This window comes from Leuresthes tenuis, unplaced genomic scaffold (assembly GCF_036924035.1).
Source record: "Leuresthes tenuis unplaced genomic scaffold, fLeuTen1.0.hap1 SCAF_7, whole genome shotgun sequence".
Classification (NCBI taxonomy): Eukaryota; Metazoa; Chordata; class Actinopteri; order Atheriniformes; family Atherinopsidae; genus Leuresthes; species Leuresthes tenuis.
In genome coordinates, this window is record NW_027325361.1 from 16,510,783 (window position 1) to 17,064,564 (window position 553,782).

Consider the following 553,782-nt stretch of genomic DNA (forward strand, 5'->3'; position numbering starts at 1 on the left):
TATCGAAGTGTTTGACTTTTCAGAAATCCCCATCCACTTTTCCAGCTGGTTGATAAAACGGACGGAGGTGGTGAAAAGCAAAATTAAGTTATTAAAACACGTAGCTTCCTTAAAACTAATGATGTAAAGTTCTACTTATGTAGCTATCACTTCAGTTATCTCGCTTTTTTTCTCCCTTTTTTTTAAAAGTTTGTTTCCATCTGCCTGTATTATATATATTGCATTTGGTAATATGAAACGCTGTTGCTGCATTTGACCTCTCCGTCATTATGTCTGCTCAAAAGATTTTGTGGCAAAGTGCTGGACCAACTCAGTTCCTCTTCAAATGTTGCAAGCTGTGCTGTCACATTGTATGAATATGCTGGAAATAAATGTTATTTAAAAAAAAACCCCGCATGGTTCTTACTTCCTCTTTCGCTGACAGAAGACAACACCGTCAGAAACTAAAGGGACGTGTTTTAACCTCCTCAAATTGACAGAATCTGGCGGATCATAAAAATAATGGTGACACTGAGCTTTTACAATAAACCACCTGCTCATTGTAGTCGTCGTTTGTGTCTGTTTTGCTCAGTGAAATTGAATGCTGCAGAAAAACTGGGATGCGACACAATGAATGAAAGACCAAACATTTTATTACATGGGAAGCAGCAGAATGCTGCCTGCACGCCTGCCTCGAACCTTCAATGAAACATCCCCACTGCACGTTTCACGTTTCAGATTCAGCTCCAAAACCTTTGACCAAAGAAACGTCCTGAGTGCTTTGGTCCCGAGAATATTACATTTTTAGCACAGACTTGGAAAGTATTTGTTCTCCATTTTTCCCGCCTGCTGTTTCTTAGGATTATGACAAGAGCGACTGTGACGCACAGCATTGAGACGCAGAGATGATCCGTTCATTGGAAATTTGTACTATTTCTTAAGCAACGAGCAGGGCGTGTGCACTGATACACGCCGATGGCATCCTGAAGTTTGTACTCTCATTAACTCTTCAAAGGTTACATAAAAATGAAGCAACGGCTCACACGACAAGACTTTTGACGACTGTAAAGTAAGTGTTGATAGAATAAGAATAAATGTAACTAAAAAACAACCATACATAAACACAAAGGGAGAATGAGCCGTAAAGCACATTATAGTTCATTATATATTATCATAATAAAGAGATAAAGAAATAGACCAGTGAAAGAGAGTTTTTTTCCTGAATATATTATTGTTGCTCAGTGTAACACAAACGGAAATGTTGGCTGAAAACGAGTAGAATTGGACGTATATCAAGAATGTTGGGAAGCTTTGGCGTTTCTAAAGAAAGCTGTAAACCGTTCCTCAGTTATGCCTCCTACAAACTTTACATTTCACTCGGGTGGACACCGTGTAGTTTCGCCGCTGCTACGTCTGGACACAGCTGATCCCCCCGGGTGGCGCCTCTGGCAGCGCTTTCTCCACCCACCCACGGACCTCACTGCCTCCTCAGAAAGCTGACGTTTTCTAAAGAACAGTGGCGCCACCTTCCGGTCATCACATGTCAGCATCAGGTGATTTCACAGCCGCAGGTGCAAACAGCAGCCACCTGATTGTTGCCTGACTGTTTTCCTCTGAGTGCAGTCGACTGAGCTGTGCTCTCAGCAAAACGATGCACGTCCTTCGCGTATTTAACACTGTTACGTTCAGGGGGTGATCACCTGTCTCTGTCCTCCGCTGAAAATCCATTTCAGGCCACTGATAAAGAGACAACAGAGGAAAGAAAATGCAGATTCATTGTAGATAGTTGTCTGATTCGATTGAATCTTAGAAAAAAAAAAGAGAGAGACTAATAAAGTGGGAGGGCCACGCTGATTCTGTCATCATCAAGCGGATATATCGTGACTTCAAATACACCAGTAAAACCTGATCAATCAAACCGTCCACGCTGATGTGGACCCAGCTGAGTTGTGGAAAAGCGTCGCCGATTCGCCCCAGATCAACGCCGCTGTGTGACACAGACAAGCACCACTAGATGGGAGTCGTGTCTAAGAAATGACAAGAGAGGCATCTGTAAATATGCCTCTCAATACACAGCCAACAACGGAACCCTTACAGCACGCTTTTATAAGCAATTTCCAAAAAAGGTAAGCATAATAACACTATATATATAACCATTCTGGACTGTCATCTATACAAGAATATATTTCATGTAAAAAAACACCTTTGTTTATGCATTTATTAACTTTGTAATCACAAGGCTTTTGTCTTTTGAACCACAGTTTTGTGTGTTTGTGTATGTGTGTGCAACCATATCCAAATATTACAAGACCGAAGTACGGGACTCATTTTACATGGAACAGTCCTATAGCATCCCCTGCTGGCCACTTGCGTGCAAAGCGCTTAATGGAATAGTCTTTTCTGTCTTTTCTGTCCTTGTGTGCTCAGAAAGTAGCAGACACTAGCACCCAACAACCCTGTCTGGCTATCATTCCATATGTTCACATTGACTCGTAATTCACGGATTTGTAGGCAGTTTTTGCCGCAGTGCACCACATTTAAAAGACAGAAGATGTTCGTTCCAAGGCCCCAATGAGTGGAGATCCATTACAAACTGGGGTGGTCCGTTTTAGAATTATGGACTGAAACAGCCAGCTTAATAAGCACGTTGCTACACTGAATGTGCAACAATATATATTGTGCTTCTTTTTCTGTCTTTACAAATGAATAATTAGACAAAAGCAGATGAATAGCCACAGGCTTCCAGAGCGGTGCAGAGGGAGGGAGACAGAGGGAAATTCATTTAGGTTATTACTCCATACATAAAACCCATTTTCATTTTCAGAGACGCTGTTTAGCTTACTGTCAGGGAAAGAAAAACAGATAACGACTAAACAAACCGACACTGAGACAAAAACAATTGTGCTCATTGTGGGTTGAATTTAGCGTCTTGACTCACACAGCTCAGTAAACTCACAGCAAAACAGATAAACAAAATTACAATTAAAGTTTTGTTCTGCTAAAGAATCCACTCCAATTTTTTATAGCTTTGCCAGCTCACCAGCAATGTCTCATTAATGGGCTGCCAGAGACTGGAAAAGAAAAGAAATGAACTAAACTAAAAAAACACCTTGCAGTTACATTATTATCACAACAAAACATATAGATTAGTTTTAGTCCACCACTTTTGTCTTTTCAAACAAAAGCCCAAAGTTCAGCTCTACCAGTCCAACTGAACTGGATAGAACTGAACTTTTTTTTTTACATGATCATAGGTCACATGGGCTCAGGACTGACTGCAGTGTAGAGCAGATTTGTTAAGCAGATTGTGTCAATGTCTTAAAATTTTTTATAAAGTGTATATATATATATATATATATATATATATATATATATAGCAATATAATTACTGTAATTCAAAGTGCCCCCTCATATTTTTGTCTTTGGAGCCTCCAGCAACACCTTAAGGCCCCATTTCACCATTTAAGTTACTGAACTATATTTACAAATGTCTGTGACAGAATGGAACAACTTGTGATGAATGGTACTTGGGATTCAGTCTGTTAACTGGCTCAAAGTTACATTTATTATTGCAAAGTGATGGTGATTCTTTTTTATGATATTGGCACTAAAGAAAGAAATTATGCCTAATTAGCTGTTATTAACTGTTCCTGTTTGCAATGTACACTGTATGAATATATTGACTTTCAATGGATTATTATCTTGTTGATAAACAGGTAAAATTTTAAACTGATAAACACAATTTAAACAAATGATGAACTTAAAAAAAAAAAAAAATCAACTTTAAGACACCCTCTGCTAATAACTATGCACAGCCTGCCTGGATCTGGTTTTGATGCCAGAACATGTAAAAATTGTCCAACATTCATCCCCAATTGGCCAGCCCGAGTGAGCTAAGTAAGATAAATCGATATATTCTTCACTTCTAAACATGATACAGAAGAAGACGATGTGTGGAACCAAGCTGGGCTCAGAGATGCTCACTTTGTCCCAGAGGAGCTCCTCCTGTGGCCCATGATTCTCAGACTGGTGATTGGGACCTCCAGGAAGAAGTGAGATCATTTCAGAGGATCACCAGATTGTTGAGAAGAAAAATGAATAGAATACTTTACACGTTTTGTACCAGTGATATAATCTGAGTTTGAATTGATTTTATTGTGCTTTTGTGAGATGTCATTGGGTACAGTAACAGGTCTCTGATAGAGGAGGCGTCACGACCGGCAACCTGATTATTTTTGGGGTTCCTGACTTGAAAAGGTTGTGTACCATGGCCCTAATAGGTCTTCAGTCTGTAAAATGGTTAAAAATTAGTGCCATAAAAAGTTAACAACTATACAAAAAGACAATCAGCAGCTGCCTTCTGTGAACTGTGAGTACACAGATGACCTGTGCTGATTATCTGCAGTATGCTGGTTAAATCCAATGCATTTTGAACCACAAATGCCACCGGCTACTTCTGTCTTCTGTCATTATCTGCTAATTGCACATCACGAGATGACGACATCTCCAAAACGGAACAAACAAGTAACCATGCAATCGACCTCTTGAAGGAAAAAGTGAAACTGCATTCATCACTTTTATTTTCTTTAATTACAACATTGTTATAGTAGTAAGTGTGAGCAGTGAAACTGGAGAGCGTGATTGTGGTGGGTGCTGTGTGCATGTGGTTTGCAAGGAGCTTACAGAGAGACTTTGTATGAATTTTTAGGGATAAATGGACATCAAGCTGTGCCAACACAGCATGAGCACTCCTAATCTCCTCAAGTGCAGAGTGTCAGTTAACACTGCTGGGTCAGATAAGGTGTGCTGGAGTGTGACAGAGTGCATGTGTGAGAGCATTTAGTTAGGTAGGATTTCCGTTTGCATGTGGTGTGAGTGTGAGTTTGGTTATGTATGTATTCTGGGATAAAATTTTAGGGGAGGTGCAGTGTGTCTTTCTTGTTAAGCAGGCTCTAAACCTTTCCCAAACTTCAAAACACTTTCAAACACAGTCGAGTTTCCATCCTCTCTGAGGCAAATACACTAGGTTGCATTTAATTCCCAAGGATTTTCCCAAACCAGATGCTACTTACTGTACTTCATCCCAACCTTCACACCAAGCTTTAACCCATTCCTCATCCATAAATTTAACAATTTATTCGGGCAGAAATGGAGGCAGGTCCCTGTGAACAAATGTATGGTCACCAGCTCACTTGACAACATTAATATAGTTAAACAAAGTAAAGTGTATCATGACATAAATGTTCAACGTAAGCACACACACTGACACTCATAAAGATGATTGGGTCGAGAAAAGGCACCTAAGAGTACCTTAGCTGTGAAGGATAACCCAAATGGGGCATTAAGAACCAATGAATCCTTATTTAGGAGGTCATGTATCAGCTGAAGCCTGCTGCTGATGCGCCGCTGTGCGCAAAACACAAACCTCTCACGTGAACATCTAATAATGAAACTAAGCATCTCTCAAACAGGAACTTAATCAGAAACACACCCAGCGATGAGGCTATAAATAATCTGTCTACTGCAGATTATGAATTTTTCTTTCTAAATCATCTCAGAAGACCTAGCATTTATTGCACAAAGCCATGGACATCAGAATGACTGCACATGCTTTTAAAAGGAGTAAAGGATTAGTTTTGAAAGTACTTTTCATTGCGTAACATACCGTATGAATGTGCTGTGTTGTATCCAGCAGTTTATCAGCGGTTTATTCATTGTTTCAATTTAATTAGCTCTACCTACAGTACCTATCTGGGATTTCAGGCACATTAAAAAAACATTTGCAAGTACTTGACCGACAGGTCTTTCAATGTGATTGCTGAAACTGAAAACACACACACTTGTTGTTCCTTTCTCCCACAATCCCATATATGATATACACATAGTGTGCCATATGCGATATGCTAATAAATTCTGAACACACGTTAAAATGATGCCAACCTCTCCCAGAGCCCCCATTCTCGCTGTTCCTCATCAATGCTTTCTGCTGAAACGTACAATTCGCAATATGCAGTTAATGAGTTGTTGAAAGCTGAGAATGAATCCCATTCTTGCCATAATTGTGTAAGGGTTCCCGAGGGGGCATGTGTGTGTGTGTCTGTGAGGGTGCACGCCTGAAAGTGTTTGCATGTGTTCTCCAGCATATATGTGTGTCTTTGTTTGTGTGTATGAGTGAGTTGGGTGCCCATGTGTGCACGTGCATACGCACTTGTGTGAGTCAGTTTGTGTGTTCTTGTCACTGAAAACAGAAGCGTCTTTAATCTTCATTTGATGACTCTCACTTAGAGCAGGGAGGCTGGAGACGCTGTAAGAGAGAAAGAAGAAAGGAAGAAAAAATGGAAGTAAAACAAGATGAAAGGAAAGAAGAAACAAAGTCAAGGGAGAGCTCTTGATGGAGAGGAAGAAGATGTTGAGGAGGAGATATCGCCAGGAACAGAGCCAGAGAGGGAAGAGCTGTTTTCATGCAGACCTACTTCTGTCAATCTGTTGAATGTCGGCAGAAATTTAGTGAAGAACTGCTGAAATCCACACATGCTCCAGTAATACTTGGCAAACAGCTACAACAAATGTGACAAGATAAAAAGGAAAAAAATGACATTAAAACTGTGAGGTTCTAGTGTAGGAGTAGCGATCAAACATTTCTTGTGTCCCTAATTTTTGCATTTTGAGGAAGTGCAGCACCCACTGATTAGTCACAGCACGAGAAACACACCCCGTGCTCTCCAGACCTCTCGAGGTATGGACTCAACATCAGCACGCCCCTCAGGAAACCTTCTGCTGCTCCAAACTGAGCACACTCTGACCGCAGTCTTCTGCTGGTGAGACACTGACTGCTTGAAAATTCTTCACATAGCTAAATGTTCCTTTCTGACACCCTGTAGGGTCTTACAAAAACTCAGAAGCAAAAAATGAAATATTCCTTTAAAAAGAAATCCTTTAAGACATCTAAGGTGAGGTCTTCATTTACTGGATGTGTTTGCCATCAGTTCTTGGAGATGCTCCATCAGATCAAGATTTGTAGAGTTTGGAGTCAAAGTCAACACATTGAATGCTTTGTCAGGTTCCTTGAACCATCAATTTCCCTTGACTCTAATACTGTTGCCATGAAGGGGCGAAAGTAGTCGCAGACAGTATTTAGGTTGTACGTGTCAAAGTAACATTGACACGAAGGCCAGGACACAAAGTTTCCAATTAAATACACACATGCACCCCATCATAGATGTGATGTCAAAGGGAACATGATTCAGCATCAGTCATTGCCCGATTCTGATGTACAACTGACTTGTAAATTCTGTCTGTTGTGGACAGTTAGCATGTATGCAGCTCCATTTGCAGAGAGTTACAAGACCATGTGTTCTGTTACCTTTTATGCACCTGAAATTTTGAAGATGGTATGACCCAGTTGTATACTTGTGACAGTTTCAGATCTCATGGTTGCCCAGTTGACCAGTTTCCAACACATCAGAGCGTAACGGTTGTTCACTTTCTGCTCAATCTGTGCACATCCTGACAGCTATTCACTTGTTTTACCTGCGTCTTCTGGTTAAGTTGTGAGCAATTGGTGTACATGTACATATACACAGACTTAAATGGTCCCTGTATCAGTGTCAGTCACTATGCTTCATTCTGAATTACTTTGGACACAAGCACACTCACACACACACTCATGAGTCATAGAGTCAAAGTCTTAAATTAGCATATCATTTCATTCAGGTTTCTTTAACTGAAGACAGTAGATGTGAAGGTTAACAGCACTGTTGGAACAACTTGGAGAAGTTCACTCTCCACGAGGTGAGAGAATCAAGTGTTGTGCAGCTCAGAGGGGACCAATAAGTGAAGCACAAATTACTTTTCAACCTGCAACACCCACTCAGTGTCAGACCAGTGAGATCAGAATGAGTCTTGAAGATTGCACTATTTTTAACAGAGACCAGGGGTTTAGAAACATGAAGAGGCACTTATGATAAACAGAACGTAGGAGCACAGCACAGGAGAGGACTCCATGCACTAGTTTGTGATTGATCTGTATGTGTCATTAACTGACTGTAAGGCTGCAGCTTGGATCATATGAACTACAGCTAGTTCTACTCCAGAAGCGTATTATAGAATCAGACGACTACTGCGTGAACTGCAGTGAATGTACATGTTCTGTCCCTTCAGGACTGTTATGGCTTGGTGATCCTTCCAAACTTTTAGTTTCTTTCTTACTTTGGTTTATCACCAAAATTCCTCAATAATGATGGTGTCCCAGACTGTCGGTATAGAAAATGGATGGATGGATGATGGTGTCCCATTAGTGTAAGCCACAGCATTTTGTTTGACACTGGAGCTGTGGTATGTTGAGATCATTTTTGTAATGTCAGCGTGTATTGGCCAGGTTCATTCTCTCCTATCAGAAACAGCTGATCATTTATGTGAATGATCAGATATTTCTGATCTGTTTCTATAGACGTGAATAAAATGAAAGAACCGATTTAAATCTGAGATTAAAATACACCGATGGAAACCGGTGGAACTTCAAAGATCGGCTGTTGTGGCGCCATTCTTAAGGTCTTTGCAGTCAATGACAATCAGGACATTTAATCCTCCTGCTAATTGAAAATGCCTCAAAGTTCCAAACTGGAATGAATTAATAAAATCGCACGGCTCTGTTCTTCAACATTTTTTGTCCAGATTTAAAATATATTGAGTACACTGCTTGGTAAACATAAACCTGCTATTACATGGTTTGTACTTCTTAGGTAGCTGTGCAATGATATTGTGATGCTGGATGGAAAATCTTGCTTTCCTGCAACATGTGTTTATCCACATTAAATTGAGTGTTTTTTTAGGTTGAAAACAAACTTAAAATGGGCAAAATGAAAAGAAGAGGTCACCCATATAGTCACATCAGCATAGAGCCAGAGAGGAAGAGTGATGAATTATGTTGTTCTGGTCTGTGGATCTCTGTAAATTGAACTAAGAAAAGTGAGGATAGCAGGAAACGTGTGAGAGATGAAGAGGAGAAAAAGAGGGAAACTGGGTCAGGCAGGAGAGTGGAGAGGTGGGCTGCGGAGAGGTCTGGACTCAAAAAGCATTACTGACATTCCCTTCCCTCCTCTGAGCCTCCCCCTGTAGTGTCCACCCCCAGCCTCTGACCAGCAATTACACCTCTCCAAATTATGATCTATACCGGCGGACTGAACCTGACCACGGATGGAGATAGATGGAGATAGATTGAACTCTATCTCCTTCTTCTTCCCTGTTTTTCTCCTTCTCTTTCACACTCTCCTCTCTTTCTCTGCCGATGGTGACAGATGGCATGGGGCCCCCGGCCTTGGCCCCTGCAGATTGATTATTGATCAGGAGGACAGAGATGGATCGAGGGATGGAGAAGACACAGAGGAGCGGTGGGGTGAGGGTTGTGGAGTTGAAGCAGAGGTGGAAAAGTGGGAGGATTTCAAGGAATTTATGTTTTAAGAGAAGGGCTTAAAAGATGGCAGGTTGGAGAGAGGAAGAGGAGAGGAGAGGAGGGAGGAGGATGTGTCTCCGGCAAAGGTTTTCTTCAGCTCTAGCGTCACCTTGAGAGGGAGCTCTTGACTAAGCTCCAGGTTTATGGCCAAAAATCGAAGGTTTTGTAAGATTTACATGTTATAGCTTACTTTTTTTTGTTGCTGACTCTCTTTAAATAGATTTTAATCACAGACACGTGTGAACGCACTGCATTACTAAAATGTAAACCTTATATGAATGAAGAAAAGTCCCATATGTGGGGTGCTGGTCGCATGCAGAGCCACAGGATTCATTGTTGAGACAAAGAATTATTTCTGTTATTCCGAAAAACTTGTAAGTCAAGCTCAAAATATCTTCATCTACTTTTTATCTGTGAGTGTAGGATAGTTTTATATATATATATGAGTACCTGCCCTTGTGTTTGTGGGATGAGTGTTTGTGAGTGTGGCGCGAAGGTGAAGCTGTCTCTCCTTGCCAGACAGATGGCTATCAGCGAGGCTCCTGAGAGTGAGTGCTGCTTTACAGCAGAGCCAGGAGGTTAAGCTGCAATCTCCACTGTCTCTCCCACCTCTCATTTTCCCCCTCAGTCGCTGTACCTTTCATCTTTTCAGTGTGTGTTTATGTGTGCATGCTCATTTACTCCCTTTGCACTTGTACTTGTGAGTATCGGTGCGTTTGATAAAGGAACAGAAGGAGCCTGTTGGCCGGTGAGCGTGAGTGTGTTAAAGGCAGATACTGGAGGAAATAAATGACATGCAGGCTGCTGCCCAGCTCAGGGTTTACACTGGGTGCTATCGCTGATGGCTATTCCTGACTGTGTGTCCTCCAAAAGTCATTAATTAACTTTAAAAGAGAGAGAGAGGGGGGGATCTCAGTATTATTTTGCTGTGCTTTTTTTTTCTGCTTCTCTACTGACATTCCACATTTCTTCCATATGTACTCCGGCCCGCAGGCAGAGTGGGAGTAGTGTCCCAGGAGGAAGCATCTTGGTGGGCATCAGGCAGTGGGAGGACTGGATGGATGTAGGATAGTGGTCTCATGGATGAGTTTGTCCTCGAGGGCTTTATTTAGGCACTTACAGCCTGAAGCAAAATCGCTAAATTAAGAAAAGTGTTTGCCTATTTTTCTGTTAGAGGTTTTGGTTATGAAATACATGCTGTATAAAGTATTATGAAGAAGGTGGTGAGGAAATCTGAGTCTTGCTTTTGCAATTCTGTGAAATTTACCTAGAAATGTTATTCTTTTATCAATTTGAAAGGAAGTACGTTTTAGAAAATCATTACTTTTGGTTTCCTGGCGTTCACATTTATTAAGTTTATGTTCTCATACAACTCTCACAGTGTTGGTCTTGGTCTTAGCTGAGTTTTTTGCACATTTTAAATTAAGAGACATGACATTTTGAGTCATGAGCAACTTCTTCCTGGTTAACTATTTGTTTATGATCCAATCCAGATTGAATTTTTCTTTGTACCTCATGATTACTTAATACTTAATTTATAAAGGAATGGGTGAGGAATTAATCAAATCAATTATCTACATAACTGACAAATTGCCTCAAAGTATTTCTGTAAACAGCTCCATGAAGGAAGGACAGACATCAGAAGCAGGTTACAACCCAAAACTCTGAAAACTAATAAAAAGTGGAGATGGAGAAAAAAAAAAGCAGGCAATGGAAAGGAAAGCAGACAAAGTCTGAGGCTCACCCAAAATGACATGTGAATAAACTTACAAGAAATCCAAGAAAAACAAAGAACAAAAATTAAATGTCAGGATAAACATGGATAAACGCACACAAATGGCAAGAGAGCTTGGCTATGAAGACTATGAAAGTACAAGACAATCCTACGAGTAACAATGAAAACAGTGGATAAGGGTGAACCATTGGACAGCATTCTTCATTCATAACTCACCAAGCTCTGATTAGTCCATGAATATCAGTGTATCACTCATACTCTTTAACACTGTGTGTCGCTTCACATAAAGAAAATACTTATAAGATGATAATGAAATAATGAGGACTTTAAAAGTGACTAATCAGTGCAATTTATCCCTGTTTATGGGGCACAGACAATAACTATTATTCACTCAAGTACGGTAATTAGTAAAGAATGATCCATTATTAGTTTTGCAGTGTTCATCAGTCAGTTCAGAGTTAATTAAGAACAGTTCATGAGTAAAGTGTTCAGTATTGCCGACTCACAGATTCACTCCTGAAGACTCTCTCAGTGTGTTCTCAGTAACAAACGAAGGTCTACCTTCCTCTATTGGTAATGATTGGGGAGGCTGATAATCAAGTGGTTTCTTGCTTACTTGTTTATTCATTTACCAATCTTTAGTTATCTGGTGTAATTTGATATACAGTTACTTCTTAACTAACAGTTGCGTAGCAGTTCCTCATTCTCTGAACTTGTTCCCTGCTTATGCTTTGTCTCGTCTTGTAAAAAGTTTTCTTTGTAACATAATGCAGAATTAAGCAACTAAAGAGACAGGTACTTCTACAAATGACTTAGAATGTCGTTCTGTGTCTGATAGATGTGTAAAGAAAAACTCTTTGCACACAAGTTCACATAATCAAGTTCTGCAAAAGCTAATAAATGTGATTTCTGTTCACAGCTTGTTTCTACTGCCCCTGAGGGGCCAGAAAGCCAGTTTAAGCTGATTTAGAAATGCTGAACTGACAAGACAAAGCTATTGCCGGGTTTAGAAAGACACAGCAATCATGCTCTTTGCCTCAACTTTCCCTTTGGCTTTAAATGTCATATCAACATAAATGTAACATACAAGTCATTAACGGCAATGTGTAATGTGAGCTTACTGTTGATGAAAGTGTACATCTGAATTATAGTAATATTAGTTCATAACTGTTGGACTTATCCACAACACATGAAACGCAGGCTTACAGGCAAGTTCTTGACAATTTAGCCAAAGTGTGTAATACACCCGGATGTTTACTAAGTTGGTGTTCAGTGTTAAAAGGCTGCTTTCAGCCACATTACACTTGCACATCTCAAGAATTAGATGTGTGGCAGTGGGGTTAATGAAGTTTCTCTCTGCTATGCTGCAGAGGAGAATTATCTAGTGAAGCAGGAGATGGCTGGCTTTCTAAGTGTCAACTAACAGTGGGGGGTTACTCTTTAAACGACAAGATGTAGCTGGTTATATTTCGCTGTATTGTGCTGCTGTCTCACCAGTATTTGGTGAAAATGTAATTAGTCCCGTCAGAAAATGAGAAGAAACAAGTGAGCGTACAAACACTTTTACATCAACAGTGAGGGGACAGTTTCTCCCTTAATGTAGCTATATACACCCATACAAACAAACCCATAAAAGCAGAGGAATAACTGAGCTGGGCAGCTAATAAAATGTTCATCATCCTTCAGATCACAGCTGGAGGTGTGTAAATTTTCCCAAAGTCAATGAGGCAAGCAAATTGGGATTAGAAAGTAAACACATAAAAGCAATATGAAATATAGATGACACACATATCCGTATCTATAGACTCTCTGGCGAGAGCACGGACAGCTGCGTGTTTATCGGCTAACCGGTGGCCCATACTAGAAAGGAGGATTAGGGGCTTAGCGAGATAACTTTAGGTTCAACTCTGGGTTTTTAGCATCACAAAGTCAGTTTTTGGGTGGATCATTTTATGCTGTAAACCCAATCTGCTCTGAAGCAGGGGGAACTCTCCAGGATGCAGGATCTTTATTTGTCCGAGAATACAATCACTTTAATATGTCTTTTGAAATTACCTCCAGCCACTGATGTGTTTGTTGTTTTCATGAGTTGTTTTAAGCGTTTTATCTCTCCTTAAGAAAGGGTCTATCCATTTCCTTTTCATGTCATCAATCTATTTAAGTACCTGTCTTCAGGGACATTTAAGTGGAAATAAACTCTGAGAGAGTGGAACGTAAAAGAATTTATAACAATAATTATCCAACACGGTAACTCTAACAACATAGTTTGTTTTTTTAATCCTAGCCAAGAACTGTTGGGGCCTTAACCTAACCTGACAAAGTGAAAGTGAAAGATTGGTCTCAAACTCACATCAAATGATTCAATTGCCTTTGATGTAAGCTCACCATGCCTCTTTCCTCCGTATGCAAAATCTTTCATGTCTCAGGGTCACATGACAGTCAGTGTATCACAGCACCAGCACCAAAGTGCAGTTGAGCATCAGAGAAGATGACAAAACAGTAGTTTTTGTCACGGTGAGAAGGAAAACATTGTGCAGGTAGAGCACACTGTTTTGCATGTGGAGAAAGGGGACCATCATGTCGGGAATGCTGTATGTTGCCAGTGCCTGTCATGGTAACTTTGTTACCTTATATCACGATCAGCTAAAAAGTCAGTCAGACCAGTAGAATCTGATGGATGGAGAGATGGATGGGAAAAGGAGAAAAATTGAATCACAATAAGGAATGGTATCTGGACAAACCAAGCAAGATAAACAACACAGGTTTATGCTCGACTAAATTACTGACCCTGATACACAACCCTTTCTCATATTGTAAACAATATATCAGAAATGAGTGGATGCGCTCGTGTTTTCAGCTAACAAATCTCAGCAGCTTGTGACCTGTTTCGGTTTCAACATCTGCTGGTTCACAGGCCAGTTTGGAGTTGCCTAATAATGCCACCCAAAAATGACAAACGCCCCAAAGCGTTCAGCCTTTTCTTGGCAAGTGTTTTTGTTTCTTTTAACAATAGTAGGTTTCATGTGTCACATCACTGGTAAAAATGGATTTGCTATCATTTTCTTTTAAACTTGCAGTGGGCAGATAAGGTTACAATTTGGTTATGTTGAGAAGAATTTAAGGCTAGTGTGATGCCCATTATTGCTCGATCACATTAATGTTTGTTTGTGTTTTTTTTCGGTGTGTGTGTGTGTGTGTGGGGGGTTATACCTACATATTTTAATGAAAATGTGTTTAACTTTCTTCCTGGAAAAAGCTGTTAATAATCTGATTTCTATCCTTGATTTGTTTCTTAAAGCGATATGCAGTGCACCGTCAGAGACATGTGGGCGGGGCAAGCCAGGTCTCCCTCTCTGACAATTTCCACCTGTTCTCAGGTGAGTTTGGTGCCCCATATGCACAATTATGCAACAATTACCGCAGCACGCAGAGAGCCGCCATGGCCAAGTTGACAGCTGTATTAGCAACATGCCGGGTAGGTGTACCTCTACAAGATGTTGTATTTGTGTTTGACAACTAAAATGTAAAGAAAACAAAAAAAACCAAACATGCCGGGTAGGTATCCTAACATGTTAAGTTCGGCAACTTAACGTTGCGTTGTTACCTTAATCTCTCTTCATCCATATTTGAAATAGTACGTTTGAGTATGTTACATTGACAGTGTGCAGTAGGTTTTTATTTGTTCGGCTGCAACATGGTTTACATTATCTCTCTCGGGAGTGTTGCAGATTTACTCAAATGCAGTGCTGAAGCACAGGTGATGCTATGCTACGTCATTCTGTGCATTTCATGTGCACTTCCTATGCAGAGATGTATGCAATCTTAAAGAAATAAGGTGTTCGAAGGGATTTCAGTACATGACTTGATCACGATTGTGTCGATTTGTCATAATTATATGTAATATTGGTACTGGAAACTATCACTATGATAAAAGTGCAGTAGAGCCACTGTATTGGGAAAAGGGGAGCAATGCATTTGGTATTAAGCAAATGATTTTGATCAGTTATGGCGGAATGCTCAAGACATTGCAAGCCAAGTCTCTGTTTGATAATTTTTTTTTTCCTGTTCTCAAGAAACCTCTATAATTAATAACCGGGGTCAGAGACTGTAGCCAGTTACCATTAGGTGTGACGAAAAATAAGTTCCTTAACCATAACATACAGGTTTGTGCATAGGCGACTCAGTGGGATCCCCACCTGGCTTGCCAACAAAACCATGACACCCAATTACCCCAAAATTCAAACTTTGTGTGACATCCACTTCACAGACTCAATTGGATAGATGGACGACTTTTTAACACAGTCTTGTTTGTATGTGTACGTGTAAGTGCATGTACAAAAAAAGCAGAGAAGACACAAATTTCTCTACACATGCAAGTTTTCTTCCTCTAACTGCCTCTTTAAGGGAGAGAAGTGCTTTCTCACTTTATACATGTGTAAAAAGAAATAAAAAATCTGGGGGTGGGGGCACACACTCCTTTGCAAATACGCACTCCTGCACACAGTGCAAACCTACAGAGCGACTGTAGAGTTTAAATACAAAGCTCAGAGCATCCATTAGAAAAGGGAAAAAAAAAAAGAATCAATCTCGCCCACTAGCTCATCATTCAACACACCTAACAAAACAGATGATCCCTTCAATAAAAGTGATTTTGTTTTGGCAAACCAAGGACTCAGATTTATATTTCTTTGCGTGCTATCATTTGTAAGCGTCAGGAGTTAAGAACAAACAAGCTAGATTTGCTGAGAGGCATTATGTTGTAAGAGTAGGTGTAGGAACCTATTTGTTAGAAGGATATTCTTTGGACAGACAACTGACATGGTCTGCCAGAACAAAACAACTCTGGATGCTGCTGTTGCAACTGATCTGCCCCAACTCACATCAGCACAAAAGCAATTTGTCTGTGTTGCTCAATGCCTAAGAGGCATGTTATTCTTGGTAAACACGGGTCTCTATTTAAAATGAAGTGTTGATGTAAATTCTGATACTTTTTCTGCTGTTTTTTTATGATATTTTGCCTAAAACACTGTAAAAATGTTAACAGTGACTAATATCCCTCTTGGAAAATATGCAGCTAATGACAGCTCCATCCTCTCAGACTGTCTTTGTTTCCTTTCACTTTCTTTTTTTGCTTCAATAGAGAGGACAGTTGTGAAATGGGAGGTGTAGCTGCATCTCTGAATAAGAATTTAGGAGGAGCTCAGTGTTGTCTGTAAGGCTGATGAAAAATGGGAAAAGAAAGACCGATGGACTGACGAAAAGGGCAAACAGAATAGAAGAGAGGGTGCAAAAATAAATAGTGAATAATGTATTTTGCTGGTCTCCTAATTCTTTGCTGTCTAATACCAGCCTAAATCCCTCAACTTCTCGTAAAAACTTCGACAATTTCGCAGTCGAGTAATCTTCCGATTTAATAACCTTAAGCTTCCCTAGTTCCATAAATCTGACGTTCTTACGCCTTTCCTTCCCAACCTCCCCCTCCTTCCCTTCGTGCTCCCTCCTTCCTCCCTCATTCCAAGCCTCTGTGCATTTTATCTCCATAATGGCACAAAGCGGAGCGAGCTGCCTCGGTGGGGGAGATAAGGGAAATTCCTGCCCGTATTTTAATAGCTTCGCTCAGCTATCTCTTCCTACCAACTCCTCAGGAGCTGCCAGCCAGCGCACTCACCTTGGACACAGCACCCAGAGGAGAATCCTACCGAAAGGCATGGCTGCTGAATGCCTCCTGTGTTGTGTATGTGTGTGTATATGACAGAGATTGTTCACATTTGTGTGCTTGAGTGTTAGTGAATGCATGCTGGAATATTTGTATATTGCATTTGTGTCAATAAATGCATCTGAATGTGCACCTATCTATGCAATATTGTGCGTTGACAGGCAGGCTGCAGATGTTACAGCTGATTCAAAATGAAACACATTTGATTTAGTTGGGACACAAACATCATGGGTGAGTATTAAAAACTACGATGCGAGTTCAAACTTGTACACAACGCTTTGCTAACGATACTCAAACATGTTATCTGCCAACTATGTGCACGCTCCAAACCAATCTGAGAATTTTTTTCAGTCAAGTAGAAGTGCTGCCAGTTTTATCACTTTAGAAATGCGTGTCCTCTCAGCATTTTTTAGTTGTGGGTCATTAGGTTGGTGCAGTGTTTTAAAAGCCTGTATTTTCCACTTATTGCATATTTATGGCCTGGACCTCACCACTCAATGAAAGAATCACATTGATCACAAGCCCCCTAGTGCATTAGATTTGTGCAAATAAAAGACTGCCATCTGTCCAAATATGTTCCCACAAGTCATTTATAATTGTGATTAAAAAATATCTGAACTCTAGGGGTTGTGAAAGCAGCTACATTTGAAGTGAAAAATGGCATAATCCATAAAGGTGACAGTCGTTATAAAAGAATGTATGTCAGCCTTAATCAAGATTGTTTCGTAACCCAAACCAAGTACTTTTGATTTCTTATTAAAACTGATGCTATTATATGAAAGTGTTTTAGTAAATACATCCAACCGTCCATTATCTTCCTCTTATTCACCACCAACTTATTCGGTTGCGGGGCAACAGGTCCAGGAGGGAAACCCAGACATCCCTCTCACCAGCAATACTCTCTAGCTTCTCCTGGGAATCTCGTGGCATTCCCAGGCCAGAGGAGATGTATAAGCCCTCCAGGGAGTTCTGGATCTCCCAACAGAGCATGCCCGATGGCATCCTAATCAGATACCCGAACCACTTCAGCTGACTCCTTTTGATGTAGAGGAGTAGCAGCTCTTCTCCAAGTTCCTGCTGGATGTGCAAGCTTCTCACTCTGTCTCTGAGGCTGAGCCCAGTCACACTACAAAGGAAACTCATTTCAGCCACTTGTATCCGTGATCTCATTCTTCAGCAACTACCCAAACCTATGACAACAGGTGTGGGTTGGAACAAAGCTGGAACAATAAATCTAAAGCTTTGCCTTTTGGCTCAGCTCCTTCTTTACCACAACTGATCAGAGCAGCACCCTCATTACTGCTGACAAACCCTAATCCGTCTGTCCGTATCCCACTCCCAGCTTTCCATCTCTCGCGAACAAGATCCCAAGACACTTAAACTCCCCCACTTGAGGAAGAACCAATCCACCCTTAATGGTTGAGAACGGTGGTCTCAGACTGGGAGAGGCAGATTTTCTTACTGGCCACTTAACACTGCTGTGAACTGCTCCAGTGTGAGTGTCATGAGGCGCATTCGGACAGAAGTTCTAAGAACTGTCCACCTCGAATTTAGTTATAAGAACTGCCCTTTCCCAGGGGAACTGTTTTATTTTGCATTCGCACATAAGTCGGGGACCTTGGTCGGGACTGATGTGACGCAACCGTCTGCGACAGTGATGTGTTGCTGTAGCACCGCACTCAACAACAAAACCTGCGAAAAGTAAGGAGAGAAGAAAACAAAACAACACCACCTAACATGGAGAGTGAGGAGGCCACCATGTTTATGGTCTGTATGACAGTAATATTAATCATGGACGATCACATCAGGCGTCTAAGATCGAGGCTGGAAGAGCACACAACGAGAGTCAGGTGACGAAGAATCGAGCAGCAGGCGATGCTCCTTTGTTTCATGAAGGAAAGAAGGAGAGCAGAGCGGCGCAGACAAAGGAGACGACGTGCAAGTTTAACTTATTAAACATGCACTGGTTGTGTCCGTGTCGTATGAGTAAATATTTCAGACAAGGGGCATAGCTACCAGCCATCAAACACCTATGTCATATGTGTTCCTATGGAACCCAGAAAAGACCCTAACTCAGAGAAGGAGCTAAAATGGTTATAGGAACTGAGGGCCGTGGTCCCGAGTTCCTGTATGTCAAAATGCGCGAAAAAAACGGCCCTATTCCTGAAAAGGTTATAGGAACTGCGAAAGGTTCCTACAGTGGGAATGCGCCTATGACTTAATGAGCCCAACAGAACCACATAATTTGCAAAGAGACTTCCAAACCCTTCTCTCCCTGACTACGCAGGAGCCTGCCCATTAAACACCACAAGCAGGATCAGTGACATGTAAATGGAGATATTTGACAACTTTTATTTTGCAGTACAAGGTGTGTCTAATGTAACATGTTTTCTCTCTCTCTGAATAATTTGGTTGAAATTGGGTTAAAATCTTGTGCTGCAGATTTGCCAAAATTTCCTTGGGAGTCCTGGTTATTAACGTGCCTATTTTTGGTACGTCACAGTCCTTGTTTATTTCAAGGGTTATGGTGTAGACAGCTAAAGGTCGAATCTGATGGACACGTTTGGTCACCTTGGACAAAGGTACAGGAAGAAGGGAATTTTAATTCTTAGCTTATGCTTCAAAGTCGTCTTTAAATACTCTTAAGAGTTTCTCAATATCGTCACTTAGGTTTCAGATGATGTTGCTCTCAGCTTCCACAGATGACCAATTTTCTAAATGCTGATGGACCAAAAATTACCAATGCTTTGGCTCTGAAGATGAAGATTTGTGTTGATTGCATGCTGGTTGGTTTACAGTTACCTTGAGCCAGCTAGAGCTGGGATGGACTGACAACAAACAATTTCACGACAAAAAGCAGGAAGTTCCAAAAACCGTAAACCATGAATAGGAAAAGAAGCACAGGTGAAAAGCACAGACAATGGCTGTACTGGACAATCTTGATTTTCTTGGTTTCACTCCATCACAAATCAAACCTTCGTCCACTCTCTCTTCTGCCTTTTCTGCAGCAAAGCTTGGGGACCAACAACAGCATAAATTCAACTAAGAGCAGCTAACAATTCAGAGCGTTCCACATATTTATGAGGCTGTTGCCAAATGGCAGTAGAGGGCAATGACATGTAGATTTGCGAGGGGCCAGTGGAGAGAATACAGAGATGTATGTTAAACCTTCAACAGCCACCAGTGTGCAGTGTGGCAAGTAAAGTATCCCTCAATGACTACACACTTGCAGTTATAATTGTCTTTGAGTGTCCGGCCAACCCAAAAGCACTAGGGAGTAATGCAATTTTAGACTCAAGGACAGATACAGCAATGTTATTTTTGTTGGTCTTATGGCTCGAGTCTGGAAGAAGATAAAGAGTATTTTCTCCCCAAAGAAAGTGCCACTAATGGCATTGTTACCTCCAGGGGCCACTTGCATTAAAACTAGCCCCTGTTTGAAGTTGAGGAACTCAATTCAGTTTAATCTCCTGCTCTGATAAAACAAATCATCAGAGACAAAACTGTGTTTTCCACTTTAGATACTACAGCTGATGTTATTTTGAGGAGTGCCCCACAGCTGTTGGGAAAGAACTGCCAAATGAGACTGAGGACTTGAGCCGAACAGCTGACCTTTGTGGGAATCTAACCTGCAACTACGGATACATACTATCCATTATAAATAAAGACCCGATTCAAAGTTTTCCACTGAATCTACAAAAGTGGTTGCAAAAGCAACTATCGGACAGTGTAGCTTTATGTCCTGTAGGTGATATGGATTGTACTTACCTGTAGTAATTAACACTTCAAAGGGGGATTTAAAATTTGCATTGCACTGTCGGGAAAATCCTATTACATTGTTTTGATGTGTGCCTGCCAAAATGTGCTCAACAAACAAAAGCCCACATGTTCTAATGACTTTTAATCCTTCTGATTCAATAAACATCAAGGTGTTTATGAATATTAGTGTCCTCTGTCCCAAAAAATATCCTGACATAAATATTCCTGACAGCAACTGCTGGATGTTTTGGAGGTAATAAGTAATTAATTATTAAAGACAATTATATAAATAGAGATAATGGGGAAGTGGAACAGGCTCAATCTCATCACAACAGGTAATGTGGGCTGTCGCATTTTGATAGGCTGCTTGCCAGTGAAGCAGAGTGGCAGAGTGTGGCGCTCACACACTGTGATGACTCTGTAGCCCAGGCTGAGATGCTGTGGGACTCGAGGGTGTGTGTCGAGGACTGTAAAAAGAGTGTGTTTTTGCTGTACAGTGTCTGTCTGTTTATGTATCTATGATATGTGGGTGTTGAAGTGAAACACTCACCCACACACACACACCTCAATGTAGTTTTTCTGTATTCATGGGAGTAAGTGGTAGAAGCTACATATTGTTATTAATGTGATGTTTATGTCCTTGTTTTGAACAGTCTGTTTTCATTCCAGTCCAACTTAAAAGACCTTCATATTTAAATTCAACACTTAGTTTTTCTCTCAGAAATACAGAGAGCTGGAGAGCTGGAGGGATATCTAGAGAATCACAGAAACTGAAGAAACAAACACAGATTTAGTCGCAATTGGGTAGCCAGATCATCACTTTACACACACACATGCATACTCGAGCACACACTCTGCAAGACATGTTTATATCCTCACTTTAAGTAGAAGGATAAAGCAGTTTTTTGACTAGCTTTTTCCAAGTATTATGTAATTTTTGGTGATTGGGACTGCTGGAGAATGGAAAAACAAAGAAGTGAAAAGAAAACATGGGAATCTGGGTTGGGATTAAATGCTGACTCTCTAGTTCTCAGCACCCAAAAATAAATGCATCTCCCTCCCCCTTCCGGTTTGGCAATGTGCTCTGGCAGTTTTGGGGTAGAAAGGATTTGCCTGTAAGTGACTCAGCTTTTATGTAATAGACATTTGCAGCTTTCCAGAGAGGCATCTGTGGAGATACACCATAATCAAGATTGGAGTCCGGAAGCTCCACATACTCCATCTCCTGAAAATTGTGTCAGGAAAAAGGTCCCGATGAGTGGGAGAGGTGGAGTGGAAGAATGAATGGAAATAGCCAACATTTCGAAGGGAAAAACTGGCCAGGATATCATGCAGTGGCTGCAGGCTTAATCTATGTTAGACAGTGGTCTTCCAATTTTTCTAGCCTCAAGTTTAGTCAGCAGTGCTGCTCCAAACTAAAGTGGTGGCATCTACAGTGAATACATGTATATAATCTATCTTTGTGCAACCCACTTTGTGTAGGACATGATCTGTGGCCCATTTAAACAACAAGCCGCTCCAGCAACAACAGGTAAAGAGTATAAATGGCAAATTTGAAACTAAATAATCAACAACAAGCAACAAATAAGTCTTTCTGTACCAGTCAAAGCATTGTGAGCACTTAATTTATGAAGTTTTGTCATACTATAGCCTACCTGTCTGCATGAACATTCACTGGCTTAATAAAAAAAAAGAAAAGAAAAGAAAAACAACTTGATTTCTCTGCATAATGTTTGCATTCTACTTACGTCCTTTCCTGAGTTTTGATGCTACTGTCGTTATGTAACAAACAAATATTTTTCACCTACGCTGCTGCACTTGTGGCAGTCTGCAGCAGTTGCTCTGGACATATTGTGTCTTTCTTTCCATCTTCTCATTTGAGATTCTAAAATTAGTTCTTTTCTGACAGACTGATTTTTAAAAACTTTTTTCTGTGATGGTTTTCAAGTAGTTCAGGAGCAGTGTGTTCAGGGAAGCAGCTTCCTTTATACTAGAGTATAATGTTGCCTTTCCTTTTTTTTTTTATAAAAATGAAGGAATTATATGTTTTTCTACAAACACCCTGGGGCCAGCATGCAGATGTTCATGCCTTTTCCTACAGGAGATTGTACTTTTTAAATCAGCAAACAAGCCTTTCTTTGGGGAATAGAGGACTGATGTTGGACAAAGCTGGTGGATCTTCACCTGGGAAATTTGTTTGCATCCAGCCTGACTTTAGCTTCACATGAGACACTAGACTTCTATTCTCTTTTTAGTTCTTTATCAGATTACAAAAATTTCATGCTCTTCTTTTCTTCTCATCTCTTTTGCTTTGGCAACAAAGGTGGTTAGCTTTAGGCAAGAGAACAAATTGGTTAAGATTGGGAAAAGATCCCCCTTTTATCTGCATAGTCTTCAGATTAAAAACTGGAAAACTTTAAATGAAAAAGGAAAGAACCATAACAACAATTTTCAGTTGTCATTTATAGATGTAAACAGTAAGGATGCAATTGCCAGTTAAATCTAATATAAAGAGTAAATAAAATAAATAATCTAAATAAAGAGTTTGTGCCTTTTGTTCCAAAATAACAGAAAATGCTTTTATCACTAGTTTTATTCTTCTGCTATTCTCAATTTGTGTGAGATCATCTGCAGCTTCATTCAGCATGCTGAAGTTCTTAGGTAGCTATTAACAAATTGTCACCTTACATGGTAATTCTCTGTATGATTGCCTGTGTGTGGTATCGCCCTATTGTTTGCACCGTACCACCATTGTAAACCCCGCCCCCACTGGTCTTACAACAGTGTTATAACATCATTGACTTGTTTGGTTTTTCAGATTGTTTTGAGGAGAAGCAGGATATGCGTCAAACAACTGTCGTCTTTGTAAATCAGTTAAAAAGAATTCTATCCACCACATTTTACAACTGGCTATATGCTCGGAATGTTTGTAGACTTGTGAGGAAGGATGTTCTCTTCGAGCTTTTTACAATTTTCAAAAGTATTCAACAAAAAGTCAATTTTCCACAAAATTGAACCTTTTCTTGTTTATTTCAGTCTTGAAGTGGTTGCAAAGAAAGAGGAGAAAAAAAAACAGCTTTAGAGTCCGTTGTCAAATGCATTACTTGGCTTGCAAACTATGCTTTGTGTTTCTGCTGTTTTTGTGGCACTCGTGTTTGATGGTCCAGCTACAGAAAACAGTCAAGAAAGCTGTTAATTGAGTGTGCTTTCAGAGTCAGTCCAGTGCAGATAGCATCACATACGTTTTTGGTAACTGTAGTTGTTGCTCTTGCTAATGTTTGTGTTCCTTTTGTCTTAAGTCTAAATTAACTATATTTCCAAACTGTAGAGAAGCTTTGATATAATCCATCAGCCGTCAAAATACTACTGGAATTGACTTGTGTTTGAAAATGATATTTTATTTTGTTATGTTTCGTATGACGCCTGACATGAATGTACATAGATTGAACTCCAGAATCCCTCCGACTTGTGTAAATTTTGTATCCAGATACAAATCATAGTGAGAGCTTTTACCAATCTTTGGCTCATTGCTGACAGGAACTAAAACTAACCAAGAATGACCACCGTATAACAAGTCTTATAACAAGTATGAACAATCGTCTGATTGTCTATGGTATTTTTTAATCTCCTCTCTTGCAACCAGAAAAAAAAAGGCAATTTGTGAAACTACCAACAACTACCAAAACACTTCCTACTGCAACTTAACACAGCAATTAAGACACCAAACATAACCCCATAAGCCATAGGAGGGTATTAGCTGTTGCCAACTGTTCTACAACTGAACAGTAGGAATTGTTGAGTCGTGATATTTTATGGCACATTTAAGTACTTTTTAACTTCATTCCTCCATCCGTCTGTCCATCCATTTTCTATACCAGCTCCATTCTATTGCGTCATGGAGGTGGCTGAAGCCTATTGTAGCTGCCATCGGGTGAGAAGCATGGCACACCCTGGGAAGTTGGCCAGTCCACCACAGGGCCATCGTAGAGACAAATGAGAAACAACCATGAATGTTCAAACTCCTACAGTCAATTTGTATTCTGCTATAAGCCTGATATGCTCGTTTTTGGACTGTTGGAACAAGCCAGAGTTGGAGAAATTATGTAATTTAGCACCTTTTCGCTGCACCATACTTGCAGTATAAAAGAATGGTGTAGGGATGAAATATACTTTTGATAGGAATACCTTTCTTTGAAAGTCAGTTTCATGACAAATGGAGAATTTGTGTTCCTGCTCATCTTGTTCATAACAGATGAACTGACAGCGGTGCTTTCAGTAACCAGTTAGGGGAGCTCCACTTCAGAGAGTTTCAGATCTGGTCAGAGATTCAGTTCAGTTTCATATCTATACCTTGAATACAGTAAATGTAATTGCAACTTGATTGTCCCTTAAAGGACCGGCAGCATTGAAATGTGTTATAGTGTATAAATATAACAAGACAAGATGCAAAATATGCATTTCTCTGATGTTTAGGGTACATATCTGAAAATAAGCCTTTTGTTTTGCAACATAACATGAAGGACACAGTCCAGTCCTCATGACAGTCACGTTAGCGTGGCCTGCGACCTGCCATGCTAAATAAGATGGATGGCCTGAGGAGAGGTGGGAAAAGAATACATATGAAAGCTTATTGTGCACATATGGTCCATTAAGCACTTTCCTGCTTGTTTTTATGGCTGGTTTAATCTTTTTTAATCTGTCAGAAAATCAATTTGTTCACGTCGCTGCCAGGTTGCAGAGTGGAGCACTCCATCACACATCCACAGACCTTGCCTGTCTGAGCTAGGCATTGTGTGGATGCTAGTCATCAGAAACTGCTATACAGAGATAAATGAATGCACTGATTAAAAGATAGGGGAGAAAAAGATGGAAAGGGACTGAAAAAGTAGGATTCAAGCAAGTTTATGTGAAAGCAGATGGAAAGATATATTGATAGACAACGGGCAGAGACAGTGTTTGTTAATGACACAGAAAATAGGTCTGTAAAAGAACTACAACACAAAGAAGAAATAGAATCATTCAAGTACGTTCATGCAAGTTTTAAATGACAATTCTGTTTTACAAGGCATTATGTTTCACTTGTTTAAGTTTTATCACGGGACTTTTTGTCTTTCCATCCAACTGTGTTCAAGACGTGTATATTTATATCTATATAGATATATAGCTATATCTATATAGATATTTTTATATGCTTTTAGTCTTGATGAAATATCTGTGAAAATTGGAGATGCAAATTTCAGTGAGATAAACGGAAAAAGAAAAGGAAATAGACTGGGCTTCATATTTAAAACCCATCTGTGAGGCACTGATTATCCTGCGTTCAGCAAAAAGCCAAATAAGTCCTGTAATTCCTCCAAAGGGCCGGGATGCTAAAAGAGCTAATTTGACAGAACAAGTATAAGAGAGAAAAAGTATTTTCTGTAATAATCTGTGGATTTACTGAGAGAAAAGGAGGATACCTGGGATAAAGCAGGGGTTTGGCTGAATCCATTACACCAGTGCTATGGGATTATTAACACAGCGAGAAGTCACTGGGGCTGATAAATACCCATATGAAGACATTGCAGGGGCAGTGAAATGTGTCATTTCCACTCCCGACAGCATGGAAATGAAGAAAAACCATTAAAACTGCATGTATTTGTCAGCTTAGGAAAAAGAAAAGTCTGTATCTCGGTAAAAGTATGTTTTTTTTTTTTCTGACAGGAATGCCATTTTCCTGTTGAGCTGCCTGTAAAAGGAATATGCCTTATTAGCCTCTGCGACACAAAGCATTATTTGGTTATGCAGTGAAGCCTAAAACAGCGTCTGCATTTAAAACTGCTTCGTCCCTCCATCATCTGAGTGATTACCTCTGTCAGGCCTTCAATAGAGCAGCCAACACACAAAATCAGGCAGACACAGGTACACACATTTTACAAATTACATGTGCACACAGAGCATTGAACACCTGTCTCTTAAAACGCCTGAGAGCTCTTATCCTGCTTCTCTGCCACACCTCAATGTGCAGTAATTCAGGAAAAGGGCCCTTTTAAGATTCTTGGCCATAAAAGAGAGGCACAGTCAGAACCATTAAATCGTTGCTGTGGGTGTTGGGATGGATCTGCAGCTCAGTGCAAGGAAACATTCCTAGACCATTAGCATAACACTCAGATTTGTAGATAACAGGAAAGGAGTCGCCTCTGTGAATGTGTATTATGCTGTGTGATGCAAATTAAGTAAATTAAAGAGGCTTAGGTTATGTTTATGCATTTAAAAAGGTTAAAAAGACACTTTACAGAAGTTATTCCTGAGATGGATAGAAGAGCTGAAATAACACAGAATCATTAATGGGCTTTGTGTAAAGGTAGAAAGCAGCTGGCATGTAGGCCCTGACTGGCTGTTTTCCTCCATGAACATGACAAAACTCAGGAGGACACAAATTCAAGCCAGCTTTGCGTAACCCTTACTTAATTAAAACACATAAAAAGATGAAATAACAAAAGCAAAGAACCAGAGAATATGCTCCTTTACTTGGAACCCTTTCCAAGGACTTTCACTAAATATTAATTTTAGAGCAGACAGTTACTTGTATCAGGGAGAATGGGGATGTTCATAAACAGCCTCCTCCAAGATCAGAGGCAGGAAGATGATGGACAGAAACAGAAGTGGAGGGACACTGAGAGAAAATCATGACTTTCTTACTAAGGCAGAAATGGAAAATTGAGACAAGAAATAGTTAATATAGTTATAGAGGATTTCATACAAACATGTCCCAGATGTAGAGCTGCCTATAGAGGAAAACTAATTCACTGCTGGAGAAACCTGAGCTAAACTACTGCTGGTTTTCGGCGAGATTCTGCATTGTACACACTGTAGACTTCTGATGAAGTAAAGCTCAGCTCAGACCCCTGATGCCTCCGCCATTTAACTTTTAACGTGAGTTCCATCTGACAGCTTTCAAAATTTGAAATGATAAATTACTAGTTGCATTAACAAGGGCATCATTGTGGCCTTAGTATAATGACTAAAATGAGCGAAACCATAGTAATTTGATTCTTGCATGATTGTTTGTCTTTGTGATGGACTGGCAACTTGTCCCTTTCTTGCCCAATGGCAGCCGGGATAGACTCCAGCCTCCCCATGTCCCTGAATTGTATTAAGCAGGATGGAAGGATGGAAATTAGATTTGAAAATTTCTGTCATTTTGATAACTTGAAAAGTTCCCCATTGCTTTTCAGCATGTTGTTGTATGACTTCACATCAGAGCTTCATTGGACTGTATTTTAATGGTAAGACACAATGAAGAATTAAAAAGCAAGAGTGCTTCAGGTGAGAGGGAAACTACGCTCAAAGCAGTGCTATCATTACCTGTCACATGGAAGAGATTGTTCCTTTGAAAAAAAGAGCACTACTCCACATGATTTATGCCTATTTGCACCCTCATATTCCTCCAGTCCATCCTTTTTTTTGTTACTTTTTTCTCTCGTCTGCTTCCTCAAGGCATGCATCTATTCACATGTCAGTTCCTCCATCCACAGTCCTTCTACTGAGTTGTTCAAGAATACAAATGAAATCCTTATGCACTCTTGACTGATATTAAAAGCCCTCATTCAAATTGAGGCTCATGAAAGTTACTTCCACCGAGGAGGTGTCAGGTTCCAGTGTCTGTTAGCATGCAGACAGTACAGTCATCTTAGTCCTCGTTGCCAAAGTAACCTGACCTGTCAGAAGGTGGGGTAAACAAAATAAAGGAGATAACGCAGGTCGATTGTAACCCTCTTATATAAGTACAAGCATCAAGTCTGAAGTTTGATGAGCATTGAGAAGGTAAAATGAAATATCTGGTTGAGTGTCCTTTAGAAGAAGGAGAGCCAAAGCTAAAGCTTTTTCACTTTTATTTCTGAGTATTTACTATTGGATTAGCCATTAGTGCGAGTGTTCATGCTGTATGATTGATAATATATTAAACTCACCCCTCAATGCATTTCTGAAACAGCTGACTGTGACTTTAAGATGAGGTGTGTTTGAGAGACTGATGAATCAGCGTTGCATTCAGCAGTCAAGCAGATGTTGTTCCCTGACTGTTGCAGAGAAATGCCTACGGTGTCGTGCACGGGACATTTGGCACCCTGATGTCTGTCATTATTCATTGTGAAAGGGCTTCCAATAACAAGGGCAGGCAGGGGGCATTTTTTGAGCACATTATCTAGAGAAATGCGTACATAATGCATGGTGCTGACATGGGGCGCACAATGCACAAAGTGGCCCCTGCTCAGCATGATCTTGCCTCGATAGCAGAACCGAGGCACTGAAAAGAGCGTGAGTGAAAGTCCTTGGAAAGAGAAAGTGTTTCGATGCTGACATTGGCCTGTGGGTTGTGGATGTCATGAACTCTAAAAGTTGAGAGGATCTATATTATTGCTTAGTGTGGCCTCGCAGAGAAAAATATAGAAGCATGTGAAACAAACAGCAGTACAAAGGGGGGGGGGGGGGGGGGGGGTACTCTTTAGATAAACGTTTAATGACTGAGAAGGTTTCTGCCAGTGTTGTCTTCACAGCTGTACTCTGTAGGAGAAGCACCAAGCATTCACTGTAAAGTCTGGAGGAATAACTTCCTTTATCCTCATACTTCTTCCATACAATATCTGAGAATAAACATAAGTGAAAGATGGATTAGTGTCAGAGATCTTTGACCGTCAAAAGGGATAATAGTTTCACTCAAGTGCTTGACCTGAAAGATGAGATTAAAAAAAGGGAAGAAATTGAGAGAAATCCTAACTTATCATCCTTTATCATCCTAACTTTGCATTTAATGATATGAAAAGTTTGTTCTTATCAAGAAAATGAAATGGACATGATAGAAAGTCTTGCTTTCAGTCGAATTTTTCAAGCATTTGAGATAGGAACTATGGCTGTGTTAATCTTATAGAAGCAGATACTCTGAAGTAAATGTCCCTGAAGAATGCTTTTATGTTGTGGAGGAAAATATGTGGATTCAGGAGACTTGTGATACAGTTTGGAATGTGGCCAAAGACCCAAAACTGCTTCAGAACTGTTTCACTCACAGTTAGATTTTTATCTTAGACCCTTATCTAACCGCATGTTATCCATATTATTCCTGTTTTTCTATCCTGCATCCTAACCATAACTCGGACAGGCTTATGAAGATTTTGCTCAGCTAGGGTTGCTTCTGCTGTAAATAAAAGATGGACCTTGCCAGCGGGATATCTACTGCTGCTTTGTTTTGAAGCCTAGGGACACTTGGCACCAGGGACACTACCTGCACCCAGTGGGTATCAGCCACAGAAATAAAACCATGAAACAAAGTGGCCACATCCTTAACAACTTGGAACTTTTGATTGTCATACAAATGAAATGGGGACCTATAAAATGTGATGTCGAACATAAATATTTAAAAAAACAGACATAGTATGGATTTGCCCCATGATTTTTCCATACTTATAATCTGCTTCTAAGCCAAAACTCTACCCCAGCTTTTGTTTTGTATGGTTATGTATTATTTTTCTTTAATTTCAACATTCAATTTATCTTAAAGAATATGAAAATTATTGTTGTCTGAGCTGAGTTTCATAATCTCTTTCTTACCTCATTCAGTTCTACTCAATTTAGTTCATTTATATAGTGCTAATCAGACAAACAGGAATTGTCCAAAGGCACTTTAGAGGGAGAGAGTAAACAAGTCTAGTACAGTCCAATTATATTTAGTCTAATTCAATCCAATTATAATCCAATTTAGTCCATTTCATTATATTTGTATTCCTATTATGCCAATTCATTAAAAGTTCTTAGCATGCAGAATGATGGGTGACAGTGGAGAGAAAAAGCTCTGATTTAACAGGAGACCTCCAGCAGAATCAAACTCAGGAAGGGAAGTCATCTGCCTCGACCACTTGAGAGGTGAGAGGACAGGTGACAGAGACAAACAAACGCAGAGAAACCCAGGCCAATGCATGCCTTGTTTGATGTTTTTCTCACTAGTTTAATTTGATTTGTTGATATACATCCACTGGCAACCTGTCCATAGTGTACCCCGCCTCGCGCCCAATGAGCACTGGGATAGGCTCCAGAGCTTGTTTATTAAGAACTTTATATTTGAATAAATGAATCATTGTTAGGATTTTTCAGGGAGACAATGAAGAGAAGCCAAAATGGTCTAGACATGAGCTCTCCTGCTAGTTCTCATAACTTCAAGGTTCCTCTTGGTAGATGTGGTAGCCAAAGTTATGACGCCTTTGTCCTCCATAGGCATTCAGGTCCAAAGACAGCAGAGTTCAGAGTTTTTCAGGCCTTCGTGTGATTAAGAAGTGCTTGTTATTTAACCAACCGATTGGTTTAATTTGGTTTCATCGATAGCCATATCTAAGTGTCATCTGCATCTGGGCTGTCTTGAGCTGCAGTACTCTCTTCATCAAACTCTTCCTTCTGCAGAGCCATCTGGAAAAATTTGCCTACACCTTGTGTGGACTTAAAAGATTTCTATAGGTTCTGTGGATTACGGAGTTTTTCCAACTTTTCTGCCTGGAGCAAAGCTTTAATCTGAAAGCCCTCACAGAGCAATAAAAGTTTTTCTTCCATCCAGCTTAGCTATGACAGATGGTTTTACCATAAACTGGATGTAAATCTAAATCATGAGTGCATTTACTGTTGGTACATTTTACTTAATTGGTTAGACGTTTCAGCATCACTGAGTCCAAGACGAGGGAGTGCAGTCTCGACTTGCCCTCCTCCACAGACCATCTCCGAACTCCCCCTCACAACTGGGTTTTGCAGAAATACGTGAAACGACCTCTGTAACACTGCTTTAGAGGGTGGTGGAATGTATCATCTTCGTTAAGTTTACTAAATGTTTTGCTCAAGTATGCTTTAGCATCTAACCGATTATGCCTCTTAGATATGTATTAAGACCAAAGCTGACATTTTTCAACCTTCACAGCCAAATTGACGAAACTATTTACCACGCTAAACTTCAGCTTACCGGACTGAAATCCTTAAAAAAAACATACACTTGAGTAACATGCATTTGTATGCTTTTAGAATGTCAACACCAGAGAGAAACCATCCATCCTGAGGCGTTGATATTTTGAGAAGGCTAACAGTTGCGTGAGTCTGTGGTCAGCGTTTTGTCTGAGTTCACCTCTTTAGCATAACTACACATAGTCCAAAGTATACATTATCTGTTGTTGAAGTAATTATATGGATTTAGAAAGGTCAGAAAAAAAGGTTTTCTAGCTTTCACTCTAACTCTAAGGCCTTCTGTCCTGGTACATTTAAAGTTATGCATGCTAAGCTAAATGTAGCTTAGTGGAGCCCTAGAGGACAAGGTTTGACATTGATGACTTTGTTAAAGGGAACATATGTTTGAACAGATCGCCCCCTCTATAAATATAAGCTGCATTCAATCCCCATGGCCTGAAGGCTGGCGGCAATGTACGTCTGCATGACATTATACAGAAAGAGCATGAGGGAGGTTCCTGAGCGCATGAGGGAGCAGAGACAGAATGGGGAGAGAGGACGTTGTGTTTCAACATTTTGAAAAACTATTATTCAGTATGTTCGATACACTTTTAGCTTCATTTGACTTTTTGTTTAATTTGACTTTGTGCTTTTCCCAATCCTTACTTGTTTTAAAACGAGCTGATATTTTAAAAGACAAAATGTACACACTCGCATACCCACAAAGTTTTGTCAGAATAGCTATGTCTATGGAGAGAAAATTATGGAGAGAAAATCGACTCAAAACATCTGTGCGTGCCTAGCGCTTGACTTGTGAGTGCGAACTATCTGATTTGTGGTATTACTTGATTTGTGCGTGCGTAGAACTTGACTTGTATGTGCGTACTATCTGATTTGTGCGTACTACTTGATTTGTGTGTATGTATTCACAATTCGTTACAAATTTAGAGGCAACTACATATCGAGGGAAATAACGCTTGACTCGGTTGAAAATCCAGATGACCCAGTTTTCCACCAGTACTTAAATGCACCATGCACGGACGAATCTGTGAGGCTTCCTCGGAGGCGTGAAAACAGTCTCAAAACCCTTCATGCTGATCTAAAGCTTTGTGCGTGTGTATCAGGCGATTCGTGCGTGCGTATTTAACGATTTGTGTGTGTAGGAGACTTTTTGAATTCCTAATGATCGTTTTGTCCGTAACTTCGAGCAAGTTACACACGCACAAATCAAGTAGTACGCACAAATCAGGTAGTGCGCACACACAAATCAAGAACTACGCACAAATCAAGTACTACGCACAAATCAGATAGTACGCACACACAAGTGAAGTGCTACGCACGCACAGCTGTTTTGAGTCAATTTTCTCTCCATATATGTCCCTCAGGTTCCTCTGTCGTAAGTCATTTTTAATTAGGAACCTTATCGAATAGAATAGAATAGAATAGAATAGAAATAGAATAGAAAAATACTTTATTCATCCCCCAGTGGGGGGAATTCAACGGTAATAAATGGATACAATTGAACTGTTCAATTTGAAATTCAAATTAGTCATGTAGCTCAAAAAATTGACGAATATCAAAAGTTGCTTTAAAAGCATAATTGATCATTGATTTCAACGGTAATAAATGGGTACAATTGAACTGTTCAGTTCCCCTTGGCATATTTTCAAAAATATGTTCTTTGTGATAAATGTTTACCGTACTTCAGCTATCAATGATCACAGATCCTAGAAGAGCATAGAAAACCTACGAGTGATTAACAGCTTTTTGACAGCTGGGCTGCACGCATGCACACAACTGCAAAAAATAGCTATGCAACGGTGTGACAGAGACAAAAGTGAAACACATTCTTGTGCACATACACTATTCACACACAAACACGCTGCTTCCTTCAGCAGGCGATTATGAAATACTTCAGTCAGCACCATGCTTTTCTTGGGAGTGTAGTGTTGGTTTGTGGGTAAGTGAAGACCATTTTGCAGTTTGAGCAGATGGTGAGCATTGAAGTGCTTGTTGACAGGTAGCCTATAGGTTGTTGTCTGAGCTGGTGTTATCACACACGAAGTGAGACACACTCTCAAAAATAAGTAAATAAATAAATAACACACACACACACACACACCTATATGCACAAACTGCAGCAGGTTTAAGCTCTAATTGGTACCCAGAAGGGTTTAATGGAGAGAAACAGATAGAGAGGGGAGATACTGATATGAAAGAGGAAATCGGCATCAAAAAAACAGACCAGCTGGTCAACTACCTCCAAAGCAGTGAAGGAAAGAATCTACATTCAATGATGAATTTAATTGATATGAAAAATGGAGTCAATTTAATGAAGTAAACAAACATGTGAATTGCTGTGTGAAGTACTGGTTTGAACCCCTGAGGAATTATGACAACAGCAACAACAGAAGCCTTGTTATGGAAGACATCTGTCATGGAATCACAGATCTGCTGTATCTGTCTGTTGTTCTGTCACACATAGCCACAAAGTGGCGACTCACATATTCATTCTTAATTTGTGACATCCCTGGTAATATTTGGATGTGTTTGTGACAGTGTGTTACTGGGAGAGTGTAAAGGGATCGCTCTTTTTGTGCCTCTTCATTGAAGCTAACGGTAACTACTTCTTCTACCTCTTCTGCAGCCAAAGAGGACACGAGTACTTCCTTACTCAGTGACGTGATAGTGGATCACACTTTTTAAGCTTTTTTTGAAAGCTTGCAATGATTTTCAAATATTTTCAACCTTATATTGCATTTCCAGGAAAATAGTAGAATTACAACATGGCAAATGTCGAAACTAAGTAAGTAAATTATATTTTTGATGAGGTGAAAGTTGAGACGTTTTTAATGTGTTAGAGCCATTTTTCTTCATGGTTATCTAAAAAGTTATTACTTATCACAAGTGACTGCATAATTAGATTTCTGATCCACAATCCATTCCAGTCAATGCTGGGAATATACCAACTCAGGAGGAAGAAATCATTCTATAAGCTATTATTAGTGCGTCTTATCTGTGTATTGTAGCTGATAACTTGTTACGTCTTTATTTCTACTTCCGAGACAAAGAACATTGTGAACAACATTTAGACAAAAGGTAATCTACAACTTGGACCCATCTAACACTTATTGGCTAATTATGAGTGATTTAATCCCTTCTGCCTGGATTTATTCCTCGTTATACTAAATAAACAGCAACATCATAATGTCATTACCCTCAATGCCACCTTCTTAACAGGGGAGTCTTGGCTATTGGAATAACAATGCATTTATTTTGAGTATTGTTGTGTTTGAAAGATTTTTTATCAGGTTATGAATTTAAAGCTTTTTGTGATTAATCTGTGATTAATCTTAATGGACCACACAGAAACATGCAATTAGTTGTGGCAAAGAAGGAAGGAAGACCGATTGCTGTAGTTACTAAAAGTTAAATGTTTTCCAATTATTACATAGCATAAGAATACAGTGGCTCAACAATTTGTGGACTCATGCTTTATTTTTAATTTCCATTCCACCAGTTGTAGTCCAAAAATACAGAGCAGAGATTGGCAGAAACTCAGCCCGACTTGAAGTTGCATGGCAGAGTATGGAGAATACACACTCAATGGTAGACGATAACGAACTGGAAATGGGCTTTTGGGAAGGTGGTGGGAGAAATTATTAAAGACCGTCGTTTCCCACTGTTGCTGTTCACACAAGCACATCGCAGTGGGAGGCTTTCTGCTCCCTTTCTGCAAGGGGTAGGATGTGGGGGAATGGATGTTTCGAGCGTGGTGGGCAGCACATAATAAAGAAATGATGCTTTGGAAATCGCTTTTATTAGAATAGAAGATGAGGCTCCTTATTATGTTGGTGTCAGTGCTGGATATATCTGTACATAACCACAATAGCAGTTAGTGAGTGAAAATCAGCTTACAGGTCAATAGAAAGAACCAACTCTCACCAGCACGCACACACACACACACACACTGACTCTCATAGCGGCCGTAAATGAAAAATTTGCTGACACATTCATACATAGTCTCACCCGCTGATTTTTCAGACATTTTACTAGGGGGTAGGGTGGAAAATCTCTGCAGGAAGTCTGGATTCACATATGCCAACACATCACTAGAATGTTTCAGGACTGTGTGTGTGTGTGTGTGTGTGTGGAAACTACACTGAGCTGTAATATCTGGGTCTGCAGTAATGAAACTACACTTATTTAAAAGATATTCCACAAAAAAGCGCATTAAAATGAATATGTTCTCATCATGTTGTTACATATGCATGGTGGTGTGGTGTTGAGCACCATCGCCTCACAACAAGAGGGTTCCAGGTTTGATTCCCGGCTGGGGCCTTTCTGTGTGCAGGCCGGATGTTCTCCCCGTGTATGCGTGGGTTCTCTGGCTTCCTCCCATCATCTGAAAATATAAATGTGAGGTTGATTAGATAGAAAATGGATGGATGGGTGTTGTTACATGGAAGATATATACTATATTAAATCATATTAGCATTATGGGATATAATATAAAATATGACATCATCAAGGTTTAAATGAAAAGCCACAAAAATAAATGTATTGTTGCCACAGGGTGCTTACACAGACCCTTTTGTCATCTGTTTACATGAATAACAGCCAGCATGACTGTGTGAAAATAATCATAATAAGTGTCGCTCTGAATGTTGCCGCTGCAAGAAATTGTGGTATGAATTATCCCCTTTTTGTCATCAAGGGTGGTCTGGCATTTCTATGTGAAAGGAAATGATTAAGGAAGCACTGAAACTTCTTTCAATAGTACTTAGAACATTCAAGGTGCTGCTGTTATGGCAGCCACTTAGATACCTCCGGGTAATTTAATTTGGAAGTGTTTATGGTCAGCATAGATAAAATCCACATATATATTGTATGTTGAGAAATTTTATGCCTATATTTTGAACTGCAACCTTTCACAGTCTGGTGAACTATTTGCCATCTTTTACCCCCCAGAGAATGAAATGTTTTTCTGCTGTTTCTTTTTTTGTTTGTTTCTGGTATCAAATTCTAATGATGAGAACAAAAAACAATTGATCCTTAAGTATGCTAGCTTCATTACAAATCACTGCACCCTGTTTTTTAGACTTTTTGACAAAGGGCTAAACATCTTACTACACGGTGGTAACCAGCGATTGTCTCTGCAGAACAAACTGATATTTTGGCATTATTTCTACACTGATTAACCCAATATTTTATGTTTTGTACAGATTAATTTGTTTGAATAAATTCACGATATACAGTCATAAAATACAAAGTGTTAGACTCATCAACACCACAGCATGAGGTGTTAGCGACAGGTCCACCTGCTCCTCTGTCAACAGCTCTGACTGACGTGTCTGACAACAATCAACATTTTCTCTGTTGCCTGTCTGCTTTGCATTGAGCCAGTCTCACAGGTATTAAACTGTTGGAGATCTATGTTGCTTTCATCCCAGTCTCTTTGACCTTTGTCAGGATATTTCAATGTGTCTTTTTGCATAACTATACATGTATGAATGCATGGAAAAAAATTTAGCTTTGCGCAGGTTTGCGTGTGTGTGTGCTTGTGTGCGTGGGTGGTGAAAGTCTCACAATCCAAGCAGTGGTCGCAGCTCAAACGGTGCATGGAGAGACTTCATCTGTGTAAAAGGCCACGGGGGGCAGCGTTAAGTGTCCTGGAGGGTCTCCAAGGTCATTTTATTCACACTCACACAGCAGCACATGTTCACATGCACAATCACACACACAAACACACACCCATAAATTCAGAAATGAGTGTGTGTCCTGGAGGGACTGCGGGGTCGTTACCCTACTAATGGGGCCATATGGTCACAAAACAAACACAAACTGTTCTTGCTCTTTGCCTGTAATAAGGTCATGAAGATGCTGGTCTCATTCTAATGGAGAAACCAGCCGAAAAAAAAAAATGTGCCAGAGGATGTGGACTGAACTCAAAGGGAGGAGGGTCAATAATCTGCAGCACTGATTCTCCAGTGTAACGGCAATAAGGAAATTTCATAAACATTAGTTGTAAATTTCAGTGCTAATCAGTACATGCTCATTTGATAATTCTAACATCTTTGTAGTGATATATAGAAAGTACTTTAGGACTACTTGGTATTTTCTAATCTAATATTATGTAATATTAAACTTGGCTTATGGAGATCACCGACTGCAACAGTCTGCAAAAATGGCTACTCTGATGTCCCCTTGCTGGTTTGCACAGATTTCAAATGCTAAGGAACAAATTAGTGAATCATTTGTTAAGTTACCACTGTGCCATATATTTCCCAAGTGTGACACATTCACTATGTTCACACTTGAAAAGTAACCAGATAACCTAACCATAAAGAATAGTTGATTTTTTTAGCTTAAACCAAGGAAGCAGAGAGGGCTTTTATGCACAGGAGATGGGAAGAGTTTGGATGGAAACTGAAGGAAAAGTGATCAATTCAACATGCATCAGGGGTAATTATCTTTCTTAAGTTGTGAACCAGAAAGTCAGGGAGGGAAGTAATAATATTTCATCAAGTTCTTTAGCCTCTCATCCTGAAGAACAGTGTATAGTTACACCACCAAGCAAGCATATTTCTGTTATCTAATCACAATGGAATGTCATCCAAAAGGAGCACAGAATCTCATGCAATGTCTGCTTTGTGAGAGCAGGACCTGCAGTACGTTTTGTACAGTTTGGCAAATGTATTTTGGTTTATTGTGGCAGTGGTTGTTGTTTGGTCTATTTGCAAGGCCTATGTGTGTTTTTCATGTCTTTTCACAGAGTAGTTTGACCAATTGTCTTGTATTCCAGTGCTCAATGGTTTGCGTTGCTGTATGTTAAGATGCTCAGTGGAGTTGATATTTAAGGTTCTGACTTCTGAAGCTGGGCTGCAGTAGCTGTCGTACAAAGGAGAATTTAACTGTAACAAAACTTCTTCTGCAGCAGTTTCAGATGCTTTACAGTTGTATCTGAAATAAGCGAAGAAGGTAAGTTAACAAGCAAATAAAAAAAAGAAAGTACAGGACATAAAAACAAGAGTTCAGATGAACCATCAACCATATAGCTAATACAAACGCAACAGGGTTGTCTTGATGCCAAGCAACAGTACAGTATTAATTTTATTGATGAAGTCAGTGAACCTGCTAAATAAACAATGCCAGGCTCCACCTGCTGGCAAACATTTTCTCTTCTATTCATGATGTTTACGCCTCCCGAGTTGGAAATGCCAGATATGTGATCATTTCACATGTAAGTATAGCTGAACTCACTGAACAGACAACTTTACGATACTAGAATGGGGATTTTTGTTAGATAAGGCTGCAGTCATAAAATCAGGATTCCATTAAAGCAGAGAAACAGTCTGAAAGGGCTTTAAGCAACTGCAAGATGGCATGAAGGCTTAATGAGCTGCTTTTCAGTTATAATCTCTGATGCGTTTCGCCTTTTGACAAAAGAAACTGAAAAATGTGTGAACGAGGGCAGCCTTATTGGGAATTCAGCTGTATTGACATAGACTTTATTGTTTTTACAAAAAAAAAAGCAAAACGATGAAACTGTGCAGAGCGCCAAGGCCCATCTGAGTCTAATTGAGCGTACGCATGCTGAGCGATTCAAACCCCAATCACATTAACTGGGTGTGTTTGGTTTTGAAAAGCTTGATTTCATGCAATTTTGAGTGGACTTCATTTTTTCTTGGTTGGAGATTGAAAACTCTGACTTCTGAGTTGCCTCAACATGAGAGCAGACTGCCAATCAGTCAGTACTTACTCTATAGTGGCTCAGATAGTGAGTTTAACATTTTATAGTGCTGTGTAAATGTATGGTAAAATTGTATATACCACATATACACACACCCACACACACATGTATGTATGTGTATGTGTATATATATATATAGATAATGTATATATATATATAGATAGATAATGTATGTATATATAAAGTTAAAGTTTCTCAAAATGCATTGTGAAAAGTGAACATGAAGTCAGCAAATATATAGAATGATATGCTGCACTGTATCCCTGCAGCTCTACTTGAGCTAAACCAAGACGCATACATGAGCCGTCATACCAAAATCATGGGATAATTGCAATATAACGTCTACAGAGCTGAAAATCACAACACAGTGGCTCAAGGCATTTAGTAATAATTTGTTGAGGGGTAAAAAGCCTAAATACGCTTGGTGAATCACAGAAACACATCCTGGAATTGACCTGGTGAGTTATGTGACAGCAGTGGCACCAAAAGACTGACTTGAAAGTGTCCTTTCACAATGATGAAAGCACTATATAGTATTTTATGTACAACCCCTGAGTTGTCATTGGGGATCAGTGAATGGGTGATGGATGTTGGACGCAATGAAAGACTGGGAAATTAGAGAGAAACAACATAAACTACTGATCGTTTTATGAGCTGCAGAAAGTGGACTTTCTGCTGACTGAGTTATTTAAACTGAATGCTTTTTTGTAACTCTTGCACCCACATGCTCTCATTGGCTGGTGTCTACAATCCTACTGTCCAAAGTCTGCGGCACGTGAAATATTCTGTATGTAGTAAATTAAGAAGAAATGGGGGAATCACTAAAAGAGATATGTGGCTTTGGAGAGAAATCTGATAAGTAGACTAACGCGCTCACTTCTTCTCGGGGGTCTTATGACATGGAGATTATTTTGGTATAAATCTATTGTTTTCTCTTTTTGATTGTTTCACTGTATTCACGAGTCTGCAGTTGGTCTCTGTACACATTCTTGTCTTTTTCCCTGCACTGTCAGTCTGTGCTTGTTGTCCTACTCTGTTTTTCTTCCACATACTTTTTTCAATCTTTTGGATACCCTGTTTCTGTTTTTGGATCATCCAACCATTCCTGACACATAACAGATAACATAAGTGAGTGATGAATTCACCTGTATTTTCTGTGACACTTGATCAAAAACCGCTCACGATTTTGTCATGGGGATCATTCTTTAGGTTTGGGCTTGGACAAACAAAAACTGCAAGTCTGGAGCTTTGCCAGTCAGGGAGGGTTTGATAACAGGATGTGGCATTTATCCAGCATTTGGACCCATACTCTGGAATCAAGGACAAGTTGTCTTTCCTTACTTTGATTTTTGTGAGTCACTACAATTTCTACAGCACTTGTACCCCTGTGGGCCTGAGTGAACAGGTTTGTGACATGGGTAGATGCTTACTTGGGCAAACTCCCACACAACTGAGGGAGTTCAGTGAAAAACTGAGGTTTCCATTTTAGAATTTGAAAAAGGCCATTAGAACTGAGAACTGCAACCCTGAGTTTAATAGGGTTAAACCAGTTTTAATCATCATAATCACCTCGGGTAAATATTCCAAAAGCAGATACCTTTTTTCTTTTGGCTGTCCTTTAATCATGAGAAAACTGGTTCAATCCCCATCTTTCCAATTTACAGGTTGAAGCGTCTTTGGCAAGATATTGAATCCCACGTTGCTCTCCATTCTGTTATTTGTAAGTCGCTTTGGATAAATCTGTTAATCTGAATTAGATAGACTAAATGTAAATCATGTTGTTATGTGATTTAGGAATTTTTCATTTTCTAAATACAAAGCAGTCTTCCAAATACCTACTACAACATTTTGTTCAACATAAGCATTAAATTTGTTAATATACATCCACTTTTGCATGTCTTCCTCTAAAGAAAATAAAGTCATTAAAAAATCAAAGCACTCTGCAGGAATTTCATTGGTCTGGACAACCGTGATCTCTGAGCCCTTAAATGGCACCTCATCGGGGCTTGGAGAAAGAATTTTGAGTGTCATTCACAACTGCCACATGAAGCCTTCCTTTGCAAAAAGAAGCCCTATCATAACCTTGTACAGAGGCAGTTACAACTTCTCTGGGTTGATAGGTATCTGGCAAGAGTCAGTTTTTTTTTTTTTTTAACAAATGGACATCAAATGCTCTGGACCAAAAATGGGAAAGAATGATAATATTCAGATTGTTATTAGCAACAAGTGAAAAAGTCAGAGACTGTGATGGTATGGGGTCGTATCAGTGCCTATGGTAAAAGTAACACTACTGTGACTGTAGAATGATGAAGAAAAATACATTGAGATTTTAGAGCAACATTTGATGCATCCATGGAGTCATTTTTCAACAAGACAAAGCAAAACTACATTCTTTCACATTACAAAGGCGTGGCTCTGGGTGCTGGTTTTGGGTTGTCCTGCCTGAGTAGTGAGTTGTCACCAACAGCGAGTGTGTGGAGAACTTTCCAATCTGACAACATGTATTGGTGTAGACCTTAAACCTTTAATGTTCTGTTCTACCTCATGCCTCGAGCGGTTACCTGCCAGTTGGAAGGTCAGTGGCTTGATCTGGCTTCCCCAGACTACATGTCAAAATGTCTTTGGACAAGACACAAAACACGTTGTTGCTACTAACGTGTCTGTCAGTGTATGTATATAGTGATGGAAAGAAAAAGCACTGCTTAGCATGTGGCACTATGGACTAAGAAGTGCTTTATAAGTGTGTGTATGAAGACAGAATGTGGCTTCTAGTGTAAAAGCCCTTTGAGAGATCAACTACACTAGAAAAGTGTCGTATGAATATTTACCATTACCATATCACCATTTTTTTCTATTTTTGGTAGAGCATTTTTCACATCCATACTGTATCTTATTAAATATTTGTGGAAGTAAGTCTGCATGAGCTATCTCTACCACTCGGTTTACTGATGTAAGGCTGAGAGTGATTTCATGTTAGACCATTTATTTTTTTCAAATTTTGATACTTTTGCTACGTAGTGACATTTCAACCGTTAAAAAAAGGGAAAATGATAAAAATTTATACTTATTCTGCTTTCCAAAGTAAATGGGGAAAAGGCAGAGACATTTTTCCATTGCTTTTTTTCTCAGACTTTAATGGGTCAAGACTTAATAACATTTGTTATCCATAAATGTGTTTTGATTGTGTGAGAAGGAATAGCAACAAAATCCAAAAAAGTTTTTTTTTATTTTGGGTTGTAAATCCCCTGTATCCCTTGAAAGATTGTATTGTCTAATGCCTCAGTCTGCTCCGAGTGTAGATTTCTCATTAAGAGGAATATCTGAAATAAATTACAAATATAAGTGAACAGAATTAGACAGCCAAGTGAATTATTCAAAAACATTCAATCAAAATAAATCTGTTGGTTGTTGTGGGAGATGTGAGAGAATAAAGTGGTAACTATTTGGTACTGGTAAAAGTGGTCTTCCTTGTCCCGGGGAGTAGCGATTATGGTGTCTCTGTCGGGCATTCTTTACTTATGTGACGTTAACTTTTGTGAGGGATTTTTCAGGTGGAAAATAGGTCATACTTTCTGTGATGTACAATATATTCCTTACATTTAAGAGTAAATTGCTCACTTAATACAGGTTAACACAGCTCATTTTAAAAAAGATTTTAGTCTAATGGTTTTCGTACACCTCAACTTTGTGCTGCTTTTACAGATCAGTGCCTTCAACTGGCTTCTAAATTAGGACAGACTCCTTTTGCCTTCTCCTGCTTTCATGAGGATTATCCACATTATTAGTTATTAATGATTATGAAATCTTGATTCATTTGGAGAGTAAATGAGCAGATGTCTGGAATTAGATATGACGCACCTGACCACTTGGTGGGGTTGTTAGTCCAGCAATCTTGTGCCAGGTGAAAGGGCAACATGGAGTTTGTGGATTTTGCCCAGAACAAGCAGTTTTAATGCAGAGAGAAAATTGTATTGAAAGAATCTCAACTGTTTCTAAAGTGCACATGTAAAACTATGTAATCACACGGCTTCTGCTCTTCATCACTGCAGGGAGTCTCCAGCAGTGAGCCACAGCTGCAGAAAGCTGATTTTCCCTGTTGAATTATTTTGTTATTGCAAATCCCCTGACATGACAGCCAGATGACATCAGTTCATGTATATTAAGGCTTCTGCATCAAAGAAACAACGGTGATTACCTCTCAGGAATAATTATTTAACAGCACTTGATACCATCTGTTTCTCAAAAACAAGGCGAGAACGTCCAGAAAGGACACATGAATACATTTAATATCAGTCATGGAGATTAGTAGTGATTAATGAGAGGTGACAGTAGATAATCATATCAATATTACTCTATTCATATTCAGATTTTGTGCTGTTCCAGCCCAGAAAAACAAAGTGACTAATCCTAATCATGTCATAGGCAGACTTTAATGGGTGCATTAGGATTGATATACCCCTGGGGTGAATGGGTTATTGCTCATACAGCAGAATCATCTGCATGGACAATTAAATCAGATAACATAACAAGTTCATTTAAGAGACTTCTACATAATGCAGCCATAAAGAAAATGGTCAAATACATGGTAATTGCAACAAATTTAAGAGTTTGAGCAAGAATACGTTAAAGGGATTATGAAAGTGGTGTCTCTGTCTGGAGCAGGAGGAGCATAGAGCTGTGCTCCTTTTGAGACATTTAATCCATTTAGATTAAATACACTTTATTCACAGGAGATATGAGAGTGAGGTGTTTGATTCTGTAAGGCATGCTTTGCATAAATAAAATGTATGGCCGTTCAGTATTTTCATCCCCCTGTTTTCTTTAATTAATCTATTATTAAGAGGCTGTGTATTAACACTTTTTTAGAAGATATCAGTGGTCAGGGTGGGTGGGTTTCTAGTTATAGAGCTGTAAAGATGGGGCTACTCTAATTTTGCAATTTGAAAGGACTTTCTGAAATCCTACATGTGTAATTTCTTTAAGCAGTCACTACTCTACCGGGAATCAACAGAACAAAGTACTTTGTAGAATACTTGAATAAACTATAATGCCCAGGTTTGCCACAATGGAGAAATCTGTGTCCTGTCATTTATGTGTCATATATATATATATAGAAAGACTTTAAACTATGCCATGTTTGCATACATTTACCTTCACACACGTGTTCTCACACTCGCAAAGATAATCCCTGGGTTTCAGGAAACTCTTTCCTGTTGGAAAACTGTATCCCTTCAAGATCAGGCTGTGAGCCTAAAGAGGATCCCAGTGTGTGTGTGTGTGTGTGTGTGCGTGTGTGGGTGTGTGTGTGTGTGCGGGGGAAGAGAGAGGCGACTGATGTAGAGAAAAGGTGAAATGTCTGTTTATCAAAAGGAAGAGTAAATGTTGAAATGCACTTCTGGCATGCGCACATGTGATGCTGCTGCTGTTTCACGGCAGATTAAAGCCTCCTGTGGTCAATTTGCTCTCCCTAATGTCAGATCCCCTCCAAAGACTTGAATCACTCGTAGCCTAGCAACCGTGGCCACAGCTAAGGGAAGCGCAGCCATGCATGCAAAATTCCACCTGCCAAGGTGCGTGTGCGATACATTCTGTGTAAGCGTTCTATTGTATGATTCTCTCGTGTCTTGTGTGCTTTCCTATGTCTTTCAATTATACTGATGCAGGAATGACATGACTGACCATGCTAGGTGTTTCCCATATGGTCATGCATGTCCGAACAAAATCGACTTCTGTTTTTCCCATTAGTTGTCTTTTATTTTCAAATTTCTTAACTCAATACAACAGTGATCTCTTCCTCAAAATTAGATTCCATTCTCTATCACTCAATATCCACATGTTATATGGCTCTCAGGGGACACCAGCTTGGTGGCTCTGCAGCAGCAAATGTTCTCTGGTGTCCACGGTTAAGGTTTTAACTTTCCAGGACCGAGTCTGACTTATAGATTGGACCGCATGATAGCTTCAGGCAAAAATGGGGATATATATATTCCCCAGATAACACAATGAATCGAAGATGAGAGTAAGAGAGTGGGAGATTCAGCACCACTACAACATACCAGCTGGTCACCCACTTTGATATAAAGCAGATGGGATGTCTTTTTTCATGTACGATTTGCTCAAACACTGGAGACTTGGTGTAAATCTCTTTTTCATTATCGAGAAACACAAGAAAAGAAAAGTAAATAAACCCATGCATGTTAGATAACAAAAGCAGATGAGGGCCCTCATTTACAAAAATGTCTGATTGCTACATGATCTTAGTCTTATAATCATTCCTGACAGTGTGCTTAAGTTCAGTTCTTAAAGAGCAAAACATAAAGAAATAATATAAAGAAAATAATTTTCTAAAACAGGTTTTGAGTATTCAGTCTTGAATCAGCTAAAACTGACTGCACCTGCTTGGCAGTATCCCCTCATACAATGCCAGAACAAACTGGGGTTTAGTCGGAAATAGCCATGGACCAAAAGAGAAAAGCAAGCTTTTGGCAGCCATGATCACAGTGATGATAGAGGAGATTGAAGCCTGGCAAAATGTATTATTCTGTGGAATAAATAGTGGATTGACAAACAAAGCCAAACACACAGCTTGGGAGTGTGTCACTGCTGCAGTGAATGAGATGAGGCAGAGAGCTGAGTCTGATATTGAAAAAGAGATGGTGACGACTTCTCTTAAATTTGACACACTATTTATGGAACATCCCGATCTGTTTTTTGTTAAAAGTACCTTGTATTTGTCAGTTAGTATTTTTCATACATGACATTAACAATTCCTCTGACATTATTCATAAAGTGCAAGCATAGTTCGCAACATCACATCTATAAACTGTCTGTCACTGCCATTAGAGCACATTAATGGGTCTAAACGTTTGTGTTTCGACCACAAACGGAAAGCTCGGAAACTTGCAGGATGGATTCTCTTTTGATACATTCAGCCTCCTTGAAAGGTAACCTCTAAGTAGGTGCTTGTAAAACTTTAGTTTGAGGTAGAAATGATCTTCTCTCTAAGCAAAATTGAGACTTGGCATAATTTTCCTGGTGAACACGTGGGGGTACTTCAGCTTGGGGTGCATATGTGCCTTAGCCTGTTGGTAAACTTTCCATGAGCTTCCTGGGAAATGTGAGAGGAATATTTATTAGTTGATGATGTGAAATATTAATGAATTAACAGGGTTGTATGTATAACTATTCTTTTTTTTTTCCAATTATAGTTATATACCATATATTGTAACACCCGCCATAACTCCGTCTTTCTGCCTCACCTCACTCAATGCAGCAGTGACATCCTCCCAAAATGTGTGTTTAACTTTGTTTGTAAATCCACTATTTGGCACACAGAGAAGCACATGTTCCCAGGCTTCAATATCCTCTACCACCTCTGTTATATTGCAAGCCAAAAAAGCTTTCTCTGCTTTTCCCTTTTGGTCCATATCTATTCCCGACTAAAATCTCATTTATGCCAATATTATGAGAATAAACTGTGAAGCAGGTGCCAGTAAGTGCAGTTAGTATAACAACCACAATTATGTAAGTTACAAATAGGACTCATGAAAACTGCTTAAACAAGTGTTGATTTATTGTCAGCATCTTTTCTTCATGAAACCTAACTCTTTTGCTGACCCTGCACCAAACAACTGATTTCACTGTTGCAGACAGATTCCAGTTCGATCATAAGCCTTTTGCCAGTAGTGGGTCAGTCGCATCCTTTCGATCTTATGGTATAAACTGGTTGTAAAATTTAGTCTCAGTGGTCTGTGATTAGTTGTTTTCTCATCTTGATGTTCTGATTTAAAAAATAAAAATGATAATCCAGCTGAATATTATATTAAGTCTGTAGTCCTGTGACATTCATATAATGAAATTCAGTGTCATGGATGGTCTCTACAGTCACTAAATGTGTTACTTCCAGCCCCACAAGCAAGCAGCATTGTTGGTGAGTAAACATGGAAGGGACTCTGGGGGGATGCAAAAGTCTTAAGAATGACTTGTCATCCTCTCTTTTTTTTTTTAACAAGACACACTTATTGTTGAAGGTATGGCCCAAACATGGCTCTTTTTCTGATCCATTTTAAAATATGAAATCCATCTTTACCATCACAAAATGTCTAGATGTGATCTAATAAAGAGATAATCTAACTAGCTAAAAGACTTAAATAGGCTAAATGATCATTTCAGCCGTGGGTCAGTTGTTTTTCTACTGAGGTTTGGGGTTTCGGCTAGATTAGGAAAATTAAGTCTGATGAAATACGCTGGTCCACCCAGACACCTTATGTTCGAGTCTTGGCTGTGGCCCACTGAGCCTACAGTGAAAGCAGGAAGTCTGCTTCAGTTATATTAACTCAAAATCTCTCCATGTTACATATTTATGCAGGGTTTCGGATGTTTTTATTTGTGTCTTAAAACATAGCTGCTGTGAAAATAATGGGAGATTAATGTTTCATTCCCCTGATTTAACTGCTTTCTTGTCCCAATCTGAGTTTGTGGCAAGTTGTTATTACAACAAGTAACAACCATTCCTGCAGTACAACATGCTCACACACTCTTCCCCTGCAGCTCTTCGTGTTTTTACAAATTGGCACCTTGTGATCATGGGTCTATTTTATAAATGAGGCCCTATGTATATGAGTATAAGAAAATGCAGCAAAAAAATCAAGAAAAACAAAACAAGAATACCCAAGGAATGGGGTACAGATTAAAGATTAAAGCTGCTTTTCTGTGGGGAACGGCTACTGAATCTGCTGCTGTTTTTTTTCAAACCTTGTCCATATCAATAAGTAATTAAGGCTCATATCAAATATGGCTTCATAATCATGTTTATTCTTTGACTAAAACATGTCTAAACTGAAACAAAACCTTTCTATTTGTTCAGCATTTTATGTAGAAAAACACTGTCAGCTTGTGTCAACACGGTTACCCTTCTGCAGTTATTTTGTATTTTAGTGAAGGGTTGTGCCAGGGAGAAAAACTTACCATTTGAAAAGAGTATTTTCAGGATTAATCTGTTAATTGAGCAGAATCTGTGACCAGGGTAACATCTGAATGTTGTGACAGGAGAAAAGAGAGACAAAGCCGCAGGTCGAGAGACATGAGCCAGCAGCAGCAGCAGCAGCAGCAGCTCTAGATTACATTAGCAAGGCATGAGGCAGCGAGAAGGTCAGTGAATCAGATACCGGTTCAATATAGCAGCACAGCTCTGAGAGCAGGAGCTGAGCTGAGCTGGTCGGCTATCCAGGCAGATTGCTGAGGAAGCCTTGTCTTTGCGAATGTGTTTCAGGAGTTTGGCCATGCTGGGAATGGACAGAAGAGCTGACTGCTGAAAATGGCAGCACGGTCAGTTCATCTGTGTGGGAGGAGGAACTGGGTTGCTGAGTAGATATGTATCAACAATACAGAAGACGAGCAGCTTCAGTAAGCTGTTTTCTGTCATGTCTGTGTTTTACATAAGACAAATCGCACCTGCATACTATATGTCAACAAAAGATATGGATGTTTGCAGGCTTTTGCTTGTCTTGTAAGATGCTCGTGACTTTCCTATGAGCATCTCAAAGTTGATAGATTACTACATCAGAGCAAAGGGATATTTACAGTAGATCCTGCATTTTTTGCAAGTTTTCTTTTATTTATGTTTTTTTTATATTTATTTATTTCTTTGCTGCTCTACAACTTCTGAAAATCAATTACAACCGCTGAGCAGCGTTGTCAGTGAATCTGAATTTTGAGTGGCTATTAGGTCTCTCATAGATCATATTTACTTAGATATGGTCGCTCTAACTTTTAATGGCTGGCACTTACAGTAGATGAGTAGTTCAGCACTCTTAGCCCATTATACTGTTAGTGGACACACAGTGCAATCAGGAGGGTCAAAGATTTTAGTGTGCTCCATCAGTGAAGTGCGCCACTCGGTTGGATTCTAATTGACCTCCTGTAAAAGGAGTGGACAAGCTAGACCTCTCCCAGTGAAAAGTAATAACCACTAATTGCCGAATCGGCCAGTAGAGGAAACCATATTAGATTATGGTCCTTTTTACCAACAGATGTCCAAATCAATCACAGATAAATACATTTACAAGAAAGCATAAATTTAAATGAGCTTAGATTAAAAGAAATGCTTGCATAAATGGCACAGCACAAATACAACAAAATGTATGTCCATGGAAATAAAACATGGGGCTTCTAATTTCAACACAATGGCATTTTAGAGAGGCTGTATCTTGTAATTGAAATATTATTGGTCTGAAACGTTAACCAGAATAAATTCATTCAAGGAGTATGCATGCAACATAAGAATATAACAAAAACCCTAACCTGAATCTGCACACAGAAAGGTATGGCTCTACAGAGAGCCAGAAGATATGTAGTGCATTTAAATTCTGAGCTGTATGAGGACTATGAGTCTAACATACAATGTTTCAAGTAATATTTGTGGCTCTTTGAAAGGTATGCTCTGTGCAGCCTTGCTTTACAAGCTGCATATATAACCTGGAAGCCCTGTCTGTGTTGAACCTTAAACTGTAGCTTCAAACCCAGAAAAGATGTGGTTGATGTCCCTTATCCAGTGGTCACAAGAGTAGAGATTGCTTTATCTTTTGAGAGTTAATAGACAAGCACAAACTATTCACATGGAAACACATTTGCCACTGAAAGTGTTGCTTACAGTGTTGGAAATCTCTTGCATCATAAAAAGTGAGAGCAATGCAAAGAGTGTGCAATGTATGTGAAATTCGGGATATGTGACATTTAAAATGAACGACCTGAAGATATTGTGACTGAGATTACTAGCTGTCATGAAAAACAAAGCCCTCGGGAAATCACGAAACATCTAAATGTCTCAGGATTTGCATTTTCAGATCTGTAGGGCTGTGTGACAAATATATTAGTAAAAACATTTTACTGGCAAGTTTTGTCTCATGTTAAAGCACGATTTTTTTTTTCTTTTTTTGTGACAGCCACCACGTGATTTTTAAAAGTAAGATATGTCAGCCGGAGGTTTCTTTCCATCTCGCAACATTTTTGTTTTATTTGCAGCTGTGGCCAGACTTTTTACCCCTCAAGCTTTAAAAAGTCTTCTATTGTGTTAGTCCAATGAAAAACTGGACTTTGTCAATGCATGTAAACATGTTAGTCCAACAAAATATTTCTCAAATCCAGATTAACACACCTAGTTAATGTGGTTAGAGTTAAAATCACCCAGCATGTAAACGCTCAGCTAGACTAAAGTGGGTCGAGGTGCTTTTGTACTGTATGCACTTCCACCTTTGTTCATCTTATTGAAAAAAACAAACCATAAAACATAGGTGTATGTTACTACAGTCAATTTCAGAATGACTTTATTCATTCATTTAATACTACCTTGTTGACATCAAAAGATTCATGTTGTGTTTATATTAACCATGATCAAGGTGGGCCTATGCTCCATATGCAAGTATGTAAATTAGATTTTTTGTAGTTGTTAGGATGATTGGACATTTTACCTGTCATTAAAACATATTTATCTATTGTGTTGTTCACCTGTAAGTATACAGATTACCTTCATTCACATTCTGCTCTCATAAACTTTTGCTGTGAGCCCTTTTCCTTTTATCTTGTAGAAAATATCACTGAAATGTATCATCTTGAGCTTTCTGCTTCTGAAAGCTTTTGACAACATTTTTGAAAGGACAAATCCTTGTCTGCACTGGATCAAATTTGCAAACTTTCTTTCTTTCGACAGAGTTGATACGAATTCACATGTGAACATGTACAGCTTTGTTTGTTTTGACTGCATGGACGAATGTATCTTTGATTGTACTTGGGACTTAAGAGACAAAGGATGTGGTATACACATCTGTCAGTCCATATTTACCCAATAAACATAGCTCTGAGGAAAAAGGAATACATTATTCAAGAGGATAGTGCTGTGAAGGATGATGAAGATTTTTGTGGAGGGCAGTGAAACGCCTTGAGAGAGAAGGTTATGGATGTTCATTTTATGGATTTTTTTTCATGAATAAGGTTCATGATTTCAATTATGAAATGACTGAAACGTGAGAGGCTAACAATGGGACCTTATTTGGACATACAAGTAGTTTTTAACATCCATGTCAAGGAAGCCTCTGTGGAGAAACCTAGAGAGAAAAAAAGGAGTTGTGCTGAAATATTCAGTGGCAGATGAAACTGAGAAATAAGCCTCGAAGGAACTGAGATAATTGTTTTAATCGTCCAAGCCAAAAATCTAATAGGAAGAACTTGATAAACCTTTGACAAATCATTTAAAAAACAATACATACATATTTGCCAGGAAGATATCAGCATGGATGGTGGCAAAATAATGAACCACATGCACAATTCTAGCTTTGAAGTGAGGATTAAACTTGGCCAGCAATGCACTGTACATAAAAATAACTTTAGAGAAAGTGTTGAAAAAGTGCAAAATTTTTATTTGTACCTGCAATCCATTTGATGGCGGTTTCAATTATGGTTGGAAGTGTGAGTGCATTATGTGTACTGTTTGGATACACAAGAGACTTTGTCAACATTTTATTTCACTGAATGCTGCAGTTGGTTTAGCTTCCTTTCCTCCAGCAGTTTTTGACATTTGCTGCCATTTCAGGTCAGCTCTACTAGAATCACAAACTGCTGTTGTTCTGCTCCATAACAGCATGCTTTGACACACTGTGTTCTGTACATATTGAAGTTTTTGCCGGTTCACACTCGATCCCTGAATACTTGTCACCGAGGCTCTGCTTAAAACAGCAATAGCATGCATCTCAGGTCACTTTACTCTTGGTTTTAAAGTGGGTCTTCACATGTGTGAGTGACCAAATGGGATTTGATTCGACTTCTCTGTTCTAAATTCAAATAAAGACGTTGAAGTTTTCCAGACCAAATGTGTTGTCTTAAATGTTCAGGAAGCAGCTATTGCACTTTTACAATCCAGAAATTAGATGATCCAGAAGTATCAATAATATCTTAGTTTCCGTCATGATAAAAGTTGATTAAATTCTCTAAATTATAAGGAAAGGAGCTTCAGAGCTTCTTTAATTCTCTCCTTTAGCATAGGAAAAGCATCCTTTCTTAACGGAAAGGGGCAACACTGCTCTACAATTACTTGTGGCCACAACATTCAAAGCTTGATTATTTATGTATTATGATTGTTGTCAACTTGGGTTCATGATGTAGGATGATATAGATTACCAAATGTTATTTCCCTTTCGTGAGAATGTCACCCACCCCCATGCGGGATTTGTTATGGTATTGATCTTAATCTCACTCAAAGGCCAGAGGTTGAAAGCACAGCATTCTCCTAAATCCTTATGAATTACTTCAACCAACGTTCTTTGACCTCATTGTGCTTTCCGTCGAGTCATGGAAATGTGTTTAGGAAAAGGCATTAGAAGTCATTTTTTGACCATTCAACCTAGTCCGGAAATTTAGTTCTAGCAGAGGAAGTAAACTGAGGGATCCTCCGATGGTGTAATCTGTTTCTACGTTTGTTGCTACATCTTACAGCTGCAAGATGGTTAGTTACTCAGAGCCACCTGGTGATTCCTCTTTGTGAGAATTTCCGGATATTGTCAGATTTATTGTCGACATCATTACTGTGATTGGATGTAAACTGTCCTGCTCCAAGTGCAATCTATAACTTGAGTTGTTCCATGAGATTATTTGTTCCATATAGACTTTCAGCTTCAGCAAAGGTATGTTAATAATTTGTTGCACTTATTTAGATATGTATTTTGAATACTTTAATCTTGAGTGATACTATAATTTAATTTACATAGGGTCACACTGTCTGTGACCCTCTTGGCAAGAAAGCAGATAAAGCAAACAGTTATCTCACTCATAAACACAAGAACCCATAGTCACCCATGACTGAAAAAAAAATATGGACCTCTTATAATGTGACACATGCCAATAGCTTAAATAAAAAACTACTCAACTGATGCTGCAACTGTCGCTCTGAACTACCAAACAAGCAGCTACTGGGATCTGAGATGAAAGCCACATTAGCTCCAATGAGAAAAAGTGTCTTAAGAGTTTTCAAGGCAAGTGTCTCAGCAATTGTTCGGTTTGTGTTTGTGTGTGTGTATGTGTGTGTGTGTGTGTCGGTGCCTGCCTGCTGATAGGGGCATGTGGCAGACGTTGTCATTGTTTGTGTGTGAATGTGTATTTGGCGTGCCGGACCACGGTTGGAAAGCGGAGCGAGAATCCTTGAAGCTGTTGGAAGGAGATGATTGGCTTCAGAACACGGTGGCCCCTTTGTGACAGATGGTTGGGTGCTGGGCTTGCAGAGCTAAAATCACCCACTCACACATATGTGGAGTCCCACAAGCCTGCATACACACATGCACACACACACACACACACACATTCAGGAGGACATTAAAAATTCCCACACATACACCAACATACATGTTTTTATGTGAAAGCATGTACAAAGAGAGTGTGCTGTCTCTCTCTCTCTCTCTCTCTCTCTCTCTCTCTCTCTCTCTCTCTGTCTCTCTCTATATATATATATGGTTTTAACAACAGGGAAGCCAAACATGCATAATGGACATTAACGAAAGCTTTCAATTTTATAAGCATGGAATAATGAAACTCAAAAAAAGGAGGCAAATAAATAGACACACAGCTTGACAGTAAGACAAATGCACAGACAAATATTCAGGCAGACGGATGTAAATTTGGAAAATGGCATGAAAACAATATGTGCTCTAACCAGTGCCAGTGTTTTGGTTTTACTGGGGGTTTACAGTCTTGGTTTGAACACAATAAAGCTTTGCTGTGTGTCTCTCTGAACAAACAGGAGGGGATCTGGTGCCTGCTGTTTCTGCTAGCCAATACTGCTCTCACTGTCACTGCCACCATCATCACAGCCATCAGTGTCGCAGCAACAAATAACACCACTCTGCTTGCCGTAGAGGTGCATACTGCTAGCAATGCCAAAGCCAAACATCCAGCCAGTGCTGATGAGACGGTGAGTGACAGGGCAACCCCAGGTAGCTTATGGGGAAATGGATATGTTCATGTAATCCAGAGCTGTGAAAATCTGAAGTGTGATGGTTTAGAAACAATAAGAACAACAAAAAAGAAGATAAGGGTGATGATAATTCAGCCACTGGATTGGTTTCTATCCATAACCGAGTAGTTTTGAATAATGACCTTAACTATGTGATGTTATTGCCTAAATCCAACCATGAAAAGACCAAACTCTGTTGCAACGTGTTGTCTTAACAAGTTACTAAAGCAACCAGCAAAATGGCGTTTATGAAGGCAGATGTCACATGTTTGTCTTGGACACATGCTATGAACGTATCGATAAATTGTAAGCCCTGTGTGTGACACACCATCCAACCCTACCAATCGGGATTTTGTGTGCGTGCTTAAGGAAAGACTTGGGAATGACTTGTGCTTTGTAAACATTCATATAATCGTATGTCTATCTTACAACATGAGGAGGATACTCTCTCATGGGTCATATTTAAAGCTATTGGAGGCAGATGACACTGATAAAACTAACATCTATTACAGCATGAGTCATCAAACTGGACTGAAAAAGCACTCTAAAGTCTGCACAGAGGCAATGGATTGGGCCAGTAAATTATACATGGATCATAGCTGGATCAGATCAATAGTTTCCAGTTGTTTTTCTTTGTGCAATATTCCTCTTTATACACTTGTGTCAACTTTACTGTCAGCAAGCTTTCTATCAAGTGTTTTAATCCATTTGCAAGTCACTAACTGTGCTGACGACAAAATTTCTCCCCTTGATTCAGAGGAGTGTGTCATCATCTAATCTTTGCAGACACAGCCGTCGGCAGTGTTATCACAGCCATCATTGTTACTAAAGAGAAACAATTCTGTACTGCCAGATCAATCAACAAACTTTATGGAAACTGTGGCGCTGTTTTTGCACACTCCCAGTAACTACAATCATCATTACTGGTGTGGAGTCTGGTGTAATTCTAACTTCAACAATCACAGACATCTTTGTTTTAAAAGCTGCTTGTCGTTGTCAGGGATCATGCTGTTAAAAGGATGCTGGGATTTCCATCTCCAGTTTTCACATCCACTCGAGCTTTTCTAAGGCCAAATCCCACAGATGAACATGAGAGCCCATCCACTGCAGCTATGGTCTGTAGTGAGCTGGTAGTGTCTAGTTACTGGGTATAAAGGGAGAGAACATGTCAAGGATGTCATTACTTCTTCTGCTATCTGTACTGGGAGTTTGCTTTATTGGAAAACCACGCTGTGACTGGAGAATGCCCTCATGATGACAAGAACCTACCAAGATGAAGTGCCCTTGAAAAAGACATTGAATCCCTGCCAGCTCCAGGCAGCAGGAGTGCTGCTGTGAACTGTGAATCTGTTCCCTGAGTTCCCTCTGGAGGAGAATAAGTGAAAAGAGAATTTTCCGCCTGATGTTATCGTGGAAATAAAACAAAAATGATGAAAAGCTCAAATGTAATTAAGAATAGTATTTTATTTCAAATTGTTGTAGACACTCAAATACACTAAACCGAGAGACACAACACTTGATGTGGACTGTTCTTTATGTGTGCGCACAGTGTAAAAAAGTAACAAGGCAGAAAACATTCTAAGTTCTGAATGCCCCATGATTTACAAATGCCGTTATCTGTTTATGATTCATACTCTTTTACCTCAGTCTTTTGATCAAAAGAACTGTTTGGTTGAGTCTTTATCATTGTAAGGGTCACTTTGTATAAGGGAGCAGGGCTGATGCATCATACCAAACGGAGACAAACTCAGATGTTCCCATGAGACCATGTACATTATTTACATGCCATCTGCTGGTCCAGTCCTGTCCTGTTTGCCTCAGCTGCATGATGTACAAAACAGCTTATTTGATTTGACATTGCTGGTTATCACATGCTAATGAGGAGAGTCAGTAAGGATAATCTAAAATATGACGATATTCACACTAGTATGCAGACCTCCATTTGTTATATTCTAGGATGTCTGTTTATGTCTGTGCAATTGTTTAAGAGTGTATTGGATGAAAAATTGATACTGTCCATTTTATCATGGCACTTCAATTATCAGGACCCATTATGAGACATGAGAGTTCGTGTGCAGTAATTGCTGGTTATTAGGTCATAATGATGCAGCTGTTAGCTAGTTAGGGCTTCATAAATATGCCCTTTCTTCCCTCTGTCACTTACTTATCTTCAGATGTTACTGAAAGAGCATGCATACCGTGCAACATTTGTAAGTCGCTTTGGATAAAAGCCTCTGCTAAATACATAAACATAAACATAAACAAACATTAACTTTAAGACAATCAGCAATTACCCTCCTGTATTACACAGCTCAAGGATATAGAATATCTATGTTCGGTGACATTAAATCCCTATATAGAGTTTCTATAGTTATGGCATGCCTTAATCTCAATAAATTATGTGACTTGGCCTACTTAAAATTTCCCAACATGTTATTATGATGGGGGTCAGATTGCAGTTCAAGGTCAACATGCAAACAAACATTGTCAAAACATTAAGAACACTAGTTTGTAGGCTTTAATTTCAGGAAAGATTTTAATCAATACCCCAAATGGTAGTTAAATATCAGTAAAATTTAGTCTTTATTTTTGTGACTATGTACCATGAAAAAATCCCTTACTCAAAAAGCCATGATTTAATACAAAAGAAACCTAGGAAACCATTGCCATCACCCCTGGTTTAACTCGTGAGAGCAAGTAATTGGTTATCAAGAGGATCCAAAATTAGTAACTCCGTTTTAGCTGTGGTTAGCATAGTTAAGTTGATGGATCATGTGGTATTTGATTTCTGCCAGGAGTGAGACTCTTCTGTTGTTTTGCTGCTCTCCTTCTGTTTTATATGTAAGTCCACTCTTTGTTCCAGAACCTCCTGATCTACACAGTAGATCTACACAAGCACGGTATTCCTCATTCTTTCTTTAGAAAAGCAAATACATTTTTAAGGATTTATTCAATACTTAGAGAAAGACTTGAAAGAACAACAGAGGCTATTGCTATTTAGACATTAAGAGATAAACACCAACATTACAATACCTTCGAATAATTGATCTGAAAATAACTTTTTAATTAATGCTGAACTTTTACTAGACGTTAGGTGGTCTTCTATGGAACATTGCACTGGAGCTGAGAAAAAAAGCTGTGAGCTGCAGTCACTCTGCTCAACCTCAGGTGAAGCCTCTAAAGAGAAAACAATGCACACGAGTATCTCTTGAGGCATTTCCTATCACAGCACTTTCTGCAAGTGGTTCGGACATTGCTCAGCATCTTAATATAGCATTTCATCGCAACAAAGCCATGACACACAAGGTACGTCAGAACATGGTGACAGATTGTGTGTCCATGAAAATGTTGCCTCTGAGCAAGAACAGTATGATCCCATGGCACGTGGAATAATACAATGAAATTAAAAGACTTCACAGGAGAGCAGATTGCAAGTAGAGCCTTCAGGGAGTGAAACTTCCAGAATGAGATCCAGAGCTATATTAGACCCCGGTGAGCATCAGCTGCTCTCCAAGGAAGTACCAACACAGACAATATCTTTCACACATTTCAGCTAAAATGAGAACTTGTTACGTGGACAAATACGTATCTGCCAGTGCATCTTTTAGCAGGCTTAACAAAGCATCAAACAAAAAATATTTTCAGTTAGTGGTGGGAATTACTGAGTTGTGACTTGCTGCATTGAGGTGGCATTGCTAACAAAACAGATTGGATTTGTATGAAAGACGTGGCACCCAAGAACTTAATCAAAACAGCACATGCTTATACATTGTATAATTGTACATTATACATTTAATTTCACCAAGAAGATATTATACTTACAAATGTATTTATTGAGAAGAACTTTTCAGTGTTACATATATATGTGTGTGGCTAAAGTCACCATTTCTAGAAATGAACCAATTTCTTCTCAAATACCACTCTTTGGTAGAAATATTTCTTCTTACATTACCTACTTTCTCATGAGATTTTTCTATACAGTTCCCTGGTGTAATTTGGGGTTTATTGATCCATCAATGTTTTTATGCCATAATTTCCCAGATACAATAAATGATTTTGTGTGAGTTACAGACCTCATTCAGTCTGATTAGCATCGACAGCGGTTTTCTGAAGTTCAGACATTAACAGATCCTTATACTACAACTGTGGTTCCCATCCACGCCTGACTGTCAGCTCACTGATAGAAAACACCTGACAATAATTGAATTGAAATATTGAATAATATAATTTGCTTAAAAATACTTGTATATATTCGTACATTTCTATTACGAATACATTATTTTTGTCTAATTTGTTTAATCCAACCTGGTCTCACAGCCAAAGTAAATCAAAAATAAAGTAACTAAATATTATGTATGTCAAGCTCTTCAGCTTGGCACTCATGTGTTGCCCCACTGTGAAACTCATCTGGACTCCAGTTGTGGACTTTCTTGTCTGACAAATTTAATAAACACTTGCTTTGAGCCAATGTCACAAAATGCAGTGGGACGGTAATCATTTTGATATCCAGTGGCATGAAAAAACAGAGAAATTCATGTCTGTGAAATCCTATCAATAGATTAAGATTTTGTGCTTGGTTCATGTTTTGCCATGAAATTGTTTTGTCCAACAGCTTCACTTTATCTGTGATTAGGACTTATGCTGAAATCTGATGCTATTTATGCAGAGATATTGAACCTTCTAAAAGGTTTTCAAACTTTGAAACACCACAGCAAGCTGCAGTTATCACATGGAGATACAATACCCTTAATCGCACTGGAAGATGCTTAAAACGCCAACATGATGAACATTATATGCTGCACAGTAACACATTAACTGAACTTCATGATTAAATAGACATTCCAATCAGTCTGATCAAAATGTTAATGCTGAAGCAGAAAATGAAGTGGACCACATTCATCAGCGCAGTTAATAAGCGACTTGCAGTGAAGATGTGTCTCTTTTGATTAGACGGCGTGAAATCTGTAACGCGGACAAAAGGGTTGAGGAGAGGTATCCCATTAATGTCAGGGCGTGATCCAAGGAGAGCTAGAGGGCAACATTGCTTCCCCACTACACAAATTTAGCTGCAAAAGATTTGTCAAAGACAAGTAGCTCCTTATGAAATAATATGCTTCCGACTGTGAGGCTCATGCTTGTCATTTGGCAGAGCTGCCTTCTACATCACAGCACGGCAGGATGCTGACATTCACACCATGGAGTAAGTGTGATCAGCTCTCACCCAGGCAGATGAAAAGTGGTTTATATAGAAACTGAGAAGCAGTTTCATATGGTTGCACCTGGTGATAAAATATGGTGAGAACTGAGCCATATTAAATCCAACAACTCCCTGTAACGAGAGCACTTTCACTTCCTTTGCAATTTAAACATCTTGTTTGCATCAGATATTTTCAGTCACGCTGTATTTTGTTTTATCCGCCTCAAAGTAAGAGTAGAATAGAACTGTTGAAACTATTGAACTATTGAAACAGCAAGGCCTTTATACTCCAATAAGTCATTTCAAAGGGAATTTAAAAGCACTTGCAGATTCATGCTGTCCCCATTGACTTTGGCCTTGGTGAGAGCTTAGGATCATTAAGTTCCTAACAAAAGAGGGAAGACGACCAGCTGGACTTATCACAGTCTATCAACCATGATCTCCCTTACAACTGCTGGGATCTTGATTATAAATATATAAAACTCAGCTTCTGTCCCTGGACATTACTGAAAGCATCACTGTCAGGGAGAAAATGTGGATAGTTCTGGTATTCATTTCTGTTTATTATCAAGCTGTTGCTTTGATATAGTTTTGATCTGGGATTAAAACACAAGTTGTTCTGTGAACTGCTATTTTTCTTTATTTAAAAAGAAATTATGAAAACTTAGGTCCAGGTCGATGGTTTGTCAGCATTGTTTTCTTCTCCTTTTTTTGAAAAAAATCCTGAAGGTGCTGATCTCTGTGAGGTAAACGTTTCCGACGACAAAGCCAATATTTTCAATCACTTCTACTTTCTGCTACCCTGTAAATAATCCTTATTATCTTTTAGCAATTGCAGATTGTGTCAACGGCAATGGGAAATTTAGTGTCTTTGCCCAAGAACGTTTTGACATGTGCATGTACTGGAAATCAAACCGCCAACCTTTCAGTTGGAAGACAGTCAGTCCAAATCCAAATCAGTGTCTGGGATATGTTTGACAGTTTAAAGCAGGCCTCATAGTCAACATTGTACATGTGCCCTTTACGTGCTCCTGGCCGTATGTTTGTGGGTGACAGCTGAGAATTGCCTTTTTAGGGACAAACTTGATGTAATTTGATGTAACTCCAAGATGTCAGAATTTTCAGGGGTCCTTTAAAATCTGTGCTACGGTGTGTTGGTCTTGGCAGAATGAGAAGAACGAGGAGCGTGTTAGATGGTGGAGGCCAAAATGTTTTGGCTCAACAGGGCAGGTTTGCATTTGGGTCCTCAATACTAACTCTGCTGGCAGCTGTTTTTAGCTTTTATGCCTGCAACTACACAAAACTAAATTAAATAACTAGATGAGGATAGAGATAACAAGCTTTAACCCATTAAGACCTGAGCTGCTGTCTCAACATAGTAGGCGGTGCACTCATTTGTTGCGGGGGGTTTTAAATCACAATGAGAAAGTGGTTAAAGTAAGTAAAGCATACTCAAACAAAACTGAGAGCTGGTCTGGGACTCTTTGGGGGAAAAGACTAGCTTCTGGTATTTTCAGAATCACCCAAAGTGTGGCTAGAACTGTGTAACAGACATCAAGCATTTAATTAAGATTTTTGTATCTTATTCTTTTTATTTTGTATCTTATTGCAGTCTTGAAAGTTTTAATCTTAGTGAAACAGATTAGAAGACTTAGAAGTTTTTCCTGTTGGGTCTTTAGGAGCAAAATCAGGCCAAAAATTCAATGACTAGCACATTTGGACAGTATTTTCTGATCCAATAGAAGGAGCACTGTGGCGCACAGGCGATACAGGGGGTGTGTTATCTCTGTATTGAAGCTACACTCAATTCCTCCCCTTTTGTCCCACAGCTCCTCCTCAGAGGGTTGACCAAGATCAGTGGTGCCTTTTATGGCCGCTGTTATCACCTTATAGTGGTGACCATCCCTCAGCAGCTTAAAGGTCACACTGAAAGCATATTAAACGTTATTTACTGTTGCACTTGTTGTGAGGTAAAACTAATGTTACATCACTGCACCATCTTGAGAGACATAAAAGATTAATGGCAACAACTCATTGCTTTCAAGGAACATTCTCTTTAGAAAGTGTTTAGTTAGTTTCTAAATATTGGAAAATCCGAATTTAGAATTCGTATGAGTTCATGATGACGCCAAAGCCTGTCACTACCCATGTTTGTGACGGATTAATATTAATATTATTTTCTGTCAGGTGATCAACGCATAAAATCTTTAACATACAAATCTCAAAACATCATTATACCCACTAAAATTGACGGCCCGTTCAAATTGAGGAGTTGATAATGAGAAATAAACAACCGATGCAGATGTGTAAATTAGTTTTCAGTAACGTGTGAAGTGTGAATAATCTCAACATTTCAGTCTCAATGACAAGAAACATCCAAGCTCTTAACACCTCATTTTATTGTCCCAACATTCAAAAGTACAAATAATTCAAACACAACAGTTTTATGAAAAAGAAAAAACAAACATTTACAGCAAGATTTTTATTTTGTTTCCAGTTTCAGAAATGACCTAAACTAGCAAGGATAACATGAAGTCATTCATCGCAGTAATTGGATTAATAATAAGAATAAGAATACTAAGAATAATAGCAATAATAATCATAATAATCATCATTGATAATTGTTAAGTAATAACATAAGCAGGAGAGAGTAGAGAGAGAGCCGCGGTCATGGGGCCCTGTGAGCATTTTTTCGTCTTTTTTGTCTTTAAAGATTTCGTTTATAGATTTTTCTGATAGTAAACAAACACGTCTCAGGAGGAAAATGAAAACTGACAAGAAGAGCCGAGTTCCTCTGTTCACGTTCCCTCCTCCACTACTGGCTGCGTTGTTCCTACTGGCAGGCTGCCACTATAAGGCGCTACAGGGGATGGTGTGAGCCATAGGGGTCGGGCATAGAGCAAGGTGACGCAGCCCCATGTTTCAAACACCCTGACATGCACACACATTCACACACAAAAACACATTTTGAACAATCGCTCCCGCCATCTCGATCACACGTTCGTCTGTGCACATGCACTCAGGGAGACACATGTATACGTTTATGTATATGTGCACTAAAAATATCCAAATGCACCAACAGTTAACATATGATTACACTGCACATACACTCATGGAAGTACTCCACGCTAAAAAATATATGTGAACATACACGCACACAAATACATAAAGGAACATGCATACAAACGTGCGCACATGCACGCCCCCAAACACACACACACACACACACACGTGCATACAGGGTTTAGGCGGAACACAGGCACACATCGAAATAGTTTAAAAGTCATACAGTGTAGGAAATTCACACATCAGAACATTCTACTGGGGTCGTTGCATAATTCAAGCTCCCGACGGCAGCAGGGAGCATGAAGGGGTCTGGTTGGTTTGTTGCTGTTTGTGACGTTAGAACACTTTAGAACACTGCGATTGGATGGCGCAGATGATGATTGGAAAATGGTGATGATATTAGATGACCTGGCTTGTCAGATGCGTGAGGTGTGAGAGAGAAGGATGTACCATATGAGCGTGTTTCGAATACTCTCCACACACCTCCTTCAGGTTTTCAAGACAACGAACAAAGAAATCCAAATCCTTATATGTATACTTCTGGAACCATTCCCTTACCTTTCACCTTTCAAAATATATAGTATATATCATGTTAGAGTATATAAAATATAGAATCGGCACAATCCCCTCTATACCTCCAGAGTACTTCTTATATATATATAGCAACAGCTGCTGTAAATAGCAGTTTGTGTGCAATGGTAACAACGTTTTTTTTAAAAGATCGGTTGGTATGTCATTTGAAAACGTGATGAATATTCTCAAAAATAAGTTTTGACTCTTAAGTGATTTTGATCGATTTAGTCCAGTGCAATGAATGACCCTCAAACGACAATTTCAAAATTGATCTGCCCAAGCCTCCAAGAGCTGAATGTTGAATAAAATGTTTGCTGAAAACTAAAAAGCTATGCTTTCAGACCCACATTTTTGCATAAGGTTTCATCACAAAGCGGTAGTAAGTGGAGGGAGGGTGTGGACGGAGTGGCTTTTTAAGAACTACACAAACTTATCACAGGTTATATTGAACCAGAACGACTGTTTATAACATTCTATTAAGACTAAACTTTATTGAAAAAGATCTAAAGATTTAATTTTTAACAAGACAAGAAAAAAGCAATAGCAAATTTAACTATTAACTAGGTTATGCATAGCGAGTAACTGTTTCTAGTAATACGGGAAGAGCGTCCCCCAACCCTCCAGACATTTTTTTCAGTTTTCTTGACTTTTAGATTTTTTTATATTGTAATTTTGATATATTGGTACAAAGCACAAACGTACTAAAAGTTCTCTCAGTGCAGTGGACTACTGGAAGAGCCTCTCCACTAGTCGCTTTGTTCCCTTTTGCTCAGAAACGCCCCCCTCCCTGTACCAGAATCACGCAAATACACAGACAATGAAACAAATAAATACATAAATACACAGATAAATTAAGCAATTAATAAATATATAATAAATACAAATAAATACAAAAATAAATAGTTTAAAAAATAGATAAGTAAATAAACTGTCAAACAAATACAGTTATATTCTAAGCTTTTGTTCGGTTTCTTTTGCCGCGGTAGTTAACTGAAAGTTAATCCAATTTTTTTTCTCCACAAGCAACATGACAACAATTGAACAGTTTCCTCACAAGTTTTTCTAAGTAACTGAACCACCACCATAATAAATTGTCATATGAAAAAGACAAGCTCAAACAAAAGAACAGTGACAACTCAGATAGTACAGTAGATATTGTAAAACAAATGTAGACTATATATATATTTATATATATCATCTATTTGTACACAGCAAATAAAGACACAGTTGTCATAGATCCTTTTCAAGGAAACAAATATCTAGACTAACGGAACTAGCTAATCATCATTAAGTTTTGACAAACGTTTCACGCTCAGCGAGTAACCTAAAAGTCAGCAAGCCAAACAAAACAAACAAACAAACAAACAAACAAACCAAAAGGAAATAAATAAAACTTTGTTCAGTGATTCTTACAAGGCCCCAAATTCATTACATCTGGTGATTCAGCAAAGAAGTAGTCTCACCAGATCTCTGGGCCAACATTAAACAAATATTAAACAAAGAACAGCAGCTCAATTCAATGCCAACATCGAAGTATTTTTTTTTCTTTAAACAACACATAGAACAACAAACTTGGATATTTAAGATATGTGAATAATGTAGTATAGCACCTACTGTTGATCGCTAAAAGGAAGTTCTTTTCAAATTTAAGTTCACAAACGCAGAGCAAAGGAAATGATATAGATAATGTATAGTATGCTCTCTAAATGGATAGATGTGTATATATCTATTTACTGATATCCCATATCGACTGATGACAAAAACAAGAAAACAAGTGGACAAAGGGTCTTCTTGCTTTGGGCTCTGGACTATAAGGTTGGTTAGGCCTTGGAGAGACCCCTCTCCCTTCCCTTTTGGGTATCGCTGTTGAATAATTACGCACTAGTACACATGTGAAAAATTACCAAAATCACCTGCCTCAGCTTGCATCCCTTTTCACAAAACCTTCCATCTACAAAATCTCTACCAACTTGGATTCCCCAAAAAACAAACAACCTTTGATCCTATAAAGTACCACTGCAGAACGACAAGACAAGGTGGTGCCCCCTCCCACCCGCCCCGGCCCCCCCAGTTAGCCAGTCAAAATATTTTTTCTCTTTTTTTTCAAATCCAGATTCTTGTAAAAATTCTTCAATAATTATTATTTTAATTATCATTTATAAAAATAGATATTTCTATTTATTTTTATCTTTTTCTAAACGCATTTTTTCCAAGCAAAGAGATCTTCTCTTTGGCAACAGTGTTCTTTTTTTTTTTTCTTAAATTACTGAACGTGTCATCAGGAAAGCTAACCCATCCCCTCCCTCGTCCCGTATCCCTGAAACCCAGTGAGGAAAAACATTATGTTTTGTTTGCGATTACAAAACAAAAACAATGTTAGAAATTCCTTTTTTTTTTTTTTTTCTACATCTGAGTAACTGGGATTGTGTGTTCCCATGTATAATCGATAAGGGGAAGTTTTAAAACACACACACAGACAAAAAAAAAAGAAAAAAAAATGAATGAATGATTTACCAATTTAAAAAAAGAGCCCCCTCCCTTTCGCTGACCGGGAGGTTAATAATACTAACGACAGTGGATCCGGATTTACAAAAGAAAATCAAATCCTGAATCAAAACAGAGAAAAGGTTCCAATCTAAAAAGGACATTCCCTTCTCTGAAATAAGGAGATACAGGGATTTGCTACTGTTTACACAGAAGAGAAAAATCATTATAACAACCACAACAAACAGAAAGAATATACAATAAAGAGAAGCCTGCATTATCACAGGAGCTTCCAAAAACTTGTGAACATTTTCATCATTTCATTTTTGTAATACTTAGGCAACATTGGCTTATAGGTCCAAAGTTATAATATAAGCCATTTCTAGTTCAATTTGTTTGATGGTTTGTTGGCTGCTTTGTGTTCCGGTTGGAGTTTGAGTTTGCTGTGTTTGATGGCTGTAGTAGTGTGGTGGTGGTAGTGACTGAAGGGGCTAAGGGACGAGTGGAGGTGGGGGGTGGGGGCAATTTTGGAGCAGACAAAGTCGCGGGGCAACTGCTTCTACCTGTCAAAGTTCAGGACTTGTGTGTCTTATTAGTCTTGAAGGAGACTTGCAAGACACGGTCGCCCAACCTGTAGCCGTTGAGACTGGCGATGGCCATGGCGGCCTCGTCGTAATTCGTCATGGTGACGAAGCCGAAGCCTTTGCACTTGTTGGTGTTGAAGTCACGGATCACCTTGACATTGTTGACTGCACCGAACGGCCCAAACAGCTGCCAGAGCACACTCTCGTCTGAATCCGGGGACAGGTTGTAGACAAAGATGCACCAACCGGTGCCCGTGTGCCCAGGGATGTTCATCCCAACAAGGCTGGTCATGCTGTCAATGGTGATGGGAGAAAACCTGACAGAGAAGGCAGAATGAGGGGGGGAGGGAGAGAAAACGGCGAGTGTTAACCGAACAGGTTCAGGCATGTTATGTACATAAATCCACTGCATCTAAGAACATGAAATGGCCGTAAACTAGTGATAAATCTGACTTTTTCATTACAGAATTCCCCTTCAAACTAAAAAAAAAAGGTGGCACTGTTGCTCACCTACATAGTCTGCCAACTGACTAATCAAACATGAAGACACTGATCTCCAAACCGAACCTCACTAATTCAGATAAATCAGAATGTACTGTGTATGCGCAATGTTAATGCCTAAATGCACAAATTTGTAGTGTGTCTGCAAAGCTGCCTCTAAATCCTCCCAGAGCTCCTCAGCTCTGAAAGGTCTCCTGTCAGGACTTACGACAGTGCTGCCTGCTCTGAGCTACGCCTCTGCTGAAGAAGATGCAGATGAAGGTTCTCTCTTTGTGTCCTCGAGTGGCTCCTTTCTCTGCTAAATTGTAGGAAGTTGTTGAACAAAACTGTTGCTAGAATTTCATCAAAGATCATGCACCAGCCTGCTAAATCTGTCCTCATTCGCCTCATAATCTTCTCCTTTTTCTTCTGATGCAAGAGATTTGAATCCTCAGTTGACTTCACTTAATTGCCTTTCCGCTCAAAGGAAAAGGAAAGGGGGGAAAAAAAAGTCCCACCACTTTTAAATAAAAGGTAAATGAGATAAAAAGGTTCATTTCTTATGCCACCTCTCTCCTTGAAACTACTATGGGCATTATTGGGAGTACTTTAATTGAGATTTCCGCTTAGCTGCAGCTGTCTCAGAGAAGGCTGCTTTCTTAAGGAAAAGGAGGGAGGGAATGGGGAGAAAACTAAATGGAAAATGGAAGCACTTTACAGCCCAGTGGCATTAAGGTACAAAGTGTATTCCTCCCCCTCCTGCAGGGCGTTCTGGTTTGATCTATTCCAGAGCTCGTGGCACTGATCGATAGCGCTGCTTGCTGCTTAGGGCCTCAAGCCTTCTCTCTCTAGTGACTATATATGGTCGGCAATTGCTACGACCTTCCTGCATGACTTTGGTCATGCAGAGTCTGCCTCTGGCCTTTGTGGTTGTTTTGAATTCTAATACAGTCTTCCAGGGGGGTTGACTCATTGACTGTGCAAGCTTTGAGCCTCAAGTGGAGTTTTATGATGTGTTAGATATCGTAGATGTATAAGATAAACACATTATATCAGTATCAATCTCTCTGCATGATTCAGATGAGATGAAAAACATCTTAATTATAAATCTATAATAATGAAATGCATCCCATTTGTTTTATTTTCCCCACAGGACTCTGTAACAGCAGACTATTTTGCAATAGGAAATGACTTGGCCTCAATCTGTTGTTGAGGTTATTTTAATATTTTCTCCAAGATAAACAAAAGTTGGAAGATGTGAGGTTCCTGAGTGTGTGGGGGGTGACAGCTCGAAGGTTAGCTAACACCGTAGCTGTGAGGATGTCGAAATGAGTGAGCCTGCATGCCCGAGAGAGTGTGTGCGCGCGGGTAAAAACGTGTATTCAAGTGTACCCATCAGAGCGGGACCAAAAACACAAACCACTGTTACAGACAAGACTAGAGGTTGCATAGCAACAGTGTAGCTGACCAGATATCTATTCTGTCCTTTCTGGAGCTCAACCATTTCCAGGTTTCTTCTTTTTTTCTTTCAAATATTAATCGCATTGAAAAACACTTCTAAGGAAAGCTCAATTAAACTGTTTTCACTTTTAGAAAATCACGCTAAGACTCAACGTGAGGCAAAAGTACTCGCTAACGGACAATGCTGTAAATACAACATTGCATATTTATCAATACTGTGTTATTCTTTAATAAGGTTTTTAAAGGATGTTGGACAAAAATCACAGTTTTTAGGAGAACTTGTCAAGAGAACATTGCTTGAGCTAAAACATTGAGTTGCTCAGCTGACTGATTGATGGTGTCCCCTGTGCTTTCAACATGCAAGAGCCCACCGTCAGACGCCATCTATCACCATAGTGGCTGCAGTTTTGAGTTGCGCAACACCTATGGTAGCGAGACAGCAAAATAAAAAATGGAGGCAAAAGGAAGGAAATTGAGAAGAGCAAAGCTTGAGCTGTCTGCAGTGAAACAGCAGGTCCTGTTTCCAGCAGGGATCCAGGTTCATCCAAACTTATCTCGCTTCCTTATCTGTTTAAGCACTGCCAAGATATTAAGCGTATATATGCAGTTTTGTCATGCCTTACACTGTGAAAATATAGATCACACAAACAACTGTTTACATACAAAATGGTTGTCCTAGAAAGTGTTCAATTTAAATGATTAAGAGAGGACCTCCAGAAAATCACAATGAGTAATTACAGATTTGTTCTTTATAGCAGACTGTTCCCAAACAGCCGTATAGTGACAAGGTAGGAGAACCTGAATCCCATAGAAAATAATAAATAAAAGCACACACCGAGAAATTAGAAATCTTACACCAGAGAACAAAATCCGTTCAGTACACAGAAACAACCCAAACCAATCCAAACAACAACAGCACTTGTCATAATCAAAACAAAGCAAATTCATCACCACTGAAAACAAAGACTGTTTTTTAACACCTTAAGTGGTTGGGAGGGTTTGAAAGCCAACTCAAGCTGACGAGAAAAAAAAAACAAATTAAAGAACCAATAATGAAGTCGACCTTAAACAAACTGTCAAACTCAAAGTGACTGCAAAAAATACAAACATAAACTAAAGAAGAAAAAAAAAAAGAACTTAAAAAAAGGATACTGAAAAATTATTGAGTCAACATGGACATCTGGCATTGGGTGAAGTTTTTAATTACCTCTTTACGCCATAGGCCATATTAAGCAAATTGTCCAGCCTGTAAAGAGAAGGAGGGTTCTGGGGTTAATGGCGGGCAGATGGTCACTCAATGGAACTAATGTTAAGTCCCTATAGGAACTGCATGGTCCTGCTCACTCAAGAACAAACAAACCCATCTACAGTTGGTCCATTACACTGAGGAGCCCCACCAGAAAATGCTATCATAAGTTAATGAATCTACAGTACAATCAGTATGGTCTGCACTTGCTTGGTTGCTCCCTGAGCTATATGTCATATGCTCTAGCATACCACCCTGCGCTTGCTATTGCCAGAGCAGTGTTTCATGAACACTGACACTACTGTAGGTGCAACCAGTTTTACAGTTATAAAATACTGCAGACTGGTCACACTTCAGCGTTTCAGTTACATACGGAGCACTAATGGCCGGCAGGGTGTGAGCATAGCATTGTACCAGGCTTTACTAGCATGGCAGTCCAGCCACAATGCTACACAACTATAAATCATTATTTTATGTGCAGAAAATTGCATGTGGTTATCCATACAATTTACGCCACCACACTGATGGTTTATGATAAATGAACATTTCTTTTCATAATCTATGGTCTTTAATTTTGGTGTTAACTCAACTGAGAGAACACCTGAGATGACAGGAAATGATCCAGAGTTCTGTCAGTGTAATGGTTTGGAATTTGAATGATGGTGAGTGAGAGAAGTGATGATGATTAGTGGGTTTTCTATGTGGTGGGACAACAAAAACACAACTGAATGTTAAACTAGCCATGAAATCGTGAACGCCTGTCTTTGTGGATGAGGTCAACCTGTTAAGTGCTAACGGGTCAGTTGGAACGGCTGAGTGGTAGTCAGAGGGTGTCCTCTGTCTAAAAGGGTTAGCTTTTGGGAGATGTTCTGGTTTCAGAATAATTTCAGCCTGCGAGCTGCAGCCATTGCAGTCAGCCAGGGTAAATTTGTGTCTGTGTGTTGGGCCTCAGAAACCTGTGGGCTGTATTAAATGTTGGCCCTCATGGATGAATGCAGTCTGCTTGGTGACTCAATGACCTTCATTCCTCACTTGGGTCTGGCCTGTCTCATGTCTTATTAACTCCTCTGGCCTAATGGACAGAGGCCACGGCTTATTGAGCAACAGCTGGCCAGCGACACCTCGTTCCTCTTGAAAATACGACAAACTCTCTGACTTTAACTCAACTACCAGGGCTCTTTGTCCCTTGCAGTCGAAGAGCCTTTGCTTTCTTAGTAACACACTCATACATCTTCACTGGGTTTTTCCAAACCACCAACCAATCACAACTGGGTCCACCAGAAAGAATGGAGCAGCCATGACCAGGTAGACATTCCGAGACGACACAGTCTGTCATCTAATCTTTGAGCTTGCATTGAATTGGCTGCAGTGACAACCAACAGAACAAGTGATCTGACAAACTGAAAAGTATGGATCTACATACTGAGAGCACAGTGTCTATTCTACTCTAAAAAAGCCTATATTGTTTATTTGATATTTGCACAACTTGATTATTATTTAATTGAATTTAAGGGGTACATTTTGCAAGCTTGCAATAAATGACTTGTAAAACACTAATATTCATAATGCCATTTGTATTACTCATTTTGAATTAAAAAGCTGTGGTAACAAATTAGTAATCTAATTAGGGGCTATTTAACATTAGAATGTTCCGTTATTGAAATAAAGTACCTCATAAATAAGAAATCCGGCAGAAATCTATATCTTATGAAGCAGAACTGAGATGTATCGTTATCCCTCAAGTTTTAAAGTAGTCTTTCGACACTGGCTCATGAGTTACCTCGGTACATCAAATGAGTCTGAAATGTATTGTTTAAAATGTGTTAAAATAAGACTTTTAAGTTTACATGAAATTTCTGAGTAATTCACCGTCCAACTTGTAATTTTATCTGGGATCAGACTGTGCAGACTCTCACTTAAAACTACCAAGAAGTATAAAAGCAGCCCGAAAACAATGAACTCTAGTGGAGAGAAGGATCTTTGGAATCATTAAAACAGTAATTAGCCCATTACGTGGGCAGGGAACACAGAGTCTGTTTTGTGGGTAAATGAGTCAATTGGAGAGGAAGCTCATAGGAGAGGCTCTCCAGGCCCGGGAGCATCAAGACATCTGCCGGCCGCTGGGCCATCGGGCCACAACAAAACCTGCTGCTCACACTCTCTCCCTGCCTTCCTCTATCACATGTACAAACGCACACTGATGCAAGCTCACCACGCAAACACTCTGCCAGCTCTTCTCACTGCCTCTCCAAGCCCTGTATAAACAATAGGCCTTTGTGCTTTCCATCAATGCACACTAATGGAGGAATGGGCGCTTTTTCTTTTCTTTTTTTTTTTTTAAACAAAAATCTGTGCAATTAAAATTGGCTCCTGCCCTGGAATATAATAAGGCTAATTTGCTAATTACTACCATTAGTTAACAACTGAGGATAGGAAACAAGCCAGGATCCAGGGTTTGGTGTATTGTGCTCAGGTTGATTATTTTTGCTGTCTTGGAGAGGGACCATAGAAGCACATGATACAATAACTTGAGTTACAGCAGGCACATTTAGTCACATAGGATATATGTACTTATAATTGCAGTATATTGTACTCTGGTCTGCACAGAGCTTATTATTATTTCTTCTTCTTTTTTTTTTTTTTTAAGGGGGAGTGACTTTAAAAGTAGAATATACTAGTTATGTGAAACAAGTATTACATTAAGACTACATTCATTAATGGTTTATCAGATGTATCTTAACATTGAAACATACTAATGTTGCTGTATGTAAAGTATGTCTTTATATAGGTGTCTTTATACATATGTGTGTCTAACTTTAAAAGGAGAAATGGAAAAAAGGGAGATGAATGGAGCAAAGCACTCGGAGGTTGTGCTAAATAAAATGCTACATTCAGGCAAAAACTTCTTTTGCAATGTTGCCCTTTAAAAATTTGGTAGAAAAAAAAAGGGGGAAGTAGTGCACATCAAGCACATTTATAACTTCTAAAGTGTTGAGGTTTCAGTAAGGGGCTTGGGAGCAGAGAGCAGGAGCACAGGGACACAGCGAGGAAGTGTCCTGTGGTTGTGAGTTGTGATGAGAAGCGACAGCTCTCCTGCAGAGCCTGTAAATTGGCTTGGCGTATCACAGACACACAGCCACGCTACATCGCTCAGGTGTCACACCAGGGATGCCGCTCCAGAAGAAAAATACCTTCCAAGCTCTGACTTTGATGGAGAGTAAACAGCACGACTGGCTTAGTGTTATTGAAAGAGAGAGTAAATTACATAAGCACATATTTTGTCTCCCATTCTGAAAAAATCTTGTTGGATCTGATGATGAAGTATAATATACAAGCACCTGCTTCTCACATAGTTTGGTAGATCATGAAATGAACATATGTCACGGACACCATAACTATCTTAAGGTGTCGAGTGACATTTAAGATAAAAAAGGGGCCGCTTGTGTCATCACTGAGAGACAGGAAATGACTGTGTAGGATGCCATATATACAGTACATCAACTTTCAACTGTATATATAATGTTCAGTGATGGCTTGCAGTCAACCTGCGCAAAAAACATCTGTTAGAAATGAAGACAGCATGAAATGTCATTCAGTTGGACTGAAACATTGTTAAGGACATTAAATGATGTCATCCTGGATTTCAGAGACTTGTGCAGGTTTAACAGTAGATTCTGTATTTGAAATAAGAAAATTGTATATTTATATTAGCGATGTACTTTTTCCAATTATCAGTATGACCATGTCTGGATTTTGGCTGTAAAATAAATATCTTTTCTTTTTTTTTTTTTTGCTCAGACCTCCCAGAGAATATACTGAGAACTATTTACATGATGGCAGTGAGATGAAATGAGGGGACATGCATAGTTGTGGACGACAGAACCCCACAGTCTCTTATGAACAGTTCCTCTCTTATCTGGGCAGACCCACCCAGAGCACTCACTGGTTTATTTGACACCTGCACCAGGTGCAGAGCTCACAGCTGCTGTTCAAACAGAGGACGTATTTGGCAAAAATGGCTGTTCACAGGAGAAAAAGGTGCCTCTCTGTTGTAACACAGACAATGCGATGAGTCATGGTCTCTGTGTGTAGGCGTTACATCCTCTGTTTGAACGATCTATAAATTGCATTTGGTGCAAATGTTTTCCAAATCAGGCCTGTTGTTTAGAGCAGACATGTTGACCGAGAATAATTGCTATGAAGTTTGAAACTAATCAACTGTATTCATATTTTTTTTACCACTCGACATAACATTTCATATTTCCCACAAGTTCGCAATATGATACGATGCACATCCTACTTCAGTTTGTTACATATTCTAGTAAAAATGCATTAGCTTTCCAATATTATTACACAAGCTAATCAAATTAAAGAGGAAATATCCAATCTTTATTGCAGGTGGCAGAAATGACTCCAGTTTTTCTGTTATTCGCATTGTGTTACCACTTTTTGCTTCATTTTCTAACTTTAAAATATGTGTGGAAAAGAGGTGAAAATGAGGAGGAGCCACTGGTTCCAAACATCATATAATCCTCTCTGAATTCCCTTTTAATTTTTACTCTGAATTATGTCGTCAGTGTCAATCAACAAGGAAACCTAGGAGGCTTCGAGTTAAGGGTTAGGGTTAGTTGCTAAGGAGCATTAAAAATGTTTCTTTATGCATTTAGGAACAAAATACAGGAACTTTAGACATGCACAAAACATAAGCACTTTCAGTAATTACTAACAAAGAGCTTCATGGGAACCGTCCTTACAGCTGATTTTTGTTTGTGTAGTCAGGTTTGGGATTTCCATTTAAACTAAGTCTAATGCAACTGTTGTAGAATAACAGCTGAATCAACAAGAAAAGTCTCTCCATACTTAGAATTGCTGCAATAGTAATTTGAAATTGTTATGGGCTAAAAGAGGCAGACTGAGAAAAATGATTACTTTCAGAACCAGGGCTCCATAAGAGGGCTCCTCATTTCACAACTTTGGAACAAAAATGAAGCTGCTTAGCCTGGCTGTTCAAAGACACTGTCAACAAGACTGCTTTCAAAACTACTGAACAGTGGACCTTTCGAAACCGCTTTTTCTGGGAATTTTGGTGGGTTCAAAGACATCATGAGAAGAGTGGTGAGCGCCTCCGATGTTTGGAAACTTTGTTTTACACACACACCTTTACAATAATATGTGATTTACATCTGCTGTGACTGCACTGCCTCAAGCCTTTACCAGACCTGTCCTGTCACTTCCATTTCCTGCTGCCGTACTCACCTGAACCTCTGAGCCTGGTGGTGAAGGGGGCCTGGGTATCGGCGATTGGGAGACTGGTAGAGTTGTGACAGAAGGGCTTGGCTGGTCTTCTGGCTGGGGTTGTTGGCAAACTTGACCGTGATGGGCTCGGCCGCACCTGATGGCTTTTGGCCATTCAGGCCCTTGATGGCCTCTTCAGCCTCTATCCTCTTATCAAAGCGGATGAAGCCCACACCTCGGGAGCCACCTGCGGGGCCAGCAAATCACAAACAAACAGGAGCCCCTTTTACTTTACAGGTTTTAGAGAGGATTTTTACTGTCTACATATTTATTTTTCACAATTTTTTTTTTTTTACAATAGCTGCAAAAACTGGTCTCCCAAGGGGGAAGACATCGAGGCTCCTTTCACGCAGTTGTTGGCTGTAAAGGAGCTAATTTAGATTGTTTTAATATTTTACCAAAGCAAATTGAAGTAGAAAAATACATGATGAGACAGAAAAGAGACAAAGGACAAAAGACATATAGTTAAAGACAAATTCCTCAGTTTAAAGACACATAGTCCATTATTTCCTCATGCTCGCTGCAGTCAAAGTGTCCCCACACTCTTCTTCCATTGTTCTCAGTGACATTTGAGCCGTTTCCTTGGAGACATTTTTTTGACTGCCACCTAAGAGGAACATTTAGAAGTGCGCTTCCTAGGAGGTCCTTTATTGGTGTCCGTGAACGCTTGGTGTGTGTTATTGACTGTATATGTATGTATGCGTGTGCACATGTGTACATGCACACTGGTATCCGTTAATGAATGCTGCGCCTCGTTTTAATGAGGCTGCCTGGATGGCCCAGAGGATGCTCGCTCAGTGACAGCAGCACTCTGCCGAAGAGACTATTTACATAATACTGTGTGCACACAGGCATGTCTGTGTGACTGAGGCTGAATAAAAGAGAGGCACTAAGAAAGAAGGGAATGCTGTGTTTGAGCATCATTGTGTGCAAGCTCTTTTCTCACACTTAAAAAGCCCTCCTTATTGTTATTCCACATTTTTGTACGTGCCATCTTCTACCCAGTTCTTTCTTACATACTCTTCCTGTTGGCTTGTCTCATGATACTCGCTTCACTGAATTCTTATTCAGAGAAACACCTTGACCATCTCTTCCCCTCTTTTGTTCTCTTTCTCAGCGGGACACAGGCACCACAAGGTTATTTACTTTCCAACTAAGCTGCATGATTAAAAAAAAATAATACACCCTTTGAAAGCAATCATTAATTGCCAAAATATCATCTTCTGATAAGTCTTGTTGTAAATGTAATAATTGGCTTCTGACACTCTATAGCCAGTTTTTAGTTAGTCCTCTCTGAGTTTCTGTAAAAACAGAGATGTGCAACATATAGCCTTAACTAATGAGGAACCATGACATCTTTATATGTAAAAAGCTTGTTTTTTTTTGTCCATTTCTAATGTTTACAAGGAAAATATTGTTAAGATAACAAAATTGAATCTTTTCCCTTGAACTAGGGGGTCTTTTTAAAACATCAACATGAAACTAGTTTTATGTTAAACTAGTTTAGTTCTATGTTGTTAGTTTTAAAAATACTGTTCACAATGCAGCAGTTTTTCCCTTTTTTTCTCTAAATACTAAATAGCTCATTTACACTTTTTCATAAATTTTCTCAAATTTTCTCGCCTCTTTCAAAGACTCTGCTGGGAGCAGTTACTTCACTGTCAAGACTGCAAAAGGCCCTCAATTACTGAAATTGTGGTGATCAGTATCCTCATGTAGCAGCACCACAGCAGAATTAGAAGGTGCTAAACTAATTTGCTGTATTTATTACTTCTCTTCTCTTGCATAATTTGTTTGTTTATACAAAAAGAAAAGCATCAATCTCATGGTATTTTAGGTGATAAATTACAAAGGATTTGTCCATGTGCAGTATCTGAGGTAAAATCAGGGGCACTGCTGTGTCTCTGAAGCAGTTTTGGAGCTATAACCATTAAGTGTTATTGGCAATGAAGATTTTTAGCTTATTAGATTAAGCATTAAAACTTCACTAGCACCATGCTTCAGCTTGATATTTGGAATCAGCCGAATTTTACAACAGTCTACTGCTGAACGACACTTGGAACCAAGAGCCTTGGTCAAGAGCATCTCAGTGGTAGTTATGGGAGTGGAGAGCACTGCTCACTCACTTGCTGCACCGCAACGAGAGAGGAGAAGAGAGGACTCTATTTCGTCCTTTAATCCTCACACTTGTTTGGCCTTGAGCTCTTCCTAAGCTGGTTTTTGCTGGAGGGTCTCCAGACAAACGCTTGGCATACAGATGAAGGCCAGGAACAAACACACACACACATGCACACACACTTCTGTGGCGACTTGAAGAGGTGCTATTAAGAGTGAAGTGTGGAAAGAGGACTAGTCCACGACGATCTGAAGTAGTGGGTGAGCGGAACCTTCTTTGTGAAACTGCTCTCTTTTAGACAGCAAATGATGTAAATGTATTCTTCACCTAAAAATAATTCATGCAGGTTTCTAAAGTTGAGGTTATTTCTCCTCACAATACAGATTTTCAAAACACAGGAAGTGGAATGGGGAGAGATTGAGACTTAAAATGAATAAATAATTGGTCTATTTTTAGTAGTATGAGGTGGGTTGATATGATATGATAAGATCAACAGAGGAGCGCTATTATGGAGCTTAGGATCACTGAGTGCTACATCACAAGTTTTACTGCTGTTATTAATTGTGAGCCTATTCAACTGTGTGGAGGGGAACAAGAGTTTGAGCCTTTTTTAAAGTTCCCTTAAAAAGATCAAAATTACCTGGGAGGTTTTGGACTGTTTTGCTTTTGTGTAGTTTGTCTGCAAGTTTCCTAAGTTTACCATAACTTTCTGTAGCTTTAATGAAGTGTACATTTTCAGGGGATATTTTGATGTGGATTAATGCACATCATGCACCAGCTGTTTTCTAAGATAAAAAACAAGAGAATATGTGGACAAACGGTCCAGTCTTATTCCACAATTGTTGCTCACACTACCACTTCACAGCAGGAGATTTTGTGCAGGAGAAACACCATCACAGCTGGAAATGCTGCAGACACAGCTGCAGACAGGTGTCTCTGGCACGGATGAGGCAAAAATGTGATGCAAAAAGTACATTCTGGGAATTACTTCTTTTTTTTTTTTTTTGTCATAAAAAGCGGGGAAAAACGTCTTGATAATCATTGTTGTGTTGATGTCAATACCACGTGAATTTAAACATATCCACAATAGTAAAAAATGAAAAATGACAAACAGGTCAGTAAAAAGGAAAATGAAGCAGCGACGCTCACAAGCAAGCACTCTCACTCAACTCAGTCAGTGTCAGCAAATGCTACAAATGATTCGCTGTGACGTTCGCATGTAACTCTAGATGTAGAGATTCTTACTAGGGATGGAAAATCTGATGCCAGCTGGAAAATCTCCACAAGAAGTTTTGCTCTTTGGCTCTACCTTCAGTTGTGGGATATAACACCTGTCATACAAACAAATCTGCGTGCGAGCCCTCCACATGTACTCGAGTAGTTGAAGCCCACAAAAAAGTAGAAAAGCAGAATGGTGTGGGTGCGGGAACCAAAGATGTAAACGGTTGTATCTCAGCCTCTGGGTGCTCCAGAGCAGTTTCATGTTAAACTGAAATACAAAAATCAACGTGCTTCAAAATGAGTCTGACACATGTAGCTTTAAGGTTAACAAGCTACACAAGAGTTGTTGTTTTTTTTTTTAAGTAAAGACCTTCAAATATCTTTCTACAATAAATTGATGATATATTCACTTAACTGGTTTAAATTTAAAAAAATACAGCAGTGTACTGTTCTGTACTTGTTTTGAATTACAATTCTGTCATGCCAGATTAATGTAATAAACCTTGAAAAGGGGTTTGTTTTTCCCATTTTAAAAAATGCAAGAAAAACAAACTTCCAATCTATGAAGCAAGCTGCCATTCTAAGAAGTCCAACCAAATGACTGTCCTTTCAACCAGCCCCAGAAGCCTGGTCCTACTTATCAAGCACCAGCCAGCCATACAGGCGACATTAGAGCACAATGTACTTACTAAGGTACAGCAATCTGTCTTTCTCACTCACTCTCTCCCCTTCTCACTCTCTTTTTCTGTCCCCCCTCTTCTCCACAGTAATCAACAGAGGCTTATATAACTCTCTACCTGTGCTTATCTCTCTCTAACACACACCGACAGGCACATTGGCTGCCTTACTAATAACACGCCGCCTCAGTCTGGGGCAGGGAAACACAAGGAGAGAGGATGGGGGATGAGATGTAAGTGCTGGGGGTGGGGATGAGTAAGACTGAAAAGAAGGAGAGAAAGGGAAAAAGTGAAGATGGGAAGTAAGGAAGGAAAAGACAAAAGGAGAGAGGGTGATAGAGGAGAATGTTAAGAGGTGACAGTAAAAGGATGATGATGAAAGGAAACCGTGCTATTCTTGCTTGCTCCTTCCCAAACAAAGCCATGCTTTCTCTAAAACCCACTATCATTTCTCCAAACATTGACTGACTGACAAAGAGAAATGACTGCTCCTCTGAGAGCCCAGAAAAAAAGAGAGGTGAGAAAACTGGTTGCCGGGTAATGAAACACGCACATTTTCTGACTTTCTCAAACACACACACAGAATTTCATCCTTCTAGTGAATTGTATTCTTGTAAGCAGGCCCATACAGGCACGTAGACAGCCACACACATTAATGCAGGCATATAGAGAATAAGCAAATTCTTTTTCTTTTGGCATTCTGCTACTTCATCACACCCTTTTATCTTTTACTTAAGGAGCTGCAGCGTGCCAACTGTATCAAATGATTAGTCTTGCCCTTCTAAAGGATTTATAATATGGAAGAGGGAGAAAGAACTCCTCTTCCTGTTGGCTTCTAATGAGAAGCAGAAGAAAATGCAATGTCCTTGTTTTAAGTAACGTTAGTGTGCCTGAGTACAGATGGCATTTGAAAAAGCAGCGAGAGGAGAGGCAAAGAGACTTTGAAGCGTGGAGGTGCCCTGTGCTTTAGCCTCTGTCAGAGCAAAGCTCCAACCATCTGTCTGGTGTGTGCGTACGCATGTACTGACGTGCGTAGCTGTACGTGGTTTTTGTGTGCATGTGTGTCGGCTATCACATAGGCAGAATGCACACTGAAGATTACAGGAAAAAAAGTAAGGGCAGAAAGATATGGGATGATATTATGATTCATGCCATCTAGAGGAAGCACCTCTCCGCTCGTTTTACCTTGACCGTTTTGTTCTCGAGTCTGCGGCAGATAGAGAACAGCGATACAGAATGGTGTCATTATTCAAGTCAAGAGAGGAGAGTACAAAGTAACTGTATGCTGGAGGGGCAATTGTCTTTAAGAAAATATTTTATAGCCGAAATCTACAAGTACAGAACACTGTCAGAAGTTTTTTTTTTAAACAAAAGGAAACTTTTGCATCTATTCTAATCCCTCATTTACCCATACGACTCTGAGCCAATTAGGCCACTTTTATGCCTTTATATAAGTTTAGTCATTGTTAATGTAAGCTGTACAACTGAAGGTTGTAAATCATGCTGACATTATGCTGAAAAAAGAGTATTATATATATATATATATATATTATAAAGAAGAGATGTTACCATTTATCAGCAATATAATAAAAAAGGTGGTGCTTTTCTTACCTGAGTGGCTGTTTAGCTCAGTAAATTGTGAGAAGCACAAATAAGCTGAAGTTTACCTCCCAAATGGGCAGTTTCAGTTTATATTGCCAATCCTAATGAAATCTGGGGTAAATGCAAACATTAAATCAAAGTCTTTGACAAAGCTTAGACTAAATATACAGCTAAATCTTCTACATTTTAATTTTTTTTTTAAATGTAGCCCAATTTTTGCCAAGACATCTATGGACCATTTATACATATTTTCCAACCGAAAGAAACACTCCATGAGAAATCAGACAGTAGAGCCATGCAGGAGGCCTCCAGGGCTTCATTTTCATGGCACCAGAGGGACCATAATAAGAAATGCAATAATGTGGCATTTCTCCAACATCGGGAGGCCTATTGTTTTGATATTTCTGTACACAGGGCAAAAATGTTAAGCTCCATGTTACACAGAGCTGGAAGGTTAAATTCTATTCATTGCAGCATCACCAGTAGGGAACCAACCAAAAAACTAATTCCAAATCCCAAATTAATTCTAATTAAAATCCACACTACAAGGTCTATACTGAAGTTTTGTTGATGGCTTCTGATTCACAATTCCTTTGGTTTATAGCACAGCTCTCACTTCAAATGACCAAAACGTTCCAGCTATCTGAAGGCAGCAGGACTGTACATTCAGTCTGGAGCTTTCAAACATCAAAGTGTTCGCACACATGTACGTACCATATCTCTATCATGTGCAACCAACTTCAGGCTGCAGTAAAATAAAGACACAAGTCTATGATCATGTGTTCAAAGGCTCAGGGAAGGAAACTGACCCCAAAACTAAATAGACTAGGACTCAACCCATGCCAAGAAGGACAAAATCAAGGGGAGATTTTTGACTCCGATTTTTATTTCAAGTCTTCGTCATCTAAAGAAATTAGGTCGTTTCTCTCCCTGAGCAACACAGAGACTACTTCAAATTTTTAAAACTAGAGTACAATAAATCTAAAATCGATGACACCTATTTTAATTTCTTAACAATGGATAAGGAACTTTACAGCCTACACTTGACTACCTCTCAGATGAGCTCTTATTTTATAAGTCCCAGCAGATCGTTTGGGTCTTCACCTTAAACTGTAGAACAAAAACATGTAATAATGCTGCTTTCAGCCAGTCTGCTCCAAACAGCAGCAGCAGCCATGTGAGAGGAGCTAAAAATAGTGTCTTATGACTTCAAGGTTTTAGTATTATTAGTTTTTGTGGCTTATCATCTTTAAACTTTAAGTTTTATTTTACATTCAATTTTATTGGTATTGAACTGCTCATAATTATTTTCTGGTTTATTTATTAGCCCTGTACTATTTTACAGCAATCAAACAATTTTGTGCAATATGTCAAATTTATTTCCAACTGATGATTTTAGCTGATCATCTTTTTATCGGTTTAAATACCTACATTTTATTGTATTCAATAAATTCTTCAAGTGTATTAATCTAGATGATTCTTTATATCTGTTTCTTATGGTCGACATTTACTTTTAAGGCACACTGATTTTCACACTATTTGACACATATTATACAAATAAAGATTTGTTGATTGATTGACTGTTAGAAACACATTTGATATGAAAGTGGTCGGTTCTTACCTCCTGGCGACAAGTTGAACCAATTAAAGTCTGAACACAAATCTTGAGACACGTAAATTGATGTCACTGATTGTTCTTATCCAGTTCTGCTTTTATCTCTCCTGCCCTGTCTCCTTTTTCATCTAAAAATACCACATGGAAGGGACTAAAGCTGTGTGCTTTCTGACTTTCATTCCAAGCTATGCAGCAAAAGTAATGTTAGTGTTACAACTAAAACAGCTATGGCTAAAGTCATGTTATCCTATTCTATTTAGTCTTTTAACTGTTTGGTGGAAACATTTGACATGACAAGTAGACTTGGACCATACATCTACGATGATAATTTCAGCTCTAAACGGCACATTGCATGCTGATGAAAGCATATTTGTAATTCTACGTGTTTGTGCATTAAATAACTCGTATAATGTGACTCCTTGTCTCGGACAAGCTCCTACATACTTTAAGGCAATAAGCAATAATGAAGTAAATGAACAGCTTTCAGACATGGATGATTATTGTTTGCCACATTTTAAGATACAACGGCACAACCAAAATAACTTCGGGCAGAGTGCGAAATGTTCATAAAGAAAGAATGCAACAACTTAAACATATTCAAATCTTTTTTTCAATTGTATGTACAATTTCTGGCCCAAAAAAACATGTCACCACTTTAACGAAGCAAACAGATAAAAGCCTCGCATTGGGAAAGTACTGCTATGACTAATGTGTTTCAGCTGGCAAAAAGTTATTTGGTTTACATCAACCTAACAAATGAACTGAGTTGAAACGACAGAAATTGGGCTAACAGCGGTCAAACCTTTATGTAATTAACCAATGTTTCATTAAAACTTGTCAGGATAGTTGTGATTACTCATCTGCAGGGATGAAATGTGGTTAGAAGAAAATCTAAATGGTTATGATCAGCAAACAATTAAACATTTGGAGAAATCAATTAGAAGAAAATCAACATCAGAACTCACTATGTGCAATGTCTAATCGGGAATGTAAGAGCAATTCCGCACACAACATGAAGGGAACTCAAGGTATCAGGAATAAACAGCTGTGTAGCCTTAAATTCCTGCCACAGCATTTCCTGATTGCCTAACAGCTCATCTGCTTCCCTGAAAAGTTTAAGTTTATGCCATGAGAAAAACTTGCATGGCCTTAATAGTGCATGGGGCATGACTCCCAACTTTTTTTTTCGTGCAATGAGTTGGGATCTATGGATATGCCAGTGAACGTAACCCTCAGTTCCATCTTCAAACTCTGTAAAACTCACTCTGTATCCTGGGCTTTTTACATAAGATGCAGCAGCCGCACTTAGTTAATTGTCAGCAACACATCGAAGATGTCAAAATATCACTCATCCCTAGAGAAAATGTGTGTCAAGCCTGACGTGGTGTGCAGGCACCTCCCCAGGCAAAGCCTGTTTCCCCGTAGGCTTTTTGAGCGATTGCTGTAAACTGTGTGTACAGACACAGTGAGTTTTCACTGTGTATTTTATTTTTATTTGCATTTTTTCAATCGATTCAATGCCAATGGGATGCAGAAAACAAATAGAAAAGCAACTTTTCTTTTGAAAATCAGTAATAGTAGTAATCACCATCGTGAGTTATATGACAGGATGAATGCTTGTCACTTGTTTCCATGGGAATCTTTCTCACTAAAACCTTCTGTCCCACATTAGGCTATGTGGCATCAGCCTTTTCACAGTCAATTCTTAAACACACTCAGCAGCAATTAAGTTTCACATTAGAGCTGTTGTTTACAAAAGTCATACTTGTGGATCAATGGTATTTGCAGTCATTGATCAGGTAAGCATTGACCTCTGTGTGAACACAGGTCTGGGAGCACGGACAAGGGATAGCCACCTATTGATTCAAAGCTGTCTCTAACATTATGTCTGTTTCAAATTGAGGATTGCCTAAACCAGCTGTAAGAGCACAAAATCACATTCTGGCTGCCTTCCCTGAAGGTTAGAGGGAGAGACAGGGAGGGAACCTGGCACTTTCTGCACTGATAAAGAGAAAGAATATGCTTATCCATTCAGAAGCAATCAATATGCAGAGGAAGGGAGGGAGGAGGGTGAGGATGAGATGGAGAGATACCCTTGTCAAGTCAATGCTATGTTCACTCCCTGAGTCTCTGGGGCAATTTGGCGGTTTTAGTAGATTTTGTTTCAGCTGCCTCTGACCGTAAATGATGCCAACAGTCATGTTTTTTAAGTTGCTTCTTGTGTTCACGACCAGAAGAGTGACTGCAGGGTGCATCCTGTTGATGAAGAGGTCATTTAGAGAACAGACTCCATGTTCCCAATTTAGCAGAGCAGGAGCTGTGGATCATCAGCCCATCTGCCAATGGTCACTGGAGAACATCCATTACTTCAACAAATTTCCAAAACACTGCTGTCAGTATGTATTTCTGTCTGTGCATCAATCCACTCTAAAGTCTATTCAGTTCAAATATTCAATGCGATTCAAATCAGCCCACAGGTTGGTAGGAAAAGTCAATCACAGAGGGAATCTGATTTTAGACACCGATTATATCTGTTATTCAATAAATACTGGGGACATGACCCCGGGAGACGGAAGTTTTAAGAACATTCCTTTTCACTTTTACAACATGGTCACTGTGACAATGCAGGTATAAGCTCAGTTTGTTGACGTCTCCAAATGAGTGTGATACAGAGCACAAACTTACTTTGACTCCTACTTTCTCTCTCTCTTTCGGTCTCTTCTTCTATTTTTTGTTCTGTGCAAGGAGTCGCAGGAGAGTATTAATTTGCAGCCCATTTCTGTCTTAATGGTAGTGAGTGTGTGGGTGGGTGTGTTTCTTCTGTCTGTACAGTATCAGAGAGAAGAAAAAGATGAGTCAATGATACCAGCACACTACTCTCAGGGCCGCTCTAAAGTCCTCCATGTTTTTAATCACCCGCAACTCTAACATCTAATTAATCATTAACATTTCTCCTGCTGATCCTCAGCCCTCTGGGGGCACCTTGCAGAACATCCCTCTCTCACATTATCTTTGTTTGTGTGTGTGCATATACAGCATGTGTGTGTGTTTCAGTTCTGAGGCAGGTGGCCAGGGTAGTCGTTAGGATAGCAATTAGTGTGGATGAGGGTGTTAGTGGGCTGAAAAACATCTCCTGCACTATGTCTATACTGACCGATATACCTATTTGGTCAAGTTGTGTTTCTGCTTCCTGTCTTCTACATGATACAGGGATAAAAAATAAAAACAGGTTTTCCAAACATTATGAGTTTGGAAGCAGTCAGATATGCTGTTCGGTTTAACTCAGTTTCTCTAGTGTTGTTGTCATTGAGAGAAACTATGTCCAACTATTTTCACTGGACCAAAAAATTACACAGGTTACTACTGGAAATTGGCTTTAGCTTGTTTTTTAAATGAAATAGTTGCCCCTAATTGAAGAATTTCTTGTCCTTTCTCGATGTATTCTTCCTGTTCCCAGACAATAAATTTGACAAAATGGTGAGAAGTAATTACAGCAGGTTTGTAGCGTACACTCCAGTATCTGCTTGTTGTGAGTAAAGCAATGCCATTGCGTGGACAGTTACCAGAATTCAGGAAAAAGATTTTAGTGGCTCTGATGTCTTTTTTAATGAGACATGTTAAAGTGACAGCTTTAAATCACAGGATAAGAAAGGAACCTGCATGAAAGACATCATCTATGTCTTCAGTTAAATATTTCTGGTGGGTGTGTTGCTGTGTTTCATCTGGACATGTGATTCTTCACCTCGAAAATGACCTTGTGCCAGTCAAGAAAGAGCACAATTGAATTGCTGAGGGTCTTGTGTGTCATACGTGTTGTGACTGCCTGAAAACCTTGCCTTGCTCTAACTAGAACTGCCTCTGGTGAGCCTGAGCTATAAGCTAAAAATCTGAGATGTTAATGTAGCTGTGAAACAGAGAGGCAGGAGGTTAGCCCATGTCATCTAAATGTAGCTGGACGGAGAATCTTTTCCACCTTTACCATCAGCTTCCATCCTCCTTAGCTCTTTGTTCACATCCTGCCTCTCCTCATTTCCTCTTCTCTGCTCGTCTACGCCCTCTCTTACTCTTTATTTCCCTTTTGTCTCCTCTTTCCCTCTCTCTTCCTCTGCTCAGTGTGTACAGACAGTCGTGCACTTCACTGCCAGCGGTGATTTATACTGCTTAGGCAAATGAGTGTGGCTTACGGCATGTTGCTCCTTCTCTGCTTCATCAGTACACATTGCACATAATGCTGGAGCAGGTTGAAGCCTTCAGGCACATACACAACCACTGAAATTGATCTAAGAGACGTGCTGGAGGGGTTCTTCTGCAATACAATGGGCTGATGCGATTCATTTCTGTGTTTTGGATGTAGTGGAATGTGTAATTGAGCATGTAAATTTTTCAGCTTTGTGCCTCTTGTGTAATGATTGTTTTTTCAATGGCAAAATTGCCTGTTTGGGTCACTCAGTGACTCGTTAGGTAATGCTTAGAAAGCACTAGAGTTGAAAGACATGAGTGAAATCAATATTTTTTCCAAAACTGGCAGACATCTTGACACGCATGTGAAAAAATAAATGGAATAAATTATTTTGAAGGGAGAGTTCACTCCCAAATATATGTATTTTTCTTCCTCTGGTGGGACATGTTGAGTTTTGGAAATAACAGCTGTAAGGATGAATGGATGGCAATCAGCCTAAAAAACATTTGAAAAAGCAATGTTATTCAAGAAGATTCTTAAAAAAATATGACCAGTTTTATGTAGTTTCATTTATCTGTTTTTCTATCATATTAAAACCATCAGCTGTATGACTGAGCAAATAAAAGCACACAAATGAGGTCTGCACTGGAGAGCAACTGGAAGTAAACTTTCATGTCCTCTGGGCTAATTGTTACGTGTTAACTTATCTCCGCAAGCTAGCCAAGTTGACTCAAAGAACACAAACAAAAGATTGCTTTGAATGGATGGACTGAGAGCAGAGACCAAAGTGCTCAGTGCTATTCAAAAGAAGGCCAACAACATTCCAGTCAATATTTACAAAAGTTGGGAACTCAAACTCAAAATTGCACTATAGGTCAGAGGAAGTATTTATGTTTGATTTAGTGGTGCACTTTCTCTTTAACTTCACTCATATGCACTGCCGTCAGACAAACCTTCAGTCATACTGAATAAGTTCTGCATATTTCAATTAACAATGATTTCACTTAATTCCTGAAAATTACAGTGTAATGGATGATCATATCATCATAATTCAATTTCACAGACACTTAAATGTTAGAGTAGTAATGGGAAAACAGGTTTTCTGCTCTGCTATCTATGAATTTTTCTGGATTGATTAAAGTATTTCACATATAAGAATATTTACAGTTGTCCAGTAATGTCTGCTCTTTGTTTTGTCGAATTATTAGCATAAAGTACTGTGTCTTGGATGCAGACTCTGTCAGCATCTGTAATTACACCTGCTTTTCTTTATTAATTTTTTATGGAAGTGCAGCAAGCAAATTAATTAATTTTTCTCTTAGCCAGCCTCATTTTTTTTCTCAACACTCTGAAACAGCCATGCTAATCACAGAAAGCACAGCAACTTTGGCTCAAATGGGAAGAGGCATCTTCGGGAAATTCTATTATTGTGTGAACATTACAGATTGACTGGTATGACCTCAACATGACACTTAGAATCTGCAGCCAGAGGGTTTTTAATTCAATTTTCCCAACGAAAAATATTAATGAGGTAATTTATATTACCATATCAATCCAAGTTTTTTACAGCTTTATTTAAACTGTACCTCCTGTTAATCATGACCAAATGAAAAATGTGACAAACTGTGCCACAAACGCATCTCAAAAATATAGCATGAAAGGTTACTTATGTTTAAAAAGAAGACAATAACCCTTTGAAAGTGATGACAGACTGTTTTTAAATTAAAAACAGAATACAGAGTTATAATGACCCAATTTGATGTGCATCTGACTTATTACATGTTACAGTGTCAAAGTGTCAGGATAAAGGAGACCCTGCCCCATGGATACCTGTGACCTGGTCGACGAGGATGCGGGAGGTGATGATGCGGCCATACTGGGAAAAGAGCTGCTCCAGCTCCTTCTGGGTCATAGTCTTGGGCAGGCCGCTCACGTACAGATTGGCGTCACGAATGGAGGCTGAGCTGGGTCGTGCATAAGACACCTGGGAGGGTAAAATAAATAGTCTTAGAGCTTGAACACATAAATCAAGGTTCCAGTCCTTATCAAGCATTAAAATCAGAGGTGGCTAGAATCTAAAGAGATCATAGTGTTACAACGCTTTCATGTGTGTATGTTGTAGATGAGAAAGGGCGTGGATCATTAGATCCATAGGGAGGAAAATGAGACTGTATTTTTCTTCCTTGCCATGGGGATTACTGTTAGGAAAAGATTTAGTTGTTTCGAACACTAGAGAGATAACACCTTGTGCCTCATCCAGTTGCTTGCTCAGGGACACTAAGAAAAACTTCCCCATGAGTGGAAACCACAGGTGTTTCACTTTCAAAAGACAGCTCAGGATTGGGACAATAGAGCCACTTAATATTCTCAGTGAAAGCCTGGCTTCATGATAAAGGCGAGAGGTTTATTTTCTTCTTCTTGGATTTCAAGATGTCTTTCCCCTCGACTATCAAGTCAACATAACAGCAATCAACTTCCAAAGAAATCAGCCAGTCATTTATTCCTCTACTTAAAGATTCAACAATGTTTTCTAATGTAGCAAATGGCAGTAACTGATTATGCTTTGCAGCTCCCCTCAGTTACTCTTAACTACAGAACTTCTACGAAATCTTCATCTGTTGACACAATCTTTTTGGCAGTGAAAATTTGTAAATCCCTTTAGCATTGCTGCTGACTGAAGCAGCTTTTTCTTCCAGTACTCTCATGACCTCTGACAAGTGGAGACCCAAGTCATCGAACAAGGTTAAAATCAAACAAATACAGTGCGTATGCAGTTGTATCCTTGAGCAATGGCATGGAAATCCCACTTGTGAGACAACAGGATTGGGAACAGCTGGCTTTCCCCATGTCTCACTTTTCTTTCACACATTTTCCTCTTCAGCCTATCTGCTCGGCTCCTTCGTCTTCCTCTCTGTAGCTCTCTCCCTTTTCGCTGCCGGGCAATTTTCCGTCTGCTTCCTTCCTGCATGCTGCCTCACTAAACCTTTCCAGAGTCTGCCTCTTTTTTGCTCCTCTTTTCTTCACTGTACAGCTCTCCCTCATTTTCTCTCCTTGTCAGCCAACTCCAGATGTCTAATCCATCAACACCTCCTCAAGCTGTGAGCGGTATTGTGTACAAGTGTGGTGCATGTGTGAAACAGGAGTGTGTGCTTGTGTGCAGGAAAAGTTAGAAAAACTTAGTGCGAAGATTAAAATAATCACAAGCGCACACTGGATAAATGTGTCTTAGACTGTGTGCATACGTGTCACTGTGAGCTTCTCGCACCTTTGGCATGCTGCTTCCCCTCACACCTCAGTTGGAAGGCAGCATCGCAGCCATTGCTGACAAAATCGAAGGTGTCACGGTGGAGGAAACCGCAGCAGCGAAAACCGAGTAAGAGACACTTCAGAGAGACATTTCGCCCCGAGAGAATGTGAATCTCTGGGCCAAGTGTAGTGGCAGAACGTAGGAATGGTGTGACACGAAAGAACGGCAAGCTTAATTTTAGAATTACTGCACTGCCTTTTAATTTACCTTGTTACCTTTAGGCTTTTCAGTCTGTTGTGGAGAGAGAAAGCAAGGAAAGAAAGTAGTGGGAGGAGAGACATGAAGTGTGAAAGAGTGATAGTGTCAGACAGAGATGCAGCGTTGTCTTCTATCATTACGAACCGCTTTTAACTCAGGAACAACTTGAGGCTATCTCTTGTGTCATGAAAGTGTAAAAGCGAAAATCCGTGAACCCAGAATGCTACACTGTGTGAACAACCTTAAGCCTTTTCCATCTTTAAACAACAACTAAAAATGCCTGTTTTCATTTGGTATTCCATGTAGGCAGCCGAACACCCATCTACAGTTAAAAATTCTGTTCTGTAGTATTCTTGAAATGTGTGCATTGTAACTCTTAATCTCTAAGCTCTCTTCAAATATCCTGGCCACAAGATGGCATTTGCATGCTTCAGAATAGGCCCACTGATTACGGCTAAAATAGGGAGAGTATTGCTCGAGCTACTTTGAAAAATTACTATCAAAGACCAAGCACAAAAACAATTTAAATTAGTCTAATTTAGAAGAGATAACGTGTTTTTCTAATTAAGTAATAAATCAGAAAGTAAACAGATATGATGCTGTTTGGAAGATACCGTGTGGCATCAGTAAACACTCGCAGTATTTTTTGGCTTATCCAAACACTTCTAATCTTAGCTCAGCTGTGGTGCAATTGTAGGTTCTATTAATGACACACACAAAAATACACATGGACCTACCGTCGATAACAAACACATTAAACCATTATGGATATCGTGTTAGATAAACAGCAATGTTAGACCAGGGGGAGAATACAGTGCTGAATCAAGGCCAAGGCAGACAGTTTATGCTGTCTAGGGACTGCAGGGATTCTCTGTGGGATTCCCCGCTCGGCATCAGGCTAATCCCACCCTATTAGATTACATTAGACTGGACTAGATCAGATTAAATCAGATGACAGAAAGCGAGAATCCAGGGACTGCCACTGAGCAACAGCCCGGCTTAACAGCAACAACACATCTGCAGCGCAGAGCAGATAGGATGACAACAGTGTATATGAGCTGGGAAAATCAGATCAGCAGTGAGATTAATAAATTGTTCGAAAACATTTGCAAAAACAAGTTGATGTAAGGTTTCATTTTTAGTCTTCTAAAGCGTCTGAATGAAGAGTAGTGCAGTGTGGGCACAGATGTATCCATTTTACCTCTGTAACAACCACAATTAAGCCTGACAATTAGTCATGCCATTTAAAACGCAATAACAGAACACTCAATTATTTTGGAAAATGGGATGATTGACATGTTTCTTCTCTTTCAGTCGGTGATATCTATATAATTTCACCTTTAAATTTTGACATTTAGAAAAGTCATTAGCATATCAACCATAGTCACAAGCGCTTTAATGTGTCTTTTCCATTCAGATGGTCTTTTTATTTCTGCAGCTCATGCATGTTAATCCAATCTCGCCCTTTAGCACAATCCACAACAGCATTACTATCTAAAAAGGCTCTTGGACAAAAGAAAGCAGCCTTATAATTTAACATGACCTCCATAACTTTCTGAAATACATGACTCGATTTTTTATTTCTTTTTGCAGTGACTGTTTTCTGATTTCCAGCTATTTATTTGATGTGTGTAGAAATGAATATGGTGTTGATTACCTTGATTGTTTTGGTCTGAAGTCTGAGTCCATTTAACGTGTTGATGGCTTTCTCTGCATCCTTTGGGTCGATGTAGTTGACAAAGCCGTAGCCCAGACTCTGCCCTGAAATGCAAGAAAGAAAGAAAAACGATTTGAAAGTGTTACTTTTATTCAGTATTCTTTTCATTTAGTATGATACTGAACTTGAGATAGTAACAAATTTCACCTTGACTGATAATTCAACTCTTATATATTTACTCACAAATTGTAGACAGTCTGTGGGAAATCTCAACCACTCACTAATGACTTTATGACATTTGTTTGATCTAGTGTGCCCCCTAAAATATAGTCCTTACTCCAAAGTATATTCACTGAAGTTTGTCTGACGCCGACACATTCGGCGACATTCCGCTGCTTCATATAGACAAATTCACTGTGCAGACGTTGTCTTTATGTCACTTGAATGATGCCACAGCTATAAAAACAGGATAGCCTTAATGGGCTGAAAGATTTGTGAATGATATCAACTTATCAATTTGGCTGTATTAATATACAGTTACAATCTACTGTTTTCACAAAAAAGACAAAAGGGCGCCTAGAACCAACTGATTTTAGTTGAGTGAAGGATGTGTTAATCAGGGTTTGACAAACTCAGTTTCTTACAGTTTCAGTCAAACTAACATGTTTACATGCATTTTAAAAAGTATCAATCGGACTGACACATGGATTTTATTTGTTAGTTTTATGCTGTGTTGGGGGATTTTTGTCAACCAGGTGTCAAGCGAAGCTTTCTTTGTTGTTGCGAACTGTAACTCACAGGAAATGTTATAACAGGTACAAACAACATATTCGTTAATTTCTTAGCAGCTGCGAATGAAAAGAAAAAAAAAATACCACCCCCATTGCCTTCTAAGCTCAGAGTGCTTTAGATAGCAGATTCCCTATGAGAGTGAAGCAGGCCTGACATCTCCCAGTGTTTCCCCAGTGGATCAAACCTTTCAACAGGCTTAGGACTTTAAGCGGACGCCCCCAGCCATCAGGGCCTTCTGTCAACAAACAGCCCCTATCCTCTACTGCCACACACAAGCACAAAGAATTTCAGGCAGTTTTAGAAGAGCAGCATACAAATATTCACGCTAATGAGAGCAGACAGCGGTTAGTCAGAGACAAAGTGAATCACAAAATATGGAGAGTGGCTGTTTCACAAAATAAATACATTTGGGCTATGGATATCCCAACACAGAGCAGCTCAGAAGCAAGCAGGGGAAGAGCCAGGAGGGGACTTGTCGTCCTAACATCAAACAGCTGATAATTTTTGCTTCTTCTCTTTTCTCCTCCCTCTTCTCCTCTGGATTAACAGTGGATTATCAGGCACTCTATTGTTAATTAAAAACCTGCCATCCCGGAGAGACTACTGCTATTTATAACAAGCCATTCTCTCCTTACTCTTCTCTTCCTCTCTGACTCTCAACTGACATCAGGTGTTAAGTTTGGCAGTTAAAAATAACTCTTAAAGCTAATTTTGTGGCTCCTTTTTTTTATTAAATAGTACACCAACACACACAAGAGACTGAATAATGAAGAGGCAGAGAACATGTAGCAAAAGTATTTTACTGAATAAATTAAAACTTGAATTTAACATTAGCTTGCCAATAAAGCAAAATGGTCCGTAAACAGCATTACAAATAACCTAGCAGTGTTCCTAATGGTAACTGTTCTGTTCATCTATTCAATTTAATTCCAGATGAGCACAGCTGAGTGCCTGGTATTTGTAATGCTCCTCTAACGCATTTTCTACTTCTCTAATTCATACTTCCCACTTTCCCAGGACCTTCCTCATCCCCTTCCTCATCTTCAACAAGAAATATGTGGTTCAACAAGCACGGCCAAGAGAAGGCTCTGGCAAGAGCACTCATGCATGGGCACCAAGATGGACCAGTGCTTATTGCTACTGACACACTCATCAAACATGGAGCTATCCAGTCAGCTAAATGAGGCTAAACTGGCAACCGTGGACACTGTTCATGTTTAAGGGGCAGTTATAGTGTAGGGTCTGCCTAAGTATTTGTGTGTGTGTGTGTGTGTGTGTGTGTGTGTGTGTGTGTGTGTGAGGACACACATGTGAATCACCATAGAATTACAGTCTCAAAACAAACATAAAACTGTATTTAATTTGATTACAGCTCTGATGAATGTGGTACCCATCAGCTGCTGTATGTAAATTATAATTTGTGAATGTGCACTTTAATTGGATGTGTATGTTCTATACATGGGGATCCTAGGCTCATATTTGCATATTTTTGAGACCCCACTCATATCTTCACTCCTTCTTTGGCAAGTCTAACAGCCTCTAGGGCTGGAAGGAAGAGGCTGAGAGTGGGACTCGCTGGCTGGCGTCATTCCCTAGGTGAGCAGAAGATGAGGGTAGATGGAGGGAGACATCTGCCTACAGCATAAGAGAAGCTACAGGAGGGGATTCCACCCACCATCTCCGGCCTGTTGCAGAGCAGCTAACAGCAGGGAGCTATCGGCAGACTGCCACAGATGGGTGGGAGATGCCACACCAACGCACCACACTGGCAGATGTACACACATGCATGTAAACACAACCGCTCAATCACAGTGGCACAAATGGACCAGCACAAGCGGTAGGCTAAGGTATATCTTCCCAGCAGGGCAGTGAGAGTGTTGTTGCAGATGCAAGAACTGAAAAGACGAAGACTTTTTAAAACTTTTGTCATATGTACTGTATACAAACACAATCACACACGTTAAGGCAATGCCGTAAGTAGTTCCAAGTCTGTAACTTACACTCTACATATGCAGATACAACCGGCAGTGCGGTTGGCTTCAGCCTATCACAGCACCTCCTGACTCTTCCTCAATACTCCCTTGCAAGCCCTGCATGCTGTTTGAATTTGAATCACATCATCACAGCACAGTTCCAGTTCCAACACACCACGGTTAAGCACAACGGTGATGCGGTTTAAAGTGGCTCAGTACCACTTAACTTAGCATGCTATCTTACTGGAATGAAAGGTAGGCTACATCCCTTTAAAATAGCTAGATTATAAGAAGAGCAGAGAAGCAAAATCTTTTTCTGAAAAAATCCTCTTTAATTGTAACCCTCATCAAAAGTTGTTTTACTGCTAAAAAATAATATCACAGCTGCTAAAATTGAACATAAGTTAAAGAAAACCTGCTGGACAACTAAAAGTTATTCTAAAGGAAACTGTAAAGCAGGCCTTAAGCAGACCTACAATCTAACTTTATCAGACTGTATTATTTAATCTTTAAAGAAAGCAGTAAAGCAGTAAGCCTGGCAAAAATATAAGAACCTTATAGAGACAGACTGCGCACTGACAATCACAGAAAAATCAAGCACTGTATCTTAGTCAATGTGGAGAGCCTATTAAAAGAGCTTTATAAATAGCCTCTGATGGGGTTGCAGCTAACAGAAAAATAAGTTTTGTGCTGATCAATTAGCTAAGTAAAAACATTAACGCATTTCACACATTCACAAAGTTATTCCCCTCTTTTGATTTGTCAGCTGCTTCGAGGGTGTCTCTCAAGGAAGTTCTACAGCAGCCCTGTCAACGAACGCAAATATTTGGTGGCAATAAAAAGTGGGTTCTAAATAAAAACATTATGTAAATCTAATAATGACAGAGGTCCTCAAATGGAACAGGTGAAGTATATAATCTAAGAATGTAGGCTGATAATGATATGCATTTACCACATAACCGCTACCGTTGCGGCGCTTTATCATAGAATTCCACATGTCCACCTTTCCTAAAGGACTAACCACAAGAGGTGGGGGAGTGAAAAGGTGGGTGCTAATTTAAACCCACCTCCACTCTTTTGGTATACCTTTTGTGCAATCGGACATAAATTGTATAGGGAGGTAGGCATGTTTTTCAGTGGTAAAATCACAGCTATTTCAAGTGAGTCGCTCTTTGGTGTGTTGGCGAGGAGTTATGACTAAGCCATTATTTGTTTCCCGAGGAGCAGCAGGTTGCCCAATGTGTGAGATGAGAAAATGAGTGTACCTCGAGCTGGTGTCCTACCTGCTGGCACCAATATGTAATTTCATCTTTCCTTTCTCCCTTCTACGTGCGCACACACACATATGTGTAAGAGGATGAAAGAATACATTGACACTAACATACCTCTGCGAGATTACATAGATATTTATGTTGGGCACAAACAAAAACAAAGCAGATGTATGCATGACAATGCTGTATTTACGGGTCTGCAGTCAAGTTACATAAAAACATTCATATGACACTGCGAGGTGCACAGTATGGTACACAATCGTATGCTGTAAGATACACAAATAAGACACTCCAGTGCTTATTGCCTGTCATTATTTTGTGCCTTTTGTTGTATTATGTGACTAAGAGCCCTGTACTGCAGACATGAAAGCATCTTCATCTCCTGCCATCATCAGGCAGGGCACACATAACACACTATACTCTTTGATCTAAAGCGTTAGCTACCAAATGAAACGCATAGCTGGAGGAACATTCTATTTTACTGTCTACCTTGCTGTAATCTGTTGTTCCCAATGTTCCTTCCTCCTAATATTCTTCGCAATTGTGTTGCTATTAATCAAAAAGTTCATTTGAACTGCTGACACTGTTGTCAAAACAGGTATTATAGTGTTGCAGCAGAAGCAATTTGTAGTGCCATCTTATTTAATTTCTATTCAAAATGACTCACTATTTTATCTGCTGTTTCTGTGTAGTTTTTATATTTCCATAAAAATAAGAAATCTGTACAGCACATACTGCCCAAAGAGAAAAAAAAATCCCAGCACGAATTTGAAGCAATCTAACAAAATAAATAAAAGAATCTGATAAAAATTTTATATATAAAAAGCGACCTATCTATTTCCATTTCCTATTGCTACCCGACATGCCGTCAGCAGCCAAGTATTTCTGTCATTCAGGAGTCATTGGAGGACACGTAAATAAAAACTGGTGAGTGGGAGCTGCTGTATGTGGCGATCATCAGAACTATTAGCAAGCGATGCTAAACCACAATGAGAGGACAAGCTGCCTCTCCCCTGAAACCATATCCTCAATATAAAATTTAGTGTCATTTTAGGATTAGGGAAAAAAACATTTGAATTTGCCAACATAATGCATCACATTCACCGATTCCATCCTCTCAGATCTTCTGATTTATTGCTCCATGCTGCTGCAGCAACTTGAACAAGTGCTATTTTTAATCGACTGGTGCCCCTCAATGTGTGAAAAGGTGCCCTGTCATCGGATTCATGTCAAACTTCACTTTACTTACCTCAAAGACTCTCACCCCATGCAAAACGGGGAGAGGGTTTGTAAAAAGATAAACACAAAGAACTAAAGACTACAGTGACTTAAATACAAACAGTACAGTAAGAGCATATCGTGTGGCATGTATTGAGCCCATTTGAATAACTAAATTCATAAACAGAGCTACATCCCCCCACACACATGTATCTACAGTACTGTAGATCCCTCTCCCACTCACTCATTCAACACATCTTTCCCTCCTGGGTTGCCAAGGTAGCAGCCACTGTTGCAGTCAGGAGGCTCCCACTCTCAGTTCCCAAGGCCCTGCTTCCACCAACACACACACACACGCACTTTCCCACGTAGGGGCTTGGGGACAAATGCACACACATAAACCACCCCCTCATGGTGGCTCCCTGCGCCTTGGGGCCAGTGGACTGCAGCCCGCAGTGTGTGGGCTTGTTAGTTAGTGATGTCTCTGAGGAACAGGAGGCAAGCTGACAGAAGGAGAAACCCCCTTTGAGTTATGGTTAACCCTGTTATGTCAGGATTGTGGAACCCGCCGCGCTGAATCGGCTTGGACCCCTTGTAAGAGTGCAACCCCTCAGAGTGAAAACCCGTCTCTCCCCTTCCCATGCCCCTATCCCACCGTCTGGCTCTCCCCGCCTGCCTTGGTAAACCGCATTCAAGAGTGGAAGGTTGGAGGGTGAGGAGCCAGCCTGGAGGCACACTCAGCCTCTGGATCTTAGGCTGGCACAGGGGACAGTCACAAGCCCCTGTGTTTTTTGTAAAGGCCACTCAGAGTGAAATGAGAAGGGACAGAGGCTGTCTGACATGAGGGTCATGAGAGGACCGGTGCAGCCAAGCAAGCTCAGGATAGCCAGTTCTGGGACCTAAGCAACGAAGGAGAGAAAATCAAACGAGAGAAAATACTAAGAGAAAGGGACAGGATATTCTCAGGACCTGGGAGTCTTAAACTTTAATGTGTATCTGCCTGCTTGTGTATGCACCTCTGAGCCTGGCAGCTCTCCTAATACCTGGCTTTGGAGATGTCAAATCTGCTACCTTCAGCCTTCAGCCCATTTTAGGTTTAGATAAATGCAGTCTCTATGTGAACACCACACCAAATCTCATACAGCGAGATTTCAGAAAGGATTTCAGAATTTACTGATTTATCATCACACAAAACAATAATACATGTGGGTATTTTCGAAGTTGTAAATGTCTGTCATCATAAGACAAACTGAGCAATGATCGAAAGTTTTGTTCCCATCATTATAGTGATGTGTGAAAATAACTGTGCTTGCATTATGAAGTATGAAAAGAATCAGCTTTTCTTCCGAGCGTGCTGTCAATAAATATTTCATTTGCCTAAAAGAGATCTGAGTAGACTGTGCCTGATGTGGTGAATATTTGATTTGCTTCTTGTTAGACTAGCAGACCTTGTGCCGGAGGAAAGCACCACCCAACTTAGCTTACAGATCATGGCTATCCACATCTTTTTTGGCGATTAATTGGGCAGACTTGGTGTTCCATAACAGAAACTGAATGAGAAATAAACTAATGGAAGGCTTCCGTGTGCATATTCAGCAAAAACCAAGATCACCTAAATCCAGGTATTTCTTTTAAACTATAGTACATTATATAGAAAACTGTGTATTGGTCCTCAAGTAAAAACTTGCTTAACAGCACGATTTCATAGAGTATTGAATCTATTATCTGTCAGAGGTGTTCCAGCTTGAACTACTCCACATCTGACATCACAGTCCATCAATTTTTCATAGCCAACATCTGCTTGGCTTGCTACATTGTCACTATGATTTGCATCAGTCTCCCAGATTCCAGGCATTAAACCAACACATGGAGGATGACTACAGCGGTGTGCTCAAAAGACTTCAATCTGTGTGCTTTGGGATGATGTCTTGTTTTAGAAGTAAGAATTGCTTTAGCTGTATAAACATAAGAAAAGCAGTCCACATTATTAAAAGGTGAGCTTGAGGATTTAAAGGATCATTAGAGAACGTTGCTCCCCCTACAGTTACAGTGCCATAAAAACAAAACTCCCTCTGAACCCTGTCCATGCACAGCTATGCACATGAATTTGTTGCCTTGCTTTAGAAGGTGACAAGAAAACACCTATAGAAGCTACAAAAAAATGTCAAGAGTAGGGCACATTTTTATATACTATGATAGACAGTGTGTGACAGATTTTTGTCTTTTTGTCACAAGAAGACAAAAAGACTGGCTGCAAAGAACATTTCAATAAGCTGTAAACTTCCAAGACTTTGTAAGGCAGATATGATAATAAGGTTATAACTTACATTTCAACCTCTGATGAATAACATAACATGGACAGACATGTTGCTGTTGTAATGTTGTGTATTTCCTATTAATCATGACACAGAGTGCAAAAGTAAATGGAGTACATAAACATCTTTACTTTTATTATAGGAATTAAAAGCAGCTTCAATCTCCTCTGATTTACAGCCTACACAGAGCTGAGAAATTATCATATTATTTCATGATTATAAACCTGCATGTCGACAACTTTTCTGACAGAAAAGCAAAGCAAATGTGACAGAACAAGAGAGCTAATCAGATATTATTTACTAATAGCAACAAAAAACTAAGTCTGCATCTGTCTGTCATCCTGTTTTTTTCCCTCTGAGCTCTCTCCAGCAGTAAAATCTAATCTCATGTTTGTTTTTCGTCCTGTGTCTTGCTTGCATGCTTTATCTCTTCTTCACTTCCTCTCATAGTGTTATCTTATGTCTCGTTGCTGCATCTGCCACTTTTTGACAGTTTTTTTACAAAATTTTTGATTATAACAGTGTCTATTTTTGTCTAATTGGTGGTTGCCGGACAAAAAACTGCAAATCAAAACGTTGTCAGGCAGAAAACCAAAGTTCTGAAGTATAGTAACTCAGCCTTCAGGCGCTCCAGGATAGATTCAGGCCCGGGAATGAGCATAATAAAGGTTTGTATACTTCGAAATGAGTCAGAACCACACGGTTTTAAGGTTAAAAACTTTTCTTGTGTTGCTTTAATGCTGAGTGAGTTGGATGCTAAAGCCTTGAAAATGCTATTACACAAGCAGCCAGAAAGGGGCTATCGACATTTTTTTCAATGAACAAGTAAATATCTGATCCAGCTCAATAGTGTAATGAGACTGAGGTTTTGGCTATTGTTTGAAACAACACAATATGGGAATGCAAAAAGGGGTTGACTGTAAAATTCAACCCCTCCCAAATGCAATCAATTGTTGTTTCAGCATGAAAAGCTATTTTCTTCTCCATATCATTATGAAAACAAATGCATTCAATTCTCCAGCAAAAAAAAATGCTGCTGATGCAGAATAATGATCCCGTGAAATGACTTACTGACAAGGATCAGTCAATTTCCATTTCTGTTTGCATGGACTTATATAGATGTTCAGGAGTGCTGATTCAGAATATTGCAAGGCCCACATAGGTTTCTCCTGGCTCTCAGAAAAGCCTTGTGTGATTTTACTGATTTCTAAAGAAGACATTCAAACTGAGCTCTCAGACTCATTTTTTCCCCTTAAGTTAACTTTTCCTTCCATTTCAAAAGCGACAGAAAAAAACACGAACACAAGGTGATGTAAGTGGTCATATTTATAGCTTAGGGAGTCTCATTGTGGCTGTGATGTAAGCTTTTTTTGACATATAAAATTAAGAGAAGAGATTAGCAAGCTATAACAGAATACACACTTAATTGAGACAAGAAAACTCATAGGAAATCTGTTTTTCAATTCTACAGAGGAAGACAAGAATTTCACAGGTGGAAGCCCAGGGCTTGTGTGTAGGTGTGAGTTGCAGTGATGTGCATGTAAGCTAGCTTTAAATAATAAATTAACCTGCATCTCTCCGGTGTGTTGAGAGAGCACCAGGCAGAGGTAGTGGTGCAAGCAGGCAAGAAGGTAGCGAGCAGGCAGGCATGTGGGGAGCAAGAAAGACACCCAGAGGTGGCTTTTCTACCAGCTGAAGTCAGCTAAGGTGACAGACGGAGCTGAAGTGTCCACGCCTGCCCGCACTCGCCTGAGTCTCACGCCATCCTGTCGTCATAGGAGCTGACAGGAGCAAGTCCGCAGGAAGCGGCTAGGATGCCGGGGACCTGTCAGTCTTGCATACCTCTGAGAGGTTTAAGTGCTCACACATTGTCAGCACGTTAGTCAATATGCAAACACTGGTGGGAAAGAGAGATGCAAGCAAACAAATGCTTATGAATGTTTGCTTCAAGTGCATTTGTTTGCACTTGATAACATACAGCCGATAGAGCATGAAACAGACAGTGAAGTCATTTGAGGAATATTTCAGTCTTGTAAAGATAAAATATTGAAAATACTATCACTACAAGTGCATTTATGAATACATTTCCAAATTCATATATCCCTACTCTCATTTTTCTTACAGAGTAAGGAAAAAGAGTGAATAAAATCAGAGCATCAGAGTGAATAAAATCTTACAGAATCCCATAACGCTTTGAAATTTCAACAGAGCCAAAATAATCTTCTCTTCCATAAATCCTAAGTAACTCTTGATTAAAATCTCAACATGTAAGAAGATGATCTTCCTCCCAACAATTTCAAGATATTTACAAAAGACAAGGTAGAGCAGAGTTGTATTTATCAGCCTTGAAAAAGTGAATTCTCCTCTTTTTCCACCTTCCCTACAAACCTGGCTTAGTCAGCTAATGATTCAGATGACTGTTAGAGAGCATGAAGCCACTTGGCATTACCTGCTGGAGGAAATCTGTGCTTTGTTAGCCTGAAAGTTTGCACAGGAAAATTGCACCCATGGGAGAGCAAAAGAGGCACTGCAGGGGAAAATGGAGGGAGGATATATTTATAACTTTTTGCGCTGACGCTAAGTCATCAGACAGACCTTGTAGTGCAGAGAAGTATCCTAAATGGTTAGAAAGGCAACATACAAAGAATTCTACAACTTCCAATCCCCATTTAGGGCCTGAGCAGGTTTACAGCAATTCTGTTCATTTTAAAACTCTCTCCAAATATCTGTTGCTGCCTTGGTTCCTCTCTGCTGTTTGGCCAACTATACTTAAGGGGGAAATCAGGTGAAGAGAGGGCATGGTGATAGTGATGATCATAGCATGTGGTATACCGGTGCTATTTTTGTACACACCATCCACCATTATCCTGGTGTATCTGACTCTCTGGCTCCATTTTGTGGCCCATTACAGCAGAAGAGGAAGATGGTCCTAAAGAGGAATCACAGAGCAGCAGAAATAAACTTCAAAGAGAAAGAACGTGGAGGGAGGCTGCAAAGGCTGGGCCAGCGGCCATCTCTGGTTAACAGTCAAATGGTCATTTCTATGGGCTTTTTAGTTGCAGAGAGAATCAAATTCGATGATCGTGCTTACATATGTATCTGTGTATGTATGTGTTTACACTCTTCCCTGAGCCTGACCGCCTGCTATCCCACACTGGCTTGGCGATCTCAACTGCCTGTCTGTCTGCCTGGTGCTCTTTAATGAGATTATCAGGAGAAGAGTGTCAGTAAGTAGGATCTAAAATGAAAGCCATTATGGAGCATTATCACAGAGCTGCACCTCCCCAACCCCCCTGATCCATCTGCTGCATGGCCACCCACACAGCCACTACGCCCAGATTACAGCCGTGATTAGCACCGCAAAGTGCTGCTTAATTTAAACACCTCTGGAGAACATGTGGCACTTTGCTGCATTGCTGAGTCGCCACGCTTGAACGCACACAGAGGGCAAAGACGGATCTCTCCAAGCAGACACCGCGTACAGCAAATCCTCTCAAAACTTTTGGATAGTCTGGAATGATGCCGAACTGTAAGGCTTTTGTCAAAGTCTGAACAGTTCGTGTCATATTAAATCCTTACACGTGTGTCTGCAAATTCAGTGCACAGCATATGACATGAATGCCGCTCTTCACCTACCTTTGATCTCACAGTGTGTGATGAGAGATGTAGACTGTTTGCTTTGAAATGCCTGTTTTTCTTAACAATTACTACTTTAGCTCCAGCTTTTTGACAGTAAAAACAAATATGAAAAAAGAGTACACAAAGTCAATGAAAACTTGAGAAATGTTCAAATATGTGCCTTGTTGATAATTTACAATTGTGAAAAGAAAGCATTTTCCATTCTGACTCAGCCTCAAGTTCAGCCTCAGAAGAGATCACATTAGGATCAAGCCCATGAAACTGTCAGAATCAATGTTGTGCATGAAAGCATAAAAATGAGCCTGCTCGTGAGTGGCGTGCACATTTTCTGTGAATTTTGAACTGAACCGGGAAGATTTTAAGTGACGAATGTGAAGCTCTCTTTCGTAGTATTGAACAACATTTTTGTCCAAAATGAACATGCCATGTCAGTCATAGGAAAAAAAAGACAATATATATACAGCTAAAGCAACTGAAATTAAGAGAATTACAGAATGTGTAGTTTCTGATGTGCAGAATTACGCAGCAACATTCCCACAGCAAATCACATAGAAACTGGCAAAAAGTTGCGTAATAGAACAGGTGTCAGAAGACAGCTATTGAGGAGTGAAAAAAGAGTGAGGCCTGCTAGCTGAATCTGAAGGATGTCATAGGTGACTTTGGAAAACAGAAAACTGGGGGAGAGCACCTGTAATGTTTGTTCTTCCTTTGTTTTGTCCATGGTGCAGACAGACACGTGCTCAACAACTCTGTCCTCCCCTGTGTCGTATGCTGTCACCAAGTATGATTTAATCTGAGGTGATTTTTGTCACACCACTGATGGTCTTTTTTATTCTTTTAGACATAATGTTTCTGCTTGTTTCCAAAGTGACTTTTTTTTCACTTGTTCACTTGTTCAAAATACCTTTAGTGTGATGCTAACTGTGGGACTGAAGCGTTTTTCTCACTGGGCCTCAATTGGCTAAAATGCTTTCGTCAGTGTGCAAAATGTCGGTTAATCCAATCATTTTTGTCATCGCTGTCTGATTTTGAGTATCTTAATGGTTGGCAATAAAATCAATCAGAGCACAGATGCGCTTGCATCTGCTTGGATGGTTGTGCTGCCCACGTTCCAACACTTCCAAGCACTCCATGACACTATGTAACATGCAACAGGGACAAGTCAGAGAAGGTCATAAAAAAAGCAAGAAATGAATGTGCACTTGTTCCTTTTGAGACTGTCAACTTAGTTAAGAACGAACATTAACGAGTTAAATTTTTATCTATTTCAGCTGAACTTTGAACTAGTTCTTGTGAAATATAAACAACACTGGCCAAAATACAAAAGAAAATCTTTCCCTGCTCAGGTGGACTTCAGTACACCTAATCACCCTGTTTTACATTTTCCTACAGAGAAATCGCTTGTGAGTAGGTTGTAACAATTAATATTGTAGCTAATAATAGCCTTCAAGATTAACTGAATTCATCTCAAATTATATGGTGTATTAACATGTATGATTAGCAAAGAAATACACAGTACACCCCGGGGTAAGACAAGCTGTGTTCAAATTGTCCATATTTTCACTCGCTCACTCTATAGTATTCATTACATAGAGGACTCAGTACTCAAAACCGTGATGCAGTTTTGACACTACTTTAATTAATCGGCTCTATACAATTAAGTACCGTGCATTCACAGTTACGTGTCTCATAAACAAGAAATCTGGCAGGACAGATTCACAGCAAATCTGAGGTCAGGCTGTCGAAGGTTGTCATTTTAGGTCGCGAACATGTTGTAATTATGTAACGTCTCTCTCCACAACAGTAACATAAAACTTTATGACACATATGTAGTATATGAGCACTAATAATTATTTACCTTTTTACTGTATCCAGCCAGACAAAAATTGACAGCAGCTGTATGTATATAATAGTCTCCAGTATATTAATAATGAATTAACATTACAGACAAAAGGCGACAAAATCTTTCAGAAGATAACTATTAACTATTTTAGAACCACGGAGGGCCCACGGTTGCTCGCATCCAAGTATTGTCAAATTGTGAACTGCATTACAAGCTTAATAGCCTTAACATGTTCAGTATTTAGACCGAGCAACTCAGAGGGGAAAAAAACAGTGAGAAAAATCACTATATAGTGAATGAGTGGAAAATTGGAACACAGCCACAATCTCCATGTCATACCTGTGATTTTATCGCGAACCAGTTTGCAGGACTCAATCTCGCCGATGCTGCCGAACAGGCTGCGGAACTCCTCCTGGGTCATGTTCTGAGGCAGGTAGTTCACAATGAGGTTTGTCTTGCTGTCGTCATTTGTTGGGCCTGTCTGCATGGGCGAGGGGCAGCCACGGTTGTTGGTGGTTGGGCCGTTAGCTGTGTTGCCTCCCCCGCTGGGGCCGTTTGTCACTGGAGCCTCCATGTTACTGATGATCTGGAGATGGACAAAGAGGAAGAAAAAGTAGAGGCGAGGAGAGGCACGGTGGACAGAGAGGGCAGGGAAGAAGACAGAGAGAGATGGCCTTCATTAGGCAAAGCTTCTCTAAAGCAAACAAAACAGTTTTTTGAATCACTTTTCTAAAAAACATTAGTTTTTAGGTCATCAACAGTGTCGATCAATATGGCCTTTAAAAGGTCACTGCCAAACACTGCAAAAACACACATTTTAAATCTTATAAAACAAATTCGCACAAGAAAAGATGTGATCCTCTTTGAGATGCCTAGTAGTGCCAAGCTGCCTAGAAGTACCTTGTTGACATGGATGAGTACAGTCACGTGTAAAATGGATTTTTAGGCATAATATATCTAGATATAATATTTTTCTGTGGAAAAAAAACACATACCTGCTGTGAGAGACTAGTGGTGTCTGCTTTAGCAGAAACAACAACTTTTATGCAGTTTGCAAAGTTGTGCTAACACTTCAAATTCCCCCACAACATTATATATTTATATATCACAACCTCCATTTCCTCTTTTTGAACAATTACTGGTGGAATATTCTATTACACTGAGGATCATTATCTCGTAGACAGTTCATTTTTAACTTTTAAACCAGTGGTCTCACATTATTTTTAAGCATGCTTTGCAGAAATCATAGCCGAGTCAATGACAGTTTACATCCCAAACTATATTATTTTAACTGTGCTTCACAGTTTGGGTAAAAATCTTCCACTGAGGTTGCATTAAACCGTCTAGAATACATTATTTCAAATGGGAGGCATTTCTTACTGTCTAATGTTGGTTTTAGAAACCGAAGGCTTCTTCCTGGCACGCCTACCATGCAGGTCAAACATAAGTAATTTCTATCCAATTATGAACTAATGCACTGATGCTAATGAAAACTTTGGGGCTGTTCAAAACTTTTACTCTTGTTTTGAATTTGCTGTCCGAGACTGGCTGCTCTACAAAATCTATGCCTCTTGGAGGTGACTCAATTCAAAACATTTTTTTTCTAAAGGCTTTTCCAAAGTTTTGTTGATGGTGGCATGGCGACGCCTCACTTTGGGAAAACACCAGGTCCTAGAAACCAGGAGTTTAACTAAAACAGGTTCCATCACATACAACCATAGGCAGAAGTAATCATTAGCAAGTAATCTGGGGCTGATCTGATTAGAATTTTATAGATTCAATAATGTGTTTTTGTGTTTAACTAAATCAAATCAAATTACTTAAAAAGTCAGTGCTACCAGTCATTAGTTTTAAACTACTGCCTTCATAATTAGGTTGTGTTTCCAAGAGGAACAAATGTTTTCTTGGTCATATGTGTAACAAAAAGGCCAAAAATGTACACAGTATGTGTTAGACAAGCATTTTAACACACCACACAACTGTAATCATGGACCTGCCTATAAATCCTGCCATTACAATGTATAGGGTTAATTACTTTATTAAGGTAGTAAAGCTATTTAACTAATTTAATTCCTATAATATCTTAAAAGTACTGAGAGTAGTCCTTAGAGATTACTTTAAATAGCAGAGCTTAAGCTTGTGAGCAATCATGATCCAACTGAACTGTTAAATTAAACTAAACACAAAGTGAACACAGTGTACACAATACATTCAACATTTCTAAACATTTAGAAATACAACAGACACAGAGAGGATGAACAGCAAAGTATTCATGGCGACAGTAAGGCCTCTGTCAATAGTATCATGATAGCTGCTGAGGTTTGTGGGAGAACACAGCAACACGGGCAGCCCTTTAGCTACCAACTGACTGCTGATGCTGCTGCTGTGACAGTGGGAAGTTTGCCTTTTTATGTGCGCTTTTCAAGAGCATCTCGGGAACAAAGTGCTGAAAGAGTAACCATGAGCTCAGTGTAGAAAACCGTGGAAAAATAGGTGAAAAGGAATGAGAGACGGAGAAGGTCGAAAGCCTTTTGCTTCTCCACCAGAGCACCCTGATGTTTATTTTGTGCAAATGCTGATTCTGAGTGAAATTTATTCTATTGATAAATCAATATGTAAAGGGAGCTCATTTAGACATTTGCATAGCAAATATTTATTTGATGAAATGAGAGACGTGTTTAGTGCAAGTGTGTGAATGTATGTGTTGTTCGGGGTTGGTGGATCAGCGTTTTGCCAGGGGAAAGAGTCGAAACAACTGATCTCCATCCTCATATGATGAGAGGGTGATGAACCAGAAACAGAATGAAGACCCTGTTAACCAGAAAGATATTAAATTCTGTGGTCCCTGTACGTACTGAACTGTTTTACTTTTAGTAGCAGTGGTGACGGTGATGCATGAAGAGTCATGAAAAATGAATCAAGAAAAAAATTGTCGGTCCATTTGAGCAGTTTCCTTTAATATTGAGCACGTAAATGACCTAACAAGATGACACCCAAAGTAAGATCCAAACATTATTTTATCTGATTTAATCACATTGGTAAATCTTTCATTTTGTCGCTCATATCTCTCCTTTCTCCTGTTCAACCATTCAGCTTTCAGTCTATTTTTAACTATTCGTAAGTACATGCAGACAAGCTGCACTTGGAAGCGGGGCTGGTTTTTAGCAAAGTAGAAACGACACACGAGTCCTATTTCGCTCTATTTCTGGATTATCAAAAGAACAGGCCGGTGTTCTAATAATATAGCTCAAAGCTGAATTTAAAAATTTCCCAGTTAGTCCGGAAATAGTTGAACAAATTTAGACTTTTACAACGTGTGTATTTCATGACTTTAATCACCCTACTTTTATCTATCTACATGTGATGATAAATGGAACAATAGAGAGCTTTGTTGCTACCAAATAACCATGAATATGCCAATCACTGGGGATACTTCATAAATGTGCACATAACATATGATATAAATATTCTGACCCTGGTAGGTAAAGTGACTTAAAACGGATCCAAAATATAATTTTTTTTGTTTTGTTATTAACAAGCCAGCCTAAAAAAGGCAAAACCTTCAATGAAACAGCTTGTGGTACTCATTTAAGTGTGTCAAACTGTGATTATCTTCTTCCCCTAATAACAATATGAGCAATGTTAAACGATAGCATACATGGAGTTAAAACATCCATCTTTTTCCTGATTTTACCTTAAAATTTAGGCTGCAATTCTAACTTGTCTTGTTTCCCTCCACTTTAGAGTTTTGGCGTAGCACCGAAAAAATGTGAGTCTTGAATCTGCTTCTTCTCATCTTAAACACGCATGCAAGCGCACACATCCATTCATTCACAGTCTGTGGCATCTGCAGTGAGTAGACGAGCGCACACTCAAAGGCTCGCGCATACAGAGAGAGAACAATGGCTCAAGCCCACAGCAGAAAACAAACAGACAGGGAGATGTCTAAAAGCTCTCAAGATGAGAGCTGCATGCAAATTGTTCTTTTGACAGTATCCTTCCCTGCTCACTCACCGCTCCACCACAACAGAGATACCGAGACAGACTGAGAAAGACGAGGGGAGAGCGAATAGGGAGGATAGAATAGCATCTACTGTAGCCATAACAGAGCTGATTGGAGAGGGCCTTATTAAATCTGTTTACATTCCCTGCTGAGCTCCATTCTGTCAGAGAGACTTTCAACTCCATGGGATGTATTCTGAGGAGTTTTTACACCAAAATGGCTGCCTCTAATTAACAGGGACCTGCCGAGTCTCAGTTGCCAATTATATTCCTCTCCTTGTCCCTGCCCACCAGCATTCGTGCTGCTCAGCGGTCCACTTCATGTTGGTTTGTGAACACTCTGGCTGTCCCTTTTCTCCTGCTGTGTAGCCTGGCGCTGAGGACAGAACTCACTACATGTCCTGCTGACTGGATACAACACATAGCCCCTTTTTGGCTCTTAGCATTGAGAGTTATAACTCAACTTTTGAAGAGCCAGCACAGGCTTGTGGTTAAAAGTAAAACATGTTAAAAGTTTGCAGTTTCTTGAGCCATATAATATAAATGTGGGAGGATGTAAGATGAAATTTCTAAAATCATTCTTAAAACTAGCATCTACAGAACCATAAAATTGATTTGTGTAAAACAGTGAGGCTGCAGTTATAGTTTAGTTAAAGTTTTAAAGGAAAGTGCATGGGAGAGACCTATTACTTAAAAGTTTTAAAGGGTACTTGAGTGCTCAATATCGAAGATAAAGAGTAATTAAAAGGAGGGTAGCAGTGAGCAGCTTGGGGAAGTTTTTGAGTGTCTTTGCAGAAGTAGATGTGCAATAAAGATGCCCACAGTTGGAACTCTGCAATAGATTTGTGTTGGATGAACTCTGAAAACTAAAGCATAAACATGTATATGGAAATAGAAACAAATCCTAGACAGATGAGTGCAGACTTTTTATTGAAAGCCTTAAATATATGTACACATCAGCAACTGAAGATGCTTTTCACTCATGTTTGCACAGCCTCAGCACCTACTCCTCCCGCTGCCCTCCGTCTAGGGCCCCATCCATCAGTCTGTGCTTCAATTCCAACTGTCTCAGTCAGCAGCATCACCAACCAGTACGTTTTTGTGTAAACACAGGACAATATCAGATCATATTACTTCATGGTTGTGTAAAATGGCTGGGCCATCCATTCGGCAGCAGTAGTCTCCTTACCATCTTTGGCTGTGTCAGCAATCCCTTCTCTGCCCAGCCCTGGAGCTGTGGGAGCTCTGCCTGACGCCACTGTGTCTCTGTCGACCCCTATGGAGCGGAGCACAGGGAGGGAGGGACGTACAGCCCGCCGTCAACATCATACACTCACTTTGCAAGGTTAGGGTTGTGGTGGGATTTGGGGAGTGGAGAGAATGAGGGTGTTTGGGAAAATGGCAGCTCACTAAAAAAACACAGTTACACCTTTGCAGTCACCACCAGTCAAAATAAAACAAAGACAGGTGGCTCTGGAGTTCTGTTTTCTTTGATATAACTGGTTAAGATGGGTAGTTTTTCCATGGGAAATTATATTTTTTTTGGCTGTGGAAGTTATAAAGGGGCATATGAAGATGTCGCTTTAATTTTAGCACCTCCTTACTTAAATAAAATGACAACTGCACATTTGTTGAAGCTGGCAGATTGGTGTGGTGACTGCAATGACTTTGGCAAGGTTTATAATGAGGGTTTCCCTCATGCTCTCTGTGGGTAAACAAGCCTCTGGTTGAAGAGACAGAAATGCTACAAATGAGCAGGAAGTCTGTTCGCTGGCTCTCTAGAGCAGGAGGCTTAAATGCCTGCAGCTATCTACGGATGCTACAGCAGCCAATTTAGCAGGAGGGGAGGAAGAGAGGAGGTATGACCTCTGCCTTCATTTACTCCTTCAGAGAGATGAGGAGCGGGAGTGAGAGATCAGTTGGGAGGTGGAATAAAAGGCAAGGCCTGAATAATGGGGAAGACACTTTCAATTGTTCAAAGAAAAGGAGAGGCAGAGGTGGGAGAGAAGAGACAGAGTCTGTACATGTTCTGTTGTCAATGTGTCTTGTAAAGTAAGGCAGGAATGCATAATGGAGGTCTAAATGAGAGTGAACTGTCAGCTTGAAAGAGAAAAAGAAGATATTGAGAAGCAGAGAGGTCAAGGTAGAAAGAAAGACAAGCCTTACAGTTTCTTTCTGTTGACAAGTAATGGTACATATTAAGATATGTTTGAGAAGATCATATAGAAAAATCAGTTCAGCCACCTTTTGTTTTAGTATGGTGAGAATCAAAGCATTACTGCTGAATAGTGTTTGGGGAAAACATAAATCTGAGTGGAAATCACAAACAAGCGCTATGATTTCAACTTAACTTTCAATATTTTCTTGCTTTTACCAATGCCAAAGTCAGTAAGATGTCTGTAAAACTATTTGGAAGAGATGTGGGCAGTGCCATGGGCAGCTAAAATGCCCAGACTAGTCTGAATTTAAAGCCACCAATTCCAGTAGAGTATCGGGTATCAACATTCATCTAAATTAAGGGGGACACCTTAGTAGTATTAATGGTCTGAATATGAAAAGATTTGTCCCATCCATTAAATGTAAAGTCGAAAAGCTCCCCTGAAAAAAAGAAATGTTAGGCAGAGGTGAAACATCAAAAATCATTTTTCACCCATTCTGCAAAGCCGTCACTTTGCATATTATGTCAGTGTGGAAGAGGATGGTGTGCCGCAGCAAGCAGGCAGTGCAGTGTTTTCATAGCATGTACAAATGTGGTGATAAAAATGTAAGAAGCAGCAAGCAGATGTATATTATGTCTCATTGTCAACATCTAACGCGGTGCAAGGGAGCAAAATGGCAGCAAAATGAATCTTACATTTCTTAAAAGTGACTTTTAGTCTTTGCATATTATTTTGGAAACAGTTTGTTGCTCAGCGTGCGGTGCTCAACCATTTGATAAAACAAACACAGAATCAGGTGCCACACACACACACACACATACATACGGTTTAATCTTTTTTTTCATATCCTCGCTGTCCTTGCGTTTATCACATGAACACACACATGTGCGTCTTTTGATAAAATCTCAAATAACACTGGAATAAGGGAGCAGTGCAATTACATTCACCAACCATTGAGATGAAAAACCGCTCATGGATACATTTTCAATTATTCAGGGAATACATCTCAGTCAGCTCTCGGATGCTGGGAAAAGTTATTATATAATCAATACACTCTATAACACCATTAATATTTGATGCCACAAAAGTGCTTCCTGTCTCCTTGGGCTCCCGGCCAGTGGTATCTGGGCACTGCAGTCAAAACAGGACGAGCATTAAACGCCTTACAGTGAGGAAGGGGAGTATACATTTGCTTTCCTCTAATGTTGGAAGGTACAAAAGACACTGACATAAGATTGACTACATCTGCATTAATGGTTATCTAATTTTTTTCTTTTCTCAGCAGCCATGCTGTACATCACCTGCAGCAGAATTTTACAGTAAATGTATGTGATTAAGAGATTTTGTCATCCTTTCCAGCACTTTCATCTGTGTCAATCCTCTTCTGCTTTTAGCCAATAAAACTACCACTTTATTATTGCTGGTCTGCTTCAAGCTTCCATCCCCCTTTTCTTCTTACAGAGCTTAGACAATCAATTTACCCTGACATGGCCAGGATACATGGAGAGCTGTAGAGACTGCGGAGTAGACAGTGTGCTGCAGAATCACTCCACTGATAGACACACTGCCTGGCAGCTACAAAATGGAGCCAGCACGCAATCATCCGACTTGTCGGACTTTGCCTCACCATCTTGTTTTACTTATTTGTGGTTTCCTTCTGCTTGTTTTATTTTTTTGTTGTTGTTTAAAGGATGGATGAGGTAAGATAACCTCAAGAAAACATTACCTGATCCTGCATTTATCGTTACCTGCCGAGATATTGATAATCCATGTGCCCCCCTTCTTGCTACCACAAAGCAGCTCAAACTCTCCTTCAGTCCAACAAAGTGAACCTGAATTGGAGTTCCTAGCAAACCTACTGAGACACACAGAGATTAATACAACTTTACTATCTCAGCCTCTTGGCCAGTGAAGTTCCATGTAATGCTCTCTGCGCCATTGATTTTTATTTTTCTCTCTCTTCTCCCTTTCTTCCTGGCCGTCTCCCTCTCACCATCGCTCCACCTCCACGAGCCTCTTCCGAGCTCTGAGATGTCCTGCAGGTCAGACGGATGCTGGGCCGGATCAATCAGGAAAAGTAATCTGGGACGCCTCATGCACGCAAGTAGATACGCAGACACATCACAGATCCTCACCGACACACACACCCACACACACACACCCTTCCTCTGATGCACTCTGGCCTGCCTGCCTCCAGTCTCATCGATCTGCATCTACTTTACCAAATGGATTCTTCTCTTCTTCTATCCTCCTCCACCTCTTTTCTCTCTGTGTGACTCAGACTAATAAATGTTCCAGACCGTGTGAGACGTGTATGTAAGCAATTTTTCATTTAACTTTGGCTTGACTTTTTTCTCCCCCCTCTCTTCTTTCTGTTTTGTGATGTTTCAGTCTTTCAGTGAGAGATCGATGCAGCTTTCCCACACATCCTTCGCAGCTTCTGGGTAATCAGCATATGCTTGTGTAAGGTTAAGAGGTCAGGAGATGACAGGATGGGGCTAATTTCAGAGGGGTTTGCCAAATAGGATCTTTATAATCATGAGATTTGGATTTAACTGAAAATTGTATAACTGCTTGTTAATAGTATTATTTTCAGATATAAGATGTATGATATTCAATTTGATTTTTTTTCTTAAAGGGAAAGTGTCTGATCTAAAAAAAAAAAAAAGCATTTAAATGTTCAAAATGGATGAAAATGATACATGTTATGTAACTTATTCTCCTATTATTATTTATTCAGCCCAATTGTTTTTGTGTAAAAACTTTTCACAAAACTTTTTCTATGATGCTTTGTGTGCAGTCAAAATACAGAACATCCTCCAAGTACAATGACCTGCAGTGCTCTATGCGTACAGTAAAGAGTCACATTCTCTCTGTCACACACACAGAAACACACGCCACAGTCGCCTTTGCTCAGCCAAACTGTAGGCGGAAATGGAGCCATTTGTCCACTGGCTGAATCCCAACTCTGCACCAACGCATGCAGAAAATTGGTGAGCATCTTGACTCTAGAGATGACACTTCAATTTGTGCAGCTCCAGTGACCGGTGCTCTGCAGCTCCTCCCTAGTGGGGGTGTGAGATCAGCTGGACACCTGCCTAGCTGTTTGGCTGAAGGCTGGAGCACAGGGGACTGGGCCTTGGAATTGAAGGCCTGGCCTTGCCTGTCAGCCTAAGTCCCTGTCCCTTTGCCCCAGCCCTGGCCTCTTCGGTCCTCATCACAGTTCCTCTGGTTTCACTCCAGTGCCAGTAACAGTCCCTGTCTCTCTGCCCCTGACCCCTATTTCTCAATCCAACTGTCAGCTGCAAGGCAATACGCTGCCATCTCTTTCCTCCAACGACATCAAATCCCCATCAACAGCTTGCCAGCCTTTGTTTCACTTCTAGCCACTGCAGCTCGCACCTCGACTTCCAGCTCAGTCAAATCAGAAATATGTCTCAGCTGTGCTTCGCTGTCTGTCCTGCTATAATCCTTGGGTGTGACGAATGGGAGCGATCAGTCGAGGCACTTTGATAGGACATTTTGGTGGATTAAAGAGACTAAATCATTGTCTCATTCTCTGCATTTTCATTCTTAATGTGGTTCAGGTTTTCAGCAGGGCTTATATCTCTGCAGAATATGAGGATTTTTTCCCAAAAATAATAATCTTGTTTGTGTCGATAAGATGACTACTATTATGACAATTATGACCACAGATGTATCACTCATGTTGTCTTCCATTATCACAACACAAAAGACCAATGATTCAAATTTAGGTTTACCTAAATCAACAAACTATAAGGCACACAGCGTGATGAGACAAAACTGCACCACTGTGGGTTGCATTTCAGGCTATGGCTTGCACTTTTTGTCCGGTGCGCATTTCTGTGTTGAGCTGAAGTTGCTTTTAGCTGGGCTGTGACAGAGGCTAGAGGATGAAAAAAAAAAGCACAGCTAGGCTTGGAGAATGAGGCAAGCTGGTCCAACTGAGTCAGCACCATGTGTCATGAGCGAGGACACCGCTTCCAGGAGTAGGGTAAATGTGGCTGCACACCTGTGCAGGCAACCAGCCATAATAGTGAAGCTCCTGCCTATCTTTAGCAAAATACACTAAGACACACTGGTGCATACTGTACATAGAGAAAAATATGCAACCATGCACAAATGAGTTCAAGTCCACAACTCAATTGTATACTTATTACTGTGCACACCTGCATGTGTTGGGTCAGAAATTGGCAATTCAGCAGTGTTATGCTATTACAAATACCTCTGAATAACGCCCATGAAACTACGCATGTTGGCTAGCTGGCTAAAGAAACCTTCCCAACAGCAGGAGAAGCAAAATAAGGAACTTGAAGAACCCCTGACTGAATTCAATTTTCAGCATAACTCACGGCAGGATCTCTAATTAAAATTGTTTTAAGGCTGGAAGTGGTAACATAGGCTTTGTTGAACAGGTATTTAAAAAGCCATAAACAGCCTGCAGGTATACTATACGAACAAAACCTTACGCAACAGGATTTCCACAGAAAACAAGAGAGAGGTAGGAACACTTGCCTGACTGCTAAACAGAGGCAGAGCTCTACCTAATCTAATCACTGTTTTCCCCATCGGCTGCATCTTGGACACAGCCTGCTTGTTTTGTGTGTGCATGCGTGTCTGCCTTGTAGCAAAGGCAAAGAGCTAAATCACATAGACACCAAGTGACCGTTGTACTGGAGAATTCATTTCACAGCCTTGGGTACTGTGTGAGTGTATGTCAGTGTGTGTACGCATGTGTCTGTTTAATCTGGTTATTGATTTGCCTCTGAACCGGAGCTCATATAATCAAATAGCTGCAAGGAAAAAGGACAGCCGTCCGTCATCTGTCTAAATGACTTAACAGTTTGATGAAGGCAATGGATAACTCAAATCTACATGTAGCTGTAGGGGAGCCAAATACATTGCTGATCAAGCAACAAGTTTGAACTTTTTATCCATCATCTAGCAAAAAACTTTGCAATTGTCTTTTGCTAAATTGATTAAACATCAAATTATTTACGCCGTACCTTCAGGGCATCTTGCCTTTTCTGGCCCTTGGTATAGATATAATCCATATTATCATATTATTATCTATCTATCATTAATCCCTGCTTATACAGTTTTTTTTCTCATTTTTGAAAATATTCCTCTCTTTAATATGCAATGTGTGATTCCAACAGCTTACTGTTTCAGTTACATTCCAAATGCTTTAAAGTTGTCTTGTAGTAGTCATTACATAGTCAATATGGAGTTTGACTTTCATACATGTGATTTCACCACTCTCATATCAAGTTAGACAGAGATTAGATTTTCACCGAAAGATGGCTTCTATAGCAGCAAGAGGGGAGCGAGACACAAAAGCCCACGGTACATTGTATACCAGCACAGCTAACAGCCAAGCCCTGCGGCACACCAGCTAAACCATTAAGTGTGGTGTGCATTCAAATGAGCAGATAAATCCCCCCCCCACTGTTGTATAGTGCAGAGTAATTGAAAATGCCCACAGGAGGCTATCTCTTTTCATATACTGTGGCGCATGCCATGGAGACAACATAGAAAAGGTGGTGGTGGTTGATTGCTAAGAAAAATTCTGCAATGTTCTTTGAGTCTGACAGCATGTGCAGGAGAGCATTACATCTATCAGATATCACAACTCTCTCCACTGTTCCCCTTTTCTCATTCTCGTTCTTTTCTCTCTACCCCAATATCAACTTGACAGGTGCTGATCATGCCTGCCTTTCAACCCTTATCAAGGTTGAAAAGCACTGCATATCACTTTTCCTGCATTTCCACCTGGTCTTATTGTGTAGGAAGGAAAGCATTTTTCACTCTTGGATGGGAATATGCATTGACTGTGATAATCCATGTCCCTTTCAGGGTAAACATAACCATCATCCAAAGTACCTGTTGTCTGATAACTGCAACTGGGACTTAGCAGAGGAACTATCTCCGGTCTCATGTGTATAAAATCAAAAAGACAAGCCAAACATTTGACTGACAAACGAAAATAGTCACGTACTGAATTACCTATCCTCTCTGTGTGCATTTTCTGTATCTATGAGGAGACACAGTAGAGTTTACTTTTGAATTGCGGCTGCTCAAGCATTATAATCAAAAGTCAAAGAACATGAATAAATAGTCTATTGGTACTCATTCATGATGTGCCATGAAATTGTTGCCTTTGCCTATTGCTGGGTCAGTCACTTTTTCCCTGTGTTGAAATGACTCAGACCTTAATTTCTGAGGCAAAGCTCATTATCTTTAACATGTCAGATGGTTTGTTTCATTGAACCATCTGGAAAGGGCCTTTTCAAAGAACACTTGACTGGATGAAGCATCTGTCTATCAATGTCACAAATGAACTGAAACAAACTGTTAAAAGCCTGAACCTGTAAATGAATAGTAGTCGCAGTTGTTGATTTTCATCCCACCGTAAACCTGCGTAGCTACCTGCATACAACACTGATTACGGCAAATCTTAAAACTTTTGACCTGCAGACACAAACTGCTAGATAAAAACCAACGTGTCAGTCAAATGAATTTCCCAAACTAGGAGCCAAGTAAATTGGATTCTCTTTTAACTGTGATCTTGCAAATCTGCAGGGGAATCCATCCAGCTAACAAAAGTCTGTTCTACTATATTTCATCAGAAGGCTTGGCTCGCATGTCTTCAGAGAGATGATGGATGCATGTAACTACAATCCCTGCAGTTTAGTGATTAATCAGTTACTGTTTTGTACCTCCATTTGTCCAACATGGCCGTTACATAAACCGTGCGTCTGAGTTCATTCACTGAAGCTGTAGTTTAAAAAACTAAATAAATACACCTCTGAAACGTCAGTCAATCAACAGATAACGTAAGATGAGTGATGCTGAAGGAGGTTGGAGTTGGATGGATACTTGCGTCACAGTTTTATTTGCACACCTACTGCTTAATGACGCTCTGTTTAGTTTGAAAGCCCAAATGTGTCTATTACCAACCACAGTGGTACCATTTTGTAGCATGTTCAATTGCATGTTCAATCTATAATTTAGCCTGCAACAGGAACATATGAATGTTTAATATATCACAGACAGCGGAGCCTGTCGAAAGCATGACCTTGAAACGTCCTTTAAACATCAAACAGCGACAGCACTGGGGCCAGTTAAGCTGCAGAAGCCAAACAACAGGCAACATGCTCACACTCTTGCTAGTACGCATAAACGCAGCCTGTCTGCCTGCTGATGCTCTCCACTGCTTTCTGTTCTCTTTTTTCCTGGGATGCAAAATGCAGATGAGACGAGTGAGCGGCTTGTGCACAGTCTCAGGAGAAACTGCCAGTCAAATCCAAACATCTGTATGAATACCAAAACACACAGTATAGGGTGGGGGGATGAGAAGCAGAGAGGGGGAAAAGAGGGGTAAGCGACAGATAGAAGATGAGGGAAAGAGTGGATCGAGAAGAGTGAGCAGTAAAGTAGCTAGGAAAGCCAGTGTTCCTCTCTCGTTCCGTATTTTTGACTGAACAAAGAGCTACACACACATGAATACCTCTTTCCTTCCACTGTATTTTCCATCGGGATATTTATTCTGAAAAGCAGCAATGCACAACAAGGGCTCGGTCCTGTGTTTGCTAGTGGGCTGAGGCGCTAACACTCCCCAGCTGATTATGTGTCTGTCTGTAGCAGTTTGAGCTGCTGCCAAAGGAATTAGGTCTAGTATTTGTGAATGCTGCTCCCCTTACAGCAGAATGCCTCGCCATGCCTCTCGGATTTCTAGCTTTTTAAAAACAGAGAGGGAGAAAAAACATTTTAAATAAATGAAGAAAATCACTGTGGAAGCCTATTAAATTTTTAACATAACCATTTTGTGAATCTTCATGTGTGTTTAGGCTTGACACAAAAGGAATATTTAAAAACCAAAGCATGCTAATTGGGACAGAGATTGTTACAGCAGCTTCTTATTCAAACAGGCTTTTAGCTCATTAAATGCTCCCATCCGGCTTTTGTTTAAAGAAAAGTGGAAAAGACATTTAAAGAAAAAATCCTGGGCAATATCTATACTGACACTGCACAACCAAAACACTGATAGACATAAAGCTCTCACAAAAAATGTACTGAAACAGCAGGAAAACCTCTTGCCTCCAGTATAAATGCACAAACAAATATCTCAATAGCTCTTTTGTGTTATTCTATGCTCACAAATAAAATCTGTATGTTCTGACATGTTTCTGCATGTTTTACATGTTTTTTTAATTTTTCATTCAACCGTCCCTCCTTTTCAGTTTAAATGTTATTGTGGATCAACAGTGTATTTAGATAGAACCATCACTCTTTTAAATGTCATGTTTTTTCACACTGTCGATTTTAAACACCACCGCACAGGACTTCCTCCTCCAGATTACATATGTAATCCAACTAAATGGACTTAAAGTCACACTTATCATCATCGCCACTATCTTTTAATCCACTTTAAACCTCTTTGCAGTCTCTGGCAAAAGTTGTTCCAGCGAATGTGAATTTATATATGACTGATTCATAACTGTATGTGTCAGCCCCAGCTGTGTTGTACTAGTTAACTGTCATTTACATAAAGTTATACGTAAGGAAGACTTTAACAATACAGTAAAAACTACATGTAGACACACAGCACACACAACAGACCAATCGCACGCAGAATGTGGCCATTTAACAATTCTCATAATCACTGGGCACTGCATACCTGCGCTTATCAAGAAAATAACAATTGGGAATAAAATCACTTTAGTATCAACACAGCTGTCACTTTGCCCTCCTCATACAAAGCACAAGATTGCTAAAGGCCCTTTACTGAACAAGTGTTTACCACTTGTCCTTGTCTAAAGTGCACTTTATGAAAGTCATTATGGCATATTCACTGCTTGCTGAGGATCTGGAAACACCCTGCCATACAAAGCGAACACCAGACATTATTCACCTCCACAATTTTCTGCTGCTCAGTTCAATGACAAACCATCAAGTTAGCTATACAAAAATCCTTCTAAAAGTAAATACGACAAATAAGTGTACAAGGCCAAGGAGAACAGTTTAAAGGTTCTGGGTGATTTACCTCCCTTTGACAGCTTGCTAGATTTATTGGAAGAGGCTTCAAATGGTGAAGATGTTTTAGTAAATTTTAAATAAAATTGTGTTACTAAAACAAAAGAGAGAACAGTTTTTTTTCAGGTTAAAGAACTAAAGTACTGTTGAGAGACCCTTGACATAGTCATTTTAATTTCACGATTATTAATGATAACTTATGACAGTTTAAAGTAAAGTAGAAGTAAGCCATATGGAGCTAATGTTTTGGCATATGGACAGTATAGGAAAGAATGTAGTAATGTAACCTTTTAATCAGCCTCTTAGTTAACCATGTCAGTATGCATCTGGACTCACATCAGCAAGTCCTCTGACACACACACACACACACCCTCATGCTCGAATAAACTGTGCCTTACAAAAACGCAGACATACAAAGTATAGCACAAGCGCTCACGTAACTTAACTAATTTGTTCACCTGTACCGTTCTGTTACTTTGGATATCATTTTTCTATCTCAGCTCATCATCGTCTCCCCTTTCTTCCTTGTCTTCTCTAAGCTGCCTTTACTGTTACTTGAACCTATGCTGGTCTTAAAACTAGACACAAAAGAATCTGCACTCTATTCTCATGTTTCTTTGATCTTCAGTTACGTTTAAATCACTCAGCACATGGTTGGTGCATTGTAGCTAAAACACCCCACCCTATTAGCACTGATGTGTAACCTTGGAGCACAGTGTTCTGCCAGAGGGTAAAAGACTCACTCCATGATTCTGTGTACTATAGATATATATATATATGTAAATAACATATACATATATTTATATAGACTGAATGTATACACATATGTGTGTGTGTGTGTGTGTGTGTGTGTGCGCGCATAAAATGATGACCTGCTTCTAGATCAGGTCCCCCACTGTTTCTCATCAGGAGGCTTCACGGTGCACACTAATCTAATACCTCAAATGCTAATGAGAACTCAACTCAACAGTTGTAACCCTCCCTCTTTCACTGTTCCTTTTCATTCTGCTGCTACTCAATTTCTTTCAAACTCTGCACATATAGTAAACACAATGTAGAGTGCTTCTCTGGTCACGCCTGTCTTTTTACATCATCAGTTATATATCCCCGCAAGGCTTTCACACTTATGCTGACACGAGGCTTCAGCCCTCAGTGGTCAGAGCGACAGGGTTGTGAAGCAGCAAGAACGACCGGCCACATCATCAGACAGAGGGGTTATCTTCTTTAAAATGAACATGTGATGATATCTGATTCTAAGCAGCCAGTATAGATGAAGAAAATGTACTTGCTGACAAAAAAAAACCTCTTCCACTCCTCCTAATGCAAATACAAGAAGTGAGTCAAGAAAACATTATGAAAAAAGATTGCATTGAGAATGCAATTAATAGAGCAAAATCTAGTCACAATGGTATTAGCGATGAAATACAACTTTGCCTTACTGTCTATCACAGGTGGAAGTGATAGGAGGATAAAACGACTGGTGGTTTTATTGGTCAACCTTTCACGCTGTCACTTGGATGTGATGGATGAAGGGATAATGTTAGAGTGAGTCTCAGGATGAGCAGGATGAGCAAAGCAGAACACTTTGACAGCTTAACATTACAGCTCTCACGGTGACACATCCCAGTGAGCATATACACACACCATGACATATCAGTAAGAGAAATAACACTCAAGAATAAGATAATGCACTGCACTGAAAACCTATTGTAACCCAGGGATGTGCACAGTTCCGACATATTTACTTTTGTCACCCCTGGCAACACACATGGACAACACACTTTGTACACAAGTGGCCTGTTTAGTGCCACGTCTTACTCATGTAACTTACATCTGATAGTTTGCATACTTTCCCTAACATGTTGCAACACATTCAGCGCCAACAATGTGGAATCTGACTCTGTTTCAGAATTATGAACAGGTGAATATTTGAGGGATATATAAAGGCAGGAAAACGGGGGGACACTTACATTCCTAGCTTCAACATAAGATAGGTGCTGTTCCCCAGTCCTTTCTTACCTCTACTCCTGCCGTCACACATCTCCTATTAGCATGATATCTGACTTTGTCCCTGTCTTCCTCGTTTCTCAGTCTGCCCACACACCTTCAGCCCAACCCCCTCACCCCCCTTGCTGTGACCCTCTCCATTGTAAGATGGAACTTAACATTCGGCACATAAAATAGTTCAACAGCATCACTGCATTGCATGTGAAAGAAGGGTATAATACGTACTGACTGAGGGTGACAAGACATCTACAACTACAGTCTGCTCTAGCCCCCGAAGAATGCTCAAAATGAAACAGAGTATAGTAGCAGGCTGCCTGTAGCATTTCTTACCATCTTAAACCCATTCCACTCCATTTGGGAGATGCCGGCCGTTGTCTCACGTTCCCTCACTCCTCACACAACAGCTACACCAGCGCCTCAGAAAAGAAACACCCCTACTCAGTATAACTCTCTCCCTGTCTCAGTCTTCTCTGATGCTGCCTCTTTATTCTTTTCTCCCCCTCTTTATCCTGTGTCTTAGAGTAGAGAGCTGCGCATTAGATGTGTATGGAGCAAAACATCGCCTTCTTCCACAGATGCTGTGAGGAGAATGATGAGTCTGGATGAGAGTGCTGGGCTGCAGCAAGTCTGTCTCTCTTTTTCTCTCTCTCTCTGTCCTACCGCCCACCCTCCTTGCTCCCCCCCACCCCACTCCCCTCCTCCTCGCATCCACCGCCCAGTCTCCTCCTCAGCTGGAAGGTCAGAGCCCGCCCACCAACCCCACAGCTCTCCTTTAGAGTCTGTGATTGGCTTCTTGGCTTGCCTGTCAGCCTTGGCTTCACCTCCCCTCCCTCGGCGTTAACACCTTCGCTCTCTAGCTGGCTTCGAGCCCTCGTCGGCACACGCCAACCTCTGCCTGCTTTGGCAGAGAAAAGGCTCTCTGAATCCCAGCAAAGCAATCAATCGCTGCTGAAGTCTGCGCTTGAGCGAGCTGGGCAGAGCAGCGCGGAGCAGAGTGATTGCAGCCTCAGGCGTTATGGTAATAGGATGCCTGCGCAGCAGTGTATATAAATGAGCGATTACCGTGTGCATGTTAAACCCTCTGTACATTACATGACTGTGTATACAGACTATATCTCTACCGCCTTTACTCCTTGTCTCTCTCAAACGGACACAGAAATGTTTAAATACACAAAAGATACTTGGTTGAACAAAATAACGAAATCATTACAAAATTACAACCATCAAGGAGTAGAAAACTGCATAACTGATTTAGATACTAATCAAAACAATCCGTCGGAATTTAACGCTAAACCAGTGGTTGCGTCCACCCCGACAAGTTGTTGTTTCCTGAACAAAATTAAAAAACAATGTGGCACATAGGTATCTGTCCAATAAGGCGGCGCCTTTAAAAGAAGCATAGATAACTCATCTAAATATTTATATATATATATATACATATCGAAATTCAAATTAAATGAATCGCTGTCAGTATGCAATAAAGGAAACGCGACAGATCGGTATAGGTCCTTATGTCTCTCTGCTGCGGTACGCTCCGGAAAAAAACACTGTAAACAGGGCAGAAGGCACAATAAGTGACTAACAAGTAAAAAAAAAAGAAACCTTTATCTCAAGACGTTTCGCCTACTCACCATGACCATTATTGTGTCAGACTGTTGGTTGTACGGAGCGTAAAAGGCGCTCTCGGGCAGAAAAAAATGGAATTAACAACAACAACAACAAAAAAATCAACAAAAAAAAAAAGCCAGTGAAGTCAACGTGGAGAATCAGCGGCGTGTTGGAGAGGATGAATGAGCCGAGGAGGCGATGTAGTAAGAATCAAAAAACTAAAACGAGCCAAGGCGTGGGTGTGGAAGACCTGCAGCCCTGTCCCGCGCTACAGACGTAAAGGCACTCGCCTTCAGTAAAACCTTGAACAAACACAGCGGCAAAGGAAGGATTCCACTCAAAATAAAGGATTCCGAGCAAACACTCTCTACCTTTCCTTTCCCCAAAAGCCAATTACGGAATGTCCTGCCGCCTCACGCGCGACCTCTCATTGGCTGAGCAGGTGAGGACGGGGCGGTGCGCTCGCGGATGAGAGTGGAGCAGGCAGTCTCGTTGTGGTCCACGACGTGGGTAGTAGGGAAGGATCATATGGGGAGGTAGATGCGAGAGAGCAGTTCAAATGATTTTATATTCGTGCGTGCATGCAATTATCTGTCCGCCAACTGATAATAATTATGCATGAGATCAGCACTCTAGGCTTTTAGTTTATGGGCGCGTGCCTCCACGTCCCTTCTTTGTCATTAAACTGGGGAAGAGGTTATGTGCATTATTGCTGCTGTGTATGAGAGTTTGCCCAATGTTGTTAAGCCATGTAGCCCTCTCCACCTCAGCTGAACAGCAGCTCTCCATTATTCTTTAGCCACAACAAAAACCCACCATAGGACAGGTGCTTAGTAGCTCCCCCTATCCAAAAAGTATGAATATCACTAAAAGCGGTTCCTTGCATATTCATGCATACGTTGCATACATGCGTCATAAGTAGCAGGATGGCCAATCTTACATTTTTCTGATAGAATGCTGCTGTGAAATTTGTACTAACTGATGCTGCGACTAGCGCTGATGAATTATGATAATATGTAATTCACTACAGTTTATTTAAGATGAATATTTTGCAAAGTGAATTCTCAATGTCCAGTTGCAAACTTGCCCCATGTTTATATGATCCACCTGGCTCCCATCTTAGGAAGACAAGAAGAGGGAGCTCTTGCCTCCTTTTACACAGTTTACTGACAGGCAGAAGTACTTGGGTGGACCTTCACACTTACATTTACACACACACACACACACACACATATACTCTCAGAATGCACATACCTGACACATAATTTTGCATTTACAAGCCTGCACATTGATGTACTCACTGTCTCATGGTGATACATTCAGGCATCCGTGCTGTACATATAAACATCTCTTTTTTTATATTACTGGTTATATCCTCATGCTGCCTGAAGATCCAAACGGCATCAGTTTAGATATTATTATAATGGTTTACTTTTTTCCCCCTCCCACCAATAAGAGGCTGTCAGCAGGTCTGTTTTATTTCAGCTAACCCTCAGCTATGTGAGGCCTGGCTGGGCTAATGTAACCTAACTAGTGGACATCCCCTAAGCTTAGAGAGATTCATCCTCCCCCTCTCAGCTCAAGATGCATCTAGATTGGAGTATCATATCTAAAAAGTCAAAAGTGCCAAAGAAAATAGACGTGGAACTCCTGGTTGGGGTTGTGTTTATAGATTTGATCAAAAATAGTCATTACTAAAATGTGATCTTTACTCTCAAACAGAGCTGAAACAAAGAATAATTGAGAAGTTGATTAAATGCATGCACACAAATAATTTGCTGCATTTCTGCGGTATGTTAGACTATTGGTCATACAAACCAAAATATCCATTTATTAATTAATTGACAGTAACAACCATAATGATGAAAAATAAACATTAGGTGAATCAGTAATAAAATAATTGTTGGCTGCAGTCTAACTGACATGTTAACTCTGTAAAAGTTTGAGCTTTACAGCAAACAGATACTGAAGTCTCAAGATAAACCATCTACTGCAAACCACATCACTAAATAATGCCCTCTGTAACTCACTGAAGACTCTACTGTGTAAACATCATCTACAGAAATCCCCCAATGTGAACTGTGCACACACAATACAAATCTTGCACATACAGTATACATAGCCTACTCTAAACCTAAAATTGGGTTGCATACAATTTTACAACTGTGAGGGTTGAGTTTTAGCCGTACACTCAACAGAAGGTACATAAATGAGCTCCCAAATGATCACGAAGGAGGAAGTGGAGAAAAAAGGCAGGTTCTGGAGAACAAAAAGGCAGCACTGAACCACAGTTCCTCAGATTTTCTGTTTCCTCCCTCTGACCTCTCCACCTGTCTGCTTAGCTACCGCTAGCTAACTAGCCAAACAGAACCATGTGCCCAACAAACTGAGTCTCCTTACTATGACCTCAATTAGGACTTAGTAGCTTATGTGCACACACACACAAACACACACACACGGGGAAAAAGGGGCTGAAGAAGCTTACTATTGTTTCAGATAGAATAAAAATATGCTGGCATCTGCAGTCTAGAGGTTTGTATCAAATGTACAGTATGTAACAAAACAGAGAGAGTAATTTATAATGAAACAATGAAAATAAATTAAAACAGAAGTGCGTCTTTGTCTTTTTTCCCTTGTCGTGTGCTTCTTTATATTTTGTGCCTGAGCAGAGGGAGGCAAAATTTACAGCTGAATGGTACCGGCAACAAACCCTCAGTCTTCCATTCATCTTTTATCCCCCGGCTCTGACCTTTAAGGTTCAATAAAGGCTTTGGGTTGGACCCAGGAAGAGATACTCTCCATCCCACAGAGTCTAATAAGCCCGACCAGACCAGGTTTTTATTGTTGCTTTTCAATTCCCACCAGTAAAGAGTAGAGCGTTGGTAGTGACTTACTCACAAATCAAGTTTTATCTTTTTATTTTTTTGGGGGGTCCTTTTTGAATCTTTGTGCTCTGCCTTTACAGTAACATAAAGTGGGCGATCTTTTTGGTATGTCATAATGGACAGTGTTTTTCAGGGTTTTTTTTTTGTCTCCCTGTAATATAATCCAAATAACATTTTCTCCAAATGAGAATGTGATTTGAAAGTGAAAATAGCCTCTCACAGTTGTCTTGCATTGCATGTCATTTCACTAGATTGCTCCATGGGACGGTGATTTCAGAAAGCGATGACAATGACTACCACTGCTCAGTAAATTAGCTATAAACACATCTGTTCTTTCTAGTGTGTTATGTTAGTGGGTGTAATTGTGATATACAGACACAAAGATGGACCCATGTTGCTGCTAAGTGCGAATACACACTGTGCACTATATTGTTGTGTATAAGCAGAGGGAGGGAGTAGTTCAGCTATTCAATTAAAAGTATCCATGTTGACATTCTTAACAGGATGAATGTCAGCAGTGCTGCAGTATGGATTTGGTCTCTCTCTTATTATGAACACATCAAAAGCAATACAGAAATGAAAAAAATGTCAAACAAAATTATTAGAGGTGCAACTCTTTTACTGGCATTTCCACTTTGTTAGACTGGGAGGAAAAAGTGCACAGCGCTGATTGGATGCATTATTTGGCCTAAGCAATGATGACTGATGCTAAATAGTTCTTTAGGGAGGTAAATTATATTTCTTTGCTCTTGCATCGTTTTGAAATTTTAAAAGCTTTTGTGGCTATAACCCAGGAAGGCCAGCCACACTGTCAGCAATGTGAAACCCCATCTCACTTATTGGCTCTGGCTCATATCCATAAACACACACAAACAAACAAGCCAAACTAATAGCAAACATACACAGTCACATGCATGCAGAGACATACAGTACATACCAGTCAAAAAACACACAGAATGCTTTAATTCATGTGTCACACTCTGACACTTGTGATGGCTACAGAGGTGGAGCAGGACCACAGAAGTGTGTTTAGTGCTCACAACTTGCTAAAAAGCAGAGAGTTGTGTAATTGTCACAAACTCCTTCTGCACACCTTGTCTCTGCTATTACTTGAAATATTTGATTGTTGGTGTTGAATCTGTGCATTTGATCTGGGGATGCTCTGGTTGTAGCCGCCACATGCTGTTCTGATAACGAGTTTTAAAGAGCATATGCAGAATCGCATATGCAGTATAACAGGTTTGGTTTCAAAATGCAGAGTGCAGAAAGTGATAATTGTGGGTGCTTTCGGTTTGAGTCTTGTTAACTGTCAGAGGCAGTGTTTCAACGCCTGTCTTATGTTTCACTCTGCATAATAAGGCTTCTATTTAAAGGAGGAAAAGTGAGGATGCTCGCTGAGGTGTTACCTCTGTACGCTGAAAGGAAATACCTCGATTATTAACAATGGGAGGAGAACTTTTTTGTTCAGAAGGAAAGCTCATCTTTTTAAGTGCAAGTGGGAAAATTAATGCGAACAAGGACTCGAAGCGCCATCATCTCACAGTAAGGTAACACTGTCATTGCCGAAAAAACATTATTTCAATAATTTCAACAAAAATGACCCTACTTACTAAGTGTGGATAATTTCAACACAAAATATCACCTAATTCTCGCGGCTGAAGCAGTAAAACAGCCTAACGCCTTTGATAACACAGTATTCTGCTTTGCTTTACTCGACCTCTTTTTGATTTGCCCTTGAAGGATAGATTTAGTTGGTCTATTGAAGTTCTGGCAGAAGTAGCATCTTGCTGCGCTACTCAGACTGATGACTGCCCTTCTCCTGGCAGGTGTCCACCCTCTGCCGGTAACAATCAGCAAATGAGAATTGTAGCCTTCAACATGTCTGTATCCCTCAAGGACGACAAAGTCAGCATCACTGAGCCCCAGACACCAAACAGCTGTGGACATGATAACATGTGGCTGTCTCTGGATAACAATGGCTGGTTTGGACTCAGCTGACTTTTGTAAATGGCATATACAGTGCGGATGATTTCTGGTAATTTCATGGTCAGAAATATATGGTACACCTGCTTTTCCCCTGTTTAGTCAAACTGCCTTTCTTTCCTTTGTCTTCACAAGTAAGGCTCTTTGTGTTTTGTGTTTGTCACAAAAGCTGCTCCCGAAAGAAAAAAAAATGATGTCCAAGACCGACAGAAAGACAACGGCACCAAATTCAAACCACTGAGGGCAGATGATGTTGAAATATTTTGGGAGACGGTCGAGCTCGTAGCCAGTCAGACTGTAGGGCACAAACTCCACAAATGGTGAAAATTAATCAACTTGCTGTGACATAAACATCAAGCACATCTCTTACATTCAAGCTCCTAATGGTCTCTTTACCCTGAATATATGTCCTGTGTTCCAACAAAATCGTTTTAGCTCAGGGCCTTGAGATCATTGTTCCTGGTTGAGAAAGAAAAAGCTGACATTTCACTTTGGATGATCTATTCACTATGAAAAACAACTGACAACTAAATCCTACACTGGCCTGTCACATTACAAGTAATATGAATGGCATATGTTGCTTGAATATAGACTATATTTAAAGTTTATTTGGTAATAGCTAATCTGGTTGATGCTTTCCTCATACATCCTCTTTTCTCAGTGTCACCGGGCATGATACACAGCTTAACCCCTGCCTATGTCACTCTCCCTGGTGGAAACTCCACAGATCAGAAATGAATTCTCCATGCTGATCCCAGAACAAGGCTCCGCTGCATTTGTCACAGCCACTTTCTTCAGCTTTAACTCAAAGCTGTTTGGTATGGCTGGAGCTTTGCAGACTGCAGAGATGTGACAGGGGGTTGTTGAAAAGGCACAGACTTGAACACACTGTCTCTGTATCTGCGGAATAGAAAGCGAACACTTCTTCAGTCGCCATGTAGACTCTGCACATAAACTGTATTGCTTTTGTAAATTGAATACTGAAGACTTACTTTAGAAAACTGCTTTTTGATATTTTGATTAGTTAGATTTTGTATTAGTTGCAACAACAAAAAGGCATAGGGAAACATAGCATACTGAATGCACAGACATTTCAAATTTAACCACAATACTTTTGCTCCTATCAAACAAGCACATTCTTGTTTTGTTTTTTTAAAGCAACAGATAGTGGTGATAATAGTCTTTGATAACTTTGAGGATGTAGCCCAACACAAATGAGGGAGGATTTGTGTAGGAGCCCAGGAAGGCTTAGCTATGCATTCATTGTTGATTCTGGCATGTGTATTGGCACTGAGAGTGTACTCTCTACAGGACTCTGGTGGATTAGTGTCCATTTGGACAACAGAGTGGTCCACAGCTTGGGGTGACATTCAACTTCAGGGGACCAGCAGCTCTCACACTGATCATAAAGTTTAGCCTTGCTGCTATTTGTTGATAATACATTGTAAAGGCATTTGTTATATTTGTAGTATAAGACGGAAAAATGGACAACAAACTGTTTTATATTCTATTGATTCTATTGACGTGTTGTCTTGTAGTCTGAACAGGGGGTGTGAAATGAAGCGGTGACCATGCTACAGTGTGGTGGGTCAGTGGATCGGGAGGGGGGAGTTACTGGTGGGCTTCGGGGCTGTGAGGATGGCAGCCCGTGTTGCGTTTGATCCCGGTCGGGGTACATCCATGCTCACAGGGTGACTGCTGCGGTCCATCTGGTGCAGGCTTTAATCACAACCACCCCCACTTATAAACACGCTCACTGCAATAACAGAAAAGAGAGCTCCGCATTTGAGGTCCCTTCGACTGATGTTCACTATCAGACCTCTTTATTTATATAATTTATCTTTGTTATCTCCTCAGTCATGCATTTCTTTGCAGAAATTAGCCTTATTTTTCTCTCTTACAGACTCTGCTGCTCAGACCTCAGGTGGAAAAACGTTAGGCCTGCTCTTCGTCACGGCATTTCAAACCTCATCAAAAATCTCACACTATCAGATCTGCATAAATGACTGGACTGTGGCTTTTGATAAGGGATAACCTTTGAGAAATTAGACACATCCAGAGTTCTTTACATGACTGGCCATCGCCATCGGCGCTGTGGACCAAACCATGCCCACGCTACACGAATCCATCTCTGAAAATGTCACTTCATGCTTGAAGTGAAGCAAGTGTGTAATGCACAAGAAAAACCTCCGTTGGGTTTCAGCTTTAATGCCTAAATGCTCAGAGACATGTTTCGCTTATTTTGCGCTGTTGAGACATTCGGTCCATTAAAGTGGGAAAAAGTCACAGAAGAAAACAAACACTCTAGAAATAGTTTTCCACTGTGAAGATAGCTGGACATTTTGGAGAAATATTTTGAGTGAATGAACAAATCTGAACATTAAGTCAAGACAAGAAATCATAATATGAGATGAATAAACATACATATTTACAATACTTATAACAAAGAAAAAAATCCCGTATGGTGTATGTATTTATTGCTGTAAATCTGTTCACTTAAAATTCTTGTCGCTAATGCTGCTTGTTAGAATATAGTCATTACTTCTTGAAGTGAAAGGTTGGCAGATTACGATGTTGCTTTTTGAGCTCTGTAGGGAAACTGCCAAGTGTTACCCCTCTAGTATTTTAATCATGTTTCCAATAAATCTTGATTAGCTTTGCGTGTAATAAACTATTAACAGAGGAGAAAATTCTTACGGTAAAGCAACTCAATTAGCTGAATGTACAGGTACACACTCCATCCAGGTACAATTCTTGTTCAGGTGGACCCAGTGGGGAGGTGCAGCCACTTCAATGGTCACTCTGCCTTTGCACTAATGCACGAGTCAGCCATACATCATTTATTTATGGTGACAGCAGATACTTTGGCTCATCCCCGGTAATTAGCGAATCAATAAAAAAAAAAAAAAAAAAAGCGCACCAGCTTTGAAACTATCAATTCTGAGATGAGACGAAATAGTGTTGTTCATCAACATGCCGGGATCCCAGACGCGGACAATTACTCAGGTATTGGCAGTGTTTGTCAGCTCAGCATCAACAGGCGCTGAGCTGTCAACGAAAAACGTCGCTGCTCTTAAAATGACCGCCACACATCGTCTGGTCAGTGTCTCTAACCCACAAAATGGGAATCTGTTTTGAAGAAGAAGAAAAAAAAAAGAACACTCCATTTTCCATTTGTCAGAAGATTGTGTTTGCAATATTAATTTTTGTCCATTGTGATGGAAGGGACGGAGCAGAAGCCATCCAAGTGAGATTATCACAGACCGAGGCAGGTCAGTAAAGGGCTTGCATGGGCTAATACCTCCTTTGTCAAGGTTTATAAGGCAGACATAAATCCACATTGCATTTTGATATTGCTGTCAATTTGATAATTAATTCAGTGAGGCTGAATGAACCAGCTACCTCCATTTGATACCTCAAATCTGTCTTCAGGGGAGGCAAAATGTTAATCTGAAATTACATCAAAACAGTAGCTGAGAAATATTTCTATTTTTTCACGTTAATGTTTTGCAATAACAAAATACCTCGCCAGATTTGCACACACAATCCTTCTTTTTTTTCCTCCTGCTCCCCAGACGTGTCTGTTTCATTATTCTCTCGGTATTTATCTTCCTTAAGCCAAATGAAATAACTGCAGCTGGATGTGAAAACATTGTCCTGGAGAGAAAACAAATTCGTCTCTGAAATTAAATGTTTTATATTTCCAAGCAAAAGCACAGCCCTGGGATTTTTTTAAAGAAGTTAAATGAGCAGCAGGAAGTGAGATTATTATTTTTTTTTTTTCAACCTATTAAACTGTACAAATGTAGACTGGAGGTAAATCCCTACAACAATTCACAGGCCCACTATGGATGTTTAATCCACTGCTACATAAACCGTGATAATTATGACTTAGTTATGATAATCTGTGTATTGAAAGACTTGTCAATCAGCATTAGACGAACTGCAGATTGAAATCTGCTTTCACTTTTGGTGGTGGGTGTGACCCTTTAAATTTGGATAACAGGTTTTACTCTTCTTTAGTCGCTCAGTTTTTGATGATTACAGAGACGTTTGTTGTAGTTGATTTTTTTCACAAACGTGAGTAGACATTCGGTTCCACAAGGACTTTCCTCGGAAAACTGGATCCTGGGTGCGGAAACTGGGGATGCTGTTTCAAGAGTATTAAAAAAAAAATAGAATACTCAATTTGGTAATAATACTATGGTAATATAATGCAACGGATGCTGTGAACGGGGTAAATTTCCTTGATGTACTAAACTGATGAGTTGGAGACAAAGAGACAGGCAAATATGAGAAAAAGTACACTTAGCTTGCAGCGTTTGTGTACTGTATGTGTGATCTGGTAAAAAGTGTGAGTGTGTGGGTTTGGGTGTGGATGTGCATGAGCCTGCAGACACCTGCTCCATTCTGCAGTGATGGCTCCCAGCGGGACACAGGCTCAGCTGCTGATCACTAGGCCCTCCCTGCAGCACTGGTGGCCAGCGCATCCCCCCCCCCCCCCACACACACACAGTCACACTCCTCCAACAAATCTGAACCCTTCAGGCCCCCCTTGCAGTGCATCTCTCTGTGTTCCTTGTAACTGACACGCCACATGCGCTCATATCAACTGTATACATGACATAATGTGCATGTACAAGCTGCACAGTCTGTGTTCACGTGGCGCTTAATGTAAATTCTGTGATGTCGTGCGGCCATAACTCGCTCTACTGTAGCTTAAGAAATGCTATAGGGGAGGCATGGTCGAGCAGTCTTTTTTTTTTTTTTAAATTCTTTTCACCAAACCCTATAGCTGTGAAGCTTTGCTGAACAGCACCGCATCAAACCCTCATATAATGTGCTACTGTGTGCCCTAATAGAAGTGAAAGATATATTTTCTACTTTTGTGCTTTTACCTTTCAGCCTTAAGACAGCGAATTTAAAATATTTAGCAGATCGCTTTACCATTCAAAACATTACACAATAGCCACATTGGTTTTTGCCGGCCCAGTGTTAATCAACCACCATTGTACTTGTGGCGTGATTATCATTTTTGATTCCGCAATTTGCACATATCTCCATCTCAGTGTTTCTCTGTGTATGAGCTTCTTTCTCTCTTTTCAGTGGCGCCGTTCAGTCTGCTGCACCTGTTTGTGCCTCAGTGACAGCGGGGTTGTGGAGCATAAATGAACTAATTTCCTGGATATAGAGAACACTGCAATCAAGGAAAGGGGAAATGCAGTGAGCGGCAGATGGAAGGAGCTAATTATTGTTATGAAATAGAGATGACCTCTAACTATCTCCTGGCTGCTTATATACTGTGGCGGCACACGTTTGCCAGCTTCTATGCCACCCCCACCCCAACGCACCCTCTATGGGTTTTGTTGTTGCGGTTAAGATGAATTAACTTAAGGCAGGTTTGAAACGCAACCCTCTCTCGTTTTGAATGTTGAAACAGAAAAGATTGGAGTTGACAAACAAAGCCTCGTGTCACATGGAGAACGGCAGCTGCCTGCAGTGGGTAATCAGTGAAGCTTTCTCCAAATTAACAGCATTCAGCTCTAAAGCACGGTGCACAGGGTTGTTTTTAGATGAAGGCTTTTATTTAGATGTGGGCTTCTCAGAGACAGAAAACTAGAATCATTTCCAATTTATGCGCTGTCGAGAAGGTTAACCTCTGTCTTAAATGGCGATCCTGTATATCCAAACGCTGTTAAGTGATACCACAGATGCTCATTGAGAACACAGGATTTTTAGTGATAATTTCATGAATCATACGCTTCTCCGTGTGCCTGGGTTTTAAACGCTTAGTTCTTTGAATGCCCTTTTGAATGCACTGCTCCACGGCCTTAAATGCAGGATGCACAACTGAGAACGTGCACACAAGCTAGCAGGCACAGATGTGTTGTATGTAACACAGTCACACACAGAAATGTTTAAAAAAATAAATGAAAAATTATATATACTGTTCCAAGGAGCAAGTAATGGTTAAACTTTGTTGTATGACATGGAGGATAAAACTATATATTTGTCATAATCATTTAATTAAATGGTTGACCAAAGAAATTGCACAATACGGTGTCTTAATCTATAAAGCATACTATGGATTGATAGATCAAATATCTATTTTTATATAAATGAACTCACTCCTATGCAGCAATATTTACAATTTGCCGTAGCAGAGTATTTCCTTTTGATAGCACCAGCTTAAAAAAAAAAAATGCAATGCTGCTTTTGAAGCTTTACAAACCAAAGCCACCAGAATCTTCCAGCACATTTATCTAATGTATGCAAATGATCTCGCTGTGCTTAATGAAGGCACCATTAATCACTTTAACGATGGTCTTTTTTAACCAGGGTAATCATGCACGCACACACACACGCGCACACACCCACACACACACACTGTCAAGCATATGCTCTTACACACATGCTCATGCCCTCATGCACAGACAAATATGCACACTTCTTCACCTGCAAAGTATCGATGACAAAAGTGCTAAATCCTAAAAAGGAACCATTATTAAGCCATTTTGCCAGAAATTAAACTACGAACGATGAGCACCTCATAGTCACTCACTTATTGATAACAATGTTCTGAATGAATTCTATCCTTACTTTTTCTACTCTATATTTAATTCAAATCCTTTACTGCCACACTCAACGCAACGTGAAGCTAGTCTTCCGTTCATGAAGCTCCACCCTGGAAACCAGTGGCTGAGCAATCACCTGAAAATCCCATTTAATAACCTGTTCAAACAATTCATTGAAATATGTTAACATGTCAATTGTACCAGTGTTATAAATTCAGCTTATTAGTTCCACTCTTCTCAACAGATAATTTATGGTCCAGCGGCTTTATACAAACAGCTGATTACGCTGCTGTGGATTTAAATGGGCAGCGGACAACACAGCTCTTTGTGTCCTCTGTGGCATCAGCAAAACACTGGACCGATGTCTTTGAACTCGAGGAAGAATTCAAAGCAAATACAGAACAAAAAAAAAAACATTTTTGAAGCCCCGGCTCCTCGCGGACGTATTCCACCGCTTATCCTCGCCATACATTTGCATACAGTTGGCACAAACCCCTGGGTACAGTCAGCAGCATGACAGTGGGTTATGAAGGCTTCCGGGAGACTCAGGGGTGTGGATCTGAGCCAGTTTGAAGGGGAGCCGAACCAATAAAGAGCCCACAGCAGATTAGACACCCACAGCTTCATGTCGCTTTAATGCGGCGAGTCAGGGATTTCTAACAACCCTTTTGCCTAAACGCTCTGGGCTTTCTCATACCCCTTTTTCTCTCTCATTCCCCTTTCCCTCAAGTAATCTTTACTATGTAAATTGCAGAGTAATGTTGACTCCTGTGGAAAATGTCTATCTACAGTGTTCCTGCTTCCTCTGCCACTGTAGCAAGACTTAGAATATGTTGATTGGAATTTAATTGACATGAGCGTTAAGAGCAAATGTTTTTTTCTTTTCTTTAAATGAATCGTTTTTCACAAATCGACGTCTCTCAAAGGGGATTCAGTCATTTTCAAGGTTGATATGTAAAGTTTTTAAATAGAGGTATAAGTAAATGTACTGCCACTGGATGTCTAAGCATTTTCAAAGGAATTTAATTCACCGTGATCATCAAGAAGGACGTATTTCAATAAAATAAAACAAATACTGCAGATTCTCATTGAATTTGAAAATTTCACAAACATTTTACCCACTCACACACAATCACACAAGCATGCACACGCAAACACTTCAAATTCCCTTGATAACAGTCTGGCAGAGGCTAAAGACAGAGTAGGCGTCCTTAATTGAACAAACATAACAATGTAAATATTTCCTAATGCTATCCACTGGGGATACAGGCAGAATCCCACAATTGATTTGCTCTCTTTCAGCCCTTTTGCTCTTTTCCTTAACGCACACAACACATCGTTTTCATTCAAACTAACTCACCACTACCATCTATTTCCCCCCGTTTCATTTCTTGGAATAATGTTCATTAAAGGATTGGAGATACATCATCTGTCTATCCTCTTACCAGGGGTGACCTGTAGCCCATCTGGGCGGGCGATGACAGGAGATCCCTGGGAAATAGCGGCGAGTGCGTCTCGGGGACGGAGCCCACGCCACTGGCTGCTAGTCCCGAGAGCTGCCCGTACCTCGCCATCATCTTGAGATGCTGCTCACAGAACACACGCGCTCACACACAGACACGGGAGGAGAAGGGAGGAGAGAGACAGAGAAGGAAGAAAAAAAGGGGAGAAGGGAAGGGGGGTGAGAGAAGGAGAGCAGATAAGAGCAGGTAGGAAGGACGGTGGGAATGGTAAAGGACAGAGGAGGGAGTGGGGGGGGGGGGGCATGAAGAAAGAGGGAGGTAGAGGGGGATTACAGAACACTTTGCTCTCACACAAATGCATGTGTGAACATGCAAGCGTACACACTCACACTTGCACTCATACTATACTTGCACAGGAAGGCAAATATACAATTTTAGCCCCAGGTGCGCAATTTCACAAGCAAGCCTATGTTGGATGGGTTTGATGGCTACCTCGATTTTGTTGCAATACTGGGATGTAAAGTCTAAGCACTGGCTCTCCATTTATGATTACAAGGCAGGATGAGTGAGAGAAGCGTAGCGGTCCCCTTTTCTGTAGCAACCAGCGTGCAGGGGAAATATAATAAACAGCTGCCGTTATCAATCATCCCCTCTGTCTTCTGGCTACGAGCACACAGAGGCGTACAGACACGCACGGACACACGGCAACACACATGACAGAATGGTTGGCAGCAGACATACATACACAGGTGAGGTGTGGACAAAAAAAAAGAGAGAAAAAAAGCAAATCCAGATATCTTTACCTCATTGCTCAACAAAGCAGCGTTGAGTGTTCGGCTTATTTCGAACATGTTCAGAGTCGGTGCTTTTTTCGTTCTGTCCTTTTATTTTTAGATTCTCTTCAGTTTCTTTTCGCTCTCCCTTTTTTTTTCTTTCTACGGTTGGGAGTCAGTCGCTCAGTCCCAGGAACACAGAAAAAAACAACCAAAGGAGAAAAAAAAAAAAATCAAATCAATTGAAAAAAGAAGAGGATAAAAAAAAAAAAATCCTCTTTAATTTCTGGTTTTGGAGTTGTGTATTTTTCAGTCCTCTATCTTTTCTTTCGCTCCCCTGTCTGCTGATGCACTTCTGCTGGCTGTGGCTGTTAGTGGAGGCGTTTGTGCCCAGGGTCTCCGCACACGTCTGAGGAGTCAATATGCCGTCTTTTAAAATCTCCCCAGAGTCAGCACATTAAAACAGGCGGTCGGTGGGTCAGGCTGGCGGGCTGACTGGCTCCCTTATCTGTCCCCCACACACTGGCTCACACAATACGCTCCGATCCTCACACTGCTCGCTAGCAGATTAGCCTGTCCCAAAACATAGCACTTAGTTTAAACTCCCCTCCCTTTTGCTCTTTTTCTCTCTCTCACTCTCTCTGTATCGCTCCCTCTGGTTTGCTCCCTCCCTCTCTCACGCCATCTCTCTCTGCATCATCTTCCCTCGTTGCTCAGGCATTCAGGCAGCTACAGTTCACTGTGCCACCACAAGGTGGGAAGACTAGCAGCAGCATCACCACATCACTTGCTTTCCGTGCCTCTCCAATCGTTTAGATTTTCCTCTTCTCTCCTTCTTTTTGGGTGTGTTTTTTTGTAACATATGGGTGCACATTGTAAAGGCACATTTACACTTTAAGCAGCTTTCACGCTCAGAGGAAACATACAGCCAGGATTAATCAATAAGTTAGGAGGCAAGAAGGCTAACATTGTTTGATAAAATTAGAAATAAGCTTTTTGGAAAAGAAGCATTTAACACTTCGCTTAAGGATATAAACTAAAGTACAGGAATATAACAAACCCTGCACACTCTCAAGGGACCCAAAGAGAGTGTGAATTAAGGAGCACCTCTCCGTAACAAAGGGAGAAAAAGAGGGTTGGGCTGCTGTGAGCATCAAGGTCAGGTGGCTGTCCTTTTCCTCAGCAGGGTGTGGCACAGAGATGACGAAGCAGCCAGTCACAGGCATGGCAGGAGATCCCAACTCTTGAACAAACAAGCCAGAGAGAAAAAAAAAAGAAAAAAGAAAAAAGGATTATGGAAATATGAAGCCAGAATGATTCACTCTATTCTCGGACTCAGCCGGTAACACCAAACACAGAGTGATGACTCACAGGATACTGTATCTGCACCTGCACTAATGTAAAAAAAGAAGCATTAATGTTTTTTTTTAAATTGAGTGTTTTAGGGAAAATATGTAGAAGCATATTTTAGAGTTTTGGGTGAAGCTGTTAAAAATAGTTCACTCATCAAATGTTAGTGCTGTCGTTCTTGCGGCTAAATGAATATGGTAAAGGATTTAGACCCAGTACTTTAAATGTGCTTTTTCACTGCCTTTGATCAGAGTTGGGGGGGGTGCGGTCAGTTAATAGCAGCCTATTGACACTGCACCATCTGTTTAGGTGGACGCTGTCCAGCACAGCGTGGAGAGGGGGAGGAGAGGAAGGATGGGGAGACCAAGAATGTGACAGATAAAGGGAGAAGAGTGGGAGATGATGAATGAACGAGAGGATCAGCAATGGTAAGCTGCAAAGTAGAGTGTTAAAAGAATTCCTATTTTAACCAATGTTTTTTGTGTCTACAGGGAAAGGAGACATATGCAGAGAGTCACACTGATTAGGAATGTGGCACATAACATTGTTTACACATTTTAAATTCACACATTTTCCTTTTTTTTTTTTTTTTACCACTTTCATCTGTCAAAAGATTTCTGAGGATATCATTACAAACATGACTGTGCTCCAGTTCCACCTTTTTTTTTCCATTAGAAAAGGACTGCTGTAGCCACATCCCTGTTCCGTAAAATCCTGTGGTCTCTGGGGGCGTTTGGTCTGGCACATCCCTGGGGGGGAGCTGTCAGTTGAATCATCCAGAGTGAGGGCTGATTCCTCAGTCAGCTGCCTCTCAAGCCTGCCTCTCTGACCCAGCCTCACTCCCCTGAGCTCCCTGATTGCTGTCACCATAGTGATTCTCTGTGTACTGCTGGCTGGTCTTTGCACCCCTATTGAGTCCCACCCTGCCTCTCACAACAGTCTGTCTCCAACTCTGTGCCCCTCGTCTCCCTTGTTTTGATTTTTGCATGACTTGTTTCTACATTGATGATGGACTTTATGTGTGGAAGTCCTCACCTGCTCCAGATAAAAAAAAAAAAAAAAGGGTTTCCCTGTACTTGCTGGAAAACAAATACAAATACACAGATTTGCTCGTCTGGAAACTACTCACACACATTCACACACATTCTTTGTCTTTCTTTTTTTTTGTCCCTCACTCAGTTGTGGTTCCGGCACTACAAGCACTGATTTAATTGATCATTTTAAAGTTCAGAAGAAAAAGTGTCTTTCTGAAACAATGAAAAGCAAGGCCTGAAAATACCTTTGCTGTGCCGAAGCCCTTTTCCCCTGTGGGGAAAATCCTGTTCAGCACAGGATTTTGATGAGGTGGTGTGTCTTCCAGTCACCTGCAACCCAAGCTGAGAATAGCCCCGGTGTATTTCTTGAAGTTCCCGTTGACTGTTTTTAACTATGACAGGTACACAAGAAAACACAATCAAATGTGTCAAAAAAAATCACAGAAGTCCAATGTGTTTTTATAAAAATGTAAAAATGTGCCCTTCTGAGACATTGTTAACATTTCAGAGAACATGGCATGTGGAATGTAGTTCTCTTTCAGATTATTTTGTTTTCCAGTCACGGATGGGTTCATTAAATCTGCTATCTGCAGATCCCGTGACAAGAAACTAACAGGGTGTAACTTGGGTTGAGGGAAGAGTTATCGATTCTATTTTTCAACTTCTTCAGATATTTTTAAGGAAGACCCACTGATGTTTTATGAAGATGTAAAATATCATGCTTAAAAAAAAAGTGAGATTTCCCAAATTATATCAACGTGGTACAAAATGCGTATAAATGGAGACATTTTATATCGTCTCACAGCGTAAGCTGTAATATCACTGCTCTGTGCATCATTTCATATATGGACTTAGAAAATGTACATTGTTAAAGAATCTGAAGTAAGTTTGTTCATGAAGTCATGTTTATATCCGATATCTGAAGAGTTCCAACTCAAAAAGAGACTCGAGGATCATCAGTCCCGCAGTCCCCCTTTTTGATAGGAGCTGAAAAACAAGGGGACATGTAGTGTAACTAATTCATTCTTCTCATGCTCCATAATTCACTTTCAATCTCTCTCTTGAAAATGAATGATTGTACCACCATGGATCTCTTTAGCTGGCATAGCGTTAAAGGAATGACATAGCATGGAGGACGGCTATTCAATTTTCAATTTTAACAAAATATTACACAGCTGCTCTGTATTCTCTTCCTGTCATCTGAGAAATAATCATTTCGACCTATCTACTTTGTGTTCTGTTGATACTTGCCGTCACATACAGATCACACAGAAAAAAAAAAACATTGCCCTCTCTCTGGTCTTATTCATTTGATCCTGTTGCACACAGCTTATAACCTGAAAATTAGCAGGAACCTGTACGCCTCTTGCTCCAGGAGCTGTGCGGCTGCTCATTTGATGTACTTAATCAGGTGCAGCCTTTGTAATGGGAAAGGAATAGGGCCAGGCTTGATTGGCCCTGATGACATCTCTGCTCCAGTTGTCTAGAAAATCTTCAGCTTTAATCAATCTGCTGTATAATTCGGAATCTCTGAATGCTGATTACAATGATTGGCGTTTTTCTCTGAGAAAAAAACAACAACAAATTAATCGGGTTTATTGCAGGTATAACTGCAATAAAACTGAATTATGTGCGGTACACAGACTGCAGTTGAAAGACATAATATTGGAGGCCCTTTTGGCGTCGCCCTAGTGTAGGGGGACGTTTGTGAAATGATTCAGACGTTATCAAAACTATATCTTAAATTTGAGCCCCTGTGACGGCTTTTAATAACCTCGCAGGAAAAATCAGTTGCGCAATTCAGTTGCGCCTGTAGTTTTTCTTTACAGATCATGTATATATCAAACGCATAGTCTTTAACCAGCCATATTAAATGGTTGACACACTTTGGTATATTTCCAAAAAACGAAGTCCGACTGTACCCCTGAATTACACTCAAATGACTCGTACGTAGCTGCTGCCAGCGTAGCTTACTGAAAGCTCACTGATGGTGATCGAGTCTCTTCCTCTTCCTCCCGCGCCGTTGCCGTGACAACCCACAGAGAGCGTCGGCTGCTTTGAAACAGATGGAGAGGAAGATGGAGGAGAACACTGTTAGAGACGTCGAGGCTGGTGTGTAAATATGAGCTTTACCTGGCTTCCCTCTCGTTGCTACAAGCAGAAGGAAGGGCATGCTACCCTGCTACCTGTCAAATAATTAGTGCATGTTATTTAGCGTGCAGCGCGTCTTTATACTGGTGCTGGCGTTAAGTGTGCAAACCGCTTAGCTAGCAGGTACAAGAATGTAAACACGAGTCATATCTTTTGGAGCTTTGAGCTAGCGTTGCAGCTTCCGGTGTTAGTTCTCCACACGAAGCATGCAAGCTATTTATCTAACGCGCGGGGAGCCTTCTGATGAGTGCGTGCATGTTAACGTTAACCACCTCGCCGTATACTTGAGCAGCATCACTGGCTAAGAATATGTGTTAGCTAGCTGTGCTATCACAAGCCGTTAGTGTCCCACGCTCTCAGTTAGCTGCTGTCGGTTCGTAATGTTGCTCTTAAACATTTTAAACTAAAGCCATAGTACACAACAACTGTCAGTGTATGGTGGGCAATACTACTCAGAAAAAAAGGCGCATCATGTCTTTTGGTCCTCTCTCTCTCTGTCTGTCTCTCTCTGTCTCTCTCTCCCTCTCCCGTGTTTTATATCCCATTGTGTGTGTTGTACTAACCAATTCCCAGGCACTGTAAGTGAAGTCGATTATTATATGAAGTCCATCGCGTGACCCCCCCCCCCTCTCATGACTGACACCTGTGACTACGGGTGAAGGAGAGGGGCAGAAGGCACAGGCTCGAGGAAAGGTCCTTCAGAATAGCAAATCACGCGTTTTTGCTTTAGATAGAGATAGAGATTTTTTTTCTCCATCCTACTCACAGGTACAAGTGCAGAGGTGCAGATGCTTATATTGAGAGGGGCACTCTCCATTTCTTTCAGTCAAATATTTAGTTGAAAATAATTGCAAGTTTCTCTCATTATTCTTTGCAGATATGCTCGACTGACCTAAAATCCAGACTTTTGAAATTTGATTAAAGTAAATGAAAAATACTTCATTAATCCCAAAAGTAAATGATGAATTAATTAACGTATAAGATAATTAATTGTAACTGCAGGGTCACTCTAGAACTGTACATCATGAGAAATTCTCTTTAATTGAAATAGGCACAGGGCTGCATGGCGGTGTGATGGTTAGCACCTCTGCCTCACACCAAGAGGGTTCCTGGTTTGAATTCCAGCTGGGATGTTCTCCCTGTGCATGCTCGGGTTCTTTCCAGGTACTCCGGCTTCCTCCTACCACCCAAAAACATGCATGGTTAGGTTAATTGGTGTCTTTAAATTGACCCTGGTGCAGGGATTGCTTGTCTCTGTGTGGCCCTGTGATGGATTGACAGTGAGGCTCCAGCTCCCTGCGCCACCGTGAATTGGATTATGTGTGTATAGAAACTGAATGGATGGAATTAGACACAGGTGGACTCCATCTAACTTGTAGAAGCATCTCAAAGACTATTGATAGCAATAACATGCATCAGAATATCATAACAAAGACTTTGAATACTGACACAAACGTATAACTGCTAATGTAATGGAAAAAAATATCGAAATGTCAAAGCAGTTCGGATTTGTTGATGTGGTTAGATGTCCAAATGCTTCAGTGCAAATGCATGTGCAAACAAACAAAAAAATGGCTCATAAGAATAATTTGAGTGATAATAACGTTTACCCTTAGGTTAACTAAACTCACCCTCAAAAATATGATACTTTTATAAGGCTTAACTCACTTGATCTAAACCTGTGTTCTACTGAATCGGAGAGTGATTCATGGGAAAGCAGGAGATTTTTTTTTCAATTTTTTATTATTTTTTTTCAACACAATGTAATGCAACACCTGCGGTGGAGTTAAACACGTCTTAATCCCATGCGTTGCACTTGTTTTTCAGGCAGTGAAACTGGAGGAGAGGATGCCTTGGTGGGAAATGTGAATAAACTGATGGTCAGCCCACCGGGATACTCAGGAGCTCCACGAAAGGGACACCTGGTTTTTGATGCTTGTTTTGAGAGTGGTGAGTCGAAAAAGATGTATCACACGTGGCCCTCGGTGTTTCACATAGCTTGACCTTTTTTGGACTGTGGGTGTGGGGTGAATGTAGGTTGGGTCGAGGGTGATGCCTGATTGTGTTCTCCTTTGGCCAAAGAAACACGGAACATGTCCACGTTAACTGGGATGCTTGCACGGATGTGGATTCACACATATGCTTCTGCGTTTGACATTGCAGCTGCTCATTATCTTTGAACATATACCCATCTGAATTGTGCATTGCGCTGTGCACTTAATTCAGTGAGACACATTCAATCTTTTAACTTTGACTTTTTTGTTATGACAGAACTGTGTAATTCACTTTGCATGTTTTCTTTTTGTGAGCCATATTTTATACACAAATGATCCTGAATAACCTTGCCGTGGTGTTTATGCCGCTATAGAAGTGAATAAATCAAGTATGCCTTTAAAAGGTGACCGATAGGTTGCCATCTATTTTGTCGAAGCTCATCATAAAGTAAGTAATAGTCCTGAGTCCCTTGGTTTGCTTTCTGGAAAGTGGAAGGCACGAACAGACGAGATAAAGAGTGTTTTCACCGTTGACAGTATCTGTCAGTTAGACCCTCACCATACTCGAGCATCTAATAAGGCTGACTAAATCAGTGAATCAGCAGGTTCCTCTGTGGCCGAATCTCTGTGTGGAGATTAGGTTCACATGGCACTCGGATTTCATATTTTTCTACAGAGAAGCCCATTTTAGTTTCTTCAAACTGTGATGAACTTTAACTTTGCCCCGTTTTCTCTCTGATGTCTGGCCTCGGTGCCTTCGCTCGATTGTCTGACGCACTTTTCAACAAGCCAGAATTCAGATCACACACAAATAAGTTAGAATTTTGTATGGTATTTGCATTAGATCCTTCAGTTAATTACTGTTTCTTTCGCAAGATGGAAACCAAATAACATATGAGCATTTGAGAGCTAAGACTAAGGAGATTAAAGGAAATGCTAAAAGTTAATCCACAGTTTTGCCAGCTGAAAAAAAGGCATTTGAAGGTCAGTGCCCGTATATTGCAGCAGTGCGTAGAGAACTAAATATGTTACATACGGAGAGTTGTGCTGACATATCAGTGTGGTTATTGCCCTTTTTATAAATTTGCCGCTTTCCCAGATGACATGGCCAGAGGAGCAGAGACATTGATTAATGGGCACTGAGCTCCCACACTGAGATCAGCTAACATATGAGTATCCCTGGCTCCGGATATATCTCCTGAATGATTTATGGAATTGATATTAATCTCTTTCCAATAAATGCATTACCAAAGTTGGAATTGAGCATGAATTGATATTTGTCGGCTAATGTCAAAGTAATGCCCTAACTGTTGTTGTTTAGACAGCGCTGGTTTCACCCACATAACCAGAATCTATTCATTTGTGTAGCACTTTTCTCTCACCATGGTAGAAGACATTCAATGTTTCAGGTGTTTGCATTTCGCAGCATTTATCTACGATACGCACTACTTACACAATACAAGTGGCACTCTTACAGGAAGTTGTACTGTTGCCTATGATATTAAAATCGTCACCTGATACTTAATTAAATAAGAATCTGAAATTCTGACCAAAAACATTCTCTGGATTAAAAACTATAATTCTGTGCCATCGAAAATAGCCGCTCTTAAATAGCGGCACTTTTTTTTTTTTAGTTTATCTTAGATCATTTTTTTTTTTATTAGTCTTTTATTGGATTAAATGTCTGGGCTCGACTTGATAGGACAGCACGCACGCTGACTCTTACCAGGGCTTGTAAGATGAGCTGCTGTTTTTCACGTATTCTATCTGAAATTTGTGATATCCGTGACAGGAAGGGAATTGGAGACGAGCGTGTAAGATCCCGCCACGCGTGCGTTTCTCAAAGCTATCGAATGGGGCTTTCCTGACAGCCACCGTCTGTTTTACTCTTCCCAGAATGAATATCTGAAACATGCGACTTCAAACTGACGTTTTTATTAGAAATTTAAATGGACCTATAACTCGCGGTCTTGTGTGTGACTCTAGCTCCAATTTGCATCCCATGTACATGTTCATAAAGCCCAGGTTTTATTTTGTTGTTTTGTTATAGCACAGAATATGCAATACAATACAATCTAATTGGTTTATTAAAATAGACACTGCTTATATAAGCTGTTTGCCAAAGGTATAAAACCTAATTTACATTTAGATAAGGCCTAATTCACTTTGTTGCCAGCCCTATGCTGATCAAGTCAATGATGGCCCACAGATTTACATACAGTAGATGTCTCAGCCGTCAGGTCCTCCACAACAGTATCACTCTAAGCCGGTAAAAGCCTTTTTCCAACACTATGTCACAGAAAATGTGACCACTGTGGCCTCGGCCTCGGCTTTGCAGTGTTCAGCAACATCACTTCAACATCATGCCCATTTTCTAACCGACTGACGACCAATATGGCTATTTTTGATTATACCAATAAGCCAGTAGAATCTCACTTCTTGAGATCATCTTTGTATGCTATGTAGGACAGTAGAGAATAGAGGATTATGCTAATCTGTAAACATTTAGCTCTGGCCTATTGTTGTGTTTTGTGTCAAGAGGCAGAGATTCGTGAAAGCGATAAAAGCAGCATAATTATTTTTTTCGAGTCAAATCCAAATGACATTTTTATCTTGTCTTGTCACACTTGTTTCATAACACACTCCAACTGTTAAGATTTGAAGCTAAGCCCCAAAATCTTTTTATGACTGCATCCTCACAATGCTGCTGACTAAAGTACCATCTGCCTCCACAAAGGATGACACCGACAGTGGCAGCGTTTTTTTTTTTTTTTTTTTTACTGCACCTCTGGACTGTACACCAGATGTAATTAAGCAGTCATTGATTCATCAGGGCGCTCTCTGCTGACAATGACTTGCTCGGTCAAAGAAAGTCCCCTGGGGTGACAAGTGTGTAATGGGGTCCATTGATAAGCACGACTCTTAGATTCATCTGGCTTCACAGTCAATTCACTCAATACAATCCAGATTGTATAGCAGACTTGAGAACAGATTTGACCTGCTGCCATTTCTGACTGTCAGGCACAAAACAGTCGAGACCAACTGAGTCTTGGAGGCTGAAATCATATTTATTTGCTCCGATTAGTTAACCTGGTTTGTGTCATCACTTTTCCCACCCAATATGTGCTTGAAAAAAGGATTAAACGAGAGATGTGTCACCATGGCATTTGGTGCTGAGTAGCCATTTTCACCAGCTTGTGAATGTCACACCAGCATAAGAACTGTAGGGAATAAGACCGACTTCTGTCACACTCCTGTCCAACAGTTGTTTTAAACAGCTGTTTGATTTGGTTTGTTTATTTCAGGTGGGAATTTTTAAGCTGAAGGATGACGCTGTTTCATTCGTAATCAAAAGTAGGAAAATACCCATAAACACTTTCCCCAGAGTAATGTTTCCAGTACCGACAGCATTCCAGGCCCAGTGAAGCCTGTCGAGCAGTTCATGGATTTGCTCCTCAGATTTTAAAGAGAAAGAACAGTTAAAGAACTGTTTTCACAATTTTTTTGCGACAAAAAATTAAAATAATGATTGAACGGGTGAATGAATGAACAGAGGTTTTATAGACACCTTGCCAACAATAATCACTTCACATACTGTGACAGTAAAAAACTCAAAAGGAACAGAGAGGAAAGGTTATTTCTGCCCGTCCTTTAACAACCAAAGAATCACAGAGTAAAAGTTAAAATATGATACTTTCAGCATGGCTGCCTTCTTTCATCTGCGTAACATCACAAAAATAAGAAGCAAGACCTCTTTAAAGGAGCCTTTCCTAATTATTGATACATTTTAATGTGCCTGTGATTTATCTGTTTTAATATACCGTTGTGTTTTTCTTTATACACTTGCAACTATTTATTAACTAACTCATTGATTCATTTATTTTCTACCTCTTGCTTTTATTGCCGTTTTAGTTCCTGTCATGAATGATCTTGATTTTGCTTTTATCTCGAAAAAAAGCACTTTTGGCTACACTTTTCCCAGACACTGGAAAATAGAATCAAAGATAAGACACAATATCGGTTAAACTGCACAGTTAGAATCAGAGAGCATTGGAGAATTGCTTTGGAAGACAGGAAGAATTAAAGTAGTGGAGAAGAAGAAAATGATTTTGAGCATTGGGGGATGGGGTGGCTGGTGGTCTGAAGCTGGTACAGCGAGAATGCAGTCAGCTTGTCAGAAGATATTTATGTACTTTAGAGTGCCCCATGAATCAGGATAGTTGAGTTTCTATTGATTAAAGAAGAGGGCAACGTTTTTACAATCAAGCCAGATGCTCAGAATGAGTGGCTCGGAGAGGCCTGAGCCTGCTGCGATATGCAGCTCTCTGCATCACCATATCTCTACTCTCTGATGGATCAGTCCAGAAGGAGTGGCTGCCCAGGGATAAAAATGCAGATTTCTTTCTAAAGAGCTTTTTTTAATTATCATAAGTATAATTTATGTATTCTGTGGCACTTGTCTCCCCACACCTAAACAGACTGACTGGTCTTGTGCGCTGTGCATTCAAATGATCTTTGGATGGTTGGATTTTTGACTTTTTTATCGCTCTCTGACCTTAGAATGCTCTGTCTTATGGGCTTCCTGAAAGAGGATCCACTTGTGTGAGCGGGAGGGAGCACTCCTGACATCTGATGTATTGAGAGGCACTCCCAGTCTCTCCGTCTCTCTTACGTGTCCTTGGCAGCGCACAAGTTTTACCGCTCGGATCCATGAATTGACTCTCCAGTTTTCCCTTTTAGCAGTTTTCTCTCCTCTCTTTATTTTTAAAGTCAGGATTAGAGTATGGAGATGAATAGGCATTGCCTTGGGACCCTTTGCGAGACCATTGCTCCTGATTTATGCTATGTATGGCCATTTGTTTCCATAAGAGATTACTCTTTATTGTTATTATGTTCTTTTTATTATCCTCATATTCCATCTTTGACTTTCTCCAGGCATGTATTGTCAGTTTTATTTCTCTTTTCTTGCTGTTTCATGTGATGTGATTTCGGGGTGTCTTATATTGCCTGGACCCAGAGGGTAAGCTTAAGATGCATAAGGTGTCCTAAAAGCATCTATAATGAATTATCTCTCTCTATATATATACATTGAGTGGGCATTCCGGTTGCCTTCTGTTGTGGGGAATCTTGATTCGGAACATGATCTGCTTTTCAGAGGAATCATACATATAGTTTGATTTGATAAAAGACTTTCCTTTTTTTTTCAAGTAAACACATTATTTGGCACAGCTGAATGCACTACGCAGCAAGTGAGCATTTAGGTATAACTGTTAGAATAGCAGTGGACTGATGAACATCACAGGAAACACACAGTGGACATAAAAAGCACAACTTTCGGTCAGAACTGAGTGAAAACAGGATGCGCGGGTTCGAGAGTTGGTGCTTTAGTCTTTAACTGAAGGGACAGGCTTTGTGTCCATGCAGCCACATGTTTCGCTACATGAGATCATGTAAAACGGTGAGGACCGTTCTGTTTCAGATTGTGGATAACGATTCTTCCCCAAAAGGTCATCACACAATTCCTTGGGCCTCTTATATATTGAGACATGGATCATATGACTTCTTCTTACTGCTCAAATCATTGTTGTTTTTTGACAAAATGTACAGCAGTCGTAAAAAACCAAACAAAAAGCCCCCTTACACTATCTGCTCAACAGCATAAAGCAGACAGTTGTTTACTTTTGGAGGAGGATGACAGTTAGACTTGAATTCATCAGGTGTATGAACACATGACCCCAAGTTGATGCTGATTGGTTTGCCGTAAAAAGTGTGTTTTGCCATGGAAACTGAGGAGTGATTCAATATCAGCCCAAATGCATGAAATGCAGAGTGATAATCTTGTCTGACATTCAGGCCGGTTGCATATGGTCACGTCTAATCATCGAGTGAACACATTGGTTCAGTTGTGCTGGTCAGAGATGGCAGGAAGTAGTACAAACAACCTCAGTGTTTTGGAAGTTAATTGTTGATGGCTTTGATATGGGTTACACATAGAAGACCCAATCAGCGCCTCGTCTTTTCAAAATGTCACTAAATGCTAGCAGCAGCAAGCTGTTTGGGAAATTTTGATTTATGAAAGGATTTGATTATCAACAGTGTACACGGTGTGGCTGTGAGATTTGTAAAGGTTGAAGGGGAAGAAATTTCAGATACTTGATATTTTGGGAAATGGCCTGCCTCGAACACAAAAACTCACATTGTTGTTACTTCATCTGTACCGGGGGATGTGGTGTGACTCAAAAAAGGTTTAACTTTGTTGTTTTTCAACATCAGCTCAAGGCTGTTTTTGCCCTCTAAATGTACTTTGGTAGCATTGCTACTCGTTGGCTTAGGGTTCGCCTGGAGCATTGTAATACAAGTATGTCATAAGTGAACATTAGTGCCACCAGATTTCTACGCTGCACGAGTGGTGCTCGCACAAAGCTCCAGCTCCAGTGATTCATCCGGTAATTTATTTCCTAGCAATTCCTGACACCGTAAACACAGTTTCAGAGCAGACGTCTCATTTTTCTTCTGAGGCAAGATTGTGCAGTTTGGCAAAATGGGGAGGATTTGTAATGCTTTACCAGTTCGTGTTTTTTTTGCAGGCCGCCTGTGTTTATTCTGCTGATTTATTTAGAAGACGTCTCTCTGAGATCAGCCTCATAGATGTGTCTGGGTTTGTTTGATAACACAAATGCACGTACAAAATATACTTACACGTTGAAGGGTGAAATACTGACAGGAACAGTATTCTGAGGGAATGCGTGTCGGTTGCAATCCAGACAATGATTGTATGTGTAGGTCTACTACACCGAATAGACAGCATGAAAATTCTCTCCCGGGGGCCAAATTTCTGCCACAGTTATTTCAAATAAGGCACAACTCACATGGTCAAATATATACCGTTGGCCTTTCATTTGTAGTCATTCATTGTGACCACAACAGTTAAATTTAGTCAAATAAGTAGGTTTGACAAACAGTTCAACAAACAGTTGCTTATTTACACATCTAAAAGACTCTGCATGCTTTTTTCATTCATAAAGACTTGTGTCGTTGGTCACCTGATGAATCCTTTTTAAATGTAATCACTTTTTGCTTGCAGCTTAATAAATGCTCCCAGTTCACCAGCGACAGGTCCTGTGCACCTTCATGCAACACCTGTCTGTGCTCATGTGCTGGGTATCATTAGAGATATGAATTCAGGATTCTTTGCTCATTAAGTCCGAATTGCTTCCATAGCGTTGGGAGATAATTATAAATTTGCATTTTAATGTTTGTACATTAAAAAACAACCACTAGGACCCACAGTATATACGTTGTTGGGCATATTCTGTTATCCGAGACAGAACTTCTCTGGTTTTTGGGATGCAAGATTTTTGGAAAAAATGAAGCTCTGAAATGTGTTTTAACTGCCGGTTATTTCTGTTGCTGCGATAATGCTTCAGTTCGTGAGGCATGTTTCATGCTACTCCTGTTGTGACCGCAGCCTTAAAGGCATAGCTAGGATGCAAAAATGTTATCGCTGAAGTCACTCAAGTTAGAAATCTGCATCGCAAATGTGGCATCATCTGGAAACCTCCTACAGAGACGGAGGAACTTCACCTCAAAATAAACTCCTTGTTCTCCTCTTTTTTTTTTGATGAATTATGACTAAATTGAATTACCAAATTATGTCTCATAATCTCCCATATCCGATGGTATGAAAAGGGATTAGCTTTTTATTGGAAGGATTTGCTTTTATGGTATATTTAAGAATGAAAGCAACTATATTTGCACTTTGAGACTTTGTCACGTGTACAATACCTATTCATTGCTTCACAACTTAACTTTTCTTTAGATCACAATGGTTGGCAGCAGGTCTGGCTGAGTGATTGTTAAAAAGAAAATCATTGATCTTCTTCCAAGCTTTTGAAAGGTATTAATCTCTGATTTTTTTTTCTTTTTTTGGGTTGGGTTTTTCTTTATTTTTTTCTCTTTAACAGTAACCACACTTAGTGGGATTCCTAACTTGAAAGGCTTGTGCACAATTAAAGATTTTTTTGGTCCAAGTACCTTACTGTGGAAGAAAAAAAAACCCCCCTTGTGTTCTCTTGAAAGATAAGATGTAAGCGCTTGGCAGAAAGTTTGGACGTGTTTGACCAATAAATGTTATTTTCGTCATATTTTGAGCGACCGTTTTTCCTGCCTATGAGCTTGTTTCTGTCAGTATTGGTTATTGGCAAGTGATTTCTTGCCTCTCTTGTTTTACTTCTTTTTTTTTTTTTTGCATCGACTCCCTGTGTTTCTGAACTCATTACAGAGCAATCAGCCCCAGGCGTTGAAGTGTGCACCCAGAGGGAGCAATAACTGTAAATAAACACTACTGCAGGCTCTCCGATAGCATGTAACCAAGATGATAACAGCTCTTCTTAGCAGGCCTGTTGACCTTCTCCTTGCCTTAGGCTTTCGAAGGACTCCGCAGCTCCTTGTGCTTTTATCTCAAAACTCCACTCCACCACTGGAGCTGCTACTGAGGATGAGAGGCGAGGAAAGTGCGAGTAATTCCAAGAGAAGAAAAAAAAAAAAAAAGAGAGAAATTGGGTGGAGAACACTACTTGGGAGAGGAAGACACAGACATAGAACAACAAAGAGCTGACCTGAGCAGTTGTGCCTCTGCCACTGCAGCCTCCTCATCTCTCTCTCCTCAGTCTTTGTAGGGCTCAACATAATTAACTTGTTAAAAGATAGCATGAAATTGGAACAGACTTGTGTTTACTCAGTGGTCACAAACACACAGTACACCCCAAAAAGCAAAAGAAAGCGAAAAGGCAGGGGGATGGTGACAGACAGTTGGGTACACACAAAGTAGGTGATAAAGAGGGTGAGAGAACAGGATGACAGTGCCCGAATTCTGATAAAAACATCATTCAACGAGCTAACCTATCACTTTTGGCTTTACAAACAGATGAAAGTAAAGATTGCAATTCCTCACGGTCCACTTCCGAGTACTAGAGCAGAGTATCTGACAGTAGCATGTCCAGAGCTGTGGTGCTGTAGTCCTGTCTGGATGAGATTGATAACACAATTAAGCCATCTCACTATGAATGCATCACTATGACCCATTACTACACCAACTGCTTCAGATGAAGCGTACGACTCTGGCTCTAGGGCCTTTTGGAAGGCAAAAAAATACAATTATAAAAGGCTAGCTGGAAAATGCGTTCTCTTTAGAGTGCGCAGGCAGGCCTGTACATCATCAGATATGTGCGGGCTGCCTGCATATCTCACTGCTGTCCTCGGGCCCAGCTTTCTTCATCTATATTGAAACAAGAAGCTCACTGGAGCATAGACAGATTCATAACAGTTCGATTTTTTTCCCCCTTATTGTCCCCCTGTTATTGTCTGCTCTTATCCCTGTTTTGTGGTATATTCAGATCATTTTCACAACTGTTTCTACTTAAAGTCCTCAAATGCACATGGTGTGTGTGTGTGTGGCTTCGAAAGGACTTGAGTCAAATAGATTTTGGATATTTTTTAAAGTGCAAGCCTAATAGCTAGATCGTGATTTGAAAGAATTCAGGTTAAAATCAGGTTGCTCGGGGGTTTCGGTGAAAGATTCTCGCTGCTAATTCCACAGGATGAGTGTAAGCTGTTAAAAAAGCTCCAGATAAACTTTGTTTGTGGCGCTTTCGTGTTTGTTTGAAGGTAGCAGATTTGTTGCTTCATTGACAGAAGTATTGTCTTTCTCGACTTGCTATCTGGTTTCTTGTGACCTTTTCTATGCTCCCCAGCTCTTACCCTTAGCTTCTCATATGATTTTTACATCAGTCACCTAATTTAACTGCGAGGAAAGCTTCTTCAAAGGGAGTGCTTACGCCTCCCGTATCGCTAAGTAATTGCTTTTCTAACAAAACAGAAGCACGTGATGCATTTCACTCACTATCTCAACCAACCCTGCGGTGCCTATTTGAGGAAGTGGGTTTTCCATTCTTCGAGACGACTTATCAAGAATTTGGTAAGTTTTCCCTTTTTGCCTTTATGGATGCATTTCCGCCCTGATCCATACCAGGATGTGGTATTTGAGCCTTTTGGTGAGAGAAAATTCACTGAAGGAATGGCATGTGTTGCAGTGTTTAACATTTTCATTGATTAAAACTTTATTAAACCCAAAAAAACAGGGGAATATTGTTATAAAATAAAGATTCAACGATAGTTATTAGTAATTTGACATTATAGAGTGTATGCTGTGGGTAGGGAATGACTTCTTGTACTATTTTCTTTTTGCAGCAGAGCTGTGGAAGCCTCATTCTGGACACACTTTTTGGTTGTTTAGGGGGATCTGTTGAAATAAGTACAACATGATACATCTAAAAAAAATAAGAAAAAAGGATTTTCTGTGCTTTCGTAACCTTATAATTAGCAATTTATCCTTGCATCATTTTACGCCCCCGGAGTGTTTCCTGCTCACTTTGAAGAGAAGTGAGAGAAGGTGTGGGCATTGTTCAGGTAGTAGCAAACAGTTAAAAAGTTAAAAAAAAGTCAGAGCCCCTCTTTTGATATGAGATAAAGTGCAATTTGGTATACCTGTTCGGTAGTTAGATTTTTTAAACTTGGAGGTGACCTCTTTAATCTTGCCTACAGATGTTGTGATAAGGCATCAGGGGAGAAGGCGTGCTTTGAGAAGTCATGAGGCGGGAGATTGATGTTGCCTCTGTGAATATTTGCCTTCAGACAAAAAAGTGAAAGGCAGAGTAAACTCAGACGTTTAGCTGCAGGACTAAACTGAACCCCCTTCACTACGGCTGTCGCTGCTGCTGGCTGGAATCAATTCTATCTTTATCAGTCTCCCGCTTCTGTGTCCAGGAATCCTCCTCACACCGCAGAGCAGCCGGGGGGAAAACTGATGTGTTTTCCAATAATGAAATGGAACACAGAAAAAAATAAGTTTAAAAAGCTGCCTGGCTGGTGTCCCTCAGCAGTACAGACTCCTTTGTATTGTCTAGTTTTTAAACACAGCTTTATGGTCTTGTCACTGCCAGCAAAATAATTTGAATGCATTATCTTGTGTGTGCATGTACATGCACGTATGTGGGTGTATGTGGATTGTTGGTTTTGGTTCAGTTTTGTCACAGTTCAGACCAGCTATTTGAAATTTAGCCCAGTTGTCATGATCTTGACCTGCTCATTATCAAAGTAGATCTCAAATGCAGGTTCTCGACTTTGGCCTCCGAGTCTGATAAGTGAAGCCAGTGAGGAAGTGCCTGAAACTGCAATACATCCAGCAACCTTTGTGCAAAGCATTAAATAAGTGAAATGAAGTGAGCATGTTTTGTCATTATGGTGTCGTAAGCTGAATTCAATCCTTCTCATACGTTTGCTGGTGCTCCCTTTGATAAATATTCAATAATCAAATGGATATTAGGACTCAAAGAGGATAGAACCTCAATTTCAAGTCGGGACACATGTTGGGTCAAATGTAATTAATAACAGATCGCATTGTTTTGCAAATCTCATAAACCATTTTTTTTTCTATTTATGATAGAACATAAAAAGCACATAAGTTGTTGAAAGTGAGACATTTGACTAACTCATGAAAAATCTGAACTCATTTTAAATTTGATGGCAGCCAAAAAAAACCCCAAAAGAACCGAAGTTGAGACAGAGACAACAGAAGAATGGGAAAGTGAGTGAAACTAAAAAGAAACAGCATTTTTGGTTAGTTGGCACCAGATCAGTACCATGATCAGGCATGAAAAGAGTCCCTTAAAGGGGCAGAGTCTCTCAGAAGTGAGGATGGATTGAGGTCCAGCAATCTGCAAAAAGTCTGCTTCCACAGACTGTGGAGCAGTTTCAGAAATATGTTCCTCAATATGAATTTGTGAAGTCTTTATATATTACAACATGTACAATACAAAGTCAAAATTCCATGTTCATGACCCTCAAATGCTCAGGCGGCACTGCGTTAAAAACAGACACGATTCTGCGATGGAAATCACTACATGGGCTCAGGAAGACTTCCAGAAATAAAATGTAGGTTAAAGCTTTTTCATGCAAAGAAGAAGTCATATATAAACAAAGCTTGTTTTATATGGAATGGAAAACTGTTACGTGGTCAGACACGTCGACCTCTTTTAGGAAATCATGGTCACTGCTTCCTCAGGACCAAAGAAGAGAGGGACCATCTGGACTGTTGTCAGCACTCATTTTAAAGGCCAGGGGTTCATCAGTGGCAAATCAAATGTTTCATGCATCATAAAATGCAAAATGTAACAAAGAGGACCCAGAACTGTTGAGCAGATGGAATCCTATACCAGACAAGAATGGTACAACATTCCTCACCCAAAGATCCAACAACTGGTCCCCTCCGTTCCCAGTTATTGACAGACTGTTGTTAAAAGAAAAAGGGACACATGGCCCTGTACCAACTTATTTGAGACATGTTCTGTAACCACACATTTTCTACACAATTATGATTTGTCATTTATAATTCAAAGGGTTTGACAAAAATATTTCTTTGAAGATTCAGGAAATTGCCATTGCCATTTATCCCCAGCCTCCGTCATTTTCATTGGCTCAAAAGTGACTGAGCCATTACAAAAAAATCAGTTTCTTTACTGGAAAAAGCTCCTAGGTTGTTTTTGCAGCTTTTCCTGGTACAAAATGCAACAATGCATTGTTTTAACATTGTTTTACTATCCTCTTTGTATTGAATATAGATTTTTTTTTTGCCTAAGTAAAATACTGTAAGCCAGGATGTGAAAGGTTAGATCATTTTACTGAAACACTTATTTACCTTTGTGTCCATCTGTTCTGCGGTTCTCATCGTTTTGTGTTGCTTCCCCAAGGGGAGTTTTCTGTAGTCATCCCCTTGGAATCTGTTCCATGAGCTTACGTGGAAGAGAACTCATGTGATTAAACATATGTGTAAATTATGAAATTGACTGGATTTAGGACATTATAGCCAACGCATCTTCCAGGAAGTGCTTGAACTGCCCATTACTATTCTAATGGCTGGCCATGTGAGTGAGTTCCACCTCAGGCACTAAGCAGACAGGCCCGCTGCTGCTGTACGATGATCCATCTGCATGGCAGAAACCATCCATCCAGTGGATAGCTACAGGCTGCAGGCCGGCCCATTGTGTGGGCTGAGCACTGTGACTGCTCCCTCTTGTACCTCCGTAATGGGATTACATTAGCCAGGTTCTTCTGCTCCCTCTCCAGCCCTCTTTTCCTCTCTATTACAGGCACACACACACACACACACACACACACAAAGAAACAGTCATAGTCTGGGACTCGATGTGTGAATGACTGACTGTCCACTTGGCCAACTCATGTTTGAACCCTCTGTACATGCCGATGGCCCTGTGTAATGATGCAGGTTTCATACTCATTTTACCGACACTTTCCTTCGGTAGCAACAAATATTACAAATAGTGTTTGGTGATTTCCACCTCGGAACAGTTTCTGTTTTGCCATCGTTGTTCAATTGTTTCCATTGGTGTGTGAGAGCAACAGAGGGGGGAGGATAATCAGAAACAGGCAGATACGTTTAGAGAGAGACAGAAGGTTTTTGTTCAGGGTTCTCCTCAAGGAGAGCCTGTCATGTGTAAAATCTTGTTCAGAACTAGCAATTGTGCTTTGTTGGGCTGCGGCAGCACGGCTAAGCTGTTCGTTGAAAACCAATTTGTTAATGTCTAAACGCTGCACTAGTTTTCCCTCAAGGGCAAAGATTGATATTCAACCTAACCTGCCAAGACACCACTGAAGAAGAATACGGAGAGAGATGATACTCTAGAGGAATTAGGCAAAGAGTCTCAACCACGAGACGCTGTGTCTTTTTTGCTCCTCCTCAACACTCTCAGTGTGCAGTTCATTAGCTTCACTTAACGATCTGTGTTCTGTGAAGAAACTTGAATATTTCTTGACAAATATTGCGTCCTGTGAATGTCTTTTAAGCATCATACAAATTCAAAATAGATTATCTCTACCGTGTACAGTTTATCATTAATGCTTTCCATGGCCGTTTCAGACAAATCAGCCAGCCGTTAATGTTACTTAAATACTAAATGATATGGGATTGATTAAAAGGGTCAGGCTACCAGACTGCCAATCCGTTTGAATCTGGAGGTAGCCACCATAAAATTAAAACGGGGATCAATGGTGTGTCATATCCCTGCTGCTCTGCAGGCTGAACATGTAATTCTAACCTTGAGGCCGCCGCCATCTCTCATGTCAGGCCTTCCAGCATCAGGCTCAATGACGCAGCCGCCCATGGCTACTGTCTGTTGCTATCCATGCTGCAGCATCAACAAGCAAGAACAGACCAATAGTTCGATCTCAAACTTATACATCTTTTCCACCAAAGTTTTCGCCATACATGCATGTATGTCAGGTTTTTGGTGGCTTCCACTGGTTTAGAGTGTTAGTGTGAGGTTCTGTAGGTGTTTGAAGTAGAGATTCAAGGGAACAATGAAAGGCTGATCAATATTTTTGGCAAGCGTACATCTGTCAGAAGCTTGTGAGGTGGATGTAGGGGAGCTTTACTAACCCTGCAGATACTTGTGTAGAACCAGCTTCACTGGTGCGTTCAAAAGCGGGACCTATGCTGTCAGTACTGACTCGTAATGATGGTAACAACGTGCAGTTTGAAGCTCTGACTTCACAAGCCTCAGGTATTATTTGTACTGTTGTGTTGTAGATGACGGTCTACAAGGTGACAAACGAAAAATCCGCGACATTTACAAAGAAAATCGTTCACGAGTGCGTGGTTTTCAGTTTCTCCGTGCATATATCTTGCAGCCATTCAATACTCCAAATAAGACACATGAATTTCTTCAGAGAGTGATTGTGTATCTGTCGTTGACTTGCTATAATGAAGGTATGAAAGATGATCGGCTCACTCATCTGTTTCCTGTGTTTGTCAGTCTTCTTTCGACCGCAGCTGGAATCTGGTACAGTGCAGCATCTGTTTTTGGTTTCGATTCAGTCAACAATTCAATAATAATACTACATAAAGAAAGTAATGCAGGTAAATGTTGTCTTAACGATAGATGAGTGAAGGATGAGCTCAAATTTTTCAAGATCTAACAGTTTATTTTATTGGCTGCGTTTTTTTTCAGCATGTATATTGGCTTTGTTTTTGAATGTGCTCATTACAGTTGTGTCTGACTGAAGACCAAAAATTGCAAGTCGGGACAAACGATTAGATGAAGTACAAAAGGTGCTTCCTAATCAAAATTTTCTTAAGGCTTGTGAATTGCGGTTGTTGTAAACCAAAATAGAACTTCATTAAGTTTCAGTCTAACCTGCTATAGAGGTCAATATTTCCAGGCAACTGGTAGTTTTCTGCAGTCCTATGCAGTGTGAACTAATTATTGCACTTTCATGGAGAGTTTTTGTGGAGCAGAGTGGAGTGGGTGAGTGTCTGTGTGCGCTACAAGCTGATTTGTGGATTAGCTTTATGATGGCAGAAGGAGAGGGATCTGCTTTGACAGTGTGGTAGTTAGCCCATCTGTTTGTAATCAGTTGTGTGTCCGTATGCGGGTCCTTCTGGTATGGTAGTACCTGCGACCAGGTGGTCAACAGTACCCTGATGCAGAGTTTTGTGGAAGGCTAAGCCTTGTGGTCTGCTCAGTTTGCCAGCAGACCTGGCTCCTGAGCATCTGCTTGTTTTATACCAAACATTAAAAATTGCCCAGCATTCACTCAACGTAAACTGTTATATAATCGTTTTCACTCGCAGCTCCAATGAGAAGGCTAACACACGTTTCTCATCTGCTCACTTTGCAAAGACGAAGACAACGGAAAAAGGAAAGTATAACTCTAAGGTTTTCTGAATCAGGACATAAAAATCATCTGGTTCTTACCAGGCAATGATGTAAAAACAAAAACAACTTCAAATAAACAACAGCATATGGCATATTGTACATAAAGTTATTTATTTAACAAGAACGAAGCCAAAATGCAGAAGAACACTCCCAGTGAACAACAAGAACACACCATGCTTCAGCGGCTTGTATAACCCACTTGTTGCAGCAATAACTTAAATTCGTTGTTTTCTGTATGACGTTAACAGTCTCTCACATTTTTCTGGAGGAAAACTCTCTTCTTTACAGTATAGCTTCAGCTCATTGAGGTTTGCAGACATTCATTAATGCACTGCTCTCTCAGGGTCCCACCGCATTATTTCAGTCAGGTTGTGGTCTGGACTTTGACTGGACCATTGCAGCACCTTGATTTTTAGTCATTCTGCTGTAGATTTGCTGCTGTGTTTGCTGTCATTGTCCCGTTGCACCACCCAGTTTCAGCCGAGATTTAGATTTGACTCAAGAATACTTTGATATACGGAGGACTCCATTATCAAATAAGATCCACAGGCCCTGTGGCTGAAAAACAAGCCCAAATCATCAGCCCTCCACCACCATGCTTGACAGTTGGTATGAGGTCTTTGTGTTGATGTGCTGTGCATTATGACCAAATATCTTAAATTGAGTGTCATTTAAGATGCTAACTGAGGCATGTGGAGTCAGATGTAGCTCTTGGATTGTTTTTTGCAGTTTCTCTGTCAATGGGGTGAACTTCCTGGGACATTCACCCCATTCAACCAACTGCTGAATGTTTTCCACCTCTGAATCGTTTTTTTTTATGTTGAACCATTGGACTCCAAACAGTTTGTGAATGATGCTATAACCCTTCCTTGAGTGATGAACAGAAACAGTTGCTTGTCTAAGATCATTGCTGACATCTTTCTTTCTTTTGTGGGATTGTGTTAACACACCTGAACCTCTGCTTTAAAGAGGCGAACGTATTTACTGATGATGAGAAAATCAAGTGCGCTGGATGAGCAGCACCTGACACTACTTACCCTTTAAAGAGTAAAGATGTACTTTATAACTAACCCATAATTTATTTCTCTTTCTTTCTATATCACCATGCATTCTCCTTTCCACATTGATGTTGTTTAGTTTTGAGAGACTCACCAGTGTTGAAAGGTGTGCAGAAGCATAGCGTGATAAGCTGCTGCTATGTCAGCGATGCATCATTAGTAAACACTTGACTGTGATGTATTGATTTAACGTTTGTCTTTGATAGCGGATCCTCATTGCAAAGTGAGTCATGTCATTACGGCAGCCTTTCTAAAATGTTTTGAGCCCACTGACTGACAGCGATACAGAGGAAATTAACAATGACGATCCCGTGTTGTGAATTTCTCCGCCTTTCATCATGTAACCTGTTTAACCTTGTCTGCAGGGAACCTGGGCCGCGTTGACTACATCAGTGATTTTGAGTTTGACCTCTTCATTCGACCTGACACCTGCAACCCGCGCTTCAGAGTCTGGTTCAACTTCACTGTGGAGAATGTCCGGGAGACACAGGTTGGCATGTGTTTTTTGTATGGTGATACCAGTCTTTTATGTTTTAGTTAACAAACGCTGGCTGACTTTTTTACTACTTTTTAGAAATTGGACATTTACTTTAATATAACGAGGTGAAAAGTTATCTTTCTGTCTTATCGACTAGTGATGAGTCACGTGACTACAATTTTATACAAGAGTGATGCATACTCATCACTGGTTTGTACCCTAATTGTGAAAACACAACAGCTAAACACAGCTGTGTGAAAACATAGGTCTGAAGAAGGGTTTTCTTAGTCCTTCAGAATTGTCTGTCTTCCAGCATAGATACCATCTCAAAGATCAGTGGACTTTTACCAAAGTCTTAAAAGTAAAGAGAATCAAATTAGACAAATTACACAAAGACGTTACACTTAGTCATTCCTGCACTGAGAAAAAGATTCAATTTGTCATATCTGTCAGTGGTGAGATAAAGTGAACATCTAAGATTAGCAGGCGATTTGACGATTGTATTAGAATCAGATGTTTTAATTACAGTGGATTTCAATTAAGTGTGAGTTTGGCTCCCTGTAAACATGGATCTAGCGAAATCTGAGCTTCACAATACATGTCTCTGGAAGTGTATGATGGCAAGTACGAAGACAAAAATTTGATCATAATCAGGCTGGAAGAGGTCACCATCACATCACCAACTCTATAGAGTCTGGACTCATTGTTAACCTCTCCAGAAGTGGGCGACCAACAAACATCACTCCAAGAGAAAGGTGTGTAGCGATCTGCAATGAACCCAGGGTGACATTTCTAAGCAGCAACACGCAGTGGCTAACGCTGATGTTCGTTAGTACACTACCAAGAAAACACAGTGTGACAATGGTGTACAGAGCGGGGCTGCAAAAAGAAATCCCCTGCCCCCCAAAAAATAACATTACTGCCCATCTAAATCCCAATGACCAGCAAGAATGCTTTTGGAACACTGTTGGTTGTGTGAATGGGACCAAAATAGAGCTTTTTGGTTTAAAGGAGAAGCGTTATCTTTGGAGAAAGAAAAATACTGCATTCCAGTATCAGAACCTTATTATATTTTGAGGTATAGTGGAAGTGGTGGTGGTGTCATGGTTCAGGCCTGTTTTGCTGAATTTGGGCTAGAACAGCTTGCTATCGCTGATGGCACAATTAATTCTTTATTATGCTTGTGAATTTCTAAGAAGAATGTCAGCATCTGCCCACAAACCGAATCTCCACAGATAGCGCGTCAGGCAGCAGGACAACAGCCTAAACACACAAGCTGTTCCACCAAAGACTTGTTAAAGAGGTAAAGTTAATGTTTTGCAATGGCAAAGTTATTTTTTGTTATCTTAGAAATAATTCAATGGGATACCAGTCTGTGTGTTTCCAGCGGGACACGGATTGTGAACAGTGTGCTGAGTTTCTTTAAAGCTACTGAATTTCAACAAGGTTTTGATGAACATAAGATGTTGCTGGAATATTACAGTTTCATAACGTAGCTGGTCTACAACTCCAGCACAGACTTTACTGCTTTGTCTTTCACTAAAACTCTGTGCTTGTAAAATTTGTGCCCGATCACCACAGAAGTTATTCCGAGCCAGCGATTGGTGACAGAGGTGGTCACATGCCCCAGAGTTGAACTATATGTAGTTTCCATCATTTGAGGATAACATTGCTTTATAAAGAGAGGGTAAGGCTGACAATATTGGCATTTAAGTTTGACTGCTGCTCTGTAATTTGTGTGCAGCACAGCAACACTTGTCAGATTTAGAAATAGTGAGAGATAAAGTATATAGAGAGAGAAACAGTCAGAGGAAGATAGAGAGATGGAATGAGAGAGAGGTTGACAAAAATGAGAATGAAAAACGAGTAAATAGAAAGCGACAGAGAGTAAAGAAGAAAAAGGAAGACGAAGGACAGAAAAACATCAAGGAAGAATCCACTGTGTGCTGTCGTTGCTGCCTTCCTGTTGAGTGTCCAGCCCAGCCTATCTGAGGCTATCAGGCCTATCAGCCCATCTCCCTGCAGTGCTGTAGTCAGCACTAATCACATTTTATGGCACTGAGATGAATGGGAGACCTCGGCCTGGAGCCGGATCGATCCCAGGGCCAGATAGACCAGCACCAGCAGGCTGCAGCCGAGACTGACAGGATATTTGCTGTAGAGGCAAAATGACTGAAAAAGTGTGAGAGAGACAAAGAATGTGACAAAGTAGAGGGACCACGATAATGGCTAAAGATTTTTAAATATCAGGTATATGAATATGGCACGCGGGTCACAAAGATAGGTGCAGTGGCAACAACTATTTCCACTTCTGTTTTCTCTGCATAGGGCCAAGCTTATTGTTCAGAGGGAGCTGTTTCTTATCTGTCCAATTTCCTTCTTCAGAAAGGTCTTGTGTGAATTTAATCTACTCCACTATAAGGTGTTGTAGTTACGTGCTGCCTGTGCATTTTACAGAGGTGTGTTTACAATATACGTCTGTACAGACACTGTGATTACATCGTGTTTGTGTCTACAACGATCGGAATTCCAATAAATCTTTAGTTTACACAGAAATAGACATCATATTTTGATATGAAACTAAGAATAAAGCATAAAAATGACAGAGACAAAGAATAATTGCTTGAGAGAATAAACCAACAAAGTGTAGCTACAGTATGGGGGGTGGGGGCTGTGCTATAGAGATATCAGTGGGTTCCAGGGAAGAACTGGGCTGTTGGAGTGTTTCATCCAGCTAAGCCTTGCTAACTCTCAGCCTGAGCCAGGGGAATGGGGAACAGTAAAAGCCCGTGATATTCGAAGTGAGATGGCCATTTTGAAGGAATGTAAGCTGGTGAAACAGATTTGGTCTGCCTCAATCAGCTTAGCTGCTTTGTGGAAATTGGCTTCACCGTAGCGCCAGTGATGATGGATGGCTGGATGGCTGGACGGATGTCTCTTTTTTGTACGTCCTTCCTTTTTTGCGATTATCGAACCACTCACGTTTCTCAGAAAGCAAAGACTAATTCTGGTTTAGTTGGTCGGCATGACTGGGACAATGTAACCATTTGGGCTTTTGCTTGGTTTTGTCAGTTTTTTTTCTCTCTATGGGAAAATATTTGACAAAAAAGCCCTTATGTAGACTAAAAGAGAATTATATGACGTATGACTTCATTGTGAACACACTTTGTGGGCCAATCCACTTTGCTTTTATTTTTCATAGTGAACAGTTATGGTACAAATATAGGTAGGAAGAATGTCGTTGATTTTGTTTACCCCAAAATGCTGTGGAGCCTTAAAACGACTTAAAAGCCTTAAAACATCACTAGAGAAGTTTGTGAACCCTAAACCTTCATGCTTCTGGCTCATTTTGAAGTACACCAATGTTTGTTATGTGCATTCCCGGGCCGGAAACTGCCTCATAGTACCTAGAGGGCTGGGATACCGCATTTTGGTGGCTTTTGGTGGCACATATGTTCAGTGGTGTTATCTCCTACAGCTGTAAGGACAACCAAAGAGCAACTAACTAACTAATGAAGAAAAGATCACTTTCAATTATGTCTTATGACCCTGTAGAAATGTGAAGAGGTGTATCCTGGTCATTTTACATCATTCCACATCGCAAGATACACATTAATGTCGAGAAAATCACATAAAGGAAAAAGAGATATCATACCTCATTTCCCCTAAAAAAAAAAAACTGCATGATCAAAAAATTTTGCATCCCATGTCCAAACTGAAGTAAATTTCAAGTTTCATCCGCCACTGTTTCATGCCAGCCTCTGCCCATGATCAGAAACCAGTGGGTGAATTGATATGACACCCCATTGAGTAAGCTGACATGCCTTTCCATTCTGCTTAAGGGGTGTGCTCAGTGTCAGGTTCCGTGAAGGGCACGGCTGTGAGCTATTATCATAGGAGCCTTTTGGGAGCCATTCATAGAAGACAGGCAGTAAAACCTTGCACCAAGTGCCTTCAAGTCCTCCAACTGCTGCAGGGGTGATTTGTAAGCCTCACTTGTTAAGAGAAAGCACAGTGTAGGGCAATTACTCTCCATAATCAGGGAAAAAAATGAACAGAAAAAGAGTAGACTGTGTGTTACAAAGAATCCCTGAAGTGCCATCATTGCCTTACTTTTCCTGACATTGCTCACCTATACATGTTAGTAAATTATTTGACACGAATCGTAAAAACAGAAATGTTATTGAATCATAGAAACATGATTGAACCTTTCTTGGTTATTAAAGTTGGTGTTATTTTCCTGCAGCAGCGGCTTTCCACAGAATGTGCTTTGGAATTGCCATCAGTGACTCAGTGATAGGCAAATTTGAGACATATGGACACCATTTTTGCAGTTCTTCTTTAATTTGATCGTATTCACATCCTCATTGGTGGAAACATTTTGGAGTCTAAGATGTAATTTTACTGACAAACTTTGCATTGTTAATGTTTTTTCTCTGGAATTATTTGTAGGTAATCGCTGCACGTAAGCTTTAAACCTACGTACATCACTACAAAAGCAAGTTCCTCCTTTATAATGCTTAGTTCTGTCTAAAGCAAATGAAAATGGATCTCAATCTGGTAAAGATCAGGTGACTGAAATGGCTTCCTCTTCCCGCGTTGCTTTAGCAGTATATCTCCTGGGTCATTGTCCATCTCTACTGAGAAGCTCCATCCAATCAACTTTGCAGCGTCTGGCTGAATGTGAGCAGACAGTAATTCCCCTTACCCTGAAGAATTCCTTGAACTGCTTCTGTTTTCTGGCACATCATCAATGAACACAAGTGACCCAGCGCTAATGGAAGCCATGTATGTCCATGCCTTCACACTGCCTCCACATGCTTTACAGATGATGTTATATCCTGTGCATCAGAGCCATTACAAACCCTCTAGGTTTTTTTTTTTTTCTGTGCAAAAAACTATGGCTAATGGACGCGCTATCTGTCTGTTGTTTTCTTTCCACAAGTTTCAATTGTTGCATTGAACGCTTCTTTGAGCACATGTTGTTGGTTCAAAAGAGCAGCTTTTCAATGCACATGCCACACTTCAGACCTTCCACTTGCTTAAATCATGAGGAAATAATGAAGGATAAGTGTACATGTGTTGTCCATTGTCCTGCTGCTTTTAGTAGGTCTTTACCTGCCTGCCACCCAGCTCTGTCTTGCAAAATCAACAGTTTATGGTCAGCCGTATCAGTGGGTCATTTTGACACGCTCAATTCCTTAATTTGCCCCGAATAACTGTTATATTCTGGTTAAGATATAATAATGTGTTTCCCCTTACCTTATGTTTACTGGTTTAGGCCAGTGGTTAAACTAAGGAGTTACTAAACTAAGATTTCTAGCTTCAGAAGTTAAGGATAAACTTTGAATATGTAATTGGTCATTTTAAGTCAATCGTAAGGATAATACTTAAAGGTGTTTGGACATCTTTTTATATAAGGAACCCTCAGACTAAAGTGTTTTCTGTATCAGCCCCTGTACTTTCAGCCCATATTTATTCTGTGTTCAGTATCGTGCTCTGTATTCCTTAACTTTTAACTGGAATATGTTTTTTGTAAAAAGATCAAATATTTCATGTCGGTCATTGGGTTTAAAAATGCCTTTACACATCCTTTACAATGTGTCATTTTCTAATTGTGAAATGTACTTATCAGCTTGAAGCCACATCATTAAAAAGGTTTAAAATGAAGGGGGAGGAATGAGAAACAGCGAAAAACACCACGAGATGAAGAGATAGTGCTGCTAGAGCAGCTTAATGGATGTGAAGCATAATGATTGCTTTCTCTATACAGAAGGGACAGAAGCAGGAAGAGATGTTATAGGAGGAGCAGCAGCACTAGTGCATTTACGAGAAATTTCATGGCCAATATATTTCCCTCTCGCTCTGAATAGAACTTTTAGCTGGCAGTTTTGGGAAGTCAGCTGCTGGTTGTAGTGTTCAGCGTCAGTGTGAGCCTTAACAACAGAGGTTGTTATCTAAGCTCGCTGCCCCATCGGCTCTGGACAATGCTCTGGTTTAGAAGGCCTGTCTCCGGCGTTTCTGTTGTACATCACTGCGTTAGACTTTACGTTAGCTACTTCCTGTCTTCGCAGGCTCACACAAGGGTTTACGAACCCTCCACCTCAGCCGTGTCAGTTCAACTGCTGTCTCATCCCATCTCGTCCTCTGTGCTTCTTCTGTCGCTCTGCCGTCATGTCTGAGTTGTGATGTCCTCCAGTGAAAGAGGAACAAGAAGACAGACAAGTCTCCAGTGAGTTCCACTGGATGAACATGAGCTAATTATTGCTGGCGTAGCGTAGCTTAAGACACGCACTGCCGACAACTGGTTGGTGGCAGTTGCTTGTGGCAGGGCCACACTGAATCTTCTTATGGGAAAAAACAGCTCTGGGATTAGACTCAGACTCATTAATGTGTTTGTCATCAGGTTTTTTTTGTTCTCCTGAAGCTTTGTTTAATTTTTGATATCCTCTGTATTACTTTTTTCTCCTCCTTTCCTCTGTAGCATATGGCATACGGTAGATGTATCCATTGCGTGTCACCTTCTTCATCTTTGTAACTCAGTTTTTAAGCCTCCCCTCCTTACACTCATTCAAAGAGATCATTTCACTCCAGACACATGCTACATAGGCCTGGAAACTACAATCCTTGTTTCAGAAATGATTGAAATACTAGTGTTTTTTATTTATATACTAGTGGTTTTATATATATATATATATATATAAGACATGAGTCAGTTGTGTCAGGGAGGGTTGGGCATCGTAAGTAACCTTGTTCTGTTAAGGCATGCTTCCTTAATGTTGAAGCAGATCCTCTCCAGATCACTGTGGAGAGACATAGACGATGGGAAATGACAAAAGTACAGAATGAATTTTCAAATTGTCTCCCTGATAGCAAAATGAGTTTTTCCTGGGTTATCTCCGCTGACATAAAGTTCCTTATAAAAATTCATTCCCTTTTTTTTTTGGCTTGATTTACTTTAAAAAAGAAAGGGAGGTGCAGAGCTTAAGGGCATGTTTTGATATAAAACAGACTTTTTGTAAGGCATTTAGGCTCTGTTTATTCAGACAGTAGAGACTCACGCATAGCTCTCTTATCTCACAGTTTCCAAAGACTTATAAAAAAACAATAATGCTCTGCTGAGTATGTATGCTTCATACTGTCACACTATTCTGTTACAGCTTTTTTTGAGAAAATAAACAAAGAGATTGTTGGGCATTTGCAAACATCGTGATATTGAAGCTGTAGATATAACAAAATACGACCCGAGTTTTAGTTTATGTGCGATACGTCATGCAGCACTTTTAGATTGTATAGCTGGCACGGAAACATCGGTAAGGCACGGAGTGAAAAGTAAAGTACTGACATAAAGTGTTGGCAAACTTTTGATGCTTTGTGTTTTAGTGGCTTCAGGTGCATAGTGACCGTGGCGGGCACAAAGGGAAAAACCACGCAGGATTAGAAAAAAAAGCAGAAGAACGTGCTCCGGCCTTTCTTTGTAAAATTACATTGTGCTGTGACCGACCGAAATACTGGACAAGCGCAAGAAAAAGGAAACACTCATCATTATTTAGGAGAATCACATTCTCCTGGTAAAACGCTGTTCCTTAAGCCGTACACCTGAATGAAGATGCACACGCTTGTCCCCGTTTCTCGTCTTTCTCACAGAACTGGCTGAAATAAGATAAATGCTTGAAGGTATCTGAGTGTCATATATTCTAACAGCCGACAGTTTTTTTTTTTTTTAAACATACGTATGAACATACATGCAGCATTTCTTAAAATGTATACACCCTGAAGTAAAAGCCCAAAGAACCTTGGAGTGTAAAATGTGTTTTTTGACTGGTGTGATTTAGTTTTGATGACTCCGTGTCAGATGAAATGTGATATTCCGAATTGTATCTCCACTAGTGTGGAATTGTGTAAAGATCGGAAACCATCGTGTCATCTTTCCTTTAAAGTGAGCAGTTCATATTCTAAAGTATGCCACAGGTGCCCTCTGCCACCAAACTAGCCTACAAGGGACAAACCAAACGCCGGCTCTAAAGGAGGCTTTTAGCTTGTTTTTCCGACACGCTCGGAAATGGAGGGTGAAATGGGGAATATTCGGTTGATTGCAGTTTTCTGTTCATGTCACTAGAAGTTACTCTCTGGACCTTTGAGGCTGCAGTTTGATCGTTTCAAAATTCGAGTGATGCTTTTGGAGTCTGAAACGTGTGCACTCAGAGGACGGTGCTTTATGTGGAGGATTGTCAAACTTTTGCTCTGATGTATAATTGCCTTTTTAATCATTTGTGAGGTGGCTGTTACATCTAATGAGACCAACTGCATTTGTTATTGAATTGCGGCTTTTTGGCCAAGGTAACGATTGAATGAAAAGAGAGGTAATTTGCGGGGGAAAAGGCATGCTGATTTCAACATTCAATATCACAGTGCACTATGAACTGGGGGTTTCATGAGACACGATAAGACGTGAGAAGTTTCTTTTGTGCTCCGCTGGCCACATTATATGAGCCGATGACTTAGAGGCTGGTGGTGGTAGGGGGCCAACGGGCCTTTTTTAAGTCCTTGAGTGGAAGGAGCAGAGTTCTGAGGCACAGCTTGGCAGAAAAAGAAATGAACAAGGGCAACGACTGTGGGAAGAAAATAAGGGAGAAAGAGAGAGAAAGAAAGAAAAAGCGTGAGGTGCTGTGCCTCTTGAGAGATTCATACTTCTTTAGATTGTGAAATAATGTTTGATAGTATAGTATATGAATATATTTTTCCAAAATTTCCGATCTGTTATTCTGATGTAGCTAAACGCCGTAATGATAAGCTCTATTCATCTCAAGTCAAAAAGTGATGAAAGAAATAAGTGTAACAAGCTAGCTTTAGGAAACGAGAACTAGGAAGGAGTGAGAAAGTGGTAACCAGGGGTGCTGCGGTTCCAGCAGGAGGCTTTTTATGGCGACTCGGTAAGGGCCTCGTGGAGCTGCTGTGCATCTGCATGAAATGATGAGCCTGGTGTCAGGACATGGATCATCCTTTTACACAGAGTAATGAATACAGATTGCACACCGGATAGAGAGGCTCTGCAATCTGCTGCACCACAAATGAAACAACTGCCGTTCTAATCAAATAGTCTTTTCATGCCAGCGCAGCCTTCAACTTGGGCTAAATTCAATTCCAGATTCACAGATTTGTGGGTTGGGGGCTGGGGAGGCACAGGAGGCAAGGGGGAGTTATAAATGTTGTAATTAGAGTATTGTTTAATGTGTACGTGTGTAGACGTGCATGATGTGTGTGTATGTTGGTGCGTGTGTGTGTGTGTGTGTGTGTGTGTGTGTGGGGGTGTTTCTGGCTTCATGTTGTTGTTAACCACTTGCTTATTTTAGATAGCAGTTTGAGGACCGGGGCCCAATCACAGCAAACACGTACGCACACTCGTGCACAAATGTGCACATTTAGCTAATTATGCCAACTGGTGGCTTGGGAGAACACGTTCTCTGTATTCTGTATTTAGGGAACAGCGAGGAGCTTTGAAGGAGAGCTGCAGTGCCTCTTTGATGCTGCTTTTGTTTTTTTGTTTGTGTGGTTTAATAATTTAATCAAGCCAAACGTCCTCCTTCTCTCTGTAACTGTCTGTTGGTGGAGGCTAATTACTCGGCAGATTGTTCTCCTGGTGCTAGAGATGAGAGTTTAGATCTGGAGGGGGGGGAGGGGACACTGATGGCTGTAATTTAACAGTGTGCTGATGGGCTAAGCTGTCTGTAGACTGCTGCTTTATTGTGTATAGCGACTGCTGACGACTTACTATTAAAATATGCACCTTCTGAGGTGAATGCCTGCAGAGTCGTACAACAGATTATCTTGTTCTTCCATTTGCTACTTGTTTGTCAGTCCACCCTTCCATCCACCTGTTAGTCTGACTGACAATAGAGTGGGAAAGTGTATCTCCTTCATGTCACGTTCACAGGAAGCAAATAGGAGGAGAATTAGGGATTTGATGAGAGGAGAGGTAGCAGGTACCATTAACTGTCAAGCTTGTTAATATCTGATTCATTGCTACGTAGATTAAGACCAACTTCTTTATGTTTCTATTTCCTATGCTGCAGTCACCTTCTGCGTTTCTGGAATTGTTTTACTGTTTTACTACTAGCCTATGCATGCAGTTTTTTGTTGCTTTCTATTTAAACAATGGTACTGAAATTAAAAGCTGCAAAGCAATGGTATCTAGAATAATGCGGCCGCCTCTCGTCTCCAGTTGCCTGATCTTGCAGTACGTGAGTTTTGGTGAGCAGGTGCACGGTACCACTGTACCAACAGGTTTTGGTAGCGTGAGAAATTCGCACACGTAGCCCATTTTGACAGAAACCAGAACATTCGATCAATTTGCAAAGCGTGTCCTACGGGATAAAACTGCTACCTGTATCTCTGGAACACTGACTCCTGACGTCTTCTTTTTGTTGTTTGCCTACTTTTTGTTCATGTCCGCTGTTTCAATAAGTGAAAATGTGCGTATTTGTATATCGTTTTGTATGATATTACTAACCTTGTAGGTTGACATCCTCGTTTGTCATGACATGACATTTTTTCCCAGCGTAACAGTTATTCCGAAACAAAATCCAACAACGAGACACTTTATATTCAGCGGTAGTAAATTTGTAGTCTAAACCTGTAGAATGCTGCTTTAGTGTGGTACTTTCTTTTCTTTTTCAAGGAACATTTACTGTTTTACCTTTCAGTCGTTACTTTAATGCACTGGATGTATCGTTATTTACTACTGCTCGTTTTTTTTTTTCTACTGCTTAGAAATAACTGGGTTTTATTTTTGACTGCGTTAAGAGGAGAAGCCAGAAAGTGATGCTGCAGCATTTTGGAGGAGACACTTTCAGACTGTGCTCACACTCCATGGGGTAAGGTCAGGTCAGTTACAGTTGGGCTAATTTACTCTATGTGGCTGTCAGTTACACGAGGTGGGGGTTTAGCTGCTGGTGGCATGCTGGCCCAAAGACCATGCTGTGAGGAGAGACATTTATAGTCAATCTAGTGGCAGGCGTGCACATTCTCAGTCTCTAATACGCAGATACAGTATGATATAATGTGTTTGCCTTGCTGCAAGAGAACAGCCTTGTGCCTGTGTGCGTTTATGTGTGTATTTGATATGCTGTAGCTCATGCAGAGGTCTATTTCCTGGCAGCACATGGGGTAGGTTGTGTCAGCTCTGTGCACCACCATGAATCAAGACTGTGGTCGCTTTATATGTTCTGTCCGGTTTTGGTGCCTGCGGGTATATATAATCCGAAGTCAAATGTCAATAAAACAAAACAGTGATTATTCAGCTTGGTTGGCCCAAGCATGCGTGTGTTCTGTGTGAGTGCGTCAGAGCCCCCCGAGGGACACAACTTCCTGTTCTAAGATGACTTGGTCGCATCTGCCTTGAATGTTTCATGTCTCACTGGTGGTAATCTGCCATGGGTGAGCACACCAGCACAAACGGACACATACATTAATTTTATTAGTTTCACCGTGGACATCCAATCAACATTTCTGCCATCATGCAATGTGGAACAGCACTCGCTCTGCATTTAGATGTCAGCTCAAAGGTGGACAAGCGCTAAATTACTAAATTAAAGAAAAAACTGGAGTTACTTTTTCTTATATAGATGTCCATGTGGGTATAGCTTAGAATGATTTCTTGTAAATTGCATTTTTTTTTTTAGTTAATATAATGTAGTGGGACACATGTTTGAATCCAACTGAAAGAAGAATTCCACTATAAAATGTGCCATGTTTTACCAGTGCAGGGTTGATCTTAAGTGGGATGAAAACACGGTCCTGGATGTTGGAATTTATATAGTAAAAAGCACAGCTTGGCTCTGCTTTCAAAGAGGACTCTCACTGTCATGAATTTTAAGCAAAGTAAACTTTAAAGGGATTCTCGCTATAGCCTAACTCAGACTGGGGATCACGGTGTGATAGAGACACATGTGCCGCTTTGTTCACGCTGCATGTGTGATATCTCCACCGTGGCAGCAGCTCTGCAAGACAGTGTTGTGTTTGAGAGTAAACAGATGTTGTTTGTCTTTCTGATGCCGTGATTTAGCATCTCCGGGGATGCGGTGGACCTGTGCTTTCCCTGTGAGCTCACAAAGAGGTTCAAGATGGAAATAGTTGAAACAGATGAACACTGTTTCACAACAAAAGTGAGGTGAGGGTTTCTTTCACGCAGCAGTGCTCGTGGACAACACGGCGTGCTGTTTTTTATCGCAAAAAAAACCCCACTGGGTTCAATCGATGGTCTTTTCTCTCTGGTGGGATTTATTGTAAAAACCCCCTTTTTTCAGATTTCAGCTCTGATTCTGGAATCTAATTGATGTACTATACTCAGAACATAACTACAGATAGAACTTTAGAGCAATGATTTGCAAGTCATTTCAGGTGATATAAACCTAACTTAAAGTCTTAGTAGTAGGGGTATAGTAGATGGGATATTTGTTTGAGGATAATCCCAGCCAAAGCATCCAGTAATGTGTCAAGATTTTGTATGAAGAAGTTGATTTCTTTCTCTCTCTTATTTTTCCTTATTTCTTTTTTTTTAACGCATTGGGGATGCCTGTACAGATGATATCTAGAGAGGTACATAACAAGAAACACAGTGTTCCTCTCCGCTCTAATTGTCCTGTCATTGTTAGCTAGCATAGGACTAGGACGTTCTATGTGTGCTGTCAAATCCTGAATCCCCAAGGAAAAGCTTGTCTCTGTGGCTACTGGATCTGGCAACCACGCATACATCAGTACACTCGAATGAAAAGCCTGAAATGTCAAGGACCAAGGGAATGAGGGGAGAAACTGAATGGGGGAAAGACAGATAAAAAAGACGGAGAGGAGTGGAAGTTGGGTGCATAATGAGCAGTTGGAATGTGAGAGTTGCTGAATTTATCAGACTGCTTGAGCTCGTACAAAGTTGGTAGAATGCTTTTCATGTGACAAATGTGTAATTAAGAATGATTTTACCCCCCACCCACTCTCTCCCCAACCCTCTCCACACATAGAAACCCACACGCACTTATAAACAAACAGCTCTTGATGGACTAGAGGTGGGTGGGAGAAACAAAGCATTTTTTCCGCTTTCCTGTCACCACGTATGTGTGTGTGTGTGTGTTTTGATAGAGTGACTGCATACACGTGTGAGAGTGAGATGAGATTGAGGCTTTAATTACAGTCCTATTAGAATACCACCAGCCCTCTTTGCTCAATGATGCTGAGTGATGGGATGGGATGTTTTCATTTTGGCATCTAGCCTTTTTGTCTTTAAGATTTGACACCATACTTTTCATCCAGAACATGTGGATTTTAAAGACAGCTCCTTTATTTTCAGCCCACACATAGCGAGATATTTGTTTTGACTTCTCATTTTATCAGTGGCAGCAGATATGTTTGATCACTTGCTTTGAAAAGCCTTTTTTTTAGTTTAATCCACTGCAATTTGGCAAGGTTCAGTTTGCATTTGTATAGATTTACCAAAAAACGGTGAAGGGGTGTGTACCAATGTAACTTTTCATCTGGATAATTTAGAATGTCTTCCCGGACAAATGACAGATGTCCCAAAACAACACGTTTATGCTCAAAAGACAACGCCCCCTAGTGGCTGTAGGTACTATGTTTGAAGCAAGGGATGAAGTGAGGTGATTATGCGTATATACGATCGTTTAATCAGTTTAGCTTACTATAAACAGTTACATATTTATAAATGTCTTCTACTATATCAATTCAGAATTATTTAATCATATTTAATATTTAAGTGTTCTTTAATCATGTACAGATTTTTGATTTTATTGAAAAAATGTGGTCTGAACTGAAAGTGAAATATATTTTTCTCGACCCATTTTCCATTTATGAAAAGTGATAATGCCTTCAGAATGATCTGTAACAATATCTAACACAGATGAAATATGTTCCCCCAAATCTCATGACAGCCTTGAGCAGAATTTTCATAGATGTCAAATTTGTTTTTATCGGTGTATTTCCAATATCACAAATCAGTGAAAATGCTCAAAGAGCTTTGTAAAAATACCTGGAGGAGATAAAATCACTAAGTTAAGCTTGATCTGAAGTTGCTATTTTATGTACAGCTTTATCTCTCTCATAAAAGGCACCTTTACGCCAAATTAGACCTGAAAACCTTGAGGGCTGCAAACCAAGAGGGTTTCCTCTATACTAAGACTTTTCACCAAAGAAAATTGCGTTACATCAGGGGCTGGTTTCCTTGAAAAATACTGTAGCTGTCACATTATATCTCAGTTATGTTGCTACCACAGCGGTTCTTTCTAGCGAAAAGAGAAATGACAAAACAGCCTTATTAGTTCAGAACCTATAATTTACCGCCCCTTGGTTTTGTGTCGTTTATTTTATTTTTATGTACGTGTCAACAATAATGCAAATCTACGTCGTCTGGAATCTCTAATGCCTAGACAAATCAGCAAGATTGTAGGTTATAAATTTGGTTTAATTCTAAGTGTTTAATACTGCTTCCACTTTATTTCCTGACCTACATCACTGAAAGATGTCGTGGAAGTTATTATCCTCACCTCAGGCTTATTTCATCTATGTTTTACTTCAACCAACGTGGCTACAGTTTAATGGTGCACATGCACAAAGGTTGTCCAAGCTGGCACTGGACAAAAACCCACAAACGGAAGAAGTCAACTGGAGTGCAGATATTTCAGTTTGTGGACAATTTTTGTTTTTTCTTAATCTTTTTTCTTGTGCTGTATTCTTAATTATTCGTGTTTTCGTGGTAAATATTTAAACTTATTGGCATTCTATTAATCACACTGGGGATTAGTGACTTTGTTGTAAAATGTCTTTGATTTACAAATTAAATTAAATACTTTGCAGCGTGGAAAGTAGTCAAATTTTACTTTTGTCTGAGTTAGGATTATGTTAATTATCTGCAGAGATCATAGCACTTTAATTCAAACACCTAAGCACTTAATACCTAAAATGTTTTCTCTGAAATCGAGTTTGTAAAATGTTACTTAAATACACTAAATTGAATTTGTTTTGAAAATATTAGTTGCTAATTACCAGAGATGTGTTTCATTTTCTTTTCTGTAAACGTTTGCTGTTGCACTTTAATAAGATGAATTATTGCTCCTCTGATGCTCAATAAATTGGCGGAATAACTGGTGGAACAGTGTTACCAAGTCATGAGTAGCTGCATTACCGTTAATACATGTCCAGTGAGCTTGATATAACAGTTGCAGCTGCAACAATGACAGCTTAAGTTTTAAAAGTGGTCAAAAAAAGAATGAAAAGCACTTATCACCCGAACACACAATGGGATAGGTGCATGAAGGACATTTTTTAGTGCTGGGAAACAGGTGTCATAAGTCACGACCAGCTTGCATTGTGTAGGGACACAGAGAGATGACCTGTTTTATCACTTTGGACCTCTGACCATGTCGAAAATTTCAATCTTTAGATGTAATTTTCGTATATTTTTTTTCCCTCCTAGGCCGTATCTGTTTAAGATTGTCTTTGATGTTTTGTACTATAAAGGACTACAGTAATTAACCACAGACCTTCAAACCTGTTAGGTAGCAAATGGCAATATTACTGATATTCAGTGGCATAGTGACTTAAGTATTCAAATGATTGTCTGTATCTGATGAAGAGAAGTAGACACACTGTATGAATGTAGGTGTGTACGTGCGAGTGTTTGTGGGTGAGCGGATTCCACTGCAGAACCCCGGCTGTCCGTCATCAACCCAAATGCATTAACCTCGGCCTCAGTGCCTGCAGGGCCCACCACTTCCATTTCTCTGCAACAAATACAGGTCCTGGCCCAGGGCAGCCTGGCAGCAAGCATAGTTAATGACTTATTTACTGTTTAATGGCTGTATACCACACCACCACAACAATTAATGAGAAAAAAGCACATTCACAAACAGTGGGGGGGAGCAGGTGGTAGAGGTTATTTTCTCCTTCTAACTTTATCTGAGCTCTGCCTTCTGCTCTGCACTGATAAACTCTCACACACTTTGCTGTGAGACAGACAGGCTGACAGCTGTGAGGACAGCTACTTTTACAGACTGGGAGAAGAAAATGCATACCTTTGGGATTGACCTTATTTTAAGAAAAATATATCTATTCTATCCCTTTCTGTTCAGTTCCGGTCACGCGTCTTTTTTAATCTCCAAATTATGTTCAGTTTCTTTTTTTTACCTGGTTGATCTTCTCTCCGCCTTTCCCTCATTCCTCTGTTCTTTTCGGTCTTGCTCTCCCCAGCCCTCTTTAGCCTTGTGAATACCATCGCTCAAGCACTGAGATGTTGCAGGCACTTTGTTGCTGACCATGGTGCTGAAAGCCTCCTGCCTTCCAATTGCCAGAGTGTTCATTTCATGGTTCATATACCCCGTTCTCCATTTGTCAGAGTGCCATTAGCCCCAACGCTTATTTCTTTAACCCCTTCCCATACAAATAATAACAAATCAAATACGCATTTGTTTTACCTCACAGCCACAGCACTCTTTTCACTGTCTGGCTTTCAATTAAGGTGAACAGAACATGTTGCATGGAGTTTTTATGATTCTGTTCTCTCAGTCTGTGCTGCAGCATTGTTTTCAATGGCCACATTGCATTCCACCTTGAACTTATTATCCTCCTGTAAGTGGTTTGGCAGTCGTTAAAGAAAATACATGTGACACAATGCACTGTGCTGTATTTAAGTCTTCCCTCTTGTGAACACACTTGTTCAGTCATTTCCTGTACTAAACCAGCACAGTCATCACAGCATATGCATGCTTGTGCGCTGTCTCCATCTGGCCACTTTGGGTCTCCACTCGCGCCAAGAATCCCCTCCACATAGCTGTTTAAAGAAGAAAACTGTGATGTTAAAGAGTCTTGACGACATGCCATTAAGCATTTGATGATCCTTTCTCATGGGGCTGTGCTCTTTCATATGTGAAAGTAGCATGACACTCTTTGACTTATCTTGTGGCAGCATTTTCATGTAAGTTTCATCCTCTGCTTCATATATTTGTGCTTTCAGTTATACCGAGGGTATATATTTGTTTCCTGTTGGTGTATATTTAGGACTGTTGTATCTGTACATAAAATGCTTGAAAGAACACTATCATCTACAGTATGTAAATACAGATATAAAAATCATTGTGTAGTTTCCTCCTCAGCTAGCTAATACAATTACAATTTTCTTCTTCCATTTCATCCCCTTGGATGTCCTTTCATTTTGAGGGCCGCCTAGTTTGGTTCCAAATTGTCCTTCATGCCAAGCTGGATTTGTGAGCAGTGCTATGCCAGTCGCTAAGTAAATGTGTTTTTCAATCTATCTGCTCCCCAACCCTCCCACTCTTGTCCCTCTGACTCAGGACTCCCTCAGTCCCTTGTGTTTTTAGAACAATCTCTGTGTTGTCTCATCTCCTGCCTGCCTTCATCCATTCCTACCTGGCTGCCCATTGCTCCAGCCATCATCCCTCCTAGGTCTCGATAAATAACCTCACACCTCTCTGGCCCTCAGCTCTACTGGTTGTTGCAGGAGCGCATTTGTTAAAATATCACCTGCTGTAGAGGGGAAATTGATACTGCTTCATTGTGCTCTGGGCAATAGAATTGAGTGTTGAGTTAAAATGCCACAACATAGGCAGTTGTAAGAAAGTTCACAATCTCAAGAAGAAGAAAAAAATGTCTTTGGTTCTTTGTATTATGTTTTAAAGGACAGCCATAACTGCTTTTGTATCGACAAGCTAAAGTAAAAGATGTTAAGTCATTTAGGGCTCTCATATTCCCACAAGCTGGAGAGGCAGAGATGCAGTTAATACTGACATCAGCTTAGTTATACAGTGAAACTTGAAATTACTTGCATTATAAGGTTTATCTTTGCTGGAAATGACATAAACAGTTGATCAAAGAGAGTACGGCACTCTTTAGCTGCGTTGATTACACGTACACACATACATGCATGCAGTAAAATACATATGTGTGTGTGTGTGTGTATTCGTAGCTATTATAGTGTGTACGATTTCTGAGTAAAACATCAGGCAGTCTGCGGAAAAACAAAAAACTTTGCCTTAATCAGCATAGGAACTTCCAACAAGATAATTATCTAGAGAATACAGCCAAACTGGCAAACAAATGGTTAACAGTATCACCATTAAGGAGTCCAGAATCTGTTGATTGTTTTAAAACAATAGTGATGGTAGAAAGGCTTCCAATCTCAAAGATCTGGAGATCGTTGCAGAATATGAGAATGCCAGTGAATACATGCAAACATCATTCTAGCTTTCATAAGAGCCATTTGATCACCGAAAAAGGTTACAAACATGATCATCCATGTTTAGGAGCGGAAAAAAACAAACAAAAAACAAACCAACTTTTTTTTCCCAACAAATTTTCCAACAAATTTTGCCACTAGATAATAACTCTTTAGACCGCTGTTTGGTCTCTTTTTTTTTGTTCTCCTTCCTGTCTCCAAAAACAAGCCAATGTTCAGATGATACATCCCCAGGTGACCCGATTAAAGGAAGAAGCAAAAGTTCCTTTCTGAAATCTGCTGTTATCCAGATGGTACCATTAGTGATTTAGCCAGTGCATTTCTCCCCTCTTATAATTGACTCCATAGGCTATTAGGCAGGTTGGCACTAGGCTAGGTCCACTGCAGCACACTCCAGATGTTCTCTTTACGTGTTTGTGTGTGTGTATGTCTTTGTGTAACCTGTGCGTGTCTGAAGGGAGAGAGTTTGGCTGTTGTTGTGGGCGCTTGTGGTAGGTCCAGGGCTGCCTACAGATGGACACAGGGCTGGGCTGGTTCTGGGAATAAGTCACATTCAATTATATCAACATCTCTATCAGTCTGTCTGTTTGCAGTCTCTCCATCTCTCCATTGTCCTGTCTCTCTTTCTTTTCTTGCCTTGGGGGAAGAAAGATTAAAGTGTTCTGTTTTCTGTGCAAGATCTTTGTCTCTGCTTTTTGGGTTTATCTGAGGATTAAATTATCTCTCATCCGTTATCTGTCTTTTTAGTGTGTGCAAGCAGAGTGATGTTTGGCAGACTGTTTTAAGTTCAGTTTTTATTATTTAATTGGGAATAACGTGGGAAAAATGTAGCACCAAACTGGCTGTCCGTAGTCTTTTGTAGCAGTAGTGGTTCAAAATCCTGACAGATTTGATCCTTTAAGCAATCAATGAATGTGGCCATATTTACAGTTGTAGATCAACTTACCAACAAGCCATTAATGGCTTCTTCAAGTTTCACCTTATCACAACTACAGCACAGCACAGCTTTCCACCACATGAAAGCTTTTTTTTAAGTGTATGAAAAGGCTTTTTTTATGTTCTATATTACATTACAGAATGAACTTTTTGTAATCCTTTTACAGCTAAAAAAAGAGCTAAGAACCTATTAATTATTCATCGCCCCGTGGCTGGTTGTAAGAAAAGATGCTCTTTCCATCAGCTATTAGTAAACAAATCAATGCACAAGGCTGAGCTTCTTGTCATTTCAGAGCCATCTGCCCTTTACCATGACTTTCAGGTGAAGGCCAAAAAAAGGACCAACATGCACACGAGTTCTGTGTGTGAGGGAAAGTGAAACTTTGTGTCAGGGATGGTGGGGGTTCATCAAGTTATGGAGTTTGGAAAGCATATGCCTGAATCTTAAATGCACAATTTGATCCCTCTGTGAGAATAGCACTTCATTTACACATGACATCAATCTAATTTGCAAGAACAGTTGTAGTTACATTAGTACTCCAACAGGGTTGGTTCAACACATTATGCCTCTGTGAGCAGACGCTCACAAATTTGTCACGAACCACCCAACAATAGGTATTTGATGTGATCAAAGAGCGCAGTTTGAAGCCCCTAATCCAATTTCTTTGGCAAGATACATTGTAATTTGGTATCATCATAATTACGAACTGAATTGTTAACTGTCTGTAAAGAAATTGAATTAGCCAGAAGAAGAGGACTAATATGATTGGGAACGGGAGAAATCAATACAGCACTGGTCGCCATCTCAACGTTGACCTGAATCCTGCCTGAATGTAGATCTTTGGGGGATTCAGCTTAATTCAATCTGGTGGAGCTAACATTCTCCCTGTCCCCTCAACATGGCTGACAACAGCTCTGTCTTGATTTAGACTGCTGGGTAGGAGCCCTGCTGGGGGAAGAAGAGCTCTGAGGAAAAAAGGTGCCGCAGCCTGATTTTTATCCATCTGATTGCATAAAATACTTGTAAACATGCAAGCCGCCATGCAGTGCCTCAATCTAACTGCGTCGCCCATTTGACAGAGATGATGCTGTTATACTGTATGTATAGTTCTAGAAAACGAACCCCCCTGAGACATCTCCCTGGCGAGCACTACGCACTTCATCACCACATATGACAAACAGCCCTTCCATACATCCTCAGCTGTGTTGACAAATGATTCCACTATAGAGAGATTCTCGTCCTCATGGGTGCAGCTCACCCGTGATAGCTCCACCCTGACAGAGCAAGCTGTCTAAGGAGAGATGGTGAATGCGGCAACTGCAGCCACCACCAGTTGTTCACGCTGATGGATGATGCCAGAAAAACTGAAGTGCAGATTTGGAGTTGTGTGTAGAGATTGGGACTGAAAAATTATTCTAAGTGAACTTACTCCAGGATCATTAGCCTTTTATCGATATATTTCATACTTGCATGTTATACGCAGCATGTTTGTCTTACTCTGTATTCTCGTTTCTCCTCTTCCTTTGTTTTTAAGCTCAATAAGCTGATATGAACCTGTTGGGTATACAGATCTGTTGAGTAAAAAAAAACCAAAACATGCTTTTCAACTGTCTTTGTTTAAAGGAAATGGCTTTTGTTTTGTTGTTCTATTGACTGCCTTATATTCCACTATGTTCTACAGCTCTCTTCATGAGTCCTGATAAAACCTTGATAGCTAGCTAGAGATGCGCTCCTAGTATTGGAAACGGTTTCTTACCATCATTTAATCTTTACAGATAAGATGAAAAAGCCCTAGCTTGCACTGCACGTTGGTAATCAGAGCTGCGAGGAAAGAGCTCTTCTGATGCCAAGGAGAGCCCAATGTCAAGAAAATCAATACATCTTCCCCCTCCCCAAAATCAAAGCTTTCTTTTCTCCTCCCTGCACGGTTTACTCTGATAAAAGCCATTTGTGTTGTTTCAAATCAAAGCAAGAGGAGCCGATGTCAAAGAAGTGCAGAATGCTTCATTATATTGTGGGTTTTTTTTTGTGTAAGTGATAAAATTCAGCAATTCTATCCAGGCTCCATGACACAAACACATCTGGATTCTGTAATGCCAGACCATTCCCTCAGTTGGGGAGTGTCCTTTGTTTGAGTGAATCCAATTTGATTGGGCGTATTGTGTTGTTTGTGAGGGAAGCTCGTAAAGGTTATACAGTCCAGTGAAAGGCTATCTCATTCACCAGCAACAGAGGAGCATGTCTCCGGAGTCAGGCAGAGAATGGGCTCAGGAAACAAATGGCTCTTCCTGTCTTGTTATTGGGGATGCACTGATTAGGTGGGTGAAGGAATGCTGAGGGATGATTACAAGGGTGTCTTCTAACAGACTTCCTTGTGATGATCATCAATTATCGTTATGCATACTTATCGTTTTCCTTTCGACATTGTAACCAGCTCCTCTGCCTTCAGCTACATCACCTGCTGCGCCCTGATTCACAGGGCTCCGTCTGTCTGGACACCTACTTAATTCCCATAGGATACTGCAGATCTTTCTCCACTAAAGTGTATATATTTCTGTGTGTTTGTGAGCAGAGGAAAATCATTGCTAGCCTGGGAGAAGGGGAAAAAGCTATTCAACAGGGACGCCCACGGTGGCAAAGCCATTTCCAATAATGTCCTCTTTCTGCTACAACAATTGTGTTTAACCCCAATGGCTTCAGCTGGCCACTATTTGTCATCCCACTGCTTCCTCCCTCACCTCCCTTCGATGCCTTCGCGTATGGAGACAATTGCAGTGAAAGTAGGGTTCATAACTGCATGACACATGCATTGTCTGACTCACACTGCTGTTCCTGTTTGAGGAAACAACAGAAAAAAGTGGTCAAACCTTCTGCTCTTTAGTACAGTATAGCCTTTTTGACCTGGTTTTATGTTATTTCAAGTATTTAGGGTAACCTTGATAAGATCATTTTTCATATGGAAGATCTGCTTTTCGCAAACAGTAGCCAGATTTTACTTTTGACATGCCATTGAAACGGAAAACTCAAACATATATCGTGTGTGTTTTTGCACATTGTAGTGGTTGCTCTCGTGTTTAAGTGCAAATGAAAATTTAAGTCCTGTCGCCTGTTTCTCCCTCTGCATTTCTTTTATTCGTCCATCACAACTCCCGCGCACCTTCCTGTAATCTCTCATCCACCCCCACTCTCCATGTCCCTGGGCTGGCGAGATGTGTGTGGAGGTGATTTATCTCTTGCACTCACTGAGGTCCCTTTGCAGTGACACACACACACACACACACACACACACACACACACACACACACACACGCAAACACACGCATTGACATGTACACAGACATATGAAAAACTCTTAGGTAAAGCTGTGGCCGTAATACATTTTAATTACAGTTTTAGTCAGAAGTGATTAAGATTTTATATCTAGAGGGACAGCTCAATACCCATCGCCCCACACGCATGTCTTCAGACATCAACACAAAACCTGACACGCAGACACGGGGCAGCAGTTTTCGTCTCCATCTTCTATTTTAGTGATGGGGTGATGCTTTTTTTTTCTGTAGTTTATTTTATTGTTTAAGAAGCAATTAGTTCATGGCTAAAGAGTTTCAAGACATGCCGTTTTTAAAGTCGTGTATCTGGGCTGTGGTAAGTTTAAAAAACACTGAAAAAAGGGGCCTGATCACTGTTCAGTGGACATTGTATGAAAAATCAGGCACAGTCAGATGGATAAAAACATGTTCATCTCGATGAAGACTAACTTTTGTGTCAGGGACTGCAGTACGTCCTGGTCACATTATAACATGGTCACATTATATGTCATGAAATGGGCATTGTGCATTTTGAATTTTGTATTGTTCATTTTTTGTGACACCCAGTGCAGCTTTCAAAGTAATCTGCATACACATGTCTGACGTGGTGGGTTTTGTGTTTCCATGCTGTGTAGTTAGGGTGGGTTAGTGATAATGTTGGACTTCTGGAGTTTTTAAACGTGCAAAGGCCGTCCAAACACCTCTTTTTTTATTCTTGAAACAGCCAACCAAAACACGGATCGGCATAATGACAAATTATGACCTTGTTTCTGCAAAATCAGATAAAAACATAAACGAACAAGACTGAGAATATGAGGAAACTATTGTTGACATTGTTTGGGGGTTTGTGTTTTAAAATATGATGCGCTGTCACCTCTTACTACAACTTGGTAAATTAATTCAAAGGCTAGTATCGCAAGGAGAAGTTTCCCCCTCTTATTTGGCACATTGTGGGGGGGGGGCCTTGAATAGGATATATGGGATTTAAAGGAACCGTGGTGGGAAGGAGGAGACTGTGCAAAAAGGATGAGAAGGTGATTTGTGCAGAAACAGATAGGCTTTGCACTGTAAGCTGAGTTGAGGAGCAGATTTGGAAGCTGTAAGACTGTTGTGTTGTCATGGAGCACTGACAGGGGGCGGCAAGCTGAAAGTGCACTGAGGAATGCAAAAAGAAGTGCGTGCGAGTGCATGGGTATTCTGTGTGGGTGTGTTTTGTGTGCTTGCGCATGCTAGAGTGTGTACGTATGGCACAGATGGAAAGACTTCTCAGGGATTACTGTGTAACTGGAAGAGGAGAGGTGGTAATTGCGTTTTAATTACAGTGTTGATGGTTTTGGGCCCTGCCAGATGGAGGGTTCTTTAGGTATAAGCACAATATAAATCAGCCCACTGGAAAATAAATCAGCCCATAGGTGACTGGTTACCCACTAAACCGAGTCTCTAACCTTGTTTCAAGTCACTGGTAATAATGATTAGTTTCAGCCAGTTAGTGCCCGACCCTCACACAGCACTCTGTGCCTGTCTTTGTTTCCTGTAGGGATTCTTTTGTTACTACCATTCCAACAGTTTTTGTAAATGTAGCAGGACTCGAAAGTCTTTGAAGAATGTTTCTATTATTTAGCGAATACACATAATGAGCCAAAACATTGTCAATTTTTGTGCATACCTCAAAGTACATTAAAAAAGACATATTTAAGCAAAGGAGGCAGCATATTCACACTTAAAATGCAGTTTATCAAATTTTTCTTTCATAGCGCTATTTTTCAGAACAGGCATAAACAGAGACCACCCTGTTTGTATGGACACGGCTTTAGGTTGCAGCAGATAATGTGTTTCCTCTATCAGGCCATGCTGGTGTGGATAGTGCCTTTCTCTTATTCAGCCACCCCTGCAGTCCAGAGAGCTGTAGACTCGCTCACAGCTTCTGCTCATATTTACCAATTTGGAGACTTTGTTGCTAGATTTAAAAAAGTTTTTGAACAACCTGCAGTTGCTTTCTTATGAACAGTTGTCAGAAGAACACCAGAGCACGAGGACGTTCTCTCTGATGATTTTGCATCGGATCCCAACAGTTTTAGGCCGATTTTCTCAGATGACTTTGCAGTTTAAAGGTCAGCGACTGCTGGTCAACGTGTAAGTCCTAATGGGCTGCACTTTTGTCACTATTTCAGATTGATTCTGTTGTCTGATGTCAGAAAGCATTAATGAGACGTGCTTTATTTGAAATGGGCCTTTGTAAAATGCAACACACGAGAGCACAGAGTCGGTGAGAAGCAAACAAATGGAGAACTCAAATACCCAGTGTTATGTAATATTATTATAGTTTTGTTATAATTTTCTAAGAAAATATGGATATCTAGATTATGTATTTCTATTCAGTCTTATGCTAGCAATATATAAATTTTGGTCCACAACACACACAATTGTCCCATTTTACATCTCTGTTGAGGCAAAAACTTCAAACCTCTGAAATTAACAGTAAAGGTTAAAGTTTGAATTAGAGTGAGATTTTTTCAGTCGTTGTAATGAAAATCACGTGTGACTTGGGATCCTTTTTTAACAGGGAATCTGTCAAATCTGATCTCCAGAATAAACAAGACACACATGATACTCTTGAGCTATATGATGTGTGCTGTGTTGTGCCTTTTGTATTCACACATCATTGCAGATGTTTATCATGACATAAACAAGGAACACTTATGAAGAACTCAATTATGAAGAAGAAATCATGCTCATTGAGGTAGTGAAATGTAACAAAACCATCTCTAAATCAGATTTACTCCATCATTCCTTTGTCAGGCACAGAGGAAATTCAAGTCTTATACAGTCCCGTGCTAAAGTCTTGAGCCACCCCGTTTTTCCTTATGTTTTGCCTTAAAATCATCCAAACCTTCTTGTAATCCTTTAAAGTGGTCTTGATAATATTTCTCCAGGCTTCCTGAAGGTCTTTCATAGTTTTTCTTTGGACACTGGCTTCTTTTTCACTCATTTGCAGTCCAATCCTTTCATCTGAGCATTTTCTTTTATTCATATTTGTTTGTTAAAGCACTTGGCACTGACCTCTGGGTCATTCCAGCATAGAAAAGGCAGCTAACTCCAGGGTGAACCAGTGTTGTGTCTACATATAACAGACAACTTAGTAAGGAAACCAATATGAAATGGAATCTTTTGGCTGTTTCTTACTAGCAGCCTGTTGCAAAGACGCATCATTTGTTGCCATTTCTTTGGTATAAAAAGTAACAAAAATAAAGCATTTTTACAGACATTAGATTGTATTTTTGCACCAGCAAAAGGATTTCTAAAGATCTCAGCAACGCGTGCAGAATGTCCTCAAAAAAATTTGAGGAAATTGGACAAGAGGAGGACAAAAGAAGAGGTGACAGGCCTAAAGAACTGGGTACAACAGACGGGAAGTAATCCAGAAAAGACCTGACACGGGACCTGAGATCCAGTTTGACAAAGCCCCTTCAGAAATGGTCCTAATGGAAGGGTGGCTGCCAAGGACCAATTCTTAAAGAAGGGGACTGGGGAGAAAAGGATGAATGCCTAATTTCACAAGAACTGGACTGAAAATTAGTGACAACAGATCGTATGGAGTGATGAATCTTCCCCAGAGCCCAGACCTCAGCATTATTGAAGCAGTGTGATATAATTTTGACAGCGAATGGAACAAAAAGGCAGCCAATGTCCAAAGAAGAGCTTTGAAATGTCCTCCAAGAAGCCCGGAGAACTATTCCTGAAGACTACCGTAAATTCCGGCCTATAAGCCGCTACTTTTTTCCCAGGCTTTGAGCACCGCGGCTTATAATACGGTGCTGCTAATATACAGTATGCTTTTTTTCCTTTTTTTGTCATGCCTCCATCATGCCTCGTAACATTAGACCAATAAAATTAACGAATAGTTTCGTTATTGTAAATCGGTCATTTGTACTCGCCCTCACCCAACGAAGAAACTGAAGTGAGTGACGAAGTTCTGAGGCTGTTCAATTCCGATGCTGAAGAAGATGACTTTGATGGTTTTAGTGCGCAGGAGGAAGATGAAGAAGGCGATCAATGACTTTTCCTGGTAGGCTACTGCCTTTTTTTTTTTTTTTACCAGTATTTGTGCGTTACCGACAGGTATTTAAGTTAAAACCATCGGTGTTACAGACACTGTTTGGGAAAAAGCATTTGCAGTATGTGTTTGTTAATGTTACCGTACACATTTAATTATAAGTTTAAAAATCCTCACGTGTAACATCTTTCTGTGTAAATATCTCATATTACAATGTGGACACCCACGCTTTATAATCCGGTGCGGCCTATACACGTACAAAATGGATTTTCTTTCAAAAATTAGAAGGTGCGACTTATATTCAGGCACGCTCTATATTCTGGAATTTACGGTACTTAAAGTAGTAATGCTTGTGTACTGTATTTTTTTATGTGTGCACATGTTTATGTTTTCTAGTTTCTGTTTCCCTTGCAATATATAAGAATAAATAAATAAATAAGAAGAATATATAAGAAAATAGGGGCTGGTACAAGACTTTTGCACAGTGTTGTACATGGCTGCAGTTCGACTGTATCAGCCGCTATAGACCTAACTCGAACCACCAATACTGTCAGTCAGTCCCTCCTACTTTGTCCCAGACTAAGATTGAATGGACCCTTCATAATTCTACCCTAGAGTGGTCAACCAACAGAGATCATTCTTAGAGCAAGGTGTGCAAGAGTCTGCAAAGCCACAAAGGAATCCTGGATAGCGTCTAAGGAACTGAGCGCCTTTCACATATTACTCAGGAGGACACTGACACAACAAAAAGTTAAAGTAACCTTGTGTGGTTTGTTTTCTGCTCTTCTGTGCATCTTAATATTTCAGTCTTCACATATTTTTTACCTCTGTTCTGGGTTCAGTGAATCACTCAGTAAACTGTGCTGTTACTGTCACTTGTGATTTTAGCCCTTCTGTATGAAACGGTGTTCCTTTTATATATTATATTTCTAGAAAACTCGGTGTGTACGTTCCCGTGGTGCTGGGAAGGCGATTTGCTTTCACTTGTATACCAGCGACTTTATGAGACTGACCTTTGGCAACTTGCTCATTGAGATCGGTGTGCCAGTCCTGAGCTAAAGATCTCACCTTCTCTGCTTAATGAACCAAGCAAAGCTGCAATCTGAAAGCTAGCGTCAGCAATTTTAGAAGTCATTCTTGCTGTCAGGGTCATTTGTTTTTATAATTTTGACTTTTCATTATAAAGTCACACTGCATTATTTATTATTGAGTAATAGTACAAGCATATTACAGTCATCTACAAACCTGAATCAGCAGTAATGTAAAAGATAAATTGAGAAATGTACTACTAACGCAGGGTTTCATGGACCACAACTGAAAAAACATACAAAATATAGCATCTCTGTCAGATTTAAACCCTTCTGCAATGGGAAAAATATAAAAAAAAAATGCATCAAAAATAGTTAACACTTAAGAATTTTCACATTGGAACATTGGGCGAAGAGTTTGAGGTCAGGCGAAAGTAGAAGCTGAAAATTTAAGCCAACTTTGGTTCTCCCGATCAAGGTGAGTCCCCCAGCTGTGAGCTTTGTGACAAGATGACCCTTGCAGGGCTGTGAATCTGACACGACCGACAGCCCCGTGGCTTTTTGACCCGTGGCTGTTTCTCACTTCGTCTCGCCCGCTCCTCCTTTCCCTCTCTGTCTGGTTGTTTTTCTGTTCCACTTTCTGTCGTTTTCTCCCTCCTGTTTCCTTTGCTCTGTGCAAACTGTCTGAAGGAGATAAGGCAGGTCAGATAAGCTGACTTCCGTCAAAATGCTTCCCCTGTGTATGCAGACCTGCACCCCAGAGGAGAAAATATATTTGCAAATGGCATGCTCACACGCCTGGTCCAGGTATGATAGCGTTCTAATGAATTTATGACAAAATGGAGGAAAACGCCAGCTGTTGTTGCTTTTTTGGACAAAAACTGAGAATTGCAACAATGCCCAGACAAGGAGTATTTGAGGTGGTTGTTGGTCTGGGACGCGTTGAAATGGTTTTGCCAGTTCATCCAGCACAGATGTCACAATTCTGTTTATTCAGTTAGCTCCAAAAAAAAGAAAAAAAAAGCAATTTCAATCTCTAAGCAGGGTTTATCTGAGCTCTTCCAACTATTTGCTTACGCATTAAACCTGCAACTTCTTTTAACCTTTTTATTGACATTGCTCAGAAGCACCTATGGTGCTCGGTCAGTGCATGTGCGTGCATCTGCATTCATATGACAGGTAGCAGTAGGTTTGCAGGATTGACTGTGCTGCTACGTGAGTGATTTTAATAGATTTACCAATTAGAAATAATTCATCTCTATCTAGCCGTCAGCTAGAATACCTGGTGGTGTAATATTTTTGAGCACATGTCAGTCTTCCGCTTCACCCCGATGTGGAAACCATTTTGGGTAATTTGCAGGGAAATGACCTGCTTTTCTTGCAGTACAACCGAAGCGGCACGATTTTTAAAAAAAAAACCACAATGACGCTGCAGACAAAATGTTCCCGGACTTAAACCCTCTGACTTTTTCCAAGACTTAGAAAAGCCAGTAATGAACTGGCGCAGAATTGTTTGACCCACATGTGCAGCCATTCTTTCCTGACAGAGAGTTACAGTTATTGTTACAGGAGGCTGTTCAGACACGAAAATGAAACAGACTGAGGGTGAGCAGAGATTACCACATCTCTAAACTTACCTCTCAGGATGTTTGATCCCATTTTCAACTCCTTTGTCTTGTACGCAGCCAGTTTAGGGGATTAGACGTCTTTCACTCATGTGGAATAGTGAAGACCGACCAGATAGTAATAAAAGCATGAAAACTCTGTCCATCAATATTCACTCATTTTCACTTTGGAGGCATTTTTTACTCTATACTTTTTAAAATTCCCTTGTAGAGTAGGGTGTTTTGATGATTTATCTCATCATTCAGGGCGTCTGCTTATTTAGTGAGATTAATACTGATGGTGTAACACTAGCAGTTCTGGAAATCCTCTCGAAGAAGGTCCTTTTTTCAGAGTCATTCAGTTATAAACCAATAAGGTTAAACATATCCACCATGACACCCTGCATCCCACTTTTGTTCACTTACAAAATTGTTGATTTTAGAGCAAAATCTTTGATGTTGTTTTGATAATCAGAAGAAGAAAAAAAGATCTCGAGGACATGCATGTGGCCAAAGGCAAACGATTTTTAAAGCTTGAATAACTTATAGACATGTCATAAATGGGATGGCCCAAATTGGAAGTGATGAGGAGCATATTGTGTATTTTTTATAGTAGCTGTTCACACTTACTCTCTAATCTGTTTGTTGAGCTTATTAAAGGAACAGCCAAAACACTTCCTGCTATGTTTTGTCCTGCTTTTGTTCAGTACAGTTCCTTTGCTACATATAAAACCATATCCATAACCATATCCAGCCGGCAGGAGCTTTGAGTCACAGCAGCATTCAATGTGAGTAAAATGGCATCGTGCAGACATGTTAGTATTTGAGATTATACAAAACGATTGCCTCTTGTGTGCACAGGCTCTTTCCTTTTTCCTCTCTTGACTTCTTTTTGTCACTTTCTGTGTTCTACACGCCACCCGCCACGCACGCACGCACGCCTCTGTGTGAGTACACCCGCGCACAAAGAATACACTTGCATCCGTTGTCTCTGATGTGCCAATGGTTGTTGATAATGAGAATCCTACAGGATGGGAAAGTCCGGGGAGACCGAGTGACGGCCCACTTTAAACACTGCAGACTCCGTCTTCGTATTCCGTCCTAGGAGACACAGAGGATGAAAGGAGAACGGGAAGGAGAGTAAAGACAGGCTCTATCGCACATAGACACGTACACTTTATATACACAAATACACTCAAACATGTTAAAACAACAGTCGGAATCATGTAGAGCAAAGTAGAGTAGTATGCTTCTCAAGGTTATAATATTGTATAACTAAATAGAATTTACGTGCGCATGTATGTGTTTGAATAGATTATTAAGAGCACATTCATGTGAAATGTATGTATTTGGACATTATATTCATCATTTTGATTGTGTGTGTGTGTGTGTGTACACCTGTCTGGATGTGTCTGATCACTGATGAGGTCCCACTGAGGAAGAGGATAATTTCATGCCATTTACTCCCGTGTCTTGATGTCATAGTTATCCACGTGTTTTCCCAAGCGCTCGCAAGGCCCTGTAACATAAGCAGAAATATTTCTCACAGGTTTGATGAAGTACCTTGTAACACAGAGGACAAACAGAACTCATTTCCTGTCACTGCCTTTGGACCTCATCTCTATTCTCATTTCCTCCCTTTACTCAGAATACAATAAAGCCACTTCATGATGTATCCAGAGAGGCGTGTTGCTTAATGCGTTTCGCTCACAGAGGGCGGGACTCGTCGAGGCTTCAACAAGACAAGCAAATCGGTGACAGCAGAATTTTTATTGACGGCAGGATTGTTTGAAGCAGATGCTGATTTGTATATGTAGTGCGGTGTGCGTAGCCTGGATGAGGGCCAAAGTGCGTAGCTTCATGCAAAAGATTGAACTCGTGTGGGTCAGTTACGCATTTCCCTTTTTTCATATTTTTTGATTTTTAGTTAACTCAAATATTGAAACAAGTTACCCTCCCATTTTACAGGGATTAGGTATCCCTTTTCTTATAGATAAGAGGGAGATAAGTGGTTCTTCTGACTGAGGGGCGTCGGGTGCCGCTTTGATGGTTAGATGACACTGTCTCTTGCTCCACAAAATAAAAGAGGTACATTGATGGCTGGTAACACTTGTCCTTGTATTGTGTGAACTTTCTTTCTGCTTCCCTTACATCTATATATATGTTTTCAGTCTGACAGAATATTTAACAAGATCTCAAGTTTGAATTCCATTCTCAACTCTCTCCGTCTCAACACTTTTACATTAGTGGATTCACTGCTAACAGAATAGTTTGTCAGTGGGTACATTTGCGAATCTTGGTGTCATTCCTCTATTCATTTAGTCTAATTTGTGGTTCTTAATATATATAGTGTATGTATATATATATATATATATATATATATATATATATGGGAGATGAGTGAATACTTTGGCAATATAGTGTATGTACGTAGGTGCCAAGTGAGTGCTTTTCAAAAGAGTTTATGAAGCTCAAAATGCAGATAAGTTGTTTAACTTTCATGCAATTAGCGGCAGCCAAAGCCTTCTCTTCGTTAGACTTCCTAAGACAAGGGAGATGGGTTAACGTAAGATGATTGGCCGATTGATGTTTTCCTCAGTTTTAAGTCATTTTCCCAGAGCGAGGTGTGCAGTCTGAAGTAATAATCCTGCCCAAATGGAAAACATGGGTTGGTCATAATCCAGCTGCCTCTCTGTTCCCTTCGTGTCTTCGTTAAACAATCTACCATGTTAATGAAGCGCTAATCTGCTCAGCTCTTTACACAAAGCATCTGCATGTCTCCTAGAGGCTGAACAGGTACACAAAGCAGTGCTCTTTTCTTTGTTTGCTTGTTGCGCTAAGAGAAGAGAGACGAGAGAGAAAAGACACTCAAATGCACAGGAAAGGCCTCAAAGTAGCTGTAATCACAAACCAAATAGGACATTAACTACCGCCCTAGTTTTTTTTAATTATGAAGTAACTACTTTCTGACATTTATAGTGTGCAAGCTCGCTCAAAGACCTGCAGCCTTGCCTGTGTTTGGCGTTTTAGTATTTCAGGACAGGTTGTAAATTCTGATAGCACTGCCAGGTTTTTAATAGAACATTCTATCTATCAAGAGCTTTTCCAATCATGTTCCTGAAGCAACACATACATTTCATATTAGGCTGCTGTGCAGCATAATCTGTGGCATTAGCCGTCTAACTATATTAATCCATTTGCACTTTCCCCTGTTGATTAGAGCGCATGTGAAATGTGACGGTGGTTGGCTGGTATAGGGCAGCAGTTGCCTGAGGTGGCAGCAGGAATGTGAGGTTTCATACCCAGCTATGTCCACATTGAAATCATGATTTATTACCCTCATACCACACACACACACACACATTCACAAATAAACACACAATGTCTGGCATTTAGGAGCACACACCAAAACATCAATGGCTACAATAGGATATGACACCAGTAACTGTGCAGCACATGAATCCATACAGTCAGGGAAAATGCGAGCTGTCACATGTGGGCATTTGTGTGCGCGCCATAATTAATCACAATCTGAATCTGAAGAAAACCTTTGATTTTAAACTGGATGTCTAAAGAAATGGTCTGCATCTGTATCAGCAGTACATGTTCACGAATGCGCCATTGTCGCCAGAAAAATGGAATGTGGCTGATAAGAGAGCAGCGAGATCGGAGCAGAGAGATCAGAAATCCCATACAGTTGAGAGCACTAGTCCATTGCAAGTGTGGCAGAGGTCACAGTCAATTTCAAAGGGAGCAACTCTTGTATATTAGAGTTTGGAGAGATGGGAGACCCTTATGCTCTCTATCATAAAGGGCCTGTGCCAGAGCAGGGCCAGATGTGATCAACATGGACCTTGTGGAAATCCCCACTGAGCTGAACTGTCTTATTGAGCTGCTGTAAGGACAATAGCAGCAGAACATGCAGACAGAGGCCCGGTGTTAATCATGATTTCCAATCCCATCGGATTCGCTTTCATAAACCTACTATAGAAAAAGAAAAAACACTTTATCCGAACCGCAAACCAAAACACTTGGCGTTGGTCCCTTTAGTGAAACATAAATCCTCCTGAACTCTCACAGTCAATTGATTCTGTCTACATATGACTTTTTCTCCGTCCAAACCATCTTTAATAAGATGTAGGAGTGCTATATTGTTATTGTCAAACTGTGTTTTTCTCTTTTAAAATCACTGAAGCACAGTGATCACAAATGCACTGTGATGTCTGCACAACAGCTCCCTACAGAGATCAGTGTAGTTGAGGATTGATTTCTAAACTTTACTAGCCACGATGATCAAGAAATATTCTCCCAGTATGGCTCTTTTTACTTTGTGTTTTGAATAATATCTGAGGTTTATTGGCAAAAGCAGTGTACTTTGTAGCTATGCAGTTGATGCTTAGTATTGTCAGATGGATTCACTGTTTGCTTTGATCTCATAAGGGATTGTATTTTTTTAATCAATGATAGGAAAACAGAATAACACTCACAGCATCATTAAACACAGCTGAATGTGGGACATTTTCCCATCAAAAACTACTCAACTTACACGGTTTTAATAGAGTGTCAAAGTTTACAGATATATTTCTTAAAGCTCTTTGTTTTTCTGAGAGCTTTTTGATACTGGCTGCTGTTAAGCTTAGCAGCCCAGCCAACTTCTCCTGTCTCTTGCATTCTTACATAAGTAGCTCACATGTCTTATTTAGCAACCCATTAGGTAATAATTGACAGAAATAAGTGCGTAGCTGAGCACATGTCTGGCCTTCAATTAATCGCTGTTTGCTCATCAGTAAGCTGATGACTTTTTCCAAAAGAAACACAGATTAATAGAAAAATTTGCTTGTTATAACCTCAAAACTATCCAACACAGTATCTCCTCCTTCTCCTCTCTGTCCTCCTTCTTCTTTGCTTTAACCACCACCTGTCTACGATCAGCCCTCCCTCTGTAACCTCATAGTATTTTTTGTTTACCCTTTAAAACCATATCCACTGTTAACAAGTGCTGGAGAATCACCTGAGTAGCTGAGTGGATACTTGACACTTGTGGGAGCAGGTGTTTCACATTGTGATGACCGCAAACCTAAATCCAAAGCCACCATATCTCACAGTAGTGAGTGTGCTATCTAGCTGTCAGTCAGCACTGTGGTACAGGCAGGCTCGCAGTCAGTGGTAATTGATGTAAGTAGAGTTGACATCCTGGGCAGAGCGCTTCAGGTTGGTCTCTGACTGGGACCACGCAGCCCATCATTGCCTGTTATTAAGCAGCTTGTTCTTTGCTGCACTCACTCAGTGGGGAACAGTCCATCTCCGGGTGTTTACATATGAATGTGTGTAAGAGAAGGGGTGTGGTGTGGTTGGCATGCACTCTGCATGTCAGTGTTTTAGCATATGATTTTATACGAAACAATAGCCTGAATCACAAAGGCTGAAAAGTTTATGAAATTAACTGGTAAGAATTCAGCGCAGTCAGCAGTCCTTATTTGAAATCTTGAGTCAAAGCTGCTTTTCTTCTAAATGAATCAATAGTCTCTATCTGCTGCATTCTTACAATATTTGCAACTTGACCAGCGCCAACCATCAGTTAAGTATAACAATGTCACACATAATAAAACTTCCTCAGAGTTCAGGCTTGATTGGATCCATCTGCAGTGTGTGTCTCTGCTTTTCTGACTGGCTTGTTGGCCAGTTGGCCCACTTATTAGCTGACTTGATATTGTTGGCTTGTGTGCTTTTTGCTGCACTGTGAATGTCCTGATAAAGCTATCTGTGTTCTGCAATGTGCTGGGACATCTGCCCTCTGCCGAGTCTGTGTTGATTTGCAGCAGCTGCGACTGCACTTTAACTACTTTCATTTCAATTTGTAAAACAGCTCCGGGCCCACAGAGGAAAGAATTCTGCCTCCGAATGGTTGCATATGTGCCGGTCTTGGACTTGCTGTGAGGTTGTTACAATTGTGTCAGTGTCAAACGTGAGCCAAAAATTTTGTAATTAAAAACAATGAAAGGATTTGTTCTAAGTTTTTCACATCACAGAAAAATGTTTAGTTAACAACTGGCCAAACAGCATTAAGCTGATGAAAGGTATCACCAATTAAGATAATCACTAAAAAGATAAAATATGCTTTCGCAATCATAAGAAAATGAGCAGAGTTCTGCTCTGAGACTCCAGCAGTGTGTCCATTGAAGACCCTGATTGTCAAATATCAGATTAGTTAAACCACATTATGGGCCAAAGATTAGCAGAGTTAGATTTTTAACTATAATGTTAATAACCACCTCACAAGCTTCACTCATTTTTTTCTGTGCAATTTAAGGAAACAGCCCAACTTCATCAAATTCTGGCATCCAGGAAAGGCACATTTCTGTGATGATGGCAGAACAGTTAGCTATCCAATTTTTGAGATACAAGACTAGATTGCATAGTTGACTAGTTTAAGGGTAATGCATATTAGTAGGCCTATTTATAGAGTTTGGGTTGACTTTTGCTCACCTTAGATACTCAATTCCACTACATCAAAAACCCCTGATTTTACACCTGCTGTTAAATCTTTTAACATGGTTAAAGCAAGTGAAGTAAGGCAAATTCAGATATTTGCATGGAAACACATGCAGACTTTAAAGTTTTACATTCCATGTTTTTTTAGGATGGATTTACATTTACAATCTTAATGTTTTGAAGTTAATCTAGATTTTGGTTGTACCGTACATTTTGCATCAGTAAACTATCTTTTTCCAGATAGTTAAATGTAATGTATTTTAAAATTAATTTTGAATCTGAAACTTCCAGCAACTTCCAGCTTTCTTACAGTTCATCTGGTGCAGACAAATTCTTATTTGCTGAATGTCCTCATTGAAATACATGGCGTTCAAATGTGTCTCTCTTATATAGATATGTATGTATATATATCTATTTCCATTCAATGATATAGAATTTTTCTATGCCTGTGGTGACACTATAGCACAGGCTAGCAAATAGAGCTGTCCATGGTTCTGAGCTTCCAGTCTTTCTTTTCTGTGAAAGGCTTCCCTAAATTGCTTTCCACTCTCATCATAGATCACCATCATGACCTTTAAATATTAACACAGGCTTTCCTATACAGTGGGAAAGCCCAGGATTCCTATTTGAATATTGATGAAGGGTAATTATGTGATTCGATATTTGATTGGTGCTCTGTCTGCAGAACTCCCTCTTGTATCGGGGAGGGGCTACATGAACCTTGCATAACAAGTATTTGTTCATGAGGTTTGTAGCAGCAGGTTGGATAAGTCACATAATGCACTTGGATTATGTTTAAGAACCACCGTGTTCAGACTTGATCTTGAACAGAATCTGCACTTTGAGCTGTCCATGGTGCTGAAATGATCATAGCTCGTCTACTTAGGGAATGGTGAGCACCCCCTGATGAATATTGTGATGGTCTTTCCCATTGTAAATCACGGCACACGCAGTGAATATTAATGTTGGCACCTTGATTAGCTTGAGGAAATATTCATAGCTGTTGCAGTGCTCTGAGGCACCCCAAAGAGTCAATGAATAATGTGATCTGCTCCTAACACCTGTCCACATGTTTCCTCTATTTATGTGATGAGATTAGAGAACTATCATGTTCTGTGTTGCCTAAATCTGCACTGTCCATGCGTTAAGAATAAGTCATAGGTTTTACACTCAAGGAATATACCAAAAATATTGTGTTTTAAAGAGCATGTGCACCCACATCCACTAACATGGACATTTACACAAACTGTGCATCTGGTGCCGACAGATTCAGTGGCTCATCTGGGCTTGGTGGAGTGTGAAGAGCCACCTTTCGTTCTCTCTTTCTGACGCAGGCTGGTGTGGTCGGGGTCTTGGCTGCGGATCCCAGATGCTGCTCCAAATCCTGTCAGTCAGCCCCTGCTGTCCTCCATGGTTGAGAGAGGCAGGACAGCAGAGCAGATTTCTCTGTGTTTTTCTACACTGGTGAAGGCTGCGTCTGCCAACACACATCAGCACAGCAGCACCTGAAGGCAGTTGACTCCCTTTTCATTACTGCAAGCTGAACAGCTTGATTTGAGAAGGATATGTTTTGTGTGAGCCTGGGTTTGCATGATTGGATAACAGGATGTTATCAAAGGTGACAAATTCAGAGAGATGATCTATGATTATGCAGATTTTATAAAAAGGGAACATGCTGCAATCGTAGCTAATAGTCTAACAAACTGCAGAAGTTTAATCGTGCTATGCATTTATTGTTTTGCAAAGGCTTTTAAACTGACAATAAATGGGGAGAATAGACAGAATAAATGTGTTTGATTACACTTAAAGATTATGTTTAATGGTTATCTTTTTTTGAGTTCTCTTCAGTTTCCGTCGTCTTAATAATGTTCTCATATGATTAAAACCACTGAGACATGAAAATTGAGAAATGGGGATTGTTTCTTTATTAGCATGGATATTGGCAACTGGCCTGCAACTGCATTTTTTTTTGTACACAGACAATTTTGGTTCTTCTATTGCCTAATTATTATCCATCTCCACAGGATGCCTGGAGATAGAATTCAGGACACTCCATCATGCATTTCTCTCTATTTCCAGCTGTCAATCCTTTTTGTTTTGCATACTGACAGTTTCTCTCTGTCAAACTCTCTCTAGTTTCTTCATTTTTCTCCCATACTCGTTCTTGTCCTGCCTGACACTCCAAGAAAATCAACTGATAGCCAACAAAAGGCGGCAGGGGGGAGACTCCTTTAAATGGCACCTCTGTGGTCTTTATTCTCGCTTTCACTCTCTTCATGGCTTTTCTCCTCAATGTCCTTTCGATCCATAATTGGAAATTTCCTCTGCTTAGCCCTGTCGGAGTGAGGGACAATGTGGCATCCATGTTCTGTGGAGCATGGTCGAAAGAAATGGAGCATTGTCTCATGTAGGCGAGGCAAGCATGGTCTGGGGACTTATCTAAATTGAATATCTGCCTTGTTTTTTAGATTTATAATAAGAGTGGCACACTGAACATGGGAGTCTTTCGCACCACTGACAACCCTGCTCTCTTTGAAAAGTTGACAGATAACATGGAATAGAATATATGAAAGCACATGCTCTGTGGGAATATTCTCAGCAAACAGCACGTTATAATGGAAAACATAGTTCCTACCCAAATATGTAGAATGGTTTCTAAAAATTGAGTTGGACTATCCAGGTAGATATTAGTAGCTTTGAAATCCCCACCAGCATCTTAAGCTTTTGACCCTTTGTGTAAATGTTGAAATTTTCCAGGCAGGAGACTTTTTTTTTCATTTCACCATTTTGCAGTTAATCGAGACAAACTTTCTCTCCACTTTTGAGAAATATGTCTACCTCAGTGATGCAATACTTCCACCAGTATTTTTTTTAACAGCCACTTGTTATTTGTGGTATTTTCTGGGCCATTCATCTCTCATACTTCCCATACCCCACCAAAGACACAATGACACTGCAGTACTAATAGCGCTTTTTCTTGATCTTGTTTTGGCTGACTGCTTCATCCTCCAGTCGGTATGATAGCGCAGCACAGATCGTTATTAAATTGGCTCGTTCCTTTAACCTTGGCTTCTGATCATGTCTTCTTTTAGAGGATATTAAAGTTGGTTGCGAAAGCAGTTGAGATATGAGAAGAATGGCCCCTGCTAGCTGTTAGAGCTGTTACTGTGTCAGACTTTTATTTTTTCTCATGTCCTGCTGATAAACACATTGTGGTAATTTGTTTTCTTTTTGCCTATCACAGCGTCACCCTGGAGAAAGAAAGTTTCTTATGAAACGTTATTTAATCTCTACTGCCCTCTTGTTCTTTGAAAGAAAAGTAGAGGTTTAGCTGCGATGTAAATGTCGATGCAAAGAAAACATGTCAGTCCAGGACAGGGGCGAGGTTATAATGAGCAGTCAGATGATCTTAAGGAGAATACTAAGCAATGGTGATAACAGACAGGATGACAGGCCGGCACAGACCCTGCCACTCAGGAGACTGGGGGAGAGGCCAGGGAAGTTTATATCACTGTCAGTGCCCTCGGTGTCTCTCTCAGCATGCGTTTGTCTCTCATGTCTCCCTCTAACTGAAACATCACTTCCTGTTGTTGTTTTGTCCCAGAAATGTCTGATGTTCCATGTTTCTGGTGTTCTATATCTGATGTAGCTGAGAATGAGCGACCTGAGCACAGTTTCCTTTCAAATTCATTTGATGTTTCTGTAGCGTGAAAAGCCGAGTAGATTCCATCCACAAGCATGGTCTAAGTTAATTACTTTTCTTTCTGTTAGTTTGAACCATTTACTGGATTGTTTCATTTTATTTACCCTTTTATGCCTGCTCTATTAGTCTTCCTTTGCTCAACACAATACAGACTAGTGAAAGATAAATGCACGAAACGTGCTCACGTGACTTCTTGTTAATGGCGTTGCTAATTAACACTAGCTGGAGTGGAGAAGGTGAGGAGCCCTGGCTTGAAATAGACGTGCCAGGTCTTGCAAGTTTCTCCTTTTTTTTTCCAGTGCTTTAGTACACTTAAACACACTGGCCTGTCGTGTGTGTAATCTGTTTTCATTTCACCAGATGACGGAAACTATGGTTGACGTTTCAGAACCTTTTGTTCTGCTGCAGTACTCAGTATCATCTATCTGTGTGTCAGGAGAACACGAGTATCAGCTCTTATATCTCTGACGGTAAACTAATATGATAGAGCAGAGCCAAACAGAGTGAAGCACAGCAAGTCTATATTTAGGGCACTTTGGTTCCCGTGACCATGGCTCTTAGATCCACTATGGCCTCGTGTAGCATTCACTTTTTTTCAGCCTCTGGAGGTACAGGAACTCACTGTTACCCTTTAGAAAAAGCGTTGAACTGATGGATACTGCATTTCAATGAGAGGCAGACACTCTTGTTCCTGCCTTTATTTAATGAAACACAGTAAGAGAGCTGATTCTGTAAGCTCCTGTATACATTTCTGTCAGGTGGACTGGCTTTGCTCATTTTGTTTTGCTGTCTGCCATTAATTTTATATAACTCCTTGCCCTGTTGAATAATTCAGCTCGTTAAACCCTTTTTTATTCATTCACTCTCCTTTCACCTGAGAGTGAGTTTCTTCTTACTTGGCTGTTTTTAAGTATCTGATTTTCAATGTGAAATCTGAGGCTTTTTTTTTACATTAAGTGATGATATGAATATATAGTATACCGTTACGCATCTTTGAGTGTGTGTATGCTTGTACTCTCCTATAGGCTTGTCCTTCACTTTAGTTCCCTTTGTTTTCTAGTATCTGCCAAACAGCCCTCTGTGAAGGTCATCAATGGAATTGGAAAGTGCTCTTTGCAGAGTCAAACAGATGCAGGGTACAGATAATGCATTGTTTATCTAATCTTGTATCAGTGCCGTGACGAAGTACAAACAAAGTCGTCACACAATCAGATGAGGGCTCAGAAGCTTTTTACACTGTCAAGGACTTGATATATCTGCCCTGGAAGCTGTTTGCCAGGTCACATTTTGGAAACTGCAGCAAGTGCTCGTGTTAGGAGCTCCTGGTCTTTAAAGGAACTTTGGACATATTTGGCTACAGATCTTAAAACACATATTCTCCGACACACAATTCTTCTGCTCTCCCTTTCTCCTCTGCTCTCTCGGCCTAAGCTATCTCTGATTCCCCCGCTTGTTAAGCAAATGAGAGATCCAGAAATTGACTGCGATTTTCCCTGCTTGCTGAGGCCCCTGAGTGATTGTGTGCTAGTCTGCTGGAGCAGAAGCCCAGGCACTCTGTGGGCTGAATAATGATGGCAGCACATTGACTGAGGTCTTAAATTAAGGGTACTTATCTTAATTGTACATCTGAAATAATGTTTTATTTACAACAAAGGGAAGGTGCTGAAGAAATGAAATGGTCTGCGCTACACGATTGCTGGCTGTCTCTCTTGCTCTCTTCCTCTGTGGTTGGTTAAGCTCTGCTTGCCGCAGTATACATTTCTGATGAGCCTCTCATGGCTTTGATCTGGCACGTGAAGGTCATGGTAACATTATGACTCTCGTTCAGGGATCTTGGGTTCTCATTACCTGTCATAGATTGGGAAAACTAATCCAAGGCTGCTTCCTTTAGTTGTTGGTTTTTGTTTTTTGATGCATTGATATTATTATCATCGTCACGTACTTCACCTCAAAAACAGACAACAACAAGTCAACCAACATTCTTGTGTCAGGGTAAATGTACAAATTGCTTTTAGTGGGATATCCTATGTTCTCAATAGTTTGCATGACCTTTTTCAAAATTTCTGTCACTGTCAATAGTTGAGGCATGAAAACCAAAAGGCTTTACAATGAAGATTAAACAATGTTTTCCACATTTTGCACATAATTAGTGTCTTTCATTATTTTTCAGGTTAAAAATACCCAGAAAGAGCACTAAGCAACAATTGGCCACCTAAATAGATTTGATCACCTGTATAACTTTTACCAAGGTTTCAGACCTTGATTAGCTTGCTAGAGCTATGGCTTCTCCACGCTCATTGTTAGAAAAGGCCAGGTGATTTCAATTTCATAGCTTAATAAATACTGTTACCGCTCTACTTGGCCCAGCAATCAGCAGTTATGGTCTCCTCTTTCTAGCACTGATAATTAAAATAATTGATGCCTACAGAGCTGGGGGAAAAAAACTAAAAGAAGACCAAGAAAACTGCAATACCAAGAAAAGTTTCTTAAATAACAGCTTGTAGAATTTCAATACAGACCAATCAAATCCCCATTTGATTATAAAAGACGTCAGGAGTTAGCTCAGGGATTGTGGTGCTCACATATGACCTTTGTGGAAGAGCTGTGACAAGAAAAAAAGTTTTCCGTGTTCATGAATATCTAAAAAATCCTGATGTATTTTGGAAACAAGTCCTGTAAGCTGATTGTTTGGCCCTGTTGAGAGTATATATGGAAAAAGATAACATTTTATAGAAAGGCCATTTATCCAACTGAGGAGCACAGGGATGGATTGATGATGCTTTGGGCCTGTGTTGCAGTCACTTGTACAAAATTGAACTGAAAAATAGAAGAGACGTGCATTAAAATCCCAATTTTTTCCAGAGAAGCAAGCTAAAGGTTGGCCTTGGCCCTCATGGTGTCCTAAACTGAACATCGTCAGAAATCTGTGAACACAGCCTTAAAAGAGCAGTGCATACAAGACTGTCCAAAAATCTCAAAGTACAAGAAGCCTTTTACAGGAGTGAAAGAAAATCCTTAAACTTAAAGACGATTGAAGAAAAGTGTCATGTTAAACTTTATGTTTTTAACTTTAGGTCACATTGGGCCCACTTAGCTATTCGTGGAAGCAAACATTTAGCCGCTCAGACTTTTGCATGCTGCTGTTAAATTGTTACTTTTGCGTGTCTCAGATAGGCCTTTTAAACAACCTACTGCTACAAAGCAAGCTGCTTAGCAAGTCAACAGCAACATGACAATGCAACACCTGATTAGCTCAGACTCCAAAGGAGAAGCTCACGCAGAGAAGGGTTTGTATGTGTGAGAGCGAGAGACCGAGCACTAAAAACAGAAAGTACAGTAGCTCTCAGAAACTTGATTACAACGATGAGGTTTTTCCCACAGCATTAATCAGTCGCATTGTTAGAGCAATTGCCATGATTGGCTTCCCATCAGAGTGATTATGCTAATCTCAACCAACCAAATGTCACGTCCAGCCTCCAGGCACGCCTCTCCTCCTACCCCAAAGGCAATGCGCTCGGCATGATTGAGATAGGTGATTTTTGACAGGGCACTGGCATACCTTCTTCTGATCACTTCAGTGATTACATGAAATTACTAGTTCTGAAGAAGAACGTCGGCAGATAGCATTTAGCCAGCGGGTTTGAGACAGACAGAGGGAGGATGGAGGGAGGGGGGATTGATTGAGATTTCCAGCAATTACGCTTCATTCTTTGTGCAATATGGGACCATTTCGGATTTTTGCATTGAGTCTCACTATAGGCTGGGTGGTGAGTTTGAGCAAGACCATTGACATTTTAGCAACTTCATGGGAACATCGGGGGTTTGTATGAAATGATTTGGGAGCTCATTCCAACTTTGAGACCTTATGAGACCAAAATGGAGTGCAGGGAATGCTGCTACATGGCAACACACAGTAATAATAGAAGAGTCAGTGAGGGGACGTGCAGTGGAGTTGTGCAGCTATGACCTGGGACAATTACACCTCCTGAGAACATGCTTAGTTTTTAACATAGAGAACATTCTCTGTTTTTACATGCATGTAAGGTTGAAAGTAGGTCCAGTGTATTCACTCTGAATACGTAAGTCTTCGTGACTTGAGCACATGTGTCTTTGAATGTTCATATGCGCTTATGGATATGTGTGGGTACTTTTGCGTGAGTGAATGGCTCCTCTCCAGTCATGTGTGCCATCTGCTGCCTCTGCAGGAGGTGCCACCCAGGGCTGATGTTGTTGATGCATCATCACACCCTGCTCCATCACCTGTCCCACGCTATTACCACACAACGCACTGACTAATGAACCTGATGGATACACTTTCTCCTGTGCGTTCCTCTGTGTGTGTGGGGCTCAGGGTGGATGTGTGGATTTCAAAGTGCATAACTGGTGTCATAGCCGCTATGTGTGAAGGGCTCATTTATCATTATTAATTGTTCATAGCAACATGGGTCATCACAATTAAATGTCAGCAGTGTTTTTTTCTTTCTTTTTTTTATGGGAAGTGTTTTTCTCTTTGTTATCCGTCTCTGTCTATATCCAACAGAACAATTAGAAATGGCTATAGCCATTGTCTCCTTTTATATGACAACGTATCCACCACAGGGAGTGTATATCATATATAACTGATGGCTTCGCTGTCACTAACATTTAGTTCTGAGTACTCAAATCCTTCATCTGACTTGAAGATCAATGTTGGACACTGTCTGCGTGCTGTCAGTCAAACTGGAGGCTTTTCTGTGCAAGTGCTGCCTTGTAGAGCAACCACCCAGTGTCTTCCCATAGCCAATTTTGTTGCCAAATGTCCTTCTTGTGCCTTTCCTCACAACCTACCCTCATTTTCCAAAGTTATTCTCTCCAATTGTCGACCATCTGTTTAAGTCTCTAGGTTTAGCTTTTAGATATTCTTACATGTTCTCTTGCACATTTACGACCCCCCCCCCCCCCCCCCCCACACACACACACACACACACACACACACACACTCTCCTTCTTCCCTTTCTTTTCCTTTCCATTCCAAGCGGGAGTGTAGCCTACAGTTTTGAAGCCAGTCACAGTGTTTAATCAGTGACCCTCTCGCATCATGACTTCAGCCATGTATGCGCTTGTCATTAAAAGCAACTCTGAAAAGCTCTACAAGGGGCATTTTTGGCTTCAGTAAGATTTAAATCCCAACCCCAGGGCCACTCAGCAGACACTCATTGCTCCAGAGTGCTTAACACCAGAAAGTTAGTTCCAAACCACTTATTCTAATTAACCTCAAACAAGTCCAGTGTTAATGTTGCAGAGATGCTCACTTTTTTGTGGTTGGGTGGGCAAAGGACTTAGTCTGTGCATGTTTATGAGTGTGTGTGTGTGTGTGTGTAAGGTGCACATGCATCCTTTCAGGCATAAATGTCATTAGCAGCTTAACACATTCTCTCTCTCATTGCCCTGCTCTTTGTCCATCTCTGCATATGTCGTTTACTTGTTCTCTATTCATACCATAATGGCACCTTACATGCTAACAGCCCACAGCAAGTGGTTGAATCATGGGTCATTTCTAAGATTCCACTTGAATATTTCTCTACACTTTTGTCAGCTCAGCCATAAAATTTGACACTTTGGGCCATTGGTGCTAATTTACATCCAAACATAGAAAACACACACATGCTTCTGTTCACAAACACACCCACATAACACACATAGACCATCTTAATGACACAACTGTTCCCTTTGTCTTCTCTGCTTCAGTCTAGTGAGAGACGTACCTTTGAGAAGGTAATGCGAACGTCCAAAGCACGACTAAAAAAAAAGAACGTGTTACTCGCCTCTGTTGTGTTTTTCCTCGCACCTCGAACCACACCCAACTCATGTGAGTGTGCGGGAGGACATTTATGACTGGCTGCAGCACGGTGAGAATTTAAACCACGGGATGACAGAAAAAACCTGACCGTCAGGGCCTGTTATGGAGCTCTCTAGTGAACCTATAATGCAGAGAAAGTTGTAAACAACTTTAAAAAAAAACCCCCATCAGAACAAGGCAGTTGTTACAAAGGTAAAGGGTAAAAAAAGAAAAAGGAGTGATTTCCTCCATCTCGATTGTTCTGTTTCCCATTTTGTCCATCTACGCACTGTGCTTCTTCTTCCCTTTATGTAATGTGGATTTGAACGGTGCACATGGACTGCTATTGTGTCTCTGGATTTTTATTTGTTTTTTTGGATCAATAGTGAGGATCAGAGAAGGAAATGCTTTATTGTTTTGCTTTCCTTTCTTCCTTTTCCAGCATTTTCCTCTTTTCTGTCAACTGATATTCAGTATGCTGCTGTCCAGTAACTTACAGTCACACAATCTCCTCCACCTCAATGTTGCTGCCTTCAGCACTATCCAGCCCGGGACGTTTCCTGGCAGCCATAGCGCTGGATCACTGCCTCACATCATCAGGACTTCCTGCACCCCACATGATGTTCATCATCATATCAAGCACAGAAATCTCCAACAGATAAATGTAAGATACGTGCTTTGCTTAGGGTGGAGGATCAGGAGGGCTGGGAGGGTTGGCAAAGTGGGAGGAAGGATATAATTATTACTGATAAATATCGATCCTCCATCTCTGCCCCTCTGTTTGCCCTCCTCACCCTCCCCGCCCCTCCCTGCCTATTGAGTTACTGGTCTGCAGTGCCTAAGTAATTTGTAATGGGCATTCACTGTGGCAGTGCAGAAATTCTATTTTGTGATGGCCAGCTAATGTGATCATGATCATTTTAAGCTGTTTTTTTTTGGAGCTCTGAAATTACATCTGTTCCTCAGAGTGCTCTCTCTCACTCTTTGTCTTCCTCACTTTCTCCCTTGCTCTCTCTCGGTCCCTCTCCGACTGATGTGATTAAATGGGTAAACTGTGCCGGCTGTTTGGGCTTCCTTCCTGTATGACACCAAGTCACCCACACACTCACGCAGTAACCTTGATGCGGCTGGCTTGTCCCGCGTGTCTGCTGCTTCTGCTAAGTCTCCCATCTTTCAGCCAATATCTCAGCCTCACTTTGTCACACGGGTTGGAAGAAAGTAGCGAACTCAAACTCTACCGTCGTGCAGCAACGAGGATGGATTGCTGCGCATAAAGCAAACATTAAAAAATAGCATGATTTCAATGTTTTTGTTATTCTTCTTTTTGCAAAAGTTTGATTTGACCTAAATCTGTTGTTTTCCCCACTCCTTTTTTTACCTGATTCACTGAAGATAGCCGGTGACAGATGATGAGAGACAAATGCTTAATTCTGTCACCTGCCATTTTTTGTGCAGTGCTTTTCCTTTTCCAAAGTGTTTCCATCAGCAGCAACTTCCCAGATTGTTCCGAAAAACAAGCAAAATCACGTATCAGGCTGGTATTTGATATCAAACTTTGATCTTTTACTTTTCTTTCCGATGATCTTGATCATGATCAGGTTTGGTCATACAAGACATTTGTATGACCAAACTTGTTAGTTAGTTAGTCAGCGGGTCAGTTAGTTCCTTTTTTAGCACTTTCAGGACTCGTATCCACCGACACCAAAGGATGTCTTCTGTGTATATGAAATGCTCTCTCGGGAATGAGAACAGGCCGGAGTTTCTTATCTTTGGGTTCTTTGTAAACTGGAGCATACTTTCTCTTCACAATACTTATGAGTCATTGTCTAGTTCAACAGCGCACTACTTACTTATCTCAACTGTTTTATGCCAGTCAACTGCATGGTAGCAGGCTAAGCCTTTTCTCCACTGAACTCTCGTACTCAGCCCTCCAGTAAATGCACTTGCTCTTGTCAACTTTCTTTATCCACAAGAGTGGATGTGAGCAACAGTTGTTGTTGCTGGCTGGATTTGTGTATTTTCAATATTTCTTTTTGGAAATACGGACATTAACATCAATTGAGCCCGAAACAGTTGATCTGTAATTTTTATTTCACTTTATGAGAATTAAATGAAAAAGATAGACTTGTTTTTGTAGACTTTGGGGAATGAATTCATTGGGATTAATTACAATGCAATGAGAAAAGATTTAAATCTTATTGTATCCACAGGTTCCATAATCCTCGGTTCAACTGGGAGATGTTTCGAATTGTAATGAATAAGTTTGTCTGTGGATCCATAACCAGAGGAAAAAAAAAAGAAAAGGCCATATTGATACACAGACATAAATGGCTTGGATAGTTAGTAACCGGCCTCATAAGAAGACTGTTTAAACAAACGTCCACTTACAGCTCACGCTTCTCTTTGCCTGTGGCTGAGCACAGCAGCCCAGCCCAGTGCTGTCAGGAAACTGTGCTGTCGTCAGGAAACATATTTATTTCCTTTTTGCCAGTCTGTCTGCCAATCCCCACGGAGCTGTTTAGTGTGAAGGCAGAGATTTGACAGAGTGGAGACAGAGAGAGGGAGACTGAGGGCTTTTGCACATTTATGTGTTAAAATCAAAGTGCTTTGTGTGAATTGAGGGGTGTGTTTTCCATGTGTTCGAAGCTTTGTGCTCATGTGTGTGTCTGTACATGAGTGTGCTATAGCATGGCAGTGATAGTTGGCAGCAGGTCTGTGTCTTGCTGTGCGGTGGCTCTGGGGTGCAGCTCACACGAGGAGTTGAGGGAGGCAGGGGAGGAGGGTGTGGGGGATGGTGACAGCCAAACGCTCGCCCTTGGGCTCCCCAGCCACCTCACTGCTGAGGATGCTACGTATGTGTGTGGGTGTGTGTAAGAGAGACTGAGAAAGTGGGTGCACACACGCACACGTCTGTGTGTCTCTAAACGCTCAGATTCTGCTGATCCAGCAGCCTCCCCTCGCTCCCTCCTCCTCCCTCCCTTCCCTCCACTCCCCTGCTCTTTATGGCAAAGCACGCAGGTCACCTTCTCAGTTGCTGAATTTAATACTCAGCTGAAGAGAGGCAGGAAAAAAGGGAGTAAAGGACTGGCAGGAGAGTGAATGGTGGAATTTTTCCTCCTTTCAGAGTGAATTTGTGAGACCATTTCAGAGACAGATTGTCAGGGCCTACATAGAGCAAAACATATGAGCATCTGCCTGAGTGGGTAACTCTTCCACAGTACAAATATACACGCAGACACACACACACACACACACACACACACACAGGCACATGGTGCACTGAGACTCTGGTGGTTGATTAGCAGTCGGGTCACCTTTCTCCAGCTGTGAGTGTGGTTCATTTAGATGAGAGTGATAAAACGGGGAACACACTATAGCCGCGGGCACACAGCAGATAGCAGTGGCGGCCACCGCACAGCCAACACATCACTGGCTGCTCAACACTGCACACTTTCTACGCCACCAGAAGTCTCTTATTGTCCTCAATGGAAACTGAGAAAAACCGGTTTGCTACCAGGTCTTTGTGTCATTTAAGAGGATAAGCTGTACGTTTTCGGACAGGAAGCCTTTTCATCAAGCTCTTTAGCTCTTTTTTTTATAAAGTAACAAGTATGATCGGAACACTTAGGACAAAGCAGTAGTGGGAAGTTTTTGTGAAACTAAGAAAAAATAAGAAGATACGTTGAACCCCTTTTTTTTTATTGTGAGTTTGTCTTTCAGGAAGTACAGTACTTATTGAATCTCTTTGCTTGTATACGTTTCTTTCTGTGAAAAAACACATTGTTTTATGAAATGATGTGACTGATGCAATATTTTACTAAATTGTGAAGTTTCTGAATTTCATGAAACATTACTTACGGCCCACAAATATATTTATAAAGTGATAGACTGAGGTTAGTCCTTCAGCTCCTTAGGACTCCTGCCACATGGGGGCATGCCTTGTCTGATGTGTGGCCCAGCTACTCACTACTGTAGGGATGTGAAGATGTTCAGGATTGAGCCCATATACCTTTATGTGTGTCTGTATGTGTGGTAGGGGTTCCGTTGGAGATGAAACCTCTTGTCTTCACCTGGCTGGCAGAGTGCCTCCTGTTCAATCTCAGCTCTGTCAGACTTACTTACCTTCCACCACTAACAACAGATGTCTGGCTAGCAAAACTGCACCTTCGGTTGTTGTACGTGCCCTTCGGTATCACACAGAGACACATTCGCAGAGCTGGTTGTGTTAGCTGTCTGTCAGTCAACATCAGTAGCTAGCACCTTTATTACAGCAGGCAATAAGTCAGCGTAGGAATGTGAACCGAGGAAGATTTTGATGGAGTCAGACATGGAGGACGAAATAACCCTCACAAGAAAACAGTGGAGCAAACGGCTGACGTGGAGCTTTATTTGTCTTTAAGACATTTATGAATGGCTGCAGTACATCAAATTAATTATTAAGAGCTTGTAAGATGCTTGAATCACATTATTAGTGTTTCCTCTGCTATCACTCGAGCATCTGTTGTTGTGTTTTCGTTTAATTGCGAAGAGGATTCAAACTGAGATTTGGAAATGTTTTGCTTCTATGAAAATATTCTTCAAGTCATTTTCCAAGTGGTGTAAAGCGAATAAAGTGGCGGTGGGTAAGGTGGCGCGATTAGCTACATTACTCATGGCTTCATTTCACAGAGTCATATTCACTAAATAACAAAAGTTCTGGGTTTTTTTTAGTGGGGGTTGCCATGTGAGAGGGAAATGGAGACAGGCCTATAAGATTTGTTTTTCTCTATTATTTCTATTGGTCCTGTGAAAAAAATGTTGGCTAATTTAGAAGGTATTCCTCAAGAGTACTTCCAGTTTTTTTTATATATATATTTTGGCCATTTCACCCTTCTCAAATGCACAGCTTCAAAATGCTGATGGAGGCACAAAAAGTGTAAGCGGCCCTTTCTTGTTGTGACTGCAGCGTAAGCTGTTACCTCTGCCATGAAGTCTCTCCTGAGCTTCGCCAGTCAGCAACAACATTCAGAGATGAAAGCCGCGGCCCGTGAAGACATTTAGACATTACCAAATAAAGGGAAGGTTAGGTTATACTGAACAGATCACCATTCTGTGTTAACTTCGTAAAAAGACTGTATTTGTGGGAACTAAATGTGGCAGCACAACAAACCTGTTGCACCAGCTGTTGTGCCTCCTCCCAGCGGCAGAGGTTTTCTCCTCCATTTAACAGATATGGTCATGAATTTGACTGAGTTTGTCAGGTCTAAAAAAAACAAGTGATCTCGATTAGGAACCACGAGCTGTGAGGTGGATGTAGCATTCTTTCAGCCATTTCTATCAGTTGAAAATCAGTGGCAACAAGTCGTATGAATCCTCCCCAGAATCTGGACCCCAGCATTATCGAAGCAGTGTGGGGGTCATCTTGACAGAGAACGGAACGAAGAGCAGCCAGCATACAAAGAAGAGCTTTCAAGAAGCCTGGATAACTATTCCTGAAAGAAATGACAAGACAGCTTGTCTAAGAGGGTTCAGGCTGTGTTGAAGAATAAAGGTGGTCACGCCAAATATTGATTTTTACGCTAGTTAGTTATAAAGTAAGGGGCTCAAGACCTGCACAGCACTGGAAATATATCCATCATTCATTACAGGAACAAATTGCATTGTTCTTTTAGCCTAATCTGACAATATTTGAGTTCCCGTTCTTGAAGGGCACGCTGTTTGTAAAACTTATTGTAGCCCACCAAGTGTTGTTCTTTAGTACCGTGTTCATTTTTATGCTGGGATTCCATGTGGCGCTTTTTAACTGGTAGGTGCTGAATCATGTTTGTGACCCCTTTCCAGATGTCAGCTGCTTTGATGGCGCCTGGTTCCTTCTGTGGAAAACTGTTGTTGTCCACCCTCACTGCTTTTAGTCATTTAGCATTAGTGTAAAGTGCTTTGAGCGGTCAGCTAGACTTGAAAAGCGCTTTATGAGTACAGTTCATTTACCGTCTCTCATGTGATGTAATTGTAGTGCTTTTGTTCTCCTTAAATGGGTCATTGTCGGTGGGTCAACCCTGTGGTCTGTTACATAATTCTGGACTTAACTGTCCGACTCTGTGTGTGTTTTAAGATTTAAGGCCACCGTGAAAAAGTCTTGCTTTAATGGGCAATGTTCGACTGAGCGTGAGCACACTCAGCATTATCTGAAATTGAGGTTTGATGCAGATGAAGATGACGAGGCTGAAAAATTCTACACTGAGCTCTGTCTGTGATGTAAGACTTCAACAACAGCGGCCTTTGACCAGTTGGTCATCTCAGATACACAAATACGTGTTCTGAAGCACTGAAGAACGCATATTTTTCACAACTCGCCCTCTTCAAATTGGTGTCACGTACAAGCCAGTCATAAAGAAAGTTGAGACTTATTTGAGATGTGTCTAATATACATTATTAAGTTTATCTTTTTGTTCAGACGTAGTTGAAGTCATTGTGCTGAAGTTGCCAGTAGAGAACATAAAAAGGCACCTTTTTATTGAGTGAATGTGGCGAAGATCTTTTATTCGATGTGAATCTGATATCCCAAAACTGCCGTTAACAGTAAACGGTGCATGTTTCTTTTTTAGCCAAATAACCACTGGCTAAAAAGACCAAAACATACATGCACACACATACTCGTACATAAACACGTGCGCACACTCAAAATCCCTGACCCTGCCTATGTGTCAAGCACACACTCGCACATAAATCATCACAGTAGCATAGGGTAAGCAGTAAAACATCAATAGCTCCCCCTGTGGCAACTTAAAAGCTGCTGCTGTTTTACTGTCTTTTATCCTTGGAGCAACAGTGCGGTGGAGCGGCACTGTTCTTCTCTATTAACTAATAAAATGATAAAAAGAAAAGAAAAATGCCTGCTTGTATTTATTTCTTTCTTTCTTCTTTCATAAACTTCACCCTGCACTGTCCTGATTCAGATGGGATCGACACTGCATTGATTCATCTGGGCTCAGTGCTGATCATTACAGCTTGACTTCCTCTTAGAGACGACACACACTGTCAGACACTACCTTTGTGTAGCCCCCCCACCCCCCCCTGACTGTTTGATTTATGAGCCTGCTTGGCTGACTGTTGTGAGGTTCTTTCTTCACCACTCCACTAATTAATCCTGCATTATTTTTCGGACAGACAGCTATCCCTTTAAATGGATCCAAACTGCTCTGTGTTTCACAGCTAACTTCACCAGGGGCAGAATGTATCGGTCCATCTAATGCTTCGTTCTTTGTGTTCTCCTCTGTCCGTCCCTTGTCACCCCTCGTTCCTCCGTGGTAACTCTGATTAATACTGAGCAGCTTTATTTTTTCACAACCCTAAGTCATTTCTTTTTTTGTGTTCTTTTTTTTCTCCAAAAGAGCTGTTTTGGTGAAATTGAATGCAAATAATAACAGAATTATCACCAGTGAAACTACACAAATCCTCAGTGGCACATCGTCATTGGATACGGGGTGAATGGGAGGTGATACCAAATGATTATGTGTAATTAAAGTCTGTGAACATGAGCCGCGTGAGCGTCTGCGTAGACATTTGCAATTGAATTCTGAGATGGTGCTTCAGAGACAACCAAATATATATGACACTCATTTCCCTTTTAAACCATTCATTTCTCTGTGTTAACATGTCCATTAACCCGGTCGGGAAAAAAATCATTAATTTTTCTTCTGAGAGCACATTAGTCATCAAGTCAATTATCGCCGCTGTCTGTTGGTGCTGCATCATCGTGGACACGGGCTCTGAGACGGGCCCCTCCGTCATTGGACAGGAAGCCTGATACGTCAGCACACGCGGTCAACATGAACCAAACAGACATGTGAGTCCACACCGATGTGCACGTACACACACACGAAAAACAGCAACCCGTACACACATTGCGACACGTACAAGTGCACACATGCATGTGAATGTGCTCATGCACACACTGGCAAACACAGCTTTGTTCTGTCACCAGGCTTATCAAGACTTTCATTATGCTTCACAATGCTGGGTAATTAGGTGTCCTCTGCTCCGTCTGCCTTTCCAGCTAACGGTAGAGAAATAGACCTGTCACTATTTGGCCACTCGAAGATTCAACAAATGCTAAGCAGTAATGGCTTGCTTTGTATCCTGTAATGCATTGCATTGACAGCGGGGACACTTGAAAAAAGGAGACTCTGGCATTTTTTTATTTTTTTTTTTACGCTCTCCTTCTCTTGCTCTCTTTCTTTTGACTTCTGCTTCGAGCGGCTGGAGGAAAGTTTGTCATCGCAGATTTGGGATACTGGTTTAGAATTTTCCCTTTTTTTCCCTTTGTTTTTCCATCCTCAAAATGACTCTGTTTTAATGAAAAGAATAAAACTAGTTTGCGGACTCTGAAAAACAAAGTGAGAGTCCGTCAGAGGAGACACCAGAGGAAAAATGAGGAAACACACAGGCATGAAAATGTGAGAAAAATATAACAGATAAGGATGGAGGCGAATGAAGGAGAACGGAGACAAGTGAAAGGGAGTTTGTGGCCTGTGGTTAATCCCTGTTTTACTGATCTGGCAGTTACATGGCAGCCGAGACCAGCATGCTGCCAGGACCAAGCCTCTAGTCGCCTTCCCTAACCCTCAATCTTCATCTAAAACAATTATTTATGCCATATCTGACCCCTTTATTCCAGTTCAGGGATGCTGGGGCAGCTGATCTGGAGCCCATCCCGGCATATACTGGGCAGAAGGCAGACCAGTCGGTCGCATGGCCAACACGCAGCTTTTCCTTCAGCTCTGTTCTCGTGCATGCGATTAAGCTGCCGAAATAACTCTTCACACAATACACTCTCATTAACATTAACAGCAGTCAAGGACAGTGCATAGACATGGCGGTAGAATGTATGTGAATCTGTCAGGAGAGAATGGAGGATTTGCAGTTAAGTAGTCGGTGCGTAAATTGACTGGTTATGACTTGCATCAGGGACCTCATTTACCGACAGCAATACTGCATGATAGTGTGGGGTCATACTGAACTGTCATGGACCAATGATCTATTTCTCTACCTGTCAACCCCTCAGAGAGACTGAGACCAGAGAGAGTAGCCTTACCTTACCCTCATCTCTCCTTCTCTCTGTCCCACCCTCTCTTTCTGCCTCTCTTTCCCTACAGTCTGCAAGCTCCTCAGCAGCGAATGTTATGACAAGAAAGTTGTGCCTCACTTTTTTAAAGAAATCATTATATTCAGTGCTATGTGATGAATTATGAATTTATGAACCGGGGTGATGAATGCATTTGAATTATGAATTTAGCATAATAGCAAAATGTAATATGTTGTCAAACCCTCCAAATCGAATGAGAAATCGTTTCATCTGTTACTCCCAACCGGTGCGTCGAGCATTTTCTGCTCCGGCGTCAAGCTGGATGTTATGAGTTGTTTGTGGCTTCCGCAGATATCACATACCAGTGTCAAGTGAGTGAATCAGAATAAGTACTATCTTAAGATCAGGACTGGACAAAGTTAGCCTCCGACTTTTTTTTTTGTATTTGAATCCTATTTCAAAATCTATTTCGAAGACGTCAACTGTTTCCGTTTGACATCGCAATCTCATTTGCTTTTGCAAGTCTTTTTCCTCAACTTGATCAGCAGATTGGGTTTGTTGATTTGTCATGATCACTTGACTTGTCAAGATTTAGTAGAAAAAACCTTATGATGCAGTTAAAGCAGAAGAGAAGCTAGTAAGAGAACTTGGATTTGGGTATGTTACACAATAACACAATAGATTAGGTAAAAAAAAAAAAACAACCTTAGAGTGAATAGTTAACAAATACTTTGCATTTGTAGCGTCCGACAGCACGACACTCTGCTTCGACAGGATTAAACATTTGAGCAAAAAACATGCAGAAACCTGCAATTATATGACTCAAATGGGAAGAAATACTTCTGACTTTATGGAGGAACTATACATCCATACCCAAATCATCCACAGAATTCAAACCACTTGTCTAACTGGGAAACAGCTCTAATTGCTTAAGGCATGAACGTGGGACCCTCTGGGAGTGTCTGGCGCCGGCGGATGTTGGTGTGGTGTTGGGGTGGTGGGTTCTGTAGATCAGACTTGTTGTGGCGCATCCCATTGATGCTCCATTGGATTGATACCTGGGGAGTTTGGAGGATGAGTCAGTGCCTTGGGCTCTGTTCTGTGTTCTTGGAGCCATTCCTGAGTGAAGGGGCACATCGTCCTTCTGGGCAATGCCACTGAGTATCCAGATGTCCCTTTCGGAAAAGATGATTAAGATGAACTGTGAACAAAGGGACTGAAGTTTACGGAATTAAGAGAATTACATTTTTTTAAACAAAATCCTCAGAAGCATACCAAGAGGATTAAGTCTGTATGGGCAGATTTAAGCTGCAAGGAATCACAGATTTGATATCAGCGCTTTCTTCACCCGGATGCAGACAAAAACGAATAAATAAAACATCCAGAAAATTGGAGGAAATTTTAAAAAAAAATCTCACACAGCCTGAACAATTAAAGTAAAAAAAAAAAGAAAAAAGGTTTTATTGTTAAAATCAGTGGCCATCCTATATGAATGGAGAGTCTGTTTTGATGAGTCACATTGTGAGAAGTTTAAACAATACATTGTCATCAAACTAAGAAGATTTGTGCGAGGATGTCTACGTTCAGCTCCCTTCCATTTCTTTATTCTTACTCAGAGAAAATGCTGTTGTGTCTGAAATTTTTGGGCTCAGTCTTCTATGAGTATTGTGTAAAGGCTTGACGACTATCCCAGCCTGAATATTCCTTAGAAATTACTATTAATTGCTAAATATATTCAACAAGGCTGATTTTTTTTCTCCAGTTTCACAGTTTGTCACTTTTTGTCCGCCTGCATGCCGGATTTAATTCATGTAGCTAATTTCGTTACAGATTCCATTAATGGTTGTTCAAAGGCTTCCATCACTTGAGTTTAGTTCCATCATAGACTGAGCGGGCAGTTCGAAAGCACTGAGGCCTCTGCCGGCTGGATAAATAGGGCTGCTCTGTAGTAGATAATGGCTGAGTCACATATTATATTTATCCAACTCAATAAAGCAGGAGCAGGCAGGCAGATTACTCTGCCCTGAGTCAAGGAGATAATGATATCTGGCTGCTAGCTGTTCCAGAACAAGCTCCAGACAAACCAGCAGGCAAGGAGACTGACAGCAAGTGCTGCTAAAGGAGTTGTCCATGGATGCTGTTAGCCTGAGTCGACTGTGGCCTTCCTAAAGCCACGACTGCTTGTGTCAGCCCTTTGCTGTGCTGTGAATGTCACCTTCCTTCTTACCTCGCACCTACAGTATACTTTGGTTTCACTTTTGAAGATTAGGCTGTGTGGAGACTGTATATCTCAACATTCTGCAGTGCACAGAAAATAAAAGAACATTCATTTGTTGACCGTGGGCATGTTGTGGTGCAGTGTTGTTTGATGAAATTTTGGTGTTTGAGCTGGACCGTCGGCAGGGGTTGATGTGGATCTCATAAATGCTGCTCTTCCACAGACAAAACTTTGACTTTTTTACTGCAGTTTATAGGAGGGGACAATCCAGTCAGGAAAATGGAAGGAAGTGTAAGCAAAGTCTTGTTTTTCAGCATGGAATAATCACTCGTGCTCTTGTGATTATTTTAAGAAGTCTTAGTGAACGAAAGCTCAAAAGGAGGCCTGATTTGCAACAAGGCAGCACAAAATACCCTCAGAGGTACAAGCCCTGAAAATACAGCTCACTCAGCCAGAGAGAGACACTTGAAGATCACTTTGTTTCACTTTGTCACCCGCACGTCTCTCCTTGGTCATAAAACTCTCCATTTACTCAGCTCTGTCCCAGAGTCCACTCCAATTCCTACCTCTTTGAATGTGACAGTGATAATGATGGATCATCACAAGAGCTGAGAATTCCTCAGGATAATCCTTCACAGACAAAACATTGTGACATACTGGCATCTTTCTGTGTTGTTGTTTAAAGACTCTCTAGAAGCTATGGTTTGTTTTTGCACAGATGTTTGACTTTCTAAGTTTATATTAATCAAGGCTTTATAAAGACATGATTCGAGTATCTTGGGTTTGGAGTCAGTGGTCTCTGCCCCCGCTGTCTCGGCTCTCTCCTCTGCTCTTCTGTGATTGCTATAAAAATGTCTGTGTGATTACACGAGCTCTGATTAGGATGCTGCCGCCGAACAATGTAACAGGGCAATGTACTCGGCTTCAAACGAGCATTATCACTGACCATTCCTGTCACTTGTCCTATTTCCAAGACTAAACAGTCAAGTGAATGTTGTGTGGATGGGTAAGAAAGTGAATACGACCAAAATAAGCTTGGTCCGGTATATGTTCTACCCACTGAATTTTTAACAGAAAGAGTTGAGCAAACTGAAGACCTGGGTCACACGAAAGGCATTTTTATTCGCTAGCATAATAATCTGTGCAGAATATGTTCGTCCAAATAGGAAATTGTGTTAATTCGTTGCATGGAAATGGCCCAAAAAAAAAAAATGGCTTAGTGTATACGGTGTTGAACGGTTTGTAGTTGCGTTACTGCTGGAGTTACTTTGATGTCATGTCTGGGCAGAAGGTTTGCGTGGCATAATTGTTTTTTATGGGCTGTCTCTGCATTCCTTTTCGCTGACTGCTTCATTCCTCTCGAGTGAAATAAAAACATGAACTGTGTTAGACTCCATAATGACATTTGCACAATGAGATTTTGCTGCTGTGAGATTAGGAAAACAATGCTGCATGAAAAGCCCAAACAAACACGCATCTTACTGTTGATGCTAAGCCCAGGACAGCAGCTCAATGCAGTTATGTAAAGAAATGCTCATCTTTGGTTGTTGTGTTTTAACTGAACCTAAACCCCTGAAAAATAGTTACATTTGTGCATTTGAATGCATTCTTCTGAATTGTTTACCTAAATTGCATAACGGGGCAACAGACACTGTCTCTTCACTTACACAGAAAGCAAGAAGGCCTTAAAGGTTAGATTTTTAAGTAGCCAATGCTCTGTCGGAAAGATTTCAACCTCAATTTCCAAAGAAAAACTTGGGATGCTGTGTGAAATATGAACAAGACAAAAAGCAATCATTCGCAAACCTCAGAAGATAAGTATTGGTATATTTAAATCACAACGGAACATAGAAAATATACAAAATGTTAAAAGTGAGATCTTTTTACTCTGTCATGAAATGTATTTCATTTTGAATTTGACGGCAGCAACATATCTCAGAAAAAGCTGGACTGTGCCATGTTTACCTCCTCCCTCCTCTTTTAACAGCAGTCGGTAAACCTCTGGAAACTGGGGACACCAATTTTTGGACCTTAGGGAGAAGAATGTTGTTCCAATCTTACCTGTGTCACGTTTTGAGTTATGTTTTGTCTTGTTTTCAGGTTTCTTGGTTAATTTCTGGTCATGTTTTTTTCCCCTTTCACTTAGTTTCTCTCAAGTCACCTGTTTTCGTTCACAGCTGCACTCCATCACCAATCACCTCCCCACAATATTTAGTTTCCAGGTTTCTCTCAGTCATAGCAGAATCCTCACCTCACTTCCCATGGTCCAAGTCTCGTTTGCTCACACTTTGTCAGGTCAGGTTTTGCCTCACAGTCTCGTCTCGTTTTCAGTTAACCATAGTCTTGTCTTGTTTTGTTTTATTTCCACAGTTAAGATTTTTGATACCCGGCTCAGCCGCGCTTTTTGTTCTTGCCTTGCTTTTTTGGTAATAAATCTTGTTTTTCTTGAGAGTTCTGCATCTGGGTCCTCCCTTCACACCACGTTCTGACAGAAGGATTCTGCCAGACATGAACCCAGCGGAACTACAAGCTCTCCAGAGCCGACTCGCGGCCTTGGCCGACTGCTTGCCCATGCTGTTGTAATAGTCTAACATAAACATGCTAATAATCACAACTTAAACATAGTTAAAAAAGAAGAAAACTTCAAAGGTTACATAGCCGAGTTATATCGAATGGAAAGAGGGACACGGGGAGCGGCCGAATCTCCTGGAAGATGAAGTTCTGGATGGAAGACATCTGTAATGAGACAATGACAGTCGAGAGAAAGAGAGAAGCCCCATGATGAGTGATGGCCCAGCACAATGAGGATAGAGGACAAAAAGGAGAAATGGTAAAGAGGGAGAGAGATAGGAAAGAAAGAAACAGAGACAGGATAAGGAAACTGCTTGGATGCACAAGTGCTTCAGGGACAACAAACATGGTTAGGGAGATGCACTGGTTTTCTCAAAGTTTACAGTTATCTTGTTGGCAGAACGATATGTACAATACTTGGGCTACACAGTATACACACACAGATACACGCACACATATGTACAAGCTAAAGACTTTTCTCTCATGTAAGTATTTCAGCTCCATCAGTAGTTAGCTAACACTTGCTAACCTTAACCTGCTTCATAAGTTGACTTCTGAGGCTGTTTCCAGTCCTTTGATTGGTTGCTGATAGACACATGTTCGAAGGATTATTAAAAACATTGCTGTCTGCAAAATATGTCTTTTCAGCTTTAGTTGTTTTTGGTTGCTATGCAAACAGGAAGTAGACTGAATTGGGGACTGGAAGAAAAAAAAGATGCAATTTCAAGCATTTCAAGCTTCCCATGGCAGGACTTTGATGCACCAAACACTTACTGTTATTGATTATTCTTGTCATTGCAATCAAAATTAAAGCCACAGTTGGAAAAATTGGCAACTATTGTTGCCAGTAGCGTATCTCCATCAGCTGAATGTAGCATTAGTTCGTGCCATAAAGTCGAGTTTGGCCTATATCTCAGTATATCTGCTGATGTCAGCACCAGCCCACATTGGCTGATTGTTCAGCTTTTACTCATTTCCATTGGCAAATATCACCCCGCACGCTTTATTCAAACCACTTTAGTCTGCCTACCTTTGCTGGGTTAGAGCTGCATCTCATCAAGCTGCTTTGTAGCAGAGTTTCCCCTCCTGCTCCTCCTGGTCATACTTAAATATATTCATATTGTCTGACTTACTCAGTTTTATGACTTTTTGATGCTTGAGGTCCTAGAACAGCACCATACCAATAAATATGCATGTGTACAGATTGTTGTTACCCTGTAACCTTTCTTGCCTAATCTAGAGATACAGCTCAAACTACTCATGCTGCTGAGCAGTTTACCACCTATAGTACTGCAGCGAGAAGTATCTTTAATGAAACTACTATAGCTGATAGTACCACTGGGTCACGAATGTGCCACTACACAAAAACAACTTTTAGCACAATTGCAAGTTTTACCATAACTACTGTATAACTACTAATAAAGCACTACGGCTGTTATGACAGTACTGCTTCAGGTGCTACTATTTGTTGGGCACGTAGTACACGATGGCCACAAACCGGGTAGCTTAACAGGACCCTATGAAAGGAAAACAAGGAGGATCAGTGATAAAAATGACCAGTCAACGGAGACGTCTAAAAAATCTACTTATCAAGTGAGTGAGTTATAAGCGGTTGTGAGCACATATGACAGTTCAGGCTTGTGCTCGTCACATCCCTGTGCTCATGGATCTGCATTGATACACATGGAACAGAAATGCGACCTCAGATGGATCCATTTCTGTTCGTGGACCCTGTCCCATACTGCAGAAAAGCCTACCCATTGTTCTGTGCAGCCAATTGCTTTTTATATTCATTTCGATTTTGTGACCATGTGCAGTGATATAAGTCACTCCCTTTCTTGTGACGCCATCTTGAATTCCCTTTACTGACCACTTGCATGTGAGCATTCTGAAATTCATTGTGGACCCGGATCACAAAGTCCAGAGTCAAACGTATCCAACCAAACAGCATTTTTCATAAGAACAGCATGCACTTTCTAATGCTGTCCCAGAATACACATCTCTGTTTGATATTTAGAAGTCTGTCGAGTGTGAATTTGTCCCCCAGGGTCACACAATTTCAAATCAACTTCTACTAAGAGACCTGAAGAGGTTTAAGTGAGAATATGCAAACAACCTGATCCCTGAAAATACTTGGTTTAGTTTTTGCAATATTTACTCCTCCCTTACGTACCAAATTTGACTCCCTCCAACATCTTCCTCTTCCACAAAAGTTTAGCATTTGCTCTTCTAGGGCAGCACAGGGATGCAAAAAATACTTATGGCTTTCAGATTTGGAGAAATCCCCTGGCCTTAGGACATTAAAAAATCTCAAACCAATATATCGTGCCAATTACCCTTTCAGTTTGATAAGAACATAGGAGCAGGGAATGTTCTGAGTTTTCACAGCAATTAGGAAGACCTCTAATTCATTGACATGAGAATTGTTGTCTATTTTTTAGCAGGCGCATGCTGGAAACATGCTGCCGAGTGATATCAACTATATTTTGATATAGTTCTTATTTAACGACTTTGTACACTACAATCTTTCCGTGTTATCTGTTTGGGAATGTTTCTATTAAGGTTTGCTGTAATGGAAATTCATGGAAAGTCATTCTTCAGTCTTCTTTATTGCCTCTATTGATCTTTTTCTACCTATATTGAAATTAAACGTCCATCACCGTCATTTGTAACAGCGGCTGCTGCCTCCGGTGAATGTTTTCTGGTTAAAAACAGAAACCTGTCCAATTAGACAACTTGCCCAGATTTGGGTTAAATGGTATGGTGAAGGTGAAAGTCTTGTAGACATCTAATTTAAGCTCTAGATGTTGATTAAATCTTGAAATTTAGCTGAGATTTCACATGTCAATAAGAATCTGTTCTAGGCTCATGGGACTTTAACTCGGGATGCGCGGTTCATGCTTTTTGCAACCCATTGAATTACACAGCCATGTGGCTATATAGTCTTTATTTCACCAGCAGTCTGTCTAAGGAACATTTTAGATCCCTAAATAATGGCAAACTATTCAATTGTGTTCTACATGTCTTTCTGTTGAATCCATTTAATCTGCCAGTGAAATGAGAATTTGGAAAACTGTCTTCATAATATCCAATATTGTTGCTGTTTAAACTCACAGCTGAAGAAAGCGATTGTGTGTTTTTGAGAAGTTGATGTTTTGACAGCATTTTACTTAAAAGTGGACAAAATCAGCCATGTAGCTACGAGACGGACGACCACTCCGATTATCGGTTTGTATTGAAATTATTGAAATTGTGAGCTGTAATTGTGCATAGCATAGCTGCTTAGCTCCATATGATATTTCATATGACACATTAACTGCACTGATAGAAGGGTCCACGAATCAAACAGTTTTCAAGCAAAAGTCAGCATTGAAATCTAGGTTGTTTCTCTCTATGACTTCATCGTGAATTTCCAGATTTCAGTTGTGCGCTTATATTTTTACAGATGGTTGTGTGACATATAAATCCAGTAATTATGACTACACTGTTTGGGCTAAAACTGGTCTAGGATTAGCCTAAAGGTATTCAGGACTACGCGAGGGCCACAACTAGATGAGGTGACTAAATCATGTCATGTGCTCGGTGGGAATAAAACCTCTCTTATTTTGCCTTTTAGAAGACCTCGCAGTTTCTCCCAGAGGAATCCCCAGTAGCTCTCAATGGTCCTTTCCTTTTAATTCAATTTCAGATATGTTCCTTCCCCTGGGAAGCTCACTGAACCCTCTCTCGGTGTATTTTAAAAGGGGGTGAGTGGGGGATGCAACGACTCAAAGTTGTCTGAGATGCCACTGAGCACACTTGCTTGTCTTGTCTTCCACCCCGTCTTTATCTACCAGCAAACAGACCAGTTCTCAGCCTAACTGTCTTTTGCAGTGAGTCATTCACTCACTCCGACTCTCATTTGCTCTCTTTCTCTTTTGACTTTCACTTAGCTCACAGCAGATGGCTATTAGGTCTGAGCATACTCCTCCCCTCCTCTCAAACCCATTTCCCCTTCCTTCAATGTTTGTGCTAAGTGGAGACCTTGCACACTCTTGCCAGTTCATCTGCTTCATTGCGGTCCTCCTAGACTCCTTTTAAAGGGGCTTTCATTTAATCATTTCTTTAGAAATTTTTTTTATTTTTTTTTTCTAGGGTAGTACGAGGTCACAGATCACATCAGAGCTGCTTTCCAACTCAGTGACCATTTAATCAAGCCGAGGTCCATTTCTCAGCCGCTCTTTTCAGACCACCTTTTCTTCCTGGGGCTCAGGGGTGAAGTCTGTGGCCGCAGTCCTCAGAATCCCATTCCTACTGAGGCTTTAGTGGGGACTGGGTAACTTACACCAATTCCTAGGGATTTAGAGCTTCACTGGGTGTTCTGTATAGCCCAGCAAACTCTCCTGAAATACCTGACATGCCCCTGACCCAAGCAGACACAGTTTGATACCAAAAAAAGGTTCAATAGGACTTTAAGTATTGTAAGTGCTCAAGATAGAAGTTGATTGATGTACTGTATTCTGCAAAAGTTTCAGGTACTAAAATGAGTTGCTTACATTCATTAATATGTCATTTAGTAAGTCAGTAGTTAGTAGGACGTCATAGCACAGATAGTTTTCCTTTATCAGGAAAACTACACAAATCAGTAATTGGTGTGAGAAACACTTTGCATTTAGAACAGCTCCAATTCAAACAAGTAAACTTAAGGCTCAGTATCTCATAACATATTAGAAAATTTTTCATTTTTACTTTGTCACAAGTCCTTATTTTGATTGTTCTGGTCATTTTGGACCAGCCTAATGCCTCTCCGATGTTGTTGTTTGAAACAATTAAGACCATTTAATTTAATTCAGTTCTTTTCATATAGTGCCAGTTGGTTAGAAATATCATCTCAGGGCATTTTGAATAAAGAGAGAAAAAAAGATAACTTCTTTACATCGCTGTATATTGATTGTAAAGTACAGAGCCAATTCAAGACTAAACAGTCGAGCAATCCTGAATGCTCCCTCGCTGAGGCTGCTGTGAGCTGTGACAACTTTTCTATCAACAGACGTCTGCTGTCCGTTCAATCCGCCTTCATAGATTTGATTTTGTTGGCATTCCAAGCATTGGGTTGTGTCTCACTACTTTGTGTCAAACTCCATCAGATAGTCATGGATCATTTCAGAAAAAAAGCCATTTCTCTCAGTCTCTCTCAATGCAAAGTTTTATAGAACTTCCCGGAAAAAGGCCATAAACCACAGTTGAGGTGTGTGTGATAATCAGGCCACAGGTTCTAGGGCTTGAGCAGCCGATGCTGATGCTCTGTGATTGGATAAGTCCACTTTTCAGCTGTTTTTTTTTTGGGGGGGGGGGGGGGGGACATCGGGGAACACAGCGAGCGAAAGACCAGGATGACCACCAAGGCTGTTATCCGTGAAAGGTTCCAAACCCAGAGTCTGTGATGATATAGGGTTGCATCAGTGCCCACGGTAACAAGGATTCCCATTTGTGTAGATTGGAATTTTGGGGAGACACGTACAACTCGCAAGGTGATGTTTTATCCTTGTTGTTTCAGCAGGACAACGTCAGACCTCATTTGACAACAGTGTGTCTTCATGGACACATAAGGAAGGGTGATAAACCACTGTGGTGAACACGCCTTTCTTGCCAAAATGTTTCGATCTCACAGTTTGCAGATGTTTCTCTTTCATCATTTCTATGACACATCAGACAAACTTTGTTAAGCGCTTCTATATGCCCCAAGTCTTTTGATAACTGTCTCAACCACTGTTGGAACTCACGGGGGTCAAGTCTCACTCAAGCAGCGCCTCGCAAAAAATATTCCACTTGCTGAAAATCCTCAGTAAATGTGTAGCCCGTGCCTTAATCTTGTAATTCATTAATGAACTATATGAAGATTCATTCGTTCATTTCTGAAGTGTATTTGGTTTTTTAGCTATGCACCGTGTGCTTTATTATTTAGTTTATCTGCCATGTGTGCTGCTGGTGCTTTATTGATCTGTTTTGCTGCTAATCGATGATGGGTGTGGTGCTATCCATGCTTATCAGGGTGTAATCAGTCAACTGAAAAAATACTATCACTTTTTGTTACGCACGACGTTCCAAAAGTTAGTTCACGCATTAATTCCATCACCCTTTTAATAGATTTTGGACTCATTTCTTGCCTCTCTTTTTCTTTATTCCCTCCTCTGTGTCATGGAGTGATGATGCATCTCTCTGTAGAAATAACCATACTTCTGTTCCCCTGAACCATTAGAGGGCTCAAGCCATTGTTCATCTTTTTTCTTTTTCATGGCCTCTCAATCATAAGGAGCCGACATTACCTTAATGCTCCTGTTGCCACTGTAACAGCTTTGGATTTAACACCTCCTCATCTACTGCAGTTCTTCCTTTAACACCCGGTTGCTCTCAATCTTCTCATGTTCTTTTCTTATGGCCACTGTCTCACAGGTTTTTTCTTTGTTGTTCTTATCTAGTTGCAGTGGTGTGTCCCAGTAGGACTCGGGGACTTTCAAGCCATTATGAGCACAGTTGTTGCAGTACTCTATTTCAGCCACTTGACTATGTGTTGACTAAACTGAGTTTTGTCTGCTGTTGTAGACCTTTGCCTCTATGTCTCTGGTGCTTTGATTCTGTTCTTGCGATGCTGCAGTCAGAGGCTGTGTGCTGTTTATCAGCCCAGTCTTTTCTGACCAGTGGTCGGGTTGTTTTTTATGTCAGCCACTTCCTCTGTCTGGTGATGATACAGCTGTGGATGTAATTTTGTTTTTGCTCTGGCAAATTTAGGACAGATTGTGAGAATATATAATGATTTGTCATTTATAGACTCAATGTTAGATGTCTCTTTTGGTAATAAAGACCGGTTCTTGTATATAGAGGTTAGTCCCTAGGTTTACCACCCACTTGACATTGGTGTTGTATGATGCCACTCGATCTCCTATATGCCCTTCCAGTATCACTCAGTCTCAGCTCTTTTTCGGGTTTGTCCTTGTGGTGTTGTTCCAGTGCACCTGGAAGCACGCTGGTGTTGGATCTTAAGGGACCAGATCAGTTATTCTCTATGTATTTGCTTTGCTGATGTGTCTCTGCAGCCTGGCACGCAGAGTTTTGAGTTTTCATTTGGCAGTCTCCAGAGCTTCACTTATGGACATCTTGGGCTTCTCATCCATTCAGGATAAGAAGTGGATGTCACTTGAGTTTTCCCTCTGAGGATTGTTGTTCTTAGCTTTCAAGGTTGTCCGCGGAGGATGATCTGTACATGTATTTTCAAGTGTGTCTCCAGTATTTCTGGAAGGGTTCAGAGGGCTTACATATCACATATATTACAGTGCTGTCCAACATGTTGGTCTATAGTTTCATATAGACCTCGGTTAGGTTTACATCTGGTGATGACAAAAGCAATACAGTATGACTGACATCATATTCATACGGTTGAAAGCATTCATTGACTTCTCATGTCATTTGGATGGGAGCATTGTCATCAGGTCCCATCAGGGTAGAAACATTTTCTCAATCCTATGAAAAAGCACATTGAAAGAAAAAGTCCCTTTAGAGTCACTCACTTTGGCATTCATCAGACGTCATCTTCAAAATCGACAGTCTCTAACAGTGAGATTTCATTTGAACAAAAGAATAATTGGTAATAGGTGTGATGATAGTGATGGTGTTAAACTTGCAGATGTTTCTGTCTTGGTCTGTAGATGGCAACGTGTACTGAACAAGTCTGTAAAATGATGCTCTGCAGATGATCAGATGTATAATTAGTCTGATGAGTATTATAGATAACGATGATCACTATTTTGGGCAGTTAGCAGCTGCAATGAGCAGGTTATCTATTTTCATGAGGTGCGCCACGTTTAATGTAGATAGTAACATGTAACTCTGGCATATTGTACACATTTGTAGAGTTGTTGGTATTCTGCTGGGGCATCTGTCATTCACTGCATTTACACTGAATGTAGTTTCTCAGCACTTTGTGTTCATCCGCCAAGGCTGTCGGGTGAGTGCCCTCTCTCATTCTCAACACTGACCTGTGACATCACTTCCTGCTGATACAGCATGGCTGCCAGAGATGAGCCTCTGTGCCCTGAAGCCTCCATCCTCTCTTAGTCATGTAGCTGCTGTGAAAACAGACACATGCACACACACTCTCACGCAGCCTTTGACCTCTGTTTTGTTCTGTTTTAGCAAGCCTTCAAATTAGTCTGAATGTGTTATACCAGAGCGTGTTTGAGTGAAAGCCTGTGGCAGCAGTGCAGAGAGGGGAGACTGAGAATATGGGCTGCCAGTTGTGCTGGACTCTCATTAACCTCCCCACCTCCTCTCCTCATCAAGTCTCCTTCATCAGCTCATCCAGGCCTGAAGTGACACATGTGCCTCTGGAGTGTCAGTAGCGATAAAGATGCCGCCACTTTACTGTTTTAATTGGAACTTCTGCTGTTGATGTGTGAACAGCTGTAGGACGGAGAAGGGCAGATCTATCATCCCTGCCCTCCACAGACCGCCTGAGGTCAAATGGCAGCAGTTACTGTGCAGGAAAACCCCCAAAGCTCCTGTTTATGTATGATTTTATACCTGCACTCCTTCCTCTGCACTGCCACATCTACATATTCATGTCTGGTAGTGAAATGAGTAGGTGAAAAGAGAGCACAGGTATAGGAGTAAGGAGCTGGGGTGACTGAGTGAAATGACCAGCAAGGATGTATTTATAGACCCATTGTGGGGGGTTCACACAGTCAGACTAGTTGACGCTGACATATGCACACTCACACAGTCACACGATGATATACACTTGTGTGAATCCTTTACTCTCCCTGCAGACACAAATCCATTATTCATTTCAAAATGACTCATTTTTCGCCCTGTGGCGCCTGGCAGTAGTGTGGCGTCTGACTGAGGGGGGTGCTTTTTCTAATTAATGCAGATTGTGCAAGACAACAAAAATAACATATTTACTCTGATGCCTAATATTGCAGGAGTGCAGGCGTGAAACAGCGCTAATGGCAAAATCTGTTTTTTGACCTAATATTGACCTACAAACTCAGGGCTACAGTGAGTTTCTTCAGGAAAAGCGATCATCTAGAATTTCCTCGCTCAGTGTTTTACACATCTCTTCTTTGATGTTTCGATATTTTTTAAAATTTCTTTTTGTTTTTTTTTTACGATGTAAATGAATTTAGAAACATAAGTGTATGTAATTCTCTTAGACCTGAAGCCGTGTGCCCTGCTTATTCTGCATCTTAAGTCCCCAAAGCCTTGTAATTCGGCTCAAGTAAAGACGTAATTGGTAAAAAGCATGGGATGACGATCTCAGGCTTTCCTTTTGAGACATGATTCAGATTTAATAAGCCTGCCAAAATGTCATTGAAAGCATTATACATTTTTTTGCACATCGACAAAGACCATAGACTATTGAGTAGACTGTCCATGAGTGGAGATCACATACGTAGATGGATGAACATCCATGCATACATTGTACAACCAAAACAGGCGGACACAGACTCACACATGCTCACAGGTATCATTACTATGAGGAGACCAACATCTAAGTGGAACCAGTTGTCTTATTCAAAATTTGATAAGGTGATACACAGCACTGCTTTGCATGCTATTAGATGTCAATCTAAATAACATTTACATGTAATTTACGTTTATTACATTTTTTTGAAGAGTGGTGTCACCACGAGCATATTAAAGCTGATATTTATTCTGCTAGCCAGCGTGATCCCATTGCAGGATTTGCAAATTAATGCAAATGCAGGTTTCCTCCCCAGACAGCTTTTGAAAGGTAGTGGTTTGAAGAAATGGTTACGAAATTTGCAGATAGAGTGTATTATTTGTTGGAATTATGTCTTTTGGTCAATAAAACTGAATTGAAGTAGATATGGATCAGCATCGTGACAGACTGGTGACATGTCCAGGGTGTTCTAAGCCTCTTGCCCAATGGCCTATCCTAGCAGCCGTTGGGCAAGAGGCTGCTGGGATAGAAAAGTGGGTATAGAAAATTGGTGGATGGACACATATAGATCCTTTCTGTGTGACTCAAGTTATATCAGATTTGAATCTGCATCTCCTGCACACGGGGTGCTTAAGAAGTTGAGCACACCCGTTGGTAGTTTCTATGCTCTTTCAGTTTGTCCAGATGATTTTCTTCCTACAGTCTGGGGACATGATGTTAACTGAAAATCATAACTTAGTTGTAGGCGTGTCGGTGTTCATGGTTGTCTCCGTGTGATTGCTCTGTGATGGACATATGACTTGTCCAGGGTGTCCCCAAAGTTAGCTGGTGGTTCCACCACCGCTGACCCTGACCAGAGTAATGCGGCTATAGATAATGGATGGCTACACGTTTTTCTCTGACCTTGGTTTTGTGCCATTCCTCTCATGAGATATGGGGTATTTTTCAATCCAATATCACAAGGGTTGTAGTTCAAGTGATTTGCTGCAGGTTGACTTTGTTTTTTGCTTGATGAAATATTGTTCATAACGACCCGTTGCCTTCCACAGACTGCAGAGGATCGTCTCTCCATCGTTGGCTTTCTTCTTCGCCTTCGCAGCAGAAGAGATTTTCTTTTCAATTGAAATTTATTTAGGGTCTCAGACTTGGAAAATCCTGTCTCCTCAATTAGTGCAAACAAGAATAATAATGACACCGTTTAATTGCATTAACATAATGCCTTTGAACGATCATTACCAAAAATGGTGGCGATAATAAAGCAATTACTATTTTGAGACAGCAATTAGCCTGGCACCTTTCTCCGATGCCATAATTACGAACAGCAAGAGGAATGTGGATGGATGTATGTGTTGCAAGTTTTTGAAGGAGCTGGAAGCAATGGAGAAGATGAAGATGGGGAAGATAGGCTGTCAGAGAGCAAGCGTATCACCCTGAATACGCAATTCCCCTCTGACACATCCACAATAACCCTCGAGAGGAGCAATTGCTTCTCTCTGTCCACACACAAATTTCAATGTTGTTTTGCGCACATCTCTCCATTATGAAAGATTTTTTTGGTAACAGAGGGGATGTTGAAATTGAGGGAGTGAGATGGAAGGAACGACGCAGGCATGGATGGAAGAAGGGAGGGAAGAATGAGAAAGAGAGATTGGTTTTCATGCCTGGTAGTCAGCGAGCCTGTAAATCTCCCAGGAGCGTAGTGGAAGACAGCAGAAGGTTGATAGTCATCCATCACTCCTGACAACCCCGACGCTCTGGAAGGGCCTGACAGCACAGCCCTGCCTGAGAGAAAGAGGTTGGTGTGGGGGGGGTGGCTGCACACCAGAAGAAAGATAAAAAAAATAAAAAATGGGATGCTGACTACAGAACGAGCAAATTAACTCTTCCAGGTTTAAAGCGGAGGCAAAGGGGAAGAAGAAGGTGAGAAGATAAATGTGAGGAGTTAAGGGAAGAGGAGAAGTGCGGCAGTTGTTTTTTTACGGCTGCTCTGTTACACCCTCACCGAGTGTGTGTGGCAGCGGCAGTTAAGCTGCTGAGGGAGTGGAGCTGGACAAGCTGGAACTAGCTCCATCCTCACGGCTTATAGCCCATATCTTAAAAAGTGCTAAATTATTTTGCTTTGGGGGTTTTTATTTGTAAAGTGAGCTTATACCATTTATTATATTCTGTTCTACATATGTTTATACACTTGTTCAAATTCACATGTTCATGGCTGCGATGGGAGGCGTTGGCAGCGTGTTAATAATTGGGTGTACGTTGCTGCATGTTCAGAGAACACAGGGTCTTATTACGAGGGAGCGGACCAAACGTCCTGTCAATTAAACAGACATAAAGTCTCCGCATATCTGACAGTCTGTGGCTATCGGACCATGAAGCATTCTACACATATTGACTCCAAAATGAACACTCACATTCACACGCACACACAGCGAGGATGTGTTATGCTGTTATAGTGCCACAGTCTGTCTATAGCATGTGCAGCATGTGGCTTGGTAATTAAACCAGAGTAATAAAGATTCTTTAGAGTTAGACCGATGTTTATCTCTCGGCTCTCATATTAAGGGCATTGTGTGGGCTCTAAAGTATCAATTTGTTTCTACTGGGTTCATGTTTTTTTCATTTCTCTTGTTTCTGTTTGCATACATGGTTGTGGTTGTATGTGTGTGGCTTTGTGTGTGACCTCCATCAGCATCTAGAGGTTATTGGCCACTGCTGTCACTCTGTAAAGAGAAGCCCTAATTAAAGAAGTTCCAGTTATACGTCGTCTTACAATGGAAGTCGGAGATAGCCTTTCAACTCAGTGCCCAATACAGAAACTTCCTCCTCCTATGGTTGAATAAAAGAATCTGATACAAAAAGCCATGAATGCCTAAACCAAACAAAAGCTCTTTAAAAGACTGTCACCATGCTATCTGATATCTCCTGGAACAGCACTGCTTTGAATAAATCTTTTTCACTGAAGGAGGCAGAAGGAAATTAAAAGCTGACATTTAAAAGGCTGCTGCGAGGACTTGTGGCCTCCAGGATCAATACTAAGGTAACTCACAACTTCCCTTGCATATTAGCTCACTTTTCCACAGGGCATTGTAGACTAAATACAAACAAACCAAAGCTACTTTTGGAATATTACTGTTGTTTTGTCAGTTTAACTCTGCGTGCGTGTGTAAGAGAGCTGACTGAGAAGGGTATAAGGTGGTAAGATGTAGTCTCTCTCTCTCTTTCTCTCTGTGTTTGTGTGTTTGTGCACCTCTGATGTGCTCAAAGGCTCTCATCTTCCTCCTCCTCCTTGTGTCAGCACCTTGAATTGACATTGTTCAGTGGAGGCTGAAAGTCTCTTCAACAGCATCTGACTGAGACGGGAAAAAAAGTGAAAGAGGCAAGGTAAAAGAGAACAGGAATAGTAAGGTGGGTTGTGTGTGTCCGGGGGTGGGGGTGGGGGTACTTTAACCAACTTCAGTGACATTTGGTTGTACTGGGTGACATTGTCAGCATGCAACTTTGTGAACAGTCCGTCAAATAATGTATAGCAGTCTTATTCAAGGTCATGCATGTTCTCCCGGAGGAGTCATGTGTGTCCCCTTTTCTCCCTGACACACAAACACGTGTCCTGCCCTACACATACGGGACCCTGACCTCTGTCCTCTCCCACTATGACTCCAAGTCTTCCTCTGGGTTGCACTGTCAAAATGTTATTCCCACCTATTGCTGCCGTGTAACCTTCCTCACTGTCACCACACTTTACAGGAGCTTAGCCACAGCTGAGCTGCTTTGCCAGAGTGGGACTTCCTCACAATACCACCCCTGGGAGCCACCGCAGACCCAGCGAAAAGGCCTCTTGCTCCTCTATGAATGCTGAGAAAAAAGCAGCAGCACATTATTTAGATTAGACGGGGCTAATTTGAGAATTATTATCCAAATCTCGTATGTATTGAGCTGAAAGGGCACCTACATTAGTGTACCAGTACGTGGGCCTCGTTAGTCTGAAAGAGAAACTTCAGCTTTGGGCTTGGCTCTCATAACTTCAATGATGGTTTCTCGTGGTTGTGCTAACAGCACCTCAATAGCGAGCCCTCAGTTTGCATTGAAACAAAAACTAATAAGATATAGATAAGATAGCATCTGGGTTCAGAAAACACTAGATGAACAGGCATGTATTCAGGATGGCTGTTGGGCCACCCCGAATGGCTTAGCAAACTACTTTCTTTGGAAGGAAAACCGTAATTAATAACACATCCATTATTGTTTATGAATTTAACAGTAAAACTGCTTATGTGACAACCATAGAAGTATAAACAGTCAAAGTTAGATTGGTAAGTGGTTGTGTAAACTGTGTCCGCTCTTCTAAATGATTTAGTTTTTCTTCTAATCTTTTATCCCTCTACTTTGTTTCACCGTTAGCAGGCATGTGACCACATTTCATTAAATTACTATCGTATGATGTAGGGGTGTAAAAAATGTAACAATTTGAATCGGAGCCAGACTTTAGTCCTAAAGAACAAAGTACACCGGTTACTTGGATCACTTGACTGTATACATTTTGCTACAAACCGGTCAATGGTCACATAGTGCATTTGTATCTGGTTGACTAAGGTTTTGCCGCAGATCTTATACAGAGGCAAGAATGCAGACCCTTAATGTGATGTCACAGAACATAGGGTACAAGATAGTTCCACAACGAGCTGACAACAATTATGTTAAGATCCTGGACAACAAATTAGAATATTATAATCTGCTGTGTAAAGCCATTTTATACCAGTTTACTGCAGTTCAAGTTAGGGCTTTGTTAGACCATCATATATCTGTTCTGTGTGTATATGGGCTTTGTTGACAACAGTAAAGAACAGTCATTCGGGTTTGCTGTATAGGGTTTTACATCTGAATTTCTGTACATTTCGTTGAGTTGGACAATGTGCTGTTGAGGGTGTCAGTTAGTCCCAGCACCTTAGGTAATGGCTGCGATGTCAGTGATCAGACGGATCAAAGACAACAAGAGAGGAACAGGCAGAGCTGCCGGCAGCTATCTGCCTGCCTATCTCTGATGACTACAGACTAGGCTCACAGATCTGCTGGCTTGTGTTAAGCTGTGATGAAATCACAGTGTAGCTAAGTTGAATCAGCGAACCTCAATTTGGTGTGTTGATGCCTAATCTTGTCTTATTTTTGTAGCTTTGATCAGACTAGTAGACAATATATATGTGTAATGTTGAGGGAATAAGAATGTTTTAATGGTTTAAAGTGCAAAATGAAAATAACTATTTTGATCCAATGAGATTCCTGGAGTAGATTTTGTGTATTTCTCATTAATCATCAGTGAAATGGATTTTTTCCAAAATTGCATAATGATAATCTTCCATTATTTGAAGCCCTCCTGGAGATACCACACACGCACACACACAGTACACCATAATGTACACTTACATCGTCTGTAATACAGATTTATATGAAATCTTGTAGAAGATTAATTAAGTTTTGGTTTCTAAGTCTTTCACGCTTGATGCTTGCAGTAGTTGCAGGTATTTATCAGCATCCGTTCTGATCAGCATAAAGCAGAACACGACATCCGTTGAGCTCAGGGTTCCCAAAGTGGGCGCAGTTAATTTTTTCTGTGCTGAAACACACATTCCCTGCAGTGGACTTTGCAACCTGCAAGACGGTTGGCAGCTCGCTCTTAGTTTCATTGGGTGGGACTGCAGTCTGCGGTCAAATCAAAAACATTTAACGTGTTTAATTATCTCAGAAAGTCGCTCTTATCAAAAACTGTGGTCCAACTGAGTCCGTTGGACACAGTGTGACACCATCCCTTGTTGTAGCATCAGGGAATAGTGGTAGTTACTGGACCATTTCTGAATACGTCATAGCCTTCAGCATGCTGAGGATAAAAATGTTACTACTGGAAATGGGAAAGGAGGCATAATTTGAGTTAATTATCCTAAAAGCATTTATTTTGGGTTGTTTTAGAACTTAATCTGTTCAGTGACAGCTTCCTTTTTCCTCCCCTAGCCGTCTGTGCCCAAAGAACAAAGTGCTCATGCAGAGGTCTTGGCCTACACAATTAGAGTTTACACATTTAGTTTCTTTAATATTTTATCAGGATTTCTTCCGAGAAGCAACGGTGTCTGGCCACAAGCTGGATCGATGGAGATCAAAGGACGATCTTTGGTCCTGCAATCCTATCCTGAAGGGACTCCAGCAAGGTTATTTCAGCGTCAGGTCCTGTGGCCAGCAAGTCTGATTAAAAGTAGACAAAGAGGTTTGGGTTACAAATGAGCGGTTTGGACAACCACCCTGAAATATTTTGAATGAGATTCCAGTTTACCCTTTAGCACTTTGTACAACTTTTTTCCCCAAACAAAACAGCAACATTTAAGCTATTTTGCTCTCTTTTTTTGTCTTTGGATTTGCAAAGAAGGAATTCTTGAGTCACTGCTTTTGATCAACTACCTCATTAAGTCCCTCTAGATTAATTTTAGTTTGTCTGATGCTGTGAGAGAGTGAAAGTAATATTTTTTGCACCATTAACGTTGATTTAAGGTTCGCTTATTGTAATCCAAAGGAGGTTAAGCTGGTGTATGTACAGCAGAATACAGCAAAAATATAGACCGCATACAGCCTTCTTTCCAAATATGTGAATGTTTCTTGTCATTAAAGTGTCTCAGTTGCAACTGTCATTTGCTGAAAAGTTCATCTTCTACTTACATCCAGCATTTAAGGACACCTGTTGTCATCTGCATTGTGTGTCTGGGTGCTGTCAGTGAGTGTGGGTGAATGCTGCGACACCGCAGAGACACCTGTTCCAGTGTGCCATTTATCAGACATGGGGACGGCACAGGGTTTTGACATGCTCCGTCGACATGACAGCTCAGACAGCATGGATGTTAATCTCCTCTAACTGCTCCCAGCCTAATTAAATCTTCCAGGGTAGCGCACATGTGCAGACACATGCGCACACATTCACATATGTTGACTCTTAAACTGGTCCTGGTTGTGCGTTATTTATTTTTTTTAACGATCTGGAGAATTAGCCCCCACAGCGGTTTGTTTGATTTTAATGGCGTGAAATTCTGAATTTAGCACGCTGGCGTGCGTGTGTGTGTGTGTGTGTGAGAGAGAGAATTAAGTTTATGTGTCAACTATAATCACAAACAACAACTATTTTACTCATTTTAGAATTAGCTCAGAACGTTTATAGATGCACATACTAACTAAACCATGCAGGACTGTCTGTCAACTTCAGTTCAATGGAGATCCCCTTATGAACAACAGTTCTGTCATGCAGGCGCATGCTTGTGTCAGTGGTGAAGTACAGGCTCCCGAGTATGTGTGGGCATCTGACTTACTGACTTGTGCTGCTCCTGGAGGGCTGCTTTGGTCATTATTGATATGAGCTGGTTGCACTTGTGTTTGCAGATCAACACAGTTTTCTATTTGTCACCTTCAGAACTGGATGCCACTGTAAGTGTTGCTCATGGTTTGTGGAGTTAGTAAATCTGTCCCCTTTTGTGTCTGTAATCGTCTTTGTTCGTTGATTTGTGTCGAAAAGAAAAAAACCCTGAAATTAAGTTGGTTCTATCTTTGAATTAGTGTCACATCTTTGTGTTATGTTTGTTATCAGAGAACAAACCTGGTACTGTAACTGATTAAAAGCTTCTGAAAACAAGCGCTTACTAAATCAAGCTCAATAGAAGGTGCAGTGAAAGGGGAACGACAGTCCTCAAGCATGTCTGATGTAACCACAGAAGAATAATGTTTGTTGGTAAATGGTCAAGGGCTTTCCTGCCTCGCTTTTAAGCCTCTCAAAATTCTCAGGATTGTTCTTAATCTGTTTAGCTTCAATTAAATCAGAGAGCCACAGAGGGAGACGCCATGTGCTTCCCTATCGGTCCACCTTTTTTTTGTCTTCCATGTCTCTCTGCAGCCAGTTGAACTCCATTTACTTTCTGTTCCTTCCCTTAGGAACTTTCCCCCCCAACTCTTGTTTATCTCTGTTTTGCAATTATTTTCCTGTCTTTTTGTCTCTCTGTGTGTTCCTGTCTCTACATCGCTACAACACCTTTTTCTCTGCTTGACTGTCTCTCACCCTTGTTTTGTGTATCATTGTGCCTGTGATTCAGCCTTCTTTTTGCCTGTGACTCCGTCATCTGTCAAGTCTCAGCTCCCTTCGAGTTAAACAGGCCGAACAAATAGATTACAAACAGTGGGTAGAGTGAATCTAAGGGGGAAGACAATCTAAATTTGTTGTGGATAACGAATGAGGAAAGAGGCTGTGCAGTCATAGAAAGCCAGTAGAGTCAGAGTAAGGCTGCATTTGCCTGAGGGGAAAAGGCTGAAAAGTAGCTCTCGCAACAGATGTGCGGGGCAGTAAAGTGTAATTGAAATGCCAGCAGCAATGGTCTTATCTCCCTGCTACAGGAGCCTGCTGCCAGTCTCAACATCAGTTAGATGTCATTTTACCTAAGTCTGAATCAGCCTGCCACAATCCGCAATCCCTATTCGTCTGATGCTAGGCAGGAGAAAAAGGCAGAAATGGATGAGGGGGGAGGGGGAGGAGAAAGAAAAGGTGGGAGAGGAGGATGGGGAGTCTGTAATAGGATTTCAGTAGCACCCAGTTAACTTCCACCACCTGGACTTAGTTGGTAATTTGATATGCCCCATCAATAGGATTCATTTACCCCACCGCAGTATTACCATTGCCATTCATTTGACTTTTTTGAAATATATATATATTGATTCATTTCTCTCTCCACATTTTTGCACTCATCCTGATCCTAATCACACATGGAGGTGGGAGGGAGGATGGAGGGATGAGCTGTTCCAGAATATTCTAGCTATAGAGGTTGTTGCACCAGAGGGGGTGGAAAGCCAGACACCATGGCTGTCCTCTGCGCTCCAGGCAAGACTTAATGTTTTTGACCAGGCAGCATCCCTATGGGGAAAACCATAATGTCCTCCCAGATTAGAGGCTGGCGCTCCTCTGAGCTGCTGCCTTTTATCGGGAACTTTGTTACCACAACATGGGATTGTCTGCAGGACATTAAAGCTGCCTTATTTCCAAAGTGTAATCTTAATGTGACATGATTTGGCGAGTTGTCGGTTGTACTCGGGGTGGTAGTGACAACCTCTCTCCAGCGTCTTTCACAGCTCACCGTTTATATATTTCTTTGCCACTTCCATGTGACACGAGAGGGAAATGATTGGGAAAAATGTCACACTGGCTAAATTGTAATTACTGCAACCACATAAAGGGAGCCCCGTGATGTCCTTATGTAAACAAACTTCGTCCTGCACAAATAATTCTGAATTAATTTTCAAGTATATTTGGACTTGCAGGGTATTTTGAATCCACATTTGCTAGCTTGGCAGTGATCTTCTATCTACTTCTGTTGTCTTCGCATGCTTATACAAAACATTGCTCCGAGTTGTCAGAATTTTAACAGTTTTTTTTGTGTTATGTTTGTCTTTCAGAGGGTCATTTTCAACGTAGTCAACTTCTCGAAGACAAAGAGCTTGTACAGAGATGGTATGTCTCCTGTAGTGAAGTCTACCAGCAGGCCAAAATGGTAAGTGGGCAGCAACATTATCACACCTTGAATTCTTTTACATCTATGCTATATGATGTTTTTTTTTTTGTATGTGACATTATTGTCAATAGAATACTGAAACTGAAGTGACTCCAACTTCAAAGCACTTTTCGTATCTACCCAGCAGTCGACACACATGTTCACTAACCCAAAAACACACACACACACACACACGCACACACACGCGTGTCCGGAGTGGATGCATCTGGATGCATTAGCATGTGATCCATTGGTTGCAAGTATGATGGCTGTCTGATGTAATAACGCCTGACTGATGGATGCAGGAATGTGTGTGTGTGTGTGTGTGTGTGTGTGCGAATAAATAGGTGTGGCAGGAAGGGAAAGCGGATGGTGCAGTGAGGTTGGGCGCGGCGTCTACCAAGCAGGCTGTTGTATCCAGCGGGGCGGAGAACAGGCTAGCGTGATGAAGTGTTGCCGTCCAAGAGGAGCTCTGACATCTGTCATCAGTTGATTGAGGGCATCGGCAGAAACGGCAGGCATCTGCCACCCTGAGCTGCATGCGTCTGCTAGCATAGTGCCTGCACCAACCGCACCGTAGCATGCAGGTCGCTGGCTAATGGGAGGAGACAATGGGCATGACACCGTAAACAGGATAGATGAACTGCTGTCTACATTATAGCACAGTCCAATGTGATGCAGCGCAACTTAACCCCCTTGCCTCTCTGTTTTCATTCCTTGTGGGTTTAGTTGCAGCTGTCACAGTTGTGCATGCAGCAGTATGACTGTTTCACTGTTTCAGAGCCAGTTGTCGTGTTTCAACAACCATTTAGTTAGAGTGAAGCACGCAAGTGCTTTCTTTGAAATTGGTCTCATTCATCAGGTGAATGCAGTTACAGTGTTTGATAAGTTGAGTAGACATTACTATAGAATTAAAAAAAAAGTAATATCCCTTTTTCATGTGTGACAAGAGCTAGAATACTGGTGATTTTACTTCTTTGCAAGGTAATCAGTGTCAGAAATTGTGGAAAAAAATGCCATATTTTGAGCAGTCTTGAGTTCTAATTTAATGTAATCTTGAATGCATAAACTCTTAATCTGCACAGGAGGCTTCTTGAGACATTAGTTCCTTGTGTTCCTCGTACATGTTTATGTTTCAATAAGCGGTAAAGTAGCTTAGGCCTCACTCCATTTCCACCCCTCTGAGCAACATGTCTGAGAGGCATCGCGTCTCACGCACTTGCGAAGCCATTTTCAACTGTCTAGAGCTTTTAAGACTGCAGCTGACATTGCTTGTGTCCCCACAAAGTGGTCAAGATGCTTTTAACAGAACCTCCTCTATTTGACTTTCCATGAGCACAACAAAGCACAGACAGCTCCTAAAGTAGCAATCTTCTTTTTGACAGTTACAGATATGGAATAAATAAAAAAGGCAGAGTTAAGAGCATCGCCTGTCTGGTCCAAACTCGCCCAGGACAGCATGAAGAAAGCAAGAAGAGTGAGGAAGAGACGTAGAGACACACGGAGAGGAAGGAGGAAAAAAAAACACACAACTACAAGACAGAGATTACTGAGACAGGTAGACAGGACAGGAAGGAGAGAACGAGTGAGAGTGAGCAGAAAAGATTGCTCCCCACCGCCCACCACCCCATGTCTGTATTTATCAAAAGAATCGTCAGTTTTAGCTCAGGAGTTGAAGCCTTTATCTCCCTGTGCAGGTGCTTTACGTCCTGGGGCTCCGGCATCTTTTGGTGCTGGAGGCTGCAGAGCCTGGCTGGTCTCGGCAAAGCCGGGCATCTCAGAGACAGACAGCTAGCAGATTACTGTCCAGCAGGACATTCACTGCTACAGGTGGATGGATTCATCCTTTATCCTTCTCTTAGTCCCTTTTCTCACTCCATGACTCCTCCAGCCAGTAGACACCAGGGCTGACTGAAGCCAGGATCCTCTGTATCATTTTGGCATTTAAACACTGCTACGGATGACGTGTGTGATAGCTAAAAAAAGTTGCTTTCGGAAATTTGCGACAAATTAGCAAGGGACTTATTGTGAGCGGACAGCTGATTATATCTTATTGTTTTTGCTCAGGAAGAGCAAAATGAACCGTCCCTCGTGGAGGAGCAGTAGAATATAAGCAAAGCAGTTTCTTTGCACAAACAACGGTATCATTATCATTCATTTTAACTACCAAAAATATCAATTTGTGCTTGAAATTGGGAATTGACTTAACGTTCAAAGTGAAAAAGAGTGTGAGAGTTTGTGAGTCAGAGGAAGGAGAGCAAACCATATTTTCTCGTACTAGTCTGTCGAACACAACAGCCCCCTTGGTGCCAGTAGGTGCCAACCAAACTCCCTGCGGTCTGCTAGTTGTTACACTGCTAGAGCAAAGAATTGCTCAGTATCCTTATTTTCCGAGATAAGCTAATTAGAAAGTCAGCGAGCGTGATGTAATGCACCACTTGGAGGCCTGAATGCTGTGGGGTGGGGTAATGGCCAGCACAGTGGCTGACTGACTGACTGACTGCATCAACCAGCAGATACTTCATGCCACTTCATTACTGTGATAAAACATGCTGTTTTCCAACATGAGAACTCCAAATATCATGTTTTGCTCAGTTAACAGTCCAACCTCCGTTGGATCACTTTACAGTTACGTTGATGATCCTGAAGCCTTTGTTTTTTTCTGAGGGAGCATTCAAATTGTAGTGAGTCAAATTTAAAATTTCTCCCAGCAAAAATATCTACGGAGACGAGAAAAGTAATCATGAAAACACATTTTGCATTCATGTTCTTCTGTTATTGCTAATTCAGCCTCACAATCTCATAGAAACGTCCTCACATCATTTCTAGCTTGCTAGATCTGTAATGTATGTTGGGAACGTTATGATGTGTGGTGTCTCTTTTAATTAACTTCCCACTTCTTCGTCAGTCAGTAGGTGTGTGGATAAAAATAGCTACACCTCTAACTGAGCTAACAAATGAACAGTCAGAGTTGGAGGAAATTGGTTGCCAAACATTGCTTCCAAAGTTAGAACCAGCCAACCTTGATCAAGGGTAAATGTTTTTCTTTTTTCTTCCTCTTTTTCTTTTTTTTTTTTTTTTTTATCGGAGGCAACAAATAAAACAGATGACTGCTTTCCAAGCAGTTGTGCTCAGCTGCAAGTCTGACACATAGACATACAGTCAGTCAGTCGGGGAGATTTTGCTTTTCTACCGAAATCCCTCCTGTAAGCGGGTGATGCAACAGCAAAGTGAATTTTCTTTTGGAGGTGTCTGCCTCTCAGTTGAGGTGCATGTTTGCAGTAATTGTTCTGTCAATCAGCTACGCTCCGTCCTAGTTGTTTCCCTTGCCACCTGTTAAGTCCTGGCAGAGGGTAAGGGGTGAGGAGAGGTGAGACAGAGGGCGAGGGAGAGAGGGAGGAAACCTCCACTGCTCTGTGTGTATCTCCTTGCTCACCTTTAGTTGTATTTGCTGTGTTATCTCCTGAAGTCTCACAGCCTGCATGCTGTCCTCTCACTTTTTTTTTTCTTTTTTTACTTACTTCACCCTATTCTATAATAATTGGCCTGCTGCCGCCCCTTTTTTTGCAAGTTGACACAAAAGCTTGACGCCGCCTTTGGTTTTTGGCAACTTTCCTTCAACTTAAAAATGTGCAAATGAACCAAATCTGAAGTGTTGTGCTGTTGTGCACCAGAAGTGAGTTTAAAGAGAAAGCAAGGAAAGCTGTGAAGTGATAATACTCCATGGGTCTGTGACTAGAAATGAAACCCTTTAGGTACAAATATCCACATGTTGCTTTGTTAAAGTCTAAATACACAAATTACATTTTTGAGAAACTCTACTGTACTGTACTGTAAGGTTTTACTACACCTGCTTACATTTCTTACTAATTGTACCTGCAGCATGAAGGTAATTGCACTAGCCGGCCTCATAAAGACGCATCTTATCCAGTACCACACACACCTCCCCTCATGTAACTGCTGCAGTACTGAGCAGGGCCATTTGGGTCTGAGCACAGGCAGTGTGTGTGAGCGCTGAGGGAGATGCTTCCTCTTTGGAGGACACAGTGTCAGGCAGCAAACTGAAGACGGACAGAATGTAAAGGTTGTACGATAACTACAGCAGACCTTGCTGACTCCTCCTAAGGTTCAGCACTCTCCTTGTTCCTCTGCCCGCCTGCTGCTGAACCGCTTGCGCAATTAACCACGTGCCATGCCTTTTAATAATAGACATTTTAATTGTCGACAAATGAAGAGTGATGTAAAATAGTTAATAGCTTGTGCTAATTAATAGGGGAATTGAACGCTCGTTAATTAAGGGCAAACAGGACAAGGACCGGCTTAGGTAATTTGCGCAATAAAACCGAGACTAACGGCTGATTTCTAAACAGAGCTGCTTTCTGAAAAGATCAAGTGAGCCCCCATTTGCTGTCTGAAAACACTTGTGGCCTCTCATCCTCTGACCAGTGTCAGATAGACACACATGCGTAACATAAGTATACACAGAGGAAATATAAACAGGGATGCTTTGGTTTCCTGAATACGACTCCCCATAGGTATGATGTAACAATACAAATCCTAACTATATAGTGCTCTCAGGACATAATAACAGACATTATTAGCCACCAGTGTCTCTGTGGTATGATACAGTGTCTCATTTGCTTCTTTTGTATTAAAACGCAGAGTGTTAAAATAAATAAGATTCCTGCCATGCTGATAATTTATGCAAACAGCAATTTGTTTGAATATAAAGTATGTTGGTGTTCTGCCTCATTCATTTTGCAATTTTCGCTAATCTCCCTTTGGTCATACTTAGAAATGAGCCATGGCTTTTCACATCCAGAGACCAGAGACGCTGTAGTGTCCTTTCACTTCAGCGTTTCTCAATTTCAAAGCTTAACTTCAATGTTCTTCTGTAGCATCATTTTTATTACACCTCCAAGGTGCCTGAGGCCTCTATCTCAGAAAGGCTGCATGAGATAATGTAAAACAGAGACCATGTTCGGCGCTGCCTCTCTCCTCCCACACCCATTATAGAGTGGGAACTGTAGCAATCATTTGACAGTCCAAAGAGTTTTTCATATAAGGTCCTTAGATAAAAAAAAAATGTTATATATGCTGTTCCCTCTCTGTCAACACTGTCTATGATAAGGGAAATGGACAAGATCTTTTAATAAAAACGAGCCAGACAAGTATGTGAGAGACACGCACTTAATTATCCTTCACCGGCTTGTCCGCTAAGAGGAAATGGACTGATTTTTGAATCTGAGTTATATATTGAAAGGGAAGAAAAGGCAAACCGATTTACTGTTTGGTGACTGTCACCCAAATCTGAAGAGGTGTTGATGTCTCTCCCCCTCCTCCACCCAGTTTAAAGACTAAAACAAGGAAATTGTTCTCTTTTTTTTTATTATCAGTTTTTACTTTTCTATTCCATTTTGGGGTCTTTGTATTTTCTGGTAGGACAAGCTGGAAGACAGAGAGGGGAAGGAGAGAAGCTCCATCCAGAGCAATCAACAGCTCGTGCGGCTTCCTTGTTCCCAGAAGCTCATTAGCATGCTGCCAGAGGTAGTGAAAGAGGATTATGTGAGGGAAATAATACGACAAAATGTAGCAAATAGATTAATAATCTTTTGGATGATAAGGATGTGTGTGAGAGTTTTTGTATTTCTGTTGGTGTGCACAATGGCACATGTGCACAGATTCCCGAGGAAGCGTGAGTGTATTATGACACAGAGCCAACCTGCCTCTCACTCTCCATTCAACCCACAAAATGACTTACCTGGACAGTTTTATGTTTGCCTGGAGGAGAATTAAAAAGCCACTTCATTGCCTCTTTTACAGGCAGGGTACGCATGTCAGCGCAGCCCTCCCTGAAAGCGCTCTAATCTAAATGCTTTTGTCAAGGGAGATTTGGTAGATTGCAGTAGGCAGAGGTACAAATTGGTTGTGTCATCTTATAATGAACTAGGTGAGGCGTTGCAGTTTTTCTGCAGCCAAAAGCGCCCTGATTACCGTACTGTAAGTCACTGCCTATAGGGTTGCAGGCAAAAGACCTCACCTTCACCCCACCTTGTTCAGGAAGCCTGATCTCATAAACACTGCTAAATGTTTTGTCATTGTAAGCCCAGTGTGACATCAAACCTATTCCGCAACAACTGGGCCTCGAGTTATTTTATACACATGCGGTGTGTTTTTGAGCTGGATTTACATTGAATGTATAGCAGCATGATATGCAGAATTCTTTGAGATGTTTTTTGGTGTTGATGTATGGCTGCAGGCTGTTTGAAGCCTACAGAGTGTGCTCAGCACAATGACACATCGACCCCTTGACTCCCAACTAAAGGATTATGGGTACCTCAGCAATTCATTGGAGCCATGCTTTCAGGCGTTTAAGGGACGTATTTGGTCACTTTTTAATGTAGGGCTGGTCCATATCTGCACTTAAGTTGTATGTGTGTGTGTGTGTGTGTGTGTGTGCGTGTGTGTGTGTGTGTGTGTGAACCTGTGGAGTCAGAAATCCTGGAGCCCACTGTATTGGCGATGAAAATCTCACTGGACATCCAACTTATTGGTAGAAAGGGATTTTTCAGGACCAAGACTTGGTTTTCAGGGTTAGGTTTGAGTAGGTTTAAGTCAAAGGTTAGGGTTAATTATTCCGTTGTTGCGGTTGGGTTAAGAGAAAGGGACTAGAGAATGTCTTGTGTCAATGGAGACTCCCCAGGGTCCATATGAATTAGATGTGTGTGTGTGTGTGAGAATTCAAATGGCTCTGCAAAGTCAACACTACTTTGCTTTTGTTGATACATCAACTCTCTCTGTGCAGATAGATTTGAGAATGAGCAAATACGCTATGCAATCTCTATTAGCTCTGAACCAAGCTTTTGTCTTAGCCTGCTGTCATTTGAGCATCTTCCTCTTTTACTCTGTGCACTTATTCAATGCCACCTTCATGCTGCCGCTCTAAATGTGCTTTCATCGTGGGCTTTTTTTGAACAACACACTTCCATGGCGGTGTTGTTCTTATGTAGATATTTTTATTGAAATATGTCTCTTTGTGCTGCTCAAACGACTCCGGGTGACAGACAAGAAAATGTTGAATTCGAGTGGGAAGTTTGGGGGTTTTGACTTTGTAATATGAATATCAGATTGATGCGATTGCTGCAGTGGAGGTAAAGTCACAAGGGAAAATGTGTGGGGCCAGAAAGAAAGCCTGAATTATGACATGATGAGATAACAGAAATGTATTTACTCTGTCTTTCCTAGCATATGATTCTGGTCATTTGTTCCTTTCATATACCTCATATGACACCAGGGATATATACTTATTTAATGTCAGTTATTACACCAGTCCTTGCATTATTACTATTTGTTCTATCATCTCATATAGCTGCCATCCAAATCCTTTGGGCCAAATGTTTTTTGAGTAGAGAGAAAGTGTCTGTGAAAGTTTTTGGCCAGACATATGCTGTCAAAACGTTGCCACCTCGAGTTACAAATTTGCGATATTTTTCTTGCCAAACTGGCCAAGCTGGTCGTAGAGGTGATGTTTCAAGATGTCTCTCAGGCCATTTGTAAAATGGCCATAAAGATTCTCCCTGCACCCCCTGTCCACTTCACAATGCTGGGTGAAAGCTTAAGCTGACAGCACAGACTTAAGCACACAAGCAAAGCTATTGTATTCCACTACAGAGAGCAATGCCACCCTGCCAAGCGTATATGTGCGCGCGCATGTGTGTGTGTGTGTGCTTTTGCCTGGGTGGCTCAGGGTGTGTGCACATGCCTTCCTCTGTGAATGTGTACATCTGTTTGTACTCGCTCGTGTTTGTGTTTGTCAGCAAGTTTGTTGACAACACTGTAGGACATCAGGGTGGGATTGCTCTGACTGTGAGGAAACAGCTCATCTGAATATAGATGGGTCCCATCTGGAGGTGGTTGGCTTTGGCCCTTTATAATTTTGCAAGCAGCTAAGCATCTGGGGCCCACTAATGAAACTAAAAGGCACAGGCAAAGGCCCTGGGCTACTGCACGCTGCCTGTAGCTGTCAAGAATGGAAGGAGGGGGATAGGAATAAGGAAGAGTGCAAAAGTGGATGAAGGGAGACATGAGCCAGGAGGAAAGAGTATGCTGAGAATATTGGATGTCTTAAAGAGACCTAGATGACTCCTCTGAGACAACATCCAAGATAGCCAAGTAGGCCATTAGAAAACTGAGCCATAAAATGAAGACAGTGGTGTCTTTATTGTGGCCCATTAACTTGGATGTTCATGCGGAGATAGCTGCACTGTGTGCCACTGTAATGAGCAATACAGCCATTCCCCAGCACAGAATGATGCATTGTTAAAAAACTGTGGTTAAGCAGAATTAACAAACATCAGATTTTTGGGAGCAGTGCCCAGCTGAAATAGTTCGGCCAAATTTTCATGTTTTGGTTAAATCTCAACCTGACTTTCTCGTGTCATTTTCAATCGGTTTCACATCTGGAAAATGAAAGGAAAATACTTTAAACTCATTCGACATTAATGAAGCAAATGGTTGAGTGAAGGGATATATTTCTTAGTTCGGTCTATTTCTGTTCCTGACCATTTGCCTCACATTCTCTTGCCTTCGCCCCAATAATGTGGGTGACCCCGAGCAACTGCACCGTCCATAGGGGCCACTGCGTGGACTTGGGGGATGGAAAGCCATAGGCCCTTTTTCTTAAACTTTATTATTATAGTGCCTTTATTCCTCTGTCAGCCTGATTTCCCAAAGGCAATGAAATGAAAGAGCAATTGGTTCTCCTTTTTATTACTGGCATCTTTGTTTTTCGGCCCTAGACAGTAAAATTGCCTGATCAGAGAGAGTTGCACTTTTACCCCGTCACCTGAAGTCGAGGGGGGGGGGGGGACACAAAACTATAACAGGGAAAATAACAATCAGCATCATAAGAAAATGACCTGTCAAAATGAACGTATCTGGAACTGGAGGGCTGCCAGCATGCCGACTCCCACCAGTTGTTTACGACTGGATGAGTCAGTAAGACCCTGATGGTGGCCTTCACTCTCTGCCAACTCCCACAGTCTAGGAAAAGATGTTTTAGAGGAGATTAGGATCACACACAGTGGGGGAAGAGTGATGTGGAGAGAGGAGGCAGAGGTGGAGGGTGGCGGAAGAGGGGTAGATCTCTGGAGAGAAGAAAGGACGAGAGGGAATTTTTTGTCAAATAAGTGAGAGTTTAAAGGATAAATGGGAAGGTGGAGAGGAAGAGGACTCCCCTGAGGTTCCTAGTATCCCCGTGGAGACATGCTGATGGGTGATCGGACTTCTCGTGCACAGCGCCTCAAATAATTTATTCATCGGCTTCATTAAGGGAGAATGACAAGGCTACTTAAGAACCCACAGGTCATTCGGTGCTCTCAGTCATCACTATTCTTAATGAAAGCTGACACTGCGTTCAACGTGTCAGCTGTTCATGGGTAGGAACGCGATTCTGAGAAACACTCAACTTTGCAGCATTAAAAACCATTTAATTGTGCCACATCATAGTCTAAATCAGAACTGCAACACATGTATACGATAGCACTGCTAATCAAATGGAGTCAATGTGTGCAAATTTTGCCTCACTTTCATAATGAATGCCTGTGATTGTGGAACAGAACTGTATCCTTCATTAACCACTGGAATTTGTGCTTATTTTACTACATCTAACTCCAGAAATAGAAGCAGACAATACAACACACAGTCACTGCCCTCTGGACCTTCACACGTGTAATTATAATCGAGGAAGATAATTAAAGAGGCGGAGAAGAAGGCAGATCTTGTCATTTGGGGAACAATGCCGTCCAATCTACTCATGTGTATTTTTACTTTCCGAATTATCAGCTGACGTGTCGGTGCAATCAGCCAGAAGGCTCCCTGCTCCATTTGATGAGCATAAATGTCAACACACAAACCTCTAATTTAGTTAAGATCCAAACGTTTATGTCTTCAGAATATTCAGAAACAAAGACCATTCACATCCTCACAGATCTCAGCCATTTGTCATCTGTCACTCAAAGAGAAGCAGCGCGATGCGACACAGTTAAAGTTTGTTTGTTTGCTTTTCCCCTCATAATTTAGTATGATTGTCTTACAGAGAAGGCTTTTAAACCCATTTGTGTCCTATTTTGAATGATTCCTTTTGTTACGGTTAAGGCATCCGAATGCGGGCACATTGTCGGTAAGATAAAACTAATTCAGTACATTGTATCTGATCTGTGTTCTCTCAAGTAGCTCTTTGTAGCCCTGGAATCCATCCGTCAGTAGGAGGGATGCAGTTGATGGCATCTAAACTGCTGCCTGTGCTTGTTTATAAAGGGCAAGCAGACTAACAAAGTAAGCAGACTGCATACATGGGGACACACTGCAAAAGGACTTTTACTATATTCTTGAAGTCATTATTTTGAACACCTGAGTATGGGTGCATATGATCCACTCTGACATCTGCATAGCGTTATTTAGTTCACTGACACAGTCCGACTCTGCAGGTAGAGCCTGCATGTAGCTTAACTGGTTAAATAATCTATTCTGCTCTAAATTGCTGACCATGTTCACCAACTATGTTGAGCCTATCTGCATCTCTTATATATGTTATTAGTTCCAAAAACACAGTGCAGGAAGTCCTACTTTAGCAGTCGCTAACAATCCTCGAACAACTCGTCTTTTTCCAGAAAACTGTATAATTTTAAAGTTTTGACATGAAAAAAACTCTCATGGCCTTAATATTGCTAACTGTCATAACTTCATAACTGTTTAACTTCTTCCTCATTCAGTGAGCGGGGATCTATGAATATGCCAATGAGCTCCACCCACATCGAACTCCTCGCAGCACTTCCTCAAAGTCGTCTTTAAAGACACTTTTACACTGGGACACTCCGAGGGAGTCGGTTAGTTTGGGCAGGGAATGCCAAGCCGGCTTGTTCACAACAAGCAATAATCCCAGCCACAAGCTAAGAATTAGATGTCCACTCATACTCTGGTGTTTCCCAGATGAATGGGTGGAATAGCATCAGTCTTCAGAAGAAGTTGAGCGGTAAACCCAGCTGTTTTTCTGGTCAGGATACTGCGATGTGTCCAATTAAACCGAATCCACTTCTGCTGTGGTTTAACATCTTTGGATGAGACGCGGAGGCTTACAGAATCTGATTTCATGCTGTCACAGTCATAAATAGAACATGTCACATCTGCCATTTTAGCAGTCAGAGAAAAACAACTCGATTATCCACCTCACTTCTTCTCCAACCCCCCCCCCTCGGTAGTCAGGTTGGTGCTAGTTCCTCCAAATTATCTCTGTAGAAGACTTGGGCTGTCTGACCTTGCCATTGAGAGGCTAAAGACAGTGCTCTTTTGATTCAGAGCCAAAGTCCTCGGCCATGGTGTCGATGGCTGATTTTGCTTGTGTTATATCTCGTTCTACATTTTAAAAAAAAGAACACAATATAAACATAATGACAAGGTGAAAAAGGTGGTTTTCAGCCGAGGTAGAAGTTTTAGGTTCTAACTCAAAAAGTCTCCTCTGATAATATATTCTCTCATATCATAGTTGCACTTGTGGTTGTAAAGCCGCACAATCTCCTCAGCCATGAATATTGAACCTCTGAGGATTTGTGAATATTTGTATAGAGCTGCAGAGAATTCCAGTCCTTCAGGAATTTCCTTTCAGGTTAAATTCTGTTGAATACTCTTAAATATGTCTTGAAGGACTTTTTACAGTCATTGGCAGTCTGTGGACTGTGGATGACTCGTAGGCTTGTAGAGAAGATAGAGTTAGAAACGGAGATTGAGATTCTATAGAGTAAAAGCATAGGGAGCCAGTGATGCACTCTGTTCAGCCGGCTGTAAAAATGAATGAATATATAAATAAGAATGTTTTTGATGCATTCTCTGAGAGGGTCAGGGTTCAAATGCTTTTTTTCTTTTCATCTGGGACTCAGACTTAAATACTGAAATGCATATACACAACACCACACACACACACACACACACACACACACACACACACTGCTCCAGATGGAATTAGCATTGAAGACACAATGTATCCTTGAGGACATTATGTCATATGCACCAGGTCTCCCTCTGCTCAGTAATGATCAGGACGCTGCTTTGAACTCAGTTAGCTCCATGAATATCGATATCTTGGAATAGAAAACTGTTTGTGTTTGAACCTTGTGTCTGAATATGTGTTTGGCGATTGTATGTGTGTAGCATGTGGATTGATTTGTTCAAATTACAATATACTAAATTAATATGAAGAAAGCAATTTTAATGTTTTACGAATCAACACATCATTTTTTAAAAAATCGTCCAGTTCTTACTGGCTCTTAAGTAGGTAAAGACAACCTCAGATGAGCAACTAGGCATACATCTGATATTAGACCATGTCATTATTTGCAACAGAAACTAAGTGAAATTGTACATAAGTGGGGAAGATTTAAATACATCCCATGTGTCCCATAGCTTGTAAAACCACCACCGCAGTAGCAACTTGAAATAATTACTTTCTCTATGATGTTATCAGTGTCTTACATCTCTTAAAGTCCCGCCATAGCATTTTCATCAGGCTGAGGTCTATTATACCACCTTAATTCTTTTCTTTTTCAGCCATTCTGTTTGCTGTTGTACTTGGGGTCAATGTCCTGCTGCATGACCCAGTTACAGCCAAACTTTAGCTGTCAGACAGATGGCCTCACGTCTGACTCCAAAATACCCGTAAACAGAGGAGTTCATGGTCGATTCAATGACTGCAATGTGCCCAGGTCCTGTGACTAGAAAGCTCCTGTCCTGGGCGGATGGTATGCTGGTATACCCAGCTAATGAAAACAAGTTGTACTTGTTTAGCCTTTGAGATTGGCAGCTGTCTTGTTTTTCCCTTGTGAAAAAATAAATGTCCTCCTTGGCGGTGTGTGAAAACACACCTGAAGGCTCCAGACCAGCAAACTGCCCTAAACTTCCGCTTTTATTGAGGTGCTCACACTTGCTGTTGATCAACTGTCTTTGATTAGCGGCGCCTTATAATGGTGTGAACAGGTGTTCTTACTTTTCTTTCACGTAGTGGTTCGACATTCAACCTCGTGAGAGCCTCATGACTTTTCATTATGTCAGGATTCATGAAAAAATTTAGTTTTGAAAAAGGGGGCATTTTCCATAAACCTTCCACAAATGTCTCCACACTTCATTTCATGTTTGCTTTTGTTTGCGTGGAGCGGGTCTTCACTCATTCTGGCACCTCTCCCAGCTCCCCCGGCCAAACCAGCAGCTGGCAGACAGAGATTGTCCACTCATCAAGCTACTTTATCACTGGGCCCACAGAGTTCAAGGGGGCTGTCAAAGACCAAGCTGAGGAGCCTCCTCACTCCTTTAGTACCGGCCCTCTAACACCTTTGGCGTCAAGTGGCATCACTTGGCCAGTGAGCCCTTGAAAAGTCTGGATAGGTGGGTGAAGTACCACAGTTTGGAAAAAGGTTTAAATAAAGAACAAGAACTAATGTGTTTGGCATCGAGTTAGGTTAGTCTCTGTGTTTTTCTGTGTGTTTGGGGTTCCTTTGCTGGGCAAGATTCTCCCCTCTTAGTCCAAAAAAATACAGCGTTTTGAATTTTGCTGCTGACAGAAACACAGCAAATCCAACTTTAATGCCAAGAGCAGCCTTCAGTCCTTGCTGAATTATTAACCAACAGAAAATGCTGGCTGTCAGATTGTCTTTTTAGTTGGTGTTTTGAGTTGCTTCAACAATCATGTTTAGATTTCTCACAAACTCCTATAAGGAATGAGGATTTTCTGTAGAGTTATTTCACAGATAGCTATTGACTGCCATAGAACAAGACCTTAAGACCTTTCCATGGAACAATTAGAAGAATGCTGTTTGCTTCCTTGCGTTTATATTTTTGTAACGGCCAACAGTGTATAGAATACATCAATGTAGCTATAAGGCTGTATTTAGTAATTTTGCTGTTACAGTTGTGGTCTTTTGTAATGAGAGGTAAAAAGTAACCTTTTTTCTTGTCCTTTTTTTTTAACTTACTCTAATTGGGACAATGAGGACGTGCTTTTTAAATGTAAGTCATTGGAAGTAGCAATCCCCAAACTTGTGTGGAGAAAACATTTAGATAGAACTCAGATCTAATACACATCTACAGGGCTTTCATTCTTAAATGAGAGTGTGTATCCAACTTTTTTAACACACTTTATAACACACTGAGCAGGCACCTTCCACCACTCATCCCTGCTCTCCTGAGAGTTGCAGGATGAGTCATGAGCCTTTTTGTAGCATTTTCCTTGGGAAAAAAACTCCCCAAAATATGTCTTAGAATAAACTTAAACATTAGATTTGATTTCTTTGGAACACAAAGTTTTCACTGCCAGCTATGGACAACTGAAACTTCAACTTTTATGCACATCTGCAGCTAATATGGAGCTCTAAAAGTGCTCCAACTCTTGGTCCTTGTAGTTTCCACCCCTGATCTGTTTCCTCTGTCTCACCCTCTCAAACGTGTCCCTCCCCCCTTTGTCCTACTTAGTCAACGACTGCAAAATCACTTATCTTCACCTTGCTTCCTCTGTGTCCTGCTAATACACATTAGCAGCCAGCAGCCATACGTAATAGGGCTGTGTGGTCCCCTGCTGGTATAATGGCTTCTCTGACACTTCTGCCATTAAATTTGGTCAGGCAGTAAAGCACATAGAAACCCTCTGCAAACTTTTGAAATATTATTATGTAACATACACAAACAGGCTGGCCACTGACTCTGGGAAAGGCTGGAAGACTGTTGTTTTTGTAGTTTATTGTACTTTTCCATTCTCCACGTGTTTATTTCTTAGGACCCCTCTTCTACTGGTCTTCCCTGTCTTGGGATATAAACCTCTTAGCACCATAATAAGGTACGCATAGCTACATTATGAAGCTCATCAGATTACAGTGTGACTAATTGGACATGTCTGCTGTATCTAATGGGCTTGTTTGTATCTTCCAGATCTGCACAATACCACATACAGTAACTAGATAGCATCTGCTACTCCGTCGTCTGTGTGTGGTGAATCTGGGGCCAAGTCCCAGATAACGTGATCATCGGCAGCATCCTTAACTGTTACTGTGACAAACGAGAGCTCTGATCCCGCTCGATAAGCGACATATTCATTTGTTTAATTAAAACAGCTTGTCTCATCGTGGTGAAGGGTCATTTTGGAGAATGTTAGAATTAAAGCAGGTAATTAAGTAAAGCTCCAGATAAGAAACCCCACAGAGTTGGCTGCTTCTGCCAGTAGGGAAGGCAAACTTAATCTATCCATTCTGCAGTCCCACAAGGTCGCTCACTTTATTAAAGTCTGATGCCACGACTACTGCCCCACCACTCCAGCACGATGGAATATTTTATATAGTTGTTGGGAAGGAGGAAACAAGGGAGGAAAGAGGGAGGGAAGAGGCGACAATAGCGCACGGTGATCTCTATAATTCTGCTACTACTACACAAAATTAAGGCAATTAAAGACTGCTTGTTATCTTGTCTGAGAACAGGAGAAGAACTTGTACGGCAACGAGCACCTTGACAAAGATATTTGTTTGGCCAATGGAGTGTGGCGTTAATTATAACGGGCTGATTAAAAGCACTGAGCAGCAATGGATGTCGTTTGTCTTGCCAGCCTTAGACAAACCAGCAGCCAGTCAGGGTCATTATTTTAGAGGAACTTCTTTTTCTTGGCTATTTTCAGGAGGGGAGCCCCGTTTCTAAATGTTGAGTGAGACAGGTGTACAGTGAAAAATCTCGCAGGCAAAAGTTACAGTGAGGAGGTTGGAGGATACTGTAGCAATAAAGGAGAGTTCAGATCTCTCCACCAGTTAGTCTTAACAAGAGCTCGGTGTAAGAATGTTATTAGACAGCCAGATCATGTTAGGTCCTCAGTGACCCAGGAGTATATAACAACCTGTTGAAGCCCCCATGGTGGTTAACACCACTAATATCTTAAGCATATTTACGTATTTCCTATCATAAAATAGATGTCATGGAGGCTGCCTCCCTCTTCATTAAAAAAAAGCCCAATCTGCTCTAATTGGTCAGCTCCAGTGGCCTGATGAGACGCTGCCTGTCATCCAGCATTAGCTCCGCTGAAAACAAAATAAGATAAAAGATAAAATAAAACAAAAAGTGCATAGTTTGCACCTTTGAATGCACCTTTTTTTCTTCCCAAAAATGCCATGGAATGTACAGGTATGAAGCAGCATAAATGGGCACACTGGGGTACAAGTATCTCACGTTTTCACTGAAGTGCAGAAGAAAAGAATAAAGAAAGTTACTACCTTCCATCACATTGTGCTCGCATGTGTTTGCGCGAGATGGCTGTTAAACGTAAACTCGCCGGTGAAACCGCAGAGGGCTGCATTTCTCCCTGTTTATCATCTTTAACTGCTAAGCAGTCTATCAGCCTGATGTGTCCTTTCTATGTTCTGTCTTTCTGTCACTCTGTCTTTCTATCCATCTTCCTCGCACAGCACACAGTCGAACAGAAAAATATAGCCCGCCGCACAAGCCCTCTCAAGGCCGGGAAAACAAATATGCCCATTTTCCTATTTGATTGGGTGTCAGCGTAGGGAGGAAGGGGGACAGGTGTGATGCATAAAATGACCCTGCGACTCCATCACGCACACGACAGCTTTATGGTGAGGAGGTGTTTCAATCACGCTTCTGCCCTGGAAGGCATCAATCAAGACACACATACTATAGACACTGGTACACATTCCCTTCATGATGACAGAGAAAGGGCAGTAGAATAGATGAAATGTGCTCTTTTCCGCACGCTCGAAATAACTAGACATTAACTTTGTTTTACTTTGCACTTTTTAATAACAATTATTGGAGCACGTCGTGGAGCTTCACATATTCCCGAAACTTCACGGGTATTAGTTTTGCCAATAGAAAATTTAACTTGGAATTAAATTTTATATTTTGTAAATCACCTTTTTACCCTTTCCCACCTTTGTAATTATTTCAACTCGAAAGGTGAGCAAAGTATAATTTCATCACAGCACAACATCAAGGTACAAATTATTCAATTTCTAGTGTGCTATTAGTCTGTCTCTAACCCCGCAATTAGAAGCCTAAATCATTTCTTTGTCCCCGAATAACTTCAGAGAACATATTTTAGTTGTTAACCGCATACTGATGACAAAAATCCAACAATGAGAAGTGGTGTTCTGCGTAGACAGAGTTTTAGGTTAGGATTGTCCTCTGCTGGAGGACTAATTCTGTGGATTGTGGAAATAATAAAACAACACCTCCTTAAGAAAGTGTCAATATAAACCAAAGACGTTAAAGTAAAGGAAACCAGAATGAAATCTGAAAGAGTTTTTCTCAAACGCCCCAAACGATGGAGATTTCACCCTCTAGCTGCTCTGTAAAGCTGTGCATCAAGCGTCTGGCGTCATAAAGTATTTGATTTTTCAGCAGTTACAACTCGAGCAGACTCCTGTTAGGTTTAGTGAATACCACATCTGGGTGGTATGCAAATATTTTGAATGAACAAAAAAATGAAGCTCAACTCGGAGCCTTCGCTGTATGTCCTCACCCTCCTTCTCTCTCTGAAGCTGACAGAACTGTTATTAGTTTAACTGATACAGAGAATTGACCATGTTGGTTTGTTTAGACGGCATGTATTCCCGCCTTCTTTTGTGTGCACAGACCCTGTATGATTCCACTTTTACAGGCAAGGTCCATCCTCTTGTGCATCAAATGGCTGGGACTCGAACACAGATCGGCTGTATCGAGGAGCTTCAGCCTCTGAACGTGGGGCGCCTCGTCACCCTGAACATTTTTCACTGGAAAGACTGAAAGAGAGAGGGAGAGATGCAAGAGTTTTACATTTCTGAGGATATAAATAGCTGCAAAACATGTGCAGCATCTCTATGAATGTTATTGTCCAAGAAGACCTACAGATGGAAGGCTTAAATGTCCCCCCTCCCCGTGTGTTGCCAGGTGCTCACTTTGCAGTAGTGTCCTTGAGCAAGGCACTTGGGTCTTCCTTTGGGTGTTCTTCTTCTGGTAGACCTGCACTTTCCTGCTCTTTATGCAGCAACCATAAAACTGTCTTTAGAGTATATGAAATGTTCATTTTGTCTCAGTGTGCCAACTAATCTGCCTTAAGTCTAGATGTAAAAGTACTTTTCTCTTACATCTGAGAGCCACGTCTGACTTGGGAAAGAGCAGCAGTGCCACAGTTGCCTTAGTGTTGGGCTGCGGCACGAGTGGACAACGCCTCTGTTCATTTGAGCTTTTGCTGGGGGAAACCAGAGGTACAGGGAGAAGCTGTACAAAGTCTGTTTAAGAATTAGAAAGACAGAGACGGAAAAGGGGGGTTTGCATCATATATGCAAGTGTGTGTGTGTGTGTGTATTGTGAGGGGTTAAATGAAAGTCAGTGCGCACACATGGGGCATCATAAGCAGACAGTGAAAAATGAGACTGGAGAAGCCGTACAGCGTGTTTCCCTGTGGGAACAGCTACAAGCAGGCAAACGTACCTTTGGTGATAATCGCTTTGTGTATGTGTGGAATGTGTTTGTGTATTTCTTTTTTTTTTTTTTAGTGTGTAAGTAGGAGAGCAAAATGAAAACAGGGGAATGAATATAGCAAACTCAATCTGTAACTCGGTGTGGGTATGTGTGTGTCTGTGTATCGCATTAACCCTTTCCAGTTCTCAGACGCTGCCGTTTGATTAAATCAGGGATCGATTTCCTGGGAGTGTCATCTTCAGAGGGTATCAATTCATCATCTGCCCTGCAGTGGGTTCTGTGTTGAAATGAGCCTTGAACTAACGTTGTGGTTAAACATCAGTTAGCTCCAGATATACCCGATTATGGCAATTTCTTTGCATATTTAAGAGCAGTGCTTTGAAAGAGATTGTGATCGCATTTTATGCTCAAGAAGAAAGCCTTTACAGTTAAACACCTGAAAGTTGTCATTCATGAACCATGGTTGTATGTTTGTCAGGCTCTGTGTTGTTTGATTCCCCTCCAACTCAGGGGGAACGGTAGCCAAAGGTTAGTGCTCTCCTTCAGCATCATTTATACCTTACTGCTATTACAGGTCATTGAAAGCAGGGATGCCACATGTCTTTTTATTTTTTCCACGCTTGAAACATTTCACGACAATCTAAACTTACCTTTATCTTGATCTTGTTCTTCATCACTCTGTAGACTCGCCCCCGCTGCGGTATATTTCGACCTTTGTATCTTATCGAAAGTAAGCACAATAGCCTGTTTTTGAAGCTGTTGTTTTTAAAGATGTTTACTTCTTTGCCCTTCAGAGGAAATGAAAGGTGGGTGGTCAAGTGCTACCTTCTCCACGTTTGCCCTTTTTGCCCCCTCTTTTCCTTCACACATGAGCACAGAGCACTGCTCAACTCTTTGTCTACACCAGCTGTGTATTGAAAGCGGCACATCAACAGCACAATAGCAGCAGTTGTAGATCTTTGTCGGTGTCTATACCAGATCTGTGGTGCCATTGTGCTTGGGTAGGCTCGGAGTATTTCGACAATGCTCAAGGCCCGTGTACAACCTTGCACTTCACGGACTTTGGTTCCAGCCGTGAGTGTCACCCATTACACAGCGAGAATAAACTGCCACCCCAACTCAAAGCTGTGTGTAATGTTTATACATCGGACACAGTTTGGAATTCATCTAGGGTTTTGCAGTTTGATGCCAGGGGGGTACGCAGTATCGGCAAGTTATCACTATTGTAGCCTGTGACCTTCATGTGTGCTGTGTTTATCTTCGACCGCCTCTGATCACTGATCAGATTTCCTATTTATTTATGGGAAAGGCACGCTATCAAGCAGAGACCGAAGCAGTGACGGTCTGACAACATCTGATCTGATTACAGCAGATGTTGTTTTTCCTCATATGAACAGTAGTTTTTCAGCAAATGCGAGCTAAAGTCGCTGTGTTTAGATTTTACCCGACAATATGATCCAAATTCTTTTTTTGTGGGTTGAATGTTAATGCAGCAGGTATGATGGATGATTTATTCAAAGAATATACAACCTCTGTTGGTCGTGGGAGTAACTGCATATGTGAAAGAGCACAAATTGATGCTGTGTTGTATTTTAGTCTTAACGGTGATCATTTTCTAACCCTGACCAAGCAGTTATTGCCCAAATCCAGCCAATCCAATTCTGCCACAGCATGTTGTGTGTATATTAAACCAAGGCAACCAGCTAAAAGTCATCCACAGAGATGATGTTTGCATGTTAACAGGACTCCAGCCCAGATCGGCTGCACTGCGGAGCTTCAGATGTGTACATGGGGCACCACGTGTCAACCACTTATGCTATCCCTCTATCCAGAAGATCTGACAGTAAAATTAAAATCTGTTACTTCTTGGTGGAGCGAGCTGACATGCAGCACGGTCAGCACTGCCAGACTTTGGCAACCTAGTAAAAGCAATTCAATTTTTAAGATTTTTTTATTTTAATGAACTAGTTATGCACAGGAAATCCATAACATGATATGTTAACAATTGTCATAAGTTGGTCTTGAACATATGTCATAAACTCATGAAAAATTGAAAGGTCTTTGTGTAACATGCCATAGGCCCCCTCCCTGATTTCTACCTCCTTATAAGAATGCTGTGGTGTGTTAAAAGTGAAAACTTGAGATTTGAGTCGTATCTCCCTCCGGCCACTTGTAGGGTTTGTTATTTACAGAGTGCCAGTATGGGTCATGTTTAAGGTTATGAATAAAAGACTTGTGGCACTGTTTTTCTGTATGACTGCCAGCAGCATGGAGCAGTGTTTGGGACCCTGGTGCTTAACTGCATAAATTTACCAGATCAACCAGTTGGTTTCCAGTTTTTTCTTGTATTTGCATGTGAGGAAACTAGTTTGCGGCCTCTACAGCGAATGAACACATTCGTTTGAAAAAAATAGAAATGTTCTGTTTCGTAATTATCCTAATTATAGAAGCAGTGTGCCTCTGTTGCTCTTGGAGTTTGTAAAAATCAGCTCACACGGCCTCAGCGTTAGTTGTGATCGTCTCTGTGAACCTATCACCTGGCAGCTTCTTCCACTCTTAATTTACATCATTCAGACACATTTCAAGTCTCACTGAATACTCTCAGAAGAGCGCTGGGCCCATCACAGGCCAATTTGTGACCATAACAGCTTTTAGCATGTTCCTAATTGCATCAAAACATGTTGGGTCATCGCTGTCACACGGGAGCCAAATATGCTGCAACACATCCTCACAGTGATTTGCTTCTCTAATTGTTTTGCTTTTTTTTTGGGGGGGGGGGTGTTATTTAAAGCAAGCAATCATTTAAAAAAAAAAAAAGCCAATCATATCAAACTGCTACAAGACGGCTAGTTGCCGCTTTTGCGCTAGGCGTGTGAAGACAAAGAGAGCTCTGAGTGATGTACAGTTGCACCTTATTACACTGCGAAGTGCTGTACTGTGCAGGGTGAGGACGGAGCAGGCAGCACAAATGATATTGTTTGGCTACTGGAGCAGTTACTCCTTAAGTACAGTACATGGAGTTTTACTTGCCTCAGCAATCTCAGGTTCAGTTAGCCGTTGCCACTTCAAATAAAACTGGAACGAAAGTCCAATTAAGCAGAATGTTGAGAGGAAAAAGTCAAATATACCAATGCTAATGGCATCAGCCATAGTTTCTGTGAAATATTGTTTGGAGCTACATGTAGAATCTCTGTCCCTTTGCTGTGATTTGGATTTTCTTATATAACGTCTGCAGTAGCATCGGCGTTCTACAGCGTAGGCCTCAATATTATTATTGCCACTGCTCCATGTAATACCTCTATACCGCAACCTTGTTCCTCAGTCCAGCAGCAGTGAGAAATAACATGTAACTGTCTAGCCCATTTGTTCTTATCTCAAGTTAGTCCAAACATCCCACTCCTGACAAGTGGTATTTAACTCATTCAGACACTGACACACACAGAGAAGGCAGACAGGCAGACAAACAGAGACGATGTTAAAAGGCGAGAGAAAAGAGAAATTCTGAGAGACAGAAAGAGAGACGAGTCATTCCGCAGCACCACGATGTGAATCACTGCCAATCTTTTCATCGCACATGGACCTCTTTTTGTCTGATAGAATAATCAGCACACACTCGACAGGAGAATGGAAATTGCCATTCGCACTCAAAAACATGGCAGGGATAGTTGGTTATTTGAGGGCTTTGTTTTTCTGTCTGTAATATCCATTTGCATATGGTTCCTATGAGAATTGGAGCAGTGATTTTGATGTGGTTAGACGATTCTGCCCAGTATGATATTATGTGAATGTGTCTTATTAGCGCGCAGTGTATTCAGACAGGGAAAAGGTCATAATGTTGCTTTGTTCCCATAGCTCTTTTTCCTCAATTAAGACTAATCACCAGAGGCAAACATTGATCCAGCCTCACAGCTTTTTACCGTGTCTGGATTCTGATGGTCAGCTTGTGTGTGTGTGCATGTGTGTGTCGTACTTCAGCATATGTGTGAGAAAGAGAGCAAGTGTAATAACAAAGACGGAGGCAGAGTGAACTACGCTCATACACAGAAACGTATGTTGATGTAAATGCCACTCTGTGATCTCCGGCACATCGAATGATTTACTTTTCCGGTGTAATGGAGCAATTTTTACCCTTTCTTTTTTCTTTTTTTTTTTCTCTATTCCCAATTTCTCCTTTCCCGTCTTTTTCAATCTGCACTTAAATATTCTCCCGTTTATTTGCGTGACAAGTCATCTGTCACTCAGAACGGTCAGAGAGCGAGCTCATCTGATAGACGGGGCTCTGTATGTGTGCGTGGATGGAGGTCGGTGTGCTGAGAATGATTGTGAGAGTGCTTCTGTTTGTTTGTTTGCTTTGTCCCTCAGAAATGAGAAGCCTATCGGGAACAAAACTTCTCAAGTGCAGGTGCTCCATTGTTCTCAGTTTGTGTTAAGAGTTACTTTTTATCGTGACCAATCCTTCCGTGTCACTTCAGACTAACATTTGGAGGAGCAAGTGGCAGAGCCAGAGCCATCACTGATTTTCACTGTACCGATCCAGCCTCGAAAAATGCAGCTACTGACAATATTTCAACTTAAACCCTTAATCAAGTGTTTGATTAGTATTTTATATGTGTTACATATAACAGCCAGTTGCTCATTCCTTTGATCCTGCTATCCATTAGTTACTTTCAAGAGATTTTGCCACTGTTTTATCTGTGGTTTGATTAACTGACTACTACCGGGAAATAGTCTCAGGGCGGGTCCACTTTTTTCCTCTGGTGTTAGCCTGAGGGTAAACTGGATGCTACTGATACTCACGCAGTCTTTATAATCTTTGTTGATTTTTTTAGTGATTTAAACTAGATTTCTTTGTACCTATTGCAAGCTGTTTGTGCTTTGTTCTCTCCATGCTGACAGGGTCTTCAGGATAATAGAAAGAAGTAATTTGTCCCTTGTGAATAACAGTCTCACCCTGCAGACAAACACCAAGCCTGTTTTTTTTCTTCCCCCCGTCACAAATGGGTAGCACTTTGTTTTCAAATGAAACTGTAAAATAGGAGTATTGTATCACAGTGCAGATTCATGCTTGTTTTATATATTTATATCTTTGACATTCGGCAGGCAGCTGTGTGCTGCGGTGGGAATAATAGGCTGGCTTTTTGAGAGCCATAAGCCTTTAAGGGTAGAAAAGCTCTGGCTGCTGCAGCCACAGGCTCTCTTCTGTAATAGCCTGTAATTCCTCCTGTCTATTATAATCACCAGCACAGCCTGACAGTATGTACACACATGGACAAACATGCACACATACACAGTATGGTGCAACATTTTTAGGCACTCTGAGGGTTCTTATCCATTTGACAGTGACATCACAGGGCATTTGATTGATTTAAAACTCATTGTACAAGAGAACAAAAGCCCCCCCCCCAAATCCAGCATGAGTCTCCAAGAACAATCTTAGAAATCAAACAAAAATATTTTATGGATCCCACAGAGCCCTGATATCAATAGCTTGGGATCATTATGTGATCGCATGATGAGACAGGCAGCAGGAAGAACAGAAGAATGGAGGCAAGCTCTCCAAGAGGTTTTGAACACACTCCCTGCCACGTACCTGGGAGCGTTACCTGCAGGTGCAGTCAGTCATATCTTTGCACATGTTTGTCTTCTTGCACACTGACTTGTACTTTAGCCCAGTTGAGTCTGAAATGGAAGGAAGGGAAGATAGTTTGGCCTTAGGTTAGGAGAGTTAAGCAGTTACTGAACAGCAGACCTTGTGTGTCTGAGTGACATGTGGCCCTAAATTAATCCTCTATTCAAGCCACACACATTAGTGCCACAAGGAAATGTGTGTGTTTGGATAGAGGAGAGTTGATGGTACAGGTGCCAGACTCTCTCCCCATAGCCCCATGGCGGCCGGAGAAGTTAATTGGCAGCATCTGGCTGTCTGAGAGCCCAAGTGCCCATCAAGGCATCTCCTCTTCCTTTCTACCCAACCCTGTTCCTTCCCATGCCCCCCCCCCCTCCCCCTGGTGGGTGCTGCTACCTCTGGCACTCACATGGTGACACCAGTCTGGCTACAAGCTGTGAACATGAAGTGTGTGCACGTCTATGTGTGATATACTGGGGAAGATGGAGGGAGACAGGGCAGGCAAACCCCCAGCTGCAGCCATCGTGCCAAGGGAAATGTGGGCAGACAGGCTGGCATCTTTCTGCCAACACTGTCCCTACCCTCAGGGAGGAGGGATGGAAGGAGGGGCTGAGTGATAGATAGAGATTGTGTATGAATATAGTTTGGCTGATCTTGTGGCAGCTACGGCATGTTTTTTTTTTTTCATGCTGATCATGCCTTGAACAACTGTGGAGAATGTCTCTATTGTCGTGCGCTCTAATTTTGTACTTGAAGAGATTATTAAGTGTCTTTACTGAGGGACCAAGTTTGCTGCAGAAATGCACCCAATGCCGTCTAGTGATAACTACAGAGCAATCTTCAAATATGGGTAGTTGCTGTTAGTGTCATGTAGCTATATCCTCCTTATTACAATTTTATTATAAATAGTAATGAAATAGAAGTAAAATAAAGCTAACATAAAATAACATAAGTAACTGAATACAATACAATTAAGAAATTAACAAAATTACCATTTGTAGGTAGGTGCTGAAGGTATATAAAACATACAGCCCTGTGCAATAGTCAAACAAGTGATTTGGATAAGTGGCATTTTGGCCTCAGGACGCAGTGTTTCCACTGACCCTCTCACGAGCTGAGGTAGATGAGTTCAACAGTCTGATGGCCACAGGCAGAAGAACATCCTGAGCATGATGTTACATACGTTGAATGACCTCAGGCCAGAGCCTCCTCAGGAAATAGAGCCGGCTCTGGCCCTCCTTGTAAACAGCCTCCGTATTCTTGGCCCAGTCCAGTTATGCCTTTTGTGGTCATGAGGAGAATACTTTTCCCACATCTTTTCCCACAAGCTTAGTAAAGACCTAAAAAAACGGGACTCATTGCCTATAAAGCAAAAGCATGTTTGAAAGAGGAAGATTACACCGTTTTTGTCCAAAGAACAAGTTTTACATCTCGTGGCACAGGGGATATTTTACTGGTGGAGGTAAAAAGCAGTCTGGAAGCAAACATCACACCATCATCACACCATCTGCCGATAAAAACAGGATAATGTAACTAAACACATAAAAAATTCCACGACACACGACTGTAAAAAAGCAGAAGCTGAGGGTTTTACTGTGAATTCATTCATTTATTTCTTAATTTACTGGTGATCTTTAACCTTTTCATGTCATCTGTAACGCACAGAAAGGGGCGCCCAAACATTTGCTTGGTACCGCAACTGTGAGCCTCTCTAAAAATCTTTTAAAACATCCCTTTGGTTCAGAACATCGCCGGTCAACACTCACTGTCCATATTCTTCAGATTGTTCGTAACTTTGTTCTTTTTCAGTTTTTTTTTTTTTAGCAGTCCTCTGAAGGGAACCCATTTCAATATAAAACAAGAAATATTGTATCATTATTACGTTGGGAATGTTTTCTTTTTTTAACGGTTAAATAATCATTTCAGAGCTGTTAACAAGCCTAACATTTGGCAAGTGAACTGGTGTATTTAAAAAAAAAAAAAGTCAACCGCATCAATTATTCATTTCTTTATGTTGCTCGTCATTGCATGATTCAATCTGGTGGTAATTTTTCCTCAAGTCACTCTGATCGGAGTAATGGCTTCAAGAGGTGAGCTCATCCCTGTGTAGAATTTAATGGAAAGTGATTTCAGAGTGTGTCATATGAGTTGCATTGCCTTTCGCTGTGTAAATTTCCACAAAGAATGAGCTCATCACTCTGTTACCTTATTACACACACACACACACACACACACACACACACAGCACACAGGAGCACTGATGTTGATGCGTAATCTTAGACAACGTGTCCCTAACTGTTGCAGGCCTGAGATCAGACGATTCTCTCTCATCTTATGATAATTAGTCATACATACAGCAGTGACTTCATTGTTTTAAACAAATAATGCACCCTTTAGTCACAGCAGTGTGGCCAAAGTACAACATCCACACTAGTTGTGTTTTTGGCATGTTTTAAATCAAATGAAAGAATTATTCAATGATAAAGAAAAGAAAAGAGTGATTTAACTCTGTTAAGCCCACGCGATCGCTGCCACCATTAAGCACATTGTGATTAGCCTGCTGTTTGCATATCATACACCTTAATAATGTATCTTATGTCTCTGTGCATGTTTTGGCTATTATTATTATAACGACTCAGTCCGGCGCCAGTCTGTCTGTCCTGTTCCACACTTGCATACACGCACACACATACTGTAGATAATGTAATGGGAGTATTATGTTGCACTTTGGGAAATGCTGCATCACACAATTATAGGTGGATGGTCTCGTCTTTCTCCATCCTCAAACACATACATACACGAGCCCACCGCCTGCTCATCTCCTCTCACTCCCACCAGCTCACCCACCGTTTCTCACCAGGGGCTTAACGCTGAGATCATCCCATTGATGCATATGTGTGTGTGTGTGTGTGTGTGCGAGATTTTACTTTTCACATGGTGGCTTTTCTCTGCACCTCCCTTTTTCCAGACAAATGTGCACCTGCCCTGTTGCCCCATAGGGGAGCCGTGGCGCCAGTGTGGCGAGGGCACGGTGATCATCTGCTCTGCGCTAATTGCCCTGCTGCCCCACAAGACGCAGGGGAGACCCACCAGACTCAGCATGCCCAGTCTAGCTAAAGCTCCTGTGGGATGTGATGGGGGCACATTTAGCTTTTTTTTTCATCATAAAGCTTAAGAGTTTCTGTAGCATGTCCCTCTCCTTTCCTGCATCCTTCAATATATGTTTTTTTCCTAAAGGAAATAGCATCTTTTCATTGTATGCCTTATTATCTTCTGAAAATGTTAAAGTTCTCACTCCTTTTGAGTTCTCTGACGGCTTTCACCACCCAGCAGGTCACTTCTCACTCAAAGGTGTGGCCCTCTACTGGTGCATCTGGGCACTGCCACACTGCTCTGAACTTAGATCGGCCACTACATGTCTCCTTATTGATAACATTTAAAAAAAAAACCTTAGCTTTGATTTTAGGTTTATGTGTCTGCGTGGGCACATCCAGTAACTTACTGAACCATCTTCTGATCATAGATAGAAACTGTAATGCTAACACAGTAATGACTAATTAAAAAAAAAAAAAAGGAAGAGTTATTTATTCACTGTAAGTTATTTATTCATTTTCCTCATTTTTTCCTGTTTCAGGATTCATCAGTTGGAGCAGCTGCTGTTAATCCTCCACTGATTTTTTTATTTCATCGTCATGTTTCCACTGCAGCCACTTAGAAGATGAGAAATATTTATCTTTTCTCATAAATTATTTTTGAAACTTTGATATTATTTGATATTTTTGTATTTATAAAAAAAAGAAAGTGAAACAGACTTTAAAACAGATTCAATTACATGGGTGAGGTCATGTTTTTTCACAACTTAGCAGTAAAGCAGGCTGGAATGTCAAACATGGAAGGAAGACTTTATAAAGTTGATAAACTTAAGAACTTACAGACACTCAGTCAGGCATACAGGGATAAAAACGGCCGACATGCAAACCTGCACAACCACTCCCTTTGTATTAAGCACATGAGCAGAACAAACTGGATTACTTACAAACAGCAAAGGTGCTTTATTTAGATGAGGCTCCAAGATTTATGACTGTTCTCAGTGTTTTATGGAAATAACTTTGCATTTTTATGCCTGCAGCATAATGTGTGCTTGGGTGAAGTGCTGTGAGCATGATCTGATATTGACCGAGCTGATTCGTCTAACTCACCTTGAAATTCATTGAGGTCTAAAAGCTGCCAATCCTGTGACAGATCAGCTAATTAAATTTGCCAGAAATACGTGAATATCAGAGCTAACACTGAGGGCTGGAGATAACAGCTTTTCACAGTGCCTCTAACAATAAGCAGCGGGTAAAAAGCCACCTGATGGAAGAACACCTCCTGGGTGTTTTGATGCTACCATCAGGTGAGAGTGCCTTTACTCTCGTCACGTTTCAGCCTCATCAGAGGGCTGTTTCTGACCAGAGAAAGCCGCTAACGGCCTGTTGTCTCCACAGGTGAGCAACTCTCAGCTCCCTTGTTACAGGAAAGTCCATAACTCACAAGTGTTATTGCTTCCTGCAAAAACCTTACTGCTGCTAGCCAGAGGATTCCACCAGTGGTATTAATCCCCTTTTATTTCACACCATTAAAAACCGAGTGCAGTGTGTGTCTCCTCTGCTTTATGATTACACACACACGCATACTGCAGCAGAATTGCACCTCTAAAGGCAGCAGAAATTAATGCCATGCAAAGTCTCTTTTGAGAGGCCAAATCACAATCAATGGCCTCCTGCTGTATATCTGTTTTCCTCCAACTGGTTGTGGAGGTTAGTCCTAATCAAAGGACACATTCTCACGAAGCTGCAGTCAAATAGATATATTGTACCACCACATATGATATACGGCAGGCCAACCAATTTACAAAGCCAGCACAGGTTGCCTAGTAACGGTGCCTCCAGGAAGCTTTGTTGCAACTTGATTTGCATCCAAAAGATAAATATATAAATAATAGATGGATGCTCCAAGAATATATATGCCTGCCATGATATTTTTCATTCAAATATACGCAAACACACATATGTGCTCACCTCCTCAAACATGACGATACCAGCATGGTTGATGCTGCTGAGATAAGTCAGAGGCTGTTTTCTGCTTCACTTAGCATGCAAAGCAAAAATATGGAGCCGTGCTTTAAAAACAATAAGCCTGTCTAACATCTGGCATCATTTTAGAAATGCCAGGGAATAATGCCTCCTCAATTATTGGGGGAGTAACAGAGAGGGGGTAAAGAAATGCGTCATTCAATGTGAAACGTTTGCCAAGCGGACTTACTATTTGTTTTAAATGAGCTTGTGGGAATCTGTGGAGCTTGACAGCTATGCGGACACACTGGGAGACATTTAACCTCACTAACAGTTGACGGGATGACAAGCTTGAAGTGACAACAGTGATGTAGAAAAGAAAAGGAGTGCGGCAGTGTGTGTGTGTTTGTGTTCGGGCCTGGTGAGTTTCGCCCTGTACGTTTCTGTCTTTGTGGGAGTGCTCAGAGCAGCGTTGAGTGGCGTGTCCTCTACGCTTGATTGATTTGAAAATATAGACAAAGTGTCGCCCGTATGAAAGCCACCAATTTATAAGCCTTCATCTCGACACTGGAGACATCAGAATCAGAGAGAGAACTTGTAGCTACCAATGCTTAAGAGGTAGAAAAGCTCTGCCACGCAAAGTGACACCTCGCTTAAGGCTGCCTATGAAATCACCTGCCTTTGTATTCTCCACTTGTCTTTTTTTTTTTATTGGTCTGTGTCTCTTTGACTTTGTCTCTTTCTCTGTTTGTTATCCACTTTCTGAATGTATCTAGTGTTTCACTCTCCATTTGTCTTTGCTCCTCATCCCTCTTTTATTCTACAAGGCTGCGATGAGACACTCTAGAGGTTAACTTGTCCCACAGCTCGCTGCGAAAGAAATGACCTTGATGTAGCTCACATACGGTTTGAGTTTGGGGTGTTGTATCAGTGTGTGACTCCTGCTTGTGCGTCTGTTTCTATGTCTCAGTAATCACTGAATTGTAAAACTATGTGTGAGTGTGTTATCATACTGGGGGAGCTTCTCAGCTTTTTTTCTCCCCCCTTCATCCCACGCAGCGATAATTCTGTTTGGGAACGACAGCTCTGTGCCACGTCAAGAGATGGGCAGGAGAGAGGCACAGGGAGGTACCATTTAGATAAAACAAATTGCCAGCTACAGAGCAGGAGCAGTCACCACTCAGATAACAACCAGAGACTGTGAGCATTGGTGTGCATATGCTGAAGATTGTGTGCATTTTCATATTTCCATGTATGACTGGTGTCAATATGAGCCGCAGCCCTTCTTCACTCTGCACTTCTGGCTTTCCGTGTGGTTTTGTTTCCATAACAAGTCACGGAGCCATTTTCTTTGGCCCATAACCATAATGCTGCGATGGGACAAGCAGCAGTAATTAAAATCAATAGCCAGGACTTTTCAAGTCTCCGGCAAGGTCACATATTCCCCCAGTAGAGAGAAGGAGAAACACAGAGAAGTGGGATTGCATGGATGGACGCAGCCAAACAGGGAAATATGTAAAGAGGTGAGGTGTCATCATATTTTAATTAACCTGCACCTTGGAGGGTTGGTGCTAAAGTAATGCACCAGTGTGTACTTGGGAGGGAGGAGTTGTCCGTGTGTGTGTGTGTTATGTGAGTTCCATGGATGTCTGTTTTGTCCTTGCCAGCTCGGTTCATTCACGGCATGCTCTACTTCAAACCCATGTGTTTGTGTAGTTTTAGGAGTTGTATTCAGGATAATTGGAGGAAAAATAGAATGATTTCTTCTTATTTCAATCCAAAATGAGCACTTTGTTTGTTTGTGTTCTACTACTTCTTTGTCCACCTTTGCAGATTGTGAGATAGCCCTGGTAAGCTGGCTCCAGTTGGCAGCTGGGGTGTGGTGTAGCTAGCCACTAGCTGCATTAGTATTCTGCTGAGATTACCACATGCAGAGACATTTTCTTTTCTCCTCCTCTGAAGGAATAATCAGCCTTGCCTTTCTCTTCCCTCTTCCTATAGGAGGCTGATTTAGGATTCTTGTTTCACTAGTTACCTGCAGAGGTGTCTTAAACAGCCTGACAAATGCATGGAAGTGTGTTTGCTATGCTTTACTATGTATGAGCTTTACCAAACCTGATGTATGAGGTGTCTGAGCATGCACATAAAACTCTTAGGTTTCTCCTTCCTGTCCTTACTCTTCAGTGGTGAGTCAGGGTGAGAAGTTGACTCTGTCAGTTAGACCAAAGCAGTTTGTCCTGTTTGTTGATTATCAAGTCCTGTTCCTATCACAGCCCTGATAGCATCTTCATCTGATCTGTTGCCAAAGTCGCTAGTTCACCAGCCAGCCCCACCGCACAGCCTCCACGCTGCTAGCCGCCACCCCTTCTCGTATATCTCCATATCAGTCCCACATCTGCCATCACCCTGCTCTCTCATCTTCCCCTTATCTACTTATTCCACCTTTCTCCCAGTTTCCACTACCCAAAACACACCAATCAGTTATCATCCTCATCTTTCTCTTCCTTTTATCCTACACTCTCGTGGCATCCACCCCGTGTTGTTCCCCCGTGTTTGGTCTGCCCCATGCTCACTGACAAATCAGCGAGCGACAGGACAAGACCAGAGAGATTCTGAGAAAAAATGGAAAAGAATGGAAGATAAAAAGAGGAAGAAGAAAAAAAAGAGTGCCGTTACTTAAATGCATGCTAAATCCCTCTCTCTGTTTCTTAACGGTGAAATAAGGAAAGCGAGGAAGACAAAGACAGACAGACTGAGAGTGTGAAAAGAAAACATGTTGAGTAAGCACAGAAGTTCTGTGGACTGCAGCAGGACTGTCCCGGAGCTCATCGATTGTCCGTGAGATGCACAGATCAGTCAGCTTCATTTAGCTCCACGCCCAGATGCAACACGCTTTTCAGCCAACCACAATACACAAACAGTCAGCACACCGTACACAGATTAGATGCATTCCTGTTTTGTTGGGCTATCACTTCTTCCTAAATAGCTCTCGCATTGTAACTTGAATCAGTCAAGGCCTTTTCACACGTCTTTCAAGCTGAGACTGATGTGCCTTTTGTTGCACATTAGTGTCTAAAGTCGATCCACTGCTTATATGCCTCTGGGGGGGGCAAAATAGGTAGTAACAAAGGCGAAACAGGCTATGTGTGTGTAAGGGCAATTTGGCTTTGTCTTCATTCTGCTGATTCCGCAACAAAGGCTTGATGTGCATAAGCACACATATAGAATTTATTTTTATTTGAAGAGTATATTTATTGTTTTAGGGTTTTCAACCTCTACATCTACACACACTTTGAACAGGTGTGAAAAGAGCTATTCTCTCCCACATAAAACACTGAAACATCTTTTTAGCTGCTTTAAGCAGATTCCCCAAAATAAAGTCGTTTAATTGTAAATGAGTTTGATACGGACCCTTTAAAACATATACATTTTTGTTTAGTCACATCTGATAGTCACAAGCAGTGTCTCTAAAGCTAAAGTCTCCAGTTTCCCAGTGAATTTGACATAAAGGTTGGAAAAAGGTGTTTTCACATTTTTAAAAGGGAAATCAAATGGCATATACCATAAGTCAACTGGTCAACATTTACATCAGTAGTGGTTACTTTTCATTTTTCACTTTTGCTACAAAACTGGAATCCACATTTATGAATATCTACTGTAAAATACCTTATATGGAATGGCTGAATTTACAGGACATGTTCATTTGCATACGTTTTCCAGAACAAATTACTAAACAGACCTGGAAAGGGGGTTAAAGCAGTCCTATAAGGGAGTGACAGTTGATATTTCAAGTAGCTGCATCAATTAGTGGATAATTTGTCCCTCTTCCATCGTATTGTTTCCTCAGTTACAGTTTGCTGTTTATAATTCTCACATTGATCTTAGATGACAGATGGGGACTGCAGTGTTTATATGGCGTAACAATGAATGACGAAATGGCGATTGATTACACAAATGGTTATTTTTATATGTAATGACTGCTGCTTTTTTGATTTTGTTACGAGTGCATCATAGAGTGATTGAGGTTTTCTATGACCTCAGTCAGATGATTACCAGCTGAACTCAATGTCTCTTGAGCTCGAGAAATGTACCGTGGTCATATCGTTCTTCATATCTTCATCAGATGCACTTTAAATCATCTAGACTTAATGTCCTTAAATGAAAAACCCAAACTATAAATGACCTCTCTTCCTCACGGTGCGTTTGTGTTTTTGCTGTTACAGGCAGAGGCTTCCGGCCAAAAATGTGTACTACTACCGTTGCCCCGATCACAGACGCAACTATGTCATGTCTTTCGCCTTCTGCTTCGACCGAGAGGATGACATATACCAGTTCGCCTACTGCTACCCCTACACCTACTCCAGACTACAGCATTACCTTGCCAGCTTGGAGCGCAGAAACCTTCCCTACCTGCAGAGGGAACAGCTGGGACTCAGTGTGGTAAGTCGAAAAGAAGGAAAGTGATGCGAGCAGGTGGAGAAGAAAACGTGAGGGAGGCTGTAATGATTATAGCTGGAGCAGAGATGTCGAATGGTGGTGAGGATTAAAGCTGGAAGAGTTATAAGGTGTAGTGTGTGCATGTGTGTGTTCAGATGAAGGCGACCCAGATTGGTAACTTAGGTGTGCCTGCCGGTCATAACTTCAGCCTCTCATGTTATTATGATTGTTGCACTGTGAGATGACGGACTGTAAGCCTCTGGGTGTGTGAGTGTGTGCGAATGGCAGTGTGCATAATCAGCAGAGCTCTCACCTCAGCAGTAGGAGCTAGTGTATCATACATGCTGCCTCCAGTCTTGTCTGCTCTTATCAAATAATTGTAGGAGAAAAACTCATTAGAAATGCTTGAAAGATTACGACTTTTTCTTCTGTCCTCCAACATTTGTCAGGGAAGGCTTGCTGCAAGGAAGATACCATGAAAGTACAGGTACTTGTAAGGACCACTTGACCGTAAAATGCAGAAATGATTTAGAAATGTAGAAATTCTGGCATGAAACGGCTGGTGGCGTGGTTAAAAAAAAATAAGAAAAAAGGGAGTCTCTGCCAATTAAAAGATGTAATGACCTATGGTGTTACGTGAATAAGAAATCTGAGTGTATAAGGTTCAAATTGTGGTTATATTTTTAAGGGGAAAAAAAGTTCCTTAGTGGTAGTTCAGCATTGAAAAAAACAACGAGTGAAAACATTAAGATTTCAGTTTTCAGGTTGGGGCAGTGGCGACTGGTTGTAACAGAAGCTCATTTTTGTTATTGATTACCACACATCCTCGCGGCAGCAGGTCACGGTTAAAGCATTTGATTACCTCCTCATGGATCACAGCTTCACTGTGGCTGTCTGTCGTTGCTCCCGCGACTCAACTTGGTCAATTAAAATGAATTTGCAAAACCGTCTGTCCTGTTCTGTCAGTCTATCACCACCAGCCGCCACGCGCTCTGATAAATCCTTTGCATCTTCTCTTGTTGCTTCAAAATTTAGACCATCCATCAGTTTTAACATGTGGACTTGGCCCGCATGACTAGTAATAAAAGAAATCTGGTTAGATAGATCTGGATACAAGTAGGGATCCTCAAGTGCATGGGTCCTTCTCTTTCTGGGTTTCCCAATCAGGGGAAAGGGCAGACTCCACCGTAAACAATTAATACTGCTTAAAAGGTTTTGAGAGAAGGTTAATGCACTGAGGAGTCAACATCTTGTTTAGGGTGGTATCACAATCAGTTTAGACTCATTTAAAAGCTCTAAGCATAGTCCCCAGAGTTACATAGATTTAATTACCAAAATATCGCTTTCGTATTTTCAGAAATGTTCATACGGCAGTAAATTAATTACGACGCATAAAGTGATTTAAAAATTCAAATGAACTTCCCTCAGAAGTACAAACAAGGTTTTATTGTAACATGATGTAATGTACATATGTCCTATTAAAGCAAAGGGGATGAGGTATTTGTTTCTTTATGCCAACACCATGCAATAAATGGTTAAACGTCGAAAAAATTTTAAAAATGTTGTTTAAGGCCTTTGGATTTGTAAGAGAGACAAGAGAGCAAGCTGTAGGAAAATGTAGTGTATGTGTAAGAGGTTAGGCGGAGCAATTTCTTTTCATTTTTCACTTTTGTTTTATTTATCAACATGAAAAAAAGGCTGATTTTCAGTAGAATGTAAATTTTTCCTACGCTAAGAAAACCAGCATGTGGTGGGTTAATGTGTCCCACCGCTGCTGATACGTAATCTTCCTTCTCCATCTGCACTACTGCTGCTCTGCGTATAACATAGTGTAAATACTAAGATTTACAATTCACTCTGTGCAGCGCACTAGTGTCACTTTACTTTTAAGATGCATCTTTTGTCTTAGCAGCAAAACGGGGAACAGAGAGAGCAGACGGACTCGGTTGATTTGGCCCACAGACTCAGTATTAGTATTCATAGTCATAGATAGGTTTTATGACCGTATTTTTCTCTTTATGTTCTCTGGGCCTTGGTCGCAGACAGCTTTGCCCCACCCTCTCATATCTCTTTCCCTGTCTGCTCCTTCTCTTGCAGTTACTGCTTCTTCCCTCCCTTTCACATGCACGTGTGCAGCTCCACAGACGTGCACATGCACACACGGGTCAGAGAGAGAGGAATGAGAAGGGATAAGGGGAGCTTTCTGACTGCATCAAAGTTTAAAGACAGATTGCTGTAATTTCCGCGGCAGAGTCTTTGGAAACAGCAGAACACGGCTGGGACACCAGAATAGCTTTAACCTTCTAATGGGTACAGTTATCTCATAAGGATAGAAATAAGATCTGTGACCACTTGCACTGGCGCTCTTCTATCTTGCTGTCTCATTTGTTTTCTGTAATGTGTTCCTAAATAATAATAAAAAAGGATCTATCCTGCCTTTTTACCAGTTCAGATACTGTAAAAAGATTTTGTTTTTTTTAGTTTAACTCTATCTCTCCTCATCTTCATGGGATAGGTTGTGTCCTCTGTTGTTTAAGTCAGGCATTTTTTTCCATTTTCAAATCCAAATTCATTTGAAATGAAATGCATGCCATTCCTCACTGCATCTTACACCCTGCTACTATGTGCTGACTATCTCGGAGGCCTCTTTGCACAGCTTAATCCTGATGTCCCATCTGGTGCGGTAGATCCTGGCCTCTATTGCTCTTGTGCTCATTGCCTGTTCTGGAGCTGCCATGATTAGCGCTTTGATACTGTCTTCTTGGTATCAGCCACTTCCTCAGTCTTTTGGTGATACATAACATGTCGAGGCTTATCCCTCAGTGATGGTGCGTCTTCGTCCTCCTCTCCTTCCCTTCACTGACTTTCAGTTGCCTGAGGCGCCCACTTAGCAGTTCATCACTGGGGGCCATCTTCCTGATGGGTTTCTGGATCTTTGTTGTGTCGTCCTGGATAGCGGCACTGATGCTCACTTGCCCCGGTCTCCTTCCTATCACTAAATAAATAGTCCTGCGGTAGACTTAGGATGAAACCTGCATGCATTATTAGGAGTTTTCTTGTCTTGATATCTATGGCTTTTGTATCCTCCTTTGGCCACATAGTTATACCAGCGGGATATCTGATATTCAGGAAGGGAATACATGTTGATTGCTCAGACTTTGTTCTCCATCTTGTTATTCATCTGACCCTCCTGGACCCACCTTGCCCTTTCTACATACTTTTTGTGGCTGACTTCCTTGCAGTTTCTCTGTAGTTGCCATTTGTCTGTGGAAGCCCAAGGCATTTGTAGCTGTCCTGAACAAGAATGGCTATGAAAACTGGTTCCGAAGTCGAACGATTATCCACCATCTCCTCTACATGGATGACAGGCTGTATGCCCGGACTGATCCACTGAACCAGGTGATACAGCGAGGACAACATTCACGTTTCAACATTAACTGAGAGCAGTGTTATAATTAACTACTGATAAGTACTTCACACAACCCCACAACAAATAATACAAAATATTGATTTCAGCAGTTAAATTTCATGTGTAAATTACAACGAACCAGAGTGAATTCACTTCGGTTGTGCTGCAGTGTAAAAGTCAGTTTCACTGATGGAAAATGGAAAGAGCAAAGACTTAATAGCTTTGCAAGGAATTAAAAGGGCAGGTCTGGATGATTTTACTTTCAGATTCTCTACAGATTCACTTCATTTCCCCCCTGCCAGTTGAGGTTTTGCAGTCTTTATCTCTTGACTTTCCCAATAATTTTTTTTTCTACTGTTTATCATCTATGATCACGTCATCTTGTTTCTTTCTTGTTATCAAAAGCAAAAAAATACGTCAAGGCTTGTTCAAATAACAAGGAATTTCTGGATTATACACAGACATGTGTCCCAGCAAGCCTGAAAGATCCAGATCTAGAATCATTATCTTCACCAACAGCCACTGAATAAGTCAGTATATGGCAACTTAATATATGTCCAGACAAAGCAAAGTTGTCGATCGAGGCAGATGAATCAATGTGAAATTCATTAGATCCCAGTCACAGCAGAATCCATCTTTCCAGGCATCTAGCCATTCTATTTTGGCTCAGGCAAAGTATTTGAGACCAATCACTATCCAACACTAGCAACTAAAGAAAGGTTTTATTTGTGATGACAGTCGACAGTCAGTCAACTCTTTAATTGATCTAACATTGAAGACTTGGGCAATAGTCTTATTTACCCAGCTGGGTCCAGTGAAAGTATTTTATTGATCTGATACATTGTGGTTCCTGGTGACAAATGATAGATGAATCATTCATGCAACTGCAGAGCATTTGTGCCTGACAGTGTTTTCTATGCTGCATCAGGTCAACAACACAGGCCCAAATCATGATACCACCACCACCACTGTGTTTCACAGTGGGGCTATGACTCCTATGATGGGATGCTGTTTTTTTCACAGTATCGCTCATTTAAAGGTAAAAGTTCTATTTCGGTCTTGTTTTTCTTCATGTTTCCATAAGCCTTCCAGATTCTCTAAGAGTCTCAGAGGTCTACCGTGTCCATGGCTTGATCCACTTCCATAAACGTGTTGTGATGATGAAACTTTGACAGACTTTCCCTGCTCTTTAATTAAACAGGCCACCCTCTCACTCCTGCATTTGTTCCCACTGATTGAACACATCTGACTCAGCTGTCACCTTCATAACATCTGTTATTCATAGAGGTTCTGATATTTTTACCTCACACAGCTCTGTGGTTATCCTCCCTCAATAAATGAACTGCCAAGCACCAATTCTTATTTCCTTTATTGGGTCGTCTTTTTCTACTTTATATAATGATCTGATTGGTCATATTTCTGAAAAAAATTGGCCTCTAAAGGCTTTGGAAACTTTTAAGTGCCACTGTTTTTTTCACTTAAAAACGTCAATAATGTTGTTTAATTATCAGGATTATATTACTGTAATATTACTGTAATACAAAAATCGATTCTCAAATGTACAGAGGTGAATATTTGCTCTACAACTTAAACTGAAACTGAAGCTTGCGCATTAGCTTTGAAAGGTATACACACACACATTTCAACTCAGACAGATAGACATCTCACACAAAGACAAATAACAGAAATACCAGAAAAATCCCCCTGACTCCCCTGAGGAGAAGGTTTAGATTCTTTCTTTGCGTGCTCTGCTGGGATTGGTAGATCTGTGTCTTCTCCTCTGGTCCCTGTCCGTTTGAACATTTCCTTTAGTAGACCATCCTGACAGTATCTGAGAAAACCGCTCTCCCTTTCTCCCCCCGAGGCGTCCATGTCCACAGAGACTCAGAGAAAGAGACAACAGGCTTTCGACCCGCTACCATACTAACAAGCCTCTTTGAAATGACCCCTACCGCTTCCGTCTTTCAAACTATTTCCTTATTTCTTTACAATCCCCAAGTGTCCCCCAGCCATCTGGAATTGAAAGCGCCTTATTTGCCCAGCTCGCCTTTTGACAAAGTGTTTTTCTTTTCTTCCCACCGGTAGGCAGCATCTGCCCAGGAGTTGCAAAGGCAGCAGTTTGAGGTTTTTCTTGTGTAAGTCCCGCTGGGGAGGGCAGGGCTATGACACTATTAGTCACCTCTGACACAGCACAGTCTCTGCCTGTAAACCAGATGGAAAGAAAGTGTAAATGAGATAGCTATCTCAGGGTGGAAGAGAGAAGAGGCCTCTGACAAGCCTTAAGCCATCGTGCAACTTACATCCTATCCTTAGCACCCATCCCAGCCCACTGATAAGCTGAGATTTGGTCCACATAGTCACATCAAATAAAACTATTGATCTGAGCATCACAGTGCAGAGATGTCACATCCACTCAGTTCTATTTTCCAGTTTAAATCCCACAAATCAAAGCCAGATTGTGATTGATCACTTGCGCTGTGTTGTAGAAAAGCAGCGGTCACTGTCAGCTACCATGATTCCACTTTACTTACACTGTTGTTATTGAATTTTAGACCTAATCCTGTGTGCGATGACTGTTCATTTACCATGTCTGGGTGTCTGCTCAGTGGCAGTGGAGCCTCCACTAATGTTTTTTTTTTTTTCGCTATGTCTGGAGCAACAGGAGTGGAGTGGACACTGCAGCTATATCTGCCTGGCTGCCTCTCTCTTTCCTTATCTCTGTGTTTGTACACTGTGTGCCAAGATTCAATCAATAGCCACTCCAGCCGTGGAGAGAGGAGAAGGTCAGCAGCCACGCCGGAGAAGCCTGGGTAGGCAAACAGGCAGAAACAGGAAACCCAGGCAACACGCCTCAAGCTGGGCATCATAGCAGACCCTGCCATCAGGACTTTTAATTATCAAATTTAGTGTTTCACTTGATATAATAAACATGTAGAATGTGTATAAACAGGTAATAATTGAGCTGTCGAACACATGAACAGCTTTTTTGGCGTTCATATCTTCTCAGCAAGGCTTTTGTGCACATCATACATTGTCATCACCAAACAGAACACTACCCATTGTGATGAAGTGCCACTTTTAATTACAGTGACTAATTAATGGCAGATTTCTCTGAAAGCTGCCTCTGATATGTGAGTTCTTGACTCTGGGGCTGTTCTGCCAATGTCTCCGTGATTGGTTTGCAATGAAGAGAGCCCGCCATTCACAGGCCATCTCCTGAATGGGCGTTCAGCACTTTGTCGAGTGGATGAGGTGATGCTGCAAAGTCAAGTTGGTCAAGTGCCAGTCATTGCCAGTGAATGTTCGCTTTTTATTTCAGTAGTGAAAGTCCACACTGTTAAGACACAAGGACATTCAGCCATCTAATTGTGTGGAAGCAAACATTTCACATTCGTAGTGGTGGAATGAATATCCAGATCCTTAACTTGAGTCTTTCTCGCAATGAAGCAACATGCAAATAAGCTGTTACAAGTGAAGGTTCTGACTGATATATCACAACCCACAATCGGAAAAGGTTGGGAAAGTATGAAATAACATTATTGTTTTTCACCTCATTAGTAGCACTGCCCCTGTGCCAACTTTTTTTAGGAATATGTTACAGGCCTGAAATTAATTTTTAACGAGGAGGACCGAAACGCCTTGTCTTCATATGATGTCATATATGAGATACGAGCAGTTTACAACGAAAAGGATTATTTGGTGCAATTTCTATCTGGAATGTGATTTTTTTTAAAACGATATCCTTAAGCCAAACAAATGGAAATCACACTTTAATCTGAACCAGTATGTCTGAGTTAACCATTTCCCTTTGAAGTTTAGCGGAGTACAGAGTGAAGTGAAATTTCTACTGAAATATGGTGCTTGAGTTAAGGCACATTGTTACTTTAGACACCTGCATGTCCATCACAGTGTTTTCTATTAAGTGCTTTATCATCTGCAAATTAGACAGATAACGCTAACTACGCTAGCTACCTTAAGTATTCTCCCAACGTAGTCTTGTTTGTGGGTTTCTCTTTTCCCTGTTATCATTGCAAGATGGACTTGGAAACTTTACCAGTCAAGCAAGCTGGCACCACTCAAATAAGTAATCTGTTTTCCCCCAAGCTGAGAAGTAAACAGCTCAAGATAAACAGCTTCTTTAGTGGTATCCTGTTCATGAACGCAGCAGTTGGGGCCTAAACTTCAAACGGGGGAAAAAAAGCAACAGTTTGAAAAAAGAAAGTGCTGAAGAAAAAAAACCCTAAAGAACTCACAGCTGTAGCAGTCGGTGAGAATGTGACTTTCACTCCTTGTTTGTGAATTCTTCCGCTAAGTTCTGATAAAGTTTGCCTCTGTTAGTTGTTAACTTAATAAATTACTTTTTTGCCATTTCTTTCTCGTTTTCTGCAGTTGTCATGAATAATTCTCTGTCTGCCTGAGGAAGTTTAGCATTTTTCCTCGGCTGCTGCTAATAGGTATCCGAATGAAAGACTCTTTATCATCTAGTTATATGTTAATCACTGCCCACAGCATCTCACCATCATAATTGTAAAGACATTTTTTAAAGATGAAAAGGTCATCTCTTTATCACTGGAGGTTTCTTGGCAACTGTTTTGTGTTTTTACCTGCTTCATATTTTTCTTTACAAGTGAGTGACCCTTCTCGTATTTGATGTTTTTTACCATCATGAAGGTATTTGTGGGTTACACGAGTATCGGGGAGAAACGCACAAACCCAGTCTGTCCTTTGGCCCGAGACAGTTGACCACGGAGTTGATCCAGTGGGACCAGAAGATAAGCGGGTTTATGATCTATATCCTTACGTTAAAGTGCTGTAGACCTCTTATCTCCAACTAATGGTTCCCCCAGGATACTGGCTGTTTTATTACGCATCTGCACCCTTGCATCTCTCGCATCTCTCTGGTGATCTAGAATACAGTAATGAGGAAGAGGTGGTGAAGTCTGTGAGGAGGGGGGGTGCATTAGGCATGGCTTTTAATGTGTAGCCTACTGTGAAAGGGAGGGAGTCTGTGGTGTGTTAAACTTTACAGTTTTACACGGTGCAGCTCGACTGTGTGTGTGTATGTGTGTGTGGAGAAAAAAAGGCAAGATAAATAGATTAGAATATCACAGGGGAAGGTTTGTGAATTTGGTTGGTAATGTTCACGCAGTGTTGACCTCTTGTTGATCCTTATTATAATGCTGGCACAAAAGCACACAGATTTTGAGTTACTCAGACAGAGATAATATTTATTTTGCAAATTGGAACTTATTCACACCTTAATGGCTTAGCACCCTGTCTCTGCTCTCTCTCATGCTCGCACCTTCTTTTGTCTCTCCCGCTTTTGCACGAATGAGAATTAAGCAAATGAAGGGTCTCAGAAGTGGCTGTTCTCGGGGCATACGATGCCCAGGAGTGGAGTTTTCTGACAGGTTGATAGTTGAGAACCTGGTTTATGCAATTAGATAAGAAGATTAACATTATTCCAAAATATTCCTTGTTGGCAGTCAGCAGCATATATGTCTCTCCTTCTGAATCTGTGGGAATCATTTGTTCATTCCATTCTAAACTAAAATCAAAAACAGAATGAATACTTGTTTTTCAATATGCAATAACGAGCACTGGCTTTTTGGATTTATTTTCTCACTGGACACAAGAGGCGTGCCCTGGCAGCTATTTCTGGTCAGTGTAGGTCCATGTAGCCTATCACGTGTAGGCTGCGTGCTCCATTGTGATTAATACAAATAATCTGCCATATGTTCTTACTTTGTTTATCATATGCAATAATGACATTTTAAAAAAGAGACTTCCTGATACTGATATTGATTCTCAATATGAATATCCTGAAAACAGCCTGAATACAGCCGTATTATGGCCCAGTCTCACCAGAAAAAAAGGTAGTTTGCACACTTTTGACAGTGTTTACATTTTACTAACCCTAACCACGTACCTTGTAGCATGTAAAACTAACTAATGTACAATCATCCTAAGCCTAAACATGTACTTTTACGTTATAATCCCACCCATATGCAGGTGGGAGCAAAATAAAAATGTAAGCTGGGCTGTGTGGGCGCAGAGCGGGATGTGAATGTGCAACCTTTTGTTTGAGAGTCGGGAGTTAAAGGCCGTCCAACATATTCCTTGAGAATTTTATCTGAAACTAGCATAATGTGCTGTGGAGCAGCTTATGTGTTGCATACATGGACATGGACCACTACGCAGACCAGAAATGACTTTTGGGCAATGACACAGAATGACAAACAATACAGGAAAAACAGAAAATGAAGCGCTCATCCTCTTCCTTTTAAGTCATTTCTGATCAGAGTACAAAATGGGAACTTGCACTCTTGAAGCAGATGTGCATATCACAAATGTTTTTTGTTTTTTTTCGTTATTTCATTTCAGATAAATATTCATTCGATTCACTTTGGTTTTGTTTTGAAAATGAAATGAAGGAATGCCACACAGATTCCTCTGGTGCTTTTTGTCTCTTTGTGTCCCCCACTTTTAAGCTTCAGAGGAAAATCTATTACCATCTTCACAGCTGCATTATAGCCATCTATCTGTCCTCCTCTGCCAGTGGAAATTTACTCTGCCCGCTTCTGAGATGACTCTCAGGATGGAGCAATGAGCAGCGAGCACTCACTTCGTCTCATTTGGTTGTCAGGACTCAGCTCCCAAGGGGGACACAAAGAGGGGCAAAACAGATAGCATTTAAGGCTTTTAATAAATCAGAATACACCTCTTTGACAGTGTAATTGCTTTCCATTGCCTGGCCCAAATTCAACAGCAAGCGGGAAAAAGAGGGCAAGGAGGGGAGAAAACAAGAGAACGTAAAGACAGTGAGTAAAGAGTAACGCAGAGCAGGCTGTACAGTAGATCATTTGTTCGAGGGAAAAGAATGAAAATTAATGAAAAGAGAGTTGCTCGCCCTCCAAAAGCAGCCAAGCTTGAAATTCACTTTGAGGGAAACTTAATTTGTTGTAAATGGGCAAAAAACATATTACTGCACAGCGCGTGGAAGGGGGTGTGCGGTGTGTCCGTCTGCTGCGTCTGTCTGTCGGCATGTGTTTGTGGCAGATGAGGAACGCTATGCTCTGAATAGCTCAGCTGAGAGGGGGGAAACACAGGAGCCTGTTAATAACTCCAGTAACAGCATTCTCTTTCTACATGACTGCTCTCCAGCACTCACTTCCAGCACCCTGAATACAACTCTGGGATGTGGAGAGGAACTTGTCAAAAGTTACTTGCAAACAATAAAGTTAGACCTGTTCACTTCAGGCACATATTCTTTATTGTTGTATGAGTGTTAGCATGTATGTGTGTGTGTGTGCATGGTTTATGTGTGCGACTCCCCTGTCATTGTAGCTTAATTTAACATTTTTTGAGACTCTTTTGAACCAATACTGACTTCAATTGTCCAGCCTTACCATACAGATTGTGAGGAGGTAAATTTTTCAGTAAATATTGTTTTTTGTAATGCAGGACAGAATAACCCCGATGTGTGTTTACCTTTTTAATACAAGCAGTTTTGTCCTTGCTGCGATGTACCAGAGGGATGGTTACATTGACATGGAATTTTCCACTAAAGGGTTTGTACACATTAGTAGATATTTGCTTGGTGAGGCTAATTCAGGCTGCTGAAGCCTTGTATTAATCTTTTGTTTTACAAAAAAATACATTTTTGCTCGAGTACCGCAGATTTGTTCTTCGTTTTCATTAAAATTGCCACAGTGCAGAGTTTCATCGTAGGCAGTGTGAACAAAAGCAACATTACAGAAACCAAAAACATCCTCAGGGGGCGTATGTGCTTAGTTTCAACCCAGACCTGCTGAAATGCTCTCAAATAAAAGATTACATGTAGAATGTATATTCATGAACACATAACAGATTATAGCATCCAATGGGCAAGGAGTGACTGAAGAGAAATGACCATCAGTGGACAGGAGATAGAGTCGTGGAATGTGATCCGTACCAGTCTACTTTTCAGTCAGACATAACTCCCCTTTGCATTATTGGCATTCAGTGCAAGCCAGAGAGTCTGCGTTCCATTTGGCCTTCCTGTTGTGCTGGGTGAGGACATCTGTTTAAACCATGTAAATCAACTGTAGCCGGCATAAGGGGATGGTATGTAAGATTTTTTTTGAACCTCTGAGTACTGATAATTGAACAGCTGCAGGTGGTGGACATGCTGTGACCAATTTTGATTGAATCTCTTCACAGTTTTTAAGGGTTCACAGAGTTAGTATGATCCAGTTCTTAACTGAATTTAACAAATAGAAGACATTTAGCATAGGTTTTTCTTCTGCATTCTTTGTGACGTTTTAGGAACAATCTTGCGACACAGCCATCGATTTATGTCTGCACCGGCAGTGTTTGCCATTCTGTTGAAACCACACACCTCTGACGCGAGTCAGGTTTTGGAGCCTGTTTATCAGTAAAAATGCCTGCTTTTCAAAGAATGTGCTCTCTAATTTCCTATAAAGACATGTGACTACATTTAAGAACTTTTCAAAGCAAGAATTCTTTGAATGTGTATCATTTTTGTTGATATTTCAGCTCTTTAAACAAGTCTATGCACACTGCTCTCTGCAACACAGTAAGTGTGTGGCTGCAAACTAATTTGTATGTGCACTGTACATTGGTTGGTGTTTCTGTGGGCTTAGATTACGTTTGAATCCTAGATGCCGAGGACTGATTCAACCCAATACATTTTGCGATAAGCTAGAGCCGAAAGCCAAGCGTGATTGACAGGTCAAGGTGAAACTGTACAACTGCTAAACTTGCCGCAGTTTTATCCTAGCCTGCAGTTATAGACCCCACCACTCTATAACCGCGTGTGTTACGAATTCTTTATGAAGCAGATCAGGCGTCACATGTTATCAGCTCGTTGACCTGAGCCCTTACACTGAGCTTTCTCAGAGTTAACACTTTCACAGCCACTTAAGTGGATGAAGAGGTACGAATGCTCTATGTTCTTACATCCAAAGTGTGTACCAGAAGCCTAGAAGGGTCACCATTTACTATACACGTGAATATATTGGCTACGTGGCTTTGTTGTAGCTCTTGGGTATTTGACATTTAATTGCACTCAAGGCAGGAAATGCAAGAGGATGTCAATAAACAGAATATTTGCCAGATTAATAAGATCTTTCATGTGCTATTTACAACCCTTTTAAAGCTTTTGCTGCTCTTTCCAGTTTATTGGCCTCTCATCCATCCTTGAACAAGGGTTCTGACTCCTCACCCTCCCACAGGCTCAGCCCCTCTGACTTGGGCCAGCGGCTCGGCACGCCCGGGGGGCCTGGAGACCCCTGATAACAAATAGCTCTAGCCAAGCTGCTGGCTTGCCCACGCCTACAGAAGCTTTTACCAACCACAAGCAAACACCTTACTCTCATCCAAACAGGTGTTTTTTTTCATCCTTTTCCTCACCATCCTACTCCCCACTCGCACAAAATACATTTTCTTTTCTCTTTCTTGTCTTTACCTGAAGTGAGAAAAAAAAAAAAAAAAATGAAGGAAGTGACGGGTCCCATTTTTCCTCCACTTTTCTATTCTGTCTCACTTCTCGCGTTCCTGCTCTGTCACTGTTGCATGTGTGTGTGTGTGCACGTGCATGTTTCTCCCTTATGGTTGAGCGTCAGCATGAGTTTGAGAGAGATGGATGCCAGAGTCCCTCCTTCCTCTGCAGGGCTTGTCTGCACCTACATATTATGATATAGTGCCTGTGTTCAGCCAGTCGATTGCCTTTAACAGGACTGGGGCTCACTGGCCAAATTGAAAGGAATTGAGGCCTCCTTTTCATCAGAGTCACAGCGGAGCAGAGTGCAGGCCCACAGGGCACTCAGGGGCATGGTGAAGATGTGTGGGGTCTCTCTTTCTGTAGCACTCTCCCTCACACTTTCTCCCTCTTTATTTTTTGTTTCTTTGTTTGATGCCATCTGTTGGCTGTGGAAACATTTCATGGGAAATTATTATTCTGCATCCTATCAATCCATTTCTCTATTTCCATGCAGGAGTTCCTATTGATGGCAAGGGAGCAAGATAATCAACACCAGTCTCAAAGAAAAATGTCTTCATTTTCCATTTCTTTGCCTCACACTTTTCAGAGATGTCATGTACATGTGCCTTCTCTTTTCAAGTTTGCCTCCTCAATTCTTTTGTGGAAGACAGAGCTTGAAAGGAGCCGTCGTTCTGATGAACAATTCCTGTGTAGGTCTGCTTTAATGAGAAGGCAACACTTTCCAGCTTGTTATAAGGAGTGGAGTGGCAGGAGGAAATGCAAAAAAGTGCCAGTGAAATAACAGAAGAAACTATTTCTTATTCCACTACATTAGTATAAATACTTGTAATGATATTGATTAAATGCTAATTATTGAAAAAAAAACAAATAAATAACTAAATCCACTCCATTTCTTTATGTTTCAGAATCATCTTAAAATGTTTTAAATTGATTGTTTTACTTATGAGTGAGCACAATTTTCCATAAAGACAAGTAAAAAACAGATTTTTTTTTAAAGTGTTTCATTAATTATTTAAAAACAAAACAAGAGAAAACTTCGAAAACTCAGCCACGAGTTTGAGAGAAATGTTCCTAGATCTGTGAGACAGGAATGTGACGAGGAGCATGAATGCACAAACTGAAACATGATAAAGTGTGAAAACTTTAAAAGGGTCTAAGAAGCAATGTAAGTACTTTGTCAGTTTAGCTGCATTTAGGAAACCTACAATTTCTTCTCTGCATTTTTGTTTCAGCCAATCCATGTTTTTTGTTTTTTAATCCACTGTGATCTTATTAAATTTGTGTCTTAGATTGTACCTCTCCAATTTCAAAAGTTAGCAGTAGTACGAATGATTTTAGCCAGTATTGCCTATCATTTTAAGCTTTCTTGGACCCAGATTGCCAGTCAAGATAAAAATGAACACATTCAACATATTGTCTAGGATGATAGATTGACAATATTCAAACAGATCACCAGTGCAGTGCCATTTATACAGATATCTGCCTTTATGCTTAGATGAGAGGGTTGGCTTGGCTCCATTGGCCAATGCCTTCAAATACTAGCCGATGCATGTTTGAGTGACAGAGACTAGACTTCTTTCTATTTATCTCCTACTCTTCAGCTTATTTCTCCTCCTTCCTTGGTTGCAGGGTACAGGCAGACAGATGTGAAGTTCATGTCACCAACACCTCCCTTAAAGTTGTTGAACTTGTAGTTCCCACTTGACAGTATCACATGAACCCACGAGAAGCACGGACAGACAAAGAATGTGTGCAATCACAGCCATGCTCACAGGAACGCATGTACATCGCGTCATACAATTAGACACACAGCACTTATGCTCACTGGCCTCGCCTGGAAATAAACCTGCCGTCTAGTTATTGTCGCGACCTCAAGGTTCGGTGCTTTTAATCTTGTGACTTACAGAATGGTTAAGGGAGGAGAAAGGCTGGGGCGAAGGAGGACAATAGGGAAGGCATTTGAAAAGACAGTCTCCTTTTTTTCTGCTCGTGTGTGTTTGATAGAGACTCCCCATAGTATCCCATTGTGGAGCTGTCAGACTGACTCTATGAATTCAGAGAGAAGCTCAAGAGGTACATTACGTCTTGTCAAGGGCTCTCCCAATGTCCATCTTCCTTCATTTATGGATCAATAGTTGTCTTTATTTTTGATTCCTTCTTCTTTGTCTCTCCTCCTTCTACTTCTTATGTCTCCCACCATCCCTGTATTTGTCTTTGACAGGGCAGCTCTAAATGTCTGCTTTAACTAGCTGCTCACAGCCCTCCTCAAAACACATTTACATACACATCAATCATGCTGTCAAAGGTAAAGGCATGATGCCGTGTAAAAACCAGAATTGGATTATGGCCTTGTCTCATCGCTGACACTGACTGCTTGGCTGGCTGGCTGACAAGACTGTTGATGTGCAAGTTAAACAGGCTGAATAGTTATTGGCCCCCAATGCGTATTGTTTACTGCAAACAGGTTTTCAAAAGGTGTTTTGGTGTGCTGAGCAAAGTATGCAATTGCAAGATATTTCTTTATCCATCTCTGATTGAATTAATTACATGCAACTACCTTTGCTGGTAAAAAGTATATTTCATGGCAACGATGTTTCTGAAACATAGCTTTTCAATCAGTCCGACATTTACCCCAAATAAACTGTTTGAAATAGTGCACTCAGGAACAAGGATAGTGGCAAGAGACCAACAAACATGTACTTTAACTATGGAAAATGTACATTAAGAGGTGATGGGGAAAATTGGTTTGCCATTAGCACCGACGGAGTGACAGAAGGCTATGATTGCTTTGGCCACATTTACCTGCATGATATGTTGCCAGTCAGCCGGTAGCCTGTAAACTGGTGAAGCATGGATGAAACAGCTGATCAGCTGTAGGGCACAACTTCAGTGCCCTGTTGAAGCAATGTTTAGTCACAACCAGTCAGGTTTTGTAGACTGTAACAGTATTTCTGACGACCCAAATCAGCATCTCAACAGGCACCATTCACCACTTCCTTCCAAACATTTTACAGATGACCTCTTTCTAGATATTTTGTTGGGTTCAGTGATTCAAAGTGCTTTTTTAAGATGAGTGAAAAAATGTGCTTAATCAAGGTTAGAGATTAGTTGTGGTTGTGGCAAAAAGAAGCATGTGATGACATTTTTACCCCTCAAGTCCAAATCTACGCTCTGAAACTTCAACCCTAAAACATCTTCAGATTCAGTCAGTAACACAACAGCCACACAACTGCAAGCTAATCTGACCAACCTTAGGGCAACAATGTCTTGCTAATGTTATTACATTCAGACCTTATACTGGTGTCTCTAGGAAGCAGAAGGTTAAAGTTAACAAGAACCTGCCTGCTGCGATGCAGTCGCCAGACATTTCACAAACAATATGCTAAACATTGTTTTTGAGCCGGACGTATTCACACAAGAGGTGAGAGCTGTAGAACCTGATCAGACAAACAGGTTATCATTTTTGATGATAGAACTATTTTCAAACTCATCACCAGCACACTGATCAGTGAATGATTCCATAAAGATGTGTAGGGAACATGTTTCGTGACAGAAGTTTAATGGGTTACTGTTAGAGGAAGAGGTGTTTTTTCGAGTCAACCCCAAACTCTGAGTAATGTTCCCCTTTTCATCTCTGGCTTCACCACTCAGGCCCCCGTGGTTTTGTCCATTTTATGGATGGCACCAGAGAAAGTCAGCTGGTACAGGATTTTCACCTAGGATAATCGAGGTTCAACATTTAGAAACTATAAAGTGTCATGTGACACCACAGATGTTTTTTATAGATGGCACCAGAAAGGAAAAGGAATGGATATTAATTGCAGATGTTTTAAATAGAGACAATGAGGGATTAGTAATTAATTTTTTATTTTTTTTAAAAGCAGTCATGCCTGACTGAATGGGTCTTGTCTTGCCTGCATATGAAACAATCCCAATGTGATGTTAATCCATGTGTGCTCATGAGATGTTAAAAACTTGTGCCCGACTGAAATCCCAAGGTCATATCAAAGTCACTCTCTTTAATCCAACCACCCTCATCTGTATTCCTAAAAGTTCATGCAACCCCAATAAGAGTGCCTCTAATGCTCCTCAGCAACAACAGTCATGATTGGTAGCTGCCACAAGAGCGGAGGTCTGTGTGTTGGGAAAACACACATTTCAGCAGACCCCTCTGCATCGGTCAGTAATAAAAGAACCAATTATCAAGCGGCATGGGGCCAGACGCAAAATTTAGACTAAAAAATTTAAAGGTTTTCTGAAGTTAAGATCAAACACTAGAGCCCGAGGTTAAGGGCAAGGAATGTGAGAAGATGGAGGGATGGGCTAATACAGGAGGCCCTCTGTGGCTGAGGCTTGGAGACAGCAGCGTGTATCACCAGGCTCATCATCACGGCTCATTTGAGTGTTTGATCCGAGCAAAGGCACTCACTTCTAGACGAAAAGTTCATTCCACCCAAGGGTGGCATCTCTGTAGCTTATATTGGCAAACACAGCATGGTGAGAAAAAGGAAGCCTAACCCCTGAGGTATTGCCATCTGCCGGCGTATAGCCTTATGCCCTCTTTCAAATGCTGATAATTAGCAAATACTACGCTGTAGTGTAAATGCTATTTTTGCAAAATATATATGACCCGGGCGAAAAACATCACAGGAGCTCATGCCTGCTAATTAGAGTATATTTATGGCAATTAAAGGCTCTGCTTTTGCAGCTTGGAAGAGAATAACTAAAAGAATATTTAATATCTGACCCAGAGATAAATATTATTAGGCTGGTGTTGATCTGAATACCAACAGCATCATCCCAACAAACCTTGTTTTAAACGGTAGATGTGTCAGGAGAACCATGTCCCCTGTTTTGTTTTCTCTCTGCAGCTCAACAGCAAAGAAGGTCCCGGAAAGACTCAGTGTGGCGTTATGGAGAGTCGACTCCTTTTACACCACTGTGACTGTAAGGAGTGAGGAACCGCGTTGTCTTTTCACTCTTTTCTCTGCTTTATGCTGCTGTCTCACAGCAGATACTTTAACCACAAATATTTCACCATCCAATTACCAGGTGAAATTGGCTGTTTAATTTTACAGCCTCAATGAAGGCCCTCTGTCAGAGCGATAGCAATTCAGTTAGCCCCTTAATGCCACCCCGGGCAGTCCGCTCATCTGTGAGATCTTTGAGTGTGTTTTCCGCATGTGTACGCTTGTCCATCTGTGCTGGTGTGTGTTTGCAAAGTGTACTAGAAAACACCAAAAAAAGAATAAATCAAGCAAGGTGATGATAACTTTGGTGTTGACACTGTGATCCATCGTCTTGCCTCTGCGCTGACTGTTTTCATTTTAGCCAGCAGCAGGCTGCGACTGAGAGGCTTTTTCTACCAAAATATAATTGTTTAGAAGTAATGAGGTGGAAAAAAAGGACGGAGGAAAGGGGAAAGCAGGGGAGAGATGCTTAGAGTGACTATTAGATGGAAAGAAGAAAATGAGTGCACTACGGTAAACACGACTGACAAAACAAGTCGCAATTTAAAAGCATGAATCTATTATGGCCTCAGTACATCCAGCACCTGTCTCTCTGTCAGTGGGCTCGACCAACCCGCTCCCCTCTTTTGTTTTTAAAGCTAAACATTAATAATCCCACCGTTTTTGAGGACACGAGATGTCATTTTTCGTATGGACATATTATTTAAGCACACTGCGATTGTGCACAGTTTTGTGGTCAGTTAACATCTTGACGATAAATGGCGATAAAACATGTGAGGGGAGGGTTTGTTTCTCCCTTACCAAGCACGGGAAATCAACATATCCACATACATTTAATGCCATTTAAGGTCAACACAGATGTACTGGCATGCCGGTGTGGCTGCCTTGGCACGGTTTTAGGGAGTGGAAAGGAGTTCAAACTGACAACTAAGCACGTTCCTTCATTTGCTGCTCAGTTCTAATGCCTCAGGGATGCCAAACAAAGTACTGCCTGTCTAAAATACCCCTTTCACAGCTCACAGCCTGACAAGACTTCTCTTTATGCTTCTCCTGGTCCGGTAATTCTTCCACAGAGAAGCATGATGCCATATGAATAGAAATACAGTAGAGTGGACAGATTCAAATCTTGTCATGGTTATTTTTCTGTGTTTTGCCTGTTACTTGGAAAAAGCTCTCTTCTTCGTCTTATTTTACTTCCGGTCCCTGTGGTCTTTCCCTTCTTTTCTGATTGTTTCATTCTGCTCACCTGAGTCCTATGAGTGGCATTTTATCGTATTTAAAGAGCTGCTCTACCTTTGTTAGTTGCCAGTTTGTCACTTTCCAGCTGCTCAGCCACTTTACCTGCGTTTCCCCCTGATGTCTCCCGTCTTTTGTTAGCTCGCAGGTTTACTCTGTGTTCAAGCTGCGTGTGTCTGCGGCTGCCTTTTGTTTGTCGAATGTCCTGCCGTTGTTACGCTGAGTTTTAACGAAGTCAACTTTCTAATTTGCTTTGATTGTCTCTCTTTGTCTGTTTTTCAGTTCGTAACAAAAAAAAATGCAACTATAGCACACGATTAAAGCAACATTTGTACAGGTGTCAGCTGATTTAACTAGTGCTGCAGCCAACAAAATGTCATATTCTCCACGATTACTTTATCTTTTTCAGTGAAATATGACAGTTGCTTTTCAAATAAATGATCAATTGCAAAATAATTGAATCTCATAAGGGATCATTTATTGTTTTGTCTGACGAACTATATCATACCACACACTGCATGTTGGGGGTGCCGTTCATGAGATGTTTCCAACATGACTTTGAGGGGGAGCAAGGGCAAGGAAGAATTACCAGGTTGGACAGATAACACTGATTTTGATCAAGACAGAGGAAAGAGGAACACAGGGATATAGAGGGAGCAGGAACAGGAGGCTGTCTGAAAAACATCAAACTTTCCACTCTTCTCTTAGATCAAATTACCACCTTAGATGGGAATGAGAATTTTAATTAGAACTTGGGGCTATCTCATCTCCGAGTGTGTGTGTAGCTAAGAGACTAATTCCCACCACACACTCCTGTATCTCCCACCCCTACCTTCACAGGCCACTTTGTCCATTATTTAATAGGCTCTTTGTTATCTATCTACTTGGGCTTGCCAGGTATTTAGAGCACTCCATTGGAATATTAGGTATTCTGATGAAGCAGGCAGCTGTGGGCTCCACGCAGATGGTGCCTACTGTAATCAGCACTCTCAAAAGAACGGCTCTCGTATCTCCCCCAAACTTATCCTTTTTATGATTACAAAACACAGAGCAGCAAATTGTTATGAACAAGATAGATATATTTACTGGCAGCATAAAATATAGTGGCGCCCAACAATTCAATCCCTTTCAGATTGATTCGTATTGCTGAGTGCACTCTCTTAGATGAGGACATTTGGTAATAGGGGCCGTGAATGGCATTCAAATTCCCCCTCTCCAAATGGGGTATTACAGGTAGAAATACAGACCTTGTGGAAATGCTTTACAGCTTTACATGCTTTACTTTATTCAATCTGTTTGTGAGGGTGGTCAAGGACAGATTCATAACCTCATGATAAGCTGGGCTGCAGAGGACAAAGTCAGTGACAAGTGATGAAGCCCATACTCAACTGTAATAACACTTGAATCTGCTAGAGGGCCTGCGCTTTCTGCAGCCCTGTTGAAAAGAAAGAAACTTTCTTTGTGTCTAAAAACCAGGGATATGTCACAATGTTTCACAGCCACCAACAGAAAAGAGGTAAAAATAAAAGTCCAAATGGAAAAACAACGGACTCCTCTGCCTTGTCACATCACGAAGCTGTATGTGGAATATTCGGGGTTGTGAAGAGCCGTGTTTTAGTTAAAATGTAAACTTCACATAACCCTAACCAAGTAGCTGAGTCGTGTAAAGCTAACCAGGGAGAGAGAAAGTCAAGGAAAAGGCAAAGCACTTAAAAGAGAACTATAATAAAGATGTCCAAAGTAAAACAAAAATGTAAAAAAATGATTAAAACAGACACTTGTAGGAATCAAGCACAGGTTTCTCACATCTCTTGGTTTATACCTCCACAACCCAGCCAACCTCCTTATGAGTGTTTGCTGGTTTTCAGTTTAGAAAGCCACAGTCCACACTGAAGGAATTTATTTCCCCCATTCCAATCTTTACTTTCAGCATGTTGTGTCGATTCATCGGCTTCACTTTCATGCACATCAGCATGACAGTGACTGACCAGTGTTTACATGAGCTGCATGCAGGATAATTCACACATATTTCAATTTATACTATAAAAGTAAGGTCTTAATTGGGTTAGTATGGGAACATTGTTTTGTGTGTATACTCACTACGTGAGTTGTTGGCAGACTTTCCTGCAGGACTTTCTCATAGTTTGGAATTTGTCACGTATGCACGTAGTTGTCCTGTCCTTTCACCAAGGCCATGGAAGTCATTTAAGCGCATATTTACAACATTGTTTGTGTTTTCCATCATTCCATTTATTACATTAATGAAATTTCTGATTTTTTTTTATGGTTTGCTAATATAATATAGAAATATATCCCAGAATGTGAGTGACACACGCAACATAGAAATTCATACAGTGGAATACATTCGGCAGGTGTGGGTTTCTTTCTTTTATTCATTCTTTGGCGAAAATGTGTAGGTTCCAAGCAACATGTTTTTTCCTCAAAGATTCTCCCTTTTACTCCATTCCGAGTCACTGCAGTTGGGGCATTAGTGAAGTCTCTGAGAGTTTTAGTTATTAGCCTTATGGCGGAGGTTGGAATGGGCCATTCTAGCTGCCTTCCACACCACCATTTTATATAAATCAGCTGACCAATCAGAGCACAAAGCATGCTGTGCCCTTGGGAGAGATGGCTTCGAATTACAAGAGCTAAAACTAGGTGCTTCAGATAGAAGGCGACAACTTTTCTTTTTTCAGCAATAAAGCTGTCAACTTTTTCTTTGTACAAGATAATATATAGTAGCAGTATATGTAATATTCTTATAGTTTTCACTGTAAATACGTGATTTGTATTCATTCAGTTGCTGTGGTTTGAAGCTATATGTGGATTTAAAAAGCGGAGAGGGAGGACCTTACTACACCTTTTACAAAGGCCATGGTGTAGTCTCCCAATTCTTTAATACCAACCCATCAGTACTGTACATTTGTACAGTTAGATATTTCTAGCATTACGGATAATAGGGCACTGAGCGTTGTCAGGTGAGGGCTGGGACATTATCAGTGAAGCAGCTCGGCCTGTAATTAGTACGATAATCACCTCCCTAATTTAACCACTGCTGGGGATCTCACCCAGCTCACTGCTCATGTCCCACTCCTCTTATCTCTCTCCCTGCCTTTGTCCTCTCTCTCTCATGTTTTTTCCTCTGTTATTCCCCTGTGATTTCTTTCCTAATCTGACTCTTTCAGTTATTTCTCTCTTTATTCCATCATTCTCCCTCCATGTCTGTCAGCTTCCCAACTCAACACTTCTCCATCTTCACCCTTGTTAATCTCAAGCAAATTGAGGGAATTCTTCTCATTAATAGTGCACTGGGCCAACATACCCGAAGGGAGACTCGGTGGTCTTAACACTGATCAGCTCAGCATAGCTTTTAGGGGTCAATGAGCTAGTCAAGGAGTGAAGGTTAATACTAGACTGTTTGGCAGAGAGGCAAGATAATTAGTAGTTTCACTTGCATGTGAAAAGGTGCTTCACAACATATGGATTGTACAAAAAAAATTAAAGGAAAATAATGTATGTATATATATGCATATATATATGTATATATATATACATATATATATCTATATAGATATAGATATATATATGTGTGCGTGTATATATACAGACAAACACTAGTCATTCTTAGAAATCCCTTAATAGTTCCGTTCAAGCCATTAATGATATGAATGACTATGTTACAGTCACACTGTTGCAAACAAAGATATCCTTCACAGGATATAGAAAGTACTTACCAACAACTTTCTATCTACCCCAGTTCACAGGACTTTCTCTGGGCTGCACATTCCCAACAGTCCTCCTTCAGAGTCTTTATATAACACAATGTTCATTCAAACTTCTCTGCCTTTTATAGCTTGCGTGCTTAAGCTCAAAGACCAGGCTGACTTTGGAACGTTTCTTCTGTATTCATAATGATGTCACAGCCCAGTAAGGAATGCTCCAAGTAAAAATAAGTTGTGACCAATCGAGGCAGGCTTACTACTTCATCAAGCTGCAAATATGCTAAATGAAAAAACTGGAAAACACCTTTGTGTTTATTTGAATGACGTATGTTTCAAGGGAGAAATGATCTGCTTTGAATGCTAATGCCAAGACTGACCCTCTAGATGAGTGAGTGACTGAGTATGAATGAGGGAAAATTGGTGGAGTAGGTGATGTGATCAAGCTATGTATGATGCACATTTTGCCTTTCCTAGATGAACGATGACCCAAGCGAAAGAATTGTGATGTGATTTGTTGATCTGGTTCCAAAACGGTGGTCCCACGTTGCTCAGTGAGAGGTTCAAAGACAGCAGTCTTGTGTATTCAGCTTATTGTTGGAATGTTGCATTATGCATCTAGTAGAGATTGCTGAAATCTTTCAGTGTGTCCGCTCCCTAAAGCCACTGTAACCCTTAGTCTTGACTTTAAGTCAGTCAGAACGGATTTAAAAAAATTTCCTCGGCTGCAATAAAAAAATTTACTTTTTTAAATTTCCAGATTTGCACATTACCATTTCCACAGGCACTTTTACATCAGAGATACTGAGTTTTGAAAATGGTGCTGATTTCAAGCCTGATGGTCCCTCATCTCTTCAGTCCAAAGGATGCAGCTTTATGATTTCCAAAAACAATCCAAACTTTTTGATTCTTCTGACCACAGAACAGTTTACGCTTTGCCTTTGTCCATTTAAATAAGGATTGGTGCTGAGATAACAGCAGTGTTTCTGGCTAATGTTCACATATGGGGCTTTAGTATAGTATATTACAGTGAAAAACTTGTTGTAATGTCGCGCCACCTGAAGATGACGTCCATCCAGTACTGAGTTTTGATTATGTGCTTTGTGCACACAAATGTTTCCAAATGCCTCAGTATCTTGTGATGATATTATAGACTGTAGTGTAGGTGATAGACTATTCAAAGTTTTCGCAATTTTACATGAAGGAATCGCTTTTAAAGATTGCTTAACCTCTGCCCATCTTAACTTCTGAAAGACTGTCTCTTTAAGGTGCTCCTCTTATACCTGATCATGTTAGTGACCTGTTGCCAATCAATCTGATTAGTTGCATCATATGTATTTCTGCAGCTGTTTCCTTTCAGTCGCCATTATTTTTCTGGCATTTCGTTGACCCTGGCTCCACTTTTTCAGATGCGTTGTTGCCATCGAATTCAAGATAAGCTTTTATTTTTCATTAAATAATAAGGAGTCTCACTTTCAAATTTGATATCTTTTCTATGTCCTGTATATTGTGAAAAATGATTGTTTTATGAGAGTTGCAAATGATCGTATTCTGTATTTGTTTAAAACCTTTTGGAACTCGGGTTGTACTTGTGATTGTATATGAGGGCAGCAAAGTGGCACAAATAATTCAGCCACACCTATGTTTATTTGAAAGCAGACAACTAATAAAGGACAAAGTCCGATATATTGTCTGTTTTCAAATAGCTCCATCCCTGTTTGATCATCGAAATGACGAGCTGAGAGGAACTACGCCGTATTTTGCCAGATGCGTCATTAGTCATAAACACTCCCGCTCTCTCTATACAATATGTCATAGGTGCAGTATTTTACATGTGAAAATACATTTAATACACCATATAATCTTGTATTGTCAAAGGTTCTCTGTTATGTGAATGAGGGGGTTGTTACTCTGTTCGTGTCTGCTTCTGCTAATTGGGCTGCATACATCTGTGTATACACGGTGTTGTGTTAACTTGTCATTAATGAAAAGCAAGAAGAAGTACAACTGTCTATCCATGTTTGTGTATGACTGCCAAAAAACAGCCTTGGGGGTTGTGTCGTGTACACACACATACACACCCAGAGCTTAATGTAGCCACCATGGGGCCACTTGGCATGTTGCCTTTCTTGCACTATTCTGTAATGTGATTTGTCCTGACTATTGATACCCCAAAATGACCCCCCCCCCCCCCCCCTCTCTCGTTAGTCCCCTCCCACCCCAATTCATCCCCACTTCCAATTTCCACACTAACCCAATTAGCACCTCGTCAATAATGCTCAGCATTTCATTTTGCTGCTTTAATTAACAAATTCAATTTGCTTGAAACTGCTGTGAAAACAAATTAAAAGCGCGACAAATTAAAAGCCCTCAGTTCCAGCGGATATAGCTAAGGTGATTACAGATGCGCCAAACGACTGTTTTCTTGTTTGTTTATCTCAGGAGGGCCAATGAGACTTCTGAGAGGAGGGGAGGGGGGGCTGGAATGGACTGTCAGAGCAGTAGATCTGAAACTGCAGGGGAAAACACTGTAGGGCTCCAAGAGTCTTTGCTTTAAGAGACAGGAACTTTGTAAATATTTGTTTATATATTCATTTATTTTAAACAAGTTTGCCATAGATATCTCACACCAAAGGTAAATTATACTGTTTTTCTCTGCTTGGAAAACCTGAATTCTGCTATATACTTTGACACGTTGCTACAGTAGCAGCCTTGCCTAGCAGGACAACAGTTTGCCCAGCAAAAAACGCATGGGAAGGGCTGAAAGAACACAACAGAGAATCTGAGGTGTTCACTTCAAACTTTCCAGACACCAGTCTGATTGGTTCTGATGGTATCTTTGGAAAACAAGCCCAATGAACAAAGACTTCAGACCATAACCCACTGGGACAAAAGGAGCCTATCTTTTGCACTGGGGTCACCATTTTACAGATAATCTGACAGGCTGTTTTAATCTAAAGGGATAGTCTAAAGGGATAGTCTGAGGGTGGAATTCCTTACTAAGCCAGTGCATTAAAACAGAGTCCTGGACTTTAAACAAAAGAGCAAAGTCATGGCATGAAGCCACAGAAAATGGTTAATTTACAAATGTGGTTATGCTCTGAGCAGGCTGGCAGATATTCAGAGGGCTTCTCACCTAAAAGAGCCAGTTTAGATGGTTAAACTTGATCAGGACACCACTCTGAAGCCTGAGGTGTTTAGCTATGCTCCACATGGGAGAGACCTCAGGGCAAACACTTTGCATGAAAAAGTCATTTATTGCGTAAAGCCTTGAGAAAAACTTTGCTGGTTTGGCTTTGGTCAAAAGCAGATGCATAATCTTTAAAGTGAAACTGTGGTTATTTATCAATGTGGTAAACGTGATGCTGATTGTCATTGTTAATAAGAGGGGATTACACATTTTATTAATTCTACTATCACGTCACTATATTATTAGTTGTATTTTTTCAGTGTGAGTCTTTCATCTTGTCTTTCTTTTTTCAGTGAGCCTGTCTTCATTCTTTCTGACTGCCTGCGTTTCTTTTCTGAGTGAAGGTGCTCTGTTGTGTGCCCGCTTTGACCAGCAATCGGCCCTCAAGATTCCCAGCAATCTGCAGAAAAGCAAGGCCACAAATTAGATCGCATTCTAGCTGCATCTCTGTCTTGTGGTAATCTTGTGCAGTCATGTTATACAGGAGTACATCTGGTATGCTTCACAACAGCACTACTCAACCTCTCACCTGGCCCGGGCCACAGGCACACACATACTCACAGTGAAACTGCCTGTAAGCCAGGTGCCTATGCTAATGCAGCTTTGTTTGGCTCTGATGTGAAAAGGACTTTTTATTGTTCCCAGTCACCCCTTACGGATCGCAGACTGACCCTTTCATGATACTGAGTATGCGCTCAGCTCTGTTTTGTGAGTTTGTCCTTACCAAACGAGTGTCCTCTGAACAAAGTCCTGCTCCATCTTCTCTCTCTCAGCTCCACTCTCATCCCAAACTGTGATTAGAAGTTATCAGACACCAAACAGAGCATCCATCTGGTCCACACATCAACATCTGGAGAGGGTGTCGGCACACACGTCTCTCACATCTTGCAGTTTAATTGTATTTGTGTGTGTTGCTCTTGTTAGCTTGTGTTAGTGTTTCATTGCATCTTCCTCAAACTCTTTCCGCCACCCCCCTTTTCTGTTCTCCGCTAGCAGCTAATTATTGTCCTGCCTAATTACCAGTAAACACAGCAGTCCAGCCGACTTCAGCTTTAAAGAAATAGTCGGCACTCCATTCCAATCCATGATTGAACTCAACTAAATGGAAAAGTTGTGCTGAGGAAAACGCTTTAGTCACACAGCGTTTTGTTTAATTTCTGTTCTAATAAGTCTCTCACTGTCTGCTCACTTGAAGATAACAGGCATTCAAATCTGTTTTGGGGGAATATCATGAAATACAAAAATAACAGGTTTTGAATTGGAATCAAATCCCAAGAATGAGTTCTTTTACAACCTACAACTTTACAACACGTACGCATCCACCACTCTTGTTGGATCCATAAAGGCAATAAACCCATAGAAAATACACGTGTCCTGACCTTCAGCTCCAATTAGGCCCTGAAGGAGAGATGGATGAACTTTTCAACCTTGCATCTTGTCTTTGATACGCCAATACGGTTGGCGTAGATACAAGAAAAGTAGCAGGTCAATGTCCGAGTTCACTGTTGTGAGGTGGAGGTGCACAAAGTTCAGTTGCACAAAGGTGAAAACCTTGTTAAGGTCTCTGAAGTCTTGAGCTCCAAGTCCCATGTGGGAGAATCTCAGTTCCATTTTCTGTCTCTCACAGTCGATTGAAGACCCCTAATAGAAAATGATGGAAATATAAGACCGTAAAAGCGAGGTGGATTTTCCACTATACCACTGGTATTGGACTGTTTCCTAAAGATAAGACACAGCAGATGAGACGGTGCACTTTAATAAAAATGGAAACCTAAAGTTGAACTTTTTGATGAAAGATCTTTTTTTTTTCCCCTGAGTAAGTGCTGAAGTGCGTGAATGGTACGTCACTCATTCTATCACTCGCTCCACCAATGTGATTTCACACAAATTGCTTTTTTTTTTTACATTAGCAAACTTTTAAACTAAACAACCCTAAAGATTTATATTTACCGAATTGATCCATTAATCATGATGAAAGATAGTTCGGTTTATAAGCTTTGTTTGTCAGGTATGATTCAATATGTGAATGATTAATTGTCTTAAACCAGCACCCAGTGATGAGACTACAGAGAGGCCTTGATCTGTCTCTGCAGTGCTGCAGCGTTGTGTGCCTGCGACTTGGAGGGCATTGACTCAGTGTTCTCTGGTAAATACCAGGTCGCTCCACCTGCACTCCATCAGGCAGGGGTCAATCATAGCCCAATGGGGATATGATGATAGGACAGAGTCCATTTGTATGTGTGTGCTTGGGTGCAGTTGTGTGTTGAAGTATCAAGTATGCTATCAGTGTTCTCAAGTCATTGATTGGTCCTCAGTGTCAAGACGCTGTCATTGATTCTTCTGCCAGGTCATTCTGGAAACACTTAGCTCAGCAGGAGCTCTTAGGTTACCTCTTTATACATCCATACACACTCATGCGCAAGTACGCACACATACACAGGTGCGCAGTCATGTGCAGGCATAGTTTAACATTCACGCGTGCTCTATGATGAAAAGGAGAAATGACAGCATGCCAACTACATAGTAAAAATAAAACTCAACAGTATTCATTCAACTGGACAGTTTCAGTTCATTTCATTTGAAGCAATTTGAACTCAAATTGACTAATTTTTTGATGAAGTAATAATTGGAGTAGAAGCAGTCTTGTCGTGAAGGGTATCCAGACTTGAACTTAATTCAATTCATTTCAGTTTATTCATAAAGCGCCACTTCAAAATGAAAGTCATCATGGGGTGCTTTTCAGAAAAGAAGAAAGGAAGTTCAATTCAAGTCCAGTTGAATACAGATAAATTTAGTCCAATTCTAATCAAATGCAGTCCATTATAATCCATCCATCCATTTTCTATACCCGCTTAATCCAATCTAGGAGCTATTCTGCCTGTTGTGAGCTCGCATCAGCCCAGAAAAACTTTTCTCTTTGTTTTTTTACCTTCTCGCTGTGCTATCTTTTAAGAGGGTTAAAGAACAATTCTGTTGTATTTCTGCACAATTGATGTAAAAAGATATATATTTCTTATTTACTTTTTTTTTTTGTTCCTGTCATCATGCAGCACGATTAGCCTGAAATAGTGTCTGACCAGGAAATATGCGCGCAGTGTCACCACTTTACCACAAAAACAACTCTTTTAACACAGTATCAGATCATTTCTAATGTCCTTGTGTGTTGAGTTACAATGTTATTGACTTACTTTATATCTCATTTCAGGGAATATTAATATAGGGTAAAAAGTCGATACAGCGCCCAGTGCTATGTCTGCCCTAAGGCCACTTTAGCCCGAGGATATAGTGTAAAGGGGACTTTTACCATCTAGCTGGCTGGCCACTTGGATAAACCTGTCTCCCTTTAATCTGACAGTTTAACCAGTTGAGAGGAAATAAGTATGCAGTTATGTTCATATGGGATAGACTCATGGGAACCTTCATCAAAAAGCATGCTACCTGAAAGAAAGGTGGCAGAGAAGGTCCTCACTGCTCTTTTAATTGGTCTTCATGAATAGGTAATGATCAAGATTAAATTGAATCATGATTTTTAATTGCTATTCACAAAGGCCCTTGTGTGTATGTCACTCATAACATATAATATGTAAACCATATGACCATACCATACAGCAAGCCTGCATTTGCCTAAATGCTCATATATGTCAGCCCGTATTATCTGTATATGCCAGCTGTAGTGTTTATTATCAGATTACTGCAGTCCAAGGCGTTGGAGGTAATGCAGTAATCGCAGCAGCAGGAGGACTATGTGCAGGTGGCTGTCCTCTCCTTCCGCTCTGGAGGAAGCTGCTCTCCTCTCTCAGAAGGAATAAATTTTTTATTTAGTTTGTTGTATTTTTAACCAAGGGCTCCTGGTCACGCAACAAAGCTCAGCTTTCCATCCCCTTTGCTTCCATCCTCTCCCTCCTTTTAGTGCTACAGCACACACTACCTGACAGTGTCATGCGAGTGGAGACGTGATCACATTTCTACTGGCAAACAGTCATTTTCCCACTACACTTTACATTTATAAGCAAATTTATGTCCTGAATAAAAAAAATAAAAAAAAGTTATGATGTATTCGATTCTAACAGGCCCGACGGCTACGCCCAAACATAACCTAAAAAGCTCTTCCCGTTAGCTCATCCTTACCTCACCTACCCTCTTTGTTACCAAGGGACGATGACTAACATGCCGTTAGATACACAGACAGACAGCGAGTACAGCAAGCTCCCCTTTTACCTCTAAAGTGCAACAGATCAGTCCAGGCAGTATGTGTGTGCAAAAGAGAGACAGTGTGTTTTTGTGGGGCTTTAACTCTCAGAGCAAATGCAGAAGTGAAAATAGTGACTCAGGCCAGATGAGGTACACAGAGTAGATATGCGATGAAAGGGCTGAAGGAAGATGGAGGATTAGTCACACTGTTGACAAAGATGCTCTCACTCACAAGCCCATCAACCATCGACCCTTTGCTCGTGACCCTGGTTATTTGATAGGGAGTTGCTTGTGTGTGCGCTTTAGTGCATGTGTGAGCGAGTCCGCGGCGACAGCGGGGAGTTTGGATGCAGGTGCCCATTTCCGACATGTGACTTCATCAAGAGAGCTGGGGGTAAATCTAGGATGACACTGCACAGCGATAATTAACGCAGAGAAAGCTGTTGTATCGAGATTTTTAAAACAGGCCTAGCATCCACATAGGAAATAACATCCATTCCTTGATGTGGACATGATTATTTACATCTAATCTAATGTGTCCTTGCATATTTCACAGGTAGAGCGTGTTTTCACTTTTTTGCACATCAGTGCTGTGGTGTTTGACAGGGAAGCACAATATGCAGACCGTGTGCGTTCCATATACTGTATAAATCATGAACTCAGGAAACTGCTCAATCTTTTGTGGTGATTAAAATCATCCTCATCGCACACACCTAAATTGTGGTTTAGGTCAGCAGAGCCTCAGTTTTTCTTTTGTGGCAGGTTGCGCATGTTGCTAAATTAATACACTGTGGACCCTCTGGCTGATCCGGATTAGCAGCCCTTCACTCTTGAAACAAACTAAATTGCATCGACAACATTTTGTAGGCTTATCCACAAGTTAAGCTAGTTTGCTAAGTCACTGTGTCTTAAAGTGGTAACGGCTTGAGGTCAAAGTGTAGACACTGAGGCTTAAGTCGAGGTTGTTCATCTCCTGATGGGATGAAAGGAGAATTACAACTTTTTTTATAATCTGTGGTGTCCTGTTTTTCAGGGGGTTCCAATGTAACTGGACAAATAAGTTAACCCGGTCATAGACTAAATCCTTCCTTTTACGAAATTGTGTCACATTCTTTCCCAGAAAGCCAGAAAACTGAGAAAGTAGTCAGATGGTGGCTATGGCAGTGTGAGTTAGCTATACTGACTCTGAATTACTTCGAAATGAGCTACAAAATGACGGCTGGAGTTTCTGTTCCCTCTCTCTCCTCTCCCTGTTCACTGGTTCCTCTGTCCTCCTGCTTCCTCGGCCCCTTCGTCTGGGTTTGTGTGTGTGATAACAATCAGCAAATACGAATTCTGTAGGAAATGTTGGCAAATGAGTTTTGGGTAGATTGTGCATAAATATTTAATTTAGTCATAAAGCAGGGGTTTAGTATATTAATGTTTTTTTTCACCGCTGTCACTCCATTTGACTCCTTCCTCCTCCATCTCGTCTTCCCACCCAGATTGGGATGATGGCGCAGTCTGCTCTCTGTCCTGCTGATTGTTTCTGTTAATGACCATATTTATACTGATTAGAACTTTATAGATTTCTTTTGGAGGGTGGCAGATGTCAGGCTCATATTAGGAGATGATTTGTAAAAATGAAATATGTAATTCTAGCAATATTCAAGTGCGACTTATAGAAACTAATAAGCAGACGATCAGATAAAGACATTTATAGAGAAACTGGGCGGTTCGTCTTGTAGTCAGAATATCAATTTTCCATTGGCTTGAAGTTTTTTCCAAAACTGCGTTTGTCCAGTTTTTTGAGCAAAGATCGAACTTTATCAAGACCTGCACTCACAAAACACCCGAGAATAGAAACACCAATCCAGGCCTTCTGCTTATGATTCATGTCCAGAATATAGTTAATTATGCTCCTACCGAACACTGCAGCTATTGTGAGTTAATGTTTGGAGCACCCCCATTCACTCTCTTTGCCTGTATCTGTATTTTTCGCCGTGCTGCTGGCCTCTGGGTTCGCAATAGCTGACTAGATTACAGTGACAGCTGGAGTGGTCGTCACCTCTGACTCCCATCTGCTTTCTTGTTTTCTAACCTGATAACACTTTAACTTGCAGGTCGAGGCTAGAGTCACAAACAGCAAACATCTGTGGATTTCAAGCAGATTTTGTTTTCACAAATAATTATTTTGCCTTCTTGGATTTTTGTTCAAGTGTCTCCAGCGATACCAGCCGAGGTCAAGCTGTAAACCATAAAAAGTGTATTTCTGGCATTTAGTTATGATGGGATACTGAGTGACTCTCACCCACCTAGCAGTGAGTACACAAGGAGGAATTAAATCAGTTAATCCATTAGTTATAAAAAGAAAAACAGTCACTGTTTTTAATAGTCTGTTGCAGTGTGTGTTGAGGGGGCAGTGAAGCTGGGCTGGCATTGTCCGGGCTCAATTCTTAACTATGTTTGAAAAAGATTAATTCAATCCTATTTTCTGCCCTGAAATGCCTGCCTTTTGCTAATGTGATTCCGTGTGAGTCAGATTCTCCCTCTTTCTTTTGGTGTTCTTCCTCTTTCTCAGGAACTCTAAGCACCTTATCCACGTTGAGGACTAACAAAAGCAGCAGGAAGTGGCCGTAATGCGTTGCAATTCTCCACCGCAGATATATAATCTATGTTTAAGTACTGGCACAGGATGAACAGCACTCACACTTTTCATATGTCGGTCATTGGGCTGTGCGAGTGCTGATGAGTGCATCTGTGTGTGGAGTCGTGCCCATGTGGGAGTGTGACTATGAGGATTTTTCTGAAATAACAGGTGTTTTCATTTTCACGCTTATTTGCAAGCATGTCTGCCGTGGGCTTCGGATTTTTCTGTTCTGGTCACTTTGTGTTTTATTTTGTAGCGCTCTCCCCTTGTTTAATCTGTATCACTTCTTTTCCTGTGTTACACCTGTTTTTTGTTGCTGATGAGCTCTCAGCTGTTTCCAGTCCTCTCATCGCTCCCTCCGCATATTCGTTCAGTCGTTTTCTTTGTCGGATCGTTTTCATGTTGCTGCTTTTCACGCCACCTGTATGGTTTCCCGTGTTACTCTGTGTGTTTTGCCTCAGCTTTTCGCCTCTCTCTCTTTCTAGCCCTGCACGTGGGTTCGCTCCTCCACACTCATGATAGTCGGCCCCCTTTGTTCCCTACATATGCTGTGGTACAGTTCAAAAAGGTCATTTTTAGATTACACTTTAGTAGGCAGTCTACCACAGTTTCACTTTAAAAGTCCAACAAGTGGGGTGGTCGGAGGCGTAGTGGGTTGTGCAGGCGCCTCATGTATTGAGGTGACAGTCCTCGCTGCAGTTGACCCCGGTTCCAGTCCCGCACCGGACGGCCCTTTACTGCATGTCACCCCCCCCCCTTACATTACATTAGATGTAAGTGAAAACTTTATAAACCTCTCTCGTATCCATAAACTTTCAGCAGAGCAGACCTGCACTTGCTCCTGATCTATAAGATGTTAAATAAAATACTACAATTCAGCTTTGTTTTCTTGTGTGATTCAGTTGAGCCGGTCTGAGAGCCTGTCAGTCAGTGTCCTCTGTGGACGAACCCCCAGCGTCTTAGAGCAGAGAGCACTAGTCACTTTGTAATGATTTGAAATACGTGTGGCGGTGTCGATGATAACACATTCTTTTGTGACATTATAAACCCAGAACGCAGATTAAATACTGCTTTATTTAGACTTTAACAGAGCAAATAGAGAAACCAAAGACCAAATAATGAGAATTGACGAATAACCATACGATAAAGATACAGTGTAAGATCAGAAAGAAAAATAAATAATGTAATAAGTATATTGGAGATTTAGTTAAAAACAGCTGTATGGACAAAGAGAAGCTTTGCCCTAGAAATTATTTTGTGTTTCTGCTATAAACAACAGGCGTTGCAATCTGTTTTCTGTTGTAGTAATGATTCCGGCTCCATATCTGACTGACTGTGGAGAGTCATCGCTCTCTGCAGGTGGTAGTAATGGCGCTGTTTGTGTGTTGATGTGTGTAGAAGGTGGGTGGGTCTGAGTTATGTGGGTATAAATCCGTTTGTAAGCTGAGAGTATGAACTCAGCTTCTCTGCATCTCATGTTGTTACAGTGACCTCTGCTGCATATGTGGTCACCCACCCCAGCATCCGTAACTCTTCTGCAGCGCTCAGTGCACGACCGGCTTATATTCACGTTCTTTTGGAAATAATGTTGTATTGGGAGTAATACCATTACAGCATTTCCTCATATTGTATATCTTAATTCAGTCTGAGGAAGAGCACCTACTGAGTATTAGAATAAGTGTTTAGCAGAGAGTTCCTCTCCAAGCAGAGCTGAATTCAAGGAGGGAAGGCTCCATGTCTGTTAAGAGTCTCTTAACTTATCCCTCTCAGCAACTGGTCAGTATAGTCTTTGAATATTGATGATCTCTGGTCCTTAAAGCTGGTGTTGACTGTGAGCCAACCAAACTGTCTCACACACAGAGACAACACTCACATGTATACACACACAGACCTTTCATCCTTTCCTAGGATCTGAGGATGTTCTTTCCTCAGGGACTGGTAGATGAGGAGGGCTGAGGTGTTGATTACTGCGGTGCTCGTCAGTCACGTGTGTGTGTGCGCGCCTGCGATTGTGTGTGTATACGTGTGTTGAAAGGCAGCAGGTTAAAGAGAGGGGATAAAAACCTATCAGTTCCTCTATACTCCTTCTCAGCTGCTGGAAAGATCAAGTGTAAAACTGCACACTCCATCAAAACACAAGGTCATACTTATACAGGCTTAAACACACACACACACACACACACAGAGCATTTGGGAAAGTACAGGGATACAGAATTCTTCACAGTGGATGATGAACCAAAACTTGCCTTAAAGGTAGCACGGTTTTGTTAAGAGGGTATTTCAAGTATCTACTTTTTGGGGAAATACTTGATCTCTTATCATTTCTTAGTTTAAGAACGCAAAACTCGGTCTGACAGAAGTGTTATCAAGATAAATTGTCAGTACAGATTCACACACGGTGTTCCAGCAACGCACAAACAAAATTATTTACATGAAGTCCATGTCTCATCGTTAGGCTGCTGATAAAAGTTAGTTGCTAGTTTTATTGAGCAAAGTAAATCAATTTCAAACATGTAAGATAGATCAATGGACTGCCTGCAAGAGTTGAATATGAGAATTGATTACGTTATCGATTACTATTTTTTGACATTTATCTTTCTCCGCTCTTTTTCTTCCAGCAACAAAGGCGTCTAGACCTGTTAACCATCACCAACTCTGGTAAGTCCCTGGGATTTTATGCTCTTCCTTCACTGTCAGCTGAAATCGATCCAACTCAGCACCGCCTGCCTCACCTCAGAGAGAGAAAAAAAAAACCTCAGCGTTGCCCCCATAACAAGCACATTATCAGTACACTTTTTGCGTGTTTTGATGTCTATTTGATGGAAATTTCATGATAAGGCTGTGAAAATATAACTTACAACGAAGTACAACCTCAGATAAACGATAACACGTCACATATTACACAGCGTCATTATTTATTTACCAAAAACCTAAGACACATTGCTGAAGCAGTGAAGGAGAAACTAAGTACATCCCATAATTCAATAGCATGTAGAGCTGCTTTGGTTATCTTGAAGTAATCATTTGTATTATGCTGATGATGATGTTAACTGTCTCTCACATCATTGTGGGCAAACTTCAGTCCACCCTTCTTTACAGCGTTGCTGTGGGTCTTTGAGATTATTGAGGTCCATTGCAACACCTTGACTCTTCTTTTTCAGTTATTCTGCTGCAGATTTGCTGGTGTGCTTGGGACTATTGTCCTGTTGCATGACCCAGTTTAGGCCTTTAAGCTTTAGCAGTCAGACAGATGGTCTCTTCTTTGACTACTTTGGTATACAGAAGAGTTTATGGTCAACTCAGTGACTGCAAGGTTCCAAGGTCCTGTGCATGCAAAACAAGGCCTTATAACACACCTGAATGCTCCAGACTGGCAAACTGCCAGAACATGTACTTTTAGAAAGGTGTTCACACTTACTATGATGATCAACTAATCTAGTACATTTGATTAGCAGCATCTCGTTGCTACCCTCTTGATTCCTGCGAAGCAGTAAGGGTGCACTTCACACATAACTTCTGCATTCTGGGTTTCTGTCGCAGAAATCAGAGTTTCATAATGAATGTTTCGTTTACAGCATAGGCTGCCATCAATGCTTAGTAAATGCACTTCATATAAACATTTCTACAAGATCAACGAAGGAGTGGACATTAGCACTGGGCCAGTAAGAACGAACCATTTTAAACCATTAGGACCACTCACGTTCTCGCTGTGTGCTTTCTCTAAAGAGCTGTATTCTCACCTTTGTAATATTTCCTTGACCTGATGCTTAGGAACAAAGTCAGTAAAAAAAGACAATCTGATGCAGACATTTGCTTTATCACATGCAGCTCCTCCAGAAAATGTCTTCAGACACATGCCCGAGTAACTGTGCTACTGTATGTTTTGCTACATTAGGTGTGAGAGTGTTTGCTTGCATAAAAGCAAATGGTGAAAAAAAGTCTGCCACGTCAGCAGATGACACATTCCCCTTTGTGTGTGTGTGCAAGATGCTCACGACATCCAGATATTATAAAGCATTCCTGTAACTTTCTGTAACTCTAAGAAACCTGTCCAATGTTAACTCATAAACTAAAACACCTCGTGTTCGTGCTCACACACTGGAACCTTTCCAAAAATGACGCGTTTACTCTTGTGACAGTTTCACACACTTGCTCTCCGATCATCTCGATGATGGGACCGCACATAAATCACTCCGCCTTCGATGTAGTACATTGACATTGAAGATATGCTGACAACCACGAGCTACCAGTTTTTAAATGAAAAATCCTTCTGTACTGTCTTATGTGAAGGCTGCAGAAGTGCCAGCAGTGCCAGCCTTTGTTGAAGATAGAGGATGAAGTTTAGGATTTTCAAAATGGATTCATTTAATATGTCGGTTTATCTTTAAGAGGATGTTTTCTTTCTTTTTTCCTCATTAGTGGACCTCATCTCATTTACATTTGACACACGAGAGCTAAACGCTGGTGCGTAAATTTTGTGCAGAGTAGTTTGAATTGCATCCAAATGCAGCTCATCATGTAGTCAGACCTGCATATGGCGCTCCAAGATTGACTGAATGTGGAAACATGTCACAAAGTAGCTGCACTGTTAGAAATCTATGCCAGCCTCTTAGTGAGGCAGCTGTGTGAGCGAAGGATCCACTGAGATAGAGAGCAGGGAGAAATCGAGAGAAACAGATGGCGACGGCATGGAGGATACAGAGACCCATATGTCTAAAGTATCTGGATGATCTAATATGCTTTGATTAGAATAATGCATGTGTGAGGCTCATGGAGACCCAGTTAATTTAGCAGGTTTACATTGCAGCTGTTCCTCGGGTCCTGGGCAGAGGCAAGACTCACCCGTGGTCTTCGCTGTTTGACAAAGGGCAACTACAGACATAGAAGGGGTGAAGAAGATGAGGGGGTGTGAGAGAGACTTCAGAGCAACACCTCTAGACCTGATGGCAAAGTGAGAAGGGAAAAAGTAGCGAATATTTACAGTGTCATATATACTATGTTACCCCTTTTCGACCCACTCCTTTCTGTTCATCTGACAGCAACTGAAGCTACTGACTTCATGTTTGAAAGAGCACCTTGGACACTTTTCTGTGAAACAGCAATCTGGCGTCAGATCTCCTTCAGCTATGTATAAAAAAAAAGAGAAATAAGCACTGTCAGCTTTTCTTTCCCCAGCTGTAATTCTGTCTGTTTCTTTTATCAGCTTTGGTGTCTTTTCTGCATTTTCAGTTATTTCCATGTTTTAGTCGGGTCCTAAAAGACAGCTGGTAAAATCTGTTGTGTTTATGTGCTTTCTATAAGTCAGTGTTCCCCTTGTTCCACCGTGTTATTTTCATCATCACCTCACCAAAAGGGAGATCTTTCCCGGGTGCTTTATTTGTTTTTCTATCCTATTTTTTCCAGAGGGTATTGAGACAGATATACTCCAAATTGGGTGTGCACATGATGCTCTTATCAAGGCATCCTCACTGTTGACTTGAGAGGAAGTTGAATTCACATCAACCAGATAACTACTGGAAAAAGCATTGCCTGTCGTGATACTTTTTTTTTTCATGGGAGAGCCTGAAAATGTCTTGAACTTATCCTGTTAAGGTCAGTCTTTTAATTTCACATCTGCTTATGCACAAGACCTGCTTGACATGACTTTCATCGTCTGTACTGGTTCGTGAGGGTCCCCGGGGCTCCTCTGGGACCATCTGTGGGCCGACTGTGCATACTCCTTGATTCAAAAGGTGGCGGAGAAAGGAGAAAAAAAAGAATACATCAATGCTTGATGGTGCTAAACTCCTGAGACTCATGTAATTTGTCTAATTTGAGCCTAATCCTCTGTCCTCTGTACTCCTACTTGTGACTCAGAGATCGCTTACAGCAAAATATTTTGAGGGATGTCTCCATTCCTGAAATGCACACAAAGGAGGAAGGAGTGAGGAGAGAAGGTACTTGCTGGATGAGCCGTTAGCGAGGATATATCGATGTATCCACTGAGACGTGCTTTTGGCACTTGAGACATCTCAAGTGGGTGTGGCAGGTTATTCCTATGTGATGAATATAATTAAAAGTAGCTACTTCTGCACTTTTATAAACAGATTTAATGTTCCTTTGATAAAAGTTATCAAAAACATATCTGTGCTGCAACAAAATGATGGATGATTAGATAATGAAGCTGTCACACATCACTTTTAATTGATGTCAGTTTTAAGATAATGGCTCTGAATCAACGATGTCTCATTTTAGATAAATGCCTATCATCTTGCCTTCCCTCCTCATGTCTGTCCTCGCCTCCTTTGCACGCCTCTCTGGTGGGAGGGGCTAAGACACAAATAGAAGAGTCGAATGACCGAACTGAGTTTGTGAAAATTGGGAAATGAGATAAAGGGTTATTGGGAAACTGCAAACATCTTCTTCTTCTTCTAGGTAAACATAATAGACAGTGTTTATTGATTAACGCGTATGTGCGAATAGGTTCAGCGGAGCCGACCCAAATTATCATATGATTAGAGATGAACTGTCTTAAAACTTATTTGGCCAGCTGTCACTGGCCGGGGTCAGTTTTCACCTTCAGAGGTAACCTACAGGAGACAGAATTAGCTATTAAATATTTCTCTGTGAAAGGCTTCTTCCTCAGACTGGAGTAAAGCTCAGTGCGTTTGCTGAGTAAATGATTGCAGGTCATTATTCAGCCTGTTGTTATATGTGGCCTTGAAGAAAGGTCTATTATATTCTTAACTTGGCAGACATATTTTATCCTGCCCTACTGCTTATTATTCATAATAGGGGAGCGACTTGCACACACACACACACACATATACACATACACACACTGAACATAGTGAAGGTTATTATGATGCCTGTTTCGGGAGCAAGTGATGCTTTTAGATGAGTGCCTCTGATAGGGAAACACAGGCAGGACATCCTCTCCTTTTAACGGCAAAATAAAGGAGTTTCCGCTCCTTCGCTCCCTTTATTCTTGTCATCTGCACACCTGTCTCCCTCACTGCAGTTAATGCTTCACGCTGCTCATTTAGCTCACCAGCACTCTCGTTACCGTTGTTTTTTATTGGTGATCTTATTTGATCACGTCGCTGTTGCCATGTTATTTTCGCCCCGTTGTGTTGTGTTTTTCCCTCCTTTCTCTGTCCGTCACTTCTCATCATCTTGTCTTCACTGCATGGGCAGCAGGCAGAATCACAGGGTGCAAACAAACTAATAGGCTCAAGTAACATTATAACATATAGTCTCTCAAAGGAAAAAAAAGTTTTTACCCCTGCTCTTGGCCTCTGTTTCTATTAGCATTCATTAGCTGCCCTAAAGAATAATTCACCCATAAGGATGCATTCGCACAAGTAATTGTAAAATTGTAATTACATTTTAACTTCCTCTCCTATTAAATAGATTTTTACAGTAGCCTCTTTCACAGGTGCCTTTTCAAGGTGCACTTAAAGCATCTTGGTGTAATCTTGTGTAAAGGTATAGAGGCGTAACAGGAGGTCGAAGTTGATATGCCACTGAGCTGCCGGGGAATGTAGCAACTGAAGTAAGATGGGCCCGCCTCGTGTGCCAAGCCGGCATTGCGAAATCAGCTGAGTGCCGACAGCACTGTTGGTTACAGTTAGACTTTTGACCACTACCAACAGTGTCGTCAACGCTCAGCTGATTCCACAATGCTAGTTAGATGTGGGGCTGATCCGTCTCTGGTTGACATGTATGAATTATGAGGCGGGACAGCAGCAGCTGGAGAAGGACGTCTTTTTTTTTCATCTAAGAGGCGCAACTGATGTGCGAAAAAGGCTAATGGTTGGCGTCAACACATTCTGAATCCTATCTCTTTACACATGCTTATGCGTAGAACTCAGCTCTTAGTGTCAAATTGAAAAAAAATTAAACAAAGGGTACTCCTGTAGTCAGTTTTCATATTGTAGTGCAGGGTGTTGATTCCACTACATTAGCAACTTGCTGGGAGAGGATTTTAAAAACCAGCAGAATTCCTCTTTGAAAGGTGGAAGTGTGATGTGACAGTTGGTTTGTTCATCCATTTGTAAAGTCCTCCAAACTGTTTGGAAAATGGCAGGTACTTAAAAAATTAATGGATGAAGCACCTGTCTATCAAAGGCAAGAGCAAAAAGATGAGCTGGCAATGTTGATTCCTACCTAAAACCCGCCTGTAGGACAATGATTGGTCCAAAAGGATAGTTTGGCTGCTGGCAAGACCTCACTAGAATGTTCCATAGGTAATCGGAGGTGTAGCAAGACATAAAACCAGAATATTTGAGTTTCTGTTCTGTCATTTGTTCTGCACTTGGAAGTTTTGACACTTGGGATTAATACTGTAACTCTCCCTTTTTAAGTTATTTTTACATATTTGTCATTAGTCACTCTTATTAGGTTTAGGTAAAGAAAGAGCTGCTTCAGTACATCAAGAAGAACATAAGTATTTCCTTACTGTCATATATACAGTGTCATGATTACTTTCCATAAGTGTTTTTGTATTTTACATGCGCATAAGTCTGATATGCATACAAACATTAAGGGGGGAAACTAATAAAGAAAACACCCGGCATCTCTTCCCTCCCTCTTTCTCATTTCACACACACTTGCACACACACTCCCACACACAGACCCACTCAAACCTCACTCGGCCCTCTTTAATTGGACACTTGAGCAGCGCACGACTGCATCTGGCTCCTGTTGAACACAGCCTGACATTTCAGACTGCTGACCTTTCCAGCCCCGCCACAACTAAATAATGATTAGTCCTGGCAACTGTTCCACCACAGTACCGTGCATGAACACATGACACACACTCAGAGGTGCAAACTGCACGAAAAAGAACAACAAAAGCACCTGCACTGAAGCCTTTGTCTTTTCACAGTGAGAAAATGGGGTGCAGACATTGATTTGAGAGGCCAGTGTCATTCTTTTGGCTTATCGATTAGATTTTCCTTTTCCATATTTGCAGTCAGCACCCAATAATGTGTTGTTCCAAATTAACTCTGCTTGCCTCTGTTTAGTTTCTCCTTTCGCCTTTATGCACGGTCAGCATACAGTGGAAAAAAGGTCAATCATATTCATGAGATCTGTGCAGATTTGAGAGGATGGTTGTTTCTTGAGTGCGTGTGTGTGTTACTGTGCCCACACTTTTAGGTCTGTGCACAGAAGCATGCAGCGCGTGTGTCTAAATCTATGAAGCAGCATGGAGATAATAGGCAGTTCTCAGATCTCTCCTCTGACTTTCTTCTTTTCCACTCTATCACTCCTCTCTTTGTATCTCCATTTCCCTGCTGTCTCTGTCAGAGCAGAATAGAAATGTTCTTCATTAAAGACGATCTTTTTACGGATATTCTCTGTGTTTCATGCTTCACTTTCTCTAGACAATCCATTGAACATATCTCTGAGGTCAGAGGTCACATTTCGCACAGTCAGTGTCAGAGTTAAAGATGCACAGATTCCACTTTTTGTCTGACCAAGTAAAAGTACTTACATTTGGTTACTCTCCCAACGCTGAGTACCCATAGAAGAACTTAACAATCACATCTCAGTTGTAACATTAAGAGCCCACTTCTGCTCTATGAAAGACTGTGGGATGCAGTACATGCTGTTCCAGCAGAACCGCATGTCTTGCTGGAGTCTTTTTATGGGCTGTTTGAACAGCACCTGCTCGTCTTCCAGGCAGGAGAAGGATAAGGCAGACTGTTTAAATGTACAACTATTTTATGTTTGAACAGCAACACATTAGCAGCACTTCTCCGCGCATAAAGACCCTCGTTAAAAGCCAGCTCGAGGGCTGGAGTGACACACAGCAGCTTAGGGAGTCTAACATCTCTCACGGCCTTGATCATGTTTTGGCGTTGTTCAAGGGCACAACGTGAACACAACCTTTCAGAAAAAACACACATCCACTTGCTGGGCAAGGGTGAGAATTCAAATTAATAAGATCCTCATCCACTGCGTAGTTAAAATAATGAGAGACATCTGACACACTGCTAACATCGCTGGTGAAGAAGACACACCATGGGTGTCGATATACTTTTTCATGCCATTGTGTAGCTTCAGTACTACAGTTTCTCTCATCTGCTGACAGCTTTTTAGATCATACTTTGGCTGCATTAGACTTAGAATGTAACCAAAATCCCTCATTATTTACAACTAACATCGACTGATCATCATTACAAATGTGCTGTATGAGAATTTGTTATTTTCATAGACTGTGGGTTGCCCCTGGACAATTTTTCCCCACTTTGCCCGTGCTTGCAGTCTTTTGCATTGACAAACTCCCTCTCCACATGTTTTTATCAAAAAGTCGATATTAAAAGAGATCTTTCTCCTTCTATTTTTCAAAAGTTTAGCAGAAAAAAACTGTCAACTTTTGCCTTTGTAATAATCCGTGGCCCTTAGATTTTTCCACACTGCTGGCATTGCACCTTCTCTGCTTATGTGGTCAACCAGTCAGAGATTAGCATTGCATTGTTGTAAAGTAGTACAAAGTGTGAGTGTTTAGTGTAATTTAACAATGAGAAGGAGTACATGGGCACTTACCCTGCCCAGATAATTCTGTATAAAAGCATTTGGGAAGTTGTCGTTTGAAAAAGAAAAAAAAAAGGAAGGTGGTACCTGGATGGAACCACCTGTCTATCATCATTTAACAATAGCTAACTTCTAATGTTCATCTTTCAGTGTTCTTCTCTGATCTTTCTTTAATGAAGAAATAGTCTTCAGTTTTCCCACGGTGGATGCTAAAATAGCTTTCACGCTAACCTGTTTACGAGCCACCATTGCTACCTGTCAGTACACCTAAAACCCACTTGCAGCTGCTAAAGTGCATGATGCTAATTGCCTGGAGCCCTTGTGCCTTGGCTGCACGCAAAGTATCATGAGCAACGCACCGTACCGAAATTAGTCATAGCAGTGGGAGAGCGGCTGCATGCAAACTGAACATCTTTTACATGTGAAAGGGAATTCAGTATGATTATGGGACGGATTGAAAATAATTCACTTTTGGTGTATATTTTGAAAAGAGACACATATTTAAGTTTTTCAAGAGTAAGCTGTAGGATGTAGTGACATCTATGCGGACTACAACTGATTGCATACTCCTCGCCTCGCTCTCCACAACCAAGTATGTGCAAGAAATATGAAAAGAGCTCTCCGGAGCCAGTGTTTGATTAGTCCCGTCTGGGCTGCTGTGGAAACATGGTAGTGCAACATGATAAAATCCATGAATAAGAAAACCCTTGGTAATTTGTAGATATAAATGAGTCATTATAAGGTAACAAGAACATGACATTTCTTATTTCTACACTAATGAAATCATTGTTATGAATATTGAAAATCTACCAATAAAATATGCAAATTAGTTTTAGAGTATATTGAGAGTTCAATTTATTCAGCTGCAGTGTAAGGCTTTCAGTAGCTTTCTGAGTAACCATCCTAACAGTGTATATGTGTGTGTGTGTGTGTGGGTGGGTGTGTGTGTGTGTGTGTGTGTGTGTCTGCAAAGACAGATCACACAAAACTAAACACTCAAGAACATTTTTGGGGAGGATTGATATGGCACTGATGTAATTAATGTAATTTCACTGAAGGTTCAGTCAAAGTTCGACAGATGAAGACCTTGTGATATTAAAATTCGCTCCTAATGATTAATAAACTTGAACAAAAAAGTTCAGACTTTCACATATGAAAATAGGTTTTCCTACCGGGATCGCGCTTACGGTTGCTGAAATTGCTACGAGGACCAGCGGTTAATAAAAACACACCACATTAGGAATATAGGGAGCAGAGGAAATTAGTTTGGTTGTTGATAGTTGCTGCAAAGAGTTCTGCCATCGGCAACAAGTTTGCTGTCCGTTGCCTACTAAATGTATTACTCTCAACGAAATTAAGGGAGCCACTGAAACTGAAAAGAAACCGAAAAGTGAGGTAAAGTCTTTTAAAGTCTTTAAAGCATATTTTGCTTATATGCAAGGGGGTAGTTGAATTTCAGTCTCCCACGAGCTCAGGGGGGGGGGTACCGGGTCCTGTCACTGTATCTCTGTAGGAACAGCCTCTCCCTCCCTCTGAAACCTGTGAAGCACTTGCTTGATGGAACACATAAAAACATTTGAATCGGTGCCATTTCAACTTTAATTTTGCGTCCAAACATTAATCTTTCCTTTTCTTACTCTTGCAGATTAATAGAAGTTAACCCCCTTGTGTGTTTCTTTTTTGTTCTGCAGACTTTCATCTGCTGATCTTTATCTGGAACCATTTCCGGACCAATTCCCCTTTGAGTCAGGCTGAAACTTGAGAAATGTACATTTATTCATTAAGCTCTCGTTTCCCTCTCATTTATTCCCATCTTTCCACAGCCACACATTTTAGAGTTAAGAAACAAAGATCTATTGAAGTAATTGCAGCTTTGTGTTCACACCAGTCTTAAGCACCCTTTAGCCACGCTCACTGCATTTGTCTGAAATGTTAATTATGTCTCCATTTAGAGAAGAGAAAAGTATTTAAACTAATTTTCTTTCTCAACTGGTAACACTACAACAGGATTCAGCCTTACTTTCTGCTGTGCTCATTTTAAGGCTTCAGACCTTCTTGCACGTTTCCACCCCAGCAACGTGCTTTCTCTGTGGCAGAAGTATTGTAAAAGAGAAGACTTGGGGGAAGTCAGACAGGACAGGGATCGGTATTTCTAACCAGCTTGGGTTGAAGGTTGAAAGACACCTTTGAACCAAACAGCAAGGCGATAATCAGGGCTGGTGTGCATATGAGCTGATGAAATCCTCTGAGTGGCTCAATTAATGCATGGTTATCTGGATTTTTCTGTGCATGGATGCACATGAATTCGCACCTCTGCAGGGGGAAGAAAAGGAAAGAAAAAAGCAGAAGAACACTATTTATGAAAAAACTGCTATCAGGCTTTTGTGTAAATGAGCAGCTGTGAAAACAACACTTCCTATTACTTGCCCTAATTATATCCTTTCTTGGTGAATTTGCATATTCTATCTCCCTCCTCCTCGTTATGGGGGACCATGCTTCCATTTTGGTTGGGGGGGGGGGACACATAAAACAAACAAAGAAAGAGATGAAGGAAGGGTGGTAGGAAAGAAGAGGGATGCACTGGCCGCCTCATATTGAGTATTTTCCAGTTGATTTTGTTGAAGGCTTCTCAGCAGCGTAGCTAAATAAGCAGCAGCATGCTAATGAATGGAGCACAAGTGTGATAATTTACCAGACAAAGAATGGAGGACTGTGAGAGATAAGAGTGAGAGGGAAGGGAGGAGGCAGGGGGAGTGTGGGGCAGCACAACACTGAAAATATTCATTAAAAAAATGTTTTTGTCACCAAACAATTATTTAACACCTGTCTCGAGTCTAAGCCTGATGGTTTCTTTTTTGGTTAAGCCTATATTCCTAATGCTTAAAGTAAATATTCCCTTTGTCCTAAATATGGTAATTTCATGCACTGTACACACAGTCAGCCATGTGTTTCATGCTTCTCCATGCAAAACATGGGAGGGAGAGAGAGAGAGAGCCTCCTTAACTCAGAGGACACAAAGATGACAACATACTGTAGACACGCAGACTGTCCATCCTCTTTCTAAAAGGACGATGTGATGGAAGCAGTAAACAGTCTGCGAGCAGGCTGTGGGCTCTGAGATTATTTCTTTGTCACCAGCAGAGCCACCAGTGTTGCTAAGCACTACTGTGGAGAAAATCCTCCTTGAGAGGACTGATTGCATTTTTGTTCCAGGGAGCCTTTTGTGTTAGTAGCATAGGGACTAGATAATAGAGGTTGATGCCTCTCGGTCTGTGTGTTATGGCTGGTGAATTGAGTTTTTGCACTCTGTGTATGTGTTTAGAGGGAGGACAGGCAGTCAAACAACCACGATATCACTATTTGCAACCTCTTGCATCATCGTTTCTTTGCAGCTCTTAAGGTAGTAATTACTGGATTGACTGGCCAGGTCTGTTATCATTAAATCTTTTCTAATTTACGAAACTTATCAAAGCTGAAAAAGAAAAAAAACTGTCACACTGCTAAACCTGGTCTTTCTTGTCCTTCATCATCAACCTTTTCTAAGTATGTGCCTCAGTCCCTCTGCCAGATGTGGGTGTGGAGGATGTAGAACGTTATGTAGACTGCTGTATGTATAAATATGAAAATATGCACATTATTAACTTCTTTAGTGCAAATTCCCCTCACTGCTCTGCTCTCACAGTCAGGCACCAGGTTCAGGTAGAGAACAGCAGCCCTGGTTTGTCCTCCCAAAAAAAAACTCCTCACGGCAGACCCTGAAGTATTTTTCAATCTAGGAAATTCTTAAGCTCATTACGTCCTGCTGCTGTCTTGCGTATGAGTGTGTGACTTTGTACTGACCTCTATTGGAGACCAAGCAATGATACAGATGGAGTTTTCCAAGCCAGTCCAAGAGAAAGATGTTTACTGTTTATGGAAGCATTTTAAAAAATCTGCTGTTGGTGATTCGGTCGCAGAGGGGAAGAGTGACCTGTGTCTCGGGTCGTGCAGCAACCTCAGCCGCTACTCTACGTGATTTTGGGAGTTAGGAGACAAACTGTTTACCCTTTGTCACAATAGCTGGCATTCAACATCTGGACAACAAAGGGGGTAAATTACCTGTGACATCTTGCTCGCAGTCAGAGCAGGAATCCTGAAATATATTTATCATGACTGAAGCATACCAGTTGTGAGATATTAGACTTTTCACCAAATTAGTGGCAGATAGTCATGATGTAAGGCCAAAAATATGGACGTGATCACACACAAATACTGTACTTTAATATAGGTTGAAAAAGGTTTGTGTCACTCTTATTTGAGCTTGAATTCATCTCCACAATGTACTTTTTGAAGAGCAGATTTGGCCCTTCAGTTTCTTTTAAGTCATAAACACTCAGTGACATAAACTCGGTTGTACTTATAAGACACAGCTCATTGAACCGAAATGACCACAAACGTAATAGAAAAACAGGAAGTAGAGGCATAAGATAATCTTGTAAGAAAACGGCTGGCCTTGATGTGCTCTTATTAGACACAGCAGCTGTACTAACTCTGTATTAAGCTTAGAATAAATATTAACCTCCTCCAAGTGCACAGTAAGCTGCAGCAGTGCTTCAGCGAAGGCATCTGAGATCAAAGACCTTATGTGTCCTTGACTATAGTGTGTGGGTCTGTGTTTGGCTGCTTGGTGGTCAAATAAAGGCTGTTAGCTGTCAAATCACTTTGCCCCTCAATATGACCCTGCCCCCATCATCTGGTCCCCACCACACCCCATCCACACAGATCCCCCATCCCCCTACTGAGGAGCGGGCTGCTGTTTGGCCTGGGTTTTATCTGCTATTATCTGTCAGATGCTGTGCACCTGTGAGCCTGGCCGCCCACTGCATGATGGGTCGTTGTGGTCGCTGGTCCAATCCCTGCGGCTCCCAGCTGTCAGCGACAGCAGCAGTGAGATGCTCTCCGGCTGCCTCCGCCTCCGTCTGACAGCCGCCCTGGAGGAAAGGGGTAAGAGAAGCACAGGGAAGAGAAGGAAAAGGGGAAAAGTGCCATTGGGATGAGCTGTTTTCCCACACACCAAAGCCTGCCCACCAGCCATGTGCTGCCGCTCACCTGGCTGCCAGATAAGTGGAGATTAGAGGAAAGGAGACGGTGGAAAAGGTATTAGAGGTATTAAAAAAAAAACTGTGAAACCTGGGGACAGCCTTGATGCTTTTAGGATTTCTTGTGTCGTGTCTGACATTTGATGCAGACGTAGAAAGGGCACAGAGATGAACAATCCACGCTACCATTACACAGCTGTGCTTTTTAAAAAAAAAAAAAAAGAATATCTTTACTTGTTTATTCCCCATTGTCTGTTCTTTGACTTCCCAAATTACGTTTTACAGAATTACAGAGAGTAACAGTCTGGTGACACTAGCAAAATCAATACAGGTGTGCAGCAGGAGGTAAAGTGGCCCTAATGAACTGAATTGACTGGTGCTGAAATATGATCAGTATTTTTCTGGTGGTCATTATGTTCCTCATGAAAAAGATCAATTTTTCTGGGTTGGATCACTGAGTCTGCGCAGCATGATGGCAGGACCAGTGCTGAAACCATTCTAAATACTTAATGAAGGATTTATTCACAGTAAGGTTTGCCACTCTATGTCTCTGTGCTTCGTGTGTGTCTTTCTTTCCTTGTGCTGTCTCTCTTTCAGTCAAAGCTCTGTCTTGAGGCCCTGCAGCATGAGTAACTGATGTGCTCGTATGAGGCAGTGCTGTTCATTTCATGGGCTATCACTTTTTAAATTGGTGAATGCCTTCTTCATGGTTGATTAGGAAATCAAGCAGAGCTAATTAAGAGACATAATAAGAGAAAGTCTAGCGAGATGCCTCCAACCAAAATAGAAAAGCGGACAGTAAACAGTTGTGATTGATAGTAATAGTGTCTTGACCATAAAGGACGTTTGCCTCCCTGCTGGATCTGTCATCCTGGAGCCTGACAACCATGTTTTCATGGCGCTAGGTGTTACCCTGAACTTAGAGTGTCCATCCCAAAAGTTCCATATTTGATCCCCTGTTCTGCCTGTCTAATGATGGGTTATGTCTCTCTGCTGGGTCTGAATGCTGCTGCACAGGCTGCCTGCCTGTCATGCCAACAGTCATCATGCACACACCTGCACCAGCATCTGCCCATCCTGCAGAATGGCGCAGGTGCTGACTCTTTACATGATGTCAATGCAAGTTGTAAATGCAAGTTTTTTGTTTCTTTAGCCAAACAGTAAAACTTTCCTGTGCTTTTTTTCCGTGTTTTTGCCTGTTTCAGTGGTCAGAGGCCAAAAGGTGTTGTTAACTTCAGCCGTCTGTCCATCTGTCTGTAACTCTTTATGATTCCAGACGCAAGCCTGCAATGATGACGTGTGTACCCGCAGTCTAATTCCATCATCAGCATCATTACTGCTATTATCCCGTGTCTCCCTTTAATGCAGGCTAATGGATGACCAATAAAGATAGATGAGCCTGGCAGTGTGGAGCTAATAGGCAGGACATGATGTCTGGCTTCTGTCCTGACTCGAGCCTTTAGCCAATCCACTTCGCCCACAGATAAAACATCTCAAATATTATTATTAGTTATCCCTCATTCTTAAAGGATGGTCAAATCACCAGCTGATTAGCATGCCGATAGTTTAGAACAAAATCAGAGCAGACTTTGTGCGCTTGACTTGACTTGATTATTGAAAACTGAGCGGTCTGGATTTATTGGATAAATAGCAGCTGGGAATTTAATTCTCATAACGGTGAAAAATCTGCACACAACAAAGGGCAAACAGCATCTTAAGGACATTTTAAGTTTCTTCCATTTATGAGCATTTTGGATGTGAAGAGGTCATTTCATGTTCAATGGAAAAAAATATGCGATCCCTCCTGAAATGACACGCATTTACTTTTAAACTAAATGCGTCTATAAATGTGTGCATTTATTGACAGAAAACATGTTTACATGAATGTTAAACTGTACATTTGATATTTTTGATAAATATCCCAATGCTGCTCTGTCCGTTTTAGCATTGTATTTATTCAGAATAAATAAACTAACTTTTATTCCTAGCTGTTTACATGATTAGGTAGATATTAAAAATACTTTTTGGAAAAAAATAATTGCTTCAGACACTTTGTTTGTGAATATAAATGCTTCTACATAATACTAGATGTATTTGTATTTTCCTCAAAATATTGTTGTTTCCCTCAACCTAAACAAGCATCTAACAAATAAGCAACTAAAAAAAGAAATGCAGCATTTTTCCCTCCACTACTTCTGTCATTTTGGTACGTCACGTCTCAGCAGTAATAGAAAAAATGTTGGAAACTCTCAGTTTCCCACTAAAGAAACTCCTTGCTGTCTACTTGTCAAATTGATAGTAAAAAGGTATATTTTGTGTGTATTATCAGCAAAAACAAAACTTAAAGAGTAAGATATTTTGTACACAGTAAGGAAACCATGTGTGTTAAATAATGTCATAGAATAGAAGCACAGGTGTCCTCAATGCAATTAATGATGGCTTACATCCATTTAGGTGATCAAATTAGTAAGGGTCCTCTCTTCTCAAAGATGGGTGTTTGTCATTTAAAGTGGGAGTGTTTTAGTGGGTGGGCTTTCCAATCGCAAGAGATGATTGGCTAGAATAGATTCCACTTGAGGAGTTGCTTATGCTCGTTCATTGTAATGGTTTACTGGGACACTAAAGGGAACTTAATCATTGTTTATGATATTGCTAATGTTAATAATTCCACCTGTGCTTTCCCTGCTGCGACAAGTCAAAATGGCAGCAAGGAAGAGGTTTTGTAAGGACCTGTTGTGGTAAGAAGGTCACAGACAGTTATGAACAGTCTTTTCACAGCCCGTTTGTTATGAGATGGAGTTCCAATTCCAAATCCCGTTCAGAGAGTACGTGAGAGTCCCACTTGAAGTAAATGCCATCATCAGAGAACGCCGGTAAAGTTTTGGGCAGACATCCAAATAGCCGCAAATTGGTTGTGAGCATGTGGATTTTATTCATTGTGCATACCTCCTTCAAAGTTGTGTGACACGCATTTACTTCTTGAAGGAGGTATTTCACTTCAAGTAGGAACAATATTAAGGACACCTATAGACAAGCTTGTGGTGTCCCCAGATGTCAGTGTGTGGATCTACAGCTGATGATAACTGAGCCTATAGGCAGAAGTGAGAATACCTGAGTATGTTGACCGTGGCAGTTGTTAATAAGTAATACACGACTCATACATATACCATAGAACATGTGCACATCACAGCATGTTCATTCAAGCACTGGGAGCTTGTTGAAGCCAGTGCAGAACTGCAGTAAAGCAACTAAAACATAGATATGTGTTGTTGGTGCACAGCCGTTTACATTCTTGTCTTTATGGTGTTAAGAGTATGGAAACGACAGAGTTGTTGCTCGTATTGCACATGCTTCCCTAATCCTGGGTCGATACCACAGTTTTAATAAAGAAAACTATGTTTTCATCATGTTTACATCTAAAAGAAAAAAAAAGAAATATTTATATATATGTATGTATGTGGCCTTTTGTGAATCCTTGTGGGCTGCTTCCTAACAAGAAAGATGTTTGCATTGTGATTAAACCCCTTCAGTCTGAAGGAATGAAATAATGCAAAGACTTTTATATGGAGAGGTGTTCCCTTCTAAACAATGTCCTCTTTAAAAACAGAGAAATCCACAAAGTGAGCAGCCTTATGTTTACAAGCATAGCTTTGAGGACAGAAAAGCCATTGAACAGAGGCTTAGATTAACGGTAATCCTCTGTTCGACTTGTTCAGAAGCTGTTCAAATCTCTGGTCTATCACCCTCATTCCTGTTATCGTGTATGGTGTCGGTGTCATAGCAGCACCTAGATGTACAAGATAACAATAACTTAGCTTTGGAAAATCTTTAAAAGGACTTTTAGTCCATTTACTTTAAAATGTGGCCAAAATATAACTTGTGCAGTTGTATAGTATTTTTTTCAGTGCTGATTGTTCGACTTGATTCTCAACAGAGAAGAGATGCAGATTGGTCTCTCAAATAGCTGGCGTATGTAACCCTTCATTTGGACAGAAAAATGCCTAAAAAACGTCCCTGATAACTGAAATGAAATGACTCGCTTTATGTTCTCAGAGTTATTGTCTTTCAGTGCTTTGTCTGTTTGTTTTTAAACTCCCTTGTATACATCTAACAGGTTCGAGGATCGGTTATGCAGCACAGTGAACAAACATTATGAGGAGGTTGGCATTTGAAACAGGAATAATCATAACTAACTAAATGCCTGAAACCATGAAACAAAATATCAGAGAAGCAAAGTAAAAAAAAAAGGGCCCCATACAGTTCTGCATCAGTTACTTTTCAATTACAGCAGCCGAAGCAGAACGAAATTGTTAGTGTCATTTATCGACTGTGGTGCCCTCTATTAGAGTAACAACTGAAAGAAATCCATCCTCTTGTATAAACCACCTTACAATAACAAAGAGTTCATTTTCTGTCAGCTGGCCTTAAGTGTTCCAGGTGTGAGGCAAGAAACAGATGGGAAGCGTAAAACAGGAAACACTTGAAGGGACACAGCGACCAATTCTAGCAGCACAGATAGTTATCCTGTTAGCTTTCCTCATCGTTCCCTGAAACAATTCCCTTACTGGACAAAGTTAATAGGTGTCTAAATTGATAAGGGTAATGTGAAGACTGATGTATGATTAACCTTTACACTGGAATCAGTGCTCATAAATACAAATATTGAGCTTATAAATGTTCATTTGTTTACATTTTTATCATAAAAAATATTTCTGACGCAGATGAATAGAAACTGTTTGAAAACCGCCCCCCCCCCTGAATCCCAACCTATCCTCAGAGCAAAGTTAATGTCATGTCTATTACTTATGCCTTGATGATCTACCCTGGTGATGTGGACCAGGCATGAGTAGCCGAGCGCAGACACCATCCCCAACCCCTCTATGTGTATATTCTTTTAATACTTTGTGAGGAAAAACTGTCAACCATATATCCAAAGTGCAGGACCAAAGAGAAGTAAATAATGTATGCTTTTGTTAGATTCTTTGAAGACGATATGTGCTACGCGTTGCCCGTTTCAAATGTCGAAGATTTCAGACCTCTGCACAAAACAGATTTTGATAATCAGAAGGTGTATCTGGTTCACAGAACTGAAGAGAATGGCTGCGCAGGCCAGCCGTGCGAAGCACAGATCCTTGCCCTTGCAGGTAAGTTGTCCTCCTGACACACCAGTATCGCTGTTTTTAATGCTCATTTTCTCTGTCGGAACAAGAAATGTTACTGAGCGCGAAAGTCGGAAATGTGTCAAAGCAAGTCTTTTCGTCCGATCTGTCAGGACGTGATCAGCTGGAGTCTGACACTGATAGCAACAACAACGTCCTCGTCTGTAGCTAGCTGGGTATGCTACTTAGATATGCTAATATAAGTTTCGAAGGCTGTCATACCTTGTCAGTGCTTTAATTGCTATTATAGTCAGATTATCGTGCTTCATGAGTTACCGCTTTTGCGTCAGTGCAGCGGTGCTCGTCGTTTCGCTAAATATGTAGCATGCAACGCTAGCGAGTGTCAACGGTTGTTTACAACATAAAGCTAACGCAACGTTAGCTTCATGTATATTTGTTCTGCATTAGCATGCTAGCTCCGAAGCGCCAGTTAACTGCCAGCGGACACAGAACTGCCACTACACTACTTGAAACATCTGGCAGCCCGTGTTCGATCTCTTATCATGTTAGAAGTTTGGAAATGTAGGTGAGACGGTACTCCCGACAGATTTGGTGTGCGGTTAGCTTAGTGGCTCCTCTGTAGCTTTGTGCCTCAGAGTGTGTGCGGTGCTGCAGTTTCCGACTGACTCCACAACCTCTCCATCACTAACATGTCAACGTCTTGGCGCTTCAGAAGATATCATTCTAATTTGCTGAAGTGTGTGGGTGACTTTAATAGCTTCCGCTGCAGTTGTAGTCATGTTTGCACACGCTGTCTGATTTTTCCTACATCTATAATCCCGAATCTGAGTTGTGTGATGTGCGAAGTCGGAACATAGACAACACAGTCACAGCGCCAGTGACAGCCAACACGAATCATTCTGCAGTCCTCCGGAATAGCTTTCACTTCACCTCACAGCGCTAAAGCTAGTTTTATGAGGCCGATAGGAGAGTCCAAACAATAGTTGGATTAAATGATTGTGTTGCTAAACTACTTGTACGTTTTATGACCAATCCAGGTAACTTATTGGGAACTTTTTGTGTGGTTTCACAGATACAGTAGACGAATTTGAAGACAGTATAACGCAAAAGAAGATGAAAATTCCCAAGATGTCCGTCAAGAATTCAGGAAACTCTATTGAAAACAATTTTGGAGAGGAGAGAATGCCACTCAGGCATAAAAAGGTAGGCTAACCTAAAGTAGTCTCATTGCATCACATGTGTAAATCACTGAATGATTGGCAAACATTTGGTCAATGACTTTTATCTACCAAAAGCACCAATATATGTATGTATATTTTTTTACTATCACATTGTCTTTCTTTTGATATCACCCTGAAAATTAAGTTTTATGACAGTTTTAAAGAAAAACATTTGAAATATCAGTGCATTATACTTTTAATTTACTACTTGGTATGAGCATATACACATCTCTTTTATCTGTGAAAGAAAAAAATCCCTCATGTCAACAAGTTTTCTTTATATGAAATGTCAAGCGTGATATTACTATAATGTATATACTAATAAGATATTTCCATTGTGGAATTGGCGTTACATTTTCATAAACTTGGCTGAAATCCAAAATCCCCTACTCTATTTTTACCATATGCTGGATTAACATAAATTCAGCACTCTGGACAGCTGCCCTTTCACCGACAAATCCGCTGAGCGGCTCATCAAAGAACTCAGTGACTCCTCTTCTCAGTTCCCGCGAAGATCTGCACAGTCCAAACAAAGCCATTGCAGTCTTGTCGTGTCATTTTAAGACTTGTGTGGCTATCACCTCCGTTTTTCCAGTAAAAGCCACGAAAATGCTAATATAGCGTTTAGTAACCTATAAAGAGCAAGTTCTGCGCTGAAGGTGTACGAGATTTTGCAAAACTTTGAAAGGATGTTTGCGAGCTGACCGACAATGTTTTTTAGACCTGCTGTCAGTTTCTAGCAAGTAAAATAGTTCTGATATTGTTATATTGGCAGACATAAACGTAAACATAAATTACATAAACATGTATATGCAGGATTTTAGAAAGGGAAAATTGAATTTGACAAACTGGTCAGCAACTTTCCATGAAGATATCTGGAGCAACAGTGTCTGATCAGCCCACCGGGCTTCTGTCCTCCACTTTATTATTGGATCCAGCTCCAGTTTTCATGCCATCAAACACATGTTCACAATGTTCTAAACACATTTATAACTAAGTCATTTATCAGTTCGATTGTAGTTATTGGAGTTCATGTTATACCAGTCGTCCATTTCTTCCCTCAATGGTTTTTCCTTCAGGCCCTGTCTCAAGATCATGGGCGCCCCCTCTCCAACTCCTCCAAGAGCCTTGCAGCAGTAGTGGCTCGCCTGGAGAGGAATGCAGCCAACTCCTGCATGGAGGGTGAAGAGGACCTGGATGAGGAACGGCTGGCTGAGGAGGGAGATGATGCAGATGACGAAGAGGAAGATACAGAGGCAGAGCATCGGCAACATCATCGCCAGCAGCAGCAACAGCATTTGTTGGTGGACACAGATTGTGTACCAGAGATAGCTGCTGCTGTGGTTCCAAGAGTCCTGTATGAGGAGTTGGTTCATAGCTACAGGCAACAGGAGGAGGAGATGAGGAGGCTGCAACAGGAGCTGGAGAGAACCCGTCGACAGCTAGTACAGCAGGCCAAGAAGCTCAAGGAATATGGCAACTTGCTGACAGAAGTCAAAGAACTGAGGGACTTCAACAGGAGACTGCAAGATGTACTTCTCATGAGACTGGGCAGCGGTGAGAGACCAGGAGCATTCACACTAACACACAAACCACTGCTGCCTATCCTCAAAGTTGATTTATAACCTTTAACCTTTAACCACATATGAAAAAGTCACAGAGAAATGTCTACTAAATTTGATTGAGAATTAAAACATGTTTGGTTGTAAAACTCTTACTTAAAAGGCACACAAAGGAAGGCTGAATCATGGTTTCTGAGCCAGAATGCGCCAACCAATTACTATCAATTGATTTGCACTGAATCCCAACCAAGAGTGCCATCAGTCTGCTGCCTTGACAATAAGTTTCATGCCACGAAGATGAGGAGGAGCTTACATGCTTGTTGGTGATGGGGGAGCACTGAGATAATGGGTGAAATAGAAAAAGATGACACATGCAGGTACTTTTTTAGTGATAAATAATAAGGGTATTGATGTTGAATAGCAATGCATAGCCTCTCCAGCAACACTTGCAGTCCATGCAGCCTGTTCAGAAACAAAAAAATGGTCCACAAACAGGTGTTTGCAGAGGGGATCAGCAAGAACTCTCACAGATTTGGGCAGATAAGAAAATTTATGTCACGAAAAGCACCAATTGTCCTTTGTGAAGTTACGCTCAGGCAGAACCACGTGTATAATCTTAAATGATGGTTAGCAGCAAGTTCTTTAGTGTTTACTTTATATCTGTATGCAGCATCTTGACAGTGTTCTACCCTTTAGGAAAATGGGAAGTGCTAAACAGTGAAAAACAGTTTTGCAATATTGCTTTAGTGTACACGTGCGTTCGCTACATGGCTCCATAAAATCACTGTCACCTTTTCACCCTCTTTTCACTCTCCAGACAAACTCTTTTCCACAAGCAGCCTTGACTGAAAGTTTTGAAAAGGCCACCAAAAGAAAACTGACTGACTCAACTGCATAATTGATCAATATTTTGGAGACACAAAGGCAGTTTGTTGAAATGCAACACTTTTTATTTTAAAGGTAAAAAGTAGCCCACTTTAGGGCATTGGCACCTTTTCAATAAGATGACACTTCTGTGTTTTTGTAAACGACCTAATGATTACCAAAATTAGTTATCAGTAATGCAGTAAAGATGCTAAAGATATGAATCAGTGAAACTTCCCAGGAGCTGCGCACGTTCTGTTGTTTCCGTGAGTAGTTAATGCATCGTGCTGTTGTTGCGCGTTACAAGTGTGGGACAGAATGAGCTTCTCCTTTTTTAAAACCGTACCAGTGGTTCAAAATGATTTAGGTTTCATAGTGGAGCCACAGCATTAGTTACTGTGCAGCACACTCTTCATAAGAGGACTTGGAATAGATGGACAGATCTCCCACTTTGCACTTAGTGGGATGCAGTGTAAGCAGTTAAAAAAAACAAAAAAAAACAGACATAGGTGGTAATATGTTATGTAATATAGATGATAATCCAGCTCAAGGATTTGGATTGGTCCATTTCTAAACAGGTAAATCCAACACAGCCAGTTGAACAGAATACATTAGTTGTGTGATTAAAAGTGGTGTTATGACACTTGACTTCGTAGCATTGCGCAGCAATGTACCAAGTCCAGCTTTGCCAGATGCTGGTGGTAACCTCAGACCCCATGTAGGTCCAAACAGAGGAGCCCGACTGCTGACTAGACCATCTAATGGACAGGCTAAAGATTAGAGCACCCTGGGAAAATGTCAGACAGGGACAGGAGAGCGTTTACTGATATAAAAACTCATCAGCAGCAGTGGAGCTTAGCGTGGCCAGCGACCAAGCCAGCTTAGTTACTGGGCTAAAATAACTGCCTGTTGCAAGCCATGGGGAAGCCCAGACTGACGGCAGGACGGAAACAAACAAGCAGTTGGGCACTGTTCCAGTGTTGAAAACTCAAACCGTGCTACTCTAGAGATTAAAGTGTACACTGTCTACTACACCACTGTTGTATCATAGTGTTTTAAAGCTGACCATCAGTTGATGAGTGATTATACTAAAGACAGAGTTCCCATTGATACGTGTATACAATGTGAAATGCCTCTTTGTCTCTTAGAGCCTATGCATGACAATGGCACTCAGACAATCAAGGCAGAAGTGGTTGAACCAATTGTTGAGGCCCAGGAGACATGCAGGGAAGAAGCCAACACCAGTTCCAGCTATTCACCGTCACCCAGAACAGTGTACACCTGCAATGATGGCAAGGTAAGTCCAACTGGACCAAAAAGCAGCCCTGCACTACAATGCAGTCGTGCTGGAACACGACTTTCCCTGCGGATAACATGTTCACCAAACCCTCGTCACCTTTTTGTGTGATATTTCCTGTCTGTTTCATTTATCTTGCTGCTCTAGAAATTGATTTCTAGAACTTTTAATGTTGTCAGAGATACATTTCATACAGCTGATGTCTTCTGATGCTTCAAAATACGTGTTAAAAGTAAGTACAGTCAGCTTTAAAAGGAGCCTTGTTTTCAGTTATGATCATTTCTGTAGGCGTCTCCTCCTTTTTATCTTTGACTTGACCTTTTGATTTATGTGCTAAAACCGAGAGGACCCGTAGCTGTACATGAACTTACGAACCCCTAACAGCCACCACTTCCCTCTCCTGTATTCCTGTCTGTTGGCCTGATTTTTGTAGGAAATGCAGCATTTCCTATTAGTGCCCATGAACTCAGGAGCATGCTGTCATACTTAATCAGTCCTTTCCCCTTTGCTGCCCTGCCCTAGCAGGTAAACAAGGTTGAGAAGATTATTATTGTTCTTGCAAGCCCAGCCAGAATCATCAGTGTTTATTAGCCTGTTAGGGTTCTTTACTCACCCCACTGCTGTAACTCAACCAGCGTCCTGTCTCTGATGACAGGGGGGGAATTGGTACTACAAGCTGTGGGGCCTGTGGCCACTTCAAGCGTGAAGAACACTTGCAAATTAGAACTCTCCTACATCAGGGACCCCATATTAATTATTTGCACGAGAGGAATTTAAAGTGACTGACAGGTTAGCCCTAGTGAGTGTGCAAAGGGGGGTTAGCGAAGAAGGATGGGACATGGTGAGAAACAGATAAACGGGGGCAAAGGGTTGGGAGGATGAAAACAATCTTGTCTAACTAGAGGACAGTAAAAAGCTTGTCTGCTGGCCTGCATCCTAAAGCACATTAGCTGCACAGCGAAAAGCTTTTTGGATGCTTGCCTAAAGACTTTACGGCGATAAGAGAATAGAGACGGGAAAGAGAGTCACACATGCCCCTTGTTGCATTAGCTCACCTAGAAGACCGAGGCAGTCTGCCGGAGCTGCCAATCAGCTTGGAGTGTTTGGCAGCAGCTTATGCAATGTGCACTGGCATTGTAAAAGAGCTCCAGGTTAAGTTCATAACGGTGGTAATCCCTGTTACAACCAGCTTGTAGCTTAAACTTATTTACGTATCCTAGCTGGTGAAAGTATTTCCTCTGGGAATGTACCTTTTGGTCTAAGTTGTCAAGTACATTTAAACTGTCTATATTTACCGCCTAAAGTAGACACCTTCACATTTTTAAAAAGTGTTTGGCGTTGGCTTGGTTACCATCAGTTACCAAACAGTCAGTGTTTCAAGTGAAAAGTTAAGTGTGAAAATGTGGTATGAAATGAGTGAACGTTTCTTTAATTTCTCGCCGCCTCACCATTATGCTCCTTTCAGGAAATTTAGTCTTTGACGATAATGGCCCGAAATGGCAGTTTTCAATAAAACTCCTGCTTTGTTCTGTTGAGTTTCACTCTGACCGAAGCGCCGCAGATTGTCACATAAATTTCTGTCACAAACCCGTCAGTATTTTAATTTTTTTTTTTATCCAAAGCTTCTAGTGTGTTCAGTTAAACTGGTCGGGGAAGTGTGCAGGTGAGTGATTTGTTACAGAAAAACTTTGTTTTTGACAGACCATTAAAAGGCTGTAAAAATGACAACATTCATCTTCAATGTTGGCAGTTTGTCCTTGTGGTATTAAAGGGCACGTCGTAAAATTTCAAATTTTTATGACATAAACTTATTGGCTGTATGTTAAATGCAACAGTAGCCAAAGGTGATTAACTTCAGACCAGAGTTTAGCACCTTGAATTACAAATGACTGTTGGGCCAACAGCTGGACAACACCCTTCCCACCAGTGCTTTGCTGGCTCATCGTGTTCAAACCGGAGCTGTTACCAGACTCTTCAGTCTTTTCATCTGTCGCTGTGCCGGTCCCGTGGATGCTTTTCGAAATGAGTCCTGCCTTCTGTCAGCGATGCTGTGTAAAAATGCTTGCATATTGCTTAAGTTTTTGTCCTTCACTCAAATCCTAAACATTTCCAAGCATTCCTAAAACTTTTTTTACCTGCAGAAATCCAGTTGGAGCATCTTTCTAACACCATAGCAATTCATTACTGAACCAGCATATATGAGATGTTAGACGAGGGAACGTAACGCTCTATAAGCCAGGGGAGCTGGGGCGACATGGGCACTATGTCGTGTGGGTCAACTCACTCTGAGTCATTTCAAATCATCCTTATGATGATTTATGCATCGATAAAATGTTTATTGTTGATAGTTACGAGAGAGCTACGCCGTGTATTTGTCTGATCCCACCATATAGACAACAGAAAACGTGGCTAAATGATTCATAATGCCCTGAACTTGAACATGAGCTGGTGACAACATATATCATTGTCCAAGAAACTTTAAGTGGTGTCTTTTGCTGTCCTCATTTTACATGTGCCTTCTCTGCAGGTACATCTTGGCGGTGGGATTTGGGTGGAAGAGGAGAAATGGCACCAGCTTCAGCGGACCCAGGGAGACTCCAAGTTCACAAAGAACCTAGCTGTGATGATCTGGGGGACTGAAACCCTCAAAAATCGTAGCGTCACAGGGGTTGCAACTAAAAAGAAGAAAGACGCCCTGCCCAAACCTCCACTGTCACCCAGCAAGCTCAAAATTGTCAGAGGTAAGATAAACCTTTGAAGAAATAATGTCAAGACACGAAAGAATTTGTTTTCTCTCCAGAAGTAAGTCTGTAAATCGAGTTAAGCTGGAAAAAAACAAAAAAACAATAGGTACATAAAAAATATATAGATCTTGTAGAAATCAGAGGTAGGATGAGCAGTTTTTTGATTTAATGTCGCCTGACTACTCACACTCGCTCCTTCTCCAGAGTGTCTCTACGACAGAGTGTCTCAAGAGACAGCCGACAGTGCAGAGATTACGCAGAGATTGTCCAAAGTGAACAAATACATTTGTGAAAAAATAATGGACATCAACAAGTCCATCAAGAATGAGGAGCGGCGGGAGTCCAAGCTGCTCATCAGACAGACAGTCAAGATGGAAAACTTCACCTACGATGGCATATAGTGATCGACCGTCACGTCAGCGCCTTCTGCCCCCGCGTGGTCTGCAGGATTTGGAGGGGACTCGGTATGGGTGGTTGGGAAATGCTGTCATCGTTTCAAGAGCCGTCATATTTCTTTTATATATTGGATTGGTTATTCTGGGACCTGTTCAGATGAACAGGCCCCTCCCCTCCTCCCCTTGAGATGAGCATCACATTTGTCACTTTTCTGATTGGCTGACAGACAGCTTTACCCACCAGTTAGAAACTGAACACGTGAGATAGTTCGATATGAGCTGGAGTGAGTGATTTTAATTTCTTAAATTTTTTTTTTTTTTAAGCTTTAGCGTGGCATTGGTACAGAGACGTGGTTTATTGAGGTGTGTGCATATGTGTCAAAAGAGAAATTAGGTGTGATTGTTAATTTATTGTTCTGTGTCAGAACACCATTTTAAGTCCTTGAGCTTTTAAAAAGCAAGAGGTTTATATCCGTAGGTAAAGTCTTTTGATGCTGTAAAGATGATGCGAGCTTACGTTAGGTCTTAGACGTGTAAGCATTTGACTGTTGAATTGGTGACTATCCAGTAGCTGCTGGAGGTTTGAGCGTTGGTACTTAACTGCATAGGATGGGACATCAGGGTCTCAAATGCACAAGTCTTAATTAATAACAGCCATATTTAATTTAGCAGCAGAGATGCTGTTGCTCCAAGAGATTGATTTTAAGTAACATGTAACTTTATGATAAAAAAAAAAGAGGGCTTCAAGAGATTTTGAGGAGGGACTGGCTCCCAGGTCGAGTCAAAAAAAATGCTGTATTTGTTTTATTTTGAGTTCTAAACATTTCCCATCAGCGTATGAGCACAAGAACGGTTTTGATGGGATGTTTGTGCGTTAATCTTGAAACTTGACCGTTGAGTCATGGTGGTACCGGCATGCCGATGCCTAGAAAGGCCTTAAAAGGATTTGGCAATCACCAGGGACTGGTGTGCCCCTGGGTTTTTTCTAGTAAGCTGTGATTGTAAATGTATAGTAAGCTGAAGTGGTGAAGCTTCCCCTGCACTTTGCTGTGAGAATGTAAGAGGTGGCCAGGTCCTATTTGTCTGAATGGTTTGCACCATTAGGGTGCGCTGAGCCAGGCTACTGCCCGGACGAGAATCAGGGCACAGCTCTGCACAGTCCAGGTCATCCTCTTGTGGAAGCAGTGCCAGCTGTGGGTAAAGCTGTCTGCTGCAACCTTTTTCCCTGTTGAGCTTGTCTGGCCCTGCTGAACCCCGTAATGATCCCCCGTTGTTTAAGCCACACCACTGGGGAAAGAAGAACGGCTGCTCCGGTGACAATTTCCTCCAAGCTATGCCATCTTAACTTTTCAAAATGTTCTTTTTTTTTCTGATATATATATATATTTTTTTCCCTTTTGTATTGTTTTGATCCAAAATGGTTTGTGTGGCCGTCTGCGGTCTGGAACTAAACGCTGCAGATTGAAATCTCAACTGTGACCTAGCTGTGGCTAACTGTGAATCTGCTGCAGAGCTGCCCATCAAGCCTTTCTCCTCTTCACACTTTAGATTCCCGTTTGTCCTTTTTTTTTTTTTTTTGTATATTTCTATCATTTTTGTCCGTCTTGGTTTCTGTTATTTCAAAAGTTCAGATAAGCCTTTTGTTAAGCTATTTTAGTGTACATAAATACATCTTTTTATTTTTGTCACCGAACATCTATATTTTTCTCTTTGTAATCATCTTTCAAGTTTCGAGTTTTCCGATCAAGTTTTTAGCTTCTCAAGTGTCGTGATTCCATGTGAGCTGTTGATTCCTCGTGTTTCTTGTCGGGAAAAGCTTCTTTTTTCTTTTTCATATGAACTGTTGGCTTTAAGCTTGATGTTGTGTCCAAATGTTGATCAGCGGAGTCTTCACTCACCTCCTTTTATAGCCAAAGTAATCTCAGTGGAACAAGAGAGACGGGGATTTCCTTAAAAACTCACTTTAACGGAGCCCATACATTACGCTCGCAACACGTGTTATCTTAGAAACCTCACTTGGGACGTACCTGATGGTCTGCCGCGGTAAGATCAACATCTGTGTAGTTAAACCATTGCGCTCAACAGTTAAGATGCAGTAACGATCAACACAAGTAATTTACATCGAATGCACTTTAAACTTCTCAGCAATTTCTTCAATCTTAAAGAAATGTGTGTGTGGTATTTGTCTTTTTTCAATGTCTTTATATATTAAGGCCTAACGGTTATTGCATTATCAAGCACCTTAGAATATGTTTTTTTTTCTTTTAGAAAATGTTTTAATTTGGGCAGAAATTGGTTATGGGATAAAATTTGGTTCCGAAAAAAAGAAAAAAAAACTCAGTAAATTTAATATTTAACAGTACATTTTAAAAGATTAATTTGGGTTGCTAATGGCCAGATTTTCACAAGTTATATAATGTCGGAACTGGAATCCATAACTCTGCTATGGCTGCCTGGACCATTACTTGGTAGGTTAACAAGAAACAACAACTCTTCACTGGAAAACGTGATCCATCAGTTCAAAGACTTTATCAGTTGAATGTACGAGCGGACTGGAATCTATGCTTTAACTTGGTGTGTTCGCTGCTGTCGGTGTATACGTGTTCTATATAAAAAGTATTGAGTGATGAGGTCAAGCTGAAGAAAAACAAAGTTGGTTACAGACTGAATTGTCAGCAGGGTTTGCAAAAGCCCACGCCAAAGTAATGAAGCTTAGAGAATCGCAAGTCACAATAATGTTCTTTCCCAGTGTCCATTTAGCTTTTTATTATCATCATTATTCTGTTTTTCCTTGTACAAAGTAACATGAGGTCCATGTGTAGGAGGGTGTATTTAAAATACATGCGATTTATTATCATTATTTTTTTAAAAAGAAGAAAAAAACTTTGATTTCTGCCGTGTGAAGCAACCTTGCTGAAATTCCGACACGTCGCCGTGTGTTCGTGTTTGTTTCTTTGTTGTTTGATGCCAAAAGGAAAATCCTGAAAGAGCATTCGTAGAGCTATTACACCATCAAAAATGCTAAATTGTTTTAAAAGGCTGGTTTCCTGGAGGGCGATTAAGCCCTAATCCCCTAACTAAAACCATCTTTGGTGGATGAAAGCAGTAAAAAAGCGCTGTATGCTTTAACCCCACGATTTAGCGTAATCTGTGATGGCAAGGCCAATCTCTTTCAAATATACCAAGTCACTCGCAGAGGAGCAGTGTGGGGGTTTTTAGCGGCATATTAGTAACTTTAATATTGCACAACCTGTAACCTAGTTTGGCTCTGTAACGCAGCACCGGAGCTGCAGTCCTCCCACTGCCACATGTCAGTAGCTACAGGCAGGAAACAGCAGCTCGATGGCTCCGATCCTCTTCTCGTGCCACCTCCTGTTCCTTACTTTCCTGACATTTCAACATATCAACTAGATTTAAAAAAAATAAAATGCACATGTATCAAGATGATAGCAAAGCCTGTCCTCCTCACGAGGCGTTCTGGTTTGTGTGTCGAAGACCTGTCAAAGCCTCAGCGGTGAGGGCGCTTTCTGTTGTTTTTCTGACGGCTCGATCGGGTGAACGGAGATCGCTCTTAAGCTCAGCTCTGTGGAACAAGATAAATGGCTCCGTGTTGAAATTTTGCAATGCTAAATGTGCACCGGACACATTACTGTTTCAAACACAATATCAAACAGGAGGAAAACACATTGTTAGGCCTATATTTTTATTAAATGTATCAGTAACTTTGTATACAATCCACAAACCGGTTCTACTTCATCCAACCTCACCGTCCTACCTCATTGTTACTCTGGTGTTTGTCAGTGACTGTAAACTTGTGTGTATATTAAAAAAAAGAAGAAAAAAAAAAAGAAAATTCTATAGGAAAAAGGTATTCCTGGTTAATCTTAACATGTTCAGCATATAAAACGTGTAAAACACCTCAATACACAAATATCATTCTTAGGAGAAATCTGTTTTATTACCTGCTTAAAGATGCTGCTGTTAAAGGATTTCTGTGTGAGGGGGGGGGGGGGGGGGGTCATTCTGAATATATATATATCTTTGCTCTTTGCTATGTTGTGCAGTTGATCAGTGGCTGTGTTCTGTTTCTGTACTGCATTCTGAGATTTTTACTGGTTGACGGTGCTACCAGCAAACAGTTCAAAAAGCTGATCTATCGGACCTCAAATGGTGCTGTTTTTCTATGTTTTTATCGTCATACGGCCGTGTTTTATTCAGGTGTGTCAGCCGCCACTATCCCCTCAGCTTATCAGATTCTAAGCCAAACTATTTCGCAAGGCCGATAACCCTGCTATTACTGTATCAACTATATGCTATCCATCCAAATATTGTAGATAGTGATTACATGCTCAGCTGTGAGTTTCAGAAGTACCTCAGAAGTTGCTGACTTTCAGTGGATGCATTTGCTTCTAGCACCTGTTGTCTATCTATTTTACATAGTTGCAGTTTATTTTCAGAAATATGCATTTCTACTTGTTAACAAAAAGGAAAAAAAAAAACAAATACCTGTCAGGTTACCACGACATGATTATTATCTCACACACACAGTTTAAATCGTTGAATCTAAAGGTTACCACTGTTCACCCATAGCATGCCAGATTGTCATATAGGAAATCTAATTCAGACTGGGCAGCGTGTGTTTCGGTAGAGGAGGTTTCTCAGCAAGAGTCTAACTTCTTTTATATTGTAGATGAGGAGTTTCAGAGGTACTCATAGTTTTAAGGTCAAAACTTTGCCCATATGAAAAGAGAATGTGTCAAAATATGGAGATCAACTGGAACAGTCGTATGGATCCGCGTGGCTTTTCACTGTAATCCATGATTCTCCAGTTGTGTCTTTGTCCCTCGATGTGAGAGCATTCAAATGTGATCTTGGTCTTAAACTATGAATTAAGTATCTACTAAAAGTGCATTAACATTTTAAGATGCCCTGTTAACACCAGTGGAATCTTTTCTGCTCCGACGTGTTAAGACGGTCTGTCTTTTAGAATATATGTTTTGTTTTTGTTTTCCTTGCCCCGACCGCTTTTGTGATCATGAAACACGCCGGCGCCTCTCTACTGTGAGTAGTCTGTGCTCGGATGCGCAGCAGCAGTTGGTTTCACGTAAGCACTTAAGCCATTTCGTTGGACTGTTTTATATAATGGTTCCGTTGTGAGCTTTGCTCTGGTCCAGGGAAATGACCCAGAGAGTCTGTGTGTTGTTGAATTCCTATGCAGGTGTCGAGTTATTAACCTGGTACCACATCACTGTTGGTGGACGGTCAACCACTGAGACAGATGGCAGGAGAGAGCCGAATGTGTTGAGATTGAGTCAAATGGGACAACGGCGATATGACAAATCCGTATAGACCTATTATTACATTTTGAACTCTTGAGTTGAATTGAATTGATCTATACAGGGCTGCTTGGTATACCTGTGTGTAATTAGAAATGCTTTGCAGTTGTCTTAAGGGAACGACAGGGTTTTTACTGTATGGTATGATAATGTGAAAAGAATTCAAGACAGTAAACACTCCCTCACCCTACTGTAGCCTCCCATAGGCAACTCTACTTTTACAGAAAACGTTACAGTTACGTGCGATTGAGAGTGTACATGTCTTTGCTAAACCGGCCACACCTCTGCTATGCGAGCAACTCTTTGACGCTTAGCATCCTGTTCTGTGTTTTCTCTTGCTGCATTCAGGAACACCTGTTTAATGTATAGATAAACAGAAATAAATCAAGACTTTTATTCTATCAGCAATGGTCTTTTTTTTGTGTCATTTCCTGCCTCACGTTTTCTTGTTTTTTTTCTTGGAGCACGCAGTGGATTATGGTGCAACATGCTCAGATTACATTGCCACACTGATCAGTTGTTTGAGCGTTTCAAGCCACAGTAGTGTGGATAGTGTAGTGGTAAGATTGCCACCTTTCATGTGGGTGACTGGGGTTTAAATTCCCTGCATGAAAGGTATTACTACCTCCAGTAGGGGTCCTTGGGCAAGACCCCCTTACCCTATCTGCCTACCTGTAAGTCGCCTTGGATAAAAGCGTCTGCTGAATACATAAACATAAACAGTAGCATTGTCACTGTTGGGTGTTGTGCAAAACCAAATTAGGCAGTTCAGTCTTTGACTTTTGCATCTGTGTTGCTGTTGTCTCAACAACAAAAAAAGAACCCAGGAGCAGTCAAAGGCTGACGGCAACAATTTTAAGTTCCTAGACGCTTCCATGACAATTCAGCATACCTGCTCTGTCTATGCAAGGAGTAACTTAATTTTCACAGACGGTATTTTCACCTCAATCTGTATGTTTGAAAACTGAATCAAATCAGGGTTAAATCTGGTAACTTAAAGTGCAAACCTACTTCGGGCCCCGGCGGGGTTATTTTTACTCAGAAATACCACTTAACTGAAGTCAAAAGAGTTTTAATTTTCAAATTAGTGGTGGTGGGTGTTGAATGGGTTTCATAGAACCTCGATGACCTCCAGGCTAATGCAAATTTCTCAGCCACGGCAACCCGGTAAACTTTTCATATAAATGCAGAAAGGGAAATTTGAGTTTGAGATTTTCGTACATTTGCAGGATTAACTCTTACGCCATGTCACCCGAGTGAGTCTTAGAACAGACAGATGTGCAGACGGACAGATGGCAGAGGCAGATGAGCTGCAGTGTTACACCTCACAAAGCAAAAACAGCCATATAAGCTTCTGGTACCTGTTCATGTGTTCATGGCACATTACGCTTTCACAGTAGAGTTTGGCTTTACATTTGGTGAGCATATGAGTTGGCCATGAGATAAGAGGATGACAGAAACCACAAGTAATTGTGCGGTATTTGCTCATTCCGTTCTTAGTTTGGGCCTCCCTCTGTGCCACACAGCATGCCCGTGATTGCCAGCACTGTATCTAATGTGTCACATGTCCAAATCGTATTGCACTATAAGCTGAGCTGCTCATGAGTAAGATAAGGCAGAAACAGGGTGTTGACATATCAGATTGCTTTTAACAGGGCTTATTTGCAGAAGCTTGAATCTGAAACGAGCCTCGTCATTGATTTCAGGATTTGGATGAGTCCACATAGCAAACTGATGAAGGAAGTGGTCACTGAAGGCCATTTCCTGCATCTTTTGCTCTAAACAGCCCTCCATAGTCCTCTCCCTCATCTTGCACACTGATGCATTTCCATATATTATTGCCTCTGTAAGCAAGAGTGTCATGCGCCCAGGCTTTTCCTTCAGCCCACGGGGACTTCTCAATGTCATTATCGCTAAAGCCTGCCACATGTCCGTAATGCATTGCCGTCTGCGTTTATTGACACCGTGATGATTCAGTGGTGGCGATGATGGATTAGTGTCGGCTGGGCCGGGCTGGGCTGGGCTGGGCTGGGCTGGGCTGAGCTGGTCCAGACTGGGTTGGGCTCTGCAGCCTGGCTGTCTGTCGCATAAACACTGTGTCCTCCTCACGCACTGCAGTATTCAAGGTGTTGTATTTAAGTCACACACAGACAAAATTATGAATGTCATCATTTCAGGGCTCTTATGGACCTTCCTAGAACACCGTCCAAATCATCTTGTTCGCCTTTTGAATCTTGTACAGCCACAGCTCCACAGAAGAGTCAGACGTAAAGGATACTTGTTATGGTATGTTTGTGTTTGGAATAGTAAAATAGAACTGCTTGGGTTGCCTCGTGGAAGGGGAGGTTCAGATGGGACGCCCTGGGCGCTTTGGGTGACCTCAGGGTGACGAGGCTTGATGTTTCCAGGATGCCACACACACACAGTTAAGATGTAAGACATGCGGTGCCTTGTTCTATGACTGACTGAATAAGAAAAATGTTGTGTAGCACAGCCAGCCGGGTGAACAAAACTAAAGAACTCACTTGCCACTTACAAATCTAATCTAAATCCAACGCTTAGATGCTACAAGCTTTTATTTCTCTCCACACTGGCTTGCTGTTGTTCACTGTCACGGTGTTCTGGCACGAGCATCACTACAAGGAGATAAATGGACATTAGTCTTGATTTCTTCCTGCTGGCAGCAGCGACTGACCACCACAACTGCTGCTCTTAATCTATCCTGCTTCAACAGACAAAAAGTAGTCTTTGCTACATCAGGACATGATCATTCAACTAATAGCGATGCTTAAACTTCATCCACCCTCAGCGGCCCATTAGATGCAAATCTGCATTCACAGTATTGTTGATCAGCCTGTCTTTTCATGCTGAGAACTTTTTTTTGCAGTTGTCCTTCTCTGACTTATTCAGCTGTTTCTTTGATTTATATGAATCGAATGGATTTATTCTGAATACCGTGCAGTTTTTCCTCTCTAAAGGCATGAAAAGCTTTCTCATTATTGCAAACAATTAGGAAGTGAAAGACCGACGCCTATACTTTTCTAATTTAATCCTGGATGAGATTAGAGTTGGAGAACTTTATTGTCTCTTCTCTGAAAGATTTGTTTATCGTTTTACACCGTTTCACATTGTCTTTATAACATTAATTTACAGCACAGAGAACACATCAGCAAGGAACACAAAACACATTATCTCTTTTTAAATTCCCCTAACTGCTGCAATGTTTATCTTGCAAAGAACTACAGGGTAAACACACAACAAGTTGTCGCCATTGAAATGTGCCGTTGGTCTTCACACATGAGATGAGCTACCATCTTTATGCAGTCCAGCTGACTGTGTTAATGCATTGTCACTTAACTGCATGATAAGATATGCTGGTAAGTCTTTATTGTAGCTGCAAAATTTCTCTGCTGCCAATAATATTCAGAGGTCCTTATCATTTTTTAAGGAGCTTATTTCACTGCTTTGATTAAAAACTGGCAAATTTTGGAGTTCATGGACAGTGTTTCTTCTGGAAAGTGAGTGCAAAACCGCACCCTCTCATATATTCGCTTACACACACACGTGCACATACCTAAAGTTTGTCTGCACACGCACGTGCATATTTAAACACCGAGCATCCAAATGGCCTCTATTAATGCCTGATGGCTCCCCCAATTAACAAGATTCAAAGTGATGATGAATTTTTCATTCTCTAAACATTTAAGCTAATTATGGCCCAAATGAAGCAGGTTCCAGTGAATCACCATGGCAGGGACTGCCAATGTCACTGCCACCCTAATCGCTACAGCTGCTTAATATTCATCACCCACTGCTCTCATGTCACTTCGCTCCCTCCTGACTCACCTCATCTCTTCTCATTTTTTTTTTTGTTTTTTAACTCCTCTTTCCTCTTGCTCCTTTCTTTCAAGCAACTTTTCCTTCTCTCTTTAGCCCACTGTCCTCCTGACACTGCATCTGGCCTCCCTCTCCTTTCTTGGTGCCTCTGTCACCACAGAGCTGTTGTTTAAAATGGAAATCAACTAATTGCTCTAATCGTATTTTAATGATAATTTAATGTAGAAAATAAAGCTTGTTACAAGCTAAGCAATTTAGCTGAATTTCAAGGACAATCAATCTGTGTCCGATACAATCTGCTCACTTCCTTCATTATGGCAGTTGGATCTCAACAGTGCGTTTTCATTCACGCAAGCTCACAACATTCATGTGAACATGCAAAAATGTCCAAGAGTCAGCAACTCAGTGGAAGAACTTCCAACCTCCTCTAGCAAATACAAATGGCGTGATGTGAGTTGCTGTATATGTCAGTGTTCAGATACAGAATCACTGGAGAATGAGTTTTGCCACTTCGGTAGTAGCAAATATCAGTCTGAACCCTGCACATGCACAGCCCTGCATGTGAATCTGCTGAGTGAGCAGCAAAGACTGACAAACACGCCTTTTAAATTTCAAGTGACAATGTGGGATACTATCACTCAACCACAAAGAATAAGACTCCATATTTTTTATTTATTTTTATAAACATACTATGACATGAGTTGAACGGATATGCTCATAAGAAGACAAAAACAAAAAATGTTCTAGTTTACCTGTATTGCTGTTTACTTTTTGATGTGCAGTTTTGAAGTATCTGAATGTAACGTGTGTGTGAAATTATTGCATGTGCGGCACACTTTGCAGTCCCATGTGTTACAAGATAGCAGAGTTCTTTTTGAAAGGCGGCAAACTTCCAAAACTCTGGGGTGAAATTTACAAAAACTGACCAAACATTTTTACATTGAAAGGACTTATTTGCAGGTGAGACTGAAACATAACTGAGGTTTCTTCTGTGAGTCAGAGATGATAACAATCACAGTAAAATTTACATACATGAATGAATACACTGCTGTTTTAATGTTGTGTATTTCCTGGTAGCCACGATACAAAGCACCATAGTAGATATCTGAGGTATATAAACATGTTTCATTAATTCTATTATAGGAATCGACCTCTGCTTCGTTTGATGCTTGATTTACACCCTACGCAGGGCAGAACAAAAATGATCAGTAAGTAAAAATAATAACAGAAGTAACCGCAGCGCTCTGTCTTGGCAAAAATGTGTTGTTATCCAGTTGTCGGTACCTGACATGGTACTATGTGGCGTGGTGCCAGGCTGGAAACCAAAGCTCAGCCCCGGGCACTCCAGGGCAGTTTCCAGCTTGCTAATGTGTGTAACAAAGGTTGGGGTACTTAAAATAAGATAATAATAATAATCAGAAGCATAGTTTTAAGGTTCAAACACTTTTCCGGTGTTACCTTAACTTTCTTCATACCTGATATAAGTGAAGAACATTGATCATCTCTCTACGGTGCCAGGTTCCGCTCATGGAGATGCTAGTTTTTCCTCATACCACTCACCTAACTGTTGTTGCAGACCAAGCATAGACCACAGCACTCCTTGATGGCTGCAGCTAACCCCAGCAGGACAATGCACCCTCCCACACAGCAAAATTGCTTTTCGGAAAAAGAGCTTAAGATGTTGATGTGACCTCCAAACCTTCCGGATCTTAATCCATGTGTCAGGTAGCGGTGGTGCGAGGAAGGGAGGACCCAGATGCAGACTTTCAAAAAGCAAAAGGTTTATTCCAACAAAAAAGCACAAAGGCAAGAACAAAGGTCGCGACTGAGACGGATCTCAAAAATACTAAAACTATGACGAAACAAAAACAAGACTATGATTAACAAGACTATGAACTTAACTGTGGCTATGAGGCGAAACGTGACTTCATTCATGGAAAGGGTAAGTGAAGTGACGGATTCGCAATGAGTGAGAGGAACCAGGAAGCTATATACTGTGGGGAGGTGATTGGTGATGAAGTGAAACAAAACAAGTGACGAGAGTGAAACTGGAAAAACAGGGGAAAAACATGACAAGAACTGAATCTAAAAACATAATAACCTGGAAACATGAAGAGAACCTGAAGACAAGAATATTAAAACATAAACCATGACACCATGTGGGTATCCATGAGATGTGCCTGGATAAACCTAAAAACCACAGGACAGATATTTCACTATCATTGACCAGCAGCTACTTCATTATTTACAGTCTGCACAATTTAAAAAAATGACCAAAGTTGGAGTTAAAAGGCTGCCAAATGGCACTAATCATTTTATTGATTATTATTTATTGTTATTTCATATTCTTGTCTTTTAATTCCTTTGTGCACATATTCCTTGTAAGCAGACCGTGACTGTTAGAACATCTACGTACATTTTAAGCCCCAGAGGCCTTTGCATTCACTCTGTTGTACTTTTTCAGTGGCACAGGTTGTTTGAAATGATCCCGTTTCATCATGCGGTCTGTCTGTCAGTAAACCGACTTCATGCCCAGTGGTTGTTCTTGCCATTTTCTTGTTTGTTGTTTGCTCAGATTATCATAATCAATTCTCTTCAAGAAGTTAACATACCTTGGTTGTTTTATGTCCGCCTAGCTTTGTGAGTCATTGTTCTCTACCAAAGAGATTAGAATTGCCGTAATCAAAGATGAATAGTTCCTTTTGCATTTGAACTGTTCTGCACATTTTTATCAACCCTAAAAAGACAAAAACAAAAAAGAGGGTGCCATGAGAAAGAAAAACAATTTAATTTCTCTTTTTATGTTCTACCAGTGGTCCTTTAACAAGCCTCTTTATTCAAATGGTAATGTGAAGCCGACTAAACCGTCATGGTGAATCAGCCTGCGCAGAGAGGGAGACTTCAAATGAACCTGTGGTGATTTCAGCCTCTGGGAGTTTATCTGGGTGTCTCCTCCTGCAATGTGTCACAGATTGAGCAACAGGATAACTTCAGTGTGGGACCATAATTAATTAAGTATGATAGATTACACCACTTCGAGCAAACCCCAGCGGCATTGGCACATGCACGCTAACTCAAATACATATGCATGGTTTGTGTCTTCTCATACAAACATGTTCAAAGACACGTGACATTGTGTGCTTAAGGGAATATAGTTTCTCCTCCTGTATATTTCAGTCAGAGCTCCATGCTGTGATAACCACCTCGTAATTATAGTTTATGTTATATAGATTAAGATGATGGTACAGTATATAGTATATACTCACTGCACAAAAATGAGCTATTTCTTAGCAGTTGTTTTAAAATGAAAATCCTTAGTCCAGCTAATTCAAATGGTTTTATATGACACATCATGTTCTAGACTATACATCTATAGATCAGCCTCAAGGCCAACAATAAAAAACAGACCGGAGTTATGTCTGAAACACTGTGCAAGTGTGACTGTAACACTGGCTTGTTTTAATAGTCATGTCACTTCATGAAGTTCCAAAGCACAGGCAAAAGAAAAAGACACACAAAGCTACCATTTAACATCAAAGCAGAGCTGATGTTAAATGGTGGCTGGTGCTTCCTGAGATCTATGGAACTGACCAATCAGAGCACACGGTTGTATGGTGCAAGAATATATCAGTTGCAAATTAATGTAATAGTTTTTTCAAGCTGCCCTTCTATTGACTGCAGAGCTGGGTAGAGTATTGATGACTTTGAGTGACTTTGTTGCAATATTAAAAAGAAAAGAGGCAATAAATGCCAACGCATTGATCCTTATTAACTGTCTTTGAAGAGTGTTTTGGGGGGAAAAAAGGCCTCGCTTTTCTCCCTCACTGCCATCTGCCCTACAGAGCAGCCGGAGCCTGAACACATAGCCATGAGCTCAGCATGTGAACTAAAATCTTTAACGACAACCATAATCAAAGCAAAGCCTTCGTCTGCAGTGATTTAACGTGTTCGAGCTGATTTGACGTGTTTGTAAAATCGGTGACTGTTGATTGATGTGTGATTTTAGCAGGCAGCATCTCTGTCACAGTGTGCTGTTTGATAATAGAAACAGATGAAATGTGTAACCAAGAAAAGGCTTTATTGGGAATTCAGTTAGATCACATTAAAATATAGTATCTGAGCATCGAGAGTGGGGGAGTAAACAGTACACAGATGTTGAGGGCTGGTATGATACTAATACCATTATAACATTATAACAGTACAATGCAGTAGAATACCATTATAACAGTGGTAACTGTACATTTTAGTTTAAAATATGAAGATAAATATTACATATATTATTGATAAATATCCTCCAGTCTTTGCTAACAAGCAGCCTTGATAAGTTTCAGAAACTCAGCACTGTAATTGTACACCCCTGATTAGAAGCACAATTGATCCCTGCAGGTCTGTGCACACTGAAAACGAATTTAGTTTTTATTGTGAATAGCCAATCCTTACTTTATACGTTACTCTTACTCCAATTTACACCTTGAGTGCAGCTGCAAATCTGCACATTAGAAAACTGATGTTTCAGCTCTTCTTCTATCTTCATTTTAATAACCAAAAATGTCTCATTTGCCGTTATGTGAAAATATTGATCAGAAAAGGTACTGCTAACTAAAGTTGTAAGAAATATTAACATGACAGGACAATGTTTTTTAGACTCTTTGCCTCATCTGCCTGTTTCAGCCCTTGTAGGTTTAGGCTTGAAACATAGCATTCAATCACAATCCTTCTGTGGCATGACAACATTTCAGCCAATCACAGCTGAGTGTCCCTCAGACTGATCCACTCTGTCAGCCAAATGATGGGAAAAGTCATTGTTTACAGCAGCAGTTGAGGTTCCGGTCCTGCCTCGTCTTCAGTAAATACTTGATAACTTGTTTCTTTTTTAGCAAAACCTGGCACAAGTTACCTTTTTTTTTTCTTCAGTCTTGCCAAACGAACACCGAGACGTTTTAGCCGCTCGGATTTTGATAGTTTTTGTGATATAATGCAAAAACGAAAGGTCTCTCTTCACTAAAATAATACTAAAAAACAATCACTGTGTTAAAATGGCAGCATCTCTGCAGATGGATTAAACAGCCATCACTGATTCTGTGAAATGTCTGCACTCCCCCATCAACCTTGAACACCTTACATAACTGTTTCTGAGTGCTATGTGTACTTTAGCTTTCTGAAGGCATTTGAGGCTGAAGACCAAACTGACACTTGTCTTCCTTACTCAGCATCAACCTGAACCTCTTGTCCACGGCAATGAGTTTCACACCACACAGACATGCACACACACACACACAAACACGTTGCTGCCAGCAGGTGCTTTAATGGCCTGGTGTTAATGAGAGTCTTGTTTGGAGCTGTCAGATGACCCTGGGCGATGCAGATTGACACCAACTCCATGTTGGCAGCTCTGGAGGTCACCACACAGACCATGTATGTGTATGCGGATGTTGTTTTTTTTTTTGTGTGATTCTATTCTTTAGGGTATCATTTATTACACCCAATTACTATTTCAGTCAGTGTTTCAAGACAATATCAACACATCTCTCATCTTTGATGGTTTAATTCATAGTTACATCATCTGATATCAATCTTAATCAAGTCTAATCTCACAATTTCAGCAAAAGGTCTTTCTTGCTGTGTTTGTTCCCTTTTGTTCTTTATCGCATTGGAAAGGATCTGTGGGGGGCGGGAAGCCGGCTATGCTGATAGAATGCGTAGCGTGACAGTAATCCCATCAAGTCTCATTTTTATGATGCTAAATCTAGAAATGAAAGACTGTTTTAACCTTTTAAACTGTTTTAACCACCAAAGAAGAAAAGAAAAATGTCTTCCATTTCTTCTGTTTTGAACGGCAAAATACTTTATTCTTAAGCATTAGATTGTCCGCTTAACACATTCCATATTGTCTCACAATGTTGCATTCCTGACTCTCTTTCTGGCGGAAGTGTAAACAAATGTTTGATGCAGAAGTGACACAATCTACCACTAGGGGAAGAAAAAAAGAAGGAAATATTGTGTCAGTTTGCCCAAAACCAGACTTTTAAACATGTTAGTCTGACACAAATCATCTGCATTTACAAATCAGACCAGCACACCAAAGCACATGTATACGCTCAGTTAGGCTCATATTTGCTTTGGTGTCCCTCCCATGCTCCAAAGTTCAATCTTTTTGCATCTTGTATATAGGAATACAGCTAAATTACGAATAAACCTGCTCTCATTGACATTCTTTTTTGTTTCTTTTGTCACACGGTTAAACCTTTCAGCAATTGTATCTGAAAGTCAGCTAGTTAAGCGCCAACTCGTGTCTCTGCTCTGATAAAATCCTGCTTCTATAACCGCAGCATCATCTGACAGAATCACCATTCGAGTAACTTAAAGACGTGTGTGCAGTGAATTCAGCTACACATATATATATGACGGTCTCCCACCGAAAAAGTTTGAAACGGCAGGATGTCTTGATTGCTTTCTCACACATTCCACAGCATCAAGGACTCAGACAATCACTCCCGTGGATGTACAGTTACAAGGACAGGCAACATTGCTGACAACCACACAACCCGTATTATAAGTTATGCTCAAATTACTTATTATAAAGCTTGTTTACAGCAGGTAAAGCAAGCACATACCAGAAAGCACAGACAAACTTATTGTTTCACGCTGTATTTTACAAACTCTCTAAACAACCAGTACCCACTGCTGTGAAATGAATGTGGTTGAGTGAAACAGCTGCTTTGCAATTCACTACTTTTTCTTGGATCCATTCCACTTAATTACTCTTTCGCATTGTGTTGACATTTTTCTGACAGCTTTTTTCTCCTCTGTTTTGTGTTTAAAAGCCCTCCTTTGTTGTCTTACATCAAAATCAATGCTGCAGCTGTTGGTGTGCTTCAGATTAAAAGCTCCAGTGTGAGCCACTTAAGGTTATCATTCCCTGAGATGCAATGAATGTGGAAAAGAGAGATGCATTTAAGACCTTGTCTGTTTATATCAACAGACAAGGTCCTCCTCCTACTCATTATCCACTATGTTGCATCGGCATGTTTATGCAGAAGCCCAAAACGGAAAAGTGTACTCTGACACGTATACTGAAAGGGTCCGTGGCATGTTTTTCTGGATTATCAGCAGTGCTAAAACAATGTATTACCATCTCAAATGACACCCAAGCTCTAAAAAAAGGGATATACAAATGTTTTCTTATTTTCATGTCAAAGGAACCCATTTCATCCAGTACTGTCAAACACTCACTCAAGAGACTTTTTTTTTTTTGTACAGCCAAGCCACTATAATGCCATAGTTCCCAGATTTCCTGGATTCTCCGCTGGAGCATGCATGCTATCCACCACTGCTTCTCAAAGCCCAGCACTTTGTTTTCTCTTTCAGAGATGTCTTCAAGAGAATTTGTTTTTTGGTTGACAGGGCAAGCTGACCTGTTTTCTGCTTCTATAGAAAAGCAAGCAACCTTGGATCAGTGGATACGGTTTGCTTTTCCTGGCCAGCAATACAGTCTTGAAAATGTTTGGATTTGTTTGCTACACATCATAGCTTTAGGAACAAGGCCCTGTACGATGCTGGCTTTGCAGGGAGACTGAAGGTGAAAGTTGAGGTTGTTTCCACTATAAAAGGGCACCGGTCGGAACTGCAATCGGTGAATGAAACTGCTTTAAATGTCCGTGTTGTGTCTGCATTAGGCGTAAGAATGGATTTTAGGACAAACAAAATGGGTACACTGAGTGATAAGGCAGCTAAGGGCGCTAATGATACTTTGTGTTGATACATTTGTTCACAAGGGGGAACTGAGAGTATCCATTTGTTGCTTCGACAACTACTCAGAGACACAGAAGTACTTGCAAAAACAACCATTGTCTATATTTACCGCCTCCCGTGCATGTCAAGTATTGTTTGCAATAAAAAGCAATTATCAACCTTGCCTTGGTTGACAATAGGGGAATGTGTAGGCATCACTGCGTTTTATAGTTCTTGGAGCAGATATTTTCTGCCTTTGCTGGCAATTTATTACACTTCCCACATCTGCACCCGTTCACTCAGAAAAACATGTGCACGGTGAGGAACTGAAAGACAACATAATCCGTAATCCTGATGCACAGTTGCAGGTAATGAGCACATTTACCAGACGGGAGATGTCAAGCTGTATTTTTTGTTCTGGCGGTTCATCTTGCTGCTCAGCATCACGTTCTGGATCCAGTGCTGGCTCAAACCCGCATGACTGGATTCAAGGAGTCGCCATTTTCGAAAGTAACACTGAGTAGTGCACATTCAGGACTCACCAGCATCCTCTCCCCCACCCCCCTGCAAGCCAACAGAAATTAGACCAATCAGAAGACACTACCTCCAAATCCCGAAGCTTGGCGAGTTATAACAGGTGCAGAGCTAGTCTTGAGGTACCCGAGATCCAGAATTAAATGACTGGAAATGATGGTGCCACATCCACTTACCGGAGTTACGTCTATACGCTTGATCAGGAAGTGGGGAGACGAGGGGTGTTGTAACTTATGTTAAAACATCCTACAAACTGTACCGTTTAATTGATACGGCTTTTATGCTTTCAATTATTTCAATAGATTTCATCAATGTTGATCAGAAGTCAAACACAGAACTCAAAAGAAATGCTTAAAATACCTGAGAGTGTAAAGATTCTACAAATATTTTTTTATTTTTCAATGCAATACAAGTTCTTTTTTTGCCAAAAAAGAAACTATTTTTCCGTCTTTTTCCCCAGCCAGTGTTTTCCACCTTTAGCACACTCCCTGGTAGTCTTCCTTTATGTGACATCAAGACTGTAATCTAGCTTGCTGTGTGGAGACCAATTCACAGAGTGGGAACCTCCTGTGCTGGAACAAAGCTGTGTGAGCATGTGTATGTGTGTGTGTTTAAGTAAAGGAGACTCAAGCTGACAGTTTGCCAGCAGCCTTGCACCTGCACACAGCTAGGTGTTGATCTCAGATGGGAGGAGTAGAGAAGAGAAGAAAGAATGGGAGACAGGCAGAGGAGAAGCAGAGGAAGCGATCCAACATGAGGTGTTGAGGATGGATTAAAAAGGACTAGTGAGGAACACGGGATAGGAACTGTTGAGAGGTTGCATAGATGTGACATGTAATTCCTGCTTACATGTCTCTTCGCTGTACATAAGTGTGTGTCTGCCACAAGTGGAGGGGAAATGTGAAGCTGTGTGACAGGCGAGGCAGGAAAGCCAATTGGACTGATGAATTCTTTCATAGGTAACTGCCAACACCAAAGCGCAGCCGGAGACTCATTTGTCAGACTCACGGAAATAACATTACAGCGGGATGTTTCACTCTGTCTTTGGCTCACAAATCAACAACTGTCTGCTTCAGCACGAGAGAAACTGTCCCTGACGCTACTGTAAACTGGAGTTTAACTGAGTTTGGGTTAAGATGTAATCAAAAAAGACCATCAGACCTTTTTATCCGCTGACAATTGGTGAAGATTTTTGCTTTACATATGAAGCGCACTCAAAAGACACCGTGTCTCGGTATCTCTATTCTATATCTATTAGCTGTGGTTAACCTTTCGGCAGTAGCGGTGAGCTTGCCCCAGCCTGCAGAACAGCAAAACTTAGCCCCTTGTCCTCTTTGAAGCTACATTTTTTAATCCTAAATTCTGTATAAAGGGATTTACTTCACTAGTTGAGGTCCTGCTAGTGAAAAGAAGAGTGAGGGAAACAGAGACAGACAGATGGGAGGGGTTAATTGAAGCTGACATGTATCCAGTGTTTGTGTGTCCCCAGATGACATGCAGCTCTCACCCATATGCTTGTGTTGCCTCACTCCCTCTGTTGGTCACTACTGTCTGAACTCCAGTTTTCACACCATGAAAGGAAGCTATCCAAATAATTATGAATTTCTGTCTGCTACGCAGAAGTGTTACGGCCTCGTCTTTACCACTTTGCAGCGTGTGCGCATGTTTGTATATGCCCGTGGAGTGTGTTTATGTTGTGTAATTATTTGGTTTTATTTCGCCCTCTAACCCTGTATGATCCAAGCTTTGAAGCTTTAGACAAGGACCATCTGCTCCAAATTAAAACCAAAACTGCACTGAGATTTCCTGTCCAATCCACTTTTGAAGAAAACTCTCTCTCCTAAAAATTTTTCTTCGAAGCTTAAAAAAATGATCAATACACAAAGAATAAAGAGAATGTGAAATAATAGACGTTTTTGTTCGTATTGTAGCGATTTATTCCGTTGTTTTTGCATCATATTGCTCAGCTGTAAATGAACAATGATGGGTACATTTACCTCATTTCATTCAGCAATACACTGTGTCTTATTATCAGACCCTCTTTTCAATAGAGGTAAAGTTTTGTCTATGTTGTCTCTGTCTTTCTGTCGGTCTGCCACTGTCCCTGCAGGCTTGCCATAAACTGGCAGAGTGTTGATCTAAGTGTCAGTGGGTCTCCTTTTCCAGCACTCCTCCTCGCCACCAGCTGACAGACAAGGTCAAGGACTCATCCTGCCTGTCTTTCGCAGCTCCTGACAGGCTTTCCTTTGAGAGACAAACCCCACACAACCCTGCATTCCATGGCACGCACCAGCACCAATTAATATTGCATCACCATTTTCCAGTCTGCTCCCGCCGGACCCACTTCTCAGAGACTGATTGGGCCACCTCTGTTCCCTCTTGACCTCATGCAGCCCCCTTGAATAATGGGGAAAAATAGATTACACGACATGCCGCACTCGTTTATCATTGTTGTGTGTGATATATATTCTTGTCGATTTTATATTCAACACAATTTTAACTCCTTAAGTTAAATGCCATGACTGACAGGTCTAAGCAGCTAACCAATATTATTTTGTGTTTATTTAAGATGTATATGATGAATGTCTTTTATCCAGGACTGCTAGTACTGTAGCTCTAGGCATGGCTGTGGAAATGTCTGTCAATTGGCTGGTCCAGCAAAACAACTTTATGGTAAACTGCAATGACTAAGTGTTGCCTAGTGGCTGAATTGATCTGATTTTATTGATGTCCTTGTGTATACTCTTGGCTTGGAGTTAAACATCTCAGCAGCTGTTGAATAGAATGCTATGGAATTTAATAGAAAAAGTCATGCTCCCGTCTTGAACTCCTTAACTGATCTTGGTGATCCTTTACCTTCATCCTTTACTAGTGACATCAAGTATTTAAGATTAAGCTTTAGCATGCTGATATTAGCATTTAGCTCCAAGATTCCAGTGTGCCTTAAAGGTTAAACAGATGATATTTGCATAATTAATGCAGTATCAAATCACTGTTTGCTATGTAAATAAGCTTTGTAAAAGGCTTCTCTGCTCCATTTTGGGGCTGCACGGCGGCGTAGTGACAGCCTTGCCTCACAGAAAGAGGGTTTCTTGTTCAAATCTCAGCTGGGACCTTTCTGTGTGAAGTTTGCAAGTATGGAAAATTAATTGTAGCCAGTCCGAACCTGTGCATGAGACTCCCTCTGGTGTAGTTCACTGAAGGCAAACTTTAAGACTTTCTTCCACCAAATGCAACATGTTCTTCAGCTAAAGAGACTCCCAAAAAGGAAGGGATTAAACCAGAGTCAGCATTGCTGAAGGGCTCCGTGTTAGGTTTCAGTTTTGGTTGGGTGCTTTTGGGCTCACCTGAGGGTAACTGGGAAGTCAGGAGCTCCTTTAAGAGCTCATTCATGGGCTTCAAGGATCTGCACAGTATATATTGTATATAGTATATTGTGGTGTTACATCTCACATCTATAGGTGGAGCCAAGGAGCTCTCTAGTGTTACTTTAAACAAATATTTTGAATGCTGTTTGCCAGTGCATTATTAATGCGTTAAACCAGTTTACATACACTTGTGCTAAAGGACCAATCGCTGTACTCCTGCAACAAGAAAGAGGGTGAACTCCCTCTGACGGTTAAAGGAACGATAGGAAAGTTCCTGTTGTGAAAAACAGCCTTTGTTTAGAATGTAGATTCTGCTGCTTTAGAGCGACACCCAGGGGCGTCCTAAAGTTTTCTATTACATCGTTAAGGCAGCTCCTCTCACAGGCGTGTAAGGGGTGCTCGCACTTTTGTGCATGTTCAAACCATAGAGACTTTCCCTGTGAGACCCGTTCTCGGGGATGTTTTCTGTGGAGGAAAAAGTGTTGAGGGGTCTCAATGTTGACTTAATAACTTGGAGCAAATATACATTTTTAAAAACCAGCAACATATCAGGGGTAAACACTGTAAACTCAACAAACAAAGGAGGAATCATCTGGATTCCACTTGCTTTGGTCTCTCAGATCCATAATTACATTCAGAACAATTAAAGCTGTTGCCAAATTATTATGTTTCTTCGTAAATTAGCATTTCCTGCTGCAGCGGCTGAAAGGACCAACTGGACTGGCTGTTCCTGTTAATGAGCCAGTTTACAAGAACTGTGATTTTCAGTCAATCAAGAGACACGCAATGCTGTAGACTTCTAGTTAAGCTTAGTTATTTTTATATCGATTATATATACATATGTATTCAATGTCTGATATCTCCACAGGGACAATTATGGTTTGTCTGGTAAATTCTTGCTAAAATTATCTGTAACTGTAAGTAAAGTATAACCCGCGATCCATCTTTTCCTGGCATGTGATGCTTATGACAGGCCCAACAGAGGGAGATTACGTTATAGATTTCTTCACCGTGTTGCTGCGTTTTATCATTCTGATCCTGGAGCTACCGTTACGGCCTTGTAGCTCCATTCTTCAAACTCTGAACTAGTTGCAGTGAAAGACATAGCACCTCCCTGTGACCTTAGCGGATGACTTATTCTCCCACCTTGGGGACTGAGTTATGTGCTTGTGGCTCTGAGAATAGCTACAGTGCTGTCCATCTGGGTCTGCAGCGGCGAGGATGTATTTGTCTGAATCACATCTCCTGGTTCACCCATTTGACTCGTCCTCTCATACATACACATTCATACAGTTAGCTGACACACAGGCACCCATGCTTCTCAGTATAGCTTGATAGAGGAGCATAGGGGCCATGCGTCACACCTTTGCAGCTAAAGCACTCACCTGGCCTCTCCTCAGCACTGATTTAACTTGCCCTATAGGGGTGAAACAAACACGCGCGCACACCTATACTGATTGTTCTCTGGATCACTTGTTCTTGGTAAGTTTCTTGAAGCACGTGAGCCTTAAGGGTGTGAAGGAGAGGGAAAGAACGGAGGAATGTCAGGCAGCAGATATGGCTACTTTTTATATCCCATCACACAAGAAGGGCGGAAGGAGTGTAATTTCCAGCTTAGCAGCTGTCTGGCTGTGTGTTGCTGATTTATTCAGAAAGCTGACTTCTTCACAGTCTGTGTATGCATTATGCACATGTGTGTATATGTATATGTGTGTGTGTGTGTGTGTGTGTGTTCAGCAGATCGCTAATCTCTCTGAAGTCCTGTTTGTTCTCCAGGTTTGCCCCCACTGCACACATTTTCCTGATCAAAGCTGTTGAAAAGGCCTGCCACTTCAAACAAAGTATATACACACACACATATGCGAATGCGCACACTAACACTCACACGTGCATGCATTCCAACACAACTCTACATGTAGTCATGGCAACCATGTTAATCCTAAACCAACCATCGTGCAGTCGTCATATCGGGGCGAGCCAATCAGGAGTGGAGGGAATGACACGCAAACTGGAGCCATGAGCTGAATTAATACCTTGTTTACCTTCAAATGCAAAAGTTTATTTGCATTATTCAAATTATGCATGTCTGTTTACCTGACTTTACTATAATTCAGAGGCTACATTGCCACATTGTCCAGCTTCTCATCTTTTTTCTGTAAGCGGTCACAAGAAAGGGCCATAAAAGTTTTCTTTGACACTCCGTAATTCGTTTAATTTCTAGAGATAAGCACAGATGTTATCGCAGTTATTTGATGTTACTTTATGTTGGGGGAGCTGTAATAACAGCAGGAAGTAACACTGCTTTTAAGTCCTATCAAATTAATTTACAGAGACCTCGGGGAAACAAGTAATTCTAAGATATTTTATTTTAGCTTATTTAAATGACCTTAAAGCAAAAGTCAAAACATTTTAATTTTCCCTGAGATTTTTTTCCCATGTATTTTACCTTGTGGATCCTTTATCATGGGCTAGAATTTCAAGAATCCCCATTACAGGATTAAAATGTGGTGAAACTCTGCAGTGAAAGAAATCATTGTTTCTGTATTTTGTTGTAAATTGTATCTACAATTTGGACTCTTTTGCATTCACTATCCATTTACAGATAAAATAAAAGATGAATTGAAGATCTGTAATTAGCTTATCTGTAATTGTAGTCTTGCAGGAATAATCAATACCTAATGGAATGACTGTCAACACGCAAATGTATTATGTTGGCAATAAATAACATTTGCCCATGTTTTCCTGAATGATAAGAACTGGCTCAGATTGGAGCAGACTCAGTCCCACATGAATATTGCATTTCAGCAAAGTCTCACAGCAGTTTGTGTAATTGAGAGGAAAATGAGCTACTGATCTGTGTCCATGACATAATAATTACATATACATGACTAAAATCTACATAAAAGCATGTCATGAACCTGTCAAAAGAATAAAAGTTGCTCATGATTTTTAACTGATAAAAATGTTCATGTTTAAATAAGAAAAAAAAAAAAAAGAAAAATACCATTAAAAGCGACTCAGGTCATATTATACTACTGTATATTAGGACACGTATTGAATAATCGAAACATAAGTTGTGTTGTTGTTATTACAAATTACATTTCAGAAAGTGTCTTGCATTTGGTAAAAGACAGAAGTTGTTTTGCTCATTAATAACATCAGAAAAAGCATTTTTGAAAAAGATCCATTTAGATCCAGAGCTAGTTAGTTTTTTTTTGGCAGCTGAAGGAGTTACAGACACAGGGGATGAACTTAAATGCTTTATTTGGGGGAAAGTGGCTTTTAATGCTGCCTAAGATGCACAGTAATTATGATGCCGACTCAGTATCGTAGAGATATGTGAGCCAGAGTCGTCAGACTACTGTCAAGATAGTAAATCCCAAAAGATGGTTTTGAAAATGGTAGAGTTTAAGAAAATTCTTTCCAAATATTGGCTATGTTCAAGAGCTTTAGAGAGAAGTCTGTGTTAAAAACAGAACTAAGAAATCCCCATTACGAGAAGTGATATTCAGCTAAAAGCTTTGGAAATCACTAGAGAGCCGAACGCACCCACAGCCAAGTTCAAAGTCTGTGTAAACGATTGATGCACCGAAATGGACTGTGCATCAGTTGCAGGACTTCTTGCCTTGTGCTTCGTCTCAGACTTCAGAGAGAAGCTACTGATTCAGATAGAAAACTGATTCTCTTTGAGGTGGTAAAATGGAATTAGAAACACCCGCAGGTGATAGTTGCTCATGTTTGCTGCATTTATTTAAGTAACCCAGTTAGAAACTGAGATTATTATACATTAAGCAGCATTTATATTGATATCATTTCATGAACCTTACATTTGACTATCAAATATAGCTCTTTTTACTCTTCACATTTCGGTTTTTTTACCCAGACACAGGTGTTTTAGATGTTTCATGACCTATGTTGGACGACAGCATGCATTGTGTTTCTAACACTGAGCAGACGCAATGAGTAAACTTCTCTGCTCCTCAACTGTTTTGATACAAGCTAGCTCTCCGGATCAGCCTTCACAACTAGTTTCTGGAACAATATACTCACTCGTGAGGACAGTGCACTGTTTGAACCAGTTCAGCTGACACAGTTCTGTTTTATGTGAGAGGAGTCTAGCCAACTAAGGCGAACAGGGGCCTGCTCTTAAAATAGGACACACAGCTGTCAAGGATAAAAGTGTCAGAAACTGCATTAGCAGAGACAAAATACTGCTGATGGGAGCAAGTAGAGGCAACAAAATCCTGTGTATTCTTTTATTTATGTCTATGTACTACACATGTTATGGGGACATAAATCTTTTTATTCAGGCAGGTCCCGTCTGCCTTGTGTAGACAAAAGCCCGAATCCCTATGATGTAAATTATTGAATTTTAATCTGAAGAATTGGCTTGGGGCTCATATAAACCAAACTGACATGATGAACCAGCGATGGTCCTGCTGCTGTGTATCCTCACGTGGGCAGCGTTTGGGCATACAAGACATCACTTGAACACACTTATAGACGACTTCCAACTGCTGACCAGCATGTACAGTCTATGGCTGTGCAAGATAACATAAATCTCTCGTGCAGAAGGGTGTGGTAGTACATACATACATGATGCAGTAAAGAAACCCAGAGGATCACATGGATTAAAAAAAAAAAAAAAAAACTATATAAACTACATATAGATTTTCCCTGAAACGTGTTGTACTTGTTAGACAATAGCTGCTTAAAGGGTGTCGATAGAGAACTGCGTTTTATTGAATTGTGGAGTTGCCCTGAAATGGTTTCTGATTTTATTTCTGTTCCGGATTTTTAGGTAAAAATCAAAAATCACAGTTCCATGACAGTGTGAGGCTGAGTACAAAAGGCGAGGAAAAGCCAACCCCACCCATAAGGCTGTAGCGTTGTGAATAGCTAACAACAATACATTAGCCTCAGGCTAGCAAATCACTGTTCTGCTCTCATCTAATTTAATTGCAGGGGAATAATGAGGAAAAGATGAGCAAGTCGTGATTTTGCCTTCGAAGGTAAAATAAAATTGACTTGTAGCGCTCTGCTGAACCTGATGCACATCAAAAGGAAGTGGGAACACTTTGTGATGACTGAACTACACTACTGCGAGTTGAGAAGGCATTACATTTGAGACCTGGACTTCTGTGGTGACTGACACTGATGTAAATTACAGTATGTACAATGCTGAGATGAGTTAATAACACACTTTTTCCCTGATGTGTCAGACTCAGACCATAGACTTATTTCCCCCGTACTCTTACTATAATGATAGGGTAAAGTTAAGTCTGGTATACAGTCAGATTAAGTAAGTGATCAATAATGCACACTTACAAAGTGCCCCTTTAATCTTCTCCAAAAGCACCTTACATGTGTGTCTCATTCACTCATTCATGCAAACACATGTATAGCGCTTCTTATCATTCATATGCGTTATAAAAAATGCACCTCGATGCATCTCAACCTCATGCATCATTGAATTTACATGGCACATGCTATTTCATTAAAAAATACAGTCAGATCAGTCTAATCAGTCTAAATGCTGTTTTAGATGTAAAAAGTTGCATCTTTTTTTGTGCCGATGTCTGAGTGGCCCACCTCTGAAGATGCTGTGTTTTACATACCAGTGTCAGTGGCCACAGAAGTCCATGAATCATATGTAAAGGCTGCTCAGCTTGCAGTGATTTAGTTCAGTGTACACGCGAGTTTAAGGAATGTTATCTAATCATTTTTCACAAAGTATACCCACCTTTTGATGTGCATCATGTTCAGTCGTGCTCTGAAAATAAATGACCTCCTTTTCAGGTATTAATGTACAATCAGGGTATGTCTCAAATGAACATATGTTTAAGTCAAATTATTGTTCTCTGAGGCTATGAAAACATTTCACAAAGTTAAAAATTTTGGGGGACAAAAAATGTCCCAATACCAGGGCTGTGAGTTGCATACACACAGTTAATCATACATACACATATTTGCTTGTTTATTTGTAAAACAAAATAATGCCTCTTTCCACAATAACTGTCACCATGTTAACCTCCCTGTTAATTTTTTATGTCACCATGTGGCTGTCTGTAAAAGCATCAACATCAGCTAAGAAGACAGCTTCACATTTACGTGACCATAACCATTAATCATAATGTAAGTAAGACTGATAATCATGTCTTTATTAAGATGTTTTTGGGTGTTTTAAAAGACTGATTCAATAACAAAATAAATAGATAAATAAATGGCAGACACTTAATCCATTTATTGCTGTCACATTTAGAAATGGTTTCATGTGTGAAATGAGGAGGCATCTAAAGTAGAATGTGTTTGGACACTTGTTAATGAAGAGACGGCACATATATTATATTTGTTATATTTGTTGTTTTAATACTGTTTTGGTGTGTCCCAGCGGCCTGTTGATTTCAGTCGAGCACTAAGTGGCTGTTAATGGCATAAACATGTCTGTGTTTTTAAAATAGCAGACTGCCCATTAGACTGGTATTAACAAGCTAATGGCCTGTTACTAAACATCTGAATGACATTGTCGCTACCGCCCAGCCGAGCCGAGGCCAGCGCAGTGTACCCATGAACGTACTCAAATTCGCACACCATATTCAGTTTTCCATGCACAAATAGATATAATAGGTTTGCCTGCTATAACGGTATGTCGTAGGCTTACGAGCAAAGGTGACAAATATTTCTTACTTTGTGTTGTTGTAGAGATATGAGAAGAAAAAAGAGATGAGAGAGACAGAGAATCCAACAGAAACTGAAATACATAGCTAGGAGGTGTGACGGTAGTTATTAAATCTGGGGTGCACTATGGTTGTTTACTTCAGCCTGGCTGCATTGTTGTGCCTCAGAAATTATTGATAGGTAGGAAGAGACAGTAATAAAGAACTACACATCAGTTCTGTCTGTACGTCTGACTCCCTGTCTGCTCTGCTTTTCAGTTTGGCTTCAGTTAGTTTCTCTGTGAAAAACAGCCTTATGAATGATATTCAAGAACCAGCTGGGTCCCATTTTATTTTATCTTGCACAGAGGGACATGTTAATGTATCGTGTCAATGTATATGTATACATATTGGTTTCTTTTTAACAGAATGTTGAATTTTCCAAATACACAGTCATGTACAAACTTTGACACACATGCACACAAACACACTCTAACACTGTAGGGCAGCCATAGGGCAACACAGCAGGGGGTACATCCCTGGGAAATCATTTTTCCCTTTCCTTTCTTCCTATTTGTAACTTGTCCTTTCAAGCAAGACGGCCCTTAAAGTTCAGTGGCGCATTCTTCAAAAAAGGCTATTACTGGCTGCCTCTGATTCTGTATCATGCCGCGCACAGACCAGCCATCCCTCCTTTTTATGTGCCTCTCCTCCTGTCATCATTTTCTGAAGCCAAGAGAGGAGAAGTTAGAGTTTCAGAAAGGCCTGTGACCAATGCCATGAAACCCAGAGCAATCCCCGCCTCTGACTTTGCACCAGACGTCCGTATCATATTGCTAAAAGGGCCTATTGCTTTTGATACTTGACAGAGCTCCCACTTTGTCTCTTTCTTCGTGGATCTCTGTCTCACCCTGTGTGCCGACTGTCTATCACACTTATTCTCAACACTTACAGGGCTTTCATAAAACAGTTTGTGACTTTAAGAGATACAGGCAACTTCTAAATGGTATGAAGGAAATCATTATGTTTATGCTGGGTGTGGTGTCAAAGGATAAAAGTTCCCATTTAGACAATAGAAAGTGGTCATAAGGAAGGAGTTGTCATTAAGAGCCATAGCTCTGAAATATCCGTGGCTTTAAGCTGCATTAACATTTGGTGCACTAGGAATTGCCATAGAATATATATATATATTCATAGAAAAAAAACCCTCACATATATATATATATATATGTGTGTGTGTGTGTGTGTGTGTAAAAGATGGAGGAACCGAATTGGTGATGTCAAGCCAAAGAGAAAATGCCTTAAACTGTAATACAATTGATGACCATCAGGGGCTGGCTTTGAGATATCTCTGCCTTCAATATACTCCCTGTTCAAAAAGATCATGATGGCGTCACAAGTAGAGATGGGAATTGAGAACTTGAGAACCAGTACCAAATTTTTCAGCGCATCAAAGTTGTACATTTTTGAGTCTATCAAAAATCTCCTTTGATGCTGATGGCAAATGCTCACTGATTGTTCAATGTCATGCAATGTCAACAATGGCTTGCATACAGGGTTCTCCGGTCTGCATTGAACACGAGACTCACAAATCACACTTTTCACTCACTGTTATGCCGCAATTTTCTGTCTCTCACTAGTGAAAAGTAAATTCAAAACATAGGATGATGCAGTCTAAAAAAAGGAAACTAACCTCTCCATTTATACTTACTTGCAATCTGTCCACCCAACAGAGTGAGATGTTTGGCCTGCAGCAGAAACACCACTCTGCCACTACACTGCAGCTCAGAGAAAGGTAGCTGTGCCTGTGAGAAGCTGTGGACTTCCTCTGTGGGACATCACAGTATGTGGAAATGTAATATAAATCACTGCAGAGACATTTTCTTGAGTTCTTTTGTCTGGCACACTTTTCAAACGACACAGCAGTTATACTATATGTATTTCATCAGAGATGAATAGCAGTCGGGAAATACTCTGGATATGTAGTCTTAACGGGCCACTTTTCAGTAGCAATTTCAGACCTGATTCACCATGAGAGCAGCGTTATTGAGCATTTGGCTGTATTGACGTACTGTATATGTGAGCACAAGAAATGAAAGAGAAGCAAGGATATAAAGACCTGGAACAAAACATAATGGAAGAGCCACGATGGCGCTCTATGTACATGCATCCCAAGCGCTCCTGTTTACCAACTGAACAGATCATCAGCAAAAGTAAATATCCTGTATTTTCATAATATTAAAATGACCACAGTTAGCACATTTTTACTTGACTAAGAAAGCCTCGATGAAACCAGTGTTATCTAATTTCCTTTTTTTTCTAATGATGACCGAGGACAAGCTAACCTCAGCCTCTGACAGCTCCCATCAAATTTGCTCCACAGGCAGGAAACGTGATGAGGGTCAACGACTGTCACTATTGTGTCCCAAAATTAGTTGTGAGAGGCTTATTGCATCCTCTCAAAAATAAGATATTGGGGAAAAAAATAGTTATCTGAGATCGGGGGGATAAAATTACTTGGAGTTGTAAAGTTGCTCGTTGATGTCGTATTCTACTAAGTTTATTATTTTATTCACATCATCTGTAAGGAGTTCACAAAGACACTAAACCCAAAGTTTATTCTGTTTGGGGTTTCAGATAGTAGTTGTGTTGATGCTGAAAGCTTCCTGGTAGAAAATGGGTCAAGAATCGATTAGGGATTCTGTTGAGGACTGGATTGATAAGAAGCATTGGGATTTTTAATTAGACCTGAAAGATGTGACATTTTGTACAATTTGCGTTAAAATGTTATGTCGATATAGTGGTATACAGTCACTTCTGGTTTAAAAAGAATACCAAACTGAGGCTTTAAAATGACAGTTTAGGAACCACTGGCCGATGTCTCATTGTCAACATCTGCCACGTGCAAACTCTAGCCTCAGCACAGTGCCATAATTATTTACACTCCTATTTGAGACTCCATACAGTTCTCTAAGAGAAAGGTGATGCCACTGAGCAACATACAACATTCGGATAGCAGCAAACAAGTGATACACGGGATGTAGAAAGTGATAACAGTCATTTTTTAGCACTTTTCTAACAGCAATCTCCCTCCACATGTCCTGCTATCTGGAATCTTTTTTCCTGTCCTTATGAAACACTTTTAGAGATAGACACGTGCAGTGAAGCACCAGGCACCGGCAGTTTGTGGTGCCGCTTTTACCCGAGGGCGACATCGTTGACTACAAATAATACTTAAATGTGCTGTGGATTGATAAGACACTGTCCGTGGTGCTGAAGTGGCAAAACGAGCTATAGAATTCCACTTTTTTTCTCAAAATCCTCCCCTTTTGGTTATTTAGTTTAAATCAGGAGTATTATCTATAGTGCTACTACTATATTTTACTGAATAACAGTATCACCTTCTTAATGAAAGTTGCAAGATGTAATATATAGTTGTGGAAGATTAAAAAGATCACAGGGACCGACAGCTGCTTGAAGTGTTCTTAAAACTGCAATATAAATATGACGTTTATGTATGTTTTCATAGTCATTCAGTTGCACTTTTGCTGTTGAACAATCTTACTGAAAGAGTATTCAGACCAAGCCAGCTTTACAATGACATATTCCAGGGATTTCGTGAAAAAAATGTTTTTACTAAAGATAAATGCTGCAGTCTGGGAGTGGAGCAGGTAGTATAGGAAATTAACCTTTGCTGATCACACTGCACTCAGCAGCTACAGTTAGTAATGTAAGATTCAATTCAATTCAATTCAATTTTATTTATATAGCGCCAGATTACAACAATTGTCATCTCAAGGCACTTAAGTAATATAGTCCAATTCAAGCCAATTGGAATTCAATTCATTGTAATCATAATCCAACTAATTCATATAGAGCCAATTCAAAAAATTTATATCCTAGCTAAGGAATAAGATAAAGTTAGTGCTGTCAAAACTGTAGTTAGGTGAAATAACTACATAGAATAAACAGGTTTTTTTCATGTAAAATACATATTATTTGTACATATAGTCCACATCCAACAACAGGAAAGACCCACTGCATAATAGTGTTTCAGTTAGATAGTAATTATATTATAATGATGATATCAAGAAAAGGTTTAATACTAGATAATAATATTGCCTTCTCTTTGAAGAAAAACAACTAATCTCTTGTTGTCATATCCTTTGTTGTTGATGTACCCCACAATTATTGTATATTTAGGCCAATTAAGCATACCTTTAAACAAATATAGTAACACATGTCAAATTAATATTCTGGACATTATTGATAAATAGTGTATAAATATTTTTTTTACCTCACTGATTGTGTCTGTGTCACCTTAATAACTATTTTTGATGCATTAAATAGCTGCAAAGGTGGTCAGTTTAACATCTTTTTTGCTGCAGTTTTGTAGAAGTGCACTCATTGTGGGTCAGTATAGTGTGTCATCACTGTTGGGTGTTCTTATTGATGCAACAAAACACCTATCTGCACATGCATTTCAAAGGTGAAGCTAGAAACGTGAAGAGGGAGCAGTGAAACACTTAAGCTTCACATAAATGCTTCAATGTGGCAGTAATTTTAATGGCAGGTGTAATATTACAGTCATGGTGCAGCCATTCAAGTGACCCAAACAAGCCCACAATTCAAACTGGTAACTGCTCTGTGGTCAGTGATGGATAAATGACCGCATTTCACCACAGCCTATCCGTTAACATAATTAGAAAGCCCTTCAACTCAGGCTCGAATACCGATGCCAGACCAGCACCTTGTTTTCCCTCCTTCCCGTCCCTCTGATGCTCGTCTCCCCCCTGTCTGCGTGTCTCACTCTGTCACTCCCATCGTCTGTGACCTCCACTGTCATCACGGCTGTCCTTGAGGAGCAGAAATCTCTCCATTTCACAGGGACCAGCCATAAGGGGGCTTGATTGCGGCAAATTGATCCATAATCACACAGTGCTCAGAGCTTTTTATCCTGTCGCCTCTTCATCTCCACTTAAGAGGCCTGCTGTTGGCGTATTTACATGCTGTCTTCTCAAGGGTTTCCTCTGCTCCCACCCTTCTATCTGTCTCTTTTTTCCTCCCTTTCTCTCCCACCCTCTACCCATCACCCCTTTTATGACTCTGCCAACCAATTTTCTTTTCTCTTCCTCTCACAGTCCCTCCTCCTTTCTGTCTGGATGTGAGGCCAGTGTCTCAACATGACCATTGTAATCCTCTCCTTAGGTCTACAATACATCTCTCTCTCTCTTACACACACACACACACACACTCAAACTCCAAGCATTTCTGTTGTTGATTGAGGTCTTCAGCTACACATACAACCTGGATGGTCATGATGGTTGAGGAAATAAGCAGGTACAGAGAGATACTTCACTTAACCCGAGAGGTACCATCTTTTCCAAGATGTTTCTCTGTCCTCTTTTACCTTTGTCTCTCTTGCATCTGCCTGACACGAAAATATGCAATTTAACAGCTGAACATACCTGAAAAAGATAATAGCTGTAGTTTTAGGCTTTTTTCCCCAAGATCAAATAGAGACTAAATGTATTTAATCACCATGTATTTTGCATTTCTAAAACAAATACCTGTACATGTCTGCTGTTAACAGAGAGTACCTTCAGAGGTTTACAAGCTGTTAAATCTGGCTGATTGACTGGAAACATAGCCCCAACAAGAGAGCTGTCAAGTGAAACAATAAAAGGATTCCAAGACTTCTTACAGAAGCTGTTTTAACTTGGAGTGTGATCAAAGATGCTGGGTGATCCCAGTCAGTTGTGTCTAATATTTGGGGCAAATACCAAAAAAATGGAAAGCTTGTAAAAGGAAAATGCACAGGGAACCAAGGAAGAAATCAAAGTTTCAGGATAGAAAACTCTTAGCCATATAGATTTAAATAATGATCTAAAAAAGAAATACAAATAAAGGAAATGAAAAACAAACAGAAGTGAGTGTTCGTAACCAAACTGCAAGAAATTGGCTGAAAGAAATGGATTTACATCCAAAAAAAGCTCAATGTAAATCATCATTAGCAGCAAAAAACAAGGTTACAGTGGGGCTTAAGAGAAGCAGTTATGGACTGTTGATGACTGGATGAAAGGGATTTTCACTGATGAATCACCACTGAAATTGCAATTGTTCTATTTCATCATCACAATGCAGTGATGATGTATTTCATCATCAAACATGATGCCAAACTTTTGTTTAGTGCAGGTCCAATAAAACATATAAAGACGACTGCCCGAAGAGGACAATCACATTCCCACAATCACCGATTATATGAGGTTAATGTCAGGTGAAAGACGATGGCAGTCATTTACCTCCACAGCAAATGCTCAAGTGGGCATTCGAATTTTGGACACTTTACCCGGTTCATCAAGCGAAAGTAGGTTTTGTGATGATGAAGTTATTTTAGGATGATAATGTGTACAGAAAGGGAGTGTTCAAACTGTTCCTCGGGAAAGACACACAAATACCACATATAAGACAAACATAAAGAATAATATAGTAAATATAAAAAGAAAATCAGATCAATGACGCGGCCAGCAAATAGCCAGTATCTCAATCCAGTTGAAAATGTATGGTGGGAATTGGAAAGAGTGGCAGGACTTGTCAACTACAGTACAAGAAAGTTGGAATCTGATGGATGAAGATGTTTTTCATCAATGAAGAAGTGCACTAACTCCAAGAATTTAAGCTGTCTTAAAAAGAAAAAAGAAAAAAACAGAGGAGCTTTAACAAAGTAGTTTATGATTAAATTTTTTTTTTCTCCTTGAATAAAGAAACAAAATACGACAACTTGATTGAGATTTGATTAGTGGTGTTTAATTAAGAAAGCCAGGATGTTGTAGACAGTTAAAGATATTAGTAGAACTCAGTGAATTGATGGGTTTCAAACAGTTACACTGTCATATGCAAATAGATTTTCAGCTTTGTCAGTGTGAAAGAACGTCTGATTCACACATCTGTACCAAACATTTTCAGTGAAATATTCATGAAACTCCACTGAAAAGAACCCGGAACATAACCCTGTGGCTTTTGTTGTATCGTTTTTATGCTAAAAATCACCCTGTAAACAGAAAAGCATCTTAGCTGTACAGAGAAGAGAGCCGCAAACAGCAGACTTCTAATCCATGCCTTATGTTGGGGGGTTACCCTGACATCATGCTTTTAGTTCATAAGTCATCTGAAAATGTCAAGCTACTTAGGTAAGGATGCCAAGTCATTTTTCATCAGAATAATTTGCATCAAGCAAAGATTTTTCTTTCCAAAAGAGACCTCACCACCCCTTAGAAAACGTTTTTCTTGGCTACTGTAATGTAGCCGACAGTGGTTCTGCATCCCCACCGTATGAGGGCATTACTCCAAGTATATGTCAAATTTTCTAATTATAGCTGTTCTTTGTTAGATACTTTCTCTCTTTTGGCCACTTTAGACTTCTTACTGCTCTGCTCCGCCATCAATAGAGCACATTTTGAGCAAATTTGTCCAAGTAAACCTGACTGACACATCTTATTCGCTTGGTTTATGTTGGTAATGCTAAAATGGTGTATAGCTAAGGCTTTTTTTTTTCTTTTTCTTTTTTTACCATTAAGTCATCTCTGACATTAATGTCAGACTTAATGACTTAATGACTTAATGCTGGATATTAACGCCACAGAGCATGGGGTCTCGAACCTCAGGTTAAGAACCACTTCAGATAAACATGTTACAGATAACTGTAACTGCAGAAGAGAAGACATCAACGAAAACCGGGGAGGCAAAGGAGCTCAATAAGGTTTTATGTGTTGTTTTCTTTGTTGTGTCTTCACCTGAGTCTCGCCATATTTTTTTATCACATCAATCATTCTCTATTTCTTTTTTTTACACCTGCCTGAGTAAATATCCTCTCCAGCGCACAGGAGTGTTCATTCTTTTTTAGGTTGAGAAAAAGAAAGAAAATTAACCAAAAAAAGAAAATAACTCCAAGCTTGCTTTTAATAGTTCTTAATGTTGTATTTGCAGTTTTTTTTTTGTCTCTCTTGCTGGAGCTCTCCTTCCCACCGCCCATCTCACCACTCTGAGGTTTTAGCTGCGTAACGTGTGGTGTGTTGGCTGACAGGGGATGCTTTATGAACCTCTGAGGAGGCCTTGGCAGCATCTTTGCCTCCCCTCAATAAGATGAGCTGAATAAATCTGAGACACCCCACTGGCTCTCCACACACACATCTGCTCACTCACAAAACAAAAAAAAAAAAAAGTCGGGGACCTGGTCAATTCCTGGGGATGGAAACAGAGCCATAAAACTCTTATCACTTTCGAGCCCTCTGCACCTCAGCACATACCTCCATTCCTCTCTGTCTTTCTTTTTCCATCTTTCCTCCTCTCTCTCTGTGTGGTTGTCCTTGAGGTGGCAGAGAGGTGGTGTCAGCCGGTGGAGCGAGGCGGGGGTGTGAAGCTTTGATGCTTGTTGGGGCTCACTCAGCTGGTCAGTGCACAGCGCTCCTCTCATCCCAAGGCTCTGTGTAAATCCAACGTCAGTGACAATTTACAGCTTGCGCCCATCCTCAGCATGACGCACTGAGCAGAGCGTCGAGCATGTCCTATTGCCATTTCACCAAAGTGAGGCTAATTTATAACAGTGTAAAATCCACAGAGCAGAAATATAGGAAGACCTTGGTTTCAGACCTGTGGTATAAAACTGTGGCTTGTATGATGTTTTTTATTGTGTTGCCGTGTTTAAGGAACAAGGCTGCAGTATATACTGGAGCATAAAGATCCCATATTTCATCTACTTCAATGTTAAACTGAGATGCTATTTAGCATGCGGTAAAATGTATCAAATTTTTGCAGTTTAGTGCCTTTCGAGTCATTCGGTTCAGAGCATGCATACTCTCCCTCTATCTTTCTTGAATCAAATTTACTTTTAACGTGGGTAATTGGATTTAAATATATGCCTGTCTTCAAGAAGTCTTGACAGGGCTTCCTTTGTACCAGCTGAAGAGGAATGATGAGGAAGATCTCAGTTAATTACATCATGTCACAAGTTATGAGACGGAACCCAAAGTTCCTTAGACTGCTCTCACAGAAAGAGCTGACCAGCACAATCAAGACTGACCTTCAGAATCCATTAGATTTATGTTGTTCTTTTTCCACCAGCATTTTCCCTCTCTCTAGTAATTTACATATTTATCAGAGCTGATCATGACTTGACATCCTTTAATTTTTTATTTCCTCCCAGCGAAAGAATGAGCAGCACTGTGTCGTGCTGCATGTGACTTTGGCAGGTGTGAAAATTTGCTGAGGAAGCACTTTGATTTGGAAGTGTGGGCATAAATTTTGCCTCTGCCGCCTTCGCTCACTCATTGTCACGTACCTACCCACCCTTCCACCCCCATCCCCCCAGTCCACCATCTTACTGTAGCATACACATTCTGCTACATGCACACTCTAACTCATTTCTTGTCTTTTCTGACTCCTCTCTTTTGGATTTTCATAAATATATTTTAGTGTCTTTCGCTTTTGTGATAGTACTATGATGATGTGACGTTAACAAGATGCATATTTTAGAGTCATAGCCTTTTGGAAGTGAAACAGTTACTCACAGTATCGCAGGGCTGCGATGAATAACTGAATTTGCAAAACTGCTTAGATGTCTAACATAAGTAAACTGCAGATGGAGGAACATCAGAGGAAAATATCAGAAGGAACTTGACATAAAGCAATGTGAGAAAACACCCTCTTTCAGTTCTAAGATTTTACTCATCAGTATGTAATTAAAAGTAATTAAAAGAATCATCTCGACATTACCAGATTTTAAAATTAGGTAAAAACAAGCTAAAATGAACAATCTAACATATCTCATAGTGTCATTAAAAACCCAAGTCAAAAACTAAGCACACCCAGAATTAGGAATATACAGTAAGTAGCAGCAAGGTTCTGTGGAAGAAATGTACTTGAATAATGGGTCATCAGCACGTCCACCTCTGAATGCTCCAGACTAGCAGTTTTGACAGTTTGGTGGTCTGAACCATTCAGGTGTGTGTTAACATACTGTCTAGGAGGACAGACATAAGCAATGATCTCAGAGAAGCAGTTGTTGCTGCCCATCAATCTGAGAGGGGCTATAAGGTCATTTCTAAACAATTTGGAGTCCATCATTCCACAGTGTTAAAGATTATTCATATGTGGAAAACATTTGAGACGGTTGCCAGTCTCATCCCAGCAGGTTCACCTCAAGGTGAGAAATTCTGAAATAAAAAAAACAGCTACATCTCAGACTCTACAGGCCTTAGTTAGTATGTTAAATTTTAAAGTTCATGTTTAGAAATTTCTCCAGACTCGTCTCTCTTGAAAGAACACGGCAGATCAAAGTTTGCAAAGTTACATCTGACTAAGCTAAAAGACTTCTGAAACAATGTCCTTTTGGACAGATGAGAACAAAGTTTGGTCATAACACAAACTTTTGGAAAAAAGTTAACGTGGCATATTGGTGCAAACATTTGAAACCAACTGTCAAAGACAGAGGTGAAGGGGGATGATCTGGGCTTGTTTTGCAGCCACAGGACACACACACCTCAAAGTCCCTGAGTTAGTAACAAACTACTCTGTATAGCAAAGTACTCTAGAGTCAAATGTGAGGTCATTTGTCCAAATGTCAGTGTTATGCGTGTTGTTGAAAAGGGTAAAACACATTCATAAGTGGCATCAATATTTTTGAGTTTTAACTGAACAAGGCTGTTTTTAACTGAAGTAGGTAAAGTGAGCTCTTTCTCTTCACACTGAACAATGTTCTTCTTGACATTAACCCAGTGCGGCTCTGTGTTCAAGCCACAAACCCTGCAATTATTTCTGCACCAGTCGGACATAAGCATGGTATATTTAGTTATCACAACTGCATCAAGACTTTTAAAGACGTGTAGTAAAAAAGGCGTTGGAACTATCAGCAGCACTCAACAGACAGCACGACAAAAACTGTCAGAAATGTGTGTGATTTAACCTGTCAGCTGAATTTGAAGGATTTTATGGATGACTTTTCACAGCAGAAAGCTGTGGCGGCACCTGTAATGTAAGTAGATCCTTCGTTTTGGCCTTGGCTCATACAGATGTGCGTTCACCGACTCTGCCTTCACATGTGTCATGCACTTTTTGCTGAACCTTGCCTCATCTTTACTACTGAGAGACTCTCCCTCTTTCAGGTGCTCTTTTACTCAACCATGTTACTGACTTGTTGTGAATTACCCTAATTACTTGCAACATGCTCCTCCAATGTCAGTACCACTTACTTCTCCAGCATTTTGTTGACACTGTCCCAACTTTTTTTAATCAAAATTGAAGATTGAAGCTTTTATTAGTCATAAGACAGTAAAATGTCTCACTTTCAGTATTGATTTCTTCATTTTGTTATGTTGTTATATTGTGAACAAGATATGTATACTGTACACTGTGTTGTAAATGCTCTGTAATGGACTGGTGACCCGTTCAAGAATAGACTCCAGCCCCCCACACAACCCTGAATTGTATTAAGTGGGTATTGGATGGATGGATGGTGTTGTATATCATTAAGATTTTTTTTTTTTGTGATAAATGTCATATGTTCATACTACCGTATTTATTCTACTTGTGAGAGCAGCACTGACGCTGCAGGAACTCTTGTCTCGTTTGCGGGAGTTTTCTAAGGAGGGAGGTGCTGCAGCTCCATGCAGAGAAACACTGACACAACAAGGGAGAAAGGATAAAAATAGTGTATCAAGTGCCAGTATTCTTGGTTATGACCTTGAATTCTTGTTGATTTTTTTCTCATAAAGAGCATACGCTATTGGCGGTATGTATCGTTTATATATCAGTTAACAGATTGGATCAGTTAATAGAATGTTCTTTTATTTGATTTGTTTTGTTTTGTTTTGTTTTTTTCTTGATTACTGATTAATTTACAGACACTGACATTGACATTGGGCAAAAAAGCCACAGACTAAAGCTTGTTTCAGTGTTGATCATCTGAGTTTGTTTTTTTTGTTTGTTTAATTTTTCTCTTATATTAAATATGTCTGAATGGAGGAGTTTTTATTGCTGAAGGACTGCTGCTCTCTGCTCCTTTTCTTTCTTCTTTACCACAAGAAACAGACCAGAAGAGCTTTTCCAGGAAGAAGAGCTAAAGTGTTTGTGCTTTAGACAGCTATCCTTCAGTCTAATCCTTTGCCTTGTCTTCCCCTTTTACCTGTCTTTCATGCCCTTTCTTCTGTCAGTCTTTCTACAGCTCCATGGCTGCTAATCTCTACTGCCCCCATGGGGTCAGGAGAAGCTACTGCATCACTATGCTCTTGAGACTCAACCAAAATTTGACCCTCACCTTCATGTTCAATGCCACCCACACCGAATGCAAAATATTATTTTTTTCTTTGCATATATGTTAGCTGGGTTATCGTGTTGATGTTGAGGTGCCTATGGAACAGTGGGACTTAATTTTGTGCTACAGCGGTTGGCTGCACACAGCCAGATACAGAGGAGCGCTGAGATACAGACACATCAACACAACAGCTACTCTGGGAGCATTTGTGAGAGCCCTGAGGAGACATATTCACACAGACTCACAGAACGATGTGGGATAAACAGTACATCCATTGTAAGCTCCAGGAGCCTGCTGGAAGAGATTGTTTTGATGAAGCAGCAAGGGCACACGAGCACTGAGACTAAATGTAGCATAGCCACGGTGGTTGAATTCCCTGACAGTCGGGACCTTGGCTGCTGCCTCTGCTTTGGCTCACAACTTTCTGGGTTCTTGGTTTTACTGTAGGGAAAATGGCTATGTGTGTCTGCCTACGCATTTTCTCTCTTGCTGTTAAAGCTTTACACTGTACAATGTGTGTGCATCAGAGTGTATGTCACGGCTACGTTCTTGTTCCACGAGCCCATGTGGTGGTCTGGGGTTGAGGCCAATGTAGAATTTCTAAGTGATGGAATTTCACAGCCACCGAGCACCCAGCGGCCGGCCAAACCGCAAGCACTCACATTTACAACAAACGGCCTGCCCCTCTCCACGGAGACTCCTGAATGGCAAACCCATTTGTCTCTGTGAAGGGCAGAGGGAGGAAAAAGCAAAATAAAATCAGAGGCAGACTACTTTAATGGAACAAAGCTTTTGTGTGTGTGTGTTTTTGTTTACAACTCTTAACTACTCAGAAAGACACACATGCACAGAAGCACACACACTGCTATGAGGTTAAATCGGAATTAAGGAGAAGGAAAGGTGCATAGCCTGTTGCTAATTAGCATTTTCTGTGCTCAGCAGAAGAAGGTGGAAGAATCGATAAGATATTAAGTTTGTGTATAGCAATGAGGCACACAATCACTTTCATCCATTAGCAACAGCAGATTAGAAGAGAAACACTGGCCAAGGCAACAGCAAAACTCTGACCTCTGTGGATTTAAACTGGGCTGGGAATGCAGAGTGGGTGCTGCTTGTTTAGCCTCTGTGTCGTGCTACATTTGAAGAGCAGAGATTATCCTCAAAGCATCAACAGAAACCTCAGAGGGTGATACAGTTGCAAGTTATCATAACTTTTTGATCCTGACTTCAGAGATAGACCATCTCTGGGATCTAAGCTTAAATATTTATCAACAATAACATTTTAGTGAAAAGATTTGGGTGCACTCATGAGAAAGGAAAAAAATATACACATCTCAGTTTCTACATACAAAGGTTCATTAACTTTTATTTTAAAAAGTAATTTGTCCAACACTCTCTTCTGCATTGATAGCCAGCGAGAAATCTTCAGCTAGACTTCAATCACAGAAGGCAACTTTCAGGTCACACCTGTTGCAGGCTGCTCTTGAACCCTGTAGATGTATAATTCACCTTGACTGTTGAATATTCTTTGCAGAGTGTCAGTTTGATGTTTCATTCATGTGTTTCTGGCTGAAAATTGACACCCAGGTCAGGCTGTGTATTGACCCATCCTCCTACACCGTTAAAGTGCACATGCACATGTCTATTGATGACAAGTAAAAATTGTGATGTTTTAATCGAAGTAAGATTTTTTGCCTCATCTTGCTCTTTTTTTTCTTTTTTTTTTACTGTATTTATCTTTATTTACACCTTTCTCTACCCCGCCCCCATCACTTCCCTTTTATAGACCACGTGAGTTCAGAGAGAGAGAAGAAGCTGGTCTTTCTCACAGCTCGTGTTCACCCTGGAGAATCTCCTGCCTCCTTCATCTGTCAAGGTAAAGGCCTTTTTGTCCAGTAGTTGCCATGTTTATGTGACTGATTCAGGTTGAGCACCACTTCGGTGTGTTTTCTTTGTTCATATACGTATATGAGAGTTCATGATGTGCATGGGGTTCAAACTTTACATTTTATAAACATTATCCAGAGGATCTGCTATTTGCTCTGACCTTTGTCTTAATGGGAACACAAATCCTACACACAAAACCTACATTTCATTTATGTTTTATTGTCACTTTTACTGAATGAATGTCAGCACTAACACATAAATGATTCTGCTTCACAATGATAGGACGTTTCAGATACAAAACAAACAAGTGTTGTGAGTTTCCTCACAGTTATGACCAATTGGAAGAATTAAGGCCATGTATACACGCATGTTAGGTTAATATGTCTGTCTTTCAATGTTAGTCAGTCATGATGCACAGGCAACATATCCAAGGTGTACCCCGCCTCTTACCCGGTGTCAGCTGTAATAACCTCTGGCCCATCGTGCCCTGAACCGAATGAAGCAGGTGTAGAAAATAGATGACTTAAATGACCCAGTGGTATATAAGTGGCATCCATGATTGGAGCTTAACTTTCTGAATGCTAAAGAAAGGTGCTGTCATGTTTCCTTTCTTATCTCCTCCAGCATCTGCTTAAGAATACATTGGACCATCTCATATGAAATTAAAGGAAATACCACCCTCCCACAGTTGCTTGTGATCACAACATTTAAAGCATTGTTAAGTTACCATCGTAGAGTCATACTATTTGGAATTGATAAAGCGGACAGAAGGATTAAATCGTCAACCTTGGTAATGGCGTAACAGTGTATTTTCATTGGGTTGTCTATGTTCAAATAGGCTGCATGAAACACAGCAACAGGAGCACAGAGGGCAGACTTTCTAAGGGGCTTTTTGTTTGTCAGTCTTTGGAAAACTTGTAGCTTCACCACAGCAGAGCCTAAGCTCACAATTTAGTGTAGAATATTCTGTGTGCCACTGATGTTTTTTTCCTAATTCTTCACAGATTCTCTTTCTGAACTTCTCTTGATCTTATGATGTTTTCAAAGAAAAGTGTATGTAAATGCTTAACAACTGTGAAACAAAACAAAACGACATTTTCATCTGATGTGCAAATAATTAAACAACTGAAGGTAAATGTTCTTTCTTTCAGTCTTCAAAAAACATAAAAGACCATTTCAAGCTTGTGTCACAGGAAACCAAAACCATTCATTTAGGAGACGTTTTTCCTGACATAATACAATCTTTTTTGTGTCTTGAAACTCGTGTTCCTCTTTATAAAATATGCCACTTACAGTATTAACTCAGAATTGAACAGCTGCTTCTGTTAATGCACTCTTCAGACAGTCACCCTGCACCTGAATCTGAGGTGCTTCAAAGTCACAAAAATAGGAACGAGGTGATGCGTCTCTACATAAAATCTCAGGAAATACAATCTAGAAAAACAATTGGAGTTGCAGTTTTCTGACTGCTGAGCTCCGGTAGCTCAAATCTAATAAAACATTCTGAAAAATTGGAAACCTTTGGGAAATTGTCTTCTTGTGCAGCCCAACAGCCTCAACGACTATTTTAGTTGGATGTAATGACTATGTTGTTCCCTTCCTTCTGAACTATCTATAGATAGATAGTACTCAGTCTGAGCACTGGACTGTTGCTTGTTTTAATTCATTTTAATTATTTTATTTCTTTCGATTAATATTCTTTTACATATTTTTTATCTATCTATCTATCTCTCTATCTATCTATCTATCTATCTGTCTGTCTGTCTGTCTATCTATCTATCTATCTATCTATCTATCTATCTATCTATCTATCTATCTATCTATCTATCATCTATCTATCTATCTATCTATCTATCTATCTATCTATCTATCTGTCTGTCTGTCTGTCTGTCTGTCTGTCTGTCTGTCTGTCTATCTATCTATCTGTCTATCTGTCTGTCTGTCTGTCTCTGTCTGTGTGTGTGTGCGTGTGTGTGTGTGCGCGCCTTGTCATGATCAGATGATTTGGCTTTTAGCCCACTGTGCGCTGTCTGTTTTTCCAGTGCCGTCAGCTCCATTCTATTTGTATTGATTTAGACTTGACGTCTCCTATTCCTCCCTCGATTCTGATGATGCCCCCTCGCTGTCCTTCCCTCTCCTTTTGTTTCTCAAAACTCAATTAACTGCCAGCCCGCCTTTGCTTTTCTTTTCAAGTCTATTTTCCTCCGTGTGTGTGTGTGTGTGTGTGTGTGTGTGTGCCTGGTTGGATTCGTGTGAATGTGTGATAGGTGTGATTGACTTCCTGGTGAGCCAGCATCCAGTTGCCCAGATCCTGCGGGATCATGTGATCTTCAAGATTGTCCCCATGCTGAATCCTGATGGAGTCTACCTGGGCAATTACAGGTACATCATCAGGGATGTTTAGATTCTTCATTTTAATGCATCACTACCTTAAATAGAATTCGTTATGTGTTTTCTTTTTTCTTTATCATCCTACAGAGGATTATATCCTCTGAAATCCACCTTTAGGGAGCTTAATGAATTCATACAGCTAACAGCAGTGTATTTGTTAGAACACAGTGTTTGGCTTTAGGGCTGTTATTTCTGCCAGCACTTCGTCCATCCTCTCCTCCTCTCTGTTTTTAACACTGTTGCTGCAGCTCTGTGGGTATCCTCCTCTCCTCTCTTCTCTCTCCCTTCCTCATAATTGCCTTTTACTTAATAGGCTCAGCCCCCAGAATACTAATGCTCAGTGAGATAAGCATCGGCAGCGGGCTCCCCTGTGTTTGTGAATGCCATCTAGTGGAGATTCTTCTCCACTGCCTCAAAAAATATATTTGCAGGAATTCTCAGTTCCCCCTGCGTCTGTAGTGTTTATTGTTGACTTTAAATAGCCACTACTTAAGGACTGTTCTCATTAGTTAGCTTTCACATAGAGTGGTGATAAGCTTCAAATTGACAGAAGGTGAAAAGTGACAGTCCTCACTTCCTCAATCACACATGCTCATTTTACGGACGTCACTGTGCTCTTTCACAATCTGTTCTACCACAAACACACACACACACACACACAGAAACACAGGGACATGTATGCCGTAGCACACAACTCAGCAGGATACAGCTGAGAGCAGACTGGAACATGCAGAGCAAATAATCAATGGCAGTTAACCTGGGATGAGTATTCTGTTCATGGCTGGCTGCTCTCTCAGTTGCCCTGCAGTCAGGGTAACAGAAACACCTGTGTCATTACCGGCAACTTCAGGAAATGTCAAAGATACACATGACAACAAACAGCGCCGATCAGGGTGCATCTTTATGTGTAAACATCCCATTATGGCAGTCGGAGGCCGCTATAGGTCAGGCGCCCATTTGGCCTCGTCACCGACACATCCACGCTTCAGCTCGGGGCCAGCCAGACCTTTCTTACATGTCATGTGCCTCTCTTCACACATTTCCTGTGTTCTTCACACCTGCTATCAAGACACACACACAGAAAAGAAGAATGTAGAAAAAAGAAACAGTGCAGGTAGCAGTCTACAATCTGTCTGTATAAGCAGTGTATCTAATGGACTTGTAAACAAATATAGCTGAATTGACCATGCCCCAGATTATTCTTATTTACTACAGAGTGTGTTATGTTTACCTTACCATAGATTAAATTACAGGGAAATTATTAACCTCAAATCATTATAACTCACTACAGAGTAAACTACCAGGGGCCTGTATGACTAAGGTGGATTGGTGGCTTAGAGAGGTCAGGTTTAACTTTGTGTTATTATTGTCACAAAGTTAACTAACTTCATACTGGGTAACATCTCCATGGTAACTGACACCATGAATATAATCAGTTTAAGTAGCAGTTATGTAGCCATCTCAGTGGCAGGTTATGTTTGCAGGTTATGTTTGCATAAAAGTGATGTTGATAAGCCTTTTAAAAAACACATTGTGGAAGTTTTCTACCATCTTCCCTTTTCGCTGTGTTGCTTCTAGCTTGGATTATATCTTTAAATTCCTGATATTTTTTTTTCTTTTATAATTCATTCCATCTGTGAGAGATATCTGGCTCCTGATCCATGTTTGCAGTTGGTCATGTAGTTACAGAACTGCCCCTTAGGTGTTAATGCACTCATAGCCAGAGGTGATGACCAGCTTGACCTAAATTATGATAGCATGGGAAGTCAGATAATGAACAGATTTAATGGCTATGTTGAACCCGCTTCATGATCAGGCCCTGGCTTTTTATAGCATAGCGATTAGAATGATCTCAAACAAAGGAAAAGTTATGGACATTTTTTTCCATAGTCGTCTTTTTTCCTTCACCTTCATTTGTCTGTGCTCTCACCACCGTTGTTTGATCAGGCATAGAAGCCTGAAGCTATTGGCACGAGATGTAGACTTGTACAAAAAGTAAACAAATCAAAAACATGTATCCTGAAAAACAAACTGTTGCTCCAAATATGTAAAGAAATCCACATCTTACCTGTAATCCTCTGCTTCAGAATATTTAAAAGGCATTAAAACTGCTTTAGATATTTTACCCTTGAATCTCCTCCTGTCCATATGTGTGCTCATGAGTGTGTGTGTGTGCATACAGGTGCTCTCTGATGGGCTTCGACCTGAACCGCCACTGGCAGGATCCCTCTCCGTGGGCCCACCCTACCCTGCACGCTGTGAAACAACTCATTGTGCAGATGAACCAGGATCCAGTGAGTCTGCAAAAACACAAAGACAAGCTCACGTTTTTTTTCCGTTCTGTGCTCAACATTCCTTCACCTCAGAGATGTCCACTGGTCCCTGGAACCGTTTTCTTTCTCCCTGCTTGGTTCAGCATGTTTCTGCAATCGGTGTTTAGCGTGTGTGCACTTGGGAGCATGGAGAGGCTTGTCAGCACCCCCAGAATGTCAACTAGGCTCTCCTGGCCATTCAAAATACATTAGTGAAGCAAGACTCTGCGCTTTCCGTGTTAAACTCCACTGTAACTTTTTCCCTCTCTAGCTTTAGTCGTTCAGTAAGAAGAATGCAACACAGGCAGGCAAGGGATTTTTCCCTCTCTGTTCCTGATGTTAATTATAAGCAGAGCGTCAGGTTGGTGGGATTACTGAAGGTCAGTGTGTGTCCTGGGAATACTCTGCCCTTTTGTACATTCCTCTAATCCTGATAAGAGTGGGAGCAGGCTGGGGCGGGATGCAGGGCAGGCCAGAGATGTGGTGAGGCGCGGAGCTGGCATCGGGCAGATTAACCTTTTCCCCCGATGCTGACACACTGATCGATAGACTCTGTCATGGCAGGCTGATCCACTCATGCCTGTCATTCACACACACACACACCCACACACAGTAACACACACGCTCAGCAAAGACAAACATACACATAGAAACAGATACAAATACAGAGCTGTCGCTGTCATGCTCCGACGAATGGATAATCTTGAATGCAAGAATCTGGTTGTTTGAATCTTTTTTTTTTACTACCAGATGCACAGTTGTACGAGTAAGTTTCAATGATCACATCATTTTATAGAGCAGTAGCTTTCAGTGCTGCAGACAAGCCTTCCTCAAGGTGTCAAAGGGTAGAATCTAAAGAATGACCAGAACACTGTTGGTGTTGGAAATAAAAAAAAAACAACCAAAAAAATATCATGTTTATTTTTTTTTTCATTTCCATAAGCTGTATGTCCTCATTTCTCAAAGAATAAAGTATAACTTAACCTCTTCAGGACTTTGAAGTATTCAAATGAAACTAGTGACAAAGCTCACATGTAAGCAATAAAATTAAAGCTTGTAACCACTTGTGTTGTCACTGCTGCACATTCACACACATTCAGTCTTAATTAATGGCAGACTTTTAATCGCCTGCCACCACAGTGAATGTGACTTCTCTTGCTGGGTAAATGCAGCCCCCAGTCAGCACAGTATTGGACCATATGTTTCCACTGTTGTCCACTCCTGCTGGTCATGTGTCTTCAGTTCCCTCTAATATGCTGTTGACAACAACCCCACCAGCAACGGTCCTGCTTTAGCCTCTCTTCTCTACAATGGTTGCCTTCAGTCTTGCAGAGTTCATTTGGAAGCTTGGGCATCCTCTCCTCTTCTGTTTCTCTCTTGCCACAACCAGTTAATCCCATCAGACACGCTACTCATGTCTGGGACTCACAGATGCCAGCTTCAATGCCAGTTCTGCAGCAAGGGGCCCTGTTCTGCCCCCCAATCCCTTTCAATTCATGTGTATCTCACACAGTGGGCATAGAGTCTAATGAGGCTATCTGCGGTTGGAGGGCTCTGCTCGAGGACTATCTCCATTAACAGGAGATCAGCTGCAGTCACATCAGAACAGTTGTGCTACGCTACAGTAGCATACTGTATGTGATCCATCTGCTAGCCAACCAACTCTGTGTGAGTATTTCTTTAACAAACTAAAGTCTAGGGAGAAAACTGGAATCACTCAGCAATAAATAGAAGTCTGTGCTCAGTGATTATGATAAAACACATTACTGGATAATCTGAGCACTGCTGTACAGAGGTATGTTGTCATGTGGATACGAGCTGCGAGAAAAAACAGAATTCTTGAAAGGGCACATCTACAACTCCTTGCAAACAGCTAATACATTTCCGATGAAGACGGCGTACCTTCCAGATACATAATTAATACCTTGGTTTGCATTTCATACCATTAAGATGGTTGTCGTCTACATCCTGTTCCAGTCTCAGCTAGATCACTTCTAAAGTACCACTGCCACATCCATTTGGTGTGTACAACAAAGCCTCTGAGTCCTTATGAAATCTCTAGTTTTACCCTACATGTCTCCAGACTAAGAGCAAAGGCCACCTGGTACAGATGATCCCTCGTCGCCCCACACACTGTAACTGTGAAGGTTGAAGTAAATTTGATGAACGCTTGTTGAGAAAAGTAAGGAATATCAACACGCTGCTTATTCTAATAGTAAAATCATTTGGAAGTGAAGGAAGTGGACGTTCTGATTTATTGTTCAAAGTCAAACAGAGTGTTTAAACAGTGTCTACCCCACACTGCTACCACACGTAGCGGTACGTTACGTTGCCTCACGCAAAGCTCAGTCTGCGTGTTGTCAATGTCGACTGTTTTCATTCAGCCTATCAACTTATCATGCACAACTTTCACATATTTGATGTCGATTGTGTTTAGTAGATAAAAGACAGTACAAAGTTGCCTTGAGCCATGAACATAAATCTAACCCCAAGGCTTTGCCGTGACCTCTTTAAACTCCTGCACATCTGTGCATACGCATCATAAATCAGAGTAACATTGCCCTCTGATCCACTAAGGAGTCTTTTCAGTTTGATGCTCCATCACCCACTCGTGTGGCAGACACTTCAGTCATTCCAAAGTGATTCTCCATCACAGTGATTTCAGCAGCTCTCTCTTTCTGTTGGTGAAATAGTTTCCTGTCCTGTTCACACAATAACTTCAATAACTGCCTCCGAGTTCCCAGAAAAGTGCCATTTCATTCAAAGCTTGTCGCAGTCTACACTGTGTTGTATTATTGGCTGTAAAATTTTATATTCCAAATATTTCTGTTGAAATTGTAGCACTGCTCGTATTACTCTGACCTAAACAGGAATTGATGTTTTGAATCAGTGACGTGAATCCCATCAGCCAGCTCTCTTGGAGCAGTTTTAAATGCAACTTTAGATGAACAACAGCACATGATGTATTACACCATTTTGTTACAAAGCTAAACCGGATGCGGTAACTACAATAAGTCAGTTTATCCCAAAACATCCTTATACCTAAATGGTAAAAACAGCATATAAATATAAGGTTTTGCAAATATGGGGAGGTATAAAGCAAGGACCCGCTCAACAGTCTGTGGTGGAGGCATTTCTCAAACGAAGAATGTCACCCCAGAGACTGGGGTTCATGTCCCAAGTGAGACCATTATTTTCTGTCTTGTTTTGTTTTGTTTGTTTCTTCTGTTTTGTTCCATTGTTTAAATGTCAAGTTGATGTCACAACTTGTGTTTTTGTCCATTTCTTGGATCCCAGCATGAAAACTTGCTCCACCCTTATTCACTGCTTCGTGTAACAGGGAGCAGGGACGGAGCAGCAGCCGTGGTGTCTAAGAACCAGAAAACAAATGTATTCAAAACGGCAAAACAGTGTAAAACAAACGTGTGCATATCACTCATAATTTAGTGTAATGTCAATTATATACAAATAACCCAAAAATAACTAAACCTGGAGTAATGTTATAGTAAAGTGTTTAACCATGAGTATAATGTAATATGGTGGTGACACTGGATGGATGTTAACATATTCTACTGCCCTTGTGTGGCTGTGGAAACGGCCATCACAGGCTTTAATCAGCGTCTCGAAAATGATAAATCTCTGACCGCTACCACGCCTATTCTCCTTTTGTTGACTTCGTTGCCCTTAAGGCAGCATTTGCTCCTCATGTAAATCATTGCTGGGTTAGGTGCAATACATCGCTGATACTAAGTGACACCATGTCTGCTTCTAAAAGACCCTACCAGTTGTTCTGGTGTCGCATGCTAGAATAGATATCTTTGTCTGACAATGACTAACAACAATGTTGCATTATGAATAAAGTTTGAAGAACAAACTCAAAGCATTCAAACACTGATCTGGACATTAATTGTCATGGCAACTGTCAAACTATAAAATAGAAATGTGAAATATTGGTGTCATTAAGTAGCCACAATGTGAAGGACAGCTAAGTCCTTTGCTCGTAGTAAGGCTGTAAACTTTCTCTCCACCAATCTGAAGGCAAACTTGCTTTAAAAAATTCCATCATTTACCATCTGTAGCTGAACATTGGTCAGTGGGGAAAATGGCTGAAGGAGTCAGTGATGCAAGGAGCTATAATCTGTTCCCAAGCCACCCTGTTGTTTGTTTTGAAAAGAGAGAAAATGGAGAGGGAGGAAAAAAAAAGGAAAGAGACCGAAGAAACAAATGGACCCATCTCCTTCCTAAAGCGCTCCTTTTCCAGCTCATTTATCAAAAGCAGAAGAAGAATTCTTTTTGATTGGCTGATTACCAGAAGCATTCATCACCGGCAAATGTATTCCCAGCAGTCTGACACTGCCATTTTGGATAATTTGTTAAGGATGACAAAGAGGTCATTGTTGCCTTGGCTTATTTTTGACCTTTTTAATATTAGAAAATTAATTTTCAATCTGAAACAAATGTATTAGGTCCCGTCACAGCACCTAGATAGATTTTGCACCCTGAAATCCTTCCTAATGTCCTCTGCCTATGACTTCTTCAGTACTGTTCTCAGTCACTGTCTCTGTCGTTCTTACTCATTGGTTAGATTTGCCTTATTTAAGAAGCTGTGTGTGTGTGTGTGTTTTGTTGGTATTTGTCTCTTCTCTCTCCTCTCTCTATGGGCTTTAAAATGTCCTCTGGTGTCAGCCAACCATTTCTGATCCATTTTTGAGATTTATGGCCAATTTTTCCCCATTATCACTGCGTCATTTCAATCCCTCCATCATCTCTCGCTTTATTCTCCCTCTGTTGGAAGCTGATTTGTCTTATTTTCACAGGAAGATACAGATGAAGCTCTACTATTCTGGCAATCTTCAGGCCATTTTCTCAAGTGAATTCAAAGGCTGTTTTTTTTTATCTATTTTTTTTCTTTTGCAAATTATTTAATTCTATTTCCCTCATGTTCTACTTTTGCTGTCTTTTCTTATCCCTTCTTCATTTCTGTGCACATGTCCGTCTTTCTCGTCTCTCTCTCATGTTCTCCTGGCAAGCCCTCCAGACAGATGTGGCAGTTTATGTGTCACTAACAGGCCCGAAGCGGAGGGGTGCCTGTGCCCGTTCAGCCTGATTACAAGTCACCTCTGTGTTCATAAACAGACAAATACCACCATCAATTTGAGAGCACCGTACAGGCTGAGAGGACAAGGGAGAGGGAGAGGGGAGAAAATCAGATAGATGGAGACAGACGGAGGCAGAGTTTTGTGTCATTTACTTTCATCCATGAAGCAGGTCATGCCATCTGCCATGTTCTGTCACTGCTACATCATTAGAGGGTCACTGACCACGTGCCCTTGTGACCTGAATTGGGTTCTCTAACTAATGAAATATGTACACATATATATATATATATATATTTATATATACAAGGTCCAGCTGCATTAGTTTGGTCATTGGCTTAAAAAGCTCCATAAGAGTTACATTTTAGGCAGCTGGGTTCTCCTACGATTACCAGCCAATTCCTATTTTGCATCTCTTGCCAATTCCCAATGGTCTGTACAAATAAACAACCTATCATGAAAGCTATGGGTAGACTTTACATTTTCAAAGCGTCAAAAATGGTAGCCTCAAAAGAGGTCAGGATATACTGTATGTACCATGGTAAAATGAGTGAAAAGCCTTGAAAAACACAAACACTCACTGCCACAGCAGTTGGAAATTCAAGAAGCCTGACATAGCTCCTGCCGGACTCCGCTGATTAGCAGCAGCAAAGACACAGAGCAACATGAACACGCTTCAGTTAAGAAAAGAATCAACGTGGCAAGTTCTACAAAATAAAACATGACGTGAGGTTAACTAAGATGCAGAGCATGGAAATCCAAAAGACAATACTATATTACAAAACAAAGAACAATACAGAACCCACAGACCATGGTTAAAAAAATCTACAGAGCATGACACAAAGCCTCCGGTGCATCATATTAGCACATCAAAGTTTAAAAACTAGCATAAGTACTCAAGAGGCCGCAGCCAAACCTCTTATCTGATGAAGCATTACCTTCACTGAAATCATTAACTAACCTATTAACAAATATAAAGTGTTAATTACTGCTCAAGTGACAATCATGGTTTTTACCTTCCTAACATGACGCTTTTATATGCTAAGAAATATAACAAGCAAAAATAAGCAGCTAAAGCATTTCTGACAACAAGGCTATCTAATATAGTCAACTTTCCTGTAGATTTTTGACAACTGTATCAAGGCAAAGACTCATTTTGGGCAATCCTGTACAATTCAGTCTTCCTAATCTTCTTCACCCCCTCGTCTTCCTCCTCTTCAGCATTGACTCAAAATGACATGGTTGAGTTTCTCAGACACCTGCGTTTTCCATTGTAGTAGCGTAGAGAAGTTTTGCAGTATTTCAGTTGAGATAACTTAAAGTACATTAAAGCAGTGGAGCACTGAATGGAGATAGAGGCTGGAACCAATTTACGTATTCATAGATACACGCATAATATAAATTATCTGAAGGTGTGGCCTTAAATCTCAGCTATTTCAAGGCATGAGGGGATTGCCTTCATAAGAAAAAAAAGTACTCCTATGTGTCTTATTTTCATGATCGTACATTCCTATTTTGTCATTTGATCAGCACCAGGGGAAACTTTAAAAAGCTTTCTGATTTTATACACATCTTGCTTATGACAGCAGAGCTAACTACCTTAACAAAATGAAAGTGTAGGATGGCTGGTGGGGGTTCTGTTGTGAAGCAATTGCCTCCATGATCTAGTTGTTTAGTAGTCTGCTTTTGTCTGCCTTTGGCTGTCAGCAAGGACCAATTGTTGCTGAAATTACTTCAAGTAATATCAAATCTGAAGCTGTTCTCACCGTAAAATATGGCGTGCAAAAGCAGACAACTCGACCGGTGTACTAACAGTGAGGACAGGGGAAGGCCACAGGAATGGTCAGCTATCTACCCACTTTATAGCCCATTGTATTTGGCCCTTTTCCCACAGACTGCAAGTCTAACATGGTATATTATGCACTGCATTTGTAATAAGGGGTCAATTTTTTCCTGAACAAGCTGCAGACCCCCCCCCCCCTTCTCCTAAAAAAGGTATGCTGCTGATGCCAAAAGCTTTATTCGGGAGCTTGTAATCCTGCTTCAATCAGCTCCTTTTCCTTTCCATGTAAAGATAAGCCCACCATTTATGGCACCCACTGCACTTCTGCGCCCCGCTCTAATTAATATGCGGCAGATAAGCTCTTGTCTGACAAAATTTCATTTGTTTGACCTTCTAGGTTTTACACTAAACTGTTTGCCGTCACCGCAAGTTCATCACAAGTTGAAAGTTCGCTGGAGTTTCTGCAGCAAGATGGGGCTTTTGTCTCTCTCTGAGAGGTTTAATTTGGACACTCGCACCCTCTCTGTTTCTCTCTCTCACTCTCTCAAATTGTCTTCTGACTTTCATTCAGGAGTCTCTGTTTCTTAATTGCCCCTAATTGCTTAATTACAATTTCAAATGAACAATTCTGGAGGTCAGAGCGGGTTGTTAATTGAAGCATCAATCACAGTGGTGGGGCCTTCAGAGCCGTCCTTGTTTGATTGACAAGGCATTAACTGAGCAATGTGGTAAGCATGGACATGACATTGTTGGCGCTCCATGGCTGTAACTGCCCATCATTTTGTGTCCTTCAAGGAGACCTTCACAGCTTCATGTGGAAGCCTTTTGTGTTATAATCATTGTGACTTCTGTTGATACGATAGGGACTGAGATGCTGAATCTTCTTTTTAAACGTGTTGTCTCTGTATTTAAGTCACTTTGACAGTCTTCTTCAGTGAGTCATGTAGCTTTGCTGCTGTATTTGTCATTTGTGCTCCCGGAACTTTATTTGCTCTTTCGGTGTGGGCTTTCCTGTTGCCGGCATAATATAATATCTGGAAACCCCAGTCAACATATTTTTTTGGTACTTTTAGTCCTCGGCTGACTTTTTGATTTAGGCACAGTTTAGATTTGCTTTTAGTCTGCTTTCACATTTGAAACCAGAGTTCGGGAAAGAAGCTGTTATTTTTACAGCATAACATGAGGAATAAGACAAATCAGTACGCAGGTCTATAAAGATGATGCTTTTCGAATTGCACTGCAGCTAAGAACGTTTTTTTTTAAATTACTTATTAATCCTCAGGAGTTTTTTTTTTTCTTCACTGAGACATCTTCTGATGTCTGACCAAAGATCATTGACCAACAACAAATGAACAAATATGAATTTGTTCCATAATGGCTGAGCTGTTGATTTCCGTTTTCAGGTCATTTGCCACTCTAGATTTGTGACAGTCAACATTTGGTGGATCTGACTTGCTTTTATCTTGAACCCTCCAAAACCTCCAGGTCCTCTGGAAAGGTCCCTTTACTTCTACCCAAAGTAACAACTAAAACCTACAGCGAGGCATCTTGTTAATATTAATATAATTTCAATCTGTGAACCAACTCTCCTGAAGAACCAACTGGAGCAGACTGATATTTAGAAAGCAAATTCAAGACCTGAAATTTTTATTCTGGTTTTATTTAAATTGTGTTTATTCGTCTGTATATTTATCTTTGAATTTTTGCCAATTTCCCCTCTTGGTGTATGTTTTTGATTATTTATCTATTGTTTTTGTATTCTATGTCTATTTTAGATTAATTTATGTCCTTTATTCATCCATCCATTTGTCAGTTGTTTTACCACCTGGTTTATTGTTTTCGCCCTTGGATGAATTAAAGGATAGTTCTTTTATTTATATGTTTTATTTCAATGTCTCTTTATTCAATTTACTTGACTGATTTTTTTTTTATCTTACAGTACAAATGTAAATTTTACCCACCACTGGCATTTCCTCATTGAAAATCTGTAAGATTGATGAGATCTGTTTATGATTGCGTTTCCTGAAGTCGTCTATTCAGGAGACAGTTTCGTAGTGCTTTGGGCTTGGAGGTGGGTGGGAGGGTTTATTATGTTCCCTCTTATTCATAAACTCATTTTTTATTGTTTATTTCATTTATTGGGTAAGCACTTTGTGTCATATTCTTTTTGTGTGAACATTCCTATAACACATAAAGACGGGTTGGAGACTGATATTCATATTGATATTCATATTTAAAACCACAATTAGTGAATTTGAATAGAAAATGAAAGAGTTGCCTTGAATTTGCAGTCGTGCATCATCTCAGTTATTCACAAAGATTCCATGGAAGCAAGTCAGTTACGTGTCGACTACTCCCAGTGTGCCACTTCTCATCGCCTCTTTGTCCATCTTTCTCTTATCCAGCTTCTTCTTTCTACTCCTCCTTTCCAACTTTCTTTCCTCCCACTGTCTCACCCCCACCAGAGGGGGAGACCCAGGTGATTATTACGCTGGTTTCTCTCATCGAAATCCTGGCTGGTTGGTTCCATCCCCCTCCACCCTCCTTCCTCTGTCTGTTAGACTTGGATCTCACTACCTGTGTCTTTTTCTACAATCCCCTCATCTCCTCCCCTCCTCTTTTTCTTTACCCCTCCTCTCTTTATTTTCATCCTTTATTTAACTCTCCCTTTTTGTCTAGCTGTAAATTTCCTACTCTGTCTACCTCGCATCACGACCACAGTTCACTTGGCTGCATTTAGCTTTTTTCCTCTCTTGTTCTTTTCTTCTTTTGTTTTTCTGCTGTCCCCCACCCCCACCCCCACCCACCACTCCTCTCCTTACCCAACCCCACCTGCTCCTACTGCTGTTTCTCTCCTCTGGGGCTCCATCCATCAGGTTGTCGGGGGCTGCTAGCGGCCGACTCTCAGCCACCATATTTCACCGCCAGCCAGCCAAGCAGCTGACAGCACAGCCACCGCCAGGAAATTGCTTTGGCTGTGAGCTGAATTTCAAACACAGCCACACTGCGTCGCCTGGGCCGCCCAAGCACCGCTTCCCTCTTTCTGTCTCTCTCCTGCCAATCTCTCTGCACACAGCTCTATGTTTCTCTCTGTCTTTCTCTCATTTTCTCCTCACTGTTTGTCTTTATGTACTTCTTCCCTCCCCTTCTCTCTCCTTGTTGCCCATCTCTGTTTTTTTCTGTTTGCTCTTCCCTGCCTCCTCTGTCAGTTCACACGCACACGTTACCAGAGCCACATTTTGATTTTGATTTAGTTTCTTTTTCACTCTTGTCCATATTTTTTCTTCCCTTTCCTCCTATTCTTCCCTTCCTCTCCTCTTCTTTATGACCCACAGGGAACAAGGTGTGGTGCTGAATCTTTAATGAGCAGAGAAGGGAGTAGATAAAGAGGGAGAAGAGCTGAAGGATAAAACCAGGAGAACCGGGGCAAAGTGATAAGATAGAGAGTTGAGGCAAAGAGGAGGGGTGCTGGTGGGTGTTGCACTATAGTTAAGGGTCAGAAGGTGTGTTGGTGTGGGTGTTGTATGAAGGCTTGTGTGGCTGCCCTTATCAGATTCAGTTTAAGACTGTTGAAGTGAGGTTGTTTTTGGCCACTTCTGCTTCTTTCCTTGTTTAGCTTTACGATTGTGGTTGAAGACATACTAAAAACATATTTTGGCTGCTGGATCACAAGTTAAACACTTATTGTCTAGAACTGTGAAATAGTGACCAGGACAATCCCATAGTCGGTTAAAATCAGATCTGTGTTTGAATGTCTGAGTCAATCTTAAATAAGACAGCTCTAAATGTTGATATTTTATGTGCTTTGATAACACAAATGCAATAAATGGACAGTAGGTAGATGCTGAAATAATTCTCTCCCCATTTTACTTCGGTAAAAAACTTCAGTGTGTAACAATACATTAAGGGCCAGATTTACAAATCAGAGCAAATAAGCTTGGGGCCTCAATGCAAATCAAGTACCAACGTGAGTAATCAATCAAGAGCATCTTAAATAATTGTGCAGTCGCAGACATGCAGACCTTTTGATGGTCAGTTGTGGACAGTTAAAGGAGACACATTATTCCCTTTTTTCACAAACAGGTTACTGAGATCTTAATGAAAACTGCACACCAAACTTATAGAAAACTACTTGAAGTGCAGTTGCATTAACATATACTTACAATTCTCTCATCTGCAGTGTGACAGTGGACAGCTGACTCGTTGTGAGTCATGTTTTGAACTGTGCCAAGTTGTTAAAGCACGCACACCTGAAAGCATGGATTACTGAGCTTATAATTTCTCCGTCACTTGGAGACTTTACCTCTGGACTTTACCATCGCTCCATTCTTCCGTGTTTTAAGTATTTAGGGGCACTACTTAATTGGGCAATATTTACCAGTGATTGTACCAGTGCTGTACTAGTGGTTTATTCATTGATAAATGGGAAATCAGATTGTTCCAGGGTTTTGTTTTTTTTCTAGGTTTTAAGTTGATGACTTCAGACGCTCAACTATATCCTCTCAAGCACAGAAAAGAAGGGATTTTCCCATAGTATCACCTTTAGCACAGGCCCAGCTTGTTGCTATGATTATTACTACATTGATATTCGTTAAGTGTAAAAGTGACTGCTTATTTCTCATTAAGTTACTGAAAATACTTGAGCAAAACAGATAAAATTAGAATCTGCCTACATCATTATTGGATTTTTACTTTCTCAGATGTGTTCCGAGGCTTCAGTTTTCCAAGAGAGAAATGTTTCCACAGTTCAGAATTATGGACAGTGATTAAACGTCAAAGTGTGTAAAAATTATTGATGGTTTAATTCTTTACCTTATCGACTGGCCGGCCATCATTGCATTTTCCAACCCTCAATTCCCAAATGCTATTTTGGGAAATGAAGACACCGGGAACATTTTGGAAACATTTTGGGCTGAAACCTCTCTGAACTCCGGCAAATTAATGATAACATGCCTTCGCACTAAACTTGATCTGATACGCTCTGCTTCTATGGTGACAATTCTCACTCTTCCTCCAAGAGCTCTTTTTTTCTCAGCTGCACCTCCTCATTGCAACAACCATCACAGAAATGTCAGATGCAAAGTTCAACACGTGCCTTGTTGCAGTAAATAACATTGTTACCAGAAACGTTCGTAAATCTACAACGTGATCAATGACCCCCCCCCCCAGATTTTACACTTTGAAAGACAAGCACCCAAAAATGTAACCTGCAGCTCTAAACCTAGAACAGTCTATTTATTCATGCCTTTTGGCTCCTAACCTTTGACCGCAATTCTTTCTGAAGTCTCAACAGTTGTTTTCCGAGGCCAGAACAGGGTCTGTGAGTAAACTTTTATATTTTTACCAACTTTAAAATAACTCAAGACAAACCAACTACAGATGTATTGCAACACTAGTTTTAATATGCTGGATTTGTCGCCTGGATCTCTCATCACAACTTAACTTGTGTGAGGTGCTTTTCTGTGTGCAATTCATTGTACTGTGAGTGGGTATTTCATTCTTACAAGTACGAGACACGTTTTAGTTCATTTTGAGTTCAAAGTCTCACTTTTCCAAAGTGAACGCACAAAATAGTAGGTAAATGCTTTAAATGGCACTTTAATATTCTTACAACAGCAGCTGCTTTCACCCCATGTGGGGACACCAGCCTTGAATTTTACATAGGCTTGAAACATTTCAGTTTTATTCCATCAGTGTTAGAGTTTCTTTTTATGACCTCACACGCGTGTTGAATCTTACTTCAGTTCACTTTGCACATTTTTTATATCAATATTTGTCCAACACTGAACTTTATGAGCAGTCAGTAGGTAGAAATGGTCTCACAGTTTATTAGACATCTAAGCCATGCAGGATGTTGTGAGGGTCCTGCAGGTTGTTGGGTTATACAAAACGTTATGACCAGACGTTCGAGAATATGTTATTCTTAGGTATCACACGGTGTGCGTGCGCACGTGTGTGTTGACTGAAGGCTTACGAAGTCAAGCAAGAGACACATATCTTATCAAATCCAGTTTACACAGAAGGTACTACAGAGAGAGGACATTACACACTCAATATGAAGTCAGTATTAACTTGATAAATAAGTTGAGTGTATGTGATGAATCTGGGGAGTCCACAAGAGACTTTGTGTATTTATACCATATTCCTCTCAGCTCACCAGTCCAGTCCATGTATGTACTCATGCTTTGCCCTTCTGAAGGACAGCTTGATTGAAGTTATGTGTGGGTGATTGGCTCCCTTCAGGTTTAACAGTATTTTGAGCCCACGCTGTCAGGAGGTTTTGAGGTAATCCCGTGAGTCAAAGCCAAGTCCATCTTTTCTCCCGGGCGGAGAATTATCTGACAGAAAACTATCACAGCTGACTTGCTGTTTTTTTGTTTCTCTTTGTTTTTCAAAAGATTTTCTCAGTTTCTCTGTTCTCTTTCTCTTTTCCCCCCATCAGCGGGTCAGTTTGGAGTTCTACATTGATGTTCATGCCCACTCCACAATGCTGAACGGCTTCATGTATGGAAATGTGTTTGAAGACGAGGAGCGCGTTCAGAGACAGGCTGTCTTCCCCAGACTGCTGTGCCAAAATGCACCAGACTTCTCCTTTGTAAGTCAAACTAACAGACACACACACTCACTATAGGGGTGGGCTCAGGACCAGAATTTTACCAGCTTTGGTTGAGGAGTTAAGCTCAGAATGAGTGCATGAAATAGTGTTATCTCAGCAAGTACTGATGAAGAGGTGTTCAGTGAGGCACTGAATTGCCAACTGCTGCACTCTTAATGGTAGACGCTTGAGAACATAGGTTGGACTGGGTACCTGTGATGTGAAGCTGTATGCGTTAGCTTGGTGTTGTTTTTAAGAAACATATGCTTCATTGGTTTTAGGTGAGACGAAAACTCCCAGATTACATGCATGAATTAATTAGCAATAAGTTATGCACCCGGAGGACTTGAATGAAAATGCACACACTCACACTGAAGATGTTGAGTTACTTAAGGAGATAGGTGTGAAGAGGAAAGGAGCACATGAAAGCAGAGATTTTCACCTTGACCACAGGAGAGACGAGGATAATTTTTAAAAAAAAACACTTGAAAGCATAAAACAAACTTTATGAAAGCAACACGAAATAACTTAAATTTAAAAACACAGATAATTTATTTATTTTAGATATTGATTCAGTTCTATATTAGATGTGCAATATTTGTGATGGTAGATGTCCTGACGTCGCAGAAATATGAAAATAAATTATGCATGGGAGTCTGCATCCTTCATCCAGAAAATATCTTTTCAATTAAGGTGTAAAATAAGTTTGATGAATTTACATTAACGATGGGGGTTTGCCGATACACATTGGTATCAATCTTGTCCTACAAACTCCAAAGTAAAAACAAAGTGAAACTGGTTTTCTAAAAGTTTTTCTCACTTAGTATGGGATTAAAGTACTTTAAACTTGGCTCATTTTTGCCTTTCTTACATTCTTTGTGGCAAAAATGTTTTTGCTCTACTGGGTTCAGGTCCAGACTCTTGGTTGGGTAAACCCGAACCCAATCAAGCCGGGACCTAAATCTGTCGATTCAGGACAGAGTTTCCCTGAAGCCACTTGTTTGTTTTCTTAGAGGTACGCAGCAGGTGGTTTTCTTGGAGAAATTATTTCAATTCAAATGATGACTAAATAACTCTGCATCCAGCAATTATATATGTGTTTCAAATTCCTTTCAAAACTATGTCAGTGGTATGACTTCCCCTGACCCCGAGTGCCCTCTGGCAAGACACTGAACCCCACTTTGCCTCCTGATCTGTCAATGAGTGAATGTGTGTGATAGAGAAAGAAAGCCCAGCTTAACCTGTAACATGTATAGGCTAAGACGTGCTGTAAGCCTGTATGTGAATAGGTGGATGTGCCTGTAGTGTAGTGTGCTTTGACTGGTCAGCTAGACTATAAGTTCTATAAGCACGGTCCTTTTACTTTAGATAGACCCAAAATACTGCAGAATTGTTATTGAAGCGTTCGCCAAATCTGCACACCTAAACGTGTCTCACACGTCTCCGGATATTTCGAGCAACCTTGATTTTTACTTTGACACTTGCAACTATTGGACCTCATATAGATAGAAATGTGCCCTCCCTGATTACAACCAGTTAATTCAATTAGACACAGGTAGCCTGCAATCAAGTTGTGGAAGCACCTCAAGTATCACTTATAGCAGTGGGATGCACCAGAACTTAATTGCAGATGTCGTAACAAAGGCCACAAGCACTTATTTAAATGGGAAATTAAATTTTCAACAAATTAACAAATTATCAAAACACTCCAACACCATGTTTTCATTTTTTCATCGTAGAAGATTGTGTAGGTCAATGACAAAAACAGATATCTGCATGTAGAAAACTTGAAAGGGTCTCAAAACGCGAAGGTCATAAGGCAGCACAGGTCTGTCAAAGTAGGCCTCGATGGTCTGTTTGAGCAGTGCAGGTGGTCTGCTAAAGCTCCCGAAAAGAAAGGATGGTGTAAACTCTTTCACACAGCCTCACAAAGAAAACCCTTTCATAAAGATACATTATCCACCAAACAGTGTCCTTTCAGCCCTGTTTCACCTCTAATGACCTTTGTTTACGTAGTGACAGCGACATTTCGTAAGAGAGGCCCTTCACACGCATATTAAAGAATAACCTTTATTACCCGTGACATCTCAGAGCCAACCTAAGAGAAGTCAGACAGGCAGATGTTTGTCCACACATCTATGAGAATGTCACTTGCTGTTAGTGTCTATACGCTGGTGTGCGTCATGAAGGACGAGTAAAACTCCATATCATGAGAAACTCTCTTTCTGTCTCAGTATGGCTTGTGTGACAGCTGGCCCAGAGGTCATCTCCCTTACTGCGCTTTCGTCCCTCTGCCCATTCAGCACTACCTAAAGCCCAGTGCAGCAGCAGCGCAACACAATCACGGCAAACTCCCATTGGTGGTCGCCAAGTCTGCACTTCAGCAACTCAACTCTCACTACTGCAGTGTGAAATGACAGTGAATGGAAAGTTTTTCCACTCTCTTCCCAAGACGCCATCGTATTGTGTAGTATAGCTGACACACTCAAAGCTAAAATAGATTTTTTCTTTTTTTTTTTTCGACTTTACCCATTTACAGCCAGGGTTTGTAATGACTTTGTGTAACTCTGTTGAAGTAAGTTGCTCCCTGTTAGTTGTGGTGGCAACAAAATAACATGACATGATGGTGTTTTTTATTACGGAGATAATACTGCACATAGCAGTTATGTTTGTACGCTCAAACAAAAGTAAATTCATACTGTGCGTCAAATATTTATCTTTTAAAATCTTTCAGTGTGTACTGTATGTACTAATTGATGAAATTACATACACATTTTCTCAACTTACCATACTATCTTAGCTGGTGTTGGGTCACCTTGTGAGTTGGTGTGTGATTGGAACCGGAAACTAGTAGTAGCACCGCAGTCGTCATGAAGTACAATTCATGGGCTTGATAAAGTCAGTGTACAGAGCTTAAAGCTGCTTTCTTTAGGGCCAGAATATTTAGAAAGAGAGACAGAGCTAAAGACAGATGTTTATAACCTGACTGCCCATACATACAGTCAGTTCTGTGACTCAGCTGATAAAGTGGTCATCTAACAACAGGAAGGTGGTGATTTGATCACCAGTACATCCAGGTGTCGAAGAGTCCTTGGACAAAAAAACTGAACACTCACAGTGTGCGATTGTAAAGATTGCTTACTGTATATAGAATGCACATATATATATTGAGTGAGTAAAAGAGTAACACGTAAATCACTTCGTAGAATCCAGACAAAATGAAAAAGGTGCTAAAATGAATGTAAACCATTTACACACATACCTTTCTTTGAGATGTAATATTCAATGTGATATAAAAACTATTTTCAAGAAGACCTGCAGCATACTGATGAGAGGAAAGGAATCCAGTCAATGATACCACAGTGACCAAAGAAATGGAAGTTTTTTGAATGATGGCTATCAGTGGTATTACTTTTTCAGCTACTTCCACAATGGCTTTATTTGTCAGAAGCAGTCTCGTGAGCAGCATCTATTCTAATTTATAGTCTGTGTGTAGAGCAGGCCCTTACGATGGGTTTGCCATGTTCTTATGGTAAAGGACTGAACTACACATGCAGTTTTCAACAGATAAAAACATAAATTCTATAAATTCTCTCTTTTGACAGTTTAGCTTTTCTGAATATCTGGAGCCTATCCCAGCTGTCATTGGGCGAGATGTTGTGTACACTCTGGACAGGTCAACTATGCACGTTCACACTCACTCCTAAGGACAATTTTAGAGACACCATTAACCTAACATGCATGTTTTTGGGCGGTTTTTAGCCACTCAAAAAAAAAAGAAAAGCTCATCGTGATCACAATGTTATCACCCTTTATTCTAAGCCGACATGGTATTTTATACAACCAAGACACCTATTTAAACATCCACGATACCTGAAGCAACATAAGCATTTTTGTTTCTCTGTTTTAGGTCTTCTTTAAATCCATAAATGTGTATATCTGTCTCATTAACTGCTATGGTTTATGAGCTAGTTGTGAAATTTGTTGTTTGATGATTGGCAGATTGAATTAATTTAGTGTTTTCAGACAGAAGTATCAAAACACTGAACTGACAAAAAATGGGGAGCCAATGGGAGCCAAGGGGAAGGAATGACCATAGGACCACTTGAGAGTCTTTGAAGAGTCTCCCACAAAAAACTTGCTTTGTTACTTTACTTTTTTTATTTTAATCAGTAAATAATTTTAAAGATATATAATCAATAGGTTTTTTGCCGAGCTTGTTCACTGTAAATCCTTTTTTCTGTGAAATAATCTTATCCTTAAGATTCTCAAACTGAATGATTGCTGTACTCTTGAAAAGTAAACTCATTGGTGTCTGTGGTATTCAGGATTTATAGAGTTGCTGAAGATGGTTAAACAGGATGGGATGCTCAGTAACACAAGCACTTCACCCAAAATCTTGAAAGTTGCTCTGACCATAAATACATCACACATGGCTGTGTTTCCACGTGTTTCTCTAGTCCAACACCTCTTTTAACCGAGATGTGGTGAAGGCCGGGACTGGACGGCGCTTCCTTGGCGGTCTCCTTGACGACACTTCCTACTGCTACACTCTCGAGGTGTCTTTCTACAGCTACATGACAGCTGGCAGCAACGCCCCAGTGCCATACACTGAGGAAACTTGTATCCTTCATCAAGTGTGATCCGTGTGTGTGTGCATGTGTGTGTGTGTGGACGAAAAAAGAAAATACGAGGTTCAAAATGTACATAGCAGCTGTTATGGCCCCTTTTTATGTCTCCTCTCCCCTCATCTGACACACAAAAACACAAGCACACACTCTTTAGTCTGCCACTGAAGTCGGAGTCATTATCTTAATATTTGCTAGAGCGCATGCATGCGTGCGTGAATGTATTTGTCGGGTCATGTGCTCTCAGTAAAAAAGCATGTTGCTCTTTTGCTGCCTCTTGTTGCGACAGATGCTCAGTGACAGAACAAGGGTGTGATATCTGCATCTATTGTTTTCATTTTCAAAAGAGAGCTTGTTTTGGCATATGTAGTGCCGTGTGTGTGCACAGTTGAAGCTTTCATTCTCGTAAACAATGGAACAATAGAGCAAACAAAATTCCTGTAAACTGTAGTCATGAACACACACACACACACAGGGATTTAGCACTGAAGCTGAAGGTCGCAGACGCCTTAATGGAGGCAAATGGGAAGAAGTTTTCCTTCGTCTGACCTTCTCTGGGCTGAGGTGCTCCTGAGAGATGGCCGATAGCGGTCTGAGATCTTACTGGAAGAGTGAAAGGTAAGAGGAGGAAAGAGAGATTTAGAGAGTGATAAGGACCATATATATGAAAAGTATGAGCTCTCTTGCACATTCACTGCAGGTGGAGGGGCAGGTGGATATAGACGTAGCCCTAGTGCCCTCTAGTGCCAACAGCTGGCAGCCTTCCTCACCATGGCCAAGGTACAATTCAATAATACATGAAAATGAAGAAATAAAAAGAATCATTTCAAGATTATTGGGTCACTAGAAATCTTTATGGTGATATATTTTTGTAGTTATTTCGGGACAGATAAACATGCATTCTGGAGGAGGATAAAGAGGCAAAATAAAAACAAGCCTGCTCTTTGCTGTCCAAACTAAACCATTATTGCATTATTATGCAGTATATGTTATGAGCTTTTTTCTGCACACTCTTGTCACTTTAATGCTTTAATGCTTCTTTATTGCTTCTCATAGAAACAGTTGTCTGCTGTCTATGCTAAACAAAGAACCCCGAACTAATTCTACTACTCTATATTTTCATTCAAGCTCACGGCAGTATTTTTAGAGTAAAGCAAGAAAAAGGGGAGCGAGCTGCCTTCCTGTGCGAGTATTTCTTCTGAAGGTCATACTACGTTTAAGACTCCAGTTTTGCCAGTAGGACTTCTTCTTTTGTTTTTTTTTTTTGTTTATTTTTTGTATGCTTGTTGAGCTGCGAGAATTGAGGGTTCCAAGGAGGAGGAGCTCTACGGGGTGGGCAGGCTGACATGGACCTGGTGTAGAGTGGAGATTGGGGTCAGGCAGGTTGAAGGAACCGACCATGTCACTTTTTACGCCCCAGCAGCCTGCTCAATGGAGCGTGTAAATCATCAACAGAGACCTTTAGCATCCCCCCTCCCTCTACCTGCCCGACCCCACCACTTTTCTCACCTGATGCACACGCACACACACACACAAACACTCACATGTACACGCGTACCCCCAAACTAATACATGAAAAATAAGTAATAACCTTGGCCTCTCACTCAAACCACCTCCCAAATGTGCTGCCCTCACCTTTTCATCTCTCCCTTCTCACGTTCTTCTCGGCAGTGAATTGCAGCCAACCAGAATTGAAATCGTAACCTTTCCAACAACCAAGACTTTTGTCACAGTTTGAAGGTGCTCAGGAAAAGGTGTAATGCTTTGTGAGTGGGTGTGAGTGTGTATTTGTTTTGGATTTCTCCTCACTTGTCCTCTTCTCTCCTCGACATTGTTCTTTCCTCTCATCTCATCACCGACAAAATAACAGCTCATTATATCATCTAGTCAAGCTGAGAATGCTCTTCTCTGAAACAGCAGGGAGAGCCTTTCTTGTGTGTCTGACTTCTCATCGTCCTCTAATCATTTGACATCATTTGTGTTTCCTTGTGTGCATGCTCCTGCTCCTACATGTCCTGTATGTTTTATGTTAAGTGAAGCTCCTGCATGCTTACAGCTCTGCACTTAGAGTGGCATGTAGTGCATCTTCCAGAGCCAGATTGCAAACCTTTTAGCCAATTTCTTTTTTTCTTTTTTTCTTTTAATTAAACAACAGCATGTTCTGATGGATTCTCTAATCCAGAATGTGATTTGAACCTAAAAGTCAAGTTGATCCAGGTTGAGAGAATCTGGGATCCTGTTCAAAACACAGCTGGATGCTTTGTGACGTGTGTGTGTGTGTGTATGTAGCTTTACGTGTGTGTCCTGGTGCAGAATGTGTATTTTATGGGAGCCTTCTTATGACTTTGAAGAACTCTTTGAAAGACATTTAGGATTAAAAGCATCCCTCGACGTTTGTTTTCTTTTTTCTTTGAGTTGAGCATTTATTCTTTTTCAGATACTCGGAGTAGAAAGACAGTTTTTTGATTCCAAAAAGTTTTCCATCAAAGGAGGTCACTCGCTACCTAATCAAGGGCAAGATTGTTTGGCTGTTCATCAGATTTGTATGACGTCACAAATTGGTAGATGCGCTGATTCTCTGCATGTGTGTGACACCTGTCTGCCAGCCGAGCAACGCTTGATGTGCATTTCGCGGTAACAGTGGGACTCCATGAATACCGGAGCTGCCAAAGGAACACAGTATGCATCACTGAACCTGACACCCAATGGACAAGCTGTGACAAGTATGCAAATGATATAGCTTGGAGGCAAATATGCTTCACCAACACGCATCATACACATCACATCACACAGACATGCACATATACAAGTAAGCATACGCACACAGACCCTCGGATTTATACACACAGTTGATTGCACGAATATTGTTGCCATGCTCAGATGAGCAGGTGCCCTCACATGAGTACTCTCAAAGATGCTCACATGCACATCTCCAGTTGTGTTGTGCTAGTTTTTGTATATGCTGATAAAGCTGGTGTTCATGGAGAGTCTGGGAAAGTTTGAAAAAAAATCATTGGAACTAGGAGAGACTGTGTTTTTTGAGGATGATTTATGTTGTGCTCACCGCTGAAAATAGTTTTATGCTGAAACAAGTTGAAGTGGCAGTGGAAATGCAGGTAGTGAAAGAAGCTGAATTGACAGTGATAAAAGAGGTTTAAGTTGAAGTTCAGGCACTGAGAGGGACTGTACAAGTAAAATTGTGACTAAGCTGGAACAGTTTTCAGACGCGGAATTACTGACAGTAGATGAGCACTGCTTAATAGCAAGTTTAAAGTAATGAAAGAGTTTGTTGAGGAGGAAAACTTAGTGAGAATTTATCTGAAGTGTTAGGGGTGACAGTGAACAGCTGCATTTTTAGGGCAGGAAGAATATGTTTTTCATTGTTCCAACTTAATCTTCCTTTATTTACATTCTCCTCTCCATCAAAAGAAAACACAGATATAAAAGAAGGATTAACGACAGTCATAAGAAAGAATATAAAAATAGCATTGAACCTTTCTTTATTGAACATTAGAAGCAAAACAATTTAGCGAAATGAGTCCAGTAAAGAAATATAGAAAATGGTCCATAGTTTGTTTTCATTGCTGCATATTAGAGCTATGAGTCTATACTTTCAGAAATCTTTTCACCTTTTTTCATTACTCAGGTTGGAAAGCTTGTCTCCTTGACAGTGAAACTCTCCTGGCCGGGATTTAAATCAGCTCCTGGTTGTCCTTTGGACCACTATACGTGAGGTCTTTCTGTCTGTTGATTCGCTACTGAGGACAAAAACGTCCCTTTCTGTATTGCTGTTGTTGACTAGCCCCTTAATTAGCATTGATAATTAGTTCTCTACGTGTCAGTGCACTGACAGGACCTGCCAGTGGCTCATATTGATGGTTTGAATGTCCTCTTGCTTGTCTCCTTGTTAACTCCTGTCCAATCTAGACGGCATTCTCCACGTGTCTTGTTCATTTTACCACTTGGGGCCGTGTTGTCTGTTCGTCACCTTGTCTGTCTGTCTGGCAGGACAAGGCACGAGAGACGTGGCGGTGAAAGCCGCTAAATGTGGTGCTGACAGCAAACAGCTGCAGTAAACAACCCTTCCCTTTTGTCTCGCATGCCCCATAATCTCATCAGCGTCTAACCTGGCATGCCCTTGAGCCATGACAATGACCTGTTATTGATTAGATGAGACTATTATGTGTACCAAGACTGCACCTCGGCGGCATGCAGGCAAGATGCTGACACACTGCATACACACACCTCCGTGACCTCCCCAGTAATGGATAATGATAACACAAAGATAATGATATTGGATCCAGTGAAGTTGATAACATAATACAAACAATTTCATCAGTATTAGTCTTTGTGTTCATTCAACAATGATTAACTGAATGTGGATTGCAGCTGCCGAGATAGCTTTTCTGAATATTTCCACACCACCCAACACTCTAATCCATGTCACAGCTCGCCAACTGTTTCCTGGCTCTCACACACATCACTTCCTGCTGCAGCAACAGCCTGATTCCAGACCCTACGGTTTCCCCCGGCAACAAGCCAGACTGCAGTCAGGGCATCCTCTGTGTCTCCGTCATATACTCGGCGGAAGAAAATCTCCTTCAGAAGCTGACCGTCCATCACAAAACCTCCTGTAATAGACGGTGAGTCGTGACGAACCAAGCTGAGAGACCATCTGCGCATGGTGAGTCCGGGAGATATTTTTGTCGCTGAGCGTGCCTGGCCAAAGAGCCCAGGACTGGCACCGAACTCTGCTGATAAAAGAAAACTGAGGAAAACACCAAAAACTTTCCAGAGGTCGCAGTGAAGACATAAAGGATAGTAACAGGGTGTGTGTTTGTATCTACAGCATACAATTACTGTACATATATGTCATATGTGCTATGATATTAGGTATTAGGACCTATTTGTAGTGGAAGTATTTAAATGGTATTTATGGTTGCAGGGGCCTGTGAGTTCACCTGAGTTTGACCTGAATTTTTAACTATTACACCATCAGCACATTTAGACATTTACATGTCAGTAACGTGATTAGGAGTAAAAAGCATCTCAGAAAGATATGTTTTATCTGTCTGTGACAGATTACATAGACAAGTAGTTTTTCAATTCAAGGATGCAAATATTGTAATAGTGTAAGGGGCACAATTTCATTAAATGATTCAGAGAATCTAAGGCAGTCTCTCTACACAAAGATCAAGGCTCAAAACCCATATCGAATGGCAGTGATCATTAGTCCTCCGTTGGTCATGCATTAAAAACAGTAACAGATCTGTAATGGAAAAGCATGTTCATGTCATGCATACACGATTCTACCATTCATGATCTTAACTTATAAGAGCACAACGTTCTTTTTTATTTAAGATAGACTGAGGTGAAGTGTATCGTTCTAACGAATGAAAAATCTGAAGTTCTTTATGGAAGTTATCAATGCCTCTGAGAGCTCTCTCTCTGACTCCTCTGAGATAAAGAGAAAAGGGACCATCGAGTTTGAAGCTAACAGTTGAAAAGCCACCATCTGTGATGGGACTGTACATGGATAACTTGCACATCTGTGAAAACAGCATTAACACTGAACAATAAGTACAGATTCTGGAGCAACATATGATGCCAGTCAGATGAGAACTTTTTCAAGGAAGGTCTGCTTTTTTTCAGCAAGAGAAGAAAGCAACAGCATGGCTCTGTAGGGCAGTCAAGTACTGTCATCCAATGAAAACATTTGGTGCTTTATCAAACAAAAATGCTTATACAGTAGTTTAAGAATAATGGATGACAACGCTACAGTAAAACATGCCACTTCTTAATTTCTCAGTTGTTATTGCACTACCTTGCATTAAACAGAGGGTTGGAATGGTTTTGCAAAATAATTGGAAATTGTTTTCATTTTTTGTTTTTGATTTTGTGCACAGCCTGAAAAAAATGTTTCATATGCATTAGCTGTAAAAGTTGGAAACTAATAACTTTGCTCATTTCTTATTTTCTTATTTTTTTGTTTTTTTGACCTCCAGGTGGCAAAACTGAGGACATTCAGCACAACTGCAGCTTTTTCCTGGATATCTTACCAGCTTACATATTAGCTAAGACGCTAAAAAAAGATAGTGAACGTGGCCCAAATTGTAACTGTGATCCACTGCGATGATGCTGCCTGTGCTGGTCAGAAATGATACTCATACTCAACATTCAGTCCTTTGGTTCACATGTAGTTTGAGCTCAACCTCCTCAGGATGATCAGCCAAGAGTTTTGAAACAGGGGGACAGTAAACGGTAGTCTCAAAATGTAACCAGACAGACTGTCTGTTTGCACACACAAACACACACACACACAAAACACACACACTCACAGTGATTCTGGCCTGATGCAGGACTTGCAGACAAACAGCCAGATGGGGTATAAACAGAGTCTGGAGTCATGTGGAGAGTGTTGCCATCAGCCTGCAGGGTAAAGAAAGATGTTGTGTGCTGACATTTGAATATACAGACTCGCGAGGCATAGAGGGGTTTGCTTGCACATTTAGAAGTCTAATTGACCACATTTACTGTTGGCTTTATGTATAGGTTGTTTTTAGGTGAGTCAGGCTACGAAGCCGGAAGTGGACGCCCAGACAGCCTATTCGAACCACAGATGGATGGTTTACTGGTCTAGAACTTTGGGGCAATTGTTTTTCAACCTTGTAGCAACTAAAGTTTATGTAGCATACATCATTTTGCTTTCAGTGAAACTGGATATTGAAAATAAAAATCTATTTCTTTTTTTTTGTATGCCAGTTGTTTCAATCACAGTTGTGACAGATGGATAGTTTAGCAGATGACAGCTCACATCAGAGTATCAACAAGGCAATGACAGGGCAGAAGACAGATTATGTTTCTGTGTTGCTCCATCATGTTCAAGCTTGGTGAAGAATGGATGCAGCTACACATCACTGCTGCAGGATTAGGAAAACCCTCTATGGATCTGTTTGTTCTAAACTGGAATCTATGTGAACATTGTCTATGGATGCCCTGTGTGGATGGATGATGATAGAATAGGTATGGAGAAATATCCTGAGACAGATTGGCAGCTGATTGATTGATGTGTTGTTTTTCCAGTGCATTGACCTCAGTGACTCGCTGAAATTTACTTCTTGTGGTGACATTGTTCGAGTTCATCTACATTCACTTTATCCCCACTTTTGGTGATTGAGAACATTGTTGGCATTCAGTGTTTCACCATTTCTTCATTATCTGAACCTGACTGACATAATCATTTGCCTTGCTAGCCTAATGATCCCCAGCTTAGCAACAGCACTCATGGACGCTCTGCTGTTTTATAAAAGCATTCGAGTTATTGATAGGGTCCCTGATGTACAAAGGGACAGCTGGGTGGGGAGTTGATGTTCACACTCATTTCTGAATTCAAATTCGCTCTCAGCGTAAGAGTAATTGCTTTGTGTGATTCATGGCAGCATCGTGCATTTGGCTGACATGAGTGAAATGCGTGTGTTTGGCCTTACTAAATTCAGCAGTGTGTTGTAACCTGAGGATTTGCACTGCTCATTTCTCCAGGCGCTTGTCCTTGGTTATTTACTGCTGCTTGCTGGGCTCGTTGGCAATGACAAAGCAGACATTTGTGAGGCTTTTACTTTTCTTCTTTTTTTTTTTTTGTTCTTGCCTGAGTATTTATTGGTCTGAATCCATCACACATATATACATCTTAGATGTTACACATTCATAATGTTTTAAATCCTCATATATTTTTCACCTTCTTTCCTCCAGTTTATCATGCTATCTTTGATACTGTGGTTCCCCTTTTTCTGCCATACTGATCTTTGGGAGGTGGTAGTAGGATGATAAAATCAAACAATCATTAGTCTTAAGTATTTCTTTCCCACTGTGGGTGGTTTGACTTGTGATGGCTCTAGAAGCACAACTGCTAAACCCCTCGCATAAAAATCTGTGTAAACGGTTTATTTTTCTATCCACTTTGGGGGCAATAAGTGGAAACAGTTCCATAGTTTCTAGCCTTCTGATTTATGTAAGTTACCTGTACCGAGTGAATCCTGCCTCAACAGTGGCTGCAAAACGCTCGAGCTTCCCTGCAACAAATAAAGTCCATCACTGACACTTCTTTTCACTCAGCTTTTGGTCTCCTGGAGAAAAGAGACTAAAAGTGACTTCTTTCACATGACATTACACAATCATTTTTCTCATTATTTGCATAAAGTATTGATTAAGTACTGATTTGTACTACTTTTGTGTTTCACTTTTTCTGTTTGTCCTCCTGCAATCCCTCTGTAATCAAGAGATTCCCAAAACATGTTGAGCTTTAACTCCCTGTCCTCAGACACGAAGCTCGGGCGGAATGTGGCTCGAACCTTCCTGGATTACTACAAACTCAACAACCTCATCAAGGATAATAGACCAACTCACATTCAAAGGTTAAACAGCATGGCATCAAGGATGAATGAATATCAAATGGAATATGTTTAAGTATCCTCTTGTTTTAGCATATTGCTGAATGTCTCTCTGTTCTGCTATGTTCTGATCTTTAAGCCACCATCTCAGTAATTCATGATGTGTTTATGTCTCCAGCACTGAGGTGGTGTCCCAGACAGGCCGCAGCAATGCTGGAAAGGACACTGGTGTTGGGAGAGACACAGCAGACAGAACAAAGGAGCAAAACCCGAGTGTCAGACACTAGACAGTCAGACCGACACATTCTGAGCATGTATAAAATGCAGAGCACTGTGGCAGGAGAATCCTTCACACTTCATTGCATTTATAAGCTCCACATCTCCCTGGCTATAAAGACTTATTTGCACTGATTTGTAACACTGGGATGACTGGCACTTGCAGCACTAAATTCAAAACAGGTTTCCTCCTGGGTTATTTGGTTACTAGAAAATGTGCACTATTGAAGGTGGAGACAGACTAGATCCTTCATTTAAATTCAGTATGAGGTATTCATTTGGCAGCTTTTTGTGGTAAAAAAAAAAAAAGAAAAAAGAATGCATGCACTGTTATAGACTTATTTTGTGATTTCACTGGACAGTTTTATTATCTTTGTTGCTAATATAATAAGTAATTAAATGCTTAAAAACTGAATTGTTCTGATGTACTTGCTGTTGTGTAACAATACTGGGGATTTTTATAGATATATGTACAACATATGCAGAACATCTGAATGTGTATGTTAAGCTGAATGTTTGCAGTGTTTATGTTAATCACAATATGGTCATATAGGTTATATATGTTTTTATGTTGCTAACTGCATGAACTTCAACATGTTAACAGTAGATATAAGAACACTTTACCATGTAAATCTAGGTTTAAATTTGAAGATGCTTGGTGGTACGTGTACCGGTATTATGTGAGCAAAAACGCATGGGTGAGGGCCAGAGCTTTGATTTGCTACTCTTTGGTCACGTGGGTCTACATCCGCTCGGTGACTGTTGCTGTTTGGCAGCTATGACAACGAACTTTGAATGTTAGATGGATGGCCACAATGAAGAAGAAGATTTCCTCTCCCAAAAAGCATGCGAGGTCTCTGAAATGTACCGTGTTCCTGGACATTCAGACAGTAAGTCTGCCAGTTCTTGTCTGTTTGGTACAAAAGTCCGAAATCAACTTGGTGCTACAGCTTTGTTAACGGAAGTTAGCTAGCAAGTTTACATCTTCCTCTCTCAGCAGTTCCACAAACAACCAGTTAGCTAACTAGCTGTAGCTAACTGTTGTCGCTTAACTTTAGCAGTCTTGCTGAGTGAGTGCCAGTATTGATGATAGGAGCTCGCTAGAAAGCGTTATTAAATTCACTCTTACTCTGAAGTAATATCATACTACAATATTGTCTATGCTGTAATATCCAAGTTTCCCTTTAAATCGTTTGAGGTTGTAAATAACACATGCCATCAAGGTTTCTTAACCAAGTAGTTATTTTTAAATAACTGTATATTTGGTCAAGTAACAGCTTTCAAAAGATTTAAAATGCTGAGGACGTTATACATTAACTGAAATACCATATTCTGAAGCTACAATTTTATGTCTAATTATTCAAATGCCACTAATTACTTAATTTTTGTGCAGTGAATTAATTTTTCTAATTATGTTATTGAATGATATAATAATGGAAAGGTCTTACAGATGGGGAGGTTTGTACACCTATGACTCAGACTTTTTTTGATAAACTTTCATTTTACTTTGCTTGTGTTACTGTATGTTCAACATACGTTCATAACAGTTACATTTACATGTTTTTAAACTGCTTGTAGGATATGCAGTAATATTCTGTGTAATTTCTCCTTCTTTCGTGATCAGAAACGTGATAAATTAGTTCACCAGATGCTATCTGTACATCATCATAGACAAAATGGACAAATGAGTATCCACTCAAATTTAATTAATTTTGATTCAGCCTTGGGTTTGAGCTTGAATTTGCACGTCCGTTTGTCTACCAATCAAATCAGTGGATGCACAGGCTGAAAAACATTTGATTCTTACTATCTGACAAAACATCCACGGCCTCTGAAGAAATTTTCAGTTTTATTGGATGTTTTCTAACATATACTAGAAAACTAATCCAAAAGCCCTCAGATGACACAAGCTACATGCATTTTATGAAGTAATGGAAATAGATAGTTTGTTTATTATGCTGGATTTTAGCATATTCTAAGCAGCCATTTGCTTTCAAATCCTTTCACCACAAGTTATAGCCACAATGTGTGCTTGTTGAAATGGGAGGAATATATGAATGCTTAAGGTACATGCTTAGAGCTTTATTGCTGGAACTTTAAAAAAAAAAAAAAAAAAGTCCAGCAATGTAACAATAAAGCAGCCGGATACCTGAATTGTTATACTCTACGCAGGTTACGTGCCCAGGAGTGCTTCTACACAAGAGGAGTGATATCTACCTCAGTGTGTGCATCATGGGCCAGTACAGGAAGACCCAGTGTTTGCCCCCTGTGTTCCCTTTAAAGTTCCAACACAAAATGGTTTTTGTCAAGGTGAGACTCATACGCTTTAAGGGAGTAATAAAGGGCGTGACCCTGTCTGGGACACACAATTGACATCTGTCTCTGGTTGTTTCGTTCAGACTCAGCATCAGAGGCAGTAAAAAGTTTGCTGGTTTGACCTCACAACTCTTGCAGGACCATAACATTTATTGACTGTACTTTTATCTACTTTGGAACGAGAAAAGTTCTTTGCCTTTTGAGTTTTGTTCTTAGCTGCAAACACATTACCTTGGGTCTGTTTACATCTGTAATTGGTCGCCGATATTGACAATAAGGCCGCAGTGCAGATTTTTAAATTAATTCATAAGATTGTAAACAGCAACTTTCCAGTTTGATGCTACCAGCCTTCCTCTAGATAAAAAGGAACACTTTTTTTCAGTAGGCAGAAAAGAATAGTTGGATACTCTCAGCCTGATCTTGTTATAAGTATTGATTCATTCCGCCTTTACTCTCTCTGTTTTACCAGACTTTCTCTGGCGTTGTTGACCCTGCTGATGTTGCTGACCTCCTTGAAGGTAAATGGCCATCTGGGATTTGCTTTCTCATCTCTTAGGCCCGAATACTATTCTTTGCAAGCTTATAGGCTATTAACTGAGATAGCTATCATCAGCTCAAAGTCTGTTTATACTTTCTTTCCTCATAGCTGACACAACGTCTTTTGAGCTGATTCAGTTGGTCCCTCCAGGTATGTTTTCTGATGATGCTGTATGGGCATATTAAGTCAACACGGTATCCAGTTATTACTCTGAAAAAGCAGGATCTTTAACTTAGATTGTGTGTGTGTATTTATTTATTTTTTTTTAAATTTATCCTGTCTGTGTATGATTCTCAGAGGGTGAGATCCTAGCCATGACGGAGGAGTGCAGCAGAGATTTCCTGTACCCTGGTCCCAGATTGAGTACCAGAGAAGGAGTTGCAGAGAGAGAAATACTGATGAGAAGATCCTATACATTTCCTGTGAGCTGTTTTCAGTTTATGCCCTTTATTTTTTCCTAATCCTCCTCTAAGACTTGGACTAGCACATTTCAGGGTTTCTGTGGGTCAGTACAAGAGTTGAAAAGTTATTTGCTGAGTGGGAACAATAGGCACATTTTTCAGTGGACTTTCTGCTACTTACAGCAAAATGTTAATGCGGCTTTTATAATCTTTCTGCTGATCACGTCATTGCTCACGTATTATGAGAGAAGGAATACTCAATCGGATATGGATTTACACTCATCTGATACAAGAAAGTGATTTGATAAAAACATTTTATGCACTGGAATGTCATCCCATGAACAAATGTTAACCACGTAGTGCACACCTTTCACTTTGGTTTTCCTTTTATTCCTCACTGACTGACATTATCAGCTTTGTACTGTTATAATTGGCTTTGATCTTAGACATTATAAATTCATATTCTGTATTTTCCTAAATAACCTATGTTCCTAGCTGGTACTTTTCCACTCTGCTCATACTGCACAACAGATGACCTTAAATGGTCCAAGACCTTAGAAGGACATAAACAACTGGGTCAGACAAAACATCTCTATTAGGGCAGATAGGTCTGGTACATTAGATCCACGCCTAAAACAGCACTCACACACACACACATTGTTTATCACATCCAAAGAACACAACAAGGACAGCAGCTGGCCTGAGCATGTCACCCAAAACTGGCCAATTATACTCTGACTAGTGTGAAAACAACTTCTGTGAGATAAAGCTGGATATAAATATGACATGTTTCCGGATAACGGGGCTCGGCCTGACGGATTTCCTGCGGGAGCTCTGGCACTCCGAGTCCAGCGCTGCAATATACTCTACTTGTGACCACTAATAAATACTTTTTTAATAAACGATTTCTCCAGCTTGTTCTTGAGCTTCCAATGAAAAAATCGGGCTAACAGTACCTCCAAAGATAACTGGGCAATATCTGCCCTGTGTCAGAAATTTGCCTTGATCAAATTTGCATGGAATTGTTGTGTTAGTCGCTGTAATATAAGCAGCAAAACATACTGCCAAAGGAACAAAACATGTGGAATTCAGGAAAAAAAGATGGTTGGGTTGTGGCAGCAGAAGCTGTCTGTATGATGTGTCCTCCAGCTCACACCGTCACTGCGCCAACGCAGCATGGAAAGAAATATTGGAAGAATTGCAGCTCGTGAGTGAGCAGCAAACCTGCAGACATGATAAGCTGCACGCTGTCGCCAATACTGTTGTCATTTAATCAGTCCGTCAGCTCTTAGAAGCTACTTTACATTAATGCGGCGTTTGTGTCTGTGTTGCATTTCACAGTTGCAGCCAACTACTATTCAGCAGTTCTAGTCATCATACACGCATCAGACAAGATGTTGGAGTTCATTAGATGCCTGTCGCACAGCGTGGCTGCAGTGACTGGCTAATATACCACAGTGTCTGGCTGCCCTGAGACAAACAATTTTTCTTCAGAGAAAATGGCGTTTCCTTATGCAGCTTTTGACCATCTTAGGTGTGCAGAGAAAAAAGATGAGAACTTCTTGTGTCTTCTCAGTCGTCCCACATCTCATCTGTTTTCCTTTTTACCGTCTCTTTCTCTCTCTAACTCCCTCTGCTTTCACTCTTTCATCTCCACGCGTGCAGGTTGCTTTTCTGTCCTTGTCCTCCGAGGCCCCAACCGGCATATTTGAATGTCTTTAAACACCGGTCCCTTCACTGCTGCTGTTATGTGTTTGTGTTTGAGGCCTACGTAGCAATTTAGATGTCTCTCTCCAAATGTCAAATTATTTAAGCATCACTGGAGCCTTTCTCTTTTCTACAATCAGTTTTTTTTTTTTTCATAGATTGAAGATTTCTGGTTGTAAATTGGTGTTCCACGCAGCGCTTTCATCTGTCCTATTGTCTTCATCTCCCTGTTAAAAGTGTTTTGTTTGCTCTATTGTCCCTCTCCCTCCAGGGAATCTCCCCCAAAGTGGAGTTTACAACGACATCGGTCATAGAGGAGAGCGACGGGAGAGACAGCTGGGCTGCTTCGCCTGTGAGTCGTTTTAATACATCACGCACACATACTCACTGTTTCTTTTACATCAGATGCGCTGTTTGCTCGTGGTCTGGAAATATGGACTTTGAGCAAGCCACACCTCTATGAAAGCGTTGACCGCAGCTACAGCATTGAAGATTGATCTCAAGAGGGCTTTAATGAGCGGTATCGCTCGCCATCGCGTTTGTCTGTTTTAACCATACATACCCATCCTCTATTGTTGCCATGGCTACCGCATTTATCAATCCATATCACCAGTGTTTCATGGGTGTTTGTTCTCTCCTTGTGAATGCATTCATGGGCAGGCAGATAGTGATGCTGATAGTGAGACTTTTGTCACGTGCGCAAGAGTTTTAACACGACATGTTCATTTTTTTTTTTACACCATCTCTACTTGTATCTCTGCAACCCATCTTTGGGTGTTCTTCGTCCTTTCACTACTTTTTTCAGTACTTTAATTTTATGACATTACCCGGGCAATGAAAAGTTGTGATAGAGATTATGCTGTTGGTTGTATTTTTTTTTTTGTTTCAACCTTGCATATAATTGTTGTGTTTTACCTCATTTTGTTTTAGCAGACAAAGACTCCAATTGTGGACTGAAAAGGAAACTAACTCTAACTCTAAAAAAAGAGTTCAATTAAAATCTTTCACAATCAGCTTGCACCATATGATCCATCATCCAGTGGCTGGCATGTTGTGCCAAACACAATACCATGTATTTCCCAGGTGCAGTAACCTGAGCTTAGCTATTTGTTTAAATGGGATGTCACTGACAGCGAAGCAGATTGTCAGAGTGTTCTGCAGTGGCCCCTCAGGGAAATGTCGAGATCAGAGCACCGCTGTGGCTGTCAGACTGTAGGATTTCTCCATTTTCTCTCTCCTAATGGCTCCTCAGCATAGGCACTTCCCTGACTACATGTCCACCGAGCTGACAAGCCGTGTTGTATGCTAACAGAGCTTTAGGAGGATGGCGACTTCCACAAAGCTCTGAAACTCTACTGATCGGTATAGGCTCACTCCTAACCCGTTTCTTAACTCTTTCTTTGGCCTTTTGCTTGCACTGTTATTTTTTTTTTGTAAATCCAATATAAATTCCAAAAATGTATCCATTTTCAGCTGCGTTGTCTTGATAATGACATCGCTGGTATGTCAGTCAGGAAGTACCAGAGTTCACGTGTTTGACTGAAAACTTTGATGATAAGTCTATTTTCCCTCTAAATATTTGGTGTTTTCTGAAGCTATGGCAAATAGAAATACCTGCCTATGTTGGCTCAGTTGCTGGATGGTGCTTCCAGGAAAACTAAACAAGTAAACAAACACCAGGTCTTCTTCTAAGATTTGTCTGAGTAGCCTCTCTAGTAAACCTTTCTTTAGAGCCAACACAAGGTTCACGTTAACGTCCATTCAGCGCATTTAAATTTGCTACAAGACATGCATGTCCTTCATGTCTTTCTGTGTTTTTCAACTCGCCCCATATTGTAGTCACTGGGAACGTTTCAGTTTTATCTAACTGTTGGCGTTTTGAAGCGTTCAGCTCGAAGCAGCCTCGCAAAGCGCCCCGGCATGTGGACTATTAGCTTTGTTGTTTATCACACAAACCCATTGGTGGAGATCTCAGCTAATCACATTATTCAAGCCTCCGCTCCTCTGCCAGTGACAGAAGAAAAAAGACTCGCCCTCAGTGTCCATCCACTAGTGACGAGGCGATAGAAGAGCTGAGGGAAGCCAGAGATGATGGGGGATTTGGAAAAGAGGGCATACTGGTCTTAATTCCACTATGTCTGATTATCGTCAAATGGCAGCTTTGATGATGATTTATTCATCATTTAGTTTCTCTTAAAAATAGTTTTAATGTGGTGTGATTTCCCTAATTAGCATTTAGATTATCTTTGTTTTACAGCCAGGCAATGCCTCTTTATCATATTAGACTGGAGATGGCCATCAAATGCAATTAACATTTTATCTTAACTTATTTATCCTCGCTTGGCATTACCTGCAGGAAGTGGGATATTGCATGGGAGAATGATGTTAGTGGCCATTAGAGTTATTGAAGTAATTCTGCCGAGGTTGTCTCCATGGCAGTGCAGACTGTGAGAGCCGCTGTTGTTATAACACTTAAGTGGAATCATTTAGCTAATGGTTTAATGGTTTTGTCCAGCGAGAGAAAGTCTGTGTCAAGAGTGAGAGTAACGGTCTTAATGGATAAAATGGATGTCGCTTTATAAAGGAACAATCTGTGCTCTGCAGAGAAATTTGATCTCCTCAGAAGTGTCACCTTAAAATTAAAATCTGTGAGTAGCTGAGCGTGTTACAACAGCATTTTTCTCTCCGTTGTTCTGTTCTCACACCCCAGACCTGCCGTCTCTCTCCAGTGAGGCCATCTTTAACCCCATCTAGGCAAAGTTCAACAAAAAGGCCTTCACCAACCCGTGGGCAGGTTTCCAAAGCAGATATTGCCAGGAAAGGTGGGAAGGAAAAACCTCGTTTTGAGGCTGGAATCACACACTCTGTGCCGTCATCAGCATCCAGACCTGCTCTCTCATCCCCATCCGGCTGCAGTCCAAAGAAAAACGAGAAGGAAAGAAAGGAAAGAGTTTCTGTGGACGCCGGCTACCAACAGCCCACGGTTTCCTCAAGAACACGATCCCTGTCCCCGTACACGCACCGTAAGATGTGCCAGCTCTCTGAGGACGCCAGGCAAAGACTCAGCCATCTCCAGCTCGGGCCTCACCACTTTAGGAAGGAAACCGTGAGCCAGCAGCCCTTCTTGGTGAGTAACATTAGATTTATTCCCCCCGAGCTGAAAACGACTGACAACATAATTGCGTGATGGTTTGTTTAATGCCAACAATACGCGTGTTCGGTGCACAGGGGTTACAAGATTAATACGGTCCTGAGTTGATGTAGTTCAAACCACAGTGGGAGCTTCCCAAAATTGGCCTTAATCATTCGAGCAGATTAAGTGGAGGGCATAACAAGAGAGTGGTGTTAATCTTTTACTTGAGCTGTTAATGCATATTGACGTCATGAAAGTGTTTCATCTATATGTGCAGGGAATATAGTCAATTATCCTCACGGAGGGACTTGTGCAGCTTTAATAGCACACACGTTATATTTAGACCCAAACTGGATTATATGTTAAAACGTTAATCATGGCCTTAGTGCTGCTATCGGAGATTTACATATGAAAGGGGGTGATTTTGTGATTACACAGCCTTTGGGAGGAGGGGGGGGGACTCTAAAAGTCGATGGACAGGAAGAACGCAGCCCCCGAGTCCGCCGCCTCTCCCTGCAGCTGCTCCCCATTGCATTTCTGCGTCTTCCTTTACATCAAAACTAATCCTGAGTTCTGAGTATCAGAATCCACTTAAATGCTGTAAATACAAGATACGATTCGCTCCTGCGTTTGGTTTGTCACACGTGAAAGGAACTTGCTTGAATACAATGGGTGTTTCATTAAAGAACAGGAGCAGGCTTTTCTGCCTCTGCATTTCCTGGGGGGATCGTCTTTGTATAATTAACCCCATTAATTGAGAGTCAAGCTGCAATTAACAAATAGACACTTAATGAAGTAGTTTAGCCCCACGGTGAATGCATTATCAATCGAGTTTCAGTGCTTCAAACCTTGTTTGTGTGTAGAGAAAAACACATTCCTATAAATAATCCAAATTATGTTGATAGCTGCAGGTTTTTTTTTCTCTTTGTTTTCTTTAAACCTTGTTGTGATCTTCCTGGGGAAATTACTTGGGGCTGTGATGACAAACAAATGGCTTAAAACGCTTTTATTTTATGTTGCATAAACTGAGAGAAATGTGTGATTATTGTACTTTGATGTTAATTTACACACTTCTTGTTTGAAGTTGGTCATTAGTGGGATTGATTAAAGGATTCTGTTGAGATGTCAAGAGAAAAATATGCCGTACGTGTTTGTTACCATGTAAACAAAATCATTCAGAGTGGGCTGCTTTTTATGGTAACTTTGCTCTGTTGTTCCAGGTCTCTTGTTGCAGTAATGTATCTGGGATGGGAACGCCTTCCTCCTCGGCACTAAATGACAGCATACATCAACGCTCCGTCAGCTTCACTGCTGGTCACGCAGGTTGGCCTCGAATTCTCACTTAAACAAATGCACGCACTATTGCACATGTAGTCTCACGAACTGATTTCCTTTGTAGCACCAAAAGCAGGTAGTCTGATGAGAGCAATTGTTTCTACTTTCTGATCTCATGTCTCCAAAAACATCTTCATGAAAAACACACCGATATGTCCTCCTTAACAACGTTTAAGAAATTTACAGGATTTCATTTTTAAGGGAAGTACTGTAGACGTTCTACTCTGACTTGTTCAGTTTGATTAAAAATCTTTGTCCATTTGTAGACTCTTCTCTCCATGGAAGTTACAGACCAAGAACAGCCAGAGTAAGTCTGATTATTATTATCTCTTAAACTGGCACATGCACTTATGCAGTAGAGAAATGTGTTGTGAAGATGTGAAGATTGCTTTTACCTTTATGCAAGTAACAAGATGTTCAAACGTAAAATGGAAAGCCCTATTCTCATGTCCGATTACAAAAAAAAAAAGCCTGCAACTTTTCCAGGTGGGATCATCCTCAGTGAGGGTCCAGTTGTTCCCAGAGACACCATCCAGGCATGAACCCCAGATCAAAAGCCCAGTGAGAGGTTCTGCCTCAGCTCAGTCCAGCCTGAATGTGTCAGACTCCAGAAGTCATTTGAATGTCAGGAACACTTCCCTGAGAGACAGGTAAAACTCTTCCTCTGGCAGGATTTCAAATTCAATCAAACCTTTTAAATAAAACACCAAATGGAATGGAATGGAATAGAAATAGATGTGATTGCTTCAGTTTTAGAAAATCCCATTCGGCACAGTGCAGCCGAATATTGCAAATATTCCGCCACACAACAGGATCCGTCGTGTCGTGTGATATGTGTCGCTTTTACAGAAGACCTCATTAATGAGCAGAAAAGGTGCCGAGCGAGTTGCATCACTCTGTTTGTGTTCATACTTCACAAGTGGGCGAAGGTTCGTTTGTGTTGAAGTTGGGGTCAGAATCTAAATGGTAGAAAACGCTCGTTTAAAACTCAGGTTTTTCTACTTGCGGCCCGAGTGTTAGGTCTAAAGAAATTCATCGGCAAACTCGCGATCGCATCTCGTGTCCTCGCTCTCACGCCAAAACAGTATTGAACACAATCCTCTTGTTTTCAGGGGGTTTTTTTTCGTAGCGTTTGCCCTAATTTGATCCATGCGTGTAAATCATTTGTGTTTGCTCGAAAGATCCTAAAAGCAAAAGAGGCACCTGCCAGAGTTCCCGATTACCGTGTAAAGAAAATATATGGAAATCCCCCGAGGTGTTAGTCATACGCTGCCGCTTCTTTGCAAGTCTGTGTGTGTTCGTACGCGTCTAATCTTTAATTTTGATCGCACTCGATGGGCAGGATGAATTTCCCTTCACTTTTTAAATTACAGAAGCTGATGTCTTGTCATGTTTGTTCATTACTGCGGGAGAAGGCAGTGAGAAGGGAAAACAAAGAGGAAAATTGTATTGATTTCAGTTTCATCTTGAGACTGATGCATTTGACCTGATGCACACTTTAATATGTTCAGAGAGACCTTGTCATCGATCACAACAGCTGTGAGTTGAACACGCCGATGGGGCCGATGTTCCGTTCTGTTTGTTTGTTCGTTTGTGCATCCCTGTCCCTCCCTTCTCTGCTCAGTCCATAAGTAAACATTAAAATCAATGGACATTCTTAAACTGAAAAGTAAATTGAAGGAAATGAATGATACTTTCCTCACAATTGGAAACGCGACAGGATTTGTGAGGTGGGAGATTAGAGTTGGCCTCTGTAGATTCCCTCTGACAGGGAGAGGGGCACGTCTTTCCGTGAATCTTTAATCTGTGAAGAAAATGACAGATGCCAGTGGCAGAATTTGCCCCTTAAGCCTCTGAGTCTCAGTCTATTCATGTCTCCGGGTGATTTGTCCTTGATGATTTTTTGAAGCAGGTAGAGTTTATATGATTACAGATATGAAAAGCTTCTGTTCCTACACTGCCTGCCAGGACAGGACACAAGTCAATCTGTCAGTCATCACACCTCCACTACCAACAAATAGACGTGGATGAAAAGAAAGACTGGAATTCATTTTGCCGAGTTCAGTCTGCTTCACTGCCGGTGGCTAACATGCATTCATACAGCGTCGCTGAAGCACAGTTATTCCTCCAGCTCGCTCATGTTTGGGGTCTTTTTCAGTTTTACTTCGGAAAAGCAAAGTTTAAAAGTTGAGAAGCCAAACGAAGATAGTTTAGATTGAAGTGTTACTGATAACTACGTCTTTGAAATGTTTTACATCTTAAGTGTGTGTCAGCTCGGTATCCTCCCTTGTGTCTTACGTTTGGTTACAGCGCAGACTAGTGGACAAAATCAGCACCTCTCAGCACATCATGTGTTTCTCGATGCCTCTTTTATGACAAAGTCCTTCGATTTACATTCCCGACTGTCTGTTACATCTCTTCATATAGGATACTCGGCACTAAACCTGCTATCGTGGCAAGAATTCAATCGTTAACTTCGGCACTTGCAGTTTATAAATCCTTAACTAACTTAAGGACATCGTCTGACATCACGCCAGCAGCACAAATGTCGGTATGGTCAGAAACAGCCGTGTAACAAAAGACAGGAGCAACATTATGCTTTTTTTCTCTGTATTAGTTTGTGTAATATCTTTCTTTCCAGTGTCTTAATCCCTCACAAGTACTTAGAACACTTCCCCTTGACTTTTGCAAAATGTGATGGAAGCTTCTTTTTTTTCTTCTTAAATCCCTTTTTAATGTTGAGATAACCCTTAAAACTAAAAGGTGTCGATTCAGTCACTGAAATCATCTTAAAGACACAAAATTACTTGTACAAGAATAATAAATGAGTTTGGGGAGGACAAAAGTGTAACATACACAGAAGATATACACTGTTTTTTTGTACTCACACCATTGATTTTTGCCTGTCCACATTGATGAATTGTGTTTGTAAGCAGATTTGTCAAAATCAGGTTGAAAAAAAAAAATTGTCTCGTGCTCCACAGACTTCAGCTTCATCCATCCTACTGGGAGGAGATCCATAGCCGAGTCCAGAGGATTCTCCAGACACACAGAACCACCTGGGACCACTGAGTGAGCTTCTACCTTTAACCCACTGAAATGACTAAAAAGTGATAGAGGCTCCCAGGACAAATTTTTCACAGTTGAACCAGTGACAATCATCCGGTGTTTTTCCTTCATATTGTACAAGCCCAAAGAGACGGCAGCAGACTAACCCCCCCCCCCCAAAAAAAACATCTAGAAGATTTTATCTCTTTGATTCAAACCAGCTCACACGTGTCTGAAACGATCTCCCACTTAAAATGATTGAGATTTCAAACCTCTCTTGCACATGCGGCGCTATGCAAGCCCTTGATGCTCTTTAAAAAGGCAGGAAATTTGCAGGGGTTATGTTCAAAGGCGGCTGTAGCGGCGCTTTCCTCCCACCCATCCGCTCGGCTGCGTTTTTAGAATCGCCCCGATGGTGAAACCAAACTGAGACGATGTCTAATTTTTCGAAAGCTGTGTGAAAATTGGTTTGGTTATTTGAAAAAGAAAGGGAAGATTTTGTCTGTGTGGGAAGGAGACGTAGTAGATGTAAGCTGCAGCTGTTAAAAGGCTCATCTCTTGTAACACAAAAGAGAGGCAAGAAGGTAGCCAAGAGCCACCGTTGGGAGCCTGAGGAGAACAAGCGTAATCCTCAATGAGAGAGCAGGCGAAAAACAAAGAATGTCACGATGAAACGTCATTATTGTGAATCGGTCAGTTGTTTAACCTATGCGATAGTATTTCATGCTGCTCTCGCACTCGTTCACTTTTAATTATGCTAAATTTGAAGGACGTATTCTGCTTGACGTGATGGAAGTACTGTAAACCATCTTTTCCGTTTCTCTGGTCTATCTAATTAATGTCACAACTACATCATTTTAATACTGATGTTTCTGTTCAGAGGCAGGCAAGAGAAATGTCTCCCTTGTTACCGAGGCAGTGGGCGCCTGTCAGTAAGCTCACGGTTTAAGCTGTTAGCCGCGGCTCGCGCTAAGGAGCCGGACTGGTGACGTAAGTAACGTAAAAAAACTTTTTTTCAGCGTCAGAAAAGCTTGTTCACGTCCCACTGGGTTGCATCACCATGGCAACTTGCAACTACAGCTATAAGTATAAAACAGAGACTGATCGCTCAAAAGCCTGTTCCTGCTGACTTTAAAAGATTTGCAACTTTAATGGTCAATTTTTCTGATTTAAATCATCTTTGGCAAAACGTTCACATTCGTAACCACTCTTAGTTTGAGAAAACACAATCATAAACGGTCAGATCTATGCGAGCTTTAATGATGCTTGTGGGCAGAAATATGGACGTATTCGTTCCAATCTTTGGGAATCTTTTCCCCTCGTGCTGGCATTCCTTCAGCAGCTGGTTCCTCCCAGACTGCTGTAACTATTCAAACTGCTACATTAGTTTCATTTGGAAGAAATATGCAGATCCATGATTGTGACAGGCAATCTGATGCCAACTCCATCTGTTTTATATGAACGTAAACACAAGGAGAAACCATTGTGTGACACCGTTTAGCCAGACTGACAGTTGTTGACCTACAGAAACCCTGAATCTGTTGAACCCGCTTCCTAATACTGGCCCCAGGGAATAAGATCCAACCAGAAGGTTTATCCTTTATGACCGACTTGCTTCACTGTTCATTCTGCATTTAAGCTTTGTGCATTTTCCTTTTTTCCTCTTAATTATAGACCACACTTCTTTAAATGTGTACAACCTTTTAAACCACCCCAACATCTGCTGAAGTCAAGCTTTAACGTCAGATTATGAGCATTTAGAAGAGATTAAGAATCATTACAAACAATCAAAAAGGATATTTTTAATGGTTGTTGGTTTGGAAATTAGTTCATCTGAATTAAAAAGTTTCTGTTGTAAATAAGTGTTGTAAATACAGTCACTTTATGGTCAGTTAATCTTAAGCAATTAAGTGTCTTAAATGATGAGGATTCAAGCTTCACTTAATTAACTGTTTAATTTTCAAAATACGTATTAATGGACTCGTCTTCGACATCGCACCCTGTGTTGAAGGACTGAATATCAGTATGTATGAAAACCCTGCGAGAGTCAGTGTTCATCACATCAAGTCTTCAGATTTTTCTTCATCTGGAATTTATTCTTCTTCTTCTTGTTCCTCCTGCCCGCTCCCTGGGCTGCTTTCTCCGTCATAATGTGCTGGTACCTCTTTTTGTTTTGGCTGGAAAGAAAAGAGAATGTCTCATTTCAAGTTTGTGCTTTTAAAAGCAAAAAAAAAAAAAAAAAAAAACCTGGAAAATTAAAACATGACATCTAATATCTGCTCGATGTGTCTTATTTCACATTTTATTGTCCACTAGATTCATTGGGAGGCTACCTCATGAATTTGTGGAGAATTTGGTCCAGTGCGTCTTACACTCAATGTGAAAACAGCTTAGATGTTGTCAAAATGACTGCAAGAAAAACCTGCAAATGCAACTTTTTCAGGTTCATCCAGCTGTTTTCAAACTGATGAATCGAGACGATTGTGACTAACATTCAACCATGATCGCAATTACCTTTTAAAAAAATTGCAATAACACATTTTAATGAGTAATTACTGCTGTGACAGGCCTCGTCACAATTATCAAAAACCCTTCTGTACCGGATACACTGGTGCGGCAACACGGTGGCTACGTCCAGCTCTTATATATAATCTAAGGGTTCCTTAAAGTAATGAAGTCTTCCCAAACGGTGCTGATCTTTGCTGTAGGCGATATAGGAAGTGACCAGCGGCGCCACAGACAGTCTCAAATGTATCCCGACAGATGTTGCCGCAGAACTTTAAACCCTGGAACCTTCTTTAGCATCTAAATGAAGAGGTCTCAGTGTCAAAAAAACTATGCTGAAATAAAAACACCCCCGTGTCAGTGGGAGCAGGCTGTGAGCAGGCTGCTCGCACTCTGGCTGCTTTCGACTTGATGCGATTCCTCTGAGTGTTTATACAAGTGTATGATCGGTTCGTATTATTTTACACGTCCCACAAAAGACGGATTCAAGTCTAGAAGAATTTTTTTAAACGCCGTTTATTTGCTTCGCGTATGTTCACTCACTTCCTCCACGATTTTAATTACTGCCATTCAGTCATGAATAAACCAACACGAATCAAGTTGATCTCCAATGTGTGTGCGATTTTATCATTTCTAATTTCCCTTTGGGATAAATAAAGTAGCTTTTTCATTTCATTTCATGACTTTGTGCTGCAGTAAAAGTAGAAGCAGTAATACGGAAGCTGAGTATTTAGCACTTTATGCCAGTTAGGATGAGTACAAGGATCCGCTTCTAAAATCTACATGTAATAACACTGATTTAGACGAGGTTTATTCTCAGTTCAAGATCAACAGGTTTCATTCGTAGTACTTCACGTTTTAAACAAAAACTCTTAAACGTTCAGTGTCATTAGCAAATCTAAAGTGTTGGGTTCAGTTGTCTCTTCTTAGCGCTGTTTTCAGAGAGACACTTTTTACATCTAACCATCGTTGCATTAGTCTGTCGGTAGCAGTCTATGTCGTACTATTTATTAGTAGATGTTGAACTAGTTTTCCATTTGATGGAGTGCCAGCGAGGGGGTTCACGGAGGATTTTAAATGGGCTTTGACTGGGGGTTAAAGCTGCCCGAGCTCAGTGGAAAATAACTGACATTATGAGTATTTTCCACTTACTGTCTGAAGTCGGCGTCAGCCAGGAGCTCCTCCACCATGGTTCTCTTCCTCTCTTTCTTGGGAACACGGGAATGATAGAAGTCGACTGGGCTGTCCACCACCGTGCCAACCTGTATCGCACACATAAAACCATCACGCCTAAATAATCTGAACGTGTGAATACCGCAGACTTTAAAAGTCTGTATTTGTAACCTTGTGCTTCAGAAGTTCTCCTAAATGTAACGTCCTGAAACAAAACGTTGGAACAGCATGCAACATTTCTGAGTTTGTAGAAGAAATTTAAGGAGACATCACGCACCTGGAAATATTTGGGAAAGCCGTCTCTGTCGTTCTTCTTGTAGAATCTCTTGGGATCCAGCGAGCGTCTCATCTTCAGGACGTGCAGGTCTTCTTTCAGCTCCTGAGTAATCTCCGGGGCCTTCATGTTAAACCACCCATCTCCTGTAGTTTTCTCCCTCTCTGCCTGGAGGAGGAGGAAAAAAAAATGGAATTCAAAAGCACTGGAATCACAGATTTGGATCACAAACAGCTACCGTAAAAATACCGTTGTGATGACAACAGATGGGAACGGATAAAACAAACGATTCCTGTGTGGAGCTTACTTTGTGTTTCAGCTTTAAGGCTTGTTTCGATTCACTGTACGGAGGCACTGCGTCCTTCTTTTCAAAATCCGGTCCAATCACGCTCTTCTTCATCGCCTGTGGACGGTAACGCAAACTCTGTGACCACTTCACAGCTCAGAGATTATAAAGGTCAAAGTAGAAAAAGAAATAATGGAAAAGAACCCGCGAACACCACCTGAATAACTATGAAGTTCATTATTCATTCCGCCCCTCAGATCACCTTCAGAGAGGAAAAATAAAAATCAATCACTTATTTACCTCTTCTTGGATCTTCTTTTCCTTCAGTTTTTTCACTGAACTGGAGACAGGTTTTGATTTGCTGCCATCGAAACTGATGTATAAGCCCCCGAGCTCCTTCACTCTGATGCCGGGGTCAATACGGCTGGACAACTCTTTTCTGAAATTAATAGGCACAGAGAAAATTCCTCAGCAGCAGCGGTCATGTCTCATTTCTCACCTCTAATGATGCGTTTGAAGCGTGTGGCTCCACCAGCCGCATGCAGTCATTCATTGAGTTGCCATTTTTAAGTATGGAATGACCAAAAAGCTGCTACTAACAGGTCTCGTCTGTGTGTAAAAGACTGATACGTCTCTGCCTCTTTGTGACAGAACGTCACCTCAACGAGCCACACGGCACGGCGCTGGATTTCAGCACCGTCCGATTACAGCTTACGAAGCACCAAATAAGGGACGATGCAAAGGTTAAAAGATAGTCCCCGATGAATGCTTTATTTCCTGTTACTGAGATCATCTAAAACTGGAGGTGCCGAGCACTTCTACGACTGTGTTTAACCTCGTTTGAGAGAAGTTGGTTTGGGGCCAAATACAGGCCAAGGAAGAGTTGTAAGGACCTAAATATTCCATATTGTTGGTTTTGGTCTTAGCATTTATCCTGCTGTAGAACCAGCTGCATCGTTCTTATTTAGGCCTCTGTGTGTTGAAATGGGGTTTAAGCTTAAAACCTAAAAGCTACTGTAATCTGATGTCATATCTAGAAAATAAAATAAATAATAATAATAATAATAATGACTGTGCCACGTTCTCCAATCAGGATACAGTCCAAGGTTAGTTTCGCTTTATATCCCGGCTTGAAAGAATTAGCTTTCATGTCTTTTGTCAAAAAGGTCAATTCTTAAAATCCTGCATTAACTAAGTTTTGTTCATTGAAATTGCCTTGATATGCTGATCTACAAACGTGTTACATGACGATGCAAATGTGTGACGGATGAAAAGCTGCTCGAGGGCATCTGTTCCCTGAGGGAGAGCGGATGCTGCTTTGGTGTGGACTTCATCACCAAAACGCTGTGGAACATGCTGAAGGTGAGAGAAAAAGCTAAATAACTGCTTAAAAAAATAAATTAAAAAAAATAAATTAAAAATTCAGCCCAAGTTGCAGATTTTTCTACATTTATAATTATGCGCCAGAGAAAAAATAAAGGTTCGAATGCGGAAGATACTGAATCAGTTCACATAATATCAAAAATTCATTAGCATGGTAATGCTGATCAATGCAGAAAAAGGTGGCCGAGCAAGAAGTCCGACCAGCACCGTCTGTGTTAGAACACGGAAGCACGTTGGCTTGTAGGAAGTCCAACTAAAGTATTCTGGAAACAGAACAAACATGAGAAACCATGTTACACGTTTCCAGCCGGGAAAGAACCGAGCCACCCGACTGCAGTCGCTGCCAGCCAGAGGACCACTGAGTGAGAAAGGATTTGCATCGATGTATCAGTCTTCAAATCAGGGCTTTTGTGACAATGCTGCACACTTTGGAGCCGATTTACAACGCTCCACATCAGAGATATTTTAATGCCACAGTTCCCGTTAGGATACTGGAAGTAGAATAAATGTGGATAATGCATTAATTACAGTAGTCGCACAGCAGCCCTCTGAATCCTAACTGGATTCTGAGCTGCTTAAAAGATTTTCATTCTGAAACTACCACCTACAATACTTACAAATGAGAGTTTCTACTTGAGAACAGGACTTTTGCGTCTTCGTCGTCATCATCGTCATCCCCATCCTCATCCACAAACTCTTCATCCTCCTCCTCCTCCTCCTCTTCAGCTCTTTTGTTCGGAGCCTCCTCTTCCTCTTCTTGCCCCTCTCTGTAGTAAAGCTGGTCAGCATCTTGTCCGGGCCGTGGGTCGATCATAAACAGTCCTTGAACTGAAGCCCCCGCTGCCTCTGACCTGTTGGAGGGCTCTCCTCCCTCCTCCACCCCGTGCTCAAAATCTTCCTCATCAGAAACTTCCCGCTCCTCCTCATCGAAATCCTCCTCATCATCACTGCTGTCCAGCAGGCTGATAATTTTCCTACTCTGGACGACGACGTCTTTAGATTGCTGCTCAGGGTCGGAGTCGACCGTGACCTTGTGCTGTTGCCGTGATGTTACCTGGATGGGCTCAGTCTGGACCGCACCGGTGTCAGCTACCTGCTCAACATTCATTTTCGACGAGCCGACTTCCATTTTCTCCCCCGCATCCAGCTGAATCTCCACATCTGCATCCAGAGGCTTGTCTGCCTGCGACAGGTCCGCAGCTTCCTGCTTCTCCTCTGAGGCCTTCTCACATATTGTTACTGTAACCGACGGGCAAGGCCCAGACGGCTCTGATGGTGGGATTGTTTCCTGCATCACTTCCATCTCCGAGGTGTCTTCGTCGTTATTTTCAGCAGATGGCTCCTCCTGCTGGTCCTTGCCAGTCACTGCGGGCTCACTGAGGGCCTTTTCCGAGGGGTCGACTTGGGAGATTTCTTCTGCGATGTCAGTCATCTCACTTTCTAATTTTTGTGTGCCTGCGTCACTGGAAGCGAGACCAGTGTTACCTTCTTGTTCTTCGGATGCTTGGGTCTCATGCTCCTCCAGCAGAGTGCAGTCTGCATCCACTGCGATGACTGTGTTTTCCAACTTTGAGTCATTTAATGATTTGTCTTCTTCAGCTGATTCTCCAGTATTTTCTTCAACAACCGTGCAGTCCTTGGCTGAGCGCCGAGAGGCCGGCGCTCCCCGACTGCTGGTCCCTGAGCCTGTGCGGCTGCTGCTGGGAGTTCCTCTGCCTCGGGTGGAGCTGGGGCTGCCCACTGGGGAATGCACGTCCATCACCTCAGAATCTGAATCCACGGCCTTAGGAGCTGCTGAGCTTGACCTAGTCCTTCTACAAGTGGTTAAACTGTAAGTGGATCCAGACTCAAACCCCTCAGAGTCACAAGATGGAGGCTCATTGACATCCAAGATGGCTCTTGCCTTCCCTCTTGCCGCCCTGGTCCGTCGACCCGTCTGGGCAGGAGACTGAGAGCTCTCCGAAAGCTCATCCAGGCGCATGGGAATAGGCCTAATTTGCCTTCTGGATCTCCGTCTTGAAGCGCTGGAGGTGCAGCTCTCGGCCTCTGAGAGCTCAGAGTCCTCAGTTTGTTGTTTGGCAGACGATCTGGTTCGAACAATTTTCCTCTGACTTCTCGTAACTCTCTGAGATCCAGAGCTGCATGGCTCGCTCTCCGGTGCCACGTCGACTTCAGCACCCCCCTCCTCGGCCTGAGCTTTGTCAGAACTTTCAGGAGCTGCCTTCTTCCTTGTGCTGCGACGGCTACTGCAGCCAGGCTTCGTTGCAGATATCGCAGAGGAGCACGACTCCACTTCAGATATCTCATCATCTGCCTGACTTCCTGCGCGGGGCTGTCTCGTTCTCCTTCTGGTGCGGGTCAGAGGGGGCTCGGGTTCAGACACTGCAGAGCAACAGGACTCCAGGTCTGACATGTCTGCTTCGTGGATGGAGCTCACTGGCGTGGAGGGCTGCTCTGGGCTGTGGAGCCTGGAAGCTCTGGTGCATCTTTTCTTTGTGGAGTTGAGGGGAGATGCTGGATGCTGGATCTCCACATGAGCGTGCTGCTGAGAGCTCTCTTCTTGTCTAGCAGCGTTCCTGGTTCTTCGACCAGTGAATGGAGTGGCCTGCGTAGAGGAAGAAAGATGGTTAATGGTAAAGAAGACTAACAGAAGGTTGTCCTTGACTCTTTTCTTTATGCTTGTTTGTTTACGTATCCCACCTGCAAACATCTACAACCAACTATAGAGCATCAGAACACTTTCCTACGCCACTAACCAGCTTGTAGCTTTCAGTCTATTTGTTCCTGCTGCTGCTTCCCAGATGCACGGCTGTATTTACAGCATAAAAAGCAGGAAAGTAACACCCTGTTCCTGAAAAGCTTGTAAACTGTCCGCTGAATCTGCTAAAACAAGACTAACGTCAGCTGATCGTCTGCTTTACCCCAAATGTTTTGTTTTCCAGCGACATCTGTCATAACATCGACATTGGTACAAACTCATGGGGAGTAGTGCCGCTCCGGTGTGTCCACGTGAGGCTTCAGCAGACACGCACGACAACTATTTGCCACGTGACAGATCTAATTCAGCGCGGATTAGATCTTTACAGCCCAGCTGAACGTTTCCAGCTCTAAAAATGTGACTCAGTAAACCATACCTGGACATCTGGCAGCTGCTCGGGGTTTGTTTTAACTGGCGAGCTCACGCGCACCCCTCTCCTGGTGGCCACCATCTTGCACGCGAGTTTTTTACTCTATCACTTCCGGTTTGATGCCCAGACCTTACTAATCGATACAAGGAGAGGCACAGGCCGACCAGACGATCGCAGTGAATCTTCCCCCCCCCCCTTGATGAGGTCACTGTCACAGATTTTTTCTTTTTTTTTGTAGATTCTCTGGTCTTCAACACCTCGGAACTCAAAAAGGAACAATTATACGGGAGGTAAAGTTTATATTAAAGCATATTTAAAAAGTGCTTTACAATAGACGGCCAGCAGGGGGCGACAGCTGTGATCATTTTAAACTGGTATCATATGATTTTAGTTATGAGGAACCAGCCTGCGCTGAACTGTAATATGACTGGACTGCTCTTGCACTGTACTTGTTTAATTTGTCTGTAAAGTGCTGAGGGGTGACGTGTTGTGAGATAGCGTTTTAAAAATAAACAGAATTGGATTTGATTATCTTGGTTTCATTATTCTTTGGTTTTCAGTGCACTCCTCCCTTGTATTTAAGCTACTTTCAAAGGAACAAAAGGCTCTAAAAAAGAACGGGTTGACATCACGATGGCTACATACATCTTTTATACACAGTCTATGTTAAATAGGCCTGCCTATTTAACGAAGGGTCACAATTCTTGGTTTTTAAGGCTTGTGACCATATCTAAATAATGTATGGCAGGATCATCATTACAGGCAGGGTAAAAATCAGTTCATTTGGCAGTGGCAAGACACCCAAAATTCCCCCATTTTGTTGGTGACAGTGTCTGATGGGTCCTTGATTTTGGCATTACACCAAGGGGCCCCAAGGGAAACCATTCTGCTTTTTCCCCCTTTACATTCTCCTCCACTTGTAATGAATCAGTAATCCCTCACATGATGCATCTGTATCTCAGTGTGTCAACATATTTTCAGTGATGGGTGTGAACAGGCAAATCCTTGTTGGTGCAAAATGATCACAGCCGTGTGCTCATTCATTCCTCGGCCACAGCCTGAGAGTTTTATGCTCTTTGCTCTGTGTTTTTCAGCTAAATTAAACAATAAATGCTGGGCCATGTTTAAAGAAGCACATAGGGCAGATTGATCACGGACAAAAGAAGATTCCAGGGATTTAGGCTCCGCTAGTGTGTTATGACATTGCATCTTGAGATTATTCTCGCCGATTCTGAAAGTTAAAGCCGTCTATGTGTAGCTCGATACAACTGCATCAGTTTGCTTGACATCTTTGTGTAATTCATCACATAATTAGTCATTAGATGTGGTTTAGATGTAGGATCACAAATTTCAAACTAGGCAAAACATGCCAGCTGTGTGCATACTTTCCAGACAATGACAATAACCTTAGTAAGATGTGCTTTTATCACTTTAAACAGGCATCAAGTGCTTCAAAACAAACCATGTGAACATCCAAGAAGGAAACTACTGAACAGTTTGTTCCTAGTTTCCTCATCTTAAGCTCAATTTTTTTCTTTCACACCTTTTTTCTCCCATTTTGTGTCAACACTGTCGAGTAGAATCAAAAATTAGTCTTTTTCATCATTTTAATCAGGCCAATTCATGATATACAGACATGATATATTAAATAGGGTTTTTTTTTTACAGTACAAGAGAAAATTGAGTCTACTGGACCCATTCCGGAAAAAAAAAAAAAAAACATAAAATAAAAACTTCTACATCCAAACGATTTGTCCACATCTTCCAGTGCTGCCATAACAACATATAAAGGACATCAGCCGACTGTAGTGTTAATCTCAAAATATTGCTTTACTCATGAGCACAGGGGAGTAAACATGTCGATGCCTCTTTAAAAAAAAAGCATGACAAAAAATTTTTTTTCTTCATGATTTTTTTTCATCATTTAAAATCTAATTCAATGTCTATCATTCAATAGCTCAACAGTATTTGGGTCTGAATGAGTGCATTACTTTTCTTAAAGGAATGTCAAATGTGTTAAACAGAAGGAAAAATCCAAATTGAATGAATAAAACATTTCACTAGATGTTTCTCCTCCGGCATCATTACAGTTTCTTCTTTCGAACTGGATAGATTATTTACATTCCCATCTTATTCTCCTGCTTTGCCTCCTCGGTTTTCTTATACAGACTGATTTATTTAAAGCTGCAGGCACGCAGACGAGCAGGAGAACAAAGCAGGTACGGGAGCAGAAGAAGAAAAAGATGAGGCACTTTACATCCCAACATGTTACATGGACCTCAGACCAAATTTAGCAGCCACCATTATCCATTCATATTAACAGCTGATCTGTCAAGGTGCCGTTTTGAGTCAACATTACTTAAAATCACTTTGAATCTTTTCTCTCGAAAGCTGAAAAAGGAGCTGATCTCCTCGATCTCTCGCGCTTTTGATCTCACTGAGACAACAGCAACGACTATCTGCATCTGTTAAACAGAGTAAATCACAGCTGAGGAAGATACAACCGTATCAGGAGGATGAAACGACTTCATGACTAGTGCTGATTGGCACCATCCATTATTCAGAGCTGTACTTTGCATGTTGTGTGTGTGTGTGTGTGTGAAACTGGCTCCGTCCATGTGGCTTCTTCCTGTTTGGGAGCTAGGGGCTCGCCCTCTTCGCACTGACGAGGTAGCCCTTAGACTTGATGATGCCCCTGCTCTTGACAATAACGGAGTAGCGCAGGACCCACTCCAGCCTCCAGTCAGTGATGCTCAGGTCCTGCACTCCTGCCCGCATGGCCTCCTGGAATGTGTCTGCAGACATCAACTCTGGAGGAGAAAAAAAAAGAAAAAGGAAAAAAGCATTTATATTCTGACAAGACATTCAAATTCACAAAAATTACACAAGAAGAATTGTGGTGTGCAGCTTCGATTAAGCAAAGACTAGATCCACATCAACGTGTTTTCACATAAAAAGTGTCCCAAAATAAAAAAAATCTCCATTTAGACTCTAAATCATCACACAATAACGTTGTTCAACGTGAAAATGATCGCAAACTGTTGCAATAAAAGCCTCCCTCCTGTGCATGTAGGTGGCAGTAGCTTGATAAAACGCTACATTTAACTGCACAACAAGTGCCATCATAATGTCAACTAATTCATTATCTGTGTTGAATTACTTCATGATAATGAAGGCCGGGCGTATATAAGCATTCAGCTTCTGCTACAGCCTGTTCAGTCATTACAAATGTTTGAATTCCATCTGGGGTTTTTTTGGATAACTGAATAAACTAATCTTCAAAAGTTAACCACTGATCCTTAATGATGATGGCTTTTAGCGTAGTTGCTGCTAAAACCCGATAACAAAGCTAACAGATGGTTTCAAAAAGTTCTAATTGTCCACAATAGAATGTCATCCCAGAGTTTTCAAACTAAAATGGGGTCAAGTGGTGTGGACGGTGGGCAGGAATAGAGCAAAAACGTTTAACGTTTTGAATGAAATTTTCAAAAAACAATTGTGTAAATCTAGCTAAAATGGGCAGTCGCTGCCTTTGTCCTCACAAACGAGATCCAGTTGGTTTTTTTCCTGTTTAAAGCCAACTATTTCCCACTCAAGGCATTTACAAACATATGTTTACATCTTTAAAAACAAAGACATTTTCCCGGTAGCTTTTAGCAAAGGTGGAGATCCTGTGAGTCGTGGGGTGGCTCAGATACTTGCTCGTAACATCAGTTATACTAAAACTGGAGAGAACTGCAGAGAACACACACACACTGAAGGTTCTCCTCAGTGGGAAACACTGTTTTCATGGCCTCCACACGTGTGTACTTTTACCAACAGGCTCAGCTTTTTTATTTTTATTCGATTGCTTGAATTTAAATGTGACAAGCAGATTATTCATCCGGCTCCCTTTGAAGCATATAACGACTTCAGAGACGACAGAGTGCAACAAACCATCAGATGCATGTGATAAAGTCAATGTGGGTCAGAGAGCCCACGTTCATGCTAAAGAGAAAGCATGAAGACAACATGGCTGATGGGTGTGTTTTTATTATATAGCTACAATGCTCTTTGGTGATTTTGCTGTGGAAAAAAATAGACAACTTTTAAGTGTTAAATAAAGACAGAACTTGATCTGGAACAAATTTAAATTTTTCATAACCAACATTTTAGCAGTTCAAAATGTCACCAGCAACATCAGCATGAACCAAAATGCAAAAAGACAAACAGCATTTCACCTTTGGGGTCATTGTGTGTGAGCAGCTGGATGTCAAACTCTTTGGCGAAGGCTGTCAGGTCAGGAGGCATCACGCAGCAGGAGGCCAGGTTGACCTGGTTACTGCTGGGTTTCACCTGGTATGAGGAAGGAAATCAGGCCATTGGCTGTCATTGGCTTTATTTGGTATCACAGAGAAAATGGCAGAAGCTGCCTGGTCTCTAAGCAGTGCACTGACCAAAGCTCCATAGACAGAATAGATAACGTTTTCCAAATCTGCTTTCAAGACTTTGTAAAAGTCAGCATCCCCCGTTTCACACAACGGATCGCAGGTGAAACACAAAAAGATTCCACCTACCTGAGCCCAGTTGTAGAGCTGCTCCAGCAGATCTTTGTCAAGATCAGAGGTGCCGATGGCTGCGATCTTCTGGCTACTGACCAGAGCCTCCAGCTCCTCCCATGCTGGCTGCAGGTGAGCCAGCGTTTGGCCGTCACCCTCCTGAGGGCCGGGCGGTGCTATGATAACAGAGTCGAGCTGAGACACTGCCAGGTTCTGGCAGGCTGACGGGAGGGAGACAAGCAGGGCCGTGTCACAGAGAAAAGCTTTTACTTTAAGAGGCACATTCAATTCTTGCTGCGGAGATTTAAAGCTCACCCATCTCCACTGCGTCTCTGATAGCAGACTGACCAGACTCGCACAGGAAGAGCTTAACTGCAAAATAAACAAGGCCTCCATCAGCGTGTCGTCCTCATATACTGTCATTAGATCATTCTGCTAGCTTATTTTTCAATTATTCGATCTTAAAACTCGTGCTGAAGATATTTTGATTAAATCACCATGAAAAGTTGTGTTTAAGATAAAAGATCAACACAAAAAAAGGAACACTTGCCTTGGAAAATAGAAAAAATTAATAAATGAAGACATGCACAGTGAGCCTCTTCTTTCTACTCTCTCTCTCATGAGATGCACATCTAACGCAGAAGAGCGATGGCTCTAAACACTGTTTTTGTTGACCTGGTGTGGCAATTTGACCTTTTGAGTCACCTTAGATTTTTGATTTGAACAGACCTGAAACCTTCACCTCCTCCCTCTCTTCAGGTGTGATAGCATCTGCCGCCTCAGGAATGGAGCAGACCAGTGTCTCCTGAAGGTCCTGTGTGACGACAAGCGCAGTCTGATTTAACTTAGATCTGATTGGAGCTGTTCGTTCTTTCCCCTCATTCAGTCACGTACATGACACACACTTTCCTTCTGAGATGTTTTGTGGTTTTTTTTGTTACAGAGTGATGTTAAAAAGCCTCGATTTATAACGTTATAGAGAAAAACAGCTGTTTCACAGGCTGCAGCACTGACAGTTTCTCTAATTATTCCACAGCCAAATGACCATGAGCAAGAAGACCTTTGGTGAGAGTAACTCAACATTTATTCAAGCACGGGACTGACAGAAAAACCTGCAATCAAACCTATGTTTGTGCATTTCTAAAAGGGGCTCAGGACATGAGCGTTTCAACACAAACCTGTTACTACCCCACAAAGCAGTGAATAGCCGGATGAAACGGAGAGCACAATATTAAAGCGTGACTCAAAAGTCCTATTCTTAACATTTCCCCGCAGGGGACGCATCAGATGAGCTGTTCCACTATGCAAGAACTCACTCCAGCTATTCGAACCTCCCCTAACCCCTGTGCGAGTCTGGTGGGTGCAGGAATGAAAGCTGAGACAGATTAGCTGAGGCCAGCAAATCAGCACAGGGCAGGAAAAGGTTCAGCAGGACTGTTGGTTCACCGCTGTTGATCCTGCAGCCCACTTCATTCCATTTCACCATTTTCAAAACATATTAGTTTGACGGAAACGCAGCGTTCAATAGGTAACGCTCGCTAGGAATTCTATTAATGGCAATAGAGCCAAAAAAAGTTAGCAGTTTGGGAGGTCCCCCCCCCACCCACTGACCTCCCAAACAGACAGACAGATTCACATTTGGAGTGGCGCCTTTGGCAGGCAGCACTGCATGAACATTCGCTCTGACAGCTTCTTTTCAGGAAGCTCCCTTTGATGTCAGTCACCAGTTGTTTTACATTCACAAACACCGGAATCCAACTGTGAAACAGCGCAACAGCACATCGCTGTGCATCTCATTCCCGCGCAACGCTGTCAATAACCACGCCGCAGTTCATTTCTCAAGAGTGATAGAAAACATGAAGGCTGCCTTAAAAGCATCTCCTCACCGTGGGTCGCGGCTTTGTCGTGGAAAACCAGTCGCTCAGGGTGGCTTGAATGCAGTCTCGAAGCTGAAAGGAAAAAAAAAAGATTTAAATATATATAATCATAATGTACATAGTCATAATGTTAAAAAAAAAAAACACACACACACATAGAACTAACTAAATCAGGCAGACCAAACTAAGCTCAGGATGTTTGAGGAGGGAGATAAGCGAGCCCTAAAGGCCAATAAATGTTTTGTTTTGAGTGCACACTGCAGTGTGTACACAGTGTCTCACACACACAAAGGTGTGACAGACATCAGTGCTGTTTGGGTCGAGTGAGGACGACACAGCGTGGCGGCGTTGCCGAGACAATATGTGACATCACTAGGGTGACCGGATGTCCCGCTTTGTGCGGGACGGTCACGCAGTTTCATTACTTTTCACACGTCCCGCAAATTGAGACGTGGTCCCGCATTGTTATTGGCAGACTCCAGTTTTGAAATGCGTGTTTTATAATATGGCGTTCATCAAATGGCTGCCATCAGTGGGCGGGGCGGGCTGTTTGATCATGTCAGTCCAACGGGAACGCGGACGCAGGTCAAGGGCGCGTCCACCAACAAAAACAATGCAAATCTGGTCCGAACGGCACCAGCATGCAGCAAGAGATATGGTCGGAAAGGGAGGAAAGCAAGACTCGTACAGCTAAGAAAAGAAAATGCGGCTACAAGAAAGAATGGGAAACCAGTGCAAGGCGAGTCTGGTGAAGTTAGAGAAAATACAGGAAAGCCGTACCCTTATTAAAACACTACAATTAAAAGAACAACTGTAGCCCTGACTGTCTATTTAATTAACTATTTAATTGTACACAGTCAGGTGTGTTAACTTGAGGGGCACTGTGAAATAGTATGAAAGCTCCATGCTTACTATGTTTTCTTACATGAGATAACTTGGGAAAGTTGCATTAGATATATATTGTTAAGTTTTTTATTTGCAGTCTGTTATCTGCTACTGAATCAGCCAGATGGCAAAGCATTGTAATATTACAAGCTAAGGGGCAGAATAAAGAAGTTTATTGTTTTAAAGTTATTTCAGACTACCTCGATGCACTGGTATCCCACATTGTCCCACACAAACATAAGTCTTTGTCCCACATCTGGTGAATTGGAATCTGGTCACCCTAGACATCACACTATGGCACGTTTCAATAGAATATATCACTTACAATGCAATGCCTAATCACAGCGGAACACATTTATCACTGATCAATAACTGTCTCATTATTTGTGCGTCTTTATTCAGTTGAAAGTAAAGTTCTTTTTAACCCAGCCCTTATTTACAGCTATTAGAAACTACAAGGCCAACTTTGGACTTAGGCATGGCGTGTAGCTACATACTTCTGAGGGGATCAACTGTGACACAATGAGTGTGTTAAAAAAGTAACAGCCACCACACCTTTATATAACTACACTTGACTTATAAACAGAACCAGACCAGCTGGCCAGCTGATTTGGCAAGTCATTCACAAGAAAACCTTTTGTTAATGGATCAGCCGCTGAGGTCATTGATCAAACAGTTACTAGTTGTAGCTTCTCACGTGAGGATTTCACTCAAATTTGGCAATATCCCTGTTGAGAGAAAAACTAATCTGAAAGTGATTGTTCCGTTGCAAAAGTGTGTCAACACCAAACCGATCCCGGATATTTGGGTATTTGGATAGTTTAAAGCGCATTTAGATTCCCTGGTTTTACGGGAGATGTTCAGGGTAACAACACTTACTGTCAGCGGATAATCTATTTGCAGCTGATGCAAAGCACTTGCTCTTTATGGGTCTACATTCAGATTGTAATCTAATGCTGAATCCCTACAACAACAATTCTCCTACTCTAAAAGTATCCATGTAGACTAAACCGTTATTTGTTGTACTACGTTTTAAACATTGTCTGAAACTGTTAGGCTACTCTTATCCCTGAGACAGCAACATAAAGGCCTTTTTAAATTTAGTTTATGAAACGTTACGCCGGCCTTCTTTTAGCATACACACTATTATCTAAGTAGCCTGACTTGTAGGCTAAGCTAACAGGCTACATGGTCAGACCGCCGCCGCTTTTCATTTGACAGTTTCTTACCTCCTCGCTGGGAGAGCCCGGGCATTTCTTTTTCATCCGACTTCTGTTGACTAAATTCCCGGTGTGGAGCCTGAGGGTCTTGGCGTGGCTCAGCAGCACCTTCGCGTCGACGCTCATGTTGGTGTTTTGAGAGTCCATGTGGTCCTCGGCAGCTAAGCTAACAAGCTGCTATACAGTGTTGACTGCGTCGAAATGTGACGGCTGGCAAGCACGAGACTGATGTGACTGACTGCAGCTGTAACTGCTGGACAAACAGCCGCGTCACTGTTAAAATGATGTAGTCAGGATGACTTGCATTCAGTCAGTGTTGACTAACTTGTTGGACTGGCGCTTTCTTAGTGGCTGTTATGGTGGTAGTAAAGCCGGTCAGTCACGCCCACATGGAAGTGTCATTCACAGTACAGTGAAAGCTGGTTTATATAGCAACTATGACTATATGACTAAACATTGAACACTGTACCTGCACTTCCCAGTCACCCCAGTAGATGGCGTGGTTGTATTTGTTGTCATTTTGAAAACGGCCAGTGTTGTGTTCAGATCGGCTTCTGTGGGAGCTGAACTCCACTCTTGTATTTCTAACATTTTACGTTTCCTCTTCATTTGTATATTTCATTATTTTAATATTCATTCAATTTTTCTTTCCTCCACAGCCTTTAATAGCTGTCATTAGTTATCTTTTGATAACAAATGACATCTGATTTTTGTTACAGCCCCATTTCCAACAAAACTTTGGACAGTGTGAAATGTGAATAAAAACAGTCATTTGCTCATTATTTAGTGAGATAACAATGAGAAATCAACATATAAACGGACTTTTTTATTGCTTTTTTTCACAAAAATATACACTAATTTTGAATTTGACAGTAAAAACGAAATATTTCCAAGGTAGTTAAAGGGACATTTGTTGTAACACAGAACATGGATCTGTTGTATTTCACTGTCCCAGTTAGCTCAGGGCAGTGTGCATAAATAACACCAAAACCCCAATCTGAAGTGTCTACATGGAACTGAGCCACAGCTATTAGATCTGTGCCTTTCTGTCACATGTCAAGCGTCGTCTTTGTCAGCCTGTTGCAACACCTCACAAAAAAAGAAAGTTGTGGGCGTAGATTCAGAGATTTTACTTTCAATCTCTGCTTTGTGGTGAAGTACTCAATGTACTGTACTCAGTGTTCCTTATTTTCATATATTGTTGTTATACCAGGGGGTTATCATTACTCAACCATTAACATGCACTATTATAAAGGTGTGATTGTAGATATTTATCTAAATTTTGGAGGCTGGTGAGTAACTTACTCTCATCTCAGTGCTTTGCAACAGCAAATGTTGGCTTTGAATATAAACGACTGAGCCCTTCACATATTGTATTTCTTGTATATTTGCACCACCAGTTTAAGCAGATTTGACTGTGTATTTGGTCACATTACTTCATATTTATTCTGCATGGCATGTTTCTGAGTAAAACTGAGTAAAATCCTAGTAAGCATATGTTTGGAGCAACATGTCACGGAAAGTTTGGTTTATTAGGTATTTGGTATTTGCCGTAGATCTTAGGTTAAATGATTCAGGAGGTAATCTGAACTCCCTGCACGCCAGACTTGTCCCTCACTAAAACCATTTAGTGCAAGAAATAATAAGAAAAAGAAATGGCAGACAGGCCTTAAGTGTTGAGTAGCTGATATCTTCGAATGGGAAAACATTCTTCCTTCAAAACTGCAGCAGTTGATCTCCTCGGCACTCTCTGTGTGTTTAGGAATGTCCTCTGTGAAACGGATCGTTTAAAGCAGTTTACGGTTACATTGTCAAGTCTGTGACAACGAACGGCACATGCACATCTGCAAAGAAAGAGCATAAAGATGTATCCATGCCCACCTCTTTTGATTCCCACTACATTTGTAGAAAAAAACAGCAATCCTGCCACAAATTTTCTCATGAGAAATATTCAGCTGACGATATAGTGCAGATGTTGGAAGTATTTTTGCCTGTTTGCCTGACACAAACATACGTCTGGTCTTATAGAATAGCAACTTAAAAAGAGTTAGGGCACTCTGTACAATATAAACAAAAACAGAATGCAGTGATTTGCAGATATCAGAAACCCAGATTTAGTCCCAACTGAATGTTGAAAGTGAGACATTTTACTATTTCATAAAAAATATGAACTCATCTTGAGTTTTATGGCAACAACATGTCTTATAAGACAGTTGGGACTGCTCAACATCAGTCCATAAATGTCTGGGAACTGAGTAGATCAGTTGCTGGCTCAGCACGACAAGCATGTCGAAATATCTTGTAATGTGGATTTGACTGAGATGACAAAATTGGCACCACATGTAGACTGGCATCAAAACAAGTATGAAACGTTTTATTTTGTTTTAGAATATAGCAAGCGTGTCTTTTTTCCACATAAAAGAACTCAAGCTTTTTTTAACAGCTTTTTTAACACCACGGGGATGATGGTGGTCTAAAAGACAGAACCACCGAACACAAAGCTGGGAGAAAGTAAAGTTTCGTTTCCAACTCAGAAAGAGGAATTTGACTGTACCGCACGGGGGGGGGGGGGGGCTTGACCCCTTGCAATTCTGACTGAGCAGAACCTTTTCACCCGACATGAGAGTCTGACCCTCACTTATGTTCTTACACAATGTGGGAAGTCCCAACAGTTAGAGTTACAAATCTGCCAGAAAGCTGAGCCTTCAAGAAGGAGAAGTTTCGCAAGTGAAAATGTGTATGGTGATTTGTTCCCTGTACTACTGACCATGTAATGCATTTCACATGAAGCTGTAAAACATCTATCCGTACTGTACACATACACATGCATTGCATCCGGTAGATGTGCTAATCCAGACTGTGTTACTCAATATTTATGTTTCAACCAGCATAAGTTTATGTGTACAATAGACTTTGGAAACCATGAAAAAGATGACTGTTAGTACATAATAAAATGGGCTATGAAGCATTGGCTCGTTCTTCAGAGCATAAATACATACAAACAGGGAATACTGGAGGCAAATGTGTTAAAGAAAATGACAACGAGGTCAGTTTCTTTGTGTTTTTGTTGGGAGTTTGGATGTTATAGCAGCTCAGGGGCATCTACATTCTTGTGTCAATGTTTAGACCGATGAAGTAAATGGAGCATATATTCCTCACCAGACGTTTTCCCTCTGGCAGTGTGGAGAGGAGCTTCAGTGTTCCTGTTTAGAAAACAATTTTTACAAAGTACGAAAAAGATATTTTTTTGAAAGTTTGATTGTATAAAAGTGCTTCAGATGGATGGACTGTTCAAATGAGGTGATATACCTTCGACAGCAAACCAAGCCCCTGAGCCAACATACAAACTAACAAGGCAACTTAAACAGAAACAGGAAATATTTAGAGAGCATTGTTCATCGAACATGTTCAGAGCAGATGGAAACTCTTCACAAGGATACTTTCTTCAGTGGTTTTTGAAATATCCTTCAACTTTGTTTACTGTTGTTTGTCTTTTTCCACAAATTCTCATAAATGTTTGTTCAAGGGGCCCACAGACCCCGACCACCTGCAGTTTAATCACAGAAACAAATATCGCCTTTCCTCCAGATCCATGATAACAGCAAAAAGAGAAGCGACACTGTGTAAAATGTAAAAATATGAATAATTATGCAGATTATTTAACCCCCAAATTGAACTGAATGTAGCTGAAAGAAAATTAGGCTGAAACTGCGAGATGTTCTCAATTTTGAACAAAATATGTGTTCGCTGACTTTGATGCTGGCGACACTTTCAAATAAGATGAATGCAAATTAAAAGAAATAAAACAAGGCTGCGTGTAAAACCACTTTAAGCAGGCTTCTCAACATAAAACTGAAGATAATGTGGATTTCATCAACTACGATCCAAAGATCAAAATAAAATCACATAACACTAGGTCTTTGGGCCCTCTGCGGCAGGACATTAAAAACAGCCGAGTTGACACAGTTGATCCCTGATTCCATGAATGCAGATTAAATCTTAAAAAAAGCACCATTAAACTGAATGCTGTGCACACATTTGGGAGCAATATACGCTGTTACACAACATGTCACACAATGTCATTTTTTAGGAAAGGCTTTGCTTATTTCCATAAGTTGCACTTATTATAACAGTATGGCTCTGTCACTGAAGTCCAGGGGCCCGCAGTCCACACGCGTCACCCTTTGAAGAGAGACGGCACATCACTGAAAAAAAGCACATTAAATGAGCTCTGAACTATTGATCAGCTTAAATTCAACGTCACAATTATGAAAGGGGACAAAAGTGAAGGAAGAAAACAGGAGCCAGTCAGACTGAGAAACTGCTGCTTGATTTAGAACGGATTGAATAGACTGGGGAGAAGCAGGGGGGAGACATGCGTGGAGGTATCCAGGACTCCAGCTCAGGTCTACAAAAACTCAGATTAAAAGACGCAACACTCATAGGATACCAAAGACAGGGGCTGCAGCGTGCAAATAGCAGTACAAATTCCATCTACCTTCTGGTAACAAGATGGTGGACAAGACGATTATCTGAGGAGGCTTGACAGCAGAACAGGCTGCAGCTGGGAGGTCCCTGCACCAGCTGTGTCCACTCACTGCAACCAACGAACGAAAGAGTTTATAATATTCTAGCAACACTTGTAAAATAGTTCACTTTCAAAACAACAGCGACTGGTGTTCTGTTTCTATGACAGGTTGTTATTAAAAGAAGAGGTGATGCATCATATTAGTAAACATGGTTTTATCCACATTTTTCTGCCCTGTGCATGGTGTATGGATTCACATTTCACATTGTGTCACAACTCCTCTAGAAACCAAGATGTTTTTCATATATCATATATATGGACCATGAGGAATACTTTATTATCTAGGAGAGAGATGAGAATCAGGGCTGTTATGTAAACTTTTTCTGCTGAGAAGGGAGCGGATGATGATAATCAGTACAAGATGTGGTACAAGACGCACAATAGACCAACTCTGGTGGAGTCTCACATGTCTTTATAGCTGCAGCACCACATGATTTGACCAGTGTTTCATTTCATCCTGCCGCGGTGCGATCTACCTCCTCTTTACGAAGAGGGTGAGCTCCTTCATTCAAAAACTCACTTTTTTTAAACGTCTTTTTTCTTTGTAGAACAAGTTTTCCAACGATGTTACGATTTGTTGGACGGCATCGGTAAAATAAATTTATAAGCAGCATAAGGAGTAACCGGGCATTGTCAATCACCTTGCATGAACCAAGAAAAGAGCAAGTAAAAAAAAAGCCTTGGGGGATTTAGTGATCAAGTATTTCAACAGAACTGTAAAACTTTATAGTTCACATGATGGAGGAGGAGTGGTAAAGAGTTTGAGGCGGGGGGTGGGGGGTGGGGGGGGTGGACAGACTATAAAAATACAGAGCCACTGCAAGCAGCGCTGGGCAAAGACTTTTTCTTCTCAAGCTACCTTGTGAAATCCTGAATGTGAGCAGGTATGGCTTTTCTGCATGCTTCTGAAGCAAAACTGCTTATGCAATACTGACTTTGAAAACTTGTTCGTTGAAAATGATGAGTTCAGCACACGGTCAGAGATCACTGCAGGAGGGGGAGTCTTGCTGTAATTTACCATAAACAGACTTGATTTCTGGTGTGTTTTGAGAAGGAACGGCTTGACACAGCTGGAGCCGATTTAACATTCTTAACTGAGGGTCAAAAACCTTTTGCTTGCACAAGGCGACAGATAGAGGAGTTTGTGAGGGAATATATTTCATCAGTGTCCAACATTATCGAGGGTGGACTCTGCTTCCAGTTTTAGGTTCTGCTCCGTTCTTTGAATGATTCTGTTTGTGTCTGTGCAGCGAGCAAGAACAGCAACAGCAGCAACAGCAGCATCAGCAGCCATGAAGTTTCACGCTCTTGTCTTCCTTCTGCTCTTCACCTGCATGTACCTGAGTTTGGCACAAGGTAAGTGAGGCTGATTTGACACCAGGACTATGGCTTTTTAAGTAAAGTTTTTCACAGCAATTCATGGCCTTTTTTTGATCAAAAGGTAAAACCATGTGGTTAGCATTTGTGGAACTTTGCCGTTCATTTATGGCTGTAGAGAATGTCTTGCCTTAACCAAATTTGGCAGAAATGTGGGTTGTTGCCCCAAAAACACGTTCCTTTAAAGACGGAGCTCAAAGCCTTTTACCACAACACTTTGTGCCAAAACTGCACCTGTCAAGACTTGATTTTACAAATCACTTTGATGTGATGGTAGATGTGAAAGATCCAAACGATCACATTTTTCCTTGATTAGGAAAAATGCAGCTGCTTTTTCACCAACGTAATACACAGACCTGTTTTTAATCCTCTTTTAATAGATCATTAAAGAAAAACTAAAACGCTGACAAAGAATTTTGATTACCAAAGAAAAACAGCCTAAAGCTGCCTGCCTGGGGCTCATAGCTCACCACCTTTGATCAGTGCAAACAACTCTGGGCTTCGGATTTGAGGAAATATTTTGAGGTCTTACAAGTGCTGCCATTTTAATGAAGCAGAGGTAGGTTGAAGCATCAGCGGCACGGGGAGTGTCCGCACAGTTAATGGGGACACAAATTAGAGACCGTGGTTTGAAAAAAGTAAACAGGTAAAGGAACGATACTGCATCGGTTGAACAGTTTCACTTTAAAGCATTAAAATATTTACTTTCACATCCAATAAACAGCTGTCAAATTTAATGTAATATATTTACTGATACTTTTTTGGGGGGGGAACAAAAAACGCAGATACACTCTCAGTTTGATATAAATGTGCATATGAACTCTTCATGTCCGGAGGCAACCACAAACACCAACACCATCAGGTTGTTGGTGGGGCATGAAGTGAAAGTGGGTAAACTTCTGTGTTTGAGTTAATGCTGACAGTGACAGAAATCACATGTGTCCCTGCAGTTATTTGTCAGTCAGGTTTCCACTGTGACTCTGTGGGGAGGAGTATTTTACTGGACAATGTTGGCTTAGCTTCAAAAATGCAAAACTCTAATGAAGCCAAAAATAATAATCTAGATCATAATCTAGTCTACTGTTATTACTGAACTAATAGCACCAAAATGGCAAATATCTGATATGTCAGAATTAAAAAGATGCCACTCTATAACTTCTTAAGCTCTATACCAAAAAACACATACATGCACTTGCAGAAAGAAAGAGAAAGTGGATCTCAGTCTGGGGAATAGACCCCAGTAGTTTTATCTCTCATGTTAAATGATGATTAAAAACTTTGGGGTCAACCTGTTGTTGCCAGAAAGAGCCTTAAATTCTCTTGGGAATCACATTTTGAAAGGGGGTTGTTATCTCTTTATAGCTTTTCCTGTATCTCTCTCTACCTCCTTCCAGGCTCATTTGACAACTGCTGTCTCGGCTACGTTGTAAAGGTTGGAAAAATTGCAAGGAGAAACATTGCGAGCTACAGGATGCAGGAAACAGATGGCGATTGCAACATCAGAGCTGTTGTGTGAGTAGAAAATGTTGTTTTTTGTTTCCCTGCATTGTTAAAATTGGAAAAGAGTCATGGAAAAAGCAATACCCTGCCCACTCAGCAGGGCAACCGGTCCTACCCATGTGAAAATTTCAAGTGTGGGAATTTGTGATGTGTGCCTGATAACTTTAACCTGATAATGTTGCAATGTGTAGGTTTGTGATGAAGAAAAAGCGTGCAGGAAAGATACAGACCATCTGTGCCAACCCATACGATGAATGGGTCCAGGAGAAGATAAACATTATGAATAGAAGAAAGAGGAGCTAGGTGAAATGTTGCTCGACATAATTTCACAGTGAAGTAAAATTAGTGTCTCAAGTATTTATCATTCAACGTGTGTCTTTGCAGGCCACTAACAGGAGAGAAAGCGGAGCAGAAAGAGGAGAGCAGCAGTTTCAGCTCCCAGTCGGGCATCTTATATCATCTTTAACCAGACAGATTGTGCATCAGTTGATTTGATATTTCCTAAAGCTGACAGAGAATGTAAATCATGTACACAGTTCTTTAAAATATAAACTTACTGTATCCTTAAAGTTGTAGCCAGTATATGGGAATTTTTCTTTCTATGAGCCATCACCATGATACTGTTCCCTTCTCTGTAACGTGTAGAGCCTGCAAGGAATGAACCACTCTTTGGCAGCTTTAAAATGTGAGTAAATGTGTGTGAGTGACAAAATGTATATATATATGAAAAAATAAACGCCCTAGTTACAAGCTGAGGTTTTTTATACAACAGACTTCCATATTTTTGTATCGTCAATCTAACTGTGCTTTGTGTTTTCCTACATCAAATAAAGGAAAAATGTTAACCAAATCTCTGGCTTCTTTATAAGTAATCAGAGAAAATACAAGTGAAATAAAGCAGACTCTCATTTAGGTTTTTTGGCACCAACATAGGCCATTATTTGACAGCTTAATCCATCTGTCAACTCTGTGAACTGGGTTCTCAAGACAATCGTTCTTCAATGGCTTTATAATAACATTGCTGCTAATGTCAAAAGTGAACCGCATTCTCAGGCATTCAATCCAATGTAGCTGGTTGAACGGACGACGTCTAAACTTTTTAGGTCTGTCTTGAAACGAACAATCAGATGCTTTCTGGCAGTCAATAACTCATTTCACAATGTGATTCCAGTCTAAGTGATGAAGAGATAGTATAAGATTTCACCCCTCATCTTAATTTCCGATCAGTCTTACAGGATATTGTTGTGCAACCCGAGGAAAGTTTTTCCTTTCTTTTTTTTCTATTCTGTCCCTCATCTCTGAAACTATCTTTGGATGTGGTCTCTTCGAGGTTTGTGAATAGGAGGGATGACTCGTGCACAAAAGTCTGTTTTCACTGCTTTTCCACACCTGATTTGTGTCTTAAAACAGGCATTAATGATGGGGAACCTGCCTATTAGTTGTTTGCTTTGGGTCCCTATTTACCTCCAAGTAAGTTCAGTTTCTTCATATTCTGATCAAACACAGATGAGGCAAATTCCCCATGAAAGCACAATAAAAAACAATGATAGAAAGTAACCATCAGTTTGGGAATGCAACATATGCTGAAAGCACTGCAGTTTACTGCGGTATTTTTATGCTCACCACATCTGTCAAATAGCTTCAGTTAACACACATTACAATTTTTCATAACCGTTCTGGTTCTGTGATAATCCTGTTCCTCCGCGCGGTGATTAAGAATGTTTCCCATAAACTAAAGGATTAAATGTTCCCTTATGGATTGAGAGTTTTGAGCTAAATAAACACTTTAAGAACCCACTTGCATAGCAGGAAAATCCACGATCAAAATGTTAGGGTGGGTGGTGGAGAGAGGTGAGGGACACAAATGCAGACACGTATGATGGCAGGAGGTTGAAGGTGATCTATTCGATTTAGTTTAGACCTAGAACAAAAGACACGGCCGAGCCAGAGACACCATAAATCTAAACTGTGCCCAATGGTCGTTTTCCACTTTTTTCCTGCTGTTTTTCAAGCTTTGCAGCTTCTGAGACATCTGGACGTTTAATGATTCTTCTAAGTCCTGAGCACATTTAATTGCTAACATGTCAGTGATTTACAAGAGTGAAATGGATAGATTGTGAAATGTCCACAGACAGCTTCAGAGCATCATGGTGATATTCTGGCTCAGAAGTGTACTGTGTAAACAACAATGTTGCTGCAACAAGATTCTGTCAATGTTTTTATCCTCTCATTTCTCAATAAAATTCAAAAGTGCATACAAAAATACAGATTGCAGCTGTTCTTGAAGCAGTGTCTACGCTACACAACACAGCTGTAGTGCTCCAGCTTCGTGTTGCCATTTTATTTGGATCAGAATTGATGCTGCACTTCCACTTAAATATGTGCCACATATCAGCTTCTCAAAGTCACAGTTTATTCAACTTAAAAAGCAGAAAATAACTTATAAATAGACCTGTTTTGTTTTGTGGGTAATTTGCAATCATCCGCCATCTATCTTAGTGTAGCTGTGAGCAACTCCTTCATGTGCTTTGCTTTGTGGCACATCACACAAAAATCTAAAATGTGAAGCTTTTCTCGTAACTTTTACATGTAGTCCCAACAAAAACCTCATTAATAGATACTGTTTACGATGTAGTTAAATGTCACGCACACTGCAAAATATCTGTATAAGAACTATTGACACACTCCATCAGCATCACCATCCAACATTATAACATTTCATGAAGGTGCTCTCTTTTGGAAAGTTTGCATGAAGGTCACCGACGTCCCCGCCAACACTCACAATTCAGTGTGTTCCAAAAACTGCTGGTTTCACATGGTGACACCTCTAGGTCAGAAGTTAGTTTGTCTTTGAGGCTGAAAATTGGAAAATAAGTTGTTAAATATGTTTCTTGGTTTCACTGCATCCTATCCAAATTGATCACCGGGTTCAGATTGGGTTACACACTTTAGAGATACTGTAATCCCTGTGAAAATGATGGTAAATTCAAGTCAGAACAGCTTTCGACACACTACACTGAACCAGACAGTAAAAACTCTTAATCACGGTAGTCCTCTTTCAACACACTATAGACTCCTTTTCAAACACTTAACAGATGGGCGCATTCTTGGTTGAGATCACTGGTGTGATAGTCAGAATCCAGATGATCTTGAAATCATGATAAGATAAAAAAAAAAAAGAAGCTAATGTCTGAAACCTTGAACATGCTCCTCTTCATCTTATCTCAAAGTCAGTTAAGTGAAAGTTTTTTTGAGAAGGCTTTGAAATAAGATCTTACCTGCAGTCGCTGAGTTGCATGCCAGAAAACTCATTTGTTTCAGAAGAATTAATCACAGACATGTCAGCTCTCACTCCAGTTTTGCTTTATCATACAGATTATTTCCAGTCTTCAAGACATTACAATCAGATGATTCATGAATACAACAACTTCTGATTGCCAACAATACGGATAACTGGTCACGCAGTGATGAATATGAATAAAGAGCCAGAGTGAGTGGCTCAGTTCAAACACATTATGAACGTGACAGGTTTTTTTTAAGTAAGACTCAAGAATGTAACTAAAAAGACTTTCAACTGGTGAACAGGGGATATATGAATTTACAAAATGTTAACATGAAAACTTTTTTAACTACACGGAAACGTACAAAATCTCAAAGCTCCAAGTTCTGTTCTCATGGATTTTTTTAAAATGTTTGACTCATTCAGTTATATAATTTTCAGTGACTTGATATTCATCGGATTGGGTTGAAATACAGAAAACCCTGAGGACGATTGCAGCTATAAAAGTTGCTGCTGATTGTTAACGCTTTTGCTCTCCTGTGTCAGATTTGATCTTTTGTTATTTATGCAGCTGGAGAGCATTAAAAAAGAAAGTTAGAAAAGGAAAAAAACAAAGACATTTCTAAAAATATATTTTGACTTGAAATCTCCCAAGATGAATAAGTTAACTTTGAACTTTAAAAAAAAAAATGAAGCCCATTACATCAACTTACATGAATGTTAACAGGAAATATATCGTGGTGTGATATAAAAGCAGGACTATGTAATGCTGTACAGTGAATTAACAATGTAACCTCAGTAATAAACATATAAGCTGAAACTATAGAGGCTTTGCTTTTGCTCAGTTATTTTACTTTTATTTTACACTAATACAGGGTTTTTGTAAGTGTAGGCGTAGAATACTTCTGACTTCAGCAGAATATATGAAGTCATATATATTGTATATATTCTGTATATGTGCAGAGGGCCCAGATTGGTTTGACTTGTCTGCATTACCTAAGGGGTGCACCTAGGGGTGCAAATTTATACACCTAGGGGTGCATCTAGATACGAGAGATCTATATTAACACGACAAAGCGCCATCTCTAGCTGCAACAGACTGAGAGCTGGAAGAGATATTTTTGAAAATTAAAGAACAGACTGTTCTCAGGCATAAAAATAAGTTTTATGATTAAGTGTTATGATTGTAAAACATTAAGAAGCAGCTGTTTAGTTGCAAAATCGTGGCTATTTCGTACCATTTTCAACCAAATCCAGTGAAAAAAAAAATCAGGTTCAGAAAGAATCACAAAGAAGGAAATTATCTTAAAGATTAACAGTTTAAATTGAGCTTTCTGCAAGGTTTCATGAGCTCAACATAACTTTTTAGATAATTTTTCTGAAGGAAATTCAGAGCATGATTTTGAAGGATTGAGTGATACGACATGAAACGGTGTATCTGCCATCTTCTTTCACACGGCAACCCATTCACATCCCTTTCACTCAAGAGGAAGTAGTCTATATAAGGCAAAGAGGAAATTGTTTCACAATCACAGCACTTTGCTTTTATGATCTGAAAAGATTTGTCTGTCATCCAGAGCTTAAGGGTGCTCTTTCACTGCCAAAAGCAATTCTAAACAAATATTTGCTTGGTTATTCAGTTTGTGTCTTGGCTCAACATGATAATCCCAGACGTTCAGGGAGGGTACGGAGAAAGCAAAACATCGTGTTTGTATGAAAAAAACAAAAGAGAATGAAAAGCAGAGGAGAACAAATTGGGTTCAGAATTTTCCATCGCTTTTTAATTTCAGTCAGGAAGCGCCAACTCTCATGATGATCATGATAAATTTCAATTTTTTTTTACATTTCTAACTTTAACATGCAACATAAAGCTAACAGATTTTTCACTGAGTTTCACTGTCGATCCCCCAAATATAAATGACTTTCTCTTCGCACCACCACACACACTTGACTACTTTTGCAAACATGAGCTTTAGTTTTTAGTTCAGTGTCACATGGAACATTATTGATGACAAGCTCAGATACTTTAATAGATGAATCAGTAGATTCTGCTGCTGAGATATTTCTTAGCGAACTGTAAAGAACATTGAGCAAGAACAGGCCTCCTACATAAACAAAGAGTCCATACTCCTCCTTGGCACTTGTTCAGACTTTGATAATATCTCGAGGCTGCCTGTGTGAACATGCATCAGGCTGATGGCTTCACACTTTATTGCGAAATGTAGAGCAGTCGGGCACTATGACAGTGCAGGTGCATGCGTACACTGGCAATAAATTGTGGGCTGATGATAACAAAGACTGATGCCTTGTTCAGAGACACTGGTGAACCCTCGAGGCAAAGTCCCACGGGAGACCTGTTTCCAAAGTCTGACTTCACAGTGGAGAGGAAATGTCAAACAAACTGGGGAATTCATAAATATACAAACACTATATTTCAGCCACAGCAGTTTTACCGAAAGCGCTTGAAACGATTCCAAAATTTGTTTCCGAGAACTGGCTCAAAGAGTCAAAGCTTTATTGATCTCCAATGTTTTAAGTAAACAATGAATCCCTCTACATCCAAGTAGAGATCTCTGTGTAAAACAATTAAAATCTGGAATGTTGCATGAAACAGAAAAGGTAAAAAATGTCATCTCATAATCGCCTGCCTCCTGCTAGGGGACAGACCTAAAAGAAGCTATCCAGATAAATAAGCAAAAAGTTCACAATCTTAAATTGAAAATGATTTTTGATTAATGAATCTGGCCTAAAATCATTTATATAAAATCGTAGTAAGTTCAAGCCAGTATTTGTACAGCATTTATCAAACTAATGTCTTGAAACAAAAGCATAATATTCATCATACAGACAGTCACAAAATGAGATTAGAATTGTGCAAAGATTAAAACAACGTGTGTCTCCCCGATACGAAACGTTGTGTATTCAAAACCACTTTTATCGAACGTCTAAAACATTGTTTGATGTTGAAACACCCACATCAAATGAAGACACCCACACATTTCAGGCACCAGTTATGTGTCAAGCTCACAAAAATATATTGAAAATTTCCACGGACTGGGTTCACATTGTATCTGGTCTTCATTTTTTTTCCCTTTCTCTGGACATATTTTTTGCCCATCCTTTTTTTCCACATTTTTGTTGGATCGAACATTTTCTCAGTGTATCCCTCACTAGGATTACCTGTGGCCTTGGATTACCTCAGCAGCTTTATGTTCTGACTAAGCAGAATTGAAAGATGCTAATAACCATTCAGCAATTGATTAATGTTCTGTGTCAGTAAGCTTGCTGTTGGCTATGTAATCAGAACAGAAAAGATACAGCTTATTACTTAGGAGATCTCATCCTCCATATGTTTGCCACCTCAGTCCACATGTGACAGAACGCTGCAATGACGAAGGGAGTCTGAATGAGTGTCAGCAAACAGACACGTAAATATGCGATTAAGTCACAGCTGCCGCAGTCCAGAGAAGTTATTGTGTTTGTTACTATAGTATCGCACAAACAGCAGAAGGAATGTGTTTGCCAACAGATGCTTCAGACCATTTTTTCAGACGCCCGTACTCATCAGAGTGAAGCGCCGAATATCCAACAACCTCCACTGACCTCTTTTTCTGGACCCGATGCAGGAGGATCCGATAGGCCCCTGTCAGCGGGCTTCTACAGTCTGAGCAGGGATTGTTTTGGAAATGAACTGTCACAACACCCAAAGCCGACAACAAGTCTTTCACCTCTTGCTCCTCCACACTCAGAGCCTGGTTGGGCTGAGCAAAGTGGGCTGGAGACAAAGGCAAAAACATATAAGGACAAGGGTACTCGATCCCCTTCAGCCAAGCACTGTCTGTAATCTGTGTGATTGAGGAGCGATCAGCAGGCACAATCCGCAGCATGCCCTTAATGACCAGCTGGCACGGTTCAGGCACATAAGCAGGGATGCTGTAAGCCCCCTGTAGGATGCAGCGCTTCAGCCTCCCCAGGTTGTCCCCGAAGAAGGGTAAAGTCGCCGTCACCATGAAGTACAAGAGAATACCTAGAGCCCAGATGTCTGAGAAGCGTCCAATGTAACCTTTCTGCTTAAAAAGTTCAGGAGCAGCATAAGGAGGAGAGCCACAGAAACTGGTGAGAAGCTCGTCGGGGCTGCATTCTGTGCTGAAGCCAAAGTCGCCAACCTTGATGCAGTAAGAGGTGGTGTAGAAGATGTTCTCCGCTTTAAGGTCTCTGTGGACGATGTTCTTGTCGTGCTGAAGAAAAAAAAGTCACACAAAGGTGGAAATTTAAGTTCAAGTTTTGTCGTTTTACAAAGAGGGGAAAAAAAGTTATCAACTCCACAGAGGGAAAGAAGATAGGATAAACTACCACCTTGGAGGCCCAAGATGCTCAGCTGAATTTGAATATCTTGCCTACTTTTCTAAAGTCTGTTTTCCTTGTCTTCTATGTGGGCTGTAGTTATCTAATAAAAAGGAATCAAACAAGGAATGTATAGAATTCAGAAACATCCAGTTCTAGATGGCAACCAACTGAATAAACCTAAAAAACTACTGATTGTTTTTTGAGGATGATTTGCATCAGCAATTTTATGCTCCCTGTTGAACGCTCCAGGTCGCTTCAACTCTTTATGAGGGGCTTCAGGTTTAAGATCCTGACCGCGCAAACCTCAGCTCACTCGCCATCAGAAAACATTCTCATTTGACATCCCTAGAAACCTCAGACGTGTATATAGTCAACACTTTCCAGCCAAAGAGCCTGGTGTCTCTCCCATCTTGTCATGTTTCCTTTAAGCAATAGTGTCAATCGAGTTTCACAACAGACTGGAACTGTGTGGCTCAAGGCAAAACACGATCCTGTTATAGTCTTCTACGACCTCTCCAACTTTTAAATGTAAATTTATTGGCTGGTTGTGCTTCAACATATTGACAAAAGTTTGCAATTAGTATCCCTGTCTCGTATTTCCTCCTTTCTGCTAGACAAAAATGCCCTTATCTGTTATCTATAAGCCAAAATTTACAAGTAAGATGAGTTTTCTTCAAAACTTAAACCAAATGAGCCATTAAAACAATCAAACTTCACTTTTCATTTCCCAGTAAAATGTACAGTGAAAACCATGATAATCCATGCCACGTGTGACATGCTGTGCTGTAAATGAGGATTAGCACCGACAGTGAAGCTCACCAGGTGCTTAACAGCAGAGATGATTTGTGCAAAGACTATCTTGGCTTCCAGGTCGTTGAGCTTCCCTCTGGTGCTGATTCGAGAAAACAGGTCTCCACCGCTGCCGTACTCCATCATCAGATACAGCCGCCTGCTGGTCTCGATCGCCTCGTAGAGGCGCACTATGTTGGGGTGGCTCAGCTTCTCCATGCAGCTGATCTCCAAGGAGGCCGAAGGCTGGCTCTTCTTATCAAGCCGCGGCTTGTCGATGATCTTAACTGCGACTCTTTCTGTAACAGAGGAGAAGAGAAGCTTAGCTGTCAGCGCTGGATTTAAACCAGGTCTGATGAGGTGAAAGGTTGAGATGAGGACAGAAAAAGACAGAAATACACCCTAACACGAGAAGACATATTGCGTCACATCTACATGAGAAGAGGAGAAACAGAAATTTGGCAATTAATTTAATTGGAGGATTGCTGCCTCGTCATTCTAAAGTGTGGCCTAGAACCAAGACCCGTAGTCACGGCCACAGAGCCTGTGCCGGCTGGGAAGGCTATAAGCATAAATTCATAGGACTGGGTTGAGAAAGATTAGAAGTGACCATATGGTTTCATCTTCTCACATGAAAATAGGCTAAACTAACCATTTTTATCAACTCTGTCAGCCTCAGACCACCAGAGAAAGCTCAAGAGGGGGTTTCCCATAATGGACAAATTACCAATGAAAAAGTGAATGAAGGATTAGGATAAAACCGCACAAACAACACCAGGTTTCTTACCTTTCGTCAAGGAGTGGATTCCCAGTTTTACGGAGGAGAAGTTCCCCTGGCCAATCTCTCCACGCAGCTCGTAAAAGCCAACCCTTCGACCGAGCATCAGATCATTGACAATCTTCTCATTGTGGGTCATGTCATAGACGACCCTCTCAAATGGAGTCTGCTTCATTTTCTCTGCCTCGGTCAGCTGTGGGATGGCACGTGTGGCAGCAGTGGCTACTTTTTCCACCTTTGGTGAATCATCTTTGGACTTTTTGGTAATTTTGTGCTTTGGCCACAGCTGTACTTTCGTGCCTTGAAAACCAATGAAAGAAACGAGAAAGAATATGACGGCAGTGCAGAGGCATGTAGAATTAAGGCAACAACTCAGAAATGTTACGGGAAATGCACTTTTTTACTTAAAGGCAGCGCTGACATCATTTTGTTCGACGAAGTCTCTGACGTAAAACTTTTCTATTAGTGGTATTTACTGCTTTGCCATTCGAGGATACAGACGTGCGACACTGGTAATTAGATTGACCTCTGTGTCAACTAAATTTGTACTGCCTAGGTAACACGTCTGTCTGCTATTACATCAGCTGTAGCTGAATTTATACCTGTGTTTAGTAGGTAAGCTGCAAGGGTTTGTGGGTGAAAATGACACAAATACAAGTTGGTGGCAAATTAAATGTGATAACATAGATTTAATTTAACATGAGCAAAAAGCTCATTTACAAATGTTACACCAGTTGATCTTGGATTTTTTTTAAAATTATTTCTAAGATTAATTATTCAAATGTAATTACATCTTTCAGGGATATTTCTCCTCCTTCCACTATATTTGACAAAGCACAGAAACTCTGTGGGATCAGTGTTGTAAATGGATTATTGGTTTTCTAGACCTGGAATATAATATTTCTGGTTTGAGTTCAATCACTTCAAACATGTATGCTTTCATAATAAATGATGAACAAAAACAGGATATGTCGACCTCTCCAGTTCCTTCTGTTCTGGGAAATGAATCCTATTACTTGGACACAGTTCTTAAAATTCAGCACTCTTTCGTTCTTTCCTTTTGTTCTTCCTCTGTTCTTTTTGTTTTTTTCGGCCAGAGCCTTGATTTTTCTCAAACAGGACAATGTTTTGACTGAAATGCCAACTTTTTCACAAAGTGTCTTTTGTTTTTACAGGAAACTGTCGAACCTGGTTTCAGGATTTCATAAAAAAGCACAACAACCAGGTCAAGTGTCTGTTCTTCTGCCAACACATTTAACCTCTCAATATGAATGACTCAATAAAGTGGCCAATGTTAAACAAACTTATTTTAGTTTCAGATACAAAATGTGATTTCAGATTTCAGTGTAATGATACTGTGCCACCTCCTGGTCACTGAAGGTTAAATTTAGTTGATGGTTGGCCAGATTCCAGGATGTGAGAGATTACTTCTTTAAGAGTATTAGTGGGTAACTTCTGAATGCAGGACGCTATTTATAGGACACCTAAACAGGTTAACTAGACGAGCAGAACATTGATTAAAAGAGCTTCCAAAATAGGGTCAGATTTGTAAGAGAACATGTGATTTTATTTGACAGGTATACTGACAGTTGAAATTCACACTGCAGATGGAGTAATATTGATTAAATCATAGTAAAGTTTAATCGCTCTAGCTGTCATATATATCCATACACATTATGTGTCCAGTCTATTTAAAGCAACTAAGCTATAAACATAATTCAATTATCTTATAGCAAGTGCTTTAATTACATTTTTGTGAAACAATTTTCATAGAAGTCACTGACGAGTAGAACACCTCGCTGTATTGTCGTGTGTTCTAGAAAATGTATGTTTGAAAATAGAGGTATACCCAGGCACACATTATTCAAGTTTAAACAGGCTAGAAATAAATGAATCTATGAGAAAACAGCTTTAAAAAGGTCAATAGGCCATCCATTGGAACTGGCGATTCATTTCTAAATATGAGTGTAGGTTTTTATTTACATTTGTGTTAAAGTAGTCAATAATGTTAATAAAGTATCAGTCTTAGGAATAAATTAAATCTCTAAAAAAAGAAACGGTGTTGAATGCTATGTTTAAATAGAAACTACAATAGCAAGAAGAATTGACCTATAATATCTTAACTGCTCTATAAGGAACTAGTAAATAATTTATCAACTTCTAATAAGGACAAAACTGTATGCAGTCACATATTAGAAAAACATAGATAAAATAGTTTACCTGTGAGTTGTGGATCCTTCATGTCTGTCCGTGAGGCTCTAATACCTGACTGTGACCAAGCATGTGAATAGAGCTTCAGAGGACTAAATCACTCCCCACAATCCTATTAATACAGTGCATTAGTGGACGGCACATCATGTTCCCTGGCACAAACTGATCCGGCAAAAGTGCTGAAAACATACTTTCAAAGACTAATCAATCAGGCACATGAGCACAAACGATATAATGAATTTGCTGTAGAATTAGAACACCAGCCTTGAAATTATATCAGCCAGCGAGGGCAACTGGAATGAACTGAACAAATTCCTGAAAACGATTATTGTATATACATATATAATAATTATATAACAATTATTATATATGTATAAAATTATAACTATAATAATAATTATTAGTAGTAGTAGTATTATTGATATTATTATTATTATTATTATTATTATTATTATTATTAATATTATTAATATAATAGTGTATATAATAATAATAATAATAATAATAATAATAATACATTTAATTTCTAATGCACTTTTCATCAAGAAGATTTCAAAGTGCAAATTAGAAACACAATACACTGTTTTGTACACTACGCTTTGGAATTAAAGAATCAAATATGACATAATAGGTATAACAATATTTTATTTAGTTATTTACTGTATATAACATGCAGCCTGCTACTGCCATAAATTACCATAAACATGTTATCTTTCTACTGGCCTGCAGGAGATGATTGTTCAGATTGCAAAAAGAGGATTGGATTGAAGTCAATATGAAAATAACCGCAGCTTTTCTGTTCTGCTTCAGTACCACTTCACCCCTAAGCAGTCTTTCCCACCCCAAATAACCACCAAATTAAAAGCAGAAACTCTGAGAAGTTTCTGTTTCTGCATTTAGCAGACGCTTTTATACAAAGTGACTTACAAATGAAGATACAACAAGCTATATTAAAAAAAAGCTAACAATAAACTACATAGAAGGAACCCACTAGTCCGATTCTGTCAGAGGTGACAGAGTAGAGATAGGGTGCAGGCATAGAGGAAAGTACAGAAAGATAAAGTCCAGAGATAGAGGGGGTAGGTAAGTGCAAGGTAAGTGCTAGGATAGGAGATGCTCTCTGAAGAGCTGGGTTTTCAGGAGCTTCTTGAAGATAGACAGGGACGCCCCTGTTCTGGTAGCATTTGGTAGGTCATTCCACCATCGTGGGACGACACATGAAAAGAGTTTGGATTGTCTTAGGCGTGGAGTAGGCACTGCTAGACGACAATCCTGGGACGAACGGAGGGACCGAGTTGTGACATAAGCCTTTGCAAGAGCATTCAAGTAGATGGGAGCCGTTCCATTAAGCACTTTGTAGGCTAACATCAGTGACTTGAATTTGATACGGGCGGTATCTAAGGGTAGCTAGTGGAGTTCAATAAACAGAGGGGTAACATGTGCTCTTTTAGGCTGATTGAAGACCAGACATGCCGCCGCGTTCTGGACCATCTGCAGAGGTTTCACAGCACAGGCTGGGAGACCAGTTAGGAGAGCATTGCAGTAGTCAAGGTGGGAGATGACCATGGCCTGCACCAGGAGCTGGGTGGCATGTTGGGTTAGGTATGGTCTGATTTTTCTTATGTTTAGCAATGCAAAGCGGTTAACTGTTAACTGTACAGAGCCCAGCAGGAGCAATTCAGCAAGACACTACCAAGCCTAAAAAGTCAGCACCAGGCCGCAATGCAGACCATAACATTAAGCTTTATATTCAGTATGCAGCCTGCCCTTCTCCTGCCTCTTGTCCTGCTAGCTGCCACTCAACATTTCACACTCCTATTGAAGCATATCAATCAGGTGTGGCAGCCTGACAATAAACATCAGAATGACATAGGGTAACTTCTGTAGCAGGTGGAAGAATGCAACTCCAAACCAAACAGAAGCAGCAAAATGCTCTGCACATCAGACGCCCAAACGAAACAACCATTATTAAAAGGGGCCACTGTTGATGTCTGCTTAACAGTTAAACTCATACTTTGTGGCACTGATGGAACTGAGTTGGTGAAAACACAGCTGCCTACAGCAACACCAAAACAAACTGTCATCTTACATTAAAGGTGCACTCCCTGGACTGTCTTGTAGGCCACTTTCTTTGTCCCTTTCTTAGCTCTCTTTTGTAATCAGCTTTGTTTATGTACGCCATTTTTTTCTGTCAGTTTCTGCTTTTCTGTCTGTTGTGAGAATATCGCTTGGTGCGAAATTTAACACATGCTGTTGATTACCATGACCCAGCATTCTATAAGGTCTTCTTTAAAATCTTTTTTACTTTAAATCATCCATTAATCCTTTTCTAAACTTAATCTATCACCTCAATGTTCACGTATATGAGTTAAATAATGATCTATACTTATATACTATCAATTGTTATATCATCATTTATCTTTTCTGTTTCTGAGCAGCTCTTTCAGACTCTTGTTGTTTGACTAGACAATTCTTGTCATTTACAGCATCTATGATGACATTCATGTACTTGAAAGACTGACTCAGAAAAGAAACTGGGTGAGACCAAAACAGAGGAAAAAGTTAATATTGCATTCAAATTCATTGGGTGGCTAGGAACACTGTTAATGCATTTATTGTATCCCCAAAAATGCAAACAAAAACGAAAGCTCATGTGTTAAATGGATAAACAGAAATGATGTATTCAAGTTCATTCGAAAAATGTGTTTACATCTTGTTTCCATCGCCCTCCAGTGGACAAATTGTGACTTTTTATTTCTCATTTTCTCTCAGTGTAACTTAATAAGTTGAATCAAAACGATAACATTTCAACCACCGATTTGATTACAAAAACAGAGAATAATTTACATTTCGTGCCATTACATTACCAGAATCTTTCACATCTTCACAAAATGCTGCATGCTTAAATCTCGTCGGCAGCAACGTACGTTGATTGGCGTTTGAGTCAAGCCAATGGCCAGGCCTCATTTCCCGGATGTCCAATCACCGGCAAGAATTAGTTGGCGGGGCCTGAGCTGAACGGCCAATAAACACAGTCCGCTCACCAACAGACCGGAAGCACATGTTGGCGCGCTGCTGCTGATGTTGTTATCAACTGTGACATGTAGCCATAAAGTATTGTACAATTGTGTGTTATTTTGAAATATAACGTTGTGTAAAGTATCAGACAATGGCAGCAATAGTGGCAGCACCTGTCAGCCCAACGGAGCACGACTCTGACCGGTGTGGGAGTGAGGAGGAGAACCGCGGGGCCGAGGCGGAGGAGGGCAGTCAGCACCAGACAGGCCCCGCTGCTGCCGTGAGCCACAGCCGGTTGTCCAAACTGCCGCTGGCCCGCATCAAAGCTCTAATGAAGACGGACCCAGACGTGTCCCTCGCCAGCCAGGAGTCTGTTTTCATAATCGCAAAAGCCACAGTAAGACCATTAACAGTCTCTCAGGAAGTAAACACGAATCAGACTATCAATGCGCTCACATGTGTCACTATGCTTTCAGTGCAGGCAGCTCATGACTTATCACTGCTTTGTGCGTCCTTATTTTTATAAATTGTCAGTTTTTCAAGTTTGTTGTAGCTTCATTATATATTCTTATTTAAATTCAGCATAAATCCCACCTGTCATGACCCAAATCTATTAAGTTGTTGACCTGGAAATTTACCTACACTTTATCCATTCTAACATTATTTAAAATGTACAATCAATATCACCTCTTAAATCGGTTTCCTCAGCTCGACCCCAGCATATTCTAATTAGATATTGATTTTCTTATGGCAAAGATAAATGTGAACCAGATGAATTGTGTAAGACGTGAATTATTTCTGACCCAACATTAGTGTCTTAGTTTGTTACTTGTTTTTGTTTTAATTTTTTTTTTGTTTTGTTTTATTTTCTCTCAGGAGTTGTTTGTTGAGATGATCGCCAAAGATGCAATGGTGTATGCACAGCAGGGGAAGCGGAAAACTTTGCAAAGAAAAGACTTGGGTACGTGCTGCTGAAATACTTTTAATGTAATTTGCAAACCCAAAATCACTGCGCTTCAAAGTTTTTTTTTCCATTGTTTTGTCTTGTTTAGGCTGGTTGGTTCAACAAATCATGAGAGGTTTATTGTTTAAAAAAAAAAAAAAGGGGTTACAAAGTGTGTTATTGTGTAGGTCGTTTCCAAAAAAGTTGGGAAACTATGAAACGGAAAATGCTGAAAATATTCAACTGTTCTTTTTTTCTCCCCCCCTCAGACAACGCAATAGAGGCCATAGATGAGTTTGCATTTCTTGAAGGTAAGCCTTGTGAAGACATTAAGGAAATCTCCTGGATCACTGGCCTCATCCTTACATGATTATAGCTCTGCAAGCTATTGCATGCAAATCCATTGGCTCAGGTTTTATTTGTTTGTTTTTTGTGTGTTTTTATTGAGACTTGAATTCAGTTCAAGGCTGAAAAAACTCCTCACACACACACACACAAAAGAACACATAACCTCTTATTTTCTTATACAAATGTATAAATATATAGGACACTTTTTGAGTGCCTTTTATACCAGATCATCTTGCATCAATTCTTTATTGTCCCTACAGGCACTCTAGATTAAAGACCGCATCGCAAGACCAATCGGCACATTGGATATCCACAATATCTGTTACTGGGTCACCTGTCAACGTGGGAAACGTCCTGGTTCTTTTCTAAGTCAAACTCACACATTGGATCTTTATAAATTCTTTGCCATAGGCCCACAAATCTCTCTCTTTTTTTTAACTGAACTTTAAAGACATTGATGGTAAAATGTACATTTCTTTGTAAATATGTGTGAAATACTTCTGTGCAGTGAAATAAATGTATGTTTTAAAGGACTGATTTCTGTCCGCAGCTCTTCATCTTTGTCACGCAGCACAGATGTTTATGCTCATTTATGCGATCAGGGTCCCAGTACAAGCTCTCACTGGCTTGAATTCTTGGAACATTGAAATGGAAAATAAAAGTGTATATAGAGATTTTGTCAAATTTAGAAAAACAAAAAAAAAAAGTACTTTCAACTATTTTTAATTAGTAGAAAAAACGTCACAAAGCTCAGCGAGTGAATAAGTAGCTTTTTGAAAATATTTATTTTTGTTTACATTCACAGCTTTGAAACCTAAATACAGGTCAGATGGATAATTTTACCAATTGTCAAAATGAGACCAGTGGCTAACCAGGCGGGATGTTTGCCATTGGTTCTGGGACATCCTGGGATGTCGAATCCATATTCCACACCTGCTTTCTCTTAAAGTCACAGCCAACTCAACATGCTAAAGAATTTCCTGTTAGAGTTAACAGTATAGAATTGTTTCTGAAATGTATGGCTTAAACTTATTTAATTTTTTTATTCTTTTTTTTTTAGACATTTCCCATTCTTTTCTTTGTTAAAAAATAATATACCAAATTATTTCCCATCCCTATGGTCTGTTGGGTGATATTAGGCTTGGGCACTTTAGTCTTCTATGAGCCTATGGATGTGGTAAGAAAATTCTCCCAATGAGGCTCAGAGTCGCTGGAATCGGTTAACAGAAAGGTTTAATTATTGCAACGAGCAGACAAGTCTGTGCAACATATCACAAAGCTGACACGGGGTTGTCTGAGTTCTAAAATGATACTACTGCTACTTATGCTTTCTACTACATAAACAGCCTCACAAGGTTATACTTACTACTACTGAAGCATTAGCCACGTAAGGTTGCGAGACATTCCTGTCGTTCCCTGGATACTGTCTATATTAGATGAGTACAATGAGTTAATATCATATCGTCGTGTAAGACTTCTTTGTTCAGTAGATCAAGGTTCATACAGAGGATAGAATTAGCAAAAATAGGAGGCCTCCCCCAGCACATGGTGTCCTTTAATTTGCCAACAACGTAAAACATTCTTGCACACACTACTTCTTTTCTTACAGTATATCCTCGTGATATTTCCCTCCTGTTTATAATAGAAGAAAAGAGGTGTAAATCTCAATTTACAGTATTTATATGCAGTATTGATCTATCTATTTTTATTTTTTAATATTCTTTGCATGACCTTATATCTTCTACATCATCGTTTTAACACTTCAAGGAGATTTTCATTCAACCAATCATTGAGAATTCACTCAGGTTCATGCAAGGCACTGCTTGACACTTTAAACGTCATCTCCATCATCCTCTTGTAGCTCACCGTCATCATCACTGTGTACCCACTGATACATTGTGCGGATAAGAGTGGTCTCAATCAGTCTCTGGAATAGACCTCTCAGGCATGGGATACAACAATAATCACAGGAGACTAGTATGGCTGCTACAACAGACAGAGATAGCAGTACAGAAGCAACTAGTCTGCTTCACCGGCCAAACCACCTCTCCATCATGCCAGTGAAGAGGTCGTCGATCCCAGGGTTCTCTGCCTGCTCTGCAGAGAGTGATGCTGCCATCTGGGGAGGTATTGTTAGGAAAAAGGTGCAACAAAAAGTTCCAAACATTTTACACACTCCTCCTTTGTCCGCCAGCAACATATCCAAAGCCATTCTATTTGCCATGCCATAAGGGAAATTGGACCTAATTGTTCAGCAATGCCTTTAATGGCATCTCTCGTGTAGTTCACAAAGCGCTGTTGGTTGTAATAGATGTAATTTATCCAATCTACATTCTTATTTACTGGTACCTACCAGAAAAGAAAAGATTCAAAACCTGAAGCTACTTGATTCCTAGCTTTAAACTCATTTAGGACTCCTCTCGGGAATCCCTATGCTAAATATGTACACTCTATTGTCAAATGAATCACCAGGCACGGTTGAATGCTTGTGATGCTGCAGCTGCTCAGGAGGGAGTTTCTTACCCAAGGCCTTAAGATCCCTGACAGAGAACAGATGGAAAGGCATCAGTAGTTGGGCCATTGCGCAGCTGTTGGGCCTCAGTTTCATATCCCCACACAGCCACCAGAGGTCTGCTCTCATGGAAGTCTGGTTCTGACACCAAGATGCCGAGTAGTTACCTGCGTCCTAAGTAACGTTGATGGATTCTTGACAGTAATCTGACATGAGTGTACCCACATTCTTACCTGCGCTGCTGCGGATGAAACATGTATAATTACCCTTATCAGCCAACGCTGAGGGTGGGACATCTCTTTACTTAACTGCTGGGAACAACAAAGAAAGAGTTTTACATTGCTTTGTGTTTGGTACAAAGGAGTCATTATACAATTGTAAAGCACATTGTAAACCAGTTGGGTCAGAGTGGTAGCTTAATTTAAATGGTGTAGTTGCTAAATGTTAAACCTTTTAACACAAAGGTTTAATTTTGCAGCGAGGAGACAAGTCTGCTCAATATATCGCAAAGCTGACACAGGGTTGTCTGCGTTCTCAAATGATACTATGCTTTCCACTATAAAAACATCACATTCTGCATTCTATCACTGTCTATGTTAGAGGAGTACAATGTAGTTGATAAAATCTTGACTTCATTTAAGACTTACTTTGTTCAGTAGATCAAGGTTCATACAGAGGATAGAACTAGCAAATATAGGAGGCCTCCCCGAGCACACAGTGTCATTTAATCTTCCAACACTGTGAAACATTCTTACACACAGTATTATTTTCTTATAGTATATCCTCATGATATTTTTCTAACAGCATGACATGCAAGTTGGACCAAGAGGCACTGACGTTTGAGCCATGAATGAAAATCTGGCGTTAAACTGTAGTGCTTCTAATATACGTATTTTCATCCATTTTTAATCTGCCCCCTTTGCTGCTCTTTTAACATCCTTTTAGTTGGATGTTAAGAACATCTAACTAAGCTGTGTTAGACAGGTCTTAATGCAAAAGTCATACCAATATTTTATTAGGGGTCCTGACATATGGTTATTTGAACACCGAATCGGGGTAAGTAGAGTGTATCATTCTGTTAACCGGTATAATGCCACAGAATTCCATTTTTTTTACAATCAATTCGTTTCTTGCTGATTATTATTAACCTAACTAATAATATCTGGTCATTCTGAGCAAAGTGGACTAAAGGAACTAAAAAACTATGACATGTCAAATTATTCAACATCATGTAAATATATGGAGCAAACTTTGTGTGATTAGACTTAAAGTCTGTTCATTTTGCTGCACCAGCAGAACATTTTGGACATTCACACATAGCAATGCAAGCCCGTGTTGAAATGTTAAGGGTTCGTATTTCTCACTCAACATGGTGACACTGAGAAAATCACATTGCCGAAGGAATGTATGAGAGTCTCTAGACCTGAGAGGTGTTTTGTTCTTCCTGGCAGAATTTGTTAAACACATCCAGAGTGTCTAGTTTCAGATGAACTCAGCTCTGGAGTTTTTGTAGCGGGGATTTTCTAAATAAATGCTTGAGTGTGTTTAAGCTGATTTTCTGGGTTTAGGTTTTCAGGGGGTAATGAAACAGAGCTGTGAGAAGCGCAGATGTTTAGTTCCAGAGGAGCACCGGTGAACTCCCTGCAGAGGAATGCTTGATTGGCACAGGGGAACACACAGTCCTCTTTTCTAATAAAATATAATCAAATGTTGAAGGATTGGACATTGTTTTATTTCCACAGTCAGTAAAGACATTCCATCCAGGAAATATCATGTGAAAAGACAATGCATATCTTTTTCTTATGCAGAGCAGAACTATAAATCTTGGGCTGCTTGGCTGGATGTTTCTTTGCTCTGATACATACATAAAAAAGGCATGCACAGAAAATAAGCTCTAATGTCATGGTTTTGCTTCTGGAAATTTATTTATGTAACTTTTTACAACACCAGGGAAAGAGGGCAGATATGAGGGAAGAGATTGCACATAGCAAAAGCTTCAGAATAGCACAACAGACCTCAGCAACCTTCAGTTCTGAGAGGTATCTTCATACAAATAATTTTATTGTGTTTGTGATCATTTCAGGCCCTCAGTCAGCACTGAATACTCATTATTCTGTCATGAAAATCACTGTATGGGCTCAGGAATACTTCCAAAAGCCATTGTCCATGAACACAGTTTGCCGTGCCATCCACAGATGCAGGTTAAAGCTTTTTTCCTGCAAAGAACAAGCTATATGTGAATATGACCCAGAAACACTGCCGCCTTCTCTGGGTCGAATTGGACCGAGGAAAAGTGGAAAAGTGTTCTGTGGTCAGACAATTCAAAAATTCTCTTTGGAAATCATGGACAGCGCATCGCCCACATCAAAGAGGAGAGGGACCATCCAGGTTGTTGTCGGTGCTCATTTCAAAAGACTGCATCTCATGTACGGCGGCTCTTTGGCCCTGAGCAGCTGACTTGGGTGTGATTGTGGCCTGTGATGCTTTACTGCATGTCACTCTCTCTCTCTGCCTGTTTCCTGTCAAATAAAGGCCGCTAGAGCCAAAAAAAAAAAGACTGAATGTCTGATGGTATGTGGGGGCATTAGTACCTATGCAACTGGAAAGATGCACATCTAGAAAGGCACCATTAATACTGAGAGACATACAGGTTTTAGAACATATGCTTCCAGTCAGATAATGGGAGCCCAACTTTTTGGAATCTGGGTTCTAATTCTGCTTTTCAGACTGTCTTGTATGCATCCCTCACTCTCCCCAAGTTGTCTCATCAGAGGTCTCCAGGGTATCTCAAAAATTTCAGGTATGTCCCAACTATGCCAGCATCTATCTCCTATCCTAGTCCTATCTCCTTTCCTCATCCTGGACTATCACTCATATGAAACCGCTGCTCATTGGACTCAAACTGCCAAAAAATCTTCATTACACTGTCTGCATTTTGCAATGAAAATATCTGCTTCATCTGATCTCCCCTTTATTAAACGTCTTTAGCACAGAAGTCAGTGTATAACTGTGTTGCGTCGGCCTCTACTCTCAAAAATGCATTCGACACAGTTTGCTGTCTGCTTTATATGCCCCCCCCCGGTTTGCCTTCATTCAAAGATTATATCAAGTATTTGCCCCCTGCATTTTATCCCTCAGAGATCCCTTTCAGGTACATTACAATCTCTTAGGCTGCACGTCCAGCAAAGCGAGCCAAGCTCTGTATCATCTGCGGGAGGCCATAACATCTCTTCAAGCATCTTCTATCCCTCTGAGAGGAAGACAAAAACCTGGCCATGCCATCATTCCTGCTGTCGGTCTTATGATTTCCCATATATGTAGGTCAGCACACCTTGACAGGAGATACTTTAATCACAGCAAAGATATGCACAAAACTGGCTCCCAAGCAGACCTGTAGTCATTTGAAAGGTATGTTTTTGCAGCTGAAATTCCAACCTAATTTCTTGGGTCAAATTCTTGAACAGGTAACACCACACCCATGTACATGCAGTATACATTTGTACTGCAACCTCACCCCTCAGTGCACAGACCGCATATCTTCATGTCCATGATTCCATATGGGACACACTGTCTCGTCTGGATATTTCACAGTTTTTCCAATCGAGTGGTTCAGAGGCTGTAGGATAATTTGTTCATTGTTATGATCTGTTGGACCACAGGAATTTAGGAAGGCATTTATTGGTCTAATCCAACAAAATGTGTACATTACATGTCAGTATTAGTGTCTAAAGCAATATATCCCTCCATGAAAACTGACTAATAGTTCCAGGGCTGCCTTGCCAATGCACTAAATATTTGTCCATTATCGTGTTTTTCCAAAGAACAAAATGCCCAAAGCGTTTTGTTTAACGAGGTATGATGTGTTATTTGAATCTCTGTAAGCTTAATTTATGTTGTGATGAGGAGAAAGCTATATTCTTCCCAAAGATTATTTGTTTGATCCACCCCAGTAGTTTTACGAGAGCATTTTTTGTTAAGTCAAGTCAAAACAAAAGTGAACAGAAAAACGACTATTAATGATACATTACACATTCCCATGTCAGCATCGTTTGGTGATATATCTTGGTTCTTAATGCAGATGAATGACCAAACATAAATAAGAAGAAACCATGTCAGTAGAAGCCTTCTCATTAATGCAAGCTATCAACTTGAAATGTCAGGCTTTGGTGTGGGTCCAACAGGGAAAATCTGCTGGAGGATGAAGTTTCACCCCATCCATCAGCAGGCTTAGCAGATCAAAACAAAATGCAACCACACGACATGTTACATCTTCATTGACATACACGGATTCAGACAAACACAATCCTAATTTTTTGCCAATGTCAATATCGGAAGCTGTTGTACAAACTGGCAATGTGTCACTGCTGCTTTAACAAGATAACTTAAAACCAATAGATCATTTTTAAGGAGAATATCAGATTTTTGCCAATACTTCATATGCGAATCATTGAAGTCAAATACAAATGTCAGTACTGATAAATGCACAAATTTTGTACACACTTACATACAGAGAACATGAAGTTTCTCTTGTCATTTAATTCAAGTCCTAATTCTGCTAAGATGATGATGATCTATACAATGCAAACATAAGATGCAATGGTTTCTGAAGCGCTTTCAAACAAAACTGTAAAAAAGAAAATGAACACTACAGGATTTCCAAAATATACAAAATGTCAATATTTTTGCAGATATCACCCCTCATCATTCTGATTTACTATAGATGATTTCTACTATAAATTTGAATGTTCAGTTTTACATGAGACTTATGTTTTTGCTTGTTCTCTGTTTTTTTCACACCTCTGATGAAGAAGTGCAACATCCTGAAGAATATTTCAATTGCTTGAGTGACCCTGAGTGAAGGGCAGATTTTTTTTTTGTGACATGAGAATTTCTGACCACCACAAATGAGTTGGTTTAGGCTGGTGAACATGCTTTGGCATCTGTGTCTGTCATTTTTCCCTGCCACAGGGTCAGATCAAAAGAATGTGTCTAAAACAGATGGAGGGTTACAGAAATTCCTCTGGTTTCTGCTATGTAATCAGGTCCTGATGCTGTTTTCTGTCAAAGCTTTTGTGTAATGGATGAACATACTTGGCCTGCACATTGTGCCTCCAGCTTATTTTTTGTGGTTTTCCAATTATGGAAGCAAAGTAACAGTTTTATTAAGATTTATGTACAGACATGGAGAGGCTTTAAAGTCATATTATGGACATGTTTTTCAACATCTGTATCAGTCTATTGGCCAAATATATCACATTTACTTGGTCACATCGGTCTAGCACTTTGAGCCAAGCCTTAACATCGAATAACAGTGTTGGTTAGCATCAACTAAAATACTCTTATTAGTTTCATGCTGCTGCCAGACTTCAAAGTTAATGCTGTAAATGAAAGAGATGATTAGAGGGACCGAAGAATGTAAGCTCTGACAGAAGTATTTGTCATTATTTGATTGGAGAAGAACTTTGTACATTTATCATCATGATGTGTAACATGTGCGTTAAAACAAGCTTCACTGTGAGCTGAAAGCCAAGCACACAATGTTGTATCATCAGGTGTGTGTGTGTGCCATAACAAATTCAACAATGTTCTATAAGAGATGCACAGTGACAGTTAAGACTTTTCCCCACCTAAATTTGGCCCCATGGGGTGTTTGCTCATGTAGGCTGAAATGGCCTTCACTTACGTTTGTAGAATATATTACTTTTAATCGTCACGAGCACAACTGCATGTGTATTATTAAAATGGCACTCATGACAGTACCGATGCTTTTTAAGAAGGGTGTATTTCAACTACCTAGTTTTAATTTCTAACTCTGACCAAGTGTAGTCAATGACCCCTACAGGAAGTTACAAAGTTACATAGTAATATATCATGTTTAAATGCAACTAAGACAGCCACCAAAATGGCATCCATGAGGGTTACAATCGTGTTATAAAAAGATTCAACAAAACATCATCCAAACCCCCTCCTACCTTCTCATGTGGATTTTGTGGTTTCTTAAAGGAAACACTTGAGAATAACATCTGCTCTAACATGGAAAACTCTGAACAGGAAAAATACTAAGCTAATGCTTCTCCTTTCTGTCTGACACACATAAGACTGTGGCAGAGGGGAGAGTTTGTGATTGCCACACATTTCTGTAATTACAATAAGATCTACCAGAGTATGAAGCGAGTGAGAGTCCTTTTTTAATCTGCCTTCTCGACAGCCTTAAACGTGTAGAAAATCTACTTTTTCCAATTATTTGTGTGGTGTCGCGATTCAAGTTTTACTGTGCTTAGGACCCAAACACTGGACGTCCTGAGGGATGGGGCGAGGACAGGCTGTCAGATGATGAAAGGCTTTATTAACAAACCAAATGTTCTCCTGGAGCCGGACAAGCAAAACTTTCAATGGAAGGTTGCAAGAACAAAACAAAAAAAAGCCTGACAGATTAACTGAAACGAATGTAAAACAACAACACAGGAGGCCACCACGAAACCCACTGGATCCGTATAACACAACACAATGAACTGGCAGCCGAACAAAGGAAAACCAGGAGAATAGACTGAAGGAATGATGAGGGAAATGAACAACAGGTGGGGTAATTAGTGACAGAAACCAGGTGCAACATAGGAGGTAAATACAACAGAAAACATATGGCGACAAACTCTACAAAATAAAACAGGAAGCAGGGAAACCAAGAAACCAAAAGACAAGGTCAAACACAAAAACTCACAGACTATGACAAATGCTGATAGATGAATATCAAGGAGCTACACTCATGCACACGGGACTGACATTACATCCAGTAACTACAGATTATGCTAGTCAAATTGGTGTTACATGTACTGAATTAATCAATTTTGGGACTTGTGGCCTGGCAACTACACAAACTTATGATGGAAGAGATGAAGAGATTGCTCCCATGAGACTTGAATGCTCAACTGACACAACTGAGGTTGTGTTTTGTACAAGGAATTAGTCGTGCTTTTTCTAAATGATAGTGGAGTGGCCCTTGTCCCGAACCAGGGCACCAAGTGCGAAAAATGTTATGGTCAGAAAAGAATTAGGATAACCTAAACTAAAAAAGAAAACATTTTTTCAATCACACGAACACACACACACACACACTCGCAAAAACAAACAACAAAAAAGTTATTTGTTCATTCTCCAGCCATGTGCATCAGAATTTGCAAATGCAAAACCTCGAGTTGATCCGATGCCTCCATTGGTTTCTTTTTGATAACCACAATGTAATTGTCAAATTTGTATTGATTGTCATAGCAACATAGGATGTAGCTATTAGAAAACTGCATTTATGCATGACATCACACTTGGTGCTTCTGTTCAGTCTCACATAAATGGTTAATAATTGCACATGCCTTTTACTGTAATAAAAGTGACAGGTATGAATGCGGCCACTTTAACAGACCTACAGTACAAGCCAGGCACGCCCCTAACTGAAAGTAATTAAACATTATTTTATTTGGACACAAAGAACACATTTGTGCTATTTGCTTGCCAAATAACTAGGCCGGTCATGGGAATTAATGTGAACGCCTCAAAGTGATTACTTCTCAATATTCCCCTTTGATCTCCATTCAGTCCTGATGGGAAAAATGCACAAGAAGAGGAAGGAGGAATTTAAAGCTTCAGATGAGACAGATAGGGTTTGGCATCCTGAGCAAGGAGACAAGAAGAGAGAAACGATGAAGAGGTGAGATAAATGTGTAAGAAAAAAGGGAGTTGAGTTTGAGTGTGAGAATGACTGAAGATGGGTAGGCAGAGGGTGGGAGGGAAAGACGGTAATACAGAAGAGGAGAGGTGGTGAAAGTGGGTGAGTGAGAGATGGGCAGGGAGGTATAAAAAGAGGGAGGGAGTAATATAAGAGAGGCGGCCATAGAGGGAGAGGTGACAGAGTAGATTATCCTCTCCTCTCTGCCAGTCTCATCATGTTCATCCTGCAGATGTTGACTGTTATCTCACTCACTGTTATCTTCCTGGCATCTGTAGAAGGTAGGACACAGCTATACTTCCTATATGTGTATGTATGTGTGTGTTGCATGGATTGTATGCACCCTGCAGTTGGATAGTGTAGCAAAGGGAATGATGGCGAAGACAGAAAAGGAAAGAAGAGGGAAAGAGGGATAGCAGCAGGGATGGAGACATGGATGTAAACAGAGGGGCAGAATGCAGGAGGACGAGCATCTGAAATCACACCACACTCATGCAGAGACACAGCAACTGTGTCAGCCTGTGTGATGGTGTAGTCTGTTTCCTGAGGTAGTGAACGTGCTGGAAGTGCACTGATTCTAAATCGTTCATGGCACAACAAAGCGGCTCTGTCCTATTTTACAGTTCTTATTGCTCCGGCTGCTTCACATCTCACTTTTGTTTACAGATCTGCTTTGAATGAAGCGACATCATGGCAAAGCCTCCACACAAACACACACTCCTCCTCTCCTTCTCTCACTTTCTCTCTTTTCACAGGAATAGTAGTATGTTTCTCTGCACAGTTGGATGCCATTGTAATTCCTCTGACATTCTTATGTGTGCATATGTGTATTCACATGGCAGTATGTGTATATGTATCTAAAAGGCTTGTGGAGATGCTGCAGGACAGATTATGTTTTCTGTGTAGAAAAGCTGCCAAAATCATGATGCTCTTCAGTTAATAAGTTAATAAAAAAAAGATAAATGTTTCTGCAGCTGATGTTATGGTTATCTCTGATCGTGCAAAATGATCTATACTGTTTAAAACTTTTGACAGATGCTTTCGCACCGACATGATCTCACAAAGCAGTGCTACAATAAAACTAAACATGTAAAATCGGAGGCAGTAAGCCATCATAATTGTGTCATTTTTGACACCTGGAAACGTTCTTATCATTGTATCAGTTTGCTTTTGTTTAACTTGTTATGCTTCTCCCTGTTTTCCAGCTAACGGCGTGCAGATGCAGAGGGATGTCCAGTGTTGCATGTTGTACTCCCAGGGCAAGGTGCGTACCAAAGACGTGTTGCGCTTTGAGGTGCAGACGGAGGGGCCTGACTGCAGTATACAAGCCATCATGCAAGTATTTCAACTATCCATTCCTGGAGCTTAAGAGCACAGAGCAATTTGCAGGCATGGAAAATATGCCTCTCATTACAGAAGGGCAGAGCCGGGCTGAGAGGCATTGTCATCTTTCCAGGTTAAGTTGTTATGGCAGGGCTCGAAGCTGTAATTGCCAGAGAAGTAAGAAAGGAAATATGTGGGAATAACAAGCCGTCTGAAAATACCTTGTGAGCCAGCTGAGCCTCACTGCAGTAAGTCAGTCAGAACAGCAGGGTTTAGTTAAGCAAACCCTATTGTGGTACCTATTGTTTCCAGCAGGGCAGAGAAATCTGATGTCGCTGGGGAATGATGAGCTCGCTGGTCCACTTAACATAAACATGGAATTCTTACTCAGTAGATACAAGAATTTATTTTGGTCCTCTTTGTTTTAGTTGGTGGTTGCTTACAGATTTCTTTAAACTTTTTCCTATTTTTTTTATTTTCCTCATTCTCTGTCATCCTAAGGTAACTTGACAGACATCTCTGTCGTCCTGCACAGCCAGATTTGGCATTTATGTCATTTACCCCTGTCGATGAGTAGGTCCTTATACTGCTAACCTGTGTTGTATGAAAGGGATTGTTTCTTTTTTCATAGTCTTTACACAAAGAAGGCAGTGAAATGTGCAGACCCCAGAGATCGGAAGGTGAAACGGTTGTTGAGGAAGCTCCTGCAAAGACAAAGAACCAAGACCCACCGAACCATGTGGCTCCCTCCGCATGATAACCTGCCTGTCATGTCAGAGGTCAGACTCGGTCAAACTACTTCAACGTATTTTTCACATAACTTGCAAAAGTTCTTGCTATTGTACCCTGCTGGAGTGTGATGAAAGGGCGTGTATCAAATGTTCATACCCACTACAAATCTGGGTCACAGAAACATGCATGCACCTGCTGATGTGAACATTTAGGTCATGCAGATCCTAGCGGACGCAAAGCTCTGCACCTCTGATTCGTTGAGTCATCTTGGAAGTTGTCTGTGGAAATTGTTTTCCACAGAAAAGTGCAGGCACTGTCAAAAAAGAAAACTTCAATCGCATTTTTCATCCATTATGGATCAATCTATCACCATATGTTAAGAATAAACTTCAATCAATCACATCCATGAAGCACGACCAGCAGATCCAGTTGGTAAATCAGCCGCTTGCTGAAGCCAGTTGGAAGAAGAGCAAAAGCATATTTTCTTTTCGCTTTTTTTTCATTGAAGAAATACTCTCCAGTTGCAGTATAACCAAAATCATAAGTGTTTTTTGAGGATTTGCCATTTTAACTTGTTTGTTACACCTCAAATCTACGAGTATAGAGGATGATTCAGAAGCATATTTCAAAGGCAAAATAGATAGATTCTCTCATGATAGTTATGGCTCAGTAATCAGACTACAAAGAAGTCAGCGGGGTCTCTATACTCGTCAAAGCCAGTTACTGATCTCGCCAAGAATAAGTTGGTGCTGATTAAGGGATATAGCCTCTGCTGACTTCTCAGTAATCTGACTTTTGTCTGTTTTTCTGCCTGTGGTTGCAGACTTGCTGCTCTTGACAGCTATCATCTGCTTCACATAGTTACTGCAGATCATGCATCAAATGCACTGAAACAAAACGTAACCAAGTTAATCAGCCATACGATCAAACTGTGTCAGCTCAGATTTACGTGTCACCTGATGCCTTGTTTCTACCCCTTGTAATCACCAGGACAAAAAAAACAACTGGGCGTCTCTCAATGTGGAGTGATGAAGCCCCATGAAATATGGAGGAAACCTTGTAGTCATATGTAAGGCTCAGCTGAGTATGTTGTCATCCATTCAAGATCAATAAATTGAGTGTTCAGGTAACGTAACTAATCTAAGTTTTTGCAATCTTTCCCACTTCTCAATAGGCCAAGTAAACTTTCAGCAGCTTGTTGTCTTTACTCGGCGACACTCGCTGACTCTCCAGTCATCTTGTGTCTCTCTTTCTACACTCTCCGTCTCATTGGGACCAGACCTGGGCAGCAATACATCTTAAAATGCTTTAGATATCTAAACATGAACAGCGCTTGAAATATTCCCAACATGTGGCCGGAACAGTCTCAATAGAGGAGTGATATCTGTAAGATAAGTTGCAATGACTTTTTTTTTTTTCAATGGCTTATACTGTTATTTGCCAGTCTGCCTGAAAGTGTCTCCCTCCACTACAACATAACCACACCTGGCTGATGTGAGATCAGTGAAACAGTTGTACTGAAGCGAGTGTTGACATTTATATATTATATCAGCAAGATACTCTGTGTTTATTTGTGACTTGTATACCTTGAACATGTAATAACACTTCACACAGTAAAGTAGATAGGAATTTGTCCCATTCAGCTCTGCGAGGGTATTGGGAAGCTTGTCTGTAATGTTAACTTGCACCTTGTTTAACTTTCTTGGTTATTTGTAATAGGATTTAAAAATCTTCCTTCAGGCTATATTTGACTGTTGACTAAAATCAAAGTGGGACCAGAGTGAGGATTGTCACCTGTATTCAACCTTTCTTTGTAACACAGTGAGCAAACGCTCTTGATATTTTGTCCATTTCGTATATTGACTGTTTGAAAATGCTTAATCTATCTTTTAAAATGAGCCCCACAGGCATTAATGATATATTTAAATATCTTTAAATAACTTAGCAGTTTACATGTGTCTTTTTCATCACAAAACTATGCCAAAGTAATCATGAGTCAATCCATTCCGTGGCCAGGCTGTTAAAACTTAGAGGGCTCAATTGTGTGTACAATGCACAAGCATTGTATGGTAGAAAAATGCACTGTATCTTAAGTGAAATATTTTATAAATTAATCTGAGTTAATAACTACAGCTTCAGTGTTTTTTCTGGGTATCTCGTGTGTCTGTCTTTTCTACTGCAACAGTCAAGCGGGCGATGTGGTTCAGACTAAGGACAACAGTGTTGCTCTGTCCACCACAAAGAACAAATCTGATGCAGCAACCTTTTTCATCATGGTCTAAATAGTGCTTGTGCCAACCAAACAAATCGTGGCAGCTTTGGCGACATTTGGGGTGACATAAGTTCGCTCTCGTTCTAAGAGGTTGATGAAATTTGGCACAGACAATCAAGTCACCTATGGGATGAATTATGATAATCATGATGACGTTTTAACTTTGTAACACCATCATCTGGTTTGTTATTCTGTCCTAAGAGGCTTTTATAAATACATCAAAGCTAATCAAATTGCCATCAGACACAACTGCATGTGGCTGAACTATTCCACAGAGCATTTTTTCATCAGTTGTTTGAAATGGTTGATTTTTCTCATTTACACCATATTTGTTTATCAGAATGTGCCGTAATAAAAGCAAAAGTCTGAGCAAGCGTCGTACCCATCTGTTCCCGACGCACATCCTTACCTACTACCGGTAATTTAAACAGCTATCCACAGTGAAGCACAAAACGGGTTCATTTTTCTTATTTCATTAAAGAGCAAGCTCCATCTTTGTCGAAGCAGTGAGCTGCTTGGGTTATAACAGGAGACTGCTTACTTCACTCTCTTGAAGACATTATTTCTTCTCTCTTTCAATATGCTGCTGAACTAATTATAAAAACCTAAAGGGAACGTGAGGTAGACGTCATGCCATGTCGAATTTTGGGTAATCAGAATTTTACTACTCTTTACATCGTGAGAATAGTACACCAAGACTGTCCTCTACATGCAGGGGCCCTGCTTATTGACGTCACGATCATGATTTTAGATACCCACTGTGGGACCAACCTCTAAGATTATGTCTCAACTGATTTCTGAAAATACTTAACATATCTGTCCACCGCAAGTTAAGTATGTTTCTAACAGGTTCCAAGATGATATGAAATCTTTATGAAACAATGTAGTCACAGGAAAGAGGTGTGACCCAAATGAAATGAGCTTGTAGCTCAATACACTGTATGTACAAGGATTACAGTTGGTTTACTTTCATAAATTAGCCAAAAAGGGAGGTCAGATTATCAGCAAATTGAGTTTTTGGCAAAAACTTTTGGGGATTTGTTGGATTCTGACACTGGAATGGTGTCAGTTCAACAGTTTCTGTGCAATGCCATCATCACAGAGGTGCGTGTGGAATTCAGGGAAGAAAGCATTGCTCGTCTGCATTTGTTTGGCAAAGCCAAGGTCTTGCTAACGAGGCAGTGAACTCTGCCAATCGTTGTTGTGGCTGGAAATCATATTTAATGTTCCCAGAAGATTACGGCCCATTGCAGAGCAAAGCAGAGAGCAGGAGATAATTGTGGGTCCAGGCCAGTAAAAGAGCAGATTGTGGTCATGCAGGTACCAGATGGAGCAAATTCCAGCAGTGCCCTCATCTTGTCTCAGAAGGCAACAGTCTGATCCCATGTCATCAGGCTTTGTCTCTTATAACAACATGACATCACAATTATATGCATCCAAGGTCCATATTCACACATATTTAGTAAAAACAATAAGCTCCTCATTGATATATGTCTATAGAGATAAATTGGTTTGGGATCCTGTAATTTCTCATAAATAGTTCATTGATATAATATGTATGATCCAAGCTAAGCATGTAACGTTCTCAGAACAGGTTAGCTTTCCATCATGATCTGTACTGTATATGGCAGTTTGTAAAGAGCAACCCTGATTCCCAAAAAGTTGGAATGTTTTTAGTCTAAAATCAGAATGCAGTTTTTTTCAAATCTTGTGAATCAATATTTTATCAACAGAAGATGGAGAATATATTAAACGTTGAAAGCGAGACCTTTTGCCATTTCGTGAACAATGTGAGCTCATCTTGATTTTGACAGTAGCAGCACATCTCTAAAAAGCTGAGAGGGGGGCTACAAAAGGCTGAAAAAGTAAGCATGTCACAACTAATTAGGTAAATTGACAACATATAATTTATATGAATGCATAGAAATAAAAAACCTTAAAGAGGCAGAGTATCTTAGAGATAAGGATGAGAAGAGGTTCAACAAGTTACAAAAAACAGCATCGAGATGTTGTGGAGCAATTTCAGAGTAAGATTTTTAATATTTTGTCATCTACTGTATCTGAATTATAAAAAGATTCAGAGAATCTGGAGATGAAATCTGAAAATCAGTCTTGGATGTCTGTGATCTTCAGGCCTTCAGTCAGCACTACAGTTAAAACCGTTATAATTCCGTCAAGGAAATCACTGCACAGGCTCAGGAACACTTTAAGAAACACTGTCTGGTGACAAAGTCCACAGTCCCAAATACTGAACCACATACTGCATCTATTACAACAACATGGCTGTTGGCAAAATACGAAAAGGAAATGCCAGGACTGTTGATCAGCTGGAATCCTACATCAGACAAGAATGGTACAACGTTCCTCTCCCAAAGATCCAGTAACTGGTCCTCTTAGTTACCAGATGGTTACCAACTGTTGTAAAAGAAGGGGAGATGCTACACAGTGGTAAACATGTCCCTGTCACAACTAAAGTTGTAAAATGTCTCACTGATGTTTTCTGTGTTCTGTTCTGAATAAAATATTTGCTTGATGGTTTATATCAAAAGATCAGGTTTACTTTATATTTAACATATAATTATGAAATTGTCATTTTTTGGTGTTTAAGCTCTGTGAAACTAACGTTTTCGCCACAATGTCGCATAAAGAGAGCGAACATATCGAGCCAAGGTCAAAAACCAGGAAAGATCATTCTGAATCCCCAGCTTACATTTTCCACAAGTCTGTATTAAAACCATAAAGTATGACACACGGCATTTTATGATTGAGTTTTGTCATGACTGATTCAACGGAATCTGAAAATAATGAAAATGTACTTTTATTAAAGAAGTTTGTAGGAATTTCATAACTCCTAAACACAGTTTTGCCTCATAATGTATCCAGACACATTTGTAGAAAAAAAACATAATAGGTTTTATGTATTTTTTTCCCCCTTGACTGGCACCAGGAATCGAATTCTCTCTGTGAGAAATATTGTCTTTCTCTTTTCCTGTCTCCTATCCACCAGATCTGACCGATTTGATCAACTCTTTAGATAAAGGAAATAAGCAAATGCTAATCAGGCAACAATAGCAGGCAGACGCAGATGAGCCAAAAGCGTTCCTTACAGGATGGCGCTCCAGTCCCAACGTGCACCACAGTGTGATGTTTTCACATTTTCTGATTGAGACACAGGGAGTTTTAACCGGATAGAGGGCATTTTACCAAGGTTTATAACTGTAGAATTGGCAATGGTTGACAGTAGTCACTGTAATGATGATGAGCATACATGGCAAACATCAGCATCTAATTTATGTTTTGTTCTTGAGCTTAGTCTTTATTCCGTGAGAAGTAACATCCGTGTGTAAATATTAAATTATGAATATATATTCAAAGGACAGAACAGGTAAAGAAGTGCAAATTTAGTGGAAGAAAGCCTTTGGAGCCCCAAGCATCTACGGCAATTGTCGGTTTGGTGTCCAAAGAGAGCTTGAGTCATGTAAATACATTCAGTATCTTCTATGTGATTAAAGAAAATAAAGATCTGAATTTGCTGGTGTTCCTCAGTGACTGTGGGTTGGCTTGGTTTTAAAGTAATGAGACTGAGGTCATGTAATAAGCACAATAGCAACAGATTTTCCTGACATTCAGATGGTCGCACAAAGGTTGCCTTCATAGTGATTTATTGTTGTCAAACCAGGAGTAGAAGGACTCATGGCATTACTATTATACATCTACACTTAATTCTGTTTGTTTGTCTTTAGCAGAGCACCTAACCGCTTCTGGACAGAATATCCTCCACAAGGGGTAGCCACAATCACAATAATGAGAATCACGGTTCAATTCCTGAGACATTTATTTGTCACATTTTTTAAAAGCCGTCCATTGAAATATTGACCTGCTCTTCAATAGAAAATACCATTTACACTAAAATAGTATCAAGCAGCAAAACTAAGTCGAACTTCTTAATAAACATTGAAATGGCACAAAGACAGATAAGCTTTAAATAAAGAGCTAAATATATCTATCCTATCCATTATTATGCACAGCACTAGATAAAACGACGGTAGATTCAAATTCAAGCGTTCACAAACTTTCCTCACAGCACTGTTCCATGAAACGATAAAGAAATTATCAAAAGAATAAACTTCCAAGTTTCAGTAAACATAAAATCAAGTTGCCTCTTTAGTTGATAGAAGTAAAAATACACAATATACACATTTAGTTAAGTGGAAAGGTTCACTAACTATCAAAACACAATAACGAAATGCTTTTGGAGAGTTTTCAGTATCGTAGAGTTGTTAATTTGTGATATAAAATTTGAAAAAATCCAGAAGAAACCATGAAACAAAAAATGATGAAACATTTTAGTCAAAAAAACAAGACAATATGTACTAAAAAAAGTACACTATAGAGAAAATTAACAATTTCGCTATTATTGCAGCCATTTCTGTGACATTAGTGTGTAGCAGTACAGTTCTGTGCCCATTGTTTAAATAGTCATAGCACCAAATAAATACAAGAGCCACACAAATATTGATAATAAAGCACTGCGTGATAGAATTCTACGAAGTCACTAAAAACACATCAGTCTCAAAAGCAGTTTCCTTTTCACCATTTTCCAGTGTTTAACAGTCAAGAACATTCAAAGTCTAAATAAGAACTGTGTAAGAACATTTGAATTACACAAATTTAAAAACAGGAACAAAAGAACACTGACACTGACCTATTTACATCCTGCTGAGCTCGTTTTTTTTTTTTTTTTGAGTTGCTTCGTAGAAACTCCATAACCAAATCCTGTTAGAGGCCGTCAGGATGAAAATGACAGTAAGAGTGTCGGCAAAGGAAATTATGTGAATGTAAATCCTGCTAAACAATGAGCCTAACGGGCTGATTTTCTGAGGAATAAGTTGGTTTGAGTTTTCTTTTTGACTCACGGTACTTAGTTGGAATAACACTGTTTTCAAGCATTGATTCTGGATCACAAGCTGTATGAATTATTCAAACTCTGGTGAGGTTGAGGAGTTTGACTTCAGTTTGACTACTGAGCATTTGACAAAAGAAAATAGGTTGATGTTGAATAAATAATTGGGACTTGGTGCGAGTTTAACTGTTATTTAACAACCTGTATAGTTGAGTTCCTGTCATCTCTACATCTCAGGACAAGCTTTGTGCTGTTTTCCAGAGATCCTTCTGTACTTAAGGGGGAAAGATATGGCAACAAAGAACCCATTGGCTCAGTTGAACATAAAAAAAACAAAAAGTTTTCTCCAGGACCATAGTGCCAACCCTTTAGCTAAAAAGCTTTTGGTGTGTGTCCTAGCAGTTGAAGCCCTTGTCTTCACATCGTGGTCTCACTGTTAAGGTGGTTTATTAAGTCATTGTCCTGGCAGATAAGCTGGTAGGGCTTCTCGTTCTCCTCAATCACAGAGTTGCGCACTTCAGCGTCTTGATTCTGCAGCTCTCGACGGGACAGATGCTCCACGATGCCGGCCCCGAGCGAGTCGCCCAGCACGTTGGTGGTGGTGCGCAAACGGTCTCTGCAGTGGCAAAGAGAGACAAGAGTCAAAGAGACTAAAAACACAGGTGAAAAAGACCACTGACACAAAAAAATATCAGTGTATAAAACCGTTTGCAGGCGTTCTCATCTGGCACTCTGCATTATGCAACAATAACCTTTGTAGTTGTGTGACCTGAGTGTTCTCTGATGCTTTACAATGACATTTAGGCCGGCACAAACCCAGACCAATCCCCATCAAGCTGACATTTAGAGGGAACTCACAAGAACCAATCCACAGCGATGATCAGTGTTATGTCCTCTGTGGGCAGTCCCACTGATGTCAATACGATCACCATGGTAACCAGGCCAGCCTGAGGGATGCCTGCTGCTCCAATGCTGGCAGCAGTTGCTGTGATACTGAGTGGGCGGTGGGAGGATGGAGAGGAGAGTGAAGACATTTAATAAAGAAAAACAAACAAACTGCACATGCGTACTCCTGGTGGGATTGGTAGAGCGCTGAATCCACACAAGGAATTATTACGCCACTGTATTTGTAAAATGCTATTATTATCCATGGTTGAAAAAGCTTATCAGAAACGTTGAAGTGTTCACACACACATAGAAAACCTTAAAGTCAAATCTACATCTTCAGAGACACTGATTAGTAACACTGATTCCCATAAAAAGTATAATGTGGAATTTACAAGCTGGGATGGAGGCAGATCAGGTGGTAGAATAAGTTACTAGTCACCCCCATTAAAACTACCCCCATTCCACAAGTCAAAGTGTTATTGGGCAAGATACTGAACTCCACGTTCAGTTGCTTTGAATAAACCTGTCCACACTACCTGAAAAAGTGTTGTTTTTTTGCAGCTCTACAGCTGCATCGAGCTAGATTTGTGGCAAGTTTTGAGCTGTGGATGTTATAGAGCTAAGTGAAAATATGAGTTTTGGAATATTTACAATTTTTCATTATAGTATAAAATTGTCCATATAACAGTTTCAATACTGAATTAATTCTAATTACTTGGTATTACATGATATTTAGCCAAGAACACCAAAGTGATAAGAGTGTATAACTTAAGACACCATGGTTTAATACAAGTTTTCACTATATTCTGACATGACATGACATGATTGGGTAGTGTTCGGTCCCCACTAATTATTGGTGTGACTGTATCACAAGAAATACTTTCAACATGTTCAGCTGTATTAGTTGTTAGTCGAAAATCAGTCACCTGATGGTGAGAATCTGCCCAAAGTTCAGGTCCATGTCATTGACTTGAGCAATAAAGATGGCTGCCACAGCCTCGTAGAGGGCGGTGCCATCCATGTTGATGGTGGCTCCAACAGGAAGGACAAAACGTGTCACTCGTTTATCCACATGGTTGTTTTCCTCAAGACAACGGAAGGTGATGGGAAGAGTAGCAGAGCTGGACACAAAAAGGGACACATTTCAGTGAGTCATAAGCACATGAACTGGTTCATTTGCACAGGTATGTTTGATTTGCAGTCACAACACCGGCCAGTACTGCACATAAAAGAGAAATACAATATCAACTTTTTAAAAAGGTGCCCTCTTTCCCTAAAAATGTAATCCCTAACACGGGATTACATTTTCATGTCATTTTCATTACATTTTTATTTCATTCTCAGGGCACTTTGCATAGAAAGAAAAGACTTTTCAGCACAATAAAAACTCCTTGAAGCAAGTACTTTATGCACAAGAGGAGAGAAAATTTCCCTTTCATCAGGATCAAACCTCCATCTTAAGCAGACTCAGGGGCGCTGGTCATCTGGGTTGACTGGATGGGGTGAGGGGATGGCAAAAGATAAAAGACGAGCGTTGAGAAACATGAAACTCACCTGGAGGATGTTCCTAGAGCTGTGATGAGCGCCTGCAGGAGGCCACCTATAAAGATGTAAGGGTTCCTTCTGGTCACCAGGAAGTAGAGCAGCGGCAGGACAAAGAGTCCGTGAATGAGGAGGCCTACAATGACTGACACGGTGTACATCCCCAACTGACTGCCCACTTCTGCCAGATTCTTCATCTCTACTATTTTCCCTGCAATCAGGAACAGGATGCCCACTGGAGCGTACCTTGAAGGGGAGACGACTCAGATGAATGAGTATTTAGCAAGATGAAACGGAGCACACACAGGTTAAAAATTTTAGAACATCTTTTAAATTATAGTTTAGGAAAACCATCAAAGGACTGTGTCAGTAATATTTAACTGCTGTAAAGAACAGCGACCTGCCAAAACACATTGGACACGAGGAGCTGTTCATGTGTTTATACTGACCAGATGATGATGGCCACCAGCCTCATGATGGCTTCATTCAAACAGTCAAAGAAGTCTCTAAGAGCCTGACCCTGCTGCTTCATACCGCCAATGACCAAACCAAAGCACAAGGAGAAGACCACCAGACCCAAAGCGTTTACTCCACCAGAGGAGCCAGACATAGGAACAGTCTCCTCCACCGTCTCCTGTGGCAGAAAAAGCAAACTGAATATATATATTTTTTTGTTTTTGTTTATTGTTTTCCAAATGTAGCACAGAGAATTCAGCACGTCGCGAGAAAACTTCACTTCACCCACCTGTACGGTGTGAAGCACCCGGGTAAAGTTCATGCTCAGGTCAGACTCTGTCGTGTTGGAAGCGTCGGTGAGATTCAGAGTCACTGTCACGTTCCTTGTGTGGACAATCTTCTTGTACGTGGTTTTATACTGCAAGAAATAAAATGTTTTTTATTCACAAGCCTGCATGATTGAGTTAGATTTGGTGGTAAAGGATGGAATATGTGGTGTAGTATTTTTTTTCTGGGAACTGGGAGGAACAAATAAATCTCACCTGCATGAAGCAAGCCTCTATCAGATTGGGTGGAAACATGTTCCTGGATATAAAGATACAATGACAAATAAGTCACAACTCATGTTCTCTATACTATGTTGATCTATAACCACATTATAATCTCCCAAGGGGTCGTGTTTACTATTTGTCTTTGTGTTATTGTCCTTACAAGGATATAAAGCCACTGAGAAAACAGTTTAAAACTTTGGGGAAATATGCATTCTGTAGTTTCTGAGGTCTTACCTGATGAGATCCAGAAAAGCATCCGTAGCCTGAATTGGTTCAATATTCCCACTCTTGGCCATGGGACTGTCCCTGCTGCCTTTCCCGGGCCGGATAATCATGACAATCACAATGCCGATAAACACTGCAATGAGGGTGGTGACCGTGTAGTAGACCACGGCGCGCATGCCCATCTTACCCGATGCTTTGCTGTCCAAAGAGGAAACACCTGAGACAGAGAACATGACTTTTCAGATCTCAGTCTGTTTGCTACACGTTTACATTTCAGAAACACCTGAGTGATAAATGCTGAAGAAACTACATCAGAATTTCTTAATAAACTGCAAGTATGTTATTATTGATATCAGCATAATCCATAAAGGGGACAGCAATGGAGAAAAGGGAGTTGCAACAGATTACAAAACAAAGAACGTGGTAAAAGCCAACCTGTGACCAGACTGGAGACAATGAGAGGCAGCACCAGCATCTTCAGCATTCTCATCAGGAGCTCCCCAGGAAAGGCGAAGTACTTGATCTCCCTCAGGGACAGGTTGTAGGGGCGCAGAGCAAAGCCCAGGATTACACCTGGATAAGCATCATTTCACATGCACGCACACGAAATAAAAAAGATTTGTCAAATTGGACTCAACTGACCGTCGAGACAAGCTTGCAACTAAACAACTTCTGAAAGGTTTTCCCCTCTGCTCACCCAAAGCAACGGCGGCGACGGTGAACAAAACAAACAGGTTCCTCTTGAGGAAACGTGTGAGGCTCTCCCTGCTGATGGAGCTAATCCTCTCCTTCACGCTGCTGGCTCTCCTCTCCATGGCCCTGCGTAGGCGCCTCCTCAGGTCTCCTCTGTCTGGCAGGGGTGGTTTGTCCACGTCCTCGTTCAGGAAAAGACTTGCACTGTTGGGGGGCTTCTCACTCATAATAAGCTCCAGCACCTGGTCGAGGAGGCAGGTCTCATGGGAAACTAGAAAGATGATTAAGGGGAAATAAAGTGTCTCATCGTATCATTCTCATTAATGTAAAATAGAGGTGGGTGGAAGGGAACAGTTAAGCACCCGTTTGGCATTGCAAATCAAAATCAAACCCAGCTGTGACACAATGATTGGAGATAATTTGAAACAGAAGGTGTGTTTTTCTTCTTTCATTAAATTAAATTTTATTTCTAAAATAAAAAAGGAAACTACTTTGTCTAGAAAACATTGGCTCAGTCATCAGAAAATAATAATGTTGAAATCTACCAGTTCCAGCCTTTCAAATGTAAGCATTTCTCACCCTTTTTGTTTCTTTCAAAAACCTTTTTTGGTGGCTATTTTTAATATTCAAGAACTGACTCTAGACAAAAACACTTTACTGACAAAGTGAAATACTAAACAGGAATAAATAAACATTGAATACTGTTAGCTCAACTCCTCTGTTGCATCAACAAACACATAGTAGATCATTATTCATCAGCAGCTAAACAAACATCTAATTTCTTTGTTAAACCCTCCTCTGTTTGACAACACATAATGACAGTACTTGACATTTGATCTATCTTCTTAAGCACTCATTTAGAATCTCATATTGAATAGTGTCAACTGTAATTTTGAAGGAGTTGTTAACAATAAACCTCATAAAACCAGAATATATTAAAGCTGCATGTGGTGGCTGTTTTGTCAGTCCTCTCCTCCTGATAAGGCTAAAGCAAACAGAGTTTGTTAACTGTAGACAACACTGCATGACCTTCAATAAGAAGCAAGCAATAAGTCTGGATCCTAAATTAGATCAACTTCCTGTGTTGTATTAAATCAAGTACGATAACAAAAGCTTTGTCGTTCTAAAGCTCATCTGGGAACACTTTAGCAAGTTTAAATTAAAAAGAGCTGTAAAAACAACTGTAAAACTCTCAGTTACTGAGCTTTGGTGGTCTTACCGTATCTCTCTTTCACTGTGTGTGAGTAGCATGCAGCGGTTGGTCTCACTTCTCCTTGTAGGTACAATACTTCTGCCACCCTCTGCAAACAGACTTCCCAGAAGTCTCCGCAGTTACCCACCCTAGCTTCCTCCTGACTTCTTCATCTGTGTGTGTGTGTGTGTGTGTGTGTGTGTGTGTAGCTGGAGCACCAAACAACATCTATGCAGTGTACTCACAATGTCTGGATTTAGAACATTACTTGTGATCTTGTTTCACCATGACTGATTGCTAAATTTGGATGAAAAAGAGGATCAAATCATGAAGTTCTCATTGTGAGTTTCATTTTTACATTAACACTGAAATAACTAAGATGTAATGCTACATGAATGTTCTGTCTTGGGAGCCCAGAAGAGAAAGAATTGAAGTAAAGGAAAGCCTCTAATCTGTTTCTCTTTGTCTACTGCGTGATTTAGAATAAATTACCACACAACTCCCAATAAAGTATTAGCTGCACTGTATGTTAAACACAATTAGAGATTTTATTTCAGATCATTCAAATGTCACTGAGCACATCCTTTTTGACCTCATTTCACTCACCAGAGCAAAATCCTCTCATTCTTTAAGCTTTCCAGTTCTGTTAGCCACAATTTTTCATTTTTCATTTTTTATTGAGTAACAACTGAGGCATGACTGCAGATCCAGCTGCTGGTACGCTACACCACCAATCAGACTGCTAAGGGTCAGGTGGATGGCATCGTTTCTCTGTAGCCACAAATGTGCTCTGTCTTTTAGTGAGATCGATCTGTACACTTCAAAGAAACAACAAAAACACACTAATACCAACTAGGTATGATATTACTTAAAGCCTATTAGGGAGCAAACCATCACTAGTCCCGTAAATTATGAAAAAAAAGGTTCAACATCACAATAAAACTTAAACCACGGTGCTCAGTGACCGCAGACCTGAGTATCTTATCACCAATGTTTGAAACTAAATTCAGCATTTTTTTAAAGAGCCAAATAATATTTTAACATCTAATCTGCATTAGCTCGAAAACAGTTTTGCCCAAATGTTATTATTTGAAATCTGATATGGCAGACCCTGTTAATGTAGGTCGTGACAGGTTTACCACAAAAAAAAAGAAAAAAACAAAGGAAATTCTGGCGAAAAACAGGAGCCATATCGTGCTTCATAACTGCATTGCAATGATAAAAGCCGGAGTTTTGATGAAGAGCAAACCAGTGAGAAATAGCTAACACTAATAGCCGGGAACTAGTACACTATGAAACCACTAATACACAAATGTAGGAGTGCTGGATATGCTGCTGGTGCAAGGCAGAACATATTTCACACCTCAACATGAGAACACTCCAGACTACCATGTTAAAACTGGGACACAGAGATCACATCTCAAGCTGTAGTGTGTGCCGTATTTTTACAGCACAGTAGAGGTAATGTCAAATTTGACCATAAACCACAGTAATCTCACCAATTTGTAAATAACACTGAGAAAAATTCTGCTGAGCAGTATTTTTCTCCAGAAACATTCATCCTTTAATTCACTGATTACTCACCACTCATGGTTAACAGTCTCTGTCAGACAGTCCGAGTAAAGTCAGGCACCTTTGAGTTTCACCAACGTATTCTACAGAGTCAGGACGTCGCGTGTGTGTGTGTGTGTGTGTGAGAGAGAGAGAGCATCGGGAGCTGAACGGCACAATGACAAAACGTCTCTGCTCCGCTCCCATAAGCAGACAGACATGAAAAGGCCTCTCCTAAGGTCTGACCTTCTCACACCTCCACAGTCACACACACACACATCCACACAGTACTGCTAGCCTTTTGCACCTCATGACATGTGCTAGAGAGTTAGATCTATTCAAACTTCTAGTCCTCTTCACTTCCCACAAAAACCTGTCATTCCCGTATATCATTTCTGCACAAATGACACACATTTTCATGCAAGAAAACATTCAGACCAAAACTTTTCAAGTGGATGGATCACTGCATTCATTTTACTCGTAAATGTTAGCGACTTTGGCATATTTCAAAGCTGGTGATGAGGGTCTTTCTGTCTGAGACAATAACTCTGAAAAAGTCATGTAATTTCAAGGCACAACAAGTTTGACTTGTTAAAATTGAGAAAGCTCATTTTAAAATAAGTGACTGCTCAGTTAAAAAAAAAAAAAAGTGTCCCAGCAGTGTCTGATCATTTGAAATGTTGCTAAATATTAAAATGCCCCTGCTTCTGTTAACTGGTCTGAAGATGAATAACTGAAGCTGTATGTCATTGAAGGGTTGTGGCTACATCACAAATTGCTGCATTACCTCATACACCATATATAAGAGGTGGACGTAGCCACTCTGACATCAGCCACTATTATATGAGCTGCCATTTTAAAACCTGAATGTGGCCTTTGCCATCTTGTTTTTTTTGTTTGTTAGTTAGTTTGTTAGACCTCTCCATGAGGTCAAATATCTATTTACTCATTTTTATTCCTCTTTTCAAAATGACTGCCAGCTCACCGATCAGAAGGTGGGAGTCTGTGTAATGGCACCACCATGATTAGTGGGCAAATTGTATTCACTTTGTACCTCTTAAAGGGCCAGAGTGTAAGATTTAGTAGCATCTAGCAGCAAAGCTTCAGATTGCAACTTGAGCATCCTCTACTTCACCCTCCCTTTCCAAGCATATAGAGAAAAGTGAAAATGCAGAAGGCCTACTACAGAGCTAGTGGTTGGTTTGTCCTGCACCATCTATAGCTACAAACAGCTCAATTTAAGGTCATGAAGAGCAGTAAGCATTTTTTCCATATAACTGTACACCAATTTAGATATAATTATGGATACACAATTGCATTTCTGTCAATAAAGCAATCAAAATGCTACACAGAGTGACTTTAAGAGATATTTCAAATTGAGTCTATTGAAGCTGGAGACATTTTGTGTGGCCGCCAGTAATACTTGATATCACACCTCATTGGCTGTCAGAACTGATGGCTGTGTGTTAATGAACAAACCAGTGATAACTGCCTGCAGCAAAATTTAGTTTTTCTTTCTTATAAGTGCAACTATCAAAATGGGGAGTAGCATGCCGTATATTAAGACAGGGCATGATGCTTTCCAAACTGCTAGCAAAAGCAGAAGAAAACGACTGCAGTTAGTTTAGAAGCATGTCTTTGATGAGAGAGAAACTGGAATCTTATCGCTGAAAGTTGTGTGTATGAGAAGTGTCAAAGCTCATAATCACTTCTCTCATCACAGTTTGATGAAATACCACAGCACTATATTCCCATATGTAGTTATTTTCATGTCTGCTTAAACAAAAGAGAGAAATTCATGTCCAGGGCCTAAATCGAATTTAGAAAGTTTTGGATGAAAACAAGAAGTGAAGCATTGCGTTGAAATGCAGGAAACAGCCATCAAAAAGGTACTTGTGCTTCACTTCGCTTTAATAAGAAAAAATTCAAAAGGCTGCGTAGGGCTGCAGGTTTCAAATTTGACCATGTCGGTGTGTGATGTTCTTAGCGAGGACATCAAAGCCGAAGGCAGTCGCAGTAGCCTTCTATGTGATGGACTCATCCAGCAATAGCACTCCTTGCTCCTTTTTACAGATGTCAAAGAAGGGTTCGTCTAAAAGTTCTGACAACAAAGTCAACAAGGTGACCGACCAACCATTTGTGTTGAATGACTGATGAAACACCAATTTTTTTATTCTATTTGGCCAAATAAAAGTGACACCTGCACAGAAAGAAAACTGATGGATTGAAAGGCATCGCTCAAAAGGTTAAATATTAAGTCAAGGATCAGCATAGCAACAGGAGAAGAAATTATATTATTTTACAGAACCGAGTGTAAAATTAATTCACACAGTCTCGCTATATACACAGTATTACTACATCGAGGTATGAGACAAAATTTATTTAAATTTGTAATGATTCTACTGATTTGTAGTGACAACACTGTGGAGAATGTGATTTCAAGACAGAAACAGAAGATACACGGAGTGATGTGTTTATTCTATGACAAAAAGGTGTATGCCACTTAACACTGGATGCATAATAGACAAAACACTCACCCTGCTTTGGCCTTTGCTCTTTTCAAGCTGTCATGACTTGATAAGTTCCTCTTGTCCTCCCTGAAGGCAGTGCAAATAAAAAAGATCAACACTTACACACAATCTTCCTCACAATTTTCACTCAAATTGATCTTAATCACACGCATCACCACAAAAGGAAAACAAAAAAGAAACATTTGGAGGCTAATTCTAAATAAAGTCTGACACACCTATCTGTCCAAGATGATCCTCACACTGTCATGTGGATGTCTTCCTCTCCACCACGCTGCCGATAATGAACTAATGTTGCCCACGCACAGATTCTCCCCTCATCATCCTCACTGTAGACTCCCGTTTTACAAGGCGATGGAACTGTTTGTGCTTTGCTTCCAACGAGGAGCGCCTGGGAGGTCTGTGTGGGAGGAGGAGAGGTTAAGGATTCTTCAGGAGAGAAAATGGTAATCAAGATAACCCACCTGCTGCCCGTTAGCACCAGTGAAGCCCATGTGCATATACGCCACTCTGTTGATGTATTTCATAGTTATTCAGGCTGCTAAATGACACAGACAAACAAAAAACAACAACTCTTTGCGAAAACATCTTTAATTACCTCGATGGTTATGAGGTTATTGTTCAAATTGTGGATTTTGGGACCTAAAGGGTGGCAAACGCTTTCTAACAAACGCACAGCAGTTATTGCTATGACAACACGCATCTGCTTATTGTTGAACTCTGGGGAACTCATTTGTAACCCCGCTGGCATCCAGCTGCCCGGCTTTGCACTCACCCGCCCACACACTCACGTTCAGAAAAGTTGCATTTACATGCAGGGAGGCAAACTGAGGAAGAAAATCTGCTCCACAGTTGTTCACGTATTTAACATGCAGTCATATTCACACACTTTATCACACAGAGCAAATTATACCACAAATACAAACTCTATAGGAAGCTACAGAAATAAAAACAGTGGTTTTCTGAATTACAGTCAAACATCAAACAAACTCAAGAGAAATGTCGGTCTGGAGATAACTTTCCAGCAGGAGTTTATCTTTATTTTTCATAGCACATTTGTACATCAGACATTGTAGTTTTACTCTTGATTTTGTGACTTTTTGTTCAACCTGAAATGAAAAAATGTCAAATTTAGCCAGAAATTTCAAATCACTTTTGTGCTGTTCATGTCATTTTCAACTGAAGAATACAAATCAAACACCCCTGGTACCCTGTGATATGACCAGTTTAATTTGTTTGTGTTTAGCTAAGATAAGAAGAGAAATTTGTCTTTTAGAAATCGCAAGTTGTAGTTTAAGATAAGTGCCGAAGAGGAAAATCTGATGTTATCTAACTCTTTAGAGCTGTTGATGAATAGATCCTGTCATGAGAATGTGTTACAAACCTCAGAGCAGCTTTTTGCTAGTGTCACTGGGAGCAACATGATCTGCGTTTATCTGAAAAACTATTTGAAATGGGATTGATTTCATGCACATCCTTCCAACATTTTTTTTTTCTTACATACTTGGAAACTCTGAGATCCCTGGGAGGTTGCACAGAGTTTAAAAGGGGTTGAGCAATGCCTATACACCCAGCATGAGGTTACTGACCCTAATGATCGTCAGCTTCAGCACGACAGGGTATCAAACTATTCTGCTCTTTATTAACCCAACAAGAAATCACAGAGAGCCCCTTCATGCTGATCAACTTAGTACCACATCTCCAACAGATTCTTATCCCTTACTCTGGGATGGATCTGAGGCTGTGGGCTTCCCTCTGCTTCCAATCTGGTGTAGGACCAAAGTGATGGGAGCAGATTGCATCGCCATGGAAACACAAATATGCTGCCATAACGTGGGAGGCATGGATCATGTATGAACCAAGCTTAAATGGTGTAATTATTCACCCCATTTCAGGAAGAAGGACAATGTATCTCTGTGTTGTATTTTAGTTGGTAGAAATTGGATTCTTCTTCTTCTTTTGTGTATTAGTAGTTCAATTTCATGTGGTGTGAATTTAGAAGTATATTTTTGTAAGTTTCGTGGGTGGATAAATTAATAGGTGCCAAATATACATAACTGAGTTATCTTGTCATCAAACAAGTGAGTTTAGGAGATGTAGAGACAAAATTATCATGAGTAACTACACAATTTATAGCATGGATTAAATGATCTCACTGCACGTTATAATGAAGTTAGATGCTCATAGCTCCCAGTTACAGCTGTCCATTAGTTACCCAGCAACATGTAATGTGTTAATGTTGCAGTACTGGTTAGAGCAAACGCAAACTGTGCGCCTGAGCACTGGCTGACATGTTTGTGCAACTACATCATTGTCTTACAACATGGTTTAAGGGCATTATGATGTGCGGGTAAGTGGAATGGAGCGTGCTTCCCTCTGTCTCTGGAACAGACACACACACAGACACACACGCACACAATCATGGCTTGCTCATCAATTATTTCTCAAAAGGGGGATTTTAGCTCAGCGTTGCCCTAAATCGACCCTCTCCCATGATGTGACAGGTGATATTTCAAGACTTTAGACATTACACAGCAGATTCAGATCTGGTGGGTTAAGTCTCCAGAAAAATAGCATAAAAATGAATAACATCCCTCTAGATGACACCGCCTGTCATCAACAGCCAATAACTAACTTGATCAAAACAACAACAACAAACAGCAAATGCACTTGTTTTTAAAATCATTATGATGTCAATGATATAGCACAACAACAACAGTAGTGGGATACTAAGTGACAGCAAAGGAACAAATGGACAAGGACACGGGGACAGGCAGTTAACGGCCCAATCAACAGAAACAATAAATAAGCTCTGATTTGAGAGCAGTTACAAATGCTCTGTATAACGAGAAAGAAAGAATTGGGTGTTAGAGCTGATAAACTGTTATTTTCCTACATCATGGAGGCTGCGTCCAGAGATCAAAGTGGAGAAAGCTCTCTGTATCAGAAAGCCTCGGTGAATGCAGAAAGGTCAGGGAATAGATTCTCTGCTTGAAATGTCAGCTGATTACTACATAACTGGCAACGTGAAGCTATTTGAAGGGCCTGTGAGATAAAGATAAATAAATAAATCAAGGCTTTACAAAGAGGGAGGGTGGAGATGTTCGTATCCTCTTATTCAATAAAAGCTCAAGTGGAAGATTTGTTTGCAACCTTTTAACATACTGTAAGAAACATTCTCGTCAAATCAGACATTACTCAAACAGAGATGCCACAAGTAACTCTCTGTACTAACCGTTCCACTGAACAGGAATACTGTGAACTGGGAGTTCATTGCTTCCGAACAAGGAGTCGGGAACCCTGAAGGGCTCCCCTAACAACCCGAGGCTCCAAACAAGAAAGAAGTCCCCCAAAAACATGTCTTTTAAGTCATTCAGATTATTTGATTTATGAAAGGAACTGGAAATATGACCCTTCTGTTTAACTAATGTAGATCGATACTATAGATAGATTAGGCAGAATGTTCCTTTAACACCTAGAATTGTTTAATGACATTAGCCCTTTTTCTGAAAAAGGGCATTTGAACCCATACAAGTCACCTATCTTTCAAACCAACATCAAGGGGAGCATTTAAGGTCAAAGATACATTATAAGCAAACTCATTCAACTGTCACCGTTTGAATTATTCAAGCCAAAAATATACATATTTAGAAATAGTGCTAGAGTCGATAATCTCTTCTGTTTTTAGTGCATTCTTCATCAGGTGAGGTGGTAAGTGTCAGGTGCGTCAAACCAATACAATCAAAACGTAAAATAAAAATCAATCAGAAAACTTTGTGCTAATAAAGGTTTATTTAAGGCTGCTGTTTGCATTTCAACAAATCAAACAACACTTGCATTGGTTTGGTTTTACAGAGTATACAGTTTTGACTTTTGGTCAGTTATGACGCGCAGCTTTTTACTGCGTTTCACAGTTTGAGCCGAGCCGCATGGAGCCGAGTCCAATGTGGTGCTTCTCTAACAAAAAAAAAAAAAAAAAACCCAGCGAATTGTTCTTGTTCTCTTATCTGATCGTGATGAGATGGCAGAAGAAAAACAAAAGGAATATCATTCAGCGTGTCACAAAAAGCGCAGCATCTACAATACAGAAATCTGCTTTACAGCTGTGTGTTTTAGAAGGTACGGCAATGTAATTTACCATAACCAAGAGAGTACAAAACGCATCAGTGTGCGTAAAAAACTGTGTAAACGGATACTTTTTTGCAGTTTACTGTACCATTGTTTAAAATAACAAAACAAGGAGAAAATAATCACAAACACTACATCACATACTGTGTTAAATGTCGACAGTGTCTTGGCTTTCAATTTGGCGTCTGCTGCTGTAATCTAGACAAGAGAATACTGGTTCTTTATTAGAGGAGAGACACACTGCTCATCAAGGATACAACATTCAGCAATGAACCTCGGTTTCCTTGGTGTACTCAGTCCATCAAGCCCCACTTTGGTCAGGTAAAGGCATGTGAGGAAGAAAGAAGAAAAACTAAAACTGCTCCCAAAGTAGTTTGATAAATACCTGCTAAGTGAGCAGTGATCAGTAATAATGTGCTGCTGCACTCAGTCATTCAAGAATTGTTCCATAAACTGTCTTTCATCTCTAATTCAGTCAGCTGTTCTCCGATAAGTAAAAAAGAGAAGCCGTGGTAAATATAGAAATTATTGTGAATGTCTTGCATTTGCTCTTGTTCAAACTTTAGCTTGGACCTTCTCCTGTAATCTGCCTCTTTTACTCAGTCACACTCAGATGTGCAACAAACAAGGGCAAAGAGGACAGATGGGAATTTAGACTCGACATGTCGCCTAAATGTTGCATGATTATTTTATTTGTTTGCGTGTGTGTTGGTGGAGTTATAAAGGCCACGGTGCAACCGTCGTGTGGATTTGAAAGTGTCTGTGGTGTACATGAACGTGGTCAGTCCTTGGCTACTGTATTAGTCAGTGCAGATAGAGCCACTGGATCATGGCCTGGGGTAACTGCCCATGGATTGCTTGACAACTTGTTCCAACGACTTCCTGGTGACCAGTAGTCGGACCACATCCTCGTTCTTCTTTGTTAGCTTTTTACGAGCCTGGTCATGAGTCACCATGGTCATATCCCAACCGTTCACCTGAGAGGGAGAAGAAGAATTTTCTCAAACTTTTGTAAGGGCTTTGAAAACAATTGAGCTTGCTGAGCAGAGCTCCTGATGCACAGCTCCTGCCCGACACTCAAAGAGGCCCAGACTGCCATCTTGTGGATCTGTCGTTCAACAAGCAGCGCTTCATTTTTTCCTACACACCTGCATTATTTTGTCTCCTATCCTCAAGTCGGCCGCTTCTGCTGGTCCTCCCGGTGATACCCTGGTCACGTAGATGCCCTTTGGATAAGATAAACACACTTTATTTATATTATTATTAAATCATTTAATTTCATCACAGCTCACACAGATGTCCTGTTAAACAAAGATGACACAACTAATATAATAATAATAACAATAAGTAAACCTGCACTCCATTCTCGATGAAGAGACAGCTGTGAGGGTCAACAATCTGACATATCATCTCCTTGGGTCACAACAGCAAATGATCGCTGTCCAAACCTTCTTCACCACATGAATTATGTCAAAGCACGATTGGTTGTGGCAGGATTAAGATGTACTGTTCAAAAGGCAGCAAGGTTTACCAAGTACGGATGTGAGAAGAAATCCATCCTGGGAGTGGTGTTCCAGGGAACTCAGAGGCTACGCTCACGGTGCACGTAAACAGCGTTTAGAAGAGATGTTTAAGTCAATTCATCGACTCTGTATCTGGTGTTTTGGCTGCGACGGCGTTACACTCAGTCTCCAAAGTGATAAAGTAATTTTCCTGAAGGCCATTTTTTTCTACGATCTATGGTTGCATAGACCCTGGCAACTCTTTGGGAGCTTTACTTTAATGCTTGTAAATATATAATGAGTATAAAGAAGATCCTACATGTAGAAGGGTGAAACCCGTAAGTCTAAAACTGTCATTAATCTGAAACAAGTTTAATGGCAGCACATGGCATTCAATTGAATTTCCATCCCTCTACCTCCAAATGTTTCTATAATGATCAGGTAGGACGTGACTCTGTGTAAACTTGCAGCTCCTCATGCTACGACTCAGTTGCTCGAGTCTGGTTCGTTCAAACCTGAAGCCACGGCGAATGTGTTCAAGCCTGTTCCTCCTTTACAGCTCACCAAAGCAGTGCTCCAGTACCACTGTGATTCAACACGGAAAGCTTGCATTTGCCATGTCAAATGGTAGCTTTGCATCATCCTCTGGAGTTCTGCCCTCAACTATGTGAAATTAGCTTTGGATAAATCACAAAAATGTATCTTGGACTTGATCATCGTTACCGACTACAGTATCATAACTGTTTACCAAAACCAGTCGGTGCAAGAGGAAGAAATTACCTTTTTTTTTTCCTTTTTGATGGGGATTAGGTGATGGGTTTATTCTTACGTTTTACTTCTAATTGGGCTGCCACTGCCTCTAAATATCAATCAGTACCATATAAGTCATTTATAGCTTTAAAAATATCAAGATAGACATCACTTATCTGTCCAAAAAAGTTGGGAAGAAAAGCAAAAGAATCAAATAAACACTAAAGCACAGGATTATCGTTAGTATATCTTTCTTCATCTTGTCGTCTTACTTTATCAGTCTTGTCCTCAGAAAAGGGGTTCTGCCCGGGGTCCTGGTCTATACCTCCTCCGATGCTGAAACCCAGGATCAGATTGGGCCCTTGACGCAACTTCTGGATCTCAATTCGTTGCTGTTTGACAAAGGTGAATAAATCCAAAATCAGATATACACACGTCCCTGTTCAGAAAACAGCAGGTATAGGATGTTTGCTTACTGGCATTTTTGTTTGTTTGTTTGTTTTGTTGTCGCGTTAAAAGAAATCTGAACAATTCGTGTGTCAGCGTGTCATGTTATTGTCTCCACATCAGACAGTGACAGGCTCCTGTTCCTGCTGCTGCCAAACAAAACTCGGTTAGATGAAGTCATGCAACACGAGACCATTAGCTCTCAATGCAGTCCAAAACTAGAATTACTGTCAGTGTGTTAATTTAAGTGTTTAATATCTTTCCAGATAAGTAACTGCAGAAAAAGGACGCAGCATGTGGCCAAGACGAGGTTTCCCACATGAATGTGAAGTCCACACAGATGGAGACTCCATTAATGCAGTCATTCCTTTGATAGTGACAAGCAGCTGCAGGCTCACAACACCAGATGGATGGAGGACTCTGACAGTAGGACTCCTCAAACACAAAGGCTGCCTGTGTATGTGATGATGAATAACCAGAGAGTCTCTCAGTGGCGGCTGATACAATGAAGTCTAAAGATGACTTCACCGAGTCAATTAGTCAGGACTTGCAAACTGTAGCATGTCCCCTCTTGACTGACTACTAAGTCTTCTTCACTCTAGACACGGCTTACAAATAAATATGCAAGTATGGAACTACATACATGCAACCCTCACAAATATGTTAGAGTGACTAAAATAAGTGTTACACTGGAGTCTCAGTAGGTTGAAACGACTTTCAGATCATTGACAATAAAGTGTCCCTGGCCAGAAGAACAACAATAGATTTGTGGTAGATGTCAAATAACTACCGACCCGACATCTTCCCCAAATCGGAGCTGAAACAATGAACCGAATGGATGATTAAAACGCTGAGATGTGAGATTGCTGTCAGTATGAGAGCAAATAAGCCACAACTGAGAAGTTGCTGCTCTATGAATCCCTGAACATACTGAACGCTGCTTTCTGCCGTTTTATAAACTAAAGGATGAATTAACAGCCACTATCTAAGAACAGTGATAGTCATCTCCAGTCCTAAGGTCAAAAGGTCCAGTGATACATTGGGAATGCCACATTCACATGCAGGTAGGAAGTTAACCTCTGCTCTCCTCACACACAACAGCTGTAGCCTGGTAAAACCCCAACCACTGATCTCTCTTCTCGCATACATCTACTTCTTCTGTCCATTGTTCATTGAGGGGAAGGCAGACGAAAACAATACGAGAAACAAAGCTCAGTGTTTCTGAAATGTTGCATTTACTGACCAGGAAAAGTGACTCACACACCTACCGGGTGACGCCCATTTAAAAGAATCGTAAGATATGTCTTATTTTTAAAATGTTTTTCAACCAGCAGAAACCACATTGTTTCATATCCCAATTCAACACCCATCTCCCCTCGTGTAGTAATTTAACGAGAAATCTGGTTCATTTGAACAGTAATATCTGACGTTTTGACTGTTCTGTAAAAACTGCACCCACTTTCACCAAACAAATAACATCATGTCACAGTTAATACACCGGGCTCGCGTTAGTGGATGAACGCTTGTGATTAAGTAACATCGGTTGACACAAGGTTTGTAAAGTTACGATTCAATGTCGGACGAGGAGCTAAACAATAGAGTCTCAATTAACAGAAAAAGAGCTTCACCCAAACTTACCACAACAGCGGTCACCGGTTGACCTGGGATGAAAGACATTGTTTAGTTGTTATAGTTAAGCTAAACAGCGGACAAACGCGAAACGAACGTCTCTTTTAAAGTAAAATAAAAGGTGTTTTTTTTCCGTAGAGGGACAACTTCCCCGTTCTCGACATGAGTTAACTCGCTGATCCCGAGCTGGAAACCAACGGCTTCCCAGATGACGTCAGCTCGCCTCCTACAGGAGCAGGTTTGCGTGATTTGTTCACCCAGGCAGTCAGAAAGGTGGCGTTTAACGTCCGACAGTCGTCCTATGGAGACTCTGTAAAGACAGCAGTTATAAATCAAACTCTCCGAGAGACAGTTGGTCGTCAGAGGCACGAGGCTGGGAGTTCAGATAAATGATTATGCGTGTTTAACAGCAGTGAGGGAATTGAAATAATTAATTGATAACTATGCCGTGATTTTGAAATACCAGTGGGAAGTGGAAGATGTCGCTTATAAGTCTCCATGTGTTGATTTTGTTTCGTTTGTTCTTTCCCCCCATGTAGCTGTGGGACTCTTAACTTTTAGCCTATTTGTATTGTTGTATCTATGATGTCATAACCAACTTTGCTCCCAAAACACTGCAGTGCCCAGTGAAGGGAAATTAACACACTGGACTGGACGTAGTTTTAATATGCATGTTGACAACTTTACGTGAGACAAAGTTTTAAAGTCTTAACGGTTATTCAACACGAAAAGACATACAATCAGATCATGATCTTTAGTAAAAAGGTAAATTGTGTATAATCTGATTTTGTGTTGTGACGTATGAAGCGTCTATTGGCGTCTGATGTGGTCTGATGACTGCCACTAGATGGTAGCTCACAATGAAACACATTCTTTCTATTGGTTTGGTATGCAGGCCTCTGATCTGGCTTGACCAAGATAATACATTACATTTAAATGAATGTATGTCGAGGCTCGGCCACAGCGTTGCAAAACAACACAGAGAGCACATTTTTATTTGCTTTATTAGCTGTCTTTTAACAACATTACATGCCTCAGCCATATGTACAAATGTCACACGTTGCTGCAGTCACATGGTTCTACATGCCTCGCTGTTCTTCTACATAACTATTGTCAGAGTGTGACCGCAGAGATCTACCATAAAAACAAAACAATGCCTTTGCAGAAAAGCTGTATAAAAGTGAACATGATATAATTGTAAGGTTCTGCCTGGGAAACAGGTTTCACTGGTTCTCATTTTCTCTCCTCTCCAGCTTCCTCATTACATTTTCTGATAACAGATCTGCATCTAATGCTTTCAGCATAGGTCCCGTATCCATAGCTGCTATTGATATTTACAATAATCTGCATAAAACTTTCTCCTGTTGGCTTTTGTTGTATCTTTGGCATTTCACTTGAGTATAAAAGTGCAACTAGTATCTTACAGAAGAAGAAGAAAACACCATGGAAGTATTAGCACCTCCATGGCACATACCAAGTCCTATCAGTGGTTAGAAACGGCTATTCTGTAATATAGCACAGAGTCGCTAATCATTGCAACACTAGAGCAAAAGAGTCTGGCGTCTACCAAACCAGACAAGATCCCAGGTGCAGGCTGTGCGCACTAATCCCTTCTTTGGTTTCATTCAGCAGTGTAACATAGTTTCAGGCGAGCCACAAAGGCCACCGATCAGTCCGTATAAAACATGGTCTTTTGTGCCGAGTCACCTCATAAGCAAAAAATGACTGTATTTTCAGCACATGATCATAAGATCAATGACTTGCAGCGACAAGCTAACAAGATGTGTGAATTGAGACACTTGAATCGTGGCCAGAACTTTACCATTTGCATGACCGCAAGTTTAAATATGCGTGAGAAACTGTGAGGTGGCGGAGCTTTTTGTTTGTAAAATTAAAATAGGTTTTCATCCGTTGATATGCTCAGAAAGATAGTGCATATTTACAGGTTTAAACAAAAACAAAATGTGGGCAGCAGACAAGTCATCGAGTTCATCGAGCAGGAGCTGTGAGGAACTGGGAGGCTACATTAACACAGGCGAATGTATAATAAATACCTGAAGAACAAGCAACTCTTCTGCACTAATCCCATACCTCAGGTATTATGATACTTTTACTTTTAAAAAAAAAGAGATGGCTTTTTAAACTCAGATCCATGCCACAATTCAAGATAGTTTGAACAGAAACACGATTCTGATCTGATTTCAACAGATGGGTCTCGATCAAACTGGATTTAATTTTGTCCCCATGGTGATTCTAAATTGACCCTTGGAGTGAGTGTGAGCGTGCATGATTGTTAGTCTCGTTCTCCTCTGTGTTGCCCCTGTGATGGACTGACGACTTGTCCAGAATGCAGCCCACCTCTCCCCTGATGGCAGCTAGGACAGGCTCCAGCCCCTCCTGGTCTTGGAGCTGCTCTATAACCACACACCCTTATAGAGCGACATGGCTCTCACCTGATCAAAGAGCTGGTTTAGATGTGGACTCAAAAATATGATGTTATGAGGACAAATAAACCATGGCCACAGTTCAGATATAATTCATATTATACTTCCATATTTGTGGTTAACACTTATTGCTCTAATGTCCCCTCATTACTATTTCCTGGCCAGGTCATAATGTCTTTCCCATCAGTGTCAGTACGGAGGCTCTGGACCCTGTAGTGAATCAGACGCCTGGGGCAAAAGGTGGAGGTTGCATGTACTCTTGAGGTAACACCTGATCAGTCAGTCTCCCATCAGTGTCATAAAGATGGGATCTAAAGTTCTGCTCTTCTGTGATCTCCTGATATTCATTCTCTGTGTCTTCGTTTGTGTCACTTGTCTCCAAATTAATCTCTGCATATGCATTATCCTGCAAAGAATTTGTCTTCTTTTGGAATTTCTTCTTGAGGTTCTTCAGGTTGGCGACGACTGACATCTTCGCTTCCTGAATTTTTAAAGGCTGGAGTTCGGTGCAGAGTGTTTGTATAGAGGACATGGCTCGAGACGCACTTTGAGGTGCAGAGACTGTTCTGATGCAAGCCTGGTTCTGCCTCTGAGGCAGAAAACTCCGAGAAGGGACTTCAGGAGGCTGGTTCGATGGAGGGTTATCAGCTGCATATCTCCTCCTGGTCTTTGGCACAGGCTATAGATCACAGACATGAAGCACAGAAATATGTAAGACAATAAAGGGGCCCCATTACACTTAAACGCTCAGCAACACTCGATTAAAAATCGTAAATAAGCGTTGTTGTTTTTCAATTATTTTGTAACCAGACCACAACAGCTGTGGACATCACCATCAGTCAGCCAACCAAGTACCCACTCATTGCTCCTCTTTTGAATTGGTTTGGCACAACGGGGAATTTGTCACAAAGCAGAAAACCTTTCTAGTTGTGATGTTGCCCATGAAAGCTTTATTTATCACTTTATTGCTGCCACCCAGCACAATTGTTAAGTAACGGTTTTCAGCAGGATGTGCAGTGTGTGTGTGTGTGTGTCATATGTGCCGTTATGTTTTGTATTTAATGCAGGAGTTGGGACTCAGCAGCCAGTAATCCAAGAAAATTACACGCTGATGTGAAACGTTATATGGGTCTGTTTTAATGGCAGCCATGACTGTCTCTTAATCTTAATCAAGGAGCTTGTTATGTGTGCGAATGAACAGCAACGTGCAAAGAAACAGTGTGTGTTAATGCACAAAAAAAAACATTTAGAAGTGAAGTTATTTTAAAACACAAGTGGTCAGGATGGGACTCAATCAAGGCTCTTCAATTTAGCAGCTGTGCGTGTCGCACCATCCTCCAAATGCAGACTTTTTCACCCGTTGAATGTAATGCAACAGTCACTATACGACAATTTGACGAAATGCTGGAACAATGCATTTTTGCTATGGAGTTATTTTCATGTGCAGTGCCACCAAAAATAACACACACACAGCAAAGTCTTTGTAGCTGTCACGTTTTACCATGAGACTGGGTTGTGTTCGCACATATTCACACACAAAAAAAAACCCTCGTGCTTATGACGGAGAGATTCAACTGTAAAAACTGTGGTTCCACCCTTTAACAGTTGATGCTGACAGTGCTTAGTGTCTGAATGTGCAAAACTCTTTTGAATGTAAGGCCAGAATTGTCACAACTGTGTCTGAACAGGTTTACACTCACAATAATTGTAAACAGCATTTTATAAATTTCTAAAAGGACACTACGAGCCACTAATAGGGAACGTGAGCTGGGTTTAGACCGTCGTGAGACAGCTTAGTTTTATTCTATTCTTTTTTTAATTTAAATCTTTGAAAAATCTTCAGAATTACTGTCATCATAAAGCATGTGGTAATCATCTATGCAAAGTATTTGAAGAACAGTCTTTTTAAGTCTTGTTACCGTGGCTGGAAGTGGGGAGGTGATGTGATCCTCCAAACAAGGGTAAAGCCTGTTTGGTTGGCTGTTTGGAGACGGAGCTGTAGAGTTCATCCAGTTATTTGGTCTATACGGAAGGGCAGGTCGGACATCGTCTTGTGATACTTTATGACTTGTGCTGGGAAGGGGGGAGTAGTTTTGCTGCGAACTGGAGTTAGATGTTGGATGTTTCCAAGGAAACAGCAGCTCAGCGTAGTCTGTACGGTCATTTGAGGACTTACATAGGGTGAGACAGAGACAAAAAGACAAAGCAGGTGTTGATTCATTTACTGTTTGCATGATGTGTGTGGCGTGCCATTCAGCAAATGTTGTGGTTTTGGCCATTTGCTTCCACTCTGAGTATATATAACATAAATAAATAAGCAGTAGAAAGCCTTTATTGTAACTTGTGCAGCTAAATTGACCTAATTCTAATTCTTTAAAGATATTTCTTTAATGCAAATCTTTAATGCGTCCACCTGTGTGCTAATACGATAGAGAACTCAGTCCCTCACCTGTCCACAAGCAACAGTCAACACCTGATTAAAAGGCATGATGGGAGTCCTACGATGAAAGTCCACCAGGTCGTGCAGAAACCGGTGACGCCTGCTCTCCCCCACAATGATGTACTGGCCATCCTCCAGTACATCAACCATGAAATGCCTGCAGCGGTCCTCGGCACTGAGAGGTCAGTGCACAAGAATGAGTTGGGGAGGACTTTGACCTATTGAGCTGAGTATGTGAATGCAGTTGGTGAAACAAAGATCCTGAAATTGTGCAAAACGCTCACCGATATGAGAGCGTGTAGCCAACCCTGCTCTCGCTGACTCTGATGAGGAAGTAGCCGGGCGGCTTGGACATGAGCAGTTCCTCTGCCGTTCTGCACAAATCACCACAGACAAAGGCCCCTTTCACACACATTTTCATGTACTAGTTATATTTTAAACTGCAGCTGCCATTAGTTTTCTGTGAGAAACTAAGATGTTAATATGCACAGTAAAGAGGTCGACCTTTGCATGCTCACAGCCAATAACATGCACAACCCACTGAAACGGAAAGGTCCAGAACAGAACCAAGTAGAAGAACCAAGAAAGAAAAATTCAGCTGTCTTCTCTTTAAACACTTAGGATTACAATGAACTGGACGACGGGGCAATTACACAGACAAAATCAAAAAGGTGAACTCATGTTTTGATTGGTTTGAGCGTGTAATGTGAAGTTGCAGCAACGGGGAAATGTTTGGTTTGGTAACTTAATACAGCATTTTCCCACTAGTCCATAAATTTAACAATTCATCGGTGGGTCATGGGTGTAAATCCCATAATAGTACCACAATCAGCAAAAACTTAACAAATATAAAAAAAAAGATGATTGAAACGTTCACTTAAATGAAGCACATGCGTATAACATTCTGTCTTTCAGGAAAGAAAAAAAATCATGAAATTGGATGTAAAATTCTGACGACTCAATACTTTGCAGATGGCAGAGAGTGATGGGCCTTGTAAACTTACTTCCTGGAGATTATTCCATGAAACCAATCTGGGATTAAATCGTTCCTGATCACAGACTGGAGCTCGGACTCTGTAAACCAGGTGAAAGCATTGTCTTGTCCCCGATTCCATTCCATCATCCTGGGAAACGGTTCATTTAACCTTCTTTTGGAAAAAAAAAACCTGCAAATGCATTATCTACAGCTCATTGACTCCATACAAACGATATTTGTACACAAAGTACAAACCACAGATTTATTAAATATTCCATTTCATAATTCACTGTTCCTGTTTCAGGTGAGGTATATGGCTGTGATGTACTGTGATCATTGTTCCTCTAATCAACTTTATGTGATAACAAATCTCGATACACAGTATTTGCCTTTTAAACCAGACAAAAAGGAGATTTTCTTAGAAATTAAATGAGTCCTCATACAGTTTAAAGAATGAACACGCAAATGACAACAAAACAGTTTGTGAATAAAAGCCAGTCATTCTGAGGTAGCTTAATCCAAACACACTTTACAAAAATTGTTGCTCACCTTGTCTGGTAGCTTCGTGGTAAAATGAATCTGCGGAGCTCACCCGTCTGATAACACCTGCCTGGGGGCAGAGACTAAACTCCACCCAGTGCCAGCATTAGTCTAAATCACTCGTATCTACAAAGAATGCTGTGTAACACAGCCAAAAAGTAAATTGCCCAAATGTTTGCTACATGGTCAGACAAAGAAGAAATGTATAATTCAGATTCTACAGGAACAGACACGTTTCAATGGAGTGTTCCTATAGTGCTCAACATTATGTAAGAAACATGAGGTTCAAGTGAACTATTTGACTAATCAGTCATTAAATAACTGACTCTCACCGCAGAAAGATTGGTGAACTGACAGCTGGAGGGGTGGCAGTCTACCTCCTTGCCATGGCCGAGGTGCCCTTGAGCAAGGCACCGTACCCCCATGCTCCCTGGGCGCTGTGAATGGCTGCCCACCGCTCCAGTCTATGGCATCTGTCTCCAAGAGTGTGTGACCCCATGCCTGTGCATGTGTGTGTTCAACAGGTGCCAACCTAAATGCAGAGGGGTACTTTTGTGTATTTACATGTATCTACATGACAATAAAGTGTAAATCTTAAATAAAACTTGCAGTCCTGCCGTCTTCAGCTGTTATACAACATACACCTGCTTTAGTCTTGAGAGGTGGGAGGTTACGTGAGAGATTTGAATGAACTCAGTTTTACATATTTTCTGAAAGATTTGCTAGCTGTCCTACACTGTCCTACACTAGAGTGGACCTGTAGCTACGCTTGGGGAGCTTCATGGAAAACAATCATCATTCAGAGGATATTCACATCTGGAGGTTAACTCAAACCACAGTTGTTGTTGTTATATGTCAGGGAGCAGCTGTGGTTGTGAGGATTTTCTCTCACGGGTACCTCAACAGAGAAGGTCTGCTCTTGAACTCTCATCTTGGTGGCACACAAACTCACTTCCCTCACCCTCAAACTATCATGATGATCACATAACGTTTGATTATTCCATTACAACATAATGTAACACAATACTCCACAGACAAGTGAAACTCAGCTACAAAATGGGTTTGACAGAATATAAGTTCATGCAAAAACTAATAGGTTTTTATATGAATTAGAGTTATTTCAAGGTTATTTCAGCATTTGCACATGCACAACACTATAATCAGGAAGCTACCTCTCACAAACAGGAACCACCAAGATAACATATCACATGTTTTTTGTTTTTTTTTGTATGATGACATATTACCTGCTTGACATTCTGATTCAGCTCAGTCCCTTATTTACACTGCGAGTAACTTCCTCCCACAACTTAAATAAAAACATCTCAAGAAAGGTCAAAGTCCTCTGAGGGAGACTTCCCTCTACAGCAGTTTGAGTGTGAAACGTAGGCAATGAACTCTCATGTAAAAAAAAGCATGTTTTGCATGTATTTATTGTATGTTCTGTCGCTGTGGTTACCAAGTGGCTGAAAATGCACATACAGTCAGTCCAAGTCTGCTCATATTTTGTCTTCTCAAGCAAACATCTCTGCAATGGAGCATCTTGACTTCAACCTTTTATTTACTTTTCTAAGCAAATTAAGTACAAATGAAGTACAAATTAACTTGGTTTGATTTTTATTTACAACTTGGTACTGGTTGCAGGGGAGAGCTGCACCTGCACATTTTGCTCCTTTTTGAAAAGCATTACAGCCTCAGAAGGCAGCTGCAAGCAGAGGTACAGGCAGGCAGCCTCACAACTAAACAAATGTGCCGCATTTGTTTGATAGGGTGACATCAGGTGACTAAAGCAGGAGCTGCAGCTCAGACACATCTTTAACCTACCTGTAGGGCTTGATGAGTAAAAAGAGTGAATGAAAAAGCATTTCTTTTACCCCCAAAAGGAGGCCCTTCAGAGAACACGTGGGAATTCAGGCTGCTTTCCAGTTCTGACACCCTCCCCGAACGAAACGCTGAGCATTTGCATGTTTCAGAACAGAAAAGAACATGAAATATTCTGCAGTTGCAGATACAACTCAAAACTACAGGCTGTGGTGAACAAAAATGTCAAATACACAATGCAGCGAATGGTCAAGTATAGTTTATTCATGTTAAAAATCTGCCCCTCAAAAAAGTGGATTTTATTGTGCAAGCACTAGTGTAATGTTTGATTTTGTTATGTAGACAACCTTTCTACCTGCTGTGTTGAGAATGTCTTTGAAAATAATTTTTATCTAATATAGCTACTACTGGCCATCCAGTCTAGATATTACATTAGATTAATACAACACAGACAGATGAAGATAATACTGAATGTGATCCTTTAGAAAGTTCTTCAGCAGGTATTTCTAATTTGATATTGTGTCAGAAGTAAAAACAACCCTGAGAAATATCACTTGAATGTCAAAGGATTCAGACAAGTATTGCTCCTGACAGCTATGTTATTTAAAGAGTATTTCCTCTTACGAACAATCACAAAACCAGTTCCTTAGAAACACTAGCCTGAAGTGTGAAACACACAGGTCCAAACAGGAAACAGTAGCTGACAGCGTAATTCAAATGAGGGTGACTAATACTTTCTGCATCTGGATCCACATCAAGATAATGTGATAGATAACGTGAACTCTAGAAGTTTCTCAGTTTTGGACCTGAGCTTTGTGTATCTGCATGTGTGCATCACGGGTCAGCGCAGTCTTCCTAAAATGGCGCCAGGGAAAGTACAAAGTGTGAAATGTCTAACTCTAAACCGGAGAGGTCGTTAGCGGAAATCTACATTTCTTGGTAAATGATGACACACCAAAACGAAAATTTTCTGCTAGAACATCAGATCAATGCAATGCCGGCAGCAAAACCATTTATCATTCACCACTGCTTCCTTGTCACATGACATGCAACTCTCCAGAGATGCAGCTGCACATCCTGGTGACCTGGTGGAGGCTGCAACAGCTGTGAATGGTTCACTTGGAATTTCCATGACACACTACTTTGCTCAATCTCATGATATCAACACAATAAACGATATTCGACCTGCAGCTATTCTCTTGTCTTTCAAGCTGAAACAACTCAAACGCCATCTCCTTTACAGTCCTCCCTATATTCTCTTTAAGTTACTAGTGATCAACATTTGTTAGCTCCCCACTACTCAGAACTGGAGTTACATCCAGTGCCCTTTATTTTCCGTTGCCAGTACCTGAAGAAGCAGCACAGAAACTCAACTGCCAACTAACGTCGACACAAACCAAACAGGTTTTTAGGGCTAAAACCAGCATTGATCTTCAGCATAGATATAGACCACCATAGGTTTTCTATAGATACAACCAGCTACCACGAGTTTCTACAAAAGGAAACAAGTGAAACCCACAACTCGGCCAACTATGTCGCCTCACTCGAGTCTGGTAAAAAGTCGTATAGTGTAGACAAAATGACAATGTAATGGCAGAACAGTTGGACTTTACCAGTCTCCTCCAGGCACAGCAGAGCTGTGGTGTCATCTCAGATCAAGTAAGGGGAAATAAAACCTTTCAAATTCAATTATCATTGGTTCTTGCTATTCTGACTTACTTATTGTATGCATGTTGTCCTCTAATGTCTAAAAAAGACATTAAGAGGCTCTGTGGAGTTTTTGTTAGATTAAAAGTCTAATTACTAAGTATAGGTTATGACACTTAAAACCTGACAAATGTGCGGTGTAACCTTGACACTATCCATGTTACCCTGAAAAAGGAAAACAAAGAAAACCAGAAAAACTTTTTTTTTTTTTTAAGAATCTTTAATAAATCATCAAAAGTAAACATATCTACAAAAAGTGTAGATTAATAGGATTTATGAAACTACAGTACAATCATTGTAGATCTTATTTACAATTGCTGAAATATTTCATTTATTCCACATTAAGTCCATCAATCATTTTTTTTGGAGGACAATCCCAAATTTAGCCCAGGAATGCTGAAGATGCGCGAGCACTAAACTGCCAGGGGATCGACTTCAAATGATGATCGAAAATTATGCCAAAAGTTTGACCAAACCTACGTTTTCACCAAGCCGTGACCCGAGGCGACGCGTCTTAAATCCACAATCAAGTGAGGTTACAGGTTCGACAACTCATCATCACCCTGATATCTTTTCGGCTCTCACTGGAAAAGCCTCTGGTGTGATTTTGACAAGATTTCGATTCGTTTCCTATTAATATCTAAACGGCTCCCGAAGCAAGAGTTTGGAGAGACGGCAATGATCTGCACATTTCTAATCTTAGATAAAGCTTGTTAAAAAGAAAAAAGAAAAATCACATGTGCAAAGCTTTTCGGGGTCCTACGTGCATCCAGAATGCATAGTTCTGATTGCCATGATGGGAGGGGGGGGCACATCAAACAGAACATCTGGAGAGGTGGGTGAGAAGCTGACTGGGATCCTCAAAAGCATCTGTGGCAAAGCAAATACAAACAAAGAGAAACCGTTTCATCCGATAAATGGGAATGATGCGATGAGATTATATTTGGGACAAAGTTCTCTGGAATCATTGGGCCTGCTGCGTATCTTTGATATGTTAACCAAATACAGAGGTCTGTTTTCAGGAGGCCCAGTCGGGGGGGGTATGTGGAAATCTTGTGCACAAACAGTCTTTGCTTTCGGTTAAGACTCGCAACAGTCAATAAATGTTAAGAACTTTATGTTTCTTTTTCTTTTCAAACAGGCAGAATGAAAGGAAAAAAAGAAAAAGTGCATAATCGATAAGAACATAAAAGGGCACTTTGTCATTTTGGTGCTATGCTCCGTTTCACTCCATAAATACTGCTACAGCACAGCCCCAATCCAAGGCCCAGAAAACAGTTGTGCTCCCCCAGTGGAACGGACAAGCAGGTCAAGTACAAATGTACAAAACAATGATCACGCCATTGCTGCAATTCCTTCTGTGAAACTGAACTGCCTCCAGATATTTAAGTACTGCTAGTCCACCTGCGGTGAATCAAATATTTGTCTTCCTCTTACCAACCACATCTCGATTTTCATCAGATTGCCAACCTAAAACGACCAGGAGACCGACCTTAGAAGGAACCCGTGAGCCTTTAAATCTCAGCTTTACTGCAACTGCAGGAATACTTTAAAGACAAACCAAGGGCTATACACGCATCTACATTGCACATCAAAGTGTTCGCGAGAGAAATGGAATGTTTCATACTGTGAAATCAGAGAAGAAAAGATGGAGAACACACAAACCGCACTACAGATATGACGGCTGAACTGCACCGGCATCACTTTCTCATGTGCCGAGTCATAATCGGTGATATATATTTACAAGCTGCATTTACATAGTGAATAAAATCATGGAGCACCCTGTCAGTGCAAACACGGAGCAGAATTCGGGGTGCTGTTGGTCAGAAGAGTGAAATAAATAAGACTTCACCACGTGAGTAAAACAATTAAGTGGGCAAAAGAAAAGAAAAGCTTTGATCATTCTCAGCGTCTCACCAGGAGGCAGCTTTTTTAAAAAAAAGGGAGGAAAATATCAGGACTCGAGTTGAAACCGTCAGCAGGTAACAGAGGCCGCAGCTGTTGGATCCACAGGTGTCGAGGGAAGACTGAGAAACTGAGGGAGGAACAGACTTTTTGTGTTTTCCTAATTAAAAAACCAGTCAAAGCAAACGGAGGAAGACGAATGAACAATGATCAAACAGATATCAGAGTGTGCTCTGTCCAGTTCTGTCCAGTGGGGGACGTAGTTAAGGCGATGGTGGATGCCGACGCGCTCGTCTTCTCACAGGAGCGTGCAGCGGAAGAAGCTGTTCTTCTTGGGCTGCTCTGTGATCTTTACTCCCTGACTGCTGCTCTGTGGGTTGTTGCCCTCCTGTCGCACACGGAAAGGAAAGAAAGCATCATTTATGCGATACATCCAGTCATAATGCTGCCAGTTGCAAACCACCATTGCTCCCGCTCTTGCACTCTCACCAGTTTCTTGTCCATCTTTGCTTTAATGTCTCTGGCGAGGGTCAAGAAGGCCTGCAGGCAGAAACATTTCAGCGCATTAGTGGTAAATAAGACTGAAAAAAAGATGCGTGTTACATTAAGCATGAACATTTTCTATAAAACCAAAAGCTGCACATCACACACACACATAAGCTGTCATTCTGCAGAACATGACAACAGGAGGTCGTTGCATTCACATTAGGGAGACTTAAGGTTGCAAAATGTTTCTTCTCTTCATCAATTCAGTGCCTCTTTGGTGCATCTAGAGTTTCAGCCAAATACACGGTAAAAACATTTGCTATATATGAATCTGACCGATTATCAGCACCTCTGCACCTCTCACTGGAGTTTCAGCATGCAAGCAACAAGTTAAAAGCTAATTTTTAAAAAAAATACAGCTTCCCTCATATGACGACGATGATGAATTGTTTTCAGTTCATTCTGGCAGATGCATGTTACAGCTCTCAGGTTGCAGCCGGGAAACTTTCATGCCTTTACTTCTGAGTCATATGAACCATAGACTACATAAAACTTTGTATACGCGGTGATAGCCCGAGGCATCCCTCTGTCGGAAACATGCCTCTTCCCTGCAGAGCGGCGTACAGAAAGGCCGCTGGTGAGAATAGACTCAACCGTGACGCAGCGGTTCAGCAAAGCAGACGTGACGCTCGCGGTGTGAAACCGGGCAGACGCCACGGTCCCTGAACTTATTCAGTTCCCACACATAGGTGAAAATACGCCGAAGGCACCAATGAATCTTTCTCTAGTTTTTGTGACGCTGTAATTGAAAGGTTCGTGAGCAGCTGAACCCTTTGCCTAAAATGTTCTAACAGAGAACCAGACATGCTGCATTGCTTTTGTGAATAATTCAGGCTTAATGATCAACAAGTGAGATCCATACCATGCCAAGCCAGAGGGGCTTTTTCAATGTGCCCCTTGCAACATTTCTTCAACAAACATTGATGAGACTTGTGCTCCTAGAAGCAGATGTGACTGATAATGCTTCTCATACCACTTCAATGCATAAATTCATAATAATTTTGACACAATCTGGGAACTTATAGTCTAATGATGGCAATTTGGGACACTGGTTGTAAGAAGCAGATATCCAACTGAGGAATATCAGACACCGTCTCTGCTCTTTGAATGCAGAGTAGTTTAAAATTGCTCATGAAAAGCTAGATTGTAGTCAAACAATAGGCAGACTGTTTCCAGACTGGATTGTGGAAAATATGTTCCATCCTTCTTGTCCACGGGCCTCAGATTCTGCATGGGCTCCGTTTTAAAACACACGAGCCAGAACAGCTAATTGATGTTACTGTTGCATTAACGTTCGTTAGGTTTCTATTCTGACATGGTAACAACAAGAAGGAGCCTCAACAGTAGCCTGACATTAGAGGCTGGACTGTGCATCGGGGGAAGTTTCGCTGCATTCTTGAATACAATCCTGATCTGCTTCGATTAGACCGCAGCTTCAGCAAAAAGAACACAAGACACAAGAAAGCGGCACCATGGTTATCTTATGATCGTATCCCCACTGATTTTCAAGTTAAAAACCACAACGGAGGGAACAATGTTGACCAAATCTAGAAGCGTTACTTTCAACTACGAACGAATGTGCGGAAACGCCGTCGACTCACATTCTCCACATTGATGTTCGCCTTTGCACTCGTCTCCATGAATTTGATGCCGTACTCCAACGCCAGCTGACAGCAGGAGAGAAAAGAGACAAAGTCAGAGACGGCACTGGTCCAAGAAAAAGGAAAGAGCATCCAGGGATTGTGATACGCCAGTGCTACTTCTTAAAAAGTACAAAGTTCTCGTCGCATCCACGACAACCATCGTCCCCACCTTCTCTCCTCTATCTTTGGACACCTGTCGCTTGTCATTGACGTCACATTTATTCCCAAGGACCATCCTCTCCACATCTGCTGAGGCATGCTGCGAAAAAGCCGAGTGGGCAGATATTTAAAGTAATGCAATGTGTTCCAGTACATGTATACTCTCTGTGGGACTTCAGGGACCAATAATAAGATAATGTTTTACCTCCTCTATATTCCTTATCCAGTTCTTGATGTTGTCAAAGGACTTCTCGTTGGTAATGTCATACACTAACATGATGCCCTGTGGAGGTCAACAAAGGACATAAGAAAACGGAAGAGCCTGACAGCACTGAAGATAATCTTTAACCAAACTTATCAATATAGGAATCGTTTTGACAGTTAGGAGTCTAATATGGTTTTCCTCTGTCCGTGTCAGCCTTTATCCGTCGTTTATTGCGTTATCTAAGCGTGTTAAGTTACAGCTTGACACTTGAATTCCAAAGGTGACAAAGATAAATGTGCCTTCTGGATTAAAGCTGAAAATACAGGCATGCAGTCTGACTTGAACTAAAAGAAGAAGCGTCACAATGATTTACTTAGCACACCTCTAATTTTGAGGTGTGTACCACATCGACGTCCACAATAATGTGGGGTGTGGCTGAGATGAATGCCACTTTAGCCTTTCAGTTTCCAGAGACAATCTACGTGACTGTTTTATTTGCACGGTTGACAACCAAACGTACCATGGCTCCTCTGTAGTAGGCCGTTGTGATGGTCCTGAACCTCTCCTGTCCTGCTGTATCCCTACACAGAAAACACATTTAAGACACGGTAACTCCGGTAGCTGTACAGCTTGTGAGTCTGTCGGACTGTATCACATTTAGTCCACCTGGAAACACGTACAAGTATTAAGAAACACCACCGTAAGCAAACGATTCTCCACACAAAAGAATCAACCATAACTTAGCCACTGGCTGTCATCTCACACCATTACACAAGAACGCTTTCTGCATTTAGTCATCTTACCATATCTGTAGTTTGATCTTCTTCCCATCTAATTCTACTGTTCTGATTTTGAAGTCAATACCTAGGGGAGGAAAAAGTATAATGTTTGTATTCACAGCAAAAAAAACACAGGAGTTCTCCAAACTGACTCTGCATCTCCCAGACACTGATATTAACGGCATTTAGAAGGATACGGTTGATGCTGGGAATATACATAACTTTCTATATTGTTGTCTAAAATAATGCTAAGCAGCGGTCAGCTGGTCATATGGGAAATGACACTGTCAACTAACTTATCTTGCTTTGTAGCAGGTTAGCTCAGCTTGCCAACGTTTCTGTAGTTTTCACGAAAAACATAAATCGCGGGTTGGCAAACCATCTGCCCGGGTCGCACTTACTGGGACTTTCGAAGCACTACGGCTTGTCAAAATGTCCACTAGTGTCCTTTAAAGGCCTCTTTAACAAGCCGGCTGTGCATTTCCTGACTAGCCTCTAGCACAGGATGAGATCTAGCCAGAAAAGTTAGCAGCAAATTAGCATGACGGGATGGGCTGCTCCTGCAATGCAGATCAATCTAAGCAATACGGACATTAAAACTTTTACCCACCTATAGTAGAGATAAATGTTGAATTAAAGGCATCTTCTGAAAATCTGAAAAGCACGCAGGTCTTTCCGACGCCCGAGTCGCCGATTAAAAGTAGTTTAAACAAGTAATCGTAAGTCTTCGCCATGTCATTAGCTAGCTTACTACTGCGGATATCCCGCCCGTTGCGGAGACAGAGACGTCACTGCTCGCGAGTCACCTGTTGGCCAAATCAACTGTCACTCTCCGGTGTCGTCGTGGCCCCGGAAGGCTGCTGCTGGTCCTCGGGGTGTGCTCGTTTTGATGCCCGTCACCACCCGAAATAGAACTTTGCGGAGTTGTTGAACGAGAGGGGGAGAAAGAGCCTTAGAGTAACTAGTTTCTCTTGTTAAGAAGACTTCCTTTTCACTATATTACAATGTGGAAAAAACACAGTAGGTCACAATATTGATAGAAGTGGTGGAAAGAGGCAAAGCTTTGTTCTTGTAAGAGCTGTAGGCCAATCCAACACTGTAAATATACCGTATTTCAGTCAAAAGTGCATCTTTTAGTATGATCATTATTTATTGATGCCAACATTTACTTAATTATTTAAGGAAAAACTCATATCTACAATATTCCCGGTGTAAAGTCATCATCTTAATGTATCTGGAAACTAAAGCAAATCAAATGTCGTATAGTACAAAGTTCCCTTTGATATGTAATTGAAGAGAAGAATACGCTAAAGTGGAATTAGATGTTATGTACAAGTAGCTTATCTCTAGTACTTAAGCACAACACAGTTAGAGTATTATACTATACGTGATGATACGTGACATAAGTGATCGACATTACTGGAAAAGCAAAGGCAGCAAAATCCCACATTTAAATATAAAAAATATGAAGTTGTAGTACTTTCACACATAGTGACTGAAAAATCAAAGGCGTTTTTTATTTTTTATTTTTTTAGTTAATGAAAAAATGTGTTTGCCCGGTATGTAAGTTCACCCAACTGAATCGATGCCAAAGTGCATACAGCATCTCATATGTAAAGCTTTTCACTTACGTATCATGAAGTTTAAAGTAAATCAACACGTGTGCCCCTGAATTAAACTGCAGTAGTGGAAAAGACTCATACAGGCAACAAGACGCCCCCCAGCCTGTGTCTTATCCAACATGTCCCTCCCCAAACCAAATAGACCCGCCTGCTCAGTCTCCGCCAGAGCATCATTACAGCCATTTCATCACACTTGTGAGACGCAGGTGAATCTGCTGCTTCACTCTCTGATATCACTCTCTTTCTGTATTTGTACTTGACGGAAAAGAAGATCCCGGTTGATCTGTGCAAACATGTCTGTAAGTAAAATCTTGCGTTCAGTTTTCTTTCTTCATTTTAACTGTTAACAGCTATGGACTGGTACTGACTGACAGAAATCTGCCTTAATTGCCTGTTAAAAACTGAGAAATGCAACGTGACATGGTATAGAAATTAAATCAGAGGCTGTTTATCATTGAAAATGTATATATACCGTGGATCTGCCCTAAACAAGTTATCATATGCTACCTGTATTTAATAGTGACCTGTTAGAAAGGCTGCCTGAACTTGTCTGGACATGTATTTGTTTTTGCTGTTAGTTGTAGTTCTCTCACCAGACGGTAGGGGGCATTTGGCCACAACACATATCTGCAAACTTGTCCCGTTTTATGTCCAGAGGCCTCCAAGTAAATTCTCAACAGAAAATGACATTTTCTAAGACTGTTTTTGCTCCCCGTTGTAGCTTGCTAAAGATCTGATGCACCCCAGTTTTGCAGAGGAGATGAGAAGACACAAGAAGAAGAGGCTGGTGCAGAGTCCCCGCTCCTACTTCATGGATGTCAAATGCACAGGTAACCCATGACACCGGCGCCCATGCTGCCCCACAGATCTAAATTTTCCCTCACAAATTACTAATATTCTCACTCCTGCGTCAAACAAAGGCTGCTACAGGATCACCACCATCTTCAGCCATGCCCAGACAGTGGTGGCTTGTCCAGGCTGCTCCATAATCCTCTGCACACCATGCGGGGGGAAATGCAGACTAACGGCAGGTAGGGACCACATCATGAGCTGCTATTTTAAATTCGATAGTACAGTTCTTTGTTCTGCTTGCTATGAGATGATTAAAACTAATTTTTTTCCCCCTTTACTTTTCTTATAGGCTGTTCCTTCAGGAGGAAATGTTCCTGAGCTCTAAATTTGCTACAAGATCCACAGGAGGCGGCAGAATGGACCGCCGACCGAACGAGCCGAAACCGCATTCTTGCGTTGTGGCTCCTCTGAAGAGAAATCTCCTCTTATTAATCTGTTCCTTGATATTAGAGTGACATTTCTACCCATTTTGGGGGATTTTAAGGGGACACGGTGATTGATGAGCTAAGCAGGTAAAACAGACCGCCAATCAGAAACACGCTTGTAGATTCCTGCACGCTCACATTGATCTGTTTGAGGATCAAACTGACACAATGAAGCACTTGATCTTTAGGTAGTCTAACTAGTATTATTACATAAACCCGATCGGCACTAGAATGCCAAGAAGAAAGAAAATCAAACGACTCACAACTTCTGTAAAACATTTATTGGGTTGACATTGAGGGGGGGGGCTGTGAATGAAACATTTCAAAATGGCCTCCGTCACACGTGAGGTGCCCTCGAGACATGAGCTGAGACCATGATGACCATCACAAACAAAAAAAAAAAAGAAAATAAAACATTTGTAGAGTTAATTGTGTGTCTTCTTTGGTCTTGAGAGTTCCCCTGGCAAAAAGTGGTGTAATTTAAAAAAAAGAAAAAAAAGCAACACAACATTGCTTCTCACATACCTAACATTCTTCTACTATATACAATAAGTATCCATGGTTGATAAAACTTGACTGAGCTTTCAGTGGTTTGGGGGATGAGCTCGCTGATGTATTACAACACATATCGTATGTCTTGGGAGATACTGGCAACATTTTTGGCATCTCGTTGGTCATGTGATCAGGACAAACTGAAGGAAAGGTCTCAGTCTCTGCAGATTTCTAGAACTAAAACTACAGAAAAGGCTCGGTGCTCTGTAAATCTTCAACATGTTGGCCCTCAGGTTAATCAGAAGAGGTATTATAGTCTTAATTATACGAGCAGTATGTGCTTTAGTAGTGTACTTTTAACTGGAACCTTTCCATCAGGCCATTTGTCCAGTCAACCAATGTGCCCTTCGTACAGGTCTAAGAGGATGCAGCTCAGACACACGGGTCAAAAAAAATCTTCTGTTTGCAGCCTCTTGAGGTGGAACGACATGATTAATAAAAACTGATGAGTGGCTTCACGTCACCGCTGCGTGGAAGCTCAGAGTCGCACTAATGCGGACTGAGCGACACCCAATGCCACCTGTAGCGTATGCGTTAAAATAACCAGACGGAGCAATAATGTATGTGCATGAAAAATGTAAAAAAAAAAAATTGGGCCGGTGCAAGTGGTTTAGTGACCAAATCTGAGGCTCCTTTGGGCAAATTTATTGCCGGTTCTTTCTAAATAAGTGGTCAAAAATATCTTCTGCCATCACAGCTGGATGTAAAAAAACAAAGAAGCAATGGGTTCAAAATGATTTCCCATCTTAAAGAAAAGAAAGAAAAAAAAAAAGCTGTGCTTTAGGGAAAAAAAACAAACAAAAAAAACATCAGGAGACAAGCATTAAGTTAATCCCCCTTTATGAGGGGAGTAAAGATTTTACAGCTCGAAATGTGGAATGGAGTCGAACGTTTAATGGAATGTTAATGACGATCTCATCCTCTCCATCTTCCTATCTGTGTGTTTATAAGCTGTTCAGTTCCTGCAGGGTCTGGTCCAGAACGTGGTGCATGCCCAGATTCTCCTCTTTGGCGTGCGATAATTTCTCTAAAGAGGAGGAGAAGAAGAAGAAGAAGAAGACACGGTTAACTCCCAACCACCAGCTAATAATACTGTTCAGGTCATCCCCTAACAGCGTAGCTCGGAAAGCTGCACAGAGCATCGTTTTACTGGACAGATGTTTTGCATAAGTATTTTGGTTAAATTGTGCCGCATGCAAAAACATTTCGACCACAACACAGTGCCTTTCATGCATAAACTGCTGACTTCTAGACTGTTAGCATACAGTAAGGACTTATTAGAGGACTTGTGTGGTGCACAGTAGAGGCATCTGTGGATACTGACTTTTCTATAGCAATGTACTTCATAGTCACACATTTAGGAAACCATCAAAAATGTTAGATTTTAATCACGGGGGTCTTTAAAGGTCACACGAGGCTGCAAACTCGTATTAACTCAAACCAAAACTGAAGTTAGTGTCATCCGAAATGCTCACCTTCTATAAGCGATCACCAGAAATGTACTGTCGAAACCAGGTACCTCATCCTCACTATGTACTTTGCTCAAGTTTAGCTACTCTATTAGACACCGTGAATCAAAAACAGAGACAAATGCTGCAAAGTAGGAAATTAAAGAGATTTTAATAAAGTATTTCTTTACTATAGCAAGATGGGCAGAAGGCACATTTGATTTGCAGGAGCAAAGAGCGAGATAGGGGGGGGCACAGCAGAGGGAGGTGAGAGGCAGAGGGAGCAAAAGATGTCTACAGTGATGTCATGTCATTGAGGGCATGGTCCAGTTCCTCACTAATCGCCTTGTACTTCAGCTTCTGAGCGTACAATTCATCTGGAGGTCAGAGGTCGACAGCAAGTACAGGCGGGTGTCAAGACAGCGGCGACACAAGCAAGCCCAAAGCAGGATGAGAGAGAGACAGAGGCAGAAAAGAGCAGAGGGAGGAAGGAGAAGACAAAAAAAACAAAAAAAAAACAGGTCAGGCTTTTAAAAGATGCAGAAATGTTTGGAAGAAAGAATGATGTATGTCTAATTGGGCTTGCAGCTTTGCTGGGCGAGCTTTGAGCATTTAAGTCTGCTCTGAATGTCTCATAAAGCTGCTCCAATAACTCTATAAAGTCAGCTCCCTGCGGTTCATCATCTAAATAATGCTGACCTACAAAACATCTGAGCACATTCTGTCCTCTTTGCAGCACGGCTGACATGGAATACTCTCCCCTCAGAAACAAGGGTTACTTAAGTAGCTTGTAGGTGGTTTTCCATAGATTTGGTAGAGAATATTATAGAGGATATAAAAAGAATGCTTCGAGGGGTCATTTTCATGTGTGCATCAAGATGTACAAACAGATCTCCTAAGTTATCAAAGCCGAATAGCAAATCACTGGATTCTATTTTTGTGTTTATGTTTTGAAAAAGAAAAAACCGGAAAAGGCAATCAATCCCGGTCTCATACCTTCCAGATCGTCAATGGACTTTTCCAGTTTGGCCACCGTCCTCTCTGCAAACTCTGCACGGGTTTCAGCCTGGCAGGGGGGGGGGGGGTTCAGACACAGAATGTCAGCGAGCTCAAACAAATGAATCCAACATGCACGACTGGAAAAGTTTTCAAAAGCCCTTCTGTGCCCTCTGCAGTTGCTGTAGGAGTGGCATTTTAGACAGTCACACATAACTCTGACCAAACAACTACATGCTACACCGATTATCAGTTCAGGGAGAAGAAAAAACAACCCTGTTCTTTTAAATAATGTATGGAGAAGAGGTTTTTTGAAAGCAACTACAAGTTCAGATCCAGGAAAGTCATCAGAAATGTTTATTTCTTTGCTGACATTCTGCTGCGGGATCTCACCTCCTTCAGTTTGTCGGTCAGAACTTTGATCTCCTCCTCGTACTTGTCCTCTTTTTCAGAATACTGTTGACAGAAATAGAAGAAGAAAACAACAACTTCATCAGTGGCGGGTATGTAGAGGTGTGCTGTTAACTGCAGACACACCTCGTGTGAGCCTCATTAAATCATTAGAGTAAGAGTAGTTGGAGCGGTGAGGAGGAGTTACTGGCAGACAAGAAGGAAGGTGTTCGTCTGCTGTGGGAACGAGTTTGGCTGCGATGCCATCTGCATCGGACTGAGCGGAGCAAAAGCATGACCATATATTGCTAAGAGAAAGCAATCATGTGGTTAACCTGGCATGCTGTCATGCTGCATGTCTGTGCTTGGGAAGGAATGCAGAAAGGGGGAAGAATGTACTGCTGCTTTCTGCGGTTCACACACGCTGACACACCTTATGCTGCCATTAAACCCGTACGTACAAAACAAAGCCTCAGTGGCTGGACATTTGTGTGCCGCACGAGCCATTCTGTAAACATGGGGTGAAACGGCTGCATACGGTGTGAGAGAATTTCAGGTGTTGCACTGTTTTATATGTTTTCCTCTTAATAATCCGAGCATGGGGATGCATGGCTGAGAAAGAAAGTTATATAAAACAATACTTTGGTGATGTAGTATCCCCTCCCTGAGGCCAGCTCACCAAAATTACTGTCCACTGAACCGTGAGAGCCGCCCAAATGACAGGATACAGGAAAGTGAAGATGACTATGTGTTGGGTGCCAGACGAGGTGTTCAGTATATGCACCACTGTGGATATTTAGGCCATTTGTGTGTGTGTGTGGCAGAGAATGAAAAAAAAAGTGTGTTTTTGTCACATGTCACATTCTGAGAGGTTGGTTTCTATTTGCTCACAGTCTGCAGCCTTATGCATGATGCACCCATCTCAAACGTTACTGGATGACATCAGTTTGATAGAATCTGCTGCTTTTAATGTGTGAAAACTCCTCCTGTCTAGCGTCAAAGAAAGCCAAATAAAGACGTCTTGGTTGTAAAACGTGTGAACATATTTGTGTTGCCGCTATGGACGGCACAGCCAGCTCACCTTCTCAGACTGGGCTTCTAAGGACTTCAGGTTGTTGGTCACATTTTTCAGCTCCTCTTCCAGGTCACCGGCTTTACTGTGCAGGGAAAACGAGGCACAACGTGCTTTCAGGCGACAGCGGCAGGTCAGAGTATTTGTGCATTCGTACCTGCATGCGTTTATGCAACTGTGCGTTTACTGGTATTACCATTCAGAGAGCTCGGCCCTCTCCTCAGCTCTCTCCAGTTCCCCCTCCAGGATCACCAGTTTACGAGCCACCTGGGATTAAAACAAATATATAGATTTTTATTTTAAAAAAGCTGATTTAAAGGGGAATTCTTTATGGACTTGGACATGACGTAGTAAGAACTGAGCAGGAATGGGGCAGCTGCTACTATCAAAGCCTCACCTCCTCGTATTTACGGTCGGCCTCCTCTGCGATGTGTTTGGCCTCCTTCAGCTGCATCTCCTGAATCTCCATCTTCTCCTCGTCCTTCATTGCTCTGTTCTCAATCACCTTCATCCCCCTGATCGGGCAAAGAGGGAAGATTTGTTAAAGCGCCCCTTTGGAAACGCTCTCCAGCATTGTTCGGTTTGTTAGAACTAGACGTTTGAGTGAAGTAAAACCAAACCAAACACGTCACCTCTCGCTCTCATCTGCAGCCTTCTCTGCCTCCTCCAGTTTCTGCAGCGCTGTGGCCAGCCTCTCCTGGGCTCGGTCCAACTCTTCCTCCACCAGCTGGATCCTACGGTTCAGAGCTGCTACATCACCCTCCGCCTGAGAGGCAAAATAGAGAGGAAGAAGAGAACTTAAGTCATTCGCACCCATCCCTCTGGCTTGTTCCCTACCATAAAACAGGAGGAGAAGGAAAAGACCAAAGATTCACAAGTTTATGAGGAGGAGTTGGAACAGGCAGCTCCTTTTCAATCATCACATCAGGAAGAATGACATCATCTTTTAATATGGTTTCAATTCACATTTTACATGTCTAATTTGTATCCTTTGGACTCTTTTTTTGAGATGCGTTGAAAAGAGAAAGGGAAGGAAGTTTATTTAAGAAATAAGTCAGCTGTCAGGAAGATAAATATGAACTCTTAAGAGGACTGTGCAGCAGTGACCACTGACCAAGTTCCACTTTTAAGAGAATCTGAAACAGCACAAACGTATGAGACTATAAAACATTTATAGTGGTTTCCCTCATAAGTTTAAAAAAAAAAAAAACTTTTTTTTGCAAAGTAGGAAAGTTTCACCTTCTCTTTATTTCTGTTTTTGTGGGCTTCTGTAAAAAGACGTAAAAAAAAAAAAGAAGAAAAAACAACCTAAACTGAAGGGTTTCTGTTGCATAATTCAGAAGATCAATATTTAGTTAACTGTGTACTTTCCAGTGGTTTCAATTTCTCGTGGTTAAATAAGAAGCCGCACAAAAGGCCCGTTTAGGGGTCTAATTCTGAAAATACACCTGCTCCAAGATATTAAACTGTAATTAAGTTGCTATGACAACATGGAAATAATCAGCCTTATCATTCGCCACCAACCTACAGAATCCAAATGAATAAGTCTGACTGCAAGTGAACCATAACATACTCCACTCTCTGTGGTCGTTCATATTTCACTCAAAAGACGATGAACGAAGGCAGCTGGATGTCCTTGGAGAACCCCCACTGAGTCGCAGAGCCTACCTGTAATAAACAATACGGCCGGTGGGTGTAATCCATTCTAATATCTGAAGACCGAAGGACTTTGGATTTGAAAGGAATGATTACGAAACATCAATTTCCGGTGAGGTGACCGCAGAACTCAGCAGGGAGGGTGAACAGCTTTTTTTTCCTCATCTGCCCTCAGTAAACAAAAGACTGAGAGAGGGAAAAAAAAGCAAACAGACAACTATACAAGAATTTCCTCTGTTGGACAGAGTTTTCCATCATCTCCCAGGGAGCTTAAGACTTAACTAGCAGACCATCTACTGTAAGAATTCAAGTTTACAACCACACAACCAAAAGAGCGCATCACAGCTGCACTTTTGAGCGGTAACAACATCGGCCCGTCCATTAAAACCCAGAGAGCTCGCACAGGTTTGCTCCCCATTCTTTAAGAAGGCAGCTGGGGATTTCTAAGAGACGTTACTGTGTGCCGAGAATGCAGGGCAGTCGTTTGTAGGTCAGCGACTCATTAGATAGTCAATGAGTCGAGAAGTCAGATCGCCAATCAAAAGTGTCTGCCGTTCAGATTGCAGGTGGCTGAGTCATTCTGAGAGGCACTAAAGAGAGAGAGAGAGAGCTGGCACTGAGGAGGAAAGGTAACGCCACACAGAAAAGAAGCCAGAGCTCAGAAATCTCAAGAGGAAAAATAGGAATCAAGTCTGCTTGTGCTGAGAATAAATAGGCCTTCATTCCAGTGCAGACTTCCATTCGGTCACAGACGCAATATTTCAGGAAATGAAAGCATGGTTTCCTACTTGTTGGCAGCTGGCACCTCGTCTCTGTTTTTTTGGGTTTTTACATTTTCAAGATTTTTTCCATCTCCTCCCTATTTCATCTCAGGCTGCTGACTAACCAGTTGGCCTTTCTTCTTGTTACCCTCTCTCTCCCTTGTCTCCCAAACCCGCCCCCCCCCTCCCCAACTACATTCAAGAATATGAGACAGGAAATGTCTCTCAAACTATCACTGACATGTCTTACAGCAGTCATCACATGACACAAAGAATGAAAGGAAAAAAATAAAAATGTAGATCATAAATCGCTCAAAAACCATCTTGAGCTCTCATCAGCACGCCTCCCAACACAGGTCAGAGTCTGTCGACACTACATCTGGCTGGTGAGAAAGGTCGCACAGGATTAAACTAGAGCCTGTAATAACAGATACTGCAACTTCCTGCGTCCTGAGTGAAGCAGTGTGCTGCGAAGAATACAGCGTGCACGCAAACAAACAAGCCATTCATGTGTTTTTCAGGTCAGCTACACTGCCACATCGGACGCTCTGCAAACACTGAACAGAAACTCTCATTCTGACAATCTCCGCCACAAACGCACGCCCGCACGTAATGACCTGCCTGCAAACGGCTGGTTTCCTGCCCAGTAAAATGTTTAGCTTACCAAGTGAAACACTAACACACAAAAAAAACCTGCTAAAACCACTGTGATGGCATGTGCTCACAAACTCAAAGCGTGTGACCCGGTGCCTTATCTGTCATCAGATTTTCACAATCATAGAGGACGAGGCGGGCTTCCCTTATGTACAGAGACAGCCTTGTGTCAAAGTCAAAAGCTTATGTGTGTACAGTACACGCGGTTGTTGCCTCCGACTCCCTGAGGCATGTCCAAAAAAAGAAAAGAGGCCTGTAAACCCTCAGGGTGATGTAGTATGGATCGACACTCCTGCCACTTCAGATAATGATTTAACCAGAGATACTACAAGAGCAGCCACACAATCAAAAAATAACCATGGCAAACACAACCACGCTAACCAAGACAGCTCACAAGAAACAATAAGACTCTACTTCGAGGGATACCAACATCACTTTACAAATGAGGATCTTGAAACAGGTGACAGGAAGTCAGCTGCTCAACATCCTTCCATTTCCTCCCTTTGATTGTTTGCTCTCTCAGATCTGGTGTTCTCTCTTCGTCTCTTTGGCCATGCCCCCTTCCTTTAGCACCCACTTTGCATTCTCCGGCTGCCAGGGACACACAATGCCTTATATGGTAAACAAACTATGGAGAATGTCTGTGGCGGAGTAAGATTGTGGCAACGAGAGCCGATGTCTGCAGACACGCGTACGTTTAAAAGATACTGGAGGACATAAAGCTGCTTCCTTTTCATCACAGTTTGACATATTATACCAGATCTCCGAGAGGTGAACGGTGTTTCAGTACTTTTTATCTACTTAACAGCTCCTCTGGAGCACTTGGTGCCTTTCTGGTGGATCAGTCATTCATCAGATACTCTCTTCCTCGTTCAGAGTCAGATTAGACGGTTTCCTTTTGGTGCACCCAAATTTAGTCTAGCTTAGCAAGGTAAAGACAACAGACAGGCGATCTGACCGAGGGCAACAAATACACCTTTTTCAACTGAGGCAGTAGTTTGGAGCCCACACCAAATCTCAAACCACTTATTTGTGTTTCTACAGTAAAGCAAACCAGTGTGCGAGAAGGAAACTGTTTCCAGAGTGGTGCTAAGTCTTTGTTGGTAAGAGACTCAGAACTGTTTGTCACAAACAGGGAGTGGGAAAGTTAAGATCAATAAGATCTGAAACATTTGACTGCCATTAAAAAAAGAAAAAATAAAGCCTGGCGTACTGTGTAGTCGGCCTAATCCAAAGAACAATAAATGAAAACAGCTGAAGGACGGATGAGAAGTCTAATTCTGCTTGCAATTTAATGCTTTCAGATCGTCATGGGATGGACTTTATGAACTCTTACTCTCAGCCCATTTGAATGCTGCCCTATGCATAGCACAGAGTCACCATGGTTACATATCTTCATTTTGCCACCTGTCATTTAGTAAAAACCAGAAAGCTTCTGCGTTTATAAATGAGTACTTTTCCCACAAGGTCCAACTATGTGCTGGAAACCAGTACCCCCCTCCATTCACATACCTGCCACTGTTTGACCACGATACAGCTGCCTCTGTAGGGTAAACAATCTATAGCCTCACTTGAAGGTACAGCCCAGTTCTGCTGGGAGTGACATTGAAAAAATGCCTAAGTGTATTACATGTATTATAGACAGAATCAAGGACAAGAGAAAGAGGAATCTAATTACTAGCCGATTCGAGGGCAGTGGGCTAATGAGCTACACAATGCTGTTGGGGTTCAGGGTAAGTTATTCTTAACACCGATGCTTGCTACCTTCAATGTGAATGTGTGTGTGTGTGTGAGAAAGACAGAAAGACTAATCTATTCCCATAAAGATCCGGCATGCAAAGGCGGTCACATGAAGTATAAGCCGGTCTGTCATGAAGTGCGATATGTAAAAGAAGGTCATTAAACATCCAGCTTCACAATGAGCACTCTCTTTGTGCAACATACACTTTGTTACCTGAGAACAGAATGTTCTCCATGACTCTCAGAGGGATCTTGATCTGGTGTCTAATCCTCATCAGAAGCTGACAGCAGCCCGGTTATGTAATGCCGTTGTTAAAATCCAAAACGCACATTTTCCAGAAAAGCTGCATCACTGACACAACTGACAGTCAATAATGCTGTGTGGACAGGGGATTTAAATACCTGCAAGTCAACCAAACAGCCTGACATACCTGTTTTTATGGTTCTGTCAGGCCGAGCAGAAGCTTTTTATTCTCTGCGCTGACTCTTGCAAACTGAAGGCACGAAGAAAAAACAAAACTTAACTCAAGCCTCCCTAAACTTAGCAAAAAAGTTTTGACGGAAATCTGAAAAAAGGCCCACCGCTTTGGTTCAAACTCTACAGTGGAAGTGCAACTTACTGCAGAATATTATGTACATTCACTTCTTGTTCTTTTTTTCTTTTTTTTAATGCCACAAATTTAGCTGTGCTAGCACTAACTACAAATATATCCGAGCCCTCGTTTGAATGAGAACCCACAACCTCGGCCTGTATAATCAACCAGGCCACTAACATGGGGGTGTTCCCCAGCATGCCAGTGAGCGCCAGAAAGTATCAACATTTGGCAGTTATATTTGGAAAGTTGACTTATTCCCAGGCAGAGGGTCCAAAGAAAACACTGAAATCAGGAAGTAAGCCTTTCCACAGACTGTTAAGAGGCCCTGCACAGAACCACACAAAGAAAGGCAGCAAACAGACGACACCTAAAGTGGATTCTGACAAACTGATTAGAGAAGGAAGCCATTCTTAATATTTTAGCATTGTCTATAGGCCTGTTGAGTGATTAAAAACCTTAATCCCACTCAACACCAGGACTTTCTGTTGTCAAATTAAATTTATCACAATTTAGTCTGAACATCCTTGAACATCCTGAAATTTTATCTTTTAAGGATTAAGCGCGAATACACTCCAAACAAGCCAACTGTTACAGTGATCATGGCCTCCTTTTTGTTTTGGTAAGTAAAGGAATATCTAGCAGAGGGACATAACAGAGCACAATCAAAAGAGCAGCTTGTACGTCGTGTGAGGACACAAACATGCAAGAGCCTCATTTTCTGGAAAGATGACAGTACTTCTTAAAGTTACTTGAACGTTGATGTTGTCAAATGACTGCGGTTATAACTGTGGTCACAAAAAATCAGGACTTTACTGGAGCAACAGCCTGGAAATGCTTTGAGCAACCGCGAGTTGACACGTCGTCTTAATGGGACGATTTTCACTCTCACTTTCTGACTCTTTTAGCCGTCTGACAAAAGAAACAGAGAAGCAACAACTCCAAGCGCTTCGTTTAAAAAAAGTAAGAGATGTAATGGTGTCCTGTGTGCAGGAAACTGCCTTGAGTCAACCAAATTCCCTGCAATGTCACCACGACCCTGCAGACACAAGAAGGCAGCAGACATACAGCATATTTTATCACTAGAGCAAAACCATTTGACAAAAATGGCTCCCATTTTTTGCAGAGAGATAACTACTATCAAGCTATCTTAAAAGGACCCGATGTAGATATTTCAGTAGTTGTAAGTACTGAGGCTGGATCGACATTAGCTAACTCCACCACACTCACTAATCTTCCTGTTGATCAGGGCTGGAGCTCAGGGACAGGAAGTGTTAGGAGTAGAGGAGCAGGAAGTGCTGGACCAGAGTCGCTGGGCGACATCCTGGGAGTGGCAGTGTGAATGGTGTGTGTGTGTGGGGTGGGGGGGGGGATACCTCACCAAAGGTTTGAGTCAAACTTCCCCTTTTAATAAGATTTTAGAAATAGAAGTGGATGCCGCAAACTGTACATTTCTCTGTGTGGCTAAACAGAAACTGTCACCGTGGCAACCATATGTGTCAACAGACAACATGACTGCGTTTGACAAAGGAGACAAAAAAAACTTCAAGGGAGAAGTTTACCTTTCAATGAATTCTAATTTTCTTTTCATGGCTGATGATTTTTCCACTTGAAAGGATCGAGTCAAAGCTCCACGTCACAAAATGCTGCTCATCTGGTTCGACCACGCCGCTCACGCAGCTCTCAGGCTCCAGAATAAAGCACAAAGAATCATCTTTGGACTGACTTGGTGTTGCTGCCGTGAAAACTGAACCGCTCATTGAGAGTAATGGCTGCGAATAAACACGTCTAATGAGCCAGTCAAGACTATGTCATGTCTCTATGTGAACTGACAAAGCCTCGAAGCATTACTGAGCAGTTAAGCAACATCTCCAGAAGTGTCAAAATCACCCAAGAAATACCATGAATCCATCACTTTTATTTTTTGGTGACAGATGTGGCTAGCTGTCTCCTAATTCCTCCCCATTTGAACACTCATTGTGCTCAGCAAGGTTCCAGTTTTGATCTCTTCGTGCTGCGATGAAAGAGTTTTTGTACTAAGGAATCCAGGTTGTCCTAATTATTCACATATGGGTCTACACCAACCTCACCACACAAGTGTACTGCTCTGTCTGACTTCAGATGCACATGTGGAGGGAGGGAGGGAGGGGGGGGGGGCTTACACGTAGGGAACCTGTTCAAAAGAATCAACAAAGTTGGATAAAAGAGAAAAGAATTTAGTATTTAGAAAAGTAATGTAGTGAGGCATCGCATTTAAGCAGATTATGAATGACAGTGTGGCCCCCAAACTGGAAGTGATGCTAGAAAGCATGTTTTCATTCAGGAGTTTCGTTGAATATAAATGTTGTAGAGTGACACAACTTGAAAACACAAAGACTCTTCAACAAACTATTCATGTGGTGTGCCTCTGTCAAGGCAAAATACAGTAATTAGGCATTAACACTCAAAGAGCATAACATCTGTTGACTACAACGCCGAGTTATGTTAATGCAAAGATACTTCGCAAGTCAGTCATCAAGCAACAGCCAGAGATGTATAAAGTCAGACTAGCTGTAATCCTTAGTGATGTCAGTATGTGACCAAATTGATTAATCACAAGCTAGGCAAACACCTACTTATCAAATTAAAGAGGTAACCTGTTACCTAATAGGCAGTCTAACAAAAGGGGTAAGTCTGACAACAGGGCTGCTCCTTTCATTAATTCAGCTGCCATATCTTTACAGCCACGCCTTCCCCTCCCACAGCCCTTGAATCGTCCTACTTGTCCTGTAATTAAACCAGCTCCTATGCAAAGGATATGGCACCGTAAAGCAGCACGTGAAACAATCCAAGACTATTACTCAACTGTGCTGCTAAGCATTTTTCTAGTTTCTACCTTTTCTGCGTCATAAAAACTGGAACGTGACCAGAGTCAAGAGACAAGCAGGTGACCGAGGGAGGTGAACATCCAGAAAAACAGAAGAAGATGAGGAACATTTGACACATGCGGGCTTCTCGTCCGAGAGGCTGCACACTTGTGGAACTTCTGCAATGACTTGTGCAAATTTCAGCCAACGTTACGCAATCACAACTGATAATGAGTGTTGAAATGTAAACACAGGTAGCTGCTGAAACATATGGCTGCAAATAATAAGGCCTTTCACAGCTTTTCACAGTCGGAAGGTAGCGTAACACAAGCCATCAGAGGGACGAATTCAAATGACAGAACTCTAGGAAAACCGTAAAACACGTATTAACATCATTAAACATCAAGTGACGATGAAATCTTCTGTTGCTCATTAACCAATCAGCTATGCAGCCAACCTTTCAGTTCAAAATGGAAGTTTCTCATACTGCCCATTTGAATCTAACAGCAGAGAAGGCCCATATTTCTTCTTTTTTTTTAAAAAACTCTGTGCCCTGTATTTTTCTATCATGTGTGGAGGCGGTTAGACCTGATGGTTAGACCATAAACCAGACAGCTACAGGAGGAAAACATCCACCCTGCTGACGTGCCCCTGAGCAAGAGAGAGAAGAGTCTCCCCAGAGGCTTCAAAACGGTGTTCCTCTAAGCTGGAAAAACCTGATTACCCATGATAATGATAATAATAAGTCATACAATTAATATCAGCACAATCTGTGAGAGCCAAGAGTAGTCTGGTCAGTCTAAGACGTGAATTTAAACTTTCTCGGTTGCTTCTGTGCAGTCTACGTGGTCCACATTACTCACTGTAGCTTAACAGCGGCCTCCGAGTCAAGACTTCACTGAGCATGCGCAGAGACGACGCAGGAATCCAAACTTTTTTCTTTTTTTTTCATTGGAGACCAACGCCTTGCATTGTGGCACAATCACACCCGCGAATGAATCAATGACATGATCTAATTGGACGTTTCGGAGCCGCAGTGGTGAAAATTAACACGTTTACAGCGGTAAATCAGTCTTGACACTTGAAAAAAAAGGAGTGAGGTTAAAAGTGAGAGAAAGATCTTAAAAAGCAGAGAGGAGCGGATTGTCTCACTTTCTCTCGGAGCTCCCGTTCACTGTCCAGTTCTCTCTGTAGGACCTGAGCTCGATCCTCTGCGTCGTCGGCCTGCTGCTGCAAACACTGAATCTTCCTCTTCACAGCATCCAGAGAGTTCATACCTGCCATTGTTCACTATTTCGTTACTTAAGACTACACGTAGAAAAAAAATATACAACACAGTTAAGACTATTTCTAGGATGTGCAAAAACCGTATGCTACAGCTTCCTGCCTAATTGGTCAAGTCAGAGTATTATGTATAACGAGGGAGGGGAAGAAAAAAAAAGACTGGTCGTTGATTTACTGGGACGAAAAAGTCGATGTCCGTCCGGAGGCCAAAGTCTTTGGAATGTAAAGAAGTCGCTCAAAAGCAGCAAAAGTTACACAACTCTGAAGTGTGAGTGTCCAGGTGATCTCCAAATGTTTCTCCTGGTTTGAAGGAATGAAATGCTCGTAGGCAGAGCAGACAGTTGTCCTCAGGAATGTGCTTTGCAGGGTTGGTCCGGGGTTTGAGGAGGAGTAGAGACGGTGTGAGCTGAGCAGAGCCGAGAGCGCGAGACTGAGCCGGAGAAGGAGAGAGACGATTGGAACGATGAGGTCAGAGGTGGGCGGGGCCTGCGCGTGCGTATACGTGTATACGCGTGTATTTGTGTGTGCGTACTGATGCCTGTGACTGATGTGAGTGCTATGAAACTTTCGGAGGGAAAATTAAAGCCAGGATGGTTTAATTTGCACATTGCTTCATGCGAACGTGAATGAACAGTTACATTTTCCCCTTTAATGAATGTAGAGCCAACTTCCGACATCACAGGGAAGCTGCTCACAAGGCCCCCAACACACTGGACAGGTACTAACCACAGTGGAGTTTCCTCTTCCAATATTTTTTTTTTTAAGGGAGATGAAAAGTAGTAGAATAAAATAAAATGTAACATTTTCACACTAAAAATTTCCAAATGTGACAATAGTAAAGTTCCCATTATGTTTTCTTAACTTTAAAAGAAGAACCAGACATAACCTCGGCTGTGCTCACATACCAGCCATATTGTTCAGTTCTGATTCAATACAGATAAGACGGTGACGGTTCACAATCCTAACTACAAGTGTCTCGAATCTACCTTTCATGTGAACTCGACTGTCCACTGAAACACGTTTGTGCGCTACATTACATTCTGGATGTGTCATTTGTATCAACAGCAAGAAAACGTCATATTTGCGAGACAATGTTGGGACGCACAAACAATTCTGAAATGGGTGCTGTAGCAGCAAATATGTAGGACATTTAGGTCTGGAGGACAGTAAACACAGTTTTAAAAGATTATGCTGTTTAAGTGAGCAGGACGCAACTTCTCAGGCCCCTCATGTGACCTCACGCCTTAGGCCACTGCGCTCTGAGCCAACTTTATTTAAGCATGAGTAGACTATAACAATAACTGGAAGGGCAGTAAAGCACCTGTCTTACAAAAGTCAGACTAAAATTTTAAACAAGGCCTTATAGGGCTTAAAATGAATGAAAATCAAGTATGGCATAACTTCTCACCTCACATCTTTTTAGAAAATGATTTCAGAGGTGAAATTAGAAAGAGTTTGCTCCTTTTGTTAGCGGGAGCCATCTGTACGGCAGAGGCCGCCCACTCTGGTTGGTTCAGAGCCTTCAGGGGGCCTGAGAAGTGAGGTCTGTAGTTGGGCCTTGTCAGTATTAGCAGCTATTGTTACTTCAGCTTGGTGACAGGAATGTAACCTTAGAATTAAAAACTTCAATTCCTCGAATGACCATTTTGGGCGTACTCCAAAAGTGACTCTGTCTCCATAGTCCCCTCATGTTAAAATGTGCATCTTCATAGCAGAAATAAACAAGCTTGGTCCAAAAAAACCTGTTTTAGTACTCAGCATTTTTCCTTTAAGACAACTGTACACGGAGTTCAAATCATACAAAACCCTGTAGTTATTAAAGGTCATGAGTACACTTATCGACAAGTGGGTGTGCCACTTTTCCCTGATCTCATTTATCAGTTTGTTCATCCTTGATCCCTCCTCCAAGTTCTGTCAGAGAGGAACCAAGGAGGCAAAAATGAGAGAAACGGGATACTCAAGGCTCCAAATCTGGGAGGAGAGTCAAGACTTGATTGTAGGAAAGGTGACGCCTGAGGCCACCTCCTCTGTTTAAAGATAATTTTCCAGTTTAACATGTCTTTTCGCCAAAACACCCTTGAACACAGCAGGTGGCCGGAGGTATTTCCTATTTAAAACTTGCTTTTCGGTCTTGAAAAGAAACCTTTCAGATAAGAGGTGAACAATCCTCAAAAATCTAGAGAAGAAGTCTTTATTCAAGCACTGAGAATTACCATGAATCCGACGACAGCATCAACACAGACATACTCCACAAACCAGTGACTGACCTCATAACGGCTTTGTTAGTCTTTTCTATGCAGTCTCAAACCCAGAAGATATGGAATTTCATTCATTGTAACTGAATATTTCATTTTGGTTGCCTGTTTTATGGCATCATACCACCTGCGTGGTACAGAACTATTTATTTTCCCGTATCAACCCAGCTTACTACAATGTGAGACAAGTGACAGGATTTACGTTTTTAATTGTTTCCACCACTGATTTAACCGCATTACTCTGAATCTGCCACACGATGTTGGCAGCAGCTGTTGTGTGAGCAACCTACTCATTGCCAGTGGCTATTTCATGAGAATGAAAAGACATAACGTGAATGAAACTTTCAAACATAATCTCATCTTTCAGTGTAATTTCTGTCTGAGTCACCACATGCAGATTTTTTAAACAGCTTCCTAAAACTACTTATTACACTAAAGTTTGGATAGAGACGGACAAAGCAGCAGAAATGACATTGATCGTGTAACAGTTAGAAAAACATACCTTTAATGCTCGGTCTGTGAATGTCCAGTTCTCTTTTTATTAACCTCAGATTAAATCTAACCATCGTTACTTGTACTTCTTCAGGAACTACTTGAGAGTTTGTCATGAAAGACTAAGCAAACTTACACCTGCCTGCTCGCAAGTGATGTGCATTGCGTGGATGTTTGTCAGATTTATGCTCCATCCTTCATGTTTTTGGGTACTTTTTTACTAGCCCTGCCCGTGTTTACCTTCATCATCTCCTATTCACACGATCAGTATGAGAACAAACATGTTGGGGCGGGGGGTTGGCAAGTGGGTCGACAGATTTGAGCTCAGCTCAGTTCAGGTTCAGCTTAAATTCACTCCTGGTGTTCACAACAAGAAGGAAATCTCTCACAATCAGTCTCATGTGTTGATTGAGCCCCTCTCTCTGATTTGCCCCTTGCACCGGAAAAGCTGGAAGCATTGATTTCATTAAACGCAGCAGTGTGGGACTTTCTGTTTGCCTTAGCTGCATTCCTCGCATACCAGCGCCCCCCTGCCTGCTCTCTGCTTTCTCTGCTCGCTGGCCACCTCAGAGCAGCTTTCCCCCCTTAAAACTGTTGATGCTGTGAGTGGGGTTACCAATACCTGCACCAGGACTCCGTGGTGCAACCCATAGCTGTTGACATTCTGCCTGAAGATTGTGTTCTAGACCTCCTAATGACAGACTCTGTGGGGCTGCTTGAGCAAACAATAAACAGTGATGACCTAAATATGAGCAACCACTGGTCTCGTCCCCCTTTCTTAAGATTCATAACTGCTTAGTCGCTGGGGCTGTTGATTCAATACTCTGCTTTCCCTGTCCCCTCCAGGTTTCCAATCCTTTCTGTGTGAATTCACATGTGTAATGACTTGACTGCTGCCTCTAATAAGTGACATGCGGAGGGGAATTCATGGAAGTGGAACAGCTTCACCACTTCTGATTTTGATGTTACAGTGTTGCGCTTCACTGGAAATGTAAATGAATGTCAAATTATAGATCTAAATTGAACTAAAGTTGCAGGGTATGAATCTTCTTTCCACTTCAGGACAGCCAAGAGTTGATGCTACACCTAAACCCCACGTTTCCAGAGTCCCACTTGACCCACTTTTGCATGTGAGGCTTCTCAAAACTGTTTTCAGAGTTTATTTAATCACTGCTTGAGGATAATCCAGTATGTCTCAGCCTCCAACTTTGTGTCTTTATGACAACACTTCCCTTCTCTTTGTGTGTAGTACAGCACTGCATTTCCCTGGGATATCCTCTGGTGGACTTAAACAATGCCACATCTTGGTGGAAGGTAGAAGACGCTTTTTTTTTTTGCACTTCACTCTCTCTGCATGGCTTGCTTAGGAATCTCTTTTGAACAGCTTACTGGATTCTTAACTGTTGTTGAAATGCAATTTCACTGAATAAGTGATATGATCAGTATTTTATCCTTATCTTGGACATAACGGATTCCTTTGACTTGCCCTTGCTTTCTTTCCCTTTCACAGACACAAACTCTGACACAAGCCACCAAACACAGTCCTGAGCACACAAGCTCTCAAGTGCCAGAGGACCCACCACTGGCAGATATACAGACATGTGGTTTGCAGTGATGCCAACAATCTAAAATATGATCCTTTCTCCAAGATTACTCCTGATTAACTACAGGAGAATTGCCTAATCTAATGTTCTGCTGAATTAACTAAATTATTTACTTTGTTTATCCACAAAATGTTCACTTAAATCGAAGAATTATTGATAGATTCATAGAGTCCACTTGAATCAGCTCTGATTTGATCTGTACACCACAAATCTAAAAAAAAGTCCAGGGCTCTGGAGTTAAGACTGAAGTGATATCTTCAACTCTGCTTGACGTTTCTGGTCCCAATCTTAGGCCTAACTGTCAGAGGTGGAGTTGCATTTCTGGTAATGAGTACACTAGAGAATTCCGGGAAGGAGAAAGCGTAGATACAGTCTGATTAAGTTTCATAGACAGTATAAGGTTCTGTCGGGACTTTGAAATATCATAAAAGTGCCATATCAATCAATAGACACTATGGCTATATGCAAAAGTCAACCCATAAGCTAAATATAATAGAAGTAACAAATGTAAATGTAACAATTATCTGACATATACAAGTCCCTTGTGACAGGTTAAGTTTCTGCTCATTATTACTGATAATCTATAAATGTGGAAGTAACATTTTAGTATTGATAAGCTGGTGGAGTTTAGGCTAATTTAGCTACATTATGAACAGGTGTGTAGTTTAATCATTAAAGTGCATCAAGTTTATTGATGGTATGGTGGCCCAGAGTTGTAAAGTAAGGCATAAATTCACAAAACAAAGCTTTCTGAAATGTTGTGTTCTTTGTTGAGTTGATAGACAAAGTAAAGTGCGATAAATTTCACAGCTGTCATTTACATACATTTGAAAACACTGGCACACCTATCAGAGTCATAAAATGAAAACAGCTGTGGGACGTTGGTGCTCTCTGCTTTATGTTGCTGGTTCGGAAGACCTGAGTAAATATATGTGCATTCTGTGTGTTTGGGTGAAAGGATTACATTTTAATCATGTGCTCATCTTTCAGGAGTAGCTGCACAGGAATGCAACAGTCTCTGAAGTGCTTCAAACCTCTCACGGGGGATCAAAGCAAAGCTACTGCTGCTGCTGGCTTAGAGAGTCCAGCTGTGGAACAACGGGCCTTAGTTTCCAACATTACTGTGGTAACAGACATCAGTCTGTGTAAGTGTTAAAGTCAGATAAAGCAGCATAATTAATGGCAAGAGCAGAGGTTCGTGTCGATATTCAAAGTATGGATGGGGATTCGGTATGACACGATCATGTGAGCTGACCCTGACTAGCTAAGAACAGTATGAGTGTGTGGCCCTTTACTCACATCTGCAGCTTTCTTCTCAGAAAGTTCCAGTTTCTCCTGAGCATCTTTCAGGCCCTCTGAGAATTTGTCCAGTTCATCCTCTGTCTGCTTCAGCTTCTTCTGGAGGTCCAGCAACTCCTCCTCCAGCTGCAGAAGGACAGAATGTTAGTTAGCTGAAATAATGGCGTCATTATTTGGGAGTTGTCAAAAGTAGATGATTCTTTTTTTCTTTTTGTCTCTCAGGATAAAGATAAAGCTGACATGGCTAATTTGGGAGTCTAATTGCGTTTATGATATTTGAGAACATTCAAATAGCAGTGTTTGCTATCAGCCTCTCATGACAAGAACACTGGCATGCAGTCAGCGACTCCCTCACTCACAGACACACACACATAAACACACACCGACAGAGTCAAGTGTTTCCCCTAATCAGAGTTACCCTCTCAGTGCCTGTGAGGTGCGACTGATAATCCAGCTGAATTCCACACTCCCCTTCTGTCCTGGTGCCTTAAAATACAGCTGTTATCAGTACGAACAGATGCCAGAAACCACAGCTTTAATGTGTGTTGGTGTGTGTACGTGTGTGTTTAATCTCTCATTTATGAGTGTATAGCTTACACTTGAAGGTATGCATTGTGTTTGTTCTCTCCTGTATTAGATACACCTTCACAGAGGCTCCATGACAGAGGTAGACTCAGTTAGTGACCCCACCATTGAAGAAAAAAAATCTGCTTTTTATCCTCCCCAAAGAGCAGATGCTGATCCTGGGTGGTCTCATTGCCTGAACTGGCTAGTATCAGCATCAGGACTCTGTGACAACCGCTCTTTGGGCCTCAATATGAACAGTTTTAACTCTAATCTACAGCTCCTGTTGATCTTCTCAGAATTTGTTGGTGACTCAGGTTGTGCCAAATAGTTTGCCCTGATAAAAAGCCAGATTGTTAGCAACTAATGACAGGGACCAAATGTTGGCCCTTACCTTTTAGTATGCTTGTTTTTCCTTCCATGAAACTAGAGTAACTATAGAGGTATAACCTGAGCTGTAAAGGAGTGTTGAGATAGTGTGTTCATCTCTGAATCAAAGTGAAACAAAGGAAAGAAAGAAAGAAAGCAGAAAGAAAGAAAAGTTCAAGTTCAAATATTTACCAGTGATACGATAAATTAGCTGTGAGGAATCTTGCCTAAATAAATGTGTTGTGTTTATAGCCATTTTCCTTGACGGTATGTCTGGTATGGTGTCAATGTTGTGATTAGCTTGAGACGAAGAGAAAAGCCTTTTAAAGATAAGAAAATGCACCTTTCTTACAGTGCCTGTGGATATTTCCTTTTGCATTAATAATTCTTTATTTTAGAATGAATCTATTTCTCCCAATGCAACTCATCAGTAAGTCATTTTGCTATGAGTTAGTTATTGTTTTTTTAAGGCTTGGTGACATGTTTGTTTGGTCATTATTTCAGCCTATTTATGTCACATTTGCGTTTTTCAAAAACTATCCCTTCTCAAAATAAGATATGTCGTGTATACATGTGTTGACATACTTTCTGACCCATCCGCCGCGTCTTTTCCCACCTGTTTGCATTTGTCCTCTGCTGCCTTCTTGTCCGTCTCCGCCTGCTCCGCCCGATCGATGGCGTTCTCCTTGTCCAGTTTCAGCATCTGCATCTTCTTCTTGATGGCCTCCATGGTGGTAGTTTAGTTCGATTTCCTCTTCTGAGATGTGGAAATTCACCTTCAAGTGTTTTGCCTCCTGGGCTGTTGAGATGAATGCAAGTCAGCGTAACAAAGCTGCAGAGAAAGAGTGAACGAGAAAGAGACAGAAAGGGAGAGACAGAGGGAAGGAGACAGAGAGAGCTGTGAAAAGAGATGGGAAGCCCAGCCCTATATGGGTAGTTTTTTAAACTGCAACAGAACCTGCCCCCAGTCTCTGATCACCCTCTCCTCCATCTCCTCCTCCTTCTCCTCCCATGTTCCCTCTATCCAACCTTCCTCTCCATCCTCTGTCCATTCCTCCTTTCATCCCTCCAATCACCACTCTGCGTCCACTCCATCCTGACTCCCTGGCTATCACTCTTCTCTCAGGCACACACTCCACCCTATCAAACCAAACTCTCTCGAAGGAATGGCCTGGCTGCTCCACTCCACTCACTTACTCTTTAACTGTGGACAATCTCCTTATTTGGGTTGCTGTGTTTTCACTGAGACATGGAGATCAGACAGGCAGGACCTGTTTCCACATTTAACCTCTTGTCGATGGCTAAGCGCTCTGCTGGCATGCAGCATCTCACAATCAAGGCTTTTAAGAGTGCATATATCAGACAGTGAGACATGCAAAGTTGAAGGAGGGAAAGTGTAAGATACAAAACAGGAACACATGAGGAAAGAAGAGGAGTTCCCATGTTGTGATCATGCAGAAGGTGTTGTTGTCTGATGGGTGATCTTGTTGGGTTCTAAAAGAAAAACACAGAACTAGATAGTGGGGAAAACATATGCCAACAGAAATGATCATACAAAGAAAAAGCTTTTTTTCAATGATTATTTTGTGTCACATAGAATCCGAGATAGTGAGGCACCACCTGAAATATGAGCTTTGAGGTCTGCGCATCTCATAATTGAGTTTGATGAATGAGCGATGAAACCAGACTGGTCATATGAGTTTACATGAACAATGGTGACCACTGTCCACAGTCGCTTAATTTGTAAAACGGTGGAAGGCCCTGATGTATAGACACACATGGATTTGCATGGACACACAAATCTACACTGTAGAATTGGTTGGTCTAATTTTGACAGCTGACATTAAACTAATGGTTCACTAACATTGGTTGAATCATTAAAGCCTAAAGAGAACATATTTGTGCTAATATCCAGCATTATATATTCTTTTCTGATCTGAGACTCTGCTCATTTTTAGTGTTTATGATCAGTTATTCTCCTTTTTTTTAAAACAACACAAATTTTCTCACAGGGGACTGAATTATAATCTGAGCTAAAGCTAAAAGTCTTGTGGCATCCACAGCTTTGATACTTATGATGCAACAAATTTGATACAAGAAATGATCACAGAAGCAGAATAGTGTGAAAATATGTGAAACACTTGAAAACCAAGGAAAGATGTTTGTATTGGCCATAAAAGTGATAAACTACTGAATGATTTAAAAACGATTCTTGTTGTTTAATGACACAGGAACTCAATCTCTGACATATAAGACTTTTGAAATTGCAGCGCCACTTCAGTTGTTCCTCTCCCATGAAAAAATCCTTTAAACACTTTGAAACTAATTTGTTTTTGGAAAAAAACAGCAAACCTTGAAGTCAGGTGTTGATATAGAGTAGCAGTAAACTTATGATGTAAGACACCCAGATTCACAGGGAAAACTTATGTCACTTATGTCACTCTACACAGTTATCTACGGTTAGGCAAGATTATTGTATGTGGTTATGTTCTCCCATCAAGTAAATCTGACTTCCAAGAGGCATTCTTAGATTTTTCACCAGTTGGAAGCTAGAAATTCCAATATCCAATTTTTCTTTGAATGCAGTACAGACAGACAAGTCTGCAGCATCAGTGATTTTGAAATATTCCACATTTTATCAACAGTACTTAATGTTTGCATTTAAAACTCACTAAAACGCAGAGGAACAGAGTTTTACTGTACAGGAGCCGATACATGACGGAGGAATTACATGGTGGTGAAATCAATGAACAATAAAAAAAAACTTTATTGATCCCAAAAGGATTTGATAAACATTTACCATTGTTGTTTTTAACAAGCCAGCAGCCACTACACACTTGTGCTGCATATGTTAACAACTTGGGTCAGTTCAGCAAATGACTCATGGCAAGATTGCGCCTGAAAAAGGGATCAGTAGCCTACCAGATGTCCAGGGTCCAACTGCACACGAGGGAAATGTTAATATTTTAAAAATAAAATTGCCAGTTAAGTATTTTCTATCAGTTTGGTGTATGGTCTGAGCTCTAAGGTTATTTATCGTATGATGTCTAATAAAGTAATAACATCCACTAAGCGTTATGTGTAATTTAGTGTCTTGATTATTTTTGACCTGCTGTTCCAAACATGTTTTCTGTGGCTGAGAAATGCTGCTGGGAGGCTCAGATTAAGGATGAGGAGCAGCTGATGAAAGCTTTTAAGAAAAGATCATTATCATTTATGAAGAACAGAGCACACAGGAGAGGATGAAACAGCCATGAGGCAGAACCTGCTACCGTGGTGTTTCTAATATGAAAATAACAATGATAGAATATAGTTTTAAGCTTCAGTCCCACAAATAGAACAAAATGTCCTCCTTGTTTGTGTCCAGAAGTGAACTACCATACCCCTGGAGAAGAAACATAGTTATAAGCCACCTAGACAGGACACCACCTGGACTGTGGTGACACATACACACACTAACACACTCATAGACGATGAGAAACTCCTCTTCTGTTTCTTTTTGCAGGCTGAAGCATGTGTTGCCTGTATGACGCTGAGGTTCTTCACTGCCAGCAATGATGTCATGACCCCCACAACAACCACCACCACCTCTACACACCCCCATCCACACATACTTTCTGCCCGGGCATTTCATAGGTATTTAGATCATAGCTAACCTGTCATAAGTGAGTTTACATGCAACAATGTCTCTTTGCTTTGGGGCGAGTGAAACGCATCACTGTGTCACAAACTGCTCAGTTTGCGGTTTCACAATATCAGACTTGTCTAAACGTCCTAAAATCTGAAATTGTACCTCCCAGATGTCCCGATGACATTGCTATGCAGGGTTTGAGTGAAGTGAATCTCAGCTGAATGAACAAGTCCATCAAGTTTTTGATTGATCCCAATTATTTCCACCAACTACAAAAAGTCAAAAATACACGACAAAGAATTGTTGTTCCTCTGCAGCTCAGGTTCAGGTGGCGAAGACTAACTCTGTTAGCAAAAAAATTTACATTTGTGAAACATACTGTAACCCAAACCAGATTGTATGCTGAGTCATTGCATGTTCCAAGATCGGTAAGTAAGTAAATACTGTTACTGAGGCCCAAATACGCAATTATCATCTTGAAATATCTATTCATGTGAGAGTCATCTAGTGATTGTGTTTCATGAAAGTGTTTACTCATCATCCACTACAGTAAATGTGCCTGATGACATTATGCAACAGCTTCATGGGAGAAGTGAGAACATTCCAGACTAATGTGTGCTTGGCACGTACCTGCAGAGGGAGAACAGAAGAGGCAAACCGATGACACAGAGACAGGACAAGAAAACATTTGGTCGCTTTTATTTATTTATTTTTCACAAGATACATTTATGAAAATGTTTAATACAGTGACATGATTTATTTCTTTTTTCTGTGACTATATGTCACCTCAACTTGCCATCTCAAAAAATCCTGCATTAAAAAAAACAAACAATAAAACAACTTCATCCATCCATTTTATATACCGTCAATCCGTCGGTCGGGTCAATAAAACAACTTAATCATGCAAACAGTTGAAGAATAAAATGATAAACCTGAAACCAGTACCCCTACACTGAGCAGATTCAGTGGTTCTGTTGACATGGTTCAGTTCCACTTGTTATACTTTGCACATCCATGAGCGCACAGAGCTTTGCTTTGACAGTGACTTGTGCACTGATTTGATTCATTGTGCCTATGTGTGGCACAGCTCTTTCTGTAGATGCCAATCCATTGGAACACCATCCTGCATGCAGACACTATAACAGGGGAAACCAAAGTTATCCACGTGTGCATCCTGAACCCATATATAACAAAGGGAGAAGTCCTTACAAGCCCAAGGAAAGTTGTTCTGACAGATCAACTGAGTCCTGTAATTAAACATTTTTCATTGTTATTGAAGTGATTACTTTAAATGATGAGCACATGTCACTGAATGCAACTGAACACCAACTCGAGATTTAGACTGACATGAAAGACAGCACACTCTGCCACCATCCTCAAAACATGACAAACGTGGGAATGTTCCATCTCTTTTGTGTTATTCCAGAGAATTGGATCAATGCTTAGGTGCACTGAAGCTGTTTTGGTACCACATGACTTCCCAACATCTTTCTAAGACACCTTACTTTGTATTTCCCTTTCAATTCTCACCTGTATGTATCTCACCATAGCAACAGTTCAGAACTCCTTCAGTTCACTTTACTGGCATCCAAGTTTCACTTTCCAGTTGTAGGCTCGAGTGCGTTTAAAAGTTACAGTTCGGTATGCGGGAGAAGACCGCTGACGACTGTCAATGCTGTAATTTTGTTCACCATGGTTTCAATACGGCAAAAAAGTCTGCTCTTTAATAGCACGATTTTTTTCAATAAATGTATGTACTTAATAATCGCTGCCAGCTTATTTACAATAACACAGCAGAAAACATGTTGGGAGCAACGTGGGGCGTAGTAGTCTTGTACAAGGACAATTTGACACATGGAAGAGATGGAGACATCAGGACTTTGACTTTCCAGTTGGAGGATGATCACTTTACCTAAAGCCAGATAATAGATTGTCAGATAGTAATACCTGTGAAAATATAAATACGGACAGTGTTATGACATAAAAAGAAGAATTGCTTGACCCAAACATTTTGTTGTAAATTATCCAGTACTCTGACAAAGGTCTGCTTTTCCACGAAAGATTGCAATTTCAGTATAGACCTTTAGACATCTACTAATCCATCCATCGATTTTCTATATCCGCTTAATCCAATGCAGGGTTGCGGGTAGGGCTGGAGCCTATCCCTGCTGCCATTAGGAGAGAGGCGGGGTACACCCTGAACGTGTCGCCAGTTTTAAACCAACGGGACTTAAAAGTCCAACACCGATCACTAACATCACTTGTAGTAGCTACTTAACACAAAAAGGGTTAAAGAAAAATTAATGTTAACAATGAAATCTTTATGATTTAATTAATAAAACAGCTGCAACAGAACTGCATTAAAGCGAGACAGAATGACAGGAACTGAGGTATAATGAAAGTACCCTAACCGCAGCAAACATAACTGTAGGTTTGCAGTCATATATACAGACTAGAAGGAAGACAGCTAGACTGGGTACAGTGGGAGATAGTAATGAATTCATGACATGGTGATGACACACCAGCTGCTGTAACTGGCCTGTAGCTTTCAGTGCAGACCATATAAGGACAATATCCCTCTGAGTCATTTTCTATCTGACTGGCTGACAGACTGACTGACAAGTCAACTGTTCAGAGATGAGGTGTTCACTGACTCCAAATCATCTGGAGCTCAGTAAAGTTGCATTCATTATCACTGATCCACACTTCTTCCTTGTTCTTAATGCCTTTCATGTATTTCCTGTCTCCTCCCACACTTTAATCCCTGACAACTTTTCGTTCTTTCCTACTTCCTTCAATCCTTTGCTGTCTTTACTTTGTGTCTGTGTCATTACTGAGTTTTCCTGTGTGACCGTGCTTTCACCTCCTCTTAAACAAGTGAACACAGAGTGTCACACACACACGCACACACACACATCTGGCTCTAGCTGGATTTCACCACTTTGCTTGGAGTGTAAAAGGAAGGTGTGTGTGTGTGTGTGTGTGTATGTGTAGGTGGGAGTGACTGAAAAAAGGCAGGGTGAGTGAGGATAAGGATGGGCTGGGCTTCCAGCTCCAGAGTAAGAGAGAGGAAAACCCTCCCACAGGAAACCAGTGCTCCACTCCACATGGCCTTTTAAGGTAAAAAACTCCCCAAAACTCTTCTCGCCAGGGAACAGGGCTTAGATATAGCCACATTTAAAGCTACAGTGAAAGCCTGTGAGTTTAGAAAGACTTCATGAGACATTAACAGAACAAAATTCCCTTACTTTTAATCAGACACCAAACTTAGTCTGAGGAACTTCTCTGAACAGTCCCTTTTTTTTCTTCATGCAGTGTGGTTAGTTAACTCTCATTTTCATAACATTTCACTATCAGTGCATTTATAACTGGAAGCACACATTAGTTCTGGTCCTGACCGCACCTTTATGGCAGTTGATGGGTTGATGGTATTTATGCTACACACAGCAATGAGAAACATTAATGTCGTCTGTCTGAGTCCCATTAAGGAGCATGGGAATTGGCCCCATTTGTTCCACATAAGGAGGTTATCTGCAATTTAACGAATTGTAAACAAGAGGCGCATTTACCAACCAAGCCATTTTGGGAAATTGTTGTGTATAGTCATGACAATTACAACAGTTCCTAACTGTAGGTTGTTAACTGTTTTGATGAATAAGATTAAAAAAAATGTTGATTGGAATTCAGGGTCTGACATTCCTGCGGCTACCTTGGGGACAAAGGCAGGGAAAATACAGTGTCTGTGCTAAGTGGGTTATTTTTTTATGATAGAGAACCTATCCTTCCTGCTGAAAAATGTCAACGTATCCTGTAAACATAGATTTATACAACACACTACTCAGTCTTTAGGCAAAAGTACAACAGTGACCAAATCAAAACTGAATCACCCAAAAGGACTTTTCAAGTAGTTGAGTGGGAGGTCACACTTGTGTGCCCAGCACATTTGGGGGCAGGACTCAGCTTGGTAGTTGGTGAAAGAGATTTTTATGAGGTATTTTATGAGAGTGTATGTTGTAATGAAAGCCATAATACTTTCCTAACTATAACCGAGTAGTTTCCAATGTTCAACACTGACAAAATTATTTTCCCTGTTCCAAAACCTCTTAATCTCAAACTTTAAGAAAGTCAAAATAATGGGTGACTGAAAACAAAAGGGACATTTTACAGTAAAGAACAGAGTCAAACGGAGGACAAACTCAGACATCCCTCTACTCGACAGTCATGTGGAGTAATCCACCAGCAAAAACAGACATTTTTCCCTTGTACAGTATAAGTGATAATCATTCCTTTCAAGCGTTATCATCTATCCTGTCATGGAGAAAAATTAAATGCTGCGCCTTTTTTTCTCTTTGGAAACCACATATCAAATGATCTCAGCCTTTCTGAACCACCTCTGCCCTGTCAAATAACAGATGATATGTGAGGAATGTGGAAAGTGACAGGACGTATTTTACATTAAAGAAAACCTACAAACTTTTCTTAATTCTTGTCAAAATTCTAGGAAGGACTAAACAGTCCATGAGAACAAATGTGAAATAAAACAAAAGCACTTGAGATGTTCATGGCAAAACAAAGAGAAAAACAATGGTTTAACAATGATTTCGATGTCCTGTGACTTTGGTGTCACACCTTTTCCGTAATGTGGAACATTTTCTGGTTGATAAGGCATGTGCTTGTGCATGTCGTAAGATTTGCTTAGAGAAATTCAAATAATACCTACTCGTGGCTGAGAAATGTCGATGGGACACATCTCTTTGACCACCCTACTTATATTGTGTGGGACCCACTCGTACATACTCTCAAATTGTAATGAGTCTGGAAACGCTTTAAGAGACTGCTTGCTGACAAGTTGTCCTAATGGGATGACTTTTCATCACAATTTCATTTAGCTGTCTGACAAAAGGAATGGACAAAAAATATAAAGGATACATACAATGATATATACTTAAACTTAATTCTTTTTACAAGCATATGCATAAACACAGAACTTTGAAGCCTTTACAAAGTGCCTCGGCCTATTTGAGTCCAGTTGAGCGTATACATGAAGGGGTGATTGGAACCCTAACTGCATTAAGTGAGTGCGTTATTCCAGCTTTGAGAAGCTTGATTTTATGTGATTTACACACATTTTCGAGGTCTGGTTTTGGTTTAATTAGTTAACATTTTATTTATTTTTTTGTCACGTATACATGCTTTGTGAGGATGACTATCTTACCTGTAATGATTCCCACAGCCCCTTCCCTACATCTCCCTGTACAACTGAGCAGAAACCACACATCATCCGCACCAGACCTCCTTGGATTCGGCTTGTTCTTCCTGATGATGCTGGATCAAACTGGGATCTTATGAGTTTGGAGGCCAGGTCAGCGCCTTGTACCATATATGTGGGTCTGTGTGATCCCCTGACAGGCTTTTTATTGTGTGACTCATGCTCTCTGCACTGCCCCAATGAGGCAATGAGGACGTGTTGACTTCATTGGTTCTTTTCATTGCTTTTACAATCAAAACACACTTGGTATGTGTGTGTCCTTACCTTGGCGTTACCTCGTCTTGCCCTCTGCTATCTGGTCCTGTATTTGCATCTTTGACATTGTTTACAGTGGTTGTGCAAATAAAGATTTCAGAGTTTTATCACCTCATCAAACTCACCCATGAGAAGAAGAATCAGATGACAGAGGATTCAAAATGCATATTGCAATATGACATGTTTTGTCATTGGGCAAGTAGACACATGTTTAAGCAATAAGACATCAGTCATGATCATTTCCTGCATGAACATATCATGAATTCCTCTAACCCTCACTTAAACTCTCAAATGCAACTGCAGCCAGCTCCTGAATTCAATTCTGACATACAATGTATTTTCTGGTCTTTTGGTCTCAACCAACTCTTCCTGAAAGAAATATGGAGCTCTTTAGCATGAATGCTCCACTGTGTTCCCCAGCTGCTAAATTGGTCTGCCTAGATTGGTGCTGGGTAGCTGAAAATAGCAGCCTGCTGCTGCTGGAAAGGAGGTTGATGAGAGTGGTGAGAGTTGAGCAAAACAGTAAAGATGCGGGCTGTAAAACCGAAACAATTAGCTATAATGGGTCATAAAGCTCCATAGAGTTGAGGGGAGCCACAGAGTTGGTATATATTAAATCTTTGGATTTGTAATCAGACATTACACATGGGACTCATTCTGCATAAACTAAAAACAACAATTAAAGCATCTTTAGAATTATACAATGTACTTCTAAAGATCATACACATGTAAGATGTTCCTACAAAGTTCCTTAACTTATTTCTTATGTCAGTGCTTTCACCATTTAAACAACAATTACAGCAGTTATCTCAGTGCAGCACTTGAGAGTTTGGCTGGCAAGAATGCATGACATGAGCTCATAGCCATTCTGCTGATAGACTGCTGATAGCTACCAGTATAGCCCTATTAAGTGAAGCATAAAGTGCTGCCTCTGGCAGCAAAGTCACAAAGGGTTGAAGGTCACTATTTGAGAGATCAACACCCTTCCTGGATTAGAACTGAAAGCTAAGAGGCAACAAGGAGGTAGTGAGAACACATACTCACTGTGGCAAAATCATTACTGCTGAATGCTGCGGCCAAATCGCTCTTTAAATAAAGCTAATCTAACAGCTGCTACACATTTACTTTTTGAGTCAAGCTCTTGATCTACACAACAGTCTTTACTGTACAACCCACTTGGATGAACTTCACTCTCAGCAACAGATGAGCTACTCTCAGTAACTTGTCCAAAATGCCTCCATTTTCCCAGATTTCCTTCTCCCAACCCCCTCCTGTGCAACCTCCTCTGGCCACTCACATAAGTTTCATACTGACGGTACTCCCTGAAACTTGCAGGCCAGTCTGCCTCTAAGCACTGCCTGGGCTTGGTATGTGGCTGCAGGCAGCGGGCTCTTCCTCCCCTGCAGCAACATGGGCTTCACTCCAACCAGGCTGGCCTGAAATGCTCTCCCTGCTGCTTTCCCAGTGTGGGTCTGAACTTCCCACCCAAATCAAGACAAGAGTAACAGCTTGCTCTGCTCTTTGTGTGCACCAGTGATTTTCTGTAAGCTCAAATCATCCCAGTAATGTTCTCTCCACTAATTACAGTATCTCTATACCATGTGTTGTTGAATTACCCATTTAGCATCTCTGTTTTACATAGTCACAGTCAAAACTGTTACCCCTATTTGTTGCTCCCTTTTATACCCTGTTAACCACGGTGTGAGATGATCTGATCTCAGTTCAATTCCATTACACTGAGCACCAATGAAAGGAGCCATTTGTCATATGAACAAATGAGGATGTCTGCATTTCTGCATTATTTTCTTTGTTTTAAAATCAGTGGAGTTTGTGAGCTCCTAGGCATAATGTCCTTCATTGCTACAACAGAGAATGACAAGCACTAGAAGTTTCTTCTCTAGCTGAGTCACACCCATTCCCCCTCTGTCCCTGGTAGGAAATATTGCTGGTTTCTATTTATGAGGGTGTCCCCTCCTTTCCTCTGTTTGCTTAGAAAGTGTGACCATTCTCCTAAATATGTGTGAGTAACTCCCTCTTTTGGGCTTGAAGAGAATCACAACTACTCATTTTAAAAAAGGTCCTGATTCCTACTGCCTCTTTATGACAGAATATTTGCTGTAATACAGCACAGATACATTTTCAAACGGTTTGACTGGAAAATGTAATGACAGTTCCTCCAGAGTCATGTATCCATTTGGGTGATTCTTTGTCATTTTTGTAGTCCAACATCGAAAACGCCACATTTAGATCAGTTAAACATATTCAGATAAAACAATGACTAAAAACACGCAATAAGGTTTGCTGTCAGACTCAGTGTGAAACCGTAAGATCCATGTACATCTATCCTTTGTCCTTTTGAAACACATGAAAAACATGAAACACTCTTTAGATATCTTTGTTTTCCAAAATATTTCACATTGGAAAAAGTATGATCGACTCAAAAAAGAGGCACGGACATCATCATAAATCCTTGTGTCTGGTATAAAAAAAAATCTGTAAAAAGGTCTATTTTATTACATGGAGTTGCATATAAAAATGTGTCAGACTTGCTGTTTACGTGGACAGTTATGAGTTCAAATTTTTCCCAGTTACCACGTAACAAAGTGAAAAACATGCTCAAGCGAAAGCTTTTGCACCCTGCAGAGTTGGTATGAAGTAACACCACTTTAACTTTAAGTGTCAAATCTTGTCTTTGTTTTCTTAGCCCATTTAAGAGATTTGCAGATGTTGTTTGGGGAGGTGTTCTGATTTATGCACAATGTCCCGCATGCACTGCTCCTCTGAGGTCCATTCACTGAATTTCAGCTTCGTGTAGGTCTGACAGCTGCCACAGCAGAACAGAAGTGCCTCTTCAGATTGTTCCTTGTGGATTTTAAGGTGTGTTTAGTATCATTATCCTATTGAAGAATTAATTCTCTTTACATGTCCGGCTTCTTTACCGACAGTTTAACTTTGCTTCTAAAATTTTCTGGTATCTAAGCGCTCCAACACTCCAGTCTGCTGATCCTCCTGAGGTTCTTTTACTGTAAAACGACTGATTTGTCTTTCATGCCGTTCCACACTTCTTTCTGACATTTCTTTCAGTCTTCAGATCTTAACATCACGTAAAAAGTATATTTTGAGCAGTTAACACCTAAACATTTTCCTTAAGTTTGTCAAGGTTATTGGATGTTTAAGTTTTGGTAATTTGTTCTCACCTCAGAGCCATATCAAGGGTTGTTTATCATCATTTTGGTTCCAGACAGAGCAGACAAGTCTGCCCTCCTGTTTTGATTAGCTGTAAATGTCATGGCCTCGTGGCCTTAGAAAGCCGAAAACAAGACTTGTCCTGTCTCTAAGAATTACTGGGTCTTTGGTCAGATGTCGCGGTCCATGACTTTTGTTATTTTCCCTGTTTCTTTGTTTTGGTGTCGATCTTGTTCTTTGGGTTTCTTTGTTGAGAAGTCTAGTCTCTATTACTTAACCTCTATTTCAGTTTGTCTTCTGCATGTTAATTAGCTTTACTTATTGTTTTATTTTGCAGGGCTGGGGATATTAAATTTACCCTCAGATTGAGTATGAGCGTGCCTGGTTAGTCTTTGTAGTGAACCAGTGACCTGTCTAGTGTGTACCCTGCCTCTCGCCTTATGCCAGGTGGGATAGGCTCCAGCCCCTCATGTTGCTGAATTTGATGAGGTGGATGTAGAAGAAGGATGGATGAACAAACATTCTATGTAGTTCTATTGTCTTCATGCGTTCTTTTCAAGAGCTGCCTGTAGGGGGAGGCATTGCATTGCCAGTTTACAGGCAGTTTGCTGTTCTCTCCTTACACTTCAGACTGTACAAACTGTTGGGTTTGCTGCAATAATAATGCCACCAAATAACTGGCAAGTTCTTCTAAATTTTCAACAACAAGGAATCAGTTGTACTGTACTGTCGATCCACACTGAAAATGTTGAGCATGAGCTTGTCAATCACTGCATAATAACAGCCTTCTGCATACTGTTGTATGTATTCAGAATAAATATAAAGATGATTTGAAAACACAAATCCCTCAGAGTGCTGAATGTCACACTCTGAGCTGTGAGTCCAAACAAAGACAGCAGATGATGCGCTCATGGATAGCAGATCTATGTCAAAGCCGCGGGTACAATGCGCTCATTATGAGTACGACAGAGTGGATATTGTTTGGTGCCCTCTTAAAAAGAAAGAGAAAGGCATGACCTTGTGTGAAGTGGGTCGTGTCTGTGAAGGGGTTAACACTCGGCTGTGTCAGCAGAATGATGTGATTTGATAAATCCCATAGCCTATGAACCCTCAGAAAGCACAGGAACCAGCAGTTGCACTAATGAACCCATGATCTTTTTGTCTGGCTCTAAATACCAGACATTTGTAGGGTCAAAATGGATGTCATGTGTAGTGTTGGTTTGAATTAGCTTCAAAAGCAACCAGAAGCCCTGATGAAAATATCGCATTTAGAAGAGAAAACCTCATAAGAATTCCCCATCCTGCAGGCCATAAGGGGAAATTAACATGAAGCTTGAGCACAGAGCAGAGAAAATATATGTGTACATGTTCCCAGAATTGAATGAATCAGTTACAGATATGTGGCCTGAAAATACATTTTTCCTTGCTGTTTGGCATGTAAGTGTTTGCCATTAATGTACTATGAACTAAGATCCAAGCTTGTAGGAAAACATGGGAAGATGAGATCTCACATCTAACAAGCTGTTCTGTATCAAAAATGTGTCAAGATAACTTTTTAAAATGTGCTACATGACCAAATCCCATTCCCATAGAAACGTTTTGTGTTTCCGTAAACTCTCAGTCTGAAGTCAATGTCCTGCAATAACCTCTCCACATCTATCTTTCCACACTAAAGGTAACTAAAGGTGAAGGATCTGCAAACATTCCTGAGGATCTGTAAATGTTGCAGATGCTCAGTACGCAACTTTTTTTATGCTTTTGTTCAGCATTTAACTGTCATGTAGCTTAAGATGTGTGTGTGTAGGTGTGTGTGTGTGTGTGTTTGTGTGTGTGTAGTTGTGAGAGGCTGCACTCGTGGGTGTGCTTGAGTGCATAACGTCATAGCCTGAATCCGGGTGATTCCTTCTCGGCCAATCGGAGTGAAGCAGGAGTTTTTTTGCGGAGGCTGTCAGTGAATGATTAAAGGTTGGGGGAGGTTAAGTTCTAAACCAGGCTCTAAAACAGTGACCTCTCGGTGTAACTGGTGTAGTATGTTACCCGTAGTAGAGTCGCAGGCCAAGATCTTGTCTACAGCTGCCTAAGTGTAAAATCTATGAGGATGATTTGGCTGGACGTGACCCAGCTGATACATGAGTCCTAGTGTATTACAGTATAAGCTGTAATAAATGATATCATTCTCTTTGCAATTGTAAGGTCTTTGGGATTCCTCTCAAGCTTTCGTAAAAAGATTCAGTTGCGTGAACACGGTTACAAAACATCAATCAATTAAAAGCATAAAAAATAGTCATTTGTGCTGAATGCCTCATCTGTGGGAGTATGGTCTGTTGTATGCCAGTGGTGTTCTGTGGAATTTCCAGATAGTCAGCTTTATGATAAGGATCTCAGCTGGTAAGCCAACACAATATCAACATAAAAAAGGCCTTTTTGACATTCCTATGTGTCATGATTTATGACCTGCTGTCATTCTCTGACCATGTTGTTTCTGTCTCTTCGTCATGTCTCTTTGCACTCTGCAGCATGAGAAAAAGTCAGGCAACCCATGGCTGCTAGAATCAGTCCAGGCTCAGTCCAGACTAGTCTTATTTGTGGTTTCATGATAGTGATAGGGATACTAAGTGCTAGTGCAGGGGCATCCCTTTGCATAAAACCTTGTCTGGGACACCTTGCACTTCCGTGTCAGTGAAAGCATCTGTTAAATGATTAAATGTAAAAAGGTTTTTTTGGCTTCTTTTAAAATTAAGTTAAAAACTAGAAGCACAGACTGGGTTGCTACGGTCATCAACTGAAAACCGAAAACCTGCAATAATCAAAAGTAAAGTAAAATAAACAAAAACAGAAAAGAACTAAATTCAAGATTAACATATAAGTTCCTCTCAAATCCAAAACTTTAGAAACAATCTTGATCCCATTTGATTCGCCTGGTCTGGCTTCTACTGAGACACTGTAGGATGTCATACAGTCACTGAACTGAGTTTTGTGTGGGAAACAGAGGCCATAAAAACACAGCTTTTCATCAACATGAGATCATACATGCTGACACACAAATCCCCTTTACCCAAGAGCATTATTTCCTTATACAAAGTCACAGCTATGCAACCTTCCTTGTTATCTCTTGCTAAGTGTAATTAGTCTGAAACAGTTTAAATCGATATATGAAATAAATCCAAAAGAGAATTTAATTAATTTTATTCTTAGAAGACATCACTTTATATCTGCTTTTTATATCTGTTACTTTTAAAGTCCTTTATTAAAACACAGACTACGTGGAACAACATATTCATCGGCTCTCCACCGCAACCAAACCAAACCTGACTATTCTTAGAATATGACACTTATGTCCACATATTCACTGAATTCTGTTACTTCATTTTTGTTATTGGATTTTATTCTAACCAGAATCATTTGGCAAGAAACACCACACCCTCCATCCGAACCCTGCTGGGTTTGATTACTCAAGAATACATTTACAAGTCATCAGAATCCCACATTTTACTGTGCTGTGTGTGAAAAACATTTCCCCGTGGATTCTGCAAAGCATTTCATCTTGGGTCCCTTGTGGTTTTGACAGTTTTAGAGAGGAAGCTGCTTTGATTTAGGTTTGGTCAGTGAGGAATTTTCCTCATCTGGGAGCACAAGTTTGTCACATCTTAAACTCATTTAAAGACGCTAGGCAGGAGCTTTCTGTGTCAGATTTCCTTGCACTGGGTATCCCTTTGTTAAAATCTGTAATGAGCAGGGTGCTGATCTTATGTACACATGCATCTTGTATAAAAACTAACACCTTCTATGTTTGCAAAGGCTCGGAATCGAGAGTGTAATTTCAATGTTGGATTGTTATTGATGCAGTTTTGTTTTACTGTTTTTCTTTATTTAGTTGCTATTTGGTTGAATGGACTGCAGTTACATAATCCTTTCCTTGTCTTTTTAACTGATCAATTTACAGAAGAAACCACTTCACCAGTACATACAAATAACAAATTCGATGATGTGTGGGAGTCAGTCGAAACTCCAACCTTCTGATTGGTAGATGACTGATCCTGGGCCACAGCTGCTCCAGGTGTCAGAACAGACATAGGGGCCACACAATGTTGTTTTGGTTACTATATAACCTTATTAATGTTAACCACATGATAAAACGTTGACTGCAACAACCTTCTCTTCCATTTTCCGGGTTAACGAGTCGATGGGTCTTGTGACAATCACAATACCAGCAGCAGTGTCATGCCATTGTTTTCCAGAGGATCCCGAAACCTTCCCATGAGTAATTTGTTTGTGCACACAGACACAAACTACAATTATATCAGAGGAATATGAAGCCTCTAGTGGTGGTGAGAGCAACTACATGTGAAGTGTAAAAGTGGTCCACGAGGGTGTATTTTGCCTTGGTCATGGTGGTTTTCAAACCCTAACCAAGTAATGGTGTCGTCTGAACCAAACCAAGAAGTGACAAAGGCCTTTTGCTGAAGTGTTTCAATCATGGAAAAAAAAAACAGCTGTCTTATATTGGTCTTAATCTCATGTCACATGAAGGCACACTGTCGAAAGAATTGAATACAGCCGCACCATCCACACAGCTCTCTTTATCCTTATGAAAGCTTCTTAAACGACAGGCGTGAGAATGATGTTTCCTCAAATATGAGCTGTTTTTCCCTCCTGCATCTTGCAGTGGTGGTATTTCAGTTTATGAACATGTACGAACAAATAACCTCTATGGTTGCTTTGAATGGAGGACTTGCCGGATTTCAGACATCAATGGAGATTCAGCAGAGTTCTTCTAACTACCCTCAACATTGAAGAACTAGCAAAAGAGGAACCATGAGCCGCACATAATCATTACCCTGGTGCTGTTCATTTCCCATGCATCACTGCAGAGCCTCCAACTCTGATATGAAGACACACTCAACAGAGAATTCTGCGTTTCTAAAATCTCTGTATGGTTTCCTGTTCAGCAAACTGTTAACTTGCTACTAATTACTCATGGAGAAGTAAAAGTGCTGGGTTCTATTTTAAGAAGTAAAACCTTTGTTTCAATTAACCTTTATATCCAGGTCAGCTTGTGTCACAGTTCCTCTTCATATGTTGTAGTTCCTCTAAAGTCTAAAACGGTCGCAGAAATGCCTTTCACACAGTGTGAATCATGACAATGATGGCTTCCTTTTTGTATTTATAAACAACTAATTTCTCCGC

At 40.8% G+C, this 553,782-nt stretch overlaps 15 protein-coding genes across 29 annotated transcripts; 6 read left to right on the plus strand and 9 right to left on the minus strand.

Moving 5' to 3' along the window:
- Positions 1-65,374: 65,374 nt before the first annotated feature.
- On the minus strand, positions 65,375-137,587 carry elavl4 (ELAV like neuron-specific RNA binding protein 4). Of its 5 annotated transcripts, XM_072389559.1 has the most exons (9): positions 136,894-137,587; positions 136,073-136,213; positions 109,543-109,629; positions 104,691-104,937; positions 91,301-91,404; positions 87,969-88,122; positions 74,689-74,914; positions 69,394-69,432; positions 65,375-66,562 (listed from the first exon to the last, which is right to left on the minus strand). In XM_072389559.1, the coding sequence occupies exons 1-9, from the start codon at positions 136,939-136,941 to the stop codon at positions 66,235-66,237; spliced, it is 1,374 nt and encodes a 457-aa protein (XP_072245660.1). In that variant the 5' UTR covers positions 136,942-137,587; the 3' UTR covers positions 65,375-66,234. The 5 variants fall into 5 exon arrangements, with proteins under 5 accessions (XP_072245660.1, XP_072245661.1, XP_072245662.1 ...); XM_072389560.1 differs by lacking the exon at positions 69,394-69,432; XM_072389561.1 differs by lacking the exon at positions 136,073-136,213 and having other exon boundaries at positions 136,894-137,577.
- Positions 137,588-141,279: 3,692 nt separating this feature from the next.
- On the plus strand, positions 141,280-407,162 carry LOC140311949 (cytosolic carboxypeptidase 6-like). Of its 3 annotated transcripts, XM_072389569.1 has the most exons (13): positions 141,280-141,359; positions 143,226-143,348; positions 160,607-160,731; positions 238,671-238,765; positions 272,164-272,380; positions 307,845-307,884; positions 375,583-375,672; positions 377,951-378,065; positions 380,257-380,368; positions 393,708-393,860; positions 398,321-398,483; positions 406,806-406,899; positions 407,054-407,162. In XM_072389569.1, the coding sequence occupies exons 1-13, from the start codon at positions 141,314-141,316 to the stop codon at positions 407,160-407,162; spliced, it is 1,482 nt and encodes a 493-aa protein (XP_072245670.1). In that variant the 5' UTR covers positions 141,280-141,313. The 3 variants fall into 3 exon arrangements, with proteins under 3 accessions (XP_072245670.1, XP_072245669.1, XP_072245671.1); XM_072389568.1 differs by lacking the exons at positions 141,280-141,359; positions 143,226-143,348; positions 160,607-160,731; ... (1 more) ...; positions 272,164-272,380; positions 307,845-307,884 and adding exons at positions 325,687-325,969; positions 327,018-327,148; positions 328,245-328,722; positions 330,740-330,888; positions 333,416-333,629; XM_072389570.1 differs by lacking the exons at positions 141,280-141,359; positions 143,226-143,348; positions 160,607-160,731; ... (8 more) ...; positions 406,806-406,899; positions 407,054-407,162 and adding exons at positions 325,687-325,969; positions 327,018-327,148; positions 328,245-328,722; ... (1 more) ...; positions 333,416-333,629; positions 333,837-339,767.
- Positions 407,163-407,956: 794 nt separating this feature from the next.
- spata6 (spermatogenesis associated 6) lies at positions 407,957-420,118 on the plus strand. Its single transcript, XM_072389571.1, has 11 exons — positions 407,957-408,041; positions 409,324-409,461; positions 409,937-409,985; positions 410,114-410,155; positions 410,303-410,427; positions 412,385-412,465; positions 414,824-415,240; positions 416,467-416,569; positions 416,848-416,888; positions 417,068-417,231; positions 419,566-420,118. The coding sequence occupies exons 1-11, from the start codon at positions 407,958-407,960 to the stop codon at positions 419,651-419,653; spliced, it is 1,332 nt and encodes a 443-aa protein (XP_072245672.1). The 5' UTR covers position 407,957; the 3' UTR covers positions 419,654-420,118.
- Positions 420,119-421,344: 1,226 nt separating this feature from the next.
- Positions 421,345-428,509, minus strand: dnttip2 (deoxynucleotidyltransferase, terminal, interacting protein 2). 2 transcript variants are annotated; one of them, XM_072389566.1, is made up of 7 exons: positions 428,385-428,509; positions 425,868-427,855; positions 424,168-424,306; positions 423,889-423,984; positions 423,585-423,749; positions 423,287-423,396; positions 421,345-421,806 (listed from the first exon to the last, which is right to left on the minus strand). In XM_072389566.1, exons 1-7 carry the CDS (start codon positions 428,457-428,459, stop codon positions 421,692-421,694), a joined length of 2,688 nt encoding a protein of 895 aa, XP_072245667.1. In that variant the 5' UTR covers positions 428,460-428,509; the 3' UTR covers positions 421,345-421,691. The 2 variants fall into 2 exon arrangements, with proteins under 2 accessions (XP_072245667.1, XP_072245668.1); XM_072389567.1 differs by lacking the exon at positions 428,385-428,509 and adding an exon at positions 428,172-428,213.
- A 2,498-nt stretch (positions 428,510-431,007) lies between these two features.
- Positions 431,008-437,295, minus strand: gclm (glutamate-cysteine ligase, modifier subunit). Its single transcript, XM_072389572.1, has 7 exons — positions 436,908-437,295; positions 434,803-434,865; positions 433,646-433,730; positions 433,232-433,288; positions 432,935-433,137; positions 432,599-432,713; positions 431,008-431,188 (listed from the first exon to the last, which is right to left on the minus strand). Exons 1-7 carry the CDS (start codon positions 437,043-437,045, stop codon positions 431,019-431,021), a joined length of 831 nt encoding a protein of 276 aa, XP_072245673.1. The 5' UTR covers positions 437,046-437,295; the 3' UTR covers positions 431,008-431,018.
- Positions 437,296-442,297: 5,002 nt separating this feature from the next.
- Positions 442,298-445,213, plus strand: ccl25b (chemokine (C-C motif) ligand 25b). The gene is made up of 5 exons (XM_072389591.1): positions 442,298-442,370; positions 442,737-442,842; positions 444,258-444,375; positions 444,555-444,666; positions 444,748-445,213. The coding sequence occupies exons 2-4, from the start codon at positions 442,779-442,781 to the stop codon at positions 444,664-444,666; spliced, it is 294 nt and encodes a 97-aa protein (XP_072245692.1). The 5' UTR covers positions 442,298-442,370; positions 442,737-442,778; the 3' UTR covers positions 444,748-445,213.
- Positions 445,214-450,761: 5,548 nt separating this feature from the next.
- LOC140311309 (serine/threonine-protein kinase NIM1) lies at positions 450,762-453,765 on the minus strand. The gene is made up of 3 exons (XM_072388695.1): positions 453,567-453,765; positions 452,810-453,078; positions 450,762-451,881 (listed from the first exon to the last, which is right to left on the minus strand). The coding sequence occupies exons 1-3, from the start codon at positions 453,730-453,732 to the stop codon at positions 451,129-451,131; spliced, it is 1,188 nt and encodes a 395-aa protein (XP_072244796.1). The 5' UTR covers positions 453,733-453,765; the 3' UTR covers positions 450,762-451,128.
- Positions 453,766-458,733: 4,968 nt separating this feature from the next.
- pole4 (polymerase (DNA-directed), epsilon 4, accessory subunit) lies at positions 458,734-460,611 on the plus strand. Its single transcript, XM_072388696.1, has 4 exons — positions 458,734-459,183; positions 459,663-459,747; positions 459,999-460,040; positions 460,338-460,611. The coding sequence occupies exons 1-4, from the start codon at positions 458,938-458,940 to the stop codon at positions 460,349-460,351; spliced, it is 387 nt and encodes a 128-aa protein (XP_072244797.1). The 5' UTR covers positions 458,734-458,937; the 3' UTR covers positions 460,352-460,611.
- Positions 460,612-470,431: 9,820 nt separating this feature from the next.
- On the plus strand, positions 470,432-474,488 carry ccl44 (chemokine (C-C motif) ligand 44). Of its 2 annotated transcripts, none has more exons than XR_011916939.1 (5): positions 470,432-470,587; positions 471,512-471,641; positions 472,261-472,408; positions 473,352-473,445; positions 473,536-474,488. XR_011916939.1 is itself a non-coding variant. In XM_072389576.1 (5 exons), exons 1-4 carry the CDS (start codon positions 470,524-470,526, stop codon positions 473,388-473,390), a joined length of 381 nt encoding a protein of 126 aa, XP_072245677.1. In that variant the 5' UTR covers positions 470,434-470,523; the 3' UTR covers positions 473,391-473,430; positions 473,536-474,488. The 2 variants fall into 2 exon arrangements, 1 of the variants encoding a protein (XP_072245677.1); XM_072389576.1 differs by having other exon boundaries at positions 470,434-470,587; positions 473,352-473,430.
- Positions 474,489-478,450: 3,962 nt separating this feature from the next.
- On the minus strand, positions 478,451-489,547 carry slc1a6 (solute carrier family 1 member 6). Of its 3 annotated transcripts, none has more exons than XM_072389575.1 (12): positions 489,381-489,547; positions 489,172-489,231; positions 483,896-484,162; positions 483,634-483,771; positions 483,208-483,415; positions 482,965-483,007; positions 482,712-482,840; positions 482,416-482,597; positions 481,979-482,212; positions 481,351-481,545; positions 480,395-480,529; positions 478,451-480,152 (listed from the first exon to the last, which is right to left on the minus strand). In XM_072389575.1, exons 3-12 carry the CDS (start codon positions 484,116-484,118, stop codon positions 479,954-479,956), a joined length of 1,686 nt encoding a protein of 561 aa, XP_072245676.1. In that variant the 5' UTR covers positions 484,119-484,162; positions 489,172-489,231; positions 489,381-489,547; the 3' UTR covers positions 478,451-479,953. The 3 variants fall into 3 exon arrangements, with proteins under 3 accessions (XP_072245676.1, XP_072245674.1, XP_072245675.1); XM_072389573.1 differs by having other exon boundaries at positions 482,416-482,600; XM_072389574.1 differs by lacking the exons at positions 489,172-489,231; positions 489,381-489,547 and adding an exon at positions 485,111-486,002 and having other exon boundaries at positions 482,416-482,600.
- Positions 489,548-492,935: 3,388 nt separating this feature from the next.
- On the minus strand, positions 492,936-497,862 carry tax1bp3 (Tax1 (human T-cell leukemia virus type I) binding protein 3). Its single transcript, XM_072389577.1, has 4 exons — positions 497,628-497,862; positions 495,815-495,934; positions 494,439-494,516; positions 492,936-494,267 (listed from the first exon to the last, which is right to left on the minus strand). The coding sequence occupies exons 1-4, from the start codon at positions 497,664-497,666 to the stop codon at positions 494,118-494,120; spliced, it is 387 nt and encodes a 128-aa protein (XP_072245678.1). The 5' UTR covers positions 497,667-497,862; the 3' UTR covers positions 492,936-494,117.
- A 1,989-nt stretch (positions 497,863-499,851) lies between these two features.
- Positions 499,852-503,655, minus strand: hsh2d (hematopoietic SH2 domain containing). 2 transcript variants are annotated; one of them, XM_072389589.1, is made up of 5 exons: positions 503,507-503,655; positions 502,787-502,876; positions 502,512-502,677; positions 501,982-502,233; positions 499,852-500,741 (listed from the first exon to the last, which is right to left on the minus strand). In XM_072389589.1, exons 1-5 carry the CDS (start codon positions 503,623-503,625, stop codon positions 500,283-500,285), a joined length of 1,086 nt encoding a protein of 361 aa, XP_072245690.1. In that variant the 5' UTR covers positions 503,626-503,655; the 3' UTR covers positions 499,852-500,282. The 2 variants fall into 2 exon arrangements, with proteins under 2 accessions (XP_072245690.1, XP_072245691.1); XM_072389590.1 differs by having other exon boundaries at positions 502,787-502,904; positions 503,507-503,592.
- A 5,825-nt stretch (positions 503,656-509,480) lies between these two features.
- On the minus strand, positions 509,481-513,563 carry LOC140311956 (ras-related protein Rab-8A-like). Its single transcript, XM_072389578.1, has 8 exons — positions 513,391-513,563; positions 512,805-512,865; positions 512,522-512,582; positions 512,002-512,079; positions 511,807-511,896; positions 511,596-511,661; positions 509,938-509,988; positions 509,481-509,836 (listed from the first exon to the last, which is right to left on the minus strand). The coding sequence occupies exons 1-8, from the start codon at positions 513,512-513,514 to the stop codon at positions 509,747-509,749; spliced, it is 621 nt and encodes a 206-aa protein (XP_072245679.1). The 5' UTR covers positions 513,515-513,563; the 3' UTR covers positions 509,481-509,746.
- Positions 513,564-514,556: 993 nt separating this feature from the next.
- On the plus strand, positions 514,557-516,899 carry LOC140311962 (small ribosomal subunit protein eS27-like). The gene is made up of 4 exons (XM_072389585.1): positions 514,557-514,701; positions 515,124-515,232; positions 515,323-515,433; positions 515,544-516,899. Exons 1-4 carry the CDS (start codon positions 514,696-514,698, stop codon positions 515,570-515,572), a joined length of 255 nt encoding a protein of 84 aa, XP_072245686.1. The 5' UTR covers positions 514,557-514,695; the 3' UTR covers positions 515,573-516,899.
- On the minus strand, positions 515,946-537,171 carry tpm4a (tropomyosin 4a). Of its 4 annotated transcripts, none has more exons than XM_072389582.1 (9): positions 536,871-537,171; positions 535,322-535,447; positions 520,770-520,903; positions 520,535-520,652; positions 520,334-520,404; positions 520,147-520,222; positions 519,069-519,131; positions 518,676-518,745; positions 515,946-517,258 (listed from the first exon to the last, which is right to left on the minus strand). In XM_072389582.1, the coding sequence occupies exons 1-9, from the start codon at positions 536,982-536,984 to the stop codon at positions 517,176-517,178; spliced, it is 855 nt and encodes a 284-aa protein (XP_072245683.1). In that variant the 5' UTR covers positions 536,985-537,171; the 3' UTR covers positions 515,946-517,175. The 4 variants fall into 4 exon arrangements, with proteins under 4 accessions (XP_072245683.1, XP_072245685.1, XP_072245682.1 ...); XM_072389581.1 differs by lacking the exon at positions 515,946-517,258 and adding an exon at positions 517,833-518,056 and having other exon boundaries at positions 536,871-537,170; XM_072389584.1 differs by lacking the exons at positions 535,322-535,447; positions 536,871-537,171 and adding an exon at positions 529,540-530,097.
- Between the last annotated feature and the right edge of the window lie 16,611 nt (positions 537,172-553,782).

Excerpts from the sequence above, each read along its gene's own strand:
- dnttip2 (XM_072389566.1), bottom strand. The coding sequence starts at position 428,459 with ATGGTGGCCACCAGGAGAGGGGTGCGCGTGAGCTCGCCAGTTAAAACA. Across the intron at positions 423,750-423,888 it reads CCTTAAAGCTGAAACACAAA|GCAGAGAGGGAGAAAACTAC; the intron begins GTAAGCTCCACA and ends CTCCTCCTCCAG. Across the intron at positions 423,397-423,584 it reads GCTTTCCCAAATATTTCCAG|GTTGGCACGGTGGTGGACAG; the intron begins GTGCGTGATGTC and ends TGTGCGATACAG.
- ccl25b (XM_072389591.1), top strand. The coding sequence starts at position 442,779 with ATGAAGTTTCACGCTCTTGTCTTCCTTCTGCTCTTCACCTGCATGTAC. Across the intron at positions 442,843-444,257 it reads GTACCTGAGTTTGGCACAAG|GCTCATTTGACAACTGCTGT; the intron begins GTAAGTGAGGCT and ends ACCTCCTTCCAG. Across the intron at positions 444,376-444,554 it reads TGCAACATCAGAGCTGTTGT|GTTTGTGATGAAGAAAAAGC; the intron begins GTGAGTAGAAAA and ends TGCAATGTGTAG.
- gclm (XM_072389572.1), bottom strand. The coding sequence starts at position 437,045 with ATGGACTCTCAAAACACCAACATGAGCGTCGACGCGAAGGTGCTGCTG. Across the intron at positions 434,866-436,907 it reads CGGGCTCTCCCAGCGAGGAG|CTTCGAGACTGCATTCAAGC; the intron begins GTAAGAAACTGT and ends TTTTCCTTTCAG. Across the intron at positions 433,289-433,645 it reads GGAGGAGGTGAAGGTTTCAG|TTAAGCTCTTCCTGTGCGAG; the intron begins GTCTGTTCAAAT and ends TTTATTTTGCAG.
- slc1a6 (XM_072389573.1), bottom strand. The coding sequence starts at position 484,118 with ATGAGTGAGAAGCCCCCCAACAGTGCAAGTCTTTTCCTGAACGAGGAC. Across the intron at positions 482,601-482,711 it reads GGGTGCTTCACACCGTACAG|GAGACGGTGGAGGAGACTGT; the intron begins GTGGGTGAAGTG and ends TTTCTGCCACAG. Across the intron at positions 480,530-481,350 it reads GGGCAGATTCTCACCATCAG|TATCACAGCAACTGCTGCCA; the intron begins GTGACTGATTTT and ends CCGCCCACTCAG.
- ccl44 (XM_072389576.1), top strand. The coding sequence starts at position 470,524 with ATGTTCATCCTGCAGATGTTGACTGTTATCTCACTCACTGTTATCTTC. Across the intron at positions 471,642-472,260 it reads TGCAGTATACAAGCCATCAT|TCTTTACACAAAGAAGGCAG; the intron begins GCAAGTATTTCA and ends CTTTTTTCATAG. Across the intron at positions 472,409-473,351 it reads ACCTGCCTGTCATGTCAGAG|GACAAAAAAAACAACTGGGC; the intron begins GTCAGACTCGGT and ends TGTAATCACCAG.
- hsh2d (XM_072389589.1), bottom strand. The coding sequence starts at position 503,625 with ATGATGGAATGGAATCGGGGACAAGACAATGCTTTCACCTGGTTTACA. Across the intron at positions 502,877-503,506 it reads CATGGAATAATCTCCAGGAA|AACGGCAGAGGAACTGCTCA; the intron begins GTAAGTTTACAA and ends TGATTTGTGCAG. Across the intron at positions 500,742-501,981 it reads CCTCCCCACTTCCAGCCACG|CCTGTGCCAAAGACCAGGAG; the intron begins GTAACAAGACTT and ends TGTGATCTATAG.
- LOC140311309 (XM_072388695.1), bottom strand. The coding sequence starts at position 453,732 with ATGAAGCAGACTCCATTTGAGAGGGTCGTCTATGACATGACCCACAAT. Across the intron at positions 453,079-453,566 it reads AATCCACTCCTTGACGAAAG|AAAGAGTCGCAGTTAAGATC; the intron begins GTAAGAAACCTG and ends CCTCTGTTACAG. Across the intron at positions 451,882-452,809 it reads TCTCTGCTGTTAAGCACCTG|CACGACAAGAACATCGTCCA; the intron begins GTGAGCTTCACT and ends TTTTTTCTTCAG.
- LOC140311949 (XM_072389568.1), top strand. The coding sequence starts at position 325,786 with ATGTATGCTTTTGTTAGATTCTTTGAAGACGATATGTGCTACGCGTTG. Across the intron at positions 375,673-377,950 it reads TGCCTCCTTCATCTGTCAAG|GTGTGATTGACTTCCTGGTG; the intron begins GTAAAGGCCTTT and ends AATGTGTGATAG. Across the intron at positions 393,861-398,320 it reads ATGCACCAGACTTCTCCTTT|TCCAACACCTCTTTTAACCG; the intron begins GTAAGTCAAACT and ends GTGTTTCTCTAG.
- LOC140311962 (XM_072389585.1), top strand. Across the intron at positions 515,233-515,322 it reads CATGGATGTCAAATGCACAG|GCTGCTACAGGATCACCACC; the intron begins GTAACCCATGAC and ends CGTCAAACAAAG. Across the intron at positions 515,434-515,543 it reads GAAATGCAGACTAACGGCAG|GCTGTTCCTTCAGGAGGAAA; the intron begins GTAGGGACCACA and ends CTTTTCTTATAG.
- pole4 (XM_072388696.1), top strand. The coding sequence starts at position 458,938 with ATGGCAGCAATAGTGGCAGCACCTGTCAGCCCAACGGAGCACGACTCT. Across the intron at positions 459,184-459,662 it reads TCATAATCGCAAAAGCCACA|GAGTTGTTTGTTGAGATGAT; the intron begins GTAAGACCATTA and ends ATTTTCTCTCAG. Across the intron at positions 459,748-459,998 it reads TTTGCAAAGAAAAGACTTGG|ACAACGCAATAGAGGCCATA; the intron begins GTACGTGCTGCT and ends TCCCCCCCTCAG.
- LOC140311956 (XM_072389578.1), bottom strand. The coding sequence starts at position 513,514 with ATGGCGAAGACTTACGATTACTTGTTTAAACTACTTTTAATCGGCGAC. Across the intron at positions 511,662-511,806 it reads CCAAAGATAGAGGAGAGAAG|CTGGCGTTGGAGTACGGCAT; the intron begins GTGGGGACGATG and ends TCCTGCTGTCAG. Across the intron at positions 509,837-509,937 it reads CAAAGATGGACAAGAAACTG|GAGGGCAACAACCCACAGAG; the intron begins GTGAGAGTGCAA and ends CGTGTGCGACAG.
- tpm4a (XM_072389582.1), bottom strand. The coding sequence starts at position 536,984 with ATGGAGGCCATCAAGAAGAAGATGCAGATGCTGAAACTGGACAAGGAG. Across the intron at positions 518,746-519,068 it reads TGACCGACAAACTGAAGGAG|GCTGAAACCCGTGCAGAGTT; the intron begins GTGAGATCCCGC and ends CCCCCCTGCCAG. Across the intron at positions 517,259-518,675 it reads GTCCATTGACGATCTGGAAG|AGAAATTATCGCACGCCAAA; the intron begins GTATGAGACCGG and ends CCTCCTCTTTAG.
- elavl4 (XM_072389559.1), bottom strand. The coding sequence starts at position 136,941 with ATGTTCGAAATAAGCCGAACACTCAACGCTGCTTTGTTGAGCAATGAG. Across the intron at positions 74,915-87,968 it reads CCTCGTCGACCAGGTCACAG|GTGGCTCCCGAGGTGTGGGC; the intron begins GTATCCATGGGG and ends CTGGCCCCGCAG. Across the intron at positions 66,563-69,393 it reads ATGGCCTATGGCGTAAAGAG|GTTTTCTCCCATCACCATTG; the intron begins GTAATTAAAAAC and ends CTTCTCTGTCAG.
- tax1bp3 (XM_072389577.1), bottom strand. The coding sequence starts at position 497,666 with ATGTCTTTCATCCCAGGTCAACCGGTGACCGCTGTTGTG. Across the intron at positions 495,935-497,627 it reads AACCGGTGACCGCTGTTGTG|CAACGAATTGAGATCCAGAA; the intron begins GTAAGTTTGGGT and ends TTTGTCAAACAG. Across the intron at positions 494,517-495,814 it reads CTGAGGACAAGACTGATAAA|GGCATCTACGTGACCAGGGT; the intron begins GTAAGACGACAA and ends TCTTATCCAAAG.
- spata6 (XM_072389571.1), top strand. The coding sequence starts at position 407,958 with ATGGCCACAATGAAGAAGAAGATTTCCTCTCCCAAAAAGCATGCGAGG. Across the intron at positions 409,986-410,113 it reads TGTTGCTGACCTCCTTGAAG|CTGACACAACGTCTTTTGAG; the intron begins GTAAATGGCCAT and ends CTTTCCTCATAG. Across the intron at positions 410,428-412,384 it reads GAAGATCCTATACATTTCCT|GGAATCTCCCCCAAAGTGGA; the intron begins GTGAGCTGTTTT and ends CTCTCCCTCCAG.